The sequence below is a fragment of the Ambystoma mexicanum genome, chromosome 2p (genome assembly GCF_040938575.1).
Source record: "Ambystoma mexicanum isolate Mex_15411 chromosome 2p, UKY_AmexF1_1, whole genome shotgun sequence".
NCBI classification, from domain to species: Eukaryota; Metazoa; Chordata; class Amphibia; order Caudata; family Ambystomatidae; genus Ambystoma; species Ambystoma mexicanum.
The window spans coordinates 1,367,105,062-1,367,678,005 of NC_090923.1; positions in this window are offsets into that span (position 1 = coordinate 1,367,105,062).

Genomic DNA, 572,944 nt, shown 5'->3' on the forward strand with positions numbered 1-572,944 from the left:
CCGTCCCACCTCCCTGCTTTCTTCCTCTCTCCCACCTCCCTGCTTTCCTTTGCCCTTCTAGTTCCACCCCCCCCCGCTCACCCAGCCCACCTCCTCTCCTCTGGGACCCATTCATCCAACCCTACCTCCCCCTTCAACCTGCCCCACCTACTCCTTCGCCCTGCACTTCCTCAGTACCGCCTCTCTGCATTCTTCCACCCTCCCTTTACCAGGGAACTCTTTTCACACCCACTGAACTTTAGGAAAGGAGTTATACAAGGAAATTAACCAACTCTTCAGTTTATGTGCCGAAAGCAGGACTCAAAGCCAGGCCCCCAGTGCTGTAACTTAAGCACTTAACCTCTAGGCCACTGCAGTTAGCTGGGATTCAGTGGAGCGGGGGGCCAGATGTTCTATCCTCATTTTCTTCAGTGAACATGTTTCACAATCTTGCTGTAGAGAGCCTTTCTCACTCTTTGCCCTGGGGGTGAGAGCAGAGGCAGGGTAGGGCCTGAGGGGCAAGGCCCACCCAAAATCTGTAAATGCCCACTCAGCAGCGCTGTGTGGGCATTTACAGATATTTTTGTCAGTGCAGTGGGCCCAACTACGTTAGCTTCTGGCCCCATTAGCTAGACAATCCTGGTAACGCCTCTGGTGCCTCCCAACTCAACAACCCAATCACCCCTCCGGCCCTTCTTACTCGTCTCACAGCACCTCCAATAAGCGAGGAATGCATCTTTTGTTGGTAGATTTCCTTCATGAGGCTTAGCTAGGCCTGCATTCCTTTTCAAAGGGCCATAGAAGAGAGCAAAAAAGGAGAAGGCATAATAGAGCGGGAAGTAGGTGGAAGATGAGTGGTCAGGGGCGTTGGCAGTAAAAGAAACAGGGCCTGGCCTGGCAGAGAGTTAGAAGTTAGGGAACACAACAATGAGCGAGGGACAAGGAAAGATGTCTCAGGCATGCAGCTCTCTGAGTCTTCCCCACTGTGCCTGCAGAAAGAGACGTCCTATTCCTAGCTCTCTCCCGGATGGATACATTTGCCTGGAGAGCCCAGAACTAATGTCAGTTGGCCCGAGGCTAAACAGAGGGCAACTGAGCAGGCACACCCCTTCATTTTACTATTCTCCCGGGGTGGCTTCTGGGAGGAAAAAGGCATCAGTATTCCACCAAGATCATCTTCACCTAAGCCACCGTCACTAAGATTTACAACAAAGCAGGCTGTGACGCTTTCTGGGGCCTAGGTGGCCAGGCCTACGTGGAAGAGCACAGATCCTAACCCTAAGTTGTGTGGGTGGCTGCACCAGTGGGGCCGCATAGGACATAGGGCTGTGCCCGTAAGGGCTGTGGTCGCGTTTGGGAGCATTAGGGACGCGTGGAGGACGCAGGGCGCAGACCTCTGTCCGTTTCCCGCCAGGATTAGCCCCTTAATGTCAGTGTTGGAGCCAGACATTCCAAAATTGAGGAAGTTAAAGGCAGAAAGCAGTCCTCTCACCCCCAAGGCAAGGAGTGGGAAAGGCTTGTTACATCAAGAGTCTTTCAAATCTTTCACTTTTGAGAGCAGAGTGTTTACATTTAAAAATCATTAACAAGCAGCAATAAGAAAGCGTACAGTAGCACAGGACAGAACACTGCCCTGCCCATATCAATACACCCCAATGACAAAGGCAAAGATTTAACTGACTTGCTTAGCTATTAGCGGCTCACACCTCTCTATGATTATCATCTTTCCGTTAAGCAAAACATCCTCTGAATTGGGGTGAAAGATAGTTCTGATGTGCCAAAGGAAGGCAACATGGAAATTCAGTTTCCTGCTATCAGAGGAAGAAGGGTCGACAGCCCAATGGGTTAACGCACCAACTGTAGCCTTCAATGTGTAGCCTGCAGGCGACACATTCAGCTGCTGGTGAGATGCTGATACAGGTTTGCTTGCTATGCAGGGGCCGGTGGTCATCTCACAGTGCCTCGAGAAGGTGTCCTGTTTGAATCCCTGTGCAAATATCGTAGCAACCATGACCCGTAAATTACACTTTTTCCCCTCGTTTTTTCCAGTCAGTTTGGGACAGAGAGAGACAAGCTTTTGCATGGGTGTTACCAAGGCCAGAGTGCAGAAAACAAAAGTGCAACTGTTAGTAGCAATGCAGGTATTGAAGGGGCATTAACTGTTGGCTGATCGCACAGGGCAATGCATACCCATTTTCAATTAAAAAAAAAATAAATAATAATAGTTACAAGCACGCCAAGGAGGTTCGGAAGATTGGATTAGAACTCAGGTCCCCAGCATTCCAAGACCAAGCACTTACCAGTTGAGCCACTGGCGACTGTACTTCTGAGAGTAGCTTTTGGGCGTATGTATCTTTCTTCTGAAAGCCCCTGTGAGCATACCCATTTGCATTGTGAATCATGTTCACGGAAGAAAATGAGGATGGAACATCTGGCCCCCGCTCCAATAGATATCAGCTAACTGCAGTGGCCTAGAGGTTAAGTGCTTGTGTTACAGCGCTGGGGGCCTGGGATCGAGTCCTGCTTTCGGCACATAAACATAATAGTTGGGTGGGTAATGTCCTTGTATGATTGCAGTACCCACATGCCTCCTAAAAGGTTCAATGGGTATGAAAAGAGTTCCCTGGTAAGAAAGCAAGGAGGCGTGCAGGACAAAGGAGGAGGTGGGGCAGGCTAAAGGGGGAGGTTGTGCTGGATGAATGGGTACCTGGGGAGAGGAAGAGGGGCTGGGTGATGGGTGTGGGGGATGGGGGGGAAGGTCTAGAGGGGCCTGGGGATGTAGGATAAAGGGGGCCCTGTGGAGACAGGGAATAAGTTGGTGCTGCAGTGGGGGAAGAGGGCCCTGAATTGTGGAGGGAGGGGTGTGTAAAGGAGAGTGCTAATGTGGGGGAAGGGAGCATTAATGACAGAAAAAAAGGTGCAGCGGGATGGAATGGACCAATATTTTTTTCATCCAGTACTACCTGCCCCACCTCCTCTCCTCCACCGTCCCACCTCCCTGCTTTCTTCCTCTCTCCCACCTCCCTGCTTTCCTTTGCCCTTCTAGTTCCACCCCCCGCCCCCCGCTCACCCAGCCCACCTCCTCTCCTCTGGGACCCATTCATCCAACCCTACCTCCCCCTTCAACCTGCCCCACCTACTCCTTCGCCCTGCACTTCCTCAGTGCCGCCTCTCTGCATTCTTCCACCCTCCCTTTACCAGGGAACTCTTTTCACACCCACTGAACTTTAGGAAAGGAGTTATACAAGGAAATTAACCAACTCTTCAGTTTATGTGCCGAAAGCAGGACTCAAAGCCAGGCCCCCAGTGCTGTAACTTAAGCACTTAACCTCTAGGCCACTGCAGTTAGCTGGGATTCAGTGGAGCGGGGGGCCAGATGTTCTATCCTCATTTTCTTCAGTGAACATGTTTCACAATCTTGCTGTAGAGAGCCTTTCTCACTCTTTGCCCTGGGGGTGAGAGCAGAGGCAAGGTAGGGCCTGAGGGGCAAGGCCCACCCAAAATCTGTAAATGCCCACTCAGCAGCGCTGTGTGGGCATTTACAGATATTTTTGTCAGTGCAGTGGGCCCAACTACGTTAGCTTCTGGCCCCATTAGCTAGACAATCCTGGTAACGCCTCTGGTGCCTCCCAACTCAACAACCCAATCACCCCTCCGGCCCTTCTTACTCGTCTCACAGCACCTCCAATAAGCGAGGAATGCATCTTTTGTTGGTAGATTTCCTTCATGAGGCTTAGCTAGGCCTGCATTCCTTTTCAAAGGGCCATAGAAGAGAGCAAAAAAGGAGAAGGCATAATAGAGCGGGAAGTAGGTGGAAGATGAGTGGTCAGGGGCGTTGGCAGTAAAAGAAACAGGGCCTGGCCTGGCAGAGAGTTAGAAGTTAGGGAACACAACAATGAGCGAGGGACAAGGAAAGATGTCTCAGGCATGCAGCTCTCTGAGTCTTCCCCACTGTGCCTGCAGAAAGAGACGTCCTATTCCTAGCTCTCTCCCGGATGGATACATTTGCCTGGAGAGCCCAGAACTAATGTCAGTTGGCCCGAGGCTAAACAGAGGGCAACTGAGCAGGCACACCCCTTCATTTTACTATTCTCCCGGGGTGGCTTCTGGGAGGAAAAAGGCATCAGTATTCCACCAAGATCATCTTCACCTAAGCCACCGTCACTAAGATTTACAACAAAGCAGGCTGTGACACTTTCTGGGGCCTAGGTGGCCAGGCCTACGTGGAAGAGCACAGATCCTAACCCTAAGTTGTGTGGGTGGCTGCACCAGTGGGGCCGCATAGGACATAGGGCTGTGCCCGTAAGGGCGCGTTTGGGAGCGTTAGGGACGCGTGGAGGACGCAGGGCGCAGACCTCTGTCCGTTTCCCGCCAGGATTAGCCCCTTAATGTCAGTGTTGGAGCCAGACATTCCAAAATTGAGGAAGTTAAAGGCAGAAAGCAGCCCTCTCACCCCCAAGGCAAGGAGTGGGAAAGGCTTGTTACATCAAGAGTCTTTCAAATCTTTCACTTTTGAGAGCAGAGTGTTTACATTTAAAAATCATTAACAAGCAGCAATAAGAAAGCGTACAGTAGCACAGGACAGAACACTGCCCTGCCCATATCAATACACCCCAATGACAAAGGCAAAGATTTAACTGACTTGCTTAGCTATTAGCGGCTCACACCTCTCTATGATTATCATCTTTCCGTTAAGCAAAACATCCTCTGAATTGGGGTGAAAGATAGTTCTGATGTGCCAAAGGAAGGCAACATGGAAATTCAGTTTCCTGCTATCAGAGGAAGGAGGGTGGACAGCGTAATGGGTTAACGCACCAACTGTAGCCTTCAATGTGTAGCCTGCAGGCGACACATTCAGCTGCTGGTGAGATGCTGATACAGGTTTGCTTGCTATGCAGGGGCCGGTGGTCATCTCACAGTGCCTCGAGAAGGTGTCCTGTTTGAATCCCTGTGCAAATATCGTAGCAACCATGACCCGTAAATTACACTTTTTCCCCTCGTTTTTTTCCAGTCAGTTTGGGACAGAGAGAGACAAGCTTTTGCATGGGTGTTACCAAGGCCAGAGTGCAGAAAACAAAAGTGCAACTGTTAGTAGCAATGCAGGTATTGAAGGGGCATTAACTGTTGGCTGATCGCACAGGGCAATGCATACCCATTTTCAATTTTAAAAAAAATAAATAATAATAGTTACAAGCACGCCAAGGAGGTTCCGGAGATTGGATTAGAACTCAGGTCCCCAGCATTCCAAGACCAAGCACTTACCAGTTGAGCCACTGGCGACTGTACTTCTAAGAGTAGCTTTTGGGCGTATGTATCTTTCTTCTGAAAGCCCCTGTGAGCATACCCATTTGCATTGTGAATCATGTTCACGGAAGAAAATGAGGATGGAACATCTGGCCCCCGCTCCAATAGATATCAGCTAACTGCAGTGGCCTAGAGGTTAAGTGCTTGTGTTACAGCGCTGGGGGCCTGGGATCGAGTCCTGCTTTCGGCACATAAACATAATAGTTGGGTGGGTAATGTCCTTGTATGATTGCAGTACCCACATGCCTCCTAAAAGGTTCAATGGGTATGAAAAGAGTTCCCTGGTAAGAAAGCAAGGAGGCGTGCAGGACAAAGGAGGAGGTGGGGCAGGCTAAAGGGGGAGGTTGTGCTGGATGAATGGGTACCTGGGGAGAGGAAGAGGGGCTGGGTGATGGGTGTGGGGGATGGGGGGGAAGGTCTAGAGGGGCCTGGGGATGTAGGATAAAGGGGGCCCTGTGGAGACAGGGAATAAGTTGGCCCTGCGGTGCTGCAGTGGGGGAAGAGGGCCCTGAATTGTGGAGGGAGGGGTGTGTAAAGGAGGGTGCTAATGTGGGGGAAGGGAGCATTAATGACAGAAAAAAAGGTGCAGCGGGATGGAATGGACCAATATTTTTTTCATCCAGTACTACCTGCCCCACCTCCTCTCCTCCACCGTCCCACCTCCCTGCTTTCTTCCTCCCTCCCACCTCCCTGCTTTCCTTTGCCCTTCTAGTTCCACCCCCCCGCTCACCCAGCCCACCTCCTCTGGGACCCATTCATCCAACCCTACCTCCCCCTTCAACCTGCCCCACCTACTCCTTCGCCCTGCACTTCCTCAGTGCCGCCTCTCTGCATTCTTCCACCCTCCCTTTACCAGGGAACTCTTTTCACACCCACTGAACCTTAGGAAAGGAGTTATACAAGGAAATTAACCAACTCTTCAGTTTATGTGCCGAAAGCAGGACTCAAAGCCAGGCCCCCAGTGCTGTAACTTAAGCACTTAACCTCTAGGCCACTGCAGTTAGCTGGGATTCAGTGGAGCGGGGGGCCAGATGTTCTATCCTCATTTTCTTCAGTGAACATGTTTCACAATCTTGCTGTAGAGAGCCTTTCTCACTCTTTGCCCTGGGGGTGAGAGCAGAGGCAGGGTAGGGCCTGAGGGGCAAGGCCCACCCAAAATCTGTAAATGCCCACTCAGCAGCGCTGTGTGGGCATTTACAGATATTTTTGTCAGTGCAGTGGGCCCAACTACGTTAGCTTCTGGCCCCATTAGCTAGACAATCCTGGTAACGCCTCTGGTGCCTCCCAACTCAACAACCCAATCACCCCTCCGGCCCTTCTTACTCGTCTCACAGCACCTCCAATAAGCGAGGAATGCATCTTTTGTTGGTAGATTTCCTTCATGAGGCTTAGCTAGGCCTGCATTCCTTTTCAAAGGGCCATAGAAGAGAGCAAAAAAGGAGAAGGCATAATAGAGCGGGAAGTAGGTGGAAGATGAGTGGTCAGGGGCGTTGGCAGTAAAAGAAACAGGGCCTGGCCTGGCAGAGAGTTAGAAGTTAGGGAACACAACAATGAGCGAGGGACAAGGAAAGATGTCTCAGGCATGCAGCTCTCTGAGTCTTCCCCACTGTGCCTGCAGAAAGAGACGTCCTATTCCTAGCTCTCTCCCGGATGGATACATTTGCCTGGAGAGCCCAGAACTAATGTCAGTTGGCCCGAGGCTAAACAGAGGGCAACTGAGCAGGCACACCCCTTCATTTTACTATTCTCCCGGGGTGGCTTCTGGGAGGAAAAAGGCATCAGTATTCCACCAAGATCATCTTCACCTAAGCCACCGTCACTAAGATTTACAACAAAGCAGGCTGTGACGCTTTCTGGGGCCTAGGTGGCCAGGCCTACGTGGAAGAGCACAGATCCTAACCCTAAGTTGTGTGGGTGGCTGCACCAGTGGGGCCGCATAGGACATAGGGCTGTGCCCGTAAGGGCTGTGGTCGCGTTTGGGAGCGTTAGGGACGCGTGGAGGACGCAGGGCGCAGACCTCTGTCCGTTTCCCGCCAGGATTAGCCCCTTAATGTCAGTGTTGGAGCCAGACATTCCAAAATTGAGGAAGTTAAAGGCAGAAAGCAGCCCTCTCACCCCCAAGGCAAGGAGTGGGAAAGGCTTGTTACATCAAGAGTCTTTCAAATCTTTCACTTTTGAGAGCAGAGTGTTTACATTTAAAAATCATTAACAAGCAGCAATAAGAAAGCGTACAGTAGCACAGGACAGAACACTGCCCTGCCCATATCAATACACCCCAATGACAAAGGCAAAGATTTAACTGACTTGCTTAGCTATTAGCGGCTCACACCTCTCTATGATTATCATCTTTCCGTTAAGCAAAACATCCTCTGAATTGGGGTGAAAGATAGTTCTGATGTGCCAAAGGAAGGCAACATGGAAATTCAGTTTCCTGCTATCAGAGGAAGAAGGGTCGACAGCCCAATGGGTTAACGCACCAACTGTAGCCTTCAATGTGTAGCCTGCAGGCGACACATTCAGCTGCTGGTGAGATGCTGATACAGGTTTGCTTGCTATGCAGGGGCCGGTGGTCATCTCACAGTGCCTCGAGAAGGTGTCCTGTTTGAATCCCTGTGCAAATATCGTAGCAACCATGACCCGTAAATTACACTTTTTCCCCTCGTTTTTTCCAGTCAGTTTGGGACAGAGAGAGACAAGCTTTTGCATGGGTGTTACCAAGGCCAGAGTGCAGAAAACAAAAGTGCAACTGTTAGTAGCAATGCAGGTATTGAAGGGGCATTAACTGTTGGCTGATCGCACAGGGCAATGCATACCCATTTTCAATTAAAAAAAAAAAAAATAATAATAGTTACAAGCACGCCAAGGAGGTTCGGAAGATTGGATTAGAACTCAGGTCCCCAGCATTCCAAGACCAAGCACTTACCAGTTGAGCCACTGGCGACTGTACTTCTGAGAGTAGCTTTTGGGCGTATGTATCTTTCTTCTGAAAGCCCCTGTGAGCATACCCATTTGCATTGTGAATCATGTTCACGGAAGAAAATGAGGATGGAACATCTGGCCCCCGCTCCAATAGATATCAGCTAACTGCAGTGGCCTAGAGGTTAAGTGCTTGTGTTACAGCGCTGGGGGCCTGGGATCGAGTCCTGCTTTCGGCACATAAACATAATAGTTGGGTGGGTAATGTCCTTGTATGATTGCAGTACCCACATGCCTCCTAAAAGGTTCAATGGGTATGAAAAGAGTTCCCTGGTAAGAAAGCAAGGAGGCGTGCAGGACAAAGGAGGAGGTGGGGCAGGCTAAAGGGGGAGGTTGTGCTGGATGAATGGGTACCTGGGGAGAGGAAGAGGGGCTGGGTGATGGGTGTGGGGGATGGGGGGAAGGTCTAGAGGGGCCTGGGGATGTAGGATAAAGGGGGCCCTGTGGAGACAGGGAATAAGTTGGCCCTGCGGTGCTGCAGTGGGGGAAGAGGGCCCTGAATTGTGGAGGGAGGGGTGTGTAAAGGAGAGTGCTAATGTGGGGGAAGGGAGCATTACTGACAGAAAAAAAGGTGCAGCGGGATGGAATGGACCAATATTTTTTTCATCCAGTACTACCTGCCCCACCTCCTCTCCTCCACCGTCCCACCTCCCTGCTTTCTTCCTCTCTCCCACCTCCCTGCTTTCCTTTGCCCTTCTAGTTCCACCCCCCCCGCTCACCCAGCCCACCTCCTCTCCTCTGGGACCCATTCATCCAACCCTACCTTCCCCTTCAACCTGCCCCACCTACTCCTTCGCCCTGCACTTCCTCAGTGCCGCCTCTCTGCATTCTTCCACCCTCCCTTTACCAGGGAACTCTTTTCACACCCACTGAACTTTAGGAAAGGAGTTATACAAGGAAATTAACCAACTCTTCAGTTTATGTGCCGAAAGCAGGACTCAAAGCCAGGCCCCCAGTGCTGTAACTTAAGCACTTAACCTCTAGGCCACTGCAGTTAGCTGGGATTCAGTGGAGCGGGGGGCCAGATGTTCTATCCTCATTTTCTTCAGTGAACATGTTTCACAATCTTGCTGTAGAGAGCCTTTCTCACTCTTTGCCCTGGGGGTGAGAGCAGAGGCAGGGTAGGGCCTGAGGGGCAAGGCCCACCCAAAATCTGTAAATGCCCACTCAGCAGCGCTGTGTGGGCATTTACAGATATTTTTGTCAGTGCAGTGGGCCCAACTACGTTAGCTTCTGGCCCCATTAGCTAGACAATCCTGGTAACGCCTCTGGTGCCTCCCAACTCAACAACCCAATCACCCCTCTGGCCCTTCTTACTCGTCTCACAGCACCTCCAATAAGCGAGGAATGCATCTTTTGTTGGTAGATTTCCTTCATGAGGCTTAGCTAGGCCTGCATTCCTTTTCAAAGGGCCATAGAAGAGAGCAAAAAAGGAGAAGGCATAATAGAGCGGGAAGTAGGTGGAAGATGAGTGGTCAGGGGCGTTGGCAGTAAAAGAAACAGGGCCTGGCCTGGCAGAGAGTTAGAAGTTAGGGAACACAACAATGAGCGAGGGACAAGGAAAGATGTCTCAGGCATGCAGCTCTCTGAGTCTTCCCCACTGTGCCTGCAGAAAGAGACGTCCTATTCCTAGCTCTCTCCCGGATGGATACATTTGCCTGGAGAGCCCAGAACTAATGTCAGTTGGCCCGAGGCTAAACAGAGGGCAACTGAGCAGGCACACCCCTTCATTTTACTATTCTCCCGGGGTGGCTTCTGGGAGGAAAAAGGCATCAGTATTCCACCAAGATCATCTTCACCTAAGCCACCGTCACTAAGATTTACAACAAAGCAGGCTGTGACGCTTTCTGGGGCCTAGGTGGCCAGGCCTACGTGGAAGAGCACAGATCCTAAACCTAAGTTGTGTGGGTGGCTGCACCAGTGGGGCCGCATAGGACATAGGGCTGTGCCCGTAAGGGCGCGTTTGGGAGCGTTAGGGACGCGTGGAGGACGCAGGGCGCAGACCTCTGTCCGTTTCCCGCCAGGATTAGCCCCTTAATGTCAGTGTTGGAGCCAGACATTCCAAAATTGAGGAAGTTAAAGGCAGAAAGCAGCCCTCTCACCCCCAAGGCAAGGAGTGGGAAAGGCTTGTTACATCAAGAGTCTTTCAAATCTTTCACTTTTGAGAGCAGAGTGTTTACATTTAAAAATCATTAACAAGCAGCAATAAGAAAGCGTACAGTAGCACAGGACAGAACACTGCCCTGCCCATATCAATACACCCCAATGACAAAGGCAAAGATTTAACTGACTTGCTTAGCTATTAGCGGCTCACACCTCTCTATGATTATCATCTTTCCGTTAAGCAAAACATCCTCTGAATTGGGGTGAAAGATAGTTCTGATGTGCCAAAGGAAGGCAACATGGAAATTCAGTTTCCTGCTATCAGAGGAAGGAGGGTCGACAGCCCAATGGGTTAACGCACCAACTGTAGCCTTCAATGTGTAGCCTGCAGGCGACACATTCAGCTGCTGGTGAGATGCTGATACAGGTTTGCTTGCTATGCAGGGGCCGGTGGTCATCTCACAGTGCCTCGAGAAGGTGTCCTGTTTGAATCCCTGTGCAAATATCGTAGCAACCATGACCCGTAAATTACACTTTTTCCCCTCGTTTTTTCCAGTCAGTTTGGGACAGAGAGAGACAAGCTTTTGCATGGGTGTTACCAAGGCCAGAGTGCAGAAAACAAAAGTGCAACTGTTAGTAGCAATGCAGGTATTGAAGGGGCATTAACTGTTGGCTGATCGCACAGGGCAATGCATACCCATTTTCAATTAAAAAAAAAATAAATAATAATAGTTACAAGCACGCCAAGGAGGTTCCGGAGATTGGATTAGAACTCAGGTCCCCAGCATTCCAAGACCAAGCACTTACCAGTTGAGCCACTGGCGACTGTATTTCTGAGAGTAGCTTTTGGGCGTATGTATCTTTCTTCAGAAAGCCCCTGTGAGCATACCCATTTGCATTGTGAATCATGTTCACGGAAGAAAATGAGGATGGAACATCTGGCCCCCGCTCCAATAGATATCAGCTAACTGCTGTGGCCTAGAGGTTAAGTGCTTGTGTTACAGCGCTGGGGGCCTGGGATCGAGTCCTGCTTTCGGCACATAAACATAATAGTTGGGTGGGTAATGTCCTTGTATGATTGCAGTACCCACATGCCTCCTAAAAGGTTCAATGGGTATGAAAAGAGTTCCCTGGTAAGAAAGCAAGGAGGCGTGCAGGACAAAGGAGGAGGTGGGGCAGGCTAAAGGGGGAGGTTGTGCTGGATGAATGGGTACCTGGGGAGAGGAAGAGGGGCTGGGTGATGGGTGTGGGGGATGGGGGGGAAGGTCTAGAGGGGCCTGGGGATGTAGGATAAAGGGGGCCCTGTGGAGACAGGGAATAAGTTGGCCCTGCGGTGCTGCAGTGGGGGAAGAGGGCCCTGAATTGTGGAGGGAGGGGTGTGTAAAGGAGAGTGCTAATGTGGGGGAAGGGAGCATTAATGACAGAAAAAAAGGTGCAGCGGGATGGAATGGACCAATATTTTTTTCATCCAGTACTACCTGCCCCACCTCCTCTCCTCCACCGTCCCACCTCCCTGCTTTCTTCCTCTCTCCCACCTCCCTGCTTTCCTTTGCCCTTCTAGTTCCACCCCCCCCCGCTCACCCAGCCCACCTCCTCTCCTCTGGGACCCATTCATCCAACCCTACCTCCCCCTTCAACCTGCCCCACCTACTCCTTCGCCCTGCACTTCCTCAGTGCCGCCTCTCTGCATTCTTCCACCCTCCCTTTACCAGGGAACTCTTTTCACACCCACTGAACTTTAGGAAAGGAGTTATACAAGGAAATTAACCAACTCTTCAGTTTATGTGCCGAAAGCAGGACTCAAAGCCAGGCCCCCAGTGCTGTAACTTAAGCACTTAACCTCTAGGCCACTGCAGTTAGCTGGGATTCAGTGGAGCGGGGGGCCAGATGTTCTATCCTCATTTTCTTCAGTGAACATGTTTCACAATCTTGCTGTAGAGAGCCTTTCTCACTCTTTGCCCTGGGGGTGAGAGCAGAGGCAGGGTAGGGCCTGAGGGGCAAGGCCCACCCAAAATCTGTAAATGCCCACTCAGCAGCGCTGTGTGGGCATTTACAGATATTTTTGTCAGTGCAGTGGGCCCAACTACGTTAGCTTCTGGCCCCATTAGCTAGACAATCCTGGTAACGCCTCTGGTGCCTCCCAACTCAACAACCCAATCACCCCTCCGGCCCTTCTTACTCGTCTCACAGCACCTCCAATAAGCGAGGAATGCATCTTTTGTTGGTAGATTTCCTTCATGAGGCTTAGCTAGGCCTGCATTCCTTTTCAAAGGGCCATAGAAGAGAGCAAAAAAGGAGAAGGCATAATAGAGCGGGAAGTAGGTGGAAGATGAGTGGTCAGGGGCGTTGGCAGTAAAAGAAACAGGGCCTGGCCTGGCAGAGAGTTAGAAGTTAGGGAACACAACAATGAGCGAGGGACAAGGAAAGATGTCTCAGGCATGCAGCTCTCTGAGTCTTCCCCACTGTGCCTGCAGAAAGAGACGTCCTATTCCTAGCTCTCTCCCGGATGGATACATTTGCCTGGAGAGCCCAGAACTAATGTCAGTTGGCCCGAGGCTAAACAGAGGGCAACTGAGCAGGCACACCCCTTCATTTTACTATTCTCCCGGGGTGGCTTCTGGGAGGAAAAAGGCATCAGTATTCCACCAAGATCATCTTCACCTAAGCCACCGTCACTAAGATTTACAACAAAGCAGGCTGTGACACTTTCTGGGGCCTAGGTGGCCAGGCCTACGTGGAAGAGCACAGATCCTAACCCTAAGTTGTGTGGGTGGCTGCACCAGTGGGGCCGCATAGGACATAGGGCTGTGCCCGTAAGGGCGCGTTTGGGAGCGTTAGGGACGCGTGGAGGACGCAGGGCGCAGACCTCTGTCCGTTTCCCGCCAGGATTAGCCCCTTAATGTCAGTGTTGGAGCCAGACATTCCAAAATTGAGGAAGTTAAAGGCAGAAAGCAGCCCTCTCACCCCCAAGGCAAGGAGTGGGAAAGGCTTGTTACATCAAGAGTCTTTCAAATCTTTCACTTTTGAGAGCAGAGTGTTTACATTTAAAAATCATTAACAAGCAGCAATAAGAAAGCGTACAGTAGCACAGGACAGAACACTGCCCTGCCCATATCAATACACCCCAATGACAAAGGCAAAGATTTAACTGACTTGCTTAGCTATTAGCGGCTCACACCTCTCTATGATTATCATCTTTCCGTTAAGCAAAACATCCTCTGAATTGGGGTGAAAGATAGTTCTGATGTGCCAAAGGAAGGCAACATGGAAATTCAGTTTCCTGCTATCAGAGGAAGAAGGGTCGACAGCCCAATGGGTTAACGCACCAACTGTAGCCTTCAATGTGTAGCCTGCAGGCGACACATTCAGCTGCTGGTGAGATGCTGATACAGGTTTGCTTGCTATGCAGGGGCCGGTGGTCATCTCACAGTGCCTCGAGAAGGTGTCCTGTTTGAATCCCTGTGCAAATATCGTAGCAACCATGACCCGTAAATTACACTTTTTCCCCTCGTTTGTTCCAGTCAGTTTGGGACAGAGAGAGACAAGCTTTTGCATGGGTGTTACCAAGGCCAGAGTGCAGAAAACAAAAGTGCAACTGTTAGTAGCAATGCAGGTATTGAAGGGGCATTAACTGTTGGCTGATCGCACAGGGCAATGCATACCCATTTTCAATTAAAAAAAAAATAAATAATAATAGTTACAAGCACGCCAAGGAGGTTCCGGAGATTGGATTAGAACTCAGGTCCCCAGCATTCCAAGACCAAGCACTTACCAGTTGAGCCACTGGCGACTGTACTTCTGAGAGTAGCTTTTGGGCGTATGTATCTTTCTTCTGAAAGCCCCTGTGAGCATACCCATTTGCATTGTGAATCATGTTCACGGAAGAAAATGAGGATGGAACATCTGGCCCCCGCTCCAATAGATATCAGCTAACTGCAGTGGCCTAGAGGTTAAGTGCTTGTGTTACAGCGCTGGGGGCCTGGGATCGAGTCCTGCTTTCGGCACATAAACATAATAGTTGGGTGGGTAATGTCCTTGTATGATTGCAGTACCCACATGCCTCCTAAAAGGTTCAATGGGTATGAAAAGAGTTCCCTGGTAAGAAAGCAAGGAGGCGTGCAGGACAAAGGAGGAGGTGGGGCAGGCTAAAGGGGGAGGTTGTGCTGGATGAATGGGTACCTGGGGAGAGGAAGAGGGGCTGGGTGATGGGTGTGGGGGATGGGGGGGAAGGTCTAGAGGGGCCTGGGGATGTAGGATAAAGGGGGCCCTGTGGAGACAGGGAATAAGTTGGCCCTGCGGTGCTGCAGTGGGGGAAGAGGGCCCTGAATTGTGGAGGGAGGGGTGTGTAAAGGAGGGTGCTAATGTGGGGGAAGGGAGCATTAATGACAGAAAAAAAAGGTGCAGCGGGATGGAATGGACCAATATTTTTTTCATCCAGTACTACCTGCCCCACCTCCTCTCCTCCACCGTCCCACCTCCCTGCTTTCTTCCTCCCTCCCACCTCCCTGCTTTCCTTTGCCCTTCTAGTTCCACCCCCCCCCCGCTCACCCAGCCCACCTCCTCTCCTCTGGGACCCATTCATCCAACCCTACCTCCCCCTTCAACCTGCCCCACCTACTCCTTCGCCCTGCACTTCCTCAGTGCCGCCTCTCTGCATTCTTCCACCCTCCCTTTACCAGGGAACTCTTTTCACACCCACTGAACCTTAGGAAAGGAGTTATACAAGGAAATTAACCAACTCTTCAGTTTATGTGCCGAAAGCAGGACTCAAAGCCAGGCCCCCAGTGCTGTAACTTAAGCACTTAACCTCTAGGCCACTGCAGTTAGCTGGGATTCAGTGGAGCGGGGGGCCAGATGTTCTATCCTCATTTTCTTCAGTGAACATGTTTCACAATCTTGCTGTAGAGAGCCTTTCTCACTCTTTGCCCTGGGGGTGAGAGCAGAGGCAGGGTAGGGCCTGAGGGGCAAGGCCCACCCAAAATCTGTAAATGCCCACTCAGCAGCGCTGTGTGGGCATTTACAGATATTTTTGTCAGTGCAGTGGGCCCAACTACGTTAGCTTCTGGCCCCATTAGCTAGACAATCCTGGTAACGCCTCTGGTGCCTCCCAACTCAACAACCCAATCACCCCTCCGGCCCTTCTTACTCGTCTCACAGCACCTCCAATAAGCGAGGAATGCATCTTTTGTTGGTAGATTTCCTTCATGAGGCTTAGCTAGGCCTGCATTCCTTTTCAAAGGGCCATAGAAGAGAGCAAAAAAGGAGAAGGCATAATAGAGCGGGAAGTAGGTGGAAGATGAGTGGTCAGGGGCGTTGGCAGTAAAAGAAACAGGGCCTGGCCTGGCAGAGAGTTAGAAGTTAGGGAACACAACAATGAGCGAGGGACAAGGAAAGATGTCTCAGGCATGCAGCTCTCTGAGTCTTCCCCACTGTGCCTGCAGAAAGAGACGTCCTATTCCTAGCTCTCTCCCGGATGGATACATTTGCCTGGAGAGCCCAGAACTAATGTCAGTTGGCCCGAGGCTAAACAGAGGGCAACTGAGCAGGCACACCCCTTCATTTTACTATTCTCCCGGGGTGGCTTCTGGGAGGAAAAAGGCATCAGTATTCCACCAAGATCATCTTCACCTAAGCCACCGTCACTAAGATTTACAACAAAGCAGGCTGTGACGCTTTCTGGGGCCTAGGTGGCCAGGCCTACGTGGAAGAGCACAGATCCTAACCCTAAGTTGTGTGGGTGGCTGCACCAGTGGGGCCGCATAGGACATAGGGCTGTGCCCGTAAGGGCTGTGGTCGCGTTTGGGAGCGTTAGGGACGCGTGGAGGACGCAGGGCGCAGACCTCTGTCCGTTTCCCGCCAGGATTAGCCCCTTAATGTCAGTGTTGGAGCCAGACATTCCAAAATTGAGGAAGTTAAAGGCAGAAAGCAGCCCTCTCACCCCCAAGGCAAGGAGTGGGAAAGGCTTGTTACATCAAGAGTCTTTCAAATCTTTCACTTTTGAGAGCAGAGTGTTTACATTTAAAAATCATTAACAAGCAGCAATAAGAAAGCGTACAGTAGCACAGGACAGAACACTGCCCTGCCCATATCAATACACCCCAATGACAAAGGCAAAGATTTAACTGACTTGCTTAGCTATTAGCGGCTCACACCTCTCTATGATTATCATCTTTCCGTTAAGCAAAACATCCTCTGAATTGGGGTGAAAGATAGTTCTGATGTGCCAAAGGAAGGCAACATGGAAATTCAGTTTCCTGCTATCAGAGGAAGGAGGGTCGACAGCCCAATGGGTTAACGCACCAACTGTAGCCTTCAATGTGTAGCCTGCAGGCGACACATTCAGCTGCTGGTGAGATGCTGATACAGGTTTGCTTGCTATGCAGGGGCCGGTGGTCATCTCACAGTGCCTCGAGAAGGTGTCCTGTTTGAATCCCTGTGCAAATATCGTAGCAACCATGACCCGTAAATTACACTTTTTCCCCTCGTTTTTTCCAGTCAGTTTGGGACAGAGAGAGACAAGCTTTTGCATGGGTGCTACCAAGGCCAGAGTGCAGAAAACAAAAGTGCAACTGTTAGTAGCAATGCAGGTATTGAAGGGGCATTAACTGTTGGCTGATCGCACAGGGCAATGCATACCCATTTTCAATTTTAAAAAAAATAAATAATAATAGTTACAAGCACGCCAAGGAGGTTCCGGAGATTGGATTAGAACTCAGGTCCCCAGCATTCCAAGACCAAGCACTTACCAGTTGAGCCACTGGCAACTGTACTTTTGAGAGTAGCTTTTGGGCGTATGTATCTTTCTTCTGAAAGCCCCTGTGAGCATACCCATTTGCATTGTGAATCATATTCACGGAAGAAAATGAGGATGGAACATCTGGCCCCCGCTCCAATAGATATCAGCTAACTGCAGTGGCCTAGAGGTTAAGTGCTTGTGTTACAGCGCTGGGGGCCTGGGATCGAGTCCTGGAGACAGGGAATAAGTTGGCCCTGCGGTGCTGCAGTGGGGGAAGAGGGCCCTGAATTGTGGAGGGAGGGGTGTGTAAAGGAGGGTGCTAATGTGGGGGAAGGGAGCATTAATGATAGAAAAAAAGGTGCAGCGGGATGGAATGGACCAATATTTTTTTCATCCAGTACTACCTGCCCCACCTCCTCTCCTCCACCGTCCCACCTCCCTGCTTTCTTCCTCTCTCCCACCTCCCTGCTTTCCTTTGCCCTTCTAGTTCCACCCCCCCCGCTCACCCAGCCCACCTCCTCTCCTCTGGGACCCATTCATCCAACCCTACCTCCCCCTTCAACCTGCCCCACCTACTCCTTCGCCCTGCACTTCCTCAGTGCCGCCTCTCTGCATTCTTCCACCCTCTCTTTACCAGGGAACTCTTTTCACACCCACTGAACTTTAGGAAAGGAGTTATACAAGGAAATTAACCAACTCTTCAGTTTATGTGCCGAAAGCAGGACTCAAAGCCAGGCCCCCAGTGCTGTAACTTAAGCACTTAACCTCTAGGCCACTGCAGTTAGCTGGTATTCAGTGGAGCGGGGGGCCAGATGTTCTATCCTCATTTTCTTCAGTGAACATGTTTCACAATCTTGCTGTAGAGAGCCTTTCTCACTCTTTGCCCTGGGGGTGAGAGCAGAGGCAGGGTAGGGCCTGAGGGGCAAGACCCACCCAAAATCTGTAAATGCCCACTCAGCAGCGCTGTGTGGGCATTTACAGATATTTTTGTCAGTGCAGTGGGCCCAACTACGTTAGCTTCTGGCCCCATTAGCTAGACAATCCTGGTAACGCCTCTGGTGCCTCCCAACTCAACAACCCAATCACCCCTCCGGCCCTTCTTACTCGTCTCACAGCACCTCCAATAAGCGAGGAATGCATCTTTTGTTGGTAGATTTCCTTCATGAGGCTTAGCTAGGCCTGCATTCCTTTTCAAAGGGCCATAGAAGAGAGCAAAAAAGGAGAAGGCATAATAGAGCGGGAAGTAGGTGGAAGATGAGTGGTCAGGGGCGTTGGCAGTAAAAGAAACAGGGCCTGGCCTGGCAGAGAGTTAGAAGTTAGGGAACACAACAATGAGCGAGGGACAAGGAAAGATGTCTCAGGCATGCAGCTCTCTGAGTCTTCCCCACTGTGCCTGCAGAAAGAGACGTCCTATTCCTAGCTCTCTCCCGGATGGATACATTTGCCTGGAGAGCCCAGAACTAATGTCAGTTGGCCCGAGGCTAAACAGAGGGCAACTGAGCAGGCACACCCCTTCATTTTACTATTCTCCCGGGGTGGCTTCTGGGAGGAAAAAGGCATCAGTATTCCACCAAGATCATCTTCACCTAAGCCACCGTCACTAAGATTTACAACAAAGCAGGCTGTGACACTTTCTGGGGCCTAGGTGGCCAGGCCTACGTGGAAGAGCACAGATCCTAACCCTAAGTTGTGTGGGTGGCTGCACCAGTGGGGCCGCATAGGACATAGGGCTGTGCCCGTAAGGGCGCGTTTGGGAGCGTTAGGGACGCGTGGAGGACGCAGGGCGCAGACCTCTGTCCGTTTCCTGCCAGGATTAGCCCCTTAATGTCAGTCTTGGAGCCAGACATTCCAAAATTGAGGAAGTTAAAGGCAGAAAGCAGCCCTCTCACCCCCAAGGCAAGGAGTGGGAAAGGCTTGTTACATCAAGAGTCTTTCAAATCTTTCACTTTTGAGAGCAGAGTGTTTACATTTAAAAATCATTAACAAGCAGCAATAAGAAAGCGTACAGTAGCACAGGACAGAACACTGCCCTGCCCATATCAATACACCCCAATGACAAAGGCAAAGATTTAACTGACTTGCTTAGCTATTAGCGGCTCACACCTCTCTATGATTATCATCTTTCCGTTAAGCAAAACATCCTCTGAATTGGGGTGAAAGATAGTTCTGATGTGCCAAAGGAAGGCAACATGGAAATTCAGTTTCCTGCTATCAGAGGAAGAAGGGTCGACAGCCCAATGGGTTAACGCACCAACTGTAGCCTTCAATGTGTAGCCTGCAGGCGACACATTCAGCTGCTGGTGAGATGCTGATACAGGTTTGCTTGCTATGCAGGGGCCGGTGGTCATCTCACAGTGCCTCGAGAAGGTGTCCTGTTTGAATCCCTGTGCAAATATCGTAGCAACCATGACCCGTAAATTACACTTTTTCCCCTCGTTTTTTCCAGTCAGTTTGGGACAGAGAGAGACAAGCTTTTGCATGGGTGTTACCAAGGCCAGAGTGCAGAAAACAAAAGTGCAACTGTTAGTAGCAATGCAGGTATTGAAGGGGCATTAACTGTTGGCTGATCGCACAGGGCAATGCATACCCATTTTCAATTAAAAAAAAAAATAATAATAACAGTTACAAGCACGCCAAGGAGGTTCCGGAGATTGGATTAGAACTCAGGTCCCCAGCATTCCAAGACCAAGCACTTACCAGTTGAGCCACTGGCGACTGTACTTCTGAGAGTAGCTTTTGGGCGTATGTATCTTTCTTCTGAAAGCCCCTGTGAGCATACCCATTTGCATTGTGAATCATGTTCACGGAAGAAAATGAGGATGGAACATCTGGCCCCCGCTCCAATAGATATCAGCTAACTGCAGTGGCCTAGAGGTTAAGTGCTTGTGTTACAGCGCTGGGGGCCTGGTATCGAGTCCTGCTTTCGGCACATAAACATAATAGTTGGGTGGGTAATGTCCTTGTATGATTGCAGTACCCACATGCCTCCTAAAAGGTTCAATGGGTATGAAAAGAGTTCCCTGGTAAGAAAGCAAGGAGGCGTGCAGGACAAAGGAGGAGGTGGGGCAGGCTAAAGGGGGAGGTTGTGCTGGATGAATGGGTACCTGGGGAGAGGAAGAGGGGCTGGGTTATGGGTGTGGGGGATGGGGGGGAAGGTCTAGAGGGGCCTGGGGATGTAGGATAAAGGGGGCCCTGTGGAGACAGGGAATAAGTTGGCCCTGCGGTGCTGCAGTGGGGGAAGAGGGCCCTGAATTGTGGAGGGAGGGGTGTGTAAAGGAGGGTGCTAATGTGGGGTAAGGGAGCATTAATGACAGAAAAAAAAGGTGCAGCGGGATGGAATGGACCAATATTTTTTTCATCCAGTACTACCTGCCCCACCTCCTCTCCTCCACCGTCCCACCTCCCTGCTTTCTTCCTCCCTCCTTTCCTTTGCCCTTCTAGTTCCACCCCCCCCCGCTCACCCAGCCCACCTCCTCTCCTCTGGGACCCATTCATCCAACCCTACCTCCCCCTTCAACCTGCCCCACCTACTCCTTCGCCCTGCACTTCCTCAGTGCCGCCTCTCTGCATTCTTCCACCCTCCCTTTACCAGGGAACTCTTTTCACACCCACTGAACCTTAGGAAAGGAGTTATACAAGGAAATTAACCAACTCTTCAGTTTATGTGCCGAAAGCAGGACTCAAAGCCAGGCCCCCAGTGCTGTAACTTAAGCACTTAACCTCTAGGCCACTGCAGTTAGCTGGGATTCAGTGGAGCGGGGGGCCAGATGTTCTATCCTCATTTTCTTCAGTGAACATGTTTCACAATCTTGCTGTAGAGAGCCTTTCTCACTCTTTGCCCTGGGGGTGAGAGCAGAGGCAGGGTAGGGCCTGAGGGGCAAGGCCCACCCAAAATCTGTAAATGCCCACTCAGCAGCGCTGTGTGGGCATTTACAGATATTTTTGTCAGTGCAGTGGGCCCAACTACGTTAGCTTCTGGCCCCATTAGCTAGACAATCCTGGTAACGCCTCTGGTGCCTCCCAACTCAACAACCCAATCACCCCTCCGGCCCTTCTTACTCGTCTCACAGCACCTCCAATAAGCGAGGAATGCATCTTTTGTTGGTAGATTTCCTTCATGAGGCTTAGCTAGGCCTGCATTCCTTTTCAAAGGGCCATAGAAGAGAGCAAAAAAGGAGAAGGCATAATAGAGCGGGAAGTAGGTGGAAGATGAGTGGTCAGGGGCGTTGGCAGTAAAAGAAACAGGGCCTGGCCTGGCAGAGAGTTAGAAGTTAGGGAACACAACAATGAGCGAGGGACAAGGAAAGATGTCTCAGGCATGCAGCTCTCTGAGTCTTCCCCACTGTGCCTGCAGAAAGAGACGTCCTATTCCTAGCTCTCTCCCGGATGGATACATTTGCCTGGAGAGCCCAGAACTAATGTCAGTTGGCCCGAGGCTAAACAGAGGGCAACTGAGCAGGCACACCCCTTCATTTTACTATTCTCCCGGGGTGGCTTCTGGGAGGAAAAAGGCATCAGTATTCCACCAAGATCATCTTCACCTAAGCCACCGTCACTAAGATTTACAACAAAGCAGGCTGTGACGCTTTCTGGGGCCTAGGTGGCCAGGCCTACGTGGAAGAGCACAGATCCTAACCCTAAGTTGTGTGGGTGACTGCAGTGGGGCCGCATAGGACATAGGGCTGTGCCCGTAAGGGCTGTGGTCGCGTTTGGGAGCGTTAGGGACGCGTGGAGGACGCAGGGCGCAGACCTCTGTCCGTTTCCCGCCAGGATTAGCCCCTTAATGTCAGTGTTGGAGCCAGACATTCCAAAATTGAGGAAGTTAAAGGCAGAAAGCAGCCCTCTCACCCCCAAGGCAAGGAGTGGGAAAGGCTTGTTACATCAAGAGTCTTTCAAATCTTTCACTTTTGAGAGCAGAGTGTTTACATTTAAAAATCATTAACAAGCAGCAATAAGAAAGCGTACAGTAGCACAGGACAGAACACTGCCCTGCCCATATCAATACACCCCAATGACAAAGGCAAAGATTTAATTGACATGCTTAGCTATTAGCGGCTCACACCTCTCTATGATTATCATCTTTCCGTTAAGCAAAACATCCTCTGAATTGGGGTGAAAGATAGTTCTGATGTGCCAAAGGAAGGCAACATGGAAATTCAGTTTCCTGCTATCAGAGGAAGAAGGTCGACAGCCCAATGGGTTAACGCACCAACTGTAGCCTTCAATGTGTAGCCTGCAGGCGACACATTCAGCTGCTGGTGAGATGCTGATACAGGTTTGCTTGCTATGCAGGGGCCGGTGGTCATCTCACAGTGCCTCGAGAAGGTGTCCTGTTTGAATCCCTGTGCAAATATCGTAGCAACCATGACCCGTAAATTACACTTTTTCCCCTCGTTTTTTCCAGTCAGTTTGGGACAGAGAGAGACAAGCTTTTGCATGGGTGTTACCAAGGCCAGAGTGCAGAAAACAAAAGTGCAACTGTTAGTAGCAATGCAGGTATTGAAGGGGCATTAACTGTTGGCTGATCGCACAGGGCAATGCATACCCATTTTCAATTAAAAAAAAAATAAATAATAATAGTTACAAGCACGCCAAGGAGGTTCCGGAGATTGGATTAGAATTCAGGTCCCCAGCATTCCAAGACCAAGCACTTACCAGTTGAGCCACTGGCGACTGTACTTCTGAGAGTAGCTTTTGGGCGTATGTATCTTTCTTCTGAAAGCCCCTGTGAGCATACCCATTTGCATTGTGAATCATGTTCACGGAAGAAAATGAGGATGGAACATCTGGCCCCCGCTCCAATAGATATCAGCTAACTGCAGTGGCCTAGAGGTTAAGTGCTTGTGTTACAGCGCTGGGGGCCTGGGATCGAGTCCTGCTTTCGGCACATAAACATAATAGTTGGGTGGGTAATGTCCTTGTATGATTGCAGTACCCACATGCCTCCTAAAAGGTTCAATGGGTATGAAAAGAGTTCCCTGGTAAGAAAGCAAGGAGGCGTGCAGGACAAAGGAGGAGGTGGGGCAGGCTAAAGGGGGAGGTTGTGCTGGATGAATGGGTACCTGGGGAGAAGAAGAGGGGCTGGGTGATGGGTGTGGGGGATGGGGGGGAAGGTCTAGAGGGGCCTGGGGATGTAGGATAAAGGGGGCCCTGTGGAGACAGGGAATAAGTTGGCCCTGCGGTGCTGCAGTGGGGGAAGAGGGCCCTGAATTGTGGAGGGAGGGGTGTGTAAAGGAGAGTGCTAATGTGGGGGAAGGGAGCATTAATGACAGAAAAAAAGGTGCAGCGGGATGGAATGGACCAATATTTTTTTCATCCAGTACTACCTGCCCCACCTCCTCTCCTCCACCGTCCCACCTCCCTGCTTTCTTCCTCTCTCCCACCTCCCTGCTTTCCTTTGCCCTTCTAGTTCCACCCCCCCCCCCCCGCTCACCCAGCCCACCTCCTCTCCACTGGGACCCATTCATCCAACCCTACCTCCCCCTTCAACCTGCCCCACCTACTCCTTCGCCCTGCACTTCCTCAGTGCCGCCTCTCTGCATTCTTCCACCCTCCCTTTACCAGGGAACTCTTTTCACACCCACTGAACTTTAGGAAAGGAGTTATACAAGGAAATTAACCAACTCTTCAGTTTATGTGCCGAAAGCAGGACTCAAAGCCAGGCCCCCAGTGCTGTAACTTAAGCACTTAACCTCTAGGCCACTGCAGTTAGCTGGTATTCAGTGGAGCGGGGGGCCAGATGTTCTATCCTCATTTTCTTCAGTGAACATGTTTCACAATCTTGCTGTAGAGAGCCTTTCTCACTCTTTGCCCTGGGGGTGAGAGCAGAGGCAGGGTAGGGCCTGAGGGGCAAGACCCACCCAAAATCTGTAAATGCCCACTCAGCAGCGCTGTGTGGGCATTTACAGATATTTTTGTCAGTGCAGTGGGCCCAACTACGTTAGCTTCTGGCCCCATTAGCTAGACAATCCTGGTAACGCCTCTGGTGCCTCCCAACTCAACAACCCAATCACCCCTCCGGCCCTTCTTACTCGTCTCACAGCACCTCCAATAAGCGAGGAATGCATCTTTTGTTGGTAGATTTCCTTCATGAGGCTTAGCTAGGCCTGCATTCCTTTTCAAAGGGCCATAGAAGAGAGCAAAAAAGGAGAAGGCATAATAGAGCGGGAAGTAGGTGGAAGATGAGTGGTCAGGGGCGTTGGCAGTAAAAGAAACAGGGCCTGGCCTGGCAGAGAGTTAGAAGTTAGGGAACACAACAATGAGCGAGGGACAAGGAAAGATGTCTCAGGCATGCAGCTCTCTGAGTCTTCCCCACTGTGCCTGCAGAAAGAGACGTCCTATTCCTAGCTCTCTCCCGGATGGATACATTTGCCTGGAGAGCCCAGAACTAATGTCAGTTGGCCCGAGGCTAAACAGAGGGCAACTGAGCAGGCACACCCCTTCATTTTACTATTCTCCCGGGGTGGCTTCTGGGAGGAAAAAGGCATCAGTATTCCACCAAGATCATCTTCACCTAAGCCACCGTCACTAAGATTTACAACAAAGCAGGCTGTGACACTTTCTGGGGCCTAGGTGGCCAGGCCTACGTGGAAGAGCACAGATCCTAACCCTAAGTTGTGTGGGTGGCTGCACCAGTGGGGCCGCATAGGACATAGGGCTGTGCCCGTAAGGGCGCGTTTGGGAGCGTTAGGGACGCGTGGAGGACGCAGGGCGCAGACCTCTGTCCGTTTCCCGCCAGGATTAGCCCCTTAATGTCAGTGTTGGAGCCAGACATTCCAAAATTGAGGAAGTTAAAGGCAGAAAGCAGCCCTCTCACCCCCAAGGCAAGGAGTGGGAAAGGCTTGTTACATCAAGAGTCTTTCAAATCTTTCACTTTTGAGAGCAGAGTGTTTACATTTAAAAATCATTAACAAGCAGCAATAAGAAAGCGTACAGTAGCACAGGACAGAACACTGCCCTGCCCATATCAATACACCCCAATGACAAAGGCAAAGATTTAACTGACTTGCTTAGCTATTAGCGGCTCACACCTCTCTATGATTATCATCTTTCCGTTAAGCAAAACATCCTCTGAATTGGGGTGAAAGATAGTTCTGATGTGCCAAAGGAAGGCAACATGGAAATTCAGTTTCCTGCTATCAGAGGAAGAAGGGTCGACAGCCCAATGGGTTAACGCACCAACTGTAGCCTTCAATGTGTAGCCTGCAGGCGACACATTCAGCTGCTGGTGAGATGCTGATACAGGTTTGCTTGCTATGCAGGGGCCGGTGGTCATCTCACAGTGCCTCGAGAAGGTGTCCTGTTTGAATCCCTGTGCAAATATCGTAGCAACCATGACCCGTAAATTACACTTTTTCCCCTCGTTTTTTCCAGTCAGTTTGGGACAGAGAGAGACAAGCTTTTGCATGGGTGTTACCAAGGCCAGAGTGCAGAAAACAAAAGTGCAACTGTTAGTAGCAATGCAGGTATTGAAGGGGCATTAACTGTTGGCTGATCGCACAGGGCAATGCATACCCATTTTCAATTAAAAAAAAAATAAATAATAATAGTTACAAGCACGCCAAGGAGGTTCCGGAGATTGGATTAGAACTCAGGTCCCCAGCATTCCAAGACCAAGCACTTACCAGTTGAGCCACTGGCGACTGTACTTCTGAGAGTAGCTTTTGGGCGTATGTATCTTTCTTCTGAAAGCCCCTGTGAGCATACCCATTTGCATTGTGAATCATGTTCACGGAAGAAAATGAGGATGGAACATCTGGCCCCCGCTCCAATAGATATCAGCTAACTGCAGTGGCCTAGAGGTTAAGTGCTTGTGTTACAGCGCTGGGGGCCTGGGATCGAGTCCTGCTTTCGGCACATAAACATAATAGTTGGGTGGGTAATGTCCTTGTATGATTGCAGTACCCACATGCCTCCTAAAAGGTTCAATGGGTATGAAAAGAGTTCCCTGGTAAGAAAGCAAGGAGGCGTGCAGGACAAAGGAGGAGGTGGGGCAGGCTAAAGGGGGAGGTTGTGCTGGATGAATGGGTACCTGGGGAGAGGAAGAGGGGCTGGGTGATGGGTGTGGGGGATGGGGGGGAAGGTCTAGAGGGGCCTGGGGATGTAGGATAAAGGGGGCCCTGTGGAGACAGGGAATAAGTTGGCCCTGCGGTGCTGCAGTGGGGGAAGAGGGCCCTGAATTGTGGAGGGAGGGGTGTGTAAAGGAGAGTGCTAATGTGGGGGAAGGGAGCATTAATGACAAAAAAAAAGGTGCAGCGGGATGGAATGGACCAATATTTTTTTCATCCAGTACTACCTGCCCCACCTCCTCTCCTCCACCGTCCCACCTCCCTGCTTTCTTCCTCTCTCCCACCTCCCTGCTTTCCTTTGCCCTTCTAGTTCCACCCCCCCCTGCTCACCCAGCCCACCTCCTCTCCTCTGGGACCCATTCATCCAACCCTACCTCCCCCTTCAACCTGCCCCACCTACTCCTTCGCCCTGCACTTCCTCAGTGCCGCCTCTCTGCATTCTTCCACCCTCCCTTTACCAGGGAACTCTTTTCACACCCACTGAACTTTAGGAAAGGAGTTATACAAGGAAATTAACCAACTCTTCAGTTTATGTGCCGAAAGCAGGACTCAAAGCCAGGCCCCCAGTGCTGTAACTTAAGCACTTAACCTCTAGGCCACTGCAGTTAGCTGGGATTCAGTGGAGCGGGGGGCCAGATGTTCTATCCTCATTTTCTTCAGTGAACATGTTTCACAATCTTGCTGTAGAGAGCCTTTCTCACTCTTTGCCCTGGGGGTGAGAGCAGAGGCAGGGTAGGGCCTGAGGGGCAAGGCCCACCCAAAATCTGTAAATGCCCACTCAGCAGCGCTGTGTGGGCATTTACAGATATTTTTGTCAGTGCAGTGGGCCCAACTACGTTAGCTTCTGGCCCCATTAGCTAGACAATCCTGGTAACGCCTCTGGTGCCTCCCAACTCAACAACCCAATCACCCCTCCGGCCCTTCTTACTCGTCTCACAGCACCTCCAATAAGCGACGAATGCATCTTTTGTTGGTAGATTTCCTTCATGAGGCTTAGCTAGGCCTGCATTCCTTTTCAAAGGGCCATAGAAGAGAGCAAAAAAGGAGAAGGCATAATAGAGCGGGAAGTAGGTGGAAGATGAGTGGTCAGGGGCGTTGGCAGTAAAAGAAACAGGGCCTGGCCTGGCAGAGAGTTAGAAGTTAGGGAACACAACAATGAGCGAGGGACAAGGAAAGATGTCTCAGGCATGCAGCTCTCTGAGTCTTCCCCACTGTGCCTGCAGAAAGAGACGTCCTATTCCTAGCTCTCTCCCGGATGGATACATTTGCCTGGAGAGCCCAGAACTAATGTCAGTTGGCCCGAGGCTAAACAGAGGGCAACTGAGCAGGCACACCCCTTCATTTTACTATTCTCCCGGGGTGGCTTCTGGGAGGAAAAAGGCATCAGTATTCCACCAAGATCATCTTCACCTAAGCCACCGTCACTAAGATTTACAACAAAGCAGGCTGTGACACTTTCTGGGGCCTAGGTGACCAGGCCTACGTGGAAGAGCACAGATCCTAACCCTAAGTTGTGTGGGTGGCTGCACCAGTGGGGCCGCATAGGACATAGGGCTGTGCCCGTAAGGGCGCGTTTGGGAGCGTTAGGGACGCGTGGAGGACGCAGGGCGCAGACCTCTGTCCGTTTCCCGCCAGGATTAGCCCCTTAATGTCAGTGTTGGAGCCAGACATTCCAAAATTGAGGAAGTTAAAGGCAGAAAGCAGCCCTCTCACCCCCAAGGCAAGGAGTGGGAAAGGCTTGTTACATCAAGAGTCTTTCAAATCTTTCACTTTTGAGAGCAGAGTGTTTACATTTAAAAATCATTAACAAGCAGCAATAAGAAAGCGTACAGTAGCACAGGACAGAACACTGCCCTGCCCATATCAATACACCCCAATGACAAAGGCAAAGATTTAACTGACTTGCTTAGCTATTAGCGGCTCACACCTCTCTATGATTATCATCTTTCCGTTAAGCAAAACATCCTCTGAATTGGGGTGAAAGATAGTTCTGATGTGCCAAAGGAAGGCAACATGGAAATTCAGTTTCCTGCTATCAGAGGAAGGAGGGTCGACAGCCCAATGGGTTAACGCACCAACTGTAGCCTTCAATGTGTAGCCTGCAGGCGACACATTCAGCTGCTGGTGAGATGCTGATACAGGTTTGCTTGCTATGCAGGGGCCGGTGGTCATCTCACAGTGCCTCGAGAAGGTGTCCTGTTTGAATCCCTGTGCAAATATCGTAGCAACCATGACCCGTAAATTACACTTTTTCCCCTCGTTTTTTCCAGTCAGTTTGGGACAGAGAGAGACAAGCTTTTGCATGGGTGTTACCAAGGCCAGAGTGCAGAAAACAAAAGTGCAACTGTTAGTAGCAATGCAGGTATTGAAGGGGCATTAACTGTTGGCTGATCGCACAGGGCAATGCATACCCATTTTCAATTTTAAAAAAAATAAATAATAATAGTTACAAGCACGCCAAGGAGGTTCCGGAGATTGGATTAGAACTCAGGTCCCCAGCATTCCAAGACCAAGCACTTACCAGTTGAGCCACTGGCAACTGTACTTTTGAGAGTAGCTTTTGGGCGTATGTATCTTTCTTCTGAAAGCCCCTGTGAGCATACCCATTTGCATTGTGAATCATGTTCACGGAAGAAAATGAGGATGGAACATCTGGCCCCCGCTCCAATAGATATCAGCTAACTGCAGTGGCCTAGAGGTTAAGTGCTTGTGTTACAGCGCTGGGGGCCTGGGATCGAGTCCTGGAGACAGGGAATAAGTTGGCCCTGCGGTGCTGCAGTGGGGGAAGAGGGCCCTGAATTGTGGAGGGAGGGGTGTGTAAAGGAGGGTGCTAATGTGGGGGAAGGGAGCATTAATGATAGAAAAAAAGGTGCAGCGGGATGGAATGGACCAATATTTTTTTCATCCAGTACTACCTGCCCCACCTCCTCTCCTCCACCGTCCCACCTCCCTGCTTTCTTCCTCTCTCCCACCTCCCTGCTTTCCTTTGCCCTTCTAGTTCCACCCCCCCCCGCTCACCCAGCCCACCTCCTCTCCTCTGGGACCCATTCATCCAACCCTACCTCCCCCTTCAACCTGCCCCACCTACTCCTTCGCCCTGCACTTCCTCAGTGCCGCCTCTCTGCATTCTTCCACCCTCTCTTTACCAGGGAACTCTTTTCACACCCACTGAACTTTAGGAAAGGAGTTATACAAGGAAATTAACCAACTCTTCAGTTTATGTGCCGAAAGCAGGACTCAAAGCCAGGCCCCCAGTGCTGTAACTTAAGCACTTAACCTCTAGGCCACTGCAGTTAGCTGGTATTCAGTGGAGCGGGGGGCCAGATGTTCTATCCTCATTTTCTTCAGTGAACATGTTTCACAATCTTGCTGTAGAGAGCCTTTCTCACTCTTTGCCCTGGGGGTGAGAGCAGAGGCAGGGTAGGGCCTGAGGGGCAAGACCCACCCAAAATCTGTAAATGCCCACTCAGCAGCGCTGTGTGGGCATTTACAGATATTTTTGTCAGTGCAGTGGGCCCAACTACGTTAGCTTCTGGCCCCATTAGCTAGACAATCCTGGTAACGCCTCTGGTGCCTCCCAACTCAACAACCCAATCACCCCTCCGGCCCTTCTTACTCGTCTCACAGCACCTCCAATAAGCGAGGAATGCATCTTTTGTTGGTAGATTTCCTTCATGAGGCTTAGCTAGGCCTGCATTCCTTTTCAAAGGGCCATAGAAGAGAGCAAAAAAGGAGAAGGCATAATAGAGCGGGAAGTAGGTGGAAGATGAGTGGTCAGGGGCGTTGGCAGTAAAAGAAACAGGGCCTGGCCTGGCAGAGAGTTAGAAGTTAGGGAACACAACAATGAGCGAGGGACAAGGAAAGATGTCTCAGGCATGCAGCTCTCTGAGTCTTCCCCACTGTGCCTGCAGAAAGAGACGTCCTATTCCTAGCTCTCTCCCGGATGGATACATTTGCCTGGAGAGCCCAGAACTAATGTCAGTTGGCCCGAGGCTAAACAGAGGGCAACTGAGCAGGCACACCCCTTCATTTTACTATTCTCCCGGGGTGGCTTCTGGGAGGAAAAAGGCATCAGTATTCCACCAAGATCATCTTCACCTAAGCCACCGTCACTAAGATTTACAACAAAGCAGGCTGTGACACTTTCTGGGGCCTAGGTGGCCAGGCCTACGTGGAAGAGCACAGATCCTAACCCTAAGTTGTGTGGGTGGCTGCACCAGTGGGGCCGCATAGGACATAGGGCTGTGCCCGTAAGGGCGCGTTTGGGAGCGTTAGGGACGCGTGGAGGACGCAGGGCGCAGACCTCTGTCCGTTTCCTGCCAGGATTAGCCCCTTAATGTCAGTGTTGGAGCCAGACATTCCAAAATTGAGGAAGTTAAAGGCAGAAAGCAGCCCTCTCACCCCCAAGGCAAGGAGTGGGAAAGGCTTGTTACATCAAGAGTCTTTCAAATCTTTCACTTTTGAGAGCAGAGTGTTTACATTTAAAAATCATTAACAAGCAGCAATAAGAAAGCGTACAGTAGCACAGGACAGAACACTGCCCTGCCCATATCAATACACCCCAATGACAAAGGCAAAGATTTAACTGACTTGCTTAGCTATTAGCGGCTCACACCTCTCTATGATTATCATCTTTCCGTTAAGCAAAACATCCTCTGAATTGGGGTGAAAGATAGTTCTGATGTGCCAAAGGAAGGCAACATGGAAATTCAGTTTCCTGCTATCAGAGGAAGAAGGGTCGACAGCCCAATGGGTTAACGCACCAACTGTAGCCTTCAATGTGTAGCCTGCAGGCGACACATTCAGCTGCTGGTGAGATGCTGATACAGGTTTGCTTGCTATGCAGGGGCCGGTGGTCATCTCACAGTGCCTCGAGAAGGTGTCCTGTTTGAATCCCTGTGCAAATATCGTAGCAACCATGACCCGTAAATTACACTTTTTCCCCTCGTTTTTTCCAGTCAGTTTGGGACAGAGAGAGACAAGCTTTTGCATGGGTGTTACCAAGGCCAGAGTGCAGAAAACAAAAGTGCAACTGTTAGTAGCAATGCAGGTATTGAAGGGGCATTAACTGTTGGCTGATCGCACAGGGCAATGCATACCCATTTTCAATTAAAAAAAAAATAAATAATAATAGTTACAAGCACGCCAAGGAGGTTCCGGAGATTGGATTAGAACTCAGGTCCCCAGCATTCCAAGACCAAGCACTTACCAGTTGAGCCACTGGCGACTGTACTTCTGAGAGTAGCTTTTGGGCGTATGTATCTTTCTTCTGAAAGCCCCTGTGAGCATACCCATTTGCATTGTGAATCATGTTCACGGAAGAAAATGAGGATGGAACATCTGGCCCCCGCTCCAATAGATATCAGCTAACTGCAGTGGCCTAGAGGTTAAGTGCTTGTGTTACAGCGCTGGGGGCCTGGTATCGAGTCCTGCTTTCGGCACATAAACATAATAGTTGGGTGGGTAATGTCCTTGTATGATTGCAGTACCCACATGCCTCCTAAAAGGTTCAATGGGTATGAAAAGAGTTCCCTGGTAAGAAAGCAAGGAGGCGTGCAGGACAAAGGAGGAGGTGGGGCAGGCTAAAGGGGGAGGTTGTGCTGGATGAATGGGTACCTGGGGAGAGGAAGAGGGGCTGGGTGATGGGTGTGGGGGATGGGGGGGAAGGTCTAGAGGGGCCTGGGGATGTAGGATAAAGGGGGCCCTGTGGAGACAGGGAATAAGTTGGCCCTGCGGTGCTGCAGTGGGGGAAGAGGGCCCTGAATTGTGGAGGGAGGGGTGTGTAAAGGAGGGTGCTAATGTGGGGTAAGGGAGCATTAATGACAGAAAAAAAAGGTGCAGCGGGATGGAATGGACCAATATTTTTTTCATCCAGTACTACCTGCCCCACCTCCTCTCCTCCACCGTCCCACCTCCCTGCTTTCTTCCTCCCTCCTTTCCTTTGCCCTTCTAGTTCCACCCCCCCCGCTCACCCAGCCCACCTCCTCTCCTCTGGGACCCATTCATCCAACCCTACCTCCCCCTTCAACCTGCCCCACCTACTCCTTCGCCCTGCACTTCCTCAGTGCCGCCTCTCTGCATTCTTCCACCCTCCCTTTACCAGGGAACTCTTTTCACACCCACTGAACTTTAGGAAAGGAGTTATACAAGGAAATTAACCAACTCTTCAGTTTATGTGCCGAAAGCAGGACTCAAAGCCAGGCCCCCAGTGCTGTAACTTAAGCACTTAACCTCTAGGCCACTGCAGTTAGCTGGGATTCAGTGGAGCGGGGGGCCAGATGTTCTATCCTCATTTTCTTCAGTGAACATGTTTCACAATCTTGCTGTAGAGAGCCTTTCTCACTCTTTGCCCTGGGGGTGAGAGCAGAGGCAGGGTAGGGCCTGAGGGGCAAGGCCCACCCAAAATCTGTAAATGCCCACTCAGCAGCGCTGTGTGGGCATTTACAGATATTTTTGTCAGTGCAGTGGGCCCAACTACGTTAGCTTCTGGCCCCATTAGCTAGACAATCCTGGTAACGCCTCTGGTGCCTCCCAACTCAACAACCCAATCACCCCTCCGGCCCTTCTTACTCGTCTCACAGCACCTCCAATAAGCGAGGAATGCATCTTTTGTTGGTAGATTTCCTTCATGAGGCTTAGCTAGGCCTGCATTCCTTTTCAAAGGGCCATAGAAGAGAGCAAAAAAGGAGAAGGCATAATAGAGCGGGAAGTAGGTGGAAGATGAGTGGTCAGGGGCGTTGGCAGTAAAAGAAACAGGGCCTGGCCTGGCAGAGAGTTAGAAGTTAGGGAACACAACAATGAGCGAGGGACAAGGAAAGATGTCTCAGGCATGCAGCTCTCTGAGTCTTCCCCACTGTGCCTGCAGAAAGAGACGTCCTATTCCTAGCTCTCTCCCGGATGGATACATTTGCCTGGAGAGCCCAGAACTAATGTCAGTTGGCCCGAGGCTAAACAGAGGGCAACTGAGCAGGCACACCCCTTCATTTTACTATTCTCCCGGGGTGGCTTCTGGGAGGAAAAAGGCATCAGTATTCCACCAAGATCATCTTCACCTAAGCCACCGTCACTAAGATTTACAACAAAGCAGGCTGTGACGCTTTCTGGGGCCTAGGTGGCCAGGCCTACGTGGAAGAGCACAGATCCTAACCCTAAGTTGTGTGGGTGGCTGCACCAGTGGGGCCGCATAGGACATAGGGCTGTGCCCGTAAGGGCTGTGGTCGCGTTTGGGAGCGTTAGGGACGCGTGGAGGACGCAGGGCGCAGACCTCTGTCCGTTTCCCGCCAGGATTAGCCCCTTAATGTCAGTGTTGGAGCCAGACATTCCAAAATTGAGGAAGTTAAAGGCAGAAAGCAGCCCTCTCACCCCCAAGGCAAGGAGTGGGAAAGGCTTGTTACATCAAGAGTCTTTCAAATCTTTCACTTTTGAGAGCAGAGTGTTTACATTTAAAAATCATTAACAAGCAGCAATAAGAAAGCGTACAGTAGCACAGGACAGAACACTGCCCTGCCCATATCAATTCACCCCAATGACAAAGGCAAAGATTTAACTGACTTGCTTAGCTATTAGCGGCTCACACCTCTCTATGATTATCATCTTTCCGTTAAGCAAAACATCCTCTGAATTGGGGTGAAAGATAGTTCTGATGTGCCAAAGGAAGGCAACATGGAAATTCAGTTTCCTGCTATCAGAGGAAGAAGGGTCGACAGCCCAATGGGTTAACGCACCAACTGTAGCCTTCAATGTGTAGCCTGCAGGCGACACATTCAGCTGCTGGTGAGATGCTGATACAGGTTTGCTTGCTATGCAGGGGCCGGTGGTCATCTCACAGTGCCTCGAGAAGGTGTCCTGTTTGAATCCCTGTGCAAATATCGTAGCAACCATGACCCGTAAATTACACTTTTTCCCCTCGTTTTTTCCAGTCAGTTTGGGACAGAGAGAGACAAGCTTTTGCATGGGTGTTACCAAGGCCAGAGTGCAGAAAACAAAAGTGCAACTGTTAGTAGCAATGCAGGTATTGAAGGGGCATTAACTGTTGGCTGATCGCACAGGGCAATGCATACCCATTTTCAATTAAAAAAAAAATAAATAATAATAGTTACAAGCACGCCAAGGAGGTTCCGGAGATTGGATTAGAACTCAGGTCCCCAGCATTCCAAGACCAAGCACTTACCAGTTGAGCCACTGGCGACTGTACTTCTGAGAGTAGCTTTTGGGCGTATGTATCTTTCTTCTGAAAGCCCCTGTGAGCATACCCATTTGCATTGTGAATCATGTTCACGGAAGAAAATGAGGATGGAACATCTGGCCCCCGCTCCAATAGATATCAGCTAACTGCAGTGGCCTAGAGGTTAAGTGCTTGTGTTACAGCGCTGGGGGCCTGGGATCGAGTCCTGCTTTCGGCACATAAACATAATAGTTGGGTGGGTAATGTCCTTGTATGATTGCAGTACCCACATGCCTCCTAAAAGGTTCAATGGGTATGAAAAGAGTTCCCTGGTAAGAAAGCAAGGAGGCGTGCAGGACAAAGGAGGAGGTGGGGCAGGCTAAAGGGGGAGGTTGTGCTGGATGAATGGGTACCTGGGGAGAGGAAGAGGGGCTGGGTGATGGGTGTGGGGGATGGGGGGGAAGGTCTAGAGGGGCCTGGGGATGTAGGATAAAGGGGGCCCTGTGGAGACAGGGAATAAGTTGGCCCTGCGGTGCTGCAGTGGGAGAAGAGGGCCCTGAATTGTGGAGGGAGGGGTGTGTAAAGGAGAGTGCTAATGTGGGGGAAGGGAGCATTAATGACAGAAAAAAAGGTGCAGCGGGATGGAATGGACCAATATTTTTTTCATCCAGTACTACCTGCCCCACCTCCTCTCCTCCACCGTCCCACCTCCCTGCTTTCTTCCTCTCTCCCACCTCCCTGCTTTCCTTTGCCCTTCTAGTTCCACCCCCCCCCCCGCTCACCCAGCCCACCTCCTCTCCTCTGGGACCCATTCATCCAACCCTACCTCCCCCTTCAACCTGCCCCACCTACTCCTTCGCCCTGCACTTCCTCAGTGCCGCCTCTCTGCATTCTTCCACCCTCCCTTTACCAGGGAACTCTTTTCACACCCACTGAACTTTAGGAAAGGAGTTATACAAGGAAATTAACCAACTCTTCAGTTTATGTGCCGAAAGCAGGACTCAAAGCCAGGCCCCCAGTGCTGTAACTTAAGCACTTAACCTCTAGGCCACTGCAGTTAGCTGGGATTCAGTGGAGCGGGGGGCCAGATGTTCTATCCTCATTTTCTTCAGTGAACATGTTTCACAATCTTGCTGTAGAGAGCCTTTCTCACTCTTTGCCCTGGGGGTGAGAGCAGAGGCAGGGTAGGGCCTGAGGGGCAAGGCCCACCCAAAATCTGTAAATGCCCACTCAGCAGCGCTGTGTGGGCATTTACAGATATTTTTGTCAGTGCAGTGGGCCCAACTACGTTAGCTTCTGGCCCCATTAGCTAGACAATCCTGGTAACGCCTCTGGTGCCTCCCAACTCAACAACCCAATCACCCCTCCGGCCCTTCTTACTCGTCTCACAGCACCTCCAATAAGCGAGGAATGCATCTTTTGTTGGTAGATTTCCTTCATGAGGCTTAGCTAGGCCTGCATTCCTTTTCAAAGGGCCATAGAAGAGAGCAAAAAAGGAGAAGGCATAATAGAGCGGGAAGTAGGTGGAAGATGAGTGGTCAGGGGCGTTGGCAGTAAAAGAAACAGGGCCTGGCCTGGCAGAGAGTTAGAAGTTAGGGAACACAACAATGAGCGAGGGACAAGGAAAGATGTCTCAGGCATGCAGCTCTCTGAGTCTTCCCCACTGTGCCTGCAGAAAGAGACGTCCTATTCCTAGCTCTCTCCCGGATGGATACATTTGCCTGGAGAGCCCAGAACTAATGTCAGTTGGCCCGAGGCTAAACAGAGGGCAACTGAGCAGGCACACCCCTTCATTTTACTATTCTCCCGGGGTGGCTTCTGGGAGGAAAAAGGCATCAGTATTCCACCAAGATCATCTTCACCTAAGCCACCGTCACTAAGATTTACAACAAAGCAGGCTGTGACACTTTCTGGGGCCTAGGTGGCCAGGCCTACGTGGAAGAGCACAGATCCTAACCCTAAGTTGTGTGGGTGGCTGCACCAGTGGGGCCGCATAGGACATAGGGCTGTGCCCGTAAGGGCGCGTTTGGGAGCGTTAGGGACGCGTGGAGGACGCAGGGCGCAGACCTCTGTCCGTTTCCCGCCAGGATTAGCCCCTTAATGTCAGTGTTGGAGCCAGACATTCCAAAATTGAGGAAGTTAAAGGCAGAAAGCAGCCCTCTCACCCCCAAGGCAAGGAGTGGGAAAGGCTTGTTACATCAAGAGTCTTTCAAATCTTTCACTTTTGAGAGCAGAGTGTTTACATTTAAAAATCATTAACAAGCAGCAATAAGAAAGCGTACAGTAGCACAGGACAGAACACTGCCCTGCCCATATCAATACACCCCAATGACAAAGGCAAAGATTTAACTGACTTGCTTAGCTATTAGCGGCTCACACCTCTCTATGATTATCATCTTTCCGTTAAGCAAAACATCCTCTGAATTGGGGTGAAAGATAGTTCTGATGTGCCAAAGGAAGGCAACATGGAAATTCAGTTTCCTGCTATCAGAGGAAGGAGGGTCGACAGCCCAATGGGTTAACGCACCAACTGTAGCCTTCAATGTGTAGCCTGCAGGCGACACATTCAGCTGCTGGTGAGATGCTGATACAGGTTTGCTTGCTATGCAGGGGCCGGTGGTCATCTCACAGTGCCTCGAGAAGGTGTCCTGTTTGAATCCCTGTGCAAATATCGTAGCAACCATGACCCGTAAATTACACTTTTTCCCCTCGTTTTTTCCAGTCAGTTTGGGACAGAGAGAGACAAGCTTTTGCATGGGTGTTACCAAGGCCAGAGTGCAGAAAACAAAAGTGCAACTGTTAGTAGCAATGCAGGTATTGAAGGGGCATTAACTGTTGGCTGATCGCACAGGGCAATGCATACCCATTTTCAATTTTAAAAAAAATAAATAATAATAGTTACAAGCACGCCAAGGAGGTTCCAGAGATTGGATTAGAACTCAGGTCCCCAGCATTCCAAGACCAAGCACTTACCAGTTGAGCCACTGGCAACTGTACTTCTGAGAGTAGCTTTTGGGCGTATGTATCTTTCTTCTGAAAGCCCCTGTGAGCATACCCATTTGCATTGTGAATCATGTTCACGGAAGAAAATGAGGATGGAACATCTGGCCCCCGCTCCAATAGATATCAGCTAACTGCAGTGGCCTAGAGGTTAAGTGCTTGTGTTACAGCGCTGGGGGCCTGGGATCGAGTCCTGGAGACAGGGAATAAGTTGGCCCTGCGGTGCTGCAGTGGGGGAAGAGGGCCCTGAATTGTGGAGGGAGGGGTGTGTAAAGGAGGGTGCTAATGTGGGGGAAGGGAGCATTAATGATAGAAAAAAAGGTGCAGCGGGATGGAATGGACCAATATTTTTTTCATCCAGTACTACCTGCCCCACCTCCTCTCCTCCACCGTCCCACCTCCCTGCTTTCTTCCTCTCTCCCACCTCCCTGCTTTCCTTTGCCCTTCTAGTTCCACCCCCCCCGCTCACCCAGCCCACCTCCTCTCCTCTGGGACCCATTCATCCAACCCTACCTCCCCCTTCAACCTGCCCCACCTACTCCTTCGCCCTGCACTTCCTCAGTGCCGCCTCTCTGCATTCTTCCACCCTCTCTTTACCAGGGAACTCTTTTCACACCCACTGAACTTTAGGAAAGGAGTTATACAAGGAAATTAACCAACTCTTCAGTTTATGTGCCGAAAGCAGGACTCAAAGCCAGGCCCCCAGTGCTGTAACTTAAGCACTTAACCTCTAGGCCACTGCAGTTAGCTGGTATTCAGTGGAGCGGGGGGCCAGATGTTCTATCCTCATTTTCTTCAGTGAACATGTTTCACAATCTTGCTGTAGAGAGCCTTTCTCACTCTTTGCCCTGGGGGTGAGAGCAGAGGCAGGGTAGGGCCTGAGGGGCAAGACCCACCCAAAATCTGTAAATGCCCACTCAGCAGCGCTGTGTGGGCATTTACAGATATTTTTGTCAGTGCAGTGGGCCCAACTACGTTAGCTTCTGGCCCCATTAGCTAGACAATCCTGGTAACGCCTCTGGTGCCTCCCAACTCAACAACCCAATCACCCCTCCGGCCCTTCTTACTCGTCTCACAGCACCTCCAATAAGCGAGGAATGCATCTTTTGTTGGTAGATTTCCTTCATGAGGCTTAACTAGGCCTGCATTCCTTTTCAAAGGGCCATAGAAGAGAGCAAAAAAGGAGAAGGCATAATAGAGCGGGAAGTAGGTGGAAGATGAGTGGTCAGGGGCGTTGGCAGTAAAAGAAACAGGGCCTGGCCTGGCAGAGAGTTAGAAGTTAGGGAACACAACAATGAGCGAGGGACAAGGAAAGATGTCTCAGGCATGCAGCTCTCTGAGTCTTCCCCACTGTGCCTGCAGAAAGAGACGTCCTATTCCTAGCTCTCTCCCGGATGGATACATTTGCCTGGAGAGCCCAGAACTAATGTCAGTTGGCCCGAGGCTAAACAGAGGGCAACTGAGCAGGCACACCCCTTCATTTTACTATTCTCCCGGGGTGGCTTCTGGGAGGAAAAAGGCATCAGTATTCCACCAAGATCATCTTCACCTAAGCCACCGTCACTAAGATTTACAACAAAGCAGGCTGTGACACTTTCTGGGGCCTAGGTGGCCAGGCCTACGTGGAAGAGCACAGATCCTAACCCTAAGTTGTGTGGGTGGCTGCACCAGTGGGGCCGCATAGGACATAGGGCTGTGCCCGTAAGGGCGCGTTTGGGAGCGTTAGGGACGCGTGGAGGACGCAGGGCGCAGACCTCTGTCCGTTTCCCGCCAGGATTAGCCCCTTAATGTCAGTGTTGGAGCCAGACATTCCAAAATTGAGGAAGTTAAAGGCAGAAAGCAGCCCTCTCACCCCCAAGGCAAGGAGTGGGAAAGGCTTGTTACATCAAGAGTCTTTCAAATCTTTCACTTTTGAGAGCAGAGTGTTTACATTTAAAAATCATTAACAAGCAGCAATAAGAAAGCGTACAGTAGCACAGGACAGAACACTGCCCTGCCCATATCAATACACCCCAATGACAAAGGCAAAGATTTAACTGACTTGCTTAGCTATTAGCGGCTCACACCTCTCTATGATTATCATCTTTCCGTTAAGCAAAACATCCTCTGAATTGGGGTGAAAGATAGTTCTGATGTGCCAAAGGAAGGCAACATGGAAATTCAGTTTCCTGCTATCAGAGGAAGAAGGGTCGACAGCCCAATGGGTTAACGCACCAACTGTAGCCTTCAATGTGTAGCCTGCAGGCGACACATTCAGCTGCTGGTGAGATGCTGATACAGGTTTGCTTGCTATGCAGGGGCCGGTGGTCATCTCACAGTGCCTCGAGAAGGTGTCCTGTTTGAATCCCTGTGCAAATATCGTAGCAACCATGACCCGTAAATTACACTTTTTCCCCTCGTTTTTTCCAGTCAGTTTGGGACAGAGAGAGACAAGCTTTTGCATGGGTGTTACCAAGGCCAGAGTGCAGAAAACAAAAGTGCAACTGTTAGTAGCAATGCAGGTATTGAAGGGGCATTAACTGTTGGCTGATCGCACAGGGCAATGCATACCCATTTTCAATTAAAAAAAAAAATAATAATAATAGTTACAAGCACGCCAAGGAGGTTCCGGAGATTGGATTAGAACTCAGGTCCCCAGCATTCCAAGACCAAGCACTTACCAGTTGAGCCACTGGCGACTGTACTTCTGAGAGTAGCTTTTGGGCGTATGTATCTTTCTTCTGAAAGCCCCTGTGAGCATACCCATTTGCATTGTGAATCATGTTCACGGAAGAAAATGAGGATGGAACATCTGGCCCCCGCTCCAATAGATATCAGCTAACTGCAGTGGCCTAGAGGTTAAGTGCTTGTGTTACAGCGCTGGGGGCCTGGGATCGAGTCCTGCTTTCGGCACATAAACATAATAGTTGGGTGGGTAATGTCCTTGTATGATTGCAGTACCCACATGCCTCCTAAAAGGTTCAATGGGTATGAAAAGAGTTCCCTGGTAAGAAAGCAAGGAGGCGTGCAGGACAAAGGAGGAGGTGGGGCAGGCTAAAGGGGGAGGTTGTGCTGGATGAATGGGTACCTGGGGAGAGGAAGAGGGGCTGGGTGATGGGTGTGGGGGATGGGGGGGAAGGTCTAGAGGGGCCTGGGGATGTAGGATAAAGGGGGCCCTGTGGAGACAGGGAATAAGTTGGCCCTGCGGTGCTGCAGTGGGGGAAGAGGGCCCTGAATTGTGGAGGGAGGGGTGTGTAAAGGAGGGTGCTAATGTGGGGTAAGGGAGCATTAATGACAGAAAAAAAAGGTGCAGCGAGATGGAATGGACCAATATTTTTTTCATCCAGTACTACCTGCCCCACCTCCTCTCCTCCACCGTCCCACCTCCCTGCTTTCTTCCTCCCTCCTTTCCTTTGCCCTTCTAGTTCCACCCCCCCCGCTCACCCAGCCCACCTCCTCTCCTCTGGGACCCATTCATCCAACCCTACCTCCCCCTTCAACCTGCCCCACCTACTCCTTCGCCCTGCACTTCCTCAGTGCCGCCTCTCTGCATTCTTCCACCCTCCCTTTACCAGGGAACTCTTTTCACACCCACTGAACCTTAGGAAAGGAGTTATACAAGGAAATTAACCAACTCTTCAGTTTATGTGCCGAAAGCAGGACTCAAAGCCAGGCCCCCAGTGCTGTAACTTAAGCACTTAACCTCTAGGCCACTGCAGTTAGCTGGGATTCAGTGGAGCGGGGGGCCAGATGTTCTATCCTCATTTTCTTCAGTGAACATGTTTCACAATCTTGCTGTAGAGAGCCTTTCTCACTCTTTGCCCTGGGGGTGAGAGCAGAGGCAGGGTAGGGCCTGAGGGGCAAGGCCCACCCAAAATCTGTAAATGCCCACTCAGCAGCGCTGTGTGGGCATTTACAGATATTTTTGTCAGTGCAGTGGGCCCAACTACGTTAGCTTCTGGCCCCATTAGCTAGACAATCCTGGTAACGCCTCTGGTGCCTCCCAACTCAACAACCCAATCACCCCTCCGGCCCTTCTTACTCGTCTCACAGCACCTCCAATAAGCGAGGAATGCATCTTTTGTTGGTAGATTTCCTTCATGAGGCTTAGCTAGGCCTGCATTCCTTTTCAAAGGGCCATAGAAGAGAGCAAAAAAGGAGAAGGCATAATAGAGCGGGAAGTAGGTGGAAGATGAGTGGTCAGGGGCGTTGGCAGTAAAAGAAACAGGGCCTGGCCTGGCAGAGAGTTAGAAGTTAGGGAACACAACAATGAGCGAGGGACAAGGAAAGATGTCTCAGGCATGCAGCTCTCTGAGTCTTCCCCACTGTGCCTGCAGAAAGAGACGTCCTATTCCTAGCTCTCTCCCGGATGGATACATTTGCCTGGAGAGCCCAGAACTAATGTCAGTTGGCCCGAGGCTAAACAGAGGGCAACTGAGCAGGCACACCCCTTCATTTTACTATTCTCCCGGGGTGGCTTCTGGGAGGAAAAAGGCATCAGTATTCCACCAAGATCATCTTCACCTAAGCCACCGTCACTAAGATTTACAACAAAGCAGGCTGTGACGCTTTCTGGGGCCTAGGTGGCCAGGCCTACGTGGAAGAGCACAGATCCTAACCCTAAGTTGTGTGGGTGGCTGCACCAGTGGGGCCGCATAGGACATAGGGCTGTGCCCGTAAGGGCTGTGGTCGCGTTTGGGAGCGTTAGGGACGCGTGGAGGACGCAGGGCGCAGACCTCTGTCCGTTTCCCGCCAGGATTAGCCCCTTAATGTCAGTGTTGGAGCCAGACATTCCAAAATTGAGGAAGTTAAAGGCAGAAAGCAGCCCTCTCACCCCCAAGGCAAGGAGTGGGAAAGGCTTGTTACATCAAGAGTCTTTCAAATCTTTCACTTTTGAGAGCAGAGTGTTTACATTTAAAAATCATTAACAAGCAGCAATAAGAAAGCGTACAGTAGCACAGGACAGAACACTGCCCTGCCCATATCAATTCACCCCAATGACAAAGGCAAAGATTTAACTGACTTGCTTAGCTATTAGCGGCTCACACCTCTCTATGATTATCATCTTTCCGTTAAGCAAAACATCCTCTGAATTGGGGTGAAAGATAGTTCTGATGTGCCAAAGGAAGGCAACATGGAAATTCAGTTTCCTGCTATCAGAGGAAGAAGGGTCGACAGCCCAATGGGTTAACGCACCAACTGTAGCCTTCAATGTGTAGCCTGCAGGCGACACATTCAGCTGCTGGTGAGATGCTGATACAGGTTTGCTTGCTATGCAGGGGCCGGTGGTCATCTCACAGTGCCTCGAGAAGGTGTCCTGTTTGAATCCCTGTGCAAATATCGTAGCAACCATGACCCGTAAATTACACTTTTTCCCCTCGTTTTTTCCAGTCAGTTTGGGACAGAGAGAGACAAGCTTTTGCATGGGTGTTACCAAGGCCAGAGTGCAGAAAACAAAAGTGCAACTGTTAGTAGCAATGCAGGTATTGAAGGGGCATTAACTGTTGGCTGATCGCACAGGGCAATGCATACCCATTTTCAATTAAAAAAAAAATAAATAATAATAGTTACAAGCACGCCAAGGAGGTTCCGGAGATTGGATTAAAACTCAGGTCCCCAGCATTCCAAGACCAAGCACTTACCAGTTGAGCCACTGGCGACTGTACTTCTGAGAGTAGCTTTTGGGCGTATGTATCTTTCTTCTGAAAGCCCCTGTGAGCATACCCATTTGCATTGTGAATCATGTTCACGGAAGAAAATGAGGATGGAACATCTGGCCCCCGCTCCAATAGATATCAGCTAACTGCAGTGGCCTAGAGGTTAAGTGCTTGTGTTACAGCGCTGGGGGCCTGGGATCGAGTCCTGCTTTCGGCACATAAACATAATAGTTGGGTGGGTAATGTCCTTGTATGATTGCAGTACCCACATGCCTCCTAAAAGGTTCAATGGGTATGAAAAGAGTTCCCTGGTAAGAAAGCAAGGAGGCGTGCAGGACAAAGGAGGAGGTGGGGCAGGCTAAAGGGGGAGGTTGTGCTGGATGAATGGGTACCTGGGGAGAGGAAGAGGGGCTGGGTGATGGGTGTGGGGGATGGGGGGGGAAGGTCTAGAGGGGCCTGGGGATGTAGGATAAAGGGGGCCCTGTGGAGACAGGGAATAAGTTGGCCCTGCGGTGCTGCAGTGGGAGAAGAGGGCCCTGAATTGTGGAGGGAGGGGTGTGTAAAGGAGAGTGCTAATGTGGGGGAAGGGAGCATTAATGACAGAAAAAAAGGTGCAGCGGGATGGAATGGACCAATATTTTTTTCATCCAGTACTACCTGCCCCACCTCCTCTCCTCCACCGTCCCACCTCCCTGCTTTCTTCCTCTCTCCCACCTCCCTGCTTTCCTTTGCCCTTCTAGTTCCACCCCCCCCCCGCTCACCCAGCCCACCTCCTCTCCTCTGGGACCCATTCATCCAACCCTACCTCCCCCTTCAACCTGCCCCACCTACTCCTTCGCCCTGCACTTCCTCAGTGCCGCCTCTCTGCATTCTTCCACCCTCCCTTTACCAGGGAACTCTTTTCACACCCACTGAACTTTAGGAAAGGAGTTATACAAGGAAATTAACCAACTCTTCAGTTTATGTGCCGAAAGCAGGACTCAAAGCCAGGCCCCCAGTGCTGTAACTTAAGCACTTAACCTCTAGGCCACTGCAGTTAGCTGGGATTCAGTGGAGCGGGGGGCCAGATGTTCTATCCTCATTTTCTTCAGTGAACATGTTTCACAATCTTGCTGTAGAGAGCCTTTCTCACTCTTTGCCCTGGGGGTGAGAGCAGAGGCAGGGTAGGGCCTGAGGGGCAAGGCCCACCCAAAATCTGTAAATGCCCACTCAGCAGCGCTGTGTGGGCATTTACAGATATTTTTGTCAGTGCAGTGGGCCCAACTACGTTAGCTTCTGGCCCCATTAGCTAGACAATCCTGGTAACGCCTCTGGTGCCTCCCAACTCAACAACCCAATCACCCCTCCGGTCCTTCTTACTTGTCTCACAGCACCTCCAATAAGCGAGGAATGCATCTTTTGTTGGTAGATTTCCTTCATGAGGCTTAGCTAGGCCTGCATTCCTTTTCAAAGGGCCATAGAAGAGAGCAAAAAAGGAGAAGGCATAATAGAGCGGGAAGTAGGTGGAAGATGAGTGGTCAGGGGCGTTGGCAGTAAAAGAAACAGGGCCTGGCCTGGCAGAGAGTTAGAAGTTAGGGAACACAACAATGAGCGAGGGACAAGGAAAGATGTCTCAGGCATGCAGCTCTCTGAGTCTTCCCCACTGTGCCTGCAGAAAGAGACGTCCTATTCCTAGCTCTCTCCCGGATGGATACATTTGCCTGGAGAGCCCAGAACTAATGTCAGTTGGCCCGAGGCTAAACAGAGGGCAACTGAGCAGGCACACCCCTTCATTTTACTATTCTCCCGGGGTGGCTTCTGGGAGGAAAAAGGCATCAGTATTCCACCAAGATCATCTTCACCTAAGCCACCGTCACTAAGATTTACAACAAAGCAGGCTGTGACACTTTCTGGGGCCTAGGTGGCCAGGCCTACGTGGAAGAGCACAGATCCTAACCCTAAGTTGTGTGGGTGGCTGCACCAGTGGGGCCGCATAGGACATAGGGCTGTGCCCGTAAGGGCGCGTTTGGGAGCGTTAGGGACGCGTGGAGGACGCAGGGCGCAGACCTCTGTCCGTTTCCCGCCAGGATTAGCCCCTTAATGTCAGTGTTGGAGCCAGACATTCCAAAATTGAGGAAGTTAAAGGCAGAAAGCAGCCCTCTCACCCCCAAGGCAAGGAGTGGGAAAGGCTTGTTACATCAAGAGTCTTTCAAATCTTTCACTTTTGAGAGCAGAGTGTTTACATTTAAAAATCATTAACAAGCAGCAATAAGAAAGCGTACAGTAGCACAGGACAGAACACTGCCCTGCCCATATCAATACACCCCAATGACAAAGGCAAAGATTTAACTGACTTGCTTAGCTATTAGCGGCTCACACCTCTCTATGATTATCATCTTTCCGTTAAGCAAAACATCCTCTGAATTGGGGTGAAAGATAGTTCTGATGTGCCAAAGGAAGGCAACATGGAAATTCAGTTTCCTGCTATCAGAGGAAGGAGGGTCGACAGCCCAATGGGTTAACGCACCAACTGTAGCCTTCAATGTGTAGCCTGCAGGCGACACATTCAGCTGCTGGTGAGATGCTGATACAGGTTTGCTTGCTATGCAGGGGCCGGTGGTCATCTCACAGTGCCTCGAGAAGGTGTCCTGTTTGAATCCCTGTGCAAATATCGTAGCAACCATGACCCGTAAATTACACTTTTTCCCCTCGTTTTTTCCAGTCAGTTTGGGACAGAGAGAGACAAGCTTTTGCATGGGTGTTACCAAGGCCAGAGTGCAGAAAACAAAAGTGCAACTGTTAGTAGCAATGCAGGTATTGAAGGGGCATTAACTGTTGGCTGATCGCACAGGGCAATGCATACCCATTTTCAATTTTAAAAAAAATAAATAATAATAGTTACAAGCACGCCAAGGAGGTTCCGGAGATTGGATTAGAACTCAGGTCCCCAGCATTCCAAGACCAAGCACTTACCAGTTGAGCCACTGGCAACTGTACTTCTGAGAGTAGCTTTTGGGCGTATGTATCTTTCTTCTGAAAGCCCCTGTGAGCATACCCATTTGCATTGTGAATCATGTTCACGGAAGAAAATGAGGATGGAACATCTGGCCCCCGCTCCAATAGATATCAGCTAACTGCAGTGGCCTAGAGGTTAAGTGCTTGTGTTACAGCGCTGGGGGCCTGGGATCGAGTCCTGGAGACAGGGAATAAGTTGGCCCTGCGGTGCTGCAGTGGGGGAAGAGGGCCCTGAATTGTGGAGGGAGGGGTGTGTAAAGGAGGGTGCTAATGTGGGGGAAGGGAGCATTAATGATAGAAAAAAAGGTGCAGCGGGATGGAATGGACCAATATTTTTTTCATCCAGTACTACCTGCCCCACCTCCTCTCCTCCACCGTCCCACCTCCCTGCTTTCTTCCTCTCTCCCACCTCCCTGCTTTCCTTTGCCCTTCTAGTTCCACCCCCCCCGCTCACCCAGCCCACCTCCTCTCCTCTGGGACCCATTCATCCAACCCTACCTCCCCCTTCAACCTGCCCCACCTACTCCTTCGCCCTGCACTTCCTCAGTGCCGCCTCTCTGCATTCTTCCACCCTCTCTTTACCAGGGAACTCTTTTCACACCCACTGAACTTTAGGAAAGGAGTTATACAAGGAAATTAACCAACTCTTCAGTTTATGTGCCGAAAGCAGGACTCAAAGCCAGGCCCCCAGTGCTGTAACTTAAGCACTTAACCTCTAGGCCACTGCAGTTAGCTGGTATTCAGTGGAGCGGGGGGCCAGATGTTCTATCCTCATTTTCTTCAGTGAACATGTTTCACAATCTTGCTGTAGAGAGCCTTTCTCACTCTTTGCCCTGGGGGTGAGAGCAGAGGCAGGGTAGGGCCTGAGGGGCAAGACCCACCCAAAATCTGTAAATGCCCACTCAGCAGCGCTGTGTGGGCATTTACAGATATTTTTGTCAGTGCAGTGGGCCCAACTACGTTAGCTTCTGGCCCCATTAGCTAGACAATCCTGGTAACGCCTCTGGTGCCTCCCAACTCAACAACCCAATCACCCCTCCGGCCCTTCTTACTCGTCTCACAGCACCTCCAATAAGCGAGGAATGCATCTTTTGTTGGTAGATTTCCTTCATGAGGCTTAACTAGGCCTGCATTCCTTTTCAAAGGGCCATAGAAGAGAGCAAAAAAGGAGAAGGCATAATAGAGCGGGAAGTAGGTGGAAGATGAGTGGTCAGGGGCGTTGGCAGTAAAAGAAACAGGGCCTGGCCTGGCAGAGAGTTAGAAGTTAGGGAACACAACAATGAGCGAGGGACAAGGAAAGATGTCTCAGGCATGCAGCTCTCTGAGTCTTCCCCACTGTGCCTGCAGAAAGAGACGTCCTATTCCTAGCTCTCTCCCGGATGGATACATTTGCCTGGAGAGCCCAGAACTAATGTCAGTTGGCCCGAGGCTAAACAGAGGGCAACTGAGCAGGCACACCCCTTCATTTTACTATTCTCCCGGGGTGGCTTCTGGGAGGAAAAAGGCATCAGTATTCCACCAAGATCATCTTCACCTAAGCCACCGTCACTAAGATTTACAACAAAGCAGGCTGTGACACTTTCTGGGGCCTAGGTGGCCAGGCCTACGTGGAAGAGCACAGATCCTAACCCTAAGTTGTGTGGGTGGCTGCACCAGTGGGGCCGCATAGGACATAGGGCTGTGCCCGTAAGGGCGCGTTTGGGAGCGTTAGGGACGCGTGGAGGACGCAGGGCGCAGACCTCTGTCCGTTTCCCGCCAGGATTAGCCCCTTAATGTCAGTGTTGGAGCCAGACATTCCAAAATTGAGGAAGTTAAAGGCAGAAAGCAGCCCTCTCACCCCCAAGGCAAGGAGTGGGAAAGGCTTGTTACATCAAGAGTCTTTCAAATCTTTCACTTTTGAGAGCAGAGTGTTTACATTTAAAAATCATTAACAAGCAGCAATAAGAAAGCGTACAGTAGCACAGGACAGAACACTGCCCTGCCCATATCAATACACCCCAATGACAAAGGCAAAGATTTAATTGACATGCTTAGCTATTAGCGGCTCACACCTCTCTATGATTATCATCTTTCCGTTAAGCAAAACATCCTCTGAATTGGGGTGAAAGATAGTTCTGATGTGCCAAAGGAAGGCAACATGGAAATTCAGTTTCCTGCTATCAGAGGAAGAAGGTCGACAGCCCAATGGGTTAACGCACCAACTGTAGCCTTCAATGTGTAGCCTGCAGGCGACACATTCAGCTGCTGGTGAGATGCTGATACAGGTTTGCTTGCTATGCAGGGGCCGGTGGTCATCTCACAGTGCCTCGAGAAGGTGTCCTGTTTGAATCCCTGTGCAAATATCGTAGCAACCATGACCCGTAAATTACACTTTTTCCCCTCGTTTTTTCCAGTCAGTTTGGGACAGAGAGAGACAAGCTTTTGCATGGGTGTTACCAAGGCCAGAGTGCAGAAAACAAAAGTGCAACTGTTAGTAGCAATGCAGGTATTGAAGGGGCATTAACTGTTGGCTGATCGCACAGGGCAATGCATACCCATTTTCAATTAAAAAAAAAATAAATAATAATAGTTACAAGCACGCCAAGGAGGTTCCGGAGATTGGATTAGAATTCAGGTCCCCAGCATTCCAAGACCAAGCACTTACCAGTTGAGCCACTGGCGACTGTACTTCTGAGAGTAGCTTTTGGGCGTATGTATCTTTCTTCTGAAAGCCCCTGTGAGCATACCCATTTGCATTGTGAATCATGTTCACGGAAGAAAATGAGGATGGAACATCTGGCCCCCGCTCCAATAGATATCAGCTAACTGCAGTGGCCTAGAGGTTAAGTGCTTGTGTTACAGTGCTGGGGGCCTGGGATCGAGTCCTGCTTTCGGCACATAAACATAATAGTTGGGTGGGTAATGTCCTTGTATGATTGCAGTACCCACATGCCTCCTAAAAGGTTCAATGGGTATGAAAAGAGTTCCCTGGTAAGAAAGCAAGGAGGCGTGCAGGACAAAGGAGGAGGTGGGGCAGGCTAAAGGGGGAGGTTGTGCTGGATGAATGGGTACCTGGGGAGAAGAAGAGGGGCTGGGTGATGGGTGTGGGGGATGGGGGGGAAGGTCTAGAGGGGCCTGGGGATGTAGGATAAAGGGGGCCCTGTGGAGACAGGGAATAAGTTGGCCCTGCGGTGCTGCAGTGGGGGAAGAGGGCCCTGAATTGTGGAGGGAGGGGTGTGTAAAGGAGAGTGCTAATGTGGGGGAAGGGAGCATTAATGACAGAAAAAAAGGTGCAGCGGGATGGAATGGACCAATATTTTTTTCATCCAGTACTACCTGCCCCACCTCCTCTCCTCCACCGTCCCACCTCCCTGCTTTCTTCCTCTCTCCCACCTCCCTGCTTTCCTTTGCCCTTCTAGTTCCACCTCCCCCCCCCCCGCTCACCCAGCCCACCTCCTCTCCTCTGGGACCCATTCATCCAACCCTACCTCCCCCTTCAACCTGCCCCACCTACTCCTTCGCCCTGCACTTCCTCAGTGCCGCCTCTCTGCATTCTTCCACCCTCCCTTTACCAGGGAACTCTTTTCACACCCACTGAACTTTAGGAAAGGAGTTATACAAGGAAATTAACCAACTCTTCAGTTTATGTGCCGAAAGCAGGACTCAAAGCCAGGCCCCCCAGTGCTGTAACTTAAGCACTTAACCTCTAGGCCACTGCAGTTAGCTGGTATTCAGTGGAGCGGGGGGCCAGATGTTCTATCCTCATTTTCTTCAGTGAACATGTTTCACAATCTTGCTGTAGAGAGCCTTTCTCACTCTTTGCCCTGGGGGTGAGAGCAGAGGCAGGGTAGGGCCTGAGGGGCAAGACCCACCCAAAATCTGTAAATGCCCACTCAGCAGCGCTGTGTGGGCATTTACAGATATTTTTGTCAGTGCAGTGGGCCCAACTACGTTAGCTTCTGGCCCCATTAGCTAGACAATCCTGGTAACGCCTCTGGTGCCTCCCAACTCAACAACCCAATCACCCCTCCGGCCCTTCTTACTCGTCTCACAGCACCTCCAATAAGCGAGGAATGCATCTTTTGTTGGTAGATTTCCTTCATGAGGCTTAGCTAGGCCTGCATTCCTTTTCAAAGGGCCATAGAAGAGAGCAAAAAAGGAGAAGGCATAATAGAGCGGGAAGTAGGTGGAAGATGAGTGGTCAGGGGCGTTGGCAGTAAAAGAAACAGGGCCTGGCCTGGCAGAGAGTTAGAAGTTAGGGAACACAACAATGAGCGAGGGACAAGGAAAGATGTCTCAGGCATGCAGCTCTCTGAGTCTTCCCCACTGTGCCTGCAGAAAGAGACGTCCTATTCCTAGCTCTCTCCCGGATGGATACATTTGCCTGGAGAGCCCAGAACTAATGTCAGTTGGCCCGAGGCTAAACAGAGGGCAACTGAGCAGGCACACCCCTTCATTTTACTATTCTCCCGGGGTGGCTTCTGGGAGGAAAAAGGCATCAGTATTCCACCAAGATCATCTTCACCTAAGCCACCGTCACTAAGATTTACAACAAAGCAGGCTGTGACACTTTCTGGGGCCTAGGTGGCCAGGCCTACGTGGAAGAGCACAGATCCTAACCCTAAGTTGTGTGGGTGGCTGCACCAGTGGGGCCGCATAGGACATAGGGCTGTGCCCGTAAGGGCGCGTTTGGGAGCGTTAGGGACGCGTGGAGGACGCAGGGCGCAGACCTCTGTCCGTTTCCCGCCAGGATTAGCCCCTTAATGTCAGTGTTGGAGCCAGACATTCCAAAATTGAGGAAGTTAAAGGCAGAAAGCAGCCCTCTCACCCCCAAGGCAAGGAGTGGGAAAGGCTTGTTACATCAAGAGTCTTTCAAATCTTTCACTTTTGAGAGCAGAGTGTTTACATTTAAAAATCATTAACAAGCAGCAATAAGAAAGCGTACAGTAGCACAGGACAGAACACTGCCCTGCCCATATCAATACACCCCAATGACAAAGGCAAAGATTTAACTGACTTGCTTAGCTATTAGCGGCTCACACCTCTCTATGATTATCATCTTTCCGTTAAGCAAAACATCCTCTGAATTGGGGTGAAAGATAGTTCTGATGTGCCAAAGGAAGGCAACATGGAAATTCAGTTTCCTGCTATCAGAGGAAGAAGGGTCGACAGCCCAATGGGTTAACGCACCAACTGTAGCCTTCAATGTGTAGCCTGCAGGCGACACATTCAGCTGCTGGTGAGATGCTGATACAGGTTTGCTTGCTATGCAGGGGCCGGTGGTCATCTCACAGTGCCTCGAGAAGGTGTCCTGTTTGAATCCCTGTGCAAATATCGTAGCAACCATGACCCGTAAATTACACTTTTTCCCCTCGTTTTTTCCAGTCAGTTTGGGACAGAGAGAGACAAGCTTTTGCATGGGTGTTACCAAGGCCAGAGTGCAGAAAACAAAAGTGCAACTGTTAGTAGCAATGCAGGTATTGAAGGGGCATTAACTGTTGGCTGATCGCACAGGGCAATGCATACCCATTTTCAATTAAAAAAAAAATAAATAATAATAGTTACAAGCACGCCAAGGAGGTTCCGGAGATTGGATTAGAACTCAGGTCCCCAGCATTCCAAGACCAAGCACTTACCAGTTGAGCCACTGGCGACTGTACTTCTGAGAGTAGCTTTTGGGCGTATGTATCTTTCTTCTGAAAGCCCCTGTGAGCATACCCATTTGCATTGTGAATCATGTTCACGGAAGAAAATGAGGATGGAACATCTGGCCCCCGCTCCAATAGATATCAGCTAACTGCAGTGGCCTAGAGGTTAAGTGCTTGTGTTACAGCGCTGGGGGCCTGGGATCGAGTCCTGCTTTCGGCACATAAACATAATAGTTGGGTGGGTAATGTCCTTGTATGATTGCAGTACCCACATGCCTCCTAAAAGGTTCAATGGGTATGAAAAGAGTTCCCTGGTAAGAAAGCAAGGAGGCGTGCAGGACAAAGGAGGAGGTGGGGCAGGCTAAAGGGGGAGGTTGTGCTGGATGAATGGGTACCTGGGGAGAGGAAGAGGGGCTGGGTGATGGGTGTGGGGGATGGGGGGGAAGGTCTAGAGGGGCCTGGGGATGTAGGATAAAGGGGGCCCTGTGGAGACAGGGAATAAGTTGGCCCTGCGGTGCTGCAGTGGGGGAAGAGGGCCCTGAATTGTGGAGGGAGGGGTGTGTAAAGGAGAGTGCTAATGTGGGGGAAGGGAGCATTAATGACAGAAAAAAAGGTGCAGCGGGATGGAATGGACCAATATTTTTTTCATCCAGTACTACCTGCCCCACCTCCTCTCCTCCACCGTCCCACCTCCCTGCTTTCTTCCTCTCTCCCACCTCCCTGCTTTCCTTTGCCCTTCTAGTTCCACCCCCCCCTGCTCACCCAGCCCACCTCCTCTCCTCTGGGACCCATTCATCCAACCCTACCTCCCCCTTCAACCTGCCCCACCTACTCCTTCGCCCTGCACTTCCTCAGTGCCGCCTCTCTGCATTCTTCCACCCTCCCTTTACCAGGGAACTCTTTTCACACCCACTGAACTTTAGGAAAGGAGTTATACAAGGAAATTAACCAACTCTTCAGTTTATGTGCCGAAAGCAGGACTCAAAGCCAGGCCCCCAGTGCTGTAACTTAAGCACTTAACCTCTAGGCCACTGCAGTTAGCTGGGATTCAGTGGAGCGGGGGGCCAGATGTTCTATCCTCATTTTCTTCAGTGAACATGTTTCACAATCTTGCTGTAGAGAGCCTTTCTCACTCTTTGCCCTGGGGGTGAGAGCAGAGGCAGGGTAGGGCCTGAGGGGCAAGGCCCACCCAAAATCTGTAAATGCCCACTCAGCAGCGCTGTGTGGGCATTTACAGATATTTTTGTCAGTGCAGTGGGCCCAACTACGTTAGCTTCTGGCCCCATTAGCTAGACAATCCTGGTAACGCCTCTGGTGCCTCCCAACTCAACAACCCAATCACCCCTCCGGCCCTTCTTACTCGTCTCACAGCACCTCCAATAAGCGAGGAATGCATCTTTTGTTGGTAGATTTCCTTCATGAGGCTTAGCTAGGCCTGCATTCCTTTTCAAAGGGCCATAGAAGAGAGCAAAAAAGGAGAAGGCATAATAGAGCGGGAAGTAGGTGGAAGATGAGTGGTCAGGGGCGTTGGCAGTAAAAGAAACAGGGCCTGGCCTGGCAGAGAGTTAGAAGTTAGGGAACACAACAATGAGCGAGGGACAAGGAAAGATGTCTCAGGCATGCAGCTCTCTGAGTCTTCCCCACTGTGCCTGCAGAAAGAGACGTCCTATTCCTAGCTCTCTCCCGGATGGATACATTTGCCTGGAGAGCCCAGAACTAATGTCAGTTGGCCCGAGGCTAAACAGAGGGCAACTGAGCAGGCACACCCCTTCATTTTACTATTCTCCCGGGGTGGCTTCTGGGAGGAAAAAGGCATCAGTATTCCACCAAGATCATCTTCACCTAAGCCACCGTCACTAAGATTTACAACAAAGCAGGCTGTGACACTTTCTGGGGCCTAGGTGACCAGGCCTACGTGGAAGAGCACAGATCCTAACCCTAAGTTGTGTGGGTGGCTGCACCAGTGGGGCCGCATAGGACATAGGGCTGTGCCCGTAAGGGCGCGTTTGGGAGCGTTAGGGACGCGTGGAGGACGCAGGGCGCAGACCTCTGTCCGTTTCCCGCCAGGATTAGCCCCTTAATGTCAGTGTTGGAGCCAGACATTCCAAAATTGAGGAAGTTAAAGGCAGAAAGCAGCCCTCTCACCCCCAAGGCAAGGAGTGGGAAAGGCTTGTTACATCAAGAGTCTTTCAAATCTTTCACTTTTGAGAGCAGAGTGTTTACATTTAAAAATCATTAACAAGCAGCAATAAGAAAGCGTACAGTAGCACAGGACAGAACACTGCCCTGCCCATATCAATACACCCCAATGACAAAGGCAAAGATTTAACTGACTTGCTTAGCTATTAGCGGCTCACACCTCTCTATGATTATCATCTTTCCGTTAAGCAAAACATCCTCTGAATTGGGGTGAAAGATAGTTCTGATGTGCCAAAGGAAGGCAACATGGAAATTCAGTTTCCTGCTATCAGAGGAAGGAGGGTCGACAGCCCAATGGGTTAACGCACCAACTGTAGCCTTCAATGTGTAGCCTGCAGGCGACACATTCAGCTGCTGGTGAGATGCTGATACAGGTTTGCTTGCTATGCAGGGGCCGGTGGTCATCTCACAGTGCCTCGAGAAGGTGTCCTGTTTGAATCCCTGTGCAAATATCGTAGCAACCATGACCCGTAAATTACACTTTTTCCCCTCGTTTTTTCCAGTCAGTTTGGGACAGAGAGAGACAAGCTTTTGCATGGGTGTTACCAAGGCCAGAGTGCAGAAAACAAAAGTGCAACTGTTAGTAGCAATGCAGGTATTGAAGGGGCATTAACTGTTGGCTGATCGCACAGGGCAATGCATACCCATTTTCAATTTTAAAAAAAATAAATAATAATAGTTACAAGCACGCCAAGGAGGTTCCGGAGATTGGATTAGAACTCAGGTCCCCAGCATTCCAAGACCAAGCACTTACCAGTTGAGCCACTGGCAACTGTACTTTTGAGAGTAGCTTTTGGGCGTATGTATCTTTCTTCTGAAAGCCCCTGTGAGCATACCCATTTGCATTGTGAATCATGTTCACGGAAGAAAATGAGGATGGAACATCTGGCCCCCGCTCCAATAGATATCAGCTAACTGCAGTGGCCTAGAGGTTAAGTGCTTGTGTTACAGCGCTGGGGGCCTGGGATCGAGTCCTGGAGACAGGGAATAAGTTGGCCCTGCGGTGCTGCAGTGGGGGAAGAGGGCCCTGAATTGTGGAGGGAGGGGTGTGTAAAGGAGGGTGCTAATGTGGGGGAAGGGAGCATTAATGATAGAAAAAAAGGTGCAGCGGGATGGAATGGACCAATATTTTTTTCATCCAGTACTACCTGCCCCACCTCCTCTCCTCCACCGTCCCACCTCCCTGCTTTCTTCCTCTCTCCCACCTCCCTGCTTTCCTTTGCCCTTCTAGTTCCACCCCCCCCCGCTCACCCAGCCCACCTCCTCTCCTCTGGGACCCATTCATCCAACCCTACCTCCCCCTTCAACCTGCCCCACCTACTCCTTCGCCCTGCACTTCCTCAGTGCCGCCTCTCTGCATTCTTCCACCCTCTCTTTACCAGGGAACTCTTTTCACACCCACTGAACTTTAGGAAAGGAGTTATACAAGGAAATTAACCAACTCTTCAGTTTATGTGCCGAAAGCAGGACTCAAAGCCAGGCCCCCAGTGCTGTAACTTAAGCACTTAACCTCTAGGCCACTGCAGTTAGCTGGTATTCAGTGGAGCGGGGGGCCAGATGTTCTATCCTCATTTTCTTCAGTGAACATGTTTCACAATCTTGCTGTAGAGAGCCTTTCTCACTCTTTGCCCTGGGGGTGAGAGCAGAGGCAGGGTAGGGCCTGAGGGGCAAGACCCACCCAAAATCTGTAAATGCCCACTCAGCAGCGCTGTGTGGGCATTTACAGATATTTTTGTCAGTGCAGTGGGCCCAACTACGTTAGCTTCTGGCCCCATTAGCTAGACAATCCTGGTAACGCCTCTGGTGCCTCCCAACTCAACAACCCAATCACCCCTCCGGCCCTTCTTACTCGTCTCACAGCACCTCCAATAAGCGAGGAATGCATCTTTTGTTGGTAGATTTCCTTCATGAGGCTTAGCTAGGCCTGCATTCCTTTTCAAAGGGCCATAGAAGAGAGCAAAAAAGGAGAAGGCATAATAGAGCGGGAAGTAGGTGGAAGATGAGTGGTCAGGGGCGTTGGCAGTAAAAGAAACAGGGCCTGGCCTGGCAGAGAGTTAGAAGTTAGGGAACACAACAATGAGCGAGGGACAAGGAAAGATGTCTCAGGCATGCAGCTCTCTGAGTCTTCCCCACTGTGCCTGCAGAAAGAGACGTCCTATTCCTAGCTCTCTCCCGGATGGATACATTTGCCTGGAGAGCCCAGAACTAATGTCAGTTGGCCCGAGGCTAAACAGAGGGCAACTGAGCAGGCACACCCCTTCATTTTACTATTCTCCCGGGGTGGCTTCTGGGAGGAAAAAGGCATCAGTATTCCACCAAGATCATCTTCACCTAAGCCACCGTCACTAAGATTTACAACAAAGCAGGCTGTGACACTTTCTGGGGCCTAGGTGGCCAGGCCTACGTGGAAGAGCACAGATCCTAACCCTAAGTTGTGTGGGTGGCTGCACCAGTGGGGCCGCATAGGACATAGGGCTGTGCCCGTAAGGGCGCGTTTGGGAGCGTTAGGGACGCGTGGAGGACGCAGGGCGCAGACCTCTGTCCGTTTCCTGCCAGGATTAGCCCCTTAATGTCAGTGTTGGAGCCAGACATTCCAAAATTGAGGAAGTTAAAGGCAGAAAGCAGCCCTCTCACCCCCAAGGCAAGGAGTGGGAAAGGCTTGTTACATCAAGAGTCTTTCAAATCTTTCACTTTTGAGAGCAGAGTGTTTACATTTAAAAATCATTAACAAGCAGCAATAAGAAAGCGTACAGTAGCACAGGACAGAACACTGCCCTGCCCATATCAATACACCCCAATGACAAAGGCAAAGATTTAACTGACTTGCTTAGCTATTAGCGGCTCACACCTCTCTATGATTATCATCTTTCCGTTAAGCAAAACATCCTCTGAATTGGGGTGAAAGATAGTTCTGATGTGCCAAAGGAAGGCAACATGGAAATTCAGTTTCCTGCTATCAGAGGAAGAAGGGTCGACAGCCCAATGGGTTAACGCACCAACTGTAGCCTTCAATGTGTAGCCTGCAGGCGACACATTCAGCTGCTGGTGAGATGCTGATACAGGTTTGCTTGCTATGCAGGGGCCGGTGGTCATCTCACAGTGCCTCGAGAAGGTGTCCTGTTTGAATCCCTGTGCAAATATCGTAGCAACCATGACCCGTAAATTACACTTTTTCCCCTCGTTTTTTCCAGTCAGTTTGGGACAGAGAGAGACAAGCTTTTGCATGGGTGTTACCAAGGCCAGAGTGCAGAAAACAAAAGTGCAACTGTTAGTAGCAATGCAGGTATTGAAGGGGCATTAACTGTTGGCTGATCGCACAGGGCAATGCATACCCATTTTCAATTAAAAAAAAAAAAAATAATAATAGTTACAAGCACGCCAAGGAGGTTCCGGAGATTGGATTAGAACTCAGGTCCCCAGCATTCCAAGACCAAGCACTTACCAGTTGAGCCACTGGCGACTGTACTTCTGAGAGTAGCTTTTGGGCGTATGTATCTTTCTTCTGAAAGCCCCTGTGAGCATACCCATTTGCATTGTGAATCATGTTCACGGAAGAAAATGAGGATGGAACATCTGGCCCCCGCTCCAATAGATATCAGCTAACTGCAGTGGCCTAGAGGTTAAGTGCTTGTGTTACAGCGCTGGGGGCCTGGTATCGAGTCCTGCTTTCGGCACATAAACATAATAGTTGGGTGGGTAATGTCCTTGTATGATTGCAGTACCCACATGCCTCCTAAAAGGTTCAATGGGTATGAAAAGAGTTCCCTGGTAAGAAAGCAAGGAGGCGTGCAGGACAAAGGAGGAGGTGGGGCAGGCTAAAGGGGGAGGTTGTGCTGGATGAATGGGTACCTGGGGAGAGGAAGAGGGGCTGGGTGATGGGTGTGGGGGATGGGGGGGAAGGTCTAGAGGGGCCTGGGGATGTAGGATAAAGGGGGCCCTGTGGAGACAGGGAATAAGTTGGCCCTGCGGTGCTGCAGTGGGGGAAGAGGGCCCTGAATTGTGGAGGGAGGGGTGTGTAAAGGAGGGTGCTAATGTGGGGTAAGGGAGCATTAATGACAGAAAAAAAAGGTGCAGCGGGATGGAATGGACCAATATTTTTTTCATCCAGTACTACCTGCCCCACCTCCTCTCCTCCACCGTCCCACCTCCCTGCTTTCTTCCTCCCTCCTTTCCTTTGCCCTTCTAGTTCCACCCCCCCCGCTCACCCAGCCCACCTCCTCTCCTCTGGGACCCATTCATCCAACCCTACCTCCCCCTTCAACCTGCCCCACCTACTCCTTCGCCCTGCACTTCCTCAGTGCCGCCTCTCTGCATTCTTCCACCCTCCCTTTACCAGGGAACTCTTTTCACACCCACTGAACCTTAGGAAAGGAGTTATACAAGGAAATTAACCAACTCTTCAGTTTATGTGCCGAAAGCAGGACTCAAAGCCAGGCCCCCAGTCCTGTAACTTAAGCACTTAACCTCTAGGCCACTGCAGTTAGCTGGGATTCAGTGGAGCGGGGGGCCAGATGTTCTATCCTCATTTTCTTCAGTGAACATGTTTCACAATCTTGCTGTAGAGAGCCTTTCTCACTCTTTGCCCTGGGGGTGAGAGCAGAGGCAGGGTAGGGCCTGAGGGGCAAGGCCCACCCAAAATCTGTAAATGCCCACTCAGCAGCGCTGTGTGGGCATTTACAGATATTTTTGTCAGTGCAGTGGGCCCAACTACGTTAGCTTCTGGCCCCATTAGCTAGACAATCCTGGTAACGCCTCTGGTGCCTCCCAACTCAACAACCCAATCACCCCTCCGGCCCTTCTTACTCGTCTCACAGCACCTCCAATAAGCGAGGAATGCATCTTTTGTTGGTAGATTTCCTTCATGAGGCTTAGCTAGGCCTGCATTCCTTTTCAAAGGGCCATAGAAGAGAGCAAAAAAGGAGAAGGCATAATAGAGCGGGAAGTAGGTGGAAGATGAGTGGTCAGGGGCGTTGGCAGTAAAAGAAACAGGGCCTGGCCTGGCAGAGAGTTAGAAGTTAGGGAACACAACAATGAGCGAGGGACAAGGAAAGATGTCTCAGGCATGCAGCTCTCTGAGTCTTCCCCACTGTGCCTGCAGAAAGAGACGTCCTATTCCTAGCTCTCTCCCGGATGGATACATTTGCCTGGAGAGCCCAGAACTAATGTCAGTTGGCCCGAGGCTAAACAGAGGGCAACTGAGCAGGCACACCCCTTCATTTTACTATTCTCCCGGGGTGGCTTCTGGGAGGAAAAAGGCATCAGTATTCCACCAAGATCATCTTCACCTAAGCCACCGTCACTAAGATTTACAACAAAGCAGGCTGTGACGCTTTCTGGGGCCTAGGTGGCCAGGCCTACGTGGAAGAGCACAGATCCTAACCCTAAGTTGTGTGGGTGGCTGCACCAGTGGGGCCGCATAGGACATAGGGCTGTGCCCGTAAGGGCTGTGGTCGCGTTTGGGAGCGTTAGGGACGCGTGGAGGACGCAGGGCGCAGACCTCTGTCCGTTTCCCGCCAGGATTAGCCCCTTAATGTCAGTGTTGGAGCCAGACATTCCAAAATTGAGGAAGTTAAAGGCAGAAAGCAGCCCTCTCACCCCCAAGGCAAGGAGTGGGAAAGGCTTGTTACATCAAGAGTCTTTCAAATCTTTCACTTTTGAGAGCAGAGTGTTTACATTTAAAAATCATTAACAAGCAGCAATAAGAAAGCGTACAGTAGCACAGGACAGAACACTGCCCTGCCCATATCAATACACCCCAATGACAAAGGCAAAGATTTAACTGACTTGCTTAGCTATTAGCGGCTCACACCTCTCTATGATTATCATCTTTCCGTTAAGCAAAACATCCTCTGAATTGGGGTGAAAGATAGTTCTGATGTGCCAAAGGAAGGCAACATGGAAATTCAGTTTCCTGCTATCAGAGGAAGGAGGGTCGACAGCCCAATGGGTTAACGCACCAACTGTAGCCTTCAATGTGTAGCCTGCAGGCGACACATTCAGCTGCTGGTGAGATGCTGATACAGGTTTGCTTGCTATGCAGGGGCCGGTGGTCATCTCACAGTGCCTCGAGAAGGTGTCCTGTTTGAATCCCTGTGCAAATATCGTAGCAACCATGACCCGTAAATTACACTTTTTCCCCTCGTTTTTTCCAGTCAGTTTGGGACAGAGAGAGACAAGCTTTTGCATGGGTGTTACCAAGGCCAGAGTGCAGAAAACAAAAGTGCAACTGTTAGTAGCAATGCAGGTATTGAAGGGGCATTAACTGTTGGCTGATCGCACAGGGCAATGCATACCCATTTTCAATTTTAAAAAAAATAAATAATAATAGTTACAAGCACGCCAAGGAGGTTCCGGAGATTGGATTAGAACTCAGGTCCCCAGCATTCCAAGACCAAGCACTTACCAGTTGAGCCACTGGCAACTGTACTTTTGAGAGTAGCTTTTGGGCGTATGTATCTTTCTTCTGAAAGCCCCTGTGAGCATACCCATTTGCATTGTGAATCATGTTCACGGAAGAAAATGAGGATGGAACATCTGGCCCCCGCTCCAATAGATATCAGCTAACTGCAGTGGCCTAGAGGTTAAGTGCTTGTGTTACAGCGCTGGGGGCCTGGGATCGAGTCCTGGAGACAGGGAATAAGTTGGCCCTGCGGTGCTGCAGTGGGGGAAGAGGGCCCTGAATTGTGGAGGGAGGGGTGTGTAAAGGAGGGTGCTAATGTGGGGGAAGGGAGCATTAATGATAGAAAAAAAGGTGCAGCGGGATGGAATGGACCAATATTTTTTTCATCCAGTACTACCTGCCCCACCTCCTCTCCTCCACCGTCCCACCTCCCTGCTTTCTTCCTCTCTCCCACCTCCCTGCTTTCCTTTGCCCTTCTAGTTCCACCCCCCCCGCTCACCCAGCCCACCTCCTCTCCTCTGGGACCCATTCATCCAACCCTACCTCCCCCTTCAACCTGCCCCACCTACTCCTTCGCCCTGCACTTCCTCAGTGCCGCCTCTCTGCATTCTTCCACCCTCTCTTTACCAGGGAACTCTTTTCACACCCACTGAACTTTAGGAAAGGAGTTATACAAGGAAATTAACCAACTCTTCAGTTTATGTGCCGAAAGCAGGACTCAAAGCCAGGCCCCCAGTGCTGTAACTTAAGCACTTAACCTCTAGGCCACTGCAGTTAGCTGGTATTCAGTGGAGCGGGGGGCCAGATGTTCTATCCTCATTTTCTTCAGTGAACATGTTTCACAATCTTGCTGTAGAGAGCCTTTCTCACTCTTTGCCCTGGGGGTGAGAGCAGAGGCAGGGTAGGGCCTGAGGGGCAAGACCCACCCAAAATCTGTAAATGCCCACTCAGCAGCGCTGTGTGGGCATTTACAGATATTTTTGTCAGTGCAGTGGGCCCAACTACGTTAGCTTCTGGCCCCATTAGCTAGACAATCCTGGTAACGCCTCTGGTGCCTCCCAACTCAACAACCCAATCACCCCTCCGGCCCTTCTTACTCGTCTCACAGCACCTCCAATAAGCGAGGAATGCATCTTTTGTTGGTAGATTTCCTTCATGAGGCTTAGCTAGGCCTGCATTCCTTTTCAAAGGGCCATAGAAGAGAGCAAAAAAGGAGAAGGCATAATAGAGCGGGAAGTAGGTGGAAGATGAGTGGTCAGGGGCGTTGGCAGTAAAAGAAACAGGGCCTGGCCTGGCAGAGAGTTAGAAGTTAGGGAACACAACAATGAGCGAGGGACAAGGAAAGATGTCTCAGGCATGCAGCTCTCTGAGTCTTCCCCACTGTGCCTGCAGAAAGAGACGTCCTATTCCTAGCTCTCTCCCGGATGGATACATTTGCCTGGAGAGCCCAGAACTAATGTCAGTTGGCCCGAGGCTAAACAGAGGGCAACTGAGCAGGCACACCCCTTCATTTTACTATTCTCCCGGGGTGGCTTCTGGGAGGAAAAAGGCATCAGTATTCCACCAAGATCATCTTCACCTAAGCCACCGTCACTAAGATTTACAACAAAGCAGGCTGTGACACTTTCTGGGGCCTAGGTGGCCAGGCCTACGTGGAAGAGCACAGATCCTAACCCTAAGTTGTGTGGGTGGCTGCACCAGTGGGGCCGCATAGGACATAGGGCTGTGCCCGTAAGGGCGCGTTTGGGAGCGTTAGGGACGCGTGGAGGACGCAGGGCGCAGACCTCTGTCCGTTTCCTGCCAGGATTAGCCCCTTAATGTCAGTGTTGGAGCCAGACATTCCAAAATTGAGGAAGTTAAAGGCAGAAAGCAGCCCTCTCACCCCCAAGGCAAGGAGTGGGAAAGGCTTGTTACATCAAGAGTCTTTCAAATCTTTCACTTTTGAGAGCAGAGTGTTTACATTTAAAAATCATTAACAAGCAGCAATAAGAAAGCGTACAGTAGCACAGGACAGAACACTGCCCTGCCCATATCAATACACCCCAATGACAAAGGCAAAGATTTAACTGACTTGCTTAGCTATTAGCGGCTCACACCTCTCTATGATTATCATCTTTCCGTTAAGCAAAACATCCTCTGAATTGGGGTGAAAGATAGTTCTGATGTGCCAAAGGAAGGCAACATGGAAATTCAGTTTCCTGCTATCAGAGGAAGAAGGGTCGACAGCCCAATGGGTTAACGCACCAACTGTAGCCTTCAATGTGTAGCCTGCAGGCGACACATTCAGCTGCTGGTGAGATGCTGATACAGGTTTGCTTGCTATGCAGGGGCCGGTGGTCATCTCACAGTGCCTCGAGAAGGTGTCCTGTTTGAATCCCTGTGCAAATATCGTAGCAACCATGACCCGTAAATTACACTTTTTCCCCTCGTTTTTTCCAGTCAGTTTGGGACAGAGAGAGACAAGCTTTTGCATGGGTGTTACCAAGGCCAGAGTGCAGAAAACAAAAGTGCAACTGTTAGTAGCAATGCAGGTATTGAAGGGGCATTAACTGTTGGCTGATCGCACAGGGCAATGCATACCCATTTTCAATTAAAAAAAAAAAAAATAATAATAGTTACAAGCACGCCAAGGAGGTTCCGGAGATTGGATTAGAACTCAGGTCCCCAGCATTCCAAGACCAAGCACTTACCAGTTGAGCCACTGGCGACTGTACTTCTGAGAGTAGCTTTTGGGCGTATGTATCTTTCTTCTGAAAGCCCCTGTGAGCATACCCATTTGCATTGTGAATCATGTTCACGGAAGAAAATGAGGATGGAACATCTGGCCCCCGCTCCAATAGATATCAGCTAACTGCAGTGGCCTAGAGGTTAAGTGCTTGTGTTACAGCGCTGGGGGCCTGGTATCGAGTCCTGCTTTCGGCACATAAACATAATAGTTGGGTGGGTAATGTCCTTGTATGATTGCAGTACCCACATGCCTCCTAAAAGGTTCAATGGGTATGAAAAGAGTTCCCTGGTAAGAAAGCAAGGAGGCGTGCAGGACAAAGGAGGAGGTGGGGCAGGCTAAAGGGGGAGGTTGTGCTGGATGAATGGGTACCTGGGGAGAGGAAGAGGGGCTGGGTGATGGGTGTGGGGGATGGGGGGGAAGGTCTAGAGGGGCCTGGGGATGTAGGATAAAGGGGGCCCTGTGGAGACAGGGAATAAGTTGGCCCTGCGGTGCTGCAGTGGGGGAAGAGGGCCCTGAATTGTGGAGGGAGGGGTGTGTAAAGGAGGGTGCTAATGTGGGGTAAGGGAGCATTAATGACAGAAAAAAAAGGTGCAGCGGGATGGAATGGACCAATATTTTTTTCATCCAGTACTACCTGCCCCACCTCCTCTCCTCCACCGTCCCACCTCCCTGCTTTCTTCCTCCCTCCTTTCCTTTGCCCTTCTAGTTCCACCCCCCCCGCTCACCCAGCCCACCTCCTCTCCTCTGGGACCCATTCATCCAACCCTACCTCCCCCTTCAACCTGCCCCACCTACTCCTTCGCCCTGCACTTCCTCAGTGCCGCCTCTCTGCATTCTTCCACCCTCCCTTTACCAGGGAACTCTTTTCACACCCACTGAACCTTAGGAAAGGAGTTATACAAGGAAATTAACCAACTCTTCAGTTTATGTGCCGAAAGCAGGACTCAAAGCCAGGCCCCCAGTCCTGTAACTTAAGCACTTAACCTCTAGGCCACTGCAGTTAGCTGGGATTCAGTGGAGCGGGGGGCCAGATGTTCTATCCTCATTTTCTTCAGTGAACATGTTTCACAATCTTGCTGTAGAGAGCCTTTCTCACTCTTTGCCCTGGGGGTGAGAGCAGAGGCAGGGTAGGGCCTGAGGGGCAAGGCCCACCCAAAATCTGTAAATGCCCACTCAGCAGCGCTGTGTGGGCATTTACAGATATTTTTGTCAGTGCAGTGGGCCCAACTACGTTAGCTTCTGGCCCCATTAGCTAGACAATCCTGGTAACGCCTCTGGTGCCTCCCAACTCAACAACCCAATCACCCCTCCGGCCCTTCTTACTCGTCTCACAGCACCTCCAATAAGCGAGGAATGCATCTTTTGTTGGTAGATTTCCTTCATGAGGCTTAGCTAGGCCTGCATTCCTTTTCAAAGGGCCATAGAAGAGAGCAAAAAAGGAGAAGGCATAATAGAGCGGGAAGTAGGTGGAAGATGAGTGGTCAGGGGCGTTGGCAGTAAAAGAAACAGGGCCTGGCCTGGCAGAGAGTTAGAAGTTAGGGAACACAACAATGAGCGAGGGACAAGGAAAGATGTCTCAGGCATGCAGCTCTCTGAGTCTTCCCCACTGTGCCTGCAGAAAGAGACGTCCTATTCCTAGCTCTCTCCCGGATGGATACATTTGCCTGGAGAGCCCAGAACTAATGTCAGTTGGCCCGAGGCTAAACAGAGGGCAACTGAGCAGGCACACCCCTTCATTTTACTATTCTCCCGGGGTGGCTTCTGGGAGGAAAAAGGCATCAGTATTCCACCAAGATCATCTTCACCTAAGCCACCGTCACTAAGATTTACAACAAAGCAGGCTGTGACGCTTTCTGGGGCCTAGGTGGCCAGGCCTACGTGGAAGAGCACAGATCCTAACCCTAAGTTGTGTGGGTGGCTGCACCAGTGGGGCCGCATAGGACATAGGGCTGTGCCCGTAAGGGCTGTGGTCGCGTTTGGGAGCGTTAGGGACGCGTGGAGGACGCAGGGCGCAGACCTCTGTCCGTTTCCCGCCAGGATTAGCCCCTTAATGTCAGTGTTGGAGCCAGACATTCCAAAATTGAGGAAGTTAAAGGCAGAAAGCAGCCCTCTCACCCCCAAGGCAAGGAGTGGGAAAGGCTTGTTACATCAAGAGTCTTTCAAATCTTTCACTTTTGAGAGCAGAGTGTTTACATTTAAAAATCATTAACAAGCAGCAATAAGAAAGCGTACAGTAGCACAGGACAGAACACTGCCCTGCCCATATCAATACACCCCAATGACAAAGGCAAAGATTTAATTGACATGCTTAGCTATTAGCGGCTCACACCTCTCTATGATTATCATCTTTCCGTTAAGCAAAACATCCTCTGAATTGGGGTGAAAGATAGTTCTGATGTGCCAAAGGAAGGCAACATGGAAATTCAGTTTCCTGCTATCAGAGGAAGAAGGTCGACAGCCCAATGGGTTAACGCACCAACTGTAGCCTTCAATGTGTAGCCTGCAGGCGACACATTCAGCTGCTGGTGAGATGCTGATACAGGTTTGCTTGCTATGCAGGGGCCGGTGGTCATCTCACAGTGCCTCGAGAAGGTGTCCTGTTTGAATCCCTGTGCAAATATCGTAGCAACCATGACCCGTAAATTACACTTTTTCCCCTCGTTTTTTCCAGTCAGTTTGGGACAGAGAGAGACAAGCTTTTGCATGGGTGTTACCAAGGCCAGAGTGCAGAAAACAAAAGTGCAACTGTTAGTAGCAATGCAGGTATTGAAGGGGCATTAACTGTTGGCTGATCGCACAGGGCAATGCATACCCATTTTCAATTAAAAAAAAAATAAATAATAATAGTTACAAGCACGCCAAGGAGGTTCCGGAGATTGGATTAGAATTCAGGTCCCCAGCATTCCAAGACCAAGCACTTACCAGTTGAGCCACTGGCGACTGTACTTCTGAGAGTAGCTTTTGGGCGTATGTATCTTTCTTCTGAAAGCCCCTGTGAGCATACCCATTTGCATTGTGAATCATGTTCACGGAAGAAAATGAGGATGGAACATCTGGCCCCCGCTCCAATAGATATCAGCTAACTGCAGTGGCCTAGGGGTTAAGTGCTTGTGTTACAGCGCTGGGGGCCTGGGATCGAGTCCTGCTTTCGGCACATAAACATAATAGTTGGGTGGGTAATGTCCTTGTATGATTGCAGTACCCACATGCCTCCTAAAAGGTTCAATGGGTATGAAAAGAGTTCCCTGGTAAGAAAGCAAGGAGGCGTGCAGGACAAAGGAGGAGGTGGGGCAGGCTAAAGGGGGAGGTTGTGCTGGATGAATGGGTACCTGGGGAGAAGAAGAGGGGCTGGGTGATGGGTGTGGGGGATGGGGGGGAAGGTCTAGAGGGGCCTGGGGATGTAGGATAAAGGGGGCCCTGTGGAGACAGGGAATAAGTTGGCCCTGCGGTGCTGCAGTGGGGGAAGAGGGCCCTGAATTGTGGAGGGAGGGGTGTGTAAAGGAGAGTGCTAATGTGGGGGAAGGGAGCATTAATGACAGAAAAAAAGGTGCAGCAGGATGGAATGGACCAATATTTTTTTCATCCAGTACTACCTGCCCCACCTCCTCTCCTCCACCGTCCCACCTCCCTGCTTTCTTCCTCTCTCCCACCTCCCTGCTTTCCTTTGCCCTTCTAGTTCCACCCCCCCCCCCCCCCGCTCACCCAGCCCACCTCCTCTCCTCTGGGACCCATTCATCCAACCCTACCTCCCCCTTCAACCTGCCCCACCTACTCCTTCGCCCTGCACTTCCTCAGTGCCGCCTCTCTGCATTCTTCCACCCTCCCTTTACCAGGGAACTCTTTTCACACCCACTGAACTTTAGGAAAGGAGTTATACAAGGAAATTAACCAACTCTTCAGTTTATGTGCCGAAAGCAGGACTCAAAGCCAGGCCCCCAGTGCTGTAACTTAAGCACTTAACCTCTAGGCCACTGCAGTTAGCTGGGATTCAGTGGAGCGGGGGGCCAGATGTTCTATCCTCATTTTCTTCAGTGAACATGTTTCACAATCTTGCTGTAGAGAGCCTTTCTCACTCTTTGCCCTGGGGGTGAGAGCAGAGGCAGGGTAGGGCCTGAGGGGCAAGGCCCACCCAAAATCTGTAAATGCCCACTCAGCAGCGCTGTGTGGGCATTTACAGATATTTTTGTCAGTGCAGTGGGCCCAACTACGTTAGCTTCTGGCCCCATTAGCTAGACAATCCTGGTAACGCCTCTGGTGCCTCCCAACTCAACAACCCAATCACCCCTCCGGCCCTTCTTACTCGTCTCACAGCACCTCCAATAAGCGAGGAATGCATCTTTTGTTGGTAGATTTCCTTCATGAGGCTTAGCTAGGCCTGCATTCCTTTTCAAAGGGCCATAGAAGAGAGCAAAAAAGGAGAAGGCATAATAGAGCGGGAAGTAGGTGGAAGATGAGTGGTCAGGGGCGTTGGCAGTAAAAGAAACAGGGCCTGGCCTGGCAGAGAGTTAGAAGTTAGGGAACACAACAATGAGCGAGGGACAAGGAAAGATGTCTCAGGCATGCAGCTCTCTGAGTCTTCCCCACTGTGCCTGCAGAAAGAGACGTCCTATTCCTAGCTCTCTCCCGGATGGATACATTTGCCTGGAGAGCCCAGAACTAATGTCAGTTGGCCCGAGGCTAAACAGAGGGCAACTGAGCAGGCACACCCCTTCATTTTACTATTCTCCCGGGGTGGCTTCTGGGAGGAAAAAGGCATCAGTATTCCACCAAGATCATCTTCACCTAAGCCACCGTCACTAAGATTTACAACAAAGCAGGCTGTGACACTTTCTGGGGCCTAGGTGGCCAGGCCTACGTGGAAGAGCACAGATCCTAACCCTAAGTTGTGTGGGTGGCTGCACCAGTGGGGCCGCATAGGACATAGGGCTGTGCCCGTAAGGGCGCGTTTGGGAGCGTTAGGGACGCGTGGAGGACGCAGGGCGCAGACCTCTGTCCGTTTCCCGCCAGGATTAGCCCCTTAATGTCAGTGTTGGAGCCAGACATTCCAAAATTGAGGAAGTTAAAGGCAGAAAGCAGCCCTCTCACCCCCAAGGCAAGGAGTGGGAAAGGCTTGTTACATCAAGAGTCTTTCAAATCTTTCACTTTTGAGAGCAGAGTGTTTACATTTAAAAATCATTAACAAGCAGCAATAAGAAAGCGTACAGTAGCACAGGACAGAACACTGCCCTGCCCATATCAATACACCCCAATGACAAAGGCAAAGATTTAACTGACTTGCTTAGCTATTAGCGGCTCACACCTCTCTATGATTATCATCTTTCCGTTAAGCAAAACATCCTCTGAATTGGGGTGAAAGATAGTTCTGATGTGCCAAAGGAAGGCAACATGGAAATTCAGTTTCCTGCTATCAGAGGAAGAAGGGTCGACAGCCCAATGGGTTAACGCACCAACTGTAGCCTTCAATGTGTAGCCTGCAGGCGACACATTCAGCTGCTGGTGAGATGCTGATACAGGTTTGCTTGCTATGCAGGGGCCGGTGGTCATCTCACAGTGCCTCGAGAAGGTGTCCTGTTTGAATCCCTGTGCAAATATCGTAGCAACCATGACCCGTAAATTACACTTTTTCCCCTCGTTTTTTCCAGTCAGTTTGGGACAGAGAGAGACAAGCTTTTGCATGGGTGTTACCAAGGCCAGAGTGCAGAAAACAAAAGTGCAACTGTTAGTAGCAATGCAGGTATTGAAGGGGCATTAACTGTTGGCTGATCGCACAGGGCAATGCATACCCATTTTCAATTTTAAAAAAAATAAATAATAATAGTTACAAGCACGCCAAGGAGGTTCTGGAGATTGGATTAGAACTCAGGTCCCCAGCATTCCAAGACCAAGCACTTACCAGTTGAGCCACTGGCAACTGTACTTCTGAGAGTAGCTTTTGGGCGTATGTATCTTTCTTCTGAAAGCCCCTGTGAGCATACCCATTTGCATTGTGAATCATGTTCACGGAAGAAAATGAGGATGGAACATCTGGCCCCCGCTCCAATAGATATCAGCTAACTGCAGTGGCCTAGAGGTTAAGTGCTTGTGTTACAGCGCTGGGGGCCTGGGATCGAGTCCTGGAGACAGGGAATAAGTTGGCCCTGCGGTGCTGCAGTGGGGGAAGAGGGCCCTGAATTGTGGAGGGAGGGGTGTGTAAAGGAGGGTGCTAATGTGGGGGAAGGGAGCATTAATGATAGAAAAAAAGGTGCAGCGGGATGGAATGGACCAATATTTTTTTCATCCAGTACTACCTGCCCCACCTCCTCTCCTCCACCGTCCCACCTCCCTGCTTTCTTCCTCTCTCCCACCTCCCTGCTTTCCTTTGCCCTTCTAGTTCCACCCCCCCCGCTCACCCAGCCCACCTCCTCTCCTCTGGGACCCATTCATCCAACCCTACCTCCCCCTTCAACCTGCCCCACCTACTCCTTCGCCCTGCACTTCCTCAGTGCCGCCTCTCTGCATTCTTCCACCCTCTCTTTACCAGGGAACTCTTTTCACACCCACTGAACTTTAGGAAAGGAGTTATACAAGGAAATTAACCAACTCTTCAGTTTATGTGCCGAAAGCAGGACTCAAAGCCAGGCCCCCAGTGCTGTAACTTAAGCACTTAACCTCTAGGCCACTGCAGTTAGCTGGTATTCAGTGGAGCGGGGGGCCAGATGTTCTATCCTCATTTTCTTCAGTGAACATGTTTCACAATCTTGCTGTAGAGAGCCTTTCTCACTCTTTGCCCTGGGGGTGAGAGCAGAGGCAGGGTAGGGCCTGAGGGGCAAGACCCACCCAAAATCTGTAAATGCCCACTCAGCAGCGCTGTGTGGGCATTTACAGATATTTTTGTCAGTGCAGTGGGCCCAACTACGTTAGCTTCTGGCCCCATTAGCTAGACAATCCTGGTAACGCCTCTGGTGCCTCCCAACTCAACAACCCAATCACCCCTCCGGCCCTTCTTACTCGTCTCACAGCACCTCCAATAAGCGAGGAATGCATCTTTTGTTGGTAGATTTCCTTCATGAGGCTTAGCTAGGCCTGCATTCCTTTTCAAAGGGCCATAGAAGAGAGCAAAAAAGGAGAAGGCATAATAGAGCGGGAAGTAGGTGGAAGATGAGTGGTCAGGGGCGTTGGCAGTAAAAGAAACAGGGCCTGGCCTGGCAGAGAGTTAGAAGTTAGGGAACACAACAATGAGCGAGGGACAAGGAAAGATGTCTCAGGCATGCAGCTCTCTGAGTCTTCCCCACTGTGCCTGCAGAAAGAGACGTCCTATTCCTAGCTCTCTCCCGGATGGATACATTTGCCTGGAGAGCCCAGAACTAATGTCAGTTGGCCCGAGGCTAAACAGAGGGCAACTGAGCAGGCACACCCCTTCATTTTACTATTCTCCCGGGGTGGCTTCTGGGAGGAAAAAGGCATCAGTATTCCACCAAGATCATCTTCACCTAAGCCACCGTCACTAAGATTTACAACAAAGCAGGCTGTGACGCTTTCTGGGGCCTAGGTGGCCAGGCCTACGTGGAAGAGCACAGATCCTAACCCTAAGTTGTGTGGGTGGCTGCACCAGTGGGGCCGCATAGGACATAGGGATGTGCCCGTAAGGGCTGTGGTCGCGTTTGGGAGCGTTAGGGACGCGTGGAGGACGCAGGGCGCAGACCTCTGTCCGTTTCCCGCCAGGATTAGCCCCTTAATGTCAGTGTTGGAGCCAGACATTCCAAAATTGAGGAAGTTAAAGGCAGAAAGCAGCCCTCTCACCCCCAAGGCAAGGAGTGGGAAAGGCTTGTTACATCAAGAGTCTTTCAAATCTTTCACTTTTGAGAGCAGAGTGTTTACATTTAAAAATCATTAACAAGCAGCAATAAGAAAGCGTACAGTAGCACAGGACAGAACACTGCCCTGCCCATATCAATACACCCCAATGACAAAGGCAAAGATTTAACTGACTTGCTTAGCTATTAGCGGCTCACACCTCTCTATGATTATCATCTTTCCGTTAAGCAAAACATCCTCTGAATTGGGGTGAAAGATAGTTCTGATGTGCCAAAGGAAGGCAACATGGAAATTCAGTTTCCTGCTATCAGAGGAAGGAGGGTCGACAGCCCAATGGGTTAACGCACCAACTGTAGCCTTCAATGTGTAGCCTGCAGGCGACACATTCAGCTGCTGGTGAGATGCTGATACAGGTTTGCTTGCTATGCAGGGGCCGGTGGTCATCTCACAGTGCCTCGAGAAGGTGTCCTGTTTGAATCCCTGTGCAAATATCGTAGCAACCATGACCCGTAAATTACACTTTTTCCCCTCGTTTTTTCCAGTCAGTTTGGGACAGAGAGAGACAAGCTTTTGCATGGGTGTTACCAAGGCCAGAGTGCAGAAAACAAAAGTGCAACTGTTAGTAGCAATGCAGGTATTGAAGGGGCATTAACTGTTGGCTGATCGCACAGGGCAATGCATACCCATTTTCAATTTTAAAAAAAATAAATAATAATAGTTACAAGCACGCCAAGGAGGTTCCGGAGATTGGATTAGAACTCAGGTCCCCAGCATTCCAAGACCAAGCACTTACCAGTTGAGCCACTGGCAACTGTACTTCTGAGAGTAGCTTTTGGGCGTATGTATCTTTCTTCTGAAAACCCCTGTGAGCATACCCATTTGCATTGTGAATCATGTTCACGGAAGAAAATGAGGATGGAACATCTGGCCCCCGCTCCAATAGATATCAGCTAACTGCAGTGGCCTAGAGGTTAAGTGCTTGTGTTACAGCGCTGGGGGCCTGGGATCGAGTCCTGGAGACAGGGAATAAGTTGGCCCTGCGGTGCTGCAGTGGGGGAAGAGGGCCCTGAATTGTGGAGGGAGGGGTGTGTAAAGGAGGGTGCTAATGTGGGGGAAGGGAGCATTAATGATAGAAAAAAAGGTGCAGCGGGATGGAATGGACCAATATTTTTTTCATCCAGTACTACCTGCCCCACCTCCTCTCCTCCACCGTCCCACCTCCCTGCTTTCTTCCTCTCTCCCACCTCCCTGCTTTCCTTTGCCCTTCTAGTTCCACCCCCCCCGCTCACCCAGCCCACCTCCTCTCCTCTGGGACCCATTCATCCAACCCTACCTCCCCCTTCAACCTGCCCCACCTACTCCTTCGCCCTGCACTTCCTCAGTGCCGCCTCTCTGCATTCTTCCACCCTCTCTTTACCAGGGAACTCTTTTCACACCCACTGAACTTTAGGAAAGGAGTTATACAAGGAAATTAACCAACTCTTCAGTTTATGTGCCGAAAGCAGGACTCAAAGCCAGGCCCCCAGTGCTGTAACTTAAGCACTTAACCTCTAGGCCACTGCAGTTAGCTGGTATTCAGTGGAGCGGGGGGCCAGATGTTCTATCCTCATTTTCTTCAGTGAACATGTTTCACAATCTTGCTGTAGAGAGCCTTTCTCACTCTTTGCCCTGGGGGTGAGAGCAGAGGCAGGGTAGGGCCTGAGGGGCAAGACCCACCCAAAATCTGTAAATGCCCACTCAGCAGCGCTGTGTGGGCATTTACAGATATTTTTGTCAGTGCAGTGGGCCCAACTACGTTAGCTTCTGGCCCCATTAGCTAGACAATCCTGGTAACGCCTCTGGTGCCTCCCAACTCAACAACCCAATCACCCCTCCGGCCCTTCTTACTCGTCTCACAGCACCTCCAATAAGCGAGGAATGCATCTTTTGTTGGTAGATTTCCTTCATGAGGCTTAACTAGGCCTGCATTCCTTTTCAAAGGGCCATAGAAGAGAGCAAAAAAGGAGAAGGCATAATAGAGCGGGAAGTAGGTGGAAGATGAGTGGTCAGGGGCGTTGGCAGTAAAAGAAACAGGGCCTGGCCTGGCAGAGAGTTAGAAGTTAGGGAACACAACAATGAGCGAGGGACAAGGAAAGATGTCTCAGGCATGCAGCTCTCTGAGTCTTCCCCACTGTGCCTGCAGAAAGAGACGTCCTATTCCTAGCTCTCTCCCGGATGGATACATTTGCCTGGAGAGCCCAGAACTAATGTCAGTTGGCCCGAGGCTAAACAGAGGGCAACTGAGCAGGCACACCCCTTCATTTTACTATTCTCCCGGGGTGGCTTCTGGGAGGAAAAAGGCATCAGTATTCCACCAAGATCATCTTCACCTAAGCCACCGTCACTAAGATTTACAACAAAGCAGGCTGTGACACTTTCTGGGGCCTAGGTGGCCAGGCCTACGTGGAAGAGCACAGATCCTAACCCTAAGTTGTGTGGGTGGCTGCACCAGTGGGGCCGCATAGGACATAGGGCTGTGCCCGTAAGGGCGCGTTTGGGAGCGTTAGGGACGCGTGGAGGACGCAGGGCGCAGACCTCTGTCCGTTTCCCGCCAGGATTAGCCCCTTAATGTCAGTGTTGGAGCCAGACATTCCAAAATTGAGGAAGTTAAAGGCAGAAAGCAGCCCTCTCACCCCCAAGGCAAGGAGTGGGAAAGGCTTGTTACATCAAGAGTCTTTCAAATCTTTCACTTTTGAGAGCAGAGTGTTTACATTTAAAAATCATTAACAAGCAGCAATAAGAAAGCGTACAGTAGCACAGGACAGAACACTGCCCTGCCCATATCAATACACCCCAATGACAAAGGCAAAGATTTAACTGACTTGCTTAGCTATTAGCGGCTCACACCTCTCTATGATTATCATCTTTCCGTTAAGCAAAACATCCTCTGAATTGGGGTGAAAGATAGTTCTGATGTGCCAAAGGAAGGCAACATGGAAATTCAGTTTCCTGCTATCAGAGGAAGAAGGGTCGACAGCCCAATGGGTTAACGCACCAACTGTAGCCTTCAATGTGTAGCCTGCAGGCGACACATTCAGCTGCTGGTGAGATGCTGATACAGGTTTGCTTGCTATGCAGGGGCCGGTGGTCATCTCACAGTGCCTCGAGAAGGTGTCCTGTTTGAATCCCTGTGCAAATATCGTAGCAACCATGACCCGTAAATTACACTTTTTCCCCTCGTTTTTTCCAGTCAGTTTGGGACAGAGAGAGACAAGCTTTTGCATGGGTGTTACCAAGGCCAGAGTGCAGAAAACAAAAGTGCAACTGTTAGTAGCAATGCAGGTATTGAAGGGGCATTAACTGTTGGCTGATCGCACAGGGCAATGCATACCCATTTTCAATTAAAAAAAAAAATAATAATAATAGTTACAAGCACGCCAAGGAGGTTCCGGAGATTGGATTAGAACTCAGGTCCCCAGCATTCCAAGACCAAGCACTTACCAGTTGAGCCACTGGCGACTGTACTTCTGAGAGTAGCTTTTGGGCGTATGTATCTTTCTTCTGAAAGCCCCTGTGAGCATACCCATTTGCATTGTGAATCATGTTCACGGAAGAAAATGAGGATGGAACATCTGGCCCCCGCTCCAATAGATATCAGCTAACTGCAGTGGCCTAGAGGTTAAGTACTTGTGTTACAGCGCTGGGGGCCTGGGATCGAGTCCTGCTTTCGGCACATAAACATAATAGTTGGGTGGGTAATGTCCTTGTATGATTGCAGTACCCACATGCCTCCTAAAAGGTTCAATGGGTATGAAAAGAGTTCCCTGGTAAGAAAGCAAGGAGGCGTGCAGGACAAAGGAGGAGGTGGGGCAGGCTAAAGGGGGAGGTTGTGCTGGATGAATGGGTACCTGGGGAGAGGAAGAGGGGCTGGGTGATGGGTGTGGGGGATGGGGGGGAAGGTCTAGAGGGGCCTGGGGATGTAGGATAAAGGGGGCCCTGTGGAGACAGGGAATAAGTTGGCCCTGCGGTGCTGCAGTGGGGGAAGAGGGCCCTGAATTGTGGAGGGAGGGGTGTGTAAAGGAGGGTGCTAATGTGGGGTAAGGGAGCATTAATGACAGAAAAAAAAGGTGCAGCGAGATGGAATGGACCAATATTTTTTTCATCCAGTACTACCTGCCCCACCTCCTCTCCTCCACCGTCCCACCTCCCTGCTTTCTTCCTCCCTCCTTTCCTTTGCCCTTCTAGTTCCACCCCCCCCGCTCACCCAGCCCACCTCCTCTCCTCTGGGACCCATTCATCCAACCCTACCTCCCCCTTCAACCTGCCCCACCTACTCCTTCGCCCTGCACTTCCTCAGTGCCGCCTCTCTGCATTCTTCCACCCTCCCTTTACCAGGGAACTCTTTTCACACCCACTGAACCTTAGGAAAGGAGTTATACAAGGAAATTAACCAACTCTTCAGTTTATGTGCCGAAAGCAGGACTCAAAGCCAGGCCCCCAGTGCTGTAACTTAAGCACTTAACCTCTAGGCCACTGCAGTTAGCTGGGATTCAGTGGAGCGGGGGGCCAGATGTTCTATCCTCATTTTCTTCAGTGAACATGTTTCACAATCTTGCTGTAGAGAGCCTTTCTCACTCTTTGCCCTGGGGGTGAGAGCAGAGGCAGGGTAGGGCCTGAGGGGCAAGGCCCACCCAAAATCTGTAAATGCCCACTCAGCAGCGCTGTGTGGGCATTTACAGATATTTTTGTCAGTGCAGTGGGCCCAACTACGTTAGCTTCTGGCCCCATTAGCTAGACAATCCTGGTAACGCCTCTGGTGCCTCCCAACTCAACAACCCAATCACCCCTCCGGCCCTTCTTACTCGTCTCACAGCACCTCCAATAAGCGAGGAATGCATCTTTTGTTGGTAGATTTCCTTCATGAGGCTTAGCTAGGCCTGCATTCCTTTTCAAAGGGCCATAGAAGAGAGCAAAAAAGGAGAAGGCATAATAGAGCGGGAAGTAGGTGGAAGATGAGTGGTCAGGGGCGTTGGCAGTAAAAGAAACAGGGCCTGGCCTGGCAGAGAGTTAGAAGTTAGGGAACACAACAATGAGCGAGGGACAAGGAAAGATGTCTCAGGCATGCAGCTCTCTGAGTCTTCCCCACTGTGCCTGCAGAAAGAGACGTCCTATTCCTAGCTCTCTCCCGGATGGATACATTTGCCTGGAGAGCCCAGAACTAATGTCAGTTGGCCCGAGGCTAAACAGAGGGCAACTGAGCAGGCACACCCCTTCATTTTACTATTCTCCCGGGGTGGCTTCTGGGAGGAAAAAGGCATCAGTATTCCACCAAGATCATCTTCACCTAAGCCACCGTCACTAAGATTTACAACAAAGCAGGCTGTGACGCTTTCTGGGGCCTAGGTGGCCAGGCCTACGTGGAAGAGCACAGATCCTAACCCTAAGTTGTGTGGGTGGCTGCACCAGTGGGGCCGCATAGGACATAGGGCTGTGCCCGTAAGGGCTGTGGTCGCGTTTGGGAGCGTTAGGGACGCGTGGAGGACGCAGGGCGCAGACCTCTGTCCGTTTCCCGCCAGGATTAGCCCCTTAATGTCAGTGTTGGAGCCAGACATTCCAAAATTGAGGAAGTTAAAGGCAGAAAGCAGCCCTCTCACCCCCAAGGCAAGGAGTGGGAAAGGCTTGTTACATCAAGAGTCTTTCAAATCTTTCACTTTTGAGAGCAGAGTGTTTACATTTAAAAATCATTAACAAGCAGCAATAAGAAAGCGTACAGTAGCACAGGACAGAACACTGCCCTGCCCATATCAATTCACCCCAATGACAAAGGCAAAGATTTAACTGACTTGCTTAGCTATTAGCGGCTCACACCTCTCTATGATTATCATCTTTCCGTTAAGCAAAACATCCTCTGAATTGGGGTGAAAGATAGTTCTGATGTGCCAAAGGAAGGCAACATGGAAATTCAGTTTCCTGCTATCAGAGGAAGAAGGGTCGACAGCCCAATGGGTTAACGCACCAACTGTAGCCTTCAATGTGTAGCCTGCAGGCGACACATTCAGCTGCTGGTGAGATGCTGATACAGGTTTGCTTGCTATGCAGGGGCCGGTGGTCATCTCACAGTGCCTCGAGAAGGTGTCCTGTTTGAATCCCTGTGCAAATATCGTAGCAACCATGACCCGTAAATTACACTTTTTCCCCTCGTTTTTTCCAGTCAGTTTGGGACAGAGAGAGACAAGCTTTTGCATGGGTGTTACCAAGGCCAGAGTGCAGAAAACAAAAGTGCAACTGTTAGTAGCAATGCAGGTATTGAAGGGGCATTAACTGTTGGCTGATCGCACAGGGCAATGCATACCCATTTTCAATTAAAAAAAAAATAAATAATAATAGTTACAAGCACGCCAAGGAGGTTCCGGAGATTGGATTAAAACTCAGGTCCCCAGCATTCCAAGACCAAGCACTTACCAGTTGAGCCACTGGCGACTGTACTTCTGAGAGTAGCTTTTGGGCGTATGTATCTTTCTTCTGAAAGCCCCTGTGAGCATACCCATTTGCATTGTGAATCATGTTCACGGAAGAAAATGAGGATGGAACATCTGGCCCCCGCTCCAATAGATATCAGCTAACTGCAGTGGCCTAGAGGTTAAGTGCTTGTGTTACAGCGCTGGGGGCCTGGGATCGAGTCCTGCTTTCGGCACATAAACATAATAGTTGGGTGGGTAATGTCCTTGTATGATTGCAGTACCCACATGCCTCCTAAAAGGTTCAATGGGTATGAAAAGAGTTCCCTGGTAAGAAAGCAAGGAGGCGTGCAGGACAAAGGAGGAGGTGGGGCAGGCTAAAGGGGGAGGTTGTGCTGGATGAATGGGTACCTGGGGAGAGGAAGAGGGGCTGGGTGATGGGTGTGGGGGATGGGGGGGGAAGGTCTAGAGGGGCCTGGGGATGTAGGATAAAGGGGGCCCTGTGGAGACAGGGAATAAGTTGGCCCTGCGGTGCTGCAGTGGGAGAAGAGGGCCCTGAATTGTGGAGGGAGGGGTGTGTAAAGGAGAGTGCTAATGTGGGGGAAGGGAGCATTAATGACAGAAAAAAAGGTGCAGCGGGATGGAATGGACCAATATTTTTTTCATCCAGTACTACCTGCCCCACCTCCTCTCCTCCACCGTCCCACCTCCCTGCTTTCTTCCTCTCTCCCACCTCCCTGCTTTCCTTTGCCCTTCTAGTTCCACCCCCCCCCCCCCGCTCACCCAGCCCACCTCCTCTCCTCTGGGACCCATTCATCCAACCCTACCTCCCCCTTCAACCTGCCCCACCTACTCCTTCGCCCTGCACTTCCTCAGTGCCGCCTCTCTGCATTCTTCCACCCTCCCTTTACCAGGGAACTCTTTTCACACCCACTGAACTTTAGGAAAGGAGTTATACAAGGAAATTAACCAACTCTTCAGTTTATGTGCCGAAAGCAGGACTCAAAGCCAGGCCCCCAGTGCTGTAACTTAAGCACTTAACCTCTAGGCCACTGCAGTTAGCTGGGATTCAGTGGAGCGGGGGGCCAGATGTTCTATCCTCATTTTCTTCAGTGAACATGTTTCACAATCTTGCTGTAGAGAGCCTTTCTCACTCTTTGCCCTGGGGGTGAGAGCAGAGGCAGGGTAGGGCCTGAGGGGCAAGGCCCACCCAAAATCTGTAAATGCCCACTCAGCAGCGCTGTGTGGGCATTTACAGATATTTTTGTCAGTGCAGTGGGCCCAACTACGTTAGCTTCTGGCCCCATTAGCTAGACAATCCTGGTAACGCCTCTGGTGCCTCCCAACTCAACAACCCAATCACCCCTCCGGCCCTTCTTACTTGTCTCACAGCACCTCCAATAAGCGAGGAATGCATCTTTTGTTGGTAGATTTCCTTCATGAGGCTTAGCTAGGCCTGCATTCCTTTTCAAAGGGCCATAGAAGAGAGCAAAAAAGGAGAAGGCATAATAGAGCGGGAAGTAGGTGGAAGATGAGTGGTCAGGGGCGTTGGCAGTAAAAGAAACAGGGCCTGGCCTGGCAGAGAGTTAGAAGTTAGGGAACACAACAATGAGCGAGGGACAAGGAAAGATGTCTCAGGCATGCAGCTCTCTGAGTCTTCCCCACTGTGCCTGCAGAAAGAGACGTCCTATTCCTAGCTCTCTCCCGGATGGATACATTTGCCTGGAGAGCCCAGAACTAATGTCAGTTGGCCCGAGGCTAAACAGAGGGCAACTGAGCAGGCACACCCCTTCATTTTACTATTCTCCCGGGGTGGCTTCTGGGAGGAAAAAGGCATCAGTATTCCACCAAGATCATCTTCACCTAAGCCACCGTCACTAAGATTTACAACAAAGCAGGCTGTGACACTTTCTGGGGCCTAGGTGGCCAGGCCTACGTGGAAGAGCACAGATCCTAACCCTAAGTTGTGTGGGTGGCTGCACCAGTGGGGCCGCATAGGACATAGGGCTGTGCCCGTAAGGGCGCGTTTGGGAGCGTTAGGGACGCGTGGAGGACGCAGGGCGCAGACCTCTGTCCGTTTCCCGCCAGGATTAGCCCCTTAATGTCAGTGTTGGAGCCAGACATTCCAAAATTGAGGAAGTTAAAGGCAGAAAGCAGCCCTCTCACCCCCAAGGCAAGGAGTGGGAAAGGCTTGTTACATCAAGAGTCTTTCAAATCTTTCACTTTTGAGAGCAGAGTGTTTACATTTAAAAATCATTAACAAGCAGCAATAAGAAAGCGTACAGTAGCACAGGACAGAACACTGCCCTGCCCATATCAATACACCCCAATGACAAAGGCAAAGATTTAACTGACTTGCTTAGCTATTAGCGGCTCACACCTCTCTATGATTATCATCTTTCCGTTAAGCAAAACATCCTCTGAATTGGGGTGAAAGATAGTTCTGATGTGCCAAAGGAAGGCAACATGGAAATTCAGTTTCCTGCTATCAGAGGAAGGAGGGTCGACAGCCCAATGGGTTAACGCACCAACTGTAGCCTTCAATGTGTAGCCTGCAGGCGACACATTCAGCTGCTGGTGAGATGCTGATACAGGTTTGCTTGCTATGCAGGGGCCGGTGGTCATCTCACAGTGCCTCGAGAAGGTGTCCTGTTTGAATCCCTGTGCAAATATCGTAGCAACCATGACCCGTAAATTACACTTTTTCCCCTCGTTTTTTCCAGTCAGTTTGGGACAGAGAGAGACAAGCTTTTGCATGGGTGTTACCAAGGCCAGAGTGCAGAAAACAAAAGTGCAACTGTTAGTAGCAATGCAGGTATTGAAGGGGCATTAACTGTTGGCTGATCGCACAGGGCAATGCATACCCATTTTCAATTTTAAAAAAAATAAATAATAATAGTTACAAGCACGCCAAGGAGGTTCCGGAGATTGGATTAGAACTCAGGTCCCCAGCATTCCAAGACCAAGCACTTACCAGTTGAGCCACTGGCAACTGTACTTCTGAGAGTAGCTTTTGGGCGTATGTATCTTTCTTCTGAAAACCCCTGTGAGCATACCCATTTGCATTGTGAATCATGTTCACGGAAGAAAATGAGGATGGAACATCTGGCCCCCGCTCCAATAGATATCAGCTAACTGCAGTGGCCTAGAGGTTAAGTGCTTGTGTTACAGCGCTGGGGGCCTGGGATCGAGTCCTGGAGACAGGGAATAAGTTGGCCCTGCGGTGCTGCAGTGGGGGAAGAGGGCCCTGAATTGTGGAGGGAGGGGTGTGTAAAGGAGGGTGCTAATGTGGGGGAAGGGAGCATTAATGATAGAAAAAAAGGTGCAGCGGGATGGAATGGACCAATATTTTTTTCATCCAGTACTACCTGCCCCACCTCCTCTCCTCCACCGTCCCACCTCCCTGCTTTCTTCCTCTCTCCCACCTCCCTGCTTTCCTTTGCCCTTCTAGTTCCACCCCCCCCGCTCACCCAGCCCACCTCCTCTCCTCTGGGACCCATTCATCCAACCCTACCTCCCCCTTCAACCTGCCCCACCTACTCCTTCGCCCTGCACTTCCTCAGTGCCGCCTCTCTGCATTCTTCCACCCTCTCTTTACCAGGGAACTCTTTTCACACCCACTGAACTTTAGGAAAGGAGTTATACAAGGAAATTAACCAACTCTTCAGTTTATGTGCCGAAAGCAGGACTCAAAGCCAGGCCCCCAGTGCTGTAACTTAAGCACTTAACCTCTAGGCCACTGCAGTTAGCTGGTATTCAGTGGAGCGGGGGGCCAGATGTTCTATCCTCATTTTCTTCAGTGAACATGTTTCACAATCTTGCTGTAGAGAGCCTTTCTCACTCTTTGCCCTGGGGGTGAGAGCAGAGGCAGGGTAGGGCCTGAGGGGCAAGACCCACCCAAAATCTGTAAATGCCCACTCAGCAGCGCTGTGTGGGCATTTACAGATATTTTTGTCAGTGCAGTGGGCCCAACTACGTTAGCTTCTGGCCCCATTAGCTAGACAATCCTGGTAACGCCTCTGGTGCCTCCCAACTCAACAACCCAATCACCCCTCCGGCCCTTCTTACTCGTCTCACAGCACCTCCAATAAGCGAGGAATGCATCTTTTGTTGGTAGATTTCCTTCATGAGGCTTAACTAGGCCTGCATTCCTTTTCAAAGGGCCATAGAAGAGAGCAAAAAAGGAGAAGGCATAATAGAGCGGGAAGTAGGTGGAAGATGAGTGGTCAGGGGCGTTGGCAGTAAAAGAAACAGGGCCTGGCCTGGCAGAGAGTTAGAAGTTAGGGAACACAACAATGAGCGAGGGACAAGGAAAGATGTCTCAGGCATGCAGCTCTCTGAGTCTTCCCCACTGTGCCTGCAGAAAGAGACGTCCTATTCCTAGCTCTCTCCCGGATGGATACATTTGCCTGGAGAGCCCAGAACTAATGTCAGTTGGCCCGAGGCTAAACAGAGGGCAACTGAGCAGGCACACCCCTTCATTTTACTATTCTCCCGGGGTGGCTTCTGGGAGGAAAAAGGCATCAGTATTCCACCAAGATCATCTTCACCTAAGCCACCGTCACTAAGATTTACAACAAAGCAGGCTGTGACACTTTCTGGGGCCTAGGTGGCCAGGCCTACGTGGAAGAGCACAGATCCTAACCCTAAGTTGTGTGGGTGGCTGCACCAGTGGGGCCGCATAGGACATAGGGCTGTGCCCGTAAGGGCGCGTTTGGGAGCGTTAGGGACGCGTGGAGGACGCAGGGCGCAGACCTCTGTCCGTTTCCCGCCAGGATTAGCCCCTTAATGTCAGTGTTGGAGCCAGACATTCCAAAATTGAGGAAGTTAAAGGCAGAAAGCAGCCCTCTCACCCCCAAGGCAAGGAGTGGGAAAGGCTTGTTACATCAAGAGTCTTTCAAATCTTTCACTTTTGAGAGCAGAGTGTTTACATTTAAAAATCATTAACAAGCAGCAATAAGAAAGCGTACAGTAGCACAGGACAGAACACTGCCCTGCCCATATCAATACACCCCAATGACAAAGGCAAAGATTTAACTGACTTGCTTAGCTATTAGCGGCTCACACCTCTCTATGATTATCATCTTTCCGTTAAGCAAAACATCCTCTGAATTGGGGTGAAAGATAGTTCTGATGTGCCAAAGGAAGGCAACATGGAAATTCAGTTTCCTGCTATCAGAGGAAGAAGGGTCGACAGCCCAATGGGTTAACGCACCAACTGTAGCCTTCAATGTGTAGCCTGCAGGCGACACATTCAGCTGCTGGTGAGATGCTGATACAGGTTTGCTTGCTATGCAGGGGCCGGTGGTCATCTCACAGTGCCTCGAGAAGGTGTCCTGTTTGAATCCCTGTGCAAATATCGTAGCAACCATGACCCGTAAATTACACTTTTTCCCCTCGTTTTTTCCAGTCAGTTTGGGACAGAGAGAGACAAGCTTTTGCATGGGTGTTACCAAGGCCAGAGTGCAGAAAACAAAAGTGCAACTGTTAGTAGCAATGCAGGTATTGAAGGGGCATTAACTGTTGGCTGATCGCACAGGGCAATGCATACCCATTTTCAATAAAAAAAAAAAATAATAATAATAGTTACAAGCACGCCAAGGAGGTTCCGGAGATTGGATTAGAACTCAGGTCCCCAGCATTCCAAGACCAAGCACTTACCAGTTGAGCCACTGGCGACTGTATTTCTGAGAGTAGCTTTTGGGCGTATGTATCTTTCTTCAGAAAGCCCCTGTGAGCATACCCATTTGCATTGTGAATCATGTTCACGGAAGAAAATGAGGATGGAACATCTGGCCCCCGCTCCAATAGATATCAGCTAACTGCTGTGGCCTAGAGGTTAAGTGCTTGTGTTACAGCGCTGGGGGCCTGGGATCGAGTCCTGCTTTCGGCACATAAACATAATAGTTGGGTGGGTAATGTCCTTGTATGATTGCAGTACCCACATGCCTCCTAAAAGGTTCAATGGGTATGAAAAGAGTTCCCTGGTAAGAAAGCAAGGAGGCGTGCAGGACAAAGGAGGAGGTGGGGCAGGCTAAAGGGGGAGGTTGTGCTGGATGAATGGGTACCTGGGGAGAGGAAGAGGGGCTGGGTGATGGGTGTGGGGGATGGGGGGGAAGGTCTAGAGGGGCCTGGGGATGTAGGATAAAGGGGGCCCTGTGGAGACAGGGAATAAGTTGGCCCTGCGGTGCTGCAGTGGGGGAAGAGGGCCCTGAATTGTGGAGGGAGGGGTGTGTAAAGGAGAGTGCTAATGTGGGGGAAGGGAGCATTAATGACAGAAAAAAAGGTGCAGCGGGATGGAATGGACCAATATTTTTTTCATCCAGTACTACCTGCCCCACCTCCTCTCCTCCACCGTCCCACCTCCCTGCTTTCTTCCTCTCTCCCACCTCCCTGCTTTCCTTTGCCCTTCTAGTTCCACCCCCCCCGCTCACCCAGCCCACCTCCTCTCCTCTGGGACCCATTCATCCAACCCTACCTCCCCCTTCAACCTGCCCCACCTACTCCTTCGCCCTGCACTTCCTCAGTGCCGCCTCTCTGCATTCTTCCACCCTCCCTTTACCAGGGAACTCTTTTCACACCCACTGAACTTTAGGAAAGGAGTTATACAAGGAAATTAACCAACTCTTCAGTTTATGTGCCGAAAGCAGGACTCAAAGCCAGGCCCCCAGTGCTGTAACTTAAGCACTTAACCTCTAGGCCACTGCAGTTAGCTGGGATTCAGTGGAGCGGGGGGCCAGATGTTCTATCCTCATTTTCTTCAGTGAACATGTTTCACAATCTTGCTGTAGAGAGCCTTTCTCACTCTTTGCCCTGGGGGTGAGAGCAGAGGCAGGGTAGGGCCTGAGGGGCAAGGCCCACCCAAAATCTGTAAATGCCCACTCAGCAGCGCTGTGTGGGCATTTACAGATATTTTTGTCAGTGCAGTGGGCCCAACTACGTTAGCTTCTGGCCCCATTAGCTAGACAATCCTGGTAACGCCTCTGGTGCCTCCCAACTCAACAACCCAATCACCCCTCCGGCCCTTCTTACTCGTCTCACAGCACCTCCAATAAGCGAGGAATGCATCTTTTGTTGGTAGATTTCCTTCATGAGGCTTAGCTAGGCCTGCATTCCTTTTCAAAGGGCCATAGAAGAGAGCAAAAAAGGAGAAGGCATAATAGAGCGGGAAGTAGGTGGAAGATGAGTGGTCAGGGGCGTTGGCAGTAAAAGAAACAGGGCCTGGCCTGGCAGAGAGTTAGAAGTTAGGGAACACAACAATGAGCGAGGGACAAGGAAAGATGTCTCAGGCATGCAGCTCTCTGAGTCTTCCCCACTGTGCCTGCAGAAAGAGACGTCCTATTCCTAGCTCTCTCCCGGATGGATACATTTGCCTGGAGAGCCCAGAACTAATGTCAGTTGGCCCGAGGCTAAACAGAGGGCAACTGAGCAGGCACACCCCTTCATTTTACTATTCTCCCGGGGTGGCTTCTGGGAGGAAAAAGGCATCAGTATTCCACCAAGATCATCTTCACCTAAGCCACCGTCACTAAGATTTACAACAAAGCAGGCTGTGACACTTTCTGGGGCCTAGGTGGCCAGGCCTACGTGGAAGAGCACAGATCCTAACCCTAAGTTGTGTGGGTGGCTGCACCAGTGGGGCCGCATAGGACATAGGGCTGTGCCCGTAAGGGCGCGTTTGGGAGCGTTAGGGACGCGTGGAGGACGCAGGGCGCAGACCTCTGTCCGTTTCCCGCCAGGATTAGCCCCTTAATGTCAGTGTTGGAGCCAGACATTCCAAAATTGAGGAAGTTAAAGGCAGAAAGCAGCCCTCTCACCCCCAAGGCAAGGAGTGGGAAAGGCTTGTTACATCAAGAGTCTTTCAAATCTTTCACTTTTGAGAGCAGAGTGTTTACATTTAAAAATCATTAACAAGCAGCAATAAGAAAGCGTACAGTAGCACAGGACAGAACACTGCCCTGCCCATATCAATACACCCCAATGACAAAGGCAAAGATTTAACTGACTTGCTTAGCTATTAGCGGCTCACACCTCTCTATGATTATCATCTTTCCGTTAAGCAAAACATCCTCTGAATTGGGGTGAAAGATAGTTCTGATGTGCCAAAGGAAGGCAACATGGAAATTCAGTTTCCTGCTATCAGAGGAAGAAGGGTCGACAGCCCAATGGGTTAACGCACCAACTGTAGCCTTCAATGTGTAGCCTGCAGGCGACACATTCAGCTGCTGGTGAGATGCTGATACAGGTTTGCTTGCTATGCAGGGGCCGGTGGTCATCTCACAGTGCCTCGAGAAGGTGTCCTGTTTGAATCCCTGTGCAAATATCGTAGCAACCATGACCCGTAAATTACACTTTTTCCCCTCGTTTTTTCCAGTCAGTTTGGGACAGAGAGAGACAAGCTTTTGCATGGGTGTTACCAAGGCCAGAGTGCAGAAAACAAAAGTGCAACTGTTAGTAGCAATGCAGGTATTGAAGGGGCATTAACTGTTGGCTGATCGCACAGGGCAATGCATACCCATTTTCAATTAAAAAAAAAAAAAATAATAATAGTTACAAGCACGCCAAGGAGGTTCGGAAGATTGGATTAGAACTCAGGTCCCCAGCATTCCAAGACCAAGCACTTACCAGTTGAGCCACTGGCGACTGTACTTCTGAGAGTAGCTTTTGGGCGTATGTATCTTTCTTCTGAAAGCCCCTGTGAGCATACCCATTTGCATTGTGAATCATGTTCACGGAAGAAAATGAGGATGGAACATCTGGCCCCCGCTCCAATAGATATCAGCTAACTGCAGTGGCCTAGAGGTTAAGTGCTTGTGTTACAGCGCTGGGGGCCTGGGATCGAGTCCTGCTTTCGGCACATAAACATAATAGTTGGGTGGGTAATGTCCTTGTATGATTGCAGTACCCACATGCCTCCTAAAAGGTTCAATGGGTATGAAAAGAGTTCCCTGGTAAGAAAGCAAGGAGGCGTGCAGGACAAAGGAGGAGGTGGGGCAGGCTAAAGGGGGAGGTTGTGCTGGATGAATGGGTACCTGGGGAGAGGAAGAGGGGCTGGGTGATGGGTGTGGGGGATGGGGGGAAGGTCTAGAGGGGCCTGGGGATGTAGGATAAAGGGGGCCCTGTGGAGACAGGGAATAAGTTGGCCCTGCGGTGCTGCAGTGGGGGAAGAGGGCCCTGAATTGTGGAGGGAGGGGTGTGTAAAGGAGAGTGCTAATGTGGGGGAAGGGAGCATTACTGACAGAAAAAAAGGTGCAGCGGGATGGAATGGACCAATATTTTTTTCATCCAGTACTACCTGCCCCACCTCCTCTCCTCCACCGTCCCACCTCCCTGCTTTCTTCCTCTCTCCCACCTCCCTGCTTTCCTTTGCCCTTCTAGTTCCACCCCCCCCCCGCTCACCCAGCCCACCTCCTCTCCTTTGGGACCCATTCATCCAACCCTACCTTCCCCTTCAACCTGCCCCACCTACTCCTTCGCCCTGCACTTCCTCAGTGCCGCCTCTCTGCATTCTTCCACCCTCCCTTTACCAGGGAACTCTTTTCACACCCACTGAACTTTAGGAAAGGAGTTATACAAGGAAATTAACCAACTCTTCAGTTTATGTGCCGAAAGCAGGACTCAAAGCCAGGCCCCCAGTGCTGTAACTTAAGCACTTAACCTCTAGGCCACTGCAGTTAGCTGGGATTCAGTGGAGCGGGGGGCCAGATGTTCTATCCTCATTTTCTTCAGTGAACATGTTTCACAATCTTGCTGTAGAGAGCCTTTCTCACTCTTTGCCCTGGGGGTGAGAGCAGAGGCAGGGTAGGGCCTGAGGGGCAAGGCCCACCCAAAATCTGTAAATGCCCACTCAGCAGCGCTGTGTGGGCATTTACAGATATTTTTGTCAGTGCAGTGGGCCCAACTACGTTAGCTTCTGGCCCCATTAGCTAGACAATCCTGGTAACGCCTCTGGTGCCTCCCAACTCAACAACCCAATCACCCCTCCGGCCCTTCTTACTCGTCTCACAGCACCTCCAATAAGCGAGGAATGCATCTTTTGTTGGTAGATTTCCTTCATGAGGCTTAGCTAGGCCTGCATTCCTTTTCAAAGGGCCATAGAAGAGAGCAAAAAAGGAGAAGGCATAATAGAGCGGGAAGTAGGTGGAAGATGAGTGGTCAGGGGCGTTGGCAGTAAAAGAAACAGGGCCTGGCCTGGCAGAGAGTTAGAAGTTAGGGAACACAACAATGAGCGAGGGACAAGGAAAGATGTCTCAGGCATGCAGCTCTCTGAGTCTTCCCCACTGTGCCTGCAGAAAGAGACGTCCTATTCCTAGCTCTCTCCCGGATGGATACATTTGCCTGGAGAGCCCAGAACTAATGTCAGTTGGCCCGAGGCTAAACAGAGGGCAACTGAGCAGGCACACCCCTTCATTTTACTATTCTCCCGGGGTGGCTTCTGGGAGGAAAAAGGCATCAGTATTCCACCAAGATCATCTTCACCTAAGCCACCGTCACTAAGATTTACAACAAAGCAGGCTGTGACGCTTTCTGGGGCCTAGGTGGCCAGGCCTACGTGGAAGAGCACAGATCCTAAACCTAAGTTGTGTGGGTGGCTGCACCAGTGGGGCCGCATAGGACATAGGGCTGTGCCCGTAAGGGCGCGTTTGGGAGCGTTAGGGACGCGTGGAGGACGCAGGGCGCAGACCTCTGTCCGTTTCCCGCCAGGATTAGCCCCTTAATGTCAGTGTTGGAGCCAGACATTCCAAAATTGAGGAAGTTAAAGGCAGAAAGCAGCCCTCTCACCCCCAAGGCAAGGAGTGGGAAAGGCTTGTTACATCAAGAGTCTTTCAAATCTTTCACTTTTGAGAGCAGAGTGTTTACATTTAAAAATCATTAACAAGCAGCAATAAGAAAGCGTACAGTAGCACAGGACAGAACACTGCCCTGCCCATATCAATACACCCCAATGACAAAGGCAAAGATTTAACTGACTTGCTTAGCTATTAGCGGCTCACACCTCTCTATGATTATCATCTTTCCGTTAAGCAAAACATCCTCTGAATTGGGGTGAAAGATAGTTCTGATGTGCCAAAGGAAGGCAACATGGAAATTCAGTTTCCTGCTATCAGAGGAAGGAGGGTCGACAGCCCAATGGGTTAACGCACCAACTGTAGCCTTCAATGTGTAGCCTGCAGGCGACACATTCAGCTGCTGGTGAGATGCTGATACAGGTTTGCTTGCTATGCAGGGGCCGGTGGTCATCTCACAGTGCCTCGAGAAGGTGTCCTGTTTGAATCCCTGTGCAAATATCGTAGCAACCATGACCCGTAAATTACACTTTTTCCCCTCGTTTTTTCCAGTCAGTTTGGGACAGAGAGAGACAAGCTTTTGCATGGGTGTTACCAAGGCCAGAGTGCAGAAAACAAAAGTGCAACTGTTAGTAGCAATGCAGGTATTGAAGGGGCATTAACTGTTGGCTGATCGCACAGGGCAATGCATACCCATTTTCAATTAAAAAATAAATAAATAATAATAGTTACAAGCAGAACTCAGGTCCCCAGCATTCCAAGACCAAGCACTTACCAGTTGAGCCACTGGCGACTGTACTTCTGAGAGTAGCTTTTGGGCGTATGTATCTTTCTTCTGAAAGCCCCTGTGAGCATACCCATTTGCATTGTGAATCATGTTCACGGAAGAAAATGAGGATGGAACATCTGGCCCCCGCTCCAATAGATATCAGCTAACTGCAGTGGCCTAGAGGTTAAGTGCTTGTGTTACAGCGCTGGGGGCCTGGGATCGAGTCCTGCTTTCGGCACATAAACATAATAGTTGGGTGGGTAATGTCCTTGTATGATTGCAGTACCCACATGCCTCCTAAAAGGTTCAATGGGTATGAAAAGAGTTCCCTGGTAAGAAAGCAAGGAGGCGTGCGGGACAAAGGAGGAGGTGGGGCAGGCTAAAGGGGGAGGTTGTGCTGGATGAATGGGTACCTGGGGAGAGGAAGAGGGGCTGGGTGATGGGTGTGGGGGATGGGGGGAAGGTCTAGAGGGGCCTGGGGATGTAGGATAAAGGGGGCCCTGTGGAGACAGGGAATAAGTTGGCCCTGCGGTGCTGCAGTGGGGGAAGAGGGCCCTGAATTGTGGAGGGAGGGGTGTGTAAAGGAGGGTGCTAATGTGGGGGAAGGGAGCATTAATGATAGAAAAAAAGGTGCAGCGGGATGGAATGGACCAATATTTTTTTCATCCAGTACTACCTGCCCCACCTCCTCTCCTCCACCGTCCCACCTCCCTGCTTTCTTCCTCTCTCCCACCTCCCTGCTTTCCTTTGCCCTTCTAGTTCCACCCCCCCCGCTCACCCAGCCCACCTCCTCTCCTCTGGGACCCATTCATCCAACCCTACCTCCCCCTTCAACCTGCCCCACCTACTCCTTCGCCCTGCACTTCCTCAGTGCCGCCTCTCTGCATTCTTCCACCCTCTCTTTACCAGGGAACTCTTTTCACACCCACTGAACTTTAGGAAAGGAGTTATACAAGGAAATTAACCAACTCTTCAGTTTATGTGCCGAAAGCAGGACTCAAAGCCAGGCCCCCAGTGCTGTAACTTAAGCACTTAACCTCTAGGCCACTGCAGTTAGCTGGTATTCAGTGGAGCGGGGGGCCAGATGTTCTATCCTCATTTTCTTCAGTGAACATGTTTCACAATCTTGCTGTAGAGAGCCTTTCTCACTCTTTGCCCTGGGGGTGAGAGCAGAGGCAGGGTAGGGCCTGAGGGGCAAGACCCACCCAAAATCTGTAAATGCCCACTCAGCAGCGCTGTGTGGGCATTTACAGATATTTTTGTCAGTGCAGTGGGCCCAACTACGTTAGCTTCTGGCCCCATTAGCTAGACAATCCTGGTAACGCCTCTGGTGCCTCCCAACTCAACAACCCAATCACCCCTCCGGCCCTTCTTACTCGTCTCACAGCACCTCCAATAAGCGAGGAATGCATCTTTTGTTGGTAGATTTCCTTCATGAGGCTTAGCTAGGCCTGCATTCCTTTTCAAAGGGCCATAGAAGAGAGCAAAAAAGGAGAAGGCATAATAGAGCGGGAAGTAGGTGGAAGATGAGTGGTCAGGGGCGTTGGCAGTAAAAGAAACAGGGCCTGGCCTGGCAGAGAGTTAGAAGTTAGGGAACACAACAATGAGCGAGGGACAAGGAAAGATGTCTCAGGCATGCAGCTCTCTGAGTCTTCCCCACTGTGCCTGCAGAAAGAGACGTCCTATTCCTAGCTCTCTCCCGGATGGATACATTTGCCTGGAGAGCCCAGAACTAATGTCAGTTGGCCCGAGGCTAAACAGAGGGCAACTGAGCAGGCACACCCCTTCATTTTACTATTCTCCCGGGGTGGCTTCTGGGAGGAAAAAGGCATCAGTATTCCACCAAGATCATCTTCACCTAAGCCACCGTCACTAAGATTTACAACAAAGCAGGCTGTGACACTTTCTGGGGCCTAGGTGGCCAGGCCTACGTGGAAGAGCACAGATCCTAACCCTAAGTTGTGTGGGTGGCTGCACCAGTGGGGCCGCATAGGACATAGGGCTGTGCCCGTAAGGGCGCGTTTGGGAGCGTTAGGGACGCGTGGAGGACGCAGGGCGCAGACCTCTGTCCGTTTCCCGCCAGGATTAGCCCCTTAATGTCAGTGTTGGAGCCAGACATTCCAAAATTGAGGAAGTTAAAGGCAGAAAGCAGCCCTCTCACCCCCAAGGCAAGGAGTGGGAAAGGCTTGTTACATCAAGAGTCTTTCAAATCTTTCACTTTTGAGAGCAGAGTGTTTACATTTAAAAATCATTAACAAGCAGCAATAAGAAAGCGTACAGTAGCACAGGACAGAACACTGCCCTGCCCATATCAATACACCCCAATGACAAAGGCAAAGATTTAACTGACTTGCTTAGCTATTAGCGGCTCACACCTCTCTATGATTATCATCTTTCCGTTAAGCAAAACATCCTCTGAATTGGGGTGAAAGATAGTTCTGATGTGCCAAAGGAAGGCAACATGGAAATTCAGTTTCCTGCTATCAGAGGAAGAAGGGTCGACAGCCCAATGGGTTAACGCACCAACTGTAGCCTTCAATGTGTAGCCTGCAGGCGACACATTCAGCTGCTGGTGAGATGCTGATACAGGTTTGCTTGCTATGCAGGGGCCGGTGGTCATCTCACAGTGCCTCGAGAAGGTGTCCTGTTTGAATCCCTGTGCAAATATCGTAGCAACCATGACCCGTAAATTACACTTTTTCCCCTCGTTTTTTCCAGTCAGTTTGGGACAGAGAGAGACAAGCTTTTGCATGGGTGTTACCAAGGCCAGAGTGCAGAAAACAAAAGTGCAACTGTTAGTAGCAATGCAGGTATTGAAGGGGCATTAACTGTTGGCTGATCGCACAGGGCAATGCATACCCATTTTCAATAAAAAAAAAAATAAATAATAATAGTTACAAGCACGCCAAGGAGGTTCCGGAGATTGGATTAGAACTCAGGTCCCCAGCATTCCAAGACCAAGCACTTACCAGTTGAGCCACTGGCGACTGTATTTCTGAGAGTAGCTTTTGGGCGTATGTATCTTTCTTCAGAAAGCCCCTGTGAGCATACCCATTTGCATTGTGAATCATGTTCACGGAAGAAAATGAGGATGGAACATCTGGCCCCCGCTCCAATAGATATCAGCTAACTGCTGTGGCCTAGAGGTTAAGTGCTTGTGTTACAGCGCTGGGGGCCTGGGATCGAGTCCTGCTTTCGGCACATAAACATAATAGTTGGGTGGGTAATGTCCTTGTATGATTGCAGTACCCACATGCCTCCTAAAAGGTTCAATGGGTATGAAAAGAGTTCCCTGGTAAGAAAGCAAGGAGGCGTGCAGGACAAAGGAGGAGGTGGGGCAGGCTAAAGGGGGAGGTTGTGCTGGATGAATGGGTACCTGGGGAGAGGAAGAGGGGCTGGGTGATGGGTGTGGGGGATGGGGGGGAAGGTCTAGAGGGGCCTGGGGATGTAGGATAAAGGGGGCCCTGTGGAGACAGGGAATAAGTTGGCCCTGCGGTGCTGCAGTGGGGGAAGAGGGCCCTGAATTGTGGAGGGAGGGGTGTGTAAAGGAGAGTGCTAATGTGGGGGAAGGGAGCATTAATGACAGAAAAAAAGGTGCAGCGGGATGGAATGGACCAATATTTTTTTCATCCAGTACTACCTGCCCCACCTCCTCTCCTCCACCGTCCCACCTCCCTGCTTTCTTCCTCTCTCCCACCTCCCTGCTTTCCTTTGCCCTTCTAGTTCCACCCCCCCCGCTCACCCAGCCCACCTCCTCTCCTCTGGGACCCATTCATCCAACCCTACCTCCCCCTTCAACCTGCCCCACCTACTCCTTCGCCCTGCACTTCCTCAGTGCCGCCTCTCTGCATTCTTCCACCCTCCCTTTACCAGGGAACTCTTTTCACACCCACTGAACTTTAGGAAAGGAGTTATACAAGGAAATTAACCAACTCTTCAGTTTATGTGCCGAAAGCAGGACTCAAAGCCAGGCCCCCAGTGCTGTAACTTAAGCACTTAACCTCTAGGCCACTGCAGTTAGCTGGGATTCAGTGGAGCGGGGGGCCAGATGTTCTATCCTCATTTTCTTCAGTGAACATGTTTCACAATCTTGCTGTAGAGAGCCTTTCTCACTCTTTGCCCTGGGGGTGAGAGCAGAGGCAGGGTAGGGCCTGAGGGGCAAGGCCCACCCAAAATCTGTAAATGCCCACTCAGCAGCGCTGTGTGGGCATTTACAGATATTTTTGTCAGTGCAGTGGGCCCAACTACGTTAGCTTCTGGCCCCATTAGCTAGACAATCCTGGTAACGCCTCTGGTGCCTCCCAACTCAACAACCCAATCACCCCTCCGGCCCTTCTTACTCGTCTCACAGCACCTCCAATAAGCGAGGAATGCATCTTTTGTTGGTAGATTTCCTTCATGAGGCTTAGCTAGGCCTGCATTCCTTTTCAAAGGGCCATAGAAGAGAGCAAAAAAGGAGAAGGCATAATAGAGCGGGAAGTAGGTGGAAGATGAGTGGTCAGGGGCGTTGGCAGTAAAAGAAACAGGGCCTGGCCTGGCAGAGAGTTAGAAGTTAGGGAACACAACAATGAGCGAGGGACAAGGAAAGATGTCTCAGGCATGCAGCTCTCTGAGTCTTCCCCACTGTGCCTGCAGAAAGAGACGTCCTATTCCTAGCTCTCTCCCGGATGGATACATTTGCCTGGAGAGCCCAGAACTAATGTCAGTTGGCCCGAGGCTAAACAGAGGGCAACTGAGCAGGCACACCCCTTCATTTTACTATTCTCCCGGGGTGGCTTCTGGGAGGAAAAAGGCATCAGTATTCCACCAAGATCATCTTCACCTAAGCCACCGTCACTAAGATTTACAACAAAGCAGGCTGTGACACTTTCTGGGGCCTAGGTGGCCAGGCCTACGTGGAAGAGCACAGATCCTAACCCTAAGTTGTGTGGGTGGCTGCACCAGTGGGGCCGCATAGGACATAGGGCTGTGCCCGTAAGGGCGCGTTTGGGAGCGTTAGGGACGCGTGGAGGACGCAGGGCGCAGACCTCTGTCCGTTTCCCGCCAGGATTAGCCCCTTAATGTCAGTGTTGGAGCCAGACATTCCAAAATTGAGGAAGTTAAAGGCAGAAAGCAGCCCTCTCACCCCCAAGGCAAGGAGTGGGAAAGGCTTGTTACATCAAGAGTCTTTCAAATCTTTCACTTTTGAGAGCAGAGTGTTTACATTTAAAAATCATTAACAAGCAGCAATAAGAAAGCGTACAGTAGCACAGGACAGAACACTGCCCTGCCCATATCAATACACCCCAATGACAAAGGCAAAGATTTAACTGACTTGCTTAGCTATTAGCGGCTCACACCTCTCTATGATTATCATCTTTCCGTTAAGCAAAACATCCTCTGAATTGGGGTGAAAGATAGTTCTGATGTGCCAAAGGAAGGCAACATGGAAATTCAGTTTCCTGCTATCAGAGGAAGAAGGGTCGACAGCCCAATGGGTTAACGCACCAACTGTAGCCTTCAATGTGTAGCCTGCAGGCGACACATTCAGCTGCTGGTGAGATGCTGATACAGGTTTGCTTGCTATGCAGGGGCCGGTGGTCATCTCACAGTGCCTCGAGAAGGTGTCCTGTTTGAATCCCTGTGCAAATATCGTAGCAACCATGACCCGTAAATTACACTTTTTCCCCTCGTTTGTTCCAGTCAGTTTGGGACAGAGAGAGACAAGCTTTTGCATGGGTGTTACCAAGGCCAGAGTGCAGAAAACAAAAGTGCAACTGTTAGTAGCAATGCAGGTATTGAAGGGGCATTAACTGTTGGCTGATCGCACAGGGCAATGCATACCCATTTTCAATTAAAAAAAAAATAAATAATAATAGTTACAAGCACGCCAAGGAGGTTCCGGAGATTGGATTAGAACTCAGGTCCCCAGCATTCCAAGACCAAGCACTTACCAGTTGAGCCACTGGCGACTGTACTTCTGAGAGTAGCTTTTGGGCGTATGTATCTTTCTTCTGAAAGCCCCTGTGAGCATACCCATTTGCATTGTGAATCATGTTCACGGAAGAAAATGAGGATGGAACATCTGGCCCCCGCTCCAATAGATATCAGCTAACTGCAGTGGCCTAGAGGTTAAGTGCTTGTGTTACAGCGCTGGGGGCCTGGGATCGAGTCCTGCTTTCGGCACATAAACATAATAGTTGGGTGGGTAATGTCCTTGTATGATTGCAGTACCCACATGCCTCCTAAAAGGTTCAATGGGTATGAAAAGAGTTCCCTGGTAAGAAAGCAAGGAGGCGTGCAGGACAAAGGAGGCGGTGGGGCAGGCTAAAGGGGGAGGTTGTGCTGGATGAATGGGTACCTGGGGAGAGGAAGAGGGGCTGGGTGATGGGTGTGGGGGATGGGGGGGAAGGTCTAGAGGGGCCTGGGGATGTAGGATAAAGGGGGCCCTGTGGAGACAGGGAATAAGTTGGCCCTGCGGTGCTGCAGTGGGGGAAGAGGGCCCTGAATTGTGGAGGGAGGGGTGTGTAAAGGAGGGTGCTAATGTGGGGGAAGGGAGCATTAATGACAGAAAAAAAAGGTGCAGCGGGATGGAATGGACCAATATTTTTTTCATCCAGTACTACCTGCCCCACCTCCTCTCCTCCACCGTCCCACCTCCCTGCTTTCTTCCTCCCTCCCACCTCCCTGCTTTCCTTTGCCCTTCTAGTTCCACCCCCCCCCCCGCTCACCCAGCCCACCTCCTCTCCTCTGGGACCCATTCATCCAACCCTACCTCCCCCTTCAACCTGCCCCACCTACTCCTTCGCCCTGCACTTCCTCAGTGCCGCCTCTCTGCATTCTTCCACCCTCCCTTTACCAGGGAACTCTTTTCACACCCACTGAACCTTAGGAAAGGAGTTATACAAGGAAATTAACCAACTCTTCAGTTTATGTGCCGAAAGCAGGACTCAAAGCCAGGCCCCCAGTGCTGTAACTTAAGCACTTAACCTCTAGGCCACTACAGTTAGCTGGGATTCAGTGGAGCGGGGGGCCAGATGTTCTATCCTCATTTTCTTCAGTGAACATGTTTCACAATCTTGCTGTAGAGAGCCTTTCTCACTCTTTGCCCTGGGGGTGAGAGCAGAGGCAGGGTAGGGCCTGAGGGGCAAGGCCCACCCAAAATCTGTAAATGCCCACTCAGCAGCGCTGTGTGGGCATTTACAGATATTTTTGTCAGTGCAGTGGGCCCAACTACGTTAGCTTCTGGCCCCATTAGCTAGACAATCCTGGTAACGCCTCTGGTGCCTCCCAACTCAACAACCCAATCACCCCTCCGGCCCTTCTTACTCGTCTCACAGCACCTCCAATAAGCGAGGAATGCATCTTTTGTTGGTAGATTTCCTTCATGAGGCTTAGCTAGGCCTGCATTCCTTTTCAAAGGGCCATAGAAGAGAGCAAAAAAGGAGAAGGCATAATAGAGCGGGAAGTAGGTGGAAGATGAGTGGTCAGGGGCGTTGGCAGTAAAAGAAACAGGGCCTGGCCTGGCAGAGAGTTAGAAGTTAGGGAACACAACAATGAGCGAGGGACAAGGAAAGATGTCTCAGGCATGCAGCTCTCTGAGTCTTCCCCACTGTGCCTGCAGAAAGAGACGTCCTATTCCTAGCTCTCTCCCGGATGGATACATTTGCCTGGAGAGCCCAGAACTAATGTCAGTTGGCCCGAGGCTAAACAGAGGGCAACTGAGCAGGCACACCCCTTCATTTTACTATTCTCCCGGGGTGGCTTCTGGGAGGAAAAAGGCATCAGTATTCCACCAAGATCATCTTCACCTAAGCCACCGTCACTAAGATTTACAACAAAGCAGGCTGTGACGCTTTCTGGGGCCTAGGTGGCCAGGCCTACGTGGAAGAGCACAGATCCTAACCCTAAGTTGTGTGGGTGGCTGCACCAGTGGGGCCGCATAGGACATAGGGCTGTGCCCGTAAGGGCTGTGGTCGCGTTTGGGAGCGTTAGGGACGCGTGGAGGACGCAGGGCGCAGACCTCTGTCCGTTTCCCGCCAGGATTAGCCCCTTAATGTCAGTGTTGGAGCCAGACATTCCAAAATTGAGGAAGTTAAAGGCAGAAAGCAGCCCTCTCACCCCCAAGGCAAGGAGTGGGAAAGGCTTGTTACATCAAGAGTCTTTCAAATCTTTCACTTTTGAGAGCAGAGTGTTTACATTTAAAAATCATTAACAAGCAGCAATAAGAAAGCGTACAGTAGCACAGGACAGAACACTGCCCTGCCCATATCAATACACCCCAATGACAAAGGCAAAGATTTAACTGACTTGCTTAGCTATTAGCGGCTCACACCTCTCTATGATTATCATCTTTCCGTTAAGCAAAACATCCTCTGAATTGGGGTGAAAGATAGTTCTGATGTGCCAAAGGAAGGCAACATGGAAATTCAGTTTCCTGCTATCAGAGGAAGAAGGGTCGACAGCCCAATGGGTTAACGCACCAACTGTAGCCTTCAATGTGTAGCCTGCAGGCGACACATTCAGCTGCTGGTGAGATGCTGATACAGGTTTGCTTGCTATGCAGGGGCCGGTGGTCATCTCACAGTGCCTCGAGAAGGTGTCCTGTTTGAATCCCTGTGCAAATATCGTAGCAACCATGACCCGTAAATTACACTTTTTCCCCTCGTTTTTTCCAGTCAGTTTGGGACAGAGAGAGACAAGCTTTTGCATGGGTGTTACCAAGGCCAGAGTGCAGAAAACAAAAGTGCAACTGTTAGTAGCAATGCAGGTATTGAAGGGGCATTAACTGTTGGCTGATCGCACAGGGCAATGCATACCCATTTTCAATAAAAAAAAAAATAAATAATAATAGTTACAAGCACGCCAAGGAGGTTCCGGAGATTGGATTAGAACTCAGGTCCCCAGCATTCCAAGACCAAGCACTTACCAGTTGAGCCACTGGCGACTGTATTTCTGAGAGTAGCTTTTGGGCGTATGTATCTTTCTTCAGAAAGCCCCTGTGAGCATACCCATTTGCATTGTGAATCATGTTCACGGAAGAAAATGAGGATGGAACATCTGGCCCCCGCTCCAATAGATATCAGCTAACTGCTGTGGCCTAGAGGTTAAGTGCTTGTGTTACAGCGCTGGGGGCCTGGGATCGAGTCCTGCTTTCGGCACATGAACATAATAGTTGGGTGGGTAATGTCCTTGTATGATTGCAGTACCCACATGCCTCCTAAAAGGTTCAATGGGTATGAAAAGAGTTCCCTGGTAAGAAAGCAAGGAGGCGTGCAGGACAAAGGAGGAGGTGGGGCAGGCTAAAGGGGGAGGTTGTGCTGGATGAATGGGTACCTGGGGAGAGGAAGAGGGGCTGGGTGATGGGTGTGGGGGATGGGGGGGAAGGTCTAGAGGGGCCTGGGGATGTAGGATAAAGGGGGCCCTGTGGAGACAGGGAATAAGTTGGCCCTGCGGTGCTGCAGTGGGGGAAGAGGGCCCTGAATTGTGGAGGGAGGGGTGTGTAAAGGAGAGTGCTAATGTGGGGGAAGGGAGCATTAATGACAGAAAAAAAGGTGCAGCGGGATGGAATGGACCAATATTTTTTTCATCCAGTACTACCTGCCCCACCTCCTCTCCTCCACCGTCCCACCTCCCTGCTTTCTTCCTCTCTCCCACCTCCCTGCTTTCCTTTGCCCTTCTAGTTCCACCCCCCCCCGCTCACCCAGCCCACCTCCTCTCCTCTGGGACCCATTCATCCAACCCTACCTCCCCCTTCAACCTGCCCCACCTACTCCTTCGCCCTGCACTTCCTCAGTGCCGCCTCTCTGCATTCTTCCACCCTCCCTTTACCAGGGAACTCTTTTCACACCCACTGAACTTTAGGAAAGGAGTTATACAAGGAAATTAACCAACTCTTCAGTTTATGTGCCGAAAGCAGGACTCAAAGCCAGGCCCCCAGTGCTGTAACTTAAGCACTTAACCTCTAGGCCACTGCAGTTAGCTGGGATTCAGTGGAGCGGGGGGCCAGATGTTCTATCCTCATTTTCTTCAGTGAACATGTTTCACAATCTTGCTGTAGAGAGCCTTTCTCACTCTTTGCCCTGGGGGTGAGAGCAGAGGCAGGGTAGGGCCTGAGGGGCAAGGCCCACCCAAAATCTGTAAATGCCCACTCAGCAGCGCTGTGTGGGCATTTACAGATATTTTTGTCAGTGCAGTGGGCCCAACTACGTTAGCTTCTGGCCCCATTAGCTAGACAATCCTGGTAACGCCTCTGGTGCCTCCCAACTCAACAACCCAATCACCCCTCCGGCCCTTCTTACTCGTCTCACAGCACCTCCAATAAGCGAGGAATGCATCTTTTGTTGGTAGATTTCCTTCATGAGGCTTAGCTAGGCCTGCATTCCTTTTCAAAGGGCCATAGAAGAGAGCAAAAAAGGAGAAGGCATAATAGAGCGGGAAGTAGGTGGAAGATGAGTGGTCAGGGGCGTTGGCAGTAAAAGAAACAGGGCCTGGCCTGGCAGAGAGTTAGAAGTTAGGGAACACAACAATGAGCGAGGGACAAGGAAAGATGTCTCAGGCATGCAGCTCTCTGAGTCTTCCCCACTGTGCCTGCAGAAAGAGACGTCCTATTCCTAGCTCTCTCCCGGATGGATACATTTGCCTGGAGAGCCCAGAACTAATGTCAGTTGGCCCGAGGCTAAACAGAGGGCAACTGAGCAGGCACACCCCTTCATTTTACTATTCTCCCGGGGTGGCTTCTGGGAGGAAAAAGGCATCAGTATTCCACCAAGATCATCTTCACCTAAGCCACCGTCACTAAGATTTACAACAAAGCAGGCTGTGACACTTTCTGGGGCCTAGGTGGCCAGGCCTACGTGGAAGAGCACAGATCCTAACCCTAAGTTGTGTGGGTGGCTGCACCAGTGGGGCCGCATAGGACATAGGGCTGTGCCCGTAAGGGCGCGTTTGGGAGCGTTAGGGACGCGTGGAGGACGCAGGGCGCAGACCTCTGTCCGTTTCCCGCCAGGATTAGCCCCTTAATGTCAGTGTTGGAGCCAGACATTCCAAAATTGAGGAAGTTAAAGGCAGAAAGCAGCCCTCTCACCCCCAAGGCAAGGAGTGGGAAAGGCTTGTTACATCAAGAGTCTTTCAAATCTTTCACTTTTGAGAGCAGAGTGTTTACATTTAAAAATCATTAACAAGCAGCAATAAGAAAGCGTACAGTAGCACAGGACAGAACACTGCCCTGCCCATATCAATACACCCCAATGACAAAGGCAAAGATTTAACTGACTTGCTTAGCTATTAGCGGCTCACACCTCTCTATGATTATCATCTTTCCGTTAAGCAAAACATCCTCTGAATTGGGGTGAAAGATAGTTCTGATGTGCCAAAGGAAGGCAACATGGAAATTCAGTTTCCTGCTATCAGAGGAAGAAGGGTCGACAGCCCAATGGGTTAACGCACCAACTGTAGCCTTCAATGTGTAGCCTGCAGGCGACACATTCAGCTGCTGGTGAGATGCTGATACAGGTTTGCTTGCTATGCAGGGGCCGGTGGTCATCTCACAGTGCCTCGAGAAGGTGTCCTGTTTGAATCCCTGTGCAAATATCGTAGCAACCATGACCCGTAAATTACACTTTTTCCCCTCGTTTGTTCCAGTCAGTTTGGGACAGAGAGAGACAAGCTTTTGCATGGGTGTTACCAAGGCCAGAGTGCAGAAAACAAAAGTGCAACTGTTAGTAGCAATGCAGGTATTGAAGGGGCATTAACTGTTGGCTGATCGCACAGGGCAATGCATACCCATTTTCAATTAAAAAAAAAATAAATAATAATAGTTACAAGCACGCCAAGGAGGTTCCGGAGATTGGATTAGAACTCAGGTCCCCAGCATTCCAAGACCAAGCACTTACCAGTTGAGCCACTGGCGACTGTACTTCTGAGAGTAGCTTTTGGGCGTATGTATCTTTCTTCTGAAAGCCCCTGTGAGCATACCCATTTGCATTGTGAATCATGTTCACGGAAGAAAATGAGGATGGAACATCTGGCCCCCGCTCCAATAGATATCAGCTAACTGCAGTGGCCTAGAGGTTAAGTGCTTGTGTTACAGCGCTGGGGGCCTGGGATCGAGTCCTGCTTTCGGCACATAAACATAATAGTTGGGTGGGTAATGTCCTTGTATGATTGCAGTACCCACATGCCTCCTAAAAGGTTCAATGGGTATGAAAAGAGTTCCCTGGTAAGAAAGCAAGGAGGCGTGCAGGACAAAGGAGGAGGTGGGGCAGGCTAAAGGGGGAGGTTGTGCTGGATGAATGGGTACCTGGGGAGAGGAAGAGGGGCTGGGTGATGGGTGTGGGGGATGGGGGGGAAGGTCTAGAGGGGCCTGGGGATGTAGGATAAAGGGGGCCCTGTGGAGACAGGGAATAAGTTGGCCCTGCGGTGCTGCAGTGGGGGAAGAGGGCCCTGAATTGTGGAGGGAGGGGTGTGTAAAGGAGGGTGCTAATGTGGGGGAAGGGAGCATTAATGACAGAAAAAAAAGGTGCAGCGGGATGGAATGGACCAATATTTTTTTCATCCAGTACTACCTGCCCCACCTCCTCTCCTCCACCGTCCCACCTCCCTGCTTTCTTCCTCCCTCCCACCTCCCTGCTTTCCTTTGCCCTTCTAGTTCCACCCCCCCCCCGCTCACCCAGCCCACCTCCTCTCCTCTGGGACCCATTCATCCAACCCTACCTCCCCCTTCAACCTGCCCCACCTACTCCTTCGCCCTGCACTTCCTCAGTGCCGCCTCTCTGCATTCTTCCACCCTCCCTTTACCAGGGAACTCTTTTCACACCCACTGAACCTTAGGAAAGGAGTTATACAAGGAAATTAACCAACTCTTCAGTTTATGTGCCGAAAGCAGGACTCAAAGCCAGGCCCCCAGTGCTGTAACTTAAGCACTTAACCTCTAGGCCACTACAGTTAGCTGGGATTCAGTGGAGCGGGGGGCCAGATGTTCTATCCTCATTTTCTTCAGTGAACATGTTTCACAATCTTGCTGTAGAGAGCCTTTCTCACTCTTTGCCCTGGGGGTGAGAGCAGAGGCAGGGTAGGGCCTGAGGGGCAAGGCCCACCCAAAATCTGTAAATGCCCACTCAGCAGCGCTGTGTGGGCATTTACAGATATTTTTGTCAGTGCAGTGGGCCCAACTACGTTAGCTTCTGGCCCCATTAGCTAGACAATCCTGGTAACGCCTCTGGTGCCTCCCAACTCAACAACCCAATCACCCCTCCGGCCCTTCTTACTCGTCTCACAGCACCTCCAATAAGCGAGGAATGCATCTTTTGTTGGTAGATTTCCTTCATGAGGCTTAGCTAGGCCTGCATTCCTTTTCAAAGGGCCATAGAAGAGAGCAAAAAAGGAGAAGGCATAATAGAGCGGGAAGTAGGTGGAAGATGAGTGGTCAGGGGCGTTGGCAGTAAAAGAAACAGGGCCTGGCCTGGCAGAGAGTTAGAAGTTAGGGAACACAACAATGAGCGAGGGACAAGGAAAGATGTCTCAGGCATGCAGCTCTCTGAGTCTTCCCCACTGTGCCTGCAGAAAGAGACGTCCTATTCCTAGCTCTCTCCCGGATGGATACATTTGCCTGGAGAGCCCAGAACTAATGTCAGTTGGCCCGAGGCTAAACAGAGGGCAACTGAGCAGGCACACCCCTTCATTTTACTATTCTCCCGGGGTGGCTTCTGGGAGGAAAAAGGCATCAGTATTCCACCAAGATCATCTTCACCTAAGCCACCGTCACTAAGATTTACAACAAAGCAGGCTGTGACGCTTTCTGGGGCCTAGGTGGCCAGGCCTACGTGGAAGAGCACAGATCCTAACCCTAAGTTGTGTGGGTGGCTGCACCAGTGGGGCCGCATAGGACATAGGGCTGTGCCCGTAAGGGCTGTGGTCGCGTTTGGGAGCGTTAGGGACGCGTGGAGGACGCAGGGCGCAGACCTCTGTCCGTTTCCCGCCAGGATTAGCCCCTTAATGTCAGTGTTGGAGCCAGACATTCCAAAATTGAGGAAGTTAAAGGCAGAAAGCAGCCCTCTCACCCCCAAGGCAAGGAGTGGGAAAGGCTTGTTACATCAAGAGTCTTTCAAATCTTTCACTTTTGAGAGCAGAGTGTTTACATTTAAAAATCATTAACAAGCAGCAATAAGAAAGCGTACAGTAGCACAGGACAGAACACTGCCCTGCCCATATCAATACACCCCAATGACAAATGCAAAGATTTAACTGACTTGCTTAGCTATTAGCGGCTCACACCTCTCTATGATTATCATCTTTCCGTTAAGCAAAACATCCTCTGAATTGGGGTGAAAGATAGTTCTGATGTGCCAAAGGAAGGCAACATGGAAATTCAGTTTCCTGCTATCAGAGGAAGAAGGGTCGACAGCCCAATGGGTTAACGCACCAACTGTAGCCTTCAATGTGTAGCCTGCAGGCGACACATTCAGCTGCTGGTGAGATGCTGATACAGGTTTGCTTGCTATGCAGGGGCCGGTGGTCATCTCACAGTGCCTCGAGAAGGTGTCCTGTTTGAATCCCTGTGCAAATATCGTAGCAACCATGACCCGTAAATTACACTTTTTCCCCTCGTTTGTTCCAGTCAGTTTGGGACAGAGAGAGACAAGCTTTTGCATGGGTGTTACCAAGGCCAGAGTGCAGAAAACAAAAGTGCAACTGTTAGTAGCAATGCAGGTATTGAAGGGGCATTAACTGTTGGCTGATCGCACAGGGCAATGCATACCCATTTTCAATTAAAAAAAAAATAAATAATAATAGTTACAAGCACGCCAAGGAGGTTCCGGAGATTGGATTAGAACTCAGGTCCCCAGCATTCCAAGACCAAGCACTTACCAGTTGAGCCACTGGCGACTGTACTTCTGAGAGTAGCTTTTGGGCGTATGTATCTTTCTTCTGAAAGCCCCTGTGAGCATACCCATTTGCATTGTGAATCATGTTCACGGAAGAAAATGAGGATGGAACATCTGGCCCCCGCTCCAATAGATATCAGCTAACTGCAGTGGCCTAGAGGTTAAGTGCTTGTGTTACAGCGCTGGGGGCCTGGGATCGAGTCCTGCTTTCGGCACATAAACATAATAGTTGGGTGGGTAATGTCCTTGTATGATTGCAGTACCCACATGCCTCCTAAAAGGTTCAATGGGTATGAAAAGAGTTCCCTGGTAAGAAAGCAAGGAGGCGTGCAGGACAAAGGAGGAGGTGGGGCAGGCTAAAGGGGGAGGTTGTGCTGGATGAATGGGTACCTGGGGAGAGGAAGAGGGGCTGGGTGATGGGTGTGGGGGATGGGGGGGAAGGTCTAGAGGGGCCTGGGGATGTAGGATAAAGGGGGCCCTGTGGAGACAGGGAATAAGTTGGCCCTGCGGTGCTGCAGTGGGGGAAGAGGGCCCTGAATTGTGGAGGGAGGGGTGTGTAAAGGAGGGTGCTAATGTGGGGGAAGGGAGCATTAATGACAGAAAAAAAAGGTGCAGCGGGATGGAATGGACCAATATTTTTTTCATCCAGTACTACCTGCCCCACCTCCTCTCCTCCACCGTCCCACCTCCCTGCTTTCTTCCTCCCTCCCACCTCCCTGCTTTCCTTTGCCCTTCTAGTTCCACCCCCCCCCCGCTCACCCAGCCCACCTCCTCTCCTCTGGGACCCATTCATCCAACCCTACCTCCCCCTTCAACCTGCCCCACCTACTCCTTCGCCCTGCACTTCCTCAGTGCCGCCTCTCTGCATTCTTCCACCCTCCCTTTACCAGGGAACTCTTTTCACACCCACTGAACCTTAGGAAAGGAGTTATACAAGGAAATTAACCAACTCTTCAGTTTATGTGCCGAAAGCAGGACTCAAAGCCAGGCCCCCAGTGCTGTAACTTAAGCACTTAACCTCTAGGCCACTACAGTTAGCTGGGATTCAGTGGAGCGGGGGGCCAGATGTTCTATCCTCATTTTCTTCAGTGAACATGTTTCACAATCTTGCTGTAGAGAGCCTTTCTCACTCTTTGCCCTGGGGGTGAGAGCAGAGGCAGGGTAGGGCCTGAGGGGCAAGGCCCACCCAAAATCTGTAAATGCCCACTCAGCAGCGCTGTGTGGGCATTTACAGATATTTTTGTCAGTGCAGTGGGCCCAACTACGTTAGCTTCTGGCCCCATTAGCTAGACAATCCTGGTAACGCCTCTGGTGCCTCCCAACTCAACAACCCAATCACCCCTCCGGCCCTTCTTACTCGTCTCACAGCACCTCCAATAAGCGAGGAATGCATCTTTTGTTGGTAGATTTCCTTCATGAGGCTTAGCTAGGCCTGCATTCCTTTTCAAAGGGCCATAGAAGAGAGCAAAAAAGGAGAAGGCATAATAGAGCGGGAAGTAGGTGGAAGATGAGTGGTCAGGGGCGTTGGCAGTAAAAGAAACAGGGCCTGGCCTGGCAGAGAGTTAGAAGTTAGGGAACACAACAATGAGCGAGGGACAAGGAAAGATGTCTCAGGCATGCAGCTCTCTGAGTCTTCCCCACTGTGCCTGCAGAAAGAGACGTCCTATTCCTAGCTCTCTCCCGGATGGATACATTTGCCTGGAGAGCCCAGAACTAATGTCAGTTGGCCCGAGGCTAAACAGAGGGCAACTGAGCAGGCACACCCCTTCATTTTACTATTCTCCCGGGGTGGCTTCTGGGAGGAAAAAGGCATCAGTATTCCACCAAGATCATCTTCACCTAAGCCACCGTCACTAAGATTTACAACAAAGCAGGCTGTGACACTTTCTGGGGCCTAGGTGGCCAGGCCTACGTGGAAGAGCACAGATCCTAACCCTAAGTTGTGTGGGTGGCTGCACCAGTGGGGCCGCATAGGACATAGGGCTGTGCCCGTAAGGGCGCGTTTGGGAGCGTTAGGGACGCGTGGAGGACGCAGGGCGCAGACCTCTGTCCGTTTCCCGCCAGGATTAGCCCCTTAATGTCAGTGTTGGAGCCAGACATTCCAAAATTGAGGAAGTTAAAGGCAGAAAGCAGCCCTCTCACCCCCAAGGCAAGGAGTGGGAAAGGCTTGTTACATCAAGAGTCTTTCAAATCTTTCACTTTTGAGAGCAGAGTGTTTACATTTAAAAATCATTAACAAGCAGCAATAAGAAAGCGTACAGTAGCACAGGACAGAACACTGCCCTGCCCATATCAATACACCCCAATGACAAAGGCAAAGATTTAACTGACTTGCTTAGCTATTAGCGGCTCACACCTCTCTATGATTATCATCTTTCCGTTAAGCAAAACATCCTCTGAATTGGGGTGAAAGATAGTTCTGATGTGCCAAAGGAAGGCAACATGGAAATTCAGTTTCCTGCTATCAGAGGAAGAAGGGTCGACAGCCCAATGGGTTAACGCACCAACTGTAGCCTTCAATGTGTAGCCTGCAGGCGACACATTCAGCTGCTGGTGAGATGCTGATACAGGTTTGCTTGCTATGCAGGGGCCGGTGGTCATCTCACAGTGCCTCGAGAAGGTGTCCTGTTTGAATCCCTGTGCAAATATCGTAGCAACCATGACCCGTAAATTACACTTTTTCCCCTCGTTTGTTCCAGTCAGTTTGGGACAGAGAGAGACAAGCTTTTGCATGGGTGTTACCAAGGCCAGAGTGCAGAAAACAAAAGTGCAACTGTTAGTAGCAATGCAGGTATTGAAGGGGCATTAACTGTTGGCTGATCGCACAGGGCAATGCATACCCATTTTCAATTAAAAAAAAAAAAAATAATAATAGTTACAAGCACGCCAAGGAGGTTCCGGAGATTGGATTAGAACTCAGGTCCCCAGCATTCCAAGACCAAGCACTTACCAGTTGAGCCACTGGCGACTGTACTTCTGAGAGTAGCTTTTGGGCGTATGTATCTTTCTTCTGAAAGCCCCTGTGAGCATACCCATTTGCATTGTGAATCATGTTCACGGAAGAAAATGAGGATGGAACATCTGGCCCCCGCTCCAATAGATATCAGCTAACTGCAGTGGCCTAGAGGTTAAGTGCTTGTGTTACAGCGCTGGGGGCCTGGGATCGAGTCCTGCTTTCGGCACATAAACATAATAGTTGGGTGGGTAATGTCCTTGTATGATTGCAGTACCCACATGCCTCCTAAAAGGTTCAATGGGTATGAAAAGAGTTCCCTGGTAAGAAAGCAAGGAGGCGTGCAGGACAAAGGAGGAGGTGGGGCAGGCTAAAGGGGGAGGTTGTGCTGGATGAATGGGTACCTGGGGAGAGGAAGAGGGGCTGGGTGATGGGTGTGGGGGATGGGGGGGAAGGTCTAGAGGGGCCTGGGGATGTAGGATAAAGGGGGCCCTGTGGAGACAGGGAATAAGTTGGCCCTGCGGTGCTGCAGTGGGGGAAGAGGGCCCTGAATTGTGGAGGGAGGGGTGTGTAAAGGAGGGTGCTAATGTGGGGGAAGGGAGCATTAATGACAGAAAAAAAAGGTGCAGCGGGATGGAATGGACCAATATTTTTTTCATCCAGTACTACCTGCCCCACCTCCTCTCCTCCACCGTCCCACCTCCCTGCTTTCTTCCTCCCTCCCACCTCCCTGCTTTCCTTTGCCCTTCTAGTTCCACCCCCCCCCCCGCTCACCCAGCCCACCTCCTCTCCTCTGGGACCCATTCATCCAACCCTACCTCCCCCTTCAACCTGCCCCACCTACTCCTTCGCCCTGCACTTCCTCAGTGCCGCCTCTCTGCATTCTTCCACCCTCCCTTTACCAGGGAACTCTTTTCACACCCACTGAACCTTAGGAAAGGAGTTATACAAGGAAATTAACCAACTCTTCAGTTTATGTGCCGAAAGCAGGACTCAAAGCCAGGCCCCCAGTGCTGTAACTTAAGCACTTAACCTCTAGGCCACTACAGTTAGCTGGGATTCAGTGGAGCGGGGGGCCAGATGTTCTATCCTCATTTTCTTCAGTGAACATGTTTCACAATCTTGCTGTAGAGAGCCTTTCTCACTCTTTGCCCTGGGGGTGAGAGCAGAGGCAGGGTAGGGCCTGAGGGGCAAGGCCCACCCAAAATCTGTAAATGCCCACTCAGCAGCGCTGTGTGGGCATTTACAGATATTTTTGTCAGTGCAGTGGGCCCAACTACGTTAGCTTCTGGCCCCATTAGCTAGACAATCCTGGTAACGCCTCTGGTGCCTCCCAACTCAACAACCCAATCACCCCTCCGGCCCTTCTTACTCGTCTCACAGCACCTCCAATAAGCGAGGAATGCATCTTTTGTTGGTAGATTTCCTTCATGAGGCTTAGCTAGGCCTGCATTCCTTTTCAAAGGGCCATAGAAGAGAGCAAAAAAGGAGAAGGCATAATAGAGCGGGAAGTAGGTGGAAGATGAGTGGTCAGGGGCGTTGGCAGTAAAAGAAACAGGGCCTGGCCTGGCAGAGAGTTAGAAGTTAGGGAACACAACAATGAGCGAGGGACAAGGAAAGATGTCTCAGGCATGCAGCTCTCTGAGTCTTCCCCACTGTGCCTGCAGAAAGAGACGTCCTATTCCTAGCTCTCTCCCGGATGGATACATTTGCCTGGAGAGCCCAGAACTAATGTCAGTTGGCCCGAGGCTAAACAGAGGGCAACTGAGCAGGCACACCCCTTCATTTTACTATTCTCCCGGGGTGGCTTCTGGGAGGAAAAAGGCATCAGTATTCCACCAAGATCATCTTCACCTAAGCCACCGTCACTAAGATTTACAACAAAGCAGGCTGTGACGCTTTCTGGGGCCTAGGTGGCCAGGCCTACGTGGAAGAGCACAGATCCTAACCCTAAGTTGTGTGGGTGGCTGCACCAGTGGGGCCGCATAGGACATAGGGCTGTGCCCGTAAGGGCTGTGGTCGCGTTTGGGAGCGTTAGGGACGCGTGGAGGACGCAGGGCGCAGACCTCTGTCCGTTTCCCGCCAGGATTAGCCCCTTAATGTCAGTGTTGGAGCCAGACATTCCAAAATTGAGGAAGTTAAAGGCAGAAAGCAGCCCTCTCACCCCCAAGGCAAGGAGTGGGAAAGGCTTGTTACATCAAGAGTCTTTCAAATCTTTCACTTTTGAGAGCAGAGTGTTTACATTTAAAAATCATTAACAAGCAGCAATAAGAAAGCGTACAGTAGCACAGGACAGAACACTGCCCTGCCCATATCAATACACCCCAATGACAAAGGCAAAGATTTAACTGACTTGCTTAGCTATTAGCGGCTCACACCTCTCTATGATTATCATCTTTCCGTTAAGCAAAACATCCTCTGAATTGGGGTGAAAGATAGTTCTGATGTGCCAAAGGAAGGCAACATGGAAATTCAGTTTCCTGCTATCAGAGGAAGAAGGGTCGACAGCCCAATGGGTTAACGCACCAACTGTAGCCTTCAATGTGTAGCCTGCAGGCGACACATTCAGCTGCTGGTGAGATGCTGATACAGGTTTGCTTGCTATGCAGGGGCCGGTGGTCATCTCACAGTGCCTCGAGAAGGTGTCCTGTTTGAATCCCTGTGCAAATATCGTAGCAACCATGACCCGTAAATTACACTTTTTCCCCTCGTTTTTTCCAGTCAGTTTGGGACAGAGAGAGACAAGCTTTTGCATGGGTGTTACCAAGGCCAGAGTGCAGAAAACAAAAGTGCAACTGTTAGTAGCAATGCAGGTATTGAAGGGGCATTAACTGTTGGCTGATCGCACAGGGCAATGCATACCCATTTTCAATTAAAAAAAAAATAAATAATAATAGTTACAAGCACGCCAAGGAGGTTCCGGAGATTGGATTAGAACTCAGGTCCCCAGCATTCCAAGACCAAGCACTTACCAGTTGAGCCACTGGCGACTGTACTTCTGAGAGTAGCTTTTGGGCGTATGTATCTTTCTTCTGAAAGCCCCTGTGAGCATACCCATTTGCATTGTGAATCATGTTCACGGAAGAAAATGAGGATGGAACATCTGGCCCCCGCTCCAATAGATATCAGCTAACTGCAGTGGCCTAGAGGTTAAGTGCTTGTGTTACAGCGCTGGGGGCCTGGGATCGAGTCCTGCTTTCGGCACATAAACATAATAGTTGGGTGGGTAATGTCCTTGTATGATTGCAGTACCCACATGCCTCCTAAAAGGTTCCATGGGTATGAAAAGAGTTCCCTGGTAAGAAAGCAAGGAGGCGTGCAGGACAAAGGAGGAGGTGGGGCAGGCTAAAGGGGGAGGTTGTGCTGGATGAATGGGTACCTGGGGAGAGGAAGAGGGGCTGGGTGATGGGTGTGGGGGATGGGGGGAAGGTCTAGAGGGGCCTGGGGATGTAGGATAAAGGGGGCCCTGTGGAGACAGGGAATAAGTTGGCCCTGCGGTGCTGCAGTGGGGGAAGAGGGCCCTGAATTGTGGAGGGAGGGGTGTGTAAAGGAGAGTGCTAATGTGGGGGAAGGGAGCATTACTGACAGAAAAAAAGGTGCAGCGGGATGGAATGGACCAATATTTTTTTCATCCAGTACTACCTGCCCCACCTCCTCTCCTCCACCGTCCCACCTCCCTGCTTTCTTCCTCTCTCCCACCTCCCTGCTTTCCTTTGCCCTTCTAGTTCCACCCCCCCCCCGCTCACCCAGCCCACCTCCTCTCCTCTGGGACCCATTCATCCAACCCTACCTTCCCCTTCAACCTGCCCCACCTACTCCTTCGCCCTGCACTTCCTCAGTGCCGCCTCTCTGCATTCTTCCACCCTCCCTTTACCAGGGAACTCTTTTCACACCCACTGAACTTTAGGAAAGGAGTTATACAAGGAAATTAACCAACTCTTCAGTTTATGTGCCGAAAGCAGGACTCAAAGCCAGGCCCCCAGTGCTGTAACTTAAGCACTTAACCTCTAGGCCACTGCAGTTAGCTGGGATTCAGTGGAGCGGGGGGCCAGATGTTCTATCCTCATTTTCTTCAGTGAACATGTTTCACAATCTTGCTGTAGAGAGCCTTTCTCACTCTTTGCCCTGGGGGTGAGAGCAGAGGCAGGGTAGGGCCTGAGGGGCAAGGCCCACCCAAAATCTGTAAATGCCCACTCAGCAGCGCTGTGTGGGCATTTACAGATATTTTTGTCAGTGCAGTGGGCCCAACTACGTTAGCTTCTGGCCCCATTAGCTAGACAATCCTGGTAACGCCTCTGGTGCCTCCCAACTCAACAACCCAATCACCCCTCCGGCCCTTCTTACTCGTCTCACAGCACCTCCAATAAGCGAGGAATGCATCTTTTGTTGGTAGATTTCCTTCATGAGGCTTAGCTAGGCCTGCATTCCTTTTCAAAGGGCCATAGAAGAGAGCAAAAAAGGAGAAGGCATAATAGAGCGGGAAGTAGGTGGAAGATGAGTGGTCAGGGGCGTTGGCAGTAAAAGAAACAGGGCCTGGCCTGGCAGAGAGTTAGAAGTTAGGGAACACAACAATGAGCGAGGGACAAGGAAAGATGTCTCAGGCATGCAGCTCTCTGAGTCTTCCCCACTGTGCCTGCAGAAAGAGACGTCCTATTCCTAGCTCTCTCCCGGATGGATACATTTGCCTGGAGAGCCCAGAACTAATGTCAGTTGGCCCGAGGCTAAACAGAGGGCAACTGAGCAGGCACACCCCTTCATTTTACTATTCTCCCGGGGTGGCTTCTGGGAGGAAAAAGGCATCAGTATTCCACCAAGATCATCTTCACCTAAGCCACCGTCACTAAGATTTACAACAAAGCAGGCTGTGACGCTTTCTGGGGCCTAGGTGGCCAGGCCTACGTGGAAGAGCACAGATCCTAAACCTAAGTTGTGTGGGTGGCTGCACCAGTGGGGCCGCATAGGACATAGGGCTGTGCCCGTAAGGGCGCGTTTGGGAGCGTTAGGGACGCGTGGAGGACGCAGGGCGCAGACCTCTGTCCGTTTCCCGCCAGGATTAGCCCCTTAATGTCAGTGTTGGAGCCAGACATTCCAAAATTGAGGAAGTTAAAGGCAGAAAGCAGCCCTCTCACCCCCAAGGCAAGGAGTGGGAAAGGCTTGTTACATCAAGAGTCTTTCAAATCTTTCACTTTTGAGAGCAGAGTGTTTACATTTAAAAATCATTAACAAGCAGCAATAAGAAAGCGTACAGTAGCACAGGACAGAACACTGCCCTGCCCATATCAATACACCCCAATGACAAAGGCAAAGATTTAACTGACTTGCTTAGCTATTAGCGGCTCACACCTCTCTATGATTATCATCTTTCCGTTAAGCAAAACATCCTCTGAATTGGGGTGAAAGATAGTTCTGATGTGCCAAAGGAAGGCAACATGGAAATTCAGTTTCCTGCTATCAGAGGAAGAAGGGTCGACAGCCCAATGGGTTAACGCACCAACTGTAGCCTTCAATGTGTAGCCTGCAGGCGACACATTCAGCTGCTGGTGAGATGCTGATACAGGTTTGCTTGCTATGCAGGGGCCGGTGGTCATCTCACAGTGCCTCGAGAAGGTGTCCTGTTTGAATCCCTGTGCAAATATCGTAGCAACCATGACCCGTAAATTACACTTTTTCCCCTCGTTTTTTCCAGTCAGTTTGGGACAGAGAGAGACAAGCTTTTGCATGGGTGTTACCAAGGCCAGAGTGCAGAAAACAAAAGTGCAACTGTTAGTAGCAATGCAGGTATTGAAGGGGCATTAACTGTTGGCTGATCGCACAGGGCAATGCATACCCATTTTCAATTAAAAAAAAAATAAATAATAATAGTTACAAGCACGCCAAGGAGGTTCCGGAGATTGGATTAGAACTCAGGTCCCCAGCATTCCAAGACCAAGCACTTACCAGTTGAGCCACTGGCGACTGTACTTCTGAGAGTAGCTTTTGGGCGTATGTATCTTTCTTCTGAAAGCCCCTGTGAGCATACCCATTTGCATTGTGAATCATGTTCACGGAAGAAAATGAGGATGGAACATCTGGCCCCCGCTCCAATAGATATCAGCTAACTGCAGTGGCCTAGAGGTTAAGTGCTTGTGTTACAGCGCTGGGGGCCTGGGATCGAGTCCTGCTTTCGGCACATAAACATAATAGTTGGGTGGGTAATGTCCTTGTATGATTGCAGTACCCACATGCCTCCTAAAAGGTTCCATGGGTATGAAAAGAGTTCCCTGGTAAGAAAGCAAGGAGGCGTGCAGGACAAAGGAGGAGGTGGGGCAGGCTAAAGGGGGAGGTTGTGCTGGATGAATGGGTACCTGGGGAGAGGAAGAGGGGCTGGGTGATGGGTGTGGGGGATGGGGGGAAGGTCTAGAGGGGCCTGGGGATGTAGGATAAAGGGGGCCCTGTGGAGACAGGGAATAAGTTGGCCCTGCGGTGCTGCAGTGGGGGAAGAGGGCCCTGAATTGTGGAGGGAGGGGTGTGTAAAGGAGAGTGCTAATGTGGGGGAAGGGAGCATTACTGACAGAAAAAAAGGTGCAGCGGGATGGAATGGACCAATATTTTTTTCATCCAGTACTACCTGCCCCACCTCCTCTCCTCCACCGTCCCACCTCCCTGCTTTCTTCCTCTCTCCCACCTCCCTGCTTTCCTTTGCCCTTCTAGTTCCACCCCCCCCCCGCTCACCCAGCCCACCTCCTCTCCTCTGGGACCCATTCATCCAACCCTACCTTCCCCTTCAACCTGCCCCACCTACTCCTTCGCCCTGCACTTCCTCAGTGCCGCCTCTCTGCATTCTTCCACCCTCCCTTTACCAGGGAACTCTTTTCACACCCACTGAACTTTAGGAAAGGAGTTATACAAGGAAATTAACCAACTCTTCAGTTTATGTGCCGAAAGCAGGACTCAAAGCCAGGCCCCCAGTGCTGTAACTTAAGCACTTAACCTCTAGGCCACTGCAGTTAGCTGGGATTCAGTGGAGCGGGGGGCCAGATGTTCTATCCTCATTTTCTTCAGTGAACATGTTTCACAATCTTGCTGTAGAGAGCCTTTCTCACTCTTTGCCCTGGGGGTGAGAGCAGAGGCAGGGTAGGGCCTGAGGGGCAAGGCCCACCCAAAATCTGTAAATGCCCACTCAGCAGCGCTGTGTGGGCATTTACAGATATTTTTGTCAGTGCAGTGGGCCCAACTACGTTAGCTTCTGGCCCCATTAGCTAGACAATCCTGGTAACGCCTCTGGTGCCTCCCAACTCAACAACCCAATCACCCCTCCGGCCCTTCTTACTCGTCTCACAGCACCTCCAATAAGCGAGGAATGCATCTTTTGTTGGTAGATTTCCTTCATGAGGCTTAGCTAGGCCTGCATTCCTTTTCAAAGGGCCATAGAAGAGAGCAAAAAAGGAGAAGGCATAATAGAGCGGGAAGTAGGTGGAAGATGAGTGGTCAGGGGCGTTGGCAGTAAAAGAAACAGGGCCTGGCCTGGCAGAGAGTTAGAAGTTAGGGAACACAACAATGAGCGAGGGACAAGGAAAGATGTCTCAGGCATGCAGCTCTCTGAGTCTTCCCCACTGTGCCTGCAGAAAGAGACGTCCTATTCCTAGCTCTCTCCCGGATGGATACATTTGCCTGGAGAGCCCAGAACTAATGTCAGTTGGCCCGAGGCTAAACAGAGGGCAACTGAGCAGGCACACCCCTTCATTTTACTATTCTCCCGGGGTGGCTTCTGGGAGGAAAAAGGCATCAGTATTCCACCAAGATCATCTTCACCTAAGCCACCGTCACTAAGATTTACAACAAAGCAGGCTGTGACGCTTTCTGGGGCCTAGGTGGCCAGGCCTACGTGGAAGAGCACAGATCCTAAACCTAAGTTGTGTGGGTGGCTGCACCAGTGGGGCCGCATAGGACATAGGGCTGTGCCCGTAAGGGCGCGTTTGGGAGCGTTAGGGACGCGTGGAGGACGCAGGGCGCAGACCTCTGTCCGTTTCCCGCCAGGATTAGCCCCTTAATGTCAGTGTTGGAGCCAGACATTCCAAAATTGAGGAAGTTAAAGGCAGAAAGCAGCCCTCTCACCCCCAAGGCAAGGAGTGGGAAAGGCTTGTTACATCAAGAGTCTTTCAAATCTTTCACTTTTGAGAGCAGAGTGTTTACATTTAAAAATCATTAACAAGCAGCAATAAGAAAGCGTACAGTAGCACAGGACAGAACACTGCCCTGCCCATATCAATACACCCCAATGACAAAGGCAAAGATTTAACTGACTTGCTTAGCTATTAGCGGCTCACACCTCTCTATGATTATCATCTTTCCGTTAAGCAAAACATCCTCTGAATTGGGGTGAAAGATAGTTCTGATGTGCCAAAGGAAGGCAACATGGAAATTCAGTTTCCTGCTATCAGAGGAAGGAGGGTCGACAGCCCAATGGGTTAACGCACCAACTGTAGCCTTCAATGTGTAGCCTGCAGGCGACACATTCAGCTGCTGGTGAGATGCTGATACAGGTTTGCTTGCTATGCAGGGGCCGGTGGTCATCTCACAGTGCCTCGAGAAGGTGTCCTGTTTGAATCCCTGTGCAAATATCGTAGCAACCATGACCCGTAAATTACACTTTTTCCCCTCGTTTTTTCCAGTCAGTTTGGGACAGAGAGAGACAAGCTTTTGCATGGGTGTTACCAAGGCCAGAGTGCAGAAAACAAAAGTGCAACTGTTAGTAGCAATGCAGGTATTGAAGGGGCATTAACTGTTGGCTGATCGCACAGGGCAATGCATACCCATTTTCAATTAAAAAATAAATAAATAATAATAGTTACAAGCAGAACTCAGGTCCCCAGCATTCCAAGACCAAGCACTTACCAGTTGAGCCACTGGCGACTGTACTTCTGAGAGTAGCTTTTGGGCGTATGTATCTTTCTTCTGAAAGCCCCTGTGAGCATACCCATTTGCATTGTGAATCATGTTCACGGAAGAAAATGAGGATGGAACATCTGGCCCCCGCTCCAATAGATATCAGCTAACTGCAGTGGCCTAGAGGTTAAGTGCTTGTGTTACAGCGCTGGGGGCCTGGGATCGAGTCCTGCTTTCGGCACATAAACATAATAGTTGGGTGGGTAATGTCCTTGTATGATTGCAGTACCCACATGCCTCCTAAAAGGTTCAATGGGTATGAAAAGAGTTCCCTGGTAAGAAAGCAAGGAGGCGTGCGGGACAAAGGAGGAGGTGGGGCAGGCTAAAGGGGGAGGTTGTGCTGGATGAATGGGTACCTGGGGAGAGGAAGAGGGGCTGGGTGATGGGTGTGGGGGATGGGGGGAAGGTCTAGAGGGGCCTGGGGATGTAGGATAAAGGGGGCCCTGTGGAGACAGGGAATAAGTTGGCCCTGCGGTGCTGCAGTGGGGGAAGAGGGCCCTGAATTGTGGAGGGAGGGGTGTGTAAAGGAGGGTGCTAATGTGGGGGAAGGGAGCATTAATGATAGAAAAAAAGGTGCAGCGGGATGGAATGGACCAATATTTTTTTCATCCAGTACTACCTGCCCCACCTCCTCTCCTCCACCGTCCCACCTCCCTGCTTTCTTCCTCTCTCCCACCTCCCTGCTTTCCTTTGCCCTTCTAGTTCCACCCCCCCCGCTCACCCAGCCCACCTCCTCTCCTCTGGGACCCATTCATCCAACCCTACCTCCCCCTTCAACCTGCCCCACCTACTCCTTCGCCCTGCACTTCCTCAGTGCCGCCTCTCTGCATTCTTCCACCCTCTCTTTACCAGGGAACTCTTTTCACACCCACTGAACTTTAGGAAAGGAGTTATACAAGGAAATTAACCAACTCTTCAGTTTATGTGCCGAAAGCAGGACTCAAAGCCAGGCCCCCAGTGCTGTAACTTAAGCACTTAACCTCTAGGCCACTGCAGTTAGCTGGTATTCAGTGGAGCCGGGGGCCAGATGTTCTATCCTCATTTTCTTCAGTGAACATGTTTCACAATCTTGCTGTAGAGAGCCTTTCTCACTCTTTGCCCTGGGGGTGAGAGCAGAGGCAGGGTAGGGCCTGAGGGGCAAGACCCACCCAAAATCTGTAAATGCCCACTCAGCAGCGCTGTGTGGGCATTTACAGATATTTTTGTCAGTGCAGTGGGCCCAACTACGTTAGCTTCTGGCCCCATTAGCTAGACAATCCTGGTAACGCCTCTGGTGCCTCCCAACTCAACAACCCAATCACCCCTCCGGCCCTTCTTACTCGTCTCACAGCACCTCCAATAAGCGAGGAATGCATCTTTTGTTGGTAGATTTCCTTCATGAGGCTTAGCTAGGCCTGCATTCCTTTTCAAAGGGCCATAGAAGAGAGCAAAAAAGGAGAAGGCATAATAGAGCGGGAAGTAGGTGGAAGATGAGTGGTCAGGGGCGTTGGCAGTAAAAGAAACAGGGCCTGGCCTGGCAGAGAGTTAGAAGTTAGGGAACACAACAATGAGCGAGGGACAAGGAAAGATGTCTCAGGCATGCAGCTCTCTGAGTCTTCCCCACTGTGCCTGCAGAAAGAGACGTCCTATTCCTAGCTCTCTCCCGGATGGATACATTTGCCTGGAGAGCCCAGAACTAATGTCAGTTGGCCCGAGGCTAAACAGAGGGCAACTGAGCAGGCACACCCCTTCATTTTACTATTCTCCCGGGGTGGCTTCTGGGAGGAAAAAGGCATCAGTATTCCACCAAGATCATCTTCACCTAAGCCACCGTCACTAAGATTTACAACAAAGCAGGCTGTGACACTTTCTGGGGCCTAGGTGGCCAGGCCTACGTGGAAGAGCACAGATCCTAACCCTAAGTTGTGTGGGTGGCTGCACCAGTGGGGCCGCATAGGACATAGGGCTGTGCCCGTAAGGGCGCGTTTGGGAGCGTTAGGGACGCGTGGAGGACGCAGGGCGCAGACCTCTGTCCGTTTCCCGCCAGGATTAGCCCCTTAATGTCAGTGTTGGAGCCAGACATTCCAAAATTGAGGAAGTTAAAGGCAGAAAGCAGCCCTCTCACCCCCAAGGCAAGGAGTGGGAAAGGCTTGTTACATCAAGAGTCTTTCAAATCTTTCACTTTTGAGAGCAGAGTGTTTACATTTAAAAATCATTAACAAGCAGCAATAAGAAAGCGTACAGTAGCACAGGACAGAACACTGCCCTGCCCATATCAATACACCCCAATGACAAAGGCAAAGATTTAACTGACTTGCTTAGCTATTAGCGGCTCACACCTCTCTATGATTATCATCTTTCCGTTAAGCAAAACATCCTCTGAATTGGGGTGAAAGATAGTTCTGATGTGCCAAAGGAAGGCAACATGGAAATTCAGTTTCCTGCTATCAGAGGAAGGAGGGTCGACAGCCCAATGGGTTAACGCACCAACTGTAGCCTTCAATGTGTAGCCTGCAGGCGACACATTCAGCTGCTGGTGAGATGCTGATACAGGTTTGCTTGCTATGCAGGGGCCGGTGGTCATCTCACAGTGCCTCGAGAAGGTGTCCTGTTTGAATCCCTGTGCAAATATCGTAGCAACCATGACCCGTAAATTACACTTTTTCCCCTCGTTTTTTCCAGTCAGTTTGGGACAGAGAGAGACAAGCTTTTGCATGGGTGTTACCAAGGCCAGAGTGCAGAAAACAAAAGTGCAACTGTTAGTAGCAATGCAGGTATTGAAGGGGCATTAACTGTTGGCTGATCGCACAGGGCAATGCATACCCATTTTCAATTTTAAAAAAAATAAATAATAATAGTTACAAGCACGCCAAGGAAGTTCCGGAGATTGGATTAGAACTCAGGTCCCCAGCATTCCAAGACCAAGCACTTACCAGTTGAGCCACTGGCAACTGCACTTCTGAGAGTAGCTTTTGGGCGTATGTATCTTTCTTCTGAAAGCCCCTGTGAGCATACCCATTTGCATTGTGAATCATGTTCACGGAAGAAAATGAGGATGGAACATCTGGCCCCCGCTCCAATAGATATTAGCTAACTGCAGTTGCCTAGAGGTTAAGTGCTTGTGTTACAGCGCTGGGGGCCTGGGATCGAGTCCTGCTTTCGGCACATAAACATAATAGTTGGGTGGGTAATGTCCTTGTATGATTGCAGTACCCACATGCCTCCTAAAAGGTTCAATGGGTATGAAAAGAGTTCCCTGGTAAGAAAGCAAGGAGGCGTGCAGGACAATGGAGGAGGTGGGGCAGGCTAAAGGGGGAGGTTGTGCTGGATGAATGGGTACCTGGGGAGAGGAAGAGGGGCTGGGTGATGGGGGGGGTAGGTCTAGAGGGGCCTGGGGATGTAGGATAAAGGGGGCCCTGTGGAGACAGGGAATAAGTTGGCCCGGGTGGGGTGTGTAAAGGAGGGTGCTAATGTGGGGGAAGGTGCGTTAATGACAGGAAAAAAAAGGTGCAGCGGGATGGAATGGACCACCCTTTTTTCATCCAGTACTACCTGCCCCACCTCCACCGTCCCACCTCCCTGCTTTCTTCCTCCGTCCCACCTCCCTGCGTCCCTTTGCCCTTCTAGATCCACCCCCCGCTCACCCAGCCCACTTTCTCTCCTCTGGGACCCATTCATCCAACCCTACCTCCCCCTTCAACCTGCCCCACCTAATCCTTCACCCTGCACTTCCTCGGTGCCGCCTCTCTGCATTCTTCCACCCTCCCTTTACCAGGGAACTCTTTTCACACCCACTGAACCTTTTAGAAGGAGTTATACAAGGAAATTAACCAACTATTCAGTTTATGTGCCGAAAGCAGGACTCAAACCCAGGCCCCCAGTGCTGTAACTCAAGTACTTAACCTCTAGGCCACTTCAGTTAGCTGGTATTCAGTGGAGCGGGGGGCCAGATGTTCTATCCTCATTTTCTTCAGTGAACATGTTTCACAATCTAAATGGGTATGCTCACATGGGCATGCAGAAGAAAGATATATATGCCCAAAAGCTGCTCACAGAAAGACAGCCACCAGTGGCTCAACTGATAACTGCTTGGTCTTGGAATGCTGGGGACCTGAGTTCTAATCCAATGTCAGGACCCTCCTCTGCATGCTTTTAAATGTATATCTTTTTTTTTATCGAAAATGGGTATGCATTGCCCTGCGTGATCAGCCAAAAGTTAATGCCCCTTCAATACCTGCATTACTACTAACAGTTGCGCCTTTGTTTTCTGCACTCTGGCCTTGGTAACACCCATACAAAAGCTTGTCTCTATGTCCCAAACTGACTGGAAAAAACGAGGGGAAAAAGTGTAATTTACGGGTCATGGTTGATACGATATTTGCACAGGGATTCAAACAGGACACATTCTCGAGGCGCTGTGAGGTGACCACCACAAGTCATGCAGAATAAAGATATATACGCCCAAAAGCTGTTTTTAGCTAGACAATCCTGGTAACGCCTCTGGTGCCTCCCAACTCAACAACCCAATCACCCCTCCGGCCCTTCTTACTCGTCTCACAGCACCTCCAATAAGTGAGGAATGCATCTTTTGTTGGTAGATTTCCTTCATGAGGCTTAGCTAGGCCTGCATTCCTTTTCAAAGGGCCATAGAAGAGAGCAAAAAAGGAGAAGGCATAATAGAGCGGGAAGTAGGTGGAAGATGAGTGGTCAGGGGCGTTGGCAGTAATAGAAACAGGGCCTGGCCTGGCAGAGAGTTAGAAGTTAGGGAACACAACAATGAGCGAGGGACAAGGAAAGATGTCTCAGGCATGCAGCTCTCTGAGTCTTCCCCACTGTGCCTGCAGAAAGAGACGTCCTATTCCTAGCTCTCTCCCGGATGGATACATTTGCCTGGAGAGCCCAGAACTCATGTCAGTTGGCCCGAGGCTAAACAGAGGGCAACTGAGCAGGCACACCCCTTCATTTTACTATTCTCCCGGGGTGGCTTCTGGGAGGAAAAAGGCATCAGTATTCCACCAAGATCATCTTCACCTAAGCCACCGTCACTAAGATTTACAACAAAGCAGGCTGTGACACTTTCTGGGGCCTAGGTGGCCAGGCCTACATGGAAGAGCACAGATCCTAACCCTAAGTTGTGTGGGTGGCTGCACCAGTGGGGCCGCATAGGACATAGGGCTGTGCCCGTAAGGGCTGTGGTCGCGTTTGGGAGCGTTAGGGACGCGTGGAGGACGCAGGGCGCAGACCTCTGTCCGTTTCCCGCCAGGATTAGCCCCTTAATGTCAGTGTTGGAGCCAGACATTCCAAAATTGAGGAAGTTAAAGGCAGAAAGCAGCCCTCTCACCCCCAAGGCAAGGAGTGGGAAAGGCTTGTTACATCAAGAGTCTTTCAAATCTTTCACTTTTGAGAGCAGAGTGTTTACATTTAAAAATCATTAACAAGCAGCAATAAGAAAGCGTACAGTAGCACAGGACAGAACACTGCCCTGCCCATATCAATACACCCCAATGACAAAGGCAAAGATTTAACTGACTTGCTTAGCTATTAGCGGCTCACACCTCTCTATGATTATCATCTTTCCGTTAAGCAAAACATCCTCTGAATTGGGGTGAAAGATAGTTCTGATGTGCCAAAGGAAGGCAACATGGAAATTCAGTTTCCTGCTATCAGAGGAAGAAGGGTCGACAGCCCAATGGGTTAACGCACCAACTGTAGCCTTCAATGTGTAGCCTGCAGGCGACACATTCAGCTGCTGGTGAGATGCTGATACAGGTTTGCTTGCTATGCAGGGGCCGGTGGTCATCTCACAGTGCCTCGAGAAGGTGTCCTGTTTGAATCCCTGTGCAAATATCGTAGCAACCATGACCCGTAAATTACACTTTTTCCCCTCGTTTTTTCCAGTCAGTTTGGGACAGAGAGAGACAAGCTTTTGCATGGGTGTTACCAAGGCCAGAGTGCAGAAAACAAAAGTGCAACTGTTAGTAGCAATGCAGGTATTGAAGGGGCATTAACTGTTGGCTGATCGCACAGGGCAATGCATACCCATTTTCAATTAAAAAAAAAAATAATAATAATAGTTACAAGCACCTCAGGTCCCCAGCATTCCAAGACCAAGCACTTACCAGTTGAGCCACTGGCGACTGTACTTCTGAGAGTAGCTTTTGGGCGTATGTATCTTTCTTCTGAAAGCCCCTGTGAGCATACCCATTTGCATTGTGAATCATGTTCACGGAAGAAAATGAGGATGGAACATCTGGCCCCCGCTCCAATAGATATCAGCTAACTGCAGTGGCCTAGAGGTTAAGTGCTTGTGTTACAGCGCTGGGGGCCTGGGATCGAGTCCTGCTTTCGGCACATAAACATAATAGTTGGGTGGGTAATGTCCTTGTATGATTGCAGTACCCACATGCCTCCTAAAAGGTTCAATGGGTATGAAAAGAGTTCCCTGGTAAGAAAGCAAGGAGGCGTGCAGGACAAAGGAGGAGGTGGGGCAGGCTAAAGGGGGAGGTTGTGCTGGATGAATGGGTACCTGGGGAGAGGAAGAGGGGCTGGGTGATGGGTGTGGGGGATGGGGGGGAAGGTCTAGAGGGGCCTGGGGATGTAGGATAAAGGGGGCCCTGTGGAGACAGGGAATAAGTTGGCCCTGCGGTGCTGCAGTGGGGGAAGAGGGCCCTGAATTGTGGAGGGAGGGGTGTGTAAAGGAGAGTGCTAATGTGGGGGAAGGGAGCATTAATGACAGAAAAAAAGGTGCAGCGGGATGGAATGGACCAATATTTTTTTCATCCAGTACTACCTGCCCCACCTCCTCTCCTCCACCGTCCCACCTCCCTGCTTTCTTCCTCCCTCCTTTCCTTTGCCCTTCTAGTTCCACCCCCCCCGCTCACCCAGCCCACCTCCTCTCCTCTGGGACCCATTCATCCAACCCTACCTCCCCCTTCAACCTGCCCCACCTACTCCTTCGCCCTGCACTTCCTCAGTGCCGCCTCTCTGCATTCTTCCACCCTCCCTTTACCAGGGAACTCTTTTCACACCCACTGAACCTTAGGAAAGGAGTTATACAAGGAAATTAACCAACTCTTCAGTTTATGTGCCGAAAGCAGGACTCAAAGCCAGGCCCCCAGTGCTGTAACTTAAGCACTTAACCTCTAGGCCACTGCAGTTAGCTGGGATTCAGTGGAGCGGGGGGCCAGATGTTCTATCCTCATTTTCTTCAGTGAACATGTTTCACAATCTTGCTGTAGAGAGCCTTTCACACTCTTTGCCCTGGGGGTGAGAGCAGAGGCAGGGTAGGGCCTGAGGGGCAAGGCCCACCCAAAATCTGTAAATGCCCACTCAGCAGCGCTGTGTGGGCATTTACAGATATTTTTGTCAGTGCAGTGGGCCCAACTACGTTAGCTTCTGGCCCCATTAGCTAGACAATCCTGGTAACGCCTCTGGTGCCTCCCAACTCAACAACCCAATCACCCCTCCGGCCCTTCTTACTCGTCTCACAGCACCTCCAATAAGCGAGGAATGCATCTTTTGTTGGTAGATTTCCTTCATGAGGCTTAGCTAGGCCTGCATTCCTTTTCAAAGGGCCATAGAAGAGAGCAAAAAAGGAGAAGGCATAATAGAGCGGGAAGTAGGTGGAAGATGAGTGGTCAGGGGCGTTGGCAGTAAAAGAAACAGGGCCTGGCCTGGCAGAGAGTTAGAAGTTAGGGAACACAACAATGAGCGAGGGACAAGGAAAGATGTCTCAGGCATGCAGCTCTCTGAGTCTTCCCCACTGTGCCTGCAGAAAGAGACGTCCTATTCCTAGCTCTCTCCCGGATGGATACATTTGCCTGGAGAGCCCAGAACTAATGTCAGTTGGCCCGAGGCTAAACAGAGGGCAACTGAGCAGGCACACCCCTTCATTTTACTATTCTCCCGGGGTGGCTTCTGGGAGGAAAAAGGCATCAGTATTCCACCAAGATCATCTTCACCTAAGCCACCGTCACTAAGATTTACAACAAAGCAGGCTGTGACGCTTTCTGGGGCCTAGGTGGCCAGGCCTACGTGGAAGAGCACAGATCCTAACCCTAAGTTGTGTGGGTGGCTGCACCAGTGGGGCCGCATAGGACATAGGGCTGTGCCCGTAAGGGCTGTGGTCGCGTTTGGGAGCGTTAGGGACGCGTGGAGGACGCAGGGCGCAGACCTCTGTCCGTTTCCCGCCAGGATTAGCCCCTTAATGTCAGTGTTGGAGCCAGACATTCCAAAATTGAGGAAGTTAAAGGCAGAAAGCAGCCCTCTCACCCCCAAGGCAAGGAGTGGGAAAGGCTTGTTACATCAAGAGTCTTTCAAATCTTTCACTTTTGAGAGCAGAGTGTTTACATTTAAAAATCATTAACAAGCAGCAATAAGAAAGCGTACAGTAGCACAGGACAGAACACTGCCCTGCCCATATCAATACACCCCAATGACAAAGGCAAAGATTTAACTGACTTGCTTAGCTATTAGCGGCTCACACCTCTCTATGATTATCATCTTTCCGTTAAGCAAAACATCCTCTGAATTGGGGTGAAAGATAGTTCTGATGTGCCAAAGGAAGGCAACATGGAAATTCAGTTTCCTGCTATCAGAGGAAGAAGGGTCGACAGCCCAATGGGTTAACGCACCAACTGTAGCCTTCAATGTGTAGCCTGCAGGCGACACATTCAGCTGCTGGTGAGATGCTGATACAGGTTTGCTTGCTATGCAGGGGCCGGTGGTCATCTCACAGTGCCTCGAGAAGGTGTCCTGTTTGAATCCCTGTGCAAATATCGTAGCAACCATGACCCGTAAATTACACTTTTTCCCCTCGTTTTTTCCAGTCAGTTTGGGACAGAGAGAGACAAGCTTTTGCATGGGTGTTACCAAGGCCAGAGTGCAGAAAACAAAAGTGCAACTGTTAGTAGCAATGCAGGTATTGAAGGGGCATTAACTGTTGGCTGATCGCACAGGGCAATGCATACCCATTTTCAATAAAAAAAAAAATAAATAATAATAGTTACAAGCACGCCAAGGAGGTTCCGGAGATTGGATTAGAACTCAGGTCCCCAGCATTCCAAGACCAAGCACTTACCAGTTGAGCCACTGGCGACTGTACTTCTGAGAGTAGCTTTTGGGCGTATGTATCTTTCTTCAGAAAGCCCCTGTGAGCATACCCATTTGCATTGTGAATCATGTTCACGGAAGAAAATGAGGATGGAACATCTGGCCCCCGCTCCAATAGATATCAGCTAACTGCTGTGGCCTAGAGGTTAAGTGCTTGTGTTACAGCGCTGGGGGCCTGGGATCGAGTCCTGCTTTCGGCACATAAACATAATAGTTGGGTGGGTAATGTCCTTGTATGATTGCAGTACCCACATGCCTCCTAAAAGGTTCAATGGGTATGAAAAGAGTTCCCTGGTAAGAAAGCAAGGAGGCGTGCAGGACAAAGGAGGAGGTGGGGCAGGCTAAAGGGGGAGGTTGTGCTGGATGAATGGGTACCTGGGGAGAGGAAGAGGGGCTGGGTGATGGGTGTGGGGGATGGGGGGGAAGGTCTAGAGGGGCCTGGGGATGTAGGATAAAGGGGGCCCTGTGGAGACAGGGAATAAGTTGGCCCTGCGGTGCTGCAGTGGGGGAAGAGGGCCCTGAATTGTGGAGGGAGGGGTGTGTAAAGGAGAGTGCTAATGTGGGGGAAGGGAGCATTAATGACAGAAAAAAAGGTGCAGCGGGATGGAATGGACCAATATTTTTTTCATCCAGTACTACCTGCCCCACCTCCTCTCCTCCACCGTCCCACCTCCCTGCTTTCTTCCTCTCTCCCACCTCCCTGCTTTCCTTTGCCCTTCTAGTTCCACCCCCCCCCCCGCTCACCCAGCCCACCTCCTCTCCTCTGGGACCCATTCATCCAACCCTACCTTCCCCTTCAACCTGCCCCACCTACTCCTTCGCCCTGCACTTCCTCAGTGCCGCCTCTCTGCATTCTTCCACCCTCCCTTTACCAGGGAACTCTTTTCACACCCACTGAACTTTAGGAAAGGAGTTATACAAGGAAATTAACCAACTCTTCAGTTTATGTGCCGAAAGCAGGACTCAAAGCCAGGCCCCCAGTGCTGTAACTTAAGCACTTAACCTCTAGGCCACTGCAGTTAGCTGGGATTCAGTGGAGCGGGGGGCCAGATGTTCTATCCTCATTTTCTTCAGTGAACATGTTTCACAATCTTGCTGTAGAGAGCCTTTCTCACTCTTTGCCCTGGGGGTGAGAGCAGAGGCAGGGTAGGGCCTGAGGGGCAAGGCCCACCCAAAATCTGTAAATGCCCACTCAGCAGCGCTGTGTGGGCATTTACAGATATTTTTGTCAGTGCAGTGGGCCCAACTACGTTAGCTTCTGGCCCCATTAGCTAGACAATCCTGGTAACGCCTCTGGTGCCTCCCAACTCAACAACCCAATCACCCCTCCGGCCCTTCTTACTCGTCTCACAGCACCTCCAATAAGCGAGGAATGCATCTTTTGTTGGTAGATTTCCTTCATGAGGCTTAGCTAGGCCTGCATTCCTTTTCAAAGGGCCATAGAAGAGAGCAAAAAAGGAGAAGGCATAATAGAGCGGGAAGTAGGTGGAAGATGAGTGGTCAGGGGCGTTGGCAGTAAAAGAAACAGGGCCTGGCCTGGCAGAGAGTTAGAAGTTAGGGAACACAACAATGAGCGAGGGACAAGGAAAGATGTCTCAGGCATGCAGCTCTCTGAGTCTTCCCCACTGTGCCTGCAGAAAGAGACGTCCTATTCCTAGCTCTCTCCCGGATGGATACATTTGCCTGGAGAGCCCAGAACTAATGTCAGTTGGCCCGAGGCTAAACAGAGGGCAACTGAGCAGGCACACCCCTTCATTTTACTATTCTCCCGGGGTGGCTTCTGGGAGGAAAAAGGCATCAGTATTCCACCAAGATCATCTTCACCTAAGCCACCGTCACTAAGATTTACAACAAAGCAGGCTGTGACGCTTTCTGGGGCCTAGGTGGCCAGGCCTACGTGGAAGAGCACAGATCCTAACCCTAAGTTGTGTGGGTGGCTGCACCAGTGGGGCCGCATAGGACATAGGGCTGTGCCCGTAAGGGCGCGTTTGGGAGCGTTAGGGACGCGTGGAGGACGCAGGGCGCAGACCTCTGTCCGTTTCCCGCCAGGATTAGCCCCTTAATGTCAGTGTTGGAGCCAGACATTCCAAAATTGAGGAAGTTAAAGGCAGAAAGCAGCCCTCTCACCCCCAAGGCAAGGAGTGGGAAAGGCTTGTTACATCAAGAGTCTTTCAAATCTTTCACTTTTGAGAGCAGAGTGTTTACATTTAAAAATCATTAACAAGCAGCAATAAGAAAGCGTACAGTAGCACAGGACAGAACACTGCCCTGCCCATATCAATACACCCCAATGACAAAGGCAAAGATTTAACTGACTTGCTTAGCTATTAGCGGCTCACACCTCTCTATGATTATCATCTTTCCGTTAAGCAAAACATCCTCTGAATTGGGGTGAAAGATAGTTCTGATGTGCCAAAGGAAGGCAACATGGAAATTCAGTTTCCTGCTATCAGAGGAAGGAGGGTCGACAGCCCAATGGGTTAACGCACCAACTGTAGCCTTCAATGTGTAGCCTGCAGGCGACACATTCAGCTGCTGGTGAGATGCTGATACAGGTTTGCTTGCTATGCAGGGGCCGGTGGTCATCTCACAGTGCCTCGAGAAGGTGTCCTGTTTGAATCCCTGTGCAAATATCGTAGCAACCATGACCCGTAAATTACACTTTTTCCCCTCGTTTTTTCCAGTCAGTTTGGGACAGAGAGAGACAAGCTTTTGCATGGGTGTTACCAAGGCCAGAGTGCAGAAAACAAAAGTGCAACTGTTAGTAGCAATGCAGGTATTGAAGGGGCATTAACTGTTGGCTGATCGCACAGGGCAATGCATACCCATTTTCAATTAAAAAATAAATAAATAATAATAGTTACAAGCAGAACTCAGGTCCCCAGCATTCCAAGACCAAGCACTTACCAGTTGAGCCACTGGCGACTGTACTTCTGAGAGTAGCTTTTGGGCGTATGTATCTTTCTTCTGAAAGCCCCTGTGAGCATACCCATTTGCATTGTGAATCATGTTCACGGAAGAAAATGAGGATGGAACATCTGGCCCCCGCTCCAATAGATATCAGCTAACTGCAGTGGCCTAGAGGTTAAGTGCTTGTGTTACAGCGCTGGGGGCCTGGGATCGAGTCCTGCTTTCGGCACATAAACATAATAGTTGGGTGGGTAATGTCCTTGTATGATTGCAGTACCCACATGCCTCCTAAAAGGTTCAATGGGTATGAAAAGAGTTCCCTGGTAAGAAAGCAAGGAGGCGTGCGGGACAAAGGAGGAGGTGGGGCAGGCTAAAGGGGGAGGTTGTGCTGGATGAATGGGTACCTGGGGAGAGGAAGAGGGGCTGGGTGATGGGTGTGGGGGATGGGGGGAAGGTCTAGAGGGGCCTGGGGATGTAGGATAAAGGGGGCCCTGTGGAGACAGGGAATAAGTTGGCCCTGCGGTGCTGCAGTGGGGGAAGAGGGCCCTGAATTGTGGAGGGAGGGGTGTGTAAAGGAGGGTGCTAATGTGGGGGAAGGGAGCATTAATGATAGAAAAAAAGGTGCAGCGGGATGGAATGGACCAATATTTTTTTCATCCAGTACTACCTGCCCCACCTCCTCTCCTCCACCGTCCCACCTCCCTGCTTTCTTCCTCTCTCCCACCTCCCTGCTTTCCTTTGCCCTTCTAGTTCCACCCCCCCCGCTCACCCAGCCCACCTCCTCTCCTCTGGGACCCATTCATCCAACCCTACCTCCCCCTTCAACCTGCCCCACCTACTCCTTCGCCCTGCACTTCCTCAGTGCCGCCTCTCTGCATTCTTCCACCCTCTCTTTACCAGGGAACTCTTTTCACACCCACTGAACTTTAGGAAAGGAGTTATACAAGGAAATTAACCAACTCTTCAGTTTATGTGCCGAAAGCAGGACTCAAAGCCAGGCCCCCAGTGCTGTAACTTAAGCACTTAACCTCTAGGCCACTGCAGTTAGCTGGTATTCAGTGGAGCGGGGGGCCAGATGTTCTATCCTCATTTTCTTCAGTGAACATGTTTCACAATCTTGCTGTAGAGAGCCTTTCTCACTCTTTGCCCTGGGGGTGAGAGCAGAGGCAGGGTAGGGCCTGAGGGGCAAGACCCACCCAAAATCTGTAAATGCCCACTCAGCAGCGCTGTGTGGGCATTTACAGATATTTTTGTCAGTGCAGTGGGCCCAACTACGTTAGCTTCTGGCCCCATTAGCTAGACAATCCTGGTAACGCCTCTGGTGCCTCCCAACTCAACAACCCAATCACCCCTCCGGCCCTTCTTACTCGTCTCACAGCACCTCCAATAAGCGAGGAATGCATCTTTTGTTGGTAGATTTCCTTCATGAGGCTTAGCTAGGCCTGCATTCCTTTTCAAAGGGCCATAGAAGAGAGCAAAAAAGGAGAAGGCATAATAGAGCGGGAAGTAGGTGGAAGATGAGTGGTCAGGGGCGTTGGCAGTAAAAGAAACAGGGCCTGGCCTGGCAGAGAGTTAGAAGTTAGGGAACACAACAATGAGCGAGGGACAAGGAAAGATGTCTCAGGCATGCAGCTCTCTGAGTCTTCCCCACTGTGCCTGCAGAAAGAGACGTCCTATTCCTAGCTCTCTCCCGGATGGATACATTTGCCTGGAGAGCCCAGAACTAATGTCAGTTGGCCCGAGGCTAAACAGAGGGCAACTGAGCAGGCACACCCCTTCATTTTACTATTCTCCCGGGGTGGCTTCTGGGAGGAAAAAGGCATCAGTATTCCACCAAGATCATCTTCACCTAAGCCACCGTCACTAAGATTTACAACAAAGCAGGCTGTGACACTTTCTGGGGCCTAGGTGGCCAGGCCTACGTGGAAGAGCACAGATCCTAACCCTAAGTTGTGTGGGTGGCTGCACCAGTGGGGCCGCATAGGACATAGGGCTGTGCCCGTAAGGGCGCGTTTGGGAGCGTTAGGGACGCGTGGAGGACGCAGGGCGCAGACCTCTGTCCGTTTCCCGCCAGGATTAGCCCCTTAATGTCAGTGTTGGAGCCAGACATTCCAAAATTGAGGAAGTTAAAGGCAGAAAGCAGCCCTCTCACCCCCAAGGCAAGGAGTGGGAAAGGCTTGTTACATCAAGAGTCTTTCAAATCTTTCACTTTTGAGAGCAGAGTGTTTACATTTAAAAATCATTAACAAGCAGCAATAAGAAAGCGTACAGTAGCACAGGACAGAACACTGCCCTGCCCATATCAATACACCCCAATGACAAAGGCAAAGATTTAACTGACTTGCTTAGCTATTAGCGGCTCACACCTCTCTATGATTATCATCTTTCCGTTAAGCAAAACATCCTCTGAATTGGGGTGAAAGATAGTTCTGATGTGCCAAAGGAAGGCAACATGGAAATTCAGTTTCCTGCTATCAGAGGAAGGAGGGTCGACAGCCCAATGGGTTAACGCACCAACTGTAGCCTTCAATGTGTAGCCTGCAGGCGACACATTCAGCTGCTGGTGAGATGCTGATACAGGTTTGCTTGCTATGCAGGGGCCGGTGGTCATCTCACAGTGCCTCGAGAAGGTGTCCTGTTTGAATCCCTGTGCAAATATCGTAGCAACCATGACCCGTAAATTACACTTTTTCCCCTCGTTTTTTCCAGTCAGTTTGGGACAGAGAGAGACAAGCTTTTGCATGGGTGTTACCAAGGCCAGAGTGCAGAAAACAAAAGTGCAACTGTTAGTAGCAATGCAGGTATTGAAGGGGCATTAACTGTTGGCTGATCGCACAGGGCAATGCATACCCATTTTCAATTTTAAAAAAAATAAATAATAATAGTTACAAGCACGCCAAGGAAGTTCCGGAGATTGGATTAGAACTCAGGTCCCCAGCATTCCAAGACCAAGCACTTACCAGTTGAGCCACTGGCAACTGCACTTCTGAGAGTAGCTTTTGGGCGTATGTATCTTTCTTCTGAAAGCCCCTGTGAGCATACCCATTTGCATTGTGAATCATGTTCACGGAAGAAAATGAGGATGGAACATCTGGCCCCCGCTCCAATAGATATTAGCTAACTGCAGTTGCCTAGAGGTTAAGTGCTTGTGTTACAGCGCTGGGGGCCTGGGATCGAGTCCTGCTTTCGGCACATAAACATAATAGTTGGGTGGGTAATGTCCTTGTATGATTGCAGTACCCACATGCCTCCTAAAAGGTTCAATGGGTATGAAAAGAGTTCCCTGGTAAGAAAGCAAGGAGGCGTGCAGGACAATGGAGGAGGTGGGGCAGGCTAAAGGGGGAGGTTGTGCTGGATGAATGGGTACCTGGGGAGAGGAAGAGGGGCTGGGTGATGGGGGGGGTAGGTCTAGAGGGGCCTGGGGATGTAGGATAAAGGGGGCCCTGTGGAGACAGGGAATAAGTTGGCCCGGGTGGGGTGTGTAAAGGAGGGTGCTAATGTGGGGGAAGGTGCGTTAATGACAGGAAAAAAAAGGTGCAGCGGGATGGAATGGACCACCCTTTTTTCATCCAGTACTACCTGCCCCACCTCCACCGTCCCACCTCCCTGCTTTCTTCCTCCCTCCCACCTCCCTGCGTCCCTTTGCCCTTCTAGATCCACCCCCCGCTCACCCAGCCCACTTTCTCTCCTCTGGGACCCATTCATCCAACCCTACCTCCCCCTTCAACCTGCCCCACCTAATCCTTCACCCTGCACTTCCTCGGTGCCGCCTCTCTGCATTCTTCCACCCTCCCTTTACCAGGGAACTCTTTTCACACCCACTGAACCTTTTAGAAGGAGTTATACAAGGAAATTAACCAACTATTCAGTTTATGTGCCGAAAGCAGGACTCAAACCCAGGCCCCCAGTGCTGTAACTCAAGTACTTAACCTCTAGGCCACTGCAGTTAGCTGGTATTCAGTGGAGCGGGGGGCCAGATGTTCTATCCTCATTTTCTTCAGTGAACATGTTTCACAATCTAAATGGGTATGCTCACATGGGCATGCAGAAGAAAGATATATATGCCCAAAAGCTGCTCACAGAAAGACAGCCACCAGTGGCTCAACTGATAACTGCTTGGTCTTGGAATGCTGGGGACCTGAGTTCTAATCCAATGTCAGGACCCTCCTCTGCATGCTTTTAAATGTATATCTTTTTTTTTATCGAAAATGGGTATGCATTGCCCTGCGTGATCAGCCAAAAGTTAATGCCCCTTCAATACCTGCATTACTACTAACAGTTGCGCCTTTGTTTTCTGCACTCTGGCCTTGGTAACACCCATACAAAAGCTTGTCTCTATGTCCCAAACTGACTGGAAAAAACGAGGGGAAAAAGTGTAATTTACGGGTCATGGTTGATACGATATTTGCACAGGGATTCAAACAGGACACATTCTCGAGGCGCTGTGAGGTGACCACCACAAGTCATGCAGAATAAAGATATATACGCCCAAAAGCTGTTTTTAGCTAGACAATCCTGGTAACGCCTCTGGTGCCTCCCAACTCAACAACCCAATCACCCCTCCGGCCCTTCTTACTCGTCTCACAGCACCTCCAATAAGTGAGGAATGCATCTTTTGTTGGTAGATTTCCTTCATGAGGCTTAGCTAGGCCTGCATTCCTTTTCAAAGGGCCATAGAAGAGAGCAAAAAAGGAGAAGGCATAATAGAGCGGGAAGTAGGTGGAAGATGAGTGGTCAGGGGCGTTGGCAGTAATAGAAACAGGGCCTGGCCTGGCAGAGAGTTAGAAGTTAGGGAACACAACAATGAGCGAGGGACAAGGAAAGATGTCTCAGGCATGCAGCTCTCTGAGTCTTCCCCACTGTGCCTGCAGAAAGAGACGTCCTATTCCTAGCTCTCTCCCGGATGGATACATTTGCCTGGAGAGCCCAGAACTCATGTCAGTTGGCCCGAGGCTAAACAGAGGGCAACTGAGCAGGCACACCCCTTCATTTTACTATTCTCCCGGGGTGGCTTCTGGGAGGAAAAAGGCATCAGTATTCCACCAAGATCATCTTCACCTAAGCCACCGTCACTAAGATTTACAACAAAGCAGGCTGTGACACTTTCTGGGGCCTAGGTGGCCAGGCCTACATGGAAGAGCACAGATCCTAACCCTAAGTTGTGTGGGTGGCTGCACCAGTGGGGCCGCATAGGACATAGGGCTGTGCCCGTAAGGGCTGTGGTCGCGTTTGGGAGCGTTAGGGACGCGTGGAGGACGCAGGGCGCAGACCTCTGTCCGTTTCCCGCCAGGATTAGCCCCTTAATGTCAGTGTTGGAGCCAGACATTCCAAAATTGAGGAAGTTAAAGGCAGAAAGCAGCCCTCTCACCCCCAAGGCAAGGAGTGGGAAAGGCTTGTTACATCAAGAGTCTTTCAAATCTTTCACTTTTGAGAGCAGAGTGTTTACATTTAAAAATCATTAACAAGCAGCAATAAGAAAGCGTACAGTAGCACAGGACAGAACACTGCCCTGCCCATATCAATACACCCCAATGACAAAGGCAAAGATTTAACTGACTTGCTTAGCTATTAGCGGCTCACACCTCTCTATGATTATCATCTTTCCGTTAAGCAAAACATCCTCTGAATTGGGGTGAAAGATAGTTCTGATGTGCCAAAGGAAGGCAACATGGAAATTCAGTTTCCTGCTATCAGAGGAAGAAGGGTCGACAGCCCAATGGGTTAACGCACCAACTGTAGCCTTCAATGTGTAGCCTGCAGGCGACACATTCAGCTGCTGGTGAGATGCTGATACAGGTTTGCTTGCTATGCAGGGGCCGGTGGTCATCTCACAGTGCCTCGAGAAGGTGTCCTGTTTGAATCCCTGTGCAAATATCGTAGCAACCATGACCCGTAAATTACACTTTTTCCCCTCGTTTTTTCCAGTCAGTTTGGGACAGAGAGAGACAAGCTTTTGCATGGGTGTTACCAAGGCCAGAGTGCAGAAAACAAAAGTGCAACTGTTAGTAGCAATGCAGGTATTGAAGGGGCATTAACTGTTGGCTGATCGCACAGGGCAATGCATACCCATTTTCAATTAAAAAAAAAAATAATAATAATAGTTACAAGCACCTCAGGTCCCCAGCATTCCAAGACCAAGCACTTACCAGTTGAGCCACTGGCGACTGTACTTCTGAGAGTAGCTTTTGGGCGTATGTATCTTTCTTCTGAAAGCCCCTGTGAGCATACCCATTTGCATTGTGAATCATGTTCACGGAAGAAAATGAGGATGGAACATCTGGCCCCCGCTCCAATAGATATCAGCTAACTGCAGTGGCCTAGAGGTTAAGTGCTTGTGTTACAGCGCTGGGGGCCTGGGATCGAGTCCTGCTTTCGGCACATAAACATAATAGTTGGGTGGGTAATGTCCTTGTATGATTGCAGTACCCACATGCCTCCTAAAAGGTTCAATGGGTATGAAAAGAGTTCCCTGGTAAGAAAGCAAGGAGGCGTGCAGGACAAAGGAGGAGGTGGGGCAGGCTAAAGGGGGAGGTTGTGCTGGATGAATGGGTACCTGGGGAGAGGAAGAGGGGCTGGGTGATGGGTGTGGGGGATGGGGGGAAGGTCTAGAGGGGCCTGGGGATGTAGGATAAAGGGGGCCCTGTGGAGACAGGGAATAAGTTGGCCCTGCGGTGCTGCAGTGGGGGAAGAGGGCCCTGAATTGTGGAGGGAGGGGTGTGTAAAGGAGAGTGCTAATGTGGGGGAAGGGAGCATTACTGACAGAAAAAAAGGTGCAGCGGGATGGAATGGACCAATATTTTTTTCATCCAGTACTACCTGCCCCACCTCCTCTCCTCCACCGTCCCACCTCCCTGCTTTCTTCCTCTCTCCCACCTCCCTGCTTTCCTTTGCCCTTCTAGTTCCACCCCCCCCCCGCTCACCCAGCCCACCTCCTCTCCTTTGGGACCCATTCATCCAACCCTACCTTCCCCTTCAACCTGCCCCACCTACTCCTTCGCCCTGCACTTCCTCAGTGCCGCCTCTCTGCATTCTTCCACCCTCCCTTTACCAGGGAACTCTTTTCACACCCACTGAACTTTAGGAAAGGAGTTATACAAGGAAATTAACCAACTCTTCAGTTTATGTGCCGAAAGCAGGACTCAAAGCCAGGCCCCCAGTGCTGTAACTTAAGCACTTAACCTCTAGGCCACTGCAGTTAGCTGGGATTCAGTGGAGCGGGGGGCCAGATGTTCTATCCTCATTTTCTTCAGTGAACATGTTTCACAATCTTGCTGTAGAGAGCCTTTCTCACTCTTTGCCCTGGGGGTGAGAGCAGAGGCAGGGTAGGGCCTGAGGGGCAAGGCCCACCCAAAATCTGTAAATGCCCACTCAGCAGCGCTGTGTGGGCATTTACAGATATTTTTGTCAGTGCAGTGGGCCCAACTACGTTAGCTTCTGGCCCCATTAGCTAGACAATCCTGGTAACGCCTCTGGTGCCTCCCAACTCAACAACCCAATCACCCCTCCGGCCCTTCTTACTCGTCTCACAGCACCTCCAATAAGCGAGGAATGCATCTTTTGTTGGTAGATTTCCTTCATGAGGCTTAGCTAGGCCTGCATTCCTTTTCAAAGGGCCATAGAAGAGAGCAAAAAAGGAGAAGGCATAATAGAGCGGGAAGTAGGTGGAAGATGAGTGGTCAGGGGCGTTGGCAGTAAAAGAAACAGGGCCTGGCCTGGCAGAGAGTTAGAAGTTAGGGAACACAACAATGAGCGAGGGACAAGGAAAGATGTCTCAGGCATGCAGCTCTCTGAGTCTTCCCCACTGTGCCTGCAGAAAGAGACGTCCTATTCCTAGCTCTCTCCCGGATGGATACATTTGCCTGGAGAGCCCAGAACTAATGTCAGTTGGCCCGAGGCTAAACAGAGGGCAACTGAGCAGGCACACCCCTTCATTTTACTATTCTCCCGGGGTGGCTTCTGGGAGGAAAAAGGCATCAGTATTCCACCAAGATCATCTTCACCTAAGCCACCGTCACTAAGATTTACAACAAAGCAGGCTGTGACGCTTTCTGGGGCCTAGGTGGCCAGGCCTACGTGGAAGAGCACAGATCCTAAACCTAAGTTGTGTGGGTGGCTGCACCAGTGGGGCCGCATAGGACATAGGGCTGTGCCCGTAAGGGCGCGTTTGGGAGCGTTAGGGACGCGTGGAGGACGCAGGGCGCAGACCTCTGTCCGTTTCCCGCCAGGATTAGCCCCTTAATGTCAGTGTTGGAGCCAGACATTCCAAAATTGAGGAAGTTAAAGGCAGAAAGCAGCCCTCTCACCCCCAAGGCAAGGAGTGGGAAAGGCTTGTTACATCAAGAGTCTTTCAAATCTTTCACTTTTGAGAGCAGAGTGTTTACATTTAAAAATCATTAACAAGCAGCAATAAGAAAGCGTACAGTAGCACAGGACAGAACACTGCCCTGCCCATATCAATACACCCCAATGACAAAGGCAAAGATTTAACTGACTTGCTTAGCTATTAGCGGCTCACACCTCTCTATGATTATCATCTTTCCGTTAAGCAAAACATCCTCTGAATTGGGGTGAAAGATAGTTCTGATGTGCCAAAGGAAGGCAACATGGAAATTCAGTTTCCTGCTATCAGAGGAAGGAGGGTCGACAGCCCAATGGGTTAACGCACCAACTGTAGCCTTCAATGTGTAGCCTGCAGGCGACACATTCAGCTGCTGGTGAGATGCTGATACAGGTTTGCTTGCTATGCAGGGGCCGGTGGTCATCTCACAGTGCCTCGAGAAGGTGTCCTGTTTGAATCCCTGTGCAAATATCGTAGCAACCATGACCCGTAAATTACACTTTTTCCCCTCGTTTTTTCCAGTCAGTTTGGGACAGAGAGAGACAAGCTTTTGCATGGGTGTTACCAAGGCCAGAGTGCAGAAAACAAAAGTGCAACTGTTAGTAGCAATGCAGGTATTGAAGGGGCATTAACTGTTGGCTGATCGCACAGGGCAATGCATACCCATTTTCAATTAAAAAATAAATAAATAATAATAGTTACAAGCAGAACTCAGGTCCCCAGCATTCCAAGACCAAGCACTTACCAGTTGAGCCACTGGCGACTGTACTTCTGAGAGTAGCTTTTGGGCGTATGTATCTTTCTTCTGAAAGCCCCTGTGAGCATACCCATTTGCATTGTGAATCATGTTCACGGAAGAAAATGAGGATGGAACATCTGGCCCCCGCTCCAATAGATATCAGCTAACTGCAGTGGCCTAGAGGTTAAGTGCTTGTGTTACAGCGCTGGGGGCCTGGGATCGAGTCCTGCTTTCGGCACATAAACATAATAGTTGGGTGGGTAATGTCCTTGTATGATTGCAGTACCCACATGCCTCCTAAAAGGTTCAATGGGTATGAAAAGAGTTCCCTGGTAAGAAAGCAAGGAGGCGTGCGGGACAAAGGAGGAGGTGGGGCAGGCTAAAGGGGGAGGTTGTGCTGGATGAATGGGTACCTGGGGAGAGGAAGAGGGGCTGGGTGATGGGTGTGGGGGATGGGGGGAAGGTCTAGAGGGGCCTGGGGATGTAGGATAAAGGGGGCCCTGTGGAGACAGGGAATAAGTTGGCCCTGCGGTGCTGCAGTGGGGGAAGAGGGCCCTGAATTGTGGAGGGAGGGGTGTGTAAAGGAGGGTGCTAATGTGGGGGAAGGGAGCATTAATGATAGAAAAAAAGGTGCAGCGGGATGGAATGGACCAATATTTTTTTCATCCAGTACTACCTGCCCCACCTCCTCTCCTCCACCGTCCCACCTCCCTGCTTTCTTCCTCTCTCCCACCTCCCTGCTTTCCTTTGCCCTTCTAGTTCCACCCCCCCCGCTCACCCAGCCCACCTCCTCTCCTCTGGGACCCATTCATCCAACCCTACCTCCCCCTTCAACCTGCCCCACCTACTCCTTCGCCCTGCACTTCCTCAGTGCCGCCTCTCTGCATTCTTCCACCCTCTCTTTACCAGGGAACTCTTTTCACACCCACTGAACTTTAGGAAAGGAGTTATACAAGGAAATTAACCAACTCTTCAGTTTATGTGCCGAAAGCAGGACTCAAAGCCAGGCCCCCAGTGCTGTAACTTAAGCACTTAACCTCTAGGCCACTGCAGTTAGCTGGTATTCAGTGGAGCGGGGGGCCAGATGTTCTATCCTCATTTTCTTCAGTGAACATGTTTCACAATCTTGCTGTAGAGAGCCTTTCTCACTCTTTGCCCTGGGGGTGAGAGCAGAGGCAGGGTAGGGCCTGAGGGGCAAGACCCACCCAAAATCTGTAAATGCCCACTCAGCAGCGCTGTGTGGGCATTTACAGATATTTTTGTCAGTGCAGTGGGCCCAACTACGTTAGCTTCTGGCCCCATTAGCTAGACAATCCTGGTAACGCCTCTGGTGCCTCCCAACTCAACAACCCAATCACCCCTCCGGCCCTTCTTACTCGTCTCACAGCACCTCCAATAAGCGAGGAATGCATCTTTTGTTGGTAGATTTCCTTCATGAGGCTTAGCTAGGCCTGCATTCCTTTTCAAAGGGCCATAGAAGAGAGCAAAAAAGGAGAAGGCATAATAGAGCGGGAAGTAGGTGGAAGATGAGTGGTCAGGGGCGTTGGCAGTAAAAGAAACAGGGCCTGGCCTGGCAGAGAGTTAGAAGTTAGGGAACACAACAATGAGCGAGGGACAAGGAAAGATGTCTCAGGCATGCAGCTCTCTGAGTCTTCCCCACTGTGCCTGCAGAAAGAGACGTCCTATTCCTAGCTCTCTCCCGGATGGATACATTTGCCTGGAGAGCCCAGAACTAATGTCAGTTGGCCCGAGGCTAAACAGAGGGCAACTGAGCAGGCACACCCCTTCATTTTACTATTCTCCCGGGGTGGCTTCTGGGAGGAAAAAGGCATCAGTATTCCACCAAGATCATCTTCACCTAAGCCACCGTCACTAAGATTTACAACAAAGCAGGCTGTGACACTTTCTGGGGCCTAGGTGGCCAGGCCTACGTGGAAGAGCACAGATCCTAACCCTAAGTTGTGTGGGTGGCTGCACCAGTGGGGCCGCATAGGACATAGGGCTGTGCCCGTAAGGGCGCGTTTGGGAGCGTTAGGGACGCGTGGAGGACGCAGGGCGCAGACCTCTGTCCGTTTCCCGCCAGGATTAGCCCCTTAATGTCAGTGTTGGAGCCAGACATTCCAAAATTGAGGAAGTTAAAGGCAGAAAGCAGCCCTCTCACCCCCAAGGCAAGGAGTGGGAAAGGCTTGTTACATCAAGAGTCTTTCAAATCTTTCACTTTTGAGAGCAGAGTGTTTACATTTAAAAATCATTAACAAGCAGCAATAAGAAAGCGTACAGTAGCACAGGACAGAACACTGCCCTGCCCATATCAATACACCCCAATGACAAAGGCAAAGATTTAACTGACTTGCTTAGCTATTAGCGGCTCACACCTCTCTATGATTATCATCTTTCCGTTAAGCAAAACATCCTCTGAATTGGGGTGAAAGATAGTTCTGATGTGCCAAAGGAAGGCAACATGGAAATTCAGTTTCCTGCTATCAGAGGAAGAAGGGTCGACAGCCCAATGGGTTAACGCACCAACTGTAGCCTTCAATGTGTAGCCTGCAGGCGACACATTCAGCTGCTGGTGAGATGCTGATACAGGTTTGCTTGCTATGCAGGGGCCGGTGGTCATCTCACAGTGCCTCGAGAAGGTGTCCTGTTTGAATCCCTGTGCAAATATCGTAGCAACCATGACCCGTAAATTACACTTTTTCCCCTCGTTTTTTCCAGTCAGTTTGGGACAGAGAGAGACAAGCTTTTGCATGGGTGTTACCAAGGCCAGAGTGCAGAAAACAAAAGTGCAACTGTTAGTAGCAATGCAGGTATTGAAGGGGCATTAACTGTTGGCTGATCGCACAGGGCAATGCATACCCATTTTCAATAAAAAAAAAAATAAATAATAATAGTTACAAGCACGCCAAGGAGGTTCCGGAGATTGGATTAGAACTCAGGTCCCCAGCATTCCAAGACCAAGCACTTACCAGTTGAGCCACTGGCGACTGTATTTCTGAGAGTAGCTTTTGGGCGTATGTATCTTTCTTCAGAAAGCCCCTGTGAGCATACCCATTTGCATTGTGAATCATGTTCACGGAAGAAAATGAGGATGGAACATCTGGCCCCCGCTCCAATAGATATCAGCTAACTGCTGTGGCCTAGAGGTTAAGTGCTTGTGTTACAGCGCTGGGGGCCTGGGATCGAGTCCTGCTTTCGGCACATAAACATAATAGTTGGGTGGGTAATGTCCTTGTATGATTGCAGTACCCACATGCCTCCTAAAAGGTTCAATGGGTATGAAAAGAGTTCCCTGGTAAGAAAGCAAGGAGGCGTGCAGGACAAAGGAGGAGGTGGGGCAGGCTAAAGGGGGAGGTTGTGCTGGATGAATGGGTACCTGGGGAGAGGAAGAGGGGCTGGGTGATGGGTGTGGGGGATGGGGGGGAAGGTCTAGAGGGGCCTGGGGATGTAGGATAAAGGGGGCCCTGTGGAGACAGGGAATAAGTTGGCCCTGCGGTGCTGCAGTGGGGGAAGAGGGCCCTGAATTGTGGAGGGAGGGGTGTGTAAAGGAGAGTGCTAATGTGGGGGAAGGGAGCATTAATGACAGAAAAAAAGGTGCAGCGGGATGGAATGGACCAATATTTTTTTCATCCAGTACTACCTGCCCCACCTCCTCTCCTCCACCGTCCCACCTCCCTGCTTTCTTCCTCTCTCCCACCTCCCTGCTTTCCTTTGCCCTTCTAGTTCCACCCCCCCCGCTCACCCAGCCCACCTCCTCTCCTCTGGGACCCATTCATCCAACCCTACCTCCCCCTTCAACCTGCCCCACCTACTCCTTCGCCCTGCACTTCCTCAGTGCCGCCTCTCTGCATTCTTCCACCCTCCCTTTACCAGGGAACTCTTTTCACACCCACTGAACTTTAGGAAAGGAGTTATACAAGGAAATTAACCAACTCTTCAGTTTATGTGCCGAAAGCAGGACTCAAAGCCAGGCCCCCAGTGCTGTAACTTAAGCACTTAACCTCTAGGCCACTGCAGTTAGCTGGGATTCAGTGGAGCGGGGGGCCAGATGTTCTATCCTCATTTTCTTCAGTGAACATGTTTCACAATCTTGCTGTAGAGAGCCTTTCTCACTCTTTGCCCTGGGGGTGAGAGCAGAGGCAGGGTAGGGCCTGAGGGGCAAGGCCCACCCAAAATCTGTAAATGCCCACTCAGCAGCGCTGTGTGGGCATTTACAGATATTTTTGTCAGTGCAGTGGGCCCAACTACGTTAGCTTCTGGCCCCATTAGCTAGACAATCCTGGTAACGCCTCTGGTGCCTCCCAACTCAACAACCCAATCACCCCTCCGGCCCTTCTTACTCGTCTCACAGCACCTCCAATAAGCGAGGAATGCATCTTTTGTTGGTAGATTTCCTTCATGAGGCTTAGCTAGGCCTGCATTCCTTTTCAAAGGGCCATAGAAGAGAGCAAAAAAGGAGAAGGCATAATAGAGCGGGAAGTAGGTGGAAGATGAGTGGTCAGGGGCGTTGGCAGTAAAAGAAACAGGGCCTGGCCTGGCAGAGAGTTAGAAGTTAGGGAACACAACAATGAGCGAGGGACAAGGAAAGATGTCTCAGGCATGCAGCTCTCTGAGTCTTCCCCACTGTGCCTGCAGAAAGAGACGTCCTATTCCTAGCTCTCTCCCGGATGGATACATTTGCCTGGAGAGCCCAGAACTAATGTCAGTTGGCCCGAGGCTAAACAGAGGGCAACTGAGCAGGCACACCCCTTCATTTTACTATTCTCCCGGGGTGGCTTCTGGGAGGAAAAAGGCATCAGTATTCCACCAAGATCATCTTCACCTAAGCCACCGTCACTAAGATTTACAACAAAGCAGGCTGTGACACTTTCTGGGGCCTAGGTGGCCAGGCCTACGTGGAAGAGCACAGATCCTAACCCTAAGTTGTGTGGGTGGCTGCACCAGTGGGGCCGCATAGGACATAGGGCTGTGCCCGTAAGGGCGCGTTTGGGAGCGTTAGGGACGCGTGGAGGACGCAGGGCGCAGACCTCTGTCCGTTTCCCGCCAGGATTAGCCCCTTAATGTCAGTGTTGGAGCCAGACATTCCAAAATTGAGGAAGTTAAAGGCAGAAAGCAGCCCTCTCACCCCCAAGGCAAGGAGTGGGAAAGGCTTGTTACATCAAGAGTCTTTCAAATCTTTCACTTTTGAGAGCAGAGTGTTTACATTTAAAAATCATTAACAAGCAGCAATAAGAAAGCGTACAGTAGCACAGGACAGAACACTGCCCTGCCCATATCAATACACCCCAATGACAAAGGCAAAGATTTAACTGACTTGCTTAGCTATTAGCGGCTCACACCTCTCTATGATTATCATCTTTCCGTTAAGCAAAACATCCTCTGAATTGGGGTGAAAGATAGTTCTGATGTGCCAAAGGAAGGCAACATGGAAATTCAGTTTCCTGCTATCAGAGGAAGAAGGGTCGACAGCCCAATGGGTTAACGCACCAACTGTAGCCTTCAATGTGTAGCCTGCAGGCGACACATTCAGCTGCTGGTGAGATGCTGATACAGGTTTGCTTGCTATGCAGGGGCCGGTGGTCATCTCACAGTGCCTCGAGAAGGTGTCCTGTTTGAATCCCTGTGCAAATATCGTAGCAACCATGACCCGTAAATTACACTTTTTCCCCTCGTTTGTTCCAGTCAGTTTGGGACAGAGAGAGACAAGCTTTTGCATGGGTGTTACCAAGGCCAGAGTGCAGAAAACAAAAGTGCAACTGTTAGTAGCAATGCAGGTATTGAAGGGGCATTAACTGTTGGCTGATCGCACAGGGCAATGCATACCCATTTTCAATTAAAAAAAAAATAAATAATAATAGTTACAAGCACGCCAAGGAGGTTCCGGAGATTGGATTAGAACTCAGGTCCCCAGCATTCCAAGACCAAGCACTTACCAGTTGAGCCACTGGCGACTGTACTTCTGAGAGTAGCTTTTGGGCGTATGTATCTTTCTTCTGAAAGCCCCTGTGAGCATACCCATTTGCATTGTGAATCATGTTCACGGAAGAAAATGAGGATGGAACATCTGGCCCCCGCTCCAATAGATATCAGCTAACTGCTGTGGCCTAGAGGTTAAGTGCTTGTGTTACAGCGCTGGGGGCCTGGGATCGAGTCCTGCTTTCGGCACATGAACATAATAGTTGGGTGGGTAATGTCCTTGTATGATTGCAGTACCCACATGCCTCCTAAAAGGTTCAATGGGTATGAAAAGAGTTCCCTGGTAAGAAAGCAAGGAGGCGTGCAGGACAAAGGAGGAGGTGGGGCAGGCTAAAGGGGGAGGTTGTGCTGGATGAATGGGTACCTGGGGAGAGGAAGAGGGGCTGGGTGATGGGTGTGGGGGATGGGGGGGAAGGTCTAGAGGGGCCTGGGGATGTAGGATAAAGGGGGCCCTGTGGAGACAGGGAATAAGTTGGCCCTGCGGTGCTGCAGTGGGGGAAGAGGGCCCTGAATTGTGGAGGGAGGGGTGTGTAAAGGAGAGTGCTAATGTGGGGGAAGGGAGCATTAATGACAGAAAAAAAGGTGCAGCGGGATGGAATGGACCAATATTTTTTTCATCCAGTACTACCTGCCCCACCTCCTCTCCTCCACCGTCCCACCTCCCTGCTTTCTTCCTCTCTCCCACCTCCCTGCTTTCCTTTGCCCTTCTAGTTCCACCCCCCCCCGCTCACCCAGCCCACCTCCTCTCCTCTGGGACCCATTCATCCAACCCTACCTCCCCCTTCAACCTGCCCCACCTACTCCTTCGCCCTGCACTTCCTCAGTGCCGCCTCTCTGCATTCTTCCACCCTCCCTTTACCAGGGAACTCTTTTCACACCCACTGAACTTTAGGAAAGGAGTTATACAAGGAAATTAACCAACTCTTCAGTTTATGTGCCGAAAGCAGGACTCAAAGCCAGGCCCCCAGTGCTGTAACTTAAGCACTTAACCTCTAGGCCACTGCAGTTAGCTGGGATTCAGTGGAGCGGGGGGCCAGATGTTCTATCCTCATTTTCTTCAGTGAACATGTTTCACAATCTTGCTGTAGAGAGCCTTTCTCACTCTTTGCCCTGGGGGTGAGAGCAGAGGCAGGGTAGGGCCTGAGGGGCAAGGCCCACCCAAAATCTGTAAATGCCCACTCAGCAGCGCTGTGTGGGCATTTACAGATATTTTTGTCAGTGCAGTGGGCCCAACTACGTTAGCTTCTGGCCCCATTAGCTAGACAATCCTGGTAACGCCTCTGGTGCCTCCCAACTCAACAACCCAATCACCCCTCCGGCCCTTCTTACTCGTCTCACAGCACCTCCAATAAGCGAGGAATGCATCTTTTGTTGGTAGATTTCCTTCATGAGGCTTAGCTAGGCCTGCATTCCTTTTCAAAGGGCCATAGAAGAGAGCAAAAAAGGAGAAGGCATAATAGAGCGGGAAGTAGGTGGAAGATGAGTGGTCAGGGGCGTTGGCAGTAAAAGAAACAGGGCCTGGCCTGGCAGAGAGTTAGAAGTTAGGGAACACAACAATGAGCGAGGGACAAGGAAAGATGTCTCAGGCATGCAGCTCTCTGAGTCTTCCCCACTGTGCCTGCAGAAAGAGACGTCCTATTCCTAGCTCTCTCCCGGATGGATACATTTGCCTGGAGAGCCCAGAACTAATGTCAGTTGGCCCGAGGCTAAACAGAGGGCAACTGAGCAGGCACACCCCTTCATTTTACTATTCTCCCGGGGTGGCTTCTGGGAGGAAAAAGGCATCAGTATTCCACCAAGATCATCTTCACCTAAGCCACCGTCACTAAGATTTACAACAAAGCAGGCTGTGACGCTTTCTGGGGCCTAGGTGGCCAGGCCTACGTGGAAGAGCACAGATCCTAACCCTAAGTTGTGTGGGTGGCTGCACCAGTGGGGCCGCATAGGACATAGGGCTGTGCCCGTAAGGGCTGTGGTCGCGTTTGGGAGCGTTAGGGACGCGTGGAGGACGCAGGGCGCAGACCTCTGTCCGTTTCCCGCCAGGATTAGCCCCTTAATGTCAGTGTTGGAGCCAGACATTCCAAAATTGAGGAAGTTAAAGGCAGAAAGCAGCCCTCTCACCCCCAAGGCAAGGAGTGGGAAAGGCTTGTTACATCAAGAGTCTTTCAAATCTTTCACTTTTGAGAGCAGAGTGTTTACATTTAAAAATCATTAACAAGCAGCAATAAGAAAGCGTACAGTAGCACAGGACAGAACACTGCCCTGCCCATATCAATACACCCCAATGACAAAGGCAAAGATTTAACTGACTTGCTTAGCTATTAGCGGCTCACACCTCTCTATGATTATCATCTTTCCGTTAAGCAAAACATCCTCTGAATTGGGGTGAAAGATAGTTCTGATGTGCCAAAGGAAGGCAACATGGAAATTCAGTTTCCTGCTATCAGAGGAAGAAGGGTCGACAGCCCAATGGGTTAACGCACCAACTGTAGCCTTCAATGTGTAGCCTGCAGGCGACACATTCAGCTGCTGGTGAGATGCTGATACAGGTTTGCTTGCTATGCAGGGGCCGGTGGTCATCTCACAGTGCCTCGAGAAGGTGTCCTGTTTGAATCCCTGTGCAAATATCGTAGCAACCATGACCCGTAAATTACACTTTTTCCCCTCGTTTTTTCCAGTCAGTTTGGGACAGAGAGAGACAAGCTTTTGCATGGGTGTTACCAAGGCCAGAGTGCAGAAAACAAAAGTGCAACTGTTAGTAGCAATGCAGGTATTGAAGGGGCATTAACTGTTGGCTGATCGCACAGGGCAATGCATACCCATTTTCAATAAAAAAAAAAATAAATAATAATAGTTACAAGCACGCCAAGGAGGTTCCGGAGATTGGATTAGAACTCAGGTCCCCAGCATTCCAAGACCAAGCACTTACCAGTTGAGCCACTGGCGACTGTACTTCTGAGAGTAGCTTTTGGGCGTATGTATCTTTCTTCAGAAAGCCCCTGTGAGCATACCCATTTGCATTGTGAATCATGTTCACGGAAGAAAATGAGGATGGAACATCTGGCCCCCGCTCCAATAGATATCAGCTAACTGCTGTGGCCTAGAGGTTAAGTGCTTGTGTTACAGCGCTGGGGGCCTGGGATCGAGTCCTGCTTTCGGCACATAAACATAATAGTTGGGTGGGTAATGTCCTTGTATGATTGCAGTACCCACATGCCTCCTAAAAGGTTCAATGGGTATGAAAAGAGTTCCCTGGTAAGAAAGCAAGGAGGCGTGCAGGACAAAGGAGGAGGTGGGGCAGGCTAAAGGGGGAGGTTGTGCTGGATGAATGGGTACCTGGGGAGAGGAAGAGGGGCTGGGTGATGGGTGTGGGGGATGGGGGGGAAGGTCTAGAGGGGCCTGGGGATGTAGGATAAAGGGGGCCCTGTGGAGACAGGGAATAAGTTGGCCCTGCGGTGCTGCAGTGGGGGAAGAGGGCCCTGAATTGTGGAGGGAGGGGTGTGTAAAGGAGAGTGCTAATGTGGGGGAAGGGAGCATTAATGACAGAAAAAAAGGTGCAGCGGGATGGAATGGACCAATATTTTTTTCATCCAGTACTACCTGCCCCACCTCCTCTCCTCCACCGTCCCACCTCCCTGCTTTCTTCCTCTCTCCCACCTCCCTGCTTTCCTTTGCCCTTCTAGTTCCACCCCCCCCCCCGCTCACCCAGCCCACCTCCTCTCCTCTGGGACCCATTCATCCAACCCTACCTTCCCCTTCAACCTGCCCCACCTACTCCTTCGCCCTGCACTTCCTCAGTGCCGCCTCTCTGCATTCTTCCACCCTCCCTTTACCAGGGAACTCTTTTCACACCCACTGAACTTTAGGAAAGGAGTTATACAAGGAAATTAACCAACTCTTCAGTTTATGTGCCGAAAGCAGGACTCAAAGCCAGGCCCCCAGTGCTGTAACTTAAGCACTTAACCTCTAGGCCACTGCAGTTAGCTGGGATTCAGTGGAGCGGGGGGCCAGATGTTCTATCCTCATTTTCTTCAGTGAACATGTTTCACAATCTTGCTGTAGAGAGCCTTTCTCACTCTTTGCCCTGGGGGTGAGAGCAGAGGCAGGGTAGGGCCTGAGGGGCAAGGCCCACCCAAAATCTGTAAATGCCCACTCAGCAGCGCTGTGTGGGCATTTACAGATATTTTTGTCAGTGCAGTGGGCCCAACTACGTTAGCTTCTGGCCCCATTAGCTAGACAATCCTGGTAACGCCTCTGGTGCCTCCCAACTCAACAACCCAATCACCCCTCCGGCCCTTCTTACTCGTCTCACAGCACCTCCAATAAGCGAGGAATGCATCTTTTGTTGGTAGATTTCCTTCATGAGGCTTAGCTAGGCCTGCATTCCTTTTCAAAGGGCCATAGAAGAGAGCAAAAAAGGAGAAGGCATAATAGAGCGGGAAGTAGGTGGAAGATGAGTGGTCAGGGGCGTTGGCAGTAAAAGAAACAGGGCCTGGCCTGGCAGAGAGTTAGAAGTTAGGGAACACAACAATGAGCGAGGGACAAGGAAAGATGTCTCAGGCATGCAGCTCTCTGAGTCTTCCCCACTGTGCCTGCAGAAAGAGACGTCCTATTCCTAGCTCTCTCCCGGATGGATACATTTGCCTGGAGAGCCCAGAACTAATGTCAGTTGGCCCGAGGCTAAACAGAGGGCAACTGAGCAGGCACACCCCTTCATTTTACTATTCTCCCGGGGTGGCTTCTGGGAGGAAAAAGGCATCAGTATTCCACCAAGATCATCTTCACCTAAGCCACCGTCACTAAGATTTACAACAAAGCAGGCTGTGACGCTTTCTGGGGCCTAGGTGGCCAGGCCTACGTGGAAGAGCACAGATCCTAACCCTAAGTTGTGTGGGTGGCTGCACCAGTGGGGCCGCATAGGACATAGGGCTGTGCCCGTAAGGGCGCGTTTGGGAGCGTTAGGGACGCGTGGAGGACGCAGGGCGCAGACCTCTGTCCGTTTCCCGCCAGGATTAGCCCCTTAATGTCAGTGTTGGAGCCAGACATTCCAAAATTGAGGAAGTTAAAGGCAGAAAGCAGCCCTCTCACCCCCAAGGCAAGGAGTGGGAAAGGCTTGTTACATCAAGAGTCTTTCAAATCTTTCACTTTTGAGAGCAGAGTGTTTACATTTAAAAATCATTAACAAGCAGCAATAAGAAAGCGTACAGTAGCACAGGACAGAACACTGCCCTGCCCATATCAATACACCCCAATGACAAAGGCAAAGATTTAACTGACTTGCTTAGCTATTAGCGGCTCACACCTCTCTATGATTATCATCTTTCCGTTAAGCAAAACATCCTCTGAATTGGGGTGAAAGATAGTTCTGATGTGCCAAAGGAAGGCAACATGGAAATTCAGTTTCCTGCTATCAGAGGAAGGAGGGTCGACAGCCCAATGGGTTAACGCACCAACTGTAGCCTTCAATGTGTAGCCTGCAGGCGACACATTCAGCTGCTGGTGAGATGCTGATACAGGTTTGCTTGCTATGCAGGGGCCGGTGGTCATCTCACAGTGCCTCGAGAAGGTGTCCTGTTTGAATCCCTGTGCAAATATCGTAGCAACCATGACCCGTAAATTACACTTTTTCCCCTCGTTTTTTCCAGTCAGTTTGGGACAGAGAGAGACAAGCTTTTGCATGGGTGTTACCAAGGCCAGAGTGCAGAAAACAAAAGTGCAACTGTTAGTAGCAATGCAGGTATTGAAGGGGCATTAACTGTTGGCTGATCGCACAGGGCAATGCATACCCATTTTCAATTAAAAAATAAATAAATAATAATAGTTACAAGCAGAACTCAGGTCCCCAGCATTCCAAGACCAAGCACTTACCAGTTGAGCCACTGGCGACTGTACTTCTGAGAGTAGCTTTTGGGCGTATGTATCTTTCTTCTGAAAGCCCCTGTGAGCATACCCATTTGCATTGTGAATCATGTTCACGGAAGAAAATGAGGATGGAACATCTGGCCCCCGCTCCAATAGATATCAGCTAACTGCAGTGGCCTAGAGGTTAAGTGCTTGTGTTACAGCGCTGGGGGCCTGGGATCGAGTCCTGCTTTCGGCACATAAACATAATAGTTGGGTGGGTAATGTCCTTGTATGATTGCAGTACCCACATGCCTCCTAAAAGGTTCAATGGGTATGAAAAGAGTTCCCTGGTAAGAAAGCAAGGAGGCGTGCGGGACAAAGGAGGAGGTGGGGCAGGCTAAAGGGGGAGGTTGTGCTGGATGAATGGGTACCTGGGGAGAGGAAGAGGGGCTGGGTGATGGGTGTGGGGGATGGGGGGAAGGTCTAGAGGGGCCTGGGGATGTAGGATAAAGGGGGCCCTGTGGAGACAGGGAATAAGTTGGCCCTGCGGTGCTGCAGTGGGGGAAGAGGGCCCTGAATTGTGGAGGGAGGGGTGTGTAAAGGAGGGTGCTAATGTGGGGGAAGGGAGCATTAATGATAGAAAAAAAGGTGCAGCGGGATGGAATGGACCAATATTTTTTTCATCCAGTACTACCTGCCCCACCTCCTCTCCTCCACCGTCCCACCTCCCTGCTTTCTTCCTCTCTCCCACCTCCCTGCTTTCCTTTGCCCTTCTAGTTCCACCCCCCCCGCTCACCCAGCCCACCTCCTCTCCTCTGGGACCCATTCATCCAACCCTACCTCCCCCTTCAACCTGCCCCACCTACTCCTTCGCCCTGCACTTCCTCAGTGCCGCCTCTCTGCATTCTTCCACCCTCTCTTTACCAGGGAACTCTTTTCACACCCACTGAACTTTAGGAAAGGAGTTATACAAGGAAATTAACCAACTCTTCAGTTTATGTGCCGAAAGCAGGACTCAAAGCCAGGCCCCCAGTGCTGTAACTTAAGCACTTAACCTCTAGGCCACTGCAGTTAGCTGGTATTCAGTGGAGCGGGGGGCCAGATGTTCTATCCTCATTTTCTTCAGTGAACATGTTTCACAATCTTGCTGTAGAGAGCCTTTCTCACTCTTTGCCCTGGGGGTGAGAGCAGAGGCAGGGTAGGGCCTGAGGGGCAAGACCCACCCAAAATCTGTAAATGCCCACTCAGCAGCGCTGTGTGGGCATTTACAGATATTTTTGTCAGTGCAGTGGGCCCAACTACGTTAGCTTCTGGCCCCATTAGCTAGACAATCCTGGTAACGCCTCTGGTGCCTCCCAACTCAACAACCCAATCACCCCTCCGGCCCTTCTTACTCGTCTCACAGCACCTCCAATAAGCGAGGAATGCATCTTTTGTTGGTAGATTTCCTTCATGAGGCTTAGCTAGGCCTGCATTCCTTTTCAAAGGGCCATAGAAGAGAGCAAAAAAGGAGAAGGCATAATAGAGCGGGAAGTAGGTGGAAGATGAGTGGTCAGGGGCGTTGGCAGTAAAAGAAACAGGGCCTGGCCTGGCAGAGAGTTAGAAGTTAGGGAACACAACAATGAGCGAGGGACAAGGAAAGATGTCTCAGGCATGCAGCTCTCTGAGTCTTCCCCACTGTGCCTGCAGAAAGAGACGTCCTATTCCTAGCTCTCTCCCGGATGGATACATTTGCCTGGAGAGCCCAGAACTAATGTCAGTTGGCCCGAGGCTAAACAGAGGGCAACTGAGCAGGCACACCCCTTCATTTTACTATTCTCCCGGGGTGGCTTCTGGGAGGAAAAAGGCATCAGTATTCCACCAAGATCATCTTCACCTAAGCCACCGTCACTAAGATTTACAACAAAGCAGGCTGTGACACTTTCTGGGGCCTAGGTGGCCAGGCCTACGTGGAAGAGCACAGATCCTAACCCTAAGTTGTGTGGGTGGCTGCACCAGTGGGGCCGCATAGGACATAGGGCTGTGCCCGTAAGGGCGCGTTTGGGAGCGTTAGGGACGCGTGGAGGACGCAGGGCGCAGACCTCTGTCCGTTTCCCGCCAGGATTAGCCCCTTAATGTCAGTGTTGGAGCCAGACATTCCAAAATTGAGGAAGTTAAAGGCAGAAAGCAGCCCTCTCACCCCCAAGGCAAGGAGTGGGAAAGGCTTGTTACATCAAGAGTCTTTCAAATCTTTCACTTTTGAGAGCAGAGTGTTTACATTTAAAAATCATTAACAAGCAGCAATAAGAAAGCGTACAGTAGCACAGGACAGAACACTGCCCTGCCCATATCAATACACCCCAATGACAAAGGCAAAGATTTAACTGACTTGCTTAGCTATTAGCGGCTCACACCTCTCTATGATTATCATCTTTCCGTTAAGCAAAACATCCTCTGAATTGGGGTGAAAGATAGTTCTGATGTGCCAAAGGAAGGCAACATGGAAATTCAGTTTCCTGCTATCAGAGGAAGGAGGGTCGACAGCCCAATGGGTTAACGCACCAACTGTAGCCTTCAATGTGTAGCCTGCAGGCGACACATTCAGCTGCTGGTGAGATGCTGATACAGGTTTGCTTGCTATGCAGGGGCCGGTGGTCATCTCACAGTGCCTCGAGAAGGTGTCCTGTTTGAATCCCTGTGCAAATATCGTAGCAACCATGACCCGTAAATTACACTTTTTCCCCTCGTTTTTTCCAGTCAGTTTGGGACAGAGAGAGACAAGCTTTTGCATGGGTGTTACCAAGGCCAGAGTGCAGAAAACAAAAGTGCAACTGTTAGTAGCAATGCAGGTATTGAAGGGGCATTAACTGTTGGCTGATCGCACAGGGCAATGCATACCCATTTTCAATTTTAAAAAAAATAAATAATAATAGTTACAAGCACGCCAAGGAAGTTCCGGAGATTGGATTAGAACTCAGGTCCCCAGCATTCCAAGACCAAGCACTTACCAGTTGAGCCACTGGCAACTGCACTTCTGAGAGTAGCTTTTGGGCGTATGTATCTTTCTTCTGAAAGCCCCTGTGAGCATACCCATTTGCATTGTGAATCATGTTCACGGAAGAAAATGAGGATGGAACATCTGGCCCCCGCTCCAATAGATATTAGCTAACTGCAGTTGCCTAGAGGTTAAGTGCTTGTGTTACAGCGCTGGGGGCCTGGGATCGAGTCCTGCTTTCGGCACATAAACATAATAGTTGGGTGGGTAATGTCCTTGTATGATTGCAGTACCCACATGCCTCCTAAAAGGTTCAATGGGTATGAAAAGAGTTCCCTGGTAAGAAAGCAAGGAGGCGTGCAGGACAATGGAGGAGGTGGGGCAGGCTAAAGGGGGAGGTTGTGCTGGATGAATGGGTACCTGGGGAGAGGAAGAGGGGCTGGGTGATGGGGGGGGTAGGTCTAGAGGGGCCTGGGGATGTAGGATAAAGGGGGCCCTGTGGAGACAGGGAATAAGTTGGCCCGGGTGGGGTGTGTAAAGGAGGGTGCTAATGTGGGGGAAGGTGCGTTAATGACAGGAAAAAAAAGGTGCAGCGGGATGGAATGGACCACCCTTTTTTCATCCAGTACTACCTGCCCCACCTCCACCGTCCCACCTCCCTGCTTTCTTCCTCCCTCCCACCTCCCTGCGTCCCTTTGCCCTTCTAGATCCACCCCCCGCTCACCCAGCCCACTTTCTCTCCTCTGGGACCCATTCATCCAACCCTACCTCCCCCTTCAACCTGCCCCACCTAATCCTTCACCCTGCACTTCCTCGGTGCCGCCTCTCTGCATTCTTCCACCCTCCCTTTACCAGGGAACTCTTTTCACACCCACTGAACCTTTTAGAAGGAGTTATACAAGGAAATTAACCAACTATTCAGTTTATGTGCCGAAAGCAGGACTCAAACCCAGGCCCCCAGTGCTGTAACTCAAGTACTTAACCTCTAGGCCACTGCAGTTAGCTGGTATTCAGTGGAGCGGGGGGCCAGATGTTCTATCCTCATTTTCTTCAGTGAACATGTTTCACAATCTAAATGGGTATGCTCACATGGGCATGCAGAAGAAAGATATATATGCCCAAAAGCTGCTCACAGAAAGACAGCCACCAGTGGCTCAACTGATAACTGCTTGGTCTTGGAATGCTGGGGACCTGAGTTCTAATCCAATGTCAGGACCCTCCTCTGCATGCTTTTAAATGTATATCTTTTTTTTTATCGAAAATGGGTATGCATTGCCCTGCGTGATCAGCCAAAAGTTAATGCCCCTTCAATACCTGCATTACTACTAACAGTTGCGCCTTTGTTTTCTGCACTCTGGCCTTGGTAACACCCATACAAAAGCTTGTCTCTATGTCCCAAACTGACTGGAAAAAACGAGGGGAAAAAGTGTAATTTACGGGTCATGGTTGATACGATATTTGCACAGGGATTCAAACAGGACACATTCTCGAGGCGCTGTGAGGTGACCACCACAAGTCATGCAGAATAAAGATATATACGCCCAAAAGCTGTTTTTAGCTAGACAATCCTGGTAACGCCTCTGGTGCCTCCCAACTCAACAACCCAATCACCCCTCCGGCCCTTCTTACTCGTCTCACAGCACCTCCAATAAGTGAGGAATGCATCTTTTGTTGGTAGATTTCCTTCATGAGGCTTAGCTAGGCCTGCATTCCTTTTCAAAGGGCCATAGAAGAGAGCAAAAAAGGAGAAGGCATAATAGAGCGGGAAGTAGGTGGAAGATGAGTGGTCAGGGGCGTTGGCAGTAATAGAAACAGGGCCTGGCCTGGCAGAGAGTTAGAAGTTAGGGAACACAACAATGAGCGAGGGACAAGGAAAGATGTCTCAGGCATGCAGCTCTCTGAGTCTTCCCCACTGTGCCTGCAGAAAGAGACGTCCTATTCCTAGCTCTCTCCCGGATGGATACATTTGCCTGGAGAGCCCAGAACTCATGTCAGTTGGCCCGAGGCTAAACAGAGGGCAACTGAGCAGGCACACCCCTTCATTTTACTATTCTCCCGGGGTGGCTTCTGGGAGGAAAAAGGCATCAGTATTCCACCAAGATCATCTTCACCTAAGCCACCGTCACTAAGATTTACAACAAAGCAGGCTGTGACACTTTCTGGGGCCTAGGTGGCCAGGCCTACATGGAAGAGCACAGATCCTAACCCTAAGTTGTGTGGGTGGCTGCACCAGTGGGGCCGCATAGGACATAGGGCTGTGCCCGTAAGGGCTGTGGTCGCGTTTGGGAGCGTTAGGGACGCGTGGAGGACGCAGGGCGCAGACCTCTGTCCGTTTCCCGCCAGGATTAGCCCCTTAATGTCAGTGTTGGAGCCAGACATTCCAAAATTGAGGAAGTTAAAGGCAGAAAGCAGCCCTCTCACCCCCAAGGCAAGGAGTGGGAAAGGCTTGTTACATCAAGAGTCTTTCAAATCTTTCACTTTTGAGAGCAGAGTGTTTACATTTAAAAATCATTAACAAGCAGCAATAAGAAAGCGTACAGTAGCACAGGACAGAACACTGCCCTGCCCATATCAATACACCCCAATGACAAAGGCAAAGATTTAACTGACTTGCTTAGCTATTAGCGGCTCACACCTCTCTATGATTATCATCTTTCCGTTAAGCAAAACATCCTCTGAATTGGGGTGAAAGATAGTTCTGATGTGCCAAAGGAAGGCAACATGGAAATTCAGTTTCCTGCTATCAGAGGAAGAAGGGTCGACAGCCCAATGGGTTAACGCACCAACTGTAGCCTTCAATGTGTAGCCTGCAGGCGACACATTCAGCTGCTGGTGAGATGCTGATACAGGTTTGCTTGCTATGCAGGGGCCGGTGGTCATCTCACAGTGCCTCGAGAAGGTGTCCTGTTTGAATCCCTGTGCAAATATCGTAGCAACCATGACCCGTAAATTACACTTTTTCCCCTCGTTTTTTCCAGTCAGTTTGGGACAGAGAGAGACAAGCTTTTGCATGGGTGTTACCAAGGCCAGAGTGCAGAAAACAAAAGTGCAACTGTTAGTAGCAATGCAGGTATTGAAGGGGCATTAACTGTTGGCTGATCGCACAGGGCAATGCATACCCATTTTCAATTAAAAAAAAAAATAATAATAATAGTTACAAGCACCTCAGGTCCCCAGCATTCCAAGACCAAGCACTTACCAGTTGAGCCACTGGCGACTGTACTTCTGAGAGTAGCTTTTGGGCGTATGTATCTTTCTTCTGAAAGCCCCTGTGAGCATACCCATTTGCATTGTGAATCATGTTCACGGAAGAAAATGAGGATGGAACATCTGGCCCCCGCTCCAATAGATATCAGCTAACTGCAGTGGCCTAGAGGTTAAGTGCTTGTGTTACAGCGCTGGGGGCCTGGGAGCGAGTCCTGCTTTCGGCACATAAACATAATAGTTGGGTGGGTAATGTCCTTGTATGATTGCAGTACCCACATGCCTCCTAAAAGGTTCAATGGGTATGAAAAGAGTTCCCTGGTAAGAAAGCAAGGAGGCGTGCAGGACAAAGGAGGAGGTGGGGCAGGCTAAAGGGGGAGGTTGTGCTGGATGAATGGGTACCTGGGGAGAGGAAGAGGGGCTGGGTGATGGGTGTGGGGGATGGGGGGGAAGGTCTAGAGGGGCCTGGGGATGTAGGATAAAGGGGGCCCTGTGGAGACAGGGAATAAGTTGGCCCTGCGGTGCTGCAGTGGCGGAAGAGGGCCCTGAATTGTGGAGGGAGGGGTGTGTAAAGGAGAGTGCTAATGTGGGGGAAGGTAGCATTAATGACAGAAAAAAAGGTGCAGCGGGATGGAATGGACCAATATTTTTTTCATCCAGTACTACCTGCCCCACCTCCTCTCCTCCACCGTCCCACCTCCCTGCTTTCTTCCTCCCTCCTTTCCTTTGCCCTTCTAGTTCCACCCCCCCCGCTCACCCAGCCCACCTCCTCTCCTCTGGGACCCATTCATCCAACCCTACCTCCCCCTTCAACCTGCCCCACCTACTCCTTCGCCCTGCACTTCCTCAGTGCCGCCTCTCTGCATTCTTCCACCCTCCCTTTACCAGGGAACTCTTTTCACACCCACTGAACCTTAGGAAAGGAGTTATACAAGGAAATTAACCAACTCTTCAGTTTATGTGCCGAAAGCAGGACTCAAAGCCAGGCCCCCAGTGCTGTAACTTAAGCACTTAACCTCTAGGCCACTGCAGTTAGCTGGGATTCAGTGGAGCGGGGGGCCAGATGTTCTATCCTCATTTTCTTCAGTGAACATGTTTCACAATCTTGCTGTAGAGAGCCTTTCACACTCTTTGCCCTGGGGGTGAGAGCAGAGGCAGGGTAGGGCCTGAGGGGCAAGGCCCACCCAAAATCTGTAAATGCCCACTCAGCAGCGCTGTGTGGGCATTTACAGATATTTTTGTCAGTGCAGTGGGCCCAACTACGTTAGCTTCTGGCCCCATTAGCTAGACAATCCTGGTAACGCCTCTGGTGCCTCCCAACTCAACAACCCAATCACCCCTCCGGCCCTTCTTACTCGTCTCACAGCACCTCCAATAAGCGAGGAATGCATCTTTTGTTGGTAGATTTCCTTCATGAGGCTTAGCTAGGCCTGCATTCCTTTTCAAAGGGCCATAGAAGAGAGCAAAAAAGGAGAAGGCATAATAGAGCGGGAAGTAGGTGGAAGATGAGTGGTCAGGGGCGTTGGCAGTAAAAGAAACAGGGCCTGGCCTGGCAGAGAGTTAGAAGTTAGGGAACACAACAATGAGCGAGGGACAAGGAAAGATGTCTCAGGCATGCAGCTCTCTGAGTCTTCCCCACTGTGCCTGCAGAAAGAGACGTCCTATTCCTAGCTCTCTCCCGGATGGATACATTTGCCTGGAGAGCCCAGAACTAATGTCAGTTGGCCCGAGGCTAAACAGAGGGCAACTGAGCAGGCACACCCCTTCATTTTACTATTCTCCCGGGGTGGCTTCTGGGAGGAAAAAGGCATCAGTATTCCACCAAGATCATCTTCACCTAAGCCACCGTCACTAAGATTTACAACAAAGCAGGCTGTGACGCTTTCTGGGGCCTAGGTGGCCAGGCCTACGTGGAAGAGCACAGATCCTAACCCTAAGTTGTGTGGGTGGCTGCACCAGTGGGGCCGCATAGGACATAGGGCTGTGCCCGTAAGGGCTGTGGTCGCGTTTGGGAGCGTTAGGGACGCGTGGAGGACGCAGGGCGCAGACCTCTGTCCGTTTCCCGCCAGGATTAGCCCCTTAATGTCAGTGTTGGAGCCAGACATTCCAAAATTGAGGAAGTTAAAGGCAGAAAGCAGCCCTCTCACCCCCAAGGCAAGGAGTGGGAAAGGCTTGTTACATCAAGAGTCTTTCAAATCTTTCACTTTTGAGAGCAGAGTGTTTACATTTAAAAATCATTAACAAGCAGCAATAAGAAAGCGTACAGTAGCACAGGACAGAACACTGCCCTGCCCATATCAATACACCCCAATGACAAAGGCAAAGATTTAACTGACTTGCTTAGCTATTAGCGGCTCACACCTCTCTATGATTATCATCTTTCCGTTAAGCAAAACATCCTCTGAATTGGGGTGAAAGATAGTTCTGATGTGCCAAAGGAAGGCAACATGGAAATTCAGTTTCCTGCTATCAGAGGAAGAAGGGTCGACAGCCCAATGGGTTAACGCACCAACTGTAGCCTTCAATGTGTAGCCTGCAGGCGACACATTCAGCTGCTGGTGAGATGCTGATACAGGTTTGCTTGCTATGCAGGGGCCGGTGGTCATCTCACAGTGCCTCGAGAAGGTGTCCTGTTTGAATCCCTGTGCAAATATCGTAGCAACCATGACCCGTAAATTACACTTTTTCCCCTCGTTTTTTCCAGTCAGTTTGGGACAGAGAGAGACAAGCTTTTGCATGGGTGTTACCAAGGCCAGAGTGCAGAAAACAAAAGTGCAACTGTTAGTAGCAATGCAGGTATTGAAGGGGCATTAACTGTTGGCTGATCGCACAGGGCAATGCATACCCATTTTCAATTAAAAAAAAAAATAAATAATAATAGTTACAAGCACGCCAAGGAGGTTCCGGAGATTGGATTAGAACTCAGGTCCCCAGCATTCCAAGACCAAGCACTTACCAGTTGAGCCACTGGCGACTGTACTTCTGAGAGTAGCTTTTGGGCGTATGTATCTTTCTTCTGAAAGCCCCTGTGAGCATACCCATTTGCATTGTGAATCATGTTCACGGAAGAAAATGAGGATGGAACATCTGGCCCCCGCTCCAATAGATATCAGCTAACTGCAGTGGCCTAGAGGTTAAGTGCTTGTGTTACAGCGCTGGGGGCCTGGGATCGAGTCCTGCTTTCGGCACATAAACATAATAGTTGGGTGGGTAATGTCCTTGTATGATTGCAGTACCCACATGCCTCCTAAAAGGTTCAATGGGTATGAAAAGAGTTCCCTGGTAAGAAAGCAAGGAGGCGTGCAGGACAAAGGAGGAGGTGGGGCAGGCTAAAGGGGGAGGTTGTGCTGGATGAATGGGTACCTGGGGAGAGGAAGAGGGGCTGGGTGATGGGTGTGGGGGATGGGGGGGAAGGTCTAGAGGGGCCTGGGGATGTAGGATAAAGGGGGCCCTGTGGAGACAGGGAATAAGTTGGCCCTGCGGTGCTGCAGTGGGGGAAGAGGGCCCTGAATTGTGGAGGGAGGGGTGTGTAAAGGAGAGTGCTAATGTGGGGGAAGGGAGCATTAATGACAGAAAAAAAGGTGCAGCGGGATGGAATGGACCAATATTTTTTTCATCCAGTACTACCTGCCCCACCTCCTCTCCTCCACCGTCCCACCTCCCTGCTTTCTTCCTCTCTCCCACCTCCCTGCTTTCCTTTGCCCTTCTAGTTCCACCCCCCCCTGCTCACCCAGCCCACCTCCTCTCCTCTGGGACCCATTCATCCAACCCTACCTCCCCCTTCAACCTGCCCCACCTACTCCTTCGCCCTGCACTTCCTCAGTGCCGCCTCTCTGCATTCTTCCACCCTCCCTTTACCAGGGAACTCTTTTCACACCCACTGAACTTTAGGAAAGGAGTTATACAAGGAAATTAACCAACTCTTCAGTTTATGTGCCGAAAGCAGGACTCAAAGCCAGGCCCCCAGTGCTGTAACTTAAGCACTTAACCTCTAGGCCACTGCAGTTAGCTGGGATTCAGTGGAGCGGGGGGCCAGATGTTCTATCCTCATTTTCTTCAGTGAAAATGTTTCACAATCTTGCTGTAGAGAGCCTTTCTCACTCTTTGCCCTGGGGGTGAGAGCAGAGGCAGGGTAGGGCCTGAGGGGCAAGGCCCACCCAAAATCTGTAAATGCCCACTCAGCAGCGCTGTGTGGGCATTTACAGATATTTTTGTCAGTGCAGTGGGCCCAACTACGTTAGCTTCTGGCCCCATTAGCTAGACAATCCTGGTAACGCCTCTGGTGCCTCCCAACTCAACAACCCAATCACCCCTCCGGCCCTTCTTACTCGTCTCACAGCACCTCCAATAAGCGAGGAATGCATCTTTTGTTGGTAGATTTCCTTCATGAGGCTTAGCTAGGCCTGCATTCCTTTTCAAAGGGCCATAGAAGAGAGCAAAAAAGGAGAAGGCATAATAGAGCGGGAAGTAGGTGGAAGATGAGTGGTCAGGGGCGTTGGCAGTAAAAGAAACAGGGCCTGGCCTGGCAGAGAGTTAGAAGTTAGGGAACACAACAATGAGCGAGGGACAAGGAAAGATGTCTCAGGCATGCAGCTCTCTGAGTCTTCCCCACTGTGCCTGCAGAAAGAGACGTCCTATTCCTAGCTCTCTCCCGGATGGATACATTTGCCTGGAGAGCCCAGAACTAATGTCAGTTGGCCCGAGGCTAAACAGAGGGCAACTGAGCAGGCACACCCCTTCATTTTACTATTCTCCCGGGGTGGCTTCTGGGAGGAAAAAGGCATCAGTATTCCACCAAGATCATCTTCACCTAAGCCACCGTCACTAAGATTTACAACAAAGCAGGCTGTGACACTTTCTGGGGCCTAGGTGGCCAGGCCTACGTGGAAGAGCACAGATCCTAACCCTAAGTTGTGTGGGTGGCTGCACCAGTGGGGCCGCATAGGACATAGGGCTGTGCCCGTAAGGGCGCGTTTGGGAGCGTTAGGGACGCGTGGAGGACGCAGGGCGCAGACCTCTGTCCGTTTCCCGCCAGGATTAGCCCCTTAATGTCAGTGTTGGAGCCAGACATTCCAAAATTGAGGAAGTTAAAGGCAGAAAGCAGCCCTCTCACCCCCAAGGCAAGGAGTGGGAAAGGCTTGTTACATCAAGAGTCTTTCAAATCTTTCACTTTTGAGAGCAGAGTGTTTACATTTAAAAATCATTAACAAGCAGCAATAAGAAAGCGTACAGTAGCACAGGACAGAACACTGCCCTGCCCATATCAATACACCCCAATGACAAAGGCAAAGATTTAACTGACTTGCTTAGCTATTAGCGGCTCACACCTCTCTATGATTATCATCTTTCCGTTAAGCAAAACATCCTCTGAATTGGGGTGAAAGATAGTTCTGATGTGCCAAAGGAAGGCAACATGGAAATTCAGTTTCCTGCTATCAGAGGAAGGAGGGTCGACAGCCCAATGGGTTAACGCACCAACTGTAGCCTTCAATGTGTAGCCTGCAGGCGACACATTCAGCTGCTGGTGAGATGCTGATACAGGTTTGCTTGCTATGCAGGGGCCGGTGGTCATCTCACAGTGCCTCGAGAAGGTGTCCTGTTTGAATCCCTGTGCAAATATCGTAGCAACCATGACCCGTAAATTACACTTTTTCCCCTCGTTTTTTCCAGTCAGTTTGGGACAGAGAGAGACAAGCTTTTGCATGGGTGTTACCAAGGCCAGAGTGCAGAAAACAAAAGTGCAACTGTTAGTAGCAATGCAGGTATTGAAGGGGCATTAACTGTTGGCTGATCGCACAGGGCAATGCATACCCATTTTCAATTAAAAAAAAAAATAATAATAACAGTTACAAGCACGCCAAGGAGGTTCCGGAGATTGGATTAGAACTCAGGTCCCCAGCATTCCAAGACCAAGCACTTACCAGTTGAGCCACTGGCGACTGTACTTCTGAGAGTAGCTTTTGGGCGTATGTATCTTTCTTCTGAAAGCCCCTGTGAGCATACCCATTTGCATTGTGAATCATGTTCACGGAAGAAAATGAGGATGCAACATCTGGCCCCCGCTCCAATAGATATCAGCTAACTGCAGTGGCCTAGAGGTTAAGTGCTTGTGTTACAGCGCTGGGGGCCTGGGATCGAGTCCTGCTTTCGGCACATAAACATAATAGTTGGGTGGGTAATGTCCTTGTATGATTGCAGTACCCACATGCCTCCTAAAAGGTTCAATGGGTATGAAAAGAGTTCCCTGGTAAGAAAGCAAGGAGGCGTGCAGGACAAAGGAGGAGGTGGGGCAGGCTAAAGGGGGAGGTTGTGCTGGATGAATGGGTACCTGGGGAGAGGAAGAGGGGCTGGGTGATGGGTGTGGGGGATGGGGGGGAAGGTCTAGAGGGGCCTGGGGATGTAGGATAAAGGGGGCCCTGTGGAGACAGGGAATAAGTTGGCCCTGCGGTGCTGCAGTGGGGGAAGAGGGCCCTGAATTGTGGAGGGAGGGGTGTGTAAAGGAGGGTGCTAATGTGGGGTAAGGGAGCATTAATGACAGAAAAAAAAGGTGCAGCGGGATGGAATGGACCAATATTTTTTTCATCCAGTACTACCTGCCCCACCTCCTCTCCTCCACCGTCCCACCTCCCTGCTTTCTTCCTCCCTCCTTTCCTTTGCCCTTCTAGTTCCACCCCCCCCGCTCACCCAGCCCACCTCCTCTCCTCTGGGACCCATTCATCCAACCCTACCTCCCCCTTCAACCTGCCCCACCTACTCCTTCGCCCTGCACTTCCTCAGTGCCGCCTCTCTGCATTCTTCCACCCTCTCTTTACCAGGGAACTCTTTTCACACCCACTGAACTTTAGGAAAGGAGTTATACAAGGAAATTAACCAACTCTTCAGTTTATGTGCCGAAAGCAGGACTCAAAGCCAGGCCCCCAGTGCTGTAACTTAAGCACTTAACCTCTAGGCCACTGCAGTTAGCTGGTATTCAGTGGAGCGGGGGGCCAGATGTTCTATCCTCATTTTCTTCAGTGAACATGTTTCACAATCTTGCTGTAGAGAGCCTTTCTCACTCTTTGCCCTGGGGGTGAGAGCAGAGGCAGGGTAGGGCCTGAGGGGCAAGACCCACCCAAAATCTGTAAATGCCCACTCAGCAGCGCTGTGTGGGCATTTACAGATATTTTTGTCAGTGCAGTGGGCCCAACTACGTTAGCTTCTGGCCCCATTAGCTAGACAATCCTGGTAACGCCTCTGGTGCCTCCCAACTCAACAACCCAATCACCCCTCCGGCCCTTCTTACTCGTCTCACAGCACCTCCAATAAGCGAGGAATGCATCTTTTGTTGGTAGATTTCCTTCATGAGGCTTAGCTAGGCCTGCATTCCTTTTCAAAGGGCCATAGAAGAGAGCAAAAAAGGAGAAGGCATAATAGAGCGGGAAGTAGGTGGAAGATGAGTGGTCAGGGGCGTTGGCAGTAAAAGAAACAGGGCCTGGCCTGGCAGAGAGTTAGAAGTTAGGGAACACAACAATGAGCGAGGGACAAGGAAAGATGTCTCAGGCATGCAGCTCTCTGAGTCTTCCCCACTGTGCCTGCAGAAAGAGACGTCCTATTCCTAGCTCTCTCCCGGATGGATACATTTGCCTGGAGAGCCCAGAACTAATGTCAGTTGGCCCGAGGCTAAACAGAGGGCAACTGAGCAGGCACACCCCTTCATTTTACTATTCTCCCGGGGTGGCTTCTGGGAGGAAAAAGGCATCAGTATTCCACCAAGATCATCTTCACCTAAGCCACCGTCACTAAGATTTACAACAAAGCAGGCTGTGACGCTTTCTGGGGCCTAGGTGGCCAGGCCTACGTGGAAGAGCACAGATCCTAACCCTAAGTTGTGTGGGTGGCTGCACCAGTGGGGCCGCATAGGACATAGGGCTGTGCCCGTAAGGGCGCGTTTGGGAGCGTTAGGGACGCGTGGAGGACGCAGGGCGCAGACCTCTGTCCGTTTCCCGCCAGGATTAGCCCCTTAATGTCAGTGTTGGAGCCAGACATTCCAAAATTGAGGAAGTTAAAGGCAGAAAGCAGCCCTCTCACCCCCAAGGCAAGGAGTGGGAAAGGCTTGTTACATCAAGAGTCTTTCAAATCTTTCACTTTTGAGAGCAGAGTGTTTACATTTAAAAATCATTAACAAGCAGCAATAAGAAAGCGTACAGTAGCACAGGACAGAACACTGCCCTGCCCATATCAATACACCCCAATGACAAAGGCAAAGATTTAACTGACTTGCTTAGCTATTAGCGGCTCACACCTCTCTATGATTATCATCTTTCCGTTAAGCAAAACATCCTCTGAATTGGGGTGAAAGATAGTTCTGATGTGCCAAAGGAAGGCAACATGGAAATTCAGTTTCCTGCTATCAGAGGAAGGAGGGTCGACAGCCCAATGGGTTAACGCACCAACTGTAGCCTTCAATGTGTAGCCTGCAGGCGACACATTCAGCTGCTGGTGAGATGCTGATACAGGTTTGCTTGCTATGCAGGGGCCGGTGGTCATCTCACAGTGCCTCGAGAAGGTGTCCTGTTTGAATCCCTGTGCAAATATCGTAGCAACCATGACCCGTAAATTACACTTTTTCCCCTCGTTTTTTCCAGTCAGTTTGGGACAGAGAGAGACAAGCTTTTGCATGGGTGTTACCAAGGCCAGAGTGCAGAAAACAAAAGTGCAACTGTTAGTAGCAATGCAGGTATTGAAGGGGCATTAACTGTTGGCTGATCGCACAGGGCAATGCATACCCATTTTCAATTTTAAAAAAAATAAATAATAATAGTTACAAGCACGCCAAGGAGGTTCCGGAGATTGGATTAGAACTCAGGTCCCCAGCATTCCAAGACCAAGCACTTACCAGTTGAGCCACTGGCAACTGTACTTCTGAGAGTAGCTTTTGGGCGTATGTATCTTTCTTCTGAAAGCCCCTGTGAGCATACCCATTTGCATTGTGAATCATGTTCACGGAAGAAAATGAGGATGGAACATCTGGCCCCCGCTCCAATAGATATCAGCTAACTGCAGTGGCCTAGAGGTTAAGTGCTTGTGTTACAGCGCTGGGGGCCTGGGATCGAGTCCTGGAGACAGGGAATAAGTTGGCCCTGCGGTGCTGCAGTGGGGGAAGAGGGCCCTGAATTGTGGAGGGAGGGGTGTGTAAAGGAGGGTGCTAATGTGGGGGAAGGGAGCATTAATGATAGAAAAAAAGGTGCAGCGGGATGGAATGGACCAATATTTTTTTCATCCAGTACTACCTGCCCCACCTCCTCTCCTCCACCGTCCCACCTCCCTGCTTTCTTCCTCTCTCCCACCTCCCTGCTTTCCTTTGCCCTTCTAGTTCCACCCCCCCCCGCTCACCCAGCCCACCTCCTCTCCTCTGGGACCCATTCATCCAACCCTACATCCCCCTTCAACCTGCCCCACCTACTCCTTCGCCCTGCACTTCCTCAGTGCCGCCTCTCTGCATTCTTCCACCCTCTCTTTACCAGGGAACTCTTTTCACACCCACTGAACTTTAGGAAAGGAGTTATACAAGGAAATTAACCAACTCTTCAGTTTATGTGCCGAAAGCAGGACTCAAAGCCAGGCCCCCAGTGCTGTAACTTAAGCACTTAACCTCTAGGCCACTGCAGTTAGCTGGTATTCAGTGGAGCGGGGGGCCAGATGTTCTATCCTCATTTTCTTCAGTGAACATGTTTCACAATCTTGCTGTAGAGAGCCTTTCTCACTCTTTGCCCTGGGGGTGAGAGCAGAGGCAGGGTAGGGCCTGAGGGGCAAGACCCACCCAAAATCTGTAAATGCCCACTCAGCAGCGCTGTGTGGGCATTTACAGATATTTTTGTCAGTGCAGTGGGCCCAACTACGTTAGCTTCTGGCCCCATTAGCTAGACAATCCTGGTAACGCCTCTGGTGCCTCCCAACTCAACAACCCAATCACCCCTCCGGCCCTTCTTACTCGTCTCACAGCACCTCCAATAAGCGAGGAATGCATCTTTTGTTGGTAGATTTCCTTCATGAGGCTTAACTAGGCCTGCATTCCTTTTCAAAGGGCCATAGAAGAGAGCAAAAAAGGAGAAGGCATAATAGAGCGGGAAGTAGGTGGAAGATGAGTGGTCAGGGGCGTTGGCAGTAAAAGAAACAGGGCCTGGCCTGGCAGAGAGTTAGAAGTTAGGGAACACAACAATGAGCGAGGGACAAGGAAAGATGTCTCAGGCATGCAGCTCTCTGAGTCTTCCCCACTGTGCCTGCAGAAAGAGACGTCCTATTCCTAGCTCTCTCCCGGATGGATACATTTGCCTGGAGAGCCCAGAACTAATGTCAGTTGGCCCGAGGCTAAACAGAGGGCAACTGAGCAGGCACACCCCTTCATTTTACTATTCTCCCGGGGTGGCTTCTGGGAGGAAAAAGGCATCAGTATTCCACCAAGATCATCTTCACCTAAGCCACCGTCACTAAGATTTACAACAAAGCAGGCTGTGACACTTTCTGGGGCCTAGGTGGCCAGGCCTACGTGGAAGAGCACAGATCCTAACCCTAAGTTGTGTGGGTGGCTGCACCAGTGGGGCCGCATAGGACATAGGGCTGTGCCCGTAAGGGCGCGTTTGGGAGCGTTAGGGACGCGTGGAGGACGCAGGGCGCAGACCTCTGTCCGTTTCCCGCCAGGATTAGCCCCTTAATGTCAGTGTTGGAGCCAGACATTCCAAAATTGAGGAAGTTAAAGGCAGAAAGCAGCCCTCTCACCCCCAAGGCAAGGAGTGGGAAAGGCTTGTTACATCAAGAGTCTTTCAAATCTTTCACTTTTGAGAGCAGAGTGTTTACATTTAAAAATCATTAACAAGCAGCAATAAGAAAGCGTACAGTAGCACAGGACAGAACACTGCCCTGCCCATATCAATACACCCCAATGACAAAGGCAAAGATTTAATTGACATGCTTAGCTATTAGCGGCTCACACCTCTCTATGATTATCATCTTTCCGTTAAGCAAAACATCCTCTGAATTGGGGTGAAAGATAGTTCTGATGTGCCAAAGGAAGGCAACATGGAAATTCAGTTTCCTGCTATCAGAGGAAGAAGGGTCGACAGCCCAATGGGTTAACGCACCAACTGTAGCCTTCAATGTGTAGCCTGCAGGCGACACATTCAGCTGCTGGTGAGATGCTGATACAGGTTTGCTTGCTATGCAGGGGCCGGTGGTCATCTCACAGTGCCTCGAGAAGGTGTCCTGTTTGAATCCCTGTGCAAATATCGTAGCAACCATGACCCGTAAATTACACTTTTTCCCCTCGTTTTTTCCAGTCAGTTTGGGACAGAGAGAGACAAGCTTTTGCATGGGTGTTACCAAGGCCAGAGTGCAGAAAACAAAAGTGCAACTGTTAGTAGCAATGCAGGTATTGAAGGGGCATTAACTGTTGGCTGATCGCACAGGGCAATGCATACCCATTTTCAATTAAAAAAAAAAATAAATAATAATAGTTACAAGCACGCCAAGGAGGTTCCGGAGATTGGATTAGAACTCAGGTCCCCAGCATTCCAAGACCAAGCACTTACCAGTTGAGCCACTGGCGACTGTACTTCTGAGAGTAGCTTTTGGGCGTATGTATCTTTCTTCTGAAAGCCCCTGTGAGCATACCCATTTGCATTGTGAATCATGTTCACGGAAGAAAATGAGGATGGAACATCTGGCCCCCGCTCCAATAGATATCAGCTAACTGCAGTGGCTTAGAGGTTAAGTGCTTGTGTTACAGCGCTGGGGGCCTGGGATCGAGTCCTGCTTTCGGCACATAAACATAATAGTTGGGTGGGTAATGTCCTTGTATGATTGCAGTACCCACATGCCTCCTAAAAGGTTCAATGGGTATGAAAAGAGTTCCCTGGTAAGAAAGCAAGGAGGCGTGCAGGACAAAGGAGGAGGTGGGGCAGGCTAAAGGGGGAGGTTGTGCTGGATGAATGGGTACCTGGGGAGAGGAAGAGGGGCTGGGTGATGGGTGTGGGGGATGGGGGGGAAGGTCTAGAGGGGCCTGGGGATGTAGGATAAAGGGGGCCCTGTGGAGACAGGGAATAAGTTGGCCCTGCGGTGCTGCAGTGGGGGAAGAGGGCCCTGAATTGTGGAGGGAGGGGTGTGTAAAGGAGAGTGCTAATGTGGGGGAAGGGAGCATTAATGACAGAAAAAAAGGTGCAGCGGGATGGAATGGACCAATATTTTTTTCATCCAGTACTACCTGCCCCACCTCCTCTCCTCCACCGTCCCACCTCCCTGCTTTCTTCCTCTCTCCCACCTCCCTGCTTTCCTTTGCCCTTCTAGTTCCACCCCCCCCTGCTCACCCAGCCCACCTCCTCTCCTCTGGGACCCATTCATCCAACCCTACCTCCCCCTTCAACCTGCCCCACCTACTCCTTCGCCCTGCACTTCCTCAGTGCCGCCTCTCTGCATTCTTCCACCCTCCCTTTACCAGGGAACTCTTTTCACACCCACTGAACTTTAGGAAAGGAGTTATACAAGGAAATTAACCAACTCTTCAGTTTATGTGCCGAAAGCAGGACTCAAAGCCAGGCCCCCAGTGCTGTAACTTAAGCACTTAACCTCTAGGCCACTGCAGTTAGCTGGGATTCAGTGGAGCGGGGGGCCAGATGTTCTATCCTCATTTTCTTCAGTGAAAATGTTTCACAATCTTGCTGTAGAGAGCCTTTCTCACTCTTTGCCCTGGGGGTGAGAGCAGAGGCAGGGTAGGGCCTGAGGGGCAAGGCCCACCCAAAATCTGTAAATGCCCACTCAGCAGCGCTGTGTGGGCATTTACAGATATTTTTGTCAGTGCAGTGGGCCCAACTACGTTAGCTTCTGGCCCCATTAGCTAGACAATCCTGGTAACGCCTCTGGTGCCTCCCAACTCAACAACCCAATCACCCCTCCGGCCCTTCTTACTCGTCTCACAGCACCTCCAATAAGCGAGGAATGCATCTTTTGTTGGTAGATTTCCTTCATGAGGCTTAGCTAGGCCTGCATTCCTTTTCAAAGGGCCATAGAAGAGAGCAAAAAAGGAGAAGGCATAATAGAGCGGGAAGTAGGTGGAAGATGAGTGGTCAGGGGCGTTGGCAGTAAAAGAAACAGGGCCTGGCCTGGCAGAGAGTTAGAAGTTAGGGAACACAACAATGAGCGAGGGACAAGGAAAGATGTCTCAGGCATGCAGCTCTCTGAGTCTTCCCCACTGTGCCTGCAGAAAGAGACGTCCTATTCCTAGCTCTCTCCCGGATGGATACATTTGCCTGGAGAGCCCAGAACTAATGTCAGTTGGCCCGAGGCTAAACAGAGGGCAACTGAGCAGGCACACCCCTTCATTTTACTATTCTCCCGGGGTGGCTTCTGGGAGGAAAAAGGCATCAGTATTCCACCAAGATCATCTTCACCTAAGCCACCGTCACTAAGATTTACAACAAAGCAGGCTGTGACACTTTCTGGGGCCTAGGTGGCCAGGCCTACGTGGAAGAGCACAGATCCTAACCCTAAGTTGTGTGGGTGGCTGCACCAGTGGGGCCGCATAGGACATAGGGCTGTGCCCGTAAGGGCGCGTTTGGGAGCGTTAGGGACGCGTGGAGGACGCAGGGCGCAGACCTCTGTCCGTTTCCCGCCAGGATTAGCCCCTTAATGTCAGTGTTGGAGCCAGACATTCCAAAATTGAGGAAGTTAAAGGCAGAAAGCAGCCCTCTCACCCCCAAGGCAAGGAGTGGGAAAGGCTTGTTACATCAAGAGTCTTTCAAATCTTTCACTTTTGAGAGCAGAGTGTTTACATTTAAAAATCATTAACAAGCAGCAATAAGAAAGCGTACAGTAGCACAGGACAGAACACTGCCCTGCCCATATCAATACACCCCAATGACAAAGGCAAAGATTTAACTGACTTGCTTAGCTATTAGCGGCTCACACCTCTCTATGATTATCATCTTTCCGTTAAGCAAAACATCCTCTGAATTGGGGTGAAAGATAGTTCTGATGTGCCAAAGGAAGGCAACATGGAAATTCAGTTTCCTGCTATCAGAGGAAGGAGGGTCGACAGCCCAATGGGTTAACGCACCAACTGTAGCCTTCAATGTGTAGCCTGCAGGCGACACATTCAGCTGCTGGTGAGATGCTGATACAGGTTTGCTTGCTATGCAGGGGCCGGTGGTCATCTCACAGTGCCTCGAGAAGGTGTCCTGTTTGAATCCCTGTGCAAATATCGTAGCAACCATGACCCGTAAATTACACTTTTTCCCCTCGTTTTTTCCAGTCAGTTTGGGACAGAGAGAGACAAGCTTTTGCATGGGTGTTACCAAGGCCAGAGTGCAGAAAACAAAAGTGCAACTGTTAGTAGCAATGCAGGTATTGAAGGGGCATTAACTGTTGGCTGATCGCACAGGGCAATGCATACCCATTTTCAATTAAAAAAAAAAATAATAATAACAGTTACAAGCACGCCAAGGAGGTTCCGGAGATTGGATTAGAACTCAGGTCCCCAGCATTCCAAGACCAAGCACTTACCAGTTGAGCCACTGGCGACTGTACTTCTGAGAGTAGCTTTTGGGCGTATGTATCTTTCTTCTGAAAGCCCCTGTGAGCATACCCATTTGCATTGTGAATCATGTTCACGGAAGAAAATGAGGATGGAACATCTGGCCCCCGCTCCAATAGATATCAGCTAACTGCAGTGGCCTAGAGGTTAAGTGCTTGTGTTACAGCGCTGGGGGCCTGGTATCGAGTCCTGCTTTCGGCACATAAACATAATAGTTGGGTGGGTAATGTCCTTGTATGATTGCAGTACCCACATGCCTCCTAAAAGGTTCAATGGGTATGAAAAGAGTTCCCTGGTAAGAAAGCAAGGAGGCGTGCAGGACAAAGGAGGAGGTGGGGCAGGCTAAAGGGGGAGGTTGTGCTGGATGAATGGGTACCTGGGGAGAGGAAGAGGGGCTGGGTGATGGGTGTGGGGGATGGGGGGGAAGGTCTAGAGGGGCCTGGGGATGTAGGATAAAGGGGGCCCTGTGGAGACAGGGAATAAGTTGGCCCTGCGGTGCTGCAGTGGGGGAAGAGGGCCCTGAATTGTGGAGGGAGGGGTGTGTAAAGGAGGGTGCTAATGTGGGGTAAGGGAGCATTAATGACAGAAAAAAAAGGTGCAGCGGGATGGAATGGACCAATATTTTTTTCATCCAGTACTACCTGCCCCACCTCCTCTCCTCCACCGTCCCACCTCCCTGCTTTCTTCCTCCCTCCTTTCCTTTGCCCTTCTAGTTCCACCCCCCCCGCTCACCCAGCCCACCTCCTCTCCTCTGGGACCCATTCATCCAACCCTACCTCCCCCTTCAACCTGCCCCACCTACTCCTTCGCCCTGCACTTCCTCAGTGCCGCCTCTCTGCATTCTTCCACCCTCTCTTTACCAGGGAACTCTTTTCACACCCACTGAACTTTAGGAAAGGAGTTATACAAGGAAATTAACCAACTCTTCAGTTTATGTGCCGAAAGCAGGACTCAAAGCCAGGCCCCCAGTGCTGTAACTTAAGCACTTAACCTCTAGGCCACTGCAGTTAGCTGGTATTCAGTGGAGCGGGGGGCCAGATGTTCTATCCTCATTTTCTTCAGTGAACATGTTTCACAATCTTGCTGTAGAGAGCCTTTCTCACTCTTTGCCCTGGGGGTGAGAGCAGAGGCAGGGTAGGGCCTGAGGGGCAAGACCCACCCAAAATCTGTAAATGCCCACTCAGCAGCGCTGTGTGGGCATTTACAGATATTTTTGTCAGTGCAGTGGGCCCAACTACGTTAGCTTCTGGCCCCATTAGCTAGACAATCCTGGTAACGCCTCTGGTGCCTCCCAACTCAACAACCCAATCACCCCTCCGGCCCTTCTTACTCGTCTCACAGCACCTCCAATAAGCGAGGAATGCATCTTTTGTTGGTAGATTTCCTTCATGAGGCTTAGCTAGGCCTGCATTCCTTTTCAAAGGGCCATAGAAGAGAGCAAAAAAGGAGAAGGCATAATAGAGCGGGAAGTAGGTGGAAGATGAGTGGTCAGGGGCGTTGGCAGTAAAAGAAACAGGGCCTGGCCTGGCAGAGAGTTAGAAGTTAGGGAACACAACAATGAGCGAGGGACAAGGAAAGATGTCTCAGGCATGCAGCTCTCTGAGTCTTCCCCACTGTGCCTGCAGAAAGAGACGTCCTATTCCTAGCTCTCTCCCGGATGGATACATTTGCCTGGAGAGCCCAGAACTAATGTCAGTTGGCCCGAGGCTAAACAGAGGGCAACTGAGCAGGCACACCCCTTCATTTTACTATTCTCCCGGGGTGGCTTCTGGGAGGAAAAAGGCATCAGTATTCCACCAAGATCATCTTCACCTAAGCCACCGTCACTAAGATTTACAACAAAGCAGGCTGTGACGCTTTCTGGGGCCTAGGTGGCCAGGCCTACGTGGAAGAGCACAGATCCTAACCCTAAGTTGTGTGGGTGGCTGCACCAGTGGGGCCGCATAGGACATAGGGCTGTGCCCGTAAGGGCGCGTTTGGGAGCGTTAGGGACGCGTGGAGGACGCAGGGCGCAGACCTCTGTCCGTTTCCCGCCAGGATTAGCCCCTTAATGTCAGTGTTGGAGCCAGACATTCCAAAATTGAGGAAGTTAAAGGCAGAAAGCAGCCCTCTCACCCCCAAGGCAAGGAGTGGGAAAGGCTTGTTACATCAAGAGTCTTTCAAATCTTTCACTTTTGAGAGCAGAGTGTTTACATTTAAAAATCATTAACAAGCAGCAATAAGAAAGCGTACAGTAGCACAGGACAGAACACTGCCCTGCCCATATCAATACACCCCAATGACAAAGGCAAAGATTTAACTGACTTGCTTAGCTATTAGCGGCTCACACCTCTCTATGATTATCATCTTTCCGTTAAGCAAAACATCCTCTGAATTGGGGTGAAAGATAGTTCTGATGTGCCAAAGGAAGGCAACATGGAAATTCAGTTTCCTGCTATCAGAGGAAGGAGGGTCGACAGCCCAATGGGTTAACGCACCAACTGTAGCCTTCAATGTGTAGCCTGCAGGCGACACATTCAGCTGCTGGTGAGATGCTGATACAGGTTTGCTTGCTATGCAGGGGCCGGTGGTCATCTCACAGTGCCTCGAGAAGGTGTCCTGTTTGAATCCCTGTGCAAATATCGTAGCAACCATGACCCGTAAATTACACTTTTTCCCCTCGTTTTTTCCAGTCAGTTTGGGACAGAGAGAGACAAGCTTTTGCATGGGTGTTACCAAGGCCAGAGTGCAGAAAACAAAAGTGCAACTGTTAGTAGCAATGCAGGTATTGAAGGGGCATTAACTGTTGGCTGATCGCACAGGGCAATGCATACCCATTTTCAATTTTAAAAAAAATAAATAATAATAGTTACAAGCACGCCAAGGAGGTTCCGGAGATTGGATTAGAACTCAGGTCCCCAGCATTCCAAGACCAAGCACTTACCAGTTGAGCCACTGGCAACTGTACTTCTGAGAGTAGCTTTTGGGCGTATGTATCTTTCTTCTGAAAGCCCCTGTGAGCATACCCATTTGCATTGTGAATCATGTTCACGGAAGAAAATGAGGATGGAACATCTGGCCCCCGCTCCAATAGATATCAGCTAACTGCAGTGGCCTAGAGGTTAAGTGCTTGTGTTACAGCGCTGGGGGCCTGGGATCGAGTCCTGGAGACAGGGAATAAGTTGGCCCTGCGGTGCTGCAGTGGGGGAAGAGGGCCCTGAATTGTGGAGGGAGGGGTGTGTAAAGGAGGGTGCTAATGTGGGGGAAGGGAGCATTAATGATAGAAAAAAAGGTGCAGCGGGATGGAATGGACCAATATTTTTTTCATCCAGTACTACCTGCCCCACCTCCTCTCCTCCACCGTCCCACCTCCCTGCTTTCTTCCTCTCTCCCACCTCCCTGCTTTCCTTTGCCCTTCTAGTTCCACCCCCCCCGCTCACCCAGCCCACCTCCTCTCCTCTGGGACCCATTCATCCAACCCTACATCCCCCTTCAACCTGCCCCACCTACTCCTTCGCCCTGCACTTCCTCAGTGCCGCCTCTCTGCATTCTTCCACCCTCTCTTTACCAGGGAACTCTTTTCACACCCACTGAACTTTAGGAAAGGAGTTATACAAGGAAATTAACCAACTCTTCAGTTTATGTGCCGAAAGCAGGACTCAAAGCCAGGCCCCCAGTGCTGTAACTTAAGCACTTAACCTCTAGGCCACTGCAGTTAGCTGGTATTCAGTGGAGCGGGGGGCCAGATGTTCTATCCTCATTTTCTTCAGTGAACATGTTTCACAATCTTGCTGTAGAGAGCCTTTCTCACTCTTTGCCCTGGGGGTGAGAGCAGAGGCAGGGTAGGGCCTGAGGGGCAAGACCCACCCAAAATCTGTAAATGCCCACTCAGCAGCGCTGTGTGGGCATTTACAGATATTTTTGTCAGTGCAGTGGGCCCAACTACGTTAGCTTCTGGCCCCATTAGCTAGACAATCCTGGTAACGCCTCTGGTGCCTCCCAACTCAACAACCCAATCACCCCTCCGGCCCTTCTTACTCGTCTCACAGCACCTCCAATAAGCGAGGAATGCATCTTTTGTTGGTAGATTTCCTTCATGAGGCTTAACTAGGCCTGCATTCCTTTTCAAAGGGCCATAGAAGAGAGCAAAAAAGGAGAAGGCATAATAGAGCGGGAAGTAGGTGGAAGATGAGTGGTCAGGGGCGTTGGCAGTAAAAGAAACAGGGCCTGGCCTGGCAGAGAGTTAGAAGTTAGGGAACACAACAATGAGCGAGGGACAAGGAAAGATGTCTCAGGCATGCAGCTCTCTGAGTCTTCCCCACTGTGCCTGCAGAAAGAGACGTCCTATTCCTAGCTCTCTCCCGGATGGATACATTTGCCTGGAGAGCCCAGAACTAATGTCAGTTGGCCCGAGGCTAAACAGAGGGCAACTGAGCAGGCACACCCCTTCATTTTACTATTCTCCCGGGGTGGCTTCTGGGAGGAAAAAGGCATCAGTATTCCACCAAGATCATCTTCACCTAAGCCACCGTCACTAAGATTTACAACAAAGCAGGCTGTGACACTTTCTGGGGCCTAGGTGGCCAGGCCTACGTGGAAGAGCACAGATCCTAACCCTAAGTTGTGTGGGTGGCTGCACCAGTGGGGCCGCATAGGACATAGGGCTGTGCCCGTAAGGGCGCGTTTGGGAGCGTTAGGGACGCGTGGAGGACGCAGGGCGCAGACCTCTGTCCGTTTCCCGCCAGGATTAGCCCCTTAATGTCAGTGTTGGAGCCAGACATTCCAAAATTGAGGAAGTTAAAGGCAGAAAGCAGCCCTCTCACCCCCAAGGCAAGGAGTGGGAAAGGCTTGTTACATCAAGAGTCTTTCAAATCTTTCACTTTTGAGAGCAGAGTGTTTACATTTAAAAATCATTAACAAGCAGCAATAAGAAAGCGTACAGTAGCACAGGACAGAACACTGCCCTGCCCATATCAATACACCCCAATGACAAAGGCAAAGATTTAACTGACTTGCTTAGCTATTAGCGGCTCACACCTCTCTATGATTATCATCTTTCCGTTAAGCAAAACATCCTCTGAATTGGGGTGAAAGATAGTTCTGATGTGCCAAAGGAAGGCAACATGGAAATTCAGTTTCCTGCTATCAGAGGAAGAAGGGTCGACAGCCCAATGGGTTAACGCAACAACTGTAGCCTTCAATGTGTAGCCTGCAGGCGACACATTCAGCTGCTGGTGAGATGCTGATACAGGTTTGCTTGCTATGCAGGGGCCGGTGGTCATCTCACAGTGCCTCGAGAAGGTGTCCTGTTTGAATCCCTGTGCAAATATCGTAGCAACCATGACCCGTAAATTACACTTTTTCCCCTCGTTTTTTCCAGTCAGTTTGGGACAGAGAGAGACAAGCTTTTGCATGGGTGTTACCAAGGCCAGAGTGCAGAAAACAAAAGTGCAACTGTTAGTAGCAATGCAGGTATTGAAGGGGCATTAACTGTTGGCTGATCGCACAGGGCAATGCATACCCATTTTCAATTAAAAAAAAAAATAAATAATAATAGTTACAAGCACGCCAAGGAGGTTCCGGAGATTGGATTAGAACTCAGGTCCCCAGCATTCCAAGACCAAGCACTTACCAGTTGAGCCACTGGCGACTGTACTTCTGAGAGTAGCTTTTGGGCGTATGTATCTTTCTTCTGAAAGCCCCTGTGAGCATACCCATTTGCATTGTGAATCATGTTCACGGAAGAAAATGAGGATGGAACATCTGGCCCCCGCTCCAATAGATATCAGCTAACTGCAGTGGCTTAGAGGTTAAGTGCTTGTGTTACAGCGCTGGGGGCCTGGGATCGAGTCCTGCTTTCGGCACATAAACATAATAGTTGGGTGGGTAATGTCCTTGTATGATTGCAGTACCCACATGCCTCCTAAAAGGTTCAATGGGTATGAAAAGAGTTCCCTGGTAAGAAAGCAAGGAGGCGTGCAGGACAAAGGAGGAGGTGGGGCAGGCTAAAGGGGGAGGTTGTGCTGGATGAATGGGTACCTGGGGAGAGGAAGAGGGGCTGGGTGATGGGTGTGGGGGATGGGGGGGAAGGTCTAGAGGGGCCTGGGGATGTAGGATAAAGGGGGCCCTGTGGAGACAGGGAATAAGTTGGCCCTGCGGTGCTGCAGTGGGGGAAGAGGGCCCTGAATTGTGGAGGGAGGGGTGTGTAAAGGAGAGTGCTAATGTGGGGGAAGGGAGCATTAATGACAGAAAAAAAGGTGCAGCGGGATGGAATGGACCAATATTTTTTTCATCCAGTACTACCTGCCCCACCTCCTCTCCTCCACCGTCCCACCTCCCTGCTTTCTTCCTCTCTCCCACCTCCCTGCTTTCCTTTGCCCTTCTAGTTCCACCCCCCCCTGCTCACCCAGCCCACCTCCTCTCCTCTGGGACCCATTCATCCAACCCTACCTCCCCCTTCAACCTGCCCCACCTACTCCTTCGCCCTGCACTTCCTCAGTGCCGCCTCTCTGCATTCTTCCACCCTCCCTTTACCAGGGAACTCTTTTCACACCCACTGAACTTTAGGAAAGGAGTTATACAAGGAAATTAACCAACTCTTCAGTTTATGTGCCGAAAGCAGGACTCAAAGCCAGGCCCCCAGTGCTGTAACTTAAGCACTTAACCTCTAGGCCACTGCAGTTAGCTGGGATTCAGTGGAGCGGGGGGCCAGATGTTCTATCCTCATTTTCTTCAGTGAAAATGTTTCACAATCTTGCTGTAGAGAGCCTTTCTCACTCTTTGCCCTGGGGGTGAGAGCAGAGGCAGGGTAGGGCCTGAGGGGCAAGGCCCACCCAAAATCTGTAAATGCCCACTCAGCAGCGCTGTGTGGGCATTTACAGATATTTTTGTCAGTGCAGTGGGCCCAACTACGTTAGCTTCTGGCCCCATTAGCTAGACAATCCTGGTAACGCCTCTGGTGCCTCCCAACTCAACAACCCAATCACCCCTCCGGCCCTTCTTACTCGTCTCACAGCACCTCCAATAAGCGAGGAATGCATCTTTTGTTGGTAGATTTCCTTCATGAGGCTTAGCTAGGCCTGCATTCCTTTTCAAAGGGCCATAGAAGAGAGCAAAAAAGGAGAAGGCATAATAGAGCGGGAAGTAGGTGGAAGATGAGTGGTCAGGGGCGTTGGCAGTAAAAGAAACAGGGCCTGGCCTGGCAGAGAGTTAGAAGTTAGGGAACACAACAATGAGCGAGGGACAAGGAAAGATGTCTCAGGCATGCAGCTCTCTGAGTCTTCCCCACTGTGCCTGCAGAAAGAGACGTCCTATTCCTAGCTCTCTCCCGGATGGATACATTTGCCTGGAGAGCCCAGAACTAATGTCAGTTGGCCCGAGGCTAAACAGAGGGCAACTGAGCAGGCACACCCCTTCATTTTACTATTCTCCCGGGGTGGCTTCTGGGAGGAAAAAGGCATCAGTATTCCACCAAGATCATCTTCACCTAAGCCACCGTCACTAAGATTTACAACAAAGCAGGCTGTGACACTTTCTGGGGCCTAGGTGGCCAGGCCTACGTGGAAGAGCACAGATCCTAACCCTAAGTTGTGTGGGTGGCTGCACCAGTGGGGCCGCATAGGACATAGGGCTGTGCCCGTAAGGGCGCGTTTGGGAGCGTTAGGGACGCGTGGAGGACGCAGGGCGCAGACCTCTGTCCGTTTCCCGCCAGGATTAGCCCCTTAATGTCAGTGTTGGAGCCAGACATTCCAAAATTGAGGAAGTTAAAGGCAGAAAGCAGCCCTCTCACCCCCAAGGCAAGGAGTGGGAAAGGCTTGTTACATCAAGAGTCTTTCAAATCTTTCACTTTTGAGAGCAGAGTGTTTACATTTAAAAATCATTAACAAGCAGCAATAAGAAAGCGTACAGTAGCACAGGACAGAACACTGCCCTGCCCATATCAATACACCCCAATGACAAAGGCAAAGATTTAACTGACTTGCTTAGCTATTAGCGGCTCACACCTCTCTATGATTATCATCTTTCCGTTAAGCAAAACATCCTCTGAATTGGGGTGAAAGATAGTTCTGATGTGCCAAAGGAAGGCAACATGGAAATTCAGTTTCCTGCTATCAGAGGAAGGAGGGTCGACAGCCCAATGGGTTAACGCACCAACTGTAGCCTTCAATGTGTAGCCTGCAGGCGACACATTCAGCTGCTGGTGAGATGCTGATACAGGTTTGCTTGCTATGCAGGGGCCGGTGGTCATCTCACAGTGCCTCGAGAAGGTGTCCTGTTTGAATCCCTGTGCAAATATCGTAGCAACCATGACCCGTAAATTACACTTTTTCCCCTCGTTTTTTCCAGTCAGTTTGGGACAGAGAGAGACAAGCTTTTGCATGGGTGTTACCAAGGCCAGAGTGCAGAAAACAAAAGTGCAACTGTTAGTAGCAATGCAGGTATTGAAGGGGCATTAACTGTTGGCTGATCGCACAGGGCAATGCATACCCATTTTCAATTAAAAAAAAAAATAATAATAACAGTTACAAGCACGCCAAGGAGGTTCCGGAGATTGGATTAGAACTCAGGTCCCCAGCATTCCAAGACCAAGCACTTACCAGTTGAGCCACTGGCGACTGTACTTCTGAGAGTAGCTTTTGGGCGTATGTATCTTTCTTCTGAAAGCCCCTGTGAGCATACCCATTTGCATTGTGAATCATGTTCACGGAAGAAAATGAGGATGGAACATCTGGCCCCCGCTCCAATAGATATCAGCTAACTGCAGTGGCCTAGAGGTTAAGTGCTTGTGTTACAGCGCTGGGGGCCTGGTATCGAGTCCTGCTTTCGGCACATAAACATAATAGTTGGGTGGGTAATGTCCTTGTATGATTGCAGTACCCACATGCCTCCTAAAAGGTTCAATGGGTATGAAAAGAGTTCCCTGGTAAGAAAGCAAGGAGGCGTGCAGGACAAAGGAGGAGGTGGGGCAGGCTAAAGGGGGAGGTTGTGCTGGATGAATGGGTACCTGGGGAGAGGAAGAGGGGCTGGGTGATGGGTGTGGGGGATGGGGGGGAAGGTCTAGAGGGGCCTGGGGATGTAGGATAAAGGGGGCCCTGTGGAGACAGGGAATAAGTTGGCCCTGCGGTGCTGCAGTGGGGGAAGAGGGCCCTGAATTGTGGAGGGAGGGGTGTGTAAAGGAGGGTGCTAATGTGGGGTAAGGGAGCATTAATGACAGAAAAAAAAGGTGCAGCGGGATGGAATGGACCAATATTTTTTTCATCCAGTACTACCTGCCCCACCTCCTCTCCTCCACCGTCCCACCTCCCTGCTTTCTTCCTCCCTCCTTTCCTTTGCCCTTCTAGTTCCACCCCCCCCGCTCACCCAGCCCACCTCCTCTCCTCTGGGACCCATTCATCCAACCCTACCTCCCCCTTCAACCTGCCCCACCTACTCCTTCGCCCTGCACTTCCTCAGTGCCGCCTCTCTGCATTCTTCCACCCTCTCTTTACCAGGGAACTCTTTTCACACCCACTGAACTTTAGGAAAGGAGTTATACAAGGAAATTAACCAACTCTTCAGTTTATGTGCCGAAAGCAGGACTCAAAGCCAGGCCCCCAGTGCTGTAACTTAAGCACTTAACCTCTAGGCCACTGCAGTTAGCTGGTATTCAGTGGAGCGGGGGGCCAGATGTTCTATCCTCATTTTCTTCAGTGAACATGTTTCACAATCTTGCTGTAGAGAGCCTTTCTCACTCTTTGCCCTGGGGGTGAGAGCAGAGGCAGGGTAGGGCCTGAGGGGCAAGACCCACCCAAAATCTGTAAATGCCCACTCAGCAGCGCTGTGTGGGCATTTACAGATATTTTTGTCAGTGCAGTGGGCCCAACTACGTTAGCTTCTGGCCCCATTAGCTAGACAATCCTGGTAACGCCTCTGGTGCCTCCCAACTCAACAACCCAATCACCCCTCCGGCCCTTCTTACTCGTCTCACAGCACCTCCAATAAGCGAGGAATGCATCTTTTGTTGGTAGATTTCCTTCATGAGGCTTAGCTAGGCCTGCATTCCTTTTCAAAGGGCCATAGAAGAGAGCAAAAAAGGAGAAGGCATAATAGAGCGGGAAGTAGGTGGAAGATGAGTGGTCAGGGGCGTTGGCAGTAAAAGAAACAGGGCCTGGCCTGGCAGAGAGTTAGAAGTTAGGGAACACAACAATGAGCGAGGGACAAGGAAAGATGTCTCAGGCATGCAGCTCTCTGAGTCTTCCCCACTGTGCCTGCAGAAAGAGACGTCCTATTCCTAGCTCTCTCCCGGATGGATACATTTGCCTGGAGAGCCCAGAACTAATGTCAGTTGGCCCGAGGCTAAACAGAGGGCAACTGAGCAGGCACACCCCTTCATTTTACTATTCTCCCGGGGTGGCTTCTGGGAGGAAAAAGGCATCAGTATTCCACCAAGATCATCTTCACCTAAGCCACCGTCACTAAGATTTACAACAAAGCAGGCTGTGACGCTTTCTGGGGCCTAGGTGGCCAGGCCTACGTGGAAGAGCACAGATCCTAACCCTAAGTTGTGTGGGTGGCTGCACCAGTGGGGCCGCATAGGACATAGGGCTGTGCCCGTAAGGGCGCGTTTGGGAGCGTTAGGGACGCGTGGAGGACGCAGGGCGCAGACCTCTGTCCGTTTCCCGCCAGGATTAGCCCCTTAATGTCAGTGTTGGAGCCAGACATTCCAAAATTGAGGAAGTTAAAGGCAGAAAGCAGCCCTCTCACCCCCAAGGCAAGGAGTGGGAAAGGCTTGTTACATCAAGAGTCTTTCAAATCTTTCACTTTTGAGAGCAGAGTGTTTACATTTAAAAATCATTAACAAGCAGCAATAAGAAAGCGTACAGTAGCACAGGACAGAACACTGCCCTGCCCATATCAATACACCCCAATGACAAAGGCAAAGATTTAACTGACTTGCTTAGCTATTAGCGGCTCACACCTCTCTATGATTATCATCTTTCCGTTAAGCAAAACATCCTCTGAATTGGGGTGAAAGATAGTTCTGATGTGCCAAAGGAAGGCAACATGGAAATTCAGTTTCCTGCTATCAGAGGAAGGAGGGTCGACAGCCCAATGGGTTAACGCACCAACTGTAGCCTTCAATGTGTAGCCTGCAGGCGACACATTCAGCTGCTGGTGAGATGCTGATACAGGTTTGCTTGCTATGCAGGGGCCGGTGGTCATCTCACAGTGCCTCGAGAAGGTGTCCTGTTTGAATCCCTGTGCAAATATCGTAGCAACCATGACCCGTAAATTACACTTTTTCCCCTCGTTTTTTCCAGTCAGTTTGGGACAGAGAGAGACAAGCTTTTGCATGGGTGTTACCAAGGCCAGAGTGCAGAAAACAAAAGTGCAACTGTTAGTAGCAATGCAGGTATTGAAGGGGCATTAACTGTTGGCTGATCGCACAGGGCAATGCATACCCATTTTCAATTTTAAAAAAAATAAATAATAATAGTTACAAGCACGCCAAGGAGGTTCCGGAGATTGGATTAGAACTCAGGTCCCCAGCATTCCAAGACCAAGCACTTACCAGTTGAGCCACTGGCAACTGTACTTCTGAGAGTAGCTTTTGGGCGTATGTATCTTTCTTCTGAAAGCCCCTGTGAGCATACCCATTTGCATTGTGAATCATGTTCACGGAAGAAAATGAGGATGGAACATCTGGCCCCCGCTCCAATAGATATCAGCTAACTGCAGTGGCCTAGAGGTTAAGTGCTTGTGTTACAGCGCTGGGGGCCTGGGATCGAGTCCTGGAGACAGGGAATAAGTTGGCCCTGCGGTGCTGCAGTGGGGGAAGAGGGCCCTGAATTGTGGAGGGAGGGGTGTGTAAAGGAGGGTGCTAATGTGGGGGAAGGGAGCATTAATGATAGAAAAAAAGGTGCAGCGGGATGGAATGGACCAATATTTTTTTCATCCAGTACTACCTGCCCCACCTCCTCTCCTCCACCGTCCCACCTCCCTGCTTTCTTCCTCTCTCCCACCTCCCTGCTTTCCTTTGCCCTTCTAGTTCCACCCCCCCCGCTCACCCAGCCCACCTCCTCTCCTCTGGGACCCATTCATCCAACCCTACATCCCCCTTCAACCTGCCCCACCTACTCCTTCGCCCTGCACTTCCTCAGTGCCGCCTCTCTGCATTCTTCCACCCTCTCTTTACCAGGGAACTCTTTTCACACCCACTGAACTTTAGGAAAGGAGTTATACAAGGAAATTAACCAACTCTTCAGTTTATGTGCCGAAAGCAGGACTCAAAGCCAGGCCCCCAGTGCTGTAACTTAAGCACTTAACCTCTAGGCCACTGCAGTTAGCTGGTATTCAGTGGAGCGGGGGGCCAGATGTTCTATCCTCATTTTCTTCAGTGAACATGTTTCACAATCTTGCTGTAGAGAGCCTTTCTCACTCTTTGCCCTGGGGGTGAGAGCAGAGGCAGGGTAGGGCCTGAGGGGCAAGACCCACCCAAAATCTGTAAATGCCCACTCAGCAGCGCTGTGTGGGCATTTACAGATATTTTTGTCAGTGCAGTGGGCCCAACTACGTTAGCTTCTGGCCCCATTAGCTAGACAATCCTGGTAACGCCTCTGGTGCCTCCCAACTCAACAACCCAATCACCCCTCCGGCCCTTCTTACTCGTCTCACAGCACCTCCAATAAGCGAGGAATGCATCTTTTGTTGGTAGATTTCCTTCATGAGGCTTAACTAGGCCTGCATTCCTTTTCAAAGGGCCATAGAAGAGAGCAAAAAAGGAGAAGGCATAATAGAGCGGGAAGTAGGTGGAAGATGAGTGGTCAGGGGCGTTGGCAGTAAAAGAAACAGGGCCTGGCCTGGCAGAGAGTTAGAAGTTAGGGAACACAACAATGAGCGAGGGACAAGGAAAGATGTCTCAGGCATGCAGCTCTCTGAGTCTTCCCCACTGTGCCTGCAGAAAGAGACGTCCTATTCCTAGCTCTCTCCCGGATGGATACATTTGCCTGGAGAGCCCAGAACTAATGTCAGTTGGCCCGAGGCTAAACAGAGGGCAACTGAGCAGGCACACCCCTTCATTTTACTATTCTCCCGGGGTGGCTTCTGGGAGGAAAAAGGCATCAGTATTCCACCAAGATCATCTTCACCTAAGCCACCGTCACTAAGATTTACAACAAAGCAGGCTGTGACACTTTCTGGGGCCTAGGTGGCCAGGCCTACGTGGAAGAGCACAGATCCTAACCCTAAGTTGTGTGGGTGGCTGCACCAGTGGGGCCGCATAGGACATAGGGCTGTGCCCGTAAGGGCGCGTTTGGGAGCGTTAGGGACGCGTGGAGGACGCAGGGCGCAGACCTCTGTCCGTTTCCCGCCAGGATTAGCCCCTTAATGTCAGTGTTGGAGCCAGACATTCCAAAATTGAGGAAGTTAAAGGCAGAAAGCAGCCCTCTCACCCCCAAGGCAAGGAGTGGGAAAGGCTTGTTACATCAAGAGTCTTTCAAATCTTTCACTTTTGAGAGCAGAGTGTTTACATTTAAAAATCATTAACAAGCAGCAATAAGAAAGCGTACAGTAGCACAGGACAGAACACTGCCCTGCCCATATCAATACACCCCAATGACAAAGGCAAAGATTTAACTGACTTGCTTAGCTATTAGCGGCTCACACCTCTCTATGATTATCATCTTTCCGTTAAGCAAAACATCCTCTGAATTGGGGTGAAAGATAGTTCTGATGTGCCAAAGGAAGGCAACATGGAAATTCAGTTTCCTGCTATCAGAGGAAGAAGGGTCGACAGCCCAATGGGTTAACGCACCAACTGTAGCCTTCAATGTGTAGCCTGCAGGCGACACATTCAGCTGCTGGTGAGATGCTGATACAGGTTTGCTTGCTATGCAGGGGCCGGTGGTCATCTCACAGTGCCTCGAGAAGGTGTCCTGTTTGAATCCCTGTGCAAATATCGTAGCAACCATGACCCGTAAATTACACTTTTTCCCCTCGTTTTTTCCAGTCAGTTTGGGACAGAGAGAGACAAGCTTTTGCATGGGTGTTACCAAGGCCAGAGTGCAGAAAACAAAAGTGCAACTGTTAGTAGCAATGCAGGTATTGAAGGGGCATTAACTGTTGGCTGATCGCACAGGGCAATGCATACCCATTTTCAATTAAAAAAAAAAATAATAATAATAGTTACAAGCACGCCAAGGAGGTTCCGGAGATTGGATTAGAACTCAGGTCCCCAGCATTCCAAGACCAAGCACTTACCAGTTGAGCCACTGGCGACTGTACTTCTGAGAGTAGCTTTTGGGCGTATGTATCTTTCTTCTGAAAGCCCCTGTGAGCATATCCATTTGCATTGTGAATCATGTTCACGGAAGAAAATGAGGATGGAACATCTGGCCCCCGCTCCAATAGATATCAGCTAACTGCAGTGGCCTAGAGGTTAAGTGCTTGTGTTACAGCGCTGGGGGCCTGGGATCGAGTCCTGCTTTCGGCACATAAACATAATAGTTGGGTGGGTAATGTCCTTGTATGATTGCAGTACCCACATGCCTCCTAAAAGGTTCAATGGGTATGAAAAGAGTTCCCTGGTAAGAAAGCAAGGAGGCGTGCAGGACAAAGGAGGAGGTGGGGCAGGCTAAAGGGGGAGGTTGTGCTGGATGAATGGGTACCTGGGGAGAGGAAGAGGGGCTGGGTGTGGGGGATGGGGGGGAAGGTCTAGAGGGGCCTGGGGATGTAGGATAAAGGGGGCCCTGTGGAGACAGGGAATAAGTTGGCCCTGCGGTGCTGCAGTGGGGGAAGAGGGCCCTGAATTGTGGAGGGAGGGGTGTGTAAAGGAGGGTGCTAATGTGGGGTAAGGGAGCATTAATGACAGAAAAAAAAGGTGCAGCGGGATGGAATGGACCAATATTTTTTTCATCCAGTACTACCTGCCCCACCTCCTCTCCTCCACCGTCCCACCTCCCTGCTTTCTTCCTCCCTCCTTTCCTTTGCCCTTCTAGTTCCACCCCCCCCCGCTCACCCAGCCCACCTCCTCTCCTCTGGGACCCATTCATCCAACCCTACCTCCCCCTTCAACCTGCCCCACCTACTCCTTCGCCCTGCACTTCCTCAGTGCCGCCTCTCTGCATTCTTCCACCCTCCCTTTACCAGGGAACTCTTTTCACACCCACTGAACCTTAGGAAAGGAGTTATACAAGGAAATTAACCAACTCTTCAGTTTATGTGCCGAAAGCAGGACCCAAAGCCAGGCCCCCAGTGCTGTAACTTAAGCACTTAACCTCTAGGCCACTGCAGTTAGCTGGGATTCAGTGGAGCGGGGGGCCAGATGTTCTATCCTCATTTTCTTCAGTGAACATGTTTCACAATCTTGCTGTAGAGAGCCTTTCTCACTCTTTGCCCTGGGGGTGAGAGCAGAGGCAGGGTAGGGCCTGAGGGGCAAGGCCCACCCAAAATCTGTAAATGCCCACTCAGCAGCGCTGTGTGGGCATTTACAGATATTTTTGTCAGTGCAGTGGGCCCAACTACGTTAGCTTCTGGCCCCATTAGCTAGACAATCCTGGTAACGCCTCTGGTGCCTCCCAACTCAACAACCCAATCACCCCTCCGGCCCTTCTTACTCGTCTCACAGCACCTCCAATAAGCGAGGAATGCATCTTTTGTTGGTAGATTTCCTTCATGAGGCTTAGCTAGGCCTGCATTCCTTTTCAAAGGGCCATAGAAGAGAGCAAAAAAGGAGAAGGCATAATAGAGCGGGAAGTAGGTGGAAGATGAGTGGTCAGGGGCGTTGGCAGTAAAAGAAACAGGGCCTGGCCTGGCAGAGAGTTAGAAGTTAGGGAACACAACAATGAGCGAGGGACAAGGAAAGATGTCTCAGGCATGCAGCTCTCTGAGTCTTCCCCACTGTGCCTGCAGAAAGAGACGTCCTATTCCTAGCTCTCTCCCGGATGGATACATTTGCCTGGAGAGCCCAGAACTAATGTCAGTTGGCCCGAGGCTAAACAGAGGGCAACTGAGCAGGCACACCCCTTCATTTTACTATTCTCCCGGGGTGGCTTCTGGGAGGAAAAAGGCATCAGTATTCCACCAAGATCATCTTCACCTAAGCCACCGTCACTAAGATTTACAACAAAGCAGGCTGTGACGCTTTCTGGGGCCTAGGTGGCCAGGCCTACGTGGAAGAGCACAGATCCTAACCCTAAGTTGTGTGGGTGGCTGCACCAGTGGGGCCGCATAGGACATAGGGCTGTGGTCGCGTTTGGGAGCGTTAGGGACGCGTGGAGGACGCAGGGCGCAGACCTCTGTCCGTTTCCCGCCAGGATTAGCCCCTTAATGTCAGTGTTGGAGCCAGACATTCCAAAATTGAGGAAGTTAAAGGCAGAAAGCAGCCCTCTCACCCCCAAGGCAAGGAGTGGGAAAGGCTTGTTACATCAAGAGTCTTTCAAATCTTTCACTTTTGAGAGCAGAGTGTTTACATTTAAAAATCATTAACAAGCAGCAATAAGAAAGCGTACAGTAGCACAGGACAGAACACTGCCCTGCCCATATCAATTCACCCCAATGACAAAGGCAAAGATTTAACTGACTTGCTTAGCTACTAGCGGCTCACACCTCTCTATGATTATCATCTTTCCGTTAAGCAAAACATCCTCTGAATTGGGGTGAAAGATAGTTCTGATGTGCCAAAGGAAGGCAACATGGAAATTCAGTTTCCTGCTATCAGAGGAAGAAGGGTCGACAGCCCAATGGGTTAACGCACCAACTGTAGCCTTCAATGTGTAGCCTGCAGGCGACACATTCAGCTGCTGGTGAGATGCTGATACAGGTTTGCTTGCTATGCAGGGGCCGGTGGTCATCTCACAGTGCCTCGAGAAGGTGTCCTGTTTGAATCCCTGTGCAAATATCGTAGCAACCATGACCCGTAAATTACACTTTTTCCCCTCGTTTTTTCCAGTCAGTTTGGGACAGAGAGAGACAAGCTTTTGCATGGGTGTTACCAAGGCCAGAGTGCAGAAAACAAAAGTGCAACTGTTAGTAGCAATGCAGGTATTGAAGGGGCATTAACTGTTGGCTGATCGCACAGGGCAATGCATACCCATTTTCAATTAAAAAAAAAAAAAATAATAATAGTTACAAGCACGCCAAGGAGGTTCCGGAGATTGGATTAAAACTCAGGTCCCCAGCATTCCAAGACCAAGCACTTACCAGTTGAGCCACTGGCGACTGTACTTCTGAGAGTAGCTTTTGGGCGTATGTATCTTTCTTCTGAAAGCCCCTGTGAGCATACCCATTTGCATTGTGAATCATGTTCACGGAAGAAAATGAGGATGGAACATCTGGCCCCCGCTCCAATAGATATCAGCTAACTGCAGTGGCCTAGAGGTTAAGTGCTTGTGTTACAGCGCTGGGGCCCTGGGATCGAGTCCTGCTTTCGGCACATAAACATAATAGTTGGGTGGGTAATGTCCTTGTATGATTGCAGTACCCACATGCCTCCTAAAAGGTTCAATGGGTATGAAAAGAGTTCCCTGGTAAGAAAGCAAGGAGGCGTGCAGGACAAAGGAGGAGGTGGGGCAGGCTAAAGGGGGAGGTTGTGCTGGATGAATGGGTACCTGGGGAGAGGAAGAGGGGCTGGGTGATGGGTGTGGGGGATGGGGGGGGAAGGTCTAGAGGGGCCTGGGGATGTAGGATAAAGGGGGCCCTGTGGAGACAGGGAATAAGTTGGCCCTGCGGTGCTGCAGTGGGAGAAGAGGGCCCTGAATTGTGGAGGGAGGGGTGTGTAAAGGAGAGTGCTAATGTGGGGGAAGGGAGCATTAATGACAGAAAAAAAGGTGCAGCGGGATGGAATGGACCAATATTTTTTTCATCCAGTACTACCTGCCCCACCTCCTCTCCTCCACCGTCCCACCTCCCTGCTTTCTTCCTCTCTCCCACCTCCCTGCTTTCCTTTGCCCTTCTAGTTCCACCCCCCCCCCCCCGCTCACCCAGCCCACCTCCTCTCCTCTGGGACCCATTCATCCAACCCTACCTCCCCCTTCAACCTGCCCCACCTACTCCTTCGCCCTGCACTTCCTCAGTGCCGCCTCTCTGCATTCTTCCACCCTCCCTTTACCAGGGAACTCTTTTCACACCCACTGAACTTTAGGAAAGGAGTTATACAAGGAAATTAACCAACTCTTCAGTTTATGTGCCGAAAGCAGGACTCAAAGCCAGGCCCCCAGTGCTGTAACTTAAGCACTTAACCTCTAGGCCACTGCAGTTAGCTGGGATTCAGTGGAGCGGGGGGCCAGATGTTCTATCCTCATTTTCTTCAGTGAACATGTTTCACAATCTTGCTGTAGAGAGCCTTTCACACTCTTTGCCCTGGGGGTGAGAGCAGAGGCAGGGTAGGGCCTGAGGGGCAAGGCCCACCCAAAATCTGTAAATGCCCACTCAGCAGCGCTGTGTGGGCATTTACAGATATTTTTGTCAGTGCAGTGGGCCCAACTACGTTAGCTTCTGGCCCCATTAGCTAGACAATCCTGGTAACGCCTCTGGTGCCTCCCAACTCAACAACCCAATCACCCCTCCGGCCCTTCTTACTCGTCTCACAGCACCTCCAATAAGCGAGGAATGCATCTTTTGTTGGTAGATTTCCTTCATGAGGCTTAGCTAGGCCTGCATTCCTTTTCAAAGGGCCATAGAAGAGAGCAAAAAAGGAGAAGGCATAATAGAGCGGGAAGTAGGTGGAAGATGAGTGGTCAGGGGCGTTGGCAGTAAAAGAAACAGGGCCTGGCCTGGCAGAGAGTTAGAAGTTAGGGAACACAACAATGAGCGAGGGACAAGGAAAGATGTCTCAGGCATGCAGCTCTCTGAGTCTTCCCGACTGTGCCTGCAGAAAGAGACGTCCTATTCCTAGCTCTCTCCCGGATGGATACATTTGCCTGGAGAGCCCAGAACTAATGTCAGTTGGCCCGAGGCTAAACAGAGGGCAACTGAGCAGGCACACCCCTTCATTTTACTATTCTCCCGGGGTGGCTTCTGGGAGGAAAAAGGCATCAGTATTCCACCAAGATCATCTTCACCTAAGCCACCGTCACTAAGATTTACAACAAAGCAGGCTGTGACGCTTTCTGGGGCCTAGGTGGCCAGGCCTACGTGGAAGAGCACAGATCCTAACCCTAAGTTGTGTGGGTGGCTGCACCAGTGGGGCCGCATAGGACATAGGGCTGTGCCCGTAAGGGCTGTGGTCGCGTTTGGGAGCGTTAGGGACGCGTGGAGGACGCAGGGCGCAGACCTCTGTCCGTTTCCCGCCAGGATTAGCCCCTTAATGTCAGTGTTGGAGCCAGACATTCCAAAATTGAGGAAGTTAAAGGCAGAAAGCAGCCCTCTCACCCCCAAGGCAAGGAGTGGGAAAGGCTTGTTACATCAAGAGTCTTTCAAATCTTTCACTTTTGAGAGCAGAGTGTTTACATTTAAAAATCATTAACAAGCAGCAATAAGAAAGCGTACAGTAGCACAGGACAGAACACTGCCCTGCCCATATCAATACACCCCAATGACAAAGGCAAAGATTTAACTGACTTGCTTAGCTATTAGCGGCTCACACCTCTCTATGATTATCATCTTTCCGTTAAGCAAAACATCCTCTGAATTGGGGTGAAAGATAGTTCTGATGTGCCAAAGGAAGGCAACATGGAAATTCAGTTTCCTGCTATCAGAGGAAGAAGGGTCGACAGCCCAATGGGTTAACGCACCAACTGTAGCCTTCAATGTGTAGCCTGCAGGCGACACATTCAGCTGCTGGTGAGATGCTGATACAGGTTTGCTTGCTATGCAGGGGCCGGTGGTCATCTCACAGTGCCTCGAGAAGGTGTCCTGTTTGAATCCCTGTGCAAATATCGTAGCAACCATGACCCGTAAATTACACTTTTTCCCCTCGTTTTTTCCAGTCAGTTTGGGACAGAGAGAGACAAGCTTTTGCATGGGTGTTACCAAGGCCAGAGTGCAGAAAACAAAAGTGCAACTGTTAGTAGCAATGCAGGTATTGAAGGGGCATTAACTGTTGGCTGATCGCACAGGGCAATGCATACCCATTTTCAATTAAAAAAAAAATAAATAATAATAGTTACAAGCACGCCAAGGAGGTTCCGGAGATTGGATTAGAACTCAGGTCCCCAGCATTCCAAGACCAAGCACTTACCAGTTGAGCCACTGGCGACTGTACTTCTGAGAGTAGCTTTTGGGCGTATGTATCTTTCTTCTGAAAGCCCCTGTGAGCATACCCATTTGCATTGTGAATCATGTTCACGGAAGAAAATGAGGATGGAACATCTGGCCCCCGCTCCAATAGATATCAGCTAACTGCAGTGGCCTAGAGGTTAAGTGCTTGTGTTACAGCGCTGGGGGCCTGGGATCGAGTCCTGCTTTCGGCACATAAACATAATAGTTGGGTGGGTAATGTCCTTGTATGATTGCAGTACCCACATGCCTCCTAAAAGGTTCAATGGGTATGAAAAGAGTTCCCTGGTAAGAAAGCAAGGAGGCGTGCAGGACAAAGGAGGAGGTGGGGCAGGCTAAAGGGGGAGGTTGTGCTGGATGAATGGGTACCTGGGGAGAGGAAGAGGGGCTGGGTGATGGGTGTGGGGGATGGGGGGGAAGGTCTAGAGGGGCCTGGGGATGTAGGATAAAGGGGGCCCTGTGGAGACAGGGAATAAGTTGGCCCTGCGGTGCTGCAGTGGGGGAAGAGGGCCCTGAATTGTGGAGGGAGGGGTGTGTAAAGGAGAGTGCTAATGTGGGGGAAGGGAGCATTAATGACAGAAAAAAAGGTGCAGCGGGATGGAATGGACCAATATTTTTTTCATCCAGTACTACCTGCCCCACCTCCTCTCCTCCACCGTCCCACCTCCCTGCTTTCTTCCTCTCTCCCACCTCCCTGCTTTCCTTTGCCCTTCTAGTTCCACCCCCCCCCGCTCACCCAGCCCACCTCCTCTCCTCTGGGACCCATTCATCCAACCCTACCTCCCCCTTCAACCTGCCCCACCTACTCCTTCGCCCTGCACTTCCTCAGTGCCGCCTCTCTGCATTCTTCCACCCTCCCTTTACCAGGGAACTCTTTTCACACCCACTGAACTTTAGGAAAGGAGTTATACAAGGAAATTAACCAACTCTTCAGTTTATGTGCCGAAAGCAGGACTCAAAGCCAGGCCCCCAGTGCTGTAACTTAAGCACTTAACCTCTAGGCCACTGCAGTTAGCTGGGATTCAGTGGAGCGGGGGGCCAGATGTTCTATCCTCATTTTCTTCAGTGAACATGTTTCACAATCTTGCTGTAGAGAGCCTTTCTCACTCTTTGCCCTGGGGGTGAGAGCAGAGGCAGGGTAGGGCCTGAGGGGCAAGGCCCACCCAAAATCTGTAAATGCCCACTCAGCAGCGCTGTGTGGGCATTTACAGATATTTTTGTCAGTGCAGTGGGCCCAACTACGTTAGCTTCTGGCCCCATTAGCTAGACAATCCTGGTAACGCCTCTGGTGCCTCCCAACTCAACAACCCAATCACCCCTCCGGCCCTTCTTACTCGTCTCACAGCACCTCCAATAAGCGAGGAATGCATCTTTTGTTGGTAGATTTCCTTCATGAGGCTTAGCTAGGCCTGCATTCCTTTTCAAAGGGCCATAGAAGAGAGCAAAAAAGGAGAAGGCATAATAGAGCGGGAAGTAGGTGGAAGATGAGTGGTCAGGGGCGTTGGCAGTAAAAGAAACAGGGCCTGGCCTGGCAGAGAGTTAGAAGTTAGGGAACACAACAATGAGCGAGGGACAAGGAAAGATGTCTCAGGCATGCAGCTCTCTGAGTCTTCCCCACTGTGCCTGCAGAAAGAGACGTCCTATTCCTAGCTCTCTCCCGGATGGATACATTTGCCTGGAGAGCCCAGAACTAATGTCAGTTGGCCCGAGGCTAAACAGAGGGCAACTGAGCAGGCACACCCCTTCATTTTACTATTCTCCCGGGGTGGCTTCTGGGAGGAAAAAGGCATCAGTATTCCACCAAGATCATCTTCACCTAAGCCACCGTCACTAAGATTTACAACAAAGCAGGCTGTGACGCTTTCTAGGGCCTAGGTGGCCAGGCCTACGTGGAAGAGCACAGATCCTAACCCTAAGTTGTGTGGGTGGCTGCACCAGTGGGGCCGCATAGGACATAGGGCTGTGCCCGTAAGGGCTGTGGTCGCGTTTGGGAGCGTTAGGGACGCGTGGAGGACGCAGGGCGCAGACCTCTGTCCGTTTCCCGCCAGGATTAGCCCCTTAATGTCAGTGTTGGAGCCAGACATTCCAAAATTGAGGAAGTTAAAGGCAGAAAGCAGCCCTCTCACCCCCAAGGCAAGGAGTGGGAAAGGCTTGTTACATCAAGAGTCTTTCAAATCTTTCACTTTTGAGAGCAGAGTGTTTACATTTAAAAATCATTAACAAGCAGCAATAAGAAAGCGTACAGTAGCACAGGACAGAACACTGCCCTGCCCATATCAATACACCCCAATGACAAAGGCAAAGATTTAACTGACTTGCTTAGCTATTAGCGGCTCACACCTCTCTATGATTATCATCTTTCCGTTAAGCAAAACATCCTCTGAATTGGGGTGAAAGATAGTTCTGATGTGCCAAAGGAAGGCAACATGGAAATTCAGTTTCCTGCTATCAGAGGAAGGAGGGTCGACAGCCCAATGGGTTAACGCACCAACTGTAGCCTTCAATGTGTAGCCTGCAGGCGACACATTCAGCTGCTGGTGAGATGCTGATACAGGTTTGCTTGCTATGCAGGGGCCGGTGGTCATCTCACAGTGCCTCGAGAAGGTGTCCTGTTTGAATCCCTGTGCAAATATCGTAGCAACCATGAGCCGTAAATTACACTTTTTCCCCTCGTTTTTTCCAGTCAGTTTGGGACAGAGAGAGACAAGCTTTTGCATGGGTGTTACCAAGGCCAGAGTGCAGAAAACAAAAGTGCAACTGTTAGTAGCAATGCAGGTATTGAAGGGGCATTAACTGTTGGCTGATCGCACAGGGCAATGCATACCCATTTTCAATTAAAAAAAAAATAATAATAATAGTTACAAGCACGCCAAGGAGGTTCCGGAGATTGGATTAGAACTCAGGTCCCCAGCATTCCAAGACCAAGCACTTACCAGTTGAGCCACTGGCGACTGTACTTCTGAGAGTAGCTTTTGGGCGTATGTATCTTTCTTCTGAAAGCCCCTGTGAGCATACCCATTTGCATTGTGAATCATGTTCACGGAAGAAAATGAGGATGGAACATCTGGCCCCCGCTCCAATAGATATCAGCTAACTGCAGTGGCCTAGAGGTTAAGTGCTTGTGTTACAGCGCTGGGGGCCTGGGATTGAGTCCTGCTTTCGGCACATAAACATAATAGTTGGGTGGGTAATGTCCTTGTATGATTGCAGTACCCACATGCCTCCTAAAAGGTTCAATGGGTATGAAAAGAGTTCCCTGGTAAGAAAGCAAGGAGGCGTGCAGGACAAAGGAGGAGGTGGGGCAGGCTAAAGGGGGAGGTTGTGCTGGATGAATGGGTACCTGGGGAGAGGAAGAGGGGCTGGGTGATGGGTGTGGGGGATGGGGGGGAAGGTCTAGAGGGGCCTGGGGATGTAGGATAAAGGGGGCCCTGTGGAGACAGGGAATAAGTTGGCCCTGCGGTGCTGCAGTGGGGGAAGAGGGCCCTGAATTGTGGAGGGAGGGGTGTGTAAAGGAGGGTGCTAATGTGGGGTAAGGGAGCATTAATGACAGAAAAAAAAGGTGCAGCGGGATGGAATGGACCAATATTTTTTTCATCCAGTACTACCTGCCCCACCTCCTCTCCTCCACCGTCCCACCTCCCTGCTTTCTTCCTCCCTCCTTTCCTTTGCCCTTCTAGTGCCACCCCCCCCCGCTCACCCAGCCCACCTCCTCTCCTCTGGGACCCATTCATCCAACCCTACCTCCCCCTTCAACCTGCCCCACCTACTCCTTCGCCCTGCACTTCCTCAGTGCCGCCTCTCTGCATTCTTCCACCCTCCCTTTACCAGGGAACTCTTTTCACACCCACTGAACCTTAGGAAAGGAGTTATACAAGGAAATTAACCAACTCTTCAGTTTATGTGCCGAAAGCAGGACTCAAAGCCAGGCCCCCAGTGCTGTAACTTAAGCACTTAACCTCTAGGCCACTGCAGTTAGCTGGGATTCAGTGGAGCGGGGGGCCAGATGTTCTATCCTCATTTTCTTCAGTGAACATGTTTCACAATCTTGCTGTAGAGAGCCTTTCACACTCTTTGCCCTGGGGGTGAGAGCAGAGGCAGGGTAGGGCCTGAGGGGCAAGGCCCACCCAAAATCTGTAAATGCCCACTCAGCAGCGCTGTGTGGGCATTTACAGATATTTTTGTCAGTGCAGTGGGCCCAACTACGTTAGCTTCTGGCCCCATTAGCTAGACAATCCTGGTAACGCCTCTGGTGCCTCCCAACTCAACAACCCAATCACCCCTCCGGCCCTTCTTACTCGTCTCACAGCACCTCCAATAAGCGAGGAATGCATCTTTTGTTGGTAGATTTCCTTCATGAGGCTTAGCTAGGCCTGCATTCCTTTTCAACGGGCCATAGAAGAGAGCAAAAAAGGAGAAGGCATAATAGTGCGGGAAGTAGGTGGAAGATGAGTGGTCAGGGGCGTTGGCAGTAAAAGAAACAGGGCCTGGCCTGGCAGAGAGTTAGAAGTTAGGGAACACAACAATGAGCGAGGGACAAGGAAAGATGTCTCAGGCATGCAGCTCTCTGAGTCTTCCCCACTGTGCCTGCAGAAAGAGACGTCCTATTCCTAGCTCTCTCCCGGATGGATACATTTGCCTGGAGAGCCCAGAACTAATGTCAGTTGGCCCGAGGCTAAACAGAGGGCAACTGAGCAGGCACACCCCTTCATTTTACTATTCTCCCGGGGTGGCTTCTGGGAGGAAAAAGGCATCAGTATTCCACCAAGATCATCTTCACCTAAGCCACCGTCACTAAGATTTACAACAAAGCAGGCTGTGACGCTTTCTGGGGCCTAGGTGGCCAGGCCTACGTGGAAGAGCACAGATCCTAACCCTAAGTTGTGTGGGTGGCTGCACCAGTGGGGCCGCATAGGACATAGGGCTGTGCCCGTAAGGGCTGTGGTCGCGTTTGGGAGCGTTAGGGACGCGTGGAGGACGCAGGGCGCAGACCTCTGTCCGTTTCCCGCCAGGATTAGCCCCTTAATGTCAGTGTTGGAGCCAGACATTCCAAAATTGAGGAAGTTAAAGGCAGAAAGCAGCCCTCTCACCCCCAAGGCAAGGAGTGGGAAAGGCTTGTTACATCAAGAGTCTTTCAAATCTTTCACTTTTGAGAGCAGAGTGTTTACATTTAAAAATCATTAACAAGCAGCAATAAGAAAGCGTACAGTAGCACAGGACAGAACACTGCCCTGCCCATATCAATACACCCCAATGACAAAGGCAAAGATTTAACTGACTTGCTTAGCTATTAGCGGCTCACACCTCTCTATGATTATCATCTTTCCGTTAAGCAAAACATCCTCTGAATTGGGGTGAAAGATAGTTCTGATGTGCCAAAGGAAGGCAACATGGAAATTCAGTTTCCTGCTATCAGAGGAAGAAGGGTCGACAGCCCAATGGGTTAACGCACCAACTGTAGCCTTCAATGTGTAGCCTGCAGGCGACACATTCAGCTGCTGGTGAGATGCTGATACAGGTTTGCTTGCTATGCAGGGGCCGGTGGTCATCTCACAGTGCCTCGAGAAGGTGTCCTGTTTGAATCCCTGTGCAAATATCGTAGCAACCATGAGCCGTAAATTACACTTTTTCCCCTCGTTTTTTCCAGTCAGTTTGGGACAGAGAGAGACAAGCTTTTGCATGGGTGTTACCAAGGCCAGAGTGCAGAAAACAAAAGTGCAACTGTTAGTAGCAATGCAGGTATTGAAGGGGCATTAACTGTTGGCTGATCGCACAGGGCAATGCATACCCATTTTCAATTAAAAAAAAAATAAATAATAATAGTTACAAGCACGCCAAGGAGGTTCCGGAGATTGGATTAGAACTCAGGTCCCCAGCATTCCAAGACCAAGCACTTACCAGTTGAGCCACTGGCGACTGTACTTCTGAGAGTAGCTTTTGGGCGTATGTATCTTTCTTCTGAAAGCCCCTGTGAGCATACCCATTTGCATTGTGAATCATGTTCACGGAAGAAAATGAGGATGGAACATCTGGCCCCCGCTCCAATAGATATCAGCTAACTGCAGTGGCCTAGAGGTTAAGTGCTTGTGTTACAGCGCTGGGGGCCTGGGATCGAGTCCTGCTTTCGGCACATAAACATAATAGTTGGGTGGGTAATGTCCTTGTATGATTGCAGTACCCACATGCCTCCTAAAAGGTTCAATGGGTATGAAAAGAGTTCCCTGGTAAGAAAGCAAGGAGGCGTGCAGGACAAAGGAGGAGGTGGGGCAGGCTAAAGGGGGAGGTTGTGCTGGATGAATGGGTACCTGGGGAGAGGAAGAGGGGCTGGGTGATGGGTGTGGGGGATGGGGGGGAAGGTCTAGAGGGGCCTGGGGATGTAGGATAAAGGGGGCCCTGTGGAGACAGGGAATAAGTTGGCCCTGCGGTGCTGCAGTGGGGGAAGAGGGCCCTGAATTGTGGAGGGAGGGGTGTGTAAAGGAGAGTGCTAATGTGGGGGAAGGGAGCATTAATGACAGAAAAAAAGGTGCAGCGGGATGGAATGGACCAATATTTTTTTCATCCAGTACTACCTGCCCCACCTCCTCTCCTCCACCGTCCCACCTCCCTGCTTTCTTCCTCTCTCCCACCTCCCTGCTTTCCTTTGCCCTTCTAGTTCCACCCCCCCCCCCCCGCTCACCCAGCCCACCTCCTCTCCTCTGGGACCCATTCATCCAACCCTACCTCCCCCTTCAACCTGCCCCACCTACTCCTTCGCCCTGCACTTCCTCAGTGCCGCCTCTCTGCATTCTTCCACCCTCCCTTTACCAGGGAACTCTTTTCACACCCACTGAACTTTAGGAAAGGAGTTATACAAGGAAATTAACCAACTCTTCAGTTTATGTGCCGAAAGCAGGACTCAAAGCCAGGCCCCCAGTGCTGTAACTTAAGCACTTAACCTCTAGGCCACTGCAGTTAGCTGGGATTCAGTGGAGCGGGGGGCCAGATGTTCTATCCTCATTTTCTTCAGTGAACATGTTTCACAATCTTGCTGTAGAGAGCCTTTCTCACTCTTTGCCCTGGGGGTGAGAGCAGAGGCAGGGTAGGGCCTGAGGGGCAAGGCCCACCCAAAATCTGTAAATGCCCACTCAGCAGCGCTGTGTGGGCATTTACAGATATTTTTGTCAGTGCAGTGGGCCCAACTACGTTAGCTTCTGGCCCCATTAGCTAGACAATCCTGGTAACGCCTCTGGTGCCTCCCAACTCAACAACCCAATCACCCCTCCGGCCCTTCTTACTCGTCTCACAGCACCTCCAATAAGCGAGGAATGCATCTTTTGTTGGTAGATTTCCTTCATGAGGCTTAGCTAGGCCTGCATTCCTTTTCAAAGGGCCATAGAAGAGAGCAAAAAAGGAGAAGGCATAATAGAGCGGGAAGTAGGTGGAAGATGAGTGGTCAGGGGCGTTGGCAGTAAAAGAAACAGGGCCTGGCCTGGCAGAGAGTTAGAAGTTAGGGAACACAACAATGAGCGAGGGACAAGGAAAGATGTCTCAGGCATGCAGCTCTCTGAGTCTTCCCCACTGTGCCTGCAGAAAGAGACGTCCTATTCCTAGCTCTCTCCCGGATGGATACATTTGCCTGGAGAGCCCAGAACTAATGTCAGTTGGCCCGAGGCTAAACAGAGGGCAACTGAGCAGGCACACCCCTTCATTTTACTATTCTCCCGGGGTGGCTTCTGGGAGGAAAAAGGCATCAGTATTCCACCAAGATCATCTTCACCTAAGCCACCGTCACTAAGATTTACAACAAAGCAGGCTGTGACACTTTCTGGGGCCTAGGTGGCCAGGCCTACGTGGAAGAGCACAGATCCTAACCCTAAGTTGTGTGGGTGGCTGCACCAGTGGGGCCGCATAGGACATAGGGCTGTGCCCGTAAGGGCGCGTTTGGGAGCGTTAGGGACGCGTGGAGGACGCAGGGCGCAGACCTCTGTCCGTTTCCCGCCAGGATTAGCCCCTTAATGTCAGTGTTGGAGCCAGACATTCCAAAATTGAGGAAGTTAAAGGCAGAAAGCAGCCCTCTCACCCCCAAGGCAAGGAGTGGGAAAGGCTTGTTACATCAAGAGTCTTTCAAATCTTTCACTTTTGAGAGCAGAGTGTTTACATTTAAAAATCATTAACAAGCAGCAATAAGAAAGCGTACAGTAGCACAGGACAGAACACTGCCCTGCCCATATCAATACACCCCAATGACAAAGGCAAAGATTTAACTGACTTGCTTAGCTATTAGCGGCTCACACCTCTCTATGATTATCATCTTTCCGTTAAGCAAAACATCCTCTGAATTGGGGTGAAAGATAGTTCTGATGTGCCAAAGGAAGGCAACATGGAAATTCAGTTTCCTGCTATCAGAGGAAGGAGGGTCGACAGCCCAATGGGTTAACGCACCAACTGTAGCCTTCAATGTGTAGCCTGCAGGCGACACATTCAGCTGCTGGTGAGATGCTGATACAGGTTTGCTTGCTATGCAGGGGCCGGTGGTCATCTCACAGTGCCTCGAGAAGGTGTCCTGTTTGAATCCCTGTGCAAATATCGTAGCAACCATGACCCGTAAATTACACTTTTTCCCCTCGTTTTTTCCAGTCAGTTTGGGACAGAGAGAGACAAGCTTTTGCATGGGTGTTACCAAGGCCAGAGTGCAGAAAACAAAAGTGCAACTGTTAGTAGCAATGCAGGTATTGAAGGGGCATTAACTGTTGGCTGATCGCACCGGGCAATGCATACCCATTTTCAATTTTAAAAAAAATAAATAATAATAGTTACAAGCACGCCAAGGAGGTTCCGGAGATTGGATTAGAACTCAGGTCCCCAGCATTCCAAGACCAAGCACTTACCAGTTGAGCCACTGGCAACTGTACTTCTGAGAGTAGCTTTTGGGCGTATGTATCTTTCTTCTGAAAGCCCCTGTGAGCATACCCATTTGCATTGTGAATCATGTTCACGGAAGAAAATGAGGATGGAACATCTGGCCCCCGCTCCAATAGATATCAGCTAACTGCAGTGGCCTAGAGGTTAAGTGCTTGTGTTACAGCGCTGGGGGCCTGGGATCGAGTCCTGGAGACAGGGAATAAGTTGGCCCTGCGGTGCTGCAGTGGGGGAAGAGGGCCCTGAATTGTGGAGGGAGGGGTGTGTAAAGGAGGGTGCTAATGTGGGGGAAGGGAGCATTAATGATAGAAAAAAAGGTGCAGCGGGATGGAATGGACCAATATTTTTTTCATCCAGTACTACCTGCCCCACCTCCTCTCCTCCACCGTCCCACCTCCCTGCTTTCTTCCTCTCTCCCACCTCCCTGCTTTCCTTTGCCCTTCTAGTTCCACCCCCCCCGCTCACCCAGCCCACCTCCTCTCCTCTGGGACCCATTCATCCAACCCTACCTCCCCCTTCAACCTGCCCCACCTACTCCTTCGCCCTGCACTTCCTCAGTGCCGCCTCTCTGCATTCTTCCACCCTCTCTTTACCAGGGAACTCTTTTCACACCCACTGAACTTTAGGAAAGGAGTTATACAAGGAAATTAACCAACTCTTCAGTTTATGTGCCGAAAGCAGGACTCAAAGCCAGGCCCCCAGTGCTGTAACTTAAGCACTTAACCTCTAGGCCACTGCAGTTAGCTGGTATTCAGTGGAGCGGGGGGCCAGATGTTCTATCCTCATTTTCTTCAGTGAACATGTTTCACAATCTTGCTGTAGAGAGCCTTTCTCACTCTTTGCCCTGGGGGTGAGAGCAGAGGCAGGGTAGGGCCTGAGGGGCAAGACCCACCCAAAATCTGTAAATGCCCACTCAGCAGCGCTGTGTGGGCATTTACAGATATTTTTGTCAGTGCAGTGGGCCCAACTACGTTAGCTTCTGGCCCCATTAGCTAGACAATCCTGGTAACGCCTCTGGTGCCTCCCAACTCAACAACCCAATCACCCCTCCGGCCCTTCTTACTCGTCTCACAGCACCTCCAATAAGCGAGGAATGCATCTTTTGTTGGTAGATTTCCTTCATGAGGCTTAGCTAGGCCTGCATTCCTTTTCAAAGGGCCATAGAAGAGAGCAAAAAAGGAGAAGGCATAATAGAGCGGGAAGTAGGTGGAAGATGAGTGGTCAGGGGCGTTGGCAGTAAAAGAAACAGGGCCTGGCCTGGCAGAGAGTTAGAAGTTAGGGAACACAACAATGAGCGAGGGACAAGGAAAGATGTCTCAGGCATGCAGCTCTCTGAGTCTTCCCCACTGTGCCTGCAGAAAGAGACGTCCTATTCCTAGCTCTCTCCCGGATGGATACATTTGCCTGGAGAGCCCAGAACTAATGTCAGTTGGCCCGAGGCTAAACAGAGGGCAACTGAGCAGGCACACCCCTTCATTTTACTATTCTCCCGGGGTGGCTTCTGGGAGGAAAAAGGCATCAGTATTCCACCAAGATCATCTTCACCTAAGCCACCGTCACTAAGATTTACAACAAAGCAGGCTGTGACACTTTCTGGGGCCTAGGTGGCCAGGCCTACGTGGAAGAGCACAGATCCTAACCCTAAGTTGTGTGGGTGGCTGCACCAGTGGGGCCGCATAGGACATAGGGCTGTGCCCGTAAGGGCGCGTTTGGGAGCGTTAGGGACGCGTGGAGGACGCAGGGCGCAGACCTCTGTCCGTTTCCCGCCAGGATTAGCCCCTTAATGTCAGTGTTGGAGCCAGACATTCCAAAATTGAGGAAGTTAAAGGCAGAAAGCAGCCCTCTCACCCCCAAGGCAAGGAGTGGGAAAGGCTTGTTACATCAAGAGTCTTTCAAATCTTTCACTTTTGAGAGCAGAGTGTTTACATTTAAAAATAATTAACAAGCAGCAATAAGAAAGCGTACAGTAGCACAGGACAGAACACTGCCCTGCCCATATCAATACACCCCAATGACAAAGGCAAAGATTTAACTGACTTGCTTAGCTATTAGCGGCTCACACCTCTCTATGATTATCATCTTTCCGTTAAGCAAAACATCCTCTGAATTGGGGTGAAAGATAGTTCTGATGTGCCAAAGGAAGGCAACATGGAAATTCAGTTTCCTGCTATCAGAGGAAGAAGGGTCGACAGCCCAATGGGTTAACGCACCAACTGTAGCCTTCAATGTGTAGCCTGCAGGCGACACATTCAGCTGCTGGTGAGATGCTGATACAGGTTTGCTTGCTATGCAGGGGCCGGTGGTCATCTCACAGTGCCTCGAGAAGGTGTCCTGTTTGAATCCCTGTGCAAATATCGTAGCAACCATGACCCGTAAATTACACTTTTTCCCCTCGTTTTTTCCAGTCAGTTTGGGACAGAGAGAGACAAGCTTTTGCATGGGTGTTACCAAGGCCAGAGTGCAGAAAACAAAAGTGCAACTGTTAGTAGCAATGCAGGTATTGAAGGGGCATTAACTGTTGGCTGATCGCACAGGGCAATGCATACCCATTTTCAATTAAAAAAAAAATAAATAATAATAGTTACAAGCACGCCAAGGAGGTTCCGGAGATTGGATTAGAACTCAGGTCCCCAGCATTCCAAGACCAAGCACTTACCAGTTGAGCCACTGGCGACTGTACTTCTGAGAGTAGCTTTTGGGCGTATGTATCTTTCTTCTGAAAGCCCCTGTGAGCATACCCATTTGCATTGTGAATCATGTTCACGGAAGAAAATGAGGATGGAACATCTGGCCCCCGCTCCAATAGATATCAGCTAACTGCAGTGGCCTAGAGGTTAAGTGCTTGTGTTACAGCGCTGGGGGCCTGGGATTGAGTCCTGCTTTCGGCACATAAACATAATAGTTGGGTGGGTAATGTCCTTGTATGATTGCAGTACCCACATGCCTCCTAAAAGGTTCAATGGGTATGAAAAGAGTTCCCTGGTAAGAAAGCAAGGAGGCGTGCAGGACAAAGGAGGAGGTGGGGCAGGCTAAAGGGGGAGGTTGTGCTGGATGAATGGGTACCTGGGGAGAGGAAGAGGGGCTGGGTGATGGGTGTGGGGGATGGGGGGGAAGGTCTAGAGGGGCCTGGGGATGTAGGATAAAGGGGGCCCTGTGGAGACAGGGAATAAGTTGGCCCTGCGGTGCTGCAGTGGGGGAAGAGGGCCCTGAATTGTGGAGGGAGGGGTGTGTAAAGGAGGGTGCTAATGTGGGGTAAGGGAGCATTAATGACAGAAAAAAAAGGTGCAGCGGGATGGAATGGACCAATATTTTTTTCATCCAGTACTACCTGCCCCACCTCCTCTCCTCCACCGTCCCACCTCCCTGCTTTCTTCCTCCCTCCTTTCCTTTGCCCTTCTAGTTCCACCCCCCCCCCCCGCTCACCCAGCCCACCTCCTCTCCTCTGGGACCCATTCATCCAACCCTACCTCCCCCTTCAACCTGCCCCACCTACTCCTTCGCCCTGCACTTCCTCAGTGCCGCCTCTCTGCATTCTTCCACCCTCCCTTTACCAGGGAACTCTTTTCACACCCACTGAACTTTAGGAAAGGAGTTATACAAGGAAATTAACCAACTCTTCAGTTTATGTGCCGAAAGCAGGACTCAAAGCCAGGCCCCCAGTGCTGTAACTTAAGCACTTAACCTCTAGGCCACTGCAGTTAGCTGGGATTCAGTGGAGCGGGGGGCCAGATGTTCTATCCTCATTTTCTTCAGTGAACATGTTTCACAATCTTGCTGTAGAGAGCCTTTCTCACTCTTTGCCCTGGGGGTGAGAGCAGAGGCAGGGTAGGGCCTGAGGGGCAAGGCCCACCCAAAATCTGTAAATGCCCACTCAGCAGCGCTGTGTGGGCATTTACAGATATTTTTGTCAGTGCAGTGGGCCCAACTACGTTAGCTTCTGGCCCCATTAGCTAGACAATCCTGGTAACGCCTCTGGTGCCTCCCAACTCAACAACCCAATCACCCCTCCGGCCCTTCTTACTCGTCTCACAGCACCTCCAATAAGCGAGGAATGCATCTTTTGTTGGTAGATTTCCTTCATGAGGCTTAGCTAGGCCTGCATTCCTTTTCAAAGGGCCATAGAAGAGAGCAAAAAAGGAGAAGGCATAATAGAGCGGGAAGTAGGTGGAAGATGAGTGGTCAGGGGCGTTGGCAGTAAAAGAAACAGGGCCTGGCCTGGCAGAGAGTTAGAAGTTAGGGAACACAACAATGAGCGAGGGACAAGGAAAGATGTCTCAGGCATGCAGCTCTCTGAGTCTTCCCCACTGTGCCTGCAGAAAGAGACGTCCTATTCCTAGCTCTCTCCCGGATGGATACATTTGCCTGGAGAGCCCAGAACTAATGTCAGTTGGCCCGAGGCTAAACAGAGGGCAACTGAGCAGGCACACCCCTTCATTTTACTATTCTCCCGGGGTGGCTTCTGGGAGGAAAAAGGCATCAGTATTCCACCAAGATCATCTTCACCTAAGCCACCGTCACTAAGATTTACAACAAAGCAGGCTGTGACACTTTCTGGGGCCTAGGTGGCCAGGCCTACGTGGAAGAGCACAGATCCTAACCCTAAGTTGTGTGGGTGGCTGCACCAGTGGGGCCGCATAGGACATAGGGCTGTGCCCGTAAGGGCGCGTTTGGGAGCGTTAGGGACGCGTGGAGGACGCAGGGCGCAGACCTCTGTCCGTTTCCCGCCAGGATTAGCCCCTTAATGTCAGTGTTGGAGCCAGACATTCCAAAATTGAGGAAGTTAAAGGCAGAAAGCAGCCCTCTCACCCCCAAGGCAAGGAGTGGGAAAGGCTTGTTACATCAAGAGTCTTTCAAATCTTTCACTTTTGAGAGCAGAGTGTTTACATTTAAAAATCATTAACAAGCAGCAATAAGAAAGCGTACAGTAGCACAGGACAGAACACTGCCCTGCCCATATCAATACACCCCAATGACAAAGGCAAAGATTTAACTGACTTGCTTAGCTATTAGCGGCTCACACCTCTCTATGATTATCATCTTTCCGTTAAGCAAAACATCCTCTGAATTGGGGTGAAAGATAGTTCTGATGTGCCAAAGGAAGGCAACATGGAAATTCAGTTTCCTGCTATCAGAGGAAGGAGGGTCGACAGCCCAATGGGTTAACGCACCAACTGTAGCCTTCAATGTGTAGCCTGCAGGCGACACATTCAGCTGCTGGTGAGATGCTGATACAGGTTTGCTTGCTATGCAGGGGCCGGTGGTCATCTCACAGTGCCTCGAGAAGGTGTCCTGTTTGAATCCCTGTGCAAATATCGTAGCAACCATGACCCGTAAATTACACTTTTTCCCCTCGTTTTTTCCAGTCAGTTTGGGACAGAGAGAGACAAGCTTTTGCATGGGTGTTACCAAGGCCAGAGTGCAGAAAACAAAAGTGCAACTGTTAGTAGCAATGCAGGTATTGAAGGGGCATTAACTGTTGGCTGATCGCACAGGGCAATGCATACCCATTTTCAATTTTAAAAAAAATAAATAATAATAGTTACAAGCACGCCAAGGAGGTTCCGGAGATTGGATTAGAACTCAGGTCCCCAGCATTCCAAGACCAAGCACTTACCAGTTGAGCCACTGGCAACTGTACTTCTGAGAGTAGCTTTTGGGCGTATGTATCTTTCTTCTGAAAGCCCCTGTGAGCATACCCATTTGCATTGTGAATCATGTTCACGGAAGAAAATGAGGATGGAACATCTGGCCCCCGCTCCAATAGATATCAGCTAACTGCAGTGGCCTAGAGGTTAAGTGCTTGTGTTACAGCGCTGGGGGCCTGGGATCGAGTCCTGGAGACAGGGAATAAGTTGGCCCTGCGGTGCTGCAGTGGGGGAAGAGGGCCCTGAATTGTGGAGGGAGGGGTGTGTAAAGGAGGGTGCTAATGTGGGGGAAGGGAGCATTAATGATAGAAAAAAAGGTGCAGCGGGATGGAATGGACCAATATTTTTTTCATCCAGTACTACCTGCCCCACCTCCTCTCCTCCACCGTCCCACCTCCCTGCTTTCTTCCTCTCTCCCACCTCCCTGCTTTCCTTTGCCCTTCTAGTTCCACCCCCCCCGCTCACCCAGCCCACCTCCTCTCCTCTGGGACCCATTCATCCAACCCTACCTCCCCCTTCAACCTGCCCCACCTACTCCTTCGCCCTGCACTTCCTCAGTGCCGCCTCTCTGCATTCTTCCACCCTCTCTTTACCAGGGAACTCTTTTCACACCCACTGAACTTTAGGAAAGGAGTTATACAAGGAAATTAACCAACTCTTCAGTTTATGTGCCGAAAGCAGGACTCAAAGCCAGGCCCCCAGTGCTGTAACTTAAGCACTTAACCTCTAGGCCACTGCAGTTAGCTGGTATTCAGTGGAGCGGGGGGCCAGATGTTCTATCCTCATTTTCTTCAGTGAACATGTTTCACAATCTTGCTGTAGAGAGCCTTTCTCACTCTTTGCCCTGGGGGTGAGAGCAGAGGCAGGGTAGGGCCTGAGGGGCAAGACCCACCCAAAATCTGTAAATGCCCACTCAGCAGCGCTGTGTGGGCATTTACAGATATTTTTGTCAGTGCAGTGGGCCCAACTACGTTAGCTTCTGGCCCCATTAGCTAGACAATCCTGGTAACGCCTCTGGTGCCTCCCAACTCAACAACCCAATCACCCCTCCGGCCCTTCTTACTCGTCTCACAGCACCTCCAATAAGCGAGGAATGCATCTTTTGTTGGTAGATTTCCTTCATGAGGCTTAGCTAGGCCTGCATTCCTTTTCAAAGGGCCATAGAAGAGAGCAAAAAAGGAGAAGGCATAATAGAGCGGGAAGTAGGTGGAAGATGAGTGGTCAGGGGCGTTGGCAGTAAAAGAAACAGGGCCTGGCCTGGCAGAGAGTTAGAAGTTAGGGAACACAACAATGAGCGAGGGACAAGGAAAGATGTCTCAGGCATGCAGCTCTCTGAGTCTTCCCCACTGTGCCTGCAGAAAGAGACGTCCTATTCCTAGCTCTCTCCCGGATGGATACATTTGCCTGGAGAGCCCAGAACTAATGTCAGTTGGCCCGAGGCTAAACAGAGGGCAACTGAGCAGGCACACCCCTTCATTTTACTATTCTCCCGGGGTGGCTTCTGGGAGGAAAAAGGCATCAGTATTCCACCAAGATCATCTTCACCTAAGCCACCGTCACTAAGATTTACAACAAAGCAGGCTGTGACACTTTCTGGGGCCTAGGTGGCCAGGCCTACGTGGAAGAGCACAGATCCTAACCCTAAGTTGTGTGGGTGGCTGCACCAGTGGGGCCGCATAGGACATAGGGCTGTGCCCGTAAGGGCGCGTTTGGGAGCGTTAGGGACGCGTGGAGGACGCAGGGCGCAGACCTCTGTCCGTTTCCCGCCAGGATTAGCCCCTTAATGTCAGTGTTGGAGCCAGACATTCCAAAATTGAGGAAGTTAAAGGCAGAAAGCAGCCCTCTCACCCCCAAGGCAAGGAGTGGGAAAGGCTTGTTACATCAAGAGTCTTTCAAATCTTTCACTTTTGAGAGCAGAGTGTTTACATTTAAAAATCATTAACAAGCAGCAATAAGAAAGCGTACAGTAGCACAGGACAGAACACTGCCCTGCCCCTATCAATACACCCCAATGACAAAGGCAAAGATTTAACTGACTTGCTTAGCTATTAGCGGCTCACACCTCTCTATGATTATCATCTTTCCGTTAAGCAAAACATCCTCTGAATTGGGGTGAAAGATAGTTCTGATGTGCCAAAGGAAGGCAACATGGAAATTCAGTTTCCTGCTATCAGAGGAAGAAGGGTCGACAGCCCAATGGGTTAACGCACCAACTGTAGCCTTCAATGTGTAGCCTGCAGGCGACACATTCAGCTGCTGGTGAGATGCTGATACAGGTTTGCTTGCTATGCAGGGGCCGGTGGTCATCTCACAGTGCCTCGAGAAGGTGTCCTGTTTGAATCCCTGTGCAAATATCGTAGCAACCATGACCCGTAAATTACACTTTTTCCCCTCGTTTTTTCCAGTCAGTTTGGGACAGAGAGAGACAAGCTTTTGCATGGGTGTTACCAAGGCCAGAGTGCAGAAAACAAAAGTGCAACTGTTAGTAGCAATGCAGGTATTGAAGGGGCATTAACTGTTGGCTGATCGCACAGGGCAATGCATACCCATTTTCAATTAAAAAAAAAATAAATAATAATAGTTACAAGCACGCCAAGGAGGTTCCGGAGATTGGATTAGAACTCAGGTCCCCAGCATTCCAAGACCAAGCACTTACCAGTTGAGCCACTGGCGACTGTACTTCTGAGAGTAGCTTTTGGGCGTATGTATCTTTCTTCTGAAAGCCCCTGTGAGCATACCCATTTGCATTGTGAATCATGTTCACGGAAGAAAATGAGGATGGAACATCTGGCCCCCGCTCCAATAGATATCAGCTAACTGCAGTGGCCTAGAGGTTAAGTGCTTGTGTTACAGCGCTGGGGGCCTGGGATCGAGTCCTGCTTTCGGCACATAAACATAATAGTTGGGTGGGTAATGTCCTTGTATGATTGCAGTACCCACATGCCTCCTAAAAGGTTCAATGGATATGAAAAGAGTTCCCTGGTAAGAAAGCAAGGAGGCGTGCAGGACAAAGGAGGAGGTGGGGCAGGCTAAAGGGGGAGGTTGTGCTGGATGAATGGGTACCTGGGGAGAGGAAGAGGGGCTGGGTGATGGGTGTGGGGGATGGGGGGGAAGGTCTAGAGGGGCCTGGGGATGTAGGATAAAGGGGGCCCTGTGGAGACAGGGAATAAGTTGGCCCTGCGGTGCTGCAGTGGGGGAAGAGGGCCCTGAATTGTGGAGGGAGGGGTGTGTAAAGGAGAGTGCTAATGTGGGGGAAGGGAGCATTAATGACAGAAAAAAAGGTGCAGCGGGATGGAATGGACCAATATTTTTTTCATCCAGTACTACCTGCCCCACCTCCTCTCCTCCACCGTCCCACCTCCCTGCTTTCTTCCTCTCTCCCACCTCCCTGCTTTCCTTTGCCCTTCTAGTTCCACCCCCCCCCCCCCCCGCTCACCCAGCCCACCTCCTCTCCTCTGGGACCCATTCATCCAACCCTACCTCCCCCTTCAACCTGCCCCACCTACTCCTTCGCCCTGCACTTCCTCAGTGCCGCCTCTCTGCATTCTTCCACCCTCCCTTTACCAGGGAACTCTTTTCACACCCACTGAACTTTAGGAAAGGAGTTATACAAGGAAATTAACCAACTCTTCAGTTTATGTGCCGAAAGCAGGACTCAAAGCCAGGCCCCCAGTGCTGTAACTTAAGCACTTAACCTCTAGGCCACTGCAGTTAGCTGGGATTCAGTGGAGCGGGGGGCCAGATGTTCTATCCTCATTTTCTTCAGTGAACATGTTTCACAATCTTGCTGTAGAGAGCCTTTCTCACTCTTTGCCCTGGGGGTGAGAGCAGAGGCAGGGTAGGGCCTGAGGGGCAAGGCCCACCCAAAATCTGTAAATGCCCACTCAGCAGCGCTGTGTGGGCATTTACAGATATTTTTGTCAGTGCAGTGGGCCCAACTACGTTAGCTTCTGGCCCCATTAGCTAGACAATCCTGGTAACGCCTCTGGTGCCTCCCAACTCAACAACCCAATCACCCCTCCGGCCCTTCTTACTCGTCTCACAGCACCTCCAATAAGCGAGGAATGCATCTTTTGTTGGTAGATTTCCTTCATGAGGCTTAGCTAGGCCTGCATTCCTTTTCAAAGGGCCATAGAAGAGAGCAAAAAAGGAGAAGGCATAATAGAGCGGGAAGTAGGTGGAAGATGAGTGGTCAGGGGCGTTGGCAGTAAAAGAAACAGGGCCTGGCCTGGCAGAGAGTTAGAAGTTAGGGAACACAACAATGAGCGAGGGACAAGGAAAGATGTCTCAGGCATGCAGCTCTCTGAGTCTTCCCCACTGTGCCTGCAGAAAGAGACGTCCTATTCCTAGCTCTCTCCCGGATGGATACATTTGCCTGGAGAGCCCAGAACTAATGTCAGTTGGCCCGAGGCTAAACAGAGGGCAACTGAGCAGGCACACCCCTTCATTTTACTATTCTCCCGGGGTGGCTTCTGGGAGGAAAAAGGCATCAGTATTCCACCAAGATCATCTTCACCTAAGCCACCGTCACTAAGATTTACAACAAAGCAGGCTGTGACACTTTCTGGGGCCTAGGTGGCCAGGCCTACGTGGAAGAGCACAGATCCTAACCCTAAGTTGTGTGGGTGGCTGCACCAGTGGGGCCGCATAGGACATAGGGCTGTGCCCGTAAGGGCGCGTTTGGGAGCGTTAGGGACGCGTGGAGGACGCAGGGCGCAGACCTCTGTCCGTTTCCCGCCAGGATTAGCCCCTTAATGTCAGTGTTGGAGCCAGACATTCCAAAATTGAGGAAGTTAAAGGCAGAAAGCAGCCCTCTCACCCCCAAGGCAAGGAGTGGGAAAGGCTTGTTACATCAAGAGTCTTTCAAATCTTTCACTTTTGAGAGCAGAGTGTTTACATTTAAAAATCATTAACAAGCAGCAATAAGAAAGCGTACAGTAGCACAGGACAGAACACTGCCCTGCCCATATCAATACACCCCAATGACAAAGGCAAAGATTTAACTGACTTGCTTAGCTATTAGCGGCTCACACCTCTCTATGATTATCATCTTTCCGTTAAGCAAAACATCCTCTGAATTGGGGTGAAAGATAGTTCTGATGTGCCAAAGGAAGGCAACATGGAAATTCAGTTTCCTGCTATCAGAGGAAGGAGGGTCGACAGCCCAATGGGTTAACGCACCAACTGTAGCCTTCAATGTGTAGCCTGCAGGCGACACATTCAGCTGCTGGTGAGATGCTGATACAGGTTTGCTTGCTATGCAGGGGCCGGTGGTCATCTCACAGTGCCTCGAGAAGGTGTCCTGTTTGAATCCCTGTGCAAATATCGTAGCAACCATGACCCGTAAATTACACTTTTTCCCCTCGTTTTTTCCAGTCAGTTTGGGACAGAGAGAGACAAGCTTTTGCATGGGTGTTACCAAGGCCAGAGTGCAGAAAACAAAAGTGCAACTGTTAGTAGCAATGCAGGTATTGAAGGGGCATTAACTGTTGGCTGATCGCACAGGGCAATGCATACCCATTTTCAATTTTAAAAAAAATAAATAATAATAGTTACAAGCACGCCAAGGAGGTTCCGGAGATTGGATTAGAACTCAGGTCCCCAGCATTCCAAGACCAAGCACTTACCAGTTGAGCCACTGGCAACTGTACTTCTGAGAGTAGCTTTTGGGCGTATGTATCTTTCTTCTGAAAGCCCCTGTGAGCATACCCATTTGCATTGTGAATCATGTTCACGGAAGAAAATGAGGATGGAACATCTGGCCCCCGCTCCAATAGATATCAGCTAACTGCAGTGGCCTAGAGGTTAAGTGCTTGTGTTACAGCGCTGGGGGCCTGGGATCGAGTCCTGGAGACAGGGAATAAGTTGGCCCTGCGGTGCTGCAGTGGGGGAAGAGGGCCCTGAATTGTGGAGGGAGGGGTGTGTAAAGGAGGGTGCTAATGTGGGGGAAGGGAGCATTAATGATAGAAAAAAAGGTGCAGCGGGATGGAATGGACCAATATTTTTTTCATCCAGTACTACCTGCCCCACCTCCTCTCCTCCACCGTCCCACCTCCCTGCTTTCTTCCTCTCTCCCACCTCCCTGCTTTCCTTTGCCCTTCTAGTTCCACCCCCCCCGCTCACCCAGCCCACCTCCTCTCCTCTGGGACCCATTCATCCAACCCTACCTCCCCCTTCAACCTGCCCCACCTACTCCTTCGCCCTGCACTTCCTCAGTGCCGCCTCTCTGCATTCTTCCACCCTCTCTTTACCAGGGAACTCTTTTCACACCCACTGAACTTTAGGAAAGGAGTTATACAAGGAAATTAACCAACTCTTCAGTTTATGTGCCGAAAGCAGGACTCAAAGCCAGGCCCCCAGTGCTGTAACTTAAGCACTTAACCTCTAGGCCACTGCAGTTAGCTGGTATTCAGTGGAGCGGGGGGCCAGATGTTCTATCCTCATTTTCTTCAGTGAACATGTTTCACAATCTTGCTGTAGAGAGCCTTTCTCACTCTTTGCCCTGGGGGTGAGAGCAGAGGCAGGGTAGGGCCTGAGGGGCAAGACCCACCCAAAATCTGTAAATGCCCACTCAGCAGCGCTGTGTGGGCATTTACAGATATTTTTGTCAGTGCAGTGGGCCCAACTACGTTAGCTTCTGGCCCCATTAGCTAGACAATCCTGGTAACGCCTCTGGTGCCTCCCAACTCAACAACCCAATCACCCCTCCGGCCCTTCTTACTCGTCTCACAGCACCTCCAATAAGCGAGGAATGCATCTTTTGTTGGTAGATTTCCTTCATGAGGCTTAGCTAGGCCTGCATTCCTTTTCAAAGGGCCATAGAAGAGAGCAAAAAAGGAGAAGGCATAATAGAGCGGGAAGTAGGTGGAAGATGAGTGGTCAGGGGCGTTGGCAGTAAAAGAAACAGGGCCTGGCCTGGCAGAGAGTTAGAAGTTAGGGAACACAACAATGAGCGAGGGACAAGGAAAGATGTCTCAGGCATGCAGCTCTCTGAGTCTTCCCCACTGTGCCTGCAGAAAGAGACGTCCTATTCCTAGCTCTCTCCCGGATGGATACATTTGCCTGGAGAGCCCAGAACTAATGTCAGTTGGCCCGAGGCTAAACAGAGGGCAACTGAGCAGGCACACCCCTTCATTTTACTATTCTCCCGGGGTGGCTTCTGGGAGGAAAAAGGCATCAGTATTCCACCAAGATCATCTTCACCTAAGCCACCGTCACTAAGATTTACAACAAAGCAGGCTGTGACGCTTTCTGGGGCCTAGGTGGCCAGGCCTACGTGGAAGAGCACAGATCCTAACCCTAAGTTGTGTGGGTGGCTGCACCAGTGGGGCCGCATAGGACATAGGGCTGTGCCCGTAAGGGCTGTGGTCGCGTTTGGGAGCGTTAGGGACGCGTGGAGGACGCAGGGCGCAGACCTCTGTCCGTTTCCCGCCAGGATTAGCCCCTTAATGTCAGTGTTGGAGCCAGACATTCCAAAATTGAGGAAGTTAAAGGCAGAAAGCAGCCCTCTCACCCCCAAGGCAAGGAGTGGGAAAGGCTTGTTACATCAAGAGTCTTTCAAATCTTTCACTTTTGAGAGCAGAGTGTTTACATTTAAAAATCATTAACAAGCAGCAATAAGAAAGCGTACAGTAGCACAGGACAGAACACTGCCCTGCCCATATCAATACACCCCAATGACAAAGGCAAAGATTTAACTGACTTGCTTAGCTATTAGCGGCTCACACCTCTCTATGATTATCATCTTTCCGTTAAGCAAAACATCCTCTGAATTGGGGTGAAAGATAGTTCTGATGTGCCAAAGGAAGGCAACATGGAAATTCAGTTTCCTGCTATCAGAGGAAGGAGGGTCGACAGCCCAATGGGTTAACGCACCAACTGTAGCCTTCAATGTGTAGCCTGCAGGCGACACATTCAGCTGCTGGTGAGATGCTGATACAGGTTTGCTTGCTATGCAGGGGCCGGTGGTCATCTCACAGTGCCTCGAGAAGGTGTCCTGTTTGAATCCCTGTGCAAATATCGTAGCAACCATGACCCGTAAATTACACTTTTTCCCCTCGTTTTTTCCAGTCAGTTTGGGACAGAGAGAGACAAGCTTTTGCATGGGTGTTACCAAGGCCAGAGTGCAGAAAACAAAAGTGCAACTGTTAGTAGCAATGCAGGTATTGAAGGGGCATTAACTGTTGGCTGATCGCACAGGGCAATGCATACCCATTTTCAATTAAAAAAAAAATAATAATAATAGTTACAAGCACGCCAAGGAGGTTCCGGAGATTGGATTAGAACTCAGGTCCCCAGCATTCCAAGACCAAGCACTTACCAGTTGAGCCACTGGCGACTGTACTTCTGAGAGTAGCTTTTGGGCGTATGTATCTTTCTTCTGAAAGCCCCTGTGAGCATACCCATTTGCATTGTGAATCATGTTCACGGAAGAAAATGAGGATGGAACATCTGGCCCCCGCTCCAATAGATATCAGCTAACTGCAGTGGCCTAGAGGTTAAGTGCTTGTGTTACAGCGCTGGGGGCCTGGGATTGAGTCCTGCTTTCGGCACATAAACATAATAGTTGGGTGGGTAATGTCCTTGTATGATTGCAGTACCCACATGCCTCCTAAAAGGTTCAATGGGTATGAAAAGAGTTCCCTGGTAAGAAAGCAAGGAGGCGTGCAGGACAAAGGAGGAGGTGGGGCAGGCTAAAGGGGGAGGTTGTGCTGGATGAATGGGTACCTGGGGAGAGGAAGAGGGGCTGGGTGATGGGTGTGGGGGATGGGGGGGAAGGTCTAGAGGGGCCTGGGGATGTAGGATAAAGGGGGCCCTGTGGAGACAGGGAATAAGTTGGCCCTGCGGTGCTGCAGTGGGGGAAGAGGGCCCTGAATTGTGGAGGGAGGGGTGTGTAAAGGAGGGTGCTAATGTGGGGTAAGGGAGCATTAATGACAGAAAAAAAAGGTGCAGCGGGATGGAATGGACCAATATTTTTTTCATCCAGTACTACCTGCCCCACCTCCTCTCCTCCACCGTCCCACCTCCCTGCTTTCTTCCTCCCTCCTTTCCTTTGCCCTTCTAGTTCCACCCCCCCCCCGCTCACCCAGCCCACCTCCTCTCCTCTGGGACCCATTCATCCAACCCTACCTCCCCCTTCAACCTGCCCCACCTACTCCTTCGCCCTGCACTTCCTCAGTGCCGCCTCTCTGCATTCTTCCACCCTCCCTTTACCAGGGAACTCTTTTCACACCCACTGAACCTTAGGAAAGGAGTTATACAAGGAAATTAACCAACTCTTCAGTTTATGTGCCGAAAGCAGGACTCAAAGCCAGGCCCCCAGTGCTGTAACTTAAGCACTTAACCTCTAGGCCACTGCAGTTAGCTGGGATTCAGTGGAGCGGGGGGCCAGATGTTCTATCCTCATTTTCTTCAGTGAACATGTTTCACAATCTTGCTGTAGAGAGCCTTTCACACTCTTTGCCCTGGGGGTGAGAGCAGAGGCAGGGTAGGGCCTGAGGGGCAAGGCCCACCCAAAATCTGTAAATGCCCACTCAGCAGCGCTGTGTGGGCATTTACAGATATTTTTGTCAGTGCAGTGGGCCCAACTACGTTAGCTTCTGGCCCCATTAGCTAGACAATCCTGGTAACGCCTCTGGTGCCTCCCAACTCAACAACCCAATCACCCCTCCGGCCCTTCTTACTCGTCTCACAGCACCTCCAATAAGCGAGGAATGCATCTTTTGTTGGTAGATTTCCTTCATGAGGCTTAGCTAGGCCTGCATTCCTTTTCAAAGGGCCATAGAAGAGAGCAAAAAAGGAGAAGGCATAATAGAGCGGGAAGTAGGTGGAAGATGAGTGGTCAGGGGCGTTGGCAGTAAAAGAAACAGGGCCTGGCCTGGCAGAGAGTTAGAAGTTAGGGAACACAACAATGAGCGAGGGACAAGGAAAGATGTCTCAGGCATGCAGCTCTCTGAGTCTTCCCCACTGTGCCTGCAGAAAGAGACGTCCTATTCCTAGCTCTCTCCCGGATGGATACATTTGCCTGGAGAGCCCAGAACTAATGTCAGTTGGCCCGAGGCTAAACAGAGGGCAACTGAGCAGGCACACCCCTTCATTTTACTATTCTCCCGGGGTGGCTTCTGGGAGGAAAAAGGCATCAGTATTCCACCAAGATCATCTTCACCTAAGCCACCGTCACTAAGATTTACAACAAAGCAGGCTGTGACGCTTTCTGGGGCCTAGGTGGCCAGGCCTACGTGGAAGAGCACAGATCCTAACCCTAAGTTGTGTGGGTGGCTGCACCAGTGGGGCCGCATAGGACATAGGGCTGTGCCCGTAAGGGCTGTGGTCGCGTTTGGGAGCGTTAGGGACGCGTGGAGGACGCAGGGCGCAGACCTCTGTCCGTTTCCCGCCAGGATTAGCCCCTTAATGTCAGTGTTGGAGCCAGACATTCCAAAATTGAGGAAGTTAAAGGCAGAAAGCAGCCCTCTCACCCCCAAGGCAAGGAGTGGGAAAGGCTTGTTACATCAAGAGTCTTTCAAATCTTTCACTTTTGAGAGCAGAGTGTTTACATTTAAAAATCATTAACAAGCAGCAATAAGAAAGCGTACAGTAGCACAGGACAGAACACTGCCCTGCCCATATCAATACACCCCAATGACAAAGGCAAAGATTTAACTGACTTGCTTAGCTATTAGCGGCTCACACCTCTCTATGATTATCATCTTTCCGTTAAGCAAAACATCCTCTGAATTGGGGTGAAAGATAGTTCTGATGTGCCAAAGGAAGGCAACATGGAAATTCAGTTTCCTGCTATCAGAGGAAGAAGGGTCGACAGCCCAATGGGTTAACGCACCAACTGTAGCCTTCAATGTGTAGCCTGCAGGCGACACATTCAGCTGCTGGTGAGATGCTGATACAGGTTTGCTTGCTATGCAGGGGCCGGTGGTCATCTCACAGTGCCTCGAGAAGGTGTCCTGTTTGAATCCCTGTGCAAATATCGTAGCAACCATGACCCGTAAATTACACTTTTTCCCCTCGTTTTTTCCAGTCAGTTTGGGACAGAGAGAGACAAGCTTTTGCATGGGTGTTACCAAGGCCAGAGTGCAGAAAACAAAAGTGCAACTGTTAGTAGCAATGCAGGTATTGAAGGGGCATTAACTGTTGGCTGATCGCACAGGGCAATGCATACCCATTTTCAATTAAAAAAAAAATAAATAATAATAGTTACAAGCACGCCAAGGAGGTTCCGGAGATTGGATTAGAACTCAGGTCCCCAGCATTCCAAGACCAAGCACTTACCAGTTGAGCCACTGGCGACTGTACTTCTGAGAGTAGCTTTTGGGCGTATGTATCTTTCTTCTGAAAGCCCCTGTGAGCATACCCATTTGCATTGTGAATCATGTTCACGGAAGAAAATGAGGATGGAACATCTGGCCCCCGCTCCAATAGATATCAGCTAACTGCAGTGGCCTAGAGGTTAAGTGCTTGTGTTACAGCGCTGGGGGCCTGGGATCGAGTCCTGCTTTCGGCACATAAACATAATAGTTGGGTGGGTAATGTCCTTGTATGATTGCAGTACCCACATGCCTCCTAAAAGGTTCAATGGGTATGAAAAGAGTTCCCTGGTAAGAAAGCAAGGAGGCGTGCAGGACAAAGGAGGAGGTGGGGCAGGCTAAAGGGGGAGGTTGTGCTGGATGAATGGGTACCTGGGGAGAGGAAGAGGGGCTGGGTGATGGGTGTGGGGGATGGGGGGGAAGGTCTAGAGGGGCCTGGGGATGTAGGATAAAGGGGGCCCTGTGGAGACAGGGAATAAGTTGGCCCTGCGGTGCTGCAGTGGGGGAAGAGGGCCCTGAATTGTGGAGGGAGGGGTGTGTAAAGGAGAGTGCTAATGTGGGGGAAGGGAGCATTAATGACAGAAAAAAAGGTGCAGCGGGATGGAATGGACCAATATTTTTTTCATCCAGTACTACCTGCCCCACCTCCTCTCCTCCACCGTCCCACCTCCCTGCTTTCTTCCTCTCTCCCACCTCCCTGCTTTCCTTTGCCCTTCTAGTTCCACCCCCCCCCCGCTCACCCAGCCCACCTCCTCTCCTCTGGGACCCATTCATCCAACCCTACCTCCCCCTTCAACCTGCCCCACCTACTCCTTCGCCCTGCACTTCCTCAGTGCCGCCTCTCTGCATTCTTCCACCCTCCCTTTACCAGGGAACTCTTTTCACACCCACTGAACTTTAGGAAAGGAGTTATACAAGGAAATTAACCAACTCTTCAGTTTATGTGCCGAAAGCAGGACTCAAAGCCAGGCCCCCAGTGCTGTAACTTAAGCACTTAACCTCTAGGCCACTGCAGTTAGCTAGGATTCAGTGGAGCGGGGGGCCAGATGTTCTATCCTCATTTTCTTCAGTGAACATGTTTCACAATCTTGCTGTAGAGAGCCTTTCTCACTCTTTGCCCTGGGGGTGAGAGCAGAGGCAGGGTAGGGCCTGAGGGGCAAGGCCCACCCAAAATCTGTAAATGCCCACTCAGCAGCGCTGTGTGGGCATTTACAGATATTTTTGTCAGTGCAGTGGGCCCAACTACGTTAGCTTCTGGCCCCATTAGCTAGACAATCCTGGTAACGCCTCTGGTGCCTCCCAACTCAACAACCCAATCACCCCTCCGGCCCTTCTTACTCGTCTCACAGCACCTCCAATAAGCGAGGAATGCATCTTTTGTTGGTAGATTTCCTTCATGAGGCTTAGCTAGGCCTGCATTCCTTTTCAAAGGGCCATAGAAGAGAGCAAAAAAGGAGAAGGCATAATAGAGCGGGAAGTAGGTGGAAGATGAGTGGTCAGGGGCGTTGGCAGTAAAAGAAACAGGGCCTGGCCTGGCAGAGAGTTAGAAGTTAGGGAACACAACAATGAGCGAGGGACAAGGAAAGATGTCTCAGGCATGCAGCTCTCTGAGTCTTCCCCACTGTGCCTGCAGAAAGAGACGTCCTATTCCTAGCTCTCTCCCGGATGGATACATTTGCCTGGAGAGCCCAGAACTAATGTCAGTTGGCCCGAGGCTAAACAGAGGGCAACTGAGCAGGCACACCCCTTCATTTTACTATTCTCCCGGGGTGGCTTCTGGGAGGAAAAAGGCATCAGTATTCCACCAAGATCATCTTCACCTAAGCCACTGTCACTAAGATTTACAACAAAGCAGGCTGTGACACTTTCTGGGGCCTAGGTGGCCAGGCCTACGTGGAAGAGCACAGATCCTAACCCTAAGTTGTGTGGGTGGCTGCACCAGTGGGGCCGCATAGGACATAGGGCTGTGCCCGTAAGGGCGCGTTTGGGAGCGTTAGGGACGCGTGGAGGACGCAGGGCGCAGACCTCTGTCCGTTTCCCGCCAGGATTAGCCCCTTAATGTCAGTGTTGGAGCCAGACATTCCAAAATTGAGGAAGTTAAAGGCAGAAAGCAGCCCTCTCACCCCCAAGGCAAGGAGTGGGAAAGGCTTGTTACATCAAGAGTCTTTCAAATCTTTCACTTTTGAGAGCAGAGTGTTTACATTTAAAAATCATTAACAAGCAGCAATAAGAAAGCGTACAGTAGCACAGGACAGAACACTGCCCTGCCCATATCAATACACCCCAATGACAAAGGCAAAGATTTAACTGACTTGCTTAGCTATTAGCGGCTCACACCTCTCTATGATTATCATCTTTCCGTTAAGCAAAACATCCTCTGAATTGGGGTGAAAGATAGTTCTGATGTGCCAAAGGAAGGCAACATGGAAATTCAGTTTCCTGCTATCAGAGGAAGGAGGGTCGACAGCCCAATGGGTTAACTCACCAACTGTAGCCTTCAATGTGTAGCCTGCAGGCGACACATTCAGCTGCTGGTGAGATGCTGATACAGGTTTGCTTGCTATGCAGGGGCCGGTGGTCATCTCACAGTGCCTCGAGAAGGTGTCCTGTTTGAATCCCTGTGCAAATATCGTAGCAACCATGACCCGTAAATTACACTTTTTCCCCTCGTTTTTTCCAGTCAGTTTGGGACAGAGAGAGACAAGCTTTTGCATGGGTGTTACCAAGGCCAGAGTGCAGAAAACAAAAGTGCAACTGTTAGTAGCAATGCAGGTATTGAAGGGGCATTAACTGTTGGCTGATCGCACAGGGCAATGCATACCCATTTTCAATTTTAAAAAAAATAAATAATAATAGTTACAAGCACGCCAAGGAGGTTCCGGAGATTGGATTAGAACTCAGGTCCCCAGCATTCCAAGACCAAGCACTTACCAGTTGAGCCACTGGCGACTGTACTTCTGAGAGTAGCTTTTGGGCGTATGTATCTTTCTTCTGAAAGCCCCTGTGAGCATACCCATTTGCATTGTGAATCATGTTCACGGAAGAAAATGAGGATGGAACATCTGGCCCCCGCTCCAATAGATATCAGCTAACTGCAGTGGCCTAGAGGTTAAGTGCTTGTGTTACAGCGCTGGGGGCCTGGGATCGAGTCCTGGAGACAGGGAATAAGTTGGCCCTGCGGTGCTGCAGTGGGGGAAGAGGGCCCTGAATTGTGGAGGGAGGGGTGTGTAAAGGAGGGTGCTAATTTGGGGGAAGGGAGCATTAATGATAGAAAAAAAGGTGCAGCGGGATGGAATGGACCAATATTTTTTTCATCCAGTACTACCTGCCCCACCTCCTCTCCTCCACCGTCCCACCTCCCTGCTTTCTTCCTCTCTCCCACCTCCCTGCTTTCCTTTGCCCTTCTAGTTCCACCCCCCCCGCTCACCCAGCCCACCTCCTCTCCTCTGGGACCCATTCATCCAACCCTACCTCCCCCTTCAACCTGCCCCACCTACTCCTTCGCCCTGCACTTCCTCAGTGCCGCCTCTCTGCATTCTTCCACCCTCTCTTTACCAGGGAACTCTTTTCACACCCACTGAACTTTAGGAAAGGAGTTATACAAGGAAATTAACCAACTCTTCAGTTTATGTGCCGAAAGCAGGACTCAAAGCCAGGCCCCCAGTGCTGTAACTTAAGCACTTAACCTCTAGGCCACTGCAGTTAGCTGGTATTCAGTGGAGCGGGGGGCCAGATGTTCTATCCTCATTTTCTTCAGTGAACATGTTTCACAATCTTGCTGTAGAGAGCCTTTCTCACTCTTTGCCCTGGGGGTGAGAGCAGAGGCAGGGTAGGGCCTGAGGGGCAAGACCCACCCAAAATCTGTAAATGCCCACTCAGCAGCGCTGTGTGGGCATTTACAGATATTTTTGTCAGTGCAGTGGGCCCAACTACGTTAGCTTCTGGCCCCATTAGCTAGACAATCCTGGTAACGCCTCTGGTGCCTCCCAACTCAACAACCCAATCACCCCTCCGGCCCTTCTTACTCGTCTCACAGCACCTCCAATAAGCGAGGAATGCATCTTTTGTTGGTAGATTTCCTTCATGAGGCTTAGCTAGGCCTGCATTCCTTTTCAAAGGGCCATAGAAGAGAGCAAAAAAGGAGAAGGCATAATAGAGCGGGAAGTAGGTGGAAGATGAGTGGTCAGGGGCGTTGGCAGTAAAAGAAACAGGGCCTGGCCTGGCAGAGAGTTAGAAGTTAGGGAACACAACAATGAGCGAGGGACAAGGAAAGATGTCTCAGGCATGCAGCTCTCTGAGTCTTCCCCACTGTGCCTGCAGAAAGAGACGTCCTATTCCTAGCTCTCTCCCGGATGGATACATTTGCCTGGAGAGCCCAGAACTAATGTCAGTTGGCCCGAGGCTAAACAGAGGGCAACTGAGCAGGCACACCCCTTCATTTTACTATTCTCCCGGGGTGGCTTCTGGGAGGAAAAAGGCATCAGTATTCCACCAAGATCATCTTCACCTAAGCCACCGTCACTAAGATTTACAACAAAGCAGGCTGTGACACTTTCTGGGGCCTAGGTGGCCAGGCCTACGTGGAAGAGCACAGATCCTAACCCTAAGTTGTGTGGGTGGCTGCACCAGTGGGGCCGCATAGGACATAGGGCTGTGCCCGTAAGGGCGCGTTTGGGAGCGTTAGGGACGCGTGGAGGACGCAGGGCGCAGACCTCTGTCCGTTTCCCGCCAGGATTAGCCCCTTAATGTCAGTGTTGGAGCCAGACATTCCAAAATTGAGGAAGTTAAAGGCAGAAAGCAGCCCTCTCACCCCCAAGGCAAGGAGTGGGAAAGGCTTGTTACATCAAGAGTCTTTCAAATCTTTCACTTTTGAGAGCAGAGTGTTTACATTTAAAAATCATTAACAAGCAGCAATAAGAAAGCGTACAGTAGCACAGGACAGAACACTGCCCTGCCCATATCAATACACCCCAATGACAAAGGCAAAGATTTAACTGACTTGCTTAGCTATTAGCGGCTCACACCTCTCTATGATTATCATCTTTCCGTTAAGCAAAACATCCTCTGAATTGGGGTGAAAGATAGTTCTGATGTGCCAAAGGAAGGCAACATGGAAATTCAGTTTCCTGCTATCAGAGGAAGGAGGGTCGACAGCCCAATGGGTTAACGCACCAACTGTAGCCTTCAATGTGTAGCCTGCAGGCGACACATTCAGCTGCTGGTGAGATGCTGATACAGGTTTGCTTGCTATGCAGGGGCCGGTGGTCATCTCACAGTGCCTCGAGAAGGTGTCCTGTTTGAATCCCTGTGCAAATATCGTAGCAACCATGACCCGTAAATTACACTTTTTCCCCTCGTTTTTTCCAGTCAGTTTGGGACAGAGAGAGACAAGCTTTTGCATGGGTGTTACCAAGGCCAGAGTGCAGAAAACAAAAGTGCAACTGTTAGTAGCAATGCAGGTATTGAAGGGGCATTAACTGTTGGCTGATCGCACAGGGCAATGCATACCCATTTTCAATTAAAAAAAAAATAATAATAATAGTTACAAGCACGCCAAGGAGGTTCCGGAGATTGGATTAGAACTCAGGTCCCCAGCATTCCAAGACCAAGCACTTACCAGTTGAGCCACTGGCGACTGTACTTCTGAGAGTAGCTTTTGGGCGTATGTATCTTTCTTCTGAAAGCCCCTGTGAGCATACCCATTTGCATTGTGAATCATGTTCACGGAAGAAAATGAGGATGGAACATCTGGCCCCCGCTCCAATAGATATCAGCTAACTGCAGTGGCCTAGAGGTTAAGTGCTTGTGTTACAGCGCTGGGGGCCTGGGATTGAGTCCTGCTTTCGGCACATAAACATAATAGTTGGGTGGGTAATGTCCTTGTATGATTGCAGTACCCACATGCCTCCTAAAAGGTTCAATGGGTATGAAAAGAGTTCCCTGGTAAGAAAGCAAGGAGGCGTGCAGGACAAAGGAGGAGGTGGGGCAGGCTAAAGGGGGAGGTTGTGCTGGATGAATGGGTACCTGGGGAGAGGAAGAGGGGCTGGGTGATGGGTGTGGGGGATGGGGGGGAAGGTCTAGAGGGGCCTGGGGATGTAGGATAAAGGGGGCCCTGTGGAGACAGGGAATAAGTTGGCCCTGCGGTGCTGCAGTGGGGGAAGAGGGCCCTGAATTGTGGAGGGAGGGGTGTGTAAAGGAGGGTGCTAATGTGGGGTAAGGGAGCATTAATGACAGAAAAAAAAGGTGCAGCGGGATGGAATGGACCAATATTTTTTTCATCCAGTACTACCTGCCCCACCTCCTCTCCTCCACCGTCCCACCTCCCTGCTTTCTTCCTCCCTCCTTTCCTTTGCCCTTCTAGTTCCACCCCCCCCCCGCTCACCCAGCCCACCTCCTCTCCTCTGGGACCCATTCATCCAACCCTACCTCCCCCTTCAACCTGCCCCACCTACTCCTTCGCCCTGCACTTCCTCAGTGCCGCCTCTCTGCATTCTTCCACCCTCCCTTTACCAGGGAACTCTTTTCACACCCACTGAACCTTAGGAAAGGAGTTATACAAGGAAATTAACCAACTCTTCAGTTTATGTGCCGAAAGCAGGACTCAAAGCCAGGCCCCCAGTGCTGTAACTTAAGCACTTAACCTCTAGGCCACTGCAGTTAGCTGGGATTCAGTGGAGCGGGGGGCCAGATGTTCTATCCTCATTTTCTTCAGTGAACATGTTTCACAATCTTGCTGTAGAGAGCCTTTCACACTCTTTGCCCTGGGGGTGAGAGCAGAGGCAGGGTAGGGCCTGAGGGGCAAGGCCCACCCAAAATCTGTAAATGCCCACTCAGCAGCGCTGTGTGGGCATTTACAGATATTTTTGTCAGTGCAGTGGGCCCAACTACGTTAGCTTCTGGCCCCATTAGCTAGACAATCCTGGTAACGCCTCTGGTGCCTCCCAACTCAACAACCCAATCACCCCTCCGGCCCTTCTTACTCGTCTCACAGCACCTCCAATAAGCGAGGAATGCATCTTTTGTTGGTAGATTTCCTTCATGAGGCTTAGCTAGGCCTGCATTCCTTTTCAAAGGGCCATAGAAGAGAGCAAAAAAGGAGAAGGCATAATAGAGCGGGAAGTAGGTGGAAGATGAGTGGTCAGGGGCGTTGGCAGTAAAAGAAACAGGGCCTGGCCTGGCAGAGAGTTAGAAGTTAGGGAACACAACAATGAGCGAGGGACAAGGAAAGATGTCTCAGGCATGCAGCTCTCTGAGTCTTCCCCACTGTGCCTGCAGAAAGAGACGTCCTATTCCTAGCTCTCTCCCGGATGGATACATTTGCCTGGAGAGCCCAGAACTAATGTCAGTTGGCCCGAGGCTAAACAGAGGGCAACTGAGCAGGCACACCCCTTCATTTTACTATTCTCCCGGGGTGGCTTCTGGGAGGAAAAAGGCATCAGTATTCCACCAAGATCATCTTCACCTAAGCCACCGTCACTAAGATTTACAACAAAGCAGGCTGTGACGCTTTCTGGGGCCTAGGTGGCCAGGCCTACGTGGAAGAGCACAGATCCTAACCCTAAGTTGTGTGGGTGGCTGCACCAGTGGGGCCGCATAGGACATAGGGCTGTGCCCGTAAGGGCTGTGGTCGCGTTTGGGAGCGTTAGGGACGCGTGGAGGACGCAGGGCGCAGACCTCTGTCCGTTTCCCGCCAGGATTAGCCCCTTAATGTCAGTGTTGGAGCCAGACATTCCAAAATTGAGGAAGTTAAAGGCAGAAAGCAGCCCTCTCACCCCCAAGGCAAGGAGTGGGAAAGGCTTGTTACATCAAGAGTCTTTCAAATCTTTCACTTTTGAGAGCAGAGTGTTTACATTTAAAAATCATTAACAAGCAGCAATAAGAAAGCGTACAGTAGCACAGGACAGAACACTGCCCTGCCCATATCAATACACCCCAATGACAAAGGCAAAGATTTAACTGACTTGCTTAGCTATTAGCGGCTCACACCTCTCTATGATTATCATCTTTCCGTTAAGCAAAACATCCTCTGAATTGGGGTGAAAGATAGTTCTGATGTGCCAAAGGAAGGCAACATGGAAATTCAGTTTCCTGCTATCAGAGGAAGAAGGGTCGACAGCCCAATGGGTTAACGCACCAACTGTAGCCTTCAATGTGTAGCCTGCAGGCGACACATTCAGCTGCTGGTGAGATGCTGATACAGGTTTGCTTGCTATGCAGGGGCCGGTGGTCATCTCACAGTGCCTCGAGAAGGTGTCCTGTTTGAATCCCTGTGCAAATATCGTAGCAACCATGACCCGTAAATTACACTTTTTCCCCTCGTTTTTTCCAGTCAGTTTGGGACAGAGAGAGACAAGCTTTTGCATGGGTGTTACCAAGGCCAGAGTGCAGAAAACAAAAGTGCAACTGTTAGTAGCAATGCAGGTATTGAAGGGGCATTAACTGTTGGCTGATCGCACAGGGCAATGCATACCCATTTTCAATTAAAAAAAAAATAAATAATAATAGTTACAAGCACGCCAAGGAGGTTCCGGAGATTGGATTAGAACTCAGGTCCCCAGCATTCCAAGACCAAGCACTTACCAGTTGAGCCACTGGCGACTGTACTTCTGAGAGTAGCTTTTGGGCGTATGTATCTTTCTTCTGAAAGCCCCTGTGAGCATACCCATTTGCATTGTGAATCATGTTCACGGAAGAAAATGAGGATGGAACATCTGGCCCCCGCTCCAATAGATATCAGCTAACTGCAGTGGCCTAGAGGTTAAGTGCTTGTGTTACAGCGCTGGGGGCCTGGGATCGAGTCCTGCTTTCGGCACATAAACATAATAGTTGGGTGGGTAATGTCCTTGTATGATTGCAGTACCCACATGCCTCCTAAAAGGTTCAATGGGTATGAAAAGAGTTCCCTGGTAAGAAAGCAAGGAGGCGTGCAGGACAAAGGAGGAGGTGGGGCAGGCTAAAGGGGGAGGTTGTGCTGGATGAATGGGTACCTGGGGAGAGGAAGAGGGGCTGGGTGATGGGTGTGGGGGATGGGGGGGAAGGTCTAGAGGGGCCTGGGGATGTAGGATAAAGGGGGCCCTGTGGAGACAGGGAATAAGTTGGCCCTGCGGTGCTGCAGTGGGGGAAGAGGGCCCTGAATTGTGGAGGGAGGGGTGTGTAAAGGAGAGTGCTAATGTGGGGGAAGGGAGCATTAATGACAGAAAAAAAGGTGCAGCGGGATGGAATGGACCAATATTTTTTTCATCCAGTACTACCTGCCCCACCTCCTCTCCTCCACCGTCCCACCTCCCTGCTTTCTTCCTCTCTCCCACCTCCCTGCTTTCCTTTGCCCTTCTAGTTCCACCCCCCCCCCGCTCACCCAGCCCACCTCCTCTCCTCTGGGACCCATTCATCCAACCCTACCTCCCCCTTCAACCTGCCCCACCTACTCCTTCGCCCTGCACTTCCTCAGTGCCGCCTCTCTGCATTCTTCCACCCTCCCTTTACCAGGGAACTCTTTTCACACCCACTGAACTTTAGGAAAGGAGTTATACAAGGAAATTAACCAACTCTTCAGTTTATGTGCCGAAAGCAGGACTCAAAGCCAGGCCCCCAGTGCTGTAACTTAAGCACTTAACCTCTAGGCCACTGCAGTTAGCTAGGATTCAGTGGAGCGGGGGGCCAGATGTTCTATCCTCATTTTCTTCAGTGAACATGTTTCACAATCTTGCTGTAGAGAGCCTTTCTCACTCTTTGCCCTGGGGGTGAGAGCAGAGGCAGGGTAGGGCCTGAGGGGCAAGGCCCACCCAAAATCTGTAAATGCCCACTCAGCAGCGCTGTGTGGGCATTTACAGATATTTTTGTCAGTGCAGTGGGCCCAACTACGTTAGCTTCTGGCCCCATTAGCTAGACAATCCTGGTAACGCCTCTGGTGCCTCCCAACTCAACAACCCAATCACCCCTCCGGCCCTTCTTACTCGTCTCACAGCACCTCCAATAAGCGAGGAATGCATCTTTTGTTGGTAGATTTCCTTCATGAGGCTTAGCTAGGCCTGCATTCCTTTTCAAAGGGCCATAGAAGAGAGCAAAAAAGGAGAAGGCATAATAGAGCGGGAAGTAGGTGGAAGATGAGTGGTCAGGGGCGTTGGCAGTAAAAGAAACAGGGCCTGGCCTGGCAGAGAGTTAGAAGTTAGGGAACACAACAATGAGCGAGGGACAAGGAAAGATGTCTCAGGCATGCAGCTCTCTGAGTCTTCCCCACTGTGCCTGCAGAAAGAGACGTCCTATTCCTAGCTCTCTCCCGGATGGATACATTTGCCTGGAGAGCCCAGAACTAATGTCAGTTGGCCCGAGGCTAAACAGAGGGCAACTGAGCAGGCACACCCCTTCATTTTACTATTCTCCCGGGGTGGCTTCTGGGAGGAAAAAGGCATCAGTATTCCACCAAGATCATCTTCACCTAAGCCACTGTCACTAAGATTTACAACAAAGCAGGCTGTGACACTTTCTGGGGCCTAGGTGGCCAGGCCTACGTGGAAGAGCACAGATCCTAACCCTAAGTTGTGTGGGTGGCTGCACCAGTGGGGCCGCATAGGACATAGGGCTGTGCCCGTAAGGGCGCGTTTGGGAGCGTTAGGGACGCGTGGAGGACGCAGGGCGCAGACCTCTGTCCGTTTCCCGCCAGGATTAGCCCCTTAATGTCAGTGTTGGAGCCAGACATTCCAAAATTGAGGAAGTTAAAGGCAGAAAGCAGCCCTCTCACCCCCAAGGCAAGGAGTGGGAAAGGCTTGTTACATCAAGAGTCTTTCAAATCTTTCACTTTTGAGAGCAGAGTGTTTACATTTAAAAATCATTAACAAGCAGCAATAAGAAAGCGTACAGTAGCACAGGACAGAACACTGCCCTGCCCATATCAATACACCCCAATGACAAAGGCAAAGATTTAACTGACTTGCTTAGCTATTAGCGGCTCACACCTCTCTATGATTATCATCTTTCCGTTAAGCAAAACATCCTCTGAATTGGGGTGAAAGATAGTTCTGATGTGCCAAAGGAAGGCAACATGGAAATTCAGTTTCCTGCTATCAGAGGAAGGAGGGTCGACAGCCCAATGGGTTAACTCACCAACTGTAGCCTTCAATGTGTAGCCTGCAGGCGACACATTCAGCTGCTGGTGAGATGCTGATACAGGTTTGCTTGCTATGCAGGGGCCGGTGGTCATCTCACAGTGCCTCGAGAAGGTGTCCTGTTTGAATCCCTGTGCAAATATCGTAGCAACCATGACCCGTAAATTACACTTTTTCCCCTCGTTTTTTCCAGTCAGTTTGGGACAGAGAGAGACAAGCTTTTGCATGGGTGTTACCAAGGCCAGAGTGCAGAAAACAAAAGTGCAACTGTTAGTAGCAATGCAGGTATTGAAGGGGCATTAACTGTTGGCTGATCGCACAGGGCAATGCATACCCATTTTCAATTTTAAAAAAAATAAATAATAATAGTTACAAGCACGCCAAGGAGGTTCCGGAGATTGGATTAGAACTCAGGTCCCCAGCATTCCAAGACCAAGCACTTACCAGTTGAGCCACTGGCGACTGTACTTCTGAGAGTAGCTTTTGGGCGTATGTATCTTTCTTCTGAAAGCCCCTGTGAGCATACCCATTTGCATTGTGAATCATGTTCACGGAAGAAAATGAGGATGGAACATCTGGCCCCCGCTCCAATAGATATCAGCTAACTGCAGTGGCCTAGAGGTTAAGTGCTTGTGTTACAGCGCTGGGGGCCTGGGATCGAGTCCTGGAGACAGGGAATAAGTTGGCCCTGCGGTGCTGCAGTGGGGGAAGAGGGCCCTGAATTGTGGAGGGAGGGGTGTGTAAAGGAGGGTGCTAATTTGGGGGAAGGGAGCATTAATGATAGAAAAAAAGGTGCAGCGGGATGGAATGGACCAATATTTTTTTCATCCAGTACTACCTGCCCCACCTCCTCTCCTCCACCGTCCCACCTCCCTGCTTTCTTCCTCTCTCCCACCTCCCTGCTTTCCTTTGCCCTTCTAGTTCCACCCCCCCCGCTCACCCAGCCCACCTCCTCTCCTCTGGGACCCATTCATCCAACCCTACCTCCCCCTTCAACCTGCCCCACCTACTCCTTCGCCCTGCACTTCCTCAGTGCCGCCTCTCTGCATTCTTCCACCCTCTCTTTACCAGGGAACTCTTTTCACACCCACTGAACTTTAGGAAAGGAGTTATACAAGGAAATTAACCAACTCTTCAGTTTATGTGCCGAAAGCAGGACTCAAAGCCAGGCCCCCAGTGCTGTAACTTAAGCACTTAACCTCTAGGCCACTGCAGTTAGCTGGTATTCAGTGGAGCGGGGGGCCAGATGTTCTATCCTCATTTTCTTCAGTGAACATGTTTCACAATCTTGCTGTAGAGAGCCTTTCTCACTCTTTGCCCTGGGGGTGAGAGCAGAGGCAGGGTAGGGCCTGAGGGGCAAGACCCACCCAAAATCTGTAAATGCCCACTCAGCAGCGCTGTGTGGGCATTTACAGATATTTTTGTCAGTGCAGTGGGCCCAACTACGTTAGCTTCTGGCCCCATTAGCTAGACAATCCTGGTAACGCCTCTGGTGCCTCCCAACTCAACAACCCAATCACCCCTCCGGCCCTTCTTACTCGTCTCACAGCACCTCCAATAAGCGAGGAATGCATCTTTTGTTGGTAGATTTCCTTCATGAGGCTTAGCTAGGCCTGCATTCCTTTTCAAAGGGCCATAGAAGAGAGCAAAAAAGGAGAAGGCATAATAGAGCGGGAAGTAGGTGGAAGATGAGTGGTCAGGGGCGTTGGCAGTAAAAGAAACAGGGCCTGGCCTGGCAGAGAGTTAGAAGTTAGGGAACACAACAATGAGCGAGGGACAAGGAAAGATGTCTCAGGCATGCAGCTCTCTGAGTCTTCCCCACTGTGCCTGCAGAAAGAGACGTCCTATTCCTAGCTCTCTCCCGGATGGATACATTTGCCTGGAGAGCCCAGAACTAATGTCAGTTGGCCCGAGGCTAAACAGAGGGCAACTGAGCAGGCACACCCCTTCATTTTACTATTCTCCCGGGGTGGCTTCTGGGAGGAAAAAGGCATCAGTATTCCACCAAGATCATCTTCACCTAAGCCACCGTCACTAAGATTTACAACAAAGCAGGCTGTGACACTTTCTGGGGCCTAGGTGGCCAGGCCTACGTGGAAGAGCACAGATCCTAACCCTAAGTTGTGTGGGTGGCTGCACCAGTGGGGCCGCATAGGACATAGGGCTGTGCCCGTAAGGGCGCGTTTGGGAGCGTTAGGGACGCGTGGAGGACGCAGGGCGCAGACCTCTGTCCGTTTCCCGCCAGGATTAGCCCCTTAATGTCAGTGTTGGAGCCAGACATTCCAAAATTGAGGAAGTTAAAGGCAGAAAGCAGCCCTCTCACCCCCAAGGCAAGGAGTGGGAAAGGCTTGTTACATCAAGAGTCTTTCAAATCTTTCACTTTTGAGAGCAGAGTGTTTACATTTAAAAATCATTAACAAGCAGCAATAAGAAAGCGTACAGTAGCACAGGACAGAACACTGCCCTGCCCATATCAATACACCCCAATGACAAAGGCAAAGATTTAACTGACTTGCTTAGCTATTAGCGGCTCACACCTCTCTATGATTATCATCTTTCCGTTAAGCAAAACATCCTCTGAATTGGGGTGAAAGATAGTTCTGATGTGCCAAAGGAAGGCAACATGGAAATTCAGTTTCCTGCTATCAGAGGAAGGAGGGTCGACAGCCCAATGGGTTAACGCACCAACTGTAGCCTTCAATGTGTAGCCTGCAGGCGACACATTCAGCTGCTGGTGAGATGCTGATACAGGTTTGCTTGCTATGCAGGGGCCGGTGGTCATCTCACAGTGCCTCGAGAAGGTGTCCTGTTTGAATCCCTGTGCAAATATCGTAGCAACCATGACCCGTAAATTACACTTTTTCCCCTCGTTTTTTCCAGTCAGTTTGGGACAGAGAGAGACAAGCTTTTGCATGGGTGTTACCAAGGCCAGAGTGCAGAAAACAAAAGTGCAACTGTTAGTAGCAATGCAGGTATTGAAGGGGCATTAACTGTTGGCTGATCGCACAGGGCAATGCATACCCATTTTCAATTAAAAAAAAAATAATAATAATAGTTACAAGCACGCCAAGGAGGTTCCGGAGATTGGATTAGAACTCAGGTCCCCAGCATTCCAAGACCAAGCACTTACCAGTTGAGCCACTGGCGACTGTACTTCTGAGAGTAGCTTTTGGGCGTATGTATCTTTCTTCTGAAAGCCCCTGTGAGCATACCCATTTGCATTGTGAATCATGTTCACGGAAGAAAATGAGGATGGAACATCTGGCCCCCGCTCCAATAGATATCAGCTAACTGCAGTGGCCTAGAGGTTAAGTGCTTGTGTTACAGCGCTGGGGGCCTGGGATTGAGTCCTGCTTTCGGCACATAAACATAATAGTTGGGTGGGTAATGTCCTTGTATGATTGCAGTACCCACATGCCTCCTAAAAGGTTCAATGGGTATGAAAAGAGTTCCCTGGTAAGAAAGCAAGGAGGCGTGCAGGACAAAGGAGGAGGTGGGGCAGGCTAAAGGGGGAGGTTGTGCTGGATGAATGGGTACCTGGGGAGAGGAAGAGGGGCTGGGTGATGGGTGTGGGGGATGGGGGGGAAGGTCTAGAGGGGCCTGGGGATGTAGGATAAAGGGGGCCCTGTGGAGACAGGGAATAAGTTGGCCCTGCGGTGCTGCAGTGGGGGAAGAGGGCCCTGAATTGTGGAGGGAGGGGTGTGTAAAGGAGGGTGCTAATGTGGGGTAAGGGAGCATTAATGACAGAAAAAAAAGGTGCAGCGGGATGGAATGGACCAATATTTTTTTCATCCAGTACTACCTGCCCCACCTCCTCTCCTCCACCGTCCCACCTCCCTGCTTTCTTCCTCCCTCCTTTCCTTTGCCCTTCTAGTTCCACCCCCCCCCCGCTCACCCAGCCCACCTCCTCTCCTCTGGGACCCATTCATCCAACCCTACCTCCCCCTTCAACCTGCCCCACCTACTCCTTCGCCCTGCACTTCCTCAGTGCCGCCTCTCTGCATTCTTCCACCCTCCCTTTACCAGGGAACTCTTTTCACACCCACTGAACCTTAGGAAAGGAGTTATACAAGGAAATTAACCAACTCTTCAGTTTATGTGCCGAAAGCAGGACTCAAAGCCAGGCCCCCAGTGCTGTAACTTAAGCACTTAACCTCTAGGCCACTGCAGTTAGCTGGGATTCAGTGGAGCGGGGGGCCAGATGTTCTATCCTCATTTTCTTCAGTGAACATGTTTCACAATCTTGCTGTAGAGAGCCTTTCACACTCTTTGCCCTGGGGGTGAGAGCAGAGGCAGGGTAGGGCCTGAGGGGCAAGGCCCACCCAAAATCTGTAAATGCCCACTCAGCAGCGCTGTGTGGGCATTTACAGATATTTTTGTCAGTGCAGTGGGCCCAACTACGTTAGCTTCTGGCCCCATTAGCTAGACAATCCTGGTAACGCCTCTGGTGCCTCCCAACTCAACAACCCAATCACCCCTCCGGCCCTTCTTACTCGTCTCACAGCACCTCCAATAAGCGAGGAATGCATCTTTTGTTGGTAGATTTCCTTCATGAGGCTTAGCTAGGCCTGCATTCCTTTTCAAAGGGCCATAGAAGAGAGCAAAAAAGGAGAAGGCATAATAGAGCGGGAAGTAGGTGGAAGATGAGTGGTCAGGGGCGTTGGCAGTAAAAGAAACAGGGCCTGGCCTGGCAGAGAGTTAGAAGTTAGGGAACACAACAATGAGCGAGGGACAAGGAAAGATGTCTCAGGCATGCAGCTCTCTGAGTCTTCCCCACTGTGCCTGCAGAAAGAGACGTCCTATTCCTAGCTCTCTCCCGGATGGATACATTTGCCTGGAGAGCCCAGAACTAATGTCAGTTGGCCCGAGGCTAAACAGAGGGCAACTGAGCAGGCACACCCCTTCATTTTACTATTCTCCCGGGGTGGCTTCTGGGAGGAAAAAGGCATCAGTATTCCACCAAGATCATCTTCACCTAAGCCACCGTCACTAAGATTTACAACAAAGCAGGCTGTGACGCTTTCTGGGGCCTAGGTGGCCAGGCCTACGTGGAAGAGCACAGATCCTAACCCTAAGTTGTGTGGGTGGCTGCACCAGTGGGGCCGCATAGGACATAGGGCTGTGCCCGTAAGGGCTGTGGTCGCGTTTGGGAGCGTTAGGGACGCGTGGAGGACGCAGGGCGCAGACCTCTGTCCGTTTCCCGCCAGGATTAGCCCCTTAATGTCAGTGTTGGAGCCAGACATTCCAAAATTGAGGAAGTTAAAGGCAGAAAGCAGCCCTCTCACCCCCAAGGCAAGGAGTGGGAAAGGCTTGTTACATCAAGAGTCTTTCAAATCTTTCACTTTTGAGAGCAGAGTGTTTACATTTAAAAATCATTAACAAGCAGCAATAAGAAAGCGTACAGTAGCACAGGACAGAACACTGCCCTGCCCATATCAATACACCCCAATGACAAAGGCAAAGATTTAACTGACTTGCTTAGCTATTAGCGGCTCACACCTCTCTATGATTATCATCTTTCCGTTAAGCAAAACATCCTCTGAATTGGGGTGAAAGATAGTTCTGATGTGCCAAAGGAAGGCAACATGGAAATTCAGTTTCCTGCTATCAGAGGAAGAAGGGTCGACAGCCCAATGGGTTAACGCACCAACTGTAGCCTTCAATGTGTAGCCTGCAGGCGACACATTCAGCTGCTGGTGAGATGCTGATACAGGTTTGCTTGCTATGCAGGGGCCGGTGGTCATCTCACAGTGCCTCGAGAAGGTGTCCTGTTTGAATCCCTGTGCAAATATCGTAGCAACCATGACCCGTAAATTACACTTTTTCCCCTCGTTTTTTCCAGTCAGTTTGGGACAGAGAGAGACAAGCTTTTGCATGGGTGTTACCAAGGCCAGAGTGCAGAAAACAAAAGTGCAACTGTTAGTAGCAATGCAGGTATTGAAGGGGCATTAACTGTTGGCTGATCGCACAGGGCAATGCATACCCATTTTCAATTAAAAAAAAAATAAATAATAATAGTTACAAGCACGCCAAGGAGGTTCCGGAGATTGGATTAGAACTCAGGTCCCCAGCATTCCAAGACCAAGCACTTACCAGTTGAGCCACTGGCGACTGTACTTCTGAGAGTAGCTTTTGGGCGTATGTATCTTTCTTCTGAAAGCCCCTGTGAGCATACCCATTTGCATTGTGAATCATGTTCACGGAAGAAAATGAGGATGGAACATCTGGCCCCCGCTCCAATAGATATCAGCTAACTGCAGTGGCCTAGAGGTTAAGTGCTTGTGTTACAGCGCTGGGGGCCTGGGATCGAGTCCTGCTTTCGGCACATAAACATAATAGTTGGGTGGGTAATGTCCTTGTATGATTGCAGTACCCACATGCCTCCTAAAAGGTTCAATGGGTATGAAAAGAGTTCCCTGGTAAGAAAGCAAGGAGGCGTGCAGGACAAAGGAGGAGGTGGGGCAGGCTAAAGGGGGAGGTTGTGCTGGATGAATGGGTACCTGGGGAGAGGAAGAGGGGCTGGGTGATGGGTGTGGGGGATGGGGGGGAAGGTCTAGAGGGGCCTGGGGATGTAGGATAAAGGGGGCCCTGTGGAGACAGGGAATAAGTTGGCCCTGCGGTGCTGCAGTGGGGGAAGAGGGCCCTGAATTGTGGAGGGAGGGGTGTGTAAAGGAGAGTGCTAATGTGGGGGAAGGGAGCATTAATGACAGAAAAAAAGGTGCAGCGGGATGGAATGGACCAATATTTTTTTCATCCAGTACTACCTGCCCCACCTCCTCTCCTCCACCGTCCCACCTCCCTGCTTTCTTCCTCTCTCCCACCTCCCTGCTTTCCTTTGCCCTTCTAGTTCCACCCCCCCCCCGCTCACCCAGCCCACCTCCTCTCCTCTGGGACCCATTCATCCAACCCTACCTCCCCCTTCAACCTGCCCCACCTACTCCTTCGCCCTGCACTTCCTCAGTGCCGCCTCTCTGCATTCTTCCACCCTCCCTTTACCAGGGAACTCTTTTCACACCCACTGAACTTTAGGAAAGGAGTTATACAAGGAAATTAACCAACTCTTCAGTTTATGTGCCGAAAGCAGGACTCAAAGCCAGGCCCCCAGTGCTGTAACTTAAGCACTTAACCTCTAGGCCACTGCAGTTAGCTGGGATTCAGTGGAGCGGGGGGCCAGATGTTCTATCCTCATTTTCTTCAGTGAACATGTTTCACAATCTTGCTGTAGAGAGCCTTTCTCACTCTTTGCCCTGGGGGTGAGAGCAGAGGCAGGGTAGGGCCTGAGGGGCAAGGCCCACCCAAAATCTGTAAATGCCCACTCAGCAGCGCTGTGTGGGCATTTACAGATATTTTTGTCAGTGCAGTGGGCCCAACTACGTTAGCTTCTGGCCCCATTAGCTAGACAATCCTGGTAACGCCTCTGGTGCCTCCCAACTCAACAACCCAATCACCCCTCCGGCCCTTCTTACTCGTCTCACAGCACCTCCAATAAGCGAGGAATGCATCTTTTGTTGGTAGATTTCCTTCATGAGGCTTAGCTAGGCCTGCATTCCTTTTCAAAGGGCCATAGAAGAGAGCAAAAAAGGAGAAGGCATAATAGAGCGGGAAGTAGGTGGAAGATGAGTGGTCAGGGGCGTTGGCAGTAAAAGAAACAGGGCCTGGCCTGGCAGAGAGTTAGAAGTTAGGGAACACAACAATGAGCGAGGGACAAGGAAAGATGTCTCAGGCATGCAGCTCTCTGAGTCTTCCCCACTGTGCCTGCAGAAAGAGACGTCCTATTCCTAGCTCTCTCCCGGATGGATACATTTGCCTGGAGAGCCCAGAACTAATGTCAGTTGGCCCGAGGCTAAACAGAGGGCAACTGAGCAGGCACACCCCTTCATTTTACTATTCTCCCGGGGTGGCTTCTGGGAGGAAAAAGGCATCAGTATTCCACCAAGATCATCTTCACCTAAGCCACTGTCACTAAGATTTACAACAAAGCAGGCTGTGACACTTTCTGGGGCCTAGGTGGCCAGGCCTACGTGGAAGAGCACAGATCCTAACCCTAAGTTGTGTGGGTGGCTGCACCAGTGGGGCCGCATAGGACATAGGGCTGTGCCCGTAAGGGCGCGTTTGGGAGCGTTAGGGACGCGTGGAGGACGCAGGGCGCAGACCTCTGTCCGTTTCCCGCCAGGATTAGCCCCTTAATGTCAGTGTTGGAGCCAGACATTCCAAAATTGAGGAAGTTAAAGGCAGAAAGCAGCCCTCTCACCCCCAAGGCAAGGAGTGGGAAAGGCTTGTTACATCAAGAGTCTTTCAAATCTTTCACTTTTGAGAGCAGAGTGTTTACATTTAAAAATCATTAACAAGCAGCAATAAGAAAGCGTACAGTAGCACAGGACAGAACACTGCCCTGCCCATATCAATACACCCCAATGACAAAGGCAAAGATTTAACTGACTTGCTTAGCTATTAGCGGCTCACACCTCTCTATGATTATCATCTTTCCGTTAAGCAAAACATCCTCTGAATTGGGGTGAAAGATAGTTCTGATGTGCCAAAGGAAGGCAACATGGAAATTCAGTTTCCTGCTATCAGAGGAAGGAGGGTCGACAGCCCAATGGGTTAACTCACCAACTGTAGCCTTCAATGTGTAGCCTGCAGGCGACACATTCAGCTGCTGGTGAGATGCTGATACAGGTTTGCTTGCTATGCAGGGGCCGGTGGTCATCTCACAGTGCCTCGAGAAGGTGTCCTGTTTGAATCCCTGTGCAAATATCGTAGCAACCATGACCCGTAAATTACACTTTTTCCCCTCGTTTTTTCCAGTCAGTTTGGGACAGAGAGAGACAAGCTTTTGCATGGGTGTTACCAAGGCCAGAGTGCAGAAAACAAAAGTGCAACTGTTAGTAGCAATGCAGGTATTGAAGGGGCATTAACTGTTGGCTGATCGCACAGGGCAATGCATACCCATTTTCAATTTTAAAAAAAATAAATAATAATAGTTACAAGCACGCCAAGGAGGTTCCGGAGATTGGATTAGAACTCAGGTCCCCAGCATTCCAAGACCAAGCACTTACCAGTTGAGCCACTGGCGACTGTACTTCTGAGAGTAGCTTTTGGGCGTATGTATCTTTCTTCTGAAAGCCCCTGTGAGCATACCCATTTGCATTGTGAATCATGTTCACGGAAGAAAATGAGGATGGAACATCTGGCCCCCGCTCCAATAGATATCAGCTAACTGCAGTGGCCTAGAGGTTAAGTGCTTGTGTTACAGCGCTGGGGGCCTGGGATCGAGTCCTGGAGACAGGGAATAAGTTGGCCCTGCGGTGCTGCAGTGGGGGAAGAGGGCCCTCAATTGTGGAGGGAGGGGTGTGTAAAGGAGGGTGCTAATGTGGGGGAAGGGAGCATTAATGATAGAAAAAAAGGTGCAGCGGGATGGAATGGACCAATATTTTTTTCATCCAGTACTACCTGCCCCACCTCCTCTCCTCCACCGTCCCACCTCCCTGCTTTCTTCCTCTCTCCCACCTCCCTGCTTTCCTTTGCCCTTCTAGTTCCACCCCCCCCGCTCACCCAGCCCACCTCCTCTCCTCTGGGACCCATTCATCCAACCCTACCTCCCCCTTCAACCTGCCCCACCTACTCCTTCGCCCTGCACTTCCTCAGTGCCGCCTCTCTGCATTCTTCCACCCTCTCTTTACCAGGGAACTCTTTTCACACCCACTGAACTTTAGGAAAGGAGTTATACAAGGAAATTAACCAACTCTTCAGTTTATGTGCCGAAAGCAGGACTCAAAGCCAGGCCCCCAGTGCTGTAACTTAAGCACTTAACCTCTAGGCCACTGCAGTTAGCTGGTATTCAGTGGAGCGGGGGGCCAGATGTTCTATCCTCATTTTCTTCAGTGAACATGTTTCACAATCTTGCTGTAGAGAGCCTTTCTCACTCTTTGCCCTGGGGGTGAGAGCAGAGGCAGGGTAGGGCCTGAGGGGCAAGACCCACCCAAAATCTGTAAATGCCCACTCAGCAGCGCTGTGTGGGCATTTACAGATATTTTTGTCAGTGCAGTGGGCCCAACTACGTTAGCTTCTGGCCCCATTAGCTAGACAATCCTGGTAACGCCTCTGGTGCCTCCCAACTCAACAACCCAATCACCCCTCCGGCCCTTCTTACTCGTCTCACAGCACCTCCAATAAGCGAGGAATGCATCTTTTGTTGGTAGATTTCCTTCATGAGGCTTAGCTAGGCCTGCATTCCTTTTCAAAGGGCCATAGAAGAGAGCAAAAAAGGAGAAGGCATAATAGAGCGGGAAGTAGGTGGAAGATGAGTGGTCAGGGGCGTTGGCAGTAAAAGAAACAGGGCCTGGCCTGGCAGAGAGTTAGAAGTTAGGGAACACAACAATGAGCGAGGGACAAGGAAAGATGTCTCAGGCATGCAGCTCTCTGAGTCTTCCCCACTGTGCCTGCAGAAAGAGACGTCCTATTCCTAGCTCTCTCCCGGATGGATACATTTGCCTGGAGAGCCCAGAACTAATGTCAGTTGGCCCGAGGCTAAACAGAGGGCAACTGAGCAGGCACACCCCTTCATTTTACTATTCTCCCGGGGTGGCTTCTGGGAGGAAAAAGGCATCAGTATTCCACCAAGATCATCTTCACCTAAGCCACCGTCACTAAGATTTACAACAAAGCAGGCTGTGACACTTTCTGGGGCCTAGGTGGCCAGGCCTACGTGGAAGAGCACAGATCCTAACCCTAAGTTGTGTGGGTGGCTGCACCAGTGGGGCCGCATAGGACATAGGGCTGTGCCCGTAAGGGCGCGTTTGGGAGCGTTAGGGACGCGTGGAGGACGCAGGGCGCAGACCTCTGTCCGTTTCCCGCCAGGATTAGCCCCTTAATGTCAGTGTTGGAGCCAGACATTCCAAAATTGAGGAAGTTAAAGGCAGAAAGCAGCCCTCTCACCCCCAAGGCAAGGAGTGGGAAAGGCTTGTTACATCAAGAGTCTTTCAAATCTTTCACTTTTGAGAGCAGAGTGTTTACATTTAAAAATCATTAACAAGCAGCAATAAGAAAGCGTACAGTAGCACAGGACAGAACACTGCCCTGCCCATATCAATACACCCCAATGACAAAGGCAAAGATTTAACTGACTTGCTTAGCTATTAGCGGCTCACACCTCTCTATGATTATCATCTTTCCGTTAAGCAAAACATCCTCTGAATTGGGGTGAAAGATAGTTCTGATGTGCCAAAGGAAGGCAACATGGAAATTCAGTTTCCTGCTATCAGAGGAAGGAGGGTCGACAGCCCAATGGGTTAACGCACCAACTGTAGCCTTCAATGTGTAGCCTGCAGGCGACACATTCAGCTGCTGGTGAGATGCTGATACAGGTTTGCTTGCTATGCAGGGGCCGGTGGTCATCTCACAGTGCCTCGAGAAGGTGTCCTGTTTGAATCCCTGTGCAAATATCGTAGCAACCATGACCCGTAAATTACACTTTTTCCCCTCGTTTTTTCCAGTCAGTTTGGGACAGAGAGAGACAAGCTTTTGCATGGGTGTTACCAAGGCCAGAGTGCAGAAAACAAAAGTGCAACTGTTAGTAGCAATGCAGGTATTGAAGGGGCATTAACTGTTGGCTGATCGCACAGGGCAATGCATACCCATTTTCAATTAAAAAAAAAATAATAATAATAGTTACAAGCACGCCAAGGAGGTTCCGGAGATTGGATTAGAACTCAGGTCCCCAGCATTCCAAGACCAAGCACTTACCAGTTGAGCCACTGGCGACTGTACTTCTGAGAGTAGCTTTTGGGCGTATGTATCTTTCTTCTGAAAGCCCCTGTGAGCATACCCATTTGCATTGTGAATCATGTTCACGGAAGAAAATGAGGATGGAACATCTGGCCCCCGCTCCAATAGATATCAGCTAACTGCAGTGGCCTAGAGGTTAAGTGCTTGTGTTACAGCGCTGGGGGCCTGGGATTGAGTCCTGCTTTCGGCACATAAACATAATAGTTGGGTGGGTAATGTCCTTGTATGATTGCAGTACCCACATGCCTCCTAAAAGGTTCAATGGGTATGAAAAGAGTTCCCTGGTAAGAAAGCAAGGAGGCGTGCAGGACAAAGGAGGAGGTGGGGCAGGCTAAAGGGGGAGGTTGTGCTGGATGAATGGGTACCTGGGGAGAGGAAGAGGGGCTGGGTGATGGGTGTGGGGGATGGGGGGGAAGGTCTAGAGGGGCCTGGGGATGTAGGATAAAGGGGGCCCTGTGGAGACAGGGAATAAGTTGGCCCTGCGGTGCTGCAGTGGGGGAAGAGGGCCCTGAATTGTGGAGGGAGGGGTGTGTAAAGGAGGGTGCTAATGTGGGGTAAGGGAGCATTAATGACAGAAAAAAAAGGTGCAGCGGGATGGAATGGACCAATATTTTTTTCATCCAGTACTACCTGCCCCACCTCCTCTCCTCCACCGTCCCACCTCCCTGCTTTCTTCCTCCCTCCTTTCCTTTGCCCTTCTAGTTCCACCCCCCCCCCGCTCACCCAGCCCACCTCCTCTCCTCTGGGACCCATTCATCCAACCCTACCTCCCCCTTCAACCTGCCCCACCTACTCCTTCGCCCTGCACTTCCTCAGTGCCGCCTCTCTGCATTCTTCCACCCTCCCTTTACCAGGGAACTCTTTTCACACCCACTGAACCTTAGGAAAGGAGTTATACAAGGAAATTAACCAACTCTTCAGTTTATGTGCCGAAAGCAGGACTCAAAGCCAGGCCCCCAGTGCTGTAACTTAAGCACTTAACCTCTAGGCCACTGCAGTTAGCTGGGATTCAGTGGAGCGGGGGGCCAGATGTTCTATCCTCATTTTCTTCAGTGAACATGTTTCACAATCTTGCTGTAGAGAGCCTTTCACACTCTTTGCCCTGGGGGTGAGAGCAGAGGCAGGGTAGGGCCTGAGGGGCAAGGCCCACCCAAAATCTGTAAATGCCCACTCAGCAGCGCTGTGTGGGCATTTACAGATATTTTTGTCAGTGCAGTGGGCCCAACTATGTTAGCTTCTGGCCCCATTAGCTAGACAATCCTGGTAACGCCTCTGGTGCCTCCCAACTCAACAACCCAATCACCCCTCCGGCCCTTCTTACTCGTCTCACAGCACCTCCAATAAGCGAGGAATGCATCTTTTGTTGGTAGATTTCCTTCATGAGGCTTAGCTAGGCCTGCATTCCTTTTCAAAGGGCCATAGAAGAGAGCAAAAAAGGAGAAGGCATAATAGAGCGGGAAGTAGGTGGAAGATGAGTGGTCAGGGGCGTTGGCAGTAAAAGAAACAGGGCCTGGCCTGGCAGAGAGTTAGAAGTTAGGGAACACAACAATGAGCGGGGGACAAGGAAAGATGTCTCAGGCATGCAGCTCTCTGAGTCTTCCCCACTGTGCCTGCAGAAAGAGACGTCCTATTCCTAGCTCTCTCCCGGATGGATACATTTGCCTGGAGAGCCCAGAACTAATGTCAGTTGGCCCGAGGCTAAACAGAGGGCAACTGAGCAGGCACACCCCTTCATTTTACTATTCTCCCGGGGTGGCTTCTGGGAGGAAAAAGGCATCAGTATTCCACCAAGATCATCTTCACCTAAGCCACTGTCACTAAGATTTACAACAAAGTAGGCTGTGACGCTTTCTGGGGCCTAGGTGGCCAGGCCTACGTGGAAGAGCACAGATCCTAACCCTAAGTTGTGTGGGTGGCTGCACCAGTGGGGCCGCATAGGACATAGGGCTGTGCCCGTAAGGGCGCGTTTGGGAGCGTTAGGGACGCGTGGAGGACGCAGGGCGCAGACCTCTGTCCGTTTCCCGCCAGGATTAGCCCCTTAATGTCAGTGTTGGAGCCAGACATTCCAAAATTGAGGAAGTTAAAGGCAGAAAGCAGCCCTCTCACCCCCAAGGCAAGGAGTGGGAAAGGCTTGTTACATCAAGAGTCTTTCAAATCTTTCACTTTTGAGAGCAGAGTGTTTACATTTAAAAATCATTAACAAGCAGCAATAAGAAAGCGTACAGTAGCACAGGACAGAACACTGCCCTGCCCATATCAATACACCCCAATGACAAAGGCAAAGATTTAACTGACTTGCTTAGCTATTAGCGGCTCACACCTCTCTATGATTATCATCTTTCCGTTAAGCAAAACATCCTCTGAATTGGGGTGAAAGATAGTTCTGATGTGCCAAAGGAAGGCAACATGGAAATTCAGTTTCCTGCTATCAGAGGAAGGAGGGTCGACAGCCCAATGGGTTAACGCACCAACTGTAGCCTTCAATGTGTAGCCTGCAGGCGACACATTCAGCTGCTGGTGAGATGCTGATACAGGTTTGCTTGCTATGCAGGGGCCGGTGGTCATCTCACAGTGCCTCGAGAAGGTGTCCTGTTTGAATCCCTGTGCAAATATCGTAGCAACCATGACCCGTAAATTACACTTTTTCCCCTCGTTTTTTCCAGTCAGTTTGGGACAGAGAGAGACAAGCTTTTGCATGGGTGTTACCAAGGCCAGAGTGCAGAAAACAAAAGTGCAACTGTTAGTAGCAATGCAGGTATTGAAGGGGCATTAACTGTTGGCTGATCGCACAGGGCAATGCATACCCATTTTCAATTTTAAAAAAAATAAATAATAATAGTTACAAGCACGCCAAGGAGGTTCCGGAGATTGGATTAGAACTCAGGTCCCCAGCATTCCAAGACCAAGCACTTACCAGTTGAGCCACTGGCGACTGTACTTCTGAGAGTAGCTTTTGGGCGTATGTATCTTTCTTCTGAAAGCCCCTGTGAGCATACCCATTTGCATTGTGAATCATGTTCACGGAAGAAAATGAGGATGGAACATCTGGCCCCCGCTCCAATAGATATCAGCTAACTGCAGTGGCCTAGAGGTTAAGTGCTTGTGTTACAGCGCTGGGGGCCTGGGATCGAGTCCTGGAGACAGGGAATAAGTTGGCCCTGCGGTGCTGCAGTGGGGGAAGAGGGCCCTGAATTGTGGAGGGAGGGGTGTGTAAAGGAGGGTGCTAATGTGGGGGAAGGGAGCATTAATGATAGAAAAAAAGGTGCAGCGGGATGGAATGGACCAATATTTTTTTCATCCAGTACTACCTGCCCCACCTCCTCTCCTCCACCGTCCCACCTCCCTGCTTTCTTCCTCTCTCCCACCTCCCTGCTTTCCTTTGCCCTTCTAGTTCCACCCCCCCCGCTCACCCAGCCCACCTCCTCTCCTCTGGGACCCATTCATCCAACCCTACCTCCCCCTTCAACCTGCCCCACCTACTCCTTCGCCCTGCACTTCCTCAGTGCCGCCTCTCTGCATTCTTCCACCCTCTCTTTACCAGGGAACTCTTTTCACACCCACTGAACTTTAGGAAAGGAGTTATACAAGGAAATTAACCAACTCTTCAGTTTATGTGCCGAAAGCAGGACTCAAAGCCAGGCCCCCAGTGCTGTAACTTAAGCACTTAACCTCTAGGCCACTGCAGTTAGCTGGTATTCAGTGGAGCGGGGGGCCAGATGTTCTATCCTCATTTTCTTCAGTGAACATGTTTCACAATCTTGCTGTAGAGAGCCTTTCTCACTCTTTGCCCTGGGGGTGAGAGCAGAGGCAGGGTAGGGCCTGAGGGGCAAGACCCACCCAAAATCTGTAAATGCCCACTCAGCAGCGCTGTGTGGGCATTTACAGATATTTTTGTCAGTGCAGTGGGCCCAACTACGTTAGCTTCTGGCCCCATTAGCTAGACAATCCTGGTAACGCCTCTGGTGCCTCCCAACTCAACAACCCAATCACCCCTCCGGCCCTTCTTACTCGTCTCACAGCACCTCCAATAAGCGAGGAATGCATCTTTTGTTGGTAGATTTCCTTCATGAGGCTTAGCTAGGCCTGCATTCCTTTTCAAAGGGCCATAGAAGAGAGCAAAAAAGGAGAAGGCATAATAGAGCGGGAAGTAGGTGGAAGATGAGTGGTCAGGGGCGTTGGCAGTAAAAGAAACAGGGCCTGGCCTGGCAGAGAGTTAGAAGTTAGGGAACACAACAATGAGCGAGGGACAAGGAAAGATGTCTCAGGCATGCAGCTCTCTGAGTCTTCCCCACTGTGCCTGCAGAAAGAGACGTCCTATTCCTAGCTCTCTCCCGGATGGATACATTTGCCTGGAGAGCCCAGAACTAATGTCAGTTGGCCCGAGGCTAAACAGAGGGCAACTGAGCAGGCACACCCCTTCATTTTACTATTCTCCCGGGGTGGCTTCTGGGAGGAAAAAGGCATCAGTATTCCACCAAGATCATCTTCACCTAAGCCACCGTCACTAAGATTTACAACAAAGCAGGCTGTGACACTTTCTGGGGCCTAGGTGGCCAGGCCTACGTGGAAGAGCACAGATCCTAACCCTAAGTTGTGTGGGTGGCTGCACCAGTGGGGCCGCATAGGACATAGGGCTGTGCCCGTAAGGGCGCGTTTGGGAGCGTTAGGGACGCGTGGAGGACGCAGGGCGCAGACCTCTGTCCGTTTCCCGCCAGGATTAGCCCCTTAATGTCAGTGTTGGAGCCAGACATTCCAAAATTGAGGAAGTTAAAGGCAGAAAGCAGCCCTCTCACCCCCAAGGCAAGGAGTGGGAAAGGCTTGTTACATCAAGAGTCTTTCAAATCTTTCACTTTTGAGAGCAGAGTGTTTACATTTAAAAATCATTAACAAGCAGCAATAAGAAAGCGTACAGTAGCACAGGACAGAACACTGCCCTGCCCATATCAATACACCCCAATGACAAAGGCAAAGATTTAACTGACTTGCTTAGCTATTAGCGGCTCACACCTCTCTATGATTATCATCTTTCCGTTAAGCAAAACATCCTCTGAATTGGGGTGAAAGATAGTTCTGATGTGCCAAAGGAAGGCAACATGGAAATTCAGTTTCCTGCTATCAGAGGAAGAAGGGTCGACAGCCCAATGGGTTAACGCACCAACTGTAGCCTTCAATGTGTAGCCTGCAGGCGACACATTCAGCTGCTGGTGAGATGCTGATACAGGTTTGCTTGCTATGCAGGGGCCGGTGGTCATCTCACAGTGCCTCGAGAAGGTGTCCTGTTTGAATCCCTGTGCAAATATCGTAGCAACCATGACCCGTAAATTACACTTTTTCCCCTCGTTTTTTCCAGTCAGTTTGGGACAGAGAGAGACAAGCTTTTGCATGGGTGTTACCAAGGCCAGAGTGCAGAAAACAAAAGTGCAACTGTTAGTAGCAATGCAGGTATTGAAGGGGCATTAACTGTTGGCTGATCGCACAGGGCAATGCATACCCATTTTCAATTAAAAAAAAAATAAATAATAATAGTTACAAGCACGCCAAGGAGGTTCCGGAGATTGGATTAGAACTCAGGTCCCCAGCATTCCAAGACCAAGCACTTACCAGTTGAGCCACTGGCGACTGTACTTCTGAGAGTAGCTTTTGGGCGTATGTATCTTTCTTCTGAAAGCCCCTGTGAGCATACCCATTTGCATTGTGAATCATGTTCACGGAAGAAAATGAGGATGGAACATCTGGCCCCCGCTCCAATAGATATCAGCTAACTGCAGTGGCCTAGAGGTTAAGTGCTTGTGTTACAGCGCTGGGGGCCTGGGATCGAGTCCTGCTTTCGGCACATAAACATAATAGTTGGGTGGGTAATGTCCTTGTATGATTGCAGTACCCACATGCCTCCTAAAAGGTTCAATGGGTATGAAAAGAGTTCCCTGGTAAGAAAGCAAGGAGGCGTGCAGGACAAAGGAGGAGGTGGGGCAGGCTAAAGGGGGAGGTTGTGCTGGATGAATGGGTACCTGGGGAGAGGAAGAGGGGCTGGGTGATGGGTGTGGGGGATGGGGGGGAAGGTCTAGAGGGGCCTGGGGATGTAGGATAAAGGGGGCCCTGTGGAGACAGGGAATAAGTTGGCCCTGCGGTGCTGCAGTGGGGGAAGAGGGCCCTGAATTGTGGAGGGAGGGGTGTGTAAAGGAGAGTGCTAATGTGGGGGAAGGGAGCATTAATGACAGAAAAAAAGGTGCAGCGGGATGGAATGGACCAATATTTTTTTCATCCAGTACTACCTGCCCCACCTCCTCTCCTCCACCGTCCCACCTCCCTGCTTTCTTCCTCTCTCCCACCTCCCTGCTTTCCTTTGCCCTTCTAGTTCCACCCCCCCCCCGCTCACCCAGCCCACCTCCTCTCCTCTGGGACCCATTCATCCAACCCTACCTCCCCCTTCAACCTGCCCCACCTACTCCTTCGCCCTGCACTTCCTCAGTGCCGCCTCTCTGCATTCTTCCACCCTCCCTTTACCAGGGAACTCTTTTCACACCCACTGAACTTTAGGAAAGGAGTTATACAAGGAAATTAACCAACTCTTCAGTTTATGTGCCGAAAGCAGGACTCAAAGCCAGGCCCCCAGTGCTGTAACTTAAGCACTTAACCTCTAGGCCACTGCAGTTAGCTGGGATTCAGTGGAGCGGGGGGCCAGATGTTCTATCCTCATTTTCTTCAGTGAACATGTTTCACAATCTTGCTGTAGAGAGCCTTTCTCACTCTTTGCCCTGGGGGTGAGAGCAGAGGCAGGGTAGGGCCTGAGGGGCAAGGCCCACCCAAAATCTGTAAATGCCCACTCAGCAGCGCTGTGTGGGCATTTACAGATATTTTTGTCAGTGCAGTGGGCCCAACTACGTTAGCTTCTGGCCCCATTAGCTAGACAATCCTGGTAACGCCTCTGGTGCCTCCCAACTCAACAACCCAATCACCCCTCCGGCCCTTCTTACTCGTCTCACAGCACCTCCAATAAGCGAGGAATGCATCTTTTGTTGGTAGATTTCCTTCATGAGGCTTAGCTAGGCCTGCATTCCTTTTCAAAGGGCCATAGAAGAGAGCAAAAAAGGAGAAGGCATAATAGAGCGGGAAGTAGGTGGAAGATGAGTGGTCAGGGGCGTTGGCAGTAAAAGAAACAGGGCCTGGCCTGGCAGAGAGTTAGAAGTTAGGGAACACAACAATGAGCGAGGGACAAGGAAAGATGTCTCAGGCATGCAGCTCTCTGAGTCTTCCCCACTGTGCCTGCAGAAAGAGACGTCCTATTCCTAGCTCTCTCCCGGATGGATACATTTGCCTGGAGAGCCCAGAACTAATGTCAGTTGGCCCGAGGCTAAACAGAGGGCAACTGAGCAGGCACACCCCTTCATTTTACTATTCTCCCGGGGTGGCTTCTGGGAGGAAAAAGGCATCAGTATTCCACCAAGATCATCTTCACCTAAGCCACTGTCACTAAGATTTACAACAAAGCAGGCTGTGACACTTTCTGGGGCCTAGGTGGCCAGGCCTACGTGGAAGAGCACAGATCCTAACCCTAAGTTGTGTGGGTGGCTGCACCAGTGGGGCCGCATAGGACATAGGGCTGTGCCCGTAAGGGCGCGTTTGGGAGCGTTAGGGACGCGTGGAGGACGCAGGGCGCAGACCTCTGTCCGTTTCCCGCCAGGATTAGCCCCTTAATGTCAGTGTTGGAGCCAGACATTCCAAAATTGAGGAAGTTAAAGGCAGAAAGCAGCCCTCTCACCCCCAAGGCAAGGAGTGGGAAAGGCTTGTTACATCAAGAGTCTTTCAAATCTTTCACTTTTGAGAGCAGAGTGTTTACATTTAAAAATCATTAACAAGCAGCAATAAGAAAGCGTACAGTAGCACAGGACAGAACACTGCCCTGCCCATATCAATACACCCCAATGACAAAGGCAAAGATTTAACTGACTTGCTTAGCTATTAGCGGCTCACACCTCTCTATGATTATCATCTTTCCGTTAAGCAAAACATCCTCTGAATTGGGGTGAAAGATAGTTCTGATGTGCCAAAGGAAGGCAACATGGAAATTCAGTTTCCTGCTATCAGAGGAAGGAGGGTCGACAGCCCAATGGGTTAACTCACCAACTGTAGCCTTCAATGTGTAGCCTGCAGGCGACACATTCAGCTGCTGGTGAGATGCTGATACAGGTTTGCTTGCTATGCAGGGGCCGGTGGTCATCTCACAGTGCCTCGAGAAGGTGTCCTGTTTGAATCCCTGTGCAAATATCGTAGCAACCATGACCCGTAAATTACACTTTTTCCCCTCGTTTTTTCCAGTCAGTTTGGGACAGAGAGAGACAAGCTTTTGCATGGGTGTTACCAAGGCCAGAGTGCAGAAAACAAAAGTGCAACTGTTAGTAGCAATGCAGGTATTGAAGGGGCATTAACTGTTGGCTGATCGCACAGGGCAATGCATACCCATTTTCAATTTTAAAAAAAATAAATAATAATAGTTACAAGCACGCCAAGGAGGTTCCGGAGATTGGATTAGAACTCAGGTCCCCAGCATTCCAAGACCAAGCACTTACCAGTTGAGCCACTGGCGACTGTACTTCTGAGAGTAGCTTTTGGGCGTATGTATCTTTCTTCTGAAAGCCCCTGTGAGCATACCCATTTGCATTGTGAATCATGTTCACGGAAGAAAATGAGGATGGAACATCTGGCCCCCGCTCCAATAGATATCAGCTAACTGCAGTGGCCTAGAGGTTAAGTGCTTGTGTTACAGCGCTGGGGGCCTGGGATCGAGTCCTGGAGACAGGGAATAAGTTGGCCCTGCGGTGCTGCAGTGGGGGAAGAGGGCCCTGAATTGTGGAGGGAGGGGTGTGTAAAGGAGGGTGCTAATTTGGGGGAAGGGAGCATTAATGATAGAAAAAAAGGTGCAGCGGGATGGAATGGACCAATATTTTTTTCATCCAGTACTACCTGCCCCACCTCCTCTCCTCCACCGTCCCACCTCCCTGCTTTCTTCCTCTCTCCCACCTCCCTGCTTTCCTTTGCCCTTCTAGTTCCACCCCCCCCCGCTCACCCAGCCCACCTCCTCTCCTCTGGGACCCATTCATCCAACCCTACCTCCCCCTTCAACCTGCCCCACCTACTCCTTCGCCCTGCACTTCCTCAGTGCCGCCTCTCTGCATTCTTCCACCCTCTCTTTACCAGGGAACTCTTTTCACACCCACTGAACTTTAGGAAAGGAGTTATACAAGGAAATTAACCAACTCTTCAGTTTATGTGCCGAAAGCAGGACTCAAAGCCAGGCCCCCAGTGCTGTAACTTAAGCACTTAACCTCTAGGCCACTGCAGTTAGCTGGTATTCAGTGGAGCGGGGGGCCAGATGTTCTATCCTCATTTTCTTCAGTGAACATGTTTCACAATCTTGCTGTAGAGAGCCTTTCTCACTCTTTGCCCTGGGGGTGAGAGCAGAGGCAGGGTAGGGCCTGAGGGGCAAGACCCACCCAAAATCTGTAAATGCCCACTCAGCAGCGCTGTGTGGGCATTTACAGATATTTTTGTCAGTGCAGTGGGCCCAACTACGTTAGCTTCTGGCCCCATTAGCTAGACAATCCTGGTAACGCCTCTGGTGCCTCCCAACTCAACAACCCAATCACCCCTCCGGCCCTTCTTACTCGTCTCACAGCACCTCCAATAAGCGAGGAATGCATCTTTTGTTGGTAGATTTCCTTCATGAGGCTTAGCTAGGCCTGCATTCCTTTTCAAAGGGCCATAGAAGAGAGCAAAAAAGGAGAAGGCATAATAGAGCGGGAAGTAGGTGGAAGATGAGTGGTCAGGGGCGTTGGCAGTAAAAGAAACAGGGCCTGGCCTGGCAGAGAGTTAGAAGTTAGGGAACACAACAATGAGCGAGGGACAAGGAAAGATGTCTCAGGCATGCAGCTCTCTGAGTCTTCCCCACTGTGCCTGCAGAAAGAGACGTCCTATTCCTAGCTCTCTCCCGGATGGATACATTTGCCTGGAGAGCCCAGAACTAATGTCAGTTGGCCCGAGGCTAAACAGAGGGCAACTGAGCAGGCACACCCCTTCATTTTACTATTCTCCCGGGGTGGCTTCTGGGAGGAAAAAGGCATCAGTATTCCACCAAGATCATCTTCACCTAAGCCACCGTCACTAAGATTTACAACAAAGCAGGCTGTGACACTTTCTGGGGCCTAGGTGGCCAGGCCTACGTGGAAGAGCACAGATCCTAACCCTAAGTTGTGTGGGTGGCTGCACCAGTGGGGCCGCATAGGACATAGGGCTGTGCCCGTAAGGGCGCGTTTGGGAGCGTTAGGGACGCGTGGAGGACGCAGGGCGCAGACCTCTGTCCGTTTCCCGCCAGGATTAGCCCCTTAATGTCAGTGTTGGAGCCAGACATTCCAAAATTGAGGAAGTTAAAGGCAGAAAGCAGCCCTCTCACCCCCAAGGCAAGGAGTGGGAAAGGCTTGTTACATCAAGAGTCTTTCAAATCTTTCACTTTTGAGAGCAGAGTGTTTACATTTAAAAATCATTAACAAGCAGCAATAAGAAAGCGTACAGTAGCACAGGACAGAACACTGCCCTGCCCATATCAATACACCCCAATGACAAAGGCAAAGATTTAACTGACTTGCTTAGCTATTAGCGGCTCACACCTCTCTATGATTATCATCTTTCCGTTAAGCAAAACATCCTCTGAATTGGGGTGAAAGATAGTTCTGATGTGCCAAAGGAAGGCAACATGGAAATTCAGTTTCCTGCTATCAGAGGAAGGAGGGTCGACAGCCCAATGGGTTAACGCACCAACTGTAGCCTTCAATGTGTAGCCTGCAGGCGACACATTCAGCTGCTGGTGAGATGCTGATACAGGTTTGCTTGCTATGCAGGGGCCGGTGGTCATCTCACAGTGCCTCGAGAAGGTGTCCTGTTTGAATCCCTGTGCAAATATCGTAGCAACCATGACCCGTAAATTACACTTTTTCCCCTCGTTTTTTCCAGTCAGTTTGGGACAGAGAGAGACAAGCTTTTGCATGGGTGTTACCAAGGCCAGAGTGCAGAAAACAAAAGTGCAACTGTTAGTAGCAATGCAGGTATTGAAGGGGCATTAACTGTTGGCTGATCGCACAGGGCAATGCATACCCATTTTCAATTAAAAAAAAAATAATAATAATAGTTACAAGCACGCCAAGGAGGTTCCGGAGATTGGATTAGAACTCAGGTCCCCAGCATTCCAAGACCAAGCACTTACCAGTTGAGCCACTGGCGACTGTACTTCTGAGAGTAGCTTTTGGGCGTATGTATCTTTCTTCTGAAAGCCCCTGTGAGCATACCCATTTGCATTGTGAATCATGTTCACGGAAGAAAATGAGGATGGAACATCTGGCCCCCGCTCCAATAGATATCAGCTAACTGCAGTGGCCTAGAGGTTAAGTGCTTGTGTTACAGCGCTGGGGGCCTGGGATTGAGTCCTGCTTTCGGCACATAAACATAATAGTTGGGTGGGTAATGTCCTTGTATGATTGCAGTACCCACATGCCTCCTAAAAGGTTCAATGGGTATGAAAAGAGTTCCCTGGTAAGAAAGCAAGGAGGCGTGCAGGACAAAGGAGGAGGTGGGGCAGGCTAAAGGGGGAGGTTGTGCTGGATGAATGGGTACCTGGGGAGAGGAAGAGGGGCTGGGTGATGGGTGTGGGGGATGGGGGGGAAGGTCTAGAGGGGCCTGGGGATGTAGGATAAAGGGGGCCCTGTGGAGACAGGGAATAAGTTGGCCCTGCGGTGCTGCAGTGGGGGAAGAGGGCCCTGAATTGTGGAGGGAGGGGTGTGTAAAGGAGGGTGCTAATGTGGGGTAAGGGAGCATTAATGACAGAAAAAAAAGGTGCAGCGGGATGGAATGGACCAATATTTTTTTCATCCAGTACTACCTGCCCCACCTCCTCTCCTCCACCGTCCCACCTCCCTGCTTTCTTCCTCCCTCCTTTCCTTTGCCCTTCTAGTTCCACCCCCCCCCCGCTCACCCAGCCCACCTCCTCTCCTCTGGGACCCATTCATCCAACCCTACCTCCCCCTTCAACCTGCCCCACCTACTCCTTCGCCCTGCACTTCCTCAGTGCCGCCTCTCTGCATTCTTCCACCCTCCCTTTACCAGGGAACTCTTTTCACACCCACTGAACCTTAGGAAAGGAGTTATACAAGGAAATTAACCAACTCTTCAGTTTATGTGCCGAAAGCAGGACTCAAAGCCAGGCCCCCAGTGCTGTAACTTAAGCACTTAACCTCTAGGCCACTGCAGTTAGCTGGGATTCAGTGGAGCGGGGGGCCAGATGTTCTATCCTCATTTTCTTCAGTGAACATGTTTCACAATCTTGCTGTAGAGAGCCTTTCACACTCTTTGCCCTGGGGGTGAGAGCAGAGGCAGGGTAGGGCCTGAGGGGCAAGGCCCACCCAAAATCTGTAAATGCCCACTCAGCAGCGCTGTGTGGGCATTTACAGATATTTTTGTCAGTGCAGTGGGCCCAACTACGTTAGCTTCTGGCCCCATTAGCTAGACAATCCTGGTAACGCCTCTGGTGCCTCCCAACTCAACAACCCAATCACCCCTCCGGCCCTTCTTACTCGTCTCACAGCACCTCCAATAAGCGAGGAATGCATCTTTTGTTGGTAGATTTCCTTCATGAGGCTTAGCTAGGCCTGCATTCCTTTTCAAAGGGCCATAGAAGAGAGCAAAAAAGGAGAAGGCATAATAGAGCGGGAAGTAGGTGGAAGATGAGTGGTCAGGGGCGTTGGCAGTAAAAGAAACAGGGCCTGGCCTGGCAGAGAGTTAGAAGTTAGGGAACACAACAATGAGCGAGGGACAAGGAAAGATGTCTCAGGCATGCAGCTCTCTGAGTCTTCCCCACTGTGCCTGCAGAAAGAGACGTCCTATTCCTAGCTCTCTCCCGGATGGATACATTTGCCTGGAGAGCCCAGAACTAATGTCAGTTGGCCCGAGGCTAAACAGAGGGCAACTGAGCAGGCACACCCCTTCATTTTACTATTCTCCCGGGGTGGCTTCTGGGAGGAAAAAGGCATCAGTATTCCACCAAGATCATCTTCACCTAAGCCACCGTCACTAAGATTTACAACAAAGCAGGCTGTGACGCTTTCTGGGGCCTAGGTGGCCAGGCCTACGTGGAAGAGCACAGATCCTAACCCTAAGTTGTGTGGGTGGCTGCACCAGTGGGGCCGCATAGGACATAGGGCTGTGCCCGTAAGGGCTGTGGTCGCGTTTGGGAGCGTTAGGGACGCGTGGAGGACGCAGGGCGCAGACCTCTGTCCGTTTCCCGCCAGGATTAGCCCCTTAATGTCAGTGTTGGAGCCAGACATTCCAAAATTGAGGAAGTTAAAGGCAGAAAGCAGCCCTCTCACCCCCAAGGCAAGGAGTGGGAAAGGCTTGTTACATCAAGAGTCTTTCAAATCTTTCACTTTTGAGAGCAGAGTGTTTACATTTAAAAATCATTAACAAGCAGCAATAAGAAAGCGTACAGTAGCACAGGACAGAACACTGCCCTGCCCATATCAATACACCCCAATGACAAAGGCAAAGATTTAACTGACTTGCTTAGCTATTAGCGGCTCACACCTCTCTATGATTATCATCTTTCCGTTAAGCAAAACATCCTCTGAATTGGGGTGAAAGATAGTTCTGATGTGCCAAAGGAAGGCAACATGGAAATTCAGTTTCCTGCTATCAGAGGAAGAAGGGTCGACAGCCCAATGGGTTAACGCACCAACTGTAGCCTTCAATGTGTAGCCTGCAGGCGACACATTCAGCTGCTGGTGAGATGCTGATACAGGTTTGCTTGCTATGCAGGGGCCGGTGGTCATCTCACAGTGCCTCGAGAAGGTGTCCTGTTTGAATCCCTGTGCAAATATCGTAGCAACCATGACCCGTAAATTACACTTTTTCCCCTCGTTTTTTCCAGTCAGTTTGGGACAGAGAGAGACAAGCTTTTGCATGGGTGTTACCAAGGCCAGAGTGCAGAAAACAAAAGTGCAACTGTTAGTAGCAATGCAGGTATTGAAGGGGCATTAACTGTTGGCTGATCGCACAGGGCAATGCATACCCATTTTCAATTAAAAAAAAAATAAATAATAATAGTTACAAGCACGCCAAGGAGGTTCCGGAGATTGGATTAGAACTCAGGTCCCCAGCATTCCAAGACCAAGCACTTACCAGTTGAGCCACTGGCGACTGTACTTCTGAGAGTAGCTTTTGGGCGTATGTATCTTTCTTCTGAAAGCCCCTGTGAGCATACCCATTTGCATTGTGAATCATGTTCACGGAAGAAAATGAGGATGGAACATCTGGCCCCCGCTCCAATAGATATCAGCTAACTGCAGTGGCCTAGAGGTTAAGTGCTTGTGTTACAGCGCTGGGGGCCTGGGATCGAGTCCTGCTTTCGGCACATAAACATAATAGTTGGGTGGGTAATGTCCTTGTATGATTGCAGTACCCACATGCCTCCTAAAAGGTTCAATGGGTATGAAAAGAGTTCCCTGGTAAGAAAGCAAGGAGGCGTGCAGGACAAAGGAGGAGGTGGGGCAGGCTAAAGGGGGAGGTTGTGCTGGATGAATGGGTACCTGGGGAGAGGAAGAGGGGCTGGGTGATGGGTGTGGGGGATGGGGGGGAAGGTCTAGAGGGGCCTGGGGATGTAGGATAAAGGGGGCCCTGTGGAGACAGGGAATAAGTTGGCCCTGCGGTGCTGCAGTGGGGGAAGAGGGCCCTGAATTGTGGAGGGAGGGGTGTGTAAAGGAGAGTGCTAATGTGGGGGAAGGGAGCATTAATGACAGAAAAAAAGGTGCAGCGGGATGGAATGGACCAATATTTTTTTCATCCAGTACTACCTGCCCCACCTCCTCTCCTCCACCGTCCCACCTCCCTGCTTTCTTCCTCTCTCCCACCTCCCTGCTTTCCTTTGCCCTTCTAGTTCCACCCCCCCCCCGCTCACCCAGCCCACCTCCTCTCCTCTGGGACCCATTCATCCAACCCTACCTCCCCCTTCAACCTGCCCCACCTACTCCTTCGCCCTGCACTTCCTCAGTGCCGCCTCTCTGCATTCTTCCACCCTCCCTTTACCAGGGAACTCTTTTCACACCCACTGAACTTTAGGAAAGGAGTTATACAAGGAAATTAACCAACTCTTCAGTTTATGTGCCGAAAGCAGGACTCAAAGCCAGGCCCCCAGTGCTGTAACTTAAGCACTTAACCTCTAGGCCACTGCAGTTAGCTGGGATTCAGTGGAGCGGGGGGCCAGATGTTCTATCCTCATTTTCTTCAGTGAACATGTTTCACAATCTTGCTGTAGAGAGCCTTTCTCACTCTTTGCCCTGGGGGTGAGAGCAGAGGCAGGGTAGGGCCTGAGGGGCAAGGCCCACCCAAAATCTGTAAATGCCCACTCAGCAGCGCTGTGTGGGCATTTACAGATATTTTTGTCAGTGCAGTGGGCCCAACTACGTTAGCTTCTGGCCCCATTAGCTAGACAATCCTGGTAACGCCTCTGGTGCCTCCCAACTCAACAACCCAATCACCCCTCCGGCCCTTCTTACTCGTCTCACAGCACCTCCAATAAGCGAGGAATGCATCTTTTGTTGGTAGATTTCCTTCATGAGGCTTAGCTAGGCCTGCATTCCTTTTCAAAGGGCCATAGAAGAGAGCAAAAAAGGAGAAGGCATAATAGAGCGGGAAGTAGGTGGAAGATGAGTGGTCAGGGGCGTTGGCAGTAAAAGAAACAGGGCCTGGCCTGGCAGAGAGTTAGAAGTTAGGGAACACAACAATGAGCGAGGGACAAGGAAAGATGTCTCAGGCATGCAGCTCTCTGAGTCTTCCCCACTGTGCCTGCAGAAAGAGACGTCCTATTCCTAGCTCTCTCCCGGATGGATACATTTGCCTGGAGAGCCCAGAACTAATGTCAGTTGGCCCGAGGCTAAACAGAGGGCAACTGAGCAGGCACACCCCTTCATTTTACTATTCTCCCGGGGTGGCTTCTGGGAGGAAAAAGGCATCAGTATTCCACCAAGATCATCTTCACCTAAGCCACTGTCACTAAGATTTACAACAAAGCAGGCTGTGACACTTTCTGGGGCCTAGGTGGCCAGGCCTACGTGGAAGAGCACAGATCCTAACCCTAAGTTGTGTGGGTGGCTGCACCAGTGGGGCCGCATAGGACATAGGGCTGTGCCCGTAAGGGCGCGTTTGGGAGCGTTAGGGACGCGTGGAGGACGCAGGGCGCAGACCTCTGTCCGTTTCCCGCCAGGATTAGCCCCTTAATGTCAGTGTTGGAGCCAGACATTCCAAAATTGAGGAAGTTAAAGGCAGAAAGCAGCCCTCTCACCCCCAAGGCAAGGAGTGGGAAAGGCTTGTTACATCAAGAGTCTTTCAAATCTTTCACTTTTGAGAGCAGAGTGTTTACATTTAAAAATCATTAACAAGCAGCAATAAGAAAGCGTACAGTAGCACAGGACAGAACACTGCCCTGCCCATATCAATACACCCCAATGACAAAGGCAAAGATTTAACTGACTTGCTTAGCTATTAGCGGCTCACACCTCTCTATGATTATCATCTTTCCGTTAAGCAAAACATCCTCTGAATTGGGGTGAAAGATAGTTCTGATGTGCCAAAGGAAGGCAACATGGAAATTCAGTTTCCTGCTATCAGAGGAAGGAGGGTCGACAGCCCAATGGGTTAACTCACCAACTGTAGCCTTCAATGTGTAGCCTGCAGGCGACACATTCAGCTGCTGGTGAGATGCTGATACAGGTTTGCTTGCTATGCAGGGGCCGGTGGTCATCTCACAGTGCCTCGAGAAGGTGTCCTGTTTGAATCCCTGTGCAAATATCGTAGCAACCATGACCCGTAAATTACACTTTTTCCCCTCGTTTTTTCCAGTCAGTTTGGGACAGAGAGAGACAAGCTTTTGCATGGGTGTTACCAAGGCCAGAGTGCAGAAAACAAAAGTGCAACTGTTAGTAGCAATGCAGGTATTGAAGGGGCATTAACTGTTGGCTGATCGCACAGGGCAATGCATACCCATTTTCAATTTTAAAAAAAATAAATAATAATAGTTACAAGCACGCCAAGGAGGTTCCGGAGATTGGATTAGAACTCAGGTCCCCAGCATTCCAAGACCAAGCACTTACCAGTTGAGCCACTGGCGACTGTACTTCTGAGAGTAGCTTTTGGGCGTATGTATCTTTCTTCTGAAAGCCCCTGTGAGCATACCCATTTGCATTGTGAATCATGTTCACGGAAGAAAATGAGGATGGAACATCTGGCCCCCGCTCCAATAGATATCAGCTAACTGCAGTGGCCTAGAGGTTAAGTGCTTGTGTTACAGCGCTGGGGGCCTGGGATCGAGTCCTGGAGACAGGGAATAAGTTGGCCCTGCGGTGCTGCAGTGGGGGAAGAGGGCCCTCAATTGTGGAGGGAGGGGTGTGTAAAGGAGGGTGCTAATGTGGGGGAAGGGAGCATTAATGATAGAAAAAAAGGTGCAGCGGGATGGAATGGACCAATATTTTTTTCATCCAGTACTACCTGCCCCACCTCCTCTCCTCCACCGTCCCACCTCCCTGCTTTCTTCCTCTCTCCCACCTCCCTGCTTTCCTTTGCCCTTCTAGTTCCACCCCCCCCGCTCACCCAGCCCACCTCCTCTCCTCTGGGACCCATTCATCCAACCCTACCTCCCCCTTCAACCTGCCCCACCTACTCCTTCGCCCTGCACTTCCTCAGTGCCGCCTCTCTGCATTCTTCCACCCTCTCTTTACCAGGGAACTCTTTTCACACCCACTGAACTTTAGGAAAGGAGTTATACAAGGAAATTAACCAACTCTTCAGTTTATGTGCCGAAAGCAGGACTCAAAGCCAGGCCCCCAGTGCTGTAACTTAAGCACTTAACCTCTAGGCCACTGCAGTTAGCTGGTATTCAGTGGAGCGGGGGGCCAGATGTTCTATCCTCATTTTCTTCAGTGAACATGTTTCACAATCTTGCTGTAGAGAGCCTTTCTCACTCTTTGCCCTGGGGGTGAGAGCAGAGGCAGGGTAGGGCCTGAGGGGCAAGACCCACCCAAAATCTGTAAATGCCCACTCAGCAGCGCTGTGTGGGCATTTACAGATATTTTTGTCAGTGCAGTGGGCCCAACTACGTTAGCTTCTGGCCCCATTAGCTAGACAATCCTGGTAACGCCTCTGGTGCCTCCCAACTCAACAACCCAATCACCCCTCCGGCCCTTCTTACTCGTCTCACAGCACCTCCAATAAGCGAGGAATGCATCTTTTGTTGGTAGATTTCCTTCATGAGGCTTAGCTAGGCCTGCATTCCTTTTCAAAGGGCCATAGAAGAGAGCAAAAAAGGAGAAGGCATAATAGAGCGGGAAGTAGGTGGAAGATGAGTGGTCAGGGGCGTTGGCAGTAAAAGAAACAGGGCCTGGCCTGGCAGAGAGTTAGAAGTTAGGGAACACAACAATGAGCGAGGGACAAGGAAAGATGTCTCAGGCATGCAGCTCTCTGAGTCTTCCCCACTGTGCCTGCAGAAAGAGACGTCCTATTCCTAGCTCTCTCCCGGATGGATACATTTGCCTGGAGAGCCCAGAACTAATGTCAGTTGGCCCGAGGCTAAACAGAGGGCAACTGAGCAGGCACACCCCTTCATTTTACTATTCTCCCGGGGTGGCTTCTGGGAGGAAAAAGGCATCAGTATTCCACCAAGATCATCTTCACCTAAGCCACCGTCACTAAGATTTACAACAAAGCAGGCTGTGACACTTTCTGGGGCCTAGGTGGCCAGGCCTACGTGGAAGAGCACAGATCCTAACCCTAAGTTGTGTGGGTGGCTGCACCAGTGGGGCCGCATAGGACATAGGGCTGTGCCCGTAAGGGCGCGTTTGGGAGCGTTAGGGACGCGTGGAGGACGCAGGGCGCAGACCTCTGTCCGTTTCCCGCCAGGATTAGCCCCTTAATGTCAGTGTTGGAGCCAGACATTCCAAAATTGAGGAAGTTAAAGGCAGAAAGCAGCCCTCTCACCCCCAAGGCAAGGAGTGGGAAAGGCTTGTTACATCAAGAGTCTTTCAAATCTTTCACTTTTGAGAGCAGAGTGTTTACATTTAAAAATCATTAACAAGCAGCAATAAGAAAGCGTACAGTAGCACAGGACAGAACACTGCCCTGCCCATATCAATACACCCCAATGACAAAGGCAAAGATTTAACTGACTTGCTTAGCTATTAGCGGCTCACACCTCTCTATGATTATCATCTTTCCGTTAAGCAAAACATCCTCTGAATTGGGGTGAAAGATAGTTCTGATGTGCCAAAGGAAGGCAACATGGAAATTCAGTTTCCTGCTATCAGAGGAAGGAGGGTCGACAGCCCAATGGGTTAACGCACCAACTGTAGCCTTCAATGTGTAGCCTGCAGGCGACACATTCAGCTGCTGGTGAGATGCTGATACAGGTTTGCTTGCTATGCAGGGGCCGGTGGTCATCTCACAGTGCCTCGAGAAGGTGTCCTGTTTGAATCCCTGTGCAAATATCGTAGCAACCATGACCCGTAAATTACACTTTTTCCCCTCGTTTTTTCCAGTCAGTTTGGGACAGAGAGAGACAAGCTTTTGCATGGGTGTTACCAAGGCCAGAGTGCAGAAAACAAAAGTGCAACTGTTAGTAGCAATGCAGGTATTGAAGGGGCATTAACTGTTGGCTGATCGCACAGGGCAATGCATACCCATTTTCAATTAAAAAAAAAATAATAATAATAGTTACAAGCACGCCAAGGAGGTTCCGGAGATTGGATTAGAACTCAGGTCCCCAGCATTCCAAGACCAAGCACTTACCAGTTGAGCCACTGGCGACTGTACTTCTGAGAGTAGCTTTTGGGCGTATGTATCTTTCTTCTGAAAGCCCCTGTGAGCATACCCATTTGCATTGTGAATCATGTTCACGGAAGAAAATGAGGATGGAACATCTGGCCCCCGCTCCAATAGATATCAGCTAACTGCAGTGGCCTAGAGGTTAAGTGCTTGTGTTACAGCGCTGGGGGCCTGGGATTGAGTCCTGCTTTCGGCACATAAACATAATAGTTGGGTGGGTAATGTCCTTGTATGATTGCAGTACCCACATGCCTCCTAAAAGGTTCAATGGGTATGAAAAGAGTTCCCTGGTAAGAAAGCAAGGAGGCGTGCAGGACAAAGGAGGAGGTGGGGCAGGCTAAAGGGGGAGGTTGTGCTGGATGAATGGGTACCTGGGGAGAGGAAGAGGGGCTGGGTGATGGGTGTGGGGGATGGGGGGGAAGGTCTAGAGGGGCCTGGGGATGTAGGATAAAGGGGGCCCTGTGGAGACAGGGAATAAGTTGGCCCTGCGGTGCTGCAGTGGGGGAAGAGGGCCCTGAATTGTGGAGGGAGGGGTGTGTAAAGGAGGGTGCTAATGTGGGGTAAGGGAGCATTAATGACAGAAAAAAAAGGTGCAGCGGGATGGAATGGACCAATATTTTTTTCATCCAGTACTACCTGCCCCACCTCCTCTCCTCCACCGTCCCACCTCCCTGCTTTCTTCCTCCCTCCTTTCCTTTGCCCTTCTAGTTCCACCCCCCCCCCGCTCACCCAGCCCACCTCCTCTCCTCTGGGACCCATTCATCCAACCCTACCTCCCCCTTCAACCTGCCCCACCTACTCCTTCGCCCTGCACTTCCTCAGTGCCGCCTCTCTGCATTCTTCCACCCTCCCTTTACCAGGGAACTCTTTTCACACCCACTGAACCTTAGGAAAGGAGTTATACAAGGAAATTAACCAACTCTTCAGTTTATGTGCCGAAAGCAGGACTCAAAGCCAGGCCCCCAGTGCTGTAACTTAAGCACTTAACCTCTAGGCCACTGCAGTTAGCTGGGATTCAGTGGAGCGGGGGGCCAGATGTTCTATCCTCATTTTCTTCAGTGAACATGTTTCACAATCTTGCTGTAGAGAGCCTTTCACACTCTTTGCCCTGGGGGTGAGAGCAGAGGCAGGGTAGGGCCTGAGGGGCAAGGCCCACCCAAAATCTGTAAATGCCCACTCAGCAGCGCTGTGTGGGCATTTACAGATATTTTTGTCAGTGCAGTGGGCCCAACTATGTTAGCTTCTGGCCCCATTAGCTAGACAATCCTGGTAACGCCTCTGGTGCCTCCCAACTCAACAACCCAATCACCCCTCCGGCCCTTCTTACTCGTCTCACAGCACCTCCAATAAGCGAGGAATGCATCTTTTGTTGGTAGATTTCCTTCATGAGGCTTAGCTAGGCCTGCATTCCTTTTCAAAGGGCCATAGAAGAGAGCAAAAAAGGAGAAGGCATAATAGAGCGGGAAGTAGGTGGAAGATGAGTGGTCAGGGGCGTTGGCAGTAAAAGAAACAGGGCCTGGCCTGGCAGAGAGTTAGAAGTTAGGGAACACAACAATGAGCGGGGGACAAGGAAAGATGTCTCAGGCATGCAGCTCTCTGAGTCTTCCCCACTGTGCCTGCAGAAAGAGACGTCCTATTCCTAGCTCTCTCCCGGATGGATACATTTGCCTGGAGAGCCCAGAACTAATGTCAGTTGGCCCGAGGCTAAACAGAGGGCAACTGAGCAGGCACACCCCTTCATTTTACTATTCTCCCGGGGTGGCTTCTGGGAGGAAAAAGGCATCAGTATTCCACCAAGATCATCTTCACCTAAGCCACTGTCACTAAGATTTACAACAAAGTAGGCTGTGACGCTTTCTGGGGCCTAGGTGGCCAGGCCTACGTGGAAGAGCACAGATCCTAACCCTAAGTTGTGTGGGTGGCTGCACCAGTGGGGCCGCATAGGACATAGGGCTGTGCCCGTAAGGGCGCGTTTGGGAGCGTTAGGGACGCGTGGAGGACGCAGGGCGCAGACCTCTGTCCGTTTCCCGCCAGGATTAGCCCCTTAATGTCAGTGTTGGAGCCAGACATTCCAAAATTGAGGAAGTTAAAGGCAGAAAGCAGCCCTCTCACCCCCAAGGCAAGGAGTGGGAAAGGCTTGTTACATCAAGAGTCTTTCAAATCTTTCACTTTTGAGAGCAGAGTGTTTACATTTAAAAATCATTAACAAGCAGCAATAAGAAAGCGTACAGTAGCACAGGACAGAACACTGCCCTGCCCATATCAATACACCCCAATGACAAAGGCAAAGATTTAACTGACTTGCTTAGCTATTAGCGGCTCACACCTCTCTATGATTATCATCTTTCCGTTAAGCAAAACATCCTCTGAATTGGGGTGAAAGATAGTTCTGATGTGCCAAAGGAAGGCAACATGGAAATTCAGTTTCCTGCTATCAGAGGAAGGAGGGTCGACAGCCCAATGGGTTAACGCACCAACTGTAGCCTTCAATGTGTAGCCTGCAGGCGACACATTCAGCTGCTGGTGAGATGCTGATACAGGTTTGCTTGCTATGCAGGGGCCGGTGGTCATCTCACAGTGCCTCGAGAAGGTGTCCTGTTTGAATCCCTGTGCAAATATCGTAGCAACCATGACCCGTAAATTACACTTTTTCCCCTCGTTTTTTCCAGTCAGTTTGGGACAGAGAGAGACAAGCTTTTGCATGGGTGTTACCAAGGCCAGAGTGCAGAAAACAAAAGTGCAACTGTTAGTAGCAATGCAGGTATTGAAGGGGCATTAACTGTTGGCTGATCGCACAGGGCAATGCATACCCATTTTCAATTTTAAAAAAAATAAATAATAATAGTTACAAGCACGCCAAGGAGGTTCCGGAGATTGGATTAGAACTCAGGTCCCCAGCATTCCAAGACCAAGCACTTACCAGTTGAGCCACTGGCGACTGTACTTCTGAGAGTAGCTTTTGGGCGTATGTATCTTTCTTCTGAAAGCCCCTGTGAGCATACCCATTTGCATTGTGAATCATGTTCACGGAAGAAAATGAGGATGGAACATCTGGCCCCCGCTCCAATAGATATCAGCTAACTGCAGTGGCCTAGAGGTTAAGTGCTTGTGTTACAGCGCTGGGGGCCTGGGATCGAGTCCTGGAGACAGGGAATAAGTTGGCCCTGCGGTGCTGCAGTGGGGGAAGAGGGCCCTGAATTGTGGAGGGAGGGGTGTGTAAAGGAGGGTGCTAATGTGGGGGAAGGGAGCATTAATGATAGAAAAAAAGGTGCAGCGGGATGGAATGGACCAATATTTTTTTCATCCAGTACTACCTGCCCCACCTCCTCTCCTCCACCGTCCCACCTCCCTGCTTTCTTCCTCTCTCCCACCTCCCTGCTTTCCTTTGCCCTTCTAGTTCCACCCCCCCCGCTCACCCAGCCCACCTCCTCTCCTCTGGGACCCATTCATCCAACCCTACCTCCCCCTTCAACCTGCCCCACCTACTCCTTCGCCCTGCACTTCCTCAGTGCCGCCTCTCTGCATTCTTCCACCCTCTCTTTACCAGGGAACTCTTTTCACACCCACTGAACTTTAGGAAAGGAGTTATACAAGGAAATTAACCAACTCTTCAGTTTATGTGCCGAAAGCAGGACTCAAAGCCAGGCCCCCAGTGCTGTAACTTAAGCACTTAACCTCTAGGCCACTGCAGTTAGCTGGTATTCAGTGGAGCGGGGGGCCAGATGTTCTATCCTCATTTTCTTCAGTGAACATGTTTCACAATCTTGCTGTAGAGAGCCTTTCTCACTCTTTGCCCTGGGGGTGAGAGCAGAGGCAGGGTAGGGCCTGAGGGGCAAGACCCACCCAAAATCTGTAAATGCCCACTCAGCAGCGCTGTGTGGGCATTTACAGATATTTTTGTCAGTGCAGTGGGCCCAACTACGTTAGCTTCTGGCCCCATTAGCTAGACAATCCTGGTAACGCCTCTGGTGCCTCCCAACTCAACAACCCAATCACCCCTCCGGCCCTTCTTACTCGTCTCACAGCACCTCCAATAAGCGAGGAATGCATCTTTTGTTGGTAGATTTCCTTCATGAGGCTTAGCTAGGCCTGCATTCCTTTTCAAAGGGCCATAGAAGAGAGCAAAAAAGGAGAAGGCATAATAGAGCGGGAAGTAGGTGGAAGATGAGTGGTCAGGGGCGTTGGCAGTAAAAGAAACAGGGCCTGGCCTGGCAGAGAGTTAGAAGTTAGGGAACACAACAATGAGCGAGGGACAAGGAAAGATGTCTCAGGCATGCAGCTCTCTGAGTCTTCCCCACTGTGCCTGCAGAAAGAGACGTCCTATTCCTAGCTCTCTCCCGGATGGATACATTTGCCTGGAGAGCCCAGAACTAATGTCAGTTGGCCCGAGGCTAAACAGAGGGCAACTGAGCAGGCACACCCCTTCATTTTACTATTCTCCCGGGGTGGCTTCTGGGAGGAAAAAGGCATCAGTATTCCACCAAGATCATCTTCACCTAAGCCACCGTCACTAAGATTTACAACAAAGCAGGCTGTGACACTTTCTGGGGCCTAGGTGGCCAGGCCTACGTGGAAGAGCACAGATCCTAACCCTAAGTTGTGTGGGTGGCTGCACCAGTGGGGCCGCATAGGACATAGGGCTGTGCCCGTAAGGGCGCGTTTGGGAGCGTTAGGGACGCGTGGAGGACGCAGGGCGCAGACCTCTGTCCGTTTCCCGCCAGGATTAGCCCCTTAATGTCAGTGTTGGAGCCAGACATTCCAAAATTGAGGAAGTTAAAGGCAGAAAGCAGCCCTCTCACCCCCAAGGCAAGGAGTGGGAAAGGCTTGTTACATCAAGAGTCTTTCAAATCTTTCACTTTTGAGAGCAGAGTGTTTACATTTAAAAATCATTAACAAGCAGCAATAAGAAAGCGTACAGTAGCACAGGACAGAACACTGCCCTGCCCATATCAATACACCCCAATGACAAAGGCAAAGATTTAACTGACTTGCTTAGCTATTAGCGGCTCACACCTCTCTATGATTATCATCTTTCCGTTAAGCAAAACATCCTCTGAATTGGGGTGAAAGATAGTTCTGATGTGCCAAAGGAAGGCAACATGGAAATTCAGTTTCCTGCTATCAGAGGAAGAAGGGTCGACAGCCCAATGGGTTAACGCACCAACTGTAGCCTTCAATGTGTAGCCTGCAGGCGACACATTCAGCTGCTGGTGAGATGCTGATACAGGTTTGCTTGCTATGCAGGGGCCGGTGGTCATCTCACAGTGCCTCGAGAAGGTGTCCTGTTTGAATCCCTGTGCAAATATCGTAGCAACCATGACCCGTAAATTACACTTTTTCCCCTCGTTTTTTCCAGTCAGTTTGGGACAGAGAGAGACAAGCTTTTGCATGGGTGTTACCAAGGCCAGAGTGCAGAAAACAAAAGTGCAACTGTTAGTAGCAATGCAGGTATTGAAGGGGCATTAACTGTTGGCTGATCGCACAGGGCAATGCATACCCATTTTCAATTAAAAAAAAAATAAATAATAATAGTTACAAGCACGCCAAGGAGGTTCCGGAGATTGGATTAGAACTCAGGTCCCCAGCATTCCAAGACCAAGCACTTACCAGTTGAGCCACTGGCGACTGTACTTCTGAGAGTAGCTTTTGGGCGTATGTATCTTTCTTCTGAAAGCCCCTGTGAGCATACCCATTTGCATTGTGAATCATGTTCACGGAAGAAAATGAGGATGGAACATCTGGCCCCCGCTCCAATAGATATCAGCTAACTGCAGTGGCCTAGAGGTTAAGTGCTTGTGTTACAGCGCTGGGGGCCTGGGATCGAGTCCTGCTTTCGGCACATAAACATAATAGTTGGGTGGGTAATGTCCTTGTATGATTGCAGTACCCACATGCCTCCTAAAAGGTTCAATGGGTATGAAAAGAGTTCCCTGGTAAGAAAGCAAGGAGGCGTGCAGGACAAAGGAGGAGGTGGGGCAGGCTAAAGGGGGAGGTTGTGCTGGATGAATGGGTACCTGGGGAGAGGAAGAGGGGCTGGGTGATGGGTGTGGGGGATGGGGGGGAAGGTCTAGAGGGGCCTGGGGATGTAGGATAAAGGGGGCCCTGTGGAGACAGGGAATAAGTTGGCCCTGCGGTGCTGCAGTGGGGGAAGAGGGCCCTGAATTGTGGAGGGAGGGGTGTGTAAAGGAGAGTGCTAATGTGGGGGAAGGGAGCATTAATGACAGAAAAAAAGGTGCAGCGGGATGGAATGGACCAATATTTTTTTCATCCAGTACTACCTGCCCCACCTCCTCTCCTCCACCGTCCCACCTCCCTGCTTTCTTCCTCTCTCCCACCTCCCTGCTTTCCTTTGCCCTTCTAGTTCCACCCCCCCCCCGCTCACCCAGCCCACCTCCTCTCCTCTGGGACCCATTCATCCAACCCTACCTCCCCCTTCAACCTGCCCCACCTACTCCTTCGCCCTGCACTTCCTCAGTGCCGCCTCTCTGCATTCTTCCACCCTCCCTTTACCAGGGAACTCTTTTCACACCCACTGAACTTTAGGAAAGGAGTTATACAAGGAAATTAACAACCAACTCTTCAGTTTATGTGCCGAAAGCAGGACTCAAAGCCAGGCCCCCAGTGCTGTAACTTAAGCACTTAACCTCTAGGCCACTGCAGTTAGCTGGGATTCAGTGGAGCGGGGGGCCAGATGTTCTATCCTCATTTTCTTCAGTGAACATGTTTCACAATCTTGCTGTAGAGAGCCTTTCTCACTCTTTGCCCTGGGGGTGAGAGCAGAGGCAGGGTAGGGCCTGAGGGGCAAGGCCCACCCAAAATCTGTAAATGCCCACTCAGCAGCGCTGTGTGGGCATTTACAGATATTTTTGTCAGTGCAGTGGGCCCAACTACGTTAGCTTCTGGCCCCATTAGCTAGACAATCCTGGTAACGCCTCTGGTGCCTCCCAACTCAACAACCCAATCACCCCTCCGGCCCTTCTTACTCGTCTCACAGCACCTCCAATAAGCGAGGAATGCATCTTTTGTTGGTAGATTTCCTTCATGAGGCTTAGCTAGGCCTGCATTCCTTTTCAAAGGGCCATAGAAGAGAGCAAAAAAGGAGAAGGCATAATAGAGCGGGAAGTAGGTGGAAGATGAGTGGTCAGGGGCGTTGGCAGTAAAAGAAACAGGGCCTGGCCTGGCAGAGAGTTAGAAGTTAGGGAACACAACAATGAGCGAGGGACAAGGAAAGATGTCTCAGGCATGCAGCTCTCTGAGTCTTCCCCACTGTGCCTGCAGAAAGAGACGTCCTATTCCTAGCTCTCTCCCGGATGGATACATTTGCCTGGAGAGCCCAGAACTAATGTCAGTTGGCCCGAGGCTAAACAGAGGGCAACTGAGCAGGCACACCCCTTCATTTTACTATTCTCCCGGGGTGGCTTCTGGGAGGAAAAAGGCATCAGTATTCCACCAAGATCATCTTCACCTAAGCCACTGTCACTAAGATTTACAACAAAGCAGGCTGTGACACTTTCTGGGGCCTAGGTGGCCAGGCCTACGTGGAAGAGCACAGATCCTAACCCTAAGTTGTGTGGGTGGCTGCACCAGTGGGGCCGCATAGGACATAGGGCTGTGCCCGTAAGGGCGCGTTTGGGAGCGTTAGGGACGCGTGGAGGACGCAGGGCGCAGACCTCTGTCCGTTTCCCGCCAGGATTAGCCCCTTAATGTCAGTGTTGGAGCCAGACATTCCAAAATTGAGGAAGTTAAAGGCAGAAAGCAGCCCTCTCACCCCCAAGGCAAGGAGTGGGAAAGGCTTGTTACATCAAGAGTCTTTCAAATCTTTCACTTTTGAGAGCAGAGTGTTTACATTTAAAAATCATTAACAAGCAGCAATAAGAAAGCGTACAGTAGCACAGGACAGAACACTGCCCTGCCCATATCAATACACCCCAATGACAAAGGCAAAGATTTAACTGACTTGCTTAGCTATTAGCGGCTCACACCTCTCTATGATTATCATCTTTCCGTTAAGCAAAACATCCTCTGAATTGGGGTGAAAGATAGTTCTGATGTGCCAAAGGAAGGCAACATGGAAATTCAGTTTCCTGCTATCAGAGGAAGGAGGGTCGACAGCCCAATGGGTTAACGCACCAACTGTAGCCTTCAATGTGTAGCCTGCAGGCGACACATTCAGCTGCTGGTGAGATGCTGATACAGGTTTGCTTGCTATGCAGGGGCCGGTGGTCATCTCACAGTGCCTCGAGAAGGTGTCCTGTTTGAATCCCTGTGCAAATATCGTAGCAACCATGACCCGTAAATTACACTTTTTCCCCTCGTTTTTTCCAGTCAGTTTGGGACAGAGAGAGACAAGCTTTTGCATGGGTGTTACCAAGGCCAGAGTGCAGAAAACAAAAGTGCAACTGTTAGTAGCAATGCAGGTATTGAAGGGGCATTAACTGTTGGCTGATCGCACAGGGCAATGCATACCCATTTTCAATTAAAAAAAAAATAATAATAATAGTTACAAGCACGCCAAGGAGGTTCCGGAGATTGGATTAGAACTCAGGTCCCCAGCATTCCAAGACCAAGCACTTACCAGTTGAGCCACTGGCAACTGTACTTCTGAGAGTAGCTTTTGGGCGTATGTATCTTTCTTCTGAAAGCCCCTGTGAGCATACCCATTTGCATTGTGAATCATGTTCACGGAAGAAAATGAGGATGGAACATCTGGCCCCCGCTCCAATAGATATCAGCTAACTGCAGTGGCCTAGAGGTTAAGTGCTTGTGTTACAGCGCTGGGGGCCTGGGATTGAGTCCTGCTTTCGGCACATAAACATAATAGTTGGGTGGGTAATGTCCTTGTATGATTGCAGTACCCACATGCCTCCTAAAAGGTTCAATGGGTATGAAAAGAGTTCCCTGGTAAGAAAGCAAGGAGGCGTGCAGGACAAAGGAGGAGGTGGGGCAGGCTAAAGGGGGAGGTTGTGCTGGATGAATGGGTACCTGGGGAGAGGAAGAGGGGCTGGGTGATGGGTGTGGGGGATGGGGGGGAAGGTCTAGAGGGGCCTGGGGATGTAGGATAAAGGGGGCCCTGTGGAGACAGGGAATAAGTTGGCCCTGCGGTGCTGCAGTGGGGGAAGAGGGCCCTGAATTGTGGAGGGAGGGGTGTGTAAAGGAGGGTGCTAATGTGGGGTAAGGGAGCATTAATGACAGAAAAAAAAGGTGCAGCGGGATGGAATGGACCAATATTTTTTTCATCCAGTACTACCTGCCCCACCTCCTCTCCTCCACCGTCCCACCTCCCTGCTTTCTTCCTCCCTCCTTTCCTTTGCCCTTCTAGTTCCACCCCCCCCCCGCTCACCCAGCCCACCTCCTCTGGGACCCATTCATCCAACCCTACCTCCCCCTTCAACCTGCCCCACCTACTCCTTCGCCCTGCACTTCCTCAGTGCCGCCTCTCTGCATTCTTCCACCCTCCCTTTACCAGGGAACTCTTTTCACACCCACTGAACCTTAGGAAAGGAGTTATACAAGGAAATTAACCAACTCTTCAGTTTATGTGCCGAAAGCAGGACTCAAAGCCAGGCCCCCAGTGCTGTAACTTAAGCACTTAACCTCTAGGCCACTGCAGTTAGCTGGGATTCAGTGGAGCGGGGGGCCAGATGTTCTATCCTCATTTTCTTCAGTGAACATGTTTCACAATCTTGCTGTAGAGAGCCTTTCACACTCTTTGCCCTGGGGGTGAGAGCAGAGGCAGGGTAGGGCCTGAGGGGCAAGGCCCACCCAAAATCTGTAAATGCCCACTCAGCAGCGCTGTGTGGGCATTTACAGATATTTTTGTCAGTGCAGTGGGCCCAACTACGTTAGCTTCTGGCCCCATTAGCTAGACAATCCTGGTAACGCCTCTGGTGCCTCCCAACTCAACAACCCAATCACCCCTCCGGCCCTTCTTACTCGTCTCACAGCACCTCCAATAAGCGAGGAATGCATCTTTTGTTGGTAGATTTCCTTCATGAGGCTTAGCTAGGCCTGCATTCCTTTTCAAAGGGCCATAGAAGAGAGCAAAAAAGGAGAAGGCATAATAGAGCGGGAAGTAGGTGGAAGATGAGTGGTCAGGGGCGTTGGCAGTAAAAGAAACAGGGCCTGGCCTGGCAGAGAGTTAGAAGTTAGGGAACACAACAATGAGCGAGGGACAAGGAAAGATGTCTCAGGCATGCAGCTCTCTGAGTCTTCCCCACTGTGCCTGCAGAAAGAGACGTCCTATTCCTAGCTCTCTCCCGGATGGATACATTTGCCTGGAGAGCCCAGAACTAATGTCAGTTGGCCCGAGGCTAAACAGAGGGCAACTGAGCAGGCACACCCCTTCATTTTACTATTCCCCCGGGGTGGCTTCTGGGAGGAAAAAGGCATCAGTATTCCACCAAGATCATCTTCACCTAAGCCACCGTCACTAAGATTTACAACAAAGCAGGCTGTGACGCTTTCTGGGGCCTAGGTGGCCAGGCCTACGTGGAAGAGCACAGATCCTAACCCTAAGTTGTGTGGGTGGCTGCACCAGTGGGGCCGCATAGGACATAGGGCTGTGCCCGTAAGGGCTGTGGTCGCGTTTGGGAGCGTTAGGGACGCGTGGAGGACGCAGGGCGCAGACCTCTGTCCGTTTCCCGCCAGGATTAGCCCCTTAATGTCAGTGTTGGAGCCAGACATTCCAAAATTGAGGAAGTTAAAGGCAGAAAGCAGCCCTCTCACCCCCAAGGCAAGGAGTGGGAAAGGCTTGTTACATCAAGAGTCTTTCAAATCTTTCACTTTTGAGAGCAGAGTGTTTACATTTAAAAATCATTAACAAGCAGCAATAAGAAAGCGTACAGTAGCACAGGACAGAACACTGCCCTGCCCATATCAATACACCCCAATGACAAAGGCAAAGATTTAACTGACTTGCTTAGCTATTAGCGGCTCACACCTCTCTATGATTATCATCTTTCCGTTAAGCAAAACATCCTCTGAATTGGGGTGAAAGATAGTTCTGATGTGCCAAAGGAAGGCAACATGGAAATTCAGTTTCCTGCTATCAGAGGAAGAAGGGTCGACAGCCCAATGGGTTAACGCACCAACTGTAGCCTTCAATGTGTAGCCTGCAGGCGACACATTCAGCTGCTGGTGAGATGCTGATACAGGTTTGCTTGCTATGCAGGGGCCGGTGGTCATCTCACAGTGCCTCGAGAAGGTGTCCTGTTTGAATCCCTGTGCAAATATCGTAGCAACCATGACCCGTAAATTACACTTTTTCCCCTCGTTTTTTCCAGTCAGTTTGGGACAGAGAGAGACAAGCTTTTGCATGGGTGTTACCAAGGCCAGAGTGCAGAAAACAAAAGTGCAACTGTTAGTAGCAATGCAGGTATTGAAGGGGCATTAACTGTTGGCTGATCGCACAGGGCAATGCATACCCATTTTCAATTAAAAAAAAAATAAATAATAATAGTTACAAGCACGCCAAGGAGGTTCCGGAGATTGGATTAGAACTCAGGTCCCCAGCATTCCAAGACCAAGCACTTACCAGTTGAGCCACTGGCGACTGTACTTCTGAGAGTAGCTTTTGGGCGTATGTATCTTTCTTCTGAAAGCCCCTGTGAGCATACCCATTTGCATTGTGAATCATGTTCACGGAAGAAAATGAGGATGGAACATCTGGCCCCCGCTCCAATAGATATCAGCTAACTGCAGTGGCCTAGAGGTTAAGTGCTTGTGTTACAGCGCTGGGGGCCTGGGATCGAGTCCTGCTTTCGGCACATAAACATAATAGTTGGGTGGGTAATGTCCTTGTATGATTGCAGTACCCACATGCCTCCTAAAAGGTTCAATGGGTATGAAAAGAGTTCCCTGGTAAGAAAGCAAGGAGGCGTGCAGGACAAAGGAGGAGGTGGGGCAGGCTAAAGGGGGAGGTTGTGCTGGATGAATGGGTACCTGGGGAGAGGAAGAGGGGCTGGGTGATGGGTGTGGGGGATGGGGGGGAAGGTCTAGAGGGGCCTGGGGATGTAGGATAAAGGGGGCCCTGTGGAGACAGGGAATAAGTTGGCCCTGCGGTGCTGCAGTGGGGGAAGAGGGCCCTGAATTGTGGAGGGAGGGGTGTGTAAAGGAGAGTGCTAATGTGGGGGAAGGGAGCATTAATGACAGAAAAAAAGGTGCAGCGGGATGGAATGGACCAATATTTTTTTCATCCAGTACTACCTGCCCCACCTCCTCTCCTCCACCGTCCCACCTCCCTGCTTTCTTCCTCTCTCCCACCTCCCTGCTTTCCTTTGCCCTTCTAGTTCCACCCCCCCCCCGCTCACCCAGCCCACCTCCTCTCCTCTGGGACCCATTCATCCAACCCTACCTCCCCCTTCAACCTGCCCCACCTACTCCTTCGCCCTGCACTTCCTCAGTGCCGCCTCTCTGCATTCTTCCACCCTCCCTTTACCAGGGAACTCTTTTCACACCCACTGAACTTTAGGAAAGGAGTTATACAAGGAAATTAACCAACTCTTCAGTTTATGTGCCGAAAGCAGGACTCAAAGCCAGGCCCCCAGTGCTGTAACTTAAGCACTTAACCTCTAGGCCACTGCAGTTAGCTGGGATTCAGTGGAGCGGGGGGCCAGATGTTCTATCCTCATTTTCTTCAGTGAACATGTTTCACAATCTTGCTGTAGAGAGCCTTTCTCACTCTTTGCCCTGGGGGTGAGAGCAGAGGCAGGGTAGGGCCTGAGGGGCAAGGCCCACCCAAAATCTGTAAATGCCCACTCAGCAGCGCTGTGTGGGCATTTACAGATATTTTTGTCAGTGCAGTGGGCCCAACTACGTTAGCTTCTGGCCCCATTAGCTAGACAATCCTGGTAACGCCTCTGGTGCCTCCCAACTCAACAACCCAATCACCCCTCCGGCCCTTCTTACTCGTCTCACAGCACCTCCAATAAGCGAGGAATGCATCTTTTGTTGGTAGATTTCCTTCATGAGGCTTAGCTAGGCCTGCATTCCTTTTCAAAGGGCCATAGAAGAGAGCAAAAAAGGAGAAGGCATAATAGAGCGGGAAGTAGGTGGAAGATGAGTGGTCAGGGGCGTTGGCAGTAAAAGAAACAGGGCCTGGCCTGGCAGAGAGTTAGAAGTTAGGGAACACAACAATGAGCGAGGGACAAGGAAAGATGTCTCAGGCATGCAGCTCTCTGAGTCTTCCCCACTGTGCCTGCAGAAAGAGACGTCCTATTCCTAGCTCTCTCCCGGATGGATACATTTGCCTGGAGAGCCCAGAACTAATGTCAGTTGGCCCGAGGCTAAACAGAGGGCAACTGAGCAGGCACACCCCTTCATTTTACTATTCTCCCGGGGTGGCTTCTGGGAGGAAAAAGGCATCAGTATTCCACCAAGATCATCTTCACCTAAGCCACCGTCACTAAGATTTACAACAAAGCAGGCTGTGACACTTTCTGGGGCCTAGGTGGCCAGGCCTACGTGGAAGAGCACAGATCCTAACCCTAAGTTGTGTGGGTGGCTGCACCAGTGGGGCCGCATAGGACATAGGGCTGTGCCCGTAAGGGCGCGTTTGGGAGCGTTAGGGACGCGTGGAGGACGCAGGGCGCAGACCTCTGTCCGTTTCCTGCCAGGATTAGCCCCTTAATGTCAGTGTTGGAGCCAGACATTCCAAAATTGAGGAAGTTAAAGGCAGAAAGCAGCCCTCTCACCCCCAAGGCAAGGAGTGGGAAAGGCTTGTTACATCAAGAGTCTTTCAAATCTTTCACTTTTGAGAGCAGAGTGTTTACATTTAAAAATCATTAACAAGCAGCAATAAGAAAGCGTACAGTAGCACAGGACAGAACACTGCCCTGCCCATATCAATACACCCCAATGACAAAGGCAAAGATTTAACTGACTTGCTTAGCTATTAGCGGCTCACACCTCTCTATGATTATCATCTTTCCGTTAAGCAAAACATCCTCTGAATTGGGGTGAAAGATAGTTCTGATGTGCCAAAGGAAGGCAACATGGAAATTCAGTTTCCTGCTATCAGAGGAAGGAGGGTCGACAGCCCAATGGGTTAACGCACCAACTGTAGCCTTCAATGTGTAGCCTGCAGGCGACACATTCAGCTGCTGGTGAGATGCTGATACAGGTTTGCTTGCTATGCAGGGGCCGGTGGTCATCTCACAGTGCCTCGAGAAGGTGTCCTGTTTGAATCCCTGTGCAAATATCGTAGCAACCATGACCCGTAAATTACACTTTTTCCCCTCGTTTTTTCCAGTCAGTTTGGGACAGAGAGAGACAAGCTTTTGCATGGGTGTTACCAAGGCCAGAGTGCAGAAAACAAAAGTGCAACTGTTAGTAGCAATGCAGGTATTGAAGGGGCATTAACTGTTGGCTGATCGCACAGGGCAATGCATACCCATTTTCAATTTTAAAAAAAATAAATAATAATAGTTACAAGCACGCCAAGGAGGTTCCGGAGATTGGATTAGAACTCAGGTCCCCAGCATTCCAAGACCAAGCACTTACCAGTTGAGCCACTGGCGACTGTACTTCTGAGAGTAGCTTTTGGGCGTATGTATCTTTCTTCTGAAAGCCCCTGTGAGCATACCCATTTGCATTGTGAATCATGTTCACGGAAGAAAATGAGGATGGAACATCTGGCCCCCGCTCCAATAGATATCAGCTAACTGCAGTGGCCTAGAGGTTAAGTGCTTGTGTTACAGCGCTGGGGGCCTGGGATCGAGTCCTGCTTTCGGCACATAAACATAATAGTTGGGTGGGTAATGTCCTTGTATGATTGCAGTACCCACATGCCTCCTAAAAGGTTCAATGGGTATGAAAAGAGTTCCCTGGTAAGAAAGCAAGGAGGCGTGCAGGACAAAGGAGGAGGTGGGGCAGGCTAAAGGGGGAGGTTGTGCTGGATGAATGGGTACCTGGGGAGAGGAAGAGGGGCTGGGTGATGGGTGTGGGGGATGGGGGGGAATGTCTAGAGGGGCCTGGGGATGTAGGATAAAGGGGGTCCTGTGGAGACAGGGAATAAGTTGGCCCTGCGGTGCTGCAGTGGGGGAAGAGGGCCCTGAATTGTGGAGGGAGGGGTGTGTAAAGGAGAGTGCTAATGTGGGGGAAGGGAGCATTAATGACAGAAAAAAAGGTGCAGCGGGATGGAATGGACCAATATTTTTTTCATCCAGTACTACCTGCCCCACCTCCTCTCCTCCACCGTCCCACCTCCCTGCTTTCTTCCTCTCTCCCACCTCCCTGCTTTCCTTTGCCCTTCTAGTTCCACCCCCCCCCCCCGCTCACCCAGCCCACCTCCTCTCCTCTGGGACCCATTCATCCAACCCTACCTCCCCCTTCAACCTGCCCCACCTACTCCTTCGCCCTGCACTTCCTCAGTGCCGCCTCTCTGCATTCTTCCACCCTCCCTTTACCAGGGAACTCTTTTCACACCCACTGAACTTTAGGAAAGGAGTTATACAAGGAAATTAACCAACTCTTCAGTTTATGTGCCGAAAGCAGGACTCAAAGCCAGGCCCCCAGTGCTGTAACTTAAGCACTTAACCTCTAGGCCACTGCAGTTAGCTGGGATTCAGTGGAGCGGGGGGCCAGATGTTCTATCCTCATTTTCTTCAGTGAACATGTTTCACAATCTTGCTGTAGAGAGCCTTTCTCACTCTTTGCCCTGGGGGTGAGAGCAGAGGCAGGGTAGGGCCTGAGGGGCAAGGCCCACCCAAAATCTGTAAATGCCCACTCAGCAGCGCTGTGTGGGCATTTACAGATATTTTGTCAGTGCAGTGGGCCCAACTACGTTAGCTTCTGGCCCCATTAGCTAGACAATCCTGGTAACGCCTCTGGTGCCTCCCAACTCAACAACCCAATCACCCCTCCGGCCCTTCTTACTCGTCTCACAGCACCTCCAATAAGCGAGGAATGCATCTTTTGTTGGTAGATTTCCTTCATGAGGCTTAGCTAGGCCTGCATTCCTTTTCAAAGGGCCATAGAAGAGAGCAAAAAAGGAGAAGGCATAATAGAGCGGGAAGTAGGTGGAAGATGAGTGGTCAGGGGCGTTGGCAGTAAAAGAAACAGGGCCTGGCCTGGCAGAGAGTTAGAAGTTAGGGAACACAACAATGAGCGAGGGACAAGGAAAGATGTCTCAGGCATGCAGCTCTCTGAGTCTTCCCCACTGTGCCTGCAGAAAGAGACGTCCTATTCCTAGCTCTCTCCCGGATGGATACATTTGCCTGGAGAGCCCAGAACTAATGTCAGTTGGCCCGAGGCTAAACAGAGGGCAACTGAGCAGGCACACCCCTTCATTTTACTATTCTCCCGGGGTGGCTTCTGGGAGGAAAAAGGCATCAGTATTCCACCAAGATCATCTTCACCTAAGCCACCGTCACTAAGATTTACAACAAAGCAGGCTGTGACACTTTCTGGGGCCTAGGTGGCCAGGCCTACGTGGAAGAGCACAGATCCTAACCCTAAGTTGTGTGGGTGGCTGCACCAGTGGGGCCGCATAGGACATAGGGCTGTGCCCGTAAGGGCGCGTTTGGGAGCGTTAGGGACGCGTGGAGGACGCAGGGCGCAGACCTCTGTCCGTTTCCCGCCAGGATTAGCCCCTTAATGTCAGTGTTGGAGCCAGACATTCCAAAATTGAGGAAGTTAAAGGCAGAAAGCAGCCCTCTCACCCCCAAGGCAAGGAGTGGGAAAGGCTTGTTACATCAAGAGTCTTTCAAATCTTTCACTTTTGAGAGCAGAGTGTTTACATTTAAAAATCATTAACAAGCAGCAATAAGAAAGCGTACAGTAGCACAGGACAGAACACTGCCCTGCCCATATCAATACACCCCAATGACAAAGGCAAAGATTTAACTGACTTGCTTAGCTATTAGCGGCTCACACCTCTCTATGATTATCATCTTTCCGTTAAGCAAAACATCCTCTGAATTGGGGTGAAAGATAGTTCTGATGTGCCAAAGGAAGGCAACATGGAAATTCAGTTTCCTGCTATCAGAGGAAGGAGGGTCGACAGCCCAATGGGTTAACGCACCAACTGTAGCCTTCAATGTGTAGCCTGCAGGCGACACATTCAGCTGCTGGTGAGATGCTGATACAGGTTTGCTTGCTATGCAGGGGCCGGTGGTCATCTCACAGTGCCTCGAGAAGGTGTCCTGTTTGAATCCCTGTGCAAATATCGTAGCAACCATGACCCGTAAATTACACTTTTTCCCCTCGTTTTTTCCAGTCAGTTTGGGACAGAGAGAGACAAGCTTTTGCATGGGTGTTACCAAGGCCAGAGTGCAGAAAACAAAAGTGCAACTGTTAGTAGCAATGCAGGTATTGAAGGGGCATTAACTGTTGGCTGATCGCACAGGGCAATGCATACCCATTTTCAATTTTAAAAAAAATAAATAATAATAGTTACAAGCACGCCAAGGAGGTTCCGGAGATTGGATTAGAACTCAGGTCCCCAGCATTCCAAGACCAAGCACTTACCAGTTGAGCCACTGGCAACTGTACTTCTGAGAGTAGCTTTTGGGCGTATGTATCTTTCTTCTGAAAGCCCCTGTGAGCATACCCATTTGCATTGTGAATCATGTTCACGGAAGAAAATGAGGATGGAACATCTGGCCCCCGCTCCAATAGATATCAGCTAACTGCAGTGGCCTAGAGGTTAAGTGCTTGTGTTACAGCGCTGGGGGCCTGGGATCGAGTCCTGGAGACAGGGAATAAGTTGGCCCTGCGGTGCTGCAGTGGGGGAAGAGGGCCCTGAATTGTGGAGGGAGGGGTGTGTAAAGGAGGGTGCTAATGTGGGGGAAGGGAGCATTAATGATAGAAAAAAAGGTGCAGCGGGATGGAATGGACCAATATTTTTTTCATCCAGTACTACCTGCCCCACCTCCTCTCCTCCACCGTCCCACCTCCCTGCTTTCTTCCTCTCTCCCACCTCCCTGCTTTCCTTTGCCCTTCTAGTTCCACCCCCCCCCGCTCACCCAGCCCACCTCCTCTCCTCTGGGACCCATTCATCCAACCCTACCTCCCCCTTCAACCTGCCCCACCTACTCCTTCGCCCTGCACTTCCTCAGTGCCGCCTCTCTGCATTCTTCCACCCTCTCTTTACCAGGGAACTCTTTTCACACCCACTGAACTTTAGGAAAGGAGTTATACAAGGAAATTAACCAACTCTTCAGTTTATGTGCCGAAAGCAGGACTCAAAGCCAGGCCCCCAGTGCTGTAACTTAAGCACTTAACCTCTAGGCCACTGCAGTTAGCTGGTATTCAGTGGAGCGGGGGGCCAGATGTTCTATCCTCATTTTCTTCAGTGAACATGTTTCACAATCTTGCTGTAGAGAGCCTTTCTCACTCTTTGCCCTGGGGGTGAGAGCAGAGGCAGGGTAGGGCCTGAGGGGCAAGACCCACCCAAAATCTGTAAATGCCCACTCAGCAGCGCTGTGTGGGCATTTACAGATATTTTTGTCAGTGCAGTGGGCCCAACTACGTTAGCTTCTGGCCCCATTAGCTAGACAATCCTGGTAACGCCTCTGGTGCCTCCCAACTCAACAACCCAATCACCCCTCCGGCCCTTCTTACTCGTCTCACAGCACCTCCAATAAGCGAGGAATGCATCTTTTGTTGGTAGATTTCCTTCATGAGGCTTAGCTAGGCCTGCATTCCTTTTCAAAGGGCCATAGAAGAGAGCAAAAAAGGAGAAGGCATAATAGAGCGGGAAGTAGGTGGAAGATGAGTGGTCAGGGGCGTTGGCAGTAAAAGAAACAGGGCCTGGCCTGGCAGAGAGTTAGAAGTTAGGGAACACAACAATGAGCGAGGGACAAGGAAAGATGTCTCAGGCATGCAGCTCTCTGAGTCTTCCCCACTGTGCCTGCAGAAAGAGACGTCCTATTCCTAGCTCTCTCCCGGATGGATACATTTGCCTGGAGAGCCCAGAACTAATGTCAGTTGGCCCGAGGCTAAACAGAGGGCAACTGAGCAGGCACACCCCTTCATTTTACTATTCTCCCGGGGTGGCTTCTGGGAGGAAAAAGGCATCAGTATTCCACCAAGATCATCTTCACCTAAGCCACCGTCACTAAGATTTACAACAAAGCAGGCTGTGACACTTTCTGGGGCCTAGGTGGCCAGGCCTACGTGGAAGAGCACAGATCCTAACCCTAAGTTGTGTGGGTGGCTGCACCAGTGGGGCCGCATAGGACATAGGGCTGTGCCCGTAAGGGCGCGTTTGGGAGCGTTAGGGACGCGTGGAGGACGCAGGGCGCAGACCTCTGTCCGTTTCCCGCCAGGATTAGCCCCTTAATGTCAGTGTTGGAGCCAGACATTCCAAAATTGAGGAAGTTAAAGGCAGAAAGCAGCCCTCTCACCCCCAAGGCAAGGAGTGGGAAAGGCTTGTTACATCAAGAGTCTTTCAAATCTTTCACTTTTGAGAGCAGAGTGTTTACATTTAAAAATCATTAACAAGCAGCAATAAGAAAGCGTACAGTAGCACAGGACAGAACACTGCCCTGCCCATATCAATACACCCCAATGACAAAGGCAAAGATTTAACTGACTTGCTTAGCTATTAGCGGCTCACACCTCTCTATGATTATCATCTTTCCGTTAAGCAAAACATCCTCTGAATTGGGGTGAAAGATAGTTCTGATGTGCCAAAGGAAGGCAACATGGAAATTCAGTTTCCTGCTATCAGAGGAAGAAGGGTCGACAGCCCAATGGGTTAACGCACCAACTGTAGCCTTCAATGTGTAGCCTGCAGGCGACACATTCAGCTGCTGGTGAGATGCTGATACAGGTTTGCTTGCTATGCAGGGGCCGGTGGTCATCTCACAGTGCCTCGAGAAGGTGTCCTGTTTGAATCCCTGTGCAAATATCGTAGCAACCATGACCCGTAAATTACACTTTTTCCCCTCGTTTTTTCCAGTCAGTTTGGGACAGAGAGAGACAAGCTTTTGCATGGGTGTTACCAAGGCCAGAGTGCAGAAAACAAAAGTGCAACTGTTAGTAGCAATGCAGGTATTGAAGGGGCATTAACTGTTGGCTGATCGCACAGGGCAATGCATACCCATTTTCAATTAAAAAAAAAAAAAATAATAATAGTTACAAGCACGCCAAGGAGGTTCCGGAGATTGGATTAGAACTCAGGTCCCCAGCATTCCAAGACCAAGCACTTACCAGTTGAGCCACTGGCGACTGTACTTCTGAGAGTAGCTTTTGGGCGTATGTATCTTTCTTCTGAAAGCCCCTGTGAGCATACCCATTTGCATTGTGAATCATGTTCACGGAAGAAAATGAGGATGGAACATCTGGCCCCCGCTCCAATAGATATCAGCTAACTGCAGTGGCCTAGAGGTTAAGTGCTTGTGTTACAGCGCTGGGGGCCTGGGATCGAGTCCTGCTTTCGGCACATAAACATAATAGTTGGGTGGGTAATGTCCTTGTATGATTGCAGTACCCACATGCCTCCTAAAAGGTTCAATGGGTATGAAAAGAGTTCCCTGGTAAGAAAGCAAGGAGGCGTGCAGGACAAAGGAGGAGGTGGGGCAGGCTAAAGGGGGAGGTTGTGCTGGATGAATGGGTACCTGGGGAGAGGAAGAGGGGCTGGGTGATGGGTGTGGGGGATGGGGGGGAAGGTCTAGAGGGGCCTGGGGATGTAGGATAAAGGGGGCCCTGTGGAGACAGGGAATAAGTTGGCCCTGCGGTGCTGCAGTGGGGGAAGAGGGCCCTGAATTGTGGAGGGAGGGGTGTGTAAAGGAGAGTGCTAATGTGGGGGAAGGGAGCATTAATGACAGAAAAAAAGGTGCAGCGGGATGGAATGGACCAATATTTTTTTCATCCAGTACTACCTGCCCCACCTCCTCTCCTCCACCGTCCCACCTCCCTGCTTTCTTCCTCTCTCCCACCTCCCTGCTTTCCTTTGCCCTTCTAGTTCCACCCCCCCCCCCCGCTCACCCAGCCCACCTCCTCTCCTCTGGGACCCATTCATCCAACCCTACCTCCCCCTTCAACCTGCCCCACCTACTCCTTCGCCCTGCACTTCCTCAGTGCCGCCTCTCTGCATTCTTCCACCCTCCCTTTACCAGGGAACTCTTTTCACACCCACTGAACTTTAGGAAAGGAGTTATACAAGGAAATTAACCAACTCTTCAGTTTATGTGCCGAAAGCAGGACTCAAAGCCAGGCCCCCAGTGCTGTAACTTAAGCACTTAACCTCTAGGCCACTGCAGTTAGCTGGGATTCAGTGGAGCGGGGGGCCAAATGTTCTATCCTCATTTTCTTCAGTGAACATGTTTCACAATCTTGCTGTAGAGAGCCTTTCTCACTCTTTGCCCTGGGGGTGAGAGCAGAGGCAGGGTAGGGCCTGAGGGGCAAGGCCCACCCAAAATCTGTAAATGCCCACTCAGCAGCGCTGTGTGGGCATTTACAGATATTTTTGTCAGTGCAGTGGGCCCAACTACGTTAGCTTCTGGCCCCATTAGCTAGACAATCCTGGTAACGCCTCTGGTGCCTCCCAACTCAACAACCCAATCACCCCTCCGGCCCTTCTTACTCGTCTCACAGCACCTCCAATAAGCGAGGAATGCATCTTTTGTTGGTAGATTTCCTTCATGAGGCTTAGCTAGGCCTGCATTCCTTTTCAAAGGGCCATAGAAGAGAGCAAAAAAGGAGAAGGCATAATAGAGCGGGAAGTAGGTGGAAGATGAGTGGTCAGGGGCGTTGGCAGTAAAAGAAACAGGGCCTGGCCTGGCAGAGAGTTAGAAGTTAGGGAACACAACAATGAGCGAGGGACAAGGAAAGATGTCTCAGGCATGCAGCTCTCTGAGTCTTCCCCACTGTGCCTGCAGAAAGAGACGTCCTATTCCTAGCTCTCTCCCGGATGGATACATTTGCCTGGAGAGCCCAGAACTAATGTCAGTTGGCCCGAGGCTAAACAGAGGGCAACTGAGCAGGCACACCCCTTCATTTTACTATTCTCCCGGGGTGGCTTCTGGGAGGAAAAAGGCATCAGTATTCCACCAAGATCATCTTCACCTAAGCCACCGTCACTAAGATTTACAACAAAGCAGGCTGTGACACTTTCTGGGGCCTAGGTGGCCAGGCCTACGTGGAAGAGCACAGATCCTAACCCTAAGTTGTGTGGGTGGCTGCACCAGTGGGGCCGCATAGGACATAGGGCTGTGCCCGTAAGGGCGCGTTTGGGAGCGTTAGGGACGCGTGGAGGACGCAGGGCGCAGACCTCTGTCCGTTTCCCGCCAGGATTAGCCCCTTAATGTCAGTGTTGGAGCCAGACATTCCAAAATTGAGGAAGTTAAAGGCAGAAAGCAGCCCTCTCACCCCCAAGGCAAGGAGTGGGAAAGGCTTGTTACATCAAGAGTCTTTCAAATCTTTCACTTTTGAGAGCAGAGTGTTTACATTTAAAAATCATTAACAAGCAGCAATAAGAAAGCGTACAGTAGCACAGGACAGAACACTGCCCTGCCCATATCAATACACCCCAATGACAAAGGCAAAGATTTAACTGACTTGCTTAGCTATTAGCGGCTCACACCTCTCTATGATTATCATCTTTCCGTTAAGCAAAACATCCTCTGAATTGGGGTGAAAGATAGTTCTGATGTGCCAAAGGAAGGCAACATGGAAATTCAGTTTCCTGCTATCAGAGGAAGAAGGGTCGACAGCCCAATGGGTTAACGCACCAACTGTAGCCTTCAATGTGTAGCCTGCAGGCGACACATTCAGCTGCTGGTGAGATGCTGATACAGGTTTGCTTGCTATGCAGGGGCCGGTGGTCATCTCACAGTGCCTCGAGAAGGTGTCCTGTTTGAATCCCTGTGCAAATATCGTAGCAACCATGACCCGTAAATTACACTTTTTCCCCTCGTTTTTTCCAGTCAGTTTGGGACAGAGAGAGACAAGCTTTTGCATGGGTGTTACCAAGGCCAGAGTGCAGAAAACAAAAGTGCAACTGTTAGTAGCAATGCAGGTATTGAAGGGGCATTAACTGTTGGCTGATCGCACAGGGCAATGCATACCCATTTTCAATTAAAAAAAAAATAAATAATAATAGTTACAAGCACGCCAAGGAGGTTCCGGAGATTGGATTAGAACTCAGGTCCCCAGCATTCCAAGACCAAGCACTTACCAGTTGAGCCACTGGCGACTGTACTTCTGAGAGTAGCTTTTGGGCGTATGTATCTTTCTTCTGAAAGCCCCTGTGAGCATACCCATTTGCATTGTGAATCATGTTCACGGAAGAAAATGAGGATGGAACATCTGGCCCCCGCTCCAATAGATATCAGCTAACTGCAGTGGCCTAGAGGTTAAGTGCTTGTGTTACAGCGCTGGGGGCCTGGGATCGAGTCCTGCTTTCGGCACATAAACATAATAGTTGGGTGGGTAATGTCCTTGTATGATTGCAGTACCCACATGCCTCCTAAAAGGTTCAATGGGTATGAAAAGAGTTCCCTGGTAAGAAAGCAAGGAGGCGTGCAGGACAAAGGAGGAGGTGGGGCAGGCTAAAGGGGGAGGTTGTGCTGGATGAATGGGTACCTGGGGAGAGGAAGAGGGGCTGGGTGATGGGTGTGGGGGATGGGGGGGAAGGTCTAGAGGGGCCTGGGGATGTAGGATAAAGGGGGCCCTGTGGAGACAGGGAATAAGTTGGCCCTGCGGTGCTGCAGTGGGGGAAGAGGGCCCTGAATTGTGGAGGGAGGGGTGTGTAAAGGAGAGTGCTAATGTGGGGGAAGGGAGCATTAATGACAGAAAAAAAGGTGCAGCGGGATGGAATGGACCAATATTTTTTTCATCCAGTACTACCTGCCCCACCTCCTCTCCTCCACCGTCCCACCTCCCTGCTTTCTTCCTCTCTCCCACCTCCCTGCTTTCCTTTGCCCTTCTAGTTCCACCCCCCCCCCCCGCTCACCCAGCCCACCTCCTCTCCTCTGGGACCCATTCATCCAACCCTACCTCCCCCTTCAACCTGCCCCACCTACTCCTTCGCCCTGCACTTCCTCAGTGCCGCCTCTCTGCATTCTTCCACCCTCCCTTTACCAGGGAACTCTTTTCACACCCACTGAACTTTAGGAAAGGAGTTATACAAGGAAATTAACCAACTCTTCAGTTTATGTGCCGAAAGCAGGACTCAAAGCCAGGCCCCCAGTGCTGTAACTTAAGCACTTAACCTCTAGGCCACTGCAGTTAGCTGGGATTCAGTGGAGCGGGGGGCCAGATGTTCTATCCTCATTTTCTTCAGTGAACATGTTTCACAATCTTGCTGTAGAGAGCCTTTCTCACTCTTTGCCCTGGGGGTGAGAGCAGAGGCAGGGTAGGGCCTGAGGGGCAAGGCCCACCCAAAATCTGTAAATGCCCACTCAGCAGCGCTGTGTGGGCATTTACAGATATTTTTGTCAGTGCAGTGGGCCCAACTACGTTAGCTTCTGGCCCCATTAGCTAGACAATCCTGGTAACGCCTCTGGTGCCTCCCAACTCAACAACCCAATCACCCCTCCGGCCCTTCTTACTCGTCTCACAGCACCTCCAATAAGCGAGGAATGCATCTTTTGTTGGTAGATTTCCTTCATGAGGCTTAGCTAGGCCTGCATTCCTTTTCAAAGGGCCATAGAAGAGAGCAAAAAAGGAGAAGGCATAATAGAGCGGGAAGTAGGTGGAAGATGAGTGGTCAGGGGCGTTGGCAGTAAAAGAAACAGGGCCTGGCCTGGCAGAGAGTTAGAAGTTAGGGAACACAACAATGAGCGAGGGACAAGGAAAGATGTCTCAGGCATGCAGCTCTCTGAGTCTTCCCCACTGTGCCTGCAGAAAGAGACGTCCTATTCCTAGCTCTCTCCCGGATGGATACATTTGCCTGGAGAGCCCAGAACTAATGTCAGTTGGCCCGAGGCTAAACAGAGGGCAACTGAGCAGGCACACCCCTTCATTTTACTATTCTCCCGGGGTGGCTTCTGGGAGGAAAAAGGCATCAGTATTCCACCAAGATCATCTTCACCTAAGCCACCGTCACTAAGATTTACAACAAAGCAGGCTGTGACACTTTCTGGGGCCTAGGTGGCCAGGCCTACGTGGAAGAGCACAGATCCTAACCCTAAGTTGTGTGGGTGGCTGCACCAGTGGGGCCGCATAGGACATAGGGCTGTGCCCGTAAGGGCGCGTTTGGGAGCGTTAGGGACGCGTGGAGGACGCAGGGCGCAGACCTCTGTCCGTTTCCCGCCAGGATTAGCCCCTTAATGTCAGTGTTGGAGCCAGACATTCCAAAATTGAGGAAGTTAAAGGCAGAAAGCAGCCCTCTCACCCCCAAGGCAAGGAGTGGGAAAGGCTTGTTACATCAAGAGTCTTTCAAATCTTTCACTTTTGAGAGCAGAGTGTTTACATTTAAAAATCATTAACAAGCAGCAATAAGAAAGCGTACAGTAGCACAGGACAGAACACTGCCCTGCCCATATCAATACACCCCAATGACAAAGGCAAAGATTTAACTGACTTGCTTAGCTATTAGCGGCTCACACCTCTCTATGATTATCATCTTTCCGTTAAGCAAAACATCCTCTGAATTGGGGTGAAAGATAGTTCTGATGTGCCAAAGGAAGGCAACATGGAAATTCAGTTTCCTGCTATCAGAGGAAGGAGGGTCGACAGCCCAATGGGTTAACGCACCAACTGTAGCCTTCAATGTGTAGCCTGCAGGCGACACATTCAGCTGCTGGTGAGATGCTGATACAGGTTTGCTTGCTATGCAGGGGCCGGTGGTCATCTCACAGTGCCTCGAGAAGGTGTCCTGTTTGAATCCCTGTGCAAATATCGTAGCAACCATGACCCGTAAATTACACTTTTTCCCCTCGTTTTTTCCAGTCAGTTTGGGACAGAGAGAGACAAGCTTTTGCATGGGTGTTACCAAGGCCAGAGTGCAGAAAACAAAAGTGCAACTGTTAGTAGCAATGCAGGTATTGAAGGGGCATTAACTGTTGGCTGATCGCACAGGGCAATGCATACCCATTTTCAATTTAAAAAAAAATAAATAATAATAGTTACAAGCACGCCAAGGAGGTTCCGGAGATTGGATTAGAACTCAGGTCCCCAGCATTCCAAGACCAAGCACTTACCAGTTGAGCCACTGGCAACTGTACTTCTGAGAGTAGCTTTTGGGCGTATGTATCTTTCTTCTGAAAGCCCCTGTGAGCATACCCATTTGCATTGTGAATCATGTTCACGGAAGAAAATGAGGATGGAACATCTGGCCCCCGCTCCAATAGATATCAGCTAACTGCAGTGGCCTAGAGGTTAAGTGCTTGTGTTACAGCGCTGGGGGCCTGGGATCGAGTCCTGGAGACAGGGAATAAGTTGGCCCTGCGGTGCTGCAGTGGGGGAAGAGGGCCCTGAATTGTGGAGGGAGGGGTGTGTAAAGGAGGGTGCTAATGTGGGGGAAGGGAGCATTAATGATAGAAAAAAAGGTGCAGCGGGATGGAATGGACCAATATTTTTTTCATCCAGTACTACCTGCCCCACCTCCTCTCCTCCACCGTCCCACCTCCCTGCTTTCTTCCTCTCTCCCACCTCCCTGCTTTCCTTTGCCCTTCTAGTTCCACCCCCCCCCGCTCACCCAGCCCACCTCCTCTCCTCTGGGACCCATTCATCCAACCCTACCTCCCCCTTCAACCTGCCCCACCTACTCCTTCGCCCTGCACTTCCTCAGTGCCGCCTCTCTGCATTCTTCCACCCTCTCTTTACCAGGGAACTCTTTTCACACCCACTGAACTTTAGGAAAGGAGTTATACAAGGAAATTAACCAACTCTTCAGTTTATGTGCCGAAAGCAGGACTCAAAGCCAGGCCCCCAGTGCTGTAACTTAAGCACTTAACCTCTAGGCCACTGCAGTTAGCTGGTATTCAGTGGAGCGGGGGGCCAGATGTTCTATCCTCATTTTCTTCAGTGAACATGTTTCACAATCTTGCTGTAGAGAGCCTTTCTCACTCTTTGCCCTGGGGGTGAGAGCAGAGGCAGGGTAGGGCCTGAGGGGCAAGACCCACCCAAAATCTGTAAATGCCCACTCAGCAGCGCTGTGTGGGCATTTACAGATATTTTTGTCAGTGCAGTGGGCCCAACTACGTTAGCTTCTGGCCCCATTAGCTAGACAATCCTGGTAACGCCTCTGGTGCCTCCCAACTCAACAACCCAATCACCCCTCCGGCCCTTCTTACTCGTCTCACAGCACCTCCAATAAGCGAGGAATGCATCTTTTGTTGGTAGATTTCCTTCATGAGGCTTAGCTAGGCCTGCATTCCTTTTCAAAGGGCCATAGAAGAGAGCAAAAAAGGAGAAGGCATAATAGAGCGGGAAGTAGGTGGAAGATGAGTGGTCAGGGGCGTTGGCAGTAAAAGAAACAGGGCCTGGCCTGGCAGAGAGTTAGAAGTTAGGGAACACAACAATGAGCGAGGGACAAGGAAAGATGTCTCAGGCATGCAGCTCTCTGAGTCTTCCCCACTGTGCCTGCAGAAAGAGACGTCCTATTCCTAGCTCTCTCCCGGATGGATACATTTGCCTGGAGAGCCCAGAACTAATGTCAGTTGGCCCGAGGCTAAACAGAGGGCAACTGAGCAGGCACACCCCTTCATTTTACTATTCTCCCGGGGTGGCTTCTGGGAGGAAAAAGGCATCAGTATTCCACCAAGATCATCTTCACCTAAGCCACCGTCACTAAGATTTACAACAAAGCAGGCTGTGACACTTTCTGGGGCCTAGGTGGCCAGGCCTACGTGGAAGAGCACAGATCCTAACCCTAAGTTGTGTGGGTGGCTGCACCAGTGGGGCCGCATAGGACATAGGGCTGTGCCCGTAAGGGCGCGTTTGGGAGCGTTAGGGACGCGTGGAGGACGCAGGGCGCAGACCTCTGTCCGTTTCCCGCCAGGATTAGCCCCTTAATGTCAGTGTTGGAGCCAGACATTCCAAAATTGAGGAAGTTAAAGGCAGAAAGCAGCCCTCTCACCCCCAAGGCAAGGAGTGGGAAAGGCTTGTTACATCAAGAGTCTTTCAAATCTTTCACTTTTGAGAGCAGAGTGTTTACATTTAAAAATCATTAACAAGCAGCAATAAGAAAGCGTACAGTAGCACAGGACAGAACACTGCCCTGCCCATATCAATACACCCCAATGACAAAGGCAAAGATTTAACTGACTTGCTTAGCTATTAGCGGCTCACACCTCTCTATGATTATCATCTTTCCGTTAAGCAAAACATCCTCTGAATTGGGGTGAAAGATAGTTCTGATGTGCCAAAGGAAGGCAACATGGAAATTCAGTTTCCTGCTATCAGAGGAAGAAGGGTCGACAGCCCAATGGGTTAACGCACCAACTGTAGCCTTCAATGTGTAGCCTGCAGGCGACACATTCAGCTGCTGGTGAGATGCTGATACAGGTTTGCTTGCTATGCAGGGGCCGGTGGTCATCTCACAGTGCCTCGAGAAGGTGTCCTGTTTGAATCCCTGTGCAAATATCGTAGCAACCATGACCCGTAAATTACACTTTTTCCCCTCGTTTTTTCCAGTCAGTTTGGGACAGAGAGAGACAAGCTTTTGCATGGGTGTTACCAAGGCCAGAGTGCAGAAAACAAAAGTGCAACTGTTAGTAGCAATGCAGGTATTGAAGGGGCATTAACTGTTGGCTGATCGCACAGGGCAATGCATACCCATTTTCAATTAAAAAATAAATAAATAATAATAGTTACAAGCACGCCAAGGAGGTTCCGGAGATTGGATTAGAACTCAGGTCCCCAGCATTCCAAGACCAAGCACTTACCAGTTGAGCCACTGGCGACTGTACTTCTGAGAGTAGCTTTTGGGCGTATGTATCTTTCTTCTGAAAGCCCCTGTGAGCATACCCATTTGCATTGTGAATCATGTTCACGGAAGAAAATGAGGATGGAACATCTGGCCCCCGCTCCAATAGATATCAGCTAACTGCAGTGGCCTAGAGGTTAAGTGCTTGTGTTACAGCGCTGGGGGCCTGGGATCGAGTCCTGCTTTCGGCACATAAACATAATAGTTGGGTGGGTAATGTCCTTGTATGATTGCAGTACCCACATGCCTCCTAAAAGGTTCAATGGGTATGAAAAGAGTTCCCTGGTAAGAAAGCAAGGAGGCGTGCAGGACAAAGGAGGAGGTGGGGCAGGCTAAAGGGGGAGGTTGTGCTGGATGAATGGGTACCTGGGGAGAGGAAGAGGGGCTGGGTGATGGGTGTGGGGGATGGGGGGGAAGGTCTAGAGGGGCCTGGGGATGTAGGATAAAGGGGGCCCTGTGGAGACAGGGAATAAGTTGGCCCTGCGGTGCTGCAGTGGGGGAAGAGGGCCCTGAATTGTGGAGGGAGGGGTGTGTAAAGGAGGGTGCTAATGTGGGGGAAGGGAGCATTAATGATAGAAAAAAAGGTGCAGCGGGATGGAATGGACCAATATTTTTTTCATCCAGTACTACCTGCCCCACCTCCTCTCCTCCACCGTCCCACCTCCCTGCTTTCTTCCTCTCTCCCACCTCCCTGCTTTCCTTTGCCCTTCTAGTTCCACCCCCCCCCCGCTCACCCAGCCCACCTCCTCTCCTCTGGGACCCATTCATCCAACCCTACCTCCCCCTTCAACCTGCCCCACCTACTCCTTCGCCCTGCACTTCCTCAGTGCCGCCTCTCTGCATTCTTCCACCCTCTCTTTACCAGGGAACTCTTTTCACACCCACTGAACTTTAGGAAAGGAGTTATACAAGGAAATTAACCAACTCTTCAGTTTATGTGCCGAAAGCAGGACTCAAAGCCAGGCCCCCAGTGCTGTAACTTAAGCACTTAACCTCTAGGCCACTGCAGTTAGCTGGTATTCAGTGGAGCGGGGGGCCAGATGTTCTATCCTCATTTTCTTCAGTGAACATGTTTCACAATCTTGCTGTAGAGAGCCTTTCTCACTCTTTGCCCTGGGGGTGAGAGCAGAGGCAGGGTAGGGCCTGAGGGGCAAGACCCACCCAAAATCTGTAAATGCCCACTCAGCAGCGCTGTGTGGGCATTTACAGATATTTTTGTCAGTACAGTGGGCCCAACTACGTTAGCTTCTGGCCCCATTAGCTAGACAATCCTGGTAACGCCTCTGGTGCCTCCCAACTCAACAACCCAATCACCCCTCCGGCCCTTCTTACTCGTCTCACAGCACCTCCAATAAGCGAGGAATGCATCTTTTGTTGGTAGATTTCCTTCATGAGGCTTAGCTAGGCCTGCATTCCTTTTCAAAGGGCCATAGAAGAGAGCAAAAAAGGAGAAGGCATAATAGAGCGGGAAGTAGGTGGAAGATGAGTGGTCAGGGGCGTTGGCAGTAAAAGAAACAGGGCCTGGCCTGGCAGAGAGTTAGAAGTTAGGGAACACAACAATGAGCGAGGGACAAGGAAAGATGTCTCAGGCATGCAGCTCTCTGAGTCTTCCCCACTGTGCCTGCAGAAAGAGACGTCCTATTCCTAGCTCTCTCCCGGATGGATACATTTGCCTGGAGAGCCCAGAACTAATGTCAGTTGGCCCGAGGCTAAACAGAGGGCAACTGAGCAGGCACACCCCTTCATTTTACTATTCTCCCGGGGTGGCTTCTGGGAGGAAAAAGGCATCAGTATTCCACCAAGATCATCTTCACCTAAGCCACCGTCACTAAGATTTACAACAAAGCAGGCTGTGACACTTTCTGGGGCCTAGGTGGCCAGGCCTACGTGGAAGAGCACAGATCCTAACCCTAAATTGTGTGGGTGGCTGCACCAGTGGGGCCGCATAGGACATAGGGCTGTGCCCGTAAGGGAGCGTTAGGGACGCGTGGAGGACGCAGGGCGCAGACCTCTGTCCGTTTCCCGCCAGGATTAGCCCCTTAATGTCAGTTTTGGAGCCAGACATTCCAAAATTGAGGAAGTTAAAGGCAGAAAGCAGCCCTCTCACCCCCAAGGCAAGGAGTGGGAAAGGCTTGTTACATCAAGAGTCTTTCAAATCTTTCACTTTTGAGAGCAGAGTGTTTACATTTAAAAATCATTAACAAGCAGCAATAAGAAAGCGTACAGTAGCACAGGACAGAACACTGCCCTGCCCATATCAATACACCCCAATGACAAAGGCAAAGATTTAACTGACTTGCTTAGCTATTAGCGGCTCACACCTCTCTATGATTATCATCTTTCCGTTAAGCAAAACATCCTCTGAATTGGGGTGAAAGATAGTTCTGATGTGCCAAAGGAAGGCAACATGGAAATTCAGTTTCCTGCTATCAGAGGAAGAAGGGTCGACAGCCCAATGGGTTAACGCACCAACTGTAGCCTTCAATGTGTAGCCTGCAGGCGACACATTCAGCTGCTGGTGAGATGCTGATACAGGTTTGCTTGCTATGCAGGGGCCGGTGGTCATCTCACAGTGCCTCGAGAAGGTGTCCTGTTTGAATCCCTGTGCAAATATCGTAGCAACCATGACCCGTAAATTACACTTTTTCCCCTCGTTTTTTCCAGTCAGTTTGGGACAGAGAGAGACAAGCTTTTGCATGGGTGTTACCAAGGCCAGAGTGCAGAAAACAAAAGTGCAACTGTTAGTAGCAATGCAGGTATTGAAGGGGCATTAACTGTTGGCTGATCGCACAGGGCAATGCATACCCATTTTCAATTAAAAAAAAAATAAATAATAATAGTTACAAGCACGCCAAGGAGGTTCCGGAGATTGGATTAGAACTCAGGTCCCCAGCATTCCAAGACCAAGCACTTACCAGTTGAGCCACTGGCGACTGTACTTCTGAGAGTAGCTTTTGGGCGTATGTATCTTTCTTCTGAAAGCCCCTGTGAGCATACCCATTTGCATTGTGAATCATGTTCACGGAAGAAAATGAGGATGGAACATCTGGCCCCCGCTCCAATAGATATCAGCTAACTGCAGTGGCCTAGAGGTTAAGTGCTTGTGTTACAGCGCTGGGGGCCTGGGATCGAGTCCTGCTTTCGGCACATAAACATAATAGTTGGGTGGGTAATGTCCTTGTATGATTGCAGTACCCACATGCCTCCTAAAAGGTTCAATGGGTATGAAAAGAGTTCCCTGGTAAGAAAGCAAGGAGGCGTGCAGGACAAAGGAGGAGGTGGGGCAGGCTAAAGGGGGAGGTTGTGCTGGATGAATGGGTACCTGGGGAGAGGAAGAGGGGCTGGGTGATGGGTGTGGGGGATGGGGGGGAAGGTCTAGAGGGGCCTGGGGATGTAGGATAAAGGGGGCCCTGTGGAGACAGGGAATAAGTTGGCCCTGCGGTGCTGCAGTGGGGGAAGAGGGCCCTGAATTGTGGAGGGAGGGGTGTGTAAAGGAGAGTGCTAATGTGGGGGAAGGGAGCATTAATGACAGAAAAAAAGGTGCAGCGGGATGGAATGGACCAATATTTTTTTCATCCAGTACTACCTGCCCCACCTCCTCTCCTCCACCGTCCCACCTCCCTGCTTTCTTCCTCTCTCCCACCTCCCTGCTTTCCTTTGCCCTTCTAGTTCCACCCCCCCCCCCCCGCTCACCCAGCCCACCTCCTCTCCTCTGGGACCCATTCATCCAACCCTACCTCCCCCTTCAACCTGCCCCACCTACTCCTTCGCCCTGCACTTCCTCAGTGCCGCCTCTCTGCATTCTTCCACCCTCCCTTTACCAGGGAACTCTTTTCACACCCACTGAACTTTAGGAAAGGAGTTATACAAGGAAATTAACCAACTCTTCAGTTTATGTGCCGAAAGCAGGACTCAAAGCCAGGCCCCCAGTGCTGTAACTTAAGCACTTAACCTCTAGGCCACTGCAGTTAGCTGGGATTCAGTGGAGCGGGGGGCCAGATGTTCTATCCTCATTTTCTTCAGTGAACATGTTTCACAATCTTGCTGTAGAGAGCCTTTCTCACTCTTTGCCCTGGGGGTGAGAGCAGAGGCAGGGTAGGGCCTGAGGGGCAAGGCCCACCCAAAATCTGTAAATGCCCACTCAGCAGCGCTGTGTGGGCATTTACAGATATTTTTGTCAGTGCAGTGGGCCCAACTACGTTAGCTTCTGGCCCCATTAGCTAGACAATCCTGGTAACGCCTCTGGTGCCTCCCAACTCAACAACCCAATCACCCCTCCGGCCCTTCTTACTCGTCTCACAGCACCTCCAATAAGCGAGGAATGCATCTTTTGTTGGTAGATTTCCTTCATGAGGCTTAGCTAGGCCTGCATTCCTTTTCAAAGGGCCATAGAAGAGAGCAAAAAAGGAGAAGGCATAATAGAGCGGGAAGTAGGTGGAAGATGAGTGGTCAGGGGCGTTGGCAGTAAAAGAAACAGGGCCTGGCCTGGCAGAGAGTTAGAAGTTAGGGAACACAACAATGAGCGAGGGACAAGGAAAGATGTCTCAGGCATGCAGCTCTCTGAGTCTTCCCCACTGTGCCTGCAGAAAGAGACGTCCTATTCCTAGCTCTCTCCCGGATGGATACATTTGCCTGGAGAGCCCAGAACTAATGTCAGTTGGCCCGAGGCTAAACAGAGGGCAACTGAGCAGGCACACCCCTTCATTTTACTATTCTCCCGGGGTGGCTTCTGGGAGGAAAAAGGCATCAGTATTCCACCAAGATCATCTTCACCTAAGCCACCGTCACTAAGATTTACAACAAAGCAGGCTGTGACACTTTCTGGGGCCTAGGTGGCCAGGCCTACGTGGAAGAGCACAGATCCTAACCCTAAGTTGTGTGGGTGGCTGCACCAGTGGGGCCGCATAGGACATAGGGCTGTGCCCGTAAGGGCGCGTTTGGGAGCGTTAGGGACGCGTGGAGGACGCAGGGCGCAGACCTCTGTCCGTTTCCCGCCAGGATTAGCCCCTTAATGTCAGTGTTGGAGCCAGACATTCCAAAATTGAGGAAGTTAAAGGCAGAAAGCAGCCCTCTCACCCCCAAGGCAAGGAGTGGGAAAGGCTTGTTACATCAAGAGTCTTTCAAATCTTTCACTTTTGAGAGCAGAGTGTTTACATTTAAAAATCATTAACAAGCAGCAATAAGAAAGCGTACAGTAGCACAGGACAGAACACTGCCCTGCCCATATCAATACACCCCAATGACAAAGGCAAAGATTTAACTGACTTGCTTAGCTATTAGCGGCTCACACCTCTCTATGATTATCATCTTTCCGTTAAGCAAAACATCCTCTGAATTGGGGTGAAAGATAGTTCTGATGTGCCAAAGGAAGGCAACATGGAAATTCAGTTTCCTGCTATCAGAGGAAGGAGGGTCGACAGCCCAATGGGTTAACGCACCAACTGTAGCCTTCAATGTGTAGCCTGCAGGCGACACATTCAGCTGCTGGTGAGATGCTGATACAGGTTTGCTTGCTATGCAGGGGCCGGTGGTCATCTCACAGTGCCTCGAGAAGGTGTCCTGTTTGAATCCCTGTGCAAATATCGTAGCAACCATGACCCGTAAATTACACTTTTTCCCCTCGTTTTTTCCAGTCAGTTTGGGACAGAGAGAGACAAGCTTTTGCATGGGTGTTACCAAGGCCAGAGTGCAGAAAACAAAAGTGCAACTGTTAGTAGCAATGCAGGTATTGAAGGGGCATTAACTGTTGGCTGATCGCACAGGGCAATGCATACCCATTTTCAATTTTAAAAAAAATAAATAATAATAGTTACAAGCACGCCAAGGAGGTTCCGGAGATTGGATTAGAACTCAGGTCCCCAGCATTCCAAGACCAAGCACTTACCAGTTGAGCCACTGGCAACTGTACTTCTGAGAGTAGCTTTTGGGCGTATGTATCTTTCTTCTGAAAGCCCCTGTGAGCATACCCATTTGCATTGTGAATCATGTTCACGGAAGAAAATGAGGATGGAACATCTGGCCCCCGCTCCAATAGATATCAGCTAACTGCAGTGGCCTAGAGGTTAAGTGCTTGTGTTACAGCGCTGGGGGCCTGGGATCGAGTCCTGGAGACAGGGAATAAGTTGGCCCTGCGGTGCTGCAGTGGGGGAAGAGGGCCCTGAATTGTGGAGGGAGGGGTGTGTAAAGGAGGGTGCTAATGTGGGGGAAGGGAGCATTAATGATAGAAAAAAAGGTGCAGCGGGATGGAATGGACCAATATTTTTTTCATCCAGTACTACCTGCCCCACCTCCTCTCCTCCACCGTCCCACCTCCCTGCTTTCTTCCTCTCTCCCACCTCCCTGCTTTCCTTTGCCCTTCTAGTTCCACCCCCCCCCCGCTCACCCAGCCCACCTCCTCTCCTCTGGGACCCATTCATCCAACCCTACCTCCCCCTTCAACCTGCCCCACCTACTCCTTCGCCCTGCACTTCCTCAGTGCCGCCTCTCTGCATTCTTCCACCCTCTCTTTACCAGGGAACTCTTTTCACACCCACTGAACTTTAGGAAAGGAGTTATACAAGGAAATTAACCAACTCTTCAGTTTATGTGCCGAAAGCAGGACTCAAAGCCAGGCCCCCAGTGCTGTAACTTAAGCACTTAACCTCTAGGCCACTGCAGTTAGCTGGTATTCAGTGGAGCGGGGGGCCAGATGTTCTATCCTCATTTTCTTCAGTGAACATGTTTCACAATCTTGCTGTAGAGAGCCTTTCTCACTCTTTGCCCTGGGGGTGAGAGCAGAGGCAGGGTAGGGCCTGAGGGGCAAGACCCACCCAAAATCTGTAAATGCCCACTCAGCAGCGCTGTGTGGGCATTTACAGATATTTTTGTCAGTGCAGTGGGCCCAACTACGTTAGCTTCTGGCCCCATTAGCTAGACAATCCTGGTAACGCCTCTGGTGCCTCCCAACTCAACAACCCAATCACCCCTCCGGCCCTTCTTACTCGTCTCACAGCACCTCCAATAAGCGAGGAATGCATCTTTTGTTGGTAGATTTCCTTCATGAGGCTTAGCTAGGCCTGCATTCCTTTTCAAAGGGCCATAGAAGAGAGCAAAAAAGGAGAAGGCATAATAGAGCGGGAAGTAGGTGGAAGATGAGTGGTCAGGGGCGTTGGCAGTAAAAGAAACAGGGCCTGGCCTGGCAGAGAGTTAGAAGTTAGGGAACACAACAATGAGCGAGGGACAAGGAAAGATGTCTCAGGCATGCAGCTCTCTGAGTCTTCCCCACTGTGCCTGCAGAAAGAGACGTCCTATTCCTAGCTCTCTCCCGGATGGATACATTTGCCTGGAGAGCCCAGAACTAATGTCAGTTGGCCCGAGGCTAAACAGAGGGCAACTGAGCAGGCACACCCCTTCATTTTACTATTCTCCCGGGGTGGCTTCTGGGAGGAAAAAGGCATCAGTATTCCACCAAGATCATCTTCACCTAAGCCACCGTCACTAAGATTTACAACAAAGCAGGCTGTGACACTTTCTGGGGCCTAGGTGGCCAGGCCTACGTGGAAGAGCACAGATCCTAACCCTAAGTTGTGTGGGTGGCTGCACCAGTGGGGCCGCATAGGACATAGGGCTGTGCCCGTAAGGGCGCGTTTGGGAGCGTTAGGGACGCGTGGAGGACGCAGGGCGCAGACCTCTGTCCGTTTCCCGCCAGGATTAGCCCCTTAATGTCAGTGTTGGAGCCAGACATTCCAAAATTGAGGAAGTTAAAGGCAGAAAGCAGCCCTCTCACCCCCAAGGCAAGGAGTGGGAAAGGCTTGTTACATCAAGAGTCTTTCAAATCTTTCACTTTTGAGAGCAGAGTGTTTACATTTAAAAATCATTAACAAGCAGCAATAAGAAAGCGTACAGTAGCACAGGACAGAACACTGCCCTGCCCATATCAATACACCCCAATGACAAAGGCAAAGATTTAACTGACTTGCTTAGCTATTAGCGGCTCACACCTCTCTATGATTATCATCTTTCCGTTAAGCAAAACATCCTCTGAATTGGGGTGAAAGATAGTTCTGATGTGCCAAAGGAAGGCAACATGGAAATTCAGTTTCCTGCTATCAGAGGAAGAAGGGTCGACAGCCCAATGGGTTAACGCACCAACTGTAGCCTTCAATGTGTAGCCTGCAGGCGACACATTCAGCTGCTGGTGAGATGCTGATACAGGTTTGCTTGCTATGCAGGGGCCGGTGGTCATCTCACAGTGCCTCGAGAAGGTGTCCTGTTTGAATCCCTGTGCAAATATCGTAGCAACCATGACCCGTAAATTACACTTTTTCCCCTCGTTTTTTCCAGTCAGTTTGGGACAGAGAGAGACAAGCTTTTGCATGGGTGTTACCAAGGCCAGAGTGCAGAAAACAAAAGTGCAACTGTTAGTAGCAATGCAGGTATTGAAGGGGCATTAACTGTTGGCTGATCGCACAGGGCAATGCATACCCATTTTCAATTAAAAAAAAAATAAATAATAATAGTTACAAGCACGCCAAGGAGGTTCCGGAGATTGGATTAGAACTCAGGTCCCCAGCATTCCAAGACCAAGCACTTACCAGTTGAGCCACTGGCGACTGTACTTCTGAGAGTAGCTTTTGGGCGTATGTATCTTTCTTCTGAAAGCCCCTGTGAGCATACCCATTTGCATTGTGAATCATGTTCACGGAAGAAAATGAGGATGGAACATCTGGCCCCCGCTCCAATAGATATCAGCTAACTGCAGTGGCCTAGAGGTTAAGTGCTTGTGTTACAGCGCTGGGGGCCTGGGATCGAGTCCTGCTTTCGGCACATAAACATAATAGTTGGGTGGGTAATGTCCTTGTATGATTGCAGTACCCACATGCCTCCTAAAAGGTTCAATGGGTATGAAAAGAGTTCCCTGGTAAGAAAGCAAGGAGGCGTGCAGGACAAAGGAGGAGGTGGGGCAGGCTAAAGGGGGAGGTTGTGCTGGATGAATGGGTACCTGGGGAGAGGAAGAGGGGCTGGGTGATGGGTGTGGGGGATGGGGGGGAAGGTCTAGAGGGGCCTGGGGATGTAGGATAAAGGGGGCCCTGTGGAGACAGGGAATAAGTTGGCCCTGCGGTGCTGCAGTGGGGGAAGAGGGCCCTGAATTGTGGAGGGAGGGGTGTGTAAAGGAGAGTGCTAATGTGGGGGAAGGGAGCATTAATGACAGAAAAAAAGGTGCAGCGGGATGGAATGGACCAATATTTTTTTCATCCAGTACTACCTGCCCCACCTCCTCTCCTCCACCGTCCCACCTCCCTGCTTTCTTCCTCTCTCCCACCTCCCTGCTTTCCTTTGCCCTTCTAGTTCCACCCCCCCCCCGCTCACCCAGCCCACCTCCTCTCCTCTGGGACCCATTCATCCAACCCTACCTCCCCCTTCAACCTGCCCCACCTACTCCTTCGCCCTGCACTTCCTCAGTGCCGCCTCTCTGCATTCTTCCACCCTCCCTTTACCAGGGAACTCTTTTCACACCCACTGAACTTTAGGAAAGGAGTTATACAAGGAAATTAACCAACTCTTCAGTTTATGTGCCGAAAGCAGGACTCAAAGCCAGGGCCCCAGTGCTGTAACTTAAGCACTTAACCTCTAGGCCACTGCAGTTAGCTGGGATTCAGTGGAGCGGGGGGCCAGATGTTCTATCCTCATTTTCTTCAGTGAACATGTTTCACAATCTTGCTGTAGAGAGCCTTTCTCACTCTTTGCCCTGGGGGTGAGAGCAGAGGCAGGGTAGGGCCTGAGGGGCAAGGCCCACCCAAAATCTGTAAATGCCCACTCAGCAGCGCTGTGTGGGCATTTACAGATATTTTTGTCAGTGCAGTGGGCCCAACTACGTTAGCTTCTGGCCCCATTAGCTAGACAATCCTGGTAACGCCTCTGGTGCCTCCCAACTCAACAACCCAATCACCCCTCCGGCCCTTCTTACTCGTCTCACAGCACCTCCAATAAGCGAGGAATGCATCTTTTGTTGGTAGATTTCCTTCATGAGGCTTAGCTAGGCCTGCATTCCTTTTCAAAGGGCCATAGAAGAGAGCAAAAAAGGAGAAGGCATAATAGAGCGGGAAGTAGGTGGAAGATGAGTGGTCAGGGGCGTTGGCAGTAAAAGAAACAGGGCCTGGCCTGGCAGAGAGTTAGAAGTTAGGGAACACAACAATGAGCGAGGGACAAGGAAAGATGTCTCAGGCATGCAGCTCTCTGAGTCTTCCCCACTGTGCCTGCAGAAAGAGACGTCCTATTCCTAGCTCTCTCCCGGATGGATACATTTGCCTGGAGAGCCCAGAACTAATGTCAGTTGGCCCGAGGCTAAACAGAGGGCAACTGAGCAGGCACACCCCTTCATTTTACTATTCTCCCGGGGTGGCTTCTGGGAGGAAAAAGGCATCAGTATTCCACCAAGATCATCTTCACCTAAGCCACCGTCACTAAGATTTACAACAAAGCAGGCTGTGACGCTTTCTGGGGCCTAGGTGGCCAGGCCTACGTGGAAGAGCACAGATCCTAACCCTAAGTTGTGTGGGTGGCTGCACCAGTGGGGCCGCATAGGACATAGGGCTGTGCCCGTAAGGGCTGTGGTCGCGTTTGGGAGCGTTAGGGACGCGTGGAGGACGCAGGGCGCAGACCTCTGTCCGTTTCCCGCCAGGATTAGCCCCTTAATGTCAGTGTTGGAGCCAGACATTCCAAAATTGAGGAAGTTAAAGGCAGAAAGCAGCCCTCTCACCCCCAAGGCAAGGAGTGGGAAAGGCTTGTTACATCAAGAGTCTTTCAAATCTTTCACTTTTGAGAGCAGAGTGTTTACATTTAAAAATCATTAACAAGCAGCAATAAGAAAGCGTACAGTAGCACAGGACAGAACACTGCCCTGCCCATATCAATACACCCCAATGACAAAGGCAAAGATTTAACTGACTTGCTTAGCTATTAGCGGCTCACACCTCTCTATGATTATCATCTTTCCGTTAAGCAAAACATCCTCTGAATTGGGGTGAAAGATAGTTCTGATGTGCCAAAGGAAGGCAACATGGAAATTCAGTTTCCTGCTATCAGAGGAAGGAGGGTCGACAGCCCAATGGGTTAACGCACCAACTGTAGCCTTCAATGTGTAGCCTGCAGGCGACACATTCAGCTGCTGGTGAGATGCTGATACAGGTTTGCTTGCTATGCAGGGGCCGGTGGTCATCTCACAGTGCCTCGAGAAGGTGTCCTGTTTGAATCCCTGTGCAAATATCGTAGCAACCATGACCCGTAAATTACACTTTTTCCCCTCGTTTTTTCCAGTCAGTTTGGGACAGAGAGAGACAAGCTTTTGCATGGGTGTTACCAAGGCCAGAGTGCAGAAAACAAAAGTGCAACTGTTAGTAGCAATGCAGGTATTGAAGGGGCATTAACTGTTGGCTGATCGCACAGGGCAATGCATACCCATTTTCAATTAAAAAAAAAATAATAATAATAGTTACAAGCACGCCAAGGAGGTTCCGGAGATTGGATTAGAACTCAGGTCCCCAGCATTCCAAGACCAAGCACTTACCAGTTGAGCCACTAACGACTGTACTTCTGAGAGTAGCTTTTGGGCGTATGTATCTTTCTTCTGAAAGCCCCTGTGAGCATACCCATTTGCATTGTGAATCATGTTCACGGAAGAAAATGAGGATGGAACATCTGGCCCCCGCTCCAATAGATATCAGCTAACTGCAGTGGCCTAGAGGTTAAGTGCTTGTGTTACAGCGCTGGGGGCCTGGGATTGAGTCCTGCTTTCGGCACATAAACATAATAGTTGGGTGGGTAATGTCCTTGTATGATTGCAGTACCCACATGCCTCCTAAAAGGTTCAATGGGTATGAAAAGAGTTCCCTGGTAAGAAAGCAAGGAGGCGTGCAGGACAAAGGAGGAGGTGGGGCAGGCTAAAGGGGGAGGTTGTGCTGGATGAATGGGTACCTGGGGAGAGGAAGAGGGGCTGGGTGATGGGTGTGGGGGATGGGGGGGAAGGTCTAGAGGGGCCTGGGGATGTAGGATAAAGGGGGCCCTGTGGAGACAGGGAATAAGTTGGCCCTGCGGTGCTGCAGTGGGGGAAGAGGGCCCTGAATTGTGGAGGGAGGGGTGTGTAAAGGAGGGTGCTAATGTGGGGTAAGGGAGCATTAATGACAGAAAAAAAAGGTGCAGCGGGATGGAATGGACCAATATTTTTTTCATCCAGTACTACCTGCCCCACCTCCTCTCCTCCACCTTCCCACCTCCCTGCTTTCTTCCTCCCTCCTTTCCTTTGCCCTTCTAGTTCCACCCCCCCCGCTCACCCAGCCCACCTCCTCTCCTCTGGGACCCATTCATCCAACCCTACCTCCCCCTTCAACCTGCCCCACCTACTCCTTCGCCCTGCACTTCCTCAGTGCCGCCTCTCTGCATTCTTCCACCCTCCCTTTACCAGGGAACTCTTTTCACACCCACTGAACCTTAGGAAAGGAGTTATACAAGGAAATTAACCAACTCTTCAGTTTATGTGCCGAAAGCAGGACTCAAAGCCAGGCCCCCAGTGCTGTAACTTAAGCACTTAACCTCTAGGCCACTGCAGTTAGCTGGGATTCAGTGGAGCGGGGGGCCAGATGTTCTATCCTCATTTTCTTCAGTGAACATGTTTCACAATCTTGCTGTAGAGAGCCTTTCACACTCTTTGCCCTGGGGGTGAGAGCAGAGGCAGGGTAGGGCCTGAGGGGCAAGGCCCACCCAAAATCTGTAAATGCCCACTCAGCAGCGCTGTGTGGGCATTTACAGATATTTTTGTCAGTGCAGTGGGCCCAACTACGTTAGCTTCTGGCCCCATTAGCTAGACAATCCTGGTAACGCCTCTGGTGCCTCCCAACTCAACAACCCAATCACCCCTCCGGCCCTTCTTACTCGTCTCACAGCACCTCCAATAAGCGAGGAATGCATCTTTTGTTGGTAGATTTCCTTCATGAGGCTTAGCTAGGCCTGCATTCCTTTTCAAAGGGCCATAGAAGAGAGCAAAAAAGGAGAAGGCATAATAGAGCGGGAAGTAGGTGGAAGATGAGTGGTCAGGGGCGTTGGCAGTAAAAGAAACAGGGCCTGGCCTGGCAGAGAGTTAGAAGTTAGGGAACACAACAATGAGCGAGGGACAAGGAAAGATGTCTCAGGCATGCAGCTCTCTGAGTCTTCCCCACTGTGCCTGCAGAAAGAGACGTCCTATTCCTAGCTCTCTCCCGGATGGATACATTTGCCTGGAGAGCCCAGAACTAATGTCAGTTGGCCCGAGGCTAAACAGAGGGCAACTGAGCAGGCACACCCCTTCATTTTACTATTCTCCCGGGGTGGCTTCTGGGAGGAAAAAGGCATCAGTATTCCACCAAGATCATCTTCACCTAAGCCACCGTCACTAAGATTTACAACAAAGCAGGCTGTGACGCTTTCTGGGGCCTAGGTGGCCAGGCCTACGTGGAAGAGCACAGATCCTAACCCTAAGTTGTGTGGGTGGCTGCACCAGTGGGGCCGCATAGGACATAGGGCTGTGCCCGTAAGGGCTGTGGTCGCGTTTGGGAGCGTTAGGGACGCGTGGAGGACGCAGGGCGCAGACCTCTGTCCGTTTCCCGCCAGGATTAGCCCCTTAATGTCAGTGTTGGAGCCAGACATTCCAAAATTGAGGAAGTTAAAGGCAGAAAGCAGCCCTCTCACCCCCAAGGCAAGGAGTGGGAAAGGCTTGTTACATCAAGAGTCTTTCAAATCTTTCACTTTTGAGAGCAGAGTGTTTACATTTAAAAATCATTAACAAGCAGCAATAAGAAAGCGTACAGTAGCACAGGACAGAACACTGCCCTGCCCATATCAATACACCCCAATGACAAAGGCAAAGATTTAACTGACTTGCTTAGCTATTAGCGGCTCACACCTCTCTATGATTATCATCTTTCCGTTAAGCAAAACATCCTCTGAATTGGGGTGAAAGATAGTTCTGATGTGCCAAAGGAAGGCAACATGGAAATTCAGTTTCCTGCTATCAGAGGAAGAAGGGTCGACAGCCCAATGGGTTAACGCACCAACTGTAGCCTTCAATGTGTAGCCTGCAGGCGACACATTCAGCTGCTGGTGAGATGCTGATACAGGTTTGCTTGCTATGCAGGGGCCGGTGGTCATCTCACAGTGCCTCGAGAAGGTGTCCTGTTTGAATCCCTGTGCAAATATCGTAGCAACCATGACCCGTAAATTACACTTTTTCCCCTCGTTTTTTCCAGTCAGTTTGGGACAGAGAGAGACAAGCTTTTGCATGGGTGTTACCAAGGCCAGAGTGCAGAAAACAAAAGTGCAACTGTTAGTAGCAATGCAGGTATTGAAGGGGCATTAACTGTTGGCTGATCGCACAGGGCAATGCATACCCATTTTCAATTAAAAAAAAAATAAATAATAATAGTTACAAGCACGCCAAGGAGGTTCCGGAGATTGGATTAGAACTCAGGTCCCCAGCATTCCAAGACCAAGCACTTACCAGTTGAGCCACTGGCGACTGTACTTCTGAGAGTAGCTTTTGGGCGTATGTATCTTTCTTCTGAAAGCCCCTGTGAGCATACCCATTTGCATTGTGAATCATGTTCACGGAAGAAAATGAGGATGGAACATCTGGCCCCCGCTCCAATAGATATCAGCTAACTGCAGTGGCCTAGAGGTTAAGTGCTTGTGTTACAGCGCTGGGGGCCTGGGATCGAGTCCTGCTTTCGGCACATAAACATAATAGTTGGGTGGGTAATGTCCTTGTATGATTGCAGTACCCACATGCCTCCTAAAAGGTTCAATGGGTATGAAAAGAGTTCCCTGGTAAGAAAGCAAGGAGGCGTGCAGGACAAAGGAGGAGGTGGGGCAGGCTAAAGGGGGAGGTTGTGCTGGATGAATGGGTACCTGGGGAGAGGAAGAGGGGCTGGGTGATGGGTGTGGGGGATGGGGGGGAAGGTCTAGAGGGGCCTGGGGATGTAGGATAAAGGGGGCCCTGTGGAGACAGGGAATAAGTTGGCCCTGCGGTGCTGCAGTGGGGGAAGAGGGCCCTGAATTGTGGAGGGAGGGGTGTGTAAAGGAGAGTGCTAATGTGGGGGAAGGGAGCATTAATGACAGAAAAAAAGGTGCAGCGGGATGGAATGGACCAATATTTTTTTCATCCAGTACTACCTGCCCCACCTCCTCTCCTCCACCGTCCCACCTCCCTGCTTTCTTCCTCTCTCCCACCTCCCTGCTTTCCTTTGCCCTTCTAGTTCCACCCCCCCCCCCCCGCTCACCCAGCCCACCTCCTCTCCTCTGGGACCCATTCATCCAACCCTACCTCCCCCTTCAACCTGCCCCACCTACTCCTTCGCCCTGCACTTCCTCAGTGCCGCCTCTCTGCATTCTTCCACCCTCCCTTTACCAGGGAACTCTTTTCACACCCACTGAACTTTAGGAAAGGAGTTATACAAGGAAATTAACCAACTCTTCAGTTTATGTGCCGAAAGCAGGACTCAAAGCCAGGCCCCCAGTGCTGTAACTTAAGCACTTAACCTCTAGGCCACTGCAGTTAGCTGGGATTCAGTGGAGCGGGGGGCCAGATGTTCTATCCTCATTTTCTTCAGTGAACATGTTTCACAATCTTGCTGTAGAGAGCCTTTCTCACTCTTTGCCCTGGGGGTGAGAGCAGAGGCAGGGTAGGGCCTGAGGGGCAAGGCCCACCCAAAATCTGTAAATGCCCACTCAGCAGCGCTGTGTGGGCATTTACAGATATTTTTGTCAGTGCAGTGGGCCCAACTACGTTAGCTTCTGGCCCCATTAGCTAGACAATCATGGTAACGCCTCTGGTGCCTCCCAACTCAACAACCCAATCACCCCTCCGGCCCTTCTTACTCGTCTCACAGCACCTCCAATAAGCGAGGAATGCATCTTTTGTTGGTAGATTTCCTTCATGAGGCTTAGCTAGGCCTGCATTCCTTTTCAAAGGGCCATAGAAGAGAGCAAAAAAGGAGAAGGCATAATAGAGCGGGAAGTAGGTGGAAGATGAGTGGTCAGGGGCGTTGGCAGTAAAAGAAACAGGGCCTGGCCTGGCAGAGAGTTAGAAGTTAGGGAACACAACAATGAGCGAGGGACAAGGAAAGATGTCTCAGGCATGCAGCTCTCTGAGTCTTCCCCACTGTGCCTGCAGAAAGAGACGTCCTATTCCTAGCTCTCTCCCGGATGGATACATTTGCCTGGAGAGCCCAGAACTAATGTCAGTTGGCCCGAGGCTAAACAGAGGGCAACTGAGCAGGCACACCCCTTCATTTTACTATTCTCCCGGGGTGGCTTCTGGGAGGAAAAAGGCATCAGTATTCCACCAAGATCATCTTCACCTAAGCCACCGTCACTAAGATTTACAACAAAGCAGGCTGTGACACTTTCTGGGGCCTAGGTGGCCAGGCCTACGTGGAAGAGCACAGATCCTAACCCTAAGTTGTGTGGGTGGCTGCACCAGTGGGGCCGCATAGGACATAGGGCTGTGCCCGTAAGGGCTGTGGTCGCGTTTGGGAGCGTTAGGGACGCGTGGAGGACGCAGGGCGCAGACCTCTGTCCGTTTCCCGCCAGGATTAGCCCCTTAATGTCAGTGTTGGAGCCAGACATTCCAAAATTGAGGAAGTTAAAGGCAGAAAGCAGCCCTCTCACCCCCAAGGCAAGGAGTGGGAAAGGCTTGTTACATCAAGAGTCTTTCAAATCTTTCACTTTTGAGAGCAGAGTGTTTACATTTAAAAATCATTAACAAGCAGCAATAAGAAAGCGTACAGTAGCACAGGACAGAACACTGCCCTGCCCATATCAATACACCCCAATGACAAAGGCAAAGATTTAACTGACTTGCTTAGCTATTAGCGGCTCACACCTCTCTATGATTATCATCTTTCCGTTAAGCAAAACATCCTCTGAATTGGGGTGAAAGATAGTTCTGATGTGCCAAAGGAAGGCAACATGGAAATTCAGTTTCCTGCTATCAGAGGAAGGAGGGTCGACAGCCCAATGGGTTAACGCACCAACTGTAGCCTTCAATGTGTAGCCTGCAGGCGACACATTCAGCTGCTGGTGAGATGCTGATACAGGTTTGCTTGCTATGCAGGGGCCGGTGGTCATCTCACAGTGCCTCGAGAAGGTGTCCTGTTTGAATCCCTGTGCAAATAGCGTAGCAACCATGACCCGTAAATTACACTTTTTCCCCTCGTTTTTTCCAGTCAGTTTGGGACAGAGAGAGACAAGCTTTTGCATGGGTGTTACCAAGGCCAGAGTGCAGAAAACAAAAGTGCAACTGTTAGTAGCAATGCAGGTATTGAAGGGGCATTAACTGTTGGCTGATCGCACAGGGCAATGCATACCCATTTTCAATTTTAAAAAAAATAAATAATAATAGTTACAAGCACGCCAAGGAGGTTCCGGAGATTGGATTAGAACTCAGGTCCCCAGCATTCCAAGACCAAGCACTTACCAGTTGAGCCACTGGCAACTGTACTTCTGAGAGTAGCTTTTGGGCGTATGTATCTTTCTTCTGAAAGCCCCTGTGAGCATACCCATTTGCATTGTGAATCATGTTCACGGAAGAAAATGAGGATGGAACATCTGGCCCCCGCTCCAATAGATATCAGCTAACTGCAGTGGCCTAGAGGTTAAGTGCTTGTGTTACAGCGCTGGGGGCCTGGGATCGAGTCCTGGAGACAGGGAATAAGTTGGCCCTGCGGTGCTGCAGTGGGGGAAGAGGGCCCTGAATTGTGGAGGGAGGGGTGTGTAAAGGAGGGTGCTAATGTGGGGGAAGGGAGCATTAATGATAGAAAAAAAGGTGCAGCGGGATGGAATGGACCAATATTTTTTTCATCCAGTACTACCTGCCCCACCTCCTCTCCTCCACCGTCCCACCTCCCTGCTTTCTTCCTCTCTCCCACCTCCCTGCTTTCCTTTGCCCTTCTAGTTCCACCCCCCCCGCTCACCCAGCCCACCTCCTCTCCTCTGGGACCCATTCATCCAACCCTACCTCCCCCTTCAACCTGCCCCACCTACTCCTTCGCCCTGCACTTCCTCAGTGCCGCCTCTCTGCATTCTTCCACCCTCTCTTTACCAGGGAACTCTTTTCACACCCACTGAACTTTAGGAAAGGAGTTATACAAGGAAATTAACCAACTCTTCAGTTTATGTGCCGAAAGCAGGACTCAAAGCCAGGCCCCCAGTGCTGTAACTTAAGCACTTAACCTCTAGGCCACTGCAGTTAGCTGGTATTCAGTGGAGCGGGGGGCCAGATGTTCTATCCTCATTTTCTTCAGTGAACATGTTTCACAATCTTGCTGTAGAGAGCCTTTCTCACTCTTTGCCCTGGGGGTGAGAGCAGAGGCAGGGTAGGGCCTGAGGGGCAAGACCCACCCAAAATCTGTAAATGCCCACTCAGCAGCGCTGTGTGGGCATTTACAGATATTTTTGTCAGTGCAGTGGGCCCAACTACGTTAGCTTCTGGCCCCATTAGCTAGACAATCCTGGTAACGCCTCTGGTGCCTCCCAACTCAACAACCCAATCACCCCTCCGGCCCTTCTTACTCGTCTCACAGCACCTCCAATAAGCGAGGAATGCATCTTTTGTTGGTAGATTTCCTTCATGAGGCTTAGCTAGGCCTGCATTCCTTTTCAAAGGGCCATAGAAGAGAGCAAAAAAGGAGAAGGCATAATAGAGCGGGAAGTAGGTGGAAGATGAGTGGTCAGGGGCGTTGGCAGTAAAAGAAACAGGGCCTGGCCTGGCAGAGAGTTAGAAGTTAGGGAACACAACAATGAGCGAGGGACAAGGAAAGATGTCTCAGGCATGCAGCTCTCTGAGTCTTCCCCACTGTGCCTGCAGAAAGAGACGTCCTATTCCTAGCTCTCTCCCGGATGGATACATTTGCCTGGAGAGCCCAGAACTAATGTCAGTTGGCCCGAGGCTAAACAGAGGGCAACTGAGCAGGCACACCCCTTCATTTTACTATTCTCCCGGGGTGGCTTCTGGGAGGAAAAAGGCATCAGTATTCCACCAAGATCATCTTCACCTAAGCCACCGTCACTAAGATTTACAACAAAGCAGGCTGTGACACTTTCTGGGGCCTAGGTGGCCAGGCCTACGTGGAAGAGCACAGATCCTAACCCTAAGTTGTGTGGGTGGCTGCACCAGTGGGGCCGCATAGGACATAGGGCTGTGCCCGTAAGGGCGCGTTTGGGAGCGTTAGGGACGCGTGGAGGACGCAGGGCGCAGACCTCTGTCCGTTTCCCGCCAGGATTAGCCCCTTAATGTCAGTGTTGGAGCCAGACATTCCAAAATTGAGGAAGTTAAAGGCAGAAAGCAGCCCTCTCACCCCCAAGGCAAGGAGTGGGAAAGGCTTGTTACATCAAGAGTCTTTCAAATCTTTCACTTTTGAGAGCAGAGTGTTTACATTTAAAAATCATTAACAAGCAGCAATAAGAAAGCGTACAGTAGCACAGGACAGAACACTGCCCTGCCCATATCAATACACCCCAATGACAAAGGCAAAGATTTAACTGACTTGCTTAGCTATTAGCGGCTCACACCTCTCTATGATTATCATCTTTCCGTTAAGCAAAACATCCTCTGAATTGGGGTGAAAGATAGTTCTGATGTGCCAAAGGAAGGCAACATGGAAATTCAGTTTCCTGCTATCAGAGGAAGGAGGGTCGACAGCCCAATGGGTTAACGCACCAACTGTAGCCTTCAATGTGTAGCCTGCAGGCGACACATTCAGCTGCTGGTGAGATGCTGATACAGGTTTGCTTGCTATGCAGGGGCCGGTGGTCATCTCACAGTGCCTCGAGAAGGTGTCCTGTTTGAATCCCTGTGCAAATATCGTAGCAACCATGACCCGTAAATTACACTTTTTCCCCTCGTTTTTTCCAGTCAGTTTGGGACAGAGAGAGACAAGCTTTTGCATGGGTGTTACCAAGGCCAGAGTGCAGAAAACAAAAGTGCAACTGTTAGTAGCAATGCAGGTATTGAAGGGGCATTAACTGTTGGCTGATCGCACAGGGCAATGCATACCCATTTTCAATTAAAAAAAAAAATAATAATAATAGTTACAAGCACGCCAAGGAGGTTCCGGAGATTGGATTAGAACTCAGGTCCCCAGCATTCCAAGACCAAGCACTTACCAGTTGAGCCACTGGCGGCTGTCTGAGAGTAGCTTTTGGGCGTATGTATCTTTCTTCTGAAAGCCCCTGTGAGCATACCCATTTGCATTGTGAATCATGTTCACGGAAGAAAATGAGGATGGAACATCTGGCCCCCGCTCCAATAGATATCAGCTAACTGCAGTGGCCTAGAGGTTAAGTGCTTGTGTTACAGCGCTGGGGGCCTGGGATCGAGTCCTGCTTTCGGCACATAAACATAATAGTTGGGGGGGTAATGTCCTTGTATGATTGCAGTACCCACATGCCTCCTAAAAGGTTCAATGGGTATGAAAAGAGTTCCCTGGTAAGAAAGCAAGGAGGCGTGCAGGACAAAGGAGGAGGTGGGGCAGGCTAAAGGGGGAGGTTGTGCTGGATGAATGGGTACCTGGGGAGAGGAAGAGGGGCTGGGTGATGGGTGTGGGGGATGGGGGGGAAGGTCTAGAGGGGCCTGGGGATGTAGGATAAAGGGGGCCCTGTGGAGACAGGGAATAAGTTGGCCCTGCGGTGCTGCAGTGGGGGAAGAGGGCCCTGAATTGTGGAGGGAGGGGTGTGTAAAGGAGAGTGCTAATGTGGGGGAAGGGAGCATTAATGACAGAAAAAAAGGTGCAGCGGGATGGAATGGACCAATATTTTTTTCATCCAGTACTACCTGCCCCACCTCCTCTCCTCCACCGTCCCACCTCCCTGCTTTCTTCCTCTCTCCCACCTCCCTGCTTTCCTTTGCCCTTCTAGTTCCACCCCCCCCCCCGCTCACCCAGCCCACCTCCTCTCCTCTGGGACCCATTCATCCAACCCTACCTCCCCCTTCAACCTGCCCCACCTACTCCTTCGCCCTGCACTTCCTCAGTGCCGCCTCTCTGCATTCTTCCACCCTCCCTTTACCAGGGAACTCTTTTCACACCCACTGAACTTTAGGAAAGGAGTTATACAAGGAAATTAACCAACTCTTCAGTTTATGTGCCGAAAGCAGGACTCAAAGCCAGGCCCCCAGTGCTGTAACTTAAGCACTTAACCTCTAGGCCACTGCAGTTAGCTGGGATTCAGTGGAGCGGGGGGCCAGATGTTCTATCCTCATTTTCTTCAGTGAACATGTTTCACAATCTTGCTGTAGAGAGCCTTTCTCACTCTTTGCCCTGGGGGTGAGAGCAGAGGCAGGGTAGGGCCTGAGGGGCAAGGCCCACCCAAAATCTGTAAATGCCCACTCAGCAGCGCTGTGTGGGCATTTACAGATATTTTTGTCAGTGCAGTGGGCCCAACTACGTTAGCTTCTGGCCCCATTAGCTAGACAATCCTGGTAACGCCTCTGGTGCCTCCCAACTCAACAACCCAATCACCCCTCCGGCCCTTCTTACTCGTCTCACAGCACCTCCAATAAGCGAGGAATGCATCTTTTGTTGGTAGATTTCCTTCATGAGGCTTAGCTAGGCCTGCATTCCTTTTCAAAGGGCCATAGAAGAGAGCAAAAAAGGAGAAGGCATAATAGAGCGGGAAGTAGGTGGAAGATGAGTGGTCAGGGGCGTTGGCAGTAAAAGAAACAGGGCCTGGCCTGGCAGAGAGTTAGAAGTTAGGGAACACAACAATGAGCGAGGGACAAGGAAAGATGTCTCAGGCATGCAGCTCTCTGAGTCTTCCCCACTGTGCCTGCAGAAAGAGACGTCCTATTCCTAGCTCTCTCCCGGATGGATACATTTGCCTGGAGAGCCCAGAACTAATGTCAGTTGGCCCGAGGCTAAACAGAGGGCAACTGAGCAGGCACACCCCTTCATTTTACTATTCTCCCGGGGTGGCTTCTGGGAGGAAAAAGGCATCAGTATTCCACCAAGATCATCTTCACCTAAGCCACCGTCACTAAGATTTACAACAAAGCAGGCTGTGACGCTTTCTGGGGCCTAGGTGGCCAGGCCTACGTGGAAGAGCACAGATCCTAACCCTAAGTTGTGTGGGTGGCTGCACCAGTGGGGCCGCATAGGACATAGGGCTGTGCCCGTAAGGGCGCGTTTGGGAGCGTTAGGGACGCGTGGAGGACGCAGGGCGCAGACCTCTGTCCGTTTCCCGCCAGGATTAGCCCCTTAATGTCAGTGTTGGAGCCAGACATTCCAAAATTGAGGAAGTTAAAGGCAGAAAGCAGCCCTCTCACCCCCAAGGCAAGGAGTGGGAAAGGCTTGTTACATCAAGAGTCTTTCAAATCTTTCACTTTTGAGAGCAGAGTGTTTACATTTAAAAATCATTAACAAGCAGCAATAAGAAAGCGTACAGTAGCACAGGACAGAACACTGCCCTGCCCATATCAATACACCCCAATGACAAAGGCAAAGATTTAACTGACTTGCTTAGCTATTAGCGGCTCACACCTCTCTATGATTATCATCTTTCCGTTAAGCAAAACATCCTCTGAATTGGGGTGAAAGATAGTTCTGATGTGCCAAAGGAAGGCAACATGGAAATTCAGTTTCCTGCTATCAGAGGAAGGAGGGTCGACAGCCCAATGGGTTAACGCACCAACTGTAGCCTTCAATGTGTAGCCTGCAGGCGACACATTCAGCTGCTGGTGAGATGCTGATACAGGTTTGCTTGCTATGCAGGGGCCGGTGGTCATCTCACAGTGCCTCGAGAAGGTGTCCTGTTTGAATCCCTGTGCAAATATCGTAGCAACCATGACCCGTAAATTACACTTTTTCCCCTCGTTTTTTCCAGTCAGTTTGGGACAGAGAGAGACAAGCTTTTGCATGGGTGTTACCAAGGCCAGAGTGCAGAAAACAAAAGTGCAACTGTTAGTAGCAATGCAGGTATTGAAGGGGCATTAACTGTTGGCTGATCGCACAGGGCAATGCATACCCATTTTCAATTTTAAAAAAAATAAATAATAATAGTTACAAGCACGCCAAGGAGGTTCCGGAGATTGGATTAGAACTCAGGTCCCCAGCATTCCAAGACCAAGCACTTACCAGTTGAGCCACTGGCAACTGTACTTCTGAGAGTAGCTTTTGGGCGTATGTATCTTTCTTCTGAAAGCCCCTGTGAGCATACCCATTTGCATTGTGAATCATGTTCACGGAAGAAAATGAGGATGGAACATCTGGCCCCCGCTCCAATAGATATCAGCTAACTGCAGTGGCCTAGAGGTTAAGTGCTTGTGTTACAGCGCTGGGGGCCTGGGATCGAGTCCTGGAGACAGGGAATAAGTTGGCCCTGCGGTGCTGCAGTGGGGGAAGAGGGCCCTGAATTGTGGAGGGAGGGGTGTGTAAAGGAGGGTGCTAATGTGGGGGAAGGGAGCATTAATGATAGAAAAAAAGGTGCAGCGGGATGGAATGGACCAATATTTTTTTCATCCAGTACTACCTGCCCCACCTCCTCTCCTCCACCGTCCCACCTCCCTGCTTTCTTCCTCTCTCCCACCTCCCTGCTTTCCTTTGCCCTTCTAGTTCCACCCCCCCCCCCGCTCACCCAGCCCACCTCCTCTCCTCTGGGACCCATTCATCCAACCCTACCTCCCCCTTCAACCTGCCCCACCTACTCCTTCGCCCTGCACTTCCTCAGTGCCGCCTCTCTGCATTCTTCCACCCTCCCTTTACCAGGGAACTCTTTTCACACCCACTGAACTTTAGGAAAGGAGTTATACAAGGAAATTAACCAACTCTTCAGTTTATGTGCCGAAAGCAGGACTCAAAGCCAGGGCCCCAGTGCTGTAACTTAAGCACTTAACCTCTAGGCCACTGCAGTTAGCTGGGATTCAGTGGAGCGGGGGGCCAGATGTTCTATCCTCATTTTCTTCAGTGAACATGTTTCACAATCTTGCTGTAGAGAGCCTTTCTCACTCTTTGCCCTGGGGGTGAGAGCAGAGGCAGGGTAGGGCCTGAGGGGCAAGGCCCACCCAAAATCTGTAAATGCCCACTCAGCAGCGCTGTGTGGGCATTTACAGATATTTTTGTCAGTGCAGTGGGCCCAACTACGTTAGCTTCTGGCCCCATTAGCTAGACAATCCTGGTAACGCCTCTGGTGCCTCCCAACTCAACAACCCAATCACCCCTCCGGCCCTTCTTACTCGTCTCACAGCACCTCCAATAAGCGAGGAATGCATCTTTTGTTGGTAGATTTCCTTCATGAGGCTTAGCTAGGCCTGCATTCCTTTTCAAAGGGCCATAGAAGAGAGCAAAAAAGGAGAAGGCATAATAGAGCGGGAAGTAGGTGGAAGATGAGTGGTCAGGGGCGTTGGCAGTAAAAGAAACAGGGCCTGGCCTGGCAGAGAGTTAGAAGTTAGGGAACACAACAATGAGCGAGGGACAAGGAAAGATGTCTCAGGCATGCAGCTCTCTGAGTCTTCCCCACTGTGCCTGCAGAAAGAGACGTCCTATTCCTAGCTCTCTCCCGGATGGATACATTTGCCTGGAGAGCCCAGAACTAATGTCAGTTGGCCCGAGGCTAAACAGAGGGCAACTGAGCAGGCACACCCCTTCATTTTACTATTCTCCCGGGGTGGCTTCTGGGAGGAAAAAGGCATCAGTATTCCACCAAGATCATCTTCACCTAAGCCACCGTCACTAAGATTTACAACAAAGCAGGCTGTGACGCTTTCTGGGGCCTAGGTGGCCAGGCCTACGTGGAAGAGCACAGATCCTAACCCTAAGTTGTGTGGGTGGCTGCACCAGTGGGGCCGCATAGGACATAGGGCTGTGCCCGTAAGGGCTGTGGTCGCGTTTGGGAGCGTTAGGGACGCGTGGAGGACGCAGGGCGCAGACCTCTGTCCGTTTCCCGCCAGGATTAGCCCCTTAATGTCAGTGTTGGAGCCAGACATTCCAAAATTGAGGAAGTTAAAGGCAGAAAGCAGCCCTCTCACCCCCAAGGCAAGGAGTGGGAAAGGCTTGTTACATCAAGAGTCTTTCAAATCTTTCACTTTTGAGAGCAGAGTGTTTACATTTAAAAATCATTAACAAGCAGCAATAAGAAAGCGTACAGTAGCACAGGACAGAACACTGCCCTGCCCATATCAATACACCCCAATGACAAAGGCAAAGATTTAACTGACTTGCTTAGCTATTAGCGGCTCACACCTCTCTATGATTATCATCTTTCCGTTAAGCAAAACATCCTCTGAATTGGGGTGAAAGATAGTTCTGATGTGCCAAAGGAAGGCAACATGGAAATTCAGTTTCCTGCTATCAGAGGAAGGAGGGTCGACAGCCCAATGGGTTAACGCACCAACTGTAGCCTTCAATGTGTAGCCTGCAGGCGACACATTCAGCTGCTGGTGAGATGCTGATACAGGTTTGCTTGCTATGCAGGGGCCGGTGGTCATCTCACAGTGCCTCGAGAAGGTGTCCTGTTTGAATCCCTGTGCAAATATCGTAGCAACCATGACCCGTAAATTACACTTTTTCCCCTCGTTTTTTCCAGTCAGTTTGGGACAGAGAGAGACAAGCTTTTGCATGGGTGTTACCAAGGCCAGAGTGCAGAAAACAAAAGTGCAACTGTTAGTAGCAATGCAGGTATTGAAGGGGCATTAACTGTTGGCTGATCGCACAGGGCAATGCATACCCATTTTCAATTAAAAAAAAAATAATAATAATAGTTACAAGCACGCCAAGGAGGTTCCGGAGATTGGATTAGAACTCAGGTCCCCAGCATTCCAAGACCAAGCACTTACCAGTTGAGCCACTAACGACTGTACTTCTGAGAGTAGCTTTTGGGCGTATGTATCTTTCTTCTGAAAGCCCCTGTGAGCATACCCATTTGCATTGTGAATCATGTTCACGGAAGAAAATGAGGATGGAACATCTGGCCCCCGCTCCAATAGATATCAGCTAACTGCAGTGGCCTAGAGGTTAAGTGCTTGTGTTACAGCGCTGGGGGCCTGGGATTGAGTCCTGCTTTCGGCACATAAACATAATAGTTGGGTGGGTAATGTCCTTGTATGATTGCAGTACCCACATGCCTCCTAAAAGGTTCAATGGGTATGAAAAGAGTTCCCTGGTAAGAAAGCAAGGAGGCGTGCAGGACAAAGGAGGAGGTGGGGCAGGCTAAAGGGGGAGGTTGTGCTGGATGAATGGGTACCTGGGGAGAGGAAGAGGGGCTGGGTGATGGGTGTGGGGGATGGGGGGGAAGGTCTAGAGGGGCCTGGGGATGTAGGATAAAGGGGGCCCTGTGGAGACAGGGAATAAGTTGGCCCTGCGGTGCTGCAGTGGGGGAAGAGGGCCCTGAATTGTGGAGGGAGGGGTGTGTAAAGGAGGGTGCTAATGTGGGGTAAGGGAGCATTAATGACAGAAAAAAAAGGTGCAGCGGGATGGAATGGACCAATATTTTTTTCATCCAGTACTACCTGCCCCACCTCCTCTCCTCCACCTTCCCACCTCCCTGCTTTCTTCCTCCCTCCTTTCCTTTGCCCTTCTAGTTCCACCCCCCCCGCTCACCCAGCCCACCTCCTCTCCTCTGGGACCCATTCATCCAACCCTACCTCCCCCTTCAACCTGCCCCACCTACTCCTTCGCCCTGCACTTCCTCAGTGCCGCCTCTCTGCATTCTTCCACCCTCCCTTTACCAGGGAACTCTTTTCACACCCACTGAACCTTAGGAAAGGAGTTATACAAGGAAATTAACCAACTCTTCAGTTTATGTGCCGAAAGCAGGACTCAAAGCCAGGCCCCCAGTGCTGTAACTTAAGCACTTAACCTCTAGGCCACTGCAGTTAGCTGGGATTCAGTGGAGCGGGGGGCCAGATGTTCTATCCTCATTTTCTTCAGTGAACATGTTTCACAATCTTGCTGTAGAGAGCCTTTCACACTCTTTGCCCTGGGGGTGAGAGCAGAGGCAGGGTAGGGCCTGAGGGGCAAGGCCCACCCAAAATCTGTAAATGCCCACTCAGCAGCGCTGTGTGGGCATTTACAGATATTTTTGTCAGTGCAGTGGGCCCAACTACGTTAGCTTCTGGCCCCATTAGCTAGACAATCCTGGTAACGCCTCTGGTGCCTCCCAACTCAACAACCCAATCACCCCTCCGGCCCTTCTTACTCGTCTCACAGCACCTCCAATAAGCGAGGAATGCATCTTTTGTTGGTAGATTTCCTTCATGAGGCTTAGCTAGGCCTGCATTCCTTTTCAAAGGGCCATAGAAGAGAGCAAAAAAGGAGAAGGCATAATAGAGCGGGAAGTAGGTGGAAGATGAGTGGTCAGGGGCGTTGGCAGTAAAAGAAACAGGGCCTGGCCTGGCAGAGAGTTAGAAGTTAGGGAACACAACAATGAGCGAGGGACAAGGAAAGATGTCTCAGGCATGCAGCTCTCTGAGTCTTCCCCACTGTGCCTGCAGAAAGAGACGTCCTATTCCTAGCTCTCTCCCGGATGGATACATTTGCCTGGAGAGCCCAGAACTAATGTCAGTTGGCCCGAGGCTAAACAGAGGGCAACTGAGCAGGCACACCCCTTCATTTTACTATTCTCCCGGGGTGGCTTCTGGGAGGAAAAAGGCATCAGTATTCCACCAAGATCATCTTCACCTAAGCCACCGTCACTAAGATTTACAACAAAGCAGGCTGTGACGCTTTCTGGGGCCTAGGTGGCCAGGCCTACGTGGAAGAGCACAGATCCTAACCCTAAGTTGTGTGGGTGGCTGCACCAGTGGGGCCGCATAGGACATAGGGCTGTGCCCGTAAGGGCTGTGGTCGCGTTTGGGAGCGTTAGGGACGCGTGGAGGACGCAGGGCGCAGACCTCTGTCCGTTTCCCGCCAGGATTAGCCCCTTAATGTCAGTGTTGGAGCCAGACATTCCAAAATTGAGGAAGTTAAAGGCAGAAAGCAGCCCTCTCACCCCCAAGGCAAGGAGTGGGAAAGGCTTGTTACATCAAGAGTCTTTCAAATCTTTCACTTTTGAGAGCAGAGTGTTTACATTTAAAAATCATTAACAAGCAGCAATAAGAAAGCGTACAGTAGCACAGGACAGAACACTGCCCTGCCCATATCAATACACCCCAATGACAAAGGCAAAGATTTAACTGACTTGCTTAGCTATTAGCGGCTCACACCTCTCTATGATTATCATCTTTCCGTTAAGCAAAACATCCTCTGAATTGGGGTGAAAGATAGTTCTGATGTGCCAAAGGAAGGCAACATGGAAATTCAGTTTCCTGCTATCAGAGGAAGAAGGGTCGACAGCCCAATGGGTTAACGCACCAACTGTAGCCTTCAATGTGTAGCCTGCAGGCGACACATTCAGCTGCTGGTGAGATGCTGATACAGGTTTGCTTGCTATGCAGGGGCCGGTGGTCATCTCACAGTGCCTCGAGAAGGTGTCCTGTTTGAATCCCTGTGCAAATATCGTAGCAACCATGACCCGTAAATTACACTTTTTCCCCTCGTTTTTTCCAGTCAGTTTGGGACAGAGAGAGACAAGCTTTTGCATGGGTGTTACCAAGGCCAGAGTGCAGAAAACAAAAGTGCAACTGTTAGTAGCAATGCAGGTATTGAAGGGGCATTAACTGTTGGCTGATCGCACAGGGCAATGCATACCCATTTTCAATTAAAAAAAAAATAAATAATAATAGTTACAAGCACGCCAAGGAGGTTCCGGAGATTGGATTAGAACTCAGGTCCCCAGCATTCCAAGACCAAGCACTTACCAGTTGAGCCACTGGCGACTGTACTTCTGAGAGTAGCTTTTGGGCGTATGTATCTTTCTTCTGAAAGCCCCTGTGAGCATACCCATTTGCATTGTGAATCATGTTCACGGAAGAAAATGAGGATGGAACATCTGGCCCCCGCTCCAATAGATATCAGCTAACTGCAGTGGCCTAGAGGTTAAGTGCTTGTGTTACAGCGCTGGGGGCCTGGGATTGAGTCCTGCTTTCGGCACATAAACATAATAGTTGGGTGGGTAATGTCCTTGTATGATTGCAGTACCCACATGCCTCCTAAAAGGTTCAATGGGTATGAAAAGAGTTCCCTGGTAAGAAAGCAAGGAGGCGTGCAGGACAAAGGAGGAGGTGGGGCAGGCTAAAGGGGGAGGTTGTGCTGGATGAATGGGTACCTGGGGAGAGGAAGAGGGGCTGGGTGATGGGTGTGGGGGATGGGGGGGAAGGTCTAGAGGGGCCTGGGGATGTAGGATAAAGGGGGCCCTGTGGAGACAGGGAATAAGTTGGTGCTGCAGTGGGGGAAGAGGGCCCTGAATTGTGGAGGGAGGGGTGTGTAAAGGAGAGTGCTAATGTGGGGGAAGGGAGCATTAATGACAGAAAAAAAGGTGCAGCGGGATGGAATGGACCAATATTTTTTTCATCCAGTACTACCTGCCCCACCTCCTCTCCTCCACCGTCCCACCTCCCTGCTTTCTTCCTCTCTCCCACCTCCCTGCTTTCCTTTGCCCTTCTAGTTCCACCCCCCCCCCGCTCACCCAGCCCACCTCCTCTCCTCTGGGACCCATTCATCCAACCCTACCTCCCCCTTCAACCTGCCCCACCTACTCCTTCGCCCTGCACTTCCTCAGTGCTGCCTCTCTGCATTCTTCCACCCTCCCTTTACCAGGGAACTCTTTTCACACCCACTGAACTTTAGGAAAGGAGTTATACAAGGAAATTAACCAACTCTTCAGTTTATGTGCCGAAAGCAGGACTCAAAGCCAGGCCCCCAGTGCTGTAACTTAAGCACTTAACCTCTAGGCCACTGCAGTTAGCTGGGATTCAGTGGAGCGGGGGGCCAGATGTTCTATCCTCATTTTCTTCAGTGAACATGTTTCACAATCTTGCTGTAGAGAGCCTTTCTCACTCTTTGCCCTGGGGGTGAGAGCAGAGGCAGGGTAGGGCCTGAGGGGCAAGGCCCACCCAAAATCTGTAAATGCCCACTCAGCAGCGCTGTGTGGGCATTTACAGATATTTTTGTCAGTGCAGTGGGCCCAACTACGTTAGCTTCTGGCCCCATTAGCTAGACAATCATGGTAACGCCTCTGGTGCCTCCCAACTCAACAACCCAATCACCCCTCCTGCCCTTCTTACTCGTCTCACAGCACCTCCAATAAGCGAGGAATGCATCTTTTGTTGGTAGATTTCCTTCATGAGGCTTAGCTAGGCCTGCATTCCTTTTCAAAGGGCCATAGAAGAGAGCAAAAAAGGAGAAGGCATAATAGAGCGGGAAGTAGGTGGAAGATGAGTGGTCAGGGGCGTTGGCAGTAAAAGAAACAGGGCCTGGCCTGGCAGAGAGTTAGAAGTTAGGGAACACAACAATGAGCGAGGGACAAGGAAAGATGTCTCAGGCATGCAGCTCTCTGAGTCTTCCCCACTGTGCCTGCAGAAAGAGACGTCCTATTCCTAGCTCTCTCCCGGATGGATACATTTGCCTGGAGAGCCCAGAACTAATGTCAGTTGGCCCGAGGCTAAACAGAGGGCAACTGAGCAGGCACACCCCTTCATTTTACTATTCTCCCGGGGTGGCTTCTGGGAGGAAAAAGGCATCAGTATTCCACCAAGATCATCTTCACCTAAGCCACCGTCACTAAGATTTACAACAAAGCAGGCTGTGACGCTTTCTGGGGCCTAGGTGGCCAGGCCTACGTGGAAGAGCACAGATCCTAACCCTAAGTTGTGTGGGTGGCTGCACCAGTGGGGCCGCATAGGACATAGGGCTGTGCCCGTAAGGGCTGTGGTCGCGTTTGGGAGCGTTAGGGACGCGTGGAGGACGCAGGGCGCAGACCTCTGTCCGTTTCCCGCCAGGATTAGCCCCTTAATGTCAGTGTTGGAGCCAGACATTCCAAAATTGAGGAAGTTAAAGGCAGAAAGCAGCCCTCTCACCCCCAAGGCAAGGAGTGGGAAAGGCTTGTTACATCAAGAGTCTTTCAAATCTTTCACTTTTGAGAGCAGAGTGTTTACATTTAAAAATCATTAACAAGCAGCAATAAGAAAGCGTACAGTAGCACAGGACAGAACACTGCCCTGCCCATATCAATACACCCCAATGACAAAGGCAAAGATTTAACTGACTTGCTTAGCTATTAGCGGCTCACACCTCTCTATGATTATCATCTTTCCGTTAAGCAAAACATCCTCTGAATTGGGGTGAAAGATAGTTCTGATGTGCCAAAGGAAGGCAACATGGAAATTCAGTTTCCTGCTATCAGAGGAAGGAGGGTCGACAGCCCAATGGGTTAACGCACCAACTGTAGCCTTCAATGTGTAGCCTGCAGGCGACACATTCAGCTGCTGGTGAGATGCTGATACAGGTTTGCTTGCTATGCAGGGGCCGGTGGTCATCTCACAGTGCCTCGAGAAGGTGTCCTGTTTGAATCCCTGTGCAAATATCGTAGCAACCATGACCCGTAAATTACACTTTTTCCCCTCGTTTTTTCCAGTCAGTTTGGGACAGAGAGAGACAAGCTTTTGCATGGGTGTTACCAAGGCCAGAGTGCAGAAAACAAAAGTGCAACTGTTAGTAGCAATGCAGGTATTGAAGGGGCATTAACTGTTGGCTGATCGCACAGGGCAATGCATACCCATTTTCAATTTTAAAAAAAATAAATAATAATAGTTACAAGCACGCCAAGGAGGTTCCGGAGATTGGATTAGAACTCAGGTCCCCAGCATTCCAAGACCAAGCACTTACCAGTTGAGCCACTGGCAACTGTACTTCTGAGAGTAGCTTTTGGGCGTATGTATCTTTCTTCTGAAAGCCCCTGTGAGCATACCCATTTGCATTGTGAATCATGTTCACGGAAGAAAATGAGGATGGAACATCTGGCCCCCGCTCCAATAGATATCAGCTAACTGCAGTGGCCTAGAGGTTAAGTGCTTGTGTTACAGCGCTGGGGGCCTGGGATCGAGTCCTGGAGACAGGGAATAAGTTGGCCCTGCGGTGCTGCAGTGGGGGAAGAGGGCCCTGAATTGTGGAGGGAGGGGTGTGTAAAGGAGGGTGCTAATGTGGGGGAAGGGAGCATTAATGATAGAAAAAAAGGTGCAGCGGGATGGAATGGACCAATATTTTTTTCATCCAGTACTACCTGCCCCACCTCCTCTCCTCCACCGTCCCACCTCCCTGCTTTCTTCCTCTCTCCCACCTCCCTGCTTTCCTTTGCCCTTCTAGTTCCACCCCCCCCCCCGCTCACCCAGCCCACCTCCTCTCCTCTGGGACCCATTCATCCAACCCTACCTCCCCCTTCAACCTGCCCCACCTACTCCTTCGCCCTGCACTTCCTCAGTGCCGCCTCTCTGCATTCTTCCACCCTCCCTTTACCAGGGAACTCTTTTCACACCCACTGAACTTTAGGAAAGGAGTTATACAAGGAAATTAACCAACTCTTCAGTTTATGTGCCGAAAGCAGGACTCAAAGCCAGGGCCCCAGTGCTGTAACTTAAGCACTTAACCTCTAGGCCACTGCAGTTAGCTGGGATTCAGTGGAGCGGGGGGCCAGATGTTCTATCCTCATTTTCTTCAGTGAACATGTTTCACAATCTTGCTGTAGAGAGCCTTTCTCACTCTTTGCCCTGGGGGTGAGAGCAGAGGCAGGGTAGGGCCTGAGGGGCAAGGCCCACCCAAAATCTGTAAATGCCCACTCAGCAGCGCTGTGTGGGCATTTACAGATATTTTTGTCAGTGCAGTGGGCCCAACTACGTTAGCTTCTGGCCCCATTAGCTAGACAATCCTGGTAACGCCTCTGGTGCCTCCCAACTCAACAACCCAATCACCCCTCCGGCCCTTCTTACTCGTCTCACAGCACCTCCAATAAGCGAGGAATGCATCTTTTGTTGGTAGATTTCCTTCATGAGGCTTAGCTAGGCCTGCATTCCTTTTCAAAGGGCCATAGAAGAGAGCAAAAAAGGAGAAGGCATAATAGAGCGGGAAGTAGGTGGAAGATGAGTGGTCAGGGGCGTTGGCAGTAAAAGAAACAGGGCCTGGCCTGGCAGAGAGTTAGAAGTTAGGGAACACAACAATGAGCGAGGGACAAGGAAAGATGTCTCAGGCATGCAGCTCTCTGAGTCTTCCCCACTGTGCCTGCAGAAAGAGACGTCCTATTCCTAGCTCTCTCCCGGATGGATACATTTGCCTGGAGAGCCCAGAACTAATGTCAGTTGGCCCGAGGCTAAACAGAGGGCAACTGAGCAGGCACACCCCTTCATTTTACTATTCTCCCGGGGTGGCTTCTGGGAGGAAAAAGGCATCAGTATTCCACCAAGATCATCTTCACCTAAGCCACCGTCACTAAGATTTACAACAAAGCAGGCTGTGACGCTTTCTGGGGCCTAGGTGGCCAGGCCTACGTGGAAGAGCACAGATCCTAACCCTAAGTTGTGTGGGTGGCTGCACCAGTGGGGCCGCATAGGACATAGGGCTGTGCCCGTAAGGGCTGTGGTCGCGTTTGGGAGCGTTAGGGACGCGTGGAGGACGCAGGGCGCAGACCTCTGTCCGTTTCCCGCCAGGATTAGCCCCTTAATGTCAGTGTTGGAGCCAGACATTCCAAAATTGAGGAAGTTAAAGGCAGAAAGCAGCCCTCTCACCCCCAAGGCAAGGAGTGGGAAAGGCTTGTTACATCAAGAGTCTTTCAAATCTTTCACTTTTGAGAGCAGAGTGTTTACATTTAAAAATCATTAACAAGCAGCAATAAGAAAGCGTACAGTAGCACAGGACAGAACACTGCCCTGCCCATATCAATACACCCCAATGACAAAGGCAAAGATTTAACTGACTTGCTTAGCTATTAGCGGCTCACACCTCTCTATGATTATCATCTTTCCGTTAAGCAAAACATCCTCTGAATTGGGGTGAAAGATAGTTCTGATGTGCCAAAGGAAGGCAACATGGAAATTCAGTTTCCTGCTATCAGAGGAAGGAGGGTCGACAGCCCAATGGGTTAACGCACCAACTGTAGCCTTCAATGTGTAGCCTGCAGGCGACACATTCAGCTGCTGGTGAGATGCTGATACAGGTTTGCTTGCTATGCAGGGGCCGGTGGTCATCTCACAGTGCCTCGAGAAGGTGTCCTGTTTGAATCCCTGTGCAAATATCGTAGCAACCATGACCCGTAAATTACACTTTTTCCCCTCGTTTTTTCCAGTCAGTTTGGGACAGAGAGAGACAAGCTTTTGCATGGGTGTTACCAAGGCCAGAGTGCAGAAAACAAAAGTGCAACTGTTAGTAGCAATGCAGGTATTGAAGGGGCATTAACTGTTGGCTGATCGCACAGGGCAATGCATACCCATTTTCAATTAAAAAAAAAATAATAATAATAGTTACAAGCACGCCAAGGAGGTTCCGGAGATTGGATTAGAACTCAGGTCCCCAGCATTCCAAGACCAAGCACTTACCAGTTGAGCCACTAACGACTGTACTTCTGAGAGTAGCTTTTGGGCGTATGTATCTTTCTTCTGAAAGCCCCTGTGAGCATACCCATTTGCATTGTGAATCATGTTCACGGAAGAAAATGAGGATGGAACATCTGGCCCCCGCTCCAATAGATATCAGCTAACTGCAGTGGCCTAGAGGTTAAGTGCTTGTGTTACAGCGCTGGGGGCCTGGGATTGAGTCCTGCTTTCGGCACATAAACATAATAGTTGGGTGGGTAATGTCCTTGTATGATTGCAGTACCCACATGCCTCCTAAAAGGTTCAATGGGTATGAAAAGAGTTCCCTGGTAAGAAAGCAAGGAGGCGTGCAGGACAAAGGAGGAGGTGGGGCAGGCTAAAGGGGGAGGTTGTGCTGGATGAATGGGTACCTGGGGAGAGGAAGAGGGGCTGGGTGATGGGTGTGGGGGATGGGGGGGAAGGTCTAGAGGGGCCTGGGGATGTAGGATAAAGGGGGCCCTGTGGAGACAGGGAATAAGTTGGCCCTGCGGTGCTGCAGTGGGGGAAGAGGGCCCTGAATTGTGGAGGGAGGGGTGTGTAAAGGAGGGTGCTAATGTGGGGTAAGGGAGCATTAATGACAGAAAAAAAAGGTGCAGCGGGATGGAATGGACCAATATTTTTTTCATCCAGTACTACCTGCCCCACCTCCTCTCCTCCACCTTCCCACCTCCCTGCTTTCTTCCTCCCTCCTTTCCTTTGCCCTTCTAGTTCCACCCCCCCCGCTCACCCAGCCCACCTCCTCTCCTCTGGGACCCATTCATCCAACCCTACCTCCCCCTTCAACCTGCCCCACCTACTCCTTCGCCCTGCACTTCCTCAGTGCCGCCTCTCTGCATTCTTCCACCCTCCCTTTACCAGGGAACTCTTTTCACACCCACTGAACCTTAGGAAAGGAGTTATACAAGGAAATTAACCAACTCTTCAGTTTATGTGCCGAAAGCAGGACTCAAAGCCAGGCCCCCAGTGCTGTAACTTAAGCACTTAACCTCTAGGCCACTGCAGTTAGCTGGGATTCAGTGGAGCGGGGGGCCAGATGTTCTATCCTCATTTTCTTCAGTGAACATGTTTCACAATCTTGCTGTAGAGAGCCTTTCACACTCTTTGCCCTGGGGGTGAGAGCAGAGGCAGGGTAGGGCCTGAGGGGCAAGGCCCACCCAAAATCTGTAAATGCCCACTCAGCAGCGCTGTGTGGGCATTTACAGATATTTTTGTCAGTGCAGTGGGCCCAACTACGTTAGCTTCTGGCCCCATTAGCTAGACAATCCTGGTAACGCCTCTGGTGCCTCCCAACTCAACAACCCAATCACCCCTCCGGCCCTTCTTACTCGTCTCACAGCACCTCCAATAAGCGAGGAATGCATCTTTTGTTGGTAGATTTCCTTCATGAGGCTTAGCTAGGCCTGCATTCCTTTTCAAAGGGCCATAGAAGAGAGCAAAAAAGGAGAAGGCATAATAGAGCGGGAAGTAGGTGGAAGATGAGTGGTCAGGGGCGTTGGCAGTAAAAGAAACAGGGCCTGGCCTGGCAGAGAGTTAGAAGTTAGGGAACACAACAATGAGCGAGGGACAAGGAAAGATGTCTCAGGCATGCAGCTCTCTGAGTCTTCCCCACTGTGCCTGCAGAAAGAGACGTCCTATTCCTAGCTCTCTCCCGGATGGATACATTTGCCTGGAGAGCCCAGAACTAATGTCAGTTGGCCCGAGGCTAAACAGAGGGCAACTGAGCAGGCACACCCCTTCATTTTACTATTCTCCCGGGGTGGCTTCTGGGAGGAAAAAGGCATCAGTATTCCACCAAGATCATCTTCACCTAAGCCACCGTCACTAAGATTTACAACAAAGCAGGCTGTGACGCTTTCTGGGGCCTAGGTGGCCAGGCCTACGTGGAAGAGCACAGATCCTAACCCTAAGTTGTGTGGGTGGCTGCACCAGTGGGGCCGCATAGGACATAGGGCTGTGCCCGTAAGGGCTGTGGTCGCGTTTGGGAGCGTTAGGGACGCGTGGAGGACGCAGGGCGCAGACCTCTGTCCGTTTCCCGCCAGGATTAGCCCCTTAATGTCAGTGTTGGAGCCAGACATTCCAAAATTGAGGAAGTTAAAGGCAGAAAGCAGCCCTCTCACCCCCAAGGCAAGGAGTGGGAAAGGCTTGTTACATCAAGAGTCTTTCAAATCTTTCACTTTTGAGAGCAGAGTGTTTACATTTAAAAATCATTAACAAGCAGCAATAAGAAAGCGTACAGTAGCACAGGACAGAACACTGCCCTGCCCATATCAATACACCCCAATGACAAAGGCAAAGATTTAACTGACTTGCTTAGCTATTAGCGGCTCACACCTCTCTATGATTATCATCTTTCCGTTAAGCAAAACATCCTCTGAATTGGGGTGAAAGATAGTTCTGATGTGCCAAAGGAAGGCAACATGGAAATTCAGTTTCCTGCTATCAGAGGAAGAAGGGTCGACAGCCCAATGGGTTAACGCACCAACTGTAGCCTTCAATGTGTAGCCTGCAGGCGACACATTCAGCTGCTGGTGAGATGCTGATACAGGTTTGCTTGCTATGCAGGGGCCGGTGGTCATCTCACAGTGCCTCGAGAAGGTGTCCTGTTTGAATCCCTGTGCAAATATCGTAGCAACCATGACCCGTAAATTACACTTTTTCCCCTCGTTTTTTCCAGTCAGTTTGGGACAGAGAGAGACAAGCTTTTGCATGGGTGTTACCAAGGCCAGAGTGCAGAAAACAAAAGTGCAACTGTTAGTAGCAATGCAGGTATTGAAGGGGCATTAACTGTTGGCTGATCGCACAGGGCAATGCATACCCATTTTCAATTAAAAAAAAAATAAATAATAATAGTTACAAGCACGCCAAGGAGGTTCCGGAGATTGGATTAGAACTCAGGTCCCCAGCATTCCAAGACCAAGCACTTACCAGTTGAGCCACTGGCGACTGTACTTCTGAGAGTAGCTTTTGGGCGTATGTATCTTTCTTCTGAAAGCCCCTGTGAGCATACCCATTTGCATTGTGAATCATGTTCACGGAAGAAAATGAGGATGGAACATCTGGCCCCCGCTCCAATAGATATCAGCTAACTGCAGTGGCCTAGAGGTTAAGTGCTTGTGTTACAGCGCTGGGGGCCTGGGATTGAGTCCTGCTTTCGGCACATAAACATAATAGTTGGGTGGGTAATGTCCTTGTATGATTGCAGTACCCACATGCCTCCTAAAAGGTTCAATGGGTATGAAAAGAGTTCCCTGGTAAGAAAGCAAGGAGGCGTGCAGGACAAAGGAGGAGGTGGGGCAGGCTAAAGGGGGAGGTTGTGCTGGATGAATGGGTACCTGGGGAGAGGAAGAGGGGCTGGGTGATGGGTGTGGGGGATGGGGGGGAAGGTCTAGAGGGGCCTGGGGATGTAGGATAAAGGGGGCCCTGTGGAGACAGGGAATAAGTTGGTGCTGCAGTGGGGGAAGAGGGCCCTGAATTGTGGAGGGAGGGGTGTGTAAAGGAGAGTGCTAATGTGGGGGAAGGGAGCATTAATGACAGAAAAAAAGGTGCAGCGGGATGGAATGGACCAATATTTTTTTCATCCAGTACTACCTGCCCCACCTCCTCTCCTCCACCGTCCCACCTCCCTGCTTTCTTCCTCTCTCCCACCTCCCTGCTTTCCTTTGCCCTTCTAGTTCCACCCCCCCCCCGCTCACCCAGCCCACCTCCTCTCCTCTGGGACCCATTCATCCAACCCTACCTCCCCCTTCAACCTGCCCCACCTACTCCTTCGCCCTGCACTTCCTCAGTGCTGCCTCTCTGCATTCTTCCACCCTCCCTTTACCAGGGAACTCTTTTCACACCCACTGAACTTTAGGAAAGGAGTTATACAAGGAAATTAACCAACTCTTCAGTTTATGTGCCGAAAGCAGGACTCAAAGCCAGGCCCCCAGTGCTGTAACTTAAGCACTTAACCTCTAGGCCACTGCAGTTAGCTGGGATTCAGTGGAGCGGGGGGCCAGATGTTCTATCCTCATTTTCTTCAGTGAACATGTTTCACAATCTTGCTGTAGAGAGCCTTTCTCACTCTTTGCCCTGGGGGTGAGAGCAGAGGCAGGGTAGGGCCTGAGGGGCAAGGCCCACCCAAAATCTGTAAATGCCCACTCAGCAGCGCTGTGTGGGCATTTACAGATATTTTTGTCAGTGCAGTGGGCCCAACTACGTTAGCTTCTGGCCCCATTAGCTAGACAATCATGGTAACGCCTCTGGTGCCTCCCAACTCAACAACCCAATCACCCCTCCGGCCCTTCTTACTCGTCTCACAGCACCTCCAATAAGCGAGGAATGCATCTTTTGTTGGTAGATTTCCTTCATGAGGCTTAGCTAGGCCTGCATTCCTTTTCAAAGGGCCATAGAAGAGAGCAAAAAAGGAGAAGGCATAATAGAGCGGGAAGTAGGTGGAAGATGAGTGGTCAGGGGCGTTGGCAGTAAAAGAAACAGGGCCTGGCCTGGCAGAGAGTTAGAAGTTAGGGAACACAACAATGAGCGAGGGACAAGGAAAGATGTCTCAGGCATGCAGCTCTCTGAGTCTTCCCCACTGTGCCTGCAGAAAGAGACGTCCTATTCCTAGCTCTCTCCCGGATGGATACATTTGCCTGGAGAGCCCAGAACTAATGTCAGTTGGCCCGAGGCTAAACAGAGGGCAACTGAGCAGGCACACCCCTTCATTTTACTATTCTCCCGGGGTGGCTTCTGGGAGGAAAAAGGCATCAGTATTCCACCAAGATCATCTTCACCTAAGCCACCGTCACTAAGATTTACAACAAAGCAGGCTGTGACGCTTTCTGGGGCCTAGGTGGCCAGGCCTACGTGGAAGAGCACAGATCCTAACCCTAAGTTGTGTGGGTGGCTGCACCAGTGGGGCCGCATAGGACATAGGGCTGTGCCCGTAAGGGCTGTGGTCGCGTTTGGGAGCGTTAGGGACGCGTGGAGGACGCAGGGCGCAGACCTCTGTCCGTTTCCCGCCAGGATTAGCCCCTTAATGTCAGTGTTGGAGCCAGACATTCCAAAATTGAGGAAGTTAAAGGCAGAAAGCAGCCCTCTCACCCCCAAGGCAAGGAGTGGGAAAGGCTTGTTACATCAAGAGTCTTTCAAATCTTTCACTTTTGAGAGCAGAGTGTTTACATTTAAAAATCATTAACAAGCAGCAATAAGAAAGCGTACAGTAGCACAGGACAGAACACTGCCCTGCCCATATCAATACACCCCAATGACAAAGGCAAAGATTTAACTGACTTGCTTAGCTATTAGCGGCTCACACCTCTCTATGATTATCATCTTTCCGTTAAGCAAAACATCCTCTGAATTGGGGTGAAAGATAGTTCTGATGTGCCAAAGGAAGGCAACATGGAAATTCAGTTTCCTGCTATCAGAGGAAGGAGGGTCGACAGCCCAATGGGTTAACGCACCAACTGTAGCCTTCAATGTGTAGCCTGCAGGCGACACATTCAGCTGCTGGTGAGATGCTGATACAGGTTTGCTTGCTATGCAGGGGCCGGTGGTCATCTCACAGTGCCTCGAGAAGGTGTCCTGTTTGAATCCCTGTGCAAATATCGTAGCAACCATGACCCGTAAATTACACTTTTTCCCCTCGTTTTTTCCAGTCAGTTTGGGACAGAGAGAGACAAGCTTTTGCATGGGTGTTACCAAGGCCAGAGTGCAGAAAACAAAAGTGCAACTGTTAGTAGCAATGCAGGTATTGAAGGGGCATTAACTGTTGGCTGATCGCACAGGGCAATGCATACCCATTTTCAATTAAAAAAAAAATAATAATAATAGTTACAAGCACGCCAAGGAGGTTCCGGAGATTGGATTAGAACTCAGGTCCCCAGCATTCCAAGACCAAGCACTTACCAGTTGAGCCACTAACGACTGTACTTCTGAGAGTAGCTTTTGGGCGTATGTATCTTTCTTCTGAAAGCCCCTGTGAGCATACCCATTTGCATTGTGAATCATGTTCACGGAAGAAAATGAGGATGGAACATCTGGCCCCCGCTCCAATAGATATCAGCTAACTGCAGTGGCCTAGAGGTTAAGTGCTTGTGTTACAGCGCTGGGGGCCTGGGATTGAGTCCTGCTTTCGGCACATAAACATAATAGTTGGGTGGGTAATGTCCTTGTATGATTGCAGTACCCACATGCCTCCTAAAAGGTTCAATGGGTATGAAAAGAGTTCCCTGGTAAGAAAGCAAGGAGGCGTGCAGGACAAAGGAGGAGGTGGGGCAGGCTAAAGGGGGAGGTTGTGCTGGATGAATGGGTACCTGGGGAGAGGAAGAGGGGCTGGGTGATGGGTGTGGGGGATCGGGGGGAAGGTCTAGAGGGGCCTGGGGATGTAGGATAAAGGGGGCCCTGTGGAGACAGGGAATAAGTTGGCCCTGCGGTGCTGCAGTGGGGGAAGAGGGCCCTGAATTGTGGAGGGAGGGGTGTGTAAAGGAGGGTGCTAATGTGGGGTAAGGGAGCATTAATGACAGAAAAAAAAGGTGCAGCGGGATGGAATGGACCAATATTTTTTTCATCCAGTACTACCTGCCCCACCTCCTCTCCTCCACCGTCCCACCTCCCTGCTTTCTTCCTCCCTCCTTTCCTTTGCCCTTCTAGTTCCACCCCCCCCGCTCACCCAGCCCACCTCCTCTCCTCTGGGACCCATTCATCCAACCCTACCTCCCCCTTCAACCTGCCCCACCTACTCCTTCGCCCTGCACTTCCTCAGTGCCGCCTCTCTGCATTCTTCCACCCTCCCTTTACCAGGGAACTCTTTTCACACCCACTGAACCTTAGGAAAGGAGTTATACAAGGAAATTAACCAACTCTTCAGTTTATGTGCCGAAAGCAGGACTCAAAGCCAGGCCCCCAGTGCTGTAACTTAAGCACTTAACCTCTAGGCCACTGCAGTTAGCTGGGATTCAGTGGAGCGGGGGGCCAGATGTTCTATCCTCATTTTCTTCAGTGAACATGTTTCACAATCTTGCTGTAGAGAGCCTTTCACACTCTTTGCCCTGGGGGTGAGAGCAGAGGCAGGGTAGGGCCTGAGGGGCAAGGCCCACCCAAAATCTGTAAATGCCCACTCAGCAGCGCTGTGTGGGCATTTACAGATATTTTTGTCAGTGCAGTGGGCCCAACTACGTTAGCTTCTGGCCCCATTAGCTAGACAATCCTGGTAACGCCTCTGGTGCCTCCCAACTCAACAACCCAATCACCCCTCCGGCCCTTCTTACTCGTCTCACAGCACCTCCAATAAGCGAGGAATGCATCTTTTGTTGGTAGATTTCCTTCATGAGGCTTAGCTAGGCCTGCATTCCTTTTCAAAGGGCCATAGAAGAGAGCAAAAAAGGAGAAGGCATAATAGAGCGGGAAGTAGGTGGAAGATGAGTGGTCAGGGGCGTTGGCAGTAAAAGAAACAGGGCCTGGCCTGGCAGAGAGTTAGAAGTTAGGGAACACAACAATGAGCGAGGGACAAGGAAAGATGTCTCAGGCATGCAGCTCTCTGAGTCTTCCCCACTGTGCCTGCAGAAAGAGACGTCCTATTCCTAGCTCTCTCCCGGATGGATACATTTGCCTGGAGAGCCCAGAACTAATGTCAGTTGGCCCGAGGCTAAACAGAGGGCAACTGAGCAGGCACACCCCTTCATTTTACTATTCTCCCGGGGTGGCTTCTGGGAGGAAAAAGGCATCAGTATTCCACCAAGATCATCTTCACCTAAGCCACCGTCACTAAGATTTACAACAAAGCAGGCTGTGACGCTTTCTGGGGCCTAGGTGGCCAGGCCTACGTGGAAGAGCACAGATCCTAACCCTAAGTTGTGTGGGTGGCTGCACCAGTGGGGCCGCATAGGACATAGGGCTGTGCCCGTAAGGGCTGTGGTCGCGTTTGGGAGCGTTAGGGACGCGTGGAGGACGCAGGGCGCAGACCTCTGTCCGTTTCCCGCCAGGATTAGCCCCTTAATGTCAGTGTTGGAGCCAGACATTCCAAAATTGAGGAAGTTAAAGGCAGAAAGCAGCCCTCTCACCCCCAAGGCAAGGAGTGGGAAAGGCTTGTTACATCAAGAGTCTTTCAAATCTTTCACTTTTGAGAGCAGAGTGTTTACATTTAAAAATCATTAACAAGCAGCAATAAGAAAGCGTACAGTAGCACAGGACAGAACACTGCCCTGCCCATATCAATACACCCCAATGACAAAGGCAAAGATTTAACTGACTTGCTTAGCTATTAGCGGCTCACACCTCTCTATGATTATCATCTTTCCGTTAAGCAAAACATCCTCTGAATTGGGGTGAAAGATAGTTCTGATGTGCCAAAGGAAGGCAACATGGAAATTCAGTTTCCTGCTATCAGAGGAAGAAGGGTCGACAGCCCAATGGGTTAACGCACCAACTGTAGCCTTCAATGTGTAGCCTGCAGGCGACACATTCAGCTGCTGGTGAGATGCTGATACAGGTTTGCTTGCTATGCAGGGGCCGGTGGTCATCTCACAGTGCCTCGAGAAGGTGTCCTGTTTGAATCCCTGTGCAAATATCGTAGCAACCATGACCCGTAAATTACACTTTTTCCCCTCGTTTTTTCCAGTCAGTTTGGGACAGAGAGAGACAAGCTTTTGCATGGGTGTTACCAAGGCCAGAGTGCAGAAAACAAAAGTGCAACTGTTAGTAGCAATGCAGGTATTGAAGGGGCATTAACTGTTGGCTGATCGCACAGGGCAATGCATACCCATTTTCAATTAAAAAAAAAATAAATAATAATAGTTACAAGCACGCCAAGGAGGTTCCGGAGATTGGATTAGAACTCAGGTCCCCAGCATTCCAAGACCAAGCACTTACCAGTTGAGCCACTGGCGACTGTACTTCTGAGAGTAGCTTTTGGGCGTATGTATCTTTCTTCTGAAAGCCCCTGTGAGCATACCCATTTGCATTGTGAATCATGTTCACGGAAGAAAATGAGGATGGAACATCTGGCCCCCGCTCCAATAGATATCAGCTAACTGCAGTGGCCTAGAGGTTAAGTGCTTGTGTTACAGCGCTGGGGGCCTGGGATCGAGTCCTGCTTTCGGCACATAAACATAATAGTTGGGTGGGTAATGTCCTTGTATGATTGCAGTACCCACATGCCTCCTAAAAGGTTCAATGGGTATGAAAAGAGTTCCCTGGTAAGAAAGCAAGGAGGCGTGCAGGACAAAGGAGGAGGTGGGGCAGGCTAAAGGGGGAGGTTGTGCTGGATGAATGGGTACCTGGGGAGAGGAAGAGGGGCTGGGTGATGGGTGTGGGGGATGGGGGGGAAGGTCTAGAGGGGCCTGGGGATGTAGGATAAAGGGGGCCCTGTGGAGACAGGGAATAAGTTGGCCCTGCGGTGCTGCAGTGGGGGAAGAGGGCCCTGAATTGTGGAGGGAGGGGTGTGTAAAGGAGAGTGCTAATGTGGGGGAAGGGAGCATTAATGACAGAAAAAAAGGTGCAGCGGGATGGAATGGACCAATATTTTTTTCATCCAGTACTACCTGCCCCACCTCCTCTCCTCCACCGTCCCACCTCCCTGCTTTCTTCCTCTCTCCCACCTCCCTGCTTTCCTTTGCCCTTCTAGTTCCACCCCCCCCCCGCTCACCCAGCCCACCTCCTCTCCTCTGGGACCCATTCATCCAACCCTACCTCCCCCTTCAACCTGCCCCACCTACTCCTTCGCCCTGCACTTCCTCAGTGCCGCCTCTCTGCATTCTTCCACCCTCCCTTTACCAGGGAACTCTTTTCACACCCACTGAACTTTAGGAAAGGAGTTATACAAGGAAATTAACCAACTCTTCAGTTTATGTGCCGAAAGCAGGACTCAAAGCCAGGCCCCCAGTGCTGTAACTTAAGCACTTAACCTCTAGGCCACTGCAGTTAGCTGGGATTCAGTGGAGCGGGGGGCCAGATGTTCTATCCTCATTTTCTTCAGTGAACATGTTTCACAATCTTGCTGTAGAGAGCCTTTCTCACTCTTTGCCCTGGGGGTGAGAGCAGAGGCAGGGTAGGGCCTGAGGGGCAAGGCCCACCCAAAATCTGTAAATGCCCACTCAGCAGCGCTGTGTGGGCATTTACAGATATTTTTGTCAGTGCAGTGGGCCCAACTACGTTAGCTTCTGGCCCCATTAGCTAGACAATCATGGTAACGCCTCTGGTGCCTCCCAACTCAACAACCCAATCACCCCTCCGGCCCTTCTTACTCGTCTCACAGCACCTCCAATAAGCGAGGAATGCATCTTTTGTTGGTAGATTTCCTTCATGAGGCTTAGCTAGGCCTGCATTCCTTTTCAAAGGGCCATAGAAGAGAGCAAAAAAGGAGAAGGCATAATAGAGCGGGAAGTAGGTGGAAGATGAGTGGTCAGGGGCGTTGGCAGTAAAAGAAACAGGGCCTGGCCTGGCAGAGAGTTAGAAGTTAGGGAACACAACAATGAGCGAGGGACAAGGAAAGATGTCTCAGGCATGCAGCTCTCTGAGTCTTCCCCACTGTGCCTGCAGAAAGAGACGTCCTATTCCTAGCTCTCTCCCGGATGGATACATTTGCCTGGAGAGCCCAGAACTAATGTCAGTTGGCCCGAGGCTAAACAGAGGGCAACTGAGCAGGCACACCCCTTCATTTTACTATTCTCCCGGGGTGGCTTCTGGGAGGAAAAAGGCATCAGTATTCCACCAAGATCATCTTCACCTAAGCCACCGTCACTAAGATTTACAACAAAGCAGGCTGTGACACTTTCTGGGGCCTAGGTGGCCAGGCCTACGTGGAAGAGCACAGATCCTAACCCTAAGTTGTGTGGGTGGCTGCACCAGTGGGGCCGCATAGGACATAGGGCTGTGCCCGTAAGGGCTGTGGTCGCGTTTGGGAGCGTTAGGGACGCGTGGAGGACGCAGGGCGCAGACCTCTGTCCGTTTCCCGCCAGGATTAGCCCCTTAATGTCAGTGTTGGAGCCAGACATTCCAAAATTGAGGAAGTTAAAGGCAGAAAGCAGCCCTCTCACCCCCAAGGCAAGGAGTGGGAAAGGCTTGTTACATCAAGAGTCTTTCAAATCTTTCACTTTTGAGAGCAGAGTGTTTACATTTAAAAATCATTAACAAGCAGCAATAAGAAAGCGTACAGTAGCACAGGACAGAACACTGCCCTGCCCATATCAATACACCCCAATGACAAAGGCAAAGATTTAACTGACTTGCTTAGCTATTAGCGGCTCACACCTCTCTATGATTATCATCTTTCCGTTAAGCAAAACATCCTCTGAATTGGGGTGAAAGATAGTTCTGATGTGCCAAAGGAAGGCAACATGGAAATTCAGTTTCCTGCTATCAGAGGAAGGAGGGTCGACAGCCCAATGGGTTAACGCACCAACTGTAGCCTTCAATGTGTAGCCTGCAGGCGACACATTCAGCTGCTGGTGAGATGCTGATACAGGTTTGCTTGCTATGCAGGGGCCGGTGGTCATCTCACAGTGCCTCGAGAAGGTGTCCTGTTTGAATCCCTGTGCAAATATCGTAGCAACCATGACCCGTAAATTACACTTTTTCCCCTCGTTTTTTCCAGTCAGTTTGGGACAGAGAGAGACAAGCTTTTGCATGGGTGTTACCAAGGCCAGAGTGCAGAAAACAAAAGTGCAACTGTTAGTAGCAATGCAGGTATTGAAGGGGCATTAACTGTTGGCTGATCGCACAGGGCAATGCATACCCATTTTCAATTTTAAAAAAAATAAATAATAATAGTTACAAGCACGCCAAGGAGGTTCCGGAGATTGGATTAGAACTCAGGTCCCCAGCATTCCAAGACCAAGCACTTACCAGTTGAGCCACTGGCAACTGTACTTCTGAGAGTAGCTTTTGGGCGTATGTATCTTTCTTCTGAAAGCCCCTGTGAGCATACCCATTTGCATTGTGAATCATGTTCACGGAAGAAAATGAGGATGGAACATCTGGCCCCCGCTCCAATAGATATCAGCTAACTGCAGTGGCCTAGAGGTTAAGTGCTTGTGTTACAGCGCTGGGGGCCTGGGATCGAGTCCTGGAGACAGGGAATAAGTTGGCCCTGCGGTGCTGCAGTGGGGGAAGAGGGCCCTGAATTGTGGAGGGAGGGGTGTGTAAAGGAGGGTGCTAATGTGGGGGAAGGGAGCATTAATGATAGAAAAAAAGGTGCAGCGGGATGGAATGGACCAATATTTTTTTCATCCAGTACTACCTGCCCCACCTCCTCTCCTCCACCGTCCCACCTCCCTGCTTTCTTCCTCTCTCCCACCTCCCTGCTTTCCTTTGCCCTTCTAGTTCCACCCCCCCCCGCTCACCCAGCCCACCTCCTCTCCTCTGGGACCCATTCATCCAACCCTACCTCCCCCTTCAACCTGCCCCACCTACTCCTTCGCCCTGCACTTCCTCAGTGCCGCCTCTCTGCATTCTTCCACCCTCTCTTTACCAGGGAACTCTTTTCACACCCACTGAACTTTAGGAAAGGAGTTATACAAGGAAATTAACCAACTCTTCAGTTTATGTGCCGAAAGCAGGACTCAAAGCCAGGCCCCCAGTGCTGTAACTTAAGCACTTAACCTCTAGGCCACTGCAGTTAGCTGGTATTCAGTGGAGCGGGGGGCCAGATGTTCTATCCTCATTTTCTTCAGTGAACATGTTTCACAATCTTGCTGTAGAGAGCCTTTCTCACTCTTTGCCCTGGGGGTGAGAGCAGAGGCAGGGTAGGGCCTGAGGGGCAAGACCCACCCAAAATCTGTAAATGCCCACTCAGCAGCGCTGTGTGGGCATTTACAGATATTTTTGTCAGTGCAGTGGGCCCAACTACGTTAGCTTCTGGCCCCATTAGCTAGACAATCCTGGTAACGCCTCTGGTGCCTCCCAACTCAACAACCCAATCACCCCTCCGGCCCTTCTTACTCGTCTCACAGCACCTCCAATAAGCGAGGAATGCATCTTTTGTTGGTAGATTTCCTTCATGAGGCTTAGCTAGGCCTGCATTCCTTTTCAAAGGGCCATAGAAGAGAGCAAAAAAGGAGAAGGCATAATAGAGCGGGAAGTAGGTGGAAGATGAGTGGTCAGGGGCGTTGGCAGTAAAAGAAACAGGGCCTGGCCTGGCAGAGAGTTAGAAGTTAGGGAACACAACAATGAGCGAGGGACAAGGAAAGATGTCTCAGGCATGCAGCTCTCTGAGTCTTCCCCACTGTGCCTGCAGAAAGAGACGTCCTATTCCTAGCTCTCTCCCGGATGGATACATTTGCCTGGAGAGCCCAGAACTAATGTCAGTTGGCCCGAGGCTAAACAGAGGGCAACTGAGCAGGCACACCCCTTCATTTTACTATTCTCCCGGGGTGGCTTCTGGGAGGAAAAAGGCATCAGTATTCCACCAAGATCATCTTCACCTAAGCCACCGTCACTAAGATTTACAACAAAGCAGGCTGTGACACTTTCTGGGGCCTAGGTGGCCAGGCCTACGTGGAAGAGCACAGATCCTAACCCTAAGTTGTGTGGGTGGCTGCACCAGTGGGGCCGCATAGGACATAGGGCTGTGCCCGTAAGGGCGCGTTTGGGAGCGTTAGGGACGCGTGGAGGACGCAGGGCGCAGACCTCTGTCCGTTTCCCGCCAGGATTAGCCCCTTAATGTCAGTGTTGGAGCCAGACATTCCAAAATTGAGGAAGTTAAAGGCAGAAAGCAGCCCTCTCACCCCCAAGGCAAGGAGTGGGAAAGGCTTGTTACATCAAGAGTCTTTCAAATCTTTCACTTTTGAGAGCAGAGTGTTTACATTTAAAAATCATTAACAAGCAGCAATAAGAAAGCGTACAGTAGCACAGGACAGAACACTGCCCTGCCCATATCAATACACCCCAATGACAAAGGCAAAGATTTAACTGACTTGCTTAGCTATTAGCGGCTCACACCTCTCTATGATTATCATCTTTCCGTTAAGCAAAACATCCTCTGAATTGGGGTGAAAGATAGTTCTGATGTGCCAAAGGAAGGCAACATGGAAATTCAGTTTCCTGCTATCAGAGGAAGGAGGGTCGACAGCCCAATGGGTTAACGCACCAACTGTAGCCTTCAATGTGTAGCCTGCAGGCGACACATTCAGCTGCTGGTGAGATGCTGATACAGGTTTGCTTGCTATGCAGGGGCCGGTGGTCATCTCACAGTGCCTCGAGAAGGTGTCCTGTTTGAATCCCTGTGCAAATATCGTAGCAACCATGACCCGTAAATTACACTTTTTCCCCTCGTTTTTTCCAGTCAGTTTGGGACAGAGAGAGACAAGCTTTTGCATGGGTGTTACCAAGGCCAGAGTGCAGAAAACAAAAGTGCAACTGTTAGTAGCAATGCAGGTATTGAAGGGGCATTAACTGTTGGCTGATCGCACAGGGCAATGCATACCCATTTTCAATTTTAAAAAAAATAAATAATAATAGTTACAAGCACGCCAAGGAGGTTCCGGAGATTGGATTAGAACTCAGGTCCCCAGCATTCCAAGACCAAGCACTTACCAGTTGAGCCACTGGCAACTGTACTTCTGAGAGTAGCTTTTGGGCGTATGTATCTTTCTTCTGAAAGCCCCTGTGAGCATACCCATTTGCATTGTGAATCATGTTCACGGAAGAAAATGAGGATGGAACATCTGGCCCCCGCTCCAATAGATATCAGCTAACTGCAGTGGCCTAGAGGTTAAGTGCTTGTGTTACAGCGCTGGGGGCCTGGGATCGAGTCCTGGAGACAGGGAATAAGTTGGCCCTGCGGTGCTGCAGTGGGGGAAGAGGGCCCTGAATTGTGGAGGGAGGGGTGTGTAAAGGAGGGTGCTAATGTGGGGGAAGGGAGCATTAATGATAGAAAAAAAGGTGCAGCGGGATGGAATGGACCAATATTTTTTTCATCCAGTACTACCTGCCCCACCTCCTCTCCTCCACCGTCCCACCTCCCTGCTTTCTTCCTCTCTCCCACCTCCCTGCTTTCCTTTGCCCTTCTAGTTCCACCCCCCCCGCTCACCCAGCCCACCTCCTCTCCTCTGGGACCCATTCATCCAACCCTACCTCCCCCTTCAACCTGCCCCACCTACTCCTTCGCCCTGCACTTCCTCAGTGCCGCCTCTCTGCATTCTTCCACCCTCTCTTTACCAGGGAACTCTTTTCACACCCACTGAACTTTAGGAAAGGAGTTATACAAGGAAATTAACCAACTCTTCAGTTTATGTGCCGAAAGCAGGACTCAAAGCCAGGCCCCCAGTGCTGTAACTTAAGCACTTAACCTCTAGGCCACTGCAGTTAGCTGGTATTCAGTGGAGCGGGGGGCCAGATGTTCTATCCTCATTTTCTTCAGTGAACATGTTTCACAATCTTGCTGTAGAGAGCCTTTCTCACTCTTTGCCCTGGGGGTGAGAGCAGAGGCAGGGTAGGGCCTGAGGGGCAAGACCCACCCAAAATCTGTAAATGCCCACTCAGCAGCGCTGTGTGGGCATTTACAGATATTTTTGTCAGTGCAGTGGGCCCAACTACGTTAGCTTCTGGCCCCATTAGCTAGACAATCCTGGTAACGCCTCTGGTGCCTCCCAACTCAACAACCCAATCACCCCTCCGGCCCTTCTTACTCGTCTCACAGCACCTCCAATAAGCGAGGAATGCATCTTTTGTTGGTAGATTTCCTTCATGAGGCTTAGCTAGGCCTGCATTCCTTTTCAAAGGGCCATAGAAGAGAGCAAAAAAGGAGAAGGCATAATAGAGCGGGAAGTAGGTGGAAGATGAGTGGTCAGGGGTGTTGGCAGTAAAAGAAACAGGGCCTGGCCTGGCAGAGAGTTAGAAGTTAGGGAACACAACAATGAGCGAGGGACAAGGAAAGATGTCTCAGGCATGCAGCTCTCTGAGTCTTCCCCACTGTGCCTGCAGAAAGAGACGTCCTATTCCTAGCTCTCTCCCGGATGGATACATTTGCCTGGAGAGCCCAGAACTAATGTCAGTTGGCCCGAGGCTAAACAGAGGGCAACTGAGCAGGCACACCCCTTCATTTTACTATTCTCCCGGGGTGGCTTCTGGGAGGAAAAAGGCATCAGTATTCCACCAAGATCATCTTCACCTAAGCCACCGTCACTAAGATTTACAACAAAGCAGGCTGTGACACTTTCTGGGGCCTAGGTGGCCAGGCCTACGTGGAAGAGCACAGATCCTAACCCTAAGTTGTGTGGGTGGCTGCACCAGTGGGGCCGCATAGGACATAGGGCTGTGCCCGTAAGGGCGCGTTTGGGAGCGTTAGGGACGCGTGGAGGACGCAGGGCGCAGACCTCTGTCCGTTTCCCGCCAGGATTAGCCCCTTAATGTCAGTGTTGGAGCCAGACATTCCAAAATTGAGGAAGTTAAAGGCAGAAAGCAGCCCTCTCACCCCCAAGGCAAGGAGTGGGAAAGGCTTGTTACATCAAGAGTCTTTCAAATCTTTCACTTTTGAGAGCAGAGTGTTTACATTTAAAAATCATTAACAAGCAGCAATAAGAAAGCGTACAGTAGCACAGGACAGAACACTGCCCTGCCCATATCAATACACCCCAATGACAAAGGCAAAGATTTAACTGACTTGCTTAGCTATTAGCGGCTCACACCTCTCTATGATTATCATCTTTCCGTTAAGCAAAACATCCTCTGAATTGGGGTGAAAGATAGTTCTGATGTGCCAAAGGAAGGCAACATGGAAATTCAGTTTCCTGCTATCAGAGGAAGGAGGGTCGACAGCCCAATGGGTTAACGCACCAACTGTAGCCTTCAATGTGTAGCCTGCAGGCGACACATTCAGCTGCTGGTGAGATGCTGATACAGGTTTGCTTGCTATGCAGGGGCCGGTGGTCATCTCACAGTGCCTCGAGAAGGTGTCCTGTTTGAATCCCTGTGCAAATATCGTAGCAACCATGACCCGTAAATTACACTTTTTCCCCTCGTTTTTTCCAGTCAGTTTGGGACAGAGAGAGACAAGCTTTTGCATGGGTGTTACCAAGGCCAGAGTGCAGAAAACAAAAGTGCAACTGTTAGTAGCAATGCAGGTATTGAAGGGGCATTAACTGTTGGCTGATCGCACAGGGCAATGCATACCCATTTTCAATTAAAAAAAAAAATAATAATAATAGTTACAAGCACGCCAAGGAGGTTCCGGAGATTGGATTAGAACTCAGGTCCCCAGCATTCCAAGACCAAGCACTTACCAGTTGAGCCACTGGCGGCTGTCTGAGAGTAGCTTTTGGGCGTATGTATCTTTCTTCTGAAAGCCCCTGTGAGCATACCCATTTGCATTGTGAATCATGTTCACGGAAGAAAATGAGGATGGAACATCTGGCCCCCGCTCCAATAGATATCAGCTAACTGCAGTGGCCTAGAGGTTAAGTGCTTGTGTTACAGCGCTGGGGGCCTGGGATCGAGTTCTGCTTTCGGCACATAAACATAATAGTTGGGGGGGTAATGTCCTTGTATGATTGCAGTACCCACATGCCTCCTAAAAGGTTCAATGGGTATGAAAAGAGTTCCCTGGTAAGAAAGCAAGGAGGCGTGCAGGACAAAGGAGGAGGTGGGGCAGGCTAAAGGGGGAGGTTGTGCTGGATGAATGGGTACCTGGGGAGAGGAAGAGGGGCTGGGTGATGGGTGTGGGGGATGGGGGGGAAGGTCTAGAGGGGCCTGGGGATGTAGGATAAAGGGGGCCCTGTGGAGACAGGGAATAAGTTGGCCCTGCGGTGCTGCAGTGGGGGAAGAGGGCCCTGAATTGTGGAGGGAGGGGTGTGTAAAGGAGAGTGCTAATGTGGGGGAAGGGAGCATTAATGACAGAAAAAAAGGTGCAGCGGGATGGAATGGACCAATATTTTTTTCATCCAGTACTACCTGCCCCACCTCCTCTCCTCCACCGTCCCACCTCCCTGCTTTCTTCCTCTCTCCCACCTCCCTGCTTTCCTTTGCCCTTCTAGTTCCACCCCCCCCCCCGCTCACCCAGCCCACCTCCTCTCCTCTGGGACCCATTCATCCAACCCTACCTCCCCCTTCAACCTGCCCCACCTACTCCTTCGCCCTGCACTTCCTCAGTGCCGCCTCTCTGCATTCTTCCACCCTCCCTTTACCAGGGAACTCTTTTCACACCCACTGAACTTTAGGAAAGGAGTTATACAAGGAAATTAACCAACTCTTCAGTTTATGTGCCGAAAGCAGGACTCAAAGCCAGGCCCCCAGTGCTGTAACTTAAGCACTTAACCTCTAGGCCACTGCAGTTAGCTGGGATTCAGTGGAGCGGGGGGCCAGATGTTCTATCCTCATTTTCTTCAGTGAACATGTTTCACAATCTTGCTGTAGAGAGCCTTTCTCACTCTTTGCCCTGGGGGTGAGAGCAGAGGCAGGGTAGGGCCTGAGGGGCAAGGCCCACCCAAAATCTGTAAATGCCCACTCAGCAGCGCTGTGTGGGCATTTACAGATATTTTTGTCAGTGCAGTGGGCCCAACTACGTTAGCTTCTGGCCCCATTAGCTAGACAATCCTGGTAACGCCTCTGGTGCCTCCCAACTCAACAACCCAATCACCCCTCCGGCCCTTCTTACTCGTCTCACAGCACCTCCAATAAGCGAGGAATGCATCTTTTGTTGGTAGATTTCCTTCATGAGGCTTAGCTAGGCCTGCATTCCTTTTCAAAGGGCCATAGAAGAGAGCAAAAAAGGAGAAGGCATAATAGAGCGGGAAGTAGGTGGAAGATGAGTGGTCAGGGGCGTTGGCAGTAAAAGAAACAGGGCCTGGCCTGGCAGAGAGTTAGAAGTTAGGGAACACAACAATGAGCGAGGGACAAGGAAAGATGTCTCAGGCATGCAGCTCTCTGAGTCTTCCCCACTGTGCCTGCAGAAAGAGACGTCCTATTCCTAGCTCTCTCCCGGATGGATACATTTGCCTGGAGAGCCCAGAACTAATGTCAGTTGGCCCGAGGCTAAACAGAGGGCAACTGAGCAGGCACACCCCTTCATTTTACTATTCTCCCGGGGTGGCTTCTGGGAGGAAAAAGGCATCAGTATTCCACCAAGATCATCTTCACCTAAGCCACCGTCACTAAGATTTACAACAAAGCAGGCTGTGACGCTTTCTGGGGCCTAGGTGGCCAGGCCTACGTGGAAGAGCACAGATCCTAACCCTAAGTTGTGTGGGTGGCTGCACCAGTGGGGCCGCATAGGACATAGGGCTGTGCCCGTAAGGGCTGTGGTCGCGTTTGCGAGCGTTAGGGACGCGTGGAGGACGCAGGGCGCAGACCTCTGTCCGTTTCCCGCCAGGATTAGCCCCTTAATGTCAGTGTTGGAGCCAGACATTCCAAAATTGAGGAAGTTAAAGGCAGAAAGCAGCCCTCTCACCCCCAAGGCAAGGAGTGGGAAAGGCTTGTTACATCAAGAGTCTTTCAAATCTTTCACTTTTGAGAGCAGAGTGTTTACATTTAAAAATCATTAACAAGCAGCAATAAGAAAGCGTACAGTAGCACAGGACAGAACACTGCCCTGCCCATATCAATACACCCCAATGACAAAGGCAAAGATTTAACTGACTTGCTTAGCTATTAGCGGCTCACACCTCTCTATGATTATCATCTTTCCGTTAAGCAAAACATCCTCTGAATTGGGGTGAAAGATAGTTCTGATGTGCCAAAGGAAGGCAACATGGAAATTCAGTTTCCTGCTATCAGAGGAAGGAGGGTCGACAGCCCAATGGGTTAACGCACCAACTGTAGCCTTCAATGTGTAGCCTGCAGGCGACACATTCAGCTGCTGGTGAGATGCTGATACAGGTTTGCTTGCTATGCAGGGGCCGGTGGTCATCTCACAGTGCCTCGAGAAGGTGTCCTGTTTGAATCCCTGTGCAAATATCGTAGCAACCATGACCCGTAAATTACACTTTTTCCCCTCGTTTTTTCCAGTCAGTTTGGGACAGAGAGAGACAAGCTTTTGCATGGGTGTTACCAAGGCCAGAGTGCAGAAAACAAAAGTGCAACTGTTAGTAGCAATGCAGGTATTGAAGGGGCATTAACTGTTGGCTGATCGCACAGGGCAATGCATACCCATTTTCAATTAAAAAAAAAATAATAATAATAGTTACAAGCACGCCAAGGAGGTTCCGGAGATTGGATTAGAACTCAGGTCCCCAGCATTCCAAGACCAAGCACTTACCAGTTGAGCCACTAACGACTGTACTTCTGAGAGTAGCTTTTGGGCGTATGTATCTTTCTTCTGAAAGCCCCTGTGAGCATACCCATTTGCATTGTGAATCATGTTCACGGAAGAAAATGAGGATGGAACATCTGGCCCCCGCTCCAATAGATATCAGCTAACTGCAGTGGCCTAGAGGTTAAGTGCTTGTGTTACAGCGCTGGGGGCCTGGGATTGAGTCCTGCTTTCGGCACATAAACATAATAGTTGGGTGGGTAATGTCCTTGTATGATTGCAGTACCCACATGCCTCCTAAAAGGTTCAATGGGTATGAAAAGAGTTCCCTGGTAAGAAAGCAAGGAGGCGTGCAGGACAAAGGAGGAGGTGGGGCAGGCTAAAGGGGGAGGTTGTGCTGGATGAATGGGTACCTGGGGAGAGGAAGAGGGGCTGGGTGATGGGTGTGGGGGATGGGGGGGAAGGTCTAGAGGGGCCTGGGGATGTAGGATAAAGGGGGCCCTGTGGAGACAGGGAATAAGTTGGCCCTGCGGTGCTGCAGTGGGGGAAGAGGGCCCTGAATTGTGGAGGGAGGGGTGTGTAAAGGAGAGTGCTAATGTGGGGGAAGGGAGCATTAATGACAGAAAAAAAGGTGCAGCGGGATGGAATGGACCAATATTTTTTTCATCCAGTACTACCTGCCCCACCTCCTCTCCTCCACCGTCCCACCTCCCTGCTTTCTTCCTCTCTCCCACCTCCCTGCTTTCCTTTGCCCTTCTAGTTCCACCCCCCCCCCGCTCACCCAGCCCACCTCCTCTCCTCTGGGACCCATTCATCCAACCCTACCTCCCCCTTCAACCTGCCCCACCTACTCCTTCGCCCTGCACTTCCTCAGTGCCGCCTCTCTGCATTCTTCCACCCTCCCTTTACCAGGGAACTCTTTTCACACCCACTGAACTTTAGGAAAGGAGTTATACAAGGAAATTAACCAACTCTTCAGTTTATGTGCCGAAAGCAGGACTCAAAGCCAGGCCCCCAGTGCTGTAACTTAAGCACTTAACCTCTAGGCCACTGCAGTTAGCTGGGATTCAGTGGAGCGGGGGGCCAGATGTTCTATCCTCATTTTCTTCAGTGAACATGTTTCACAATCTTGCTGTAGAGAGCCTTTCTCACTCTTTGCCCTGGGGGTGAGAGCAGAGGCAGGGTAGGGCCTGAGGGGCAAGGCCCACCCAAAATCTGTAAATGCCCACTCAGCAGCGCTGTGTGGGCATTTACAGATATTTTTGTCAGTGCAGTGGGCCCAACTACGTTAGCTTCTGGCCCCATTAGCTAGACAATCCTGGTAACGCCTCTGGTGCCTCCCAACTCAACAACCCAATCACCCCTCCGGCCCTTCTTACTCGTCTCACAGCACCTCCAATAAGCGAGGAATGCATCTTTTGTTGGTAGATTTCCTTCATGAGGCTTAGCTAGGCCTGCATTCCTTTTCAAAGGGCCATAGAAGAGAGCAAAAAAGGAGAAGGCATAATAGAGCGGGAAGTAGGTGGAAGATGAGTGGTCAGGGGCGTTGGCAGTAAAAGAAACAGGGCCTGGCCTGGCAGAGAGTTAGAAGTTAGGGAACACAACAATGAGCGAGGGACAAGGAAAGATGTCTCAGGCATGCAGCTCTCTGAGTCTTCCCCACTGTGCCTGCAGAAAGAGACGTCCTATTCCTAGCTCTCTCCCGGATGGATACATTTGCCTGGAGAGCCCAGAACTAATGTCAGTTGGCCCGAGGCTAAACAGAGGGCAACTGAGCAGGCACACCCCTTCATTTTACTATTCTCCCGGGGTGGCTTCTGGGAGGAAAAAGGCATCAGTATTCCACCAAGATCATCTTCACCTAAGCCACCGTCACTAAGATTTACAACAAAGCAGGCTGTGACACTTTCTGGGGCCTAGGTGGCCAGGCCTACGTGGAAGAGCACAGATCCTAACCCTAAGTTGTGTGGGTGGCTGCACCAGTGGGGCCGCATAGGACATAGGGCTGTGCCCGTAAGGGCGCGTTTGGGAGCGTTAGGGACGCGTGGAGGACGCAGGGCGCAGACCTCTGTCCGTTTCCCGCCAGGATTAGCCCCTTAATGTCAGTGTTGGAGCCAGACATTCCAAAATTGAGGAAGTTAAAGGCAGAAAGCAGCCCTCTCACCCCCAAGGCAAGGAGTGGGAAAGGCTTGTTACATCAAGAGTCTTTCAAATCTTTCACTTTTGAGAGCAGAGTGTTTACATTTAAAAATCATTAACAAGCAGCAATAAGAAAGCGTACAGTAGCACAGGACAGAACACTGCCCTGCCCATATCAATACACCCCAATGACAAAGGCAAAGATTTAACTGACTTGCTTAGCTATTAGCGGCTCACACCTCTCTATGATTATCATCTTTCCGTTAAGCAAAACATCCTCTGAATTGGGGTGAAAGATAGTTCTGATGTGCCAAAGGAAGGCAACATGGAAATTCAGTTTCCTGCTATCAGAGGAAGGAGGGTCGACAGCCCAATGGGTTAACGCACCAACTGTAGCCTTCAATGTGTAGCCTGCAGGCGACACATTCAGCTGCTGGTGAGATGCTGATACAGGTTTGCTTGCTATGCAGGGGCCGGTGGTCATCTCACAGTGCCTCGAGAAGGTGTCCTGTTTGAATCCCTGTGCAAATATCGTAGCAACCATGACCCGTAAATTACACTTTTTCCCCTCGTTTTTTCCAGTCAGTTTGGGACAGAGAGAGACAAGCTTTTGCATGGGTGTTACCAAGGCCAGAGTGCAGAAAACAAAAGTGCAACTGTTAGTAGCAATGCAGGTATTGAAGGGGCATTAACTGTTGGCTGATCGCACAGGGCAATGCATACCCATTTTCAATTTTAAAAAAAATAAATAATAATAGTTACAAGCACGCCAAGGAGGTTCCGGAGATTGGATTAGAACTCAGGTCCCCAGCATTCCAAGACCAAGCACTTACCAGTTGAGCCACTGGCAACTGTACTTCTGAGAGTAGCTTTTGGGCGTATGTATCTTTCTTCTGAAAGCCCCTGTGAGCATACCCATTTGCATTGTGAATCATGTTCACGGAAGAAAATGAGGATGGAACATCTGGCCCCCGCTCCAATAGATATCAGCTAACTGCAGTGGCCTAGAGGTTAAGTGCTTGTGTTACAGCGCTGGGGGCCTGGGATCGAGTCCTGGAGACAGGGAATAAGTTGGCCCTGCGGTGCTGCAGTGGGGGAAGAGGGCCCTGAATTGTGGAGGGAGGGGTGTGTAAAGGAGGGTGCTAATGTGGGGGAAGGGAGCATTAATGACAGAAAAAAAGGTGCAGCGGGATGGAATGGACCAATATTTTTTTCATCCAGTACTACCTGCCCCACCTCCTCTCCTCCACCGTCCCACCTCCCTGCTTTCTTCCTCTCTCCCACCTCCCTGCTTTCCTTTGCCCTTCTAGTTCCACCCCCCCCCCGCTCACCCAGCCCACCTCCTCTCCTCTGGGACCCATTCATCCAACCCTACCTCCCCCTTCAACCTGCCCCACCTACTCCTTCGCCCTGCACTTCCTCAGTGCCGCCTCTCTGCATTCTTCCACCCTCCCTTTACCAGGGAACTCTTTTCACACCCACTGAACTTTAGGAAAGGAGTTATACAAGGAAATTAACCAACTCTTCAGTTTATGTGCCGAAAGCAGGACTCAAAGCCAGGCCCCCAGTGCTGTAACTTAAGCACTTAACCTCTAGGCCACTGCAGTTAGCTGGGATTCAGTGGAGCGGGGGGCCAGATGTTCTATCCTCATTTTCTTCAGTGAACATGTTTCACAATCTTGCTGTAGAGAGCCTTTCTCACTCTTTGCCCTGGGGGTGAGAGCAGAGGCAGGGTAGGGCCTGAGGGGCAAGGCCCACCCAAAATCTGTAAATGCCCACTCAGCAGCGCTGTGTGGGCATTTACAGATATTTTTGTCAGTGCAGTGGGCCCAACTACGTTAGCTTCTGGCCCCATTAGCTAGACAATCCTGGTAACGCCTCTGGTGCCTCCCAACTCAACATCCCAATCACCCCTCCGGCCCTTCTTACTCGTCTCACAGCACCTCCAATAAGCGAGGAATGCATCTTTTGTTGGTAGATTTCCTTCATGAGGCTTAGCTAGGCCTGCATTCCTTTTCAAAGGGCCATAGAAGAGAGCAAAAAAGGAGAAGGCATAATAGAGCGGGAAGTAGGTGGAAGATGAGTGGTCAGGGGCGTTGGCAGTAAAAGAAACAGGGCCTGGCCTGGCAGAGAGTTAGAAGTTAGGGAACACAACAATGAGCGAGGGACAAGGAAAGATGTCTCAGGCATGCAGCTCTCTGAGTCTTCCCCACTGTGCCTGCAGAAAGAGACGTCCTATTCCTAGCTCTCTCCCGGATGGATACATTTGCCTGGAGAGCCCAGAACTAATGTCAGTTGGCCCGAGGCTAAACAGAGGGCAACTGAGCAGGCACACCCCTTCATTTTACTATTCTCCCGGGGTGGCTTCTGGGAGGAAAAAGGCATCAGTATTCCACCAAGATCATCTTCACCTAAGCCACCGTCACTAAGATTTACAACAAAGCAGGCTGTGACACTTTCTGGGGCCTAGGTGGCCAGGCCTACGTGGAAGAGCACAGATCCTAACCCTAAGTTGTGTGGGTGGCTGCACCAGTGGGGCCGCATAGGACATAGGGCTGTGCCCGTAAGGGCGCGTTTGGGAGCGTTAGGGACGCGTGGAGGACGCAGGGCGCAGACCTCTGTCCGTTTCCCGCCAGGATTAGCCCCTTAATGTCAGTGTTGGAGCCAGACATTCCAAAATTGAGGAAGTTAAAGGCAGAAAGCAGCCCTCTCACCCCCAAGGCAAGGAGTGGGAAAGGCTTGTTACATCAAGAGTCTTTCAAATCTTTCACTTTTGAGAGCAGAGTGTTTACATTTAAAAATCATTAACAAGCAGCAATAAGAAAGCGTACAGTAGCACAGGACAGAACACTGCCCTGCCCATATCAATACACCCCAATGACAAAGGCAAAGATTTAACTGACTTGCTTAGCTATTAGCGGCTCACACCTCTCTATGATTATCATCTTTCCGTTAAGCAAAACATCCTCTGAATTGGGGTGAAAGATAGTTCTGATGTGCCAAAGGAAGGCAACATGGAAATTCAGTTTCCTGCTATCAGAGGAAGGAGGGTCGACAGCCCAATGGGTTAACGCACCAACTGTAGCCTTCAATGTGTAGCCTGCAGGCGACACATTCAGCTGCTGGTGAGATGCTGATACAGGTTTGCTTGCTATGCAGGGGCCGGTGGTCATCTCACAGTGCCTCGAGAAGGTGTCCTGTTTGAATCCCTGTGCAAATATCGTAGCAACCATGACCCGTAAATTACACTTTTTCCCCTCGTTTTTTCCAGTCAGTTTGGGACAGAGAGAGACAAGCTTTTGCATGGGTGTTACCAAGGCCAGAGTGCAGAAAACAAAAGTGCAACTGTTAGTAGCAATGCAGGTATTGAAGGGGCATTAACTGTTGGCTGATCGCACAGGGCAATGCATACCCATTTTCAATTTTAAAAAAAATAAATAATAATAGTTACAAGCACGCCAAGGAGGTTCCGGAGATTGGATTAGAACTCAGGTCCCCAGCATTCCAAGACCAAGCACTTACCAGTTGAGCCACTGGCAACTGTACTTCTGAGAGTAGCTTTTGGGCGTATGTATCTTTCTTCTGAAAGCCCCTGTGAGCATACCCATTTGCATTGTGAATCATGTTCACGGAAGAAAATGAGGATGGAACATCTGGCCCCCGCTCCAATAGATATCAGCTAACTGCAGTGGCCTAGAGGTTAAGTGCTTGTGTTACAGCGCTGGGGGCCTGGGATCGAGTCCTGGAGACAGGGAATAAGTTGGCCCTGCGGTGCTGCAGTGGGGGAAGAGGGCCCTGAATTGTGGAGGGAGGGGTGTGTAAAGGAGGGTGCTAATGTGGGGGAAGGGAGCATTAATGATAGAAAAAAAGGTGCAGCGGGATGGAATGGACCAATATTTTTTTCATCCAGTACTACCTGCCCCACCTCCTCTCCTCCACCGTCCCACCTCCCTGCTTTCTTCCTCTCTCCCACCTCCCTGCTTTCCTTTGCCCTTCTAGTTCCACCCCCCCCCGCTCACCCAGCCCACCTCCTCTCCTCTGGGACCCATTCATCCAACCCTACCTCCCCCTTCAACCTGCCCCACCTACTCCTTCGCCCTGCACTTCCTCAGTGCCGCCTCTCTGCATTCTTCCACCCTCTCTTTACCAGGGAACTCTTTTCACACCCACTGAACTTTAGGAAAGGAGTTATACAAGGAAATTAACCAACTCTTCAGTTTATGTGCCGAAAGCAGGACTCAAAGCCAGGCCCCCAGTGCTGTAACTTAAGCACTTAACCTCTAGGCCACTGCAGTTAGCTGGTATTCAGTGGAGCGGGGGGCCAGATGTTCTATCCTCATTTTCTTCAGTGAACATGTTTCACAATCTTGCTGTAGAGAGCCTTTCTCACTCTTTGCCCTGGGGGTGAGAGCAGAGGCAGGGTAGGGCCTGAGGGGCAAGACCCACCCAAAATCTGTAAATGCCCACTCAGCAGCGCTGTGTGGGCATTTACAGATATTTTTGTCAGTGCAGTGGGCCCAACTACGTTAGCTTCTGGCCCCATTAGCTAGACAATCCTGGTAACGCCTCTGGTGCCTCCCAACTCAACAACCCAATCACCCCTCCGGCCCTTCTTACTCGTCTCACAGCACCTCCAATAAGCGAGGAATGCATCTTTTGTTGGTAGATTTCCTTCATGAGGCTTAGCTAGGCCTGCATTCCTTTTCAAAGGGCCATAGAAGAGAGCAAAAAAGGAGAAGGCATAATAGAGCGGGAAGTAGGTGGAAGATGAGTGGTCAGGGGCGTTGCCAGTAAAAGAAACAGGGCCTGGCCTGGCAGAGAGTTAGAAGTTAGGGAACACAACAATGAGCGAGGGACAAGGAAAGATGTCTCAGGCATGCAGCTCTCTGAGTCTTTCCCACTGTGCCTGCAGAAAGAGACGTCCTATTCCTAGCTCTCTCCCGGATGGATACATTTGCCTGGAGAGCCCAGAACTAATGTCAGTTGGCCCGAGGCTAAACAGAGGGCAACTGAGCAGGCACACCCCTTCATTTTACTATTCTCCCGGGGTGGCTTCTGGGAGGAAAAAGGCATCAGTATTCCACCAAGATCATCTTCACCTAAGCCACCGTCACTAAGATTTACAACAAAGCAGGCTGTGACACTTTCTGGGGCCTAGGTGGCCAGGCCTACGTGGAAGAGCACAGATCCTAACCCTAAGTTGTGTGGGTGGCTGCACCAGTGGGGCCGCATAGGACATAGGGCTGTGCCCGTAAGGGCGCGTTTGGGAGCGTTAGGGACGCGTGGAGGACGCAGGGCGCAGACCTCTGTCCGTTTCCCGCCAGGATTAGCCCCTTAATGTCAGTGTTGGAGCCAGACATTCCAAAATTGAGGAAGTTAAAGGCAGAAAGCAGCCCTCTCACCCCCAAGGCAAGGAGTGGGAAAGGCTTGTTACATCAAGAGTCTTTCAAATCTTTCACTTTTGAGAGCAGAGTGTTTACATTTAAAAATCATTAACAAGCAGCAATAAGAAAGCGTACAGTAGCACAGGACAGAACACTGCCCTGCCCATATCAATACACCCCAATGACAAAGGCAAAGATTTAACTGACTTGCTTAGCTATTAGCGGCTCACACCTCTCTATGATTATCATCTTTCCGTTAAGCAAAACATCCTCTGAATTGGGGTGAAAGATAGTTCTGATGTGCCAAAGGAAGGCAACATGGAAATTCAGTTTCCTGCTATCAGAGGAAGAAGGGTCGACAGCCCAATGGGTTAACGCACCAACTGTAGCCTTCAATGTGTAGCCTGCAGGCGACACATTCAGCTGCTGGTGAGATGCTGATACAGGTTTGCTTGCTATGCAGGGGCCGGTGGTCATCTCACAGTGCCTCGAGAAGGTGTCCTGTTTGAATCCCTGTGCAAATATCGTAGCAACCATGACCCGTAAATTACACTTTTTCCCCTCGTTTTTTCCAGTCAGTTTGGGACAGAGAGAGACAAGCTTTTGCATGGGTGTTACCAAGGCCAGAGTGCAGAAAACAAAAGTGCAACTGTTAGTAGCAATGCAGGTATTGAAGGGGCATTAACTGTTGGCTGATCGCACAGGGCAATGCATACCCATTTTCAATTAAAAAAAAAATAAATAATAATAGTTACAAGCACGCCAAGGAGGTTCCGGAGATTGGATTAGAACTCAGGTCCCCAGCATTCCAAGACCAAGCACTTACCAGTTGAGCCACTGGCAACTGTACTTCTGAGAGTAGCTTTTGGGCGTATGTATCTTTCTTCTGAAAGCCCCTGTGAGCATACCCATTTGCATTGTGAATCATGTTCACGGAAGAAAATGAGGATGGAACATCTGGCCCCCGCTCCAATAGATATCAGCTAACTGCAGTGGCCTAGAGGTTAAGTGCTTGTGTTACAGCGCTGGGGGCCTGGGATCGAGTCCTGCTTTCGGCACATAAACATAATAGTTGGGTGGGTAATGTCCTTGTATGATTGCAGTACCCACATGCCTCCTAAAAGGTTCAATGGGTATGAAAAGAGTTCCCTGGTAAGAAAGCAAGGAGGCGTGCAGGACAAAGGAGGAGGTGGGGCAGGCTAAAGGGGGAGGTTGTGCTGGATGAATGGGTACCTGGGGAGAGGAAGAGGGGCTGGGTGATGGGTGTGGGGGATGGGGGGGAAGGTCTAGAGGGGCCTGGGGATGTAGGATAAAGGGGGCCCTGTGGAGACAGGGAATAAGTTGGCCCTGCGGTGCTGCAGTGGGGGAAGAGGGCCCTGAATTGTGGAGGGAGGGGTGTGTAAAGGAGAGTGCTAATGTGGGGGAAGGGAGCATTAATGACAGAAAAAAAGGTGCAGCGGGATGGAATGGACCAATATTTTTTTCATCCAGTACTACCTGCCCCACCTCCTCTCCTCCACCGTCCCACCTCCCTGCTTTCTTCCTCTCTCCCACCTCCCTGCTTTCCTTTGCCCTTCTAGTTCCACCCCCCCCCCCCCCCCGCTCACCCAGCCCACCTCCTCTCCTCTGGGACCCATTCATCCAACCCTACCTCCCCCTTCAACCTGCCCCACCTACTCCTTCGCCCTGCACTTCCTCAGTGCCGCCTCTCTGCATTCTTCCACCCTCCCTTTACCAGGGAACTCTTTTCACACCCACTGAACTTTAGGAAAGGAGTTATACAAGGAAATTAACCAACTCTTCAGTTTATGTGCCGAAAGCAGGACTCAAAGCCAGGCCCCCAGTGCTGTAACTTAAGCACTTAACCTCTAGGCCACTGCAGTTAGCTGGGATTCAGTGGAGCGGGGGGCCAGATGTTCTATCCTCATTTTCTTCAGTGAACATGTTTCACAATCTTGCTGTAGAGAGCCTTTCTCACTCTTTGCCCTGGGGGTGAGAGCAGAGGCAGGGTAGGGCCTGAGGGGCAAGGCCCACCCAAAATCTGTAAATGCCCACTCAGCAGCGCTGTGTGGGCATTTACAGATATTTTTGTCAGTGCAGTGGGCCCAACTACGTTAGCTTCTGGCCCCATTAGCTAGACAATCCTGGTAACGCCTCTGGTGCCTCCCAACTCAACAACCCAATCACCCCTCCGGCCCTTCTTACTCGTCTCACAGCACCTCCAATAAGCGAGGAATGCATCTTTTGTTGGTAGATTTCCTTCATGAGGCTTAGCTAGGCCTGCATTCCTTTTCAAAGGGCCATAGAAGAGAGCAAAAAAGGAGAAGGCATAATAGAGCGGGAAGTAGGTGGAAGATGAGTGGTCAGGGGCGTTGGCAGTAAAAGAAACAGGGCCTGGCCTGGCAGAGAGTTAGAAGTTAGGGAACACAACAATGAGCGAGGGACAAGGAAAGATGTCTCAGGCATGCAGCTCTCTGAGTCTTCCCCACTGTGCCTGCAGAAAGAGACGTCCTATTCCTAGCTCTCTCCCGGATGGATACATTTGCCTGGAGAGCCCAGAACTAATGTCAGTTGGCCCGAGGCTAAACAGAGGGCAACTGAGCAGGCACACCCCTTCATTTTACTATTCTCCCGGGGTGGCTTCTGGGAGGAAAAAGGCATCAGTATTCCACCAAGATCATCTTCACCTAAGCCACCGTCACTAAGATTTACAACAAAGCAGGCTGTGACGCTTTCTGGGGCCTAGGTGGCCAGGCCTACGTGGAAGAGCACAGATCCTAACCCTAAGTTGTGTGGGTGGCTGCACCAGTGGGGCCGCATAGGACATAGGGCTGTGCCCGTAAGGGCTGTGGTCGCGTTTGGGAGCGTTAGGGACGCGTGGAGGACGCAGGGCGCAGACCTCTGTCCGTTTCCCGCCAGGATTAGCCCCTTAATGTCAGTGTTGGAGCCAGACATTCCAAAATTGAGGAAGTTAAAGGCAGAAAGCAGCCCTCTCACCCCCAAGGCAAGGAGTGGGAAAGGCTTGTTACATCAAGAGTCTTTCAAATCTTTCACTTTTGAGAGCAGAGTGTTTACATTTAAAAATCATTAACAAGCAGCAATAAGAAAGCGTACAGTAGCACAGGACAGAACACTGCCCTGCCCATATCAATACACCCCAATGACAAAGGCAAAGATTTAACTGACTTGCTTAGCTATTAGCGGTTCACACCTCTCTATGATTATCATCTTTCCGTTAAGCAAAACATCCTCTGAATTGGGGTGAAAGATAGTTCTGATGTGCCAAAGGAAGGCAACATGGAAATTCAGTTTCCTGCTATCAGAGGAAGGAGGGTCGACAGCCCAATGGGTTAACGCACCAACTGTAGCCTTCAATGTGTAGCCTGCAGGCGACACATTCAGCTGCTGGTGAGATGCTGATACAGGTTTGCTTGCTATGCAGGGGCCGGTGGTCATCTCACAGTGCCTCGAGAAGGTGTCCTGTTTGAATCCCTGTGCAAATATCGTAGCAACCATGACCCGTAAATTACACTTTTTCCCCTCGTTTTTTCCAGTCAGTTTGGGACAGAGAGAGACAAGCTTTTGCATGGGTGTTACCAAGGCCAGAGTGCAGAAAACAAAAGTGCAACTGTTAGTAGCAATGCAGGTATTGAAGGGGCATTAACTGTTGGCTGATCGCACAGGGCAATGCATACCCATTTTCAATTAAAAAAAAAAATAATAATAATAGTTACAAGCACGCCAAGGAGGTTCCGGAGATTGGATTAGAACTCAGGTCCCCAGCATTCCAAGACCAAGCACTTACCAGTTGAGCCACTGGCGACTGTACTTCTGAGAGTAGCTTTTGGGCGTATGTATCTTTCTTCTGAAAGCCCCTGTGAGCATACCCATTTGCATTGTGAATCATGTTCACGGAAGAAAATGAGGATGGAACATCTGGCCCCCGCTCCAATAGATATCAGCTAACTGCAGTGGCCTAGAGGTTAAGTGCTTGTGTTACAGCGCTGGGGGCCTGGGATTGAGTCCTGCTTTCGGCACATAAACATAATAGTTGGGTGGGTAATGTCCTTGTATGATTGCAGTACCCACATGCCTCCTAAAAGGTTCAATGGGTATGAAAAGAGTTCCCTGGTAAGAAAGCAAGGAGGCGTGCAGGACAAAGGAGGAGGTGGGGCAGGCTAAAGGGGGAGGTTGTGCTGGATGAATGGGTACCTGGGGAGAGGAAGAGGGGCTGGGTGATGGGTGTGGGGGATGGGGGGGAAGGTCTAGAGGGGCCTGGGGATGTAGGATAAAGGGGGCCCTGTGGAGACAGGGAATAAGTTGGCCCTGCGGTGCTGCAGTGGGGGAAGAGGGCCCTGAATTGTGGAGGGAGGGGTGTGTAAAGGAGGGTGCTAATGTGGGGTAAGGGAGCATTAATGACAGAAAAAAAAGGTGCAGCGGGATGGAATGGACCAATATTTTTTTCATCCAGTACTACCTGCCCCACCTCCTCTCCTCCACCGTCCCACCTCCCTGCTTTCTTCCTCCCTCCTTTCCTTTGCCCTTCTAGTTCCACCCCCCCCCGCTCACCCAGCCCACCTCCTCTCCTCTGGGACCCATTCATCCAACCCTACCTCCCCCTTCAACCTGCCCCACCTACTCCTTCGCCCTGCACTTCCTCAGTGCCGCCTCTCTGCATTCTTCCACCCTCCCTTTACCAGGGAACTCTTTTCACACCCACTGAACCTTAGGAAAGGAGTTATACAAGGAAATTAACCAACTCTTCAGTTTATGTGCCGAAAGCAGGACTCAAAGCCAGGCCCCCAGTGCTGTAACTTAAGCACTTAACCTCTAGGCCACTGCAGTTAGCTGGGATTCAGTGGAGCGGGGGGCCAGATGTTCTATCCTCATTTTCTTCAGTGAACATGTTTCACAATCTTGCTGTAGAGAGCCTTTCACACTCTTTGCCCTGGGGGTGAGAGCAGAGGCAGGGTAGGGCCTGAGGGGCAAGGCCCACCCAAAATCTGTAAATGCCCACTCAGCAGCGCTGTGTGGGCATTTACAGATATTTTTGTCAGTGCAGTGGGCCCAACTACGTTAGCTTCTGGCCCCATTAGCTAGACAATCCTGGTAACGCCTCTGGTGCCTCCCAACTCAACAACCCAATCACCCCTCCGGCCCTTCTTACTCGTCTCACAGCACCTCCAATAAGCGAGGAATGCATCTTTTGTTGGTAGATTTCCTTCATGAGGCTTAGCTAGGCCTGCATTCCTTTTCAAAGGGCCATAGAAGAGAGCAAAAAAGGAGAAGGCATAATAGAGCGGGAAGTAGGTGGAAGATGAGTGGTCAGGGGCGTTGGCAGTGAAAGAAACAGGGCCTGGCCTGGCAGAGAGTTAGAAGTTAGGGAACACAACAATGAGCGAGGGACAAGGAAAGATGTCTCAGGCATGCAGCTCTCTGAGTCTTCCCCACTGTGCCTGCAGAAAGAGACGTCCTATTCCTAGCTCTCTCCCGGATGGATACATTTGCCTGGAGAGCCCAGAACTAATGTCAGTTGGCCCGAGGCTAAACAGAGGGCAACTGAGCAGGCACACCCCTTCATTTTACTATTCTCCCGGGGTGGCTTCTGGGAGGAAAAAGGCATCAGTATTCCACCAAGATCATCTTCACCTAAGCCACCGTCACTAAGATTTACAACAAAGCAGGCTGTGACGCTTTCTGGGGCCTAGGTGGCCAGGCCTACGTGGAAGAGCACAGATCCTAACCCTAAGTTGTGTGGGTGGCTGCACCAGTGGGGCCGCATAGGACATAGGGCTGTGCCCGTAAGGGCGCGTTTGGGAGCGTTAGGGACGCGTGGAGGACGCAGGGCGCAGACCTCTGTCCGTTTCCCGCCAGGATTAGCCCCTTAATGTCAGTGTTGGAGCCAGACATTCCAAAATTGAGGAAGTTAAAGGCAGAAAGCAGCCCTCTCACCCCCAAGGCAAGGAGTGGGAAAGGCTTGTTACATCAAGAGTCTTTCAAATCTTTCACTTTTGAGAGCAGAGTGTTTACATTTAAAAATCATTAACAAGCAGCAATAAGAAAGCGTACAGTAGCACAGGACAGAACACTGCCCTGCCCATATCAATACACCCCAATGACAAAGGCAAAGATTTAACTGACTTGCTTAGCTATTAGCGGCTCACACCTCTCTATGATTATCATCTTTCCGTTAAGCAAAACATCCTCTGAATTGGGGTGAAAGATAGTTCTGATGTGCCAAAGGAAGGCAACATGGAAATTCAGTTTCCTGCTATCAGAGGAAGGAGGGTCGACAGCCCAATGGGTTAACGCACCAACTGTAGCCTTCAATGTGTAGCCTGCAGGCGACACATTCAGCTGCTGGTGAGATGCTGATACAGGTTTGCTTGCTATGCAGGGGCCGGTGGTCATCTCACAGTGCCTCGAGAAGGTGTCCTGTTTGAATCCCTGTGCAAATATCGTAGCAACCATGACCCGTAAATTACACTTTTTCCCCTCGTTTTTTCCAGTCAGTTTGGGACAGAGAGAGACAAGCTTTTGCATGGGTGTTACCAAGGCCAGAGTGCAGAAAACAAAAGTGCAACTGTTAGTAGCAATGCAGGTATTGAAGGGGCATTAACTGTTGGCTGATCGCACAGGGCAATGCATACCCATTTTCAATTTTAAAAAAAATAAATAATAATAGTTACAAGCACGCCAAGGAGGTTCCGGAGATTGGATTAGAACTCAGGTCCCCAGCATTCCAAGACCAAGCACTTACCAGTTGAGCCACTGGCGACTGTACTTCTGAGAGTAGCTTTTGGGCGTATGTATCTTTCTTCTGAAAGCCCCTGTGAGCATACCCATTTGCATTGTGAATCATGTTCACGGAAGAAAATGAGGATGGAACATCTGGCCCCCGCTCCAATAGATATCAGCTAACTGCAGTGGCCTAGAGGTTAAGTGCTTGTGTTACAGCGCTGGGGGCCTGGGATCGAGTCCTGGAGACAGGGAATAAGTTGGCCCTGCGGTGCTGCAGTGGGGGAAGAGGGCCCTGAATTGTGGAGGGAGGGGTGTGTAAAGGAGGGTGCTAATGTGGGGGAAGGGAGCATTAATGATAGAAAAAAAGGTGCAGTGGGATGGAATGGACCAATATTTTTTTCATCCAGTACTACCTGCCCCACCTCCTCTCCTCCACCGTCCCACCTCCCTGCTTTCTTCCTCTCTCCCACCTCCCTGCTTTCCTTTGCCCTTCTAGTTCCACCCCCCCCGCTCACCCAGCCCACCTCCTCTCCTCTGGGACCCATTCATCCAACCCTACCTCCCCCTTCAACCTGCCCCACCTACTCCTTCGCCCTGCACTTCCTCAGTGCCGCCTCTCTGCATTCTTCCACCCTCTCTTTACCAGGGAACTCTTTTCACACCCACTGAACTTTAGGAAAGGAGTTATACAAGGAAATTAACCAACTCTTCAGTTTATGTGCCGAAAGCAGGACTCAAAGCCAGGCCCCCAGTGCTGTAACTTAAGCACTTAACCTCTAGGCCACTGCAGTTAGCTGGTATTCAGTGGAGCGGGGGGCCAGATGTTCTATCCTCATTTTCTTCAGTGAACATGTTTCACAATCTTGCTGTAGAGAGCCTTTCTCACTCTTTGCCCTGGGGGTGAGAGCAGAGGCAGGGTAGGGCCTGAGGGGCAAGACCCACCCAAAATCTGTAAATGCCCACTCAGCAGCGCTGTGTGGGCATTTACAGATATTTTTGTCAGTGCAGTGGGCCCAACTACGTTAGCTTCTGGCCCCATTAGCTAGACAATCCTGGTAACGCCTCTGGTGCCTCCCAACTCAACAACCCAATCACCCCTCCGGCCCTTCTTACTCGTCTCACAGCACCTCCAATAAGCGAGGAATGCATCTTTTGTTGGTAGATTTCCTTCATGAGGCTTAGCTAGGCCTGCATTCCTTTTCAAAGGGCCATAGAAGAGAGCAAAAAAGGAGAAGGCATAATAGAGCGGGAAGTAGGTGGAAGATGAGTGGTCAGGGGCGTTGGCAGTAAAAGAAACAGGGCCTGGCCTGGCAGAGAGTTAGAAGTTAGGGAACACAACAATGAGCGAGGGACAAGGAAAGATGTCTCAGGCATGCAGCTCTCTGAGTCTTCCCCACTGTGCCTGCAGAAAGAGACGTCCTATTCCTAGCTCTCTCCCGGATGGATACATTTGCCTGGAGAGCCCAGAACTAATGTCAGTTGGCCCGAGGCTAAACAGAGGGCAACTGAGCAGGCACACCCCTTCATTTTACTATTCTCCCGGGGTGGCTTCTGGGAGGAAAAAGGCATCAGTATTCCACCAAGATCATCTTCACCTAAGCCACCGTCACTAAGATTTACAACAAAGCAGGCTGTGACGCTTTCTGGGGCCTAGGTGGCCAGGCCTACGTGGAAGAGCACAGATCCTAACCCTAAGTTGTGTGGGTGGCTGCACCAGTGGGGCCGCATAGGACATAGGGCTGTGCCCGTAAGGGCGCGTTTGGGAGCGTTAGGGACGCGTGGAGGACGCAGGGCGCAGACCTCTGTCCGTTTCCCGCCAGGATTAGCCCCTTAATGTCAGTGTTGGAGCCAGACATTCCAAAATTGAGGAAGTTAAAGGCAGAAAGCAGCCCTCTCACCCCCAAGGCAAGGAGTGGGAAAGGCTTGTTACATCAAGAGTCTTTCAAATCTTTCACTTTTGAGAGCAGAGTGTTTACATTTAAAAATCATTAACAAGCAGCAATAAGAAAGCGTACAGTAGCACAGGCCAGAACACTGCCCTGCCCATATCAATACACCGCAATGACAAAGGCAAAGATTTAACTGACTTGCTTAGCTATTAGCGGCTCACACCTCTCTATGATTATCATCTTTCCGTTAAGCAAAACATCCTCTGAATTGGGGTGAAAGATAGTTCTGATGTGCCAAAGGAAGGCAACATGGAAATTCAGTTTCCTGCTATCAGAGGAAGGAGGGTCGACAGCCCAATGGGTTAACGCACCAACTGTAGCCTTCAATGTGTAGCCTGCAGGCGACACATTCAGCTGCTGGTGAGATGCTGATACAGGTTTGCTTGCTATGCAGGGGCCGGTGGTCATCTCACAGTGCCTCGAGAAGGTGTCCTGTTTGAATCCCTGTGCAAATATCGTAGCAACCATGACCCGTAAATTACACTTTTTCCCCTCGTTTTTTCCAGTCAGTTTGGGACAGAGAGAGACAAGCTTTTGCATGGGTGTTACCAAGGCCAGAGTGCAGAAAACAAAAGTGCAACTGTTAGTAGCAATGCAGGTATTGAAGGGGCATTAACTGTTGGCTGATCGCACAGGGCAATGCATACCCATTTTCAATTTAAAAAAAAATAAATAATAATAGTTACAAGCACGCCAAGGAGGTTCCGGAGATTGGATTAGAACTCAGGTCCCCAGCATTCCAAGACCAAGCACTTACCAGTTGAGCCACTGGCGACTGTACTTCTGAGAGTAGCTTTTGGGCGTATGTATCTTTCTTCTGAAAGCCCCTGTGAGCATACCCATTTGCATTGTGAATCATGTTCACGGAAGAAAATGAGGATGGAACATCTGGCCCCCGCTCCAATAGATATCAGCTAACTGCAGTGGCCTAGAGGTTAAGTGCTTGTGTTACAGCGCTGGGGGCCTGGGATCGAGTCCTGGAGACAGGGAATAAGTTGGCCCTGCGGTGCTGCAGTGGGGGAAGAGGGCCCTGAATTGTGGAGGGAGGGGTGTGTAAAGGAGGGTGCTAATGTGGGTGAAGGGAGCATTAATGATAGAAAAAAAGGTGCAGCGGGATGGAATGGACCAATATTTTTTTCATCCAGTACTACCTGCCCCACCTCCTCTCCTCCACCGTCCCACCTCCCTGCTTTCTTCCTCTCTCCCACCTCCCTGCTTTCCTTTGCCCTTCTAGTTCCACCCCCCCCGCTCACCCAGCCCACCTCCTCTCCTCTGGGACCCATTCATCCAACCCTACCTCCCCCTTCAACCTGCCCCACCTACTCCTTCGCCCTGCACTTCCTCAGTGCCGCCTCTCTGCATTCTTCCACCCTCTCTTTACCAGGGAACTCTTTTCACACCCACTGAACTTTAGGAAAGGAGTTATACAAGGAAATTAACCAACTCTTCAGTTTATGTGCCGAAAGCAGGACTCAAAGCCAGGCCCCCAGTGCTGTAACTTAAGCACTTAACCTCTAGGCCACTGCAGTTAGCTGGTATTCAGTGGAGCGGGGGGCCAGATGTTCTATCCTCATTTTCTTCAGTGAACATGTTTCACAATCTTGCTGTAGAGAGCCTTTCTCACTCTTTGCCCTGGGGGTGAGAGCAGAGGCAGGGTAGGGCCTGAGGGGCAAGACCCACCCAAAATCTGTAAATGCCCACTCAGCAGCGCTGTGTGGGCATTTACAGATATTTTTGTCAGTGCAGTGGGCCCAACTACGTTAGCTTCTGGCCCCATTAGCTAGACAATCCTGGTAACGCCTCTGGTGCCTCCCAACTCAACAACCCAATCACCCCTCCGGCCCTTCTTACTCGTCTCACAGCACCTCCAATAAGCGAGGAATGCATCTTTTGTTGGTAGATTTCCTTCATGAGGCTTAGCTAGGCCTGCATTCCTTTTCAAAGGGCCATAGAAGAGAGCAAAAAAGGAGAAGGCATAATAGAGCGGGAAGTAGGTGGAAGATGAGTGGTCAGGGGCGTTGGCAGTAAAAGAAACAGGGCCTGGCCTGGCAGAGAGTTAGAAGTTAGGGAACACAACAATGAGCGAGGGACAAGGAAAGATGTCTCAGGCATGCAGCTCTCTGAGTCTTCCCCACTGTGCCTGCAGAAAGAGACGTCCTATTCCTAGCTCTCTCCCGGATGGATACATTTGCCTGGAGAGCCCAGAACTAATGTCAGTTGGCCCGAGGCTAAACAGAGGGCAACTGAGCAGGCACACCCCTTCATTTTACTATTCTCCCGGGGTGGCTTCTGGGAGGAAAAAGGCATCAGTATTCCACCAAGATCATCTTCACCTAAGCCACCGTCACTAAGATTTACAACAAAGCAGGCTGTGACACTTTCTGGGGCCTAGGTGGCCAGGCCTACGTGGAAGAGCACAGATCCTAACCCTAAGTTGTGTGGGTGGCTGCACCAGTGGGGCCGCATAGGACATAGGGCTGTGCCCGTAAGGGCGCGTTTGGGAGCGTTAGGGACGCGTGGAGGACGCAGGGCGCAGACCTCTGTCCGTTTCCCGCCAGGATTAGCCCCTTAATGTCAGTGTTGGAGCCAGACATTCCAAAATTGAGGAAGTTAAAGGCAGAAAGCAGCCCTCTCACCCCCAAGGCAAGGAGTGGGAAAGGCTTGTTACATCAAGAGTCTTTCAAATCTTTCACTTTTGAGAGCAGAGTGTTTACATTTAAAAATCATTAACAAGCAGCAATAAGAAAGCGTACAGTGGCACAGGACAGAACACTGCCCTGCCCATATCAATACACCCCAATGACAAAGGCAAAGATTTAACTGACTTGCTTAGCTATTAGCGGCTCACACCTCTCTATGATTATCATCTTTCCGTTAAGCAAAACATCCTCTGAATTGGGGTGAAAGATAGTTCTGATGTGCCAAAGGAAGGCAACATGGAAATTCAGTTTCCTGCTATCAGAGGAAGAAGGGTCGACAGCCCAATGGGTTAACGCACCAACTGTAGCCTTCAATGTGTAGCCTGCAGGCGACACATTCAGCTGCTGGTGAGATGCTGATACAGGTTTGCTTGCTATGCAGGGGCCGGTGGTCATCTCACAGTGCCTCGAGAAGGTGTCCTGTTTGAATCCCTGTGCAAATATCGTAGCAACCATGACCCGTAAATTACACTTTTTCCCCTCGTTTTTTCCAGTCAGTTTGGGACAGAGAGAGACAAGCTTTTGCATGGGTGTTACCAAGGCCAGAGTGCAGAAAACAAAAGTGCAACTGTTAGTAGCAATGCAGGTATTGAAGGGGCATTAACTGTTGGCTGATCGCACAGGGCAATGCATACCCATTTTCAATTAAAAAAAAAAATAATAATAATAGTTACAAGCACGCCAAGGAGGTTCCGGAGATTGGATTAGAACTCAGGTCCCCAGCATTCCAAGACCAAGCACTTACCAGTTGAGCCACTGGCGACTGTACTTCTGAGAGTAGCTTTTGGGCGTATGTATCTTTCTTCTGAAAGCCCCTGTGAGCATACCCATTTGCATTGTGAATCATGTTCACGGAAGAAAATGAGGATGGAACATCTGGCCCCCGCTCCAATAGATATCAGCTAACTGCAGTGGCCTAGAGGTTAAGTGCTTGTGTTACAGCGCTGGGGGCCTGGGATTGAGTCCTGCTTTCGGCACATAAACATAATAGTTGGGTGGGTAATGTCCTTGTATGATTGCAGTACCCACATGCCTCCTAAAAGGTTCAATGGGTATGAAAAGAGTTCCCTGGTAAGAAAGCAAGGAGGCGTGCAGGACAAAGGAGGAGGTGGGGCAGGCTAAAGGGGGAGGTTGTGCTGGATGAATGGGTACCTGGGGAGAGGAAGAGGGGCTGGGTGATGGGTGTGGGGGATGGGGGGGAAGGTCTAGAGGGGCCTGGGGATGTAGGATAAAGGGGGCCCTGTGGAGACAGGGAATAAGTTGGCCCTGCGGTGCTGCAGTGGGGGAAGAGGGCCCTGAATTGTGGAGGGAGGGGTGTGTAAAGGAGGGTGCTAATGTGGGGTAAGGGAGCATTAATGACAGAAAAAAAAGGTGCAGCGGGATGGAATGGACCAATATTTTTTTCATCCAGTACTACCTGCCCCACCTCCTCTCCTCCACCGTCCCACCTCCCTGCTTTCTTCCTCCCTCCCACCTCCCTGCTTTCCTTTGCCCTTCTAGTTCCACCCCCCCCCCCGCTCACCCAGCCCACCTCCTCTCCTCTGGGACCCATTCATCCAACCCTACCTCCCCCTTCAACCTGCCCCACCTACTCCTTCGCCCTGCACTTCCTCAGTGCCGCCTCTCTGCATTCTTCCACCCTCCCTTTACCAGGGAACTCTTTTCACACCCACTGAACCTTAGGAAAGGAGTTATACAAGGAAATTAACCAACTCTTCAGTTTATGTGCCGAAAGCAGGACTCAAAGCCAGGCCCCCAGTGCTGTAACTTAAGCACTTAACCTCTAGGCCACTGCAGTTAGCTGGGATTCAGTGGAGCGGGGGGCCAGATGTTCTATCCTCATTTTCTTCAGTGAACATGTTTCACAATCTTGCTGTAGAGAGCCTTTCACACTCTTTGCCCTGGGGGTGAGAGCAGAGGCAGGGTAGGGCCTGAGGGGCAAGGCCCACCCAAAATCTGTAAATGCCCACTCAGCAGCGCTGTGTGGGCATTTACAGATATTTTTGTCAGTGCAGTGGGCCCAACTACGTTAGCTTCTGGCCCCATTAGCTAGACAATCCTGGTAACGCCTCTGGTGCCTCCCAACTCAACAACCCAATCACCCCTCCGGCCCTTCTTACTCGTCTCACAGCACCTCCAATAAGCGAGGAATGCATCTTTTGTTGGTAGATTTCCTTCATGAGGCTTAGCTAGGCCTGCATTCCTTTTCAAAGGGCCATAGAAGAGAGCAAAAAAGGAGAAGGCATAATAGAGCGGGAAGTAGGTGGAAGATGAGTGGTCAGGGGCGTTGGCAGTAAAAGAAACAGGGCCTGGCCTGGCAGAGAGTTAGAAGTTAGGGAACACAACAATGAGCGAGGGACAAGGAAAGATGTCTCAGGCATGCAGCTCTCTGAGTCTTCCCCACTGTGCCTGCAGAAAGAGACGTCCTATTCCTAGCTCTCTCCCGGATGGATACATTTGCCTGGAGAGCCCAGAACTAATGTCAGTTGGCCCGAGGCTAAACAGAGGGCAACTGAGCAGGCACACCCCTTCATTTTACTATTCTCCCGGGGTGGCTTCTGGGAGGAAAAAGGCATCAGTATTCCACCAAGATCATCTTCACCTAAGCCACCGTCACTAAGATTTACAACAAAGCAGGCTGTGACGCTTTCTGGGGCCTAGGTGGCCAGGCCTACGTGGAAGAGCACAGATCCTAACCCTAAGTTGTGTGGGTGGCTGCACCAGTGGGGCCGCATAGGACATAGGGCTGTGCCCGTAAGGGCTGTGGTCGCGTTTGGGAGCGTTAGGGACGCGTGGAGGACGCAGGGCGCAGACCTCTGTCCGTTTCCCGCCAGGATTAGCCCCTTAATGTCAGTGTTGGAGCCAGACATTCCAAAATTGAGGAAGTTAAAGGCAGAAAGCAGCCCTCTCACCCCCAAGGCAAGGAGTGGGAAAGGCTTGTTACATCAAGAGTCTTTCAAATCTTTCACTTTTGAGAGCAGAGTGTTTACATTTAAAAATCATTAACAAGCAGCAATAAGAAAGCGTACAGTAGCACAGGACAGAACACTGCCCTGCCCATATCAATACACCCCAATGACAAAGGCAAAGATTTAACTGACTTGCTTAGCTATTAGCGGCTCACACCTCTCTATGATTATCATCTTTCCGTTAAGCAAAACATCCTCTGAATTGGGGTGAAAGATAGTTCTGATGTGCCAAAGGAAGGCAACATGGAAATTCAGTTTCCTGCTATCAGAGGAAGAAGGGTGGACAGCCCAATGGGTTAACGCACCAACTGTAGCCTTCAATGTGTAGCCTGCAGGCGACACATTCAGCTGCTGGTGAGATGCTGATACAGGTTTGCTTGCTATGCAGGGGCCGGTGGTCATCTCACAGTGCCTCGAGAAGGTGTCCTGTTTGAATCCCTGTGCAAATATCGTAGCAACCATGACCCGTAAATTACACTTTTTCCCCTCGTTTTTTCCAGTCAGTTTGGCACAGAGAGAGACAAGCTTTTGCATGGGTGTTACCAAGGCCAGAGTGCAGAAAACAAAAGTGCAACTGTTAGTAGCAATGCAGGTATTGAAGGGGCATTAACTGTTGGCTGATCGCACAGGGCAATGCATACCCATTTTCAATTAAAAAAAAAAAAAATAATAATAGTTACAAGCACGCCAAGGAGGTTCCGGAGATTGGATTAGAACTCAGGTCCCCAGCATTCCAAGACCAAGCACTTACCAGTTGAGCCACTGGCGACTGTACTTCTGAGAGTAGCTTTTGGGCGTATGTATCTTTCTTCTGAAAGCCCCTGTGAGCATACCCATTTGCATTGTGAATCATGTTCACGGAAGAAAATGAGGATGGAACATCTGGCCCCCGCTCCAATAGATATCAGCTAACTGCAGTGGCCTAGAGGTTAAGTGCTTGTGTTACAGCGCTGGGGGCCTGGGATCGAGTCCTGCTTTCGGCACATAAACATAATAGTTGGGTGGGTAATGTCCTTGTATGATTGCAGTACCCACATGCCTCCTAAAAGGTTCAATGGGTATGAAAAGAGTTCCCTGGTAAGAAAGCAAGGAGGCGTGCAGGACAAAGGAGGAGGTGGGGCAGGCTAAAGGGGGAGGTTGTGCTGGATGAATGGGTACCTGGGGAGAGGAAGAGGGGCTGGGTGTGGGGGATGGGGGGGAAGGTCTAGAGGGGCCTGGGGATGTAGGATAAAGGGGGCCCTGTGGAGACAGGGAATAAGTTGGCCCTGCGGTGCTGCAGTGGGGGAAGAGGGCCCTGCATTGTGGAGGGAGGGGTGTGTAAAGGAGAGTGCTAATGTGGGGGAAGGGAGCATTAATGACAGAAAAAAAGGTGCAGCGGGATGGAATGGACCAATATTTTTTTCATCCAGTACTACCTGCCCCACCTCCTCTCCTCCACCGTCCCACCTCCCTGCTTTCTTCCTCTCTCCCACCTCCCTGCTTTCCTTTGCCCTTCTAGTTCCACCCCCCCCCCCGCTCACCCAGCCCACCTCCTCTCCTCTGGGACCCATTCATCCAACCCTACCTCCCCCTTCAACCTGCCCCACCTACTCCTTCGCCCTGCACTTCCTCAGTGCCGCCTCTCTGCATTCTTCCACCCTCCCTTTACCAGGGAACTCTTTTCACACCCACTGAACTTTAGGAAAGGAGTTATACAAGGAAATTAACCAACTCTTCAGTTTATGTGCCGAAAGCAGGACTCAAAGCCAGGCCCCCAGTGCTGTAACTTAAGCACTTAACCTCTAGGCCACTGCAGTTAGCTGGGATTCAGTGGAGCGGGGGGCCAGATGTTCTATCCTCATTTTCTTCAGTGAACATGTTTCACAATCTTGCTGTAGAGAGCCTTTCACACTCTTTGCCCTGGGGGTGAGAGCAGAGGCAGGGTAGGGCCTGAGGGGCAAGGCCCACCCAAAATCTGTAAATGCCCACTCAGCAGCGCTGTGTGGGCATTTACAGATATTTTTGTCAGTGCAGTGGGCCCAACTACGTTAGCTTCTGGCCCCATTAGCTAGACAATCCTGGTAACGCCTCTGGTGCCTCCCAACTCAACAACCCAATCACCCCTCCGGCCCTTCTTACTCGTCTCACAGCACCTCCAATAAGCGAGGAATGCATCTTTTGTTGGTAGATTTCCTTCATGAGGCTTAGCTAGGCCTGCATTCCTTTTCAAAGGGCCATAGAAGAGAGCAAAAAAGGAGAAGGCATAATAGAGCGGGAAGTAGGTGGAAGATGAGTGGTCAGGGGCGTTGGCAGTAAAAGAAACAGGGCCTGGCCTGGCAGAGAGTTAGAAGTTAGGGAACACAACAATGAGCGAGGGACAAGGAAAGATGTCTCAGGCATGCAGCTCTCTGAGTCTTCCCCACTGTGCCTGCAGAAAGAGACGTCCTATTCCTAGCTCTCTCCCGGATGGATACATTTGCCTGGAGAGCCCAGAACTAATGTCAGTTGGCCCGAGGCTAAACAGAGGGCAACTGAGCAGGCACACCCCTTCATTTTACTATTCTCCCGGGGTGGCTTCTGGGAGGAAAAAGGCATCAGTATTCCACCAAGATCATCTTCACCTAAGCCACCGTCACTAAGATTTACAACAAAGCAGGCTGTGACACTTTCTGGGGCCTAGGTGGCCAGGCCTACGTGGAAGAGCACAGATCCTAACCCTAAGTTGTGTGGGTGGCTGCACCAGTGGGGCCGCATAGGACATAGGGCTGTGCCCGTAAGGGCGCGTTTGGGAGCGTTAGGGACGCGTGGAGGACGCAGGGCGCAGACCTCTGTCCGTTTCCCGCCAGGATTAGCCCCTTAATGTCAGTGTTGGAGCCAGACATTCCAAAATTGAGGAAGTTAAAGGCAGAAAGCAGCCCTCTCACCCCCAAGGCAAGGAGTGGGAAAGGCTTGTTACATCAAGAGTCTTTCAAATCTTTCACTTTTGAGAGCAGAGTGTTTACATTTAAAAATCATTAACAAGCAGCAATAAGAAAGCGTACAGTGGCACAGGACAGAACACTGCCCTGCCCATATCAATACACCCCAATGACAAAGGCAAAGATTTAACTGACTTGCTTAGCTATTAGCGGCTCACACCTCTCTATGATTATCATCTTTCCGTTAAGCAAAACATCCTCTGAATTGGGGTGAAAGATAGTTCTGATGTGCCAAAGGAAGGCAACATGGAAATTCAGTTTCCTGCTATCAGAGGAAGAAGGGTCGACAGCCCAATGGGTTAACGCACCAACTGTAGCCTTCAATGTGTAGCCTGCAGGCGACACATTCAGCTGCTGGTGAGATGCTGATACAGGTTTGCTTGCTATGCAGGGGCCGGTGGTCATCTCACAGTGCCTCGAGAAGGTGTCCTGTTTGAATCCCTGTGCAAATATCGTAGCAACCATGACCCGTAAATTACACTTTTTCCCCTCGTTTTTTCCAGTCAGTTTGGGACAGAGAGAGACAAGCTTTTGCATGGGTGTTACCAAGGCCAGAGTGCAGAAAACAAAAGTGCAACTGTTAGTAGCAATGCAGGTATTGAAGGGGCATTAACTGTTGGCTGATCGCACAGGGCAATGCATACCCATTTTCAATTAAAAAAAAAAATAATAATAATAGTTACAAGCACGCCAAGGAGGTTCCGGAGATTGGATTAGAACTCAGGTCCCCAGCATTCCAAGACCAAGCACTTACCAGTTGAGCCACTGGCGACTGTACTTCTGAGAGTAGCTTTTGGGCGTATGTATCTTTCTTCTGAAAGCCCCTGTGAGCATACCCATTTGCATTGTGAATCATGTTCACGGAAGAAAATGAGGATGGCACATCTGGCCCCCGCTCCAATAGATATCAGCTAACTGCAGTGGCCTAGAGGTTAAGTGCTTGTGTTACAGCGCTGGGGGCCTGGGATTGAGTCCTGCTTTCGGCACATAAACATAATAGTTGGGTGGGTAATGTCCTTGTATGATTGCAGTACCCACATGCCTCCTAAAAGGTTCAATGGGTATGAAAAGAGTTCCCTGGTAAGAAAGCAAGGAGGCGTGCAGGACAAAGGAGGAGGTGGGGCAGGCTAAAGGGGGAGGTTGTGCTGGATGAATGGGTACCTGGGGAGAGGAAGAGGGGCTGGGTGATGGGTGTGGGGGATGGGGGGGAAGGTCTAGAGGGGCCTGGGGATGTAGGATAAAGGGGGCCCTGTGGAGACAGGGAATAAGTTGGCCCTGCGGTGCTGCAGTGGGGGAAGAGGGCCCTGAATTGTGGAGGGAGGGGTGTGTAAAGGAGGGTGCTAATGTGGGGTAAGGGAGCATTAATGACAGAAAAAAAAGGTGCAGCGGGATGGAATGGACCAATATTTTTTTCATCCAGTACTACCTGCCCCACCTCCTCTCCTCCACCGTCCCACCTCCCTGCTTTCTTCCTCCCTCCCACCTCCCTGCTTTCCTTTGCCCTTCTAGTTACACCCCCCCCCCCCCGCTCACCCAGCCCACCTCCTCTCCTCTGGGACCCATTCATCCAACCCTACCTCCCCCTTCAACCTGCCCCACCTACTCCTTCGCCCTGCACTTCCTCAGTGCCGCCTCTCTGCATTCTTCCACCCTCCCTTTACCAGGGAACTCTTTTCACACCCACTGAACCTTAGGAAAGGAGTTATACAAGGAAATTAACCAACTCTTCAGTTTATGTGCCGAAAGCAGGACTCAAAGCCAGGCCCCCAGTGCTGTAACTTAAGCACTTAACCTCTAGGCCACTGCAGTTAGCTGGGATTCAGTGGAGCGGGGGGCCAGATGTTCTATCCTCATTTTCTTCAGTGAACATGTTTCACAATCTTGCTGTAGAGAGCCTTTCACACTCTTTGCCCTGGGGGTGAGAGCAGAGGCAGGGTAGGGCCTGAGGGGCAAGGCCCACCCAAAATCTGTAAATGCCCACTCAGCAGCGCTGTGTGGGCATTTACAGATATTTTTGTCAGTGCAGTGGGCCCAACTACGTTAGCTTCTGGCCCCATTAGCTAGACAATCCTGGTAACGCCTCTGGTGCCTCCCAACTCAACAACCCAATCACCCCTCCGGCCCTTCTTACTCGTCTCACAGCACCTCCAATAAGCGAGGAATGCATCTTTTGTTGGTAGATTTCCTTCATGAGGCTTAGCTAGGCCTGCATTCCTTTTCAAAGGGCCATAGAAGAGAGCAAAAAAGGAGAAGGCATAATAGAGCGGGAAGTAGGTGGAAGATGAGTGGTCAGGGGCGTTGGCAGTAAAAGAAACAGGGCCTGGCCTGGCAGAGAGTTAGAAGTTAGGGAACACAACAATGAGCGAGGGACAAGGAAAGATGTCTCAGGCATGCAGCTCTCTGAGTCTTCCCCACTGTGCCTGCAGAAAGAGACGTCCTATTCCTAGCTCTCTCCCGGATGGATACATTTGCCTGGAGAGCCCAGAACTAATGTCAGTTGGCCCGAGGCTAAACAGAGGGCAACTGAGCAGGCACACCCCTTCATTTTACTATTCTCCCGGGGTGGCTTCTGGGAGGAAAAAGGCATCAGTATTCCACCAAGATCATCTTCACCTAAGCCACCGTCACTAAGATTTACAACAAAGCAGGCTGTGACGCTTTCTGGGGCCTAGCTGGCCAGGCCTACGTGGAAGAGCACAGATCCTAACCCTAAGTTGTGTGGGTGGCTGCACCAGTGGGGCCGCATAGGACATAGGGCTGTGCCCGTAAGGGCTGTGGTCGCGTTTGGGAGCGTTAGGGACGCGTGGAGGACGCAGGGCGCAGACCTCTGTCCGTTTCCCGCCAGGATTAGCCCCTTAATGTCAGTGTTGGAGCCAGACATTCCAAAATTGAGGAAGTTAAAGGCAGAAAGCAGCCCTCTCACCCCCAAGGCAAGGAGTGGGAAAGGCTTGTTACATCAAGAGTCTTTCAAATCTTTCACTTTTGAGAGCAGAGTGTTTACATTTAAAAATCATTAACAAGCAGCAATAAGAAAGCGTACAGTAGCACAGGACAGAACACTGCCCTGCCCATATCAATACACCCCAATGACAAAGGCAAAGATTTAACTGACTTGCTTAGCTATTAGCGGCTCACACCTCTCTATGATTATCATCTTTCCGTTAAGCAAAACATCCTCTGAATTGGGGTGAAAGATAGTTCTGATGTGCCAAAGGAAGGCAACATGGAAATTCAGTTTCCTGCTATCAGAGGAAGAAGGGTGGACAGCCCAATGGGTTAACGCACCAACTGTAGCCTTCAATGTGTAGCCTGCAGGCGACACATTCAGCTGCTGGTGAGATGCTGATACAGGTTTGCTTGCTATGCAGGGGCCGGTGGTCATCTCACAGTGCCTCGAGAAGGTGTCCTGTTTGAATCCCTGTGCAAATATCGTAGCAACCATGACCCGTAAATTACACTTTTTCCCCTCGTTTTTTCCAGTCAGTTTGGCACAGAGAGAGACAAGCTTTTGCATGGGTGTTACCAAGGCCAGAGTGCAGAAAACAAAAGTGCAACTGTTAGTAGCAATGCAGGTATTGAAGGGGCATTAACTGTTGGCTGATCGCACAGGGCAATGCATACCCATTTTCAATTAAAAAAAAAAAAATAATAATAGTTACAAGCACGCCAAGGAGGTTCCGGAGATTGGATTAGAACTCAGGTCCCCAGCATTCCAAGACCAAGCACTTACCAGTTGAGCCACTGGCGACTGTACTTCTGAGAGTAGCTTTTGGGCGTATGTATCTTTCTTCTGAAAGCCCCTGTGAGCATACCCATTTGCATTGTGAATCATGTTCACGGAAGAAAATGAGGATGGAACATCTGGCCCCCGCTCCAATAGATATCAGCTAACTGCAGTGGCCTAGAGGTTAAGTGCTTGTGTTACAGCGCTGGGGGCCTGGGATCGAGTCCTGCTTTCGGCACATAAACATAATAGTTGGGGGGGTAATGTCCTTGTATGATTGCAGTACCCACATGCCTCCTAAAAGGTTCAATGGGTATGAAAAGAGTTCCCTGGTAAGAAAGCAAGGAGGCGTGCAGGACAAAGGAGGAGGTGGGGCAGGCTAAAGGGGGAGGTTGTGCTGGATGAATGGGTACCTGGGGAGAGGAAGAGGGGCTGGGTGTGGGGGATGGGGGGGAAGGTCTAGAGGGGCCTGGGGATGTAGGATAAAGGGGGCCCTGTGGAGACAGGGAATAAGTTGGCCCTGCGGTGCTGCAGTGGGGGAAGAGGGCCCTGAATTGTGGAGGGAGGGGTGTGTAAAGGAGAGTGCTAATGTGGGGGAAGGGAGCATTAATGACAGAAAAAAAGGTGCAGCGGGATGGAATGGACCAATATTTTTTTCATCCAGTACTACCTGCCCCACCTCCTCTCCTCCACCGTCCCACCTCCCTGCTTTCTTCCTCTCTCCCACCTCCCTGCTTTCCTTTGCCCTTCTAGTTCCACCCCCCCCCCCGCTCACCCAGCCCACCTCCTCTCCTCTGGGACCCATTCATCCAACCCTACCTCCCCCTTCAACCTGCCCCACCTACTCCTTCGCCCTGCACTTCCTCAGTGCCGCCTCTCTGCATTCTTCCACCCTCCCTTTACCAGGGAACTCTTTTCACACCCACTGAACTTTAGGAAAGGAGTTATACAAGGAAATTAACCAACTCTTCAGTTTATGTGCCGAAAGCAGGACTCAAAGCCAGGCCCCCAGTGCTGTAACTTAAGCACTTAACCTCTAGGCCACTGCAGTTAGCTGGGATTCAGTGGAGCGGGGGGCCAGATGTTCTATCCTCATTTTCTTCAGTGAACATGTTTCACAATCTTGCTGTAGAGAGCCTTTCACACTCTTTGCCCTGGGGGTGAGAGCAGAGGCAGGGTAGGGCCTGAGGGGCAAGGCCCACCCAAAATCTGTAAATGCCCACTCAGCAGCGCTGTGTGGGCATTTACAGATATTTTTGTCAGTGCAGTGGGCCCAACTACGTTAGCTTCTGGCCCCATTAGCTAGACAATCCTGGTAACGCCTCTGGTGCCTCCCAACTCAACAACCCAATCACCCCTCCGGCCCTTCTTACTCGTCTCACAGCACCTCCAATAAGCGAGGAATGCATCTTTTGTTGGTAGATTTCCTTCATGAGGCTTAGCTAGGCCTGCATTCCTTTTCAAAGGGCCATAGAAGAGAGCAAAAAAGGAGAAGGCATAATAGAGCGGGAAGTAGGTGGAAGATGAGTGGTCAGGGGCGTTGGCAGTAAAAGAAACAGGGCCTGGCCTGGCAGAGAGTTAGAAGTTAGGGAACACAACAATGAGCGAGGGACAAGGAAAGATGTCTCAGGCATGCAGCTCTCTGAGTCTTCCCCACTGTGCCTGCAGAAAGAGACGTCCTATTCCTAGCTCTCTCCCGGATGGATACATTTGCCTGGAGAGCCCAGAACTAATGTCAGTTGGCCCGAGGCTAAACAGAGGGCAACTGAGCAGGCACACCCCTTCATTTTACTATTCTCCCGGGGTGGCTTCTGGGAGGAAAAAGGCATCAGTATTCCACCAAGATCATCTTCACCTAAGCCACCGTCACTAAGATTTACAACAAAGCAGGCTGTGACACTTTCTGGGGCCTAGGTGGCCAGGCCTACGTGGAAGAGCACAGATCCTAACCCTAAGTTGTGTGGGTGGCTGCACCAGTGGGGCCGCATAGGACATAGGGCTGTGCCCGTAAGGGCGCGTTTGGGAGCGTTAGGGACGCGTGGAGGACGCAGGGCGCAGACCTCTGTCCGTTTCCCGCCAGGATTAGCCCCTTAATGTCAGTGTTGGAGCCAGACATTCCAAAATTGAGGAAGTTAAAGGCAGAAAGCAGCCCTCTCACCCCCAAGGCAAGGAGTGGGAAAGGCTTGTTACATCAAGAGTCTTTCAAATCTTTCACTTTTGAGAGCAGAGTGTTTACATTTAAAAATCATTAACAAGCAGCAATAAGAAAGCGTACAGTGGCACAGGACAGAACACTGCCCTGCCCATATCAATACACCCCAATGACAAAGGCAAAGATTTAACTGACTTGCTTAGCTATTAGCGGCTCACACCTCTCTATGATTATCATCTTTCCGTTAAGCAAAACATCCTCTGAATTGGGGTGAAAGATAGTTCTGATGTGCCAAAGGAAGGCAACATGGAAATTCAGTTTCCTGCTATCAGAGGAAGAAGGGTCGACAGCCCAATGGGTTAACGCACCAACTGTAGCCTTCAATGTGTAGCCTGCAGGCGACACATTCAGCTGCTGGTGAGATGCTGATACAGGTTTGCTTGCTATGCAGGGGCCGGTGGTCATCTCACAGTGCCTCGAGAAGGTGTCCTGTTTGAATCCCTGTGCAAATATCGTAGCAACCATGACCCGTAAATTACACTTTTTCCCCTCGTTTTTTCCAGTCAGTTTGGGACAGAGAGAGACAAGCTTTTGCATGGGTGTTACCAAGGCCAGAGTGCAGAAAACAAAAGTGCAACTGTTAGTAGCAATGCAGGTATTGAAGGGGCATTAACTGTTGGCTGATCGCACAGGGCAATGCATACCCATTTTCAATTAAAAAAAAAAATAATAATAATAGTTACAAGCACGCCAAGGAGGTTCCGGAGATTGGATTAGAACTCAGGTCCCCAGCATTCCAAGACCAAGCACTTACCAGTTGAGCCACTGGCGACTGTACTTCTGAGAGTAGCTTTTGGGCATATGTATCTTTCTTCTGAAAGCCCCTGTGAGCATACCCATTTGCATTGTGAATCATGTTCACGGAAGAAAATGAGGATGGAACATCTGGCCCCCGCTCCAATAGATATCAGCTAACTGCAGTGGCCTAGAGGTTAAGTGCTTGTGTTACAGCGCTGGGGGCCTGGGATTGAGTCCTGCTTTCGGCACATAAACATAATAGTTGGGTGGGTAATGTCCTTGTATGATTGCAGTACCCACATGCCTCCTAAAAGGTTCAATGGGTATGAAAAGAGTTCCCTGGTAAGAAAGCAAGGAGGCGTGCAGGACAAAGGAGGAGGTGGGGCAGGCTAAAGGGGGAGGTTGTGCTGGATGAATGGGTACCTGGGGAGAGGAAGAGGGGCTGGGTGATGGGTGTGGGGGATGGGGGGGAAGGTCTAGAGGGGCCTGGGGATGTAGGATAAAGGGGGCCCTGTGGAGACAGGGAATAAGTTGGCCCTGCGGTGCTGCAGTGGGGGAAGAGGGCCCTGAATTGTGGAGGGAGGGGTGTGTAAAGGAGGGTGCTAATGTGGGGTAAGGGAGCATTAATGACAGAAAAAAAAGGTGCAGCGGGATGGAATGGACCAATATTTTTTTCATCCAGTACTACCTGCCCCACCTCCTCTCCTCCACCGTCCCACCTCCCTGCTTTCTTCCTCCCTCCCACCTCCCTGCTTTCCTTTGCCCTTCTAGTTACACCCCCCCCCCCGCTCACCCAGCCCACCTCCTCTCCTCTGGGACCCATTCATCCAACCCTACCTCCCCCTTCAACCTGCCCCACCTACTCCTTCGCCCTGCACTTCCTCAGTGCCGCCTCTCTGCATTCTTCCACCCTCCCTTTACCAGGGAACTCTTTTCACACCCACTGAACCTTAGGAAAGGAGTTATACAAGGAAATTAACCAACTCTTCAGTTTATGTGCCGAAAGCAGGACTCAAAGCCAGGCCCCCAGTGCTGTAACTTAAGCACTTAACCTCTAGGCCACTGCAGTTAGCTGGGATTCAGTGGAGCGGGGGGCCAGATGTTCTATCCTCATTTTCTTCAGTGAACATGTTTCACAATCTTGCTGTAGAGAGCCTTTCACACTCTTTGCCCTGGGGGTGAGAGCAGAGGCAGGGTAGGGCCTGAGGGGCAAGGCCCACCCAAAATCTGTAAATGCCCACTCAGCAGCGCTGTGTGGGCATTTACAGATATTTTTGTCAGTGCAGTGGGCCCAACTACGTTAGCTTCTGGCCCCATTAGCTAGACAATCCTGGTAACGCCTCTGGTGCCTCCCAACTCAACAACCCAATCACCCCTCCGGCCCTTCTTACTCGTCTCACAGCACCTCCAATAAGCGAGGAATGCATCTTTTGTTGGTAGATTTCCTTCATGAGGCTTAGCTAGGCCTGCATTCCTTTTCAAAGGGCCATAGAAGAGAGCAAAAAAGGAGAAGGCATAATAGAGCGGGAAGTAGGTGGAAGATGAGTGGTCAGGGGCGTTGGCAGTAAAAGAAACAGGGCCTGGCCTGGCAGAGAGTTAGAAGTTAGGGAACACAACAATGAGCGAGGGACAAGGAAAGATGTCTCAGGCATGCAGCTCTCTGAGTCTTCCCCACTGTGCCTGCAGAAAGAGACGTCCTATTCCTAGCTCTCTCCCGGATGGATACATTTGCCTGGAGAGCCCAGAACTAATGTCAGTTGGCCCGAGGCTAAACAGAGGGCAACTGAGCAGGCACACCCCTTCATTTTACTATTCTCCCGGGGTGGCTTCTGGGAGGAAAAAGGCATCAGTATTCCACCAAGATCATCTTCACCTAAGCCACCGTCACTAAGATTTACAACAAAGCAGGCTGTGACGCTTTCTGGGGCCTAGGTGGCCAGGCCTACGTGGAAGAGCACAGATCCTAACCCTAAGTTGTGTGGGTGGCTGCACCAGTGGGGCCGCATAGGACATAGGGCTGTGCCCGTAAGGGCTGTGGTCGCGTTTGGGAGCGTTAGGGACGCGTGGAGGACGCAGGGCGCAGACCTCTGTCCGTTTCCCGCCAGGATTAGCCCCTTAATGTCAGTGTTGGAGCCAGACATTCCAAAATTGAGGAAGTTAAAGGCAGAAAGCAGCCCTCTCACCCCCAAGGCAAGGAGTGGGAAAGGCTTGTTACATCAAGAGTCTTTCAAATCTTTCACTTTTGAGAGCAGAGTGTTTACATTTAAAAATCATTAACAAGCAGCAATAAGAAAGCGTACAGTAGCACAGGACAGAACACTGCCCTGCCCATATCAATACACCCCAATGACAAAGGCAAAGATTTAACTGACTTGCTTAGCTATTAGCGGCTCACACCTCTCTATGATTATCATCTTTCCGTTAAGCAAAACATCCTCTGAATTGGGGTGAAAGATAGTTCTGATGTGCCAAAGGAAGGCAACATGGAAATTCAGTTTCCTGCTATCAGAGGAAGAAGGGTGGACAGCCCAATGGGTTAACGCACCAACTGTAGCCTTCAATGTGTAGCCTGCAGGCGACACATTCAGCTGCTGGTGAGATGCTGATACAGGTTTGCTTGCTATGCAGGGGCCGGTGGTCATCTCACAGTGCCTCGAGAAGGTGTCCTGTTTGAATCCCTGTGCAAATATCGTAGCAACCATGACCCGTAAATTACACTTTTTCCCCTCGTTTTTTCCAGTCAGTTTGGCACAGAGAGAGACAAGCTTTTGCATGGGTGTTACCAAGGCCAGAGTGCAGAAAACAAAAGTGCAACTGTTAGTAGCAATGCAGGTATTGAAGGGGCATTAACTGTTGGCTGATCGCACAGGGCAATGCATACCCATTTTCAATTAAAAAAAAAAAAAATAATAATAGTTACAAGCACGCCAAGGAGGTTCCGGAGATTGGATTAGAACTCAGGTCCACCAGCATTCCAAGACCAAGCACTTACCAGTTGAGCCACTGGCGACTGTACTTCTGAGAGTAGCTTTTGGGCGTATGTATCTTTCTTCTGAAAGCCCCTGTGAGCATACCCATTTGCATTGTGAATCATGTTCACGGAAGAAAATGAGGATGGAACATCTGGCCCCCGCTCCAATAGATATCAGCTAACTGCAGTGGCCTAGAGGTTAAGTGCTTGTGTTACAGCGCTGGGGGCCTGGGATCGAGTCCTGGAGACAGGGAATAAGTTGGCCCTGCGGTGCTGCAGTGGGGGAAGAGGGCCCTGAATTGTGGAGGGAGGGGTGTGTAAAGGAGGGTGCTAATGTGGGGGAAGGGAGCATTAATGATAGAAAAAAAGGTGCAGCGGGATGGAACGGACCAATATTTTTTTCATCCAGTACTACCTGCCCCACCTCCTCTCCTCCACCGTCCCACCTCCCTGCTTTCTTCCTCTCTCCCACCTCCCTGCTTTCCTTTGCCCTTCTAGTTCCACCCCCCCCCCCGCTCACCCAGCCCACCTCCTCTCCTCTGGGACCCATTCATCCAACCCTACCTCCCCCTTCAACCTGCCCCACCTACTCCTTCGCCCTGCACTTCCTCAGTGCCGCCTCTCTGCATTCTTCCACCCTCTCTTTACCAGGGAACTCTTTTCACACCCACTGAACTTTAGGAAAGGAGTTATACAAGGAAATTAACCAACTCTTCAGTTTATGTGCCGAAAGCAGGACTCAAAGCCAGGCCCCCAGTGCTGTAACTTAAGCACTTAACCTCTAGGCCACTGCAGTTAGCTGGTATTCAGTGGAGCGGGGGGCCAGATGTTCTATCCTCATTTTCTTCAGTGAACATGTTTCACAATCTTGCTGTAGAGAGCCTTTCTCACTCTTTGCCCTGGGGGTGAGAGCAGAGGCAGGGTAGGGCCTGAGGGGCAAGACCCACCCAAAATCTGTAAATGCCCACTCAGCAGCGCTGTGTGGGCATTTACAGATATTTTTGTCAGTGCAGTGGGCCCAACTACGTTAGCTTCTGGCCCCATTAGCTAGACAATCCTGGTAACGCCTCTGGTGCCTCCCAACTCAACAACCCAATCACCCCTCCGGCCCTTCTTACTCGTCTCACAGCACCTCCAATAAGCGAGGAATGCATCTTTTGTTGGTAGATTTCCTTCATGAGGCTTAGCTAGGCCTGCATTCCTTTTCAAAGGGCCATAGAAGAGAGCAAAAAAGGAGAAGGCATAATAGAGCGGGAAGTAGGTGGAAGATGAGTGGTCAGGGGCGTTGGCAGTAAAAGAAACAGGGCCTGGCCTGGCAGAGAGTTAGAAGTTAGGGAACACAACAATGAGCGAGGGACAAGGAAAGATGTCTCAGGCATGCAGCTCTCTGAGTCTTCCCCACTGTGCCTGCAGAAAGAGACGTCCTATTCCTAGCTCTCTCCCGGATGGATACATTTGCCTGGAGAGCCCAGAACTAATGTCAGTTGGCCCGAGGCTAAACAGAGGGCAACTGAGCAGGCACACCCCTTCATTTTACTATTCTCCCGGGGTGGCTTCTGGGAGGAAAAAGGCATCAGTATTCCACCAAGATCATCTTCACCTAAGCCACCGTCACTAAGATTTACAACAAAGCAGGCTGTGACACTTTCTGGGGCCTAGGTGGCCAGGCCTACGTGGAAGAGCACAGATCCTAACCCTAAGTTGTGTGGGTGGCTGCACCAGTGGGGCCGCATAGGACATAGGGCTGTGCCCGTAAGGGCGCGTTTGGGAGCGTTAGGGACGCGTGGAGGACGCAGGGCGCAGACCTCTGTCCGTTTCCCGCCAGGATTAGCCCCTTAATGTCAGTGTTGGAGCCAGACATTCCAAAATTGAGGAAGTTAAAGGCAGAAAGCAGCCCTCTCACCCCCAAGGCAAGGAGTGGGAAAGGCTTGTTACATCAAGAGTCTTTCAAATCTTTCACTTTTGAGAGCAGAGTGTTTACATTTAAAAATCATTAACAAGCAGCAATAAGAAAGCGTACAGTAGCACAGGACAGAACACTGCCCTGCCCATATCAATACACCCCAATGACAAAGGCAAAGATTTAACTGACTTGCTTAGCTATTAGCGGCTCACACCTCTCTATGATTATCATCTTTCCGTTAAGCAAAACATCCTCTGAATTGGGGTGAAAGATAGTTCTGATGTGCCAAAGGAAGGCAACATGGAAATTCAGTTTCCTGCTATCAGAGGAAGAAGGGTCGACAGCCCAATGGGTTAACGCACCAACTGTAGCCTTCAATGTGTAGCCTGCAGGCGACACATTCAGCTGCTGGTGAGATGCTGATACAGGTTTGCTTGCTATGCAGGGGCCGGTGGTCATCTCACAGTGCCTCGAGAAGGTGTCCTGTTTGAATCCCTGTGCAAATATCGTAGCAACCATGACCCGTAAATTACACTTTTTCCCCTCGTTTTTTCCAGTCAGTTTGGGACAGAGAGAGACAAGCTTTTGCATGGGTGTTACCAAGGCCAGAGTGCAGAAAACAAAAGTGCAACTGTTAGTAGCAATGCAGGTATTGAAGGGGCATTAACTGTTGGCTGATCGCACAGGGCAATGCATACCCATTTTCAATTAAAAAAAAATAAATAATAATAGTTACAAGCACGCCAAGGAGGTTCCGGAGATTGGATTAGAACTCAGGTCCCCAGCATTCCAAGACCAAGCACTTACCAGTTGAGCCACTGGCGACTGTACTTCTGAGATTAGCTTTTGGGCGTATGTATCTTTCTTCTGAAAGCCCCTGTGAGCATACCCATTTGCATTGTGAATCATGTTCACGGAAGAAAATGAGGATGGAACATCTGGCCCCCGCTCCAATAGATATCAGCTAACTGCAGTGGCCTAGAGGTTAAGTGCTTGTGTTACAGCGCTGGGGGCCTGGGATCGAGTCCTGCTTTCGGCACATAAACATAATAGTTGGGTGGGTAATGTCCTTGTATGATTGCAGTACCCACATGCCTCCTAAAAGGTTCAATGGGTATGAAAAGAGTTCCCTGGTAAGAAAGCAAGGAGGCGTGCAGGACAAAGGAGGAGGTGGGGCAGGCTAAAGGGGGAGGTTGTGCTGGATGAATGGGTACCTGGGGAGAGGAAGAGGGGCTGGGTGTGGGGGATGGGGGGGAAGGTCTAGAGGGGCCTGGGGATGTAGGATAAAGGGGGCCCTGTGGAGACAGGGAATAAGTTGGCCCTGCGGTGCTGCAGTGGGGGAAGAGGGCCCTGAATTGTGGAGGGAGGGGTGTGTAAAGGAGAGTGCTAATGTGGGGGAAGGGAGCATTAATGACAGAAAAAAAGGTGCAGCGGGATGGAATGGACCAATATTTTTTTCATCCAGTACTACCTGCCCCACCTCCTCTCCTCCACCGTCCCACCTCCCTGCTTTCTTCCTCTCTCCCACCTCCCTGCTTTCCTTTGCCCTTCTAGTTCCACCCCCCCCCCCGCTCACCCAGCCCACCTCCTCTCCTCTGGGACCCATTCATCCAACCCTACCTCCCCCTTCAACCTGCCCCACCTACTCCTTCGCCCTGCACTTCCTCAGTGCCGCCTCTCTGCATTCTTCCACCCTCCCTTTACCAGGGAACTCTTTTCACACCCACTGAACTTTAGGAAAGGAGTTATACAAGGAAATTAACCAACTCTTCAGTTTATGTGCCGAAAGCAGGACTCAAAGCCAGGCCCCCAGTGCTGTAACTTAAGCACTTAACCTCTAGGCCACTGCAGTTAGCTGGGATTCAGTGGAGCGGGGGGCCAGATGTTCTATCCTCATTTTCTTCAGTGAACATGTTTCACAATCTTGCTGTAGAGAGCCTTTCACACTCTTTGCCCTGGGGGTGAGAGCAGAGGCAGGGTAGGGCCTGAGGGGCAAGGCCCACCCAAAATCTGTAAATGCCCACTCAGCAGCGCTGTGTGGGCATTTACAGATATTTTTGTCAGTGCAGTGGGCCCAACTACGTTAGCTTCTGGCCCCATTAGCTAGACAATCCTGGTAACGCCTCTGGTGCCTCCCAACTCAACAACCCAATCACCCCTCCGGCCCTTCTTACTCGTCTCACAGCACCTCCAATAAGCGAGGAATGCATCTTTTGTTGGTAGATTTCCTTCATGAGGCTTAGCTAGGCCTGCATTCCTTTTCAAAGGGCCATAGAAGAGAGCAAAAAAGGAGAAGGCATAATAGAGCGGGAAGTAGGTGGAAGATGAGTGGTCAGGGGCGTTGGCAGTAAAAGAAACAGGGCCTGGCCTGGCAGAGAGTTAGAAGTTAGGGAACACAACAATGAGCGAGGGACAAGGAAAGATGTCTCAGGCATGCAGCTCTCTGAGTCTTCCCCACTGTGCCTGCAGAAAGAGACGTCCTATTCCTAGCTCTCTCCCGGATGGATACATTTGCCTGGAGAGCCCAGAACTAATGTCAGTTGGCCCGAGGCTAAACAGAGGGCAACTGAGCAGGCACACCCCTTCATTTTACTATTCTCCCGGGGTGGCTTCTGGGAGGAAAAAGGCATCAGTATTCCACCAAGATCATCTTCACCTAAGCCACCGTCACTAAGATTTACAACAAAGCAGGCTGTGACACTTTCTGGGGCCTAGGTGGCCAGGCCTACGTGGAAGAGCACAGATCCTAACCCTAAGTTGTGTGGGTGGCTGCACCAGTGGGGCCGCATAGGACATAGGGCTGTGCCCGTAAGGGCGCGTTTGGGAGCGTTAGGGACGCGTGGAGGACGCAGGGCGCAGACCTCTGTCCGTTTCCCGCCAGGATTAGCCCCTTAATGTCAGTGTTGGAGCCAGACATTCCAAAATTGAGGAAGTTAAAGGCAGAAAGCAGCCCTCTCACCCCCAAGGCAAGGAGTGGGAAAGGCTTGTTACATCAAGAGTCTTTCAAATCTTTCACTTTTGAGAGCAGAGTGTTTACATTTAAAAATCATTAACAAGCAGCAATAAGAAAGCGTACAGTGGCACAGGACAGAACACTGCCCTGCCCATATCAATACACCCCAATGACAAAGGCAAAGATTTAACTGACTTGCTTAGCTATTAGCGGCTCACACCTCTCTATGATTATCATCTTTCCGTTAAGCAAAACATCCTCTGAATTGGGGTGAAAGATAGTTCTGATGTGCCAAAGGAAGGCAACATGGAAATTCAGTTTCCTGCTATCAGAGGAAGAAGGGTCGACAGCCCAATGGGTTAACGCACCAACTGTAGCCTTCAATGTGTAGCCTGCAGGCGACACATTCAGCTGCTGGTGAGATGCTGATACAGGTTTGCTTGCTATGCAGGGGCCGGTGGTCATCTCACAGTGCCTCGAGAAGGTGTCCTGTTTGAATCCCTGTGCAAATATCGTAGCAACCATGACCCGTAAATTACACTTTTTCCCCTCGTTTTTTCCAGTCAGTTTGGGACAGAGAGAGACAAGCTTTTGCATGGGTGTTACCAAGGCCAGAGTGCAGAAAACAAAAGTGCAACTGTTAGTAGCAATGCAGGTATTGAAGGGGCATTAACTGTTGGCTGATCGCACAGGGCAATGCATACCCATTTTCAATTAAAAAAAAAAATAATAATAATAGTTACAAGCACGCCAAGGAGGTTCCGGAGATTGGATTAGAACTCAGGTCCCCAGCATTCCAAGACCAAGCACTTACCAGTTGAGCCACTGGCGACTGTACTTCTGAGAGTAGCTTTTGGGCGTATGTATCTTTCTTCTGAAAGCCCCTGTGAGCATACCCATTTGCATTGTGAATCATGTTCACGGAAGAAAATGAGGATGGAACATCTGGCCCCCGCTCCAATAGATATCAGCTAACTGCAGTGGCCTAGAGGTTAAGTGCTTGTGTTACAGCGCTGGGGGCCTGGGATTGAGTCCTGCTTTCGGCACATAAACATAATAGTTGGGTGGGTAATGTCCTTGTATGATTGCAGTACCCACATGCCTCCTAAAAGGTTCAATGGGTATGAAAAGAGTTCCCTGGTAAGAAAGCAAGGAGGCGTGCAGGACAAAGGAGGAGGTGGGGCAGGCTAAAGGGGGAGGTTGTGCTGGATGAATGGGTACCTGGGGAGAGGAAGAGGGGCTGGGTGATGGGTGTGGGGGATGGGGGGGAAGGTCTAGAGGGGCCTGGGGATGTAGGATAAAGGGGGCCCTGTGGAGACAGGGAATAAGTTGGCCCTGCGGTGCTGCAGTGGGGGAAGAGGGCCCTGAATTGTGGAGGGAGGGGTGTGTAAAGGAGGGTGCTAATGTGGGGTAAGGGAGCATTAATGACAGAAAAAAAAGGTGCAGCGGGATGGAATGGACCAATATTTTTTTCATCCAGTACTACCTGCCCCACCTCCTCTCCTCCACCGTCCCACCTCCCTGCTTTCTTCCTCCCTCCCACCTCCCTGCTTTCCTTTGCCCTTCTAGTTACACCCCCCCCCCCGCTCACCCAGCCCACCTCCTCTCCTCTGGGACCCATTCATCCAACCCTACCTCCCCCTTCAACCTGCCCCACCTACTCCTTCGCCCTGCACTTCCTCAGTGCCGCCTCTCTGCATTCTTCCACCCTCCCTTTACCAGGGAACTCTTTTCACACCCACTGAACCTTAGGAAAGGAGTTATACAAGGAAATTAACCAACTCTTCAGTTTATGTGCCGAAAGCAGGACTCAAAGCCAGGCCCCCAGTGCTGTAACTTAAGCACTTAACCTCTAGGCCACTGCAGTTAGCTGGGATTCAGTGGAGCGGGGGGCCAGATGTTCTATCCTCATTTTCTTCAGTGAACATGTTTCACAATCTTGCTGTAGAGAGCCTTTCACACTCTTTGCCCTGGGGGTGAGAGCAGAGGCAGGGTAGGGCCTGAGGGGCAAGGCCCACCCAAAATCTGTAAATGCCCACTCAGCAGCGCTGTGTGGGCATTTACAGATATTTTTGTCAGTGCAGTGGGCCCAACTACGTTAGCTTCTGGCCCCATTAGCTAGACAATCCTGGTAACGCCTCTGGTGCCTCCCAACTCAACAACCCAATCACCCCTCCGGCCCTTCTTACTCGTCTCACAGCACCTCCAATAAGCGAGGAATGCATCTTTTGTTGGTAGATTTCCTTCATGAGGCTTAGCTAGGCCTGCATTCCTTTTCAAAGGGCCATAGAAGAGAGCAAAAAAGGAGAAGGCATAATAGAGCGGGAAGTAGGTGGAAGATGAGTGGTCAGGGGCGTTGGCAGTAAAAGAAACAGGGCCTGGCCTGGCAGAGAGTTAGAAGTTAGGGAACACAACAATGAGCGAGGGACAAGGAAAGATGTCTCAGGCATGCAGCTCTCTGAGTCTTCCCCACTGTGCCTGCAGAAAGAGACGTCCTATTCCTAGCTCTCTCCCGGATGGATACATTTGCCTGGAGAGCCCAGAACTAATGTCAGTTGGCCCGAGGCTAAACAGAGGGCAACTGAGCAGGCACACCCCTTCATTTTACTATTCTCCCGGGGTGGCTTCTGGGAGGAAAAAGGCATCAGTATTCCACCAAGATCATCTTCACCTAAGCCACCGTCACTAAGATTTACAACAAAGCAGGCTGTGACGCTTTCTGGGGCCTAGGTGGCCAGGCCTACGTGGAAGAGCACAGATCCTAACCCTAAGTTGTGTGGGTGGCTGCACCAGTGGGGCCGCATAGGACATAGGGCTGTGCCCGTAAGGGCTGTGGTCGCGTTTGGGAGCGTTAGGGACGCGTGGAGGACGCAGGGCGCAGACCTCTGTCCGTTTCCCGCCAGGATTAGCCCCTTAATGTCAGTGTTGGAGCCAGACATTCCAAAATTGAGGAAGTTAAAGGCAGAAAGCAGCCCTCTCACCCCCAAGGCAAGGAGTGGGAAAGGCTTGTTACATCAAGAGTCTTTCAAATCTTTCACTTTTGAGAGCAGAGTGTTTACATTTAAAAATCATTAACAAGCAGCAATAAGAAAGCGTACAGTAGCACAGGACAGAACACTGCCCTGCCCATATCAATACACCCCAATGACAAAGGCAAAGATTTAACTGACTTGCTTAGCTATTAGCGGCTCACACCTCTCTATGATTATCATCTTTCCGTTAAGCAAAACATCCTCTGAATTGGGGTGAAAGATAGTTCTGATGTGCCAAAGGAAGGCAACATGGAAATTCAGTTTCCTGCTATCAGAGGAAGAAGGGTGGACAGCCCAATGGGTTAACGCACCAACTGTAGCCTTCAATGTGTAGCCTGCAGGCGACACATTCAGCTGCTGGTGAGATGCTGATACAGGTTTGCTTGCTATGCAGGGGCCGGTGGTCATCTCACAGTGCCTCGAGAAGGTGTCCTGTTTGAATCCCTGTGCAAATATCGTAGCAACCATGACCCGTAAATTACACTTTTTCCCCTCGTTTTTTCCAGTCAGTTTGGCACAGAGAGAGACAAGCTTTTGCATGGGTGTTACCAAGGCCAGAGTGCAGAAAACAAAAGTGCAACTGTTAGTAGCAATGCAGGTATTGAAGGGGCATTAACTGTTGGCTGATCGCACAGGGCAATGCATACCCATTTTCAATTAAAAAAAAAAAAAATAATAATAGTTACAAGCACGCCAAGGAGGTTCCGGAGATTGGATTAGAACTCAGGTCCACCAGCATTCCAAGACCAAGCACTTACCAGTTGAGCCACTGGCGACTGTACTTCTGAGAGTAGCTTTTGGGCGTATGTATCTTTCTTCTGAAAGCCCCTGTGAGCATACCCATTTGCATTGTGAATCATGTTCACGGAAGAAAATGAGGATGGAACATCTGGCCCCCGCTCCAATAGATATCAGCTAACTGCAGTGGCCTAGAGGTTAAGTGCTTGTGTTACAGCGCTGGGGGCCTGGGATCGAGTCCTGGAGACAGGGAATAAGTTGGCCCTGCGGTGCTGCAGTGGGGGAAGAGGGCCCTGAATTGTGGAGGGAGGGGTGTGTAAAGGAGGGTGCTAATGTGGGGGAAGGGAGCATTAATGATAGAAAAAAAGGTGCAGCGGGATGGAACGGACCAATATTTTTTTCATCCAGTACTACCTGCCCCACCTCCTCTCCTCCACCGTCCCACCTCCCTGCTTTCTTCCTCTCTCCCACCTCCCTGCTTTCCTTTGCCCTTCTAGTTCCACCCCCCCCCCGCTCACCCAGCCCACCTCCTCTCCTCTGGGACCCATTCATCCAACCCTACCTCCCCCTTCAACCTGCCCCACCTACTCCTTCGCCCTGCACTTCCTCAGTGCCGCCTCTCTGCATTCTTCCACCCTCTCTTTACCAGGGAACTCTTTTCACACCCACTGAACTTTAGGAAAGGAGTTATACAAGGAAATTAACCAACTCTTCAGTTTATGTGCCGAAAGCAGGACTCAAAGCCAGGCCCCCAGTGCTGTAACTTAAGCACTTAACCTCTAGGCCACTGCAGTTAGCTGGTATTCAGTGGAGCGGGGGGCCAGATGTTCTATCCTCATTTTCTTCAGTGAACATGTTTCACAATCTTGCTGTAGAGAGCCTTTCTCACTCTTTGCCCTGGGGGTGAGAGCAGAGGCAGGGTAGGGCCTGAGGGGCAAGACCCACCCAAAATCTGTAAATGCCCACTCAGCAGCGCTGTGTGGGCATTTACAGATATTTTTGTCAGTGCAGTGGGCCCAACTACGTTAGCTTCTGGCCCCATTAGCTAGACAATCCTGGTAACGCCTCTGGTGCCTCCCAACTCAACAACCCAATCACCCCTCCGGCCCTTCTTACTCGTCTCACAGCACCTCCAATAAGCGAGGAATGCATCTTTTGTTGGTAGATTTCCTTCATGAGGCTTAGCTAGGCCTGCATTCCTTTTCAAAGGGCCATAGAAGAGAGCAAAAAAGGAGAAGGCATAATAGAGCGGGAAGTAGGTGGAAGATGAGTGGTCAGGGGCGTTGGCAGTAAAAGAAACAGGGCCTGGCCTGGCAGAGAGTTAGAAGTTAGGGAACACAACAATGAGCGAGGGACAAGGAAAGATGTCTCAGGCATGCAGCTCTCTGAGTCTTCCCCACTGTGCCTGCAAAAAGAGACGTCCTATTCCTAGCTCTCTCCCGGATGGATACATTTGCCTGGAGAGCCCAGAACTAATGTCAGTTGGCCCGAGGCTAAACAGAGGGCAACTGAGCAGGCACACCCCTTCATTTTACTATTCTCCCGGGGTGGCTTCTGGGAGGAAAAAGGCATCAGTATTCCACCAAGATCATCTTCACCTAAGCCACCGTCACTAAGATTTACAACAAAGCAGGCTGTGACACTTTCTGGGGCCTAGGTGGCCAGGCCTACGTGGAAGAGCACAGATCCTAACCCTAAGTTGTGTGGGTGGCTGCACCAGTGGGGCCGCATAGGACATAGGGCTGTGCCCGTAAGGGCGCGTTTGGGAGCGTTAGGGACGCGTGGAGGACGCAGGGCGCAGACCTCTGTCCGTTTCCCGCCAGGATTAGCCCCTTAATGTCAGTGTTGGAGCCAGACATTCCAAAATTGAGGAAGTTAAAGGCAGAAAGCAGCCCTCTCACCCCCAAGGCAAGGAGTGGGAAAGGCTTGTTACATCAAGAGTCTTTCAAATCTTTCACTTTTGAGAGCAGAGTGTTTACATTTAAAAATCATTAACAAGCAGCAATAAGAAAGCGTACAGTAGCACAGGACAGAACACTGCCCTGCCCATATCAATACACCCCAATGACAAAGGCAAAGATTTAACTGACTTGCTTAGCTATTAGCGGCTCACACCTCTCTATGATTATCATCTTTCCGTTAAGCAAAACATCCTCTGAATTGGGGTGAAAGATAGTTCTGATGTGCCAAAGGAAGGCAACATGGAAATTCAGTTTCCTGCTATCAGAGGAAGAAGGGTCGACAGCCCAATGGGTTAACGCACCAACTGTAGCCTTCAATGTGTAGCCTGCAGGCGACACATTCAGCTGCTGGTGAGATGCTGATACAGGTTTGCTTGCTATGCAGGGGCCGGTGGTCATCTCACAGTGCCTCGAGAAGGTGTCCTGTTTGAATCCCTGTGCAAATATCGTAGCAACCATGACCCGTAAATTACACTTTTTCCCCTCGTTTTTTCCAGTCAGTTTGGGACAGAGAGAGACAAGCTTTTGCATGGGTGTTACCAAGGCCAGAGTGCAGAAAACAAAAGTGCAACTGTTAGTAGCAATGCAGGTATTGAAGGGGCATTAACTGTTGGCTGATCGCACAGGGCAATGCATACCCATTTTCAATTAAAAAAAAATAAATAATAATAGTTACAAGCACGCCAAGGAGGTTCCGGAGATTGGATTAGAACTCAGGTCCCCAGCATTCCAAGACCAAGCACTTACCAGTTGAGCCACTGGCGACTGTACTTCTGAGAGTAGCTTTTGGGCGTATGTATCTTTCTTCTGAAAGCCCCTGTGAGCATACCCATTTGCATTGTGAATCATGTTCACGGAAGAAAATGAGGATGGAACATCTGGCCCCCGCTCCAATAGATATCAGCTAACTGCAGTGGCCTAGAGGTTAAGTGCTTGTGTTACAGCGCTGGGGGCCTGGGATCGAGTCCTGCTTTCGGCACATAAACATAATAGTTGGGTGGGTAATGTCCTTGTATGATTGCAGTACCCACATGCCTCCTAAAAGGTTCAATGGGTATGAAAAGAGTTCCCTGGTAAGAAAGCAAGGAGGCGTGCAGGACAAAGGAGGAGGTGGGGCAGGCTAAAGGGGGAGGTTGTGCTGGATGAATGGGTACCTGGGGAGAGGAAGAGGGGCTGGGTGTGGGGGATGGGGGGGAAGGTCTAGAGGGGCCTGGGGATGTAGGATAAAGGGGGCCCTGTGGAGACAGGGAATAAGTTGGCCCTGCGGTGCTGCAGTGGGGGAAGAGGGCCCTGAATTGTGGAGGGAGGGGTGTGTAAAGGAGAGTGCTAATGTGGGGGAAGGGAGCATTAATGACAGAAAAAAAGGTGCAGCGGGATGGAATGGACCAATATTTTTTTCATCCAGTACTACCTGCCCCACCTCCTCTCCTCCACCGTCCCACCTCCCTGCTTTCTTCCTCTCTCCCACCTCCCTGCTTTCCTTTGCCCTTCTAGTTCCACCCCCCCCCCCGCTCACCCAGCCCACCTCCTCTCCTCTGGGACCCATTCATCCAACCCTACCTCCCCCTTCAACCTGCCCCACCTACTCCTTCGCCCTGCACTTCCTCAGTGCCGCCTCTCTGCATTCTTCCACCCTCCCTTTACCAGGGAACTCTTTTCACACCCACTGAACTTTAGGAAAGGAGTTATACAAGGAAATTAACCAACTCTTCAGTTTATGTGCCGAAAGCAGGACTCAAAGCCAGGCCCCCAGTGCTGTAACTTAAGCACTTAACCTCTAGGCCACTGCAGTTAGCTGGGATTCAGTGGAGCGGGGGGCCAGATGTTCTATCCTCATTTTCTTCAGTGAACATGTTTCACAATCTTGCTGTAGAGAGCCTTTCACACTCTTTGCCCTGGGGGTGAGAGCAGAGGCAGGGTAGGGCCTGAGGGGCAAGGCCCACCCAAAATCTGTAAATGCCCACTCAGCAGCGCTGTGTGGGCATTTACAGATATTTTTGTCAGTGCAGTGGGCCCAACTACGTTAGCTTCTGGCCCCATTAGCTAGACAATCCTGGTAACGCCTCTGGTGCCTCCCAACTCAACAACCCAATCACCCCTCCGGCCCTTCTTACTCGTCTCACAGCACCTCCAATAAGCGAGGAATGCATCTTTTGTTGGTAGATTTCCTTCATGAGGCTTAGCTAGGCCTGCATTCCTTTTCAAAGGGCCATAGAAGAGAGCAAAAAAGGAGAAGGCATAATAGAGCGGGAAGTAGGTGGAAGATGAGTGGTCAGGGGCGTTGGCAGTAAAAGAAACAGGGCCTGGCCTGGCAGAGAGTTAGAAGTTAGGGAACACAACAATGAGCGAGGGACAAGGAAAGATGTCTCAGGCATGCAGCTCTCTGAGTCTTCCCCACTGTGCCTGCAGAAAGAGACGTCCTATTCCTAGCTCTCTCCCGGATGGATACATTTGCCTGGAGAGCCCAGAACTAATGTCAGTTGGCCCGAGGCTAAACAGAGGGCAACTGAGCAGGCACACCCCTTCATTTTACTATTCTCCCGGGGTGGCTTCTGGGAGGAAAAAGGCATCAGTATTCCACCAAGATCATCTTCACCTAAGCCACCGTCACTAAGATTTACAACAAAGCAGGCTGTGACACTTTCTGGGGCCTAGGTGGCCAGGCCTACGTGGAAGAGCACAGATCCTAACCCTAAGTTGTGTGGGTGGCTGCACCAGTGGGGCCGCATAGGACATAGGGCTGTGCCCGTAAGGGCGCGTTTGGGAGCGTTAGGGACGCGTGGAGGACGCAGGGCGCAGACCTCTGTCCGTTTCCCGCCAGGATTAGCCCCTTAATGTCAGTGTTGGAGCCAGACATTCCAAAATTGAGGAAGTTAAAGGCAGAAAGCAGCCCTCTCACCCCCAAGGCAAGGAGTGGGAAAGGCTTGTTACATCAAGAGTCTTTCAAATCTTTCACTTTTGAGAGCAGAGTGTTTACATTTAAAAATCATTAACAAGCAGCAATAAGAAAGCGTACAGTGGCACAGGACAGAACACTGCCCTGCCCATATCAATACACCCCAATGACAAAGGCAAAGATTTAACTGACTTGCTTAGCTATTAGCGGCTCACACCTCTCTATGATTATCATCTTTCCGTTAAGCAAAACATCCTCTGAATTGGGGTGAAAGATAGTTCTGATGTGCCAAAGGAAGGCAACATGGAAATTCAGTTTCCTGCTATCAGAGGAAGAAGGGTCGACAGCCCAATGGGTTAACGCACCAACTGTAGCCTTCAATGTGTAGCCTGCAGGCGACACATTCAGCTGCTGGTGAGATGCTGATACAGGTTTGCTTGCTATGCAGGGGCCGGTGGTCATCTCACAGTGCCTCGAGAAGGTGTCCTGTTTGAATCCCTGTGCAAATATCGTAGCAACCATGACCCGTAAATTACACTTTTTCCCCTCGTTTTTTCCAGTCAGTTTGGGACAGAGAGAGACAAGCTTTTGCATGGGTGTTACCAAGGCCAGAGTGCAGAAAACAAAAGTGCAACTGTTAGTAGCAATGCAGGTATTGAAGGGGCATTAACTGTTGGCTGATCGCACAGGGCAATGCATACCCATTTTCAATTAAAAAAAAAAATAATAATAATAGTTACAAGCACGCCAAGGAGGTTCCGGAGATTGGATTAGAACTCAGGTCCCCAGCATTCCAAGACCAAGCACTTACCAGTTGAGCCACTGGCGACTGTACTTCTGAGAGTAGCTTTTGGGCGTATGTATCTTTCTTCTGAAAGCCCCTGTGAGCATACCCATTTGCATTGTGAATCATGTTCACGGAAGAAAATGAGGATGGAACATCTGGCCCCCGCTCCAATAGATATCAGCTAACTGCAGTGGCCTAGAGGTTAAGTGCTTGTGTTACAGCGCTGGGGGCCTGGGATTGAGTCCTGCTTTCGGCACATAAACATAATAGTTGGGTGGGTAATGTCCTTGTATGATTGCAGTACCCACATGCCTCCTAAAAGGTTCAATGGGTATGAAAAGAGTTCCCTGGTAAGAAAGCAAGGAGGCGTGCAGGACAAAGGAGGAGGTGGGGCAGGCTAAAGGGGGAGGTTGTGCTGGATGAATGGGTACCTGGGGAGAGGAAGAGGGGCTGGGTGATGGGTGTGGGGGATGGGGGGGAAGGTCTAGAGGGGCCTGGGGATGTAGGATAAAGGGGGCCCTGTGGAGACAGGGAATAAGTTGGCCCTGCGGTGCTGCAGTGGGGGAAGAGGGCCCTGAATTGTGGAGGGAGGGGTGTGTAAAGGAGGGTGCTAATGTGGGGTAAGGGAGCATTAATGACAGAAAAAAAAGGTGCAGCGGGATGGAATGGACCAATATTTTTTTCATCCAGTACTACCTGCCCCACCTCCTCTCCTCCACCGTCCCACCTCCCTGCTTTCTTCCTCCCTCCCACCTCCCTGCTTTCCTTTGCCCTTCTAGTTACACCCCCCCCCCCGCTCACCCAGCCCACCTCCTCTCCTCTGGGACCCATTCATCCAACCCTACCTCCCCCTTCAACCTGCCCCACCTACTCCTTCGCCCTGCACTTCCTCAGTGCCGCCTCTCTGCATTCTTCCACCCTCCCTTTACCAGGGAACTCTTTTCACACCCACTGAACCTTAGGAAAGGAGTTATACAAGGAAATTAACCAACTCTTCAGTTTATGTGCCGAAAGCAGGACTCAAAGCCAGGCCCCCAGTGCTGTAACTTAAGCACTTAACCTCTAGGCCACTGCAGTTAGCTGGGATTCAGTGGAGCGGGGGGCCAGATGTTCTATCCTCATTTTCTTCAGTGAACATGTTTCACAATCTTGCTGTAGAGAGCCTTTCACACTCTTTGCCCTGGGGGTGAGAGCAGAGGCAGGGTAGGGCCTGAGGGGCAAGGCCCACCCAAAATCTGTAAATGCCCACTCAGCAGCGCTGTGTGGGCATTTACAGATATTTTTGTCAGTGCAGTGGGCCCAACTACGTTAGCTTCTGGCCCCATTAGCTAGACAATCCTGGTAACGCCTCTGGTGCCTCCCAACTCAACAACCCAATCACCCCTCCGGCCCTTCTTACTCGTCTCACAGCACCTCCAATAAGCGAGGAATGCATCTTTTGTTGGTAGATTTCCTTCATGAGGCTTAGCTAGGCCTGCATTCCTTTTCAAAGGGCCATAGAAGAGAGCAAAAAAGGAGAAGGCATAATAGAGCGGGAAGTAGGTGGAAGATGAGTGGTCAGGGGCGTTGGCAGTAAAAGAAACAGGGCCTGGCCTGGCAGAGAGTTAGAAGTTAGGGAACACAACAATGAGCGAGGGACAAGGAAAGATGTCTCAGGCATGCAGCTCTCTGAGTCTTCCCCACTGTGCCTGCAGAAAGAGACGTCCTATTCCTAGCTCTCTCCCGGATGGATACATTTGCCTGGAGAGCCCAGAACTAATGTCAGTTGGCCCGAGGCTAAACAGAGGGCAACTGAGCAGGCACACCCCTTCATTTTACTATTCTCCCGGGGTGGCTTCTGGGAGGAAAAAGGCATCAGTATTCCACCAAGATCATCTTCACCTAAGCCACCGTCACTAAGATTTACAACAAAGCAGGCTGTGACGCTTTCTGGGGCCTAGGTGGCCAGGCCTACGTGGAAGAGCACAGATCCTAACCCTAAGTTGTGTGGGTGGCTGCACCAGTGGGGCCGCATAGGACATAGGGCTGTGCCCGTAAGGGCTGTGGTCGCGTTTGGGAGCGTTAGGGACGCGTGGAGGACGCAGGGCGCAGACCTCTGTCCGTTTCCCGCCAGGATTAGCCCCTTAATGTCAGTGTTGGAGCCAGACATTCCAAAATTGAGGAAGTTAAAGGCAGAAAGCAGCCCTCTCACCCCCAAGGCAAGGAGTGGGAAAGGCTTGTTACATCAAGAGTCTTTCAAATCTTTCACTTTTGAGAGCAGAGTGTTTACATTTAAAAATCATTAACAAGCAGCAATAAGAAAGCGTACAGTAGCACAGGACAGAACACTGCCCTGCCCATATCAATACACCCCAATGACAAAGGCAAAGATTTAACTGACTTGCTTAGCTATTAGCGGCTCACACCTCTCTATGATTATCATCTTTCCGTTAAGCAAAACATCCTCTGAATTGGGGTGAAAGATAGTTCTGATGTGCCAAAGGAAGGCAACATGGAAATTCAGTTTCCTGCTATCAGAGGAAGAAGGGTGGACAGCCCAATGGGTTAACGCACCAACTGTAGCCTTCAATGTGTAGCCTGCAGGCGACACATTCAGCTGCTGGTGAGATGCTGATACAGGTTTGCTTGCTATGCAGGGGCCGGTGGTCATCTCACAGTGCCTCGAGAAGGTGTCCTGTTTGAATCCCTGTGCAAATATCGTAGCAACCATGACCCGTAAATTACACTTTTTCCCCTCGTTTTTTCCAGTCAGTTTGGCACAGAGAGAGACAAGCTTTTGCATGGGTGTTACCAAGGCCAGAGTGCAGAAAACAAAAGTGCAACTGTTAGTAGCAATGCAGGTATTGAAGGGGCATTAACTGTTGGCTGATCGCACAGGGCAATGCATACCCATTTTCAATTAAAAAAAAAAAAAATAATAATAGTTACAAGCACGCCAAGGAGGTTCCGGAGATTGGATTAGAACTCAGGTCCACCAGCATTCCAAGACCAAGCACTTACCAGTTGAGCCACTGGCGACTGTACTTCTGAGAGTAGCTTTTGGGCGTATGTATCTTTCTTCTGAAAGCCCCTGTGAGCATACCCATTTGCATTGTGAATCATGTTCACGGAAGAAAATGAGGATGGAACATCTGGCCCCCGCTCCAATAGATATCAGCTAACTGCAGTGGCCTAGAGGTTAAGTGCTTGTGTTACAGCGCTGGGGGCCTGGGATCGAGTCCTGGAGACAGGGAATAAGTTGGCCCTGCGGTGCTGCAGTGGGGGAAGAGGGCCCTGAATTGTGGAGGGAGGGGTGTGTAAAGGAGGGTGCTAATGTGGGGGAAGGGAGCATTAATGATAGAAAAAAAGGTGCAGCGGGATGGAACGGACCAATATTTTTTTCATCCAGTACTACCTGCCCCACCTCCTCTCCTCCACCGTCCCACCTCCCTGCTTTCTTCCTCTCTCCCACCTCCCTGCTTTCCTTTGCCCTTCTAGTTCCACCCCCCCCCCCGCTCACCCAGCCCACCTCCTCTCCTCTGGGACCCATTCATCCAACCCTACCTCCCCCTTCAACCTGCCCCACCTACTCCTTCGCCCTGCACTTCCTCAGTGCCGCCTCTCTGCATTCTTCCACCCTCTCTTTACCAGGGAACTCTTTTCACACCCACTGAACTTTAGGAAAGGAGTTATACAAGGAAATTAACCAACTCTTCAGTTTATGTGCCGAAAGCAGGACTCAAAGCCAGGCCCCCAGTGCTGTAACTTAAGCACTTAACCTCTAGGCCACTGCAGTTAGCTGGTATTCAGTGGAGCGGGGGGCCAGATGTTCTATCCTCATTTTCTTCAGTGAACATGTTTCACAATCTTGCTGTAGAGAGCCTTTCTCACTCTTTGCCCTGGGGGTGAGAGCAGAGGCAGGGTAGGGCCTGAGGGGCAAGACCCACCCAAAATCTGTAAATGCCCACTCAGCAGCGCTGTGTGGGCATTTACAGATATTTTTGTCAGTGCAGTGGGCCCAACTACGTTAGCTTCTGGCCCCATTAGCTAGACAATCCTGGTAACGCCTCTGGTGCCTCCCAACTCAACAACCCAATCACCCCTCCGGCCCTTCTTACTCGTCTCACAGCACCTCCAATAAGCGAGGAATGCATCTTTTGTTGGTAGATTTCCTTCATGAGGCTTAGCTAGGCCTGCATTCCTTTTCAAAGGGCCATAGAAGAGAGCAAAAAAGGAGAAGGCATAATAGAGCGGGAAGTAGGTGGAAGATGAGTGGTCAGGGGCGTTGGCAGTAAAAGAAACAGGGCCTGGCCTGGCAGAGAGTTAGAAGTTAGGGAACACAACAATGAGCGAGGGACAAGGAAAGATGTCTCAGGCATGCAGCTCTCTGAGTCTTCCCCACTGTGCCTGCAGAAAGAGACGTCCTATTCCTAGCTCTCTCCGGATGGATACATTTGCCTGGAGAGCCCAGAACTAATGTCAGTTGGCCCGAGGCTAAACAGAGGGCAACTGAGCAGGCACACCCCTTCATTTTACTATTCTCCCGGGGTGGCTTCTGGGAGGAAAAAGGCATCAGTATTCCACCAAGATCATCTTCACCTAAGCCACCGTCACTAAGATTTACAACAAAGCAGGCTGTGACACTTTCTGGGGCCTAGGTGGCCAGGCCTACGTGGAAGAGCACAGATCCTAACCCTAAGTTGTGTGGGTGGCTGCACCAGTGGGGCCGCATAGGACATAGGGCTGTGCCCGTAAGGGCGCGTTTGGGAGCGTTAGGGACGCGTGGAGGACGCAGGGCGCAGACCTCTGTCCGTTTCCCGCCAGGATTAGCCCCTTAATGTCAGTGTTGGAGCCAGACATTCCAAAATTGAGGAAGTTAAAGGCAGAAAGCAGCCCTCTCACCCCCAAGGCAAGGAGTGGGAAAGGCTTGTTACATCAAGAGTCTTTCAAATCTTTCACTTTTGAGAGCAGAGTGTTTACATTTAAAAATCATTAACAAGCAGCAATAAGAAAGCGTACAGTAGCACAGGACAGAACACTGCCCTGCCCATATCAATACACCCCAATGACAAAGGCAAAGATTTAACTGACTTGCTTAGCTATTAGCGGCTCACACCTCTCTATGATTATCATCTTTCCGTTAAGCAAAACATCCTCTGAATTGGGGTGAAAGATAGTTCTGATGTGCCAAAGGAAGGCAACATGGAAATTCAGTTTCCTGCTATCAGAGGAAGAAGGGTCGACAGCCCAATGGGTTAACGCACCAACTGTAGCCTTCAATGTGTAGCCTGCAGGCGACACATTCAGCTGCTGGTGAGATGCTGATACAGGTTTGCTTGCTATGCAGGGGCCGGTGGTCATCTCACAGTGCCTCGAGAAGGTGTCCTGTTTGAATCCCTGTGCAAATATCGTAGCAACCATGACCCGTAAATTACACTTTTTCCCCTCGTTTTTTCCAGTCAGTTTGGGACAGAGAGAGACAAGCTTTTGCATGGGTGTTACCAAGGCCAGAGTGCAGAAAACAAAAGTGCAACTGTTAGTAGCAATGCAGGTATTGAAGGGGCATTAACTGTTGGCTGATCGCACAGGGCAATGCATACCCATTTTCAATTAAAAAAAAATAAATAATAATAGTTACAAGCACGCCAAGGAGGTTCCGGAGATTGGATTAGAACTCAGGTCCCCAGCATTCCAAGACCAAGCACTTACCAGTTGAGCCACTGGCGACTGTACTTCTGAGAGTAGCTTTTGGGCGTATGTATCTTTCTTCTGAAAGCCCCTGTGAGCATACCCATTTGCATTGTGAATCATGTTCACGGAAGAAAATGAGGATGGAACATCTGGCCCCCGCTCCAATAGATATCAGCTAACTGCAGTGGCCTAGAGGTTAAGTGCTTGTGTTACAGCGCTGGGGGCCTGGGATCGAGTCCTGCTTTCGGCACATAAACATAATAGTTGGGTGGGTAATGTCCTTGTATGATTGCAGTACCCACATGCCTCCTAAAAGGTTCAATGGGTATGAAAAGAGTTCCCTGGTAAGAAAGCAAGGAGGCGTGCAGGACAAAGGAGGAGGTGGGGCAGGCTAAAGGGGGAGGTTGTGCTGGATGAATGGGTACCTGGGGAGAGGAAGAGGGGCTGGGTGTGGGGGATGGGGGGGAAGGTCTAGAGGGGCCTGGGGATGTAGGATAAAGGGGGCCCTGTGGAGACAGGGAATAAGTTGGCCCTGCGGTGCTGCAGTGGGGGAAGAGGGCCCTGAATTGTGGAGGGAGGGGTGTGTAAAGGAGAGTGCTAATGTGGGGGAAGGGAGCATTAATGACAGAAAAAAAGGTGCAGCGGGATGGAATGGACCAATATTTTTTTCATCCAGTACTACCTGCCCCACCTCCTCTCCTCCACCGTCCCACCTCCCTGCTTTCTTCCTCTCTCCCACCTCCCTGCTTTCCTTTGCCCTTCTAGTTCCACCCCCCCCCCCGCTCACCCAGCCCACCTCCTCTCCTCTGGGACCCATTCATCCAACCCTACCTCCCCCTTCAACCTGCCCCACCTACTCCTTCGCCCTGCACTTCCTCAGTGCCGCCTCTCTGCATTCTTCCACCCTCCCTTTACCAGGGAACTCTTTTCACACCCACTGAACTTTAGGAAAGGAGTTATACAAGGAAATTAACCAACTCTTCAGTTTATGTGCCGAAAGCAGGACTCAAAGCCAGGCCCCCAGTGCTGTAACTTAAGCACTTAACCTCTAGGCCACTGCAGTTAGCTGGGATTCAGTGGAGCGGGGGGCCAGATGTTCTATCCTCATTTTCTTCAGTGAACATGTTTCACAATCTTGCTGTAGAGAGCCTTTCTCACTCTTTGCCCTGGGGGTGAGAGCAGAGGCAGGGTAGGGCCTGAGGGGCAAGGCCCACCCAAAATCTGTAAATGCCCACTCAGCAGCGCTGTGTGGGCATTTACAGATATTTTTGTCAGTGCAGTGGGCCCAACTACGTTAGCTTCTGGCCCCATTAGCTAGACAATCCTGGTAACGCCTCTGGTGCCTCCCAACTCAACAACCCAATCACCCCTCCGGCCCTTCTTACTCGTCTCACAGCACCTCCAATAAGCGAGGAATGCATCTTTTGTTGGTAGATTTCCTTCATGAGGCTTAGCTAGGCCTGCATTCCTTTTCAAAGGGCCATAGAAGAGAGCAAAAAAGGAGAAGGCATAATAGAGCGGGAAGTAGGTGGAAGATGAGTGGTCAGGGGCGTTGGCAGTAAAAGAAACAGGGCCTGGCCTGGCAGAGAGTTAGAAGTTAGGGAACACAACAATGAGCGAGGGACAAGGAAAGATGTCTCAGGCATGCAGCTCTCTGAGTCTTCCCCACTGTGCCTGCAGAAAGAGACGTCCTATTCCTAGCTCTCTCCCGGATGGATACATTTGCCTGGAGAGCCCAGAACTAATGTCAGTTGGCCCGAGGCTAAACAGAGGGCAACTGAGCAGGCACACCCCTTCATTTTACTATTCTCCCGGGGTGGCTTCTGGGAGGAAAAAGGCATCAGTATTCCACCAAGATCATCTTCACCTAAGCCACCGTCACTAAGATTTACAACAAAGCAGGCTGTGACGCTTTCTGGGGCCTAGGTGGCCAGGCCTACGTGGAAGAGCACAGATCCTAACCCTAAGTTGTGTGGGTGGCTGCACCAGTGGGGCCGCATAGGACATAGGGCTGTGCCCGTAAGGGCTGTGGTCGCGTTTGGGAGCGTTAGGGACGCGTGGAGGACGCAGGGCGCAGACCTCTGTCCGTTTCCCGCCAGGATTAGCCCCTTAATGTCAGTGTTGGAGCCAGACATTCCAAAATTGAGGAAGTTAAAGGCAGAAAGCAGCCCTCTCACCCCCAAGGCAAGGAGTGGGAAAGGCTTGTTACATCAAGAGTCTTTCAAATCTTTCACTTTTGAGAGCAGAGTGTTTACATTTAAAAATCATTAACAAGCAGCAATAAGAAAGCGTACAGTAGCACAGGACAGAACACTGCCCTGCCCATATCAATACACCCCAATGACAAAGGCAAAGATTTAACTGACTTGCTTAGCTATTAGCGGCTCACACCTCTCTATGATTATCATCTTTCCGTTAAGCAAAACATCCTCTGAATTGGGGTGAAAGATAGTTCTGATGTGCCAAAGGAAGGCAACATGGAAATTCAGTTTCCTGCTATCAGAGGAAGAAGGGTGGACAGCCCAATGGGTTAACGCACCAACTGTAGCCTTCAATGTGTAGCCTGCAGGCGACACATTCAGCTGCTGGTGAGATGCTGATACAGGTTTGCTTGCTATGCAGGGGCCGGTGGTCATCTCACAGTGCCTCGAGAAGGTGTCCTGTTTGAATCCCTGTGCAAATATCGTAGCAACCATGACCCGTAAATTACACTTTTTCCCCTCGTTTTTTCCAGTCAGTTTGGCACAGAGAGAGACAAGCTTTTGCATGGGTGTTACCAAGGCCAGAGTGCAGAAAACAAAAGTGCAACTGTTAGTAGCAATGCAGGTATTGAAGGGGCATTAACTGTTGGCTGATCGCACAGGGCAATGCATACCCATTTTCAATTAAAAAAAAAAAAAATAATAATAGTTACAAGCACGCCAAGGAGGTTCCGGAGATTGGATTAGAACTCAGGTCCACCAGCATTCCAAGACCAAGCACTTACCAGTTGAGCCACTGGCGACTGTACTTCTGAGAGTAGCTTTTGGGCGTATGTATCTTTCTTCTGAAAGCCCCTGTGAGCATACCCATTTGCATTGTGAATCATGTTCACGGAAGAAAATGAGGATGGAACATCTGGCCCCCGCTCCAATAGATATCAGCTAACTGCAGTGGCCTAGAGGTTAAGTGCTTGTGTTACAGCGCTGGGGGCCTGGGATCGAGTCCTGGAGACAGGGAATAAGTTGGCCCTGCGGTGCTGCAGTGGGGGAAGAGGGCCCTGAATTGTGGAGGGAGGGGTGTGTAAAGGAGGGTGCTAATGTGGGGGAAGGGAGCATTAATGATAGAAAAAAAGGTGCAGCGGGATGGAACGGACCAATATTTTTTTCATCCAGTACTACCTGCCCCACCTCCTCTCCTCCACCGTCCCACCTCCCTGCTTTCTTCCTCTCTCCCACCTCCCTGCTTTCCTTTGCCCTTCTAGTTCCACCCCCCCCCCGCTCACCCAGCCCACCTCCTCTCCTCTGGGACCCATTCATCCAACCCTACCTCCCCCTTCAACCTGCCCCACCTACTCCTTCGCCCTGCACTTCCTCAGTGCCGCCTCTCTGCATTCTTCCACCCTCTCTTTACCAGGGAACTCTTTTCACACCCACTGAACTTTAGGAAAGGAGTTATACAAGGAAATTAACCAACTCTTCAGTTTATGTGCCGAAAGCAGGACTCAAAGCCAGGCCCCCAGTGCTGTAACTTAAGCACTTAACCTCTAGGCCACTGCAGTTAGCTGGTATTCAGTGGAGCGGGGGGCCAGATGTTCTATCCTCATTTTCTTCAGTGAACATGTTTCACAATCTTGCTGTAGAGAGCCTTTCTCACTCTTTGCCCTGGGGGTGAGAGCAGAGGCAGGGTAGGGCCTGAGGGGCAAGACCCACCCAAAATCTGTAAATGCCCACTCAGCAGCGCTGTGTGGGCATTTACAGATATTTTTGTCAGTGCAGTGGGCCCAACTACGTTAGCTTCTGGCCCCATTAGCTAGACAATCCTGGTAACGCCTCTGGTGCCTCCCAACTCAACAACCCAATCACCCCTCCGGCCCTTCTTACTCGTCTCACAGCACCTCCAATAAGCGAGGAATGCATCTTTTGTTGGTAGATTTCCTTCATGAGGCTTAGCTAGGCCTGCATTCCTTTTCAAAGGGCCATAGAAGAGAGCAAAAAAGGAGAAGGCATAATAGAGCGGGAAGTAGGTGGAAGATGAGTGGTCAGGGGCGTTGGCAGTAAAAGAAACAGGGCCTGGCCTGGCAGAGAGTTAGAAGTTAGGGAACACAACAATGAGCGAGGGACAAGGAAAGATGTCTCAGGCATGCAGCTCTCTGAGTCTTCCCCACTGTGCCTGCAGAAAGAGACGTCCTATTCCTAGCTCTCTCCCGGATGGATACATTTGCCTGGAGAGCCCAGAACTAATGTCAGTTGGCCCGAGGCTAAACAGAGGGCAACTGAGCAGGCACACCCCTTCATTTTACTATTCTCCCGGGGTGGCTTCTGGGAGGAAAAAGGCATCAGTATTCCACCAAGATCATCTTCACCTAAGCCACCGTCACTAAGATTTACAACAAAGCAGGCTGTGACACTTTCTGGGGCCTAGGTGGCCAGGCCTACGTGGAAGAGCACAGATCCTAACCCTAAGTTGTGTGGGTGGCTGCACCAGTGGGGCCGCATAGGACATAGGGCTGTGCCCGTAAGGGCGCGTTTGGGAGCGTTAGGGACGCGTGGAGGACGCAGGGCGCAGACCTCTGTCCGTTTCCCGCCAGGATTAGCCCCTTAATGTCAGTGTTGGAGCCAGACATTCCAAAATTGAGGAAGTTAAAGGCAGAAAGCAGCCCTCTCACCCCCAAGGCAAGGAGTGGGAAAGGCTTGTTACATCAAGAGTCTTTCAAATCTTTCACTTTTGAGAGCAGAGTGTTTACATTTAAAAATCATTAACAAGCAGCAATAAGAAAGCGTACAGTAGCACAGGACAGAACACTGCCCTGCCCATATCAATACACCCCAATGACAAAGGCAAAGATTTAACTGACTTGCTTAGCTATTAGCGGCTCACACCTCTCTATGATTATCATCTTTCCGTTAAGCAAAACATCCTCTGAATTGGGGTGAAAGATAGTTCTGATGTGCCAAAGGAAGGCAACATGGAAATTCAGTTTCCTGCTATCAGAGGAAGAAGGGTCGACAGCCCAATGGGTTAACGCACCAACTGTAGCCTTCAATGTGTAGCCTGCAGGCGACACATTCAGCTGCTGGTGAGATGCTGATACAGGTTTGCTTGCTATGCAGGGGCCGGTGGTCATCTCACAGTGCCTCGAGAAGGTGTCCTGTTTGAATCCCTGTGCAAATATCGTAGCAACCATGACCCGTAAATTACACTTTTTCCCCTCGTTTTTTCCAGTCAGTTTGGGACAGAGAGAGACAAGCTTTTGCATGGGTGTTACCAAGGCCAGAGTGCAGAAAACAAAAGTGCAACTGTTAGTAGCAATGCAGGTATTGAAGGGGCATTAACTGTTGGCTGATCGCACAGGGCAATGCATACCCATTTTCAATTAAAAAAAAATAAATAATAATAGTTACAAGCACGCCAAGGAGGTTCCGGAGATTGGATTAGAACTCAGGTCCCCAGCATTCCAAGACCAAGCACTTACCAGTTGAGCCACTGGCGACTGTACTTCTGAGAGTAGCTTTTGGGCGTATGTATCTTTCTTCTGAAAGCCCCTGTGAGCATACCCATTTGCATTGTGAATCATGTTCACGGAAGAAAATGAGGATGGAACATCTGGCCCCCGCTCCAATAGATATCAGCTAACTGCAGTGGCCTAGAGGTTAAGTGCTTGTGTTACAGCGCTGGGGGCCTGGGATCGAGTCCTGCTTTCGGCACATAAACATAATAGTTGGGTGGGTAATGTCCTTGTATGATTGCAGTACCCACATGCCTCCTAAAAGGTTCAATGGGTATGAAAAGAGTTCCCTGGTAAGAAAGCAAGGAGGCGTGCAGGACAAAGGAGGAGGTGGGGCAGGCTAAAGGGGGAGGTTGTGCTGGATGAATGGGTACCTGGGGAGAGGAAGAGGGGCTGGGTGTGGGGGATGGGGGGGAAGGTCTAGAGGGGCCTGGGGATGTAGGATAAAGGGGGCCCTGTGGAGACAGGGAATAAGTTGGCCCTGCGGTGCTGCAGTGGGGGAAGAGGGCCCTGAATTGTGGAGGGAGGGGTGTGTAAAGGAGAGTGCTAATGTGGGGGAAGGGAGCATTAATGACAGAAAAAAAGGTGCAGCGGGATGGAATGGACCAATATTTTTTTCATCCAGTACTACCTGCCCCACCTCCTCTCCTCCACCGTCCCACCTCCCTGCTTTCTTCCTCTCTCCCACCTCCCTGCTTTCCTTTGCCCTTCTAGTTCCACCCCCCCCCCGCTCACCCAGCCCACCTCCTCTCCTCTGGGACCCATTCATCCAACCCTACCTCCCCCTTCAACCTGCCCCACCTACTCCTTCGCCCTGCACTTCCTCAGTGCCGCCTCTCTGCATTCTTCCACCCTCCCTTTACCAGGGAACTCTTTTCACACCCACTGAACTTTAGGAAAGGAGTTATACAAGGAAATTAACCAACTCTTCAGTTTATGTGCCGAAAGCAGGACTCAAAGCCAGGCCCCCAGTGCTGTAACTTAAGCACTTAACCTCTAGGCCACTGCAGTTAGCTGGGATTCAGTGGAGCGGGGGGCCAGATGTTCTATCCTCATTTTCTTCAGTGAACATGTTTCACAATCTTGCTGTAGAGAGCCTTTCTCACTCTTTGCCCTGGGGGTGAGAGCAGAGGCAGGGTAGGGCCTGAGGGGCAAGGCCCACCCAAAATCTGTAAATGCCCACTCAGCAGCGCTGTGTGGGCATTTACAGATATTTTTGTCAGTGCAGTGGGCCCAACTACGTTAGCTTCTGGCCCCATTAGCTAGACAATCCTGGTAACGCCTCTGGTGCCTCCCAACTCAACAACCCAATCACCCCTCCGGCCCTTCTTACTCGTCTCACAGCACCTCCAATAAGCGAGGAATGCATCTTTTGTTGGTAGATTTCCTTCATGAGGCTTAGCTAGGCCTGCATTCCTTTTCAAAGGGCCATAGAAGAGAGCAAAAAAGGAGAAGGCATAATAGAGCGGGAAGTAGGTGGAAGATGAGTGGTCAGGGGCGTTGGCAGTAAAAGAAACAGGGCCTGGCCTGGCAGAGAGTTAGAAGTTAGGGAACACAACAATGAGCGAGGGACAAGGAAAGATGTCTCAGGCATGCAGCTCTCTGAGTCTTCCCCACTGTGCCTGCAGAAAGAGACGTCCTATTCCTAGCTCTCTCCCGGATGGATACATTTGCCTGGAGAGCCCAGAACTAATGTCAGTTGGCCCGAGGCTAAACAGAGGGCAACTGAGCAGGCACACCCCTTCATTTTACTATTCTCCCGGGGTGGCTTCTGGGAGGAAAAAGGCATCAGTATTCCACCAAGATCATCTTCACCTAAGCCACCGTCACTAAGATTTACAACAAAGCAGGCTGTGACACTTTCTGGGGCCTAGGTGGCCAGGCCTACGTGGAAGAGCACAGATCCTAACCCTAAATTGTGTGGGTGGCTGCACCAGTGGGGCCGCATAGGACATAGGGCTGTGCCCGTAAGGGCGCGTTTGGGAGCGTTAGGGACGCGTGGAGGACGCAGGGCGCAGACCTCTGTCCGTTTCCCGCCAGGATTAGCCCCTTAATGTCAGTGTTGGAGCCAGACATTCCAAAATTGAGGAAGTTAAAGGCAGAAAGCAGCCCTCTCACCCCCAAGGCAAGGAGTGGGAAAGGCTTGTTACATCAAGAGTCTTTCAAATCTTTCACTTTTGAGAGCAGAGTGTTTACATTTAAAAATCATTAACAAGCAGCAATAAGAAAGCGTACAGTAGCACAGGACAGAACACTGCCCTGCCCATATCAATACACCCCAATGACAAAGGCAAAGATTTAACTGACTTGCTTAGCTATTAGCGGCTCACACCTCTCTATGATTATCATCTTTCCGTTAAGCAAAACATCCTCTGAATTGGGGTGAAAGATAGTTCTGATGTGCCAAAGGAAGGCAACATGGAAATTCAGTTTCCTGCTATCAGAGGAAGGAGGGTCGACAGCCCAATGGGTTAACGCACCAACTGTAGCCTTCAATGTGTAGCCTGCAGGCGACACATTCAGCTGCTGGTGAGATGCTGATACAGGTTTGCTTGCTATGCAGGGGCCGGTGGTCATCTCACAGTGCCTCGAGAAGGTGTCCTGTTTGAATCCCTGTGCAAATATCGTAGCAACCATGACCCGTAAATTACACTTTTTCCCCTCGTTTTTTCCAGTCAGTTTGGGACAGAGAGAGACAAGCTTTTGCATGGGTGTTACCAAGGCCAGAGTGCAGAAAACAAAAGTGCAACTGTTAGTAGCAATGCAGGTATTGAAGGGGCATTAACTGTTGGCTGATCGCACAGGGCAATGCATACCCATTTTCAATTTTAAAAAAAATAAATAATAATAGTTACAAGCACGCCAAGGAGGTTCCGGAGATTGGATTAGAACTCAGGTCCCCAGCATTCCAAGACCAAGCACTTACCAGTTGAGCCACTGGCAACTGTACTTCTGAGAGTAGCTTTTGGGCGTATGTATCTTTCTTCTGAAAGCCCCTGTGAGCATACCCATTTGCATTGTGAATCATGTTCACGGAAGAAAATGAGGATGGAACATCTGGCCCCCGCTCCAATAGATATCAGCTAACTGCAGTGGCCTAGAGGTTAAGTGCTTGTGTTACAGCGCTGGGGGCCTGGGATCGAGTCCTGGAGACAGGGAATAAGTTGGCCCTGCGGTGCTGCAGTGGGGGAAGAGGGCCCTGAATTGTGGAGGGAGGGGTGTGTAAAGGAGGGTGCTAATGTGGGGGAAGGGAGCATTAATGATAGAAAAAAAGGTGCAGCGGGATGGAACGGACCAATATTTTTTTCATCCAGTACTACCTGCCCCACCTCCTCTCCTCCACCGTCCCACCTCCCTGCTTTCTTCCTCTCTCCCACCTCCCTGCTTTCCTTTGCCCTTCTAGTTCCACCCCCCCCCCCGCTCACCCAGCCCACCTCCTCTCCTCTGGGACCCATTCATCCAACCCTACCTCCCCCTTCAACCTGCCCCACCTACTCCTTCGCCCTGCACTTCCTCAGTGCCGCCTCTCTGCATTCTTCCACCCTCTCTTTACCAGGGAACTCTTTTCACACCCACTGAACTTTAGGAAAGGAGTTATACAAGGAAATTAACCAACTCTTCAGTTTATGTGCCGAAAGCAGGACTCAAAGCCAGGCCCCCAGTGCTGTAACTTAAGCACTTAACCTCTAGGCCACTCAAGTTAGCTGGTATTCAGTGGAGCGGGGGGCCAGATGTTCTATCCTCATTTTCTTCAGTGAACATGTTTCACAATCTTGCTGTAGAGAGCCTTTCTCACTCTTTGCCCTGGGGGTGAGAGCAGAGGCAGGGTAGGGCCTGAGGGGCAAGACCCACCCAAAATCTGTAAATGCCCACTCAGCAGCGCTGTGTGGGCATTTACAGATATTTTTGTCAGTGCAGTGGGCCCAACTACGTTAGCTTCTGGCCCCATTAGCTAGACAATCCTGGTAACGCCTCTGGTGCCTCCCAACTCAACAACCCAATCACCCCTCCGGCCCTTCTTACTCGTCTCACAGCACCTCCAATAAGCGAGGAATGCATCTTTTGTTGGTAGATTTCCTTCATGAGGCTTAGCTAGGCCTGCATTCCTTTTCAAAGGGCCATAGAAGAGAGCAAAAAAGGAGAAGGCATAATAGAGCGGGAAGTAGGTGGAAGATGAGTGGTCAGGGGCGTTGGCAGTAAAAGAAACAGGGCCTGGCCTGGCAGAGAGTTAGAAGTTAGGGAACACAACAATGAGCGAGGGACAAGGAAAGATGTCTCAGGCATGCAGCTCTCTGAGTCTTCCCCACTGTGCCTGCAGAAAGAGACGTCCTATTCCTAGCTCTCTCCCGGATGGATACATTTGCCTGGAGAGCCCAGAACTAATGTCAGTTGGCCCGAGGCTAAACAGAGGGCAACTGAGCAGGCACACCCCTTCATTTTACTATTCTCCCGGGGTGGCTTCTGGGAGGAAAAAGGCATCAGTATTCCACCAAGATCATCTTCACCTAAGCCACCGTCACTAAGATTTACAACAAAGCAGGCTGTGACACTTTCTGGGGCCTAGGTGGCCAGGCCTACGTGGAAGAGCACAGATCCTAACCCTAAGTTGTGTGGGTGGCTGCACCAGTGGGGCCGCATAGGACATAGGGCTGTGCCCGTAAGGGCGCGTTTGGGAGCGTTAGGGACGCGTGGAGGACGCAGGGCGCAGACCTCTGTCCGTTTCCCGCCAGGATTAGCCCCTTAATGTCAGTGTTGGAGCCAGACATTCCAAAATTGAGGAAGTTAAAGGCAGAAAGCAGCCCTCTCACCCCCAAGGCAAGGAGTGGGAAAGGCTTGTTACATCAAGAGTCTTTCAAATCTTTCACTTTTGAGAGCAGAGTGTTTACATTTAAAAATCATTAACAAGCAGCAATAAGAAAGCGTACAGTAGCACAGGACAGAACACTGCCCTGCCCATATCAATACACCCCAATGACAAAGGCAAAGATTTAACTGACTTGCTTAGCTATTAGCGGCTCACACCTCTCTATGATTATCATCTTTCCGTTAAGCAAAACATCCTCTGAATTGGGGTGAAAGATAGTTCTGATGTGCCAAAGGAAGGCAACATGGAAATTCAGTTTCCTGCTATCAGAGGAAGGAGGGTCGACAGCCCAATGGGTTAACGCACCAACTGTAGCCTTCAATGTGTAGCCTGCAGGCGACACATTCAGCTGCTGGTGAGATGCTGATACAGGTTTGCTTGCTATGCAGGGGCCGGTGGTCATCTCACAGTGCCTCGAGAAGGTGTCCTGTTTGAATCCCTGTGCAAATATCGTAGCAACCATGACCCGTAAATTACACTTTTTCCCCTCGTTTTTTCCAGTCAGTTTGGGACAGAGAGAGACAAGCTTTTGCATGGGTGTTACCAAGGCCAGAGTGCAGAAAACAAAAGTGCAACTGTTAGTAGCAATGCAGGTATTGAAGGGGCATTAACTGTTGGCTGATCGCACAGGGCAATGCATACCCATTTTCAATTTTAAAAAAAATAAATAATAATAGTTACAAGCACGCCAAGGAGGTTCCGGAGATTGGATTAGAACTCAGGTCCCCAGCATTCCAAGACCAAGCACTTACCAGTTGAGCCACTGGCAACTGTACTTCTGAGAGTAGCTTTTGGGCGTATGTATCTTTCTTCTGAAAGCCCCTGTGAGCATACCCATTTGCATTGTGAATCATGTTCACGGAAGAAAATGAGGATGGAACATCTGGCCCCCGCTCCAATAGATATCAGCTAACTGCAGTGGCCTAGAGGTTAAGTGCTTGTGTTACAGCGCTGGGGGCCTGGGATCGAGTCCTGGAGACAGGGAATAAGTTGGCCCTGCGGTGCTGCAGTGGGGGAAGAGGGCCCTGAATTGTGGAGGGAGGGGTGTGTAAAGGAGGGTGCTAATGTGGGGGAAGGGAGCATTAATGATAGAAAAAAAGGTGCAGCGGGATGGAATGGACCAATATTTTTTTCATCCAGTACTACCTGCCCCACCTCCTCTCCTCCACCGTCCCACCTCCCTGCTTTCTTCCTCTCTCCCACCTCCCTGCTTTCCTTTGCCCTTCTAGTTCCACCCCCCCCGCTCACCCAGCCCACCTCCTCTCCTCTGGGACCCATTCATCCAACCCTACCTCCCCCTTCAACCTGCCCCACCTACTCCTTCGCCCTGCACTTCCTCAGTGCCGCCTCTCTGCATTCTTCCACCCTCTCTTTACCAGGGAACTCTTTTCACACCCACTGAACTTTAGGAAAGGAGTTATACAAGGAAATTAACCAACTCTTCAGTTTATGTGCCGAAAGCAGGACTCAAAGCCAGGCCCCCAGTGCTGTAACTTAAGCACTTAACCTCTAGGCCACTGCAGTTAGCTGGTATTCAGTGGAGCGGGGGGCCAGATGTTCTATCCTCATTTTCTTCAGTGAACATGTTTCACAATCTTGCTGTAGAGAGCCTTTCTCACTCTTTGCCCTGGGGGTGAGAGCAGAGGCAGGGTAGGGCCTGAGGGGCAAGACCCACCCAAAATCTGTAAATGCCCACTCAGCAGCGCTGTGTGGGCATTTACAGATATTTTTGTCAGTGCAGTGGGCCCAACTACGTTAGCTTCTGGCCCCATTAGCTAGACAATCCTGGTAACGCCTCTGGTGCCTCCCAACTCAACAACCCAATCAACCCTCCGGCCCTTCTTACTCGTCTCACAGCACCTCCAATAAGCGAGGAATGCATCTTTTGTTGGTAGATTTCCTTCATGAGGCTTAGCTAGGCCTGCATTCCTTTTCAAAGGGCCATAGAAGAGAGCAAAAAAGGAGAAGGCATAATAGAGCGGGAAGTAGGTGGAAGATGAGTGGTCAGGGGCGTTGGCAGTAAAAGAAACAGGGCCTGGCCTGGCAGAGAGTTAGAAGTTAGGGAACACAACAATGAGCGAGGGACAAGGAAAGATGTCTCAGGCATGCAGCTCTCTGAGTCTTCCCCACTGTGCCTGCAGAAAGAGACGTCCTATTCCTAGCTCTCTCCCGGATGGATACATTTGCCTGGAGAGCCCAGAACTAATGTCAGTTGGCCCGAGGCTAAACAGAGGGCAACTGAGCAGGCACACCCCTTCATTTTACTATTCTCCCGGGGTGGCTTCTGGGAGGAAAAAGGCATCAGTATTCCACCAAGATCATCTTCACCTAAGCCACCGTCACTAAGATTTACAACAAAGCAGGCTGTGACACTTTCTGGGGCCTAGGTGGCCAGGCCTACGTGGAAGAGCACAGATCCTAACCCTAAGTTGTGTGGGTGGCTGCACCAGTGGGGCCGCATAGGACATAGGGCTGTGCCCGTAAGGGCGCGTTTGGGAGCGTTAGGGACGCGTGGAGGACGCAGGGCGCAGACCTCTGTCCGTTTCCCGCCAGGATTAGCCCCTTAATGTCAGTGTTGGAGCCAGACATTCCAAAATTGAGGAAGTTAAAGGCAGAAAGCAGCCCTCTCACCCCCAAGGCAAGGAGTGGGAAAGGCTTGTTACATCAAGAGTCTTTCAAATCTTTCACTTTTGAGAGCAGAGTGTTTACATTTAAAAATCATTAACAAGCAGCAATAAGAAAGCGTACAGTAGCACAGGACAGAACACTGCCCTGCCCATATCAATACACCCCAATGACAAAGGCAAAGATTTAACTGACTTGCTTAGCTATTAGCGGCTCACACCTCTCTATGATTATCATCTTTCCGTTAAGCAAAACATCCTCTGAATTGGGGTGAAAGATAGTTCTGATGTGCCAAAGGAAGGCAACATGGAAATTCAGTTTCCTGCTATCAGAGGAAGAAGGGTCGACAGCCCAATGGGTTAACGCATCAACTGTAGCCTTCAATGTGTAGCCTGCAGGCGACACATTCAGCTGCTGGTGAGATGCTGATACAGGTTTGCTTGCTATGCAGGGGCCGGTGGTCATCTCACAGTGCCTCGAGAAGGTGTCCTGTTTGAATCCCTGTGCAAATATCGTAGCAACCATGACCCGTAAATTACACTTTTTCCCCTCGTTTTTTCCAGTCAGTTTGGGACAGAGAGAGACAAGCTTTTGCATGGGTGTTACCAAGGCCAGAGTGCAGAAAACAAAAGTGCAACTGTTAGTAGCAATGCAGGTATTGAAGGGGCATTAACTGTTGGCTGATCGCACAGGGCAATGCATACCCATTTTCAATTAAAAAAAAAATAATAATAATAGTTACAAGCACGCCAAGGAGGTTCCGGAGATTGGATTAGAACTCAGGTCCCCAGCATTCCAAGACCAAGCACTTACCAGTTGAGCCACTGGCGACTGTACTTCTGAGAGTAGCTTTTGGGCGTATGTATCTTTCTTCTGAAAGCCCCTGTGAGCATACCCATTTGCATTGTGAATCATGTTCACGGAAGAAAATGAGGATGGAACATCTGGCCCCCGCTCCACTAGATATCAGCTAACTGCAGTGGCCTAGAGGTTAAGTGCTTGTGTTACAGCGCTGGGGGCCTGGGATTGAGTCCTGCTTTCGGCACATAAACATAATAGTTGGGTGGGTAATGTCCTTGTATGATTGCAGTACCCACATGCCTCCTAAAAGGTTCAATGGGTATGAAAAGAGTTCCCTGGTAAGAAAGCAAGGAGGCGTGCAGGACAAAGGAGGAGGTGGGGCAGGCTAAAGGGGGAGGTTGTGCTGGATGAATGGGTACCTGGGGAGAGGAAGAGGGGCTGGGTGATGGGTGTGGGGGATGGGGGGGAAGGTCTAGAGGGGCCTGGGGATGTAGGATAAAGGGGGCCCTGTGGAGACAGGGAATAAGTTGGCCCTGCGGTGCTGCAGTGGGGGAAGAGGGCCCTGAATTGTGGAGGGAGGGGTGTGTAAAGGAGGGTGCTAATGTGGGGTAAGGGAGCATTAATGACAGAAAAAAAAGGTGCAGCGGGATGGAATGGACCAATATTTTTTTCATCCAGTACTACCTGCCCCACCTCCTCTCCTCCACCGTCCCACCTCCCTGCTTTCTTCCTCCCTCCTTTCCTTTGCCCTTCTAGTTCCACCCCCCCCGCTCACCCAGCCCACCTCCTCTCCTCTGGGACCCATTCATCCAACCCTACCTCCCCCTTCAACCTGCCCCACCTACTCCTTCGCCCTGCACTTCCTCAGTGCCGCCTCTCTGCATTCTTCCACCCCCCCTTTACCAGGGAACTCTTTTCACACCCACTGAACCTTAGGAAAGGAGTTATACAAGGAAATTAACCAACTCTTCAGTTTATGTGCCGAAAGCAGGACTCAAAGCCAGGCCCCCAGTGCTGTAACTTAAGCACTTAACCTCTAGGCCACTGCAGTTAGCTGGGATTCAGTGGAGCGGGGGGCCAGATGTTCTATCCTCCTTTTCTTCAGTGAACATGTTTCACAATCTTGCTGTAGAGAGCCTTTCTCACTCTTTGCCCTGGGGGTGAGAGCAGAGGCAGGGTAGGGCCTGAGGGGCAAGGCCCACCCAAAATCTGTAAATGCCCACTCAGCAGCGCTGTGTGGGCATTTACAGATATTTTTGTCAGTGCAGTGGGCCCAACTACGTTAGCTTCTGGCCCCATTAGCTAGACAATCCTGGTAACGCCTCTGGTGCCTCCCAACTCAACAACCCAATCACCCCTCCGGCCCTTCTTACTCGTCTCACAGCACCTCCAATAAGCGAGGAATGCATCTTTTGTTGGTAGATTTCCTTCATGAGGCTTAGCTAGGCCTGCATTCCTTTTCAAGGGCCATAGAAGAGAGCAAAAAAGGAGAAGGCATAATAGAGCGGGAAGTAGGTGGAAGATGAGTGGTCAGGGGCGTTGGCAGTAAAAGAAACAGGGCCTGGCCTGGCAGAGAGTTAGAAGTTAGGGAACACAACAATGAGCGAGGGACAAGGAAAGATGTCTCAGGCATGCAGCTCTCTGAGTCTTCCCCACTGTGCCTGCAGAAAGAGACGTCCTATTCCTAGCTCTCTCCCGGATGGATACATTTGCCTGGAGAGCCCAGAACTAATGTCAGTTGGCCCGAGGCTAAACAGAGGGCAACTGAGCAGGCACACCCCTTCATTTTACTATTCTCCCGGGGTGGCTTCTGGGAGGAAAAAGGCATCAGTATTCCACCAAGATCATCTTCACCTAAGCCACCGTCACTAAGATTTACAACAAAGCAGGCTGTGACGCTTTCTGGGGCCTAGGTGGCCAGGCCTACGTGGAAGAGCACAGATCCTAACCCTAAGTTGTGTGGGTGGCTGCACCAGTGGGGCCGCATAGGACATAGGGCTGTGCCCGTAAGGGCGCGTTTGGGAGCGTTAGGGACGCGTGGAGGACGCAGGGCGCAGACCTCTGTCCGTTTCCCGCCAGGATTAGCCCCTTAATGTCAGTGTTGGAGCCAGACATTCCAAAATTGAGGAAGTTAAAGGCAGAAAGCAGCCCTCTCACCCCCAAGGCAAGGAGTGGGAAAGGCTTGTTACATCAAGAGTCTTTCAAATCTTTCACTTTTGAGAGCAGAGTGTTTACATTTAAAAATCATTAACAAGCAGCAATAAGAAAGCGTACAGTAGCACAGGACAGAACACTGCCCTGCCCATATCAATACACCCCAATGACAAAGGCAAAGATTTAACTGACTTGCTTAGCTATTAGCGGCTCACACCTCTCTATGATTATCATCTTTCCGTTAAGCAAAACATCCTCTGAATTGGGGTGAAAGATAGTTCTGATGTGCCAAAGGAAGGCAACATGGAAATTCAGTTTCCTGCTATCAGAGGAAGAAGGGTCGACAGCCCAATGGGTTAACGCACCAACTGTAGCCTTCAATGTGTAGCCTGCAGGCGACACATTCAGCTGCTGGTGAGATGCTGATACAGGTTTGCTTGCTATGCAGGGGCCGGTGGTCATCTCACAGTGCCTCGAGAAGGTGTCCTGTTTGAATCCCTGTGCAAATATCGTAGCAACCATGACCCGTAAATTACACTTTTTCCCCTCGTTTTTTCCAGTCAGTTTGGGACAGAGAGAGACAAGCTTTTGCATGGGTGTTACCAAGGCCAGAGTGCAGAAAACAAAAGTGCAACTGTTAGTAGCAATGCAGGTATTGAAGGGGCATTAACTGTTGGCTGATCGCACAGGGCAATGCATACCCATTTTCAATTAAAAAAAAAATAATAATAATAGTTACAAGCACGCCAAGGAGGTTCCGGAGATTGGATTAGAACTCAGGTCCCCAGCATTCCAAGACCAAGCACTTACCAGTTGAGCCACTGGCGACTGTACTTCTGAGAGTAGCTTTTGGGCGTATGTATCTTTCTTCTGAAAGCCCCTGTGAGCATACCCATTTGCATTGTGAATCATGTTCACGGAAGAAAATGAGGATGGAACATCTGGCCCCCGCTCCAATAGATATCAGCTAACTGCAGTGGCCTAGAGGTTAAGTGCTTGTGTTACAGCGCTGGGGGCCTGGGATTGAGTCCTGCTTTCGGCACATAAACATAATAGTTGGGTGGGTAATGTCCTTGTATGATTGCAGTACCCACATGCCTCCTAAAAGGTTCAATGGGTATGAAAAGAGTTCCCTGGTAAGAAAGCAAGGAGGCGTGCAGGACAAAGGAGGAGGTGGGGCAGGCTAAAGGGGGAGGTTGTGCTGGATGAATGGGTACCTGGGGAGAGGAAGAGGGGCTGGGTGATGGGTGTGGGGGATGGGGGGGAAGGTCTAGAGGGGCCTGGGGATGTAGGATAAAGGGGGCCCTGTGGAGACAGGGAATAAGTTGGCCCTGCGGTGCTGCAGTGGGGGAAGAGGGCCCTGAATTGTGGAGGGAGGGGTGTGTAAAGGAGGGTGCTAATGTGGGGTAAGGGAGCATTAATGACAGAAAAAAAAGGTGCAGCGGGATGGAATGGACCAATATTTTTTTCATCCAGTACTACCTGCCCCACCTCCTCTCCTCCACCGTCCCACCTCCCTGCTTTCTTCCTCCCTCCTTTCCTTTGCCCTTCTAGTTCCACCCCCCCCGCTCACCCAGCCCACCTCCTCTCCTCTGGGACCCATTCATCCAACCCTACCTCCCCCTTCAACCTGCCCCACCTACTCCTTCGCCCTGCACTTCCTCAGTGCCGCCTCTCTGCATTCTTCCACCCTCCCTTTACCAGGGAACTCTTTTCACACCCACTGAACCTTAGGAAAGGAGTTATACAAGGAAATTAACCAACTCTTCAGTTTATGTGCCGAAAGCAGGACTCAAAGCCAGGCCCCCAGTGCTGTAACTTAAGCACTTAACCTCTAGGCCACTGCAGTTAGCTGGGATTCAGTGGAGCGGGGGGCCAGATGTTCTATCCTCCTTTTCTTCAGTGAACATGTTTCACAATCTTGCTGTAGAGAGCCTTTCTCACTCTTTGCCCTGGGGGTGAGAGCAGAGGCAGGGTAGGGCCTGAGGGGCAAGGCCCACCCAAAATCTGTAAATGCCCACTCAGCAGCGCTGTGTGGGCATTTACAGATATTTTTGTCAGTGCAGTGGGCCCAACTACGTTAGCTTCTGGCCCCATTAGCTAGACAATCCTGGTAACGCCTCTGGTGCCTCCCAACTCAACAACCCAATCACCCCTCCGGCCCTTCTTACTCGTCTCACAGCACCTCCAATAAGCGAGGAATGCATCTTTTGTTGGTAGATTTCCTTCATGAGGCTTAGCTAGGCCTGCATTCCTTTTCAAAGGGCCATAGAAGAGAGCAAAAAAGGAGAAGGCATAATAGAGCGGGAAGTAGGTGGAAGATGAGTGGTCAGGGGCGTTGGCAGTAAAAGAAACAGGGCCTGGCCTGGCAGAGAGTTAGAAGTTAGGGAACACAACAATGAGCGAGGGACAAGGAAAGATGTCTCAGGCATGCAGCTCTCTGAGTCTTCCCCACTGTGCCTGCAGAAAGAGACGTCCTATTCCTAGCTCTCTCCCGGATGGATACATTTGCCTGGAGAGCCCAGAACTAATGTCAGTTGGCCCGAGGCTAAACAGAGGGCAACTGAGCAGGCACACCCATTCATTTTACTATTCTCCCGGGGTGGCTTCTGGGAGGAAAAAGGCATCAGTATTCCACCAAGATCATCTTCACCTAAGCCACCGTCACTAAGATTTACAACAAAGCAGGCTGTGACGCTTTCTGGGGCCTAGGTGGCCAGGCCTACGTGGAAGAGCACAGATCCTAACCCTAAGTTGTGTGGGTGGCTGCACCAGTGGGGCCGCATAGGACATAGGGCTGTGCCCGTAAGGGCGCGTTTGGGAGCGTTAGGGACGCGTGGAGGACGCAGGGCGCAGACCTCTGTCCGTTTCCCGCCAGGATTAGCCCCTTAATGTCAGTGTTGGAGCCAGACATTCCAAAATTGAGGAAGTTAAAGGCAGAAAGCAGCCCTCTCACCCCCAAGGCAAGGAGTGGGAAAGGCTTGTTACATCAAGAGTCTTTCAAATCTTTCACTTTTGAGAGCAGAGTGTTTACATTTAAAAATCATTAACAAGCAGCAATAAGAAAGCGTACAGTAGCACAGGACAGAACACTGCCCTGCCCATATCAATACACCCCAATGACAAAGGCAAAGATTTAACTGACTTGCTTAGCTATTAGCGGCTCACACCTCTCTATGATTATCATCTTTCCGTTAAGCAAAACATCCTCTGAATTGGGGTGAAAGATAGTTCTGATGTGCCAAAGGAAGGCAACATGGAAATTCAGTTTCCTGCTATCAGAGGAAGGAGGGTCGACAGCCCAATGGGTTAACGCACCAACTGTAGCCTTCAATGTGTAGCCTGCAGGCGACACATTCAGCTGCTGGTGAGATGCTGATACAGGTTTGCTTGCTATGCAGGGGCCGGTGGTCATCTCACAGTGCCTCGAGAAGGTGTCCTGTTTGAATCCCTGTGCAAATATCGTAGCAACCATGACCCGTAAATTACACTTTTTCCCCTCGTTTTTTCCAGTCAGTTTGGGACAGAGAGAGACAAGCTTTTGCATGGGTGTTACCAAGGCCAGAGTGCAGAAAACAAAAGTGCAACTGTTAGTAGCAATGCAGGTATTGAAGGGGCATTAACTGTTGGCTGATCGCACAGGGCAATGCATACCCATTTTCAATTTTAAAAAAAATAAATAATAATAGTTACAAGCACGCCAAGGAGGTTCCGGAGATTGGATTAGAACTCAGGTCCCCAGCATTCCAAGACCAAGCACTTACCAGTTGAGCCACTGGCAACTGTACTTCTGAGAGTAGCTTTTGGGCGTATGTATCTTTCTTCTGAAAGCCCCTGTGAGCATACCCATTTGCATTGTGAATCATGTTCACGGAAGAAAATGAGGATGGAACATCTGGCCCCCGCTCCAATAGATATCAGCTAACTGCAGTGGCCTAGAGGTTAAGTGCTTGTGTTACAGCGCTGGGGGCCTGGGATCGAGTCCTGGAGACAGGGAATAAGTTGGCCCTGCGGTGCTGCAGTGGGGGAAGAGGGCCCTGAATTGTGGAGGGAGGGGTGTGTAAAGGAGGGTGCTAATGTGGGGGAAGGGAGCATTAATGATAGAAAAAAAGGTGCAGCGGGATGGAATGGACCAATATTTTTTTCATCCAGTACTACCTGCCCCACCTCCTCTCCTCCACCGTCCCACCTCCCTGCTTTCTTCCTCTCTCCCACCTCCCTGCTTTCCTTTGCCCTTCTAGTTCCACCCCCCCCGCTCACCCAGCCCACCTCCTCTCCTCTGGGACCCATTCATCCAACCCTACCTCCCCCTTCAACCTGCCCCACCTACTCCTTCGCCCTGCACTTCCTCAGTGCCGCCTCTCTGCATTCTTCCACCCTCTCTTTACCAGGGAACTCTTTTCACACCCACTGAACTTTAGGAAAGGAGTTATACAAGGAAATTAACCAACTCTTCAGTTTATGTGCCGAAAGCAGGACTCAAAGCCAGGCCCCCAGTGCTGTAACTTAAGCACTTAACCTCTAGGCCACTCAAGTTAGCTGGTATTCAGTGGAGCGGGGGGCCAGATGTTCTATCCTCATTTTCTTCAGTGAACATGTTTCACAATCTTGCTGTAGAGAGCCTTTCTCACTCTTTGCCCTGGGGGTGAGAGCAGAGGCAGGGTAGGGCCTGAGGGGCAAGACCCACCCAAAATCTGTAAATGCCCACTCAGCAGCGCTGTGTGGGCATTTACAGATATTTTTGTCAGTGCAGTGGGCCCAACTACGTTAGCTTCTGGCCCCATTAGCTAGACAATCCTGGTAACGCCTCTGGTGCCTCCCAACTCAACAACCCAATCACCCCTCCGGCCCTTCTTACTCGTCTCACAGCACCTCCAATAAGCGAGGAATGCATCTTTTGTTGGTAGATTTCCTTCATGAGGCTTAGCTAGGCCTGCATTCCTTTTCAAAGGGCCATAGAAGAGAGCAAAAAAGGAGAAGGCATAATAGAGCGGGAAGTAGGTGGAAGATGAGTGGTCAGGGGCGTTGGCAGTAAAAGAAACAGGGCCTGGCCTGGCAGAGAGTTAGAAGTTAGGGAACACAACAATGAGCGAGGGACAAGGAAAGATGTCTCAGGCATGCAGCTCTCTGAGTCTTCCCCACTGTGCCTGCAGAAAGAGACGTCCTATTCCTAGCTCTCTCCCGGATGGATACATTTGCCTGGAGAGCCCAGAACTAATGTCAGTTGGCCCGAGGCTAAACAGAGGGCAACTGAGCAGGCACACCCCTTCATTTTACTATTCTCCCGGGGTGGCTTCTGGGAGGAAAAAGGCATCAGTATTCCACCAAGATCATCTTCACCTAAGCCACCGTCACTAAGATTTACAACAAAGCAGGCTGTGACACTTTCTGGGGCCTAGGTGGCCAGGCCTACGTGGAAGAGCACAGATCCTAACCCTAAGTTGTGTGGGTGGCTGCACCAGTGGGGCCGCATAGGACATAGGGCTGTGCCCGTAAGGGCGCGTTTGGGAGCGTTAGGGACGCGTGGAGGACGCAGGGCGCAGACCTCTGTCCGTTTCCCGCCAGGATTAGCCCCTTAATGTCAGTGTTGGAGCCAGACATTCCAAAATTGAGGAAGTTAAAGGCAGAAAGCAGCCCTCTCACCCCCAAGGCAAGGAGTGGGAAAGGCTTGTTACATCAAGAGTCTTTCAAATCTTTCACTTTTGAGAGCAGAGTGTTTACATTTAAAAATCATTAACAAGCAGCAATAAGAAAGCGTACAGTGGCACAGGACAGAACACTGCCCTGCCCATATCAATACACCCCAATGACAAAGGCAAAGATTTAACTGACTTGCTTAGCTATTAGCGGCTCACACCTCTCTATGATTATCATCTTTCCGTTAAGCAAAACATCCTCTGAATTGGGGTGAAAGATAGTTCTGATGTGCCAAAGGAAGGCAACATGGAAATTCAGTTTCCTGCTATCAGAGGAAGGAGGGTGGACAGCCCAATGGGTTAACGCACCAACTGTAGCCTTCAATGTGTAGCCTGCAGGCGACACATTCAGCTGCTGGTGAGATGCTGATACAGGTTTGCTTGCTATGCAGGGGCCGGTGGTCATCTCACAGTGCCTCGAGAAGGTGTCCTGTTTGAATCCCTGTGCAAATATCGTAGCAACCATGACCCGTAAATTACACTTTTTCCCCTCGTTTTTTCCAGTCAGTTTGGGACAGAGAGAGACAAGCTTTTGCATGGGTGTTACCAAGGCCAGAGTGCAGAAAACAAAAGTGCAACTGTTAGTAGCAATGCAGGTATTGAAGGGGCATTAACTGTTGGCTGATCGCACAGGGCAATGCATACCCATTTTCAATTAAAAAAAAAATAAATAATAATAGTTACAAGCACGCCAAGGAGGTTCCTGAGATTGGATTAGAACTCAGGTCCCCAGCATTCCAAGACCAAGCACTTACCAGTTGAGCCACTGGCGACTGTACTTCTGAGAGTAGCTTTTGGGCGTATGTATCTTTCTTCTGAAAGCCCCTGTGAGCATACCCATTTGCATTGTGAATCATGTTCACGGAAGAAAATGAGGATGGAACATCTGGCCCCCGCTCCAATAGATATCAGCTAACTGCAGTGGCCTAGAGGTTAAGTGCTTGTGTTACAGCGCTGGGGGCCTGGGATCGAGTCCTGCTTTCGGCACATAAACATAATAGTTGGGTGGGTAATGTCCTTGTATGATTGCAGTACCCACATGCCTCCTAAAAGGTTCAATGGGTATGAAAAGAGTTCCCTGGTAAGAAAGCAAGGAGGCGTGCAGGACAAAGGAGGAGGTGGGGCAGGCTAAAGGGGGAGGTTGTGCTGGATGAATGGGTACCTGGGGAGAGGAAGAGGGGCTGGGTGTGGGGGATGGGGGGGAAGGTCTAGAGGGGCCTGGGGATGTAGGATAAAGGGGGCCCTGTGGAGACAGGGAATAAGTTGGCCCTGCGGTGCTGCAGTGGGGGAAGAGGGCCCTGAATTGTGGAGGGAGGGGTGTGTAAAGGAGAGTGCTAATGTGGGGGAAGGGAGCATTAATGACAGAAAAAAAGGTGCAGCGGGATGGAATGGACCAATATTTTTTTCATCCAGTACTACCTGCCCCACCTCCTCTCCTCCACCGTCCCACCTCCCTGCTTTCTTCCTCTCTCCCACCTCCCTGCTTTCCTTTGCCCTTCTAGTTCCACCCCCCCCCCCCGCTCACCCAGCCCACCTCCTCTCCTCTGGGACCCATTCATCCAACCCTACCTCCCCCTTCAACCTGCCCCACCTACTCCTTCGCCCTGCACTTCCTCAGTGCCGCCTCTCTGCATTCTTCCACCCTCCCTTTACCAGGGAACTCTTTTCACACCCACTGAACTTTAGGAAAGGAGTTATACAAGGAAATTAACCAACTCTTCAGTTTATGTGCCGAAAGCAGGACTCAAAGCCAGGCCCCCAGTGCTGTAACTTAAGCACTTAACCTCTAGGCCACTGCAGTTAGCTGGGATTCAGTGGAGCGGGGGGCCAGATGTTCTATCCTCATTTTCTTCAGTGAACATGTTTCACAATCTTGCTGTAGAGAGCCTTTCTCACTCTTTGCCCTGGGGGTGAGAGCAGAGGCAGGGTAGGGCCTGAGGGGCAAGGCCCACCCAAAATCTGTAAATGCCCACTCAGCAGCGCTGTGTGGGCATTTACAGATATTTTTGTCAGTGCAGTGGGCCCAACTACGTTAGCTTCTGGCCCCATTAGCTAGACAATCCTGGTAACGCCTCTGGTGCCTCCCAACTCAACAACCCAATCACCCCTCCGGCCCTTCTTACTCGTCTCACAGCACCTCCAATAAGCGAGGAATGCATCTTTTGTTGGTAGATTTCCTTCATGAGGCTTAGCTAGGCCTGCATTCCTTTTCAAAGGGCCATAGAAGAGAGCAAAAAAGGAGAAGGCATAATAGAGCGGGAAGTAGGTGGAAGATGAGTGGTCAGGGGCGTTGGCAGTAAAAGAAACAGGGCCTGGCCTGGCAGAGAGTTAGAAGTTAGGGAACACAACAATGAGCGAGGGACAAGGAAAGATGTCTCAGGCATGCAGCTCTCTGAGTCTTCCCCACTGTGCCTGCAGAAAGAGACGTCCTATTCCTAGCTCTCTCCCGGATGGATACATTTGCCTGGAGAGCCCAGAACTAATGTCAGTTGGCCCGAGGCTAAACAGAGGGCAACTGAGCAGGCACATCCCTTCATTTTACTATTCTCCCGGGGTGGCTTCTGGGAGGAAAAAGGCATCAGTATTCCACCAAGATCATCTTCACCTAAGCCACCGTCACTAAGATTTACAACAAAGCAGGCTGTGACACTTTCTGGGGCCTAGGTGGCCAGGCCTACGTGGAAGAGCACAGATCCTAACCCTAAGTTGTGTGGGTGGCTGCACCAGTGGGGCCGCATAGGACATAGGGCTGTGCCCGTAAGGGCGCGTTTGGGAGCGTTAGGGACGCGTGGAGGACGCAGGGCGCAGACCTCTGTCCGTTTCCCGCCAGGATTAGCCCCTTAATGTCAGTGTTGGAGCCAGACATTCCAAAATTGAGGAAGTTAAAGGCAGAAAGCAGCCCTCTCACCCCCAAGGCAAGGAGTGGGAAAGGCTTGTTACATCAAGAGTCTTTCAAATCTTTCACTTTTGAGAGCAGAGTGTTTACATTTAAAAATCATTAACAAGCAGCAATAAGAAAGCGTACAGTAGCACAGGACAGAACACTGCCCTGCCCATATCAATACACCCCAATGACAAAGGCAAAGATTTAACTGACTTGCTTAGCTATTAGCGGCTCACACCTCTCTATGATTATCATCTTTCCGTTAAGCAAAACATCCTCTGAATTGGGGTGAAAGATAGTTCTGATGTGCCAAAGGAAGGCAACATGGAAATTCAGTTTCCTGCTATCAGAGGAAGGAGGGTCGACAGCCCAATGGGTTAACGCACCAACTGTAGCCTTCAATGTGTAGCCTGCAGGCGACACATTCAGCTGCTGGTGAGATGCTGATACAGGTTTGCTTGCTATGCAGGGGCCGGTGGTCATCTCACAGTGCCTCGAGAAGGTGTCCTGTTTGAATCCCTGTGCAAATATCGTAGCAACCATGACCCGTAAATTACACTTTTTCCCCTCGTTTTTTCCAGTCAGTTTGGGACAGAGAGAGACAAGCTTTTGCATGGGTGTTACCAAGGCCAGAGTGCAGAAAACAAAAGTGCAACTGTTAGTAGCAATGCAGGTATTGAAGGGGCATTAACTGTTGGCTGATCGCACAGGGCAATGCATACCCATTTTCAATTTTAAAAAAAATAAATAATAATAGTTACAAGCACGCCAAGGAGGTTCCGGAGATTGGATTAGAACTCAGGTCCCCAGCATTCCAAGACCAAGCACTTACCAGTTGAGCCACTGGCAACTGTACTTCTGAGAGTAGCTTTTGGGCGTATGTATCTTTCTTCTGAAAGCCCCTGTGAGCATACCCATTTGCATTGTGAATCATGTTCACGGAAGAAAATGAGGATGGAACATCTGGCCCCCGCTCCAATAGATATCAGCTAACTGCAGTGGCCTAGAGGTTAAGTGCTTGTGTTACAGCGCTGGGGGCCTGGGATCGAGTCCTGGAGACAGGGAATAAGTTGGCCCTGCGGTGCTGCAGTGGGGGAAGAGGGCCCTGAATTGTGGAGGGAGGGGTGTGTAAAGGAGGGTGCTAATGTGGGGGAAGGGAGCATTAATGATAGAAAAAAAGGTGCAGCGGGATGGAATGGACCAATATTTTTTTCATCCAGTACTACCTGCCCCACCTCCTCTCCTCCACCGTCCCACCTCCCTGCTTTCTTCCTCTCTCCCACCTCCCTGCTTTCCTTTGCCCTTCTAGTTCCACCCCCCCGCTCACCCAGCCCACCTCCTCTCCTCTGGGACCCATTCATCCAACCCTACCTCCCCCTTCAACCTGCCCCACCTACTCCTTCGCCCTGCACTTCCTCAGTGCCGCCTCTCTGCATTCTTCCACCCTCTCTTTACCAGGGAACTCTTTTCACACCCACTGAACTTTAGGAAAGGAGTTATACAAGGAAATTAACCAACTCTTCAGTTTATGTGCCGAAAGCAGGACTCAAAGCCAGGCCCCCAGTGCTGTAACTTAAGCACTTAACCTCTAGGCCACTGCAGTTAGCTGGTATTCAGTGGAGCGGGGGGCCAGATGTTCTATCCTCATTTTCTTCAGTGAACATGTTTCACAATCTTGCTGTAGAGAGCCTTTCTCACTCTTTGCCCTGGGGGTGAGAGCAGAGGCAGGGTAGGGCCTGAGGGGCAAGACCCACCCAAAATCTGTAAATGCCCACTCAGCAGCGCTGTGTGGGCATTTACAGATATTTTTGTCAGTGCAGTGGGCCCAACTACGTTAGCTTCTGGCCCCATTAGCTAGACAATCCTGGTAACGCCTCTGGTGCCTCCCAACTCAACAACCCAATCACCCCTCCGGCCCTTCTTACTCGTCTCACAGCACCTCCAATAAGCGAGGAATGCATCTTTTGTTGGTAGATTTCCTTCATGAGGCTTAGCTAGGCCTGCATTCCTTTTCAAAGGGCCATAGAAGAGAGCAAAAAAGGAGAAGGCATAATAGAGCGGGAAGTAGGTGGAAGATGAGTGGTCAGGGGCGTTGGCAGTAAAAGAAACAGGGCCTGGCCTGGCAGAGAGTTAGAAGTTAGGGAACACAACAATGAGCGAGGGACAAGGAAAGATGTCTCAGGCATGCAGCTCTCTGAGTCTTCCCCACTGTGCCTGCAGAAAGAGACGTCCTATTCCTAGCTCTCTCCCGGATGGATACATTTGCCTGGAGAGCCCAGAACTAATGTCAGTTGGCCCGAGGCTAAACAGAGGGCAACTGAGCAGGCACACCCCTTCATTTTACTATTCTCCCGGGGTGGCTTCTGGGAGGAAAAAGGCATCAGTATTCCACCAAGATCATCTTCACCTAAGCCACCGTCACTAAGATTTACAACAAAGCAGGCTGTGACACTTTCTGGGGCCTAGGTGGCCAGGCCTACGTGGAAGAGCACAGATCCTAACCCTAAGTTGTGTGGGTGGCTGCACCAGTGGGGCCGCATAGGACATAGGGCTGTGCCCGTAAGGGCGCGTTGGGGAGCGTTAGGGACGCGTGGAGGACGCAGGGCGCAGACCTCTGTCCGTTTCCCGCCAGGATTAGCCCCTTAATGTCAGTGTTGGAGCCAGACATTCCAAAATTGAGGAAGTTAAAGGCAGAAAGCAGCCCTCTCACCCCCAAGGCAAGGAGTGGGAAAGGCTTGTTACATCAAGAGTCTTTCAAATCTTTCACTTTTGAGAGCAGAGTGTTTACATTTAAAAATCATTAACAAGCAGCAATAAGAAAGCGTACAGTGGCACAGGACAGAACACTGCCCTGCCCATATCAATACACCCCAATGACAAAGGCAAAGATTTAACTGACTTGCTTAGCTATTAGCGGCTCACACCTCTCTATGATTATCATCTTTCCGTTAAGCAAAACATCCTCTGAATTGGGGTGAAAGATAGTTCTGATGTGCCAAAGGAAGGCAACATGGAAATTCAGTTTCCTGCTATCAGAGGAAGAAGGGTCGACAGCCCAATGGGTTAACGCACCAACTGTAGCCTTCAATGTGTAGCCTGCAGGCGACACATTCAGCTGCTGGTGAGATGCTGATACAGGTTTGCTTGCTATGCAGGGGCCGGTGGTCATCTCACAGTGCCTCGAGAAGGTGTCCTGTTTGAATCCCTGTGCAAATATCGTAGCAACCATGACCCGTAAATTACACTTTTTCCCCTCGTTTTTTCCAGTCAGTTTGGGACAGAGAGAGACAAGCTTTTGCATGGGTGTTACCAAGGCCAGAGTGCAGAAAACAAAAGTGCAACTGTTAGTAGCAATGCAGGTATTGAAGGGGCATTAACTGTTGGCTGAAGGCACAGGGCAATGCATACCCATTTTCAATTAAAAAAAAAATAATAATAATAGTTACAAGCACGCCAAGGAGGTTCCGGAGATTGGATTAGAACTCAGGTCCCCAGCATTCCAAGACCAAGCACTTACCAGTTGAGCCACTGGCGACTGTACTTCTGAGAGTAGCTTTTGGGCGTATGTATCTTTCTTCTGAAAGCCCCTGTGAGCATACCCATTTGCATTGTGAATCATGTTCACGGAAGAAAATGAGGATGGAACATCTGGCCCCGCTCCAATAGATATCAGCTAACTGCAGTGGCCTAGAGGTTAAGTGCTTGTGTTACAGCGCTGGGGGCCTGGGATCGAGTCCTGCTTTCGGCACATAAACATAATAGTTGGGTGGGTAATGTCCTTGTATGATTGCAGTACCCACATGCCTCCTAAAAGGTTCAATGGGTATGAAAAGAGTTCCCTGGTAAGAAAGCAAAGAGGCGTGCAGGACAAAGGAGGAGGTGGGGCAGGCTAAAGGGGGAGGTTGTGCTGGATGAATGGGTACCTGGGGAGAGGAAGAGGGGCTGGGTGATGGGTGTGGGGGATGGGGGGGAAGGTCTAGAGGGGCCTGGGGATGTAGGATAAAGGGGGCCCTGTGGAGACAGGGAATAAGTTGGCCCTGCAGTGCTGCAGTGGGGGAAGAGGGCCATTAATTGTGGAGGGAGGGGTGTGTAAAGGAGGGGGCTAATGTGGGGTAAGGGAGCATTAATGACAGAAAAAAAAGGTGCAGCGGGATGGAATGGACCAATATTTTTTTCATCCAGTACTACCTGCCCCACCTCCTCTCCTCCACCGTCCCACCTCCCTGCTTTCTTCCTCCCTCCCACCTCCCTGCTTTCCTTTGCCCTTTTAGTTCCACCCCCCCCGCTCACCCAGCCCACCTCCTCTCCTCTGGGACCCATTCATCCAACCCTACCTCCCCCTTCAACCTGCCCCACCTACTCCTTCGCCCTGCACTTCCTCAGTGCCGCCTCTCTGCATTCTTCCACCCTCCCTTTACCAGGGAACTCTTTTCACACCCACTGAACCTTAGGAAAGGAGTTATACAAGGAAATTAACCAACTCTTCAGTTTATGTGCCGAAAGCAGGACTCAAAGCCAGGCCCCCAGTGCTGTAACTTAAGCACTTAACCTCTAGGCCACTGCAGTTAGCTGGGATTCAGTGGAGCGGGGGGCCAGATGTTCTATCCTCATTTTCTTCAGTGAACATGTTTCACAATCTTGCTGTAGAGAGCCTTTCTCACTCTTTGCCCTGGGGGTGAGAGCAGAGGCAGGGTAGGGCCTGAGGGGCAAGGCCCACCCAAAATCTGTAAATGCCCACTCAGCAGCGCTGTGTGGGCATTTACAGATATTTTTGTCAGTGCAGTGGGCCCAACTACGTTAGCTTCTGGCCCCATTAGCTAGACAATCCTGGTAACGCCTCTGGTGCCTCCCAACTCAACAACCCAATCACCCCTCCGGCCCTTCTTACTCGTCTCACAGCACCTCCAATAAGCGAGGAATGCATCTTTTGTTGGTAGATTTCCTTCATGAGGCTTAGCTAGGCCTGCATTCCTTTTCAAAGGGCCATAGAAGAGAGCAAAAAAGGAGAAGGCATAATAGAGCGGGAAGTAGGTGGAAGATGAGTGGTCAGGGGCGTTGGCAGTAAAAGAAACAGGGCCTGGCCTGGCAGAGAGTTAGAAGTTAGGGAACACAACAATGAGCGAGGGACAAGGAAAGATGTCTCAGGCATGCAGCTCTCTGAGTCTTCCCCACTGTGCCTGCAGAAAGAGACGTCCTATTCCTAGCTCTCTCCCGGATGGATACATTTGCCTAGAGAGCCCAGAACTAATGTCAGTTGGCCCGAGGCTAAACAGAGGGCAACTGAGCAGGCACACCCCTTCATTTTACTATTCTCCCAGGGTGGCTTCTGGGAGGAAAAAGGCATCAGTATTCCACCAAGATCATCTTCACCTAAGCCACCGTCACTAAGATTTACAAGAAAGCAGGCTGTGACGCTTTCTGGGGCCTAGGTGGCCAGGCCTACGTGGAAGAGCACAGATCCTAACCCTAAGTTGTGTGGGTGGCTGCACCAGTGGGGCCGCATAGGACATAGGGCTGTGCCCGTAAGGGCTGTGGTCGCGTTTGGGAGCGTTAGGGACGCGTGGAGGACGCAGGGCGCAGACCTCTGTCCGTTTCCCGCCAGGATTAGCCCCTTAATGTCAGTGTTGGAGCCAGACATTCCAAAATTGAGGAAGTTAAAGGCAGAAAGCAGCCCTCTCACCCCCAAGGCAAGGAGTGGGAAAGGCTTGTTACATCAAGAGTCTTTCAAATCTTTCACTTTTGAGAGCAGAGTGTTTACATTTAAAAATCATTAACAAGCAGCAATAAGAAAGCGTACAGTAGCACAGGACAGAACACTGCCCTGCCCATATCAATTCACCCCAATGACAAAGGCAAAGATTTAACTGACTTGCTTAGCTATTAGCGGCTCACACCTCTCTATGATTATCATCTTTCCGTTAAGCAAAACATCCTCTGAATTGGGGTGAAAGATAGTTCTGATGTGCCAAAGGAAGGCAACATGGAAATTCAGTTTCCTGCTATCAGAGGAAGGAGGGTGGACAGCCCAATGGGTTAACGCACCAACTGTAGCCTTCAATGTGTAGCCTGCAGGCGACACATTCAGCTGCTGGTGAGATGCTGATACAGGTTTGCTTGCTATGCAGGGGCCGGTGGTCATCTCACAGTGCCTCGAGAAGGTGTCCTGTTTGAATCCCTGTGCAAATATCGTAGCAACCATGACCCGTAAATTACACTTTTTCCCCTCGTTTTTTCCAGTCAGTTTGGGACAGAGAGAGACAAGCTTTTGCATGGGTGTTACCAAGGCCAGAGTGCAGAAAACAAAAGTGCAACTGTTAGTAGCAATGCAGGTATTGAAGGGGCATTAACTGTTGGCTGATCGCACAGGGCAATGCATACCCATTTTCAATTAAAAAAAAAATAAATAATAATAGTTACAAGCACGCCAAGGAGGTTCCTGAGATTGGATTAGAACTCAGGTCCCCAGCATTCCAAGACCAAGCACTTACCAGTTGAGCCACTGGCGACTGTACTTCTGAGAGTAGCTTTTGGGCGTATGTATCTTTCTTCTGAAAGCCCCTGTGAGCATACCCATTTGCATTGTGAATCATGTTCACGGAAGAAAATGAGGATGGAACATCTGGCCCCCGCTCCAATAGATATCAGCTAACTGCAGTGGCCTAGAGGTTAAGTGCTTGTGTTACAGCGCTGGGGGCCTGGGATCGAGTCCTGCTTTCGGCACATAAACATAATAGTTGGGTGGGTAATGTCCTTGTATGATTGCAGTACCCACATGCCTCCTAAAAGGTTCAATGGGTATGAAAAGAGTTCCCTGGTAAGAAAGCAAGGAGGCGTGCAGGACAAAGGAGGAGGTGGGGCAGGCTAAAGGGGGAGGTTGTGCTGGATGAATGGGTACCTGGGGAGAGGAAGAGGGGCTGGGTGTGGGGGATGGGGGGGAAGGTCTAGAGGGGCCTGGGGATGTAGGATAAAGGGGGCCCTGTGGAGACAGGGAATAAGTTGGCCCTGCGGTGCTGCAGTGGGGGAAGAGGGCCCTGAATTGTGGAGGGAGGGGTGTGTAAAGGAGAGTGCTAATGTGGGGGAAGGGAGCATTAATGACAGAAAAAAAGGTGCAGCGGGATGGAATGGACCAATATTTTTTTCATCCAGTACTACCTGCCCCACCTCCTCTCCTCCACCGTCCCACCTCCCTGCTTTCTTCCTCTCTCCCACCTCCCTGCTTTCCTTTGCCCTTCTAGTTCCACCCCCCCCCGCTCACCCAGCCCACCTCCTCTCCTCTGGGACCCATTCATCCAACCCTACCTCCCCCTTCAACCTGCCCCACCTACTCCTTCGCCCTGCACTTCCTCAGTGCCGCCTCTCTGCATTCTTCCACCCTCCCTTTACCAGGGAACTCTTTTCACACCCACTGAACTTTAGGAAAGGAGTTATACAAGGAAATTAACCAACTCTTCAGTTTATGTGCCGAAAGCAGGACTCAAAGCCAGGCCCCCAGTGCTGTAACTTAAGCACTTAACCTCTAGGCCACTGCAGTTAGCTGGGATTCAGTGGAGCGGGGGGCCAGATGTTCTATCCTCATTTTCTTCAGTGAACATGTTTCACAATCTTGCTGTAGAGAGCCTTTCTCACTCTTTGCCCTGGGGGTGAGAGCAGAGGCAGGGTAGGGCCTGAGGGGCAAGGCCCACCCAAAATCTGTAAATGCCCACTCAGCAGCGCTGTGTGGGCATTTACAGATATTTTTGTCAGTGCAGTGGGCCCAACTACGTTAGCTTCTGGCCCCATTAGCTAGACAATCCTGGTAACGCCTCTGGTGCCTCCCAACTCAACAACCCAATCACCCCTCCGGCCCTTCTTACTCGTCTCACAGCACCTCCAATAAGCGAGGAATGCATCTTTTGTTGGTAGATTTCCTTCATGAGGCTTAGCTAGGCCTGCATTCCTTTTCAAAGGGCCATAGAAGAGAGCAAAAAAGGAGAAGGCATAATAGAGCGGGAAGTAAGTGGAAGATGAGTGGTCAGGGGCGTTGGCAGTAAAAGAAACAGGGCCTGGCCTGGCAGAGAGTTAGAAGTTAGGGAACACAACAATGAGCGAGGGACAAGGAAAGATGTCTCAGGCATGCAGCTCTCTGAGTCTTCCCCACTGTGCCTGCAGAAAGAGACGTCCTATTCCTAGCTCTCTCCCGGATGGATACATTTGCCTGGAGAGCCCAGAACTAATGTCAGTTGGCCCGAGGCTAAACAGAGGGCAACTGAGCAGGCACACCCCTTCATTTTACTATTCTCCCGGGGTGGCTTCTGGGAGGAAAAAGGCATCAGTATTCCACCAAGATCATCTTCACCTAAGCCACCGTCACTAAGATTTACAACAAAGCAGGCTGTGACACTTTCTGGGGCCTAGGTGGCCAGGCCTACGTGGAAGAGCACAGATCCTAACCCTAAGTTGTGTGGGTGGCTGCACCAGTGGGGCCGCATAGGACATAGGGCTGTGCCCGTAAGGGCGCGTTTGGGAGCGTTAGGGACGCGTGGAGGACGCAGGGCGCAGACCTCTGTCCGTTTCCCGCCAGGATTAGCCCCTTAATGTCAGTGTTGGAGCCAGACATTCCAAAATTGAGGAAGTTAAAGGCAGAAAGCAGCCCTCTCACCCCCAAGGCAAGGAGTGGGAAAGGCTTGTTACATCAAGAGTCTTTCAAATCTTTCACTTTTGAGAGCAGAGTGTTTACATTTAAAAATCATTAACAAGCAGCAATAAGAAAGCGTACAGTAGCACAGGACAGAACACTGCCCTTCCCATATCAATACACCCCAATGACAAAGGCAAAGATTTAACTGACTTGCTTAGCTATTAGCGGCTCACACCTCTCTATGATTATCATCTTTCCGTTAAGCAAAACATCCTCTGAATTGGGGTGAAAGATAGTTCTGATGTGCCAAAGGAAGGCAACATGGAAATTCAGTTTCCTGCTATCAGAGGAAGGAGGGTCGACAGCCCAATGGGTTAACGCACCAACTGTAGCCTTCAATGTGTAGCCTGCAGGCGACACATTCAGCTGCTGGTGAGATGCTGATACAGGTTTGCTTGCTATGCAGGGGCCGGTGGTCATCTCACAGTGCCTCGAGAAGGTGTCCTGTTTGAATCCCTGTGCAAATATCGTAGCAACCATGACCCGTAAATTACACTTTTTCCCCTCGTTTTTTCCAGTCAGTTTGGGACAGAGAGAGACAAGCTTTTGCATGGGTGTTACCAAGGCCAGAGTGCAGAAAACAAAAGTGCAACTGTTAGTAGCAATGCAGGTATTGAAGGGGCATTAACTGTTGGCTGATCGCACAGGGCAATGCATACCCATTTTCAATTAAAAAAAAAATAAATAATAATAGTTACAAGCACGCCAAGGAGGTTCCGGAGATTGGATTAGAACTCAGGTCCCCAGCATTCCAAGACCAAGCACTTACCAGTTGAGCCACTGGCGACTGTACTTCTGAGAGTAGCTTTTGGGCGTATGTATCTTTCTTCTGAAAGCCCCTGTGAGCATACCCATTTGCATTGTGAATCATGTTCACGGAAGAAAATGAGGATGGAACATCTGGCCCCCGCTCCAATAGATATCAGCTAACTGCAGTGGCCTAGAGGTTAAGTGCTTGTGTTACAGCGCTGGCCCTGCGGTGCTGCAGTGGGGGAAGAGGGCCCTGAATTGTGGAGGGAGGGGTGTGTAAAGGAGGGTGCTAATGTGGGGGAAGGGAGCATTAATGACAGAAAAAAAGGTGCAGCGGGATGGAATGGACCAATATTTTTTTCATCCAGTACTACCTGCCCCACCTCCTCTCCTCCACCGTCCCACCTCCCTGCTTTCTTCCTCTCTCCCACCTCCCTGCTTTCCTTTGCCCTTCTAGTTCCACCCCCCCCCCGCTCACCCAGCCCACCTCCTCTCCTCTGGGACCCATTCATCCAACCCTACCTCCCCCTTCAACCTGCCCCACCTACTCCTTCGCCCTGCACTTCCTCAGTGCCGCCTCTCTGCATTCTTCCACCCTCCCTTTACCAGGGAACTCTTTTCACACCCACTGAACTTTAGGAAAGGAGTTATACAAGGAAATTAACCAACTCTTCAGTTTATGTGCCGAAAGCAGGACTCAAAGCCAGGCCCCCAGTGCTGTAACTTAAGCACTTAACCTCTAGGCCACTGCAGTTAGCTGGTATTCAGTGGAGCGGGGGGCCAGATGTTCTATCCTCATTTTCTTCAGTGAACATGTTTCACAATCTTGCTGTAGAGAGCCTTTCTCACTCTTTGCCCTGGGGGTGAGAGCAGAGGCAGGGTAGGGCCTGAGGGGCAAGGCCCACCCAAAATCTGTAAATGCCCACTCAGCAGCGCTGTGTGGGCATTTACAGATATTTTTGTCAGTGCAGTGGGCCCAACTACGTTAGCTTCTGGCCCCATTAGCTAGACAATCCTGGTAACGCCTCTGGTGCCTCCCAACTCAACAACCCAATCACCCCTCCGGCCCTTCTTACTCGTCTCACAGCACCTCCAATAAGCGAGGAATGCATCTTTTGTTGTTAGATTTCCTTCATGAGGCTTAGCTAGGCCTGCATTCCTTTTCAAAGGGCCATAGAAGAGAGCAAAAAAGGAGAAGGCATAATAGAGCGGGAAGTAGGTGGAAGATGAGTGGTCAGGGGCGTTGGCAGTAAAAGAAACAGGGCCTGGCCTGGCAGAGAGTTAGAAGTTAGGGAACACAACAATGAGCGAGGGACAAGGAAAGATGTCTCAGGCATGCAGCTCTCTGAGTCTTCCCCACTGTGCCTGCAGAAAGAGACGTCCTATTCCTAGCTCTCTCCCGGATGGATACATTTGCCTGGAGAGCCCAGAACTAATGTCAGTTGGCCCGAGGCTAAACAGAGGGCAACTGAGCAGGCACACCCCTTCATTTTACTATTCTCCCGGGGTGGCTTCTGGGAGGAAAAAGGCATCAGTATTCCACCAAGATCATCTTCACCTAAGCCACCGTCACTAAGATTTACAACAAAGCAGGCTGTGACACTTTCTGGGGCCTAGGTGGCCAGGCCTACGTGGAAGAGCACAGATCCTAACCCTATGTTGTGTGGGTGGCTGCACCAGTGGGGCCGCATAGGACATAGGGCTGTGCCCGTAAGGGCGCGTTTGGGAGCGTTAGGGACGCGTGGAGGACGCAGGGCGCAGACCTCTGTCCGTTTCCCGCCAGGATTAGCCCCTTAATGTCAGTGTTGGAGCCAGACATTCCAAAATTGAGGAAGTTAAAGGCAGAAAGCAGCCCTCTCACCCCCAAGGCAAGGAGTGGGAAAGGCTTGTTACATCAAGAGTCTTTCAAATCTTTCACTTTTGAGAGCAGAGTGTTTACATTTAAAAATCATTAACAAGCAGCAATAAGAAAGCGTACAGTAGCACAGGACAGAACACTGCCCTGCCCATATCAATACACCCCAATGACAAAGGCAAAGATTTAACTGACTTGCTTAGCTATTAGCGGCTCACACCTCTCTATGATTATCATCTTTCCGTTAAGCAAAACATCCTCTGAATTGGGGTGAAAGATAGTTCTGATGTGCCAAAGGAAGGCAACATGGAAATTCAGTTTCCTGCTATCAGAGGAAGGAGGGTCGACAGCCCAATGGGTTAACGCACCAACTGTAGCCTTCAATGTGTAGCCTGCAGGCGACACATTCAGCTGCTGGTGAGATGCTGATACAGGTTTGCTTGCTATGCAGGGGCCGGTGGTCATCTCACAGTGCCTCGAGAAGGTGTCCTGTTTGAATCCCTGTGCAAATATCGTAGCAACCATGACCCGTAAATTACACTTTTTCCCCTCGTTTTTTCCAGTCAGTTTGGGACAGAGAGAGACAAGCTTTTGCATGGGTGTTACCAAGGCCAGAGTGCAGAAAACAAAAGTGCAACTGTTAGTAGCAATGCAGGTATTGAAGGGGCATTAACTGTTGGCTGATCGCACAGGGCAATGCATACCCATTTTCAATTAAAAAAAAAATAAATAATAATAGTTACAAGCAGAACTCAGGTCCCCAGCATTCCAAGACCAAGCACTTACCAGTTGAGCCACTGGCGACTGTACTTCTGAGAGTAGCTTTTGGGCGTATGTATCTTTCTTCTGAAAGCCCCTGTGAGCATACCCATTTGCATTGTGAATCATGTTCACGGAAGAAAATGAGGATGGAACATCTGGCCCCCGCTCCAATAGATATCAGCTAACTGCAGTGGCCTAGAGGTTAAGTGCTTGTGTTACAGCGCTGGGGGCCTGGGATCGAGTCCTGCTTTCGGCACATAAACATAATAGTTGGGTGGGTAATGTCCTTGTATGATTGCAGTACCCACATGCCTCCTAAAAGGTTCAATGGGTATGAAAAGAGTTCCCTGGTAAGAAAGCAAGGAGGCGTGCGGGACAAAGGAGGAGGTGGGGCAGGCTAAAGGGGGAGGTTGTGCTGGATGAATGGGTACCTGGGGAGAGGAAGAGGGGCTGGGGGATGGGGGGGAAGGTCTAGAGGGGCCTGGGGATGTAGGATAAAGGGGGCCCTGTGGAGACAGGGAATAAGTTGGCCCTGCGGTGCTGCAGTGGGGGAAGAGGGCCCTGAATTGTGGAGGGAGGGGTGTGTAAAGGAGGGTGCTAATGTGGGGGAAGGGAGCATTAATGACAGAAAAAAAGGTGCAGCGGGATGGAATGGACCAATATTTTTTTCATCCAGTACTACCTGCCCCACCTCCTCTCCTCCACCGTCCCACCTCCCTGCTTTCTTCCTCTCTCCCACCTCCCTGCTTTCCTTTGCCCTTCTAGTTCCACCCCCCCCCCCCCGCTCACCCAGCCCACCTCCTCTCCTCTGGGACCCATTCATCCAACCCTACCTCCCCCTTCAACCTGCCCCACCTACTCCTTCGCCCTGCACTTCCTCAGTGCCGCCTCTCTGCATTCTTCCACCCTCCCTTTACCAGGGAACTCTTTTCACACCCACTGAACTTTAGGAAAGGAGTTATACAAGGAAATTAACCAACTCTTCAGTTTATGTGCCGAAAGCAGGACTCAAAGCCAGGCCCCCAGTGCTGTAACTTAAGCACTTAACCTCTAGGCCACTGCAGTTAGCTGGTATTCAGTGGAGCGGGGGGCCAGATGTTCTATCCTCATTTTCTTCAGTGAACATGTTTCACAATCTTGCTGTAGAGAGCCTTTCTCACTCTTTGCCCTGGGGGTGAGAGCAGAGGCAGGGTAGGGCCTGAGGGGCAAGGCCCACCCAAAATCTGTAAATGCCCACTCAGCAGCGCTGTGTGGGCATTTACAGATATTTTTGTCAGTGCAGTGGGCCCAACTACGTTAGCTTCTGGCCCCATTAGCTAGACAATCCTGGTAACGCCTCTGGTGCCTCCCAACTCAACAACCCAATCACCCCTCCGGCCCTTCTTACTCGTCTCACAGCACCTCCAATAAGCGAGGAATGCATCTTTTGTTGTTAGATTTCCTTCATGAGGCTTAGCTAGGCCTGCATTCCTTTTCAAAGGGCCATAGAAGAGAGCAAAAAAGGAGAAGGCATAATAGAGCGGGAAGTAGGTGGAAGATGAGTGGTCAGGGGCGTTGGCAGTAAAAGAAACAGGGCCTGGCCTGGCAGAGAGTTAGAAGTTAGGGAACACAACAATGAGCGAGGGACAAGGAAAGATGTCTCAGGCATGCAGCTCTCTGAGTCTTCCCCACTGTGCCTGCAGAAAGAGACGTCCTATTCCTAGCTCTCTCCCGGATGGATACATTTGCCTGGAGAGCCCAGAACTAATGTCAGTTGGCCCGAGGCTAAACAGAGGGCAACTGAGCAGGCACACCCCTTCATTTTACTATTCTCCCGGGGTGGCTTCTGGGAGGAAAAAGGCATCAGTATTCCACCAAGATCATCTTCACCTAAGCCACCGTCACTAAGATTTACAACAAAGCAGGCTGTGACACTTTCTGGGGCCTAGGTGGCCAGGCCTACGTGGAAGAGCACAGATCCTAACCCTATGTTGTGTGGGTGGCTGCACCAGTGGGGCCGCATAGGACATAGGGCTGTGCCCGTAAGGGCGCGTTTGGGAGCGTTAGGGACGCGTGGAGGACGCAGGGCGCAGACCTCTGTCCGTTTCCCGCCAGGATTAGCCCCTTAATGTCAGTGTTGGAGCCAGACATTCCAAAATTGAGGAAGTTAAAGGCAGAAAGCAGCCCTCTCACCCCCAAGGCAAGGAGTGGGAAAGGCTTGTTACATCAAGAGTCTTTCAAATCTTTCACTTTTGAGAGCAGAGTGTTTACATTTAAAAATCATTAACAAGCAGCAATAAGAAAGCGTACAGTAGCACAGGACAGAACACTGCCCTGCCCATATCAATACACCCCAATGACAAAGGCAAAGATTTAACTGACTTGCTTAGCTATTAGCGGCTCACACCTCTCTATGATTATCATCTTTCCGTTAAGCAAAACATCCTCTGAATTGGGGTGAAAGATAGTTCTGATGTGCCAAAGGAAGGCAACATGGAAATTCAGTTTCCTGCTATCAGAGGAAGGAGGGTCGACAGCCCAATGGGTTAACGCACCAACTGTAGCCTTCAATGTGTAGCCTGCAGGCGACACATTCAGCTGCTGGTGAGATGCTGATACAGGTTTGCTTGCTATGCAGGGGCCGGTGGTCATCTCACAGTGCCTCGAGAAGGTGTCCTGTTTGAATCCCTGTGCAAATATCGTAGCAACCATGACCCGTAAATTACACTTTTTCCCCTCGTTTTTTCCAGTCAGTTTGGGACAGAGAGAGACAAGCTTTTGCATGGGTGTTACCAAGGCCAGAGTGCAGAAAACAAAAGTGCAACTGTTAGTAGCAATGCAGGTATTGAAGGGGCATTAACTGTTGGCTGATCGCACAGGGCAATGCATACCCATTTTCAATTAAAAAAAAAATAAATAATAATAGTTACAAGCAGAACTCAGGTCCCCAGCATTCCAAGACCAAGCACTTACCAGTTGAGCCACTGGCGACTGTACTTCTGAGAGTAGCTTTTGGGCGTATGTATCTTTCTTCTGAAAGCCCCTGTGAGCATACCCATTTGCATTGTGAATCATGTTCACGGAAGAAAATGAGGATGGAACATCTGGCCCCCGCTCCAATAGATATCAGCTAACTGCAGTGGCCTAGAGGTTAAGTGCTTGTGTTACAGCGCTGGGGGCCTGGGATCGAGTCCTGCTTTCGGCACATAAACATAATAGTTGGGTGGGTAATGTCCTTGTATGATTGCAGTACCCACATGCCTCCTAAAAGGTTCAATGGGTATGAAAAGAGTTCCCTGGTAAGAAAGCAAGGAGGCGTGCGGGACAAAGGAGGAGGTGGGGCAGGCTAAAGGGGGAGGTTGTGCTGGATGAATGGGTACCTGGGGAGAGGAAGAGGGGCTGGGGGATGGGGGGGAAGGTCTAGAGGGGCCTGGGGATGTAGGATAAAGGGGGCCCTGTGGAGACAGGGAATAAGTTGGCCCTGCGGTGCTGCAGTGGGGGAAGAGGGCCCTGAATTGTGGAGGGAGGGGTGTGTAAAGGAGGGTGCTAATGTGGGGGAAGGGAGCATTAATGACAGAAAAAAAGGTGCAGCGGGATGGAATGGACCAATATTTTTTTCATCCAGTACTACCTGCCCCACCTCCTCTCCTCCACCGTCCCACCTCCCTGCTTTCTTCCTCTCTCCCACCTCCCTGCTTTCCTTTGCCCTTCTAGTTCCACCCCCCCCCCCCCGCTCACCCAGCCCACCTCCTCTCCTCTGGGACCCATTCATCCAACCCTACCTCCCCCTTCAACCTGCCCCACCTACTCCTTCGCCCTGCACTTCCTCAGTGCCGCCTCTCTGCATTCTTCCACCCTCCCTTTACCAGGGAACTCTTTTCACACCCACTGAACTTTAGGAAAGGAGTTATACAAGGAAATTAACCAACTCTTCAGTTTATGTGCCGAAAGCAGGACTCAAAGCCAGGCCCCCAGTGCTGTAACTTAAGCACTTAACCTCTAGGCCACTGCAGTTAGCTGGTATTCAGTGGAGCGGGGGGCCAGATGTTCTATCCTCATTTTCTTCAGTGAACATGTTTCACAATCTTGCTGTAGAGAGCCTTTCTCACTCTTTGCCCTGGGGGTGAGAGCAGAGGCAGGGTAGGGCCTGAGGGGCAAGGCCCACCCAAAATCTGTAAATGCCCACTCAGCAGCGCTGTGTGGGCATTTACAGATATTTTTGTCAGTGCAGTGGGCCCAACTACGTTAGCTTCTGGCCCCATTAGCTAGACAATCCTGGTAACGCCTCTGGTGCCTCCCAACTCAACAACCCAATCACCCCTCCGGCCCTTCTTACTCGTCTCACAGCACCTCCAATAAGCGAGGAATGCATCTTTTGTTGGTAGATTTCCTTCATGAGGCTTAGCTAGGCCTGCATTCCTTTTCAAAGGGCCATAGAAGAGAGCAAAAAAGGAGAAGGCATAATAGAGCGGGAAGTAAGTGGAAGATGAGTGGTCAGGGGCGTTGGCAGTAAAAGAAACAGGGCCTGGCCTGGCAGAGAGTTAGAAGTTAGGGAACACAACAATGAGCGAGGGACAAGGAAAGATGTCTCAGGCATGCAGCTCTCTGAGTCTTCCCCACTGTGCCTGCAGAAAGAGACGTCCTATTCCTAGCTCTCTCCCGGATGGATACATTTGCCTGGAGAGCCCAGAACTAATGTCAGTTGGCCCGAGGCTAAACAGAGGGCAACTGAGCAGGCACACCCCTTCATTTTACTATTCTCCCGGGGTGGCTTCTGGGAGGAAAAAGGCATCAGTATTCCACCAAGATCATCTTCACCTAAGCCACCGTCACTAAGATTTACAACAAAGCAGGCTGTGACACTTTCTGGGGCCTAGGTGGCCAGGCCTACGTGGAAGAGCACAGATCCTAACCCTAAGTTGTGTGGGTGGCTGCACCAGTGGGGCCGCATAGGACATAGGGCTGTGCCCGTAAGGGCGCGTTTGGGAGCGTTAGGGACGCGTGGAGGACGCAGGGCGCAGACCTCTGTCCGTTTCCCGCCAGGATTAGCCCCTTAATGTCAGTGTTGGAGCCAGACATTCCAAAATTGAGGAAGTTAAAGGCAGAAAGCAGCCCTCTCACCCCCAAGGCAAGGAGTGGGAAAGGCTTGTTACATCAAGAGTCTTTCAAATCTTTCACTTTTGAGAGCAGAGTGTTTACATTTAAAAATCATTAACAAGCAGCAATAAGAAAGCGTACAGTAGCACAGGACAGAACACTGCCCTTCCCATATCAATACACCCCAATGACAAAGGCAAAGATTTAACTGACTTGCTTAGCTATTAGCGGCTCACACCTCTCTATGATTATCATCTTTCCGTTAAGCAAAACATCCTCTGAATTGGGGTGAAAGATAGTTCTGATGTGCCAAAGGAAGGCAACATGGAAATTCAGTTTCCTGCTATCAGAGGAAGGAGGGTCGACAGCCCAATGGGTTAACGCACCAACTGTAGCCTTCAATGTGTAGCCTGCAGGCGACACATTCAGCTGCTGGTGAGATGCTGATACAGGTTTGCTTGCTATGCAGGGGCCGGTGGTCATCTCACAGTGCCTCGAGAAGGTGTCCTGTTTGAATCCCTGTGCAAATATCGTAGCAACCATGACCCGTAAATTACACTTTTTCCCCTCGTTTTTTCCAGTCAGTTTGGGACAGAGAGAGACAAGCTTTTGCATGGGTGTTACCAAGGCCAGAGTGCAGAAAACAAAAGTGCAACTGTTAGTAGCAATGCAGGTATTGAAGGGGCATTAACTGTTGGCTGATCGCACAGGGCAATGCATACCCATTTTCAATTAAAAAAAAAATAAATAATAATAGTTACAAGCACGCCAAGGAGGTTCCGGAGATTGGATTAGAACTCAGGTCCCCAGCATTCCAAGACCAAGCACTTACCAGTTGAGCCACTGGCGACTGTACTTCTGAGAGTAGCTTTTGGGCGTATGTATCTTTCTTCTGAAAGCCCCTGTGAGCATACCCATTTGCATTGTGAATCATGTTCACGGAAGAAAATGAGGATGGAACATCTGGCCCCCGCTCCAATAGATATCAGCTAACTGCAGTGGCCTAGAGGTTAAGTGCTTGTGTTACAGCGCTGGCCCTGCGGTGCTGCAGTGGGGGAAGAGGGCCCTGAATTGTGGAGGGAGGGGTGTGTAAAGGAGGGTGCTAATGTGGGGGAAGGGAGCATTAATGACAGAAAAAAAGGTGCAGCGGGATGGAATGGACCAATATTTTTTTCATCCAGTACTACCTGCCCCACCTCCTCTCCTCCACCGTCCCACCTCCCTGCTTTCTTCCTCTCTCCCACCTCCCTGCTTTCCTTTGCCCTTCTAGTTCCACCCCCCCCCCGCTCACCCAGCCCACCTCCTCTCCTCTGGGACCCATTCATCCAACCCTACCTCCCCCTTCAACCTGCCCCACCTACTCCTTCGCCCTGCACTTCCTCAGTGCCGCCTCTCTGCATTCTTCCACCCTCCCTTTACCAGGGAACTCTTTTCACACCCACTGAACTTTAGGAAAGGAGTTATACAAGGAAATTAACCAACTCTTCAGTTTATGTGCCGAAAGCAGGACTCAAAGCCAGGCCCCCAGTGCTGTAACTTAAGCACTTAACCTCTAGGCCACTGCAGTTAGCTGGTATTCAGTGGAGCGGGGGGCCAGATGTTCTATCCTCATTTTCTTCAGTGAACATGTTTCACAATCTTGCTGTAGAGAGCCTTTCTCACTCTTTGCCCTGGGGGTGAGAGCAGAGGCAGGGTAGGGCCTGAGGGGCAAGGCCCACCCAAAATCTGTAAATGCCCACTCAGCAGCGCTGTGTGGGCATTTACAGATATTTTTGTCAGTGCAGTGGGCCCAACTACGTTAGCTTCTGGCCCCATTAGCTAGACAATCCTGGTAACGCCTCTGGTGCCTCCCAACTCAACAACCCAATCACCCCTCCGGCCCTTCTTACTCGTCTCACAGCACCTCCAATAAGCGAGGAATGCATCTTTTGTTGTTAGATTTCCTTCATGAGGCTTAGCTAGGCCTGCATTCCTTTTCAAAGGGCCATAGAAGAGAGCAAAAAAGGAGAAGGCATAATAGAGCGGGAAGTAGGTGGAAGATGAGTGGTCAGGGGCGTTGGCAGTAAAAGAAACAGGGCCTGGCCTGGCAGAGAGTTAGAAGTTAGGGAACACAACAATGAGCGAGGGACAAGGAAAGATGTCTCAGGCATGCAGCTCTCTGAGTCTTCCCCACTGTGCCTGCAGAAAGAGACGTCCTATTCCTAGCTCTCTCCCGGATGGATACATTTGCCTGGAGAGCCCAGAACTAATGTCAGTTGGCCCGAGGCTAAACAGAGGGCAACTGAGCAGGCACACCCCTTCATTTTACTATTCTCCCGGGGTGGCTTCTGGGAGGAAAAAGGCATCAGTATTCCACCAAGATCATCTTCACCTAAGCCACCGTCACTAAGATTTACAACAAAGCAGGCTGTGACACTTTCTGGGGCCTAGGTGGCCAGGCCTACGTGGAAGAGCACAGATCCTAACCCTATGTTGTGTGGGTGGCTGCACCAGTGGGGCCGCATAGGACATAGGGCTGTGCCCGTAAGGGCGCGTTTGGGAGCGTTAGGGACGCGTGGAGGACGCAGGGCGCAGACCTCTGTCCGTTTCCCGCCAGGATTAGCCCCTTAATGTCAGTGTTGGAGCCAGACATTCCAAAATTGAGGAAGTTAAAGGCAGAAAGCAGCCCTCTCACCCCCAAGGCAAGGAGTGGGAAAGGCTTGTTACATCAAGAGTCTTTCAAATCTTTCACTTTTGAGAGCAGAGTGTTTACATTTAAAAATCATTAACAAGCAGCAATAAGAAAGCGTACAGTAGCACAGGACAGAACACTGCCCTGCCCATATCAATACACCCCAATGACAAAGGCAAAGATTTAACTGACTTGCTTAGCTATTAGCGGCTCACACCTCTCTATGATTATCATCTTTCCGTTAAGCAAAACATCCTCTGAATTGGGGTGAAAGATAGTTCTGACGTGCCAAAGGAAGGCAACATGGAAATTCAGTTTCCTGCTATCAGAGGAAGGAGGGTCGACAGCCCAATGGGTTAACGCACCAACTGTAGCCTTCAATGTGTAGCCTGCAGGCGACACATTCAGCTGCTGGTGAGATGCTGATACAGGTTTGCTTGCTATGCAGGGGCCGGTGGTCATCTCACAGTGCCTCGAGAAGGTGTCCTGTTTGAATCCCTGTGCAAATATCGTAGCAACCATGACCCGTAAATTACACTTTTTCCCCTCGTTTTTTCCAGTCAGTTTGGGACAGAGAGAGACAAGCTTTTGCATGGGTGTTACCAAGGCCAGAGTGCAGAAAACAAAAGTGCAACTGTTAGTAGCAATGCAGGTATTGAAGGGGCATTAACTGTTGGCTGATCGCACAGGGCAATGCATACCCATTTTCAATTAAAAAAAAAATAAATAATAATAGTTACAAGCAGAACTCAGGTCCCCAGCATTCCAAGACCAAGCACTTACCAGTTGAGCCACTGGCGACTGTACTTCTGAGAGTAGCTTTTGGGCGTATGTATCTTTCTTCTGAAAGCCCCTGTGAGCATACCCATTTGCATTGTGAATCATGTTCACGGAAGAAAATGAGGATGGAACATCTGGCCCCCGCTCCAATAGATATCAGCTAACTGCAGTGGCCTAGAGGTTAAGTGCTTGTGTTACAGCGCTGGGGGCCTGGGATCGAGTCCTGCTTTCGGCACATAAACATAATAGTTGGGTGGGTAATGTCCTTGTATGATTGCAGTACCCACATGCCTCCTAAAAGGTTCAATGGGTATGAAAAGAGTTCCCTGGTAAGAAAGCAAGGAGGCGTGCGGGACAAAGGAGGAGGTGGGGCAGGCTAAAGGGGGAGGTTGTGCTGGATGAATGGGTACCTGGGGAGAGGAAGAGGGGCTGGGGGATGGGGGGGAAGGTCTAGAGGGGCCTGGGGATGTAGGATAAAGGGGGCCCTGTGGAGACAGGGAATAAGTTGGCCCTGCGGTGCTGCAGTGGGGGAAGAGGGCCCTGAATTGTGGAGGGAGGGGTGTGTAAAGGAGGGTGCTAATGTGGGGGAAGGGAGCATTAATGACAGAAAAAAAGGTGCAGCGGGATGGAATGGACCAATATTTTTTTCATCCAGTACTACCTGCCCCACCTCCTCTCCTCCACCGTCCCACCTCCCTGCTTTCTTCCTCTCTCCCACCTCCCTGCTTTCCTTTGCCCTTCTAGTTCCACCCCCCCCCCCCGCTCACCCAGCCCACCTCCTCTCCTCTGGGACCCATTCATCCAACCCTACCTCCCCCTTCAACCTGCCCCACCTACTCCTTCGCCCTGCACTTCCTCAGTGCCGCCTCTCTGCATTCTTCCACCCTCCCTTTACCAGGGAACTCTTTTCACACCCACTGAACTTTAGGAAAGGAGTTATACAAGGAAATTAACCAACTCTTCAGTTTATGTGCCGAAAGCAGGACTCAAAGCCAGGCCCCCAGTGCTGTAACTTAAGCACTTAACCTCTAGGCCACTGCAGTTAGCTGGTATTCAGTGGAGCGGGGGGCCAGATGTTCTATCCTCATTTTCTTCAGTGAACATGTTTCACAATCTTGCTGTAGAGAGCCTTTCTCACTCTTTGCCCTGGGGGTGAGAGCAGAGGCAGGGTAGGGCCTGAGGGGCAAGGCCCACCCAAAATCTGTAAATGCCCACTCAGCAGCGCTGTGTGGGCATTTACAGATATTTTTGTCAGTGCAGTGGGCCCAACTACGTTAGCTTCTGGCCCCATTAGCTAGACAATCCTGGTAACGCCTCTGGTGCCTCCCAACTCAACAACCCAATCACCCCTCCGGCCCTTCTTACTCGTCTCACAGCACCTCCAATAAGCGAGGAATGCATCTTTTGTTGTTAGATTTCCTTCATGAGGCTTAGCTAGGCCTGCATTCCTTTTCAAAGGGCCATAGAAGAGAGCAAAAAAGGAGAAGGCATAATAGAGCGGGAAGTAGGTGGAAGATGAGTGGTCAGGGGCGTTGGCAGTAAAAGAAACAGGGCCTGGCCTGGCAGAGAGTTAGAAGTTAGGGAACACAACAATGAGCGAGGGACAAGGAAAGATGTCTCAGGCATGCAGCTCTCTGAGTCTTCCCCACTGTGCCTGCAGAAAGAGACGTCCTATTCCTAGCTCTCTCCCGGATGGATACATTTGCCTGGAGAGCCCAGAACTAATGTCAGTTGGCCCGAGGCTAAACAGAGGGCAACTGAGCAGGCACACCCCTTCATTTTACTATTCTCCCGGGGTGGCTTCTGGGAGGAAAAAGGCATCAGTATTCCACCAAGATCATCTTCACCTAAGCCACCGTCACTAAGATTTACAACAAAGCAGGCTGTGACACTTTCTGGGGCCTAGGTGGCCAGGCCTACGTGGAAGAGCACAGATCCTAACCCTATGTTGTGTGGGTGGCTGCACCAGTGGGGCCGCATAGGACATAGGGCTGTGCCCGTAAGGGCGCGTTTGGGAGCGTTAGGGACGCGTGGAGGACGCAGGGCGCAGACCTCTGTCCGTTTCCCGCCAGGATTAGCCCCTTAATGTCAGTGTTGGAGCCAGACATTCCAAAATTGAGGAAGTTAAAGGCAGAAAGCAGCCCTCTCACCCCCAAGGCAAGGAGTGGGAAAGGCTTGTTACATCAAGAGTCTTTCAAATCTTTCACTTTTGAGAGCAGAGTGTTTACATTTAAAAATCATTAACAAGCAGCAATAAGAAAGCGTACAGTAGCACAGGACAGAACACTGCCCTGCCCATATCAATACACCCCAATGACAAAGGCAAAGATTTAACTGACTTGCTTAGCTATTAGCGGCTCACACCTCTCTATGATTATCATCTTTCCGTTAAGCAAAACATCCTCTGAATTGGGGTGAAAGATAGTTCTGATGTGCCAAAGGAAGGCAACATGGAAATTCAGTTTCCTGCTATCAGAGGAAGGAGGGTCGACAGCCCAATGGGTTAACGCACCAACTGTAGCCTTCAATGTGTAGCCTGCAGGCGACACATTCAGCTGCTGGTGAGATGCTGATACAGGTTTGCTTGCTATGCAGGGGCCGGTGGTCATCTCACAGTGCCTCGAGAAGGTGTCCTGTTTGAATCCCTGTGCAAATATCGTAGCAACCATGACCCGTAAATTACACTTTTTCCCCTCGTTTTTTCCAGTCAGTTTGGGACAGAGAGAGACAAGCTTTTGCATGGGTGTTACCAAGGCCAGAGTGCAGAAAACAAAAGTGCAACTGTTAGTAGCAATGCAGGTATTGAAGGGGCATTAACTGTTGGCTGATCGCACAGGGCAATGCATACCCATTTTCAATTAAAAAAAAAATAAATAATAATAGTTACAAGCAGAACTCAGGTCCCCAGCATTCCAAGACCAAGCACTTACCAGTTGAGCCACTGGCGACTGTACTTCTGAGAGTAGCTTTTGGGCGTATGTATCTTTCTTCTGAAAGCCCCTGTGAGCATACCCATTTGCATTGTGAATCATGTTCACGGAAGAAAATGAGGATGGAACATCTGGCCCCCGCTCCAATAGATATCAGCTAACTGCAGTGGCCTAGAGGTTAAGTGCTTGTGTTACAGCGCTGGGGGCCTGGGATCGAGTCCTGCTTTCGGCACATAAACATAATAGTTGGGTGGGTAATGTCCTTGTATGATTGCAGTACCCACATGCCTCCTAAAAGGTTCAATGGGTATGAAAAGAGTTCCCTGGTAAGAAAGCAAGGAGGCGTGCGGGACAAAGGAGGAGGTGGGGCAGGCTAAAGGGGGAGGTTGTGCTGGATGAATGGGTACCTGGGGAGAGGAAGAGGGGCTGGGGGATGGGGGGGAAGGTCTAGAGGGGCCTGGGGATGTAGGATAAAGGGGGCCCTGTGGAGACAGGGAATAAGTTGGCCCTGCGGTGCTGCAGTGGGGGAAGAGGGCCCTGAATTGTGGAGGGAGGGGTGTGTAAAGGAGGGTGCTAATGTGGGGGAAGGGAGCATTAATGACAGAAAAAAAGGTGCAGCGGGATGGAATGGACCAATATTTTTTTCATCCAGTACTACCTGCCCCACCTCCTCTCCTCCACCGTCCCACCTCCCTGCTTTCTTCCTCTCTCCCACCTCCCTGCTTTCCTTTGCCCTTCTAGTTCCACCCCCCCCCCCCGCTCACCCAGCCCACCTCCTCTCCTCTGGGACCCATTCATCCAACCCTACCTCCCCCTTCAACCTGCCCCACCTACTCCTTCGCCCTGCACTTCCTCAGTGCCGCCTCTCTGCATTCTTCCACCCTCTCTTTACCAGGGAACTCTTTTCACACCCACTGAACTTTAGGAAAGGAGTTATACAAGGAAATTAACCAACTCTTCAGTTTATGTGCCGAAAGCAGGACTCAAAGCCAGGCCCGCAGTGCTGTAACTTAAGCACTTAACCTCTAGGCCACTGCAGTTAGCTGGTATTCAGTGGAGCGGGGGGCCAGATGTTCTATCCTCATTTTCTTCAGTGAACATGTTTCACAATCTTGCTGTAGAGAGCCTTTCTCACTCTTTGCCCTGGGGGTGAGAGCAGAGGCAGGGTAGGGCCTGAGGGGCAAGGCCCACCCAAAATCTGTAAATGCCCACTCAGCAGCGCTGTGTGGGCATTTACAGATATTTTTGTCAGTGCAGTGGGCCCAACTACGTTAGCTTCTGGCCCCATTAGCTAGACAATCCTGGTAACGCCTCTGGTGCCTCCCAACTCAACAACCCAATCACCCCTCCGGCCCTTCTTACTCGTCTCACAGCACCTCCAATAAGCGAGGAATGCATCTTTTGTTGGTAGATTTCCTTCATGAGGCTTAGCTAGGCCTGCATTCCTTTTCAAAGGGCCATAGAAGAGAGCAAAAAAGGAGAAGGCATAATAGAGCGGGAAGTAGGTGGAAGATGAGTGGTCAGGGGCGTTGGCAGTAAAAGAAACAGGGCCTGGCCTGGCAGAGAGTTAGAAGTTAGGGAACACAACAATGAGCGAGGGACAAGGAAAGATGTCTCAGGCATGCAGCTCTCTGAGTCTTCCCCACTGTGCCTGCAGAAAGAGACGTCCTATTCCTAGCTCTCTCCCGGATGGATACATTTGCCTGGAGAGCCCAGAACTAATGTCAGTTGGCCCGAGGCTAAACAGAGGGCAACTGAGCAGGCACACCCCTTCATTTTACTATTCTCCCGGGGTGGCTTCTGGGAGGAAAAAGGCATCAGTATTCCACCAAGATCATCTTCACCTAAGCCACCGTCACTAAGATTTACAACAAAGCAGGCTGTGACACTTTCTGGGGCCTAGGTGGCCAGGCCTACGTGGAAGAGCACAGATCCTAACCCTATGTTGTGTGGGTGGCTGCACCAGTGGGGCCGCATAGGACATAGGGCTGTGCCCGTAAGGGCGCGTTTGGGAGCGTTAGGGACGCGTGGAGGACGCAGGGCGCAGACCTCTGTCCGTTTCCCGCCAGGATTAGCCCCTTAATGTCAGTGTTGGAGCCAGACATTCCAAAATTGAGGAAGTTAAAGGCAGAAAGCAGCCCTCTCACCCCCAAGGCAAGGAGTGGGAAAGGCTTGTTACATCAAGAGTCTTTCAAATCTTTCACTTTTGAGAGCAGAGTGTTTACATTTAAAAATCATTAACAAGCAGCAATAAGAAAGCGTACAGTAGCACAGGACAGAACACTGCCCTGCCCATATCAATACACCCCAATGACAAAGGCAAAGATTTAACTGACTTGCTTAGCTATTAGCGGCTCACACCTCTCTATGATTATCATCTTTCCGTTAAGCAAAACATCCTCTGAATTGGGGTGAAAGATAGTTCTGATGTGCCAAAGGAAGGCAACATGGAAATTCAGTTTCCTGCTATCAGAGGAAGGAGGGTCGACAGCCCAATGGGTTAACGCACCAACTGTAGCCTTCAATGTGTAGCCTGCAGGCGACACATTCAGCTGCTGGTGAGATGCTGATACAGGTTTGCTTGCTATGCAGGGGCCGGTGGTCATCTCACAGTGCCTCGAGAAGGTGTCCTGTTTGAATCCCTGTGCAAATATCGTAGCAACCATGACCCGTAAATTACACTTTTTCCCCTTGTTTTTTCCAGTCAGTTTGGGACAGAGAGAGACAAGCTTTTGCATGGGTGTTACCAAGGCCAGAGTGCAGAAAACAAAAGTGCAACTGTTAGTAGCAATGCAGGTATTGAAGGGGCATTAACTGTTGGCTGATCGCACAGGGCAATGCATACCCATTTTCAATTAAAAAAAAAATAAATAATAATAGTTACAAGCACGCCAAGGAGGTTCCGGAGATTGGATTAGAACTCAGGTCCCCAGCATTCCAAGACCAAGCACTTACCAGTTGAGCCACTGGCGACTGTACTTCTGAGAGTAGCTTTTGGGCGTATGTATCTTTCTTCTGAAAGCCCCTGTGAGCATACCCATTTGCATTGTGAATCATGTTCACGGAAGAAAATGAGGATGGAACATCTGGCCCCCGCTCCAATAGATATCAGCTAACTGCAGTGGCCTAGAGGTTAAGTGCTTGTGTTACAGCGCTGGCCCTGCGGTGCTGCAGTGGGGGAAGAGGGCCCTGAATTGTGGAGGGAGGGGTGTGTAAAGGAGGGTGCTAATGTGGGGGAAGGGAGCATTAATGACAGAAAAAAAGGTGCAGCGGGATGGAATGGACCAATATTTTTTTCATCCAGTACTACCTGCCCCACCTCCTCTCCTCCACCGTCCCACCTCCCTGCTTTCTTCCTCTCTCCCACCTCCCTGCTTTCCTTTGCCCTTCTAGTTCCACCCCCCCCCCCCCCGCTCACCCAGCCCACCTCCTCTCCTCTGGGACCCATTCATCCAACCCTACCTCCCCCTTCAACCTGCCCCACCTACTCCTTCGCCCTGCACTTCCTCAGTGCCGCCTCTCTGCATTCTTCCACCCTCCCTTTACCAGGGAACTCTTTTCACACCCACTGAACCTTAGGAAAGGAGTTATACAAGGAAATTAACCAACTCTTCAGTTTATGTGCCGAAAGCAGGACTCAAAGCCAGGCCCCCAGTGCTGTAACTTAAGCACTTAACCTCTAGGCCACTGCAGTTAGCTGGGATTCAGTGGAGCGGGGGGCCAGATGTTCTATCCTCATTTTCTTCAGTGAACATGTTTCACAATCTTGCTGTAGAGAGCCTTTCTCACTCTTTGCCCTGGGGGTGAGAGCAGAGGCATGGTAGGGCCTGAGGGGCAAGGCCCACCCAAAATCTGTAAATGTCCACTCAGCAGCGCTGTGTGGGCATTTACAGATATTTTTGTCAGTGCAGTGGGCCCAACTACGTTAGCTTCTGGCCCCATTAGCTAGACAATCCTGGTAACGCCTCTGGTGCCTCCCAACTCAACAACCCAATCACCCCTCCGGCCCTTCTTACTCGTCTCACAGCACCTCCAATAAGCGAGGAATGCATCTTTTGTTGGTAGATTTCCTTCATGAGGCTTAGCTAGGCCTGCATTCCTTTTCAAAGGGCCATAGAAGAGAGCAAAAAAGGAGAAGGCATAATAGAGCGGGAAGTAGGTGGAAGATGAGTGGTCAGGGGCGTTGGCAGTAAAAGAAACAGGGCCTGGCCTGGCAGAGAGTTAGAAGTTAGGGAACACAACAATGAGCGAGGGACAAGGAAAGATGTCTCAGGCATGCAGCTCTCTGAGTCTTCCCCACTGTGCCTGCAGAAAGAGACGTCCTATTCCTAGCTCTCTCCCGGATGGATACATTTGCCTGGAGAGCCCAGAACTAATGTCAGTTGGCCCGAGGCTAAACAGAGGGCAACTGAGCAGGCACACCCCTTCATTTTACTATTCTCCCGGGGTGGCTTCTGGGAGGAAAAAGGCATCAGTATTCCACCAAGATCATCTTCACCTAAGCCACCGTCACTAAGATTTACAACAAAGCAGGCTGTGACACTTTCTGGGGCCTAGGTGGCCAGGCCTACGTGGAAGAGCACAGATCCTAACCCTAAGTTGTGTGGGTGGCTGCACCAGTGGGGCCGCATAGGACATAGGGCTGGGCCCGTAAGGGCTGTGGTCGCGTTTGGGAGCGTTAGGGACGCGTGGAGGACGCAGGGCGCAGACCTCTGTCCGTTTCCCGCCAGGATTAGCCCCTTAATGTCAGTGTTGGAGCCAGACATTCCAAAATTGAGGAAGTTAAAGGCAGAAAGCAGCCCTCTCACCCCCAAGGCAAGGAGTGGGAAAGGCTTGTTACATCAAGAGTCTTTCAAATCTTTCACTTTTGAGAGCAGAGTGTTTACATTTAAAAATCATTAACAAGCAGCAATAAGAAAGCGTACAGTAGCACAGGACAGAACACTGCCCTGCCCATATCAATACACCCCAATGACAAAGGCAAAGATTTAACTGACTTGCTTAGCTATTAGCGGCTCACACCTCTCTATGATTATCATCTTTCCGTTAAGCAAAACATCCTCTGAATTGGGGTGAAAGATAGTTCTGATGTGCCAAAGGAAGGCAACATGGAAATTCAGTTTCCTGCTATCAGAGGAAGGAGGGTCGACAGCCCAATGGGTTAACGCACCAACTGTAGCCTTCAATGTGTAGCCTGCAGGCGACACATTCAGCTGCTGGTGAGATGCTGATACAGGTTTGCTTGCTATGCAGGGGCCGGTGGTCATCTCACAGTGCCTCGAGAAGGTGTCCTGTTTGAATCCCTGTGCAAATATCGTAGCAACCATGACCCGTAAATTACACTTTTTCCCCTCGTTTTTTCCAGTCAGTTTGGGACAGAGAGAGACAAGCTTTTGCATGGGTGTTACCAAGGCCAGAGTGCAGAAAACAAAAGTGCAACTGTTAGTAGCAATGCAGGTATTGAAGGGGCATTAACTGTTGGCTGATCGCACAGGGCAATGCATACCCATTTTCAATTAAAAAAAAAATAAATAATAATAGTTACAAGCACGCCAAGGAGGTTCCGGAGATTGGATTAGAACTCAGGTCCCCAGCATTCCAAGACCAAGCACTTACCAGTTGAGCCACTGGCGACTGTACTTCTGAGAGTAGCTTTTGGGCGTATGTATCTTTCTTCTGAAAGCCCCTGTGAGCATACCCATTTGCATTGTGAATCATGTTCACGGAAGAAAATGAGGATGGAACATCTGGCCCCCGCTCCAATAGATATCAGCTAACTGCAGTGGCCTAGAGGTTAAGTGCTTGTGTTACAGCGCTGGCCCTGCGGTGCTGCAGTGGGGGAAGAGGGCCCTGAATTGTGGAGGGAGGGGTGTGTAAAGGAGGGTGCTAATGTGGGGGAAGGGAGCATTAATGACAGAAAAAAAGGTGCAGCGGGATGGAATGGACCAATATTTTTTTCATCCAGTACTACCTGCCCCACCTCCTCTCCTCCACCGTCCCACCTCCCTGCTTTCTTCCTCTCTCCCACCTCCCTGCTTTCCTTTGCCCTTCTAGTTCCACCCCCCCCCCCCCCGCTCACCCAGCCCACCTCCTCTCCTCTGGGACCCATTCATCCAACCCTACCTCCCCCTTCAACCTGCCCCACCTACTCCTTCGCCCTGCACTTCCTCAGTGCCGCCTCTCTGCATTCTTCCACCCTCCCTTTACCAGGGAACTCTTTTCACACCCACTGAACCTTAGGAAAGGAGTTATACAAGGAAATTAACCAACTCTTCAGTTTATGTGCCGAAAGCAGGACTCAAAGCCAGGCCCCCAGTGCTGTAACTTAAGCACTTAACCTCTAGGCCACTGCAGTTAGCTGGGATTCAGTGGAGCGGGGGGCCAGATGTTCTATCCTCATTTTCTTCAGTGAACATGTTTCACAATCTTGCTGTAGAGAGCCTTTCTCACTCTTTGCCCTGGGGGTGAGAGCAGAGGCATGGTAGGGCCTGAGGGGCAAGGCCCACCCAAAATCTGTAAATGTCCACTCAGCAGCGCTGTGTGGGCATTTACAGATATTTTTGTCAGTGCAGTGGGCCCAACTACGTTAGCTTCTGGCCCCATTAGCTAGACAATCCTGGTAACGCCTCTGGTGCCTCCCAACTCAACAACCCAATCACCCCTCCGGCCCTTCTTACTCGTCTCACAGCACCTCCAATAAGCGAGGAATGCATCTTTTGTTGGTAGATTTCCTTCATGAGGCTTAGCTAGGCCTGCATTCCTTTTCAAAGGGCCATAGAAGAGAGCAAAAAAGGAGAAGGCATAATAGAGCGGGAAGTAGGTGGAAGATGAGTGGTCAGGGGCGTTGGCAGTAAAAGAAACAGGGCCTGGCCTGGCAGAGAGTTAGAAGTTAGGGAACACAACAATGAGCAAGGGACAAGGAAAGATGTCTCAGGCATGCAGCTCTCTGAGTCTTCCCCACTGTGCCTGCAGAAAGAGACGTCCTATTCCTAGCTCTCTCCCGGATGGATACATTTGCCTGGAGAGCCCAGAACTAATGTCAGTTGGCCCGAGGCTAAACAGAGGGCAACTGAGCAGGCACACCCCTTCATTTTACTATTCTCCCGGGGTGGCTTCTGGGAGGAAAAAGGCATCAGTATTCCACCAAGATCATCTTCACCTAAGCCACCGTCACTAAGATTTACAACAAAGCAGGCTGTGACACTTTCTGGGGCCTAGGTGGCCAGGCCTACGTGGAAGAGCACAGATCCTAACCCTAAGTTGTGTGGGTGGCTGCACCAGTGGGGCCGCATAGGACATAGGGCTGGGCCCGTAAGGGCTGTGGTCGCGTTTGGGAGCGTTAGGGACGCGTGGAGGACGCAGGGCGCAGACCTCTGTCCGTTTCCCGCCAGGATTAGCCCCTTAATGTCAGTGTTGGAGCCAGACATTCCAAAATTGAGGAAGTTAAAGGCAGAAAGCAGCCCTCTCACCCCCAAGGCAAGGAGTGGGAAAGGCTTGTTACATCAAGAGTCTTTCAAATCTTTCACTTTTGAGAGCAGAGTGTTTACATTTAAAAATCATTAACAAGCAGCAATAAGAAAGCGTACAGTAGCACAGGACAGAACACTGCCCTGCCCATATCAATACACCCCAATGACAAAGGCAAAGATTTAACTGACTTGCTTAGCTATTAGCGGCTCACACCTCTCTATGATTATCATCTTTCCGTTAAGCAAAACATCCTCTGAATTGGGGTGAAAGATAGTTCTGATGTGCCAAAGGAAGGCAACATGGAAATTCAGTTTCCTGCTATCAGAGGAAGGAGGGTCGACAGCCCAATGGGTTAACGCACCAACTGTAGCCTTCAATGTGTAGCCTGCAGGCGACACATTCAGCTGCTGGTGAGATGCTGATACAGGTTTGCTTGCTATGCAGGGGCCGGTGGTCATCTCACAGTGCCTCGAGAAGGTGTCCTGTTTGAATCCCTGTGCAAATATCGTAGCAACCATGACCCGTAAATTACACTTTTTCCCCTCGTTTTTTCCAGTCAGTTTGGGACAGAGAGAGACAAGCTTTTGCATGGGTGTTACCAAGGCCAGAGTGCAGAAAACAAAAGTGCAACTGTTAGTAGCAATGCAGGTATTGAAGGGGCATTAACTGTTGGCTGATCGCACAGGGCAATGCATACCCATTTTCAATTAAAAAATAAATAAATAATAATAGTTACAAGCAGAACTCAGGTCCCCAGCATTCCAAGACCAAGCACTTACCAGTTGAGCCACTGGCGACTGTACTTCTGAGAGTAGCTTTTGGGCGTATGTATCTTTCTTCTGAAAGCCCCTGTGAGCATACCCATTTGCATTGTGAATCATGTTCACGGAAGAAAATGAGGATGGAACATCTGGCCCCCGCTCCAGTGGCCTAGAGGTTAAGTGCTTGTGTTACAGCGCTGGGGGCCTGGGATCGAGTCCTGCTTTCGGCACATAAACATAATAGTTGGGTGGGTAATGTCCTTGTATGATTGCAGTACCCACATGCCTCCTAAAAGGTTCAATGGGTATGAAAAGAGTTCCCTGGTAAGAAAGCAAGGAGGCGTGCAGGACAAAGGAGGAGGTGGGGCAGGCTAAAGGGGGAGGTTGTGCTGGATGAATGGGTACCTGGGGAGAGGAAGAAGGGCTGGGTGTGGGGGATGGGGGGGAAGGTCTAGAGGGGCCTGGGGATGTAGGATAAAGGGGGCCCTGTGGAGACAGGGAATAAGTTGGCCCTGCGGTGCTGCAGTGGGGGAAGAGGGCCCTGAATTGTGGAGGGAGGGGTGTGTAAAGGAGAGTGCTAATGTGGGGGAAGGGAGCATTAATGACAGAAAAAAAGGTGCAGCGGGATGGAATGGACCAATATTTTTTTCATCCAGTACTACCTGCCCCACCTCCTCTCCTCCACCGTCCCACCTCCCTGCTTTCTTCCTCTCTCCCACCTCCCTGCTTTCCTTTGCCCTTCTAGTTCCACCCCCCCCCGCTCACCCAGCCCACCTCCTCTCCTCTGGGACCCATTCATCCAACCCTACCTCCCCCTTCAACCTGCCCCACCTACTCCTTCGCCCTGCACTTCCTCAGTGCCGCCTCTCTGCATTCTTCCACCCTCCCTTTACCAGGGAACTCTTTTCACACCCACTGAACTTTAGGAAAGGAGTTATACAAGGAAATTAACCAACTCTTCAGTTTATGTGCCGAAAGCAGGACTCAAAGCCAGGCCCCCAGTGCTGTAACTTAAGCACTTAACCTCTAGGCCACTGCAGTTAGCTGGGATTCAGTGGAGCGGGGGGCCAGATGTTCTATCCTCATTTTCTTCAGTGAACATGTTTCACAATCTTGCTGTAGAGAGCCTTTCTCACTCTTTGCCCTGGGGGTGAGAGCAGAGGCAGGGTAGGGCCTGAGGGGCAAGGCCCACCCAAAATCTGTAAATGCCCACTCAGCAGCGCTGTGTGGGCATTTACAGATATTTTTGTCAGTGCAGTGGGCCCAACTACGTTAGCTTCTGGCCCCATTAGCTAGACAATCCTGGTAACGCCTCTGGTGCCTCCCAACTCAACAACCCAATCACCCCTCCGGCCCTTCTTACTCGTCTCACAGCACCTCCAATAAGCGAGGAATGCATCTTTTGTTGGTAGATTTCCTTCATGAGGCTTAGCTAGGCCTGCATTCCTTTTCAAAGGGCCATAGAAGAGAGCAAAAAAGGAGAAGGCATAATAGAGCGGGAAGTAAGTGGAAGATGAGTGGTCAGGGGCGTTGGCAGTAAAAGAAACAGGGCCTGGCCTGGCAGAGAGTTAGAAGTTAGGGAACACAACAATGAGCGAGGGACAAGGAAAGATGTCTCAGGCATGCAGCTCTCTGAGTCTTCCCCACTGTGCCTGCAGAAAGAGACGTCCTATTCCTAGCTCTCTCCCGGATGGATACATTTGCCTGGAGAGCCCAGAACTAATGTCAGTTGGCCCGAGGCTAAACAGAGGGCAACTGAGCAGGCACACCCCTTCATTTTACTATTCTCCCGGGGTGGCTTCTGGGAGGAAAAAGGCATCAGTATTCCACCAAGATCATCTTCACCTAAGCCACCGTCACTAAGATTTACAACAAAGCAGGCTGTGACACTTTCTGGGGCCTAGGTGGCCAGGCCTACGTGGAAGAGCACAGATCCTAACCCTAAGTTGTGTGGGTGGCTGCACCAGTGGGGCCGCATAGGACATAGGGCTGTGCCCGTAAGGGCGCGTTTGGGAGCGTTAGGGACGCGTGGAGGACGCAGGGCGCAGACCTCTGTCCGTTTCCCGCCAGGATTAGCCCCTTAATGTCAGTGTTGGAGCCAGACATTCCAAAATTGAGGAAGTTAAAGGCAGAAAGCAGCCCTCTCACCCCCAAGGCAAGGAGTGGGAAAGGCTTGTTACATCAAGAGTCTTTCAAATCTTTCACTTTTGAGAGCAGAGTGTTTACATTTAAAAATCATTAACAAGCAGCAATAAGAAAGCGTACAGTAGCACAGGACAGAACACTGCCCTTCCCATATCAATACACCCCAATGACAAAGGCAAAGATTTAACTGACTTGCTTAGCTATTAGCGGCTCACACCTCTCTATGATTATCATCTTTCCGTTAAGCAAAACATCCTCTGAATTGGGGTGAAAGATAGTTCTGATGTGCCAAAAGAAGGCAACATGGAAATTCAGTTTCCTGCTATCAGAGGAAGGAGGGTCGACAGCCCAATGGGTTAACGCACCAACTGTAGCCTTCAATGTGTAGCCTGCAGGCGACACATTCAGCTGCTGGTGAGATGCTGATACAGGTTTGCTTGCTATGCAGGGGCCGGTGGTCATCTCACAGTGCCTCGAGAAGGTGTCCTGTTTGAATCCCTGTGCAAATATCGTAGCAACCATGACCCGTAAATTACACTTTTTCCCCTCGTTTTTTCCAGTCAGTTTGGGACAGAGAGAGACAAGCTTTTGCATGGGTGTTACCAAGGCCAGAGTGCAGAAAACAAAAGTGCAACTGTTAGTAGCAATGCAGGTATTGAAGGGGCATTAACTGTTGGCTGATCGCACAGGGCAATGCATACCCATTTTCAATTAAAAAAAAAATAAATAATAATAGTTACAAGCACGCCAAGGAGGTTCCGGAGATTGGATTAGAACTCAGGTCCCCAGCATTCCAAGACCAAGCACTTACCAGTTGAGCCACTGGCGACTGTACTTCTGAGAGTAGCTTTTGGGCGTATGTATCTTTCTTCTGAAAGCCCCTGTGAGCATACCCATTTGCATTGTGAATCATGTTCACGGAAGAAAATGAGGATGGAACATCTGGCCCCCGCTCCAATAGATATCAGCTAACTGCAGTGGCCTAGAGGTTAAGTGCTTGTGTTACAGCGCTGGCCCTGCGGTGCTGCAGTGGGGGAAGAGGGCCCTGAATTGTGGAGGGAGGGGTGTGTAAAGGAGGGTGCTAATGTGGGGGAAGGGAGCATTAATGACAGAAAAAAAGGTGCAGCGGGATGGAATGGACCAATATTTTTTTCATCCAGTACTACCTGCCCCACCTCCTCTCCTCCACCGTCCCACCTCCCTGCTTTCTTCCTCTCTCCCACCTCCCTGCTTTCCTTTGCCCTTCTAGTTCCACCCCCCCCCCCCGCTCACCCAGCCCACCTCCTCTCCTCTGGGACCCATTCATCCAACCCTACCTCCCCCTTCAACCTGCCCCACCTACTCCTTCGCCCTGCACTTCCTCAGTGCCGCCTCTCTGCATTCTTCCACCCTCCCTTTACCAGGGAACTCTTTTCACACCCACTGAACTTTAGGAAAGGAGTTATACAAGGAAATTAACCAACTCTTCAGTTTATGTGCCGAAAGCAGGACTCAAAGCCAGGCCCCCAGTGCTGTAACTTAAGCACTTAACCTCTAGGCCACTGCAGTTAGCTGGTATTCAGTGGAGCGGGGGGCCAGATGTTCTATCCTCATTTTCTTCAGTGAACATGTTTCACAATCTTGCTGTAGAGAGCCTTTCTCACTCTTTGCCCTGGGGGTGAGAGCAGAGGCAGGGTAGGGCCTGAGGGGCAAGGCCCACCCAAAATCTGTAAATGCCCACTCAGCAGCGCTGTGTGGGCATTTACAGATATTTTTGTCAGTGCAGTGGGCCCAACTACGTTAGCTTCTGGCCCCATTAGCTAGACAATCCTGGTAACGCCTCTGGTGCCTCCCAACTCAACAACCCAATCACCCCTCCGGCCCTTCTTACTCGTCTCACAGCACCTCCAATAAGCGAGGAATGCATCTTTTGTTGTTAGATTTCCTTCATGAGGCTTAGCTAGGCCTGCATTCCTTTTCAAAGGGCCATAGAAGAGAGCAAAAAAGGAGAAGGCATAATAGAGCGGGAAGTAGGTGGAAGATGAGTGGTCTGGGGCGTTGGCAGTAAAAGAAACAGGGCCTGGCCTGGCAGAGAGTTAGAAGTTAGGGAACACAACAATGAGCGAGGGACAAGGAAAGATGTCTCAGGCATGCAGCTCTCTGAGTCTTCCCCACTGTGCCTGCAGAAAGAGACGTCCTATTCCTAGCTCTCTCCCGGATGGATACATTTGCCTGGAGAGCCCAGAACTAATGTCAGTTGGCCCGAGGCTAAACAGAGGGCAACTGAGCAGGCACACCCCTTCATTTTACTATTCTCCCGGGGTGGCTTCTGGGAGGAAAAAGGCATCAGTATTCCACCAAGATCATCTTCACCTAAGCCACCGTCACTAAGATTTACAACAAAGCAGGCTGTGACACTTTCTGGGGCCTAGGTGGCCAGGCCTACGTGGAAGAGCACAGATCCTAACCCTATGTTGTGTGGGTGGCTGCACCAGTGGGGCCGCATAGGACATAGGGCTGTGCCCGTAAGGGCGCGTTTGGGAGCGTTAGGGACGCGTGGAGGACGCAGGGCGCAGACCTCTGTCCGTTTCCCGCCAGGATTAGCCCCTTAATGTCAGTGTTGGAGCCAGACATTCCAAAATTGAGGAAGTTAAAGGCAGAAAGCAGCCCTCTCACCCCCAAGGCAAGGAGTGGGAAAGGCTTGTTACATCAAGAGTCTTTCAAATCTTTCACTTTTGAGAGCAGAGTGTTTACATTTAAAAATCATTAACAAGCAGCAATAAGAAAGCGTACAGTAGCACAGGACAGAACACTGCCCTGCCCATATCAATACACCCCAATGACAAAGGCAAAGATTTAACTGACTTGCTTAGCTATTAGCGGCTCACACCTCTCTATGATTATCATCTTTCCGTTAAGCAAAACATCCTCTGAATTGGGGTGAAAGATAGTTCTGATGTGCCAAAGGAAGGCAACATGGAAATTCAGTTTCCTGCTATCAGAGGAAGGAGGGTCGACAGCCCAATGGGTTAACGCACCAACTGTAGCCTTCAATGTGTAGCCTGCAGGCGACACATTCAGCTGCTGGTGAGATGCTGATACAGGTTTGCTTGCTATGCAGGGGCCGGTGGTCATCTCACAGTGCCTCGAGAAGGTGTCCTGTTTGAATCCCTGTGCAAATATCGTAGCAACCATGACCCGTAAATTACACTTTTTCCCCTCGTTTTTTCCAGTCAGTTTGGGACAGAGAGAGACAAGCTTTTGCATGGGTGTTACCAAGGCCAGAGTGCAGAAAACAAAAGTGCAACTGTTAGTAGCAATGCAGGTATTGAAGGGGCATTAACTGTTGGCTGATCGCACAGGGCAATGCATACCCATTTTCAATTAAAAAAAAAATAAATAATAATAGTTACAAGCAGAACTCAGGTCCCCAGCATTCCAAGACCAAGCACTTACCAGTTGAGCCACTGGCGACTGTACTTCTGAGAGTAGCTTTTGGGCGTATGTATCTTTCTTCTGAAAGCCCCTGTGAGCATACCCATTTGCATTGTGAATCATGTTCACGGAAGAAAATGAGGATGGAACATCTGGCCCCCGCTCCGATAGATATCAGCTAACTGCAGTGGCCTAGAGGTTAAGTGCTTGTGTTACAGCGCTGGGGGCCTGGGATCGAGTCCTGCTTTCGGCACATAAACATAATAGTTGGGTGGGTAATGTCCTTGTATGATTGCAGTACCCACATGCCTCCTAAAAGGTTCAATGGGTATGAAAAGAGTTCCCTGGTAAGAAAGCAAGGAGGCGTGCAGGACAAAGGAGGAGGTGGGGCAGGCTAAAGGGGGAGGTTGTGCTGGATGAATGGGTACCTGGGGAGAGGAAGAGGGGCTGGGTGATGGGTGTGGGGGATGGGGGGGAAGGTCTAGAGGGGCCTGGGGATGTAGGATAAAGGGGGCCCTGTGGAGACAGGGAATAAGTTGGCCCTGCGGTGCTGCAGTGGGGGAAGAGGGCCCTGAATTGTGGAGGGAGGGGTGTGTAAAGGAGGGTGCTAATGTGGGGGAAGGGAGCATTAATGACAGAAAAAAAGGTGCAGCGGGATGGAATGGACCAATATTTTTTTCATCCAGTACTACCTGCCCCACCTCCTCTCCTCCACCGTCCCACCTCCCTGCTTTCTTCCTCTCTCCCACCTCCCTGCTTTCCTTTGCCCTTCTAGTTCCACCCCCCCCCCGCTCACCCAGCCCACCTCCTCTCCTCTGGGACCCATTCATCCAACCCTACCTCCCCCTTCAACCTGCCCCACCTACTCCTTCGCCCTGCACTTCCTCAGTGCCGCCTCTCTGCATTCTTCCACCCTCCCTTTACCAGGGAACTCTTTTCACACCCACTGAACCTTAGGAAAGGAGTTATACAAGGAAATTAACCAACTCTTCAGTTTATGCGCCGAAAGCAGGACTCAAAGCCAGGCCCCCAGTGCTGTAACTTAAGCACTTAACCTCTAGGCCACTGCAGTTAGCTGGGATTCAGTGGAGCGGGGGGCCAGATGTTCTATCCTCATTTTCTTCAGTGAACATGTTTCACAATCTTGCTGTAGAGAGCCTTTCTCACTCTTTGCCCTGGGGGTGAGAGCAGAGGCATGGTAGGGCCTGAGGGGCAAGGCCCACCCAAAATCTGTAAATGTCCACTCAGCAGCGCTGTGTGGGCATTTACAGATATTTTTGTCAGTGCAGTGGGCCCAACTACGTTAGCTTCTGGCCCCATTAGCTAGACAATCCTGGTAACGCCTCTGGTGCCTCCCAACTCAACAACCCAATCACCCCTCCGGCCCTTCTTACTCGTCTCACAGCACCTCCAATAAGCGAGGAATGCATCTTTTGTTGGTAGATTTCCTTCATGAGGCTTAGCTAGGCCTGCATTCCTTTTCAAAGGGCCATAGAAGAGAGCAAAAAAGGAGAAGGCATAATAGAGCGGGAAGTAGGTGGAAGATGAGTGGTCAGGGGCGTTGGCAGTAAAAGAAACAGGGCCTGGCCTGGCAGAGAGTTAGAAGTTAGGGAACACAACAATGAGCAAGGGACAAGGAAAGATGTCTCAGGCATGCAGCTCTCTGAGTCTTCCCCACTGTGCCTGCAGAAAGAGACGTCCTATTCCTAGCTCTCTCCCGGATGGATACATTTGCCTGGAGAGCCCAGAACTAATGTCAGTTGGCCCGAGGCTAAACAGAGGGCAACTGAGCAGGCACACCCCTTCATTTTACTATTCTCCCGGGGTGGCTTCTGGGAGGAAAAAGGCATCAGTATTCCACCAAGATCATCTTCACCTAAGCCACCGTCACTAAGATTTACAACAAAGCAGGCTGTGACACTTTCTGGGGCCTAGGTGGCCAGGCCTACGTGGAAGAGCACAGATCCTAACCCTAAGTTGTGTGGGTGGCTGCACCAGTGGGGCCGCATAGGACATAGGGCTGGGCCCGTAAGGGCTGTGGTCGCGTTTGGGAGCGTTAGGGACGCGTGGAGGACGCAGGGCGCAGACCTCTGTCCGTTTCCCGCCAGGATTAGCCCCTTAATGTCAGTGTTGGAGCCAGACATTCCAAAATTGAGGAAGTTAAAGGCAGAAAGCAGCCCTCTCACCCCCAAGGCAAGGAGTGGGAAAGGCTTGTTACATCAAGAGTCTTTCAAATCTTTCACTTTTGAGAGCAGAGTGTTTACATTTAAAAATCATTAACAAGCAGCAATAAGAAAGCGTACAGTAGCACAGGACAGAACACTGCCCTGCCCATATCAATACACCCCAATGACAAAGGCAAAGATTTAACTGACTTGCTTAGCCATTAGCGGCTCACACCTCTCTATGATTATCATCTTTCCGTTAAGCAAAACATCCTCTGAATTGGGGTGAAAGATAGTTCTGATGTGCCAAAGGAAGGCAACATGGAAATTCAGTTTCCTGCTATCAGAGGAAGGAGGGTCGACAGCCCAATGGGTTAACGCACCAACTGTAGCCTTCAATGTGTAGCCTGCAGGCGACACATTCAGCTGCTGGTGAGATGCTGATACAGGTTTGCTTGCTATGCAGGGGCCGGTGGTCATCTCACAGTGCCTCGAGAAGGTGTCCTGTTTGAATCCCTGTGCAAATATCGTAGCAACCATGACCCGTAAATTACACTTTTTCCCCTCGTTTTTTCCAGTCAGTTTGGGACAGAGAGAGACAAGCTTTTGCATGGGTGTTACCAAGGCCAGAGTGCAGAAAACAAAAGTGCAACTGTTAGTAGCAATGCAGGTATTGAAGGGGCATTAACTGTTGGCTGATCGCACAGGGCAATGCATACCCATTTTCAATTAAAAAAAAAATAAATAATAATAGTTACAAGCAGAACTCAGGTCCCCAGCATTCCAAGACCAAGCACTTACCAGTTGAGCCACTGGCGACTGTACTTCTGAGAGTAGCTTTTGGGCGTATGTATCTTTCTTCTGAAAGCCCCTGTGAGCATACCCATTTGCATTGTGAATCATGTTCACAGAAGAAAATGAGGATGGAACATCTGGCCCCCGCTCCAATAGATATCAGCTAACTGCAGTGGCCTAGAGGTTAAGTGCTTGTGTTACAGCGCTGGGGGCCTGGGATCGAGTCCTGCTTTCGGCACATAAACATAATAGTTGGGTGGGTAATGTCCTTGTATGATTGCAGTACCCACATGCCTCCTAAAAGGTTCAATGGGTATGAAAAGAGTTCCCTGGTAAGAAAGCAAGGAGGCGTGCGGGACAAAGGAGGAGGTGGGGCAGGCTAAAGGGGGAGGTTGTGCTGGATGAATGGGTACCTGGGGAGAGGAAGAGGGGCTGGGGGATGGGGGGGAAGGTCTAGAGGGGCCTGGGGATGTAGGATAAAGGGGGCCCTGTGGAGACAGGGAATAAGTTGGCCCTGCGGTGCTGCAGTGGGGGAAGAGGGCCCTGAATTGTGGAGGGAGGGGTGTGTAAAGGAGGGTGCTAATGTGGGGGAAGGGAGCATTAATGACAGAAAAAAAGGTGCAGCGGGATGGAATGGACCAATATTTTTTTCATCCAGTACTACCTGCCCCACCTCCTCTCCTCCACCGTCCTACCTCCCTGCTTTCTTCCTCTCTCCCACCTCCCTGCTTTCCTTTGCCCTTCTAGTTCCACCCCCCCCCCCCGCTCACCCAGCCCACCTCCTCTCCTCTGGGACCCATTCATCCAACCCTACCTCCCCCTTCAACCTGCCCCACCTACTCCTTCGCCCTGCACTTCCTCAGTGCCGCCTCTCTGCATTCTTCCACCCTCTCTTTACCAGGGAGCTCTTTTCACACCCACTGAACTTTAGGAAAGGAGTTATACAAGGAAATTAACCAACTCTTCAGTTTATGTGCCGAAAGCAGGACTCAAAGCCAGGCCCGCAGTGCTGTAACTTAAGCACTTAACCTCTAGGCCACTGCAGTTAGCTGGTATTCAGTGGAGCGGGGGGCCAGATGTTCTATCCTCATTTTCTTCAGTGAACATGTTTCACAATCTTGCTGTAGAGAGCCTTTCTCACTCTTTGCCCTGGGGGTGAGAGCAGAGGCAGGGTAGGGCCTGAGGGGCAAGGCCCACCCAAAATCTGTAAATGCCCACTCAGCAGCGCTGTGTGGGCATTTACAGATATTTTTGTCAGTGCAGTGGGCCCAACTACGTTAGCTTCTGGCCCCATTAGCTAGACAATCCTGGTAACGCCTCTGGTGCCTCCCAACTCAACAACCCAATCACCCCTCCGGCCCTTCTTACTCGTCTCACAGCACCTCCAATAAGCGAGGAATGCATCTTTTGTTGGTAGATTTCCTTCATGAGGCTTAGCTAGGCCTGCATTCCTTTTCAAAGGGCCATAGAAGAGAGCAAAAAAGGAGAAGGCATAATAGAGCGGGAAGTAGGTGGAAGATGAGTGGTCAGGGGCGTTGGCAGTAAAAGAAACAGGGCCTGGCCTGGCAGAGAGTTAGAAGTTAGGGAACACAACAATGAGCGAGGGACAAGGAAAGATGTCTCAGGCATGCAGCTCTCTGAGTCTTCCCCACTGTGCCTGCAGAAAGAGACGTCCTATTCCTAGCTCTCTCCCGGATGGATACATTTGCCTGGAGAGCCCAGAACTAATGTCAGTTGGCCCGAGGCTAAACAGAGGGCAACTGAGCAGGCACACCCCTTCATTTTACTATTCTCCCGGGGTGGCTTCTGGGAGGAAAAAGGCATCAGTATTCCACCAAGATCATCTTCACCTAAGCCACCGTCACTAAGATTTACAACAAAGCAGGCTGTGACACTTTCTGGGGCCTAGGTGGCCAGGCCTACGTGGAAGAGCACAGATCCTAACCCTATGTTGTGTGGGTGGCTGCACCAGTGGGGCCGCATAGGACATAGGGCTGTGCCCGTAAGGGCGCGTTTGGGAGCGTTAGGGACGCGTGGAGGACGCAGGGCGCAGACCTCTGTCCGTTTCCCACCAGGATTAGCCCCTTAATGTCAGTGTTGGAGCCAGACATTCCAAAATTGAGGAAGTTAAAGGCAGAAAGCAGCCCTCTCACCCCCAAGGCAAGGAGTGGGAAAGGCTTGTTACATCAAGAGTCTTTCAAATCTTTCACTTTTGAGAGCAGAGTGTTTACATTTAAAAATCATTAACAAGCAGCAATAAGAAAGCGTACAGTAGCACAGGACAGAACACTGCCCTGCCCATATCAATACACCCCAATGACAAAGGCAAAGATTTAACTGACTTGCTTAGCTATTAGCGGCTCACACCTCTCTATGATTATCATCTTTCCGTTAAGCAAAACATCCTCTGAATTGGGGTGAAAGATAGTTCTGATGTGCCAAAGGAAGGCAACATGGAAATTCAGTTTCCTGCTATCAGAGGAAGGAGGGTCGACAGCCCAATGGGTTAACGCACCAACTGTAGCCTTCAATGTGTAGCCTGCAGGCGACACATTCAGCTGCTGGTGAGATGCTGATACAGGTTTGCTTGCTATGCAGGGGCCGGTGGTCATCTCACAGTGCCTCGAGAAGGTGTCCTGTTTGAATCCCTGTGCAAATATCGTAGCAACCATGACCCGTAAATTACACTTTTTCCCCTCGTTTTTTCCAGTCAGTTTGGGACAGAGAGAGACAAGCTTTTGCATGGGTGTTACCAAGGCCAGAGTGCAGAAAACAAAAGTGCAACTGTTAGTAGCAATGCAGGTATTGAAGGGGCATTAACTGTTGGCTGATCGCACAGGGCAATGCATACCCATTTTCAATTAAAAAATAAATAAATAATAATAGTTACAAGCAGAACTCAGGTCCCCAGCATTCCAAGACCAAGCACTTACCAGTTGAGCCACTGGCGACTGTACTTCTGAGAGTAGCTTTTGGGCGTATGTATCTTTCTTCTGAAAGCCCCTGTGAGCATACCCATTTGCATTGTGAATCATGTTCACGGAAGAAAATGAGGATGGAACATCTGGCCCCCGCTCCAATAGATATCAGCTAACTGCAGTGGCCTAGAGGTTAAGTGCTTGTGTTACAGCGCTGGGGGCCTGGGATCGAGTCCTGCTTTCGGCACATAAACATAATAGTTGGGTGGGTAATGTCCTTGTATGATTGCAGTACCCACATGCCTCCTAAAAGGTTCAATGGGTATGAAAAGAGTTCCCTGGTAAGAAAGCAAGGAGGCGTGCAGGACAAAGGAGGAGGTGGGGCAGGCTAAAGGGGGAGGTTGTGCTGGATGAATGGGTACCTGGGGAGAGGAAGAGGGGCTGGGTGATGGGTGTGGGGGATGGGGGGGAAGGTCTAGAGGGGCCTGGGGATGTAGGATAAAGGGGGCCCTGTGGAGACAGGGAATAAGTTGGCCCTGCGGTGCTGCAGTGGGGGAAGAGGGCCCTGAATTGTGGAGGGAGGGGTGTGTAAAGGAGGGTGCTAATGTGGGGGAAGGGAGCATTAATGACAGAAAAAAAGGTGCAGCGGGATGGAATGGACCAATATTTTTTTCATCCAGTACTACCTGCCCCACCTCCTCTCCTCCACCGTCCCACCTCCCTGCTTTCTTCCTCTCTCCCACCTCCCTGCTTTCCTTTGCCCTTCTAGTTCCACCCCCCCCCCGCTCACCCAGCCCACCTCCTCTCCTCTGGGACCCATTCATCCAACCCTACCTCCCCCTTCAACCTGCCCCACCTACTCCTTCGCCCTGCACTTCCTCAGTGCCGCCTCTCTGCATTCTTCCACCCTCCCTTTACCAGGGAACTCTTTTCACACCCACTGAACCTTAGGAAAGGAGTTATACAAGGAAATTAACCAACTCTTCAGTTTATGTGCCGAAAGCAGGACTCAAAGCCAGGCCCCCAGTGCTGTAACTTAAGCACTTAACCTCTAGGCCACTGCAGTTAGCTGGGATTCAGTGGAGCGGGGGGCCAGATGTTCTATCCTCATTTTCTTCAGTGAACATGTTTCACAATCTTGCTGTAGAGAGCCTTTCTCACTCTTTGCCCTGGGGGTGAGAGCAGAGGCATGGTAGGGCCTGAGGGGCAAGGCCCACCCAAAATCTGTAAATGTCCACTCAGCAGCGCTGTGTGGGCATTTACAGATATTTTTGTCAGTGCAGTGGGCCCAACTACGTTAGCTTCTGGCCCCATTAGCTAGACAATCCTGGTAACGCCTCTGGTGCCTCCCAACTCAACAACCCAATCACCCCTCCGGCCCTTCTTACTCGTCTCACAGCACCTCCAATAAGCGAGGAATGCATCTTTTGTTGGTAGATTTCCTTCATGAGGCTTAGCTAGGCCTGCATTCCTTTTCAAAGGGCCATAGAAGAGAGCAAAAAAGGAGAAGGCATAATAGAGCGGGAAGTAGGTGGAAGATGAGTGGTCAGGGGCGTTGGCAGTAAAAGAAACAGGGCCTGGCCTGGCAGAGAGTTAGAAGTTAGGGAACACAACAATGAGCAAGGGACAAGGAAAGATGTCTCAGGCATGCAGCTCTCTGAGTCTTCCCCACTGTGCCTGCAGAAAGAGACGTCCTATTCCTAGCTCTCTCCCGGATGGATACATTTGCCTGGAGAGCCCAGAACTAATGTCAGTTGGCCCGAGGCTAAACAGAGGGCAACTGAGCAGGCACACCCCTTCATTTTACTATTCTCCCGGGGTGGCTTCTGGGAGGAAAAAGGCATCAGTATTCCACCAAGATCATCTTCACCTAAGCCACCGTCACTAAGATTTACAACAAAGCAGGCTGTGACACTTTCTGGGGCCTAGGTGGCCAGGCCTACGTGGAAGAGCACAGATCCTAACCCTAAGTTGTGTGGGTGGCTGCACCAGTGGGGCCGCATAGGACATAGGGCTGGGCCCGTAAGGGCGCGTTTGGGAGCGTTAGGGACGCGTGGAGGACGCAGGGCGCAGACCTCTGTCCGTTTCCCGCCAGGATTAGCCCCTTAATGTCAGTGTTGGAGCCAGACATTCCAAAATTGAGGAAGTTAAAGGCAGAAAGCAGCCCTCTCACCCCCAAGGCAAGGAGTGGGAAAGGCTTGTTACATCAAGAGTCTTTCAAATCTTTCACTTTTGAGAGCAGAGTGTTTACATTTAAAAATCATTAACAAGCAGCAATAAGAAAGCGTACAGTAGCACAGGACAGAACACTGCCCTGCCCATATCAATACACCCCAATGACAAAGGCAAAGATTTAACTGACTTGCTTAGCTATTAGCGGCTCACACCTCTCTATGATTATCATCTTTCCGTTAAGCAAAACATCCTCTGAATTGGGGTGAAAGATAGTTCTGATGTGCCAAAGGAAGGCAACATGGAAATTCAGTTTCCTGCTATCAGAGGAAGGAGGGTCGACAGCCCAATGGGTTAACGCACCAACTGTAGCCTTCAATGTGTAGCCTGCAGGCGACACATTCAGCTGCTGGTGAGATGCTGATACAGGTTTGCTTGCTATGCAGGGGCCGGTGGTCATCTCACAGTGCCTCGAGAAGGTGTCCTGTTTGAATCCCTGTGCAAATATCGTAGCAACCATGACCCGTAAATTACACTTTTTCCCCTCGTTTTTTCCAGTCAGTTTGGGACAGAGAGAGACAAGCTTTTGCATGGGTGTTACCAAGGCCAGAGTGCAGAAAACAAAAGTGCAACTGTTAGTAGCAATGCAGGTATTGAAGGGGCATTAACTGTTGGCTGATCGCACAGGGCAATGCATACCCATTTTCAATTAAAAAAAAAAATAATAATAATAGTTACAAGCAGAACTCAGGTCCCCAGCATTCCAAGACCAAGCACTTACCAGTTGAGCCACTGGCGACTGTACTTCTGAGAGTAGCTTTTGGGCGTATGTATCTTTCTTCTGAAAGCCCCTGTGAGCATACCCATTTGCATTGTGAATCATGTTCACGGACGAAAATGAGGATGGAACATCTGGCCCCCGCTCCAATAGATATCAGCTAACTGCAGTGGCCTAGAGGTTAAGTGCTTGTGTTACAGCGCTGGGGGCCTGGGATCGAGTCCTGCTTTCGGCACATAAACATAATAGTTGGGTGGGTAATGTCCTTGTATGATTGCAGTACCCACATGCCTCCTAAAAGGTTCAATGGGTATGAAAAGAGTTCCCTGGTAAGAAAGCAAGGAGGCGTGCGGGACAAAGGAGGAGGTGGGGCAGGCTAAAGGGGGAGGTTGTGCTGGATGAATGGGTACCTGGGGAGAGGAAGAGGGGCTGGGGGATGGGGGGGAAGGTCTAGAGGGGCCTGGGGATGTAGGATAAAGGGGGCCCTGTGGAGACAGGGAATAAGTTGGCCCTGCGGTGCTGCAGTGGGGGAAGAGGGCCCTGAATTGTGGAGGGAGGGGTGTGTAAAGGAGGGTGCTAATGTGGGGGAAGGGAGCATTAATGACAGAAAAAAAGGTGCAGCGGGATGGAATGGACCAATATTTTTTTCATCCAGTACTACCTGCCCCACCTCCTCTCCTCCACCGTCCCACCTCCCTGCTTTCTTCCTCTCTCCCACCTCCCTGCTTTCCTTTGCCCTTCTAGTTCCACCCCCCCCCCGCTCACCCAGCCCACCTCCTCTCCTCTGGGACCCATTCATCCAACCCTACCTCCCCCTTCAACCTGCCCCACCTACTCCTTCGCCCTGCACTTCCTCAGTGCCGCCTCTCTGCATTCTTCCACCCTCTCTTTACCAGGGAACTCTTTTCACACCCACTGAACTTTAGGAAAGGAGTTATACAAGGAAATTAACCAACTCTTCAGTTTATGTGCCGAAAGCAGGACTCAAAGCCAGGCCCGCAGTGCTGTAACTTAAGCACTTAACCTCTAGGCCACTGCAGTTAGCTGGTATTCAGTGGAGCGGGGGGCCAGATGTTCTATCCTCATTTTCTTCAGTGAACATGTTTCACAATCTTGCTGTAGAGAGCCTTTCTCACTCTTTGCCCTGGGGGTGAGAGCAGAGGCAGGGTAGGGCCTGAGGGGCAAGGCCCACCCAAAATCTGTAAATGCCCACTCAGCAGCGCTGTGTGGGCATTTACAGATATTTTTGTCAGTGCAGTGGGCCCAACTACGTTAGCTTCTGGCCCCATTAGCTAGACAATCCTGGTAACGCCTCTGGTGCCTCCCAACTCAACAACCCAATCACCCCTCCGGCCCTTCTTACTCGTCTCACAGCACCTCCAATAAGCGAGGAATGCATCTTTTGTTGGTAGATTTCCTTCATGAGGCTTAGCTAGGCCTGCATTCCTTTTCAAAGGGCCATAGAAGAGAGCAAAAAAGGAGAAGGCATAATAGAGCGGGTAGTAGGTGGAAGATGAGTGGTCAGGGGCGTTGGCAGTAAAAGAAACAGGGCCTGGCCTGGCAGAGAGTTAGAAGTTAGGGAACACAACAATGAGCGAGGGACAAGGAAAGATGTCTCAGGCATGCAGCTCTCTGAGTCTTCCCCACTGTGCCTGCAGAAAGAGACGTCCTATTCCTAGCTCTCTCCCGGATGGATACATTTGCCTGGAGAGCCCAGAACTAATGTCAGTTGGCCCGAGGCTAAACAGAGGGCAACTGAGCAGGCACACCCCTTCATTTTACTATTCTCCCGGGGTGGCTTCTGGGAGGAAAAAGGCATCAGTATTCCACCAAGATCATCTTCACCTAAGCCACCGTCACTAAGATTTACAACAAAGCAGGCTGTGACACTTTCTGGGGCCTAGGTGGCCAGGCCTACGTGGAAGAGCACAGATCCTAACCCTATGTTGTGTGGGTGGCTGCACCAGTGGGGCCGCATAGGACATAGGGCTGTGCCCGTAAGGGCGCGTTTGGGAGCGTTAGGGACGCGTGGAGGACGCAGGGCGCAGACCTCTGTCCGTTTCCCGCCAGGATTAGCCCCTTAATGTCAGTGTTGGAGCCAGACAATCCAAAATTGAGGAAGTTAAAGGCAGAAAGCAGCCCTCTCACCCCCAAGGCAAGGAGTGGGAAAGGCTTGTTACATCAAGAGTCTTTCAAATCTTTCACTTTTGAGAGCAGAGTGTTTACATTTAAAAATCATTAACAAGCAGCAATAAGAAAGCGTACAGTAGCACAGGACAGAACACTGCCCTGCCCATATCAATACACCCCAATGACAAAGGCAAAGATTTAACTGACTTGCTTAGCTATTAGCGGCTCACACCTCTCTATGATTATCATCTTTCCGTTAAGCAAAACATCCTCTGAATTGGGGTGAAAGATAGTTCTGATGTGCCAAAGGAAGGCAACATGGAAATTCAGTTTCCTGCTATCAGAGGAAGGAGGGTCGACAGCCCAATGGGTTAACGCACCAACTGTAGCCTTCAATGTGTAGCCTGCAGGCGACACATTCAGCTGCTGGTGAGATGCTGATACAGGTTTGCTTGCTATGCAGGGGCCGGTGGTCATCTCACAGTGCCTCGAGAAGGTGTCCTGTTTGAATCCCTGTGCAAATATCGTAGCAACCATGACCCGTAAATTACACTTTTTCCCCTCGTTTTTTCCAGTCAGTTTGGGACAGAGAGAGACAAGCTTTTGCATGGGTGTTACCAAGGCCAGAGTGCAGAAAACAAAAGTGCAACTGTTAGTAGCAATGCAGGTATTGAAGGGGCATTAACTGTTGGCTGATCGCACAGGGCAATGCATACCCATTTTCAATTAAAAAAAAAAATAATAATAATAGTTACAAGCAGAACTCAGGTCCCCAGCATTCCAAGACCAAGCACTTACCAGTTGAGCCACTGGCGACTGTACTTCTGAGAGTAGCTTTTGGGCGTATGTATCTTTCTTCTGAAAGCCCCTGTGAGCATACCCATTTGCATTGTGAATCATGTTCACGGAAGAAAATGAGGATGGAACATCTGGCCCCCGCTCCAATAGATATCAGCTAACTGCAGTGGCCTAGAGGTTAAGTGCTTGTGTTACAGCGCTGGGGGCCTGGGATCGAGTCCTGCTTTCGGCACATAAACATAATAGTTGGGTGGGTAATGTCCTTGTATGATTGCAGTACCCACATGCCTCCTAAAAGGTTCAATGGGTATGAAAAGAGTTCCCTGGTAAGAAAGCAAGGAGGCGTGCAGGACAAAGGAGGAGGTGGGGCAGGCTAAAGGGGGAGGTTGTGCTGGATGAATGGGTACCTGGGGAGAGGAAGAGGGGCTGGGTGATGGGTGTGGGGGATGGGGGGGAAGGTCTAGAGGGGCCTGGGGATGTAGGATAAAGGGGGCCCTGTGGAGACAGGGAATAAGTTGGCCCTGCGGTGCTGCAGTGGGGGAAGAGGGCCCTGAATTGTGGAGGGAGGGGTGTGTAAAGGAGGGTGCTAATGTGGGGGAAGGGAGCATTAATGACAGAAAAAAAGGTGCAGCGGGATGGAATGGACCAATATTTTTTTCATCCAGTACTACCTGCCCCACCTCCTCTCCTCCACCGTCCCACCTCCCTGCTTTCTTCCTCTCTCCCACCTCCCTGCTTTCCTTTGCCCTTCTAGTTCCACCCCCCCCCCCGCTCACCCAGCCCACCTCCTCTCCTCTGGGACCCATTCATCCAACCCTACCTCCCCCTTCAACCTGCCCCACCTACTCCTTCGCCCTGCACTTCCTCAGTGCCGCCTCTCTGCATTCTTCCACCCTCCCTTTACCAGGGAACTCTTTTCACACCCACTGAACCTTAGGAAAGGAGTTATACAAGGAAATTAACCAACTCTTCAGTTTATGTGCCGAAAGCAGGACTCAAAGCCAGGCCCCCAGTGCTGTAACTTAAGCACTTAACCTCTAGGCCACTGCAGTTAGCTGGGATTCAGTGGAGCGGGGGGCCAGATGTTCTATCCTCATTTTCTTCAGTGAACATGTTTCACAATCTTGCTGTAGAGAGCCTTTCTCACTCTTTGCCCTGGGGGTGAGAGCAGAGGCATGGTAGGGCCTGAGGGGCAAGGCCCACCCAAAATCTGTAAATGTCCACTCAGCAGCGCTGTGTGGGCATTTACAGATATTTTTGTCAGTGCAGTGGGCCCAACTACGTTAGCTTCTGGCCCCATTAGCTAGACAATCCTGGTAACGCCTCTGGTGCCTCCCAACTCAACAACCCAATCACCCCTCCGGCCCTTCTTACTCGTCTCACAGCACCTCCAATAAGCGAGGAATGCATCTTTTGTTGGTAGATTTCCTTCATGAGGCTTAGCTAGGCCTGCATTCCTTTTCAAAGGGCCATAGAAGAGAGCAAAAAAGGAGAAGGCATAATAGAGCGGAAAGTAGGTGGAAGATGTGTGGTCAGGGGCGTTGGCAGTAAAAGAAACAGGGCCTGGCCTGGCAGAGAGTTAGAAGTTAGGGAACACAACAATGAGCAAGGGACAAGGAAAGATGTCTCAGGCATGCAGCTCTCTGAGTCTTCCCCACTGTGCCTGCAGAAAGAGACGTCCTATTCCTAGCTCTCTCCCGGATGGATACATTTGCCTGGAGAGCCCAGAACTAATGTCAGTTGGCCCGAGGCTAAACAGAGGGCAACTGAGCAGGCACACCCCTTCATTTTACTATTCTCCCGGGGTGGCTTCTGGGAGGAAAAAGGCATCAGTATTCCACCAAGATCATCTTCACCTAAGCCACCGTCACTAAGATTTACAACAAAGCAGGCTGTGACACTTTCTAGGTGGCCAGGCCTACGTGGAAGAGCACAGATCCTAACCCTAAGTTGTGTGGGTGGCTGCACCAGTGGGGCCGCATAGGACATAGGGCTGGGCCCGTAAGGGCTGTGGTCGCGTTTGGGAGCGTTAGGGACGCGTGGAGGACGCAGGGCGCAGACCTCTGTCCGTTTCCCGCCAGGATTAGCCCCTTAATGTCAGTGTTGGAGCCAGACATTCCAAAATTGAGGAAGTTAAAGGCAGAAAGCAGCCCTCTCACCCCCAAGGCAAGGAGTGGGAAAGGCTTGTTACATCAAGAGTCTTTCAAATCTTTCACTTTTGAGAGCAGAGTGTTTACATTTAAAAATCATTAACAAGCAGCAATAAGAAAGCGTACAGTAGCACAGGACAGAACACTGCCCTGCCCATATCAATACACCCCAATGACAAAGGCAAAGATTTAACTGACTTGCTTAGCTATTAGCGGCTCACACCTCTCTATGATTATCATCTTTCCGTTAAGCAAAACATCCTCTGAATTGGGGTGAAAGATAGTTCTGATGTGCCAAAGGAAGGCAACATGGAAATTCAGTTTCCTGCTATCAGAGGAAGGAGGGTCGACAGCCCAATGGGTTAACGCACCAACTGTAGCCTTCAATGTGTAGCCTGCAGGCGACACATTCAGCTGCTGGTGAGATGCTGATACAGGTTTGCTTGCTATGCAGGGGCCGGTGGTCATCTCACAGTGCCTCGAGAAGGTGTCCTGTTTGAATCCCTGTGCAAATATCGTAGCAACCATGACCCGTAAATTACACTTTTTCCCCTCGTTTTTTCCAGTCAGTTTGGGACAGAGAGAGACAAGCTTTTGCATGGGTGTTACCAAGGCCAGAGTGCAGAAAACAAAAGTGCAACTGTTAGTAGCAATGCAGGTATTGAAGGGGCATTAACTGTTGGCTGATCGCACAGGGCAATGCATACCCATTTTCAATTAAAAAAAAAAAAATAATAATAGTTACAAGCAGAACTCAGGTCCCCAGCATTCCAAGACCAAGCACTTACCAGTTGAGCCACTGGCGACTGTACTTCTGAGAGTAGCTTTTGGGCGTATGTATCTTTCTTCTGAAAGCCCCTGTGAGCATACCCATTTGCATTGTGAATCATGTTCACGGAAGAAAATGAGGATGGAACATCTGGCCCCCGCTCCAATAGATATCAGCTAACTGCAGTGGCCTAGAGGTTAAGTGCTTGTGTTACAGCGCTGGGGGCCTGGGATCGAGTCCTGCTTTCGGCACATAAACATAATAGTTGGGTGGGTAATGTCCTTGTATGATTGCAGTACCCACATGCCTCCTAAAAGGTTCAATGGGTATGAAAAGAGTTCCCTGGTAAGAAAGCAAGGAGGCGTGCGGGACAAAGGAGGAGGTGGGGCAGGCTAAAGGGGGAGGTTGTGCTGGATGAATGGGTACCTGGGGAGAGGAAGAGGGGCTGGGGGATGGGGGGAAGGTCTAGAGGGGCCTGGGGATGTAGGATAAAGGGGGCCCTGTGGAGACAGGGAATAAGTTGGCCCTGCGGTGCTGCAGTGGGGGAAGAGGGCCCTGAATTGTGGAGGGAGGGGTGTGTAAAGGAGGGTGCTAATGTGGGGGAAGGGAGCATTAATGACAGAAAAAAAGGTGCAGCGGGATGGAATGGACCAATATTTTTTTCATCCAGTACTACCTGCCCCACCTCCTCTCCTCCACCGTCCCACCTCCCTGCTTTCTTCCTCTCTCCCACCTCCCTGCTTTCCTTTGCCCTTCTAGTTCCACCCCCCCCCCCGCTCACCCAGCCCACCTCCTCTCCTCTGGGACCCATTCATCCAACCCTACCTCCCCCTTCAACCTGCCCCACCTACTCCTTCGCCCTGCACTTCCTCAGTGCCGCCTCTCTGCATTCTTCCACCCTCTCTTTACCAGGGAACTCTTTTCACACCCACTGAACTTTAGGAAAGGAGTTATACAAGGAAATTAACCAACTCTTCAGTTTATGTGCCGAAAGCAGGACTCAAAGCCAGGCCCGCAGTGCTGTAACTTAAGCACTTAACCTCTAGGCCACTGCAGTTAGCTGGTATTCAGTGGAGCGGGGGGCCAGATGTTCTATCCTCATTTTCTTCAGTGAACATGTTTCACAATCTTGCTGTAGAGAGCCTTTCTCACTCTTTGCCCTGGGGGTGAGAGCAGAGGCAGGGTAGGGCCTGAGGGGCAAGGCCCACCCAAAATCTGTAAATGCCCACTCAGCAGCGCTGTGTGGGCATTTACAGATATTTTTGTCAGTGCAGTGGGCCCAACTACGTTAGCTTCTGGCCCCATTAGCTAGACAATCCTGGTAACGCCTCTGGTGCCTCCCAACTCAACAACCCAATCACCCCTCCGGCCCTTCTTACTCGTCTCACAGCACCTCCAATAAGCGAGGAATGCATCTTTTGTTGGTAGATTTCCTTCATGAGGCTTAGCTAGGCCTGCATTCCTTTTCAAAGGGCCATAGAAGAGAGCAAAAAAGGAGAAGGCATAATAGAGCGGGAAGTAGGTGGAAGATGAGTGGTCAGGGGCGTTGGCAGTAAAAGAAACAGGGCCTGGCCTGGCAGAGAGTTAGAAGTTAGGGAACACAACAATGAGCGAGGGACAAGGAAAGATGTCTCAGGCATGCAGCTCTCTGAGTCTTCCCCACTGTGCCTGCAGAAAGAGACGTCCTATTCCTAGCTCTCTCCCGGATGGATACATTTGCCTGGAGAGCCCAGAACTAATGTCAGTTGGCCCGAGGCTAAACAGAGGGCAACTGAGCAGGCACACCCCTTCATTTTACTATTCTCCCGGGGTGGCTTCTGGGAGGAAAAAGGCATCAGTATTCCACCAAGATCATCTTCACCTAAGCCACCGTCACTAAGATTTACAACAAAGCAGGCTGTGACACTTTCTGGGGCCTAGGTGGCCAGGCCTACGTGGAAGAGCACAGATCCTAACCCTAAGTTGTGTGGGTGGCTGCACCAGTGGGGCCGCATAGGACATAGGGCTGTGCCCGTAAGGGCGCGTTTGGGAGCGTTAGGGACGCGTGGAGGACGCAGGGCGCAGACCTCTGTCCGTTTCCCGCCAGGATTAGCCCCTTAATGTCAGTGTTGGAGCCAGACATTCCAAAATTGAGGAAGTTAAAGGCAGAAAGCAGCCCTCTCACCCCCAAGGCAAGGAGTGGGAAAGGCTTGTTACATCAAGAGTCTTTCAAATCTTTCACTTTTGAGAGCAGAGTGTTTACATTTAAAAATCATTAACAAGCAGCAATAAGAAAGCGTACAGTAGCACAGGACAGAACACTGCCCTGCCCATATCAATACACCCCAATGACAAAGGCAAAGATTTAACTGACTTGCTTAGCTATTAGCGGCTCACACCTCTCTATGATTATCATCTTTCCGTTAAGCAAAACATCCTCTGAATTGGGGTGAAAGATAGTTCTGATGTGCCAAAGGAAGGCAACATGGAAATTCAGTTTCCTGCTATCAGAGGAAGGAGGGTCGACAGCCCAATGGGTTAACGCACCAACTGTAGCCTTCAATGTGTAGCCTGCAGGCGACACATTCAGCTGCTGGTGAGATGCTGATACAGGTTTGCTTGCTATGCAGGGGCCGGTGGTCATCTCACAGTGCCTCGAGAAGGTGTCCTGTTTGAATCCCTGTGCAAATATCGTAGCAACCATGACCCGTAAATTACACTTTTTCCCCTCGTTTTTTCCAGTCAGTTTGGGACAGAGAGAGACAAGCTTTTGCATGGGTGTTACCAAGGCCAGAGTGCAGAAAACAAAAGTGCAACTGTTAGTAGCAATGCAGGTATTGAAGGGGCATTAACTGTTGGCTGATCGCACAGGGCAATGCATACCCATTTTCAATTAAAAAAAAAAAAAATAATAATAGTTACAAGCAGAACTCAGGTCCCCAGCATTCCAAGACCAAGCACTTACCAGTTGAGCCACTGGCGACTGTACTTCTGAGAGTAGCTTTTGGGCGTATGTATCTTTCTTCTGAAAGCCCCTGTGAGCATACCCATTTGCATTGTGAATCATGTTCACGGAAGAAAATGAGGATGGAACATCTGGCCCCCGCTCCAATAGATATCAGCTAACTGCAGTGGCCTAGAGGTTAAGTGCTTGTGTTACAGCGCTGGGGGCCTGGGATCGAGTCCTGCTTTCGGCACATAAACATAATAGTTGGGTGGGTAATGTCCTTGTATGATTGCAGTACCCACATGCCTCCTAAAAGGTTCAATGGGTATGAAAAGAGTTCCCTGGTAAGAAAGCAAGGAGGCGTGCAGGACAAAGGAGGAGGTGGGGCAGGCTAAAGGGGGAGGTTGTGCTGGATGAATGGGTACCTGGGGAGAGGAAGAGGGGCTGGGTGATGGGTGTGGGGGATGGGGGGGAAGGTCTAGAGGGGCCTGGGGATGTAGGATAAAGGGGGCCCTGTGGAGACAGGGAATAAGTTGGCCCTGCGGTGCTGCAGTGGGGGAAGAGGGCCCTGAATTGTGGAGGGAGGGGTGTGTAAAGGAGGGTGCTAATGTGGGGGAAGGGAGCATTAATGACAGAAAAAAAGGTGCAGCGGGATGGAATGGACCAATATTTTTTTCATCCAGTACTACCTGCCCCACCTCCTCTCCTCCACCGTCCCACCTCCCTGCTTTCTTCCTCTCTCCCACCTCCCTGCTTTCCTTTGCCCTTCTAGTTCCACCCCCCCCGCTCACCCAGCCCACCTCCTCTCCTCTGGGACCCATTCATCCAACCCTACCTCCCCCTTCAACCTGCCCCACCTACTCCTTCGCCCTGCACTTCCTCAGTGCCGCCTCTCTGCATTCTTCCACCCTCCCTTTACCAGGGAACTCTTTTCACACCCACTGAACTTTAGGAAAGGAGTTATACAAGGAAATTAACCAACTCTTCAGTTTATGTGCCGAAAGCAGGACTCAAAGCCAGGCCCCCAGTGCTGTAACTTAAGCACTTAACCTCTAGGCCACTGCAGTTAGCTGGTATTCAGTGGAGCGGGGGGCCAGATGTTCTATCCTCATTTTCTTCAGTGAACATGTTTCACAATCTTGCTGTAGAGAGCCTTTCTCACTCTTTGCCCTGGGGGTGAGAGCAGAGGCAGGGTAGGGCCTGAGGGGCAAGGCCCACCCAAAATCTGTAAATGCCCACTCAGCAGCGCTGTGTGGGCATTTACAGATATTTTTGTCAGTGCAGTGGGCCCAACTACGTTAGCTTCTGGCCCCATTAGCTAGACAATCCTGGTAACGCCTCTGGTGCCTCCCAACTCAACAACCCAATCACCCCTCCGGCCCTTCTTACTCGTCTCACAGCACCTCCAATAAGCGAGGAATGCATCTTTTGTTGGTAGATTTCCTTCATGAGGCTTAGCTAGGCCTGCATTCCTTTTCAAAGGGCCATAGAAGAGAGCAAAAAAGGAGAAGGCATAATAGAGCGGGAAGTAGGTGGAAGATGAGTGGTCAGGGGCGTTGGCAGTAAAAGAAACAGGGCCTGGCCTGGCAGAGAGTTAGAAGTTAGGGAACACAACAATGAGCGAGGGACAAGGAAAGATGTCTCAGGCATGCAGCTCTCTGAGTCTTCCCCACTGTGCCTGCAGAAAGAGACGTCCTATTCCTAGCTCTCTCCCGGATGGATACATTTGCCTGGAGAGCCCAGAACTAATGTCAGTTGGCCCGAGGCTAAACAGAGGGCAACTGAGCAGGCACACCCCTTCATTTTACTATTCTCCCGGGGTGGCTTCTGGGAGGAAAAAGGCATCAGTATTCCACCAAGATCATCTTCACCTAAGCCACCGTCACTAAGATTTACAACAAAGCAGGCTGTGACACTTTCTGGGGCCTAGGTGGCCAGGCCTACGTGGAAGAGCACAGATCCTAACCCTATGTTGTGTGGGTGGCTGCACCAGTGGGGCCGCATAGGACATAGGGCTGTGCCCGTAAGGGCGCGTTTGGGAGCGTTAGGGACGCGTGGAGGACGCAGGGCGCAGACCTCTGTCCGTTTCCCGCCAGGATTAGCCCCTTAATGTCAGTGTTGGAGCCAGACATTCCAAAATTGAGGAAGTTAAAGGCAGAAAGCAGCCCTCTCACCCCCAAGGCAAGGAGTGGGAAAGGCTTGTTACATCAAGAGTCTTTCAAATCTTTCACTTTTGAGAGCAGAGTGTTTACATTTAAAAATCATTAACAAGCAGCAATAAGAAAGCGTACAGTAGCACAGGACAGAACACTGCCCTGCCCATATCAATACACCCCAATGACAAAGGCAAAGATTTAACTGACTTGCTTAGCTATTAGCGGCTCACACCTCTCTATGATTATCATCTTTCCGTTAAGCAAAACATCCTCTGAATTGGGGTGAAAGATAGTTCTGATGTGCCAAAGGAAGGCAACATGGAAATTCAGTTTCCTGCTATCAGAGGAAGGAGGGTCGACAGCCCAATGGGTTAACGCACCAACTGTAGCCTTCAATGTGTAGCCTGCAGGCGACACATTCAGCTGCTGGTGAGATGCTGATACAGGTTTGCTTGCTATGCAGGGGCCGGTGGTCATCTCACAGTGCCTCGAGAAGGTGTCCTGTTTGAATCCCTGTGCAAATATCGTAGCAACCATGACCCGTAAATTACACTTTTTCCCCTCGTTTTTTCCAGTCAGTTTGGGACAGAGAGAGACAAGCTTTTGCATGGGTGTTACCAAGGCCAGAGTGCAGAAAACAAAAGTGCAACTGTTAGTAGCAATGCAGGTATTGAAGGGGCATTAACTGTTGGCTGATCGCACAGGGCAATGCATACCCATTTTCAATTAAAAAAAAATAAATAATAATAGTTACAAGCACGCCAAGGAGGTTCTGGAGATTGGATTAGAACTCAGGTCCCCAGCATTCCAAGACCAAGCACTTACCAGTTGAGCCACTGGCGACTGTACTTCTGAGAGTAGCTTTTGGGCGTATGTATCTTTCTTCTGAAAGCCCCTGTGAGCATACCCATTTGCATTGTGAATCATGTTCACGGAAGAAAATGAGGATGGAACATCTGGCCCCCGCTCCAATAGATATCAGCTAACTGCAGTGGCCTAGAGGTTAAGTGCTTGTGTTACAGCGCTGGGGGCCTGGGATCGAGTCCTGCTTTCGGCACATAAACATAATAGTTGGGTGGGTAATGTCCTTGTATGATTGCAGTACCCACATGCCTCCTAAAAGGTTCAATGGGTATGAAAAGAGTTCCCTGGTAAGAAAGCAAGGAGGCGTGCGGGACAAAGGAGGAGGTGGGGCAGGCTAAAGGGGGAGGTTGTGCTGGATGAATGGGTACCTGGGGAGAGGAAGAGGGGCTGGGTGATGGGTGTGGGGGATGGGGGGGAAGGTCTAGAGGGGCCTGGGGATGTAGGATAAAGGGGGCCCTGTGGAGACAGGGAATAAGTTGGCCCTGCGGTGCTGCAGTGGGGGAAGAGGGCCCTGAATTGTGGAGGGAGGGGTGTGTAAAGGAGGGTGCTAATGTGGGGGAAGGGAGCATTAATGACAGAAAAAAAGGTGCAGCGGGATGGAATGGACCAATATTTTTTTCATCCAGTACTACCTGCCCCACCTCCTCTCCTCCACCGTCCCACCTCCCTGCTTTCTTCCTCTCTCCCACCTCCCTGCTTTCCTTTGCCCTTCTAGTTCCACCCCCCCCCCGCTCACCCAGCCCACCTCCTCTCCTCTGGGACCCATTCATCCAACCCTACCTCCCCCTTCAACCTGCCCCACCTACTCCTTCGCCCTGCACTTCCTCAGTGCCGCCTCTCTGCATTCTTCCACCCTCCCTTTACCAGGGAACTCTTTTCACACCCACTGAACCTTAGGAAAGGAGTTATACAAGGAAATTAACCAACTCTTCAGTTTATGTGCCGAAAGCAGGACTCAAAGCCAGGCCCCCAGTGCTGTAACTTAAGCACTTAACCTCTAGGCCACTGCAGTTAGCTGGGATTCAGTGGAGCGGGGGGCCAGATGTTCTATCCTCATTTTCTTCAGTGAACATGTTTCACAATCTTGCTGTAGAGAGCCTTTCTCACTCTTTGCCCTGGGGGTGAGAGCAGAGGCATGGTAGGGCCTGAGGGGCAAGGCCCACCCAAAATCTGTAAATGTCCACTCAGCAGCGCTGTGTGGGCATTTACAGATATTTTTGTCAGTGCAGTGGGCCCAACTACGTTAGCTTCTGGCCCCATTAGCTAGACAATCCTGGTAACGCCTCTGGTGCCTCCCAACTCAACAACCCAATCACCCCTCCGGCCCTTCTTACTCGTCTCACAGCACCTCCAATAAGCGAGGAATGCATCTTTTGTTGGTAGATTTCCTTCATGAGGCTTAGCTAGGCCTGCATTCCTTTTCAAAGGGCCATAGAAGAGAGCAAAAAAGGAGAAGGCATAATAGAGCGGAAAGTAGGTGGAAGATGTGTGGTCAGGGGCGTTGGCAGTAAAAGAAACAGGGCCTGGCCTGGCAGAGAGTTAGAAGTTAGGGAACACAACAATGAGCAAGGGACAAGGAAAGATGTCTCAGGCATGCAGCTCTCTGAGTCTTCCCCACTGTGCCTGCAGAAAGAGACGTCCTATTCCTAGCTCTCTCCCGGATGGATACATTTGCCTGGAGAGCCCAGAACTAATGTCAGTTGGCCCGAGGCTAAACAGAGGGCAACTGAGCAGGCACACCCCTTCATTTTACTATTCTCCCGGGGTGGCTTCTGGGAGGAAAAAGGCATCAGTATTCCACCAAGATCATCTTCACCTAAGCCACCGTCACTAAGATTTACAACAAAGCAGGCTGTGACACTTTCTAGGTGGCCAGGCCTACGTGGAAGAGCACAGATCCTAACCCTAAGTTGTGTGGGTGGCTGCACCAGTGGGGCCGCATAGGACATAGGGCTGGGCCCGTAAGGGCTGTGGTCGCGTTTGGGAGCGTTAGGGACGCGTGGAGGACGCAGGGCGCAGACCTCTGTCCGTTTCCCGCCAGGATTAGCCCCTTAATGTCAGTGTTGGAGCCAGACATTCCAAAATTGAGGAAGTTAAAGGCAGAAAGCAGCCCTCTCACCCCCAAGGCAAGGAGTGGGAAAGGCTTGTTACATCAAGAGTCTTTCAAATCTTTCACTTTTGAGAGCAGAGTGTTTACATTTAAAAATCATTAACAAGCAGCAATAAGAAAGCGTACAGTAGCACAGGACAGAACACTGCCCTGCCCATATCAATACACCCCAATGACAAAGGCAAAGATTTAACTGACTTGCTTAGCTATTAGCGGCTCACACCTCTCTATGATTATCATCTTTCCGTTAAGCAAAACATCCTCTGAATTGGGGTGAAAGATAGTTCTGATGTGCCAAAGGAAGGCAACATGGAAATTCAGTTTCCTGCTATCAGAGGAAGGAGGGTCGACAGCCCAATGGGTTAACGCACCAACTGTAGCCTTCAATGTGTAGCCTGCAGGCGACACATTCAGCTGCTGGTGAGATGCTGATACAGGTTTGCTTGCTATGCAGGGGCCGGTGGTCATCTCACAGTGCCTCGAGAAGGTGTCCTGTTTGAATCCCTGTGCAAATATCGTAGCAACCATGACCCGTAAATTACACTTTTTCCCCTCGTTTTTTCCAGTCAGTTTGGGACAGAGAGAGACAAGCTTTTGCATGGGTGTTACCAAGGCCAGAGTGCAGAAAACAAAAGTGCAACTGTTAGTAGCAATGCAGGTATTGAAGGGGCATTAACTGTTGGCTGATCGCACAGGGCAATGCATACCCATTTTCAATTAAAAAAAAATAAATAATAATAGTTACAAGCACGCCAAGGAGGTTCTGGAGATTGGATTAGAACTCAGGTCCCCAGCATTCCAAGACCAAGCACTTACCAGTTGAGCCACTGGCGACTGTACTTCTGAGAGTAGCTTTTGGGCGTATGTATCTTTCTTCTGAAAGCCCCTGTGAGCATACCCATTTGCATTGTGAATCATGTTCACGGAAGAAAATGAGGATGGAACATCTGGCCCCCGCTCCAATAGATATCAGCTAACTGCAGTGGCCTAGAGGTTAAGTGCTTGTGTTACAGCGCTGGGGGCCTGGGATCGAGTCCTGCTTTCGGCACATAAACATAATAGTTGGGTGGGTAATGTCCTTGTATGATTGCAGTACCCACATGCCTCCTAAAAGGTTCAATGGGTATGAAAAGAGTTCCCTGGTAAGAAAGCAAGGAGGCGTGCGGGACAAAGGAGGAGGTGGGGCAGGCTAAAGGGGGAGGTTGTGCTGGATGAATGGGTACCTGGGGAGAGGAAGAGGGGCTGGGTGATGGGTGTGGGGGATGGGGGGGAAGGTCTAGAGGGGCCTGGGGATGTAGGATAAAGGGGGCCCTGTGGAGACAGGGAATAAGTTGGCCCTGCGGTGCTGCAGTGGGGGAAGAGGGCCCTGAATTGTGGAGGGAGGGGTGTGTAAAGGAGGGTGCTAATGTGGGGGAAGGGAGCATTAATGACAGAAAAAAAGGTGCAGCGGGATGGAATGGACCAATATTTTTTTCATCCAGTACTACCTGCCCCACCTCCTCTCCTCCACCGTCCCACCTCCCTGCTTTCTTCCTCTCTCCCACCTCCCTGCTTTCCTTTGCCCTTCTAGTTCCACCCCCCCCCGCTCACCCAGCCCACCTCCTCTCCTCTGGGACCCATTCATCCAACCCTACCTCCCCCTTCAACCTGCCCCACCTACTCCTTCGCCCTGCACTTCCTCAGTGCCGCCTCTCTGCATTCTTCCACCCTCCCTTTACCAGGGAACTCTTTTCACACCCACTGAACCTTAGGAAAGGAGTTATACAAGGAAATTAACCAACTCTTCAGTTTATGTGCCGAAAGCAGGACTCAAAGCCAGGCCCCCAGTGCTGTAACTTAAGCACTTAACCTCTAGGCCACTGCAGTTAGCTGGGATTCAGTGGAGCGGGGGGCCAGATGTTCTATCCTCATTTTCTTCAGTGAACATGTTTCACAATCTTGCTGTAGAGAGCCTTTCTCACTCTTTGCCCTGGGGGTGAGAGCAGAGGCATGGTAGGGCCTGAGGGGCAAGGCCCACCCAAAATCTGTAAATGTCCACTCAGCAGCGCTGTGTGGGCATTTACAGATATTTTTGTCAGTGCAGTGGGCCCAACTACGTTAGCTTCTGGCCCCATTAGCTAGACAATCCTGGTAACGCCTCTGGTGCCTCCCAACTCAACAACCCAATCACCCCTCCGGCCCTTCTTACTCGTCTCACAGCACCTCCAATAAGCGAGGAATGCATCTTTTGTTGGTAGATTTCCTTCATGAGGCTTAGCTAGGCCTGCATTCCTTTTCAAAGGGCCATAGAAGAGAGCAAAAAAGGAGAAGGCATAATAGAGCGGAAAGTAGGTGGAAGATGTGTGGTCAGGGGCGTTGGCAGTAAAAGAAACAGGGCCTGGCCTGGCAGAGAGTTAGAAGTTAGGGAACACAACAATGAGCAAGGGACAAGGAAAGATGTCTCAGGCATGCAGCTCTCTGAGTCTTCCCCACTGTGCCTGCAGAAAGAGACGTCCTATTCCTAGCTCTCTCCCGGATGGATACATTTGCCTGGAGAGCCCAGAACTAATGTCAGTTGGCCCGAGGCTAAACAGAGGGCAACTGAGCAGGCACACCCCTTCATTTTACTATTCTCCCGGGGTGGCTTCTGGGAGGAAAAAGGCATCAGTATTCCACCAAGATCATCTTCACCTAAGCCACCGTCACTAAGATTTACAACAAAGCAGGCTGTGACACTTTCTGGGGCCTAGGTGGCCAGGCCTACGTGGAAGAGCACAGATCCTAACCCTAAGTTGTGTGGGTGGCTGCACCAGTGGGGCCGCATAGGACATAGGGCTGTGCCCGTAAGGGCGCGTTTGGGAGCGTTAGGGACGCGTGGAGGACGCAGGGCGCAGACCTCTGTCCGTTTCCCGCCAGGATTAGCCCCTTAATGTCAGTGTTGGAGCCAGACATTCCAAAATTGAGGAAGTTAAAGGCAGAAAGCAGCCCTCTCACCCCCAAGGCAAGGAGTGGGAAAGGCTTGTTACATCAAGAGTCTTTCAAATCTTTCACTTTTGAGAGCAGAGTGTTTACATTTAAAAATCATTAACAAGCAGCAATAAGAAAGCGTACAGTAGCACAGGACAGAACACTGCCCTGCCCATATCAATACACCCCAATGACAAAGGCAAAGATTTAACTGACTTGCTTAGCTATTAGCGGCTCACACCTCTCTATGATTATCATCTTTCCGTTAAGCAAAACATCCTCTGAATTGGGGTGAAAGATAGTTCTGATGTGCCAAAGGAAGGCAACATGGAAATTCAGTTTCCTGCTATCAGAGGAAGGAGGGTCGACAGCCCAATGGGTTAACGCACCAACTGTAGCCTTCAATGTGTAGCCTGCAGGCGACACATTCAGCTGCTGGTGAGATGCTGATACAGGTTTGCTTGCTATGCAGGGGCCGGTGGTCATCTCACAGTGCCTCGAGAAGGTGTCCTGTTTGAATCCCTGTGCAAATATCGTAGCAACCATGACCCGTAAATTACACTTTTTCCCCTCGTTTTTTCCAGTCAGTTTGGGACAGAGAGAGACAAGCTTTTGCATGGGTGTTACCAAGGCCAGAGTGCAGAAAACAAAAGTGCAACTGTTAGTAGCAATGCAGGTATTGAAGGGGCATTAACTGTTGGCTGATCGCACAGGGCAATGCATACCCATTTTCAATTAAAAAAAAAATAAATAATAATAGTTACAAGCAGAACTCAGGTCCCCAGCATTCCAAGACCAAGCACTTACCAGTTGAGCCACTGGCGACTGTACTTCTGAGAGTAGCTTTTGGGCGTATGTATCTTTCTTCTGAAAGCCCCTGTGAGCATACCCATTTGCATTGTGAATCATGTTCACGGAAGAAAATGAGGATGGAACATCTGGCCCCCGCTCCAATAGATATCAGCTAACTGCAGTGGCCTAGAGGTTAAGTGCTTGTGTTACAGCGCTGGGGGCCTGGGATCGAGTCCTGCTTTCGGCACATAAACATAATAGTTGGGTGGGTAATGTCCTTGTATGATTGCAGTACCCACATGCCTCCTAAAAGGTTCAATGGGTATGAAAAGAGTTCCCTGGTAAGAAAGCAAGGAGGCGTGCGGGACAAAGGAGGAGGTGGGGCAGGCTAAAGGGGGAGGTTGTGCTGGATGAATGGGTACCTGGGGAGAGGAAGAGGGGCTGGGTGATGGGTGTGGGGGATGGGGGGGAAGGTCTAGAGGGGCCTGGGGATGTAGGATAAAGGGGGCCCTGTGGAGACAGGGAATAAGTTGGCCCTGCGGTGCTGCAGTGGGGGAAGAGGGCCCTGAATTGTGGAGAGAGGGGTGTGTAAAGGAGGGTGCTAATGTGGGGGAAGGGAGCATTAATGACAGAAAAAAAGGTGCAGCGGGATGGAATGGACCAATATTTTTTTCATCCAGTACTACCTGCCCCACCTCCTCTCCTCCACCGTCCCACCTCCCTGCTTTCTTCCTCTCTCCCACCTCCCCGCTTTCCTTTGCCCTTCTAGTTCCACCCCCCCCGCTCACCCAGCCCACCTCCTCTCCTCTGGGACCCATTCATCCAACCCTACCTCCCCCTTCAACCTGCCCCACCTACTCCTTCGCCCTGCACTTCCTCAGTGCCGCCTCTCTGCATTCTTCCACCCTCCCTTTACCAGGGAACTCTTTTCACACCCACTGAACTTTAGGAAAGGAGTTATACAAGGAAATTAACCAACTCTTCAGTTTATGTGCCGAAAGCAGGACTCAAAGCCAGGCCCCCAGTGCTGTAACTTAAGCACTTAACCTCTAGGCCACTGCAGTTAGCTGGTATTCAGTGGAGCGGGGGGCCAGATGTTCTATCCTCATTTTCTTCAGTGAACATGTTTCACAATCTTGCTGTAGAGAGCCTTTCTCACTCTTTGCCCTGGGGGTGAGAGCAGAGGCAGGGTAGGGCCTGAGGGGCAAGGCCCACCCAAAATCTGTAAATGCCCACTCAGCAGCGCTGTGTGGGCATTTACAGATATTTTTGTCAGTGCAGTGGGCCCAACTACGTTAGCTTCTGGCCCCATTAGCTAGACAATCCTGGTAACGCCTCTGGTGCCTCCCAACTCAACAACCCAATCACCCCTCCGGCCCTTCTTACTCGTCTCACAGCACCTCCAATAAGCGAGGAATGCATCTTTTGTTGGTAGATTTCCTTCATGAGGCTTAGCTAGGCCTGCATTCCTTTTCAAAGGGCCATAGAAGAGAGCAAAAAAGGAGAAGGCATAATAGAGCGGGAAGTAGGTGGAAGATGAGTGGTCAGGGGCGTTGGCAGTAAAAGAAACAGGGCCTGGCCTGGCAGAGAGTTAGAAGTTAGGGAACACAACAATGAGCGAGGGACAAGGAAAGATGTCTCAGGCATGCAGCTCTCTGAGTCTTCCCCACTGTGCCTGCAGAAAGAGACGTCCTATTCCTAGCTCTCTCCCGGATGGATACATTTGCCTGGAGAGCCCAGAACTAATGTCAGTTGGCCCGAGGCTAAACAGAGGGCAACTGAGCAGGCACACCCCTTCATTTTACTATTCTCCCGGGGTGGCTTCTGGGAGGAAAAAGGCATCAGTATTCCACCAAGATCATCTTCACCTAAGCCACCGTCACTAAGATTTACAACAAAGCAGGCTGTGACACTTTCTGGGGCCTAGGTGGCCAGGCCTACGTGGAAGAGCACAGATCCTAACCCTATGTTGTGTGGGTGGCTGCACCAGTGGGGCCGCATAGGACATAGGGCTGTGCCCGTAAGGGCGCGTTTGGGAGCGTTAGGGACGCGTGGAGGACGCAGAGCGCAGACCTCTGTCCGTTTCCCGCCAGGATTAGCCCCTTAATGTCAGTGTTGGAGCCAGACATTCCAAAATTGAGGAAGTTAAAGGCAGAAAGCAGCCCTCTCACCCCCAAGGCAAGGAGTGGGAAAGGCTTGTTACATCAAGAGTCTTTCAAATCTTTCACTTTTGAGAGCAGAGTGTTTACATTTAAAAATCATTAACAAGCAGCAATAAGAAAGCGTACAGTAGCACAGGACAGAACACTGCCCTGCCCATATCAATACACCCCAATGACAAAGGCAAAGATTTAACTGACTTGCTTAGCTATTAGCGGCTCACACCTCTCTATGATTATCATCTTTCCGTTAAGCAAAACATCCTCTGAATTGGGGTGAAAGATAGTTCTGATGTGCCAAAGGAAGGCAACATGGAAATTCAGTTTCCTGCTATCAGAGGAAGGAGGGTCGACAGCCCAATGGGTTAACGCACCAACTGTAGCCTTCAATGTGTAGCCTGCAGGCGACACATTCAGCTGCTGGTGAGATGCTGATACAGGTTTGCTTGCTATGCAGGGGCCGGTGGTCATCTCACAGTGCCTCGAGAAGGTGTCCTGTTTGAATCCCTGTGCAAATATCGTAGCAACCATGACCCGTAAATTACACTTTTTCCCCTCGTTTTTTCCAGTCAGTTTGGGACAGAGAGAGACAAGCTTTTGCATGGGTGTTACCAAGGCCAGAGTGCAGAAAACAAAAGTGCAACTGTTAGTAGCAATGCAGGTATTGAAGGGGCATTAACTGTTGGCTGATCGCACAGGGCAATGCATACCCATTTTCAATTAAAAAAAAATAAATAATAATAGTTACAAGCACGCCAAGGAGGTTCTGGAGATTGGATTAGAACTCAGGTCCCCAGCATTCCAAGACCAAGCACTTACCAGTTGAGCCACTGGCGACTGTACTTCTGAGAGTAGCTTTTGGGCGTATGTATCTTTCTTCTGAAAGCCCCTGTGAGCATACCCATTTGCATTGTGAATCATGTTCACGGAAGAAAATGAGGATGGAACATCTGGCCCCCGCTCCAATAGATATCAGCTAACTGCAGTGGCCTAGAGGTTAAGTGCTTGTGTTACAGCGCTGGGGGCCTGGGATCGAGTCCTGCTTTCGGCACATAAACATAATAGTTGGGTGGGTAATGTCCTTGTATGATTGCAGTACCCACATGCCTCCTAAAAGGTTCAATGGGTATGAAAAGAGTTCCCTGGTAAGAAAGCAAGGAGGCGTGCGGGACAAAGGAGGAGGTGGGGCAGGCTAAAGGGGGAGGTTGTGCTGGATGAATGGGTACCTGGGGAGAGGAAGAGGGGCTGGGTGATGGGTGTGGGGGATGGGGGGGAAGGTCTAGAGGGGCCTGGGGATGTAGGATAAAGGGGGCCCTGTGGAGACAGGGAATAAGTTGGCCCTGCGGTGCTGCAGTGGGGGAAGAGGGCCCTGAATTGTGGAGGGAGGGGTGTGTAAAGGAGGGTGCTAATGTGGGGGAAGGGAGCATTAATGACAGAAAAAAAGGTGCAGCGGGATGGAATGGACCAATATTTTTTTCATCCAGTACTACCTGCCCCACCTCCTCTCCTCCACCGTCCCACCTCCCTGCTTTCTTCCTCTCTCCCACCTCCCTGCTTTCCTTTGCCCTTCTAGTTCCCCCCCCCCCCGCTCACCCAGCCCACCTCCTCTCCTCTGGGACCCATTCATCCAACCCTACCTCCCCCTTCAACCTGCCCCACCTACTCCTTCGCCCTGCACTTCCTCAGTGCCGCCTCTCTGCATTCTTCCACCCTCTCTTTACCAGGGAACTCTTTTCACACCCACTGAACGTTAGGAAAGGAGTTATACAAGGAAATTAACCAACTCTTCAGTTTATGTGCCGAAAGCAGGACTCAAAGCCAGGCCCGCAGTGCTGTAACTTAAGCACTTAACCTCTAGGCCACTGCAGTTAGCTGGTATTCAGTGGAGCGGGGGGCCAGATGTTCTATCCTCATTTTCTTCAGTGAACATGTTTCACAATCTTGCTGTAGAGAGCCTTTCTCACTCTTTGCCCTGGGGGTGAGAGCAGAGGCAGGGTAGGGCCTGAGGGGCAAGGCCCACCCAAAATCTGTAAATGCCCACTCAGCAGCGCTGTGTGGGCATTTACAGATATTTTTGTCAGTGCAGTGGGCCCAACTACGTTAGCTTCTGGCCCCATTAGCTAGACAATCCTGGTAACGCCTCTGGTGCCTCCCAACTCAACAACCCAATCACCCCTCCGGCCCTTCTTACTCGTCTCACAGCACCTCCAATAAGCGAGGAATGCATCTTTTGTTGGTAGATTTCCTTCATGAGGCTTAGCTAGGCCTGCATTCCTTTTCAAAGGGCCATAGAAGAGAGCAAAAAAGGAGAAGGCATAATAGAGCGGGAAGTAGGTGGAAGATGAGTGGTCAGGGGCGTTGGCAGTAAAAGAAACAGGGCCTGGCCTGGCAGAGAGTTAGAAGTTAGGGAACACAACAATGAGCAAGGGACAAGGAAAGATGTCTCAGGCATGCAGCTCTCTGAGTCTTCCCCACTGTGCCTGCAGAAAGAGACGTCCTATTCCTAGCTCTCTCCCGGATGGATACATTTGCCTGGAGAGCCCAGAACTAATGTCAGTTGGCCCGAGGCTAAACAGAGGGCAACTGAGCAGGCACACCCCTTCATTTTACTATTCTCCCGGGGTGGCTTCTGGGAGGAAAAAGGCATCAGTATTCCACCAAGATCATCTTCACCTAAGCCACCGTCACTAAGATTTACAACAAAGCAGGCTGTGACACTTTCTGGGGCCTAGGTGGCCAGGCCTACGTGGAAGAGCACAGATCCTAACCCTAAGTTGTGTGGGTGGCTGCACCAGTGGGGCCGCATAGGACATAGGGCTGGGCCCGTAAGGGCTGTGGTCGCGTTTGGGAGCGTTAGGGACGCGTGGAGGACGCAGGGCGCAGACCTCTGTCCGTTTCCCGCCAGGATTAGCCCCTTAATGTCAGTGTTGGAGCCAGACATTCCAAAATTGAGGAAGTTAAAGGCAGAAAGCAGCCCTCTCACCCCCAAGGCAAGGAGTGGGAAAGGCTTGTTACATCAAGAGTCTTTCAAATCTTTCACTTTTGAGAGCAGAGTGTTTACATTTAAAAATCATTAACAAGCAGCAATAAGAAAGCGTACAGTAGCACAGGACAGAACACTGCCCTGCCCATATCAATACGCCCCAATGACAAAGGCAAAGATTTAACTGACTTGCTTAGCTATTAGCGGCTCACACCTCTCTATGATTATCATCTTTCCGTTAAGCAAAACATCCTCTGAATTGGGGTGAAAGATAGTTCTGATGTGCCAAAGGAAGGCAACATGGAAATTCAGTTTCCTGCTATCAGAGGAAGGAGGGTCGACAGCCCAATGGGTTAACGCACCAACTGTAGGGTTCAATGTGTAGCCTGCAGGCGACACATTCAGCTGCTGGTGAGATGCTGATACAGGTTTGCTTGCTATGCAGGGGCCGGTGGTCATCTCACAGTGCCTCGAGAAGGTGTCCTGTTTGAATCCCTGTGCAAATATCGTAGCAACCATGACCCGTAAATTACACTTTTTCCCCTCGTTTTTTCCAGTCAGTTTGGGACAGAGAGAGACAAGCTTTTGCATGGGTGTTACCAAGGCCAGAGTGCAGAAAACAAAAGTGCAACTGTTAGTAGCAATGCAGGTATTGAAGGGGCATTAACTGTTGGCTGATCGCACAGGGCAATGCATACCCATTTTCAATTAAAAAATAAATAAATAATAATAGTTACAAGCAGAACTCAGGTCCCCAGCATTCCAAGACCAAGCACTTACCAGTTGAGCCACTGGCGACTGTACTTCTGAGAGTAGCTTTTGGGCGTATGTATCTTTCTTCTGAAAGCCCCTGTGAGCATACCCATTTGCATTGTGAATCATGTTCACGGAAGAAAATGAGGATGGAACATCTGGCCCCCGCTCCAATAGATATCAGCTAACTGCAGTGGCCTAGAGGTTAAGTGCTTGTGTTACAGCGCTGGGGGCCTGGGATCGAGTCCTGCTTTCGGCACATAAACATAATAGTTGGGTGGGTAATGTCCTTGTATGATTGCAGTACCCACATGCCTCCTAAAAGGTTCAATGGGTATGAAAAGAGTTCCCTGGTAAGAAAGCAAGGAGGCGTGCGGGACAAAGGAGGAGGTGGGGCAGGCTAAAGGGGGAGGTTGTGCTGGATGAATGGGTACCTGGGGAGAGGAAGAGGGGCTGGGTGATGGGTGTGGGGGATGGGGGGGAAGGTCTAGAGGGGCCTGGGGATGTAGGATAAAGGGGGCCCTGTGGAGACAGGGAATAAGTTGGCCCTGCGGTGCTGCAGTGGGGGAAGAGGGCCCTGAATTGTGGAGAGAGGGGTGTGTAAAGGAGGGTGCTAATGTGGGGGAAGGGAGCATTAATGACAGAAAAAAAGGTGCAGCGGGATGGAATGGACCAATATTTTTTTCATCCAGTACTACCTGCCCCACCTCCTCTCCTCCACCGTCCCACCTCCCTGCTTTCTTCCTCTCTCCCACCTCCCCGCTTTCCTTTGCCCTTCTAGTTCCACCCCCCCCGCTCACCCAGCCCACCTCCTCTCCTCTGGGACCCATTCATCCAACCCTACCTCCCCCTTCAACCTGCCCCACCTACTCCTTCGCCCTGCACTTCCTCAGTGCCGCCTCTCTGCATTCTTCCACCCTCCCTTTACCAGGGAACTCTTTTCACACCCACTGAACTTTAGGAAAGGAGTTATACAAGGAAATTAACCAACTCTTCAGTTTATGTGCCGAAAGCAGGACTCAAAGCCAGGCCCCCAGTGCTGTAACTTAAGCACTTAACCTCTAGGCCACTGCAGTTAGCTGGTATTCAGTGGAGCGGGGGGCCAGATGTTCTATCCTCATTTTCTTCAGTGAACATGTTTCACAATCTTGCTGTAGAGAGCCTTTCTCACTCTTTGCCCTGGGGGTGAGAGCAGAGGCAGGGTAGGGCCTGAGGGGCAAGGCCCACCCAAAATCTGTAAATGCCCACTCAGCAGCGCTGTGTGGGCATTTACAGATATTTTTGTCAGTGCAGTGGGCCCAACTACGTTAGCTTCTGGCCCCATTAGCTAGACAATCCTGGTAACGCCTCTGGTGCCTCCCAACTCAACAACCCAATCACCCCTCCGGCCCTTCTTACTCGTCTCACAGCACCTCCAATAAGCGAGGAATGCATCTTTTGTTGGTAGATTTCCTTCATGAGGCTTAGCTAGGCCTGCATTCCTTTTCAAAGGGCCATAGAAGAGAGCAAAAAAGGAGAAGGCATAATAGAGCGGGAAGTAGGTGGAAGATGAGTGGTCAGGGGCGTTGGCAGTAAAAGAAACAGGGCCTGGCCTGGCAGAGAGTTAGAAGTTAGGGAACACAACAATGAGCGAGGGACAAGGAAAGATGTCTCAGGCATGCAGCTCTCTGAGTCTTCCCCACTGTGCCTGCAGAAAGAGACGTCCTATTCCTAGCTCTCTCCCGGATGGATACATTTGCCTGGAGAGCCCAGAACTAATGTCAGTTGGCCCGAGGCTAAACAGAGGGCAACTGAGCAGGCACACCCCTTCATTTTACTATTCTCCCGGGGTGGCTTCTGGGAGGAAAAAGGCATCAGTATTCCACCAAGATCATCTTCACCTAAGCCACCGTCACTAAGATTTACAACAAAGCAGGCTGTGACACTTTCTGGGGCCTAGGTGGCCAGGCCTACGTGGAAGAGCACAGATCCTAACCCTATGTTGTGTGGGTGGCTGCACCAGTGGGGCCGCATAGGACATAGGGCTGTGCCCGTAAGGGCGCGTTTGGGAGCGTTAGGGACGCGTGGAGGACGCAGAGCGCAGACCTCTGTCCGTTTCCCGCCAGGATTAGCCCCTTAATGTCAGTGTTGGAGCCAGACATTCCAAAATTGAGGAAGTTAAAGGCAGAAAGCAGCCCTCTCACCCCCAAGGCAAGGAGTGGGAAAGGCTTGTTACATCAAGAGTCTTTCAAATCTTTCACTTTTGAGAGCAGAGTGTTTACATTTAAAAATCATTAACAAGCAGCAATAAGAAAGCGTACAGTAGCACAGGACAGAACACTGCCCTGCCCATATCAATACACCCCAATGACAAAGGCAAAGATTTAACTGACTTGCTTAGCTATTAGCGGCTCACACCTCTCTATGATTATCATCTTTCCGTTAAGCAAAACATCCTCTGAATTGGGGTGAAAGATAGTTCTGATGTGCCAAAGGAAGGCAACATGGAAATTCAGTTTCCTGCTATCAGAGGAAGGAGGGTCGACAGCCCAATGGGTTAACGCACCAACTGTAGCCTTCAATGTGTAGCCTGCAGGCGACACATTCAGCTGCTGGTGAGATGCTGATACAGGTTTGCTTGCTATGCAGGGGCCGGTGGTCATCTCACAGTGCCTCGAGAAGGTGTCCTGTTTGAATCCCTGTGCAAATATCGTAGCAACCATGACCCGTAAATTACACTTTTTCCCCTCGTTTTTTCCAGTCAGTTTGGGACAGAGAGAGACAAGCTTTTGCATGGGTGTTACCAAGGCCAGAGTGCAGAAAACAAAAGTGCAACTGTTAGTAGCAATGCAGGTATTGAAGGGGCATTAACTGTTGGCTGATCGCACAGGGCAATGCATACCCATTTTCAATTAAAAAAAAATAAATAATAATAGTTACAAGCACGCCAAGGAGGTTCTGGAGATTGGATTAGAACTCAGGTCCCCAGCATTCCAAGACCAAGCACTTACCAGTTGAGCCACTGGCGACTGTACTTCTGAGAGTAGCTTTTGGGCGTATGTATCTTTCTTCTGAAAGCCCCTGTGAGCATACCCATTTGCATTGTGAATCATGTTCACGGAAGAAAATGAGGATGGAACATCTGGCCCCCGCTCCAATAGATATCAGCTAACTGCAGTGGCCTAGAGGTTAAGTGCTTGTGTTACAGCGCTGGGGGCCTGGGATCGAGTCCTGCTTTCGGCACATAAACATAATAGTTGGGTGGGTAATGTCCTTGTATGATTGCAGTACCCACATGCCTCCTAAAAGGTTCAATGGGTATGAAAAGAGTTCCCTGGTAAGAAAGCAAGGAGGCGTGCGGGACAAAGGAGGAGGTGGGGCAGGCTAAAGGGGGAGGTTGTGCTGGATGAATGGGTACCTGGGGAGAGGAAGAGGGGCTGGGTGATGGGTGTGGGGGATGGGGGGGAAGGTCTAGAGGGGCCTGGGGATGTAGGATAAAGGGGGCCCTGTGGAGACAGGGAATAAGTTGGCCCTGCGGTGCTGCAGTGGGGGAAGAGGGCCCTGAATTGTGGAGGGAGGGGTGTGTAAAGGAGGGTGCTAATGTGGGAGAAGGGAGCATTAATGACAGAAAAAAAGGTGCAGCGGGATGGAATGGACCAATATTTTTTTCATCCAGTACTACCTGCCCCACCTCCTCTCCTCCACCGTCCCACCTCCCTGCTTTCTTCCTCTCTCCCACCTCCCTGCTTTCCTTTGCCCTTCTAGTTCCCCCCCCCCCCGCTCACCCAGCCCACCTCCTCTCCTCTGGGACCCATTCATCCAACCCTACCTCCCCCTTCAACCTGCCCCACCTACTCCTTCGCCCTGCACTTCCTCAGTGCCGCCTCTCTGCATTCTTCCACCCTCTCTTTACCAGGGAACTCTTTTCACACCCACTGAACGTTAGGAAAGGAGTTATACAAGGAAATTAACCAACTCTTCAGTTTATGTGCCGAAAGCAGGACTCAAAGCCAGGCCCGCAGTGCTGTAACTTAAGCACTTAACCTCTAGGCCACTGCAGTTAGCTGGTATTCAGTGGAGCGGGGGGCCAGATGTTCTATCCTCATTTTCTTCAGTGAACATGTTTCACAATCTTGCTGTAGAGAGCCTTTCTCACTCTTTGCCCTGGGGGTGAGAGCAGAGGCAGGGTAGGGCCTGAGGGGCAAGGCCCACCCAAAATCTGTAAATGCCCACTCAGCAGCGCTGTGTGGGCATTTACAGATATTTTTGTCAGTGCAGTGGGCCCAACTACGTTAGCTTCTGGCCCCATTAGCTAGACAATCCTGGTAACGCCTCTGGTGCCTCCCAACTCAACAACCCAATCACCCCTCCGGCCCTTCTTACTCGTCTCACAGCACCTCCAATAAGCGAGGAATGCATCTTTTGTTGGTAGATTTCCTTCATGAGGCTTAGCTAGGCCTGCATTCCTTTTCAAAGGGCCATAGAAGAGAGCAAAAAAGGAGAAGGCATAATAGAGCGGGAAGTAGGTGGAAGATGAGTGGTCAGGGGCGTTGGCAGTAAAAGAAACAGGGCCTGGCCTGGCAGAGAGTTAGAAGTTAGGGAACACAACAATGAGCAAGGGACAAGGAAAGATGTCTCAGGCATGCAGCTCTCTGAGTCTTCCCCACTGTGCCTGCAGAAAGAGACGTCCTATTCCTAGCTCTCTCCCGGATGGATACATTTGCCTGGAGAGCCCAGAACTAATGTCAGTTGGCCCGAGGCTAAACAGAGGGCAACTGAGCAGGCACACCCCTTCATTTTACTATTCTCCCGGGGTGGCTTCTGGGAGGAAAAAGGCATCAGTATTCCACCAAGATCATCTTCACCTAAGCCACCGTCACTAAGATTTACAACAAAGCAGGCTGTGACACTTTCTGGGGCCTAGGTGGCCAGGCCTACGTGGAAGAGCACAGATCCTAACCCTAAGTTGTGTGGGTGGCTGCACCAGTGGGGCCGCATAGGACATAGGGCTGGGCCCGTAAGGGCTGTGGTCGCGTTTGGGAGCGTTAGGGACGCGTGGAGGACGCAGGGCGCAGACCTCTGTCCGTTTCCCGCCAGGATTAGCCCCTTAATGTCAGTGTTGGAGCCAGACATTCCAAAATTGAGGAAGTTAAAGGCAGAAAGCAGCCCTCTCACCCCCAAGGCAAGGAGTGGGAAAGGCTTGTTACATCAAGAGTCTTTCAAATCTTTCACTTTTGAGAGCAGAGTGTTTACATTTAAAAATCATTAACAAGCAGCAATAAGAAAGCGTACAGTAGCACAGGACAGAACACTGCCCTGCCCATATCAATACGCCCCAATGACAAAGGCAAAGATTTAACTGACTTGCTTAGCTATTAGCGGCTCACACCTCTCTATGATTATCATCTTTCCGTTAAGCAAAACATCCTCTGAATTGGGGTGAAAGATAGTTCTGATGTGCCAAAGGAAGGCAACATGGAAATTCAGTTTCCTGCTATCAGAGGAAGGAGGGTCGACAGCCCAATGGGTTAACGCACCAACTGTAGGGTTCAATGTGTAGCCTGCAGGCGACACATTCAGCTGCTGGTGAGATGCTGATACAGGTTTGCTTGCTATGCAGGGGCCGGTGGTCATCTCACAGTGCCTCGAGAAGGTGTCCTGTTTGAATCCCTGTGCAAATATCGTAGCAACCATGACCCGTAAATTACACTTTTTCCCCTCGTTTTTTCCAGTCAGTTTGGGACAGAGAGAGACAAGCTTTTGCATGGGTGTTACCAAGGCCAGAGTGCAGAAAACAAAAGTGCAACTGTTAGTAGCAATGCAGGTATTGAAGGGGCATTAACTGTTGGCTGATCGCACAGGGCAATGCATACCCATTTTCAATTAAAAAAAAAAAAAATAATAATAGTTACAAGCAGAACTCAGGTCCCCAGCATTCCAAGACCAAGCACTTACCAGTTGAGCCACTGGCGACTGTACTTCTGAGAGTAGCTTTTGGGCGTATGTATCTTTCTTCTGAAAGCCCCTGTGAGCATACCCATTTGCATTGTGAATCATGTTCACGGAAGAAAATGAGGATGGAACATCTGGCCCCCGCTCCAATAGATATCAGCTAACTGCAGTGGCCTAGAGGTTAAGTGCTTGTGTTACAGCGCTGGGGGCCTGGGATCGAGTCCTGCTTTCGGCACATAAACATAATAGTTGGGTGGGTAATGTCCTTGTATGATTGCAGTACCCACATGCCTCCTAAAAGGTTCAATGGGTATGAAAAGAGTTCCCTGGTAAGAAAGCAAGGAGGCGTGCGGGACAAAGGAGGAGGTGGGGCAGGCTAAAGGGGGAGGTTGTGCTGGATGAATGGGTACCTGGGGAGAGGAAGAGGGGCTGGGGGATGGGGGGGAAGGTCTAGAGGGGCCTGGGGATGTAGGATAAAGGGGGCCCTGTGGAGACAGGGAATAAGTTGGCCCTGCGGTGCTGCAGTGGGGGAAGAGGGCCCTGAATTGTGGAGGGAGGGGTGTGTAAAGGAGGGTGCTAATGTGGGGGAAGGGAGCATTAATGACAGAAAAAAAGGTGCAGCGGGATGGAATGGACCAATATTTTTTTCATCCAGTACTACCTGCCCCACCTCCTCTCCTCCACCGTCCCACCTCCCTGCTTTCTTCCTCTCTCCCACCTCCCTGCTTTCCTTTGCCCTTCTAGTTCCACCCCCCCCCCCCGCTCACCCAGCCCACCTCCTCTCCTCTGGGACCCATTCATCCAACCCTACCTCCCCCTTCAACCTGCCCCACCTACTCCTTCGCCCTGCACTTCCTCAGTGCCGCCTCTCTGCATTCTTCCACCCTCTCTTTACCAGGGAACTCTTTTCACACCCACTGAACTTTAGGAAAGGAGTTATACAAGGAAATTAACCAACTCTTCAGTTTATGTGCCGAAAGTAGGACTCAAAGCCAGGCCCGCAGTGCTGTAACTTAAGCACTTAACCTCTAGGCCACTGCAGTTAGCTGGTATTCAGTGGAGCGGGGGGCCAGATGTTCTATCCTCATTTTCTTCAGTGAACATGTTTCACAATCTTGCTGTAGAGAGCCTTTCTCACTCTTTGCCCTGGGGGTGAGAGCAGAGGCAGGGTAGGGCCTGAGGGGCAAGGCCCACCCAAAATCTGTAAATGCCCACTCAGCAGCGCTGTGTGGGCATTTACAGATATTTTTGTCAGTGCAGTGGGCCCAACTACGTTAGCTTCTGGCCCCATTAGCTAGACAATCCTGGTAACGCCTCTGGTGCCTCCCAACTCAACAACCCAATCACCCCTCCGGCCCTTCTTACTCGTCTCACAGCACCTCCAATAAGCGAGGAATGCATCTTTTGTTGGTAGATTTCCTTCATGAGGCTTAGCTAGGCCTGCATTCCTTTTCAAAGGGCCATAGAAGAGAGCAAAAAAGGAGAAGGCATAATAGAGCGGGAAGTAGGTGGAAGATGAGTGGTCAGGGGCGTTGGCAGTAAAAGAAACAGGGCCTGGCCTGGCAGAGAGTTAGAAGTTAGGGAACACAACAATGAGCGAGGGACAAGGAAAGATGTCTCAGGCATGCAGCTCTCTGAGTCTTCCCCACTGTGCCTGCAGAAAGAGACGTCCTATTCCTAGCTCTCTCCCGGATGGATACATTTGCCTGGAGAGCCCAGAACTAATGTCAGTTGGCCCGAGGCTAAACAGAGGGCAACTGAGCAGGCACACCCCTTCATTTTACTATTCTCCCGGGGTGGCTTCTGGGAGGAAAAAGGCATCAGTATTCCACCAAGATCATCTTCACCTAAGCCACCGTCACTAAGATTTACAACAAAGCAGGCTGTGACACTTTCTGGGGCCTAGGTGGCCAGGCCTACGTGAAAGAGCACAGATCCTAACCCTAAGTTGTGTGGGTGGCTGCACCAGTGGGGCCGCATAGGACATAGGGCTGTGCCCGTAAGGGCGCGTTTGGGAGCGTTAGGGACGCGTGGAGGACGCAGGGCGCAGACCTCTGTCCGTTTCCCACCAGGATTAGCCCCTTAATGTCAGTGTTGGAGCCAGACATTCCAAAATTGAGGAAGTTAAAGGCAGAAAGCAGCCCTCTCACCCCCAAGGCAAGGAGTGGGAAAGGCTTGTTACATCAAGAGTCTTTCAAATCTTTCACTTTTGAGAGCAGAGTGTTTACATTTAAAAATCATTAACAAGCAGCAATAAGAAAGCGTACAGTAGCACAGGACAGAACACTGCCCTGCCCATATCAATACACCCCAATGACAAAGGCAAAGATTTAACTGACTTGCTTAGCTATTAGCGGCTCACACCTCTCTATGATTATCATCTTTCCGTTAAGCAAAACATCCTCTGAATTGGGGTGAAAGATAGTTCTGATGTGCCAAAGGAAGGCAACATGGAAATTCAGTTTCCTGCTATCAGAGGAAGGAGGGTCGACAGCCCAATGGGTTAACGCACCAACTGTAGCCTTCAATGTGTAGCCTGCAGGCGACACATTCAGCTGCTGGTGAGATGCTGATACAGGTTTGCTTGCTATGCAGGGGCCGGTGGTCATCTCACAGTGCCTCGAGAAGGTGTCCTGTTTGAATCCCTGTGCAAATATCGTAGCAACCATGACCCGTAAATTACACTTTTTCCCCTCGTTTTTTCCAGTCAGTTTGGGACAGAGAGAGACAAGCTTTTGCATGGGTGTTACCAAGGCCAGAGTGCAGAAAACAAAAGTGCAACTGTTAGTAGCAATGCAGGTATTGAAGGGGCATTAACTGTTGGCTGATCGCACAGGGCAATGCATACCCATTTTCAATTAAAAAAAAAATAAATAATAATAGTTACAAGCAGAACTCAGGTCCCCAGCATTCCAAGACCAAGCACTTACCAGTTGAGCCACTGGCGACTGTACTTCTGAGAATAGCTTTTGGGCGTATGTATCTTTCTTCTGAAAGCCCCTGTGAGCATACCCATTTGCATTGTGAATCATGTTCACGGAAGAAAATGAGGATGGAACATCTGGCCCCCGCTCCAATAGATATCAGCTAACTGCAGTGGCCTAGAGGTTAAGTGCTTGTGTTACAGCGCTGGGGGCCTGGGATCGAGTCCTGCTTTCGGCACATAAACATAATAGTTGGGTGGGTAATGTCCTTGTATGATTGCAGTACCCACATGCCTCCTAAAAGGTTCAATGGGTATGAAAAGAGTTCCCTGGTAAGAAAGCAAGGAGGCGTGCAGGACAAAGGAGGAGGTGGGGCAGGCTAAAGGGGGAGGTTGTGCTGGATGAATGGGTACCTGGGGAGAGGAAGAGGGGCTGGGTGATGGGTGTGGGGGATGGGGGGGAAGGTCTAGAGGGGCCTGGGGATGTAGGATAAAGGGGGCCCTGTGGAGACAGGGAATAAGTTGGCCCTGCGGTGCTGCAGTGGGGGAAGAGGGCCCTGAATTGTGGAGGGAGGGGTGTGTAAAGGAGGGTGCTAATGTGGGGGAAGGGAGCATTAATGACAGAAAAAAAGGTGCAGCGGGATGGAATGGACCAATATTTTTTTCATCCAGTACTACCTGCCCCACCTCCTCTCCTCCACCGTCCCACCTCCCTGCTTTCTTCCTCTCTCCCACCTCCCTGCTTTCCTTTGCCCTTCTAGTTCCACCCCCCCCCCCGCTCACCCAGCCCACCTCCTCTCCTCTGGGACCCATTCATCCAACCCTACCTCCCCCTTCAACCTGCCCCACCTACTCCTTCGCCCTGCACTTCCTCAGTGCCGCCTCTCTGCATTCTTCCACCCTCCCTTTACCAGGGAACTCTTTTCACACCCACTGAACTTTAGGAAAGGAGTTATACAAGGAAATTAACCAACTCTTCAGTTTATGTGCCGAAAGCAGGACTCAAAGCCAGGCCCCCAGTGCTGTAACTTAATCACTTAACCTCTAGGCCACTGCAGTTAGCTGGTATTCAGTGGAGCGGGGGGCCAGATGTTCTATCCTCATTTTCTTCAGTGAACATGTTTCACAATCTTGCTGTAGAGAGCCTTTCTCACTCTTTGCCCTGGGGGTGAGAGCAGAGGCAGGGTAGGGCCTGAGGGGCAAGGCCCACCCAAAATCTGTAAATGCCCACTCAGCAGCGCTGTGTGGGCATTTACAGATATTTTTGTCAGTGCAGTGGGCCCAACTACGTTAGCTTCTGGCCCCATTAGCTAGACAATCCTGGTAACGCCTCTGGTGCCTCCCAACTCAACAACCCAATCACCCCTCCGGCCCTTCTTACTCGTCTCACAGCACCTCCAATAAGCGAGGAATGCATCTTTTGTTGGTAGATTTCCTTCATGAGGCTTAGCTAGGCCTGCATTCCTTTTCAAAGGGCCATAGAAGAGAGCAAAAAAGGAGAAGGCATAATAGAGCGGGAAGTAGGTGGAAGATGAGTGGTCAGGGGCGTTGGCAGTAAAAGAAACAGGGCCTGGCCTGGCAGAGAGTTAGAAGTTAGGGAACACAACAATGAGCGAGGGACAAGGAAAGATGTCTCAGGCATGCAGTTCTCTGAGTCTTCCCCACTGTGCCTGCAGAAAGAGACGTCCTATTCCTAGCTCTCTCCCGGATGGATACATTTGCCTGGAGAGCCCAGAACTAATGTCAGTTGGCCCGAGGCTAAACAGAGGGCAACTGAGCAGGCACACCCCTTCATTTTACTATTCTCCCGGGGTGGCTTCTGGGAGGAAAAAGGCATCAGTATTCCACCAAGATCATCTTCACCTAAGCCACCGTCACTAAGATTTACAACAAAGCAGGCTGTGACACTTTCTGGGGCCTAGGTGGCCAGGCCTACGTGGAAGAGCACAGATCCTAACCCTAAGTTGTGTGGGTGGCTGCACCAGTGGGGCCGCATAGGACATAGGGCTGTGCCCGTAAGGGCGCGTTTGGGAGCGTTAGGGACGCGTGGAGGACGCAGGGCGCAGACCTCTGTCCGTTTCCCGCCAGGATTAGCCCCTTAATGTCAGTGTTGGAGCCAGACATTCCAAAATTGAGGAAGTTAAAGGCAGAAAGCAGCCCTCTCACCCCCAAGGCAAGGAGTGGGAAAGGCTTGTTACATCAAGAGTCTTTCAAATCTTTCACTTTTGAGAGCAGAGTGTTTACATTTAAAAATCATTAACAAGCAGCAATAAGAAAGCGTACAGTAGCACAGGACAGAACACTGCCCTGCCCATATCAATACACCCCAATGACAAAGGCAAAGATTTAACTGACTTGCTTAGCTATTAGCGGCTCACACCTCTCTATGATTATCATCTTTCCGTTAAGCAAAACATCCTCTGAATTGGGGTGAAAGATAGTTCTGATGTGCCAAAGGAAGGCAACATGGAAATTCAGTTTCCTGCTATCAGAGGAAGGAGGGTCGACAGCCCAATGGGTTAACGCACCAACTGTAGCCTTCAATGTGTAGCCTGCAGGCGACACATTCAGCTGCTGGTGAGATGCTGATACAGGTTTGCTTGCTATGCGGGGGCCGGTGGTCATCTCACAGTGCCTCGAGAAGGTGTCCTGTTTGAATCCCTGTGCAAATATCGTAGCAACCATGACCCGTAAATTACACTTTTTCCCCTCGTTTTTTCCAGTCAGTTTGGGACAGAGAGAGACAAGCTTTTGCATGGGTGTTACCAAGGCCAGAGTGCAGAAAACAAAAGTGCAACTGTTAGTAGCAATGCAGGTATTGAAGGGGCATTAACTGTTGGCTGATCGCACAGGGCAATGCATACCCATTTTCAATTAAAAAAAAAAAAAAATAATAATAGTTACAAGCAGAACTCAGGTCCCCAGCATTCCAAGACCAAGCACTTACCAGTTGAGCCACTGGCGACTGTACTTCTGAGAGTAGCTTTTGGGCGTATGTATCTTTCTTCTGAAAGCCCCTGTGAGCATACCCATTTGCATTGTGAATCATGTTCACGGAAGAAAATGAGGATGGAACATCTGGCCCCCGCTCCAATAGATATCAGCTAACTGCAGTGGCCTAGAGGTTAAGTGCTTGTGTTACAGCGCTGGGGGCCTGGGATCGAGTCCTGCTTTCGGCACATAAACATAATAGTTGGGTGGGTAATGTCCTTGTATGATTGCAGTACCCACATGCCTCCTAAAAGGTTCAATGGGTATGAAAAGAGTTCCCTGGTAAGAAAGCAAGGAGGCGTGCAGGACAAAGGAGGAGGTGGGGCAGGCTAAAGGGGGAGGTTGTGCTGGATGAATGGGTACCTGGGGAGAGGAAGAGGGGCTGGGTGATGGGTGTGGGGGATGGGGGGGAAGGTCTAGAGGGGCCTGGGGATGTAGGATAAAGGGGGCCCTGTGGAGACAGGGAATAAGTTGGTGCTGCAGTGGGGGAAGAGGGCCCTGAATTGTGGAGGGAGGGGTGTGTAAAGGAGGGTGCTAATGTGGGGGAAGGGAGCATTAATGACAGAAAAAAAGGTGCAGCGGGATGGAATGGACCAATATTTTTTTCATCCAGTACTACCTGCCCCACCTCCTCTCCTCCACCGTCCCACCTCCCTGCTTTCTTCCTCTCTCCCACCTCCCTGCTTTCCTTTGCCCTTCTAGTTCCACCCAGCCCACCTCCTCTCCTCTGGGACCCATTCATCCAACCCTACCTCCCCCTTCAACCTGCCCCACCTACTCCTTCGCCCTGCACTTCCTCAGTGCCGCCTCTCTGCATTCTTCCACCCTCCCTTTACCAGGGAACTCTTTTCACACCCACTGAACTTTAGGAAAGGAGTTATACAAGGAAATTAACCAACTCTTCAGTTTATGTGCCGAAAGCAGGACTCAAAGCCAGGCCCCCAGTGCTGTAACTTAAGCACTTAACCTCTAGGCCACTGCAGTTAGCTGGTATTCAGTGGAGCGGGGGGCCAGATGTTCTATCCTCATTTTCTTCAGTGAACATGTTTCACAATCTTGCTGTAGAGAGCCTTTCTCACTCTTTGCCCTGGGGGTGAGAGCAGAGGCAGGGTAGGGCCTGAGGGGCAAGGCCCACCCAAAATCTGTAAATGCCCACTCAGCAGCGCTGTGTGGGCATTTACAGATATTTTTGTCAGTGCAGTGGGCCCAACTACGTTAGCTTCTGGCCCCATTAGCTAGACAATCCTGGTAACGCCTCTGGTGCCTCCCAACTCAACAACCCAATCACCCCTCCGGCCCTTCTTACTCGTCTCACAGCACCTCCAATAAGCGAGGAATGCATCTTTTGTTGGTAGATTTCCTTCATGAGGCTTAGCTAGGCCTGCATTCCTTTTCAAAGGGCCATAGAAGAGAGCAAAAAAGGAGAAGGCATAATAGAGCGGGAAGTAGGTGGAAGATGAGTGGTCAGGGGCGTTGGCAGTAAAAGAAACAGGGCCTGGCCTGGCAGAGAGTTAGAAGTTAGGGAACACAACAATGAGCGAGGGACAAGGAAAGATGTCTCAGGCATGCAGCTCTCTGAGTCTTCCCCACTGTGCCTGCAGAAAGAGACGTCCTATTCCTAGCTCTCTCCCGGATGGATACATTTGCCTGGAGAGCCCAGAACTAATGTCAGTTGGCCCGAGGCTAAACAGAGGGCAACTGAGCAGGCACACCCCTTCATTTTACTATTCTCCCGGGGTGGCTTCTGGGAGGAAAAAGGCATCAGTATTCCACCAAGATCATCTTCACCTAAGCCACCGTCACTAAGATTTACAACAAAGCAGGCTGTGACACTTTCTGGGGCCTAGGTGGCCAGGCCTACGTGGAAGAGCACAGATCCTAACCCTATGTTGTGTGGGTGGCTGCACCAGTGGGGCCGCATAGGACATAGGGCTGTGCCCGTAAGGGCGCGTTTGGGAGCGTTAGGGACGCGTGGAGGACGCAGGGCGCAGACCTCTGTCCGTTTCCCGCCAGGATTAGCCCCTTAATGTCAGTGTTGGAGCCAGACATTCCAAAATTGAGGAAGTTAAAGGCAGAAAGCAGCCCTCTCACCCCCAAGGCAAGGAGTGGGAAAGGCTTGTTACATCAAGAGTCTTTCAAATCTTTCACTTTTGAGAGCAGAGTGTTTACATTTAAAAATCATTAACAAGCAGCAATAAGAAAGCGTACAGTAGCACAGGACAGAACACTGCCCTGCCCATATCAATACACCCCAATGACAAAGGCAAAGATTTAACTGACTTGCTTAGCTATTAGCGGCTCACACCTCTCTATGATTATCATCTTTCCGTTAAGCAAAACATCCTCTGAATTGGGGTGAAAGATAGTTCTGATGTGCCAAAGGAAGGCAACATGGAAATTCAGTTTCCTGCTATCAGAGGAAGGAGGGTCGACAGCCCAATGGGTTAACGCACCAACTGTAGCCTTCAATGTGTAGCCTGCAGGCGACACATTCAGCTGCTGGTGAGATGCTGATACAGGTTTGCTTGCTATGCAGGGGCCGGTGGTCATCTCACAGTGCCTCGAGAAGGTGTCCTGTTTGAATCCCTGTGCAAATATCGTAGCAACCATGACCCGTAAATTACACTTTTTCCCCTCGTTTTTTCCAGTCAGTTTGGGACAGAGAGAGACAAGCTTTTGCATGGGTGTTACCAAGGCCAGAGTGCAGAAAACAAAAGTGCAACTGTTAGTAGCAATGCAGGTATTGAAGGGGCATTAACTGTTGGCTGATCGCACAGGGCAATGCATACCCATTTTCAATTAAAAAAAAAATAAATAATAATAGTTACAAGCAGAACTCAGGTCCCCAGCATTCCAAGACCAAGCACTTACCAGTTGAGCCACTGGCGACTGTACTTCTGAGAGTAGCTTTTGGGCGTATGTATCTTTCTTCTGAAAGCCCCTGTGAGCATACCCATTTGCATTGTGAATCATGTTCACGGAAGAAAATGAGGATGGAACATCTGGCCCCCGCTCCAATAGATATCAGCTAACTGCAGTGGCCTAGAGGTTAAGTGCTTGTGTTACAGCGCTGGGGGCCTGGGATCGAGTCCTGCTTTCGGCACATAAACATAATAGTTGGGTGGGTAATGTCCTTGTATGATTGCAGTACCCACATGCCTCCTAAAAGGTTCAATGGGTATGAAAAGAGTTCCCTGGTAAGAAAGCAAGGAGGCGTGCAGGACAAAGGAGGAGGTGGGGCAGGCTAAAGGGGGAGGTTGTGCTGGATGAATGGGTACCTGGGGAGAGGAAGAGGGGCTGGGTGATGGGTGTGGGGGATGGGGGGGAAGGTCTAGAGGGGCCTGGGGATGTAGGATAAAGGGGGCCCTGTGGAGACAGGGAATAAGTTGGCCCTGCGGTGCTGCAGTGGGGGAAGAGGGCCCTGAATTGTGGAGGGAGGGGTGTGTAAAGGAGGGTGCTAATGTGGGGGAAGGGAGCATTAATGACAGAAAAAAAGGTGCAGCGGGATGGAATGGACCAATATTTTTTTCATCCAGTACTACCTGCCCCACCTCCTCTCCTCCACCGTCCCACCTCCCTGCTTTCTTCCTCTCTCCCACCTCCCTGCTTTCCTTTGCCCTTCTAGTTCCACCCCTCCCCCCCCGCTCACCCAGCCCACCTCCTCTCCTCTGGGACCCATTCATCCAACCCTACCTCCCCCTTCAACCTGCCCCACCTACTCCTTCGCCCTGCACTTCCTCAGTGCCGCCTCTCTGCATTCTTCCACCCTCTCTTTACCAGGGAACTCTTTTCACACCCACTGAACTTTAGGAAAGGAGTTATACAAGGAAATTAACCAACTCTTCAGTTTATGTGCCGAAAGCAGGACTCAAAGCCAGGCCCGCAGTGCTGTAACTTAAGCACTTAACCTCTAGGCCACTGCAGTTAGCTGGTATTCAGTGGAGCGGGGGGCCAGATGTTCTATCCTCATTTTCTTCAGTGAACATGTTTCACAATCTTGCTGTAGAGAGCCTTTCTCACTCTTTGCCCTGGGGGTGAGAGCAGAGGCAGGGTAGGGCCTGAGGGGCAAGGCCCACCCAAAATCTGTAAATGCCCACTCAGCAGCGCTGTGTGGGAATTTACAGATATTTTTGTCAGTGCAGTGGGCCCAACTACGTTAGCTTCTGGCCCCATTAGCTAGACAATCCTGGTAACGCCTCTGGTGCCTCCCAACTCAACAACCCAATCACCCCTCCGGCCCTTCTTACTCGTCTCACAGCACCTCCAATAAGCGAGGAATGCATCTTTTGTTGGTAGATTTCCTTCATGAGGCTTAGCTAGGCCTGCATTCCTTTTCAAAGGGCCATAGAAGAGAGCAAAAAAGGAGAAGGCATAATAGAGCGGGAAGTAGGTGGAAGATGAGTGGTCAGGGGCGTTGGCAGTAAAAGAAACAGGGCCTGGCCTGGCAGAGAGTTAGAAGTTAGGGAACACAACAATGAGCGAGGGACAAGGAAAGATGTCTCAGGCATGCAGCTCTCTGAGTCTTCCCCACTGTGCCTGCAGAAAGAGACGTCCTATTCCTAGCTCTCTCCCGGATGGATACATTTGCCTGGAGAGCCCAGAACTAATGTCAGTTGGCCCGAGGCTAAACAGAGGGCAACTGAGCAGGCACACCCCTTCATTTTACTATTCTCCCGGGGTGGCTTCTGGGAGGAAAAAGGCATCAGTATTCCACCAAGATCATCTTCACCTAAGCCACCGTCACTAAGATTTACAACAAAGCAGGCTGTGACACTTTCTGGGGCCTAGGTGGCCAGGCCTACGTGGAAGAGCACAGATCCTAACCCTAAGTTGTGTGGGTGGCTGCACCAGTGGGGCCGCATAGGACATAGGGCTGTGCCCGTAAGGGCGCGTTTGGGAGCGTTAGGGACGCGTGGAGGACGCAGGGCGCAGACCTCTGTCCGTTTCCCGCCAGGATTAGCCCCTTAATGTCAGTGTTGGAGCCAGACATTCCAAAATTGAGGAAGTTAAAGGCAGAAAGCAGCCCTCTCACCCCCAAGGCAAGGAGTGGGAAAGGCTTGTTACATCAAGAGTCTTTCAAATCTTTCACTTTTGAGAGCAGAGTGTTTACATTTAAAAATCATTAACAAGCAGCAATAAGAAAGCGTACAGTAGCACAGGACAGAACACTGCCCTGCCCATATCAATACGCCCCAATGACAAAGGCAAAGATTTAACTGACTTGCTTAGCTATTAGCGGCTCACACCTCTCTATGATTATCATCTTTCCGTTAAGCAAAACATCCTCTGAATTGGGGTGAAAGATAGTTCTGATGTGCCAAAGGAAGGCAACATGGAAATTCAGTTTCCTGCTATCAGAGGAAGGAGGGTCGACAGCCCAATGGGTTAACGCACCAACTGTAGGGTTCAATGTGTAGCCTGCAGGCGACACATTCAGCTGCTGGTGAGATGCTGATACAGGTTTGCTTGCTATGCAGGGGCCGGTGGTCATCTCACAGTGCCTCGAGAAGGTGTCCTGTTTGAATCCCTGTGCAAATATCGTAGCAACCATGACCCGTAAATTACACTTTTTCCCCTCGTTTTTTCCAGTCAGTTTGGGACAGAGAGAGACAAGCTTTTGCATGGGTGTTACCAAGGCCAGAGTGCAGAAAACAAAAGTGCAACTGTTAGTAGCAATGCAGGTATTGAAGGGGCATTAACTGTTGGCTGATCGCACAGGGCAATGCATACCCATTTTCAATTAAAAAAAAAAAAAATAATAATAGTTACAAGCAGAACTCAGGTCCCCAGCATTCCAAGACCAAGCACTTACCAGTTGAGCCACTGGCGACTGTACTTCTGAGAGTAGCTTTTGGGCGTATGTATCTTTCTTCTGAAAGCCCCTGTGAGCATACCCATTTGCATTGTGAATCATGTTCACGGAAGAAAATGAGGATGGAACATCTGGCCCCCGCTCCAATAGATATCAGCTAACTGCAGTGGCCTAGAGGTTAAGTGCTTGTGTTACAGCGCTGGGGGCCTGGGATCGAGTCCTGCTTTCGGCACATAAACATAATAGTTGGGTGGGTAATGTCCTTGTATGATTGCAGTACCCACATGCCTCCTAAAAGGTTCAATGGGTATGAAAAGAGTTCCCTGGTAAGAAAGCAAGGAGGCGTGCGGGACAAAGGAGGAGGTGGGGCAGGCTAAAGGGGGAGGTTGTGCTGGATGAATGGGTACCTGGGGAGAGGAAGAGGGGCTGGGGGATGGGGGGGAAGGTCTAGAGGGGCCTGGGGATGTAGGATAAAGGGGGCCCTGTGGAGACAGGGAATAAGTTGGCCCTGCGGTGCTGCAGTGGGGGAAGAGGGCCCTGAATTGTGGAGGGAGGGGTGTGTAAAGGAGGGTGCTAATGTGGGGGAAGGGAGCATTAATGACAGAAAAAAAGGTGCAGCGGGATGGAATGGACCAATATTTTTTTCATCCAGTACTACCTGCCCCACCTCCTCTCCTCCACCGTCCCACCTCCCTGCTTTCTTCCTCTCTCCCACCTCCCTGCTTTCCTTTGCCCTTCTAGTTCCACCCCCCCCCCCCGCTCACCCAGCCCACCTCCTCTCCTCTGGGACCCATTCATCCAACCCTACCTCCCCCTTCAACCTGCCCCACCTACTCCTTCGCCCTGCACTTCCTCAGTGCCGCCTCTCTGCATTCTTCCACCCTCTCTTTACCAGGGAACTCTTTTCACACCCACTGAACTTTAGGAAAGGAGTTATACAAGGAAATTAACCAACTCTTCAGTTTATGTGCCGAAAGTAGGACTCAAAGCCAGGCCCGCAGTGCTGTAACTTAAGCACTTAACCTCTAGGCCACTGCAGTTAGCTGGTATTCAGTGGAGCGGGGGGCCAGATGTTCTATCCTCATTTTCTTCAGTGAACATGTTTCACAATCTTGCTGTAGAGAGCCTTTCTCACTCTTTGCCCTGGGGGTGAGAGCAGAGGCAGGGTAGGGCCTGAGGGGCAAGGCCCACCCAAAATCTGTAAATGCCCACTCAGCAGCGCTGTGTGGGCATTTACAGATATTTTTGTCAGTGCAGTGGGCCCAACTACGTTAGCTTCTGGCCCCATTAGCTAGACAATCCTGGTAACGCCTCTGGTGCCTCCCAACTCAACAACCCAATCACCCCTCCGGCCCTTCTTACTCGTCTCACAGCACCTCCAATAAGCGAGGAATGCATCTTTTGTTGGTAGATTTCCTTCATGAGGCTTAGCTAGGCCTGCATTCCTTTTCAAAGGGCCATAGAAGAGAGCAAAAAAGGAGAAGGCATAATAGAGCGGGAAGTAGGTGGAAGATGAGTGGTCAGGGGCGTTGGCAGTAAAAGAAACAGGGCCTGGCCTGGCAGAGAGTTAGAAGTTAGGGAACACAACAATGAGCGAGGGACAAGGAAAGATGTCTCAGGCATGCAGCTCTCTGAGTCTTCCCCACTGTGCCTGCAGAAAGAGACGTCCTATTCCTAGCTCTCTCCCGGATGGATACATTTGCCTGGAGAGCCCAGAACTAATGTCAGTTGGCCCGAGGCTAAACAGAGGGCAACTGAGCAGGCACACCCCTTCATTTTACTATTCTCCCGGGGTGGCTTCTGGGAGGAAAAAGGCATCAGTATTCCACCAAGATCATCTTCACCTAAGCCACCGTCACTAAGATTTACAACAAAGCAGGCTGTGACACTTTCTGGGGCCTAGGTGGCCAGGCCTACGTGAAAGAGCACAGATCCTAACCCTAAGTTGTGTGGGTGGCTGCACCAGTGGGGCCGCATAGGACATAGGGCTGTGCCCGTAAGGGCGCGTTTGGGAGCGTTAGGGACGCGTGGAGGACGCAGGGCGCAGACCTCTGTCCGTTTCCCACCAGGATTAGCCCCTTAATGTCAGTGTTGGAGCCAGACATTCCAAAATTGAGGAAGTTAAAGGCAGAAAGCAGCCCTCTCACCCCCAAGGCAAGGAGTGGGAAAGGCTTGTTACATCAAGAGTCTTTCAAATCTTTCACTTTTGAGAGCAGAGTGTTTACATTTAAAAATCATTAACAAGCAGCAATAAGAAAGCGTACAGTAGCACAGGACAGAACACTGCCCTGCCCATATCAATACACCCCAATGACAAAGGCAAAGATTTAACTGACTTGCTTAGCTATTAGCGGCTCACACCTCTCTATGATTATCATCTTTCCGTTAAGCAAAACATCCTCTGAATTGGGGTGAAAGATAGTTCTGATGTGCCAAAGGAAGGCAACATGGAAATTCAGTTTCCTGCTATCAGAGGAAGGAGGGTCGACAGCCCAATGGGTTAACGCACCAACTGTAGCCTTCAATGTGTAGCCTGCAGGCGACACATTCAGCTGCTGGTGAGATGCTGATACAGGTTTGCTTGCTATGCAGGGGCCGGTGGTCATCTCACAGTGCCTCGAGAAGGTGTCCTGTTTGAATCCCTGTGCAAATATCGTAGCAACCATGACCCGTAAATTACACTTTTTCCCCTCGTTTTTTCCAGTCAGTTTGGGACAGAGAGAGACAAGCTTTTGCATGGGTGTTACCAAGGCCAGAGTGCAGAAAACAAAAGTGCAACTGTTAGTAGCAATGCAGGTATTGAAGGGGCATTAACTGTTGGCTGATCGCACAGGGCAATGCATACCCATTTTCAATTAAAAAAAAAATAAATAATAATAGTTACAAGCAGAACTCAGGTCCCCAGCATTCCAAGACCAAGCACTTACCAGTTGAGCCACTGGCGACTGTACTTCTGAGAATAGCTTTTGGGCGTATGTATCTTTCTTCTGAAAGCCCCTGTGAGCATACCCATTTGCATTGTGAATCATGTTCACGGAAGAAAATGAGGATGGAACATCTGGCCCCCGCTCCAATAGATATCAGCTAACTGCAGTGGCCTAGAGGTTAAGTGCTTGTGTTACAGCGCTGGGGGCCTGGGATCGAGTCCTGCTTTCGGCACATAAACATAATAGTTGGGTGGGTAATGTCCTTGTATGATTGCAGTACCCACATGCCTCCTAAAAGGTTCAATGGGTATGAAAAGAGTTCCCTGGTAAGAAAGCAAGGAGGCGTGCAGGACAAAGGAGGAGGTGGGGCAGGCTAAAGGGGGAGGTTGTGCTGGATGAATGGGTACCTGGGGAGAGGAAGAGGGGCTGGGTGATGGGTGTGGGGGATGGGGGGGAAGGTCTAGAGGGGCCTGGGGATGTAGGATAAAGGGGGCCCTGTGGAGACAGGGAATAAGTTGGCCCTGCGGTGCTGCAGTGGGGGAAGAGGGCCCTGAATTGTGGAGGGAGGGGTGTGTAAAGGAGGGTGCTAATGTGGGGGAAGGGAGCATTAATGACAGAAAAAAAGGTGCAGCGGGATGGAATGGACCAATATTTTTTTCATCCAGTACTACCTGCCCCACCTCCTCTCCTCCACCGTCCCACCTCCCTGCTTTCTTCCTCTCTCCCACCTCCCTGCTTTCCTTTGCCCTTCTAGTTCCACCCCCCCCCCCGCTCACCCAGCCCACCTCCTCTCCTCTGGGACCCATTCATCCAACCCTACCTCCCCCTTCAACCTGCCCCACCTACTCCTTCGCCCTGCACTTCCTCAGTGCCGCCTCTCTGCATTCTTCCACCCTCCCTTTACCAGGGAACTCTTTTCACACCCACTGAACTTTAGGAAAGGAGTTATACAAGGAAATTAACCAACTCTTCAGTTTATGTGCCGAAAGCAGGACTCAAAGCCAGGCCCCCAGTGCTGTAACTTAATCACTTAACCTCTAGGCCACTGCAGTTAGCTGGTATTCAGTGGAGCGGGGGGCCAGATGTTCTATCCTCATTTTCTTCAGTGAACATGTTTCACAATCTTGCTGTAGAGAGCCTTTCTCACTCTTTGCCCTGGGGGTGAGAGCAGAGGCAGGGTAGGGCCTGAGGGGCAAGGCCCACCCAAAATCTGTAAATGCCCACTCAGCAGCGCTGTGTGGGCATTTACAGATATTTTTGTCAGTGCAGTGGGCCCAACTACGTTAGCTTCTGGCCCCATTAGCTAGACAATCCTGGTAACGCCTCTGGTGCCTCCCAACTCAACAACCCAATCACCCCTCCGGCCCTTCTTACTCGTCTCACAGCACCTCCAATAAGCGAGGAATGCATCTTTTGTTGGTAGATTTCCTTCATGAGGCTTAGCTAGGCCTGCATTCCTTTTCAAAGGGCCATAGAAGAGAGCAAAAAAGGAGAAGGCATAATAGAGCGGGAAGTAGGTGGAAGATGAGTGGTCAGGGGCGTTGGCAGTAAAAGAAACAGGGCCTGGCCTGGCAGAGAGTTAGAAGTTAGGGAACACAACAATGAGCGAGGGACAAGGAAAGATGTCTCAGGCATGCAGTTCTCTGAGTCTTCCCCACTGTGCCTGCAGAAAGAGACGTCCTATTCCTAGCTCTCTCCCGGATGGATACATTTGCCTGGAGAGCCCAGAACTAATGTCAGTTGGCCCGAGGCTAAACAGAGGGCAACTGAGCAGGCACACCCCTTCATTTTACTATTCTCCCGGGGTGGCTTCTGGGAGGAAAAAGGCATCAGTATTCCACCAAGATCATCTTCACCTAAGCCACCGTCACTAAGATTTACAACAAAGCAGGCTGTGACACTTTCTGGGGCCTAGGTGGCCAGGCCTACGTGGAAGAGCACAGATCCTAACCCTAAGTTGTGTGGGTGGCTGCACCAGTGGGGCCGCATAGGACATAGGGCTGTGCCCGTAAGGGCGCGTTTGGGAGCGTTAGGGACGCGTGGAGGACGCAGGGCGCAGACCTCTGTCCGTTTCCCGCCAGGATTAGCCCCTTAATGTCAGTGTTGGAGCCAGACATTCCAAAATTGAGGAAGTTAAAGGCAGAAAGCAGCCCTCTCACCCCCAAGGCAAGGAGTGGGAAAGGCTTGTTACATCAAGAGTCTTTCAAATCTTTCACTTTTGAGAGCAGAGTGTTTACATTTAAAAATCATTAACAAGCAGCAATAAGAAAGCGTACAGTAGCACAGGACAGAACACTGCCCTGCCCATATCAATACACCCCAATGACAAAGGCAAAGATTTAACTGACTTGCTTAGCTATTAGCGGCTCACACCTCTCTATGATTATCATCTTTCCGTTAAGCAAAACATCCTCTGAATTGGGGTGAAAGATAGTTCTGATGTGCCAAAGGAAGGCAACATGGAAATTCAGTTTCCTGCTATCAGAGGAAGGAGGGTCGACAGCCCAATGGGTTAACGCACCAACTGTAGCCTTCAATGTGTAGCCTGCAGGCGACACATTCAGCTGCTGGTGAGATGCTGATACAGGTTTGCTTGCTATGCGGGGGCCGGTGGTCATCTCACAGTGCCTCGAGAAGGTGTCCTGTTTGAATCCCTGTGCAAATATCGTAGCAACCATGACCCGTAAATTACACTTTTTCCCCTCGTTTTTTCCAGTCAGTTTGGGACAGAGAGAGACAAGCTTTTGCATGGGTGTTACCAAGGCCAGAGTGCAGAAAACAAAAGTGCAACTGTTAGTAGCAATGCAGGTATTGAAGGGGCATTAACTGTTGGCTGATCGCACAGGGCAATGCATACCCATTTTCAATTAAAAAAAAAAAAAAATAATAATAGTTACAAGCAGAACTCAGGTCCCCAGCATTCCAAGACCAAGCACTTACCAGTTGAGCCACTGGCGACTGTACTTCTGAGAGTAGCTTTTGGGCGTATGTATCTTTCTTCTGAAAGCCCCTGTGAGCATACCCATTTGCATTGTGAATCATGTTCACGGAAGAAAATGAGGATGGAACATCTGGCCCCCGCTCCAATAGATATCAGCTAACTGCAGTGGCCTAGAGGTTAAGTGCTTGTGTTACAGCGCTGGGGGCCTGGGATCGAGTCCTGCTTTCGGCACATAAACATAATAGTTGGGTGGGTAATGTCCTTGTATGATTGCAGTACCCACATGCCTCCTAAAAGGTTCAATGGGTATGAAAAGAGTTCCCTGGTAAGAAAGCAAGGAGGCGTGCAGGACAAAGGAGGAGGTGGGGCAGGCTAAAGGGGGAGGTTGTGCTGGATGAATGGGTACCTGGGGAGAGGAAGAGGGGCTGGGTGATGGGTGTGGGGGATGGGGGGGAAGGTCTAGAGGGGCCTGGGGATGTAGGATAAAGGGGGCCCTGTGGAGACAGGGAATAAGTTGGTGCTGCAGTGGGGGAAGAGGGCCCTGAATTGTGGAGGGAGGGGTGTGTAAAGGAGGGTGCTAATGTGGGGGAAGGGAGCATTAATGACAGAAAAAAAGGTGCAGCGGGATGGAATGGACCAATATTTTTTTCATCCAGTACTACCTGCCCCACCTCCTCTCCTCCACCGTCCCACCTCCCTGCTTTCTTCCTCTCTCCCACCTCCCTGCTTTCCTTTGCCCTTCTAGTTCCACCCAGCCCACCTCCTCTCCTCTGGGACCCATTCATCCAACCCTACCTCCCCCTTCAACCTGCCCCACCTACTCCTTCGCCCTGCACTTCCTCAGTGCCGCCTCTCTGCATTCTTCCACCCTCCCTTTACCAGGGAACTCTTTTCACACCCACTGAACTTTAGGAAAGGAGTTATACAAGGAAATTAACCAACTCTTCAGTTTATGTGCCGAAAGCAGGACTCAAAGCCAGGCCCCCAGTGCTGTAACTTAAGCACTTAACCTCTAGGCCACTGCAGTTAGCTGGTATTCAGTGGAGCGGGGGGCCAGATGTTCTATCCTCATTTTCTTCAGTGAACATGTTTCACAATCTTGCTGTAGAGAGCCTTTCTCACTCTTTGCCCTGGGGGTGAGAGCAGAGGCAGGGTAGGGCCTGAGGGGCAAGGCCCACCCAAAATCTGTAAATGCCCACTCAGCAGCGCTGTGTGGGCATTTACAGATATTTTTGTCAGTGCAGTGGGCCCAACTACGTTAGCTTCTGGCCCCATTAGCTAGACAATCCTGGTAACGCCTCTGGTGCCTCCCAACTCAACAACCCAATCACCCCTCCGGCCCTTCTTACTCGTCTCACAGCACCTCCAATAAGCGAGGAATGCATCTTTTGTTGGTAGATTTCCTTCATGAGGCTTAGCTAGGCCTGCATTCCTTTTCAAAGGGCCATAGAAGAGAGCAAAAAAGGAGAAGGCATAATAGAGCGGGAAGTAGGTGGAAGATGAGTGGTCAGGGGCGTTGGCAGTAAAAGAAACAGGGCCTGGCCTGGCAGAGAGTTAGAAGTTAGGGAACACAACAATGAGCGAGGGACAAGGAAAGATGTCTCAGGCATGCAGCTCTCTGAGTCTTCCCCACTGTGCCTGCAGAAAGAGACGTCCTATTCCTAGCTCTCTCCCGGATGGATACATTTGCCTGGAGAGCCCAGAACTAATGTCAGTTGGCCCGAGGCTAAACAGAGGGCAACTGAGCAGGCACACCCCTTCATTTTACTATTCTCCCGGGGTGGCTTCTGGGAGGAAAAAGGCATCAGTATTCCACCAAGATCATCTTCACCTAAGCCACCGTCACTAAGATTTACAACAAAGCAGGCTGTGACACTTTCTGGGGCCTAGGTGGCCAGGCCTACGTGGAAGAGCACAGATCCTAACCCTATGTTGTGTGGGTGGCTGCACCAGTGGGGCCGCATAGGACATAGGGCTGTGCCCGTAAGGGCGCGTTTGGGAGCGTTAGGGACGCGTGGAGGACGCAGGGCGCAGACCTCTGTCCGTTTCCCGCCAGGATTAGCCCCTTAATGTCAGTGTTGGAGCCAGACATTCCAAAATTGAGGAAGTTAAAGGCAGAAAGCAGCCCTCTCACCCCCAAGGCAAGGAGTGGGAAAGGCTTGTTACATCAAGAGTCTTTCAAATCTTTCACTTTTGAGAGCAGAGTGTTTACATTTAAAAATCATTAACAAGCAGCAATAAGAAAGCGTACAGTAGCACAGGACAGAACACTGCCCTGCCCATATCAATACACCCCAATGACAAAGGCAAAGATTTAACTGACTTGCTTAGCTATTAGCGGCTCACACCTCTCTATGATTATCATCTTTCCGTTAAGCAAAACATCCTCTGAATTGGGGTGAAAGATAGTTCTGATGTGCCAAAGGAAGGCAACATGGAAATTCAGTTTCCTGCTATCAGAGGAAGGAGGGTCGACAGCCCAATGGGTTAACGCACCAACTGTAGCCTTCAATGTGTAGCCTGCAGGCGACACATTCAGCTGCTGGTGAGATGCTGATACAGGTTTGCTTGCTATGCAGGGGCCGGTGGTCATCTCACAGTGCCTCGAGAAGGTGTCCTGTTTGAATCCCTGTGCAAATATCGTAGCAACCATGACCCGTAAATTACACTTTTTCCCCTCGTTTTTTCCAGTCAGTTTGGGACAGAGAGAGACAAGCTTTTGCATGGGTGTTACCAAGGCCAGAGTGCAGAAAACAAAAGTGCAACTGTTAGTAGCAATGCAGGTATTGAAGGGGCATTAACTGTTGGCTGATCGCACAGGGCAATGCATACCCATTTTCAATTAAAAAAAAAATAAATAATAATAGTTACAAGCAGAACTCAGGTCCCCAGCATTCCAAGACCAAGCACTTACCAGTTGAGCCACTGGCGACTGTACTTCTGAGAGTAGCTTTTGGGCGTATGTATCTTTCTTCTGAAAGCCCCTGTGAGCATACCCATTTGCATTGTGAATCATGTTCACGGAAGAAAATGAGGATGGAACATCTGGCCCCCGCTCCAATAGATATCAGCTAACTGCAGTGGCCTAGAGGTTAAGTGCTTGTGTTACAGCGCTGGGGGCCTGGGATCGAGTCCTGCTTTCGGCACATAAACATAATAGTTGGGTGGGTAATGTCCTTGTATGATTGCAGTACCCACATGCCTCCTAAAAGGTTCAATGGGTATGAAAAGAGTTCCCTGGTAAGAAAGCAAGGAGGCGTGCAGGACAAAGGAGGAGGTGGGGCAGGCTAAAGGGGGAGGTTGTGCTGGATGAATGGGTACCTGGGGAGAGGAAGAGGGGCTGGGTGATGGGTGTGGGGGATGGGGGGGAAGGTCTAGAGGGGCCTGGGGATGTAGGATAAAGGGGGCCCTGTGGAGACAGGGAATAAGTTGGCCCTGCGGTGCTGCAGTGGGGGAAGAGGGCCCTGAATTGTGGAGGGAGGGGTGTGTAAAGGAGGGTGCTAATGTGGGGGAAGGGAGCATTAATGACAGAAAAAAAGGTGCAGCGGGATGGAATGGACCAATATTTTTTTCATCCAGTACTACCTGCCCCACCTCCTCTCCTCCACCGTCCCACCTCCCTGCTTTCTTCCTCTCTCCCACCTCCCTGCTTTCCTTTGCCCTTCTAGTTCCACCCCTCCCCCCCCGCTCACCCAGCCCACCTCCTCTCCTCTGGGACCCATTCATCCAACCCTACCTCCCCCTTCAACCTGCCCCACCTACTCCTTCGCCCTGCACTTCCTCAGTGCCGCCTCTCTGCATTCTTCCACCCTCTCTTTACCAGGGAACTCTTTTCACACCCACTGAACTTTAGGAAAGGAGTTATACAAGGAAATTAACCAACTCTTCAGTTTATGTGCCGAAAGCAGGACTCAAAGCCAGGCCCGCAGTGCTGTAACTTAAGCACTTAACCTCTAGGCCACTGCAGTTAGCTGGTATTCAGTGGAGCGGGGGGCCAGATGTTCTATCCTCATTTTCTTCAGTGAACATGTTTCACAATCTTGCTGTAGAGAGCCTTTCTCACTCTTTGCCCTGGGGGTGAGAGCAGAGGCAGGGTAGGGCCTGAGGGGCAAGGCCCACCCAAAATCTGTAAATGCCCACTCAGCAGCGCTGTGTGGGAATTTACAGATATTTTTGTCAGTGCAGTGGGCCCAACTACGTTAGCTTCTGGCCCCATTAGCTAGACAATCCTGGTAACGCCTCTGGTGCCTCCCAACTCAACAACCCAATCACCCCTCCGGCCCTTCTTACTCGTCTCACAGCACCTCCAATAAGCGAGGAATGCATCTTTTGTTGGTAGATTTCCTTCATGAGGCTTAGCTAGGCCTGCATTCCTTTTCAAAGGGCCATAGAAGAGAGCAAAAAAGGAGAAGGCATAATAGAGCGGGAAGTAGGTGGAAGATGAGTGGTCAGGGGCGTTGGCAGTAAAAGAAACAGGGCCTGGCCTGGCAGAGAGTTAGAAGTTAGGGAACACAACAATGAGCGAGGGACAAGGAAAGATGTCTCAGGCATGCAGCTCTCTGAGTCTTCCCCACTGTGCCTGCAGAAAGAGACGTCCTATTCCTAGCTCTCTCCCGGATGGATACATTTGCCTGGAGAGCCCAGAACTAATGTCAGTTGGCCCGAGGCTAAACAGAGGGCAACTGAGCAGGCACACCCCTTCATTTTACTATTCTCCCGGGGTGGCTTCTGGGAGGAAAAAGGCATCAGTATTCCACCAAGATCATCTTCACCTAAGCCACCGTCACTAAGATTTACAACAAAGCAGGCTGTGACACTTTCTGGGGCCTAGGTGGCCAGGCCTACGTGGAAGAGCACAGATCCTAACCCTAAGTTGTGTGGGTGGCTGCACCAGTGGGGCCGCATAGGACATAGGGCTGTGCCCGTAAGGGCGCGTTTGGGAGCGTTAGGGACGCGTGGAGGACGCAGGGCGCAGACCTCTGTCCGTTTCCCGCCAGGATTAGCCCCTTAATGTCAGTGTTGGAGCCAGACATTCCAAAATTGAGGAAGTTAAAGGCAGAAAGCAGCCCTCTCACCCCCAAGGCAAGGAGTGGGAAAGGCTTGTTACATCAAGAGTCTTTCAAATCTTTCACTTTTGAGAGCAGAGTGTTTACATTTAAAAATCATTAACAAGCAGCAATAAGAAAGCGTACAGTAGCACAGGACAGAACACTGCCCTGCCCATATCAATACACCCCAATGACAAAGGCAAAGATTTAACTGACTTGCTTAGCTATTAGCGGCTCACACCTCTCTATGATTATCATCTTTCCGTTAAGCAAAACATCCTCTGAATTGGGGTGAAAGATAGTTCTGATGTGCCAAAGGAAGGCAACATGGAAATTCAGTTTCCTGCTATCAGAGGAAGGAGGGTCGACAGCCCAATGGGTTAACGCACCAACTGTAGCCTTCAATGTGTAGCCTGCAGGCGACACATTCAGCTGCTGGTGAGATGCTGATACAGGTTTGCTTGCTATGCAGGGGCCGGTGGTCATCTCACAGTGCCTCGAGAAGGTGTCCTGTTTGAATCCCTGTGCAAATATCGTAGCAACCATGACCCGTAAATTACACTTTTTCCCCTCGTTTTTTCCAGTCAGTTTGGGACAGAGAGAGACAAGCTTTTGCATGGGTGTTACCAAGGCCAGAGTGCAGAAAACAAAAGTGCAACTGTTAGTAGCAATGCAGGTATTGAAGGGGCATTAACTGTTGGCTGATCGCACAGGGCAATGCATACCCATTTTCAATTAAAAAATAAATAAATAATAATAGTTACAAGCAGAATTCAGGTCCCCAGCATTCCAAGACCAAGCACTTACCAGTTGAGCCACTGGCTACTGTACTTCTGAGAGTAGCTTTTGGGCGTATGTATCTTTCTTCTGAAAGCCCCTGTGAGCATACCCATTTGCATTGTGAATCATGTTCACGGAAGAAAATGAGGATGGAACATCTGGCCCCCGCTCCAATAGATATCAGCTAACTGCAGTGGCCTAGAGGTTAAGTGCTTGTGTTACAGCGCTGGGGGCCTGGGATCGAGTCCTGCTTTCGGCACATAAACATAATAGTTGGGTGGGTAATGTCCTTGTATGATTGCAGTACCCACATGCCTCCTAAAAGGTTCAATGGGTATGAAAAGAGTTCCCTGGTAAGAAAGCAAGGAGGCGTGCAGGACAAAGGAGGAGGTGGGGCAGGCTAAAGGGGGAGGTTGTGCTGGATGAATGGGTACCTGGGGAGAGGAAGAGGGGCTGGGTGATGGGTGTGGGGGATGGGGGGGAAGGTCTAGAGGGGCCTGGGGATGTAGGATAAAGGGGGCCCTGTGGAGACAGGGAATAAGTTGGCCCTGCGGTGCTGCAGTGGGGGAAGAGGGCCCTGAATTGTGGAGGGAGGGGTGTGTAAAGGAGGGTGCTAATGTGGGGGAAGGGAGCATTAATGACAGAAAAAAAGGTGCAGCGGGATGGAATGGACCAATATTTTTTTCATCCAGTACTACCTGCCCCACCTCCTCTCCTCCACCGTCCCACCTCCCTGCTTTCTTCCTCTCTCCCACCTCCCTGCTTTCCTTTGCCCTTCTAGTTCCACCCCCCCCCCCGCTCACCCAGCCCACCTCCTCTCCTCTGGGACCCATTCATCCAACCCTACCTCCCCCTTCAACCTGCCCCACCTACTCCTTCGCCCTGCACTTCCTCAGTGCCGCCTCTCTGCATTCTTCCACCCTCCCTTTACCAGGGAACTCTTTTCACACCCACTGAACTTTAGGAAAGGAGTTATACAAGGAAATTAACCAACTCTTCAGTTTATGTGCCGAAAGCAGGACTCAAAGCCAGGCCCCCAGTGCTGTAACTTAAGCACTTAACCTCTAGGCCACTGCAGTTAGCTGGTATTCAGTGGAGCGGGGGGCCAGATGTTCTATCCTCATTTTCTTCAGTGAACATGTTTCACAATCTTGCTGTAGAGAGCCTTTCTCACTCTTTGCCCTGGGGGTGAGAGCAGAGGCAGGGTAGGGCCTGAGGGGCAAGGCCCACCCAAAATCTGTAAATGCCCACTCAGCAGCGCTGTGTGGGCATTTACAGATATTTTTGTCAGTGCAGTGGGCCCAACTACGTTAGCTTCTGGCCCCATTAGCTAGACAATCCTGGTAACGCCTCTGGTGCCTCCCAACTCAACAACCCAATCACCCCTCCGGCCCTTCTTACTCGTCTCACAGCACCTCCAATAAGCGAGGAATGCATCTTTTGTTGGTAGATTTCCTTCATGAGGCTTAGCTAGGCCTGCATTCCTTTTCAAAGGGCCATAGAAGAGAGCAAAAAAGGAGAAGGCATAATAGAGCGGGAAGTAGGTGGAAGATGAGTGGTCAGGGGCGTTGGCAGTAAAAGAAACAGGGCCTGGCCTGGCAGAGAGTTAGAAGTTAGGGAACACAACAATGAGCGAGGGACAAGGAAAGATGTCTCAGGCATGCAGCTCTCTGAGTCTTCCCCACTGTGCCTGCAGAAAGAGACGTCCTATTCCTAGCTCTCTCCCGGATGGATACATTTAGCTGGAGAGCCCAGAACTAATGTCAGTTGGCCCGAGGCTAAACAGAGGGCAACTGAGCAGGCACACCCCTTCATTTTACTATTCTCCCGGGGTGGCTTCTGGGAGGAAAAAGGCATCAGTATTCCACCAAGATCATCTTCACCTAAGCCACCGTCACTAAGATTTACAACAAAGCAGGCTGTGACACTTTCTGGGGCCTAGGTGGCCAGGCCTACGTGGAAGAGCACAGATCCTAACCCTATGTTGTGTGGGTGGCTGCACCAGTGGGGCCGCATAGGACATAGGGCTGTGCCCGTAAGGGCGCGTTTGGGAGCGTTAGGGACGCGTGGAGGACGCAGGGCGCAGACCTCTGTCCGTTTCCCGCCAGGATTAGCCCCTTAATGTCAGTGTTGGAGCCAGACATTCCAAAATTGAGGAAGTTAAAGGCAGAAAGCAGCCCTCTCACCCCCAAGGCAAGGAGTGGGAAAGGCTTGTTACATCAAGAGTCTTTCAAATCTTTCACTTTTGAGAGCAGAGTGTTTACATTTAAAAATCATTAACAAGCAGCAATAAGAAAGCGTACAGTAGCACAGGACAGAACACTGCCCTGCCCATATCAATACACCCCAATGACAAAGGCAAAGATTTAACTGACTTGCTTAGCTATTAGCGGCTCACACCTCTCTATGATTATCATCTTTCCGTTAAGCAAAACATCCTCTGAATTGGGGTGAAAGATAGTTCTGATGTGCCAAAGGAAGGCAACATGGAAATTCAGTTTCCTGCTATCAGAGGAAGGAGGGTCGACAGCCCAATGGGTTAACGCACCAACTGTAGCCTTCAATGTGTAGCCTGCAGGCGACACATTCAGCTGCTGGTGAGATGCTGATACAGGTTTGCTTGCTATGCAGGGGCCGGTGGTCATCTCACAGTGCCTCGAGAAGGTGTCCTGTTTGAATCCCTGTGCAAATATCGTAGCAACCATGACCCGTAAATTACACTTTTTCCCCTCGTTTTTTCCAGTCAGTTTGGGACAGAGAGAGACAAGCTTTTGCATGGGTGTTACCAAGGCCAGAGTGCAGAAAACAAAAGTGCAACTGTTAGTAGCAATGCAGGTATTGAAGGGGCATTAACTGTTGGCTGATCGCACAGGGCAATGCATACCCATTTTCAATTAAAAAAAAAAAAAATAATAATAGTTACAAGCAGAACTCAGGTCCCCAGCATTCCAAGACCAAGCACTTACCAGTTGAGCCACTGGCGACTGTACTTCTGAGAGTAGCTTTTGGGCGTATGTATCTTTCTTCTGAAAGCCCCTGTGAGCATACCCATTTGCATTGTGAATCATGTTCACGGAAGAAAATGAGGATGGAACATCTGGCCCCCGCTCCAATAGATATCAGCTAACTGCAGTGGCCTAGAGGTTAAGTGCTTGTGTTACAGCGCTGGGGGCCTGGGATCGAGTCCTGCTTTCGGCACATAAACATAATAGTTGGGTGGGTAATGTCCTTGTATGATTGCAGTACCCACATGCCTCCTAAAAGGTTCAATGGGTATGAAAAGAGTTCCCTGGTAAGTAAGCAAGGAGGCGTGCAGGACAAAGGAGGAGGTGGGGCAGGCTAAAGGGGGAGGTTGTGCTGGATGAATGGGTACCTGGGGAGAGGAAGAGGGGCTGGGTGATGGGTGTGGGGGATGGGGGGGAAGGTCTAGAGGGGCCTGGGGATGTAGGATAAAGGGGGCCCTGTGGAGACAGGGAATAAGTTGGTGCTGCAGTGGGGGAAGAGGGCCCTGAATTGTGGAGGGAGGGGTGTGTAAAGGAGGGTGCTAATGTGGGGGAAGGGAGCATTAATGACAGAAAAAAAGGTGCAGCGGGATGGAATGGACCAATATTTTTTTCATCCAGTACTACCTGCCCCACCTCCTCTCCTCCACCGTCCCACCTCCCTGCTTTCTTCCTCTCTCCCACCTCCCTGCTTTCCTTTGCCCTTCTAGTTCCACCCCCCCCCCCCGCTCACCCAGCCCACCTCCTCTCCTCTGGGACCCATTCATCCAACCCTACCTCCCCCTTCAACCTGCCCCACCTACTCCTTCGCCCTGCACTTCCTCAGTGCCGCCTCTCTGCATTCTTCCACCCTCCCTTTACCAGGGAACTCTTTTCACACCCACTGAACTTTAGGAAAGGAGTTATACAAGGAAATTAACCAACTCTTCAGTTTATGTGCCGAAAGCAGGACTCAAAGCCAGGCCCGCAGTGCTGTAACTTAAGCACTTAACCTCTAGGCCACTGCAGTTAGCTGGTATTCAGTGGAGCGGGGGGCCAGATGTTCTATCCTCATTTTCTTCAGTGAACATGTTTCACAATCTTGCTGTAGAGAGCCTTTCTCACTCTTTGCCCTGGGGGTGAGAGCAGAGGCAGGGTAGGGCCTGAGGGGCAAGGCCCACCCAAAATCTGTAAATGCCCACTCAGCAGCGCTGTGTGGGCATTTACAGATATTTTTGTCAGTGCAGTGGGCCCAACTACGTTAGCTTCTGGCCCCATTAGCTAGACAATCCTGGTAACGCCTCTGGTGCCTCCCAACTCAACAACCCAATCACCCCTCCGGCCCTTCTTACTCGTCTCACAGCACCTCCAATAAGCGAGGAATGCATCTTTTGTTGGTAGATTTCCTTCATGAGGCTTAGCTAGGCCTGCATTCCTTTTCAAAGGGCCATAGAAGAGAGCAAAAAAGGAGAAGGCATAATAGAGCGGGAAGTAGGTGGAAGATGAGTGGTCAGGGGCGTTGGCAGTAAAAGAAACAGGGCCTGGCCTGGCAGAGAGTTAGAAGTTAGGGAACACAACAATGAGCGAGGGACAAGGAAAGATGTCTCAGGCATGCAGCTCTCTGAGTCTTCCCCACTGTGCCTGCAGAAAGAGACGTCCTATTCCTAGCTCTCTCCCGGATGGATACATTTGCCTGGAGAGCCCAGAACTAATGTCAGTTGGCCCGAGGCTAAACAGAGGGCAACTGAGCAGGCACACCCCTTCATTTTACTATTCTCCCGGGGTGGCTTCTGGGAGGAAAAAGGCATCAGTATTCCACCAAGATCATCTTCACCTAAGCCACCGTCACTAAGATTTACAACAAAGCAGGCTGTGACACTTTCTGGGGCCTAGGTGGCCAGGCCTACGTGGAAGAGCACAGATCCTAACCCTAAGTTGTGTGGGTGGCTGCACCAGTGGGGCCGCATAGGACATAGGGCTGTGCCCGTAAGGGCGCGTTTGGGAGCGTTAGGGACGCGTGGAGGACGCAGGGCGCAGACCTCTGTCCGTTTCCCGCCAGGATTAGCCCCTTAATGTCAGTGTTGGAGCCAGACATTCCAAAATTGAGGAAGTTAAAGGCAGAAAGCAGCCCTCTCACCCCCAAGGCAAGGAGTGGGAAAGGCTTGTTACATCAAGAGTCTTTCAAATCTTTCACTTTTGAGAGCAGAGTGTTTACATTTAAAAATCATTAACAAGCAGCAATAAGAAAGCGTACAGTAGCACAGGACAGAACACTGCCCTGCCCATATCAATACACCCCAATGACAAAGGCAAAGATTTAACTGACTTGCTTAGCTATTAGCGGCTCACACCTCTCTATGATTATCATCTTTCCGTTAAGCAAAACATCCTCTGAATTGGGGTGAAAGATAGTTCTGATGTGCCAAAGGAAGGCAACATGGAAATTCAGTTTCCTGCTATCAGAGGAAGGAGGGTCGACAGCCCAATGGGTTAACGCACCAACTGTAGCCTTCAATGTGTAGCCTGCAGGCGACACATTCAGCTGCTGGTGAGATGCTGATACAGGTTTGCTTGCTATGCAGGGGCCGGTGGTCATCTCACAGTGCCTCGAGAAGGTGTCCTGTTTGAATCCCTGTGCAAATATCGTAGCAACCATGACCCGTAAATTACACTTTTTCCCCTCGTTTTTTCCAGTCAGTTTGGGACAGAGAGAGACAAGCTTTTGCATGGGTGTTACCAAGGCCAGAGTGCAGAAAACAAAAGTGCAACTGTTAGTAGCAATGCAGGTATTGAAGGGGCATTAACTGTTGGCTGATCGCACAGGGCAATGCATACCCATTTTCAATTAAAAAATAAATAAATAATAATAGTTACAAGCAGAACTCAGGTCCCCAGCATTCCAAGACCAAGCACTTACCAGTTGAGCCACTGGCGACTGTACTTCTGAGAGTAGCTTTTGGGCGTATGTATCTTTCTTCTGAAAGCCCCTGTGAGCATACCCATTTGCATTGTGAATCATGTTCACGGAAGAAAATGAGGATGGAACATCTGGCCCCCGCTCCAATAGATATCAGCTAACTGCAGTGGCCTAGAGGTTAAGTGCTTGTGTTACAGCGCTGGGGGCCTGGGATCGAGTCCTGCTTTCGGCACATAAACATAATAGTTGGGTGGGTAATGTCCTTGTATGATTGCAGTACCCACATGCCTCCTAAAAGGTTCAATGGGTATGAAAAGAGTTCCCTGGTAAGAAAGCAAGGAGGCGTGCAGGACAAAGGAGGAGGTGGGGCAGGCTAAAGGGGGAGGTTGTGCTGGATGAATGGGTACCTGGGGAGAGGAAGAGGGGCTGGGTGATGGGTGTGGGGGATGGGGGGGAAGGTCTAGAGGGGCCTGGGGATGTAGGATAAAGGGGGCCCTGTGGAGACAGGGAATAAGTTGGCCCTGCGGTGCTGCAGTGGGGGAAGAGGGCCCTGAATTGTGGAGGGAGGGGTGTGTAAAGGAGGGTGCTAATGTGGGGGAAGGGAGCATTAATGACAGAAAAAAAGGTGCAGCGGGATGGAATGAACCAATATTTTTTTCATCCAGTACTACCTGCCCCACCTCCTCTCCTCCACCGTCCCACCTCCCTGCTTTCTTCCTCTCTCCCACCTCCCTGCTTTCCTTTGCCCTTCTAGTTCCACCCCCCCCCCCCGCTCACCCAGCCCACCTCCTCTCCTCTGGGACCCATTCATCCAACCCTACCTCCCCCTTCAACCTGCCCCACCTACTCCTTCGCCCTGCACTTCCTCAGTGCCGCCTCTCTGCATTCTTCCACCCTCCCTTTACCAGGGAACTCTTTTCACACCCACTGAACTTTAGGAAAGGAGTTATACAAGGAAATTAACCAACTCTTCAGTTTATGTGCCGAAAGCAGGACTCAAAGCCAGGCCCCCAGTGCTGTAACTTAAGCACTTAACCTCTAGGCCACTGCAGTTAGCTGGTATTCAGTGGAGCGGGGGGCCAGATGTTCTATCCTCATTTTCTTCAGTGAACATGTTTCACAATCTTGCTGTAGAGAGCCTTTCTCACTCTTTGCCCTGGGGGTGAGAGCAGAGGCAGGGTAGGGCCTGAGGGGCAAGGCCCACCCAAAATCTGTAAATGCCCACTCAGCAGCGCTGTGTGGGCATTTACAGATATTTTTGTCAGTGCAGTGGGCCCAACTACGTTAGCTTCTGGCCCCATTAGCTAGACAATCCTGGTAACGCCTCTGGTGCCTCCCAACTCAACAACCCAATCACCCCTCCGGCCCTTCTTACTCGTCTCACAGCACCTCCAATAAGCGAGGAATGCATCTTTTGTTGGTAGATTTCCTTCATGAGGCTTAGCTAGGCCTGCATTCCTTTTCAAAGGGCCATAGAAGAGAGCAAAAAAGGAGAAGGCATAATAGAGCGGGAAGTAGGTGGAAGATGAGTGGTCAGGGGCGTTGGCAGTAAAAGAAACAGGGCCTGGCCTGGCAGAGAGTTAGAAGTTAGGGAACACAACAATGAGCGAGGGACAAGGAAAGATGTCTCAGGCATGCAGCTCTCTGAGTCTTCCCCACTGTGCCTGCAGAAAGAGACGTCCTATTCCTAGCTCTCTCCCGGATGGATACATTTGCCTGGAGAGCCCAGAACTAATGTCAGTTGGCCCGAGGCTAAACAGAGGGCAACTGAGCAGGCACACCCCTTCATTTTACTATTCTCCCGGGGTGGCTTCTGGGAGGAAAAAGGCATCAGTATTCCACCAAGATCATCTTCACCTAAGCCACCGTCACTAAGATTTACAACAAAGCAGGCTGTGACACTTTCTGGGGCCTAGGTGGCCAGGCCTACGTGGAAGAGCACAGATCCTAACCCTATGTTGTGTGGGTGGCTGCACCAGTGGGGCCGCATAGGACATAGGGCTGTGCCCGTAAGGGCGCGTTTGGGAGCGTTAGGGACGCGTGGAGGACGCAGGGCGCAGACCTCTGTCCGTTTCCCGCCAGGATTAGCCCCTTAATGTCAGTGTTGGAGCCAGACATTCCAAAATTGAGGAAGTTAAAGGCAGAAAGCAGCCCTCTCACCCCCAAGGCAAGGAGTGGGAAAGGCTTGTTACATCAAGAGTCTTTCAAATCTTTCACTTTTGAGAGCAGAGTGTTTACATTTAAAAATCATTAACAAGCAGCAATAAGAAAGCGTACAGTAGCACAGGACAGAACACTGCCCTGCCCATATCAATACACCCCAATGACAAAGGCAAAGATTTAACTGACTTGCTTAGCTATTAGCGGCTCACACCTCTCTATGATTATCATCTTTCCGTTAAGCAAAACATCCTCTGAATTGGGGTGAAAGATAGTTCTGATGTGCCAAAGGAAGGCAACATGGAAATTCAGTTTCCTGCTATCAGAGGAAGGAGGGTCGACAGCCCAATGGGTTAACGCACCAACTGTAGCCTTCAATGTGTAGCCTGCAGGCGACACATTCAGCTGCTGGTGAGATGCTGATACAGGTTTGCTTGCTATGCAGGGGCCGGTGGTCATCTCACAGTGCCTCGAGAAGGTGTCCTGTTTGAATCCCTGTGCAAATATCGTCGCAACCATGACCCGTAAATTACACTTTTTCCCCTCATTTTTTCCAGTCAGTTTGGGACAGAGAGAGACAAGCTTTTGCATGGGTGTTACCAAGGCCAGAGTGCAGAAAACAAAAGTGCAACTGTTAGTAGCAATGCAGGTATTGAAGGGGCCTTAACTGTTGGCTGATCGCACAGGGCAATGCATACCCATTTTCAATTAAAAAAAAAAAAAATAATAATAGTTACAAGCACGCCAAGGAGGTTCCGGAGATTGGATTAGAACTCAGGTCCCCAGCATTCCAAGACCAAGCACTTACCAGTTGAGCCACTGGCGACCGTACTTCTGAGAGTAGCTTTTGGGCGTATGTATCTTTCTTCTGAAAGCCCCTGTGAGCATACCCATTTGCATTGTGAATCATGTTCACGGAAGAAAATGAGGATGGAACATCTGGCCCCCGCTCCAATAGATATCAGCTAACTGCAGTGGCCTAGAGGTTAAGTGCTTGTGTTACAGCGCTGGGGGCCTGGGATCGAGTCCTGCTTTCGGCACATAAACATAATAGTTGGGTGGGTAATGTCCTTGTATGATTGCAGTACCCACATGCCTCCTAAAAGGTTCAATGGGTATGAAAAGAGTTCCCTGGTAAGAAAGCAAGGAGGCGTGCAGGACAAAGGAGGAGGTGGGGCAGGCTAAAGGGGGAGGTTGTGCTGGATGAATGGGTACCTGGGGAGAGGAAGAGGGGCTGGGTGATGGGTGTGGGGGATGGGGGGGAAGGTCTAGAGGGGCCTGGGGATGTAGGATAAAGGGGGCCCTGTGGAGACAGGGAATAAGTTGGCCCTGCGGTGCTGCAGTGGGGGAAGAGGGCCCTGAATTGTGGAGGGAGGGGTGTGTAAAGGAGGGTGCTAATGTGGGGGAAGGGAGCATTAATGACAGAAAAAAAGGTGCAGCGGGATGGAATGGACCAATATTTTTTTCATCCAGTACTACCTGCCCCACCTCCTCTCCTCCACCGTCCCACCTCCCTGCTTTCTTCCTCTCTCCCACCTCCCTGCTTTCCTTTGCCCTTCTAGTTCCACCCCCCCCGCTCACCCAGCCCACCTCCTCTCCTCTGGGACCCATTCATCCAACCCTACCTCCCCCTTCAACCTGCCCCACCTACTCCTTCGCCCTGCACTTCCTCAGTGCCGCCTCTCTGCATTCTTCCACCCTCCCTTTACCAGGGAACTCTTTTCACACCCACTGAACTTTAGGAAAGGAGTTATACAAGGAAATTAACCAACTCTTCAGTTTATGTGCCGAAAGCAGGACTCAAAGCCAGGCCCGCAGTGCTGTAACTTAAGCACTTAACCTCTAGGCCACTGCAGTTAGCTGGTATTCAGTGGAGCGGGGGGCCAGATGTTCTATCCTCATTTTCTTCAGTGAACATGTTTCACAATCTTGCTGTAGAGAGCCTTTCTCACTCTTTGCCCTGGGGGTGAGAGCAGAGGCAGGGTAGGGCCTGAGGGGCAAGGCCCACCCAAAATCTGTAAATGCCCACTCAGCAGCGCTGTGTGGGCATTTACAGATATTTTTGTCAGTGCAGTGGGCCCAACTACGTTAGCTTCTGGCCCCATTAGCTAGACAATCCTGGTAACGCCTCTGGTGCCTCCCAACTCAACAACCCAATCACCCCTCCGGCCCTTCTTACTCGTCTCACAGCACCTCCAATAAGCGAGGAATGCATCTTTTGTTGGTAGATTTCCTTCATGAGGCTTAGCTAGGCCTGCATTCCTTTTCAAAGGGCCATAGAAGAGAGCAAAAAAGGAGAAGGCATAATAGAGCGGGAAGTAGGTGGAAGATGAGTGGTCAGGGGCGTTGGCAGTAAAAGAAACAGGGCCTGGCCTGGCAGAGAGTTAGAAGTTAGGGAACACAACAATGAGCGAGGGACAAGGAAAGATGTCTCAGGCATGCAGCTCTCTGAGTCTTCCCCACTGTGCCTGCAGAAAGAGACGTCCTATTCCTAGCTCTCTCCCGGATGGATACATTTGCCTGGAGAGCCCAGAACTAATGTCAGTTGGCCCGAGGCTAAACAGAGGGCAACTGAGCAGGCACACCCCTTCATTTTACTATTCTCCCGGGGTGGCTTCTGGGAGGAAAAAGGCATCAGTATTCCACCAAGATCATCTTCACCTAAGCCACCGTCACTAAGATTTACAACAAAGCAGGCTGTGACACTTTCTGGGGCCTAGGTGGCCAGGCCTACGTGGAAGAGCACAGATCCTAACCCTATGTTGTGTGGGTGGCTGCACCAGTGGGGCCGCATAGGACATAGGGCTGTGCCCGTAAGGGCGCGTTTGGGAGCGTTAGGGACGCGTGGAGGACGCAGGGCGCAGACCTCTGTCCGTTTCCCGCCAGGATTAGCCCCTTAATGTCAGTGTTGGAGCCAGACATTCCAAAATTGAGGAAGTTAAAGGCAGAAAGCAGCCCTCTCACCCCCAAGGCAAGGAGTGGGAAAGGCTTGTTACATCAAGAGTCTTTCAAATCTTTCACTTTTGAGAGCAGAGTGTTTACATTTAAAAATCATTAACAAGCAGCAATAAGAAAGCGTACAGTAGCACAGGACAGAACACTGCCCTGCCCATATCAATACACCCCAATGACAAAGGCAAAGATTTAACTGACTTGCTTAGCTATTAGCGGCTCACACCTCTCTATGATTATCATCTTTCCGTTAAGCAAAACATCCTCTGAATTGGGGTGAAAGATAGTTCTGATGTGCCAAAGGAAGGCAACATGGAAATTCAGTTTCCTGCTATCAGAGGAAGGAGGGTCGACAGCCCAATGGGTTAACGCACCAACTGTAGCCTTCAATGTGTAGCCTGCAGGCGACACATTCAGCTGCTGGTGAGATGCTGATACAGGTTTGCTTGCTATGCAGGGGCCGGTGGTCATCTCACAGTGCCTCGAGAAGGTGTCCTGTTTGAATCCCTGTGCAAATATCGTAGCAACCATGACCCGTAAATTACACTTTTTCCCCTCGTTTTTTCCAGTCAGTTTGGGACAGAGAGAGACAAGCTTTTGCATGGGTGTTACCAAGGCCAGAGTGCAGAAAACAAAAGTGCAACTGTTAGTAGCAATGCAGGTATTGAAGGGGCATTAACTGTTGGCTGATCGCACAGGGCAATGCATACCCATTTTCAATTAAAAAAAAAATAAATAATAATAGTTACAAGCAGAACTCAGGTCCCCAGCATTCCAAGACCAAGCACTTACCAGTTGAGCCACTGGCAACTGTACTTCTGAGAGTAGCTTTTGGGCGTATGTATCTTTCTTCTGAAAGCCCCTGTGAGCATACCCATTTGCATTGTGAATCATGTTCACTGAAGAAAATGAGGATGGAACATCTGGCCCCCGCTCCAATAGATATCAGCTAACTGCAGTGGCCTAGAGGTTAAGTGCTTGTGTTACAGCGCTGGGGGCCTGGGATCGAGTCCTGCTTTCGGCACATAAACATAATAGTTGGGTGGGTAATGTCCTTGTATGATTGCAGTACCCACATGCCTCCTAAAAGGTTCAATGGGTATGAAAAGAGTTCCCTGGTAAGAAAGCAAGGAGGCGTGCAGGACAAAGGAGGAGGTGGGGCAGGCTAAAGGGGGAGGTTGTGCTGGATGAATGGGTACCTGGGGAGAGGGAGAGGAAGAGGGGCTGGGTGATGGGTGTGGGGGATGGGGGGGAAGGTCTAGAGGGGCCTGGGGATGTAGGATAAAGGGGGCCCTGTGGAGACAGGGAATAAGTTGGCCCTGCGGTGCTGCAGTGGGGGAAGAGGGCCCTGAATTGTGGAGGGAGGGGTGTGTAAAGGAGGGTGCTAATGTGGGGGAAGGGAGCATTAATGACAGAAAAAAAAGGTGCAGCGGGATGGAATGGACCAATATTTTTTTCATCCAGTACTACCTGCCCCACCTCCTCTCCTCCACCGTCCCACCTCCCTGCTTTCTTCCTCCCTCCCACCTCCCTGCTTTCCTTTGCCCTTCTAGTTCCACTCCCCGCTCACCCAGCCCACCTCCTCTCCTCTGGGACCCATTCATCCAACCCTACCTCCCCCTTCAACCTGCCCCACCTACTCCTTCGCCCTGCACTTCCTCAGTGCCGCCTCTCTGCATTCTTCCACCCTCCCTTTACCAGGGAACTCTTTTCACACCCACTGAACCTTAGGAAAGGAGTTATACAAGGAAATTAACCAACTCTTCAGTTTATGTGCCGAAAGCAGGACTCAAAGCCAGGCCCCCAGTGCTGTAACTTAAGCACTTAACCTCTAGGCCACTGCAGTTAGCTGGGATTCAGTGGAGCGGGGGGCCAGATGTTCTATCCTCATTTTCTTCAGTGAACATGTTTCACAATCTTGCTGTAGAGAGCCTTTCTCACTCTTTGCCCTGGGGGTGAGAGCAGAGGCAGGGTAGGGCCTGAGGGGCAAGGCCCACCCAAAATCTGTAAATGCCCACTCAGCAGCGCTGTGTGGGCATTTACAGATATTTTTGTCAGTGCAGTGGGCCCAACTACGTTAGCTTCTGGCCCCATTAGCTAGACAATCCTGGTAACGCCTCTGGTGCCTCCCAACTCAACAACCCAATCACCCCTCCGGCCCTTCTTACTCGTCTCACAGCACCTCCAATAAGCGAGGAATGCATCTTTTGTTGGTAGATTTCCTTCATGAGGCTTAGCTAGGCCTGCATTCCTTTTCAAAGGGCCATAGAAGAGAGCAAAAAAGGAGAAGGCATAATAGAGCGGGAAGTAGGTGGAAGATGAGTGGTCAGGGGCGTTGGCAGTAAAAGAAACAGGGCCTGGCCTGGCAGAGAGTTAGAAGTTAGGGAACACAACAATGAGCGAGGGACAAGGAAAGATGTCTCAGGCATGCAGCTCTCTGAGTCTTCCCCACTGTGCCTGCAGAAAGAGACGTCCTATTCCTAGCTCTCTCCCGGATGGATACATTTGCCTGGAGAGCCCAGAACTAATGTCAGTTGGCCCGAGGCTAAACAGAGGGCAACTGAGCAGGCACACCCCTTCATTTTACTATTCTCCCGGGGTGGCTTCTGGGAGGAAAAAGGCATCAGTATTCCACCAAGATCATCTTCACCTAAGCCACCGTCACTAAGATTTACAACAAAGCAGGCTGACACACTTTCTGGGGCCTAGGTGGCCAGGCCTACGTGGAAGAGCACAGATCCTAACCCTAAGTTGTGTGGGTGGCTGCACCAGTGGGGCCGCATAGGACATAGGGCTGTGCCCGTAAGGGCTGTGGTCGCGTTTGGGACGCGTTAGGGACGCGTGGAGGACGCAGGGCGCAGACCTCTGTCCGTTTCCCGCCAGGATTAGCCCCTTAATGTCAGTGTTGGAGCCAGACATTCCAAAATTGAGGAAGTTAAAGGCAGAAAGCAGCCCTCTCACCCCCAAGGCAAGGAGTGGGAAAGGCTTGTTACATCAAGAGTCTTTCAAATCTTTCACTTTTGAGAGCAGAGTGTTTACATTTAAAAATCATTAACAAGCAGCAATAAGAAAGCGTACAGTAGCACAGGACAGAACACTGCCCTGCCCATATCAATACACCCCAATGACAAAGGCAAAGATTTAACTGACTTGCTTAGCTATTAGCGGCTCACACCTCTCTATGATTATCATCTTTCCGTTAAGCAAAACATCCTCTGAATTGGGGTGAAAGATAGTTCTGATGTGCCAAAGGAAGGCAACATGGAAATTCAGTTTCCTGCTATCAGAGGAAGGAGGGTCGACAGCCCAATGGGTTAACGCACCAACTGTAGCCTTCAATGTGTAGCCTGCAGGCGACACATTCAGCTGCTGGTGAGATGCTGATACAGGTTTGCTTGCTATGCAGGGGCCGGTGGTCATCTCACAGTGCCTCGAGAAGGTGTCCTGTTTGAATCCCTGTGCAAATATCGTAGCAACCATGACCCGTAAATTACACTTTTTCCCCTCGTTTTTTCCAGTCAGTTTGGGACAGAGAGAGACAAGCTTTTGCATGGGTGTTACCAAGGCCAGAGTGCAGAAAACAAAAGTGCAACTGTTAGTAGCAATGCAGGTATTGAAGGGGCATTAACTGTTGGCTGATCGCACAGGGCAATGCATACCCATTTTCAATTAAAAAAAAAATAAATAATAATAGTTACAAGCAGAACTCAGGTCCCCAGCATTCCAAGACCAAGCACTTACCAGTTGAGCCACTGGCGACTGTACTTCTGAGAGTAGCTTTTGGGCGTATGTATCTTTCTTCTGAAAGCCCCTGTGAGCATACCCATTTGCATTGTGAATCATGTTCACGGAAGAAAATGAGGATGGAACATCTGGCCCCCGCTCCAATAGATATCAGCTAACTGCAGTGGCCTAGAGGTTAAGTGCTTGTGTTACAGCGCTGGGGGCCTGGGATCGAGTCCTGCTTTCGGCACATAAACATAATAGTTGGGTGGGTAATGTCCTTGTATGATTGCAGTACCCACATGCCTCCTAAAAGGTTCAATGGGTATGAAAAGAGTTCCCTGGTAAGAAAGCAAGGAGGCGTGCGGGACAAAGGAGGAGGTGGGGCAGGCTAAAGGGGGAGGTTGTGCTGGATGAATGGGTACCTGGGGAGAGGAAGAGGGGCTGGGTGTGGGGGATGGGGGGGAAGGTCTAGAGGGGCCTAGGGATGTAGGATAAAGGGGGCCCTGTGGAGACAGGGAATAAGTTGGCCCTGCGGTGCTGCAGTGGGGGAAGAGGGCCCTGAATTGTGGAGGGAGGGGTGTGTAAAGGAGGGTGCTAATGTGGGGGAAGGGAGCATTAATGACAGAAAAAAAGGTGCAGCGGGATGGAATGGACCAATATTTTTTTCATCCAGTACTACCTGCCCCACCTCCTCTCCTCCACCGTCCCACCTCCCTGCTTTCTTCCTCTCTCCCACCTCCCTGCTTTCCTTTGCCCTTCTAGTTCCACCCCCCCCCCCCGCTCACCCAGCCCACCTCCTCTCCTCTGGGACCCATTCATCCAACCCTACCTCCCCCTTCAACCTGCCCCACCTACTCCTTCGCCCTGCACTTCCTCAGTGCCGCCTCTCTGCATTCTTCCACCCTCCCTTTACCAGGGAACTCTTTTCACACCCACTGAACTTTAGGAAAGGAGTTATACAAGGAAATTAACCAACTCTTCAGTTTATGTGCCGAAAGCAGGACTCAAAGCCAGGCCCGCAGTGCTGTAACTTAAGCACTTAACCTCTAGGCCACTGCAGTTAGCTGGTATTCGGTGGAGCGGGGGGCCAGATGTTCTATCCTCATTTTCTTCAGTGAACATGTTTCACAATCTTGCTGTAGAGAGCCTTTCTCACTCTTTGCCCTGGGGGTGAGAGCAGAGGCAGGGTAGGGCCTGAGGGGCAAGGCCCACCCAAAATCTGTAAATGCCCACTCAGCAGCGCTGTGTGGGCATTTACAGATATTTTTGTCAGTGCAGTGGGCCCAACTACGTTAGCTTCTGGCCCCATTAGCTAGACAATCCTGGTAACGCCTCTGGTGCCTCCCAACTCAACAACCCAATCACCCCTCCGGCCCTTCTTACTCGTCTCACAGCACCTCCAATAAGCGAGGAATGCATCTTTTGTTGGTAGATTTCCTTCATGAGGCTTAGCTAGGCCTGCATTCCTTTTCAAAGGGCCATAGAAGAGAGCAAAAAAGGAGAAGGCATAATAGAGCGGGAAGTAGGTGGAAGATGAGTGGTCAGGGGCGTTGGCAGTAAAAGAAACAGGGCCTGGCCTGGCAGAGAGTTAGAAGTTAGGGAACACAACAATGAGCGAGGGACAAGGAAAGATGTCTCAGGCATGCAGCTCTCTGAGTCTTCCCCACTGTGCCTGCAGAAAGAGACGTCCTATTCCTAGCTCTCTCCCGGATGGATACATTTGCCTGGAGAGCCCAGAACTAATGTCAGTTGGCCCGAGGCTAAACAGAGGGCAACTGAGCAGGCACACCCCTTCATTTTACTATTCTACCGGGGTGGCTTCTGGGAGGAAAAAGGCATCAGTATTCCACCAAGATCATCTTCACCTAAGCCACCGTCACTAAGATTTACAACAAAGCAGGCTGTGACACTTTCTGGGGCCTAGGTGGCCAGGCCTACGTGGAAGAGCACAGATCCTAACCCTAAATTGTGTGGGTGGCTGCACCAGTGGGGCCGCATAGGACATAGGTGTCAGGATTAGTCAGGCGAGTACTAAGGCAGCGAATATGGCAAGGGAAATGTGCACCCAGGAACAACGACTCAGGTATGCTAGAACCCAGGAGTGCAAAATAGAGTGTGACATCAAAACCAATATAGGAAAAGGGATGTGGGGTAAGCACCTGACCGCGAGGAAAGTCGGCAAGCGCCTTACCCCCAATTGCTGTTACAGGTACTGACAGCGCTAAACCCACGTGGAGGGCCAGCAATGACAGGATCTGTGTACTAACACTCTTGATGGTATTACATAAGGGAACTTAGGAACTGTACTCACGAGGACGAGATACACCTCTTGAATGTCAGCTAGCCCACGAATCCTGTTGATGAATCTGGGACCCAGAAAGGCTATAACAGCAATGGGAGAAGTAGGGAGGTCCAGAGGACAAGGGCTGAAGGCAGCCGGAATGAGGCAGGCTGCCGGGCAGGGAGCCCAGAGGACAAGGGCTGAGGCTGGGAATCAGCAGAGCGAGATCCGCTGCTATGTGGAGAGCCCGCAGGGCAAGGGCGGAGGCTGGAAGGCAGCAGAGCGAGATCCGCTGCAATGTGGAGAGCCCGGCAGGACAAGGGCGGAGACTGGAAGGCAGCGGAGCGTGATCCGCTGCAGAAAACTAAATACCTAAGTAGGAATAGGGATTACAAATAGTGGGGAAAACATAAGCATTCACACAGGAGCTAGCTACCACCACACACCACACCTAATGATCAAATGGGAAATGGATGCAGAAGTGCAATGGAAAACATGGAATGGATCCTCTAGAAAGTAAGGATCAGGAGCAGGGAAAAACGAAATAACCTATGCAAACTTCTCCCTACCCCTCCAAGGAAAAGACAGGAAACTAAACTAAGAGGAAGGCTAAGGCAAATGGGTAACAGCAGCAAAGGACAGAGTCAAAGAAATATAGAACACAGACAAACTGGGCTGCATCTAAAAGGGGAAAGCACTGAGAATTGCTGCCTGCAAACAGGGGAAGACAAAAAGGGAAATCAAGGGAGCAGAAATCAATTAGCGCATGAATCCGAAATTCAGGGCGGAGGAAACAAGAAAACAGGAACAAGGAAGTAGGTACAAAGGCAAGGAACCAAGGACCAGGGACTAGTCAAAAACAGGAACACTGCAAACGATGACCAGCGCTGGACTGAAGTGAGACTGAGGCTTTTAAAGCTGTTTAACAAGCACACGCCTCAGGTGTGCTGACTGCTGCACCTGCAACCACAGGTGTTGCCTATCCTCCACCCAACCTTGTCCTGCAAGGGTGGAGGTGGAGCAGTGGGCCAGGCAATCTGGGAAGCACAGTCATTTGGTTAAAGAAGCATGCTGGCTGCCAAAAACCTGGAATGGATCCGGAAGGGAAGTAGTTTGGAAAACAGGGATTTAGCGCTCCCAATTCATTACAGCACTGTGGCATTAGGTTCGGAGGAAATGTCCAGCAAGGAATAAGCCCCAAAACATGCCCCCAAGTGGCGGGAACGGGAGCGAAGGGAGCGAGTCGTGACAGTATACCCCCTCCTACGGCCCTCTTCGGGTGCCCGCCACCCGTACGAGACTTCTTCTTTCCATGATGGGAGTGCTTTTTCTTTGGAGGTGGCACTGATGGAAATGGTGGCTTGTGGGCAAAGGCAGATGGGCTTCCATGATAGGAGTGTGTTGTCTTTGGAGGTGATACTGATGGAAACGGTGACTTCTGGTGAGGAAAAGACTCATGGTTCGAAGAAAGGCATGAAGAACTTGCAGGACCTGGAGCAGAGTTGGAAGGTCCAGGAAGCTCAGTCACTGGGAGTGGACCCTTGTAAGTCTTTGAGGAGGGAGGCAGGCTGGTGCAACTTGCCTTAGACGATGGTAGAAGTTCTGTTAGCCTTTCCGCCGAGAGCGGACATGCGGGAGGTGAGGAAGTTGCTGGCTTCAGGAAATGTTCATGTTCAGCCATTAGAGAAGGTGGCGGCTGAGGTAGAGGTTCAGATCTTTTTCTGTCATCCATCTGGGAAAAGGCTTGTGGTTGAAAATGATTAAGGTTTGACTGCACATATTCTACGCCTTGGATGCCTGGAAGTCCCATGGGTTGTACGAGGCTGGTACTCCTGGTGACAGTCGTGTAGCCACTTTGTTGCACGTTGGATACAACAGCAGGGACGTTTGGCATACTGATAGGAGTGATATACACAGTACTTGGTATTTCAGGCACACTCGCAGAAGGAGCAATAACAGACACTTCTTGAACTGCAGCAGTCATTCCCTTCCTTTGGCTACTAGCACCCAACTGGTGCTTCTTGGCGGAATTCTGTAGCACAAGTTCTGTAGGTAATACGCCGGTCTGCACCACCCCCTGTGCACACCCAGGTGAGTGGTTCTGACTCACCACTTGGTCCAGCTTGATGACTCTGAAGCGGGAGCTGGCAAAAGTCTCAAACTCTGATGCTGCATTTTTAGGAGGCTCTGATGCTAAAGTGAAGCAGTTGGGAGAATCGTCTTGTGGAAAAGGCAGGCATTCTGGTGCTCCTCCTGAAGCAAAAGAAAGGCAATCTAAACGTTCATCGACAGTAAATGTTTGGGATTCAGGAAGCCTGTCTGGAGCAGTAGAAAATATAGCAGGATCTGATGGTGTAGACAGGTATACCTCTGATGTTGGAAGCGAAGCTAAGCAGGATACCGGTGTATCATGAACTGAAGGCAAACAAGCAATAAACTCTGGAACTGAAGACATGCACATATGATGGACTACCGGAGGCTCTCTGGCTGAAGGATGATCTTCTGGATGAGTCACTGTAGCTGAAGACAGGCAGGCCAGAGGAAACTTTGAAGCTGAAGGCATGCGAGTTGGAGCCGTCTCAGTAGCTGAATCCAAACATGTCAGGGTCTTTGGGACTAACCCCGTGCATGGTGGAGGCTCTTGATTAAATGGCAGACATGGCAGCGGTTCATTGATTGAAGACACGTGTACCAAAGATGACTGCAGGGCTGTGGATTGGATCATAGAAGAGTCAATGGTTGTAGGAGGACACACAGAAGTCTCAGAAGTTGATAGACACATTAGTGGCTCAGGAATGGAGGGCACCTTTAGGGCATTAGACTCCTTGGCTCCAGTAACCAAGGACTGAACTGTACCCTTGCAGTCCTTTTCTTTAGTGGGTGACACAGAGTCTCTTTCTTTGTGGAAGTCAAAATCAACCAGTGGAATCACCATAGTAAAGTCTCTGTTAATCAGGATTTCGTCAATTGTCCATTCCTCTGTCTTAGCTTCTGAAAGAGGCAGATTAACAATCAACAGTTCAGGAATCGCCTGCTGGTCTTTTGGTTCTGTATACTGTGGAATGAGTTCATCAGAACATGAAATCTGTACTGTCTCTGACTGTTCGTATTGATCAGAATAGGCAGAAGGAAGAGTGAACCCAGAGGTAAGATCGTCTTCCACTTCAGCTTTAACATCTACTTCAGTCTCAGCAGCTGTATCAAGAGCAGGACCTAAGCCTACTGTAGTGACTGAATCTGTGTATGCCACCTTTGTGTATTGTGTTTGGAGATCAGAAGCTTGTATGTGTGCTAGCTCAGAATTATGACAGACTGCTACACAGGAAACTTTAGGTAAAGGAGTGGCTTGTAAATCTTCAGCTAACTGCAATCCCTGACAATCAGCAGAACAATTGTTAGAAACTGTGCCTAGATTGAGCGCTGTGCTAGAAGAAAGACTTTCACTTCCAATAGATCTAACATATTGGCAATTATCATGGTTTACCAAAGTCTCTGCACTCAGGGGCTGAACTGTGTTCACTTCATCAACATCAATGGATAAAGTCTGAGGTGTATTCAGGAATGCGTGCAAGATCTTATTCTCCTCTTGTAAAGAAATGAATTCTTGTGTTAACTCCTCAAGCTTAGCTCTTAGCATGCCCTGCATTAACTGTACATCACTATCAGTAGGCACAGGGGGAGGCATAGTGGCATCAGGGCTGGATCCTGCACTAGCAATCTGGATGTGCACCGATTGTGCATTATCCTCAACTGCTTTCAGGTTCTGAGATTTATACTTTCTCATACTAACTTGGTCTGTGTTACCCTTAAGCAATCTATTGACCTTAGACCTCTTGACATTAGGGACTACCGTATGTACTTGTGCAAAGAAGTATTTGGACTGAGGGTAGAAAACTGAAGTTATGCAAGGAACCCCTCCATTCGTTATGTTTGTACCATGAAACTGTTCTATCTGAGGTGAAGCACAACTGGAATCATGGGGTTCAACAACAGAGGTACTCTCGTATAATAAGTCTAACAGTGTGTTGTTTTCTGCGGCTAAGGCTTGTGCTGACATAGAATCGGGATCAAAACCAAAGATAGAACTAGGATCAGGCCATGTAGGATGTGCCATCCTATGGGAAAAATACTTTGCACGTAAATGCCCATTCGTGACAAGGAGTTCATTGGAGTCCGGACTAGTGATTTGATTGTCACAGGTAAATGTAGGGGAAGCTTTCTGTACAAACTTGTTAGAGGCCTTGCTGCCTTTCTTTCTTAAACTTGCCATATTCAATGGGAATTTTGGGCTGGTCATACTGTCAGGATTAGTCAGGCGAGTACTAAGGCAGCGAATATGGCAAGGGAAATGTGCACCCAGGAACAACGACTCAGGTATGCTAGAACCCAGGAGTGCAAAATAGAGTGTGACATCAAAACCAATATAGGAAAAGGGATGTGGGGTAAGCACCTGACCGCGAGGAAAGTCGGCAAGCGCCTTACCCCCAATTGCTGTTACAGGTACTGACAGCGCTAAACCCACGTGGAGGGCCAGCAATGACAGGATCTGTGTACTAACACTCTTGATGGTATTACATAAGGGAACTTAGGAACTGTACTCACGAGGACGAGATACACCTCTTGAATGTCAGCTAGCCCACGAATCCTGTTGATGAATCTGGGACCCAGAAAGGCTATAACAGCAATGGGAGAAGTAGGGAGGTCCAGAGGACAAGGGCTGAAGGCAGCCGGAATGAGGCAGGCTGCCGGGCAGGGAGCCCAGAGGACAAGGGCTGAGGCTGGGAATCAGCAGAGCGAGATCCGCTGCTATGTGGAGAGCCCGCAGGGCAAGGGCGGAGGCTGGAAGGCAGCAGAGCGAGATCCGCTGCAATGTGGAGAGCCCGGCAGGACAAGGGCGGAGACTGGAAGGCAGCGGAGCGTGATCCGCTGCAGAAAACTAAATACCTAAGTAGGAATAGGGATTACAAATAGTGGGGAAAACATAAGCATTCACACAGGAGCTAGCTACCACCACACACCACACCTAATGATCAAATGGGAAATGGATGCAGAAGTGCAATGGAAAACATGGAATGGATCCTCTAGAAAGTAAGGATCAGGAGCAGGGAAAAACGAAATAACCTATGCAAACTTCTCCCTACCCCTCCAAGGAAAAGACAGGAAACTAAACTAAGAGGAAGGCTAAGGCAAATGGGTAACAGCAGCAAAGGACAGAGTCAAAGAAATATAGAACACAGACAAACTGGGCTGCATCTAAAAGGGGAAAGCACTGAGAATTGCTGCCTGCAAACAGGGGAAGACAAAAAGGGAAATCAAGGGAGCAGAAATCAATTAGCGCATGAATCCGAAATTCAGGGCGGAGGAAACAAGAAAACAGGAACAAGGAAGTAGGTACAAAGGCAAGGAACCAAGGACCAGGGACTAGTCAAAAACAGGAACACTGCAAACGATGACCAGCGCTGGACTGAAGTGAGACTGAGGCTTTTAAAGCTGTTTAACGAGCACACGCCTCAGGTGTGCTGACTGCTGCACCTGCAACCACAGGTGTTGCCTATCCTCCACCCAACCTTGTCCTGCAAGGGTGGAGGTGGAGCAGTGGGCCAGGCATTCTGGGAAGCACAGTCATTTGGTTAAAGAAGCATGCTGGCTGCCAAAAACCTGGAATGGATCCGGAAGGGAAGTAGTTTGGAAAACAGGGATTTAGCGCTCCCAATTCATTACAGCACTGTGGCATTAGGTTCGGAGGAAATGTCCAGCAAGGAATAAGCCCCAAAACATGCCCCCAAGTGGCGGGAACGGGAGCGAAGGGAGCGAGTCGTGACAATAGGGCTGTGCCCGTAAGGGCGCGTTTGGGAGCGTTAGGGACGCGTGGAGGACGCAGGGCGCAGACCTCTGTCCGTTTCCCGCCAGGATTAGCCCCTTAATGTCAGTGTTGGAGCCAGACATTCCAAAATTGAGGAAGTTAAAGGCAGAAAGCAGCCCTCTCACCCCCAAGGCAAGGAGTGGGAAAGGCTTGTTACATCAAGAGTCTTTCAAATCTTTCACTTTTGAGAGCAGAGTGTTTACATTTAAAAATCATTAACAAGCAGCAATAAGAAAGTGTACAGTAGCACAGGACAGAACACTGCCCTGCCCATATCAATACACCCCAATGACAAAGGCAAAGATTTAACTGACTTGCTTAGCTATTAGCGGCTCACACCTCTCTATGATTATCATCTTTCCGTTAAGCAAAACATCCTCTGAATTGGGGTGAAAGATAGTTCTGATGTGCCAAAGGAAGGCAACATGGAAATTCAGTTTCCTGCTATCAGAGGAAGGAGGGTCGACAGCCCAATGGGTTAACGCACCAACTGTAGCCTTCAATGTGTAGCCTGCAGGCGACACATTCAGCTGCTGGTGAGATGCTGATACAGGTTTGCTTGCTATGCAGGGGCCGGTGGTCATCTCACAGTGCCTCGAGAAGGTGTCCTGTTTGAATCCCTGTGCAAATATCGTAGCAACCATGACCCGTAAATTACACTTTTTCCCCTCGTTTTTTCCAGTCAGTTTGGGACAGAGAGAGACAAGCTTTTGCATGGGTGTTACCAAGGCCAGAGTGCAGAAAACAAAAGTGCAACTGTTAGTAGCAATGCAGGTATTGAAGGGGCATTAACTGTTGGCTGATCGCACAGGGCAATGCATACCCATTTTCAATTAAAAAAAAAAAATAATAATAGTTACAAGCAGAACTCAGGTCCCCAGCATTCCAAGACCAAGCACTTACCAGTTGAGCCACTGGCGACTGTACTTCTGAGAGTAGCTTTTGGGCGTATGTATCTTTCTTCTGAAAGCCCCTGTGAGCATACCCATTTGCATTGTGAATCATGTTCACGGAAGAAAATGAGGATGGAACATCTGGCCCCCGCTCCAATAGATATCAGCTAACTGCAGTGGCCTAGAGGTTAAGTGCTTGTGTTACAGCGCTGGGGGCCTGGGATCGAGTCCTGCTTTCGGCACATAAACATAATAGTTGGGTGGGTAATGTCCTTGTATGATTGCAGTACCCACATGCCTCCTAAAAGGTTCAATGGGTATGAAAAGAGTTCCCTGGTAAGAAAGCAAGGAGGCGTGCAGGACAAAGGAGGAGGTGGGGCAGGCTAAAGGGGGAGGTTGTGCTGGATGAATGGGTACCTGGGGAGAGGAAGAGGGGCTGGGGGATGGGGGGGAAGGTCTAGAGGGGCCTGGGGATGTAGGATAAAGGGGGCCCTGTGGAGACAGGGAATAAGTTGGCCCTGCGGTGCTGCAGTGGGGGAAGAGGGCCCTGAATTGTGGAGGGAGGGGTGTGTAAAGGAGGGTGCTAATGTGGGGGAAGGGAGCATTAATGACAGAAAAAAAGGTGCAGCGGGATGGAATGGACCAATATTTTTTTCATCCAGTACTACCTGCCCCACCTCCTCTCCTCCACCGTCCCACCTCCCTGCTTTCTTCCTCTCTCCCACCTCCCTGCTTTCCTTTGCCCTTCTAGTTCCACCCCCCCCCCCCGCTCACCCAGCCCACCTCCTCTCCTCTGGGACCCATTCATCCAACCCTACCTCCCCCTTCAACCTGCCCCACCTACTCCTTCGCCCTGCACTTCCTCAGTGCCGCCTCTCTGCATTCTTCCACCCTCCCTTTACCAGGGAACTCTTTTCACACCCACTGAACTTTAGGAAAGGAGTTATACAAGGAAATTAACCAACTCTTCAGTTTATGTGCCGAAAGCAGGATTCAAAGCCAGGCCCGCAGTGCTGTAACTTAAGCACTTAACCTCTAGGCCACTGCAGTTAGCTGGTATTCAGTGGAGCGGGGGGCCAGATGTTCTATCCTCATTTTCTTCAGTGAACATGTTTCACAATCTTGCTGTAGAGAGCCTTTCTCACTCTTTGCCCTGGGGGTGAGAGCAGAGGCAGGGTAGGGCCTGAGGGGCAAGGCCCACCCAAAATCTGTAAATGCCCACTCAGCAGCGCTGTGTGGGCATTTACAGATATCTTTGTCAGTGCAGTGGGCCCAACTACGTTAGCTTCTGGCCCCATTAGCTAGACAATCCTGGTAACGCCTCTGGTGCCTCCCAACTCAACAACCCAGTCACCCCTCCGGCCCTTCTTACTCGTCTCACAGCACCACCAATAAGCGAGGAATGCATCTTTTGTTGGTAGATTTCCTTCATGAGGCTTAGCTAGGCCTGCATTCCTTTTCAAAGGGCCATAGAAGAGAGCAAAAAAGGAGAAGGCATAATAGAGCGGGAAGTAGGTGGAAGATGAGTGGTCAGGGGCGTTGGCAGTAAAAGAAACAGGGCCTGGCCTGGCAGAGAGTTAGAAGTTAGGGAACACAACAATGAGCGAGGGACAAGGAAAGATGTCTCAGGCATGCAGCTCTCTGAGTCTTCCCCACTGTGCCTGCAGAAAGAGACGTCCTATTCCTAGCTCTCTCCCGGATGGATACATTTGCCTGGAGAGCCCAGAACTAATGTCAGTTGGCCCGAGGCTAAACAGAGGGCAACTGAGCAGGCACACCCCTTCATTTTACTATTCTCCCGGGGTGGCTTCTGGGAGGAAAAAGGCATCAGTATTCCACCAAGATCATCTTCACCTAAGCCACCGTCACTAAGATTTACAACAAAGCAGGCTGTGACACTTTCTGGGGCCTAGGTGGCCAGGCCTAGGTGGAAGAGCACAGATCCTAACCCTAAGTTGTGTGGGTGGCTGCACCAGTGGGGCCGCATAGGACATAGGGCTGTGCCCGTAAGGGCGCGTTTGGGAGCGTTAGGGACGCGTGGAGGACGCAGGGCGCAGACCTCTGTCCGTTTCCCGCCAGGATTAGCCCCTTAATGTCAGTGTTGGAGCCAGACATTCCAAAATTGAGGAAGTTAAAGGCAGAAAGCAGCCCTCTCACCCCCAAGGCAAGGAGTGGGAAAGGCTTGTTACATCAAGAGTCTTTCAAATCTTTCACTTTTGAGAGCAGAGTGTTTACATTTAAAAATCATTAACAAGCAGCAATAAGAAAGCGTACAGTAGCACACGACAGAACACTGCCCTGCCCATATCAATACACCCCAATGACAAAGGCAAAGATTTAACTGACTTGCTTAGCTATTAGCGGCTCACACCTCTCTATGATTATCATCTTTCCGTTAAGCAAAACATCCTCTGAATTGGGGTGAAAGATAGTTCTGATGTGCCAAAGGAAGGCAACATGGAAATTCAGTTTCCTGCTATCAGAGGAAGGAGGGTCGACAGCCCAATGGGTTAACGCACCAACTGTAGCCTTCAATGTGTAGCCTGCAGGCGACACATTCAGCTGCTGGTGAGATGCTGATACAGGTTTGCTTGCTATGCAGGGGCCGGTGGTCATCTCACAGTGCCTCGAGAAGGTGTCCTGTTTGAATCCCTGTGCAAATATCGTAGCAACCATGACCCGTAAATTACACTTTTTCCCCTCGTTTTTTCCAGTCAGTTTGGGACAGAGAGAGACAAGCTTTTGCATGGGTGTTACCAAGGCCAGAGTGCAGAAAACAAAAGTGCAACTGTTAGTAGCAATGCAGGTATTGAAGGGGCATTAACTGTTGGCTGATCGCACAGGGCAATGCATACCCATTTTCAATTAAAAAAAAAAAAAAATAATAATAGTTACAAGCAGAACTCAGGTCCCCAGCATTCCAAGACCAAGCACTTACCAGTTGAGCCACTGGCGACTGTACTTCTGAGAGTAGCTTTTGGGCGTATGTATCTTTCTTCTGAAAGCCCCTGTGAGCATACCCATTTGCATTGTGAATCATGTTCACGGAAGAAAATGAGGATGGAACATCTGGCCCCCGCTCCAATAGATATCAGCTAACTGCAGTGGCCTAGAGGTTAAGTGCTTGTGTTACAGCGCTGGGGGCCTGGGATCGAGTCCTGCTTTCGGCACATAAACATAATAGTTGGGTGGGTAATGTCCTTGTATGATTGCAGTACCCACATGCCTCCTAAAAGGTTCAATGGGTATGAAAAGAGTTCCCTGGTAAGAAAGCAAGGAGGCGTGCAGGACAAAGGAGGAGGTGGGGCAGGCTAAAGGGGGAGGTTGTGCTGGATGAATGGGTACCTGGGGAGAGGAAGAGGGGCTGGGTGATGGGTGTGGGGGATGGGGGGGAAGGTCTAGAGGGGCCTGGGGATGTAGGATAAAGGGGGCCCTGTGGAGACAGGGAATAAGTTGGCCCTGCGGTGCTGCAGTGGCGGAAGAGGGCCCTGAATTGTGGAGGGAGGGGTGTGTAAAGGAGGGTGCTAATGTGGGGGAAGGGAGCATTAATGACAGAAAAAAAAGGTGCAGCGGGATGGAATGGACCAATATTTTTTTCATCCAGTACTACCTGCCCCACCTCCTCTCCTCCACCGTCCCACCTCCCTGCTTTCTTCCTCCCTCCCACCTCCCTGCTTTCCTTTGCCCTTCTAGTTCCACTCCCCGCTCACCCAGCCCACCTCCTCTCCTCTGGGACCATTCATCCAACCCTACCTCCCCCTTCAACCTGCCCCACCTACTCCTTCGCCCTGCACTTCCTCAGTGCCGCCTCTCTGCATTCTTCCACCCCCCCTTTACCAGGGAACTCTTTTCACACCCACTGAACCTTAGGAAAGGAGTTATACAAGGAAATTAACCAACTCTTCAGTTTATGTGCCGAAAGCAAGCAGGACTCAAAGCCAGGCCCCCAGTGCTGTAACTTAAGCACTTAACCTCTAGGCCACTGCAGTTAGCTGGGATTCAGTGGAGCGGGGGGCCAGATGTTCTATCCTCATTTTCTTCAGTGAACATGTTTCACAATCTTGCTGTAGAGAGCCTTTCTCACTCTTTGCCCTGGGGGTGAGAGCAGAGGCAGGGTAGGGCCTGAGGGGCAAGGCCCACCCAAAATCTGTAAATGCCCACTCAGCAGCGCTGTGTGGGCATTTACAGATATTTTTGTCAGTGCAGTGGGCCCAACTACGTTAGCTTCTGGCCCCATTAGCTAGACAATCCTGGTAACGCCTCTGGTGCCTCCCAACTCAACAACCCAATCACCCCTCCGGCCCTTCTTACTCGTCTCACAGCACCTCCAATAAGCGAGGAATGCATCTTTTGTTGGTAGATTTCCTTCATGAGGCTTAGCTAGGCCTGCATTCCTTTTCAAAGGGCCATAGAAGAGAGCAAAAAAGGAGAAGGCATAATAGAGCGGGAAGTAGGTGGAAGATGAGTGGTCAGGGGCGTTGGCAGTAAAAGAAACAGGGCCTGGCCTGGCAGAGAGTTAGAAGTTAGGGAACACAACAATGAGCGAGGGACAAGGAAAGATGTCTCAGGCATGCAGCTCTCTGAGTCTTCCCCACTGTGCCTGCAGAAAGAGACGTCCTATTCCTAGCTCTCTCCCGGATGGATACATTTGCCTGGAGAGCCCAGAACTAATGTCAGTTGGCCCGAGGCTAAACAGAGGGCAACTGAGCAGGCACACCCCTTCATTTTACTATTCTCCCAGGGTGGCTTCTGGGAGGAAAAAGGCATCAGTATTCCACCAAGATCATCTTCACCTAAGCCACCGTCACTAAGATTTACAACAAAGCAGGCTGACACACTTTCTGGGGCCTAGGTGGCCAGGCCTACGTGGAAGAGCACAGATCCTAACCCTAAGTTGTGTGGGTGGCTGCACCAGTGGGGCCGCATAGGACATAGGGCTGTGCCCGTAAGGGCTGTGGTCGCGTTTGGGACGCGTTAGGGACGCGTGGAGGACGCAGGGCGCAGACCTCTGTCCGTTTCCCGCCAGGATTAGCCCCTTAATGTCAGTGTTGGAGCCAGACATTCCAAAATTGAGGAAGTTAAAGGCAGAAAGCAGCCCTCTCACCCCCAAGGCAAGGAGTGGGAAAGGCTTGTTACATCAAGAGTCTTTCAAATCTTTCACTTTTGAGAGCAGAGTGTTTACATTTAAAAATCATTAACAAGCAGCAATAAGAAAGCGTACAGTAGCACAGGACAGAACACTGCCCTGCCCATATCAATACACCCCAATGACAAAGGCAAAGATTTAACTGACTTGCTTAGCTATTAGCGGCTCACACCTCTCTATGATTATCATCTTTCCGTTAAGCAAAACATCCTCTGAATTGGGGTGAAAGATAGTTCTGATGTGCCAAAGGAAGGCAACATGGAAATTCAGTTTCCTGCTATCAGAGGAAGGAGGGTCGACAGCCCAATGGGTTAACGCACCAACTGTAGCCTTCAATGTGTAGCCTGCAGGCGACACATTCAGCTGCTGGTGAGATGCTGATACAGGTTTGCTTGCTATGCAGGGGCCGGTGGTCATCTCACAGTGCCTCGAGAAGGTGTCCTGTTTGAATCCCTGTGCAAATATCGTAGCAACCATGACCCGTAAATTACACTTTTTCCCCTCGTTTTTTCCAGTCAGTTTGGGACAGAGAGAGACAAGCTTTTGCATGGGTGTTACCAAGGCCAGAGTGCAGAAAACAAAAGTGCAACTGTTAGTAGCAATGCAGGTATTGAAGGGGCATTAACTGTTGGCTGATCGCACAGGGCAATGCATACCCATTTTCAATTAAAAAAAAAAAATAATAATAGTTACAAGCAGAACTCAGGTCCCCAGCATTCCAAGACCAAGCACTTACCAGTTGAGCCACTGGCGACTGTACTTCTGAGAGTAGCTTTTGGGCGTATGTATCTTTCTTCTGAAAGCCCCTGTGAGCATACCCATTTGCATTGTGAATCATGTTCACGGAAGAAAATGAGGATGGAACATCTGGCCCCCGCTCCAATAGATATCAGCTAACTGCAGTGGCCTAGAGGTTAAGTGCTTGTGTTACAGCGCTGGGGGCCTGGGATCGAGTCCTGCTTTCGGCACATAAACATAATAGTTGGGTGGGTAATGTCCTTGTATGATTGCAGTACCCACATGCCTCCTAAAAGGTTCAATGGGTATGAAAAGAGTTCCCTGGTAAGAAAGCAAGGAGGCGTGCAGGACAAAGGAGGAGGTGGGGCAGGCTAAAGGGGGAGGTTGTGCTGGATGAATGGGTACCTGGGGAGAGGAAGAGGGGCTGGGGGATGGGGGGGAAGGTCTAGAGGGGCCTGGGGATGTAGGATAAAGGGGGCCCTGTGGAGACAGGGAATAAGTTGGCCCTGCGGTGCTGCAGTGGGGGAAGAGGGCCCTGAATTGTGGAGGGAGGGGTGTGTAAAGGAGGGTGCTAATGTGGGGGAAGGGAGCATTAATGACAGAAAAAAAGGTGCAGCGGGATGGAATGGACCAATATTTTTTTCATCCAGTACTACCTGCCCCACCTCCTCTCCTCCACCGTCCCACCTCCCTGCTTTCTTCCTCTCTCCCACCTCCCTGCTTTCCTTTGCCCTTCTAGTTCCACCCCCCCCCCCGCTCACCCAGCCCACCTCCTCTCCTCTGGGACCCATTCATCCAACCCTACCTCCCCCTTCAACCTGCCCCACCTACTCCTTCGCCCTGCACTTCCTCAGTGCCGCCTCTCTGCATTCTTCCACCCTCCCTTTACCAGGGAACTCTTTTCACACCCACTGAACTTTAGGAAAGGAGTTATACAAGGAAATTAACCAACTCTTCAGTTTATGTGCCGAAAGCAGGATTCAAAGCCAGGCCCGCAGTGCTGTAACTTAAGCACTTAACCTCTAGGCCACTGCAGTTAGCTGGTATTCAGTGGAGCGGGGGGCCAGATGTTCTATCCTCATTTTCTTCAGTGAACATGTTTCACAATCTTGCTGTAGAGAGCCTTTCTCACTCTTTGCCCTGGGGGTGAGAGCAGAGGCAGGGTAGGGCCTGAGGGGCAAGGCCCACCCAAAATCTGTAAATGCCCACTCAGCAGCGCTGTGTGGGCATTTACAGATATCTTTGTCAGTGCAGTGGGCCCAACTACGTTAGCTTCTGGCCCCATTAGCTAGACAATCCTGGTAACGCCTCTGGTGCCTCCCAACTCAACAACCCAGTCACCCCTCCGGCCCTTCTTACTCGTCTCACAGCACCACCAATAAGCGAGGAATGCATCTTTTGTTGGTAGATTTCCTTCATGAGGCTTAGCTAGGCCTGCATTCCTTTTCAAAGGGCCATAGAAGAGAGCAAAAAAGGAGAAGGCATAATAGAGCGGGAAGTAGGTGGAAGATGAGTGGTCAGGGGCGTTGGCAGTAAAAGAAACAGGGCCTGGCCTGGCAGAGAGTTAGAAGTTAGGGAACACAACAATGAGCGAGGGACAAGGAAAGATGTCTCAGGCATGCAGCTCTCTGAGTCTTCCCCACTGTGCCTGCAGAAAGAGACGTCCTATTCCTAGCTCTCTCCCGGATGGATACATTTGCCTGGAGAGCCCAGAACTAATGTCAGTTGGCCCGAGGCTAAACAGAGGGCAACTGAGCAGGCACACCCCTTCATTTTACTATTCTCCCGGGGTGGCTTCTGGGAGGAAAAAGGCATCAGTATTCCACCAAGATCATCTTCACCTAAGCCACCGTCACTAAGATTTACAACAAAGCAGGCTGTGACACTTTCTGGGGCCTAGGTGGCCAGGCCTAGGTGGAAGAGCACAGATCCTAACCCTAAGTTGTGTGGGTGGCTGCACCAGTGGGGCCGCATAGGACATAGGGCTGTGCCCGTAAGGGCGCGTTTGGGAGCGTTAGGGACGCGTGGAGGACGCAGGGCGCAGACCTCTGTCCGTTTCCCGCCAGGATTAGCCCCTTAATGTCAGTGTTGGAGCCAGACATTCCAAAATTGAGGAAGTTAAAGGCAGAAAGCAGCCCTCTCACCCCCAAGGCAAGGAGTGGGAAAGGCTTGTTACATCAAGAGTCTTTCAAATCTTTCACTTTTGAGAGCAGAGTGTTTACATTTAAAAATCATTAACAAGCAGCAATAAGAAAGCGTACAGTAGCACACGACAGAACACTGCCCTGCCCATATCAATACACCCCAATGACAAAGGCAAAGATTTAACTGACTTGCTTAGCTATTAGCGGCTCACACCTCTCTATGATTATCATCTTTCCGTTAAGCAAAACATCCTCTGAATTGGGGTGAAAGATAGTTCTGATGTGCCAAAGGAAGGCAACATGGAAATTCAGTTTCCTGCTATCAGAGGAAGGAGGGTCGACAGCCCAATGGGTTAACGCACCAACTGTAGCCTTCAATGTGTAGCCTGCAGGCGACACATTCAGCTGCTGGTGAGATGCTGATACAGGTTTGCTTGCTATGCAGGGGCCGGTGGTCATCTCACAGTGCCTCGAGAAGGTGTCCTGTTTGAATCCCTGTGCAAATATCGTAGCAACCATGACCCGTAAATTACACTTTTTCCCCTCGTTTTTTCCAGTCAGTTTGGGACAGAGAGAGACAAGCTTTTGCATGGGTGTTACCAAGGCCAGAGTGCAGAAAACAAAAGTGCAACTGTTAGTAGCAATGCAGGTATTGAAGGGGCATTAACTGTTGGCTGATCGCACAGGGCAATGCATACCCATTTTCAATTAAAAAAAAAAAAAAATAATAATAGTTACAAGCAGAACTCAGGTCCCCAGCATTCCAAGACCAAGCACTTACCAGTTGAGCCACTGGCGACTGTACTTCTGAGAGTAGCTTTTGGGCGTATGTATCTTTCTTCTGAAAGCCCCTGTGAGCATACCCATTTGCATTGTGAATCATGTTCACGGAAGAAAATGAGGATGGAACATCTGGCCCCCGCTCCAATAGATATCAGCTAACTGCAGTGGCCTAGAGGTTAAGTGCTTGTGTTACAGCGCTGGGGGCCTGGGATCGAGTCCTGCTTTCGGCACATAAACATAATAGTTGGGTGGGTAATGTCCTTGTATGATTGCAGTACCCACATGCCTCCTAAAAGGTTCAATGGGTATGAAAAGAGTTCCCTGGTAAGAAAGCAAGGAGGCGTGCAGGACAAAGGAGGAGGTGGGGCAGGCTAAAGGGGGAGGTTGTGCTGGATGAATGGGTACCTGGGGAGAGGAAGAGGGGCTGGGTGATGGGTGTGGGGGATGGGGGGGAAGGTCTAGAGGGGCCTGGGGATGTAGGATAAAGGGGGCCCTGTGGAGACAGGGAATAAGTTGGCCCTGCGGTGCTGCAGTGGCGGAAGAGGGCCCTGAATTGTGGAGGGAGGGGTGTGTAAAGGAGGGTGCTAATGTGGGGGAAGGGAGCATTAATGACAGAAAAAAAAGGTGCAGCGGGATGGAATGGACCAATATTTTTTTCATCCAGTACTACCTGCCCCACCTCCTCTCCTCCACCGTCCCACCTCCCTGCTTTCTTCCTCCCTCCCACCTCCCTGCTTTCCTTTGCCCTTCTAGTTCCACTCCCCGCTCACCCAGCCCACCTCCTCTCCTCTGGGACCATTCATCCAACCCTACCTCCCCCTTCAACCTGCCCCACCTACTCCTTCGCCCTGCACTTCCTCAGTGCCGCCTCTCTGCATTCTTCCACCCCCCCTTTACCAGGGAACTCTTTTCACACCCACTGAACCTTAGGAAAGGAGTTATACAAGGAAATTAACCAACTCTTCAGTTTATGTGCCGAAAGCAAGCAGGACTCAAAGCCAGGCCCCCAGTGCTGTAACTTAAGCACTTAACCTCTAGGCCACTGCAGTTAGCTGGGATTCAGTGGAGCGGGGGGCCAGATGTTCTATCCTCATTTTCTTCAGTGAACATGTTTCACAATCTTGCTGTAGAGAGCCTTTCTCACTCTTTGCCCTGGGGGTGAGAGCAGAGGCAGGGTAGGGCCTGAGGGGCAAGGCCCACCCAAAATCTGTAAATGCCCACTCAGCAGCGCTGTGTGGGCATTTACAGATATTTTTGTCAGTGCAGTGGGCCCAACTACGTTAGCTTCTGGCCCCATTAGCTAGACAATCCTGGTAACGCCTCTGGTGCCTCCCAACTCAACAACCCAATCACCCCTCCGGCCCTTCTTACTCGTCTCACAGCACCTCCAATAAGCGAGGAATGCATCTTTTGTTGGTAGATTTCCTTCATGAGGCTTAGCTAGGCCTGCATTCCTTTTCAAAGGGCCATAGAAGAGAGCAAAAAAGGAGAAGGCATAATAGAGCGGGAAGTAGGTGGAAGATGAGTGGTCAGGGGCGTTGGCAGTAAAAGAAACAGGGCCTGGCCTGGCAGAGAGTTAGAAGTTAGGGAACACAACAATGAGCGAGGGACAAGGAAAGATGTCTCAGGCATGCAGCTCTCTGAGTCTTCCCCACTGTGCCTGCAGAAAGAGACGTCCTATTCCTAGCTCTCTCCCGGATGGATACATTTGCCTGGAGAGCCCAGAACTAATGTCAGTTGGCCCGAGGCTAAACAGAGGGCAACTGAGCAGGCACACCCCTTCATTTTACTATTCTCCCAGGGTGGCTTCTGGGAGGAAAAAGGCATCAGTATTCCACCAAGATCATCTTCACCTAAGCCACCGTCACTAAGATTTACAACAAAGCAGGCTGACACACTTTCTGGGGCCTAGGTGGCCAGGCCTACGTGGAAGAGCACAGATCCTAACCCTAAGTTGTGTGGGTGGCTGCACCAGTGGGGCCGCATAGGACATAGGGCTGTGCCCGTAAGGGCTGTGGTCGCGTTTGGGACGCGTTAGGGACGCGTGGAGGACGCAGGGCGCAGACCTCTGTCCGTTTCCCGCCAGGATTAGCCCCTTAATGTCAGTGTTGGAGCCAGACATTCCAAAATTGAGGAAGTTAAAGGCAGAAAGCAGCCCTCTCACCCCCAAGGCAAGGAGTGGGAAAGGCTTGTTACATCAAGAGTCTTTCAAATCTTTCACTTTTGAGAGCAGAGTGTTTACATTTAAAAATCATTAACAAGCAGCAATAAGAAAGCGTACAGTAGCACAGGACAGAACACTGCCCTGCCCATATCAATACACCCCAATGACAAAGGCAAAGATTTAACTGACTTGCTTAGCTATTAGCGGCTCACACCTCTCTATGATTATCATCTTTCCGTTAAGCAAAACATCCTCTGAATTGGGGTGAAAGATAGTTCTGATGTGCCAAAGGAAGGCAACATGGAAATTCAGTTTCCTGCTATCAGAGGAAGGAGGGTCGACAGCCCAATGGGTTAACGCACCAACTGTAGCCTTCAATGTGTAGCCTGCAGGCGACACATTCAGCTGCTGGTGAGATGCTGATACAGGTTTGCTTGCTATGCAGGGGCCGGTGGTCATCTCACAGTGCCTCGAGAAGGTGTCCTGTTTGAATCCCTGTGCAAATATCGTAGCAACCATGACCCGTAAATTACACTTTTTCCCCTCGTTTTTTCCAGTCAGTTTGGGACAGAGAGAGACAAGCTTTTGCATGGGTGTTACCAAGGCCAGAGTGCAGAAAACAAAAGTGCAACTGTTAGTAGCAATGCAGGTATTGAAGGGGCATTAACTGTTGGCTGATCGCACAGGGCAATGCATACCCATTTTCAATTAAAAAAAAAATAAATAATAATAGTTACAAGCAGAACTCAGGTCCCCAGCATTCCAAGACCAAGCACTTACCAGTTGAGCCACTGGCGACTGTACTTCTGAGAGTAGCTTTTGGGCGTATGTATCTTTCTTCTGAAAGCCCCTGTGAGCATACCCATTTGCATTGTGAATCATGTTCACGGAAGAAAATGAGGATGGAACATCTGGCCCCCGCTCCAATAGATATCAGCTAACTGCAGTGGCCTAGAGGTTAAGTGCTTGTGTTACAGCGCTGGGGGCCTGGGATCGAGTCCTGCTTTCGGCACATAAACATAATAGTTGGGTGGGTAATGTCCTTGTATGATTGCAGTACCCACATGCCTCCTAAAAGGTTCAATGGGTATGAAAAGAGTTCCCTGGTAAGAAAGCAAGGAGGCGTGCGGGACAAAGGAGGAGGTGGGGCAGGCTAAAGGGGGAGGTTGTGCTGGATGAATGGGTACCTGGGGAGAGGAAGAGGGGCTGGGTGATGGGTGTGGGGGATGGGGGGAAGGTCTAGAGGGGCCTGGGGATGTAGGATAAAGGGGGCCCTGTGGAGACAGGGAATAAGTTGGCCCTGCGGTGCTGCAGTGGGGGAAGAGGGCCCTGAATTGTGGAGGGAGGGGTGTGTAAAGGAGGGTGCTAATGTGGGGGGAAGGGAGCATTAATGACAGAAAAAAAGGTGCAGCGGGATGGAATGGACCAATATTTTTTTCATCCAGTACTACCTGCCCCACCTCCTCTCCTCCACCGTCCCACCTCCCTGCTTTCTTCCTCTCTCCCACCTCCCTGCTTTCCTTTGCCCTTCTAGTTCCACCCCCCCCCCCGCTCACCCAGCCCACCTCCTCTCCTCTGGGACCCATTCATCCAACCCTACCTCCCCCTTCAACCTGCCCCACCTACTCCTTCGCCCTGCACTTCCTCAGTGCCGCCTCTCTGCATTCTTCCACCCTCCCTTTACCAGGGAACTCTTTTCACACCCACTGAACTTTAGGAAAGGAGTTATACAAGGAAATTAACCAACTCTTCAGTTTATGTGCCGAAAGCAGGACTCAAAGCCAGGCCCCCAGTGCTGTAACTTAAGCACTTAACCTCTAGGCCACTGCAGTTAGCTGGGATTCAGTGGAGCGGGGGGCCAGATGTTCTATCCTCATTTTCTTCAGTGAACATGTTTCACAATCTTGCTGTAGAGAGCCTTTCTCACTCTTTGCCCTGGGGGTGAGAGCAGAGGCAGGGTAGGGCCTGAGGGGCAAGGCCCACCCAAAATCTGTAAATGCCCACTCAGCAGCGCTGTGTGGGCATTTACAGATATCTTTGTCAGTGCAGTGGGCCCAACTACGTTAGCTTCTGGCCCCATTAGCTAGACAATCCTGGTAACGCCTCTGGTGCCTCCCAACTCAACAACCCAATCACCCCTCCGGCCCTTCTTACTCGTCTCACAGCACCTCCAATAAGCGAGGAATGCATCTTTTGTTGGTAGATTTCCTTCATGAGGCTTAGCTAGGCCTGCATTCCTTTTCAAAGGGCCATAGAAGAGAGCAAAAAAGGAGAAGGCATAATAGAGCGGGAAGTAGGTGGAAGATGAGTGGTCAGGGGCGTTGGCAGTAAAAGAAACAGGGCCTGGCCTGGCAGAGAGTTAGAAGTTAGGGAACACAACAATGAGCGAGGGACAAGGAAAGATGTCTCAGGCATGCAGCTCTCTGAGTCTTCCCCACTGTGCCTGCAGAAAGAGACGTCCTATTCCTAGCTCTCTCCCGGATGGATACATTTGCCTGGAGAGCCCAGAACTAATGTCAGTTGGCCCGAGGCTAAACAGAGGGCAACTGAGCAGGCACACCCCTTCATTTTACTATTCTCCCGGGGTGGCTTCTGGGAGGAAAAAGGCATCAGTATTCCACCAAGATCATCTTCACCTAAGCCACCGTCACTAAGATTTACAACAAAGCAGGCTGTGACACTTTCTGGGGCCTAGGTGGCCAGGCCTACGTGGAAGAGCACAGATCCTAACCCTAAGTTGTGTGGGTGGCTGCACCAGTGGGGCCGCATAGGACATAGGGCTGTGCCCGTAAGGGCGCGTTTGGGAGCGTTAGGGACGCGTGGAGGACGCAGGGCGCAGACCTCTGTCCGTTTCCCACCAGGATTAGCCCCTTAATGTCAGTGTTGGAGCCAGACATTCCAAAATTGAGGAAGTTAAAGGCAGAAAGCAGCCCTCTCACCCCCAAGGCAAGGAGTGGGAAAGGCTTGTTACATCAAGAGTCTTTCAAATCTTTCACTTTTGAGAGCAGAGTGTTTACATTTAAAAATCATTAACAAGCAGCAATAAGAAAGCGTACAGTAGCACAGGACAGAACACTGCCCTGCCCATATCAATACACCCCAATGACAAAGGCAAAGATTTAACTGACTTGCTTAGCCATTAGCGGCTCACACCTCTCTATGATTATCATCTTTCCGTTAAGCAAAACATCCTCTGAATTGGGGTGAAAGATAGTTCTGATGTGCCAAAGGAAGGCAACATGGAAATTCAGTTTCCTGCTATCAGAGGAAGGAGGGTCGACAGCCCAATGGGTTAACGCACCAACTGTAGCCTTCAATGTGTAGCCTGCAGGCGACACATTCAGCTGCTGGTGAGATGCTGATACAGGTTTGCTTGCTATGCAGGGGCCGGTGGTCATCTCACAGTGCCTCGAGAAGGTGTCCTGTTTGAATCCCTGTGCAAATATCGTAGCAACCATGACCCGTAAATTACACTTTTTCCCCTCGTTTTTTCCAGTCAGTTTGGGACAGAGAGAGACAAGCTTTTGCATGGGTGTTACCAAGGCCAGAGTGCAGAAAACAAAAGTGCAACTGTTAGTAGCAATGCAGGTATTGAAGGGGCATTAACTGTTGGCTGATCGCACAGGGCAATGCATACCCATTTTCAATTAAAAAAAAAATAAATAATAATAGTTACAAGCAGAACTCAGGTCCCCAGCATTCCAAGACCAAGCACTTACCAGTTGAGCCACTGGCGACTGTACTTCTGAGAGTAGCTTTTGGGCGTATGTATCTTTCTTCTGAAAGCCCCTGTGAGCATACCCATTTGCATTGTGAATCATGTTCACGGAAGAAAATGAGGATGGAACATCTGGCCCCCGCTCCAATAGATATCAGCTAACTGCAGTGGCCTAGAGGTTAAGTGCTTGTGTTACAGCGCTGGGGGCCTGGGATCGAGTCCTGCTTTCGGCACATAAACATAATAGTTGGGTGGGTAATGTCCTTGTATGATTGCAGTACCCACATGCCTCCTAAAAGGTTCAATGGGTATGAAAAGAGTTCCCTGGTAAGAAAGCAAGGAGGCGTGCGGGACAAAGGAGGAGGTGGGGCAGGCTAAAGGGGGAGGTTGTGCTGGATGAATGGGTACCTGGGGAGAGGAAGAGGGGCTGGGTGATGGGTGTGGGGGATGGGGGGAAGGTCTAGAGGGGCCTGGGGATGTAGGATAAAGGGGGCCCTGTGGAGACAGGGAATAAGTTGGCCCTGCGGTGCTGCAGTGGGGGAAGAGGGCCCTGAATTGTGGAGGGAGGGGTGTGTAAAGGAGGGTGCTAATGTGGGGGAAGGGAGCATTAATGACAGAAAAAAAGGTGCAGCGGGATGGAATGGACCAATATTTTTTTCATCCAGTACTACCTGCCCCACCTCCTCTCCTCCACCGTCCCACCTCCCTGCTTTCTTCCTCTCTCCCACCTCCCTGCTTTCCTTTGCCCTTCTAGTTCCACCCCCCCCCCCCCGCTCACCCAGCCCACCTCCTCTCCTCTGGGACCCATTCATCCAACCCTACCTCCCCCTTCAACCTGCCCCACCTACTCCTTCGCCCTGCACTTCCTCAGTGCCGCCTCTCTGCATTCTTCCACCCTCCCTTTACCAGGGAACTCTTTTCACACCCACTGAACCTTAGGAAAGGAGTTATACAAGGAAATTAACCAACTCTTCAGTTTATGTGCCGAAAGCAGGACTCAAAGCCAGGCCCGCAGTGCTGTAACTTAAGCACTTAACCTCTAGGCCACTGCAGTTAGCTGGTATTCAGTGGAGCGGGGGGCCAGATGTTCTATCCTCATTTTCTTCAGTGAACATGTTTCACAATCTTGCTGTAGAGAGCCTTTCTCACTCTTTGCCCTGGGGGTGAGAGCAGAGGCAGGGTAGGGCCTGAGGGGCAAGGCCCACCCAAAATCTGTAAATGCCCACTCAGCAGCGCTGTGTGGGCATTTACAGATATCTTTGTCAGTGCAGTGGGCCCAACTACGTTAGCTTCTGGCCCCATTAGCTAGACAATCCTGGTAACGCCTCTGGTGCCTCCCAACTCAACAACCCAATCACCCCTCCGGCCCTTCTTACTCGTCTCACAGCACCTCCAATAAGCGAGGAATGCATCTTTTGTTGGTAGATTTCCTTCATGAGGCTTAGCTAGGCCTGCATTCCTTTTCAAAGGGCCATAGAAGAGAGCAAAAAAGGAGAAGGCATAATAGAGCGGGAAGTAGGTGGAAGATGAGTGGTCAGGGGCGTTGGCAGTAAAAGAAACAGGGCCTGGCCTGGCAGAGAGTTAGAAGTTAGGGAACACAACAATGAGCGAGGGACAAGGAAAGATGTCTCAGGCATGCAGCTCTCTGAGTCTTCCCCACTGTGCCTGCAGAAAGAGACGTCCTATTCCTAGCTCTCTCCCGGATGGATACATTTGCCTGGAGAGCCCAGAACTAATGTCAGTTGGCCCGAGGCTAAACAGAGGGCAACTGAGCAGGCACACCCCTTCATTTTACTATTCTCCCGGGGTGGCTTCTGGGAGGAAAAAGGCATCAGTATTCCACCAAGATCATCTTCACCTAAGCCACCGTCACTAAGATTTACAACAAAGCAGGCTGTGACACTTTCTGGGGCCTAGGTGGCCAGGCCTACGTGGAAGAGCACAGATCCTAACCCTAAGTTGTGTGGGTGGCTGCACCAGTGGGGCCGCATAGGACATAGGGCTGTGCCCGTAAGGGCGCGTTTGGGAGCGTTAGGGACGCGTGGAGGACGCAGGGCGCAGACCTCTGTCCGTTTCCCGCCAGGATTAGCCCCTTAATGTCAGTGTTGGAGCCAGACATTCCAAAATTGAGGAAGTTAAAGGCAGAAAGCAGCCCTCTCACCCCCAAGGCAAGGAGTGGGAAAGGCTTGTTACATCAAGAGTCTTTCAAATCTTTCACTTTTGAGAGCAGAGTGTTTACATTTAAAAATCATTAACAAGCAGCAATAAGAAAGTGTACAGTAGCACAGGACAGAACACTGCCCTGCCCATATCAATACACCCCAATGACAAAGGCAAAGATTTAACTGACTTGCTTAGCTATTAGCGGCTCACACCTCTCTATGATTATCATCTTTCCGTTAAGCAAAACATCCTCTGAATTGGGGTGAAAGATAGTTCTGATGTGCCAAAGGAAGGCAACATGGAAATTCAGTTTCCTGCTATCAGAGGAAGGAGGGTCGACAGCCCAATGGGTTAACGCACCAACTGTAGCCTTCAATGTGTAGCCTGCAGGCGACACATTCAGCTGCTGGTGAGATGCTGATACAGGTTTGCTTGCTATGCAGGGGCCGGTGGTCATCTCACAGTGCCTCGAGAAGGTGTCCTGTTTGAATCCCTGTGCAAATATCGTAGCAACCATGACCCGTAAATTACACTTTTTCCCCTCGTTTTTTCCAGTCAGTTTGGGACAGAGAGAGACAAGCTTTTGCATGGGTGTTACCAAGGCCAGAGTGCAGAAAACAAAAGTGCAACTGTTAGTAGCAATGCAGGTATTGAAGGGGCATTAACTGTTGGCTGATCGCACAGGGCAATGCATACCCATTTTCAATTAAAAAAAAAAAAATAATAATAGTTACAAGCAGAACTCAGGTCCCCAGCATTCCAAGACCAAGCACTTACCAGTTGAGCCACTGGCGACTGTACTTCTGAGAGTAGCTTTTGGGCGTATGTATCTTTCTTCTGAAAGCCCCTGTGAGCATACCCATTTGCATTGTGAATCATGTTCACGGAAGAAAATGAGGATGGAACATCTGGCCCCCGCTCCAATAGATATCAGCTAACTGCAGTGGCCTAGAGGTTAAGTGCTTGTGTTACAGCGCTGGGGGCCTGGGATCGAGTCCTGCTTTCGGCACATAAACATAATAGTTGGGTGGGTAATGTCCTTGTATGATTGCAGTACCCACATGCCTCCTAAAAGGTTCAATGGGTATGAAAAGAGTTCCCTGGTAAGAAAGCAAGGAGGCGTGCAGGACAAAGGAGGAGGTGGGGCAGGCTAAAGGGGGAGGTTGTGCTGGATGAATGGGTACCTGGGGAGAGGAAGAGGGGCTGGGTGATGGGTGTGGGGGATGGGGGGGAAGGTCTAGAGGGGCCTGGGGATGTAGGATAAAGGGGGCCCTGTGGAGACAGGGAATAAGTTGGCCCTGCGGTGCTGCAGTGGGGGAAGAGGGCCCTGAATTGTGGAGGGAGGGGTGTGTAAAGGAGGGTGCTAATGTGGGGGAAGGGAGCATTAATGACAGAAAAAAAAGGTGCAGCGGGATGGAATGGACCAATATTTTTTTCATCCAGTACTACCTGCCCCACCTCCTCTCCTCCACCGTCCCACCTCCCTGCTTTCTTCCTCCCTCCCACCTCCCTGCTTTCCTTTGCCCTTCTAGTTCCACTCCCCGCTCACCCAGCCCACCTCCTCTCCTCTGGGACCCATTCATCCAACCCTACCTCCCCCTTCAACCTGCCCCACCTACTCCTTCGCCCTGCACTTCCTCAGTGCCGCCTCTCTGCATTCTTCCACCCTCCCTTTACCAGGGAACTCTTTTCACACCCACTGAACCTTAGGAAAGGAGTTATACAAGGAAATTAACCAACTCTTCAGTTTATGTGCCGAAAGCAGGACTCAAAGCCAGGCCCCCAGTGCTGTAACTTAAGCACTTAACCTCTAGGCCACTGCAGTTAGCTGGGATTCAGTGGAGCGGGGGGCCAGATGTTCTATCCTCATTTTCTTCAGTGAACATGTTTCACAATCTTGCTGTAGAGAGCCTTTCTCACTCTTTGCCCTGGGGGTGAGAGCAGAGGCAGGGTAGGGCCTGAGGGGCAAGGCCCACCCAAAATCTGTAAATGCCCACTCAGCAGCGCTGTGTGGGCATTTACAGATATTTTTGTCAGTGCAGTGGGCCCAACTACGTTAGCTTCTGGCCCCATTAGCTAGACAATCCTGGTAACGCCTCTGGTGCCTCCCAACTCAACAACCCAATCACCCCTCCGGCCCTTCTTACTCGTCTCACAGCACCTCCAATAAGCGAGGAATGCATCTTTTGTTGGTAGATTTCCTTCATGAGGCTTAGCTAGGCCTGCATTCCTTTTCAAAGGGCCATAGAAGAGAGCAAAAAAGGAGAAGGCATAATAGAGCGGGAAGTAGGTGGAAGATGAGTGGTCAGGGGCGTTGGCAGTAAAAGAAACAGGGCCTGGCCTGGCAGAGAGTTAGAAGTTAGGGAACACAACAATGAGCGAGGGACAAGGAAAGATGTCTCAGGCATGCAGCTCTCTGAGTCTTCCCCACTGTGCCTGCAGAAAGAGACGTCCTATTCCTAGCTCTCTCCCGGATGGATACATTTGCCTGGAGAGCCCAGAACTAATGTCAGTTGGCCCGAGGCTAAACAGAGGGCAACTGAGCAGGCACACCCCTTCATTTTACTATTCTCCCGGGGTGGCTTCTGGGAGGAAAAAGGCATCAGTATTCCACCAAGATCATCTTCACCTAAGCCACCGTCACTAAGATTTACAACAAAGCAGGCTGACACACTTTCTGGGGCCTAGGTGGCCAGGCCTACGTGGAAGAGCACAGATCCTAACCCTAAGTTGTGTGGGTGGCTGCACCAGTGGGGCCGCATAGGACATAGGGCTGTGCCCGTAAGGGCTGTGGTCGCGTTTGGGACGCGTTAGGGACGCGTGGAGGACGCAGGGCGCAGACCTCTGTCCGTTTCCCGCCAGGATTAGCCCCTTAATGTCAGTGTTGGAGCCAGACATTCCAAAATTGAGGAAGTTAAAGGCAGAAAGCAGCCCTCTCACCCCCAAGGCAAGGAGTGGGAAAGGCTTGTTACATCAAGAGTCTTTCAAATCTTTCACTTTTGAGAGCAGAGTGTTTACATTTAAAAATCATTAACAAGCAGCAATAAGAAAGCGTACAGTAGCACAGGACAGAACACTGCCCTGCCCATATCAATACACCCCAATGACAAAGGCAAAGATTTAACTGACTTGCTTAGCTATTAGCGGCTCACACCTCTCTATGATTATCATCTTTCCATTAAGCAAAACATCCTCTGAATTGGGGTGAAAGATAGTTCTGATGTGCCAAAGGAAGGCAACATGGAAATTCAGTTTCCTGCTATCAGAGGAAGGAGGGTCGACAGCCCAATGGGTTAACGCACCAACTGTAGCCTTCAATGTGTAGCCTGCAGGCGACACATTCAGCTGCTGGTGAGATGCTGATACAGGTTTGCTTGCTATGCAGGGGCCGGTGGTCATCTCACAGTGCCTCGAGAAGGTGTCCTGTTTGAATCCCTGTGCAAATATCGTAGCAACCATGACCCGTAAATTACACTTTTTCCCCTCGTTTTTTCCAGTCAGTTTGGGACAGAGAGAGACAAGCTTTTGCATGGGTGTTACCAAGGCCAGAGTGCAGAAAACAAAAGTGCAACTGTTAGTAGCAATGCAGGTATTGAAGGGGCATTAACTGTTGGCTGATCGCACAGGGCAATGCATACCCATTTTCAATTAAAAAAAAAATAAATAATAATAGTTACAAGCAGAACTCAGGTCCCCAGCATTCCAAGACCAAGCACTTACCAGTTGAGCCACTGGCGACTGTACTTCTGAGAGTAGCTTTTGGGCGTATGTATCTTTCTTCTGAAAGCCCCTGTGAGCATACCCATTTGCATTGTGAATCATGTTCACGGAAGAAAATGAGGATGGAACATCTGGCCCCCGCTCCAATAGATATCAGCTAACTGCAGTGGCCTAGAGGTTAAGTGCTTGTGTTACAGCGCTGGGGGCCTGGGATCGAGTCCTGCTTTCGGCACATAAACATAATAGTTGGGTGGGTAATGTCCTTGTATGATTGCAGTACCCACATGCCTCCTAAAAGGTTCAATGGGTATGAAAAGAGTTCCCTGGTAAGAAAGCAAGGAGGCGTGCAGGACAAAGGAGGAGGTGGGGCAGGCTAAAGGGGGAGGTTGTGCTGGATGAATGGGTACCTGGGGAGAGGAAGAGGGGCTGGGTGATGGGTGTGGGGGATGGGGGGGAAGGTCTAGAGGAGCCTGGGGATGTAGGATAAAGGGGGCCCTGTGGAGACAGGGAATAAGTTGGCCCTGCGGTGCTGCAGTGGGGGAAGAGGGCCCTGAATTGTGGAGGGAGGGGTGTGTAAAGGAGGGTGCTAATGTGGGGGAAGGGAGCATTAATGACAGAAAAAAAAGGTGCAGCGGGATGGAATGGACCAATATTTTTTTCATCCAGTACTACCTGCCCCACCTCCTCTCCTCCACCGTCCCACCTCCCTGCTTTCTTCCTCCCTCCCACCTCCCTGCTTTCCTTTGCCCTTCTAGTTCCACTCCCCGCTCACCCAGCCCACCTCCTCTCCTCTGGGACCCATTCATCCAACCCTACCTCCCCCTTCAACCTGCCCCACCTACTCCTTCGCCCTGCACTTCCTCAGTGCCGCCTCTCTGCATTCTTCCACCCTCCCTTTACCAGGGAACTCTTTTCACACCCACTGAACCTTAGGAAAGGAGTTATACAAGGAAATTAACCAACTCTTCAGTTTATGTGCCGAAAGCAGGACTCAAAGCCAGGCTCCCAGTGCTGTAACTTAAGCACTTAACCTCTAGGCCACTGCAGTTAGCTGGGATTCAGTGGAGCGGGGGGCCAGATGTTCTATCCTCATTTTCTTCAGTGAACATGTTTCACAATCTTGCTGTAGAGAGCCTTTCTCACTCTTTGCCCTGGGGGTGAGAGCAGAGGCAGGGTAGGGCCTGAGGGGCAAGGCCCACCCAAAATCTGTAAATGCCCACTCAGCAGCGCTGTGTGGGCATTTACAGATATTTTTGTCAGTGCAGTGGGCCCAACTACGTTAGCTTCTGGCCCCATTAGCTAGACAATCCTGGTAACGCCTCTGGTGCCTCCCAACTCAACAACCCAATCACCCCTCCGGCCCTTCTTACTCGTCTCACAGCACCTCCAATAAGCGAGGAATGCATCTTTTGTTGGTAGATTTCCTTCATGAGGCTTAGCTAGGCCTGCATTCCTTTTCAAAGGGCCATAGAAGAGAGCAAAAAAGGAGAAGGCATAATAGAGCGGGAAGTAGGTGGAAGATGAGTGGTCAGGGGCGTTGGCAGTAAAAGAAACAGGGCCTGGCCTGGCAGAGAGTTAGAAGTTAGGGAACACAACAATGAGCGAGGGATAAGGAAAGATGTCTCAGGCATGCAGCTCTCTGAGTCTTCCCCACTGTGCCTGCAGAAAGAGACGTCCTATTCCTAGCTCTCTCCCGGATGGATACATTTGCCTGGAGAGCCCAGAACTAATGTCAGTTGGCCCGAGGCTAAACAGAGGGCAACTGAGCAGGCACACCCCTTCATTTTACTATTCTCCCGGGGTGGCTTCTGGGAGGAAAAAGGCATCAGTATTCCACCAAGATCATCTTCACCTAAGCCACCGTCACTAAGATTTACAACAAAGCAGGCTGACACACTTTCTGGGGCCTAGGTGGCCAGGCCTACGTGGAAGAGCACAGATCCTAACCCTAAGTTGTGTGGGTGGCTGCACCAGTGGGGCCGCATAGGACATAGGGCTGTGCCCGTAAGGGCTGTGGTCGCGTTTGGGACGCGTTAGGGACGCGTGGAGGACGCAGGGCGCAGACCTCTGTCCGTTTCCCGCCAGGATTAGCCCCTTAATGTCAGTGTTGGAGCCAGACATTCCAAAATTGAGGAAGTTAAAGGCAGAAAGCAGCCCTCTCACCCCCAAGGCAAGGAGTGGGAAAGGCTTGTTACATCAAGAGTCTTTCAAATCTTTCACTTTTGAGAGCAGAGTGTTTACATTTAAAAATCATTAACAAGCAGCAATAAGAAAGCGTACAGTAGCACAGGACAGAACACTGCCCTGCCCATATCAATACACCCCAATGACAAAGGCAAAGATTTAACTGACTTGCTTAGCTATTAGCGGCTCACACCTCTCTATGATTATCATCTTTCCGTTAAGCAAAACATCCTCTGAATTGGGGTGAAAGATAGTTCTGATGTGCCAAAGGAAGGCAACATGGAAATTCAGTTTCCTGCTATCAGAGGAAGGAGGGTCGACAGCCCAATGGGTTAACGCACCAACTGTAGCCTTCAATGTGTAGCCTGCAGGCGACACATTCAGCTGCTGGTGAGATGCTGATACAGGTTTGCTTGCTATGCAGGGGCCGGTGGTCATCTCACAGTGCCTCGAGAAGGTGTCCTGTTTGAATCCCTGTGCAAATATCGTAGCAACCATGACCCGTAAATTACACTTTTTCCCCTCGTTTTTTCCAGTCAGTTTGGGACAGAGAGAGACAAGCTTTTGCATGGGTGTTACCAAGGCCAGAGTGCAGAAAACAAAAGTGCAACTGTTAGTAGCAATGCAGGTATTGAAGGGGCATTAACTGTTGGCTGATCGCACAGGGCAATGCATACCCATTTTCAATTAAAAAAAAAATAAATAATAATAGTTACAAGCAGAACTCAGGTCCCCAGCATTCCAAGACCAAGCACTTACCAGTTGAGCCACTGGCGACTGTACTTCTGAGAGTAGCTTTTGGGCGTATGTATCTTTCTTCTGAAAGCCCCTGTGAGCATACCCATTTGCATTGTGAATCATGTTCACGGAAGAAAATGAGGATGGAACATCTGGCCCCCGCTCCAATAGATATCAACTAACTGCAGTGGCCTAGAGGTTAAGTGCTTGTGTTACAGCGCTGGGGGCCTGGGATCGAGTCCTGCTTTCGGCACATAAACATAATAGTTGGGTGGGTAATGTCCTTGTATGATTGCAGTACCCACATGCCTCCTAAAAGGTTCAATGGGTATGAAAAGAGTTCCCTGGTAAGAAAGCAAGGAGGCGTGCAGGGCAAAGGAGGAGGTGGGGCAGGCTAAAGGGGGAGGTTGTGCTGGATGAATGGGTACCTGGGGAGAGGAAGAGGGGCTGGGTGATGGGTGTGGGGGATGGGGGGGAAGGTCTAGAGGGGCCTGGGGATGTAGGATAAAGGGGGCCCTGTGGAGACAGGGAATAAGTTGGCCCTGCGGTGCTGCAGTGGGGGAAGAGGGCCCTGAATTGTGGAGGGAGGGGTGTGTAAAGGAGGGTGCTAATGTGGGGGAAGGGAGCATTAATGACAGAAAAAAAGGTGCAGCGGGATGGAATGGACCAATATTTTTTTCATCCAGTACTACCTGCCCCACCTCCTCTCCTCCACCGTCCCACCTCCCTGCTTTCTTCCTCTCTCCCACCTCCCTGCTTTCCTTTGCCCTTCTAGTTCCACCCCCCCCCCCCGCTCACCCAGCCCACCTCCTCTCCTCTGGGACCCATTCATCCAACCCTACCTCCCCCTTCAACCTGCCCCACCTACTCCTTCGCCCTGCACTTCCTCAGTGCCGCCTCTCTGCATTCTTCCACCCTCCCTTTACCAGGGAACTCTTTTCACACCCACTGAACTTTAGGAAAGGAGTTATACAAGGAAATTAACCAACTCTTCAGTTTATGTGCCGAAAGCAGGACTCAAAGCCAGGCCCGCAGTGCTGTAACTTAAGCACTTAACCTCTAGGCCACTGCAGTTAGCTGGTATTCAGTGGAGCGGGGGGCCAGATGTTCTATCCTCATTTTCTTCAGTGAACATGTTTCACAATCTTGCTGTAGAGAGCCTTTCTCACTCTTTGCCCTGGGGGTGAGAGCAGAGGCAGGGTAGGGCCTGAGGGGCAAGGCCCACCCAAAATCTGTAAATGCCCACTCAGCAGCGCTGTGTGGGCATTTACAGATATCTTTGTCAGTGCAGTGGGCCCAACTACGTTAGCTTCTGGCCCCATTAGCTAGACAATCCTGGTAACGCCTCTGGTGCCTCCCAACTCAACAACCCAATCACCCCTCCGGCCCTTCTTACTCGTCTCACAGCACCACCAATAAGCGAGGAATGTATCTTTTGTTGGTAGATTTCCTTCATGAGGCTTAGCTAGGCCTGCATTCCTTTTCAAAGGGCCATAGAAGAGAGCAAAAAAGGAGAAGGCATAATAGAGCGGGAAGTAGGTGGAAGATGAGTGGTCAGGGGCGTTGGCAGTAAAAGAAACAGGGCCTGGCCTGGCAGAGAGTTAGAAGTTAGGGAACACAACAATGAGCGAGGGACAAGGAAAGATGTCTCAGGCATGCAGCTCTCTGAGTCTTCCCCACTGTGCCTGCAGAAAGAGACGTCCTATTCCTAGCTCTCTCCCGGATGGATACATTTGCCTGGAGAGCCCAGAACTAATGTCAGTTGGCCCGAGGCTAAACAGAGGGCAACTGAGCAGGCACACCCCTTCATTTTACTATTCTCCCGGGGTGGCTTCTGGGAGGAAAAAGGCATCAGTATTCCACCAAGATCATCTTCACCTAAGCCACCGTCACTAAGATTTACAACAAAGCAGGCTGTGACACTTTCTGGGGCCTAGGTGGCCAGGCCTACGTGGAAGAGCACAGATCCTAACCCTAAGTTGTGTGGGTGGCTGCACCAGTGGGGCCGCATAGGACATAGGGCTGTGCCCGTAAGGGCGCGTTTGGGAGCGTTAGGGACGCGTGGAGGACGCAGGGCGCAGACCTCTGTCCGTTTCCCGCCAGGATTAGCCCCTTAATGTCAGTGTTGGAGCCAGACATTCCAAAATTGAGGAAGTTAAAGGCAGAAAGCAGCCCTCTCACCCCCAAGGCAAGGAGTGGGAAAGGCTTGTTACATCAAGAGTCTTTCAAATCTTTCACTTTTGAGAGCAGAGTGTTTACATTTAAAAATCATTAACAAGCAGCAATAAGAAAGCGTACAGTAGCACAGGACAGAACACTGCCCTGCCCATATCAATACACCCCAATGACAAAGGCAAAGATTTAACTGACTTGCTTAGCTATTAGCGGCTCACACCTCTCTATGATTATCATCTTTCCGTTAAGCAAAACATCCTCTGAATTGGGGTGAAAGATAGTTCTGATGTGCCAAAGGAAGGCAACATGGAAATTCAGTTTCCTGCTATCAGAGGAAGGAGGGTCGACAGCCCAATGGGTTAACGCACCAACTGTAGCCTTCAATGTGTAGCCTGCAGGCGACACATTCAGCTGCTGGTGAGATGCTGATACAGGTTTGCTTGCTATGCAGGGGCCGGTGGTCATCTCACAGTGCCTCGAGAAGGTGTCCTGTTTGAATCCCTGTGCAAATATCGTAGCAACCATGACCCGTAAATTACACTTTTTCCCCTCGTTTTTTCCAGTCAGTTTGGGACAGAGAGAGACAAGCTTTTGCATGGGTGTTACCAAGGCCAGAGTGCAGAAAACAAAAGTGCAACTGTTAGTAGCAATGCAGGTATTGAAGGGGCATTAACTGTTGGCTGATCGCACAGGGCAATGCATACCCATTTTCAATTAAAAAAAAAAAAAATAATAATAGTTACAAGCAGAACTCAGGTCCCCAGCATTCCAAGACCAAGCACTTACCAGTTGAGCCACTGGCGACTGTACTTCTGAGAGTAGCTTTTGGGCGTATGTATCTTTCTTCTGAAAGCCCCTGTGAGCATACCCATTTGCATTGTGAATCATGTTCACGGAAGAAAATGAGGATGGAACATCTGGCCCCCGCTCCAATAGATATCAACTAACTGCAGTGGCCTAGAGGTTAAGTGCTTGTGTTACAGCGCTGGGGGCCTGGGATCGAGTCCTGCTTTCGGCACATAAACATAATAGTTGGGTGGGTAATGTCCTTGTATGATTGCAGTACCCACATGCCTCCTAAAAGGTTCAATGGGTATGAAAAGAGTTCCCTGGTAAGAAAGCAAGGAGGCGTGCAGGGCAAAGGAGGAGGTGGGGCAGGCTAAAGGGGGAGGTTGTGCTGGATGAATGGGTACCTGGGGAGAGGAAGAGGGGCTGGGTGATGGGTGTGGGGGATGGGGGGGAAGGTCTAGAGGGGCCTGGGGATGTAGGATAAAGGGGGCCCTGTGGAGACAGGGAATAAGTTGGCCCTGCGGTGCTGCAGTGGGGGAAGAGGGCCCTGAATTGTGGAGGGAGGGGTGTGTAAAGGAGGGTGCTAATGTGGGGGAAGGGAGCATTAATGACAGAAAAAAAAGGTGCAGCGGGATGGAATGGACCAATATTTTTTTCATCCAGTACTACCTGCCCCACCTCCTCTCCTCCACCGTCCCACCTCCCTGCTTTCTTCCTCCCTCCCACCTCCCTGCTTTCCTTTGCCCTTCTAGTTCCACTCCCCGCTCACCCAGCCCACCTCCTCTCCTCTGGGACCCATTCATCCAACCCTACCTCCCCCATCAACCAGCCCCACCTACTCCTTCGCCCTGCACTTCCTCAGTGCCGCCTCTCTGCATTCTTCCACCCTCCCTTTACCAGGGAACTCTTTTCACACCCACTGAACCTTAGGAAAGGAGTTATACAAGGAAATTAACCAACTCTTCAGTTTATGTGCCGAAAGCAGGACTCAAAGCCAGGCCCCCAGTGCTGTAACTTAAGCACTTAACCTCTAGGCCACTGCAGTTAGCTGGGATTCAGTGGAGCGGGGGGCCAGATGTTCTATCCTCATTTTCTTCAGTGAACATGTTTCACAATCTTGCTGTAGAGAGCCTTTCTCACTCTTTGCCCTGGGGGTGAGAGCAGAGGCAGGGTAGGGCCTGAGGGGCAAGGCCCACCCAAAATCTGTAAATGCCCACTCAGCAGCGCTGTGTGGGCATTTACAGATATTTTTGTCAGTGCAGTGGGCCCAACTACGTTAGCTTCTGGCCCCATTAGCTAGACAATCCTGGTAACGCCTCTGGTGCCTCCCAACTCAACAACCCAATCACCCCTCCGGCCCTTCTTACTCGTCTCACAGCACCTCCAATAAGCGAGGAATGCATCTTTTGTTGGTAGATTTCCTTCATGAGGCTTAGCTAGGCCTGCATTCCTTTTCAAAGGGCCATAGAAGAGAGCAAAAAAGGAGAAGGCATAATAGAGCGGGAAGTAGGTGGAAGATGAGTGGTCAGGGGCGTTGGCAGTAAAAGAAACAGGGCCTGGCCTGGCAGAGAGTTAGAAGTTAGGGAACACAACAATGAGCGAGGGACAAGGAAAGATGTCTCAGGCATGCAGCTCTCTGAGTCTTCCCCACTGTGCCTGCAGAAAGAGACGTCCTATTCCTAGCTCTCTCCCGGATGGATACATTTGCCTGGAGAGCCCAGAACTAATGTCAGTTGGCCCGAGGCTAAACAGAGGGCAACTGAGCAGGCACACCCCTTCATTTTACTATTCTCCCGGGGTGGCTTCTGGGAGGAAAAAGGCATCAGTATTCCACCAAGATCATCTTCACCTAAGCCACCGTCACTAAGATTTACAACAAAGCAGGCTGACACACTTTCTGGGGCCTAGGTGGCCAGGCCTACGTGGAAGAGCACAGATCCTAACCCTAAGTTGTGTGGGTGGCTGCACCAGTGGGGCCGCATAGGACATAGGGCTGTGCCCGTAAGGGCTGTGGTCGCGTTTGGGACGCGTTAGGGACGCGTGGAGGACGCAGGGCGCAGACCTCTGTCCGTTTCCCGCCAGGATTAGCCCCTTAATGTCAGTGTTGGAGCCAGACATTCCAAAATTGAGGAAGTTAAAGGCAGAAAGCAGCCCTCTCACCCCCAAGGCAAGGAGTGGGAAAGGCTTGTTACATCAAGAGTCTTTCAAATCTTTCACTTTTGAGAGCAGAGTGTTTACATTTAAAAATCATTAACAAGCAGCAATAAGAAAGCGTACAGTAGCACAGGACAGAACACTGCCCTGCCCATATCAATACACCCCAATGACAAAGGCAAAGATTTAACTGACTTGCTTAGCTATTAGCGGCTCACACCTCTCTATGATTATCATCTTTCCGTTAAGCAAAACATCCTCTGAATTGGGGTGAAAGATAGTTCTGATGTGCCAAAGGAAGGCAACATGGAAATTCAGTTTCCTGCTATCAGAGGAAGGAGGGTCGACAGCCCAATGGGTTAACGCACCAACTGTAGCCTTCAATGTGTAGCCTGCAGGCGACACATTCAGCTGCTGGTGAGATGCTGATACAGGTTTGCTTGCTATGCAGGGGCCGGTGGTCATCTCACAGTGCCTCGAGAAGGTGTCCTGTTTGAATCCCTGTGCAAATATCGTATCAACCATGACCCGTAAATTACACTTTTTCCCCTCGTTTTTTCCAGTCAGTTTGGGACAGAGAGACCAGCTTTTGCATGGGTGTTACCAAGGCCAGAGTGCAGAAAACAAAAGTGCAACTGTTAGTAGCAATGCAGGTATTGAAGGGGCATTAACTGTTGGCTGATCGCACAGGGCAATGCATACCCATTTTCAATTAAAAAAAAAAAATAATAATAATAGTTACAAGCAGAACTCAGGTCCCCAGCATTCCAAGACCAAGCACTTACCAGTTGAGCCACTGGCGACTGTACTTCTGAGAGTAGCTTTTGGGCGTATGTATCTTTCTTCTGAAAGCCCCTGTGAGCATACCCATTTGCATTGTGAATCATGTTCACGGAAGAAAATGAGGATGGAACATCTGGCCCCCGCTCCAATAGATATCAGCTAACTGCAGTGGCCTAGAGGTTAAGTGCTTGTGTTACAGCGCTGGGGGCCTGGGATCGAGTCCTGCTTTCGGCACATAAACA